The 576716-nt window shown below is 45.6% G+C and overlaps 1 protein-coding gene across 1 annotated transcript; it reads left to right on the top strand.

Moving 5' to 3' along the window:
* Positions 1-171785: 171785 nt before the first annotated feature.
* On the top strand, positions 171786-546801 carry CEP120 (centrosomal protein 120). Its single transcript, XM_086961084.1, has 20 exons — positions 171786-172092; positions 200800-200956; positions 235859-235973; positions 273399-273540; positions 286589-286737; positions 302540-302737; positions 308755-308979; positions 319655-319865; positions 340773-340956; positions 352040-352189; positions 352503-352685; positions 371919-372015; positions 372446-372598; positions 379431-379520; positions 427363-427455; positions 435920-436081; positions 451458-451580; positions 493416-493514; positions 527068-527213; positions 546463-546801. The coding sequence occupies exons 1-20, from the start codon at positions 172044-172046 to the stop codon at positions 546698-546700; spliced, it is 2964 nt and encodes a 987-aa protein (XP_086817210.1). The 5' UTR covers positions 171786-172043; the 3' UTR covers positions 546701-546801.
* Positions 546802-576716: the final 29915 nt, after the last annotated feature.

Raw genomic sequence — 576716 nt, 5'->3', positions numbered from 1 at the left:
ATTGGAGCGGAGCGTCTCATCCCTATCACGCGATATCTGTATGCTAAGGTACTGGAGCTCCGTCGACACCACTCGAGTGGGTAGTCAAGGGGGAAGGTCGCGACCGCATCGGTGAGAGGGAAGAACTGCGACTTGGACCAATTTATGTGTATTCCCGACATCCCGCCAAATACTACAAATTCTCTTAATAGTGCGTTAAGGTGCACGTCAGGGTGCTTGACGTAGAGTGTAATGTCATCAGCGTACGACAACACATCAATTTGTATCTGGAGGAATTGTACCGCGCCCTCTCGATGCAGCTGGCGAAGCCTACAGGCTAGCGGTTCAACCGCTATCGCAAACAGAAGGGGAGATAGAGGGCACCCTTGACGCGTTCCCCTGGTAATGTCAATGGAGTGTGATAAACGCCCGTTGATGAGGACCCTTGCCATGGGTTGAGTGTAGAGGAGCTGAACCCAGGAGATGAAAAGTTTGGGGAATCCCATGCTCGACAGAACTGAAAACAAGTAGGGCCACTCTACCGAGTCGAATGCCTTGGTGGCATCAAAGAAAACAGCTGCAACTGGAAGATCAGGGTGAACGGTACGAAGCAGAGAGAACAAAGTGCACAAGTTATGTGAGGTGGATCGACCGGAGACAAACCCAGATTGATCAGGCAATACAATTCTAGTCATGAGTAGGGAAAGTCTGGTGGCCAGTACCTTCGCGAGAATCTTTCAGGCTAAAATGGGCACCGCCCCGGAGTTCATTTGCTCCGCCATCAAGCCCTATACTCCGGGCAGAGAGCTTCGACCACCCACCAGGCACTGCTAACCACCCCCCGGTTCAGAAAGAAAAAGGCGGGCGGAACAAAGTTTGCAGTTCTCGCTCCTGCGTTCTGGAACTCCCTTCCGACGGAACTCCGCATGACATCTTCTTACATCGAGTTCCGGAAAGGTCTTAAAACTCTGCTCTTCTCCCGAGCCTACAATGCCTAGATTCCCTCCGCTCCTGTTGTCTCCTCGCAATCCAAAAGCGCCAAGAAACCGCGTGGTAGAAGCGCGCTATACAAATATTTTTAAATTCAAATTAAATTCAAATTCAAATCTTAATGTCGCAGTTTAAGAGGGAAAGTGGGCGATATGAACTGCACGAGCTAGTTACCTTGCCCGGTTTTAAGAGCGAGTGTATGACTACCTCCCGCATGGAGCTAGGGAGGATGCCGTCAGCGAGCGATTCCTCGTAGACTTCTCGAAGGACCGGGGCCATGATATCTATGTAGGTTTTATAAAATTCGGCGGGTATGCCATCTAATCCAGGCGCTTTGACGTTCTTAAGTGACATGATGGCCTCACGGATTTCATCCAACTCAAAGGGGGCCGCTAGGAAGGCTCTATCTCCATCGCTGAGCCAGCAGAGTGCGACATCGCCCAGGAATTCTGCATAAGATGTATCAGCTGTTGCAGTAGTAGTGTAAAGGGAGTGGTAGTGAGAAGTGAAGGCATCTAACAGTGTATCTGAGACTCTAATCGTGTGTCCTTGGTCGTCGGTAAGCTCCAGTATGGTGTTGTGGTCGCGTTAAAATCGCTAGAGCTCTCCCCGGCCTATCTCCCTCGCAATACTTTCTGGCCTGCCAGTGTTTCCCCCTGAATTTAGCCTCCCTGCTAGCCTCCTCCTCATATTTTGATAATGTGTCCCGGAATTCTGCATGTATATCAGGATTGTCATTCTCTACCATTCGGAGCTCCAATGCTCTCAGTTCCCTATGCAGTGTACGAATAGTGGTCTGTATATCCCGCAGTACTTCAAAATTGTTAGATATGCAATAGCCTCTGATGGTGGCTTTGAAGGCCTCCCAGATGTGTTCTACCGAGTCCACTGACCCCTTGTTCCTGGGAAAGAAGTCGGCTATTTCCTCACCCAGTTCGGCACGGAATAAGCTGTCCAATAGTGCCGCCGGTTCTAATCTCCATTGAGGTCTAGGGTTATCCCACCCGGGAATTTGTGTATGCATTATGACAGGGCTGTGATCCGAATATGTTCTCTGCAAGTGCTTAACCCCCAGAACCTGTGGAGTGATCACTGTGTTGACAAGGAAGTAGTCCAATCGTGCCCATGTGCCCGTCTGTGGTGTGAAATGTGTACCCTCCCTCCTGGTTGGGTGCAGGTGTCGCCACGTGTCTACCAGTGTACCCTCAGCGATAATGTCCTCCAACGCCTCTCGTGCCCTAGGTTTGTAGTGATTCGCCCTGTCCGCCCTATCCAGGTGAGGTATTGGTGCCAAATTAAAGTCCCCCCCCCAAATAATATGGCGGGATCCCACATCCACGATTTTGCCCCAAAGTGTGGTAAAGAAAGCAGGCATGTCTGTGTTAGGCGCATAACAATTAACAAACGTAACTGTGTCGCGACCCAGTCGCCCGATAATAAGGCGTAATGTCCTTCGCTATCTGTCAAGTCTCCGCGCTTCTGGAATGGCACATTGCGTCTAAGAAGGATGGTAACCCCTCTCGCGTATGTGGAGTAAGAGGAGAATGTACGGATTCCGGCCCATTTGCTTGCAAAGGTGGCCCGCATCTGTGGTGACAAGTGAGTTTCCTGCAGCATGGCAATATGAACATTGTGTCTGTTAAGATATGTAATCACATTACGACATTTTTTGGCATTATTAAGCCCTCTAACATTCCATGACATGCAATTTAGTTGCGCGTCAGTTCCTAAGATCGCCATAGACAATGGAGTTTTGATTCATTTTCCCTCGGCAGTCATAAAGCTGCAATGTCTGGTCCATTCAGATGAATCAGTGTAGTATAGCATTGTGGAAAGGTCACGGTCCCTACCTTAGCGGGGAAGCATCCTCGCGCAGGGGCTGGCTCGTCTAACCCAGATTGCACCTTGTTCCCTTTCCCCAGGAGTTCTTCTCTCTCTCATCCCCTGCAGGTACGCCAGGATCCGAACGCGGAAGACGGGAAACCGGAAGCAGTTCTCCATGACCCCGGAAGTCCCACCTCCAGCTACGTCCCGGAAGGTACAAAAGCCGACGATCCACAAGGAAGGGGGTTCCAACCAGCGGACTCGTGGCAGGAGGCAGCAAGGAAGGAACCGGAGCTGAGAACGAGGAGCGAGGAGTCGGAGAGTCGAGTCGAAGCAGAGGAGAAGGACGCTGACGGCGACGTGTGGTCTGAGGACTGGTGGAGTCCTCAGGAGGTGGCTGGAGAGCGGCCGCAACTCACCAGGGAGTTGCGGCGGGCCACGTGAGTAACCGTCATCCTTCTCCGTGTGTTCCTTGTAGATAGTTGTAAATATTGTAGAAAGCTTCACAACCCAGAGCACTGTAGCACTGTAAATCTATACATAGGTCCCTTCCACCCCTTGAGCACTCTATTCACCCCTTCTTCCCCTATTTTCGGTCTCTTCCACCTCCCCGTCCTCCCCTCCCTCACCGTCGCATCTTACGTACCCCCACATCCCGGTGTCGGTGATTGTTTACGTTACTCCACGTGAGCCAAGGACTAACGGCCCTGTACTTTTCTCTCGCCCCAACCCTCCGAGGTCCACCGGTGTATGTCGCAAGACCAGACGACTCAGCAGAGAGCGAGAGAGCGCATCGCCCTGACGACCTCAGCCCAGCAGCGGGAAGCAGCCCACAGTACATCCCTGTCCGACGTCCTTTTTCTCTCCGGATACCATCAAGGATTCAAGTGGCCCCATCCCAGAGACTGCATATCACCTTATATACTTGGCAACAATAAATCCAGCTAAACTATAGCGCATTATATCTGGCCTCCCCGCTTGTTATTCCGGTCCGCCGAAGCCCACAACTCACAAGCATTTTGTGTCTCGATCAAACAGTCCATGTGTACATCTCACCTCCCCAAACAAGTCTGCCCCCCCCCAAACATGCCAGCAGCCATCCGTTCCCCCCTTATCACCTCCCCCCATCCTCCCCTCAACTTCAACAACTTAACATTTTGCATGGGGAACACCCGATAGGGAAACAACATCAAGGTTGCACAGCCACTTCACCCGCCGATGGCCTCCGAAACTGTACCGCCCTTGGTGGAGGCCAGGGCCAGGAAAGTGGTCCTTGGAGTACATTACCACAGGAGAGATGAGCCAGCATAGTTCCGTCGTGTATGGTCGCTTCCCCTCGTACTCCCGAAGCAAGGGCCAGGGAATAGCAGTGCAAAGTAACAAGAAGTCCAGTGGGTGCAAGTGATCAGTGTTCATCCGCTGCCGAGGATGGGTCGTCGTCCTCCAGGTCTACCTCAGCGTTGCGGTCTCCCCTCCGAGCCTTACGGATCGTTTTTAGGAAATCTTCTACTTTATGAGGATTTGTAAAGAAGTGTTGTTTCCCCTGATGTGTGATCCGCAGCTTCGCCGGGTAGAGTAGGGCATAGTCCAATTGAGCCTCCCGTAGCTTCTTCTTCACAGGGATGAACTTGCGTCTCTCTTCCTGCACCAGAGGGGTGAAGTCCGGATATATGGAGAAAGTAATGCCATTGTATTGCAAGGTTTGCTGAGTCTGGACTGCTCTCAGCTCGACGTCGCGATCACGATAGTTTAACAATTTAGCAATGATTGGTCTAGGCGGCAATCCGGGCTTGGGTACAGGTGCTAATGATCGGTGTGCTCTCTCGATGATAAATTGAGGTGAAAATGCGTCCTCTCCGATCGAGCCTTTGAGGAGCTTCTCAACATAGAGTTCCATTCTGCCCGTGTCTGTGGATTCCGGAATGCCCGTGACGCGAATGTTGTTGCGTCGGCTACGGGCTTCCAAGTCCTCATTCTTGGCCACTATGACTCTGAGCAGGTTGTCCATTCAGGCCAATTGCGTGGTGTGGGACGAGGTGATAGCCGTTATCCGCTCCTCATGACGGTCTACCTTGTGAACCAGGGCATCAAGCCTAGAGGTCATGGCGTCCACCTTTTCCACCACAGTGGCGAACCCCTGCCTCATCTCCTGGAACAGACTGTGTAGTAAAACCCCGCCCGTGCACCCAGTGCCAACCTATGTCGGATGCAGCTCCTCCAGCGACCGGTAGCCGCTCCACGGGGGGGGGTACAGGCCACCAGCCGCTCCTCGCGCCTTCAAGACACTTGCAGTAGATAGGCAACAGTAGTCGTTAGCAGTGATATTATGCCTATAGCCACGCTGTATGAAAACAAATCTGAAGCCAGCACCACTGTGTGAAAGCGAGTGTACAACTTATGAGTCCGTGGCAAAGAGACAGGGCAGTAGCTAGCTCTGCAGACGATGGTGGCACACAAACATTGCAGCCCAAGCGTGAGTCAATCCCAGTTCCAGCAGGTCGCAGCTGTAGGTTTAGTACAGGCAGTGAAGCCCCAGGGGCCAGGGGCCACCGCGTATGTGATGGGTCAGAAAGTATGCAGGCCCAGTATCAGCAGAGGAATCACCCGCAGCCGGAAGTTCGGGGAAATTCGTTAACGCTCGGCCCCTTACCGCCTGCAGGGACCGTAAAGGTAGTGATCTTCGCTAGGGTCGGGGGCCGCTCACCTCGTACCGCTCCGTGGTAGGAGCAGCATATTTCCGACACCCCACAACGGCGTCAGGAGCCGCAGTGGTAGTCTCAGCGCTCCCTCGATATCCGGTACGCCTCTCCGGCCATGCAGGGACGGGTCAATCCTGTAGCTGAGGGCGAGTAGAAAGCGATAATGTCCGTATCGCACTCCGGTCACAAGATTCCGGGCAGGCGCCGCACGGACTCAGTGAGCACAGACGCGACCCGGGCCCACCGCCTCGTGGCAAGCCCCGGTCTCGCGTAGCCCACCATAGCCGACCTTCTCAGCTCGCAATCTCTGCGTGTGCCGTCGGCCAATTTTCAATCGGCGGTTACACCGGCTCCGATGTCATCAGCAGCCCAAGCTTCTGGTCGAGTGTAGAGGGCGATCTGCTGCAGCAAATGGTGGGTGAATTTGCTGTTTTTCCCCCCTGTGGCATAGGATAATTATAGGATAAAGTGCCAAGGAGCGGGAGCTACTTAGTTAGGCAGCCATTCCGCGTGTGCGCCCTCTAGCGCCCAACGTTTGTTCTTAATTTGCTCTATCGAGCGACGTCGCTCAGCCCGTCGTTCTGCCAGGGCACTATCCCTGTCTGTTCTTCCTACGGCCCTAATAAAATAATTGTCGAGAGTCCCTTGCTTTACCCCCCCCCCCCGCCTACTGGAGAGTAACTCAATGCCAAGTATATGAATGAAGTCCTAACAGGAGATACACAGACCACCACAATCATATGGAAAACAATATCTTAGCTACAAGTGACAACACGAATCACAGGCCCTTCCTCCCTCCCCTGAGAATTGACAGCTCAGAGGGGGGCCCGGTCCGGGCTCCTCGGGCCTCTGAGGGCCTAAGAGGGCCCGCCCTTTGCCCGGGCTTAGCCCGACGCACACACCCGCACGCGTCCCGCGTTGCGCGGGGAGGGCCGGACTTAATAGGAGAAAAGCGGGGCCGGTTAGGGGAAGAGGACCAGCTGATGACTCCAGCTAAGAATGCTGGTCCTCGCAGTCCCCACAGACACGTCAGCCCACAGTCCCGGTCCGAAATTCACAAGATACTGCTCCGGTCGCAGCACAGGGACCCCTCGTTGTGTCCAGTGAACAGAGTTTCAAGCTCCTGTAGCATGAAAACAGAAGCCTCACGCAGCGAAAGTGCTAAAGTACTGTTAACTAAATGTGAACTGACAATTGACATTGGCATTTTACATGCAACGGTATATGTCTGAAAAACACCTCTTTGATTCAATGCACTGGTCTTTTTGGTAATTCTTTATTTGGGTAGCCTGATAGAATGTGTTATTTGGAGCATAACAAGACCAGAGTACACAAAGCGTCTTTGAATTTTACGATGTGTCTCTCTAACAGCACCTTAAGTGATCAAGGGCCTCAATGCGTTGGGTACAGTAAATGTCCTAGATATTCCTTCTCCACCCAAGGACTTATTACTTGAAACTCAACACACCATACGTCGTGTCAATACCTTTAATCCCTAGTGCATTTTTCAGCTGTAAAATATATTTTTTGAACACATCTGTAGAAAAACTCAACAGTGAAGCAATAGGTGTAAGTGCGCCAGTTTACGTTGTAAATGTGAACAATCAGAGCAATTTGCCATTCTCTACTCCCAGTTCCTGAAGTGACACGGAAGTTATGAAACGCTTCATTAAATGATTAGACAATTCGATACACACCATAAAGCTCAGCTTGCATCTCACTCAATCCTTCAGTAGCAAGCCCACTTCAACTAGGACTAAATGTGATCCTTGACTTGAAAGAGGTTTTGGACTGGTCCTGTGACTCGGAGTGGGGCACCACTCATGCACTAATTTGGCTGATTGTAGACTGCTGTTCCTGTCATGGGTGTAGCATTAAGAGTGGTGGTGGCCGTGTACTTTCAGCAAGAGAGTTAGTGGCGGGAATGGATTGCCCAATGTATTGTGGGTGGAAGCAAAACAAAAATGAGCTGACCAGTGTATGAAGAGAACATACCAAAATCGGCTCTGTATGTGGTTAGAAATATTATTTATTTATACAGTTTGATTGCAGCCCAAATGTATTTGAATGTGCAGCGTTTATTTATGAATTACCCAGTACAGTCAAAAAGTTGAACCTTACATTAACCATGCTCCACTTGCCTTTTCAATGTCATAGTTATCACAGTACACTACTTTCTCAAAGTAAACCTAAGATTTCTTGATAATAACTATGCTTGAAATAAAATGGAGTAAAATCTTCCAGTATGGAAGTGAAAAGTGACAAAATAAGAAAACTAAAAAAAACAAGCATTTTCTCTGCTGCATTTCGCATTTGTACTCTTGGTTAGGACTAAATCCATATTAATCCTCGTATGCCTGGGTCCAAACATTGCAGACTTTACCTTTTCTACTAGGTAGAACATGGATTGTATGCTTTAACCGCATGCGCGCTAGCGGAATTCCGCTCGCACGCTGGGTTTTTAAAAAACGCACTTTACATGACGAGCTGGGCTCGTCATCAGCGTGCGAGGAGGCTACGCGATGACGAGCCCAGCTCGTCATCAGCGTCGAAGGGGTTAAAGAGCTAAATGCGCAGAGTGGTGCTTACCAAAAATGCTCTGAACTGCAGCACAGCGAATGCCGAACAGAAAACACCAAACGGCTGAAAGGTTTTTAATCTTTTAAATGTAGACTTCATATTCACCTTCAAGACAAATGGTTTGAAAAAGCGTTGAGATGCTTTCTCAGTCAGTAGTTTTTACATAGATACCCATGGCTTTTCCAACACGGAGGTTGTTTTCTGTTCTAGGTAGAGGGTATTCACCTTATCAGCAGACCTTTGATTTTTTTTTTAATTCTTTTTGCAGATTTTTTTGTTCATGATTCCTTTTTTCAGTTTTTTTTATATTTTCTAAAGTATACCTAGTCTGGAAATAAAAATGTCAACACAGTTACCGCCTCTTTCTGGTCATTTGGCTCAGGGTGGAGAACCGTATTAAGTTCAAAGCCCTGGGCTACATGTTTAGGATAAAAGCAGGTACAACTCCCAAATATCTCCAAGCACTAGTACGTCCTCGCGTACCTGCCCGCTATCTAAGATCTGAAACCTTGGGACACTTCTGTGTGCCTAGGGTCAAACTTTTCAGAATGGGAGTGTTGGACTTGGCCTTTTCCCCCAAAATTTTTCGCTTTTGACCCCCTTGTCAGGGATGTCTCACCCATGGGATTAAACCTGTATAGGCCATGAGTGGTGTGAGACAATTTGTTGAAAATGTCATGTCATGTAATAGTGTGAGCACTTGTGAATTTCCCCATTTTAGAACTGCACCTGACTGGAATGTATTGTATTTAAAATGGATGCCATGGCCATGGGTTTTGCCACTGGACTGCCATAGGTCAGCGGTCTAGATAATATTACCCAGCTACCCCTAGCTTTTGGAGGGAAAGCCTGGCACCCAGGGTGCTCGCCCCCTCCCCTTGAGCCAGTTTATGCCAGCTTTGCCAACATTCTAGAAGGTTCTGGCACTGCCTGGGAGGAGGGTATAAGTAAGGGGGAAGTGCCACCAGAGAGTCAGTCAGCGCTGGGACAAGGAAGAGAGGGGACCTACTGTGAGGTGCTACCGCCACATGGGCCTGTGAGCTGGGCCCTGCACCCCTATAAACCCCCCCCTCTGCTGTCCCCATGGGCCCCTGACAAGGGAGGGCCCCCATCCAGGTCACTGATGCTATTTGACCGGGTACCACGCCAGCGCTGTGTGAAGAAGCGCCCAGGATGTGAGGAGTGTGCCCCTGAGGAATTGCTGTGGGACTGTCTGCCCCTTTTGAAGCACCATGGGGAAGATTGTGCCCCCAAAAGAACTGCTGCGGGCTGAGGTGCTGTGAGGCCCTGTGAAAGCGCTGGGCCCTGGGACTGTTGTGGCCCCCTAGGGCTGGAAAGCCTGCCTGTCGAGCGCTATAATTGTGAAGCGCTGAGGAAGTGCTAAATTCCTGCCCCCTCTGCATGGTCTGAGGAAGGAGCTGAGGTTGTGGGCAGAGGGATGAGCAGTGCGCTGTGAATAGCGCCGTTTTCTGAGGAGCAGTGCGCTGTAAATAGCGCTGTTTCCGCTGTTTTTCTGAGGAGACTGTGGCAGCCTGTGAATAGTGCCGTTTTCGCTTTTTTCTGAGGAGACTGGCATCCTGTGAATAGCGCCGTTTGTGGAGGCGCGCTTTTGCCGAGATAAATAATTAATTAAAAGGGAGCCTACTCCTTATTGTTGCCATCGTCACCGCCGCGGCCCGGCGCCGCCAAGGGAACCCCCGCCGTGTTCCGCATCGTTGCGGCAGCCCCCGGTACCAGGAGAGGGCCGCCGAAGTGAGGAAGGGGCCGCGCTAGGCCTGAGGCCGCGGCACTCGCGTCACGTGACGGGGGCGCCCGGCCGCGTCATCGGCCCGCCCCCTCCAACGCCGCGCAGGGATTGGCTGCCGTCCCGGGCGGCCTGGAAGGCAGGAAGAGGCCGAGTCGAAGCCCCAGGTCCCCGCGAGGTAGGAGGGGGACCCGGGTGAAGCTTCGGTGCGGGGCCCCTGTGGTCAGGAGGGAGCCCCATGAAGAACGACCGGAGCGGGAGTCCACCCCGCCGGTCTGTGGCCCAGACCGAGGAGCGACGCAAAGCCCTGGGTCCCTGTGAGGGAGGGGGGACCCAGGTGAAGCGCCATTGCGGGGGCCCCCTGTCAAGAAGGGAGCCCCGAGAGAAGCGACCGGAGCGGGAGGCCACCCCGCCGGTCTGTGCCCCCACGCTAGGGGCCAATGAGGTAGGCGGGGCCGGGGCACACTGTCGGTGCCAGCCCCGCCTCCCGACCTGAGGGGGCCAGAGAACTGAGCCCCGCTTGGGCCGCCCAGAGGTGCAGTGACCCTCCCCCGGGCCCCCGAGAGGAGAGGGGGGCCCGAGTGAGGCCACAGGGAGGGAGGGGCCTCGAGGCACATTGCCGGTGCCTGCCCCCTCCGCTGGAAAGGAGCCCTGCGTCCTGATGAGGAGAGCCCCGGGTCCCTGAGAAAGGAGTGGAGCCTAGAGGAGGCCTGAAGCCAGCAGGAGTTGTGTAGCGGGGCCCCTATAGTAAAGAGGGAGCCCCGGTTGCGATGCTGAGGCCTGAGTGAGGCCTTGTGGGCCCGAGTGACCACGCAGATCACCGGAGAGTCCCGCGACTCGAGGCACATTGTCGGTGCCTGGTCCCCCCCATGCAGAGGAGACCCCAAAGGACGCCTGCAGGACCTATTGAGCCCCGCAGGAGCCATCGAGGAGAGCCCGGTGAGTGGGGCCTATGCTTAACTGTGTGGGGGACAGAGAGGGCAACGGGGTACATTGCCGGTGCCCGCCCCTGGGACTGTGTCGCCTTATCAGGTGCCCGTATGGCAGAGGACACCTGTGACTTGGGTTCAAGATTTGTTGAACTGCCCTGATTTTCCTGCAACTAACTGCCCTACCAGACAACTCGGGAGCAAGCCGGTTGCCCTTATTGCATATTCTGGGGTAGAGAGTCTTATTCCCCCTCATTGCAAATATAGGTACCTACTTTATGGGTTGCCCTGAGGTCCCCAGTTATTAAGGAAGTCTGAGCAAGGAAATGTCTAAGGGAGTCTAGAAGTAAAGAGGGTTGACTGCTGTGTACACCCTGATGTTTGATACCCCTAGTTTGATGATAGAGGGAGCCTAGTTGATTCCTTACAGGTGTTCCTGGTCTATGAGGAGGGCCCCTACCGGATATTAATGCTGGGCGATGTATGTTCTGCCTAATGTTGGTCAATAGGTTGGCCTGATGTGTTATTCCAGGCCCTTGGTTATGTACCAGGTTAATGGGCCAGACGGGCTGATTTATTACAGGTGTGCCTGTTTATGATGTGCCGTGATGCCCTAATGTTTTTCCCTTACAGGGGTTGGGTTGGCGTTATTGTGCATGATGAATTTCTATGCTAATGTAGAATTTTGCAATTACAGCCTACCCCTAAGGATGAGAGTCTGAGTTGGCCCTGCCAGATTGGCCCCAGATCTAACGTCATTTTGATCCCATCCTTTTTCTTCCTTTCAGCATGGACTACTTCCTATGTAAATAATTCCCCCCATTATTCACTTGGCTCTGGCGCCAATTGGCGTCCTGTTGTGACACTACTGTTTTGCATTCTTTTGCCTTGCAGGTTGGAAACACTACTAAACTACGTATCTTTTTCCAACTCAAACTGGTGTCCTGCCTCTTTTGTGGTGTGCCTGGTGGGTTGACTGTGGGTACTGCGTGAGTGCTTCACATGTCCTCGAAGTTTGGCCTGCCCGCTTGGTTCCATGCTACCCCCTTGGAGATTTGGGTAACCCCCATTTCTTACAGGGAGGGAGATCATTCTCCTATCTAGACCCCTCAATCTGGAATACTCTCCCTACCGCCATCCGTAAAGAAACCAATTACTTGCGGTTTCGAAAAAACCTCAAAACCTGGTTGTTTGAGCCGTAACATCTGCTGAAGGTCCTGCGTTACTACCAAGTCTCTGTCCTGGCGCCGGGAAACCCTTTTTGGGTAGCTGAGCGCATTACAAACTTAACAAATACATTTTGTACAAAATAGCAACAGTTTCATATCAAACTATGGAATCTTCATTGCTTCCCATTTAGGCAAATGAAATTAATAAAGCTCATTCCATATTCAGCATCGTTTTAATGGGTTATATTAATGTTGCATAGGCCCACAGTGTTACCTCCATGCTCATCACAGTTTGTTAGATTTACCCTGGTAACCTGTGCTCCAGTAAATCAAACTCTCGGCTTCCAGACAACAATCTTGTTACTGTACCACCAACCCGGTAAGGTCGTCATTGGACTGTGTACATTTGTGTACAACCACCTAGCTGTAATGGGAAATGTCTTCCCTGTCACCTCACATTTTCATCTTAGCATGATGTAATTGGCCATGTTGCATGCTACTCTACCTCCTATGCCATAGTTTTATGCTTGTAGCTCACCAGCTTCCCATGTTCCCTGAAGTGTCAGGGTTAGTGACCTAAGTTGCAGGGTGCCAACTATATGTAAATATTTATCCCATTAGTGTTCTACAAAAAACTGCATCTTAGGGCAGAGCCACATTGTATGTTAAAATTTACCTCTGTGCCATATCCTTGTAGGCACTGTCCTGAATTGGTATTTGCACATTATTTCTGCTGTGTTCTGGAATAAAAGACCATTGTAGAACTTTGATTAAGGTAAGTCTGAAACTTGCTTCAATAGCCACCTCATGGATACATTATGGCCTGCTGCCTATCACCATTCAAGCCTCCTACTCCCTGTTCCCATTTGGCCTATTTGGCCTTCAATTTCATGAGCGTAAATATGTTAATAAGACTGCTTTCGACTTCATATCTTCAGCAGGTAAATGTTTTTCACCTGGATGTAATGAGGCATGTCTTCCCTGCCACCACACAGTTTCATCATGACATGATGTACGTGTTACTAAAACTGGTGCCCGTGTCCTCCAAACATAATTCAAGTTCAGTTGATAAACCACAGCCTGTGAGTTTGATTTAATTCTGGTTCTTTTCTGGTGAGAGCTCACTTATGAATCCCCCCCCCTTCACTGGATACTTTTCCCACATTGTATATGTCTAGGCCTGGCATATCCCGATCAGTTCTGTTTCCTTTGTGGCCATCATCTGAAGTTACAAAAACTGTAGTAGTGCTCTCTGATGGTTTGCTCTGACTCTGGAGGTATGGCGGTCACAACGCTCCATCACCCCACGTATTTCCTTTTCACTGAACACTAATAGGGTATACAATTTAGTTGTATCAGAAGTATACGTCTGCTTTTCAAATATATTAAACCTTCACTAACAATATCCTGACTGTTCTTTCAATTTCCGATTGTTTACTACATACCTTTTTCCATTGACTGTCTTAAGTTTGGTTGATCAGGGTACTTTGTAAGGTACTGGTGTTTTATGTTTTGATAAAGTATTTTAAAAACCTAATAAAATCCAAAATCTGTCTGTGTGTTTAGTGCAATACGAAGTACATGTTACTGTCTCTTTCTTTGTTAACAGCTTCTTATTGTCCAAACTGATTTGCATGCTGTTGTTTCTTAACTCGACATGGCCAAGGGGCATGTCATCATGCAGGGTCGATGAACTTTGGTAGAACACTAGACTTCCACCGGTATCGTTTTGAAGAATTTTGTTTTTATTTTTGATACAGGAACAACAAAGTTTTGCTAGGAACAAAGGCAGCCAGCACGTTATCAAGGAAGGAGCTAAGTGTCATTTGCCATGTCCGGAGATTCTGTTAAGGAGCACATAGCACTATCAGGGTTTGGGGGCCTTTTATTTTCTTGTTTTACCATGCAGCTGATACATGTAATGAAGAGTGCCTTAAAACAAACAGATGGTGATTAAACACCTGATATTTACTGCACTAGGACTAGATCACAAAAGTGATGGGTTTGGTCATTACAAGGGGGATAAAAAGAAAGGTTGTGCCATAAATAATATGGTTTGTCTTCCCCTTTTAGAGGCTCTGTTCCCTTTCTTTGAATTTTCCTTCTGCATATTAATGAATTCATGAAGAATACATGTGATCAAATCAAATGCACATTTTTATCATAATGTTCTGTTCTTCACATATAATAAAGCTGACATGAATGTATTGTAGTATTTAGTTATTGCTTGTCATCAATCATAGGTTTCATCATTATTGTGAATTATTGTGAGTTTCTAGGAGGTTGGTAATGACATGTTATATTTGTTGTCTTTCCAAGAGAACAATTTTTTGTCGTAAATTTACCCTAAATGTCATAAAGCTTGGAATAATCTATAAAAACCAGAAATAGATAGCTAAACATCAGAGAGGACATCACACCAGGCAATAGAAGGGCACAATTGAGCAACTGCCTTAATTGAAACTGCAATGTATTCGGTCCTCACTGGCTGCTTGCTATCCTGCTGGCACCTATTTAGCCCGCTGTGCCGGACCCCCTTGCGGCACTTAAGAAGACCTCCATGCACTGGGAACCTTGAAAGCTCCCCCCCCGACTTTGCCCAGCAGGCCCTGAAGCCCAGGACCGAGGGTTGAGCCTGTGGTTGTGGGAAGGGCCCTGCCCTGTACCGCCAGAGTTGGTAAGTCAGTGGCCCAGCTTGTGACGCCCTGCGGAAAACCCGTAGGGCGTGACGTGGCTGCTGGCCAACTTTCAACCCGGCGATTCCTGGTGTGTGTGGCCCTGCGCAACTGGGGCTGTGGCAGTCAGCCCTAGATTTGTTCTCTCCTGCGGGTGGGTGGGGAGGTGGAGCGGTGGCCTCATGACCGACCGACAGAGTATCGCCAGCATGGAGGAGCTCCGGGGAGCGACAGCAGTGTCGGGCCGCTGTGGGGCCCTTGATTGCATTCCTGGAGTCTGCAGCAATTGCAGACTGCCTGCAGGGCCGGCGTTGACTGCTGGCCCTGATCTGAGAAGGATAGGAGGCATGCCCGATGTGCTTGTGTGGGCTGGAGCCCTATTCCAGTATATGCCAACTGGAATTGCCCTGGGAGCGGTGCCCTGATTGCTAGGGGTGAGGTGTTGGCTCTGGACACCTCACATCCCTCCCCACTCCTGGAGTAGAAGATGGATTGCCATGCCAGCCTCCCTCGTGTGCGGTGAGTTTGGGGGTTGGGGCACTGTCCCTGGGACTGTCAAGAGGAGGATTGCTGCTTGCTCCATGGCCCTCGCTGGTTGGGCTGACAGTTATGAGTGTGCTCTGCCGTGCGGATGATCATCCCTCTGCCCTCTGCTGTCTCGGCTGGACTGCAGATGTCCTTGGTTGCCTGTGTTCATTGGATGTGTCGCTGCTAGTGTCAATGGTACCTGGAAAGTCTATGATGACTGGGGAGATCAGGGCCATTGTGAAAGACCTGCATGGTAGGAAAGAAGCGCACTCCTTGCATTACCTCTTGCACCCTGCTGTCCACGTTGCTGGGAGGAATCATGTCCCTTTCCTCTCCTGAGCTGGTTTGGTTACTGGTGGTGTGGAGACCTTGGAGACCAGCTATGCATTCTAAGTGCGGGGAAGCTAAGCCGGCTTCTTGATGTGATGGATAGGAGAGTGCTGCTTACGCACACTACTGCTGGCTGCGGTGAGCCTGGTGTGCCCCTGGGTCGCTTTGAGAGACTGACTGTGGAGAGCTCCACTTATGTATGCTGTTTATCTGAGTCCTAATGACATGCTGTACGTGCTGCGGCACATTGGGGAGAGACTTTGCGTGCACAGGTGGGCCCCGATTGGTCTCTGCTGTGAAAGGGACCCCGGGTGCTACCATTATGGGGACGGATAAGGCTCCTAGAATTTAGCAGTCCAATAAAATTGACAACTACAGCCACACAGTTGCGCCACCTGGACGCTCAGAGGAAACCCTTGCCAGACCTGCTGAGCAGCCCCTCGTGGACACGCGCCAAAAGGAGCCTACGTTCTCATACCTCCTGGTGGCCATTCACAGTTCGACCTGGTTAACAAGATAAATTCAGTGGCCATAGGTGTAAATCTGCTGAGAGCAGACCTTCGAGGCGTAGCGGACCATGTGATTACTGCGGAAGGAAACAGAGCAGATTTCCAGACAGGGGTGGTGACTGCGAGAAACAGTAGCCCCGCTCCAGAAGTTGAATATCTGACTAAAAGACTGAGTTGAAGATGCCAATGGACAATCACGGAGAAACAAACTCTGATTTGTGGGATTCCCTTAAATGCGGAGGGACAGTCGGCGGAACTATTCCAATATAGTGGGCATGTGGTTGATCCAGAGGGATGATATGTGGTCCTGCCTAGAGCCCTAGATGGTTGAGATATTTGCCTCTTAAACGTATATGCACCGAACATTGCCCACAGTACTTTTCTGAGGTGGTGTCGGCAGCAGCCCTGTCTTTTACTTCTGACAAACTACTGGCAGGATACTGTAACTGTGTTCTAGATGCAACTGTGGACCAAGAGCCCCCAAAAGCGCATACAAAAGCACATATGACATCCCAGTTAAGGAAACTGATGCAGAAACTTGGGTTAATGGACGTATGGAGGGAACGACATCCGAGTACTAGGACATTCTCATGGTACATGGCGCTGCGGGCACACATAGCAGACTGGATTATTGCTTGCTGATACCTGGTCTAGCTGTACAGCCCTGAGATGTGACATATTTTACAAGGTGCATACCAGATCAGGGGCGCCCATTCCCTGTGGTGCCACTCTGGTGACTCAGGGCAGAGGCACTGACGGACCCCTCCTTTGCGCTGATGGTCCATGAGACCCTTGACCGCTACTTCAAGGAAACAGGGGTAGTTCCAGTAGTAGAGCTCACGATTGGGGTGCGATGAACGTGGTGTTGAGTTGGGTATGGATGACCACCACGTATGGAGTGAGACAGCAACTGACGAAGGACTTTGAACAAACTGAGTCCAGATTGCTGGATGTGGAGAGGGCGCTCCCGACACAGCGCCTGGGCTGGAGGAATGAGGCAGTCTCTGAAGCACAGTTTTGGATGACTGGCTTAGACTAAAAAATACACCTATAAAGCCCTTTGACAAAGACTTCATGCATAGTGGGGAGAAGATGGGTGCTATGTTGGCGAGAAAACGACTAAAGGGCAGAACTGTCATCTCTCAGACAACTATTAATGATGTAATGCAAGCCCATCTCAAGAGTGTATATGCCACTGGGTGGGGATGACTCCAAGCTTCACGCCAAGACTGTTTGAATTTTATAGCGGATTTAGAGCTCCCCCCCCATTGGCCCAGAAAAGTGTGATGCACTCGAGGCAGAGTTGACTAAGGAGGAGATTTTAGCATCTCTCAAGCGCCAGAAGACAGCGAAAACCCCGAGAGGTGATGGATTCCCAGCAAAAATCTATCTCAAATATACTGACTAGGTGGTCCCAATGTTGTCGGAAGTGTATAATGAGGCTTATTGCTTACAATGCCTCCCCGACACTTAACGTGAGGCATTGGTTGTGCTGGTGCCCAAACCAGGTAAAGCAGCGGACAAGGTAATATCTGACAGACCGCTCTCAATGCTGAATTTTGACACCAAGATACTTAGTAGTCTTCTGGCGGATCGACTGTTCCCCCACTTACCCGCTCTAATACATGAGAATCAGTGCAGGTTTATCTCCAAGCGGAGCACCCTGTATAATCTATGTAGACTATGCCATGTTCTTCATGCTCCGGCAATCCGAGACGGTCCTTATGTGCTTGCATTCCTAGATATTGATCAGCATCTACTCCGTGGGGATATCTCTGGCATTTCCTGGGTAAAATGGGCTTTGGGCCCAAGTTTTTGCTTGGTTTAAGTTACTGTATACAGCGCTGAGTGCCAAGGTTCGCCCATGCAGATATGTATTAACGGTCTTTCAGTTGTGCCGTGGTACTAGACAGGGCTGCCCACTATTGCCGCTCCTCTTTGTGGTGGCGGTGAAGCCATTAGCAGAGCTTCTCAGACGCAGGCTCGCACCTTGGGGGATTGATGTTGGTGGCGTCATAAGCACAATTTAATTATACGACAATGATGCCCTGGTATATTTACAGGACCCAACCAAGGCACTTTCGGTATTACTGAAGGCAATGTCAGAATTCACTGAGGTCTAGACTTTTTAAATGCCTGGCGTCGATGGACCCCGGCCTGCTCCTGGCACTGAGGATACGTTATCTGGGATTCAGGATTGCCACTAAGAAGCACAGATTCCTAGATATAAACATTGATAGCATGATTACTGGATTGCGCACGTCGGTGCAGTTCTGGAGAGATCTACCCTTAACGTTGATGTGGAAAGTGGCCTCTTTAAAAATGATAGTACTGCCTCGTTGCCTTTACGCCCTACAGAATACATTCTACGAGATTTCTAAAAGATATTTCAGGGAACTGGACAGTCTCCTTGTAGACTTGCTGTGGCCCACGAAACGGAAAAGGATAGGGCTGTACATTTTACAACAAAGCGGGCAGCCATTAAATTCGGAATTATATTATTTTGCAGCCCACCTCCAACACGTGGTTCAATGGTTTGACAAAGGAGATAACTGGGAGAAGACACCCGCTTACGTGCCCCACATGGTCATGCAAATGGGTTGTATATGGAAGCGGGTTGTAAAACCGGTCATATGTAGAGCACCATAGGCACGTAACATGCCGATATTGATACTTAAGTAATTATGGGGCATTCTAGCCACTATATTGTTGCGCAAATGGAGAGACGGGGCTGTGAGGTATTGGGAGATCTATATTTGGGGGGGCCTCTTCACCATCTGGGATACAATAGACTCCTTTGCATTGGGCGCAGGGCAATACTTACAGTATAATAAAATATCGGCCACTGCATGTGAACTATGGCCTAGCTTTCCTAATGAGCCCATACCATGTCAAACACTGAGCAGATTGCTGGATATGGTCAAGGGGAAGACGACTCATAACTCACATCTACAGTACGTTGCGGAAGGACTACCTTGCACCCACCCCAAAATCACTTGCACCGTGGGCTGTGGGGTTGGAAGAGGACTTGACGGTACGAGATTGGGGCAGGATTCATGAGGAATCTTGTGTTGTCAGCTCTAATGCCCGTTTTAAACAAATCCAGTATAATTATGTACCCCAGCTATAACTCAGTCCAAAAACGCTACACGCTAACTTCCTTGCGAGATTGGCTTCTTGCCCGTATTGTGCAACACTAGACAGACTTTTCACATATGGTATGGTGCTGTGAGAAGATCCTGTCCTATTGGACATAGGTCCTCCAAAGGTTATGACAGGCCTCTGGCTGGGAGTAGGAGGGCTTACCTAGAGAGTGTCAGAACTGATAAAAATTCCATTGGGTACCTCAGAGTATCAAAGTGGCTAGACGGGGAGGAAGGGAATTAGGGTGGGTACTGCGGGGAGGGAGACCTGGAATGAGACGTTGTCCTTGATTTACTTTCCTTCCTGCTTCGTAAACTCTTGGACTATATTTAACATGGTTTAAGCAATGACAACATACCTGTAAAAGAAAAGCAAGTTATGCATAGGACAGTCATTGTGTACATCTTCTCAGGCTTCACTGACAATTTATTTTCCTATAATTCTGAAGGATACAATGTTATGGCTAAACAACCATGTTTCGAAATGAAGCATACATTCATATAAAGAGCCACTTGTTTCCGTAATGATGTGCTTAAACCACTGTTAAATATCACAGTGGTACTTCCAACAACCTTTTTGCAATACACAACACGTTACATATGCTAATGAGGAAGATTAATATTCAAACGCCCATCTGAGCGCTTCAGCGCTATATATCAGAGTTCAAAATATGCAAACGTCCAGGAAGCACTTCAGCGCGATGTGACACAATGCCAAAGTCATCCGGTATGCAAATGCTCCCAAGAGCATGATGTGCCCAAAATACCAGAGCCATCAATATGTAAATGTTCAAAGAGCGCTTCAGCGCGATTTGCCAAGTTGCCAAAATCACCAAACATGTAAATGACCAAAGAGCTCTTCAACGCTGTTGTATTCCTTTTGTGTGTTTACTTTACCTAGCAGCTGTTGTCCAGCAACCTCAAGCTTCCACTATTGGAATGCGGCATGTGGAGTCCAGTAGACGGCAGCTGATGTTGCAGTGAAGACAGCTGTTGGGGGTTGCTCCTGCCATTCTTAATAAACCTTCTTTCTTAAACTATTTGGTTGTCCTTTCCTCAAAGATGGCGACAAGGGTAGGATTAAGAACATCATCCAGAGCTTGATGAAAGTTTGCGTCTTATGTAAAGATTTTACGACATTGAAGCAATTTCTGGATTTTCATATTCTCCTCTTTATGGGAAAATTGAAGACCCCTGCAGCGTTAATAACCACTCAACATCGACAGCATTGGAAGGTGAAATTTTGTGAGTAAATATGTGTGGAACTTACATGGTAACCTGTCTGTGTCGACTTCGATTGCTGAGGTTGGACTGTTAGCCGTTGGAAGTGTGTTGCTGAAACGCACATTGTGAGGACGTCGGAGCGGTGCTACGTTTGTGCTGAAAGAAGACTTGCCAGCGCGGATAATCAATAACATTTTAATGTTTGGATGAGCTCGAGCCATTGCAGATTTGGGATACGCGCGTGTCAGAGCGCATCCTTTGATGTTGCAACTGCGCAGAGATGCACACGAGCGGATGTGTGTAGTGGACGCATCATTATCTCCTGCGTACCGTACCTCAAACGTGGCGCGTCTAAACCACGTGACCTGTAACCTTAAGGTCACGCAGACGTACCGCCATTTTGGTTGGCGTTGAATATCTGTATCAGTAATACGAGATTTTACATTGTGCCAACCACGTCTGATGAAGACAAACAATTTTTTTATTTTATTGAAATTCTTGAAACAATACAAACAGCAGTCGAAGAAGTGAGTTGTTATTTATTGCACTGCCAATCTAGCCTTTACGTTTTTCTTCCAATTTTAAACTGAATTAAACTACAGTGATTGGCACACCTTATTACAAGTTTGGTACAACAACCACACATTGCTCTTACAACTTTATCTATACCATACGTTTTATAAACATTTTGAAAGTGTGTTTTCAAGTCTTGTTTAAAGAATTGTCTGAACAACAATTTTTACTATTTAGTACATTTCACTAATAGGATATTTAAACCATTTATAATATGTCATCACAAGTTATTTCTCCTGCTACGTTTCTTCAAGGTCCAGGTTCTCCTTGTACGTCTTGGGAGGATTGGAAAGAATCTTTTACGACTTATCTGGAAGCAATTGGGGGTGAGGTTTATGTTTCCAATAGAAAATTAGCGATTTTCAAACATCAGTTGGGAGTTGAAGGAAGGACTGTATTAAAGACATTACCGAAACCAATTTCTGTTCCTAAGAGTGACACCTAAGGATCTGGTGATGTTATTGAGGGAGATTCCTTTGAAACTGGGTTAGTAATGTTAGAAGAAAACTATGGTAAAAAACTTAAGCATTGTGGTGGAGAGACACAATTTTTATCGCGTAAACAAGTACAAGGTGAAAAAAATGAGCAATATGTGTCTGCCTTAAGAAGATTAGAAACTACTTGTAAATTTAAAGACCTCAGGGATGAAATCATCAGAGATCGAATGATTAATGCTACAAACAACAAAAAAATCCAAGAAAAATTATTGGATTTAATCGACCCGACTTTAGAAAAAGCCATTAATATCGCTAAACGTATTGAAAATACATTGCTTTATGTCAAGGAATTAACTGTGACAGATTCGAAGAATGATAATGGGTCAATGAAAGTGTGTAAAATAACTGACAAATCCACGAAGAGTAATGTTGCTGATGAGGTCAAAAGTGGAAAACATATATATATCCTGCAAGTGTTAACAAGTTGTGTTAGATGTGGAAGAAATAGGCATTTTTCAGATGCCATTCATTGTCCTGCCGCAAAGAGCAGGTGTTACAAATGTAAAAAAGAGGACATTATTCAAGAGTTTGCAAATCTTCTAATGTTGTTCACTCAAAACCTGCCATTAACGTAATCAACGAAGATATTTGTGAGGATGCTGATGAAAGTGATGTTGAAGTTTAAATGATTGACGAAATTGATGATGTTGACAATAGTGAAAACTATAATCCTCCCAAATGTGACATTTATGTTGATGACAAAAAATTAGCGATGTGGGCTTTAGTGAGGTAGTGTGGCTCACTGGTTAGAGGCGGCAGACCCGAGAGCAGAGGACGGCCCGGGACCAGGGTTCGATTCCCGGCGCGGCAGGTTTCTGGACCAAGGTCAGCGGACTCGATAATTCTCTCGCCTCGGTGCCCACTCTGATCAGCGATCACACTCGGCAACTCTGGGCATTAGCTTGCCTCATCTTCACTAACGGCCCCACCAGACCGCCGGGGATGCCTGGTCTCACCCTGGAGATACCCATTAAGGGACCATCTCTCAGGGAAGCCAGGAAGGGTTTCGCAGCGGTCGAAGCGCGGAGATACTCCCCCGGGAGTGATTCTAGCGCTATATAAACACGCAAATTAAATTAAATTAATTTGTGTTCTCCCTTCACCATCATCAGTAAACAGGTTTGGTCAGAGCTAGGTTCTAAAGACCTTATAAACCCTGATGTCAATCCTTATGGTTATTGTGGTCAAAAATTACTAGTCATAGGTTATTTTGTATCCAAAATAAAATTTCAAGACAGAGAGGCCGAAGCCAATATATGTTGTAGAGAAAGGAAAATCCCTTTTAGGTTGGAGAAAACAAAAGGCTTTAGATATCGTATTAAATCCCAATCATCCCATGCAAGTACTTTTGACTGATCACCATAGTAATTGTCAATGGTGTCAAGATTTCCCAATCTTTGTAAGGAACAATTTGGATGCTTAAGAAAGTTTAGACATCGCATCATACTTAAGGCAGGTGTAACACCCAAAGTACACAAAGTATGGAATGTGCCTTTGGCATTGAGGGGTCCGTTAAAGAAAGAATTAGAGAGATTATGCAATGATGGCATTATAGAGCCGATAGAGGCTTCGGAATGGCTTAGTTCAATTGTTATTGCGCACAAACCGAAAGGCAATATCCGCATGATCTAAATGACAGTATTTGGGTTGACCGCTACCCTTTGCTCCACATAAATGATATGCTGGCCACCCTTGATAATGCTAAATTCTTTTCTACTTTAGACTTATCAAGTGCATATCATCAGGTACTACTACAACCAGAATCAAAACACGTAACCTCTTTTATTACTCCTGAAGGTGCCTATCAATTCTTGCGTATTCCATTTGGGTTGGCATCTGCTTCAGCAGTTTTCCAACTAATTATGCAAGGCATACTAAGAGACATTTCCAACGTTTTGGTATTCCAAGACGACATTTTAGTGTGGGGTAAGATCAAGGAGGAACACAATGATGTGTTAACGTTTGTGTTAATTAAATTAGAGCAAGCTGGTCTGACTATTAGTCTAAATAAATGCAGATTTTGTCAAACAGAGGTAGACTATCTCTGTCACACTCTAAACCAAGAGGGAATTAAACCTAAATTTAAGTTAGTTGAGGATTTAGAAAAGGCACCAGTTCCATTAAACAAATACCAGTTAAGGTCATTCTTAGGGGTAGCCGAATATTATTCAAGATTTAGTTTTTAAGTTAGCTAACTGTGTATTTCCATTAAGGGAATTGATGAAGAAAAATGCCATATTTACGTGGTCTGACAAATGCCAACATGCTTTTGCTTTTAATGAGACAATACCTTTACCTATGTGACAACTAATGCCTTTACCCCTGTGACACAGTACCTGCCCCCTGACATATTTAAAAGAGACAGTACCAGCTCAGTGCTGGGCTGTCATGTGTTTAATCGGACGATACCAGCAACTGGGTGTAGGACTGACATACTTTCAATGCGACAGTAGTGCAGAAGGGCTATATTTTAATGAGACAGTGCTACAGACTCTGTGCAAAACTATGATATTTCTAATGAGACAATACCAGTGTTACTCTTCGATATTGCTGTTGTGTAATCACACAGTAACAACAATATTTGCATGCAGCACATGTTTAGTCACTCAGTAATTAATTGCGCCCCCACTTTTAGAACCTGAAGTGATAGAATATACGCAAACCCAATACGACATTAAAGGATACGGCTCATAATAGCACGCCTTGCGGACAGACCCTTCTAAAAGACTGCATCTGGGCATGGGTGGCGTTCACTACACGAATCATCAAAAAGTAATAACTGAGAGTCCTTTTCAGACAAACTCCTTCAGACTTTTTAGTACTTCGTTAAACTAGACCCTGGCCGAGGCCCCTCTACTGGAGACTACAAGAAGCAGGCACTACAATTAATTCATGACCAAGGCCTTAGACTCTAAGGCTTAGAGGCACTGTCCATTGATGCCCTGATGCCATAACTGGAGAACAACGGTATCTGTCCTGCCACCCCCCACAAAACCCCACCTGAGATTGTGAGACCAAGATTTTCAAGCTGTCTCAGTCTTTCTGAAGGAAGCACTTCTCCAAGCCCAAAGTCACTACACAATGAATGACAAGTGTTTCAAACAGCCTAATCTCTGTCTCCGTGAATTTACAGTTCAGGCAGTGACAATGAAGACAAGACCGCTAAATGTTTCAAAACACATGGGAATAGTAACTGCACGACGGAGCGTGGAGGACAGACTGCACAGGCGTGACATGACCCTGGTGGTACACTGCACAGCGTTGACAGCGCGGGGGTGTCTCACTGCACGGCACTGATAGCGACGGGTGACACTGCACGAGTGTGACACTGTGCACTCTCCTGCCCTCCTCCCTCTAATCCGCTGCCTGACACTGCACCGTACTGACACTGCGGGGGTGAGAGTGAGACTGCACACAGGTTACACTACACGACGGTGACATGGCCTGGGGATAAGTAAAACAGCACAGCGTTGGCACTGTACTGGGGTGACTGCTCTGCGGTGACACAGGACTGGGGCAACAGTGCACGGCGGTGACAGATAGAGCACGGTGCTAACGGAGCAGGTGCTGCTGACATTGTACGGGGTCACGCAGTATGCGGTGACACTGCACGGGTGTGACACTGCACTGTCCTTCTACACACACTCCTTGAGGGCTGCTTTTTTGACACTGCACAGGGATAGCATAACAGTAGGGTGAAACTGAATTCCGGTTACACAACACTAGGGTGTCACATTAGGGGGATAGAATGCGAGGTAGTGACAGCAGTCGGGTACAATGCTCAGGGGTGACACAGGGCAGGGATTGCACTGCACGCCGATTACACTGCGAGGTAGTGGCGGCTGTTTGCACCGCAAGCTCTGGCTGTGATGTCTTGCTGTTGCGCGATTAACCTTGGGGCGTGCTCGAGATGTAGGGTGACCAGACGTCCCGGTTTTCCCCGGACGGTCCCCGTTTTTGGCAAAGTGTCCCCGTGTCCCGACACTTTTCCCAAAGTTAGTCAAATGTCCCCGTTTTAGACCAGTGTCCGGGGCAAACAGAGAAATGTCCCGGTTTTTTAGTGTTCTGGTTGCACGCATGCTCTGTTCGCACTGCGTGTGACTGTGACTTCACTGAGGTGAGCGCCGTAGCAGGGGAAATCCTTTGAAGAGATATTTTCTCTCGGGATTTCCCTTCTTTGTCCACGTCGCAGCGCCACCTACGTCATCGTTGCGTTGCACCATCGCACAGCAGCTGGTTAGAACCACCTGTGACCGGCATGATCCTGATTTTACCTTCAGTCAGTGTGGCCCTGCTGTGCCTTAAAGCGAGCGAGGGCCGGACATTTTTCTCTGGTAGAGGAGAATCCAGCAGCAGCTTCGTGACTCTTCCCCAGCCCAGCCGAACCAGCACCGTCCGTCGTCGGGACCCGCTACCTCCACATCGGACCTGCCTCAGCCTGGAGCCAGAATCATCTCAAGCCACACAACGAGACTTGCCCTGCCATCCTGCAACGTGTGTATTGTAATCCCCTTCCCCGCAGAAAACCACCTATGCCCGACTTTGTTTAAAGAGATGAAGCCAGAGCCCAGCTAGGGAAAGATTGCCATGTGACTGGTCCAATAAACGTCCTCTAAACACCTGACAAAGACCGTTTCTGATTAAAAACATTATTTCTTGACGGCACATATTTCACTTTAGCACATTATTCTACGTCACTGCCTGGCATCTGTAAAAAGTAATAACTTTTAATCCTGCACTTTTCCCGCCTCCTGTGTCCTGACAAATCTGCCTCATTGGACCACGTGCATCGATAAAAGAAACATTATTGCTGGGGCAACTGGAATTATTTGATTCTGGGTCCCAGCGTTTTCTGTATATTTATAGATGTACTGCATTTGCAACATAATTCTCCACCTGCCGCATAATCTGCAGATTTAAAAAAAATGATCAAAAGTTACTAAACCACAGCAACATATGTTTCTCCACAGTGGAAGGTCCTTCGCAAGGGTTAACGGGTCACCTTTCAGTTATTTATTGCTTTATGTTGGATGTTGAACTGTGTTAACCTGTGTAACAAGCATGGGCAAAGATATAAAAGATCTCCTCTTCAAGGCCTATTGAGTCAGCTGATGTCTTCACACTGTACAGCATGAACGCAGACGCTGCACAGATAAAAAAAAAAGCGATTAAAAGTAAGCAGAATGAGGTGGCTGCTGGGTGTGACATTTGTAGTTACACAAATGTGTGAATGTCATTGAGTGGAGGTATAGATTGGCGAGGTAAATAAACGCAAGGATTGGCGGATCAATAAATGCATAGGTACAGACATGAGAAGTATAAAACTTGATATGGTTTAAAAATTTGTGACAATTGTGGCTACACAAGGATTCAGAAAATCAGTAGCTATCTGTGCAGGGCTATAAAGTGACGGTGGACAACACATGTCCAATTACTTAGCGGTACTCTTCATTACTCCTGGTCCGGGTCAAAAAGCTGCATGGCAAGCCAGTAACACGCACCAAATAGGCGCTGCTCAGAAATGGCCTCTAGTGACAGCTCCCCACTGACATGATGTGTGATGTGTGGCAGAGAGAGCCGTTTCAACTAGAATATTTCCATGCTTCTTTATTGATAAATGTGCACCCTCCTAGGCTTCCTGGCAGCTTATAGCACAACAGGCAGCCGCTTTTCACACAGTACTGCACTTGTGTGAAAACATTAGATTATTGTTCAAAGACAAGTGTTCAGTTCTAGTTACTTAAGGAGCACCCTCCACCCGGTGCTGCCAGTGTGCCCAGATCTGCCCTGGCTACAGGAGAGAGGCCTGGGGAGACAGACACTCGGAAATTGAACTGTATCTTCCATAACAAGCATTTACAATGCAACGGTCTCACCTTTGAAAAAGTTAGCGCTATTGGCATTGTAAATGACAACATTTTTATTTATGTGTTGGTTTTGAAAACAGATAAATAAATGGCACTGTCATTTACAATGCCAATAGCTTAATTTCTTGCAAATGCCACACACAAACACAGACCCACACAGAGTCCCACACACATACATACCTACAGAGCCACACGCAGAGCCACACACATACACAGAGCCACACACACATACACAGAGCCACATACACACATACAGAGAGCCACATACACAGACACACACACAGCTACAGACACACACACACACACTTCATCCACCCACTAAGTACATCCACCTAGCCACCACTCAACTCCATTCATCCACTGACTCCATCCACCCAACCACACCTTGTCAGGGGAAACCTAAAAATGCAGATCTGCCCTCCTAAACCCCCTTCTCTGTTTGCACATCCTACTACCTTTTATGTTTCACTACATTTCCCCTTCTCAGTGCTCTCATACAGTCATTTATACATATTTGTTCTTGAATTTTTTTACATTGATTTCAAAATAGTGCTAGCACACAGCAGTTAGCAAGTTGAAAATCATATTTTACTACATTAAAAAATGAAAGGGTTGCAGGACCTCACTCTGCAGATAAATCATTAGAGTTGGGACTTAGTGGAGTATTGTGTGACTCTCAAAGCTGACACAACATTGTGCACTGCGAAGCCAGTCTCAGCCAGTGGATAAGCCTTTCTTCAAACCTCCTACTCTGTGGTGGCTGGCCTCTCTTCCCTTGGCTGCCGAGCAGCAGTATCTGATTTTGACGACAAACAGTAGGTATATATATAATATATCATAATCGATAGCGATGCACTCGTTCACTTCCTTGCGGCAAAAACAAGAGCACAAACTCCTCTTAGATTGTGCGATTTTCTTTATCGTTCAAAGTTAACAATGATAATATACACTTATTTAATCAGCAAACATACATGGAATTTCAAGGCAAGGGTGGTCACCAACTATAGCAAATGGTGAGGCAAAGTGTGTTTAAATGGAATTAATGGTTACTGCTGATAAAAGACCTCTGATTTGTCATCTGTAATGCTACATCTCAGTTTGTGGAGGGAGCTGTCATTGTAGTCCCTTTTCTATGTCTATGACAGCTGTCAAATAGTCCTACTTTTATGGCGATGGTTTCTGCAAACCATAGTCCTACTTCTATGTCTATGACCTGTCCCCGTTTTTTGTTTTGAGGATCTGGTCACCCTATCGAGATGTAGCTTTAGCTTGAGAATGACCCAGGGCTGCTCAGGCGCGCAACACCCATTGGACTCACTGGGCTTCACCCCCCCCCCCCCCCCCCTCCCCACAACTTCCCGTCGTGTGTGGCAGCCCGGGATGAGACAGATCCCGGGCACACACAGAACCACACCCGAACGTTTTCACATGTCTTTAAAATACCATTTGAATGTTAATTAGGCCTTGCTGTTGTTTCACCCCTTTTAAGAGCCCCTGCAGCTCCACTCTGCCTACGTTCAGCCCCCCCCCCCTGACATTTTTTCTTAGAACCCCGCCCAACCCCCCCCCCCCCCCCCCACCCCGAAATTTGGCTCCATGTTGCGCCTCTGGTGCTGCTGCTCCCCCAGGGCTCGTCCAGCATGCAAGCTGAGCGGTCAGGCCGGGAAAGCACCCAAGATCGAGCTACCATAGCCTAATGTAGTCGCAGCCGTGAATTAAAGTGAAGATATCGACTTTGGAGTTGCATAATGCCGACTAAACAAAGAATTATCTCGCCTCTCACGAACTTGCTGTATATATTGGGGAGAAGCTGAAAGTTGAAGAACGATGCCACGGGCTCTCCCTTAATCTTCCTCCTATTTACTTCTTAGCGCGATGAGGGCTGCATCCCAGAGGTCCTGCATGGCTTTATAGAGCCAGGCAATGAGGTGACGAACTGCGCTCATCATGAGTATGGCGTATGGCCTGCAGGACGGGATGAGTGGTCGCTTCTAATGTGCGGCGTTGCGGATTTGCCTGTATAACAGGAACTTGCGGGGGGGGGAGCATGGTCTGTGGTCAGCTGGTATGAGGAGAGGAATTAGCCCTCAAAATAAAGGTCGCCGATTGTGTTTAAGGAGTGTGTCGTCCAAGCTGCCAGGTCATCCGACATAAACAAACCCGGGAAGCGGGAAAGGCCGATCATGGGGCGAATGCCGGTTTGCCGTGGAATAGGCGATGTATTGGAAGCATGCATGCACGTGCAACCATCACCTGAAGAGGCCAAGGGAAGGGGGGTAACACCTGCAGAATGAGAGTATTAGTTACTGTGGCAATTGAGAGAACTCCTTGGGAGTCATCAGATTCACCCATGTATTTCCCCGAGGCCCAGCGCGGGAGTCACTACAGTTGCACAGCTAGATAGTTTGCTTCAAAGGAACGGGCACCAAGTCCCCCTCAGCCAGGGCACAAGTCGTAAAAAAAAGAAGTGGGGGGACGTTGTCACCGGAAGTGGCGTCACAACAGGAAGGGACGTCACGACAGGTGCCGAGCTCCTCGTCCCAGAGAGGCCAAAGAGTAAAGTCCAGCTGTTTGGCAGGCGGGACGGCATCCCCCGGTAATATAAGTGGGGGGACGCCGTACACCCGCGTGGTACCCCGACTCGAGCCCTGCCCTCAGCCCATCGGTAGTTGCAACTTCTTGAGTGCTCCTCGGCGCCGTTTGGCGTCCCAAGCAAGCACACATAGATGTGTCTAGGTCAGTAAAGAACGAGTGCAGGGGATGACAGGGAGGGTGGCGAAATAATATAACAGCTTAGGTAGAATAATCATATTTCCAAGGGCTATTTTGCCAATTGGGGCAAGGGGGAGGATTGCCAGAAGATCGTATGCCTGCCAGGGCTCTGCATAAGTTCCTTTCATACAGGCCAAGAGGAGCATGGTACAATCAATCAACTGTACAGGTAGCGGATCGCCTCCAGGCTGGGGCAGAGCAGGTAGATCATCAACTTAGTCCAGTTGACCCATAGTCTGGAAACCGTGGCAAAGCTGGACAAAGTGTCATGGAGTGGATTTAGATGTGTTGTCATGTCCTGGAGACATAGAATCAAGTCGTCTGCATGTAGTGATATGGCATGCATGCGGTCTGCTAGAGGAATACCCCATGTTTGGCCCTCACTTTGAAGCTGCATGGCCAGCAGCCCCATCGCTAGAGTGAAGAGCCAGGACTAGAGTGGACCCCCTTGTCGAGTTCCACAACCAACCAAAAAAAAGAGGCAGAGATAAGGGGGCCTAGCCGAATCCGTGATGTAGGATTTCTATAAAGCAGTAGAGTGTACTCAGGTAGGCGTTTTCCAATGTCCATATGGGTGAGCACCACAAATAATCACAGGAGAGCATATCAAATGCGTTCTCTAGGTCCAAAATAAGACAAGCAGAGTTTGGAAAGCAGCCCTGGATCTGGTCTTGTTTTGGGAAAAGGCTGTGGAGTGAACCATCTCAGGTCCACTGTATGAGAGTCATGGTCGGAGATTATGCACCCCAGATAGTCTGAGTGAGCATGAGAGGTATCAAGGAGGATGAGCATAGGCATCAGTAAAGCTGAACACAAAGCTTGTGAGTAATGGAGTGAAAGGAGTAAAACCAAGAGTCGGCAAGGGTCCAGTGCTGAACCCAGCCCTGAAGTCGGGCTGCCTGCATGCAGAGGGTGGGATCTGTCCAAGACAGAGTTTAACACACTGTTATAATTTCCACCTACAATCCATGGCATCTGGGTTCTGTGGGCCAAGTCAGTGGAGAGAGTATCCCAGAAGGTCCTCTTCTCTGTGTTGGGTTCATACATGCTGCCAATAAGGATGGGTCTTCTATCCAGGTGACACTCTTGCAGCACGTATCTGCCACCTCTGTCTTACGGTAACACCAGTTTCCTGAAATGGGACACCAGGCCTGACCCATATCAAGGCGGCAAATGCACACTCCGAGTATGTATTGGCGTGTAATGTTCCTCTCCAGTACTTGTGCAGGTGCCCTAATTCCTCGGTAGTCATGTGGGATTTCTGGAGGAGGTTTATATACGCCCATTGTCGCTTAGCATAAGAATAGATGTCATAGAGCATTTTGGCCTTGCACATCCCTCGTACATTAAGGATAAAGAATCTAATGTCTGTGGTGGGTGGCATGATGGTGGCAGTGAGATGGACCAGGGAGGGATGGGGGAAAGCGCTACCGTCTTGTATGCAAAACGTATACCAATCCCCTTGCACGTGGGAGGAGTCCGTCTGCCATGTTGAAGAGAGGAAGTGAGGAAGTATCTAAACGGGGCAAAACTGTGGAGAAACAACTGGTGGAGCCTACCAAACCGGTGGTATGCCCAAACTGGTCATTGTGTAAAGGTGCTCACTATAGTTAAATGGGGAAGTGGCATTTTCATATAATGGGGTGGCGTGTCTAGTGCACCCTGTGTATCAAGGTGCAGAGGGCACCAGGCACAGGAACGGTGAGGAGATAGCTCCCATCTCGCATCAGGGAAGTGAAGTATATGTGGGACCTCTGGGTCTGCCCATAGACTCCCAGGTTAGTGGTGATCAGGAGGCCTCAGCGGCCAGGGGGAAGAGGGTGGTGTGAGGGCCTCAGTGTCAATGGAATGGGTTTGTGAGTGCCATGTTGGGGACGACATGTGAAGCTGCACGCGTGATCACAAAGCCTGTTGCAGTGAGTTTTTACGATAAGATGGTGGGGATGTTAGGCTACACAGCATTTACCAGTTTAGAAATGCCTAAGGTTAGTGATAACTTCAAAACAGTCGAGCAAGGTTGTCTGCTGTCTGGAGGGTCACCAATGGGAGTGGCTGCAAGTCCTGGCAGGTGTCGTTGAAGGCAATGGAGTCATCCTCAGACGTGAAGATGTGTGGGTCAGTCTCTTCATCTGTGGGCCCAGATTTGCTACTGCTTGAAATGTCTTTTTATGGCCCGCTATGATTTGTTCAAGGTCGGGGAGGTAAACAAGGAGGGGCAGGAAACACTGTTCGCTAATGCTTTGCCCATGCCATGTCGTTGTGGGCATGATGAGTGTAGGTGGGTGTCCAGGTTGATGATGGAGGTGGTCTCTGCTGTATTAGTCCGCTCAATCCCAGGCGTCTTTTGGGTCTGTGAGAAATGTAGTCGTTCTGTTGGTAATTATCGTAAGGCATGTGGGGAACAGTAGTGAGTACTGGACCTCTAGCTGACGGAGGCAGAGTTTGACCTCCAGAAAGGAGGTCAATTGTCGTTGCACTGCTCGTGTATAGTCAGTATACAACATAACTGTTTAATCCTTGAAGTGCAGTGGGCCCGCATGCCTGGTCACTCATAGTAGGGCATCTCAGTCCGGAAAGTAAAGTCGTTTTGACAGCAAAGGTAGTGGGGGTGTTCTCGTTGGTGTGTGGCGAGTTGGTTCCCTGTAGACTCTCTGAAGTGTGTAGAAGGGGGTAAGATCCACCACTGGGGTGAACATCTTGAACTAAACTTCCAGGTAGGAGAAGGGGTATAGAATCCAAATGTTGCCTCTCCGCGAGTGTCCGTCCTTGTCTTCCACTCGATCTTTGAGTTAATATACTCTGATTTGCAGATCTCGGATCACCACCTAGTTATCGGTGACCAAGGATCTAAGGCAGCTGGGGTCTTTTCTCCATCTGTTACTTTGCCTGCCAATTTGTGATGATCATAATGCAAACATCTCAGTTCAAGGATTAGATTACCAAATCTGGTTTCTATGGAAACTCTGGAGTGCCAATAGCTGCCAGTACCTGATCCTGCTTACTGAATATGGAGAGTGATGGGCAGGCTCCTGACAATGGGGTGCCTGGTATAACAGATGGCAAAAGAGCTGTGGACGGGGTAGTGGAGTGCAGGTGACCCATTTTGTTGTCTTTGGAGAGATGCTGGTACTAGTCAGCCAGGCAATGGAGGATGGAGAATCTTTGAAAGAGAAGAAGGCCAAATGAGGGGCCTGTGTGCCCAGGTCCTTGGGTCTTGCTGCGGTGGTAGTGGTGTAGCAGCCAGCCAGAGTTATTCTATGCCGCACAGAGCCACTTTGGTGTAAATTATAAAGTCGTAATGGCCCATGCTTGTTGGTGATCTACAACAGTATCACCTACGTCCCCTAATTATGGGGGAATAGCAAAGGGCAGCAGTCAAGGTTAGCCCATGCACATCCTGGTGTGGACTCCTATGGAGGGGAAAAAAGGGAGAGTCAGAGGGTAGGAGCCTGTAATGCAGGTACCAGGGATCTTCACGTCGAACGGTGTACTTCTCGGGAGTACAAAGCAGGTAAGTGCGAAGGTGGTAAGCAATGCTGGCGGCGGGGGTGGGGGGGGCAGCGCTGCGATGGGCCCCATGTAAAGTCCTTTCCACTCCGTCTAGGTTCACCCCACCTGTTCCTCACGCTGACCAAGCCACATGAGGGTATAGGGTCACTTTTTACATGGTAGGTCCGGGGCTCCTAATTCCAGGGGCCGAGGGCCGTTGAATTATCGTCCCCAGAAATTTCTGGCCTTTCTGTCCCCTGAGTGCTGTCCTGAAAGTCAATGATGGTGGAGACCCTTTGCAGTGCGTTATGGGGGCCGCTGAGCAGGGGGCAGTTTTATTGCCAAGAGTTTGGTGCAGGTCGCAGAAAGAAAAGGGCCTGTGGGTTTCCCTGTGAACTGCCGGTGCTGCTACTCGCTGTAGACCGTAGCATCGTCAATGGCTCCCGCTTTTATTGTCCTTGTTTTGGGCCGATGTAGCTGGGGTCGGCCGAATCAGAGGAGGCCCTCCAAGTCCAGGTGGGACCCCACTCTTCCAACTCTTTTCCTCTCTGCGTGATGCAAATGCCCAGAGCGGGCGCGGTGCGAGGCCCACTTCACAATCGGCTAGCCGTGGGGCCCTGTCTCCAGTGGCTACAATCTGGCAATGGGGGTCCCACTTTGGGGTAAGGTAGGTTGTGGAGGAACACAAGGCACCTCCCCATTGAGCCATCAGACAGTCACGGTGCTTTGGGCAGACCAGGCGGCAGAGGGCAGCGCGCTAGGAAGGTAGCCTCCGAGGTGCCACCTTCGTCGATTCCGTAGTCAGTTTGGCCCGTGGCTGTCAGGGATCCTCATACGGCTCTGAGTAATGGCGGAGTCCCCAGGCGGGTCTTCAGCAGTTTTCGAAGGGTCTCCTACTCGGATTGTATCCAATTGTTCGGGTTAAGACGAGCGTTATTGCAATGCCTCTGTCGTGTTGGCTGACTTGGCTATGCCCAATGCCACCTCTAGTCTTGTGTCTTCTTCGCATAGAGAACATTATGTTATGGCTACCTTAGAACTGTCTTTCTCTCTTGTACAATATCGTTTAATGTTTGACAGAGAAAGATCAAATTTTTGTTCACGGGTATCGCATAAGTTTATTCTATCACAGTAATGTGTTAAACTCTAAGAATTTCATTCTAACCTTTTCTATTTTTGTTTGCTGTGAAAGTAAAACAGAAAGGCACTCCTTAAAGATAACAGAAAATCATATTACTCATAGAATGTAACACCAACAACAAGAAGTTATTTGGACAACAAATCATAATCCACTGAGTGTGAAGGCAGTTAGGATGAGCTGCCGAAATGAGAGCACACTCCAGTTTTGCTAACCTGTGAGAAGGATGCGCCACACCTTATCGGATTCATTGATCGGTTAACATCTATCATATTGTTTCTCATCTCGCATCTGATTCTTTGACATATACAGATACAGGTGATGTAAAGCAGCATGACATTGTGTAATACTGTTATGTGTCCTTGGATTTTACCCCAGGTGTGCAGGGGTCAGATTTCTAACCCTCAAGTCTAAGGACATAGTTAAACGCGCCATGATGAAGAGGAAGTACCTTTTTGAGTTAAAGTCCCATACCAGCCACTTAGCATGCCTACATGAGGGGTGTTTTCTCGGTTACAAACAGTTCCATAAAAGGTTCAGGGACATAGTGGTAACCCAATCAATCTTTTATTAATGAGTTACACAATCAAGGAACATTAAAAGCAGAATATGCATTTTGACATATTTATTGATCTAGTGCACACAATTTTGTATGGTAACATCAAAGATGATAAAATTTAAAATTAGCTTAGTTTTTCATGAGCAGAAAAAACAACAGGGACAAACTGTAACATCACTATCATAATGTGTAACCCCATCATCCTCACTGTCTGATCTCTAGGTGCAATGCTAGTTCTAGCAGAGCAGGAGGAAAGGCCTTTTTCTACATCGCAGCCAAGACCTTGAACGAGCTCCAAGTCAGCATCAGACGCTTCCCGAACCTGCATGTCTTCAGGAGAGACCTCAAGACCCTGTTCTTTGACTGATACTGCATACCCCCCTCCTCCCCCAAGCGCCTTGAGACCCTCACGGGTGAGTAGCACACTCTATAAAACCCCTGATTGCTTGATTGATTGATCTAGCAGATCAGAAAAAGGCCTATTTCTCGAGGCTAAGAGGTGGTGCCCATACCTAGGCCAAGATTTCTGGTCTGTCTTGAATAGCTTGCCAGCTTTCTAGAGCGAAAGCCATCGTGTTGTTCAGGGACAGACCTTGCCCTGGCACAGTTCAGTGCAGCCTGAGTCAGAGAGGAGCCTTGCTGTAACCTTCTTTGGTTAAAGTGGAATGTGGTGCCAATGTCATCTGCATCTGTGCCCGTTCTGAAGATTCCCAATCAATGCTCAATGCTCAGTTCCCTAGATTTATATAGCTTATTGAGCACTGAATCTTATCTTTTGCTTTTCGAATCAAATGAAGAATTTAAGACACTACATCTAACTAGACTAAACCAGTGGGAAGCAAAATACATATCAGATGTAAAAAATTGCTAAGCACTTGCGTCATTTTTATTTCATGTTTTCTTCAAGTGTCTACTGCTAAAACCTTGAGAGATAGATACAGATGAGATGTACCAGACTTGTGGCACCCGATGGTGTAACAATTCAGGCTAAAGGGTGTATTGGCATGAATGCCACTTTCACAAGTCCCCCCAAAAGATGTTAAAATGCTGACTGTGAACTAAAGTGTAAACATAACTAAAATAACAAGCATTGGCATAGCCAATAGGTCTCGCTTTTGGGACCTAATAAGAGTTTAGTCGTGCACCACATTATCCTGGGTGCTGTGCCTCCAGGTCTTGAAGAGCTATACAATTACTACACACTGGGTGTGAAAGAAAGAGTGAATAGTTGTTGTGCATGGAAATGGTGCTGGGTGAGTGTGTGTAAGAAACAGCAGAAGGACTGTACTTTAAAGAATGCATACATCTTAACTGTTCATAGGTAGACAAATCAGCGAAAAAAACCAGCAAACACACAACCCCTATGTCCTAAGACCACAACCCAGGCAGCCTTGCGTATCACCCCTCCACTAAGCGCCAAGAGGTGGGCCACTACACCAGCCCACTCACTTCAGTTCCGGGCACTCAAGGAGAAGGAAAGTGGCGAGGCATCCAATACCAAGCAACGAAGGGCGAGGAGACCGGCACTCCTCTGAAGGAATGCACCTTTAAGTAACTAAAACAGCAAAGATGCCTGTGCTCCGCATCACACGTCATAACTCCGAAACCATTCACTTCTCATTTTCATTCTGTCCCAACCTTTCACACTAGAAAAAGGTGATATGCTTTAAAAAAATGCATTAGAATGGTGTGTGCAGTTTTTATTGGGAGCTCATGCACTGTATTCAAAGTTTCACTTAAGGAGAGCACAGATACAGTTCTTATTTATCTGGCACGATGCTTCTCACATGCACGTGTGTGTGTAAGTATACATGGGCATGTCTTTTCCAGAGTAGCTTGCTTGTAGCACCTCTGCATCAAATTAAAAATACGAAGCAAAATGCTTAGGCAAGTTTCAGAAAGTTTTTCATCAATACCTGCACCTATGCAGTTTTTAGAATTTGTGTGTTATTTCCACCCATTAGATTTTCAACTCAGACAGCAGCTCTTTAACCAGGGATATTTCGAAACACACAACATCCATGATGTTATGTGACCTCTTAGCCTGACATAGCAGTGCTGGGTAGGGTTGCGGGATGAAGTAAGCTGAGAACAGGAAACATCAAAGGTGCTGATGATGGGGGAAGGAAAAAAACACAAGCGGTGCAGTGCACGTAGTCTCTGGGGCCCGAGGTTTTCCATGCCGGAGTCCTTGCAGGACTGTCGTGTGTGAAGCACAATAGAACTAGGCAGAGGAAATCGCAACCATTAGCAGCTCACATAACCAGCCAGCAATGGTTTAATCACTTTTCATCCCTATATGGAGGTAATGATGAACTAATCAGCCCCGGGGCAACTAGTTTTGGCGCTGGGGATATCTTAGGGGCGGATGACCCCCAATTTTCGACCTCCGAGGTAGTGACGGCGATTAAACATCTAACCCCAAAGAAGGCCGCCGGGCCGGATGGGATCCCTGGGGACCTGTTGATCGCAGAGCCGCAGGCTTGGGCCAAGTTAATTGCCACAATTATGAATTTGATAACCAGGGGTCACCAGGTGCCAGACTCATGGAAGGGGGCAGAGGTGGTAACTGTGTTCAAGAAGGGGGCAAGAGATGATCCTGCAAACTACAGACCTATCAGCTTGATAGATATAATTCAGAAAGTGGTTGGCAGGGTCATCATTTCAAGGGTAGGCGATTGGATGGAGGAAGCCAGCATTCTCTCCCACCTTCAAGCAGGCTTTAGAAGGAAGGTAGGCATGATGGACCAGGTCTTTCGCTTTTTTGCCATCTATTGGAAGGCAGTTACCATCAAGAAAGGCAGTTTATACATGGCCTTCATAGATCTCAAGACGGCTTTTGACCTGGTCCCACGGGCAAAACTATGGGAGATCTTAGGTGAGATGGGATTTCCCAGTAGGCTCCTGAGTCTGATCGTAAAGCTCCACGAGGGGAATTATGCGAGGGTCAGATGGGGATCCCAGGGACAGTTAACAGACAGGGTCCCTGTGAGGAGAGGAGTACGCCAGGGCTGTGTTATGGCTCCGACCCTTTTCTCCCTATTCGTGAATGGAGTGGTGGACCATCTGAAGCGGGAGGAGACAGATGCCCCATCCCTGGCGGGGGAAAGAGTCCCGACTCTACTCTTCGCCGACGACACCTTATTGATCTCCAAATCCCCAGTGGGTTTGCAAAAACTCTTGAACCGGTTTAGTTCTTTTTGTACCAACAGAGGCTTAACCATCAACACCTCGAAAACTAAACTGATGGCACTCTCCCCCTCTAAAAGATTTAAAAATAACTTCTTGCTTAATGGTGCGCCCCTGGAGTTGGTCAACTCATTTGATTATCTTGGTGTCCGGATAAACAGTCGAATGACTTGGAAGGACCACTTGGCCAAAATGTTACTCAGCCACCAAAGAGTATCCGGGGTGACTCTGAGAGAGTTCCGTGAGTCAAGTAGCAAACCAGTCTCCCCTGCCATGGCGATTTATGAGGGCCAGATTCTCCCGGCGGCATTATATGGCTCCGAACTATGGGGGTTTGAAAACGTCTCAGATTTATCGACAGCGGAAACATTTTTCTAAGGAAGGTGGTGGCTCTTCCTGCTTCCACCCCGCTGATCCCCCTGAGATTAGATCTGGGCAGAAGATCACTTAAGGACTTGGTAAGGTTACGCCCATTGCTCTTTTGGACTTGTTTAAGAAGAACTGAGGAGCTCGCAAAATATGCTGAAGGGTTGGACGATCTTCTTTTGCTGGACACGGGGAAAAAAATAGGATGGCTGAAGAAATTGAGAGACCTGGTTCTTAACTTGGGTCTAAGGGATGCTTGGGAGTCACAAACGCCGCCACCCAAGGAAGTGATTAAAAAGTTATATTGGGATTGGGTCCAGAGTAATGCACTGAGGGTCATGGATGGGGGCTCACTCACGGACCAATTTCTGTTAATTAAATGGGTGAAAAAACTGGAACCCTTCCTTGACCTGATAACCAAACCTTTAGATCGAGCGCTATATCTAAAATTGAGATATGGGACGCTTCCGGTGCATGACTTTACGGCGAGGTGGTCGAACTCTGGGGCCGCCCAGTTTTCGTGCCCTGGATGTGCAGCACCAAAGGAATCTGTGGCCCACCTATTTTTTGCCTGCCCCGCTTACAAAGTGGCGCGGAAATTCTGGCTGAAACCTGTGTGTAGGGAATTGGGGCTGAGGTGCCATAGCCAGGCACTACGTATACTCTCTACTGACTCTTCTTCCTCCACCATGATCTGCGGGGTGGCAAAATCCCTGGGCAGTGCGTGGGTGACGCGCTCCCGTCTACTGAAATTGCACACGGGGGGATCGATGGTCTGACGCTTGAAACAGCCTGTAGCAAACTAGTGACTGCGGTGCATTTCTTCCTTTTTATCCGTACCTTTTAAAGTTTTACCGGTGAATTAAAATGTTTATGTATATGTATGCTTTTATGGTGATCAAATTGCCGAATAAAGATATTTACTACTATAAATAGATGCAAATCCAGTTTATTGTGTTTAAAGCTAGATGTTTCTTAAAAAGTATACGGAAGTATGTCTGCCACACAATGAAAGGTCGATGTGAAAAAATGACGGTAAGACCGTTGTTGAGAGATCAGATACAAAAGTTTTGACTTGACTTGTATATGTGTGTGTGTGTAAGTATATTTATATAATTTGTACAGGGCACATTCTGACATAGGTAAGGCGTGGAATAGCTGTCAGCAAGTCGGTAACTTTCCAGTGCCAACAATATAAAAGTGTAAAAATACTAAGCCTGGCCCCATTTAGAAAAATAAACCATCCCCAATACGGAGAGAAGCAGAAATATCCCAGTTCCCTGCGGGTTCAGTGTGTGATCTGTGAGCTACGACACTTGATACAGACACCTCTCCACTGAGGGGGGTGTGACTCGTGGGAAACACAGCAACAAGTCCTGTTACTTGACATATTCGTCGGAACGTGTGGCACTGCGTTCTTTTTAAGCAGCGGAGGGAGTTGTGTGCGAAGCACTTAATAAGCATGACGGCTCGTAAATGTAAATTAATGAGATAAGAAAGGCAGATGGCGGCTGCTCGCGTTCACAAGCACATGCACGCAAGCTTTAGGCCAGGGTAGCACTTTGAAATCCCCCTTACTAAAAGTCGAGCAGCAGCGCATGCGCTGCTCTAGGCTCGACCTAAAAACTATAGCTAAAATGGAACCTGTCATGCATATTTTTAAGAACCTCAAACTCTCTGCTGAATTGAAAATATAGAGGCCTAAAAGCAAGTGGCTAAAATAAATAAAATAGTAGAATTAGGAGGGGGAAGCGTCATGATGTTTAGGACATATCTGTAATACATTTTTAACTAAACAATCCGTGAATGTGTTTTTGCATAAGCTTGATTATTGTATTATAAGGCACCACACGAATAAGACGGAGTAACATCAAAAGAGAATGCTTTCATCAACAATATGATTTGTATTTTTGTTGGCTGTTTTCTGTATATATCCAATTGAACCTCAGGGAATTACTATGAGTGATTTTCTCTCAATCATGTATTTGAAATAAAAATAATGAAAACAAGAAAAAAATTGTCAATGACTTTGTGGTCGTAATTTATGTTGTTAATTAGATAAAGTTTGTAAAAATATTTTTTCTTTCCAAGCTCTCTCCAGATGCACCTGTACGCTTATGTATGGATTCAAGTTCTGGAACTGCTGCCTCTATTTGGGTTCTCTGATCCTTCTGGAGACTATTTTTGCCAGCTGAAATAGCTATGAATTCACATCGTATTACTAATTTTAAAGCTTCCCATATGGAAATGAGTAGAATTTTGTCACTGTCTGGTCGGATTGGAGCATGGTGTCACCAAGACGCCAATGAAAAGGGTGTGATATGAAAGTTCTGTGATAACGTGATCAGGGCATGGTCCGAAAGAGAGTGAGGTTCATTTGTTGCCTCAGTTACAAATCCCCTTAAGATGTCCGCGATTAAAAAATGATCTATGTGCATGTAAGATTTATGCGCCGCCGAATAGTAAGTATAGTCTTTGTCGAAGGGGCGTGTTTGTGTCCATATGTCAGTGAGGGAGCTACTTGTAAGCCACTGATGGCCAGTCTGTGACAGAGTTTGCTGCCCCAAGCGGTCCAATTCCGTATTTATTACCATGTTTAGGTGCCCTCCTACCACCACTGCTCGAACAGGCGTGGCGAGGATCTGCTTGAGATAATTATTCAGGAAACTTTTCTGACGCTTGTTGGGTACATAGACCAATGCCACCGTGAAGTGTGTCTTCCCCCATTGGAACCTGATTCCCAGGGCTCTACCCTGAAGCTCAGCCACCGTACCAACAACCTTGCCGCTGAACTTCTGGGCAAGCAATATTGCTACCCCGTTTTTTTTGTTGTGTCTGAAGACCAGTACTGCCTGGGGAATCTGCGAGTTCGCATGGAATGGGTGTCTTTCGCTTATAAGTGTGTCTCTTGTAATAAGCAGGTGTCCCCTTCTGAGGTAAGATTGGATCCTTCTACGATTCACCGGGCTATTGAGGCCTCGCTCATTAAGGCTTACTATGTGAATAGTATGCACCATGCATTTTTTTTGCGCTCTATAGGTGCTAATTCGCTGGTTGTGGAAGAACTCTGCGCTGTGTGGTCCTTTGTGCTATTGTGGCCTTTGTAGGGCCTTAGTTGGTGCGGGGAGAAAGGAAAGAAAGAATACAGATTGGAACTCACATCAAACACACAAATTATAACTGTTGAAATAGCAAATGACAAGAGTCTGTCAGTACGAACATGTTGGGGTGGAAAGTGGCCACCCAGAGGATGACAAATCCAGCAAAGGGTCTCTTAGGGGACCGTGGAGGGGTCCCTTGAGCAGATAGTGGCATAGCAGCACGGGCCTCTTCAGTCCTCCTGCCCCTCTGCCGCCGTCGATGAGTTCACACCAGACCTACTGATCTATTCCAGGGCGATATCACCAGCAAGTCATGAGGTCATGAGGTCAACAAAAGGGTAGATTCCGCAGACAGGACTTGCAGGACTGCCTGCCGTTCCTTAGTGATGGCAGCCGGGTCAGGACGAGACCTGCGGCGATTGCTCGACACCTTCTGCCAGGCCTGTCGCTGCTATTTAGGGGGGTAGGCTGGTCCTCGGTGTCCTCTTGTGCTTCAATGTGTAGAAGAGAACAGGCCTCTTTGAGAGATCTAATTTGACAAAGGGCCCCTTCGTAGCAAAAAATAATTCTGAATGGATGACCCCATGCAGGGGTTATGTTGGCTTTCCGTAGGAACTCAGTGACCAGGCTGAAGTCTTTACATTTTTGCAGGGTGATCCTAGAGAGATCCTGAAAGAAAGTCGGGGAATGGTCCTTGAAGTGAACTGGGTGTGAGGCTCTGGCTTTCTTAAAGATGTCCTACTCCATCTGGAAATCATGCACACATACCAGGCTGTCTGCAGTGGGACCCTTTCTGGGCTGCACAAGCTCCACCCTATCGACCCGATCAAGCTGTATGGAGGCATCGTTCACGAGGCCCAGGACATTTCGGAAGAGGTCTGTGACATTTTAATGGATGTTGGACCCTTCCGCTTTGGATGGCACTCCTCTGATCCTGAAGTTGTTACTCCTAGATCTATTCTCTAAGTCTTCATTGTGCAACTGAAGATCTAGCTGTTGTTTTACTCGGAGATTGAGGACTTCTTGTTGGAGCCACGCGACCTCTTCCACTCTCTCTGATTTTCTGTCCTCCTGCTCGGCCACTCTTCCTCCCACCTTGTTGACATCGCGTCACATCTCCTTAATTTCGGTTGCGATTTCTGATTTCATTGTCTGAAAGTCTGCCCGCAAGGAGTAGAACAGCGTTTCCAGGAATGACTTAGTTACCAGCCCCTCACCATCTTCTGGTTCCGATATGGCGTCTGTACCAGCGATTGTGTTCTTATCTTCTACTAGGCTTAGTGAACAAGTCCTTTAGGGAGCGTTCTTTCTCTGCCCTGTGCCAGGCCATGCTGCAGGGATTGAGTGCAGCATGCGTCCCGAGGTGACCTACTCTCAGTTGTCCTGCGCTGCAAACTCGGCCCAGCCATTCTTGCTCAGCCTCCAGCCACCTCTCTTATGTGCCATCAGTAGCTTTGCCAGGCTCCCTGCCCCGCACTTTTAGAACTGGCTTTGGCTGCAGGAGTTATGGTGAAATCCCTCAGGGCTTATTCAGGCCCTCTCTCCAGGCAGGGTGTACGTGCTCCAGTTCAACACTCGCTCAGAACCACCCCTGAGGCACTGTTGATTGTGGCAATAGGGGGCACAGGGCGAGGCAAACACCCCTATCCTCAGTGGTATCTCCCAGAACGCGGATTTGCTTGGCCTAAGTTGACAGCGATCAAGTGGCGCAGGGATCTGGCTTACCCCGAAGCCTTTTCAGTCTTCTGCTTTGTCTCAGTCTCCCTTCTACTTCAGTCATGCATGCAGTGCGGTTCACCTTATGCAGCACTAACAGGAGGGGCATGTAAGGCAGGGGGAGACGAACCACAAAGGCCACCACTGCTCTGAGAGCCACCCGGGGCCGCTGGGCAGGGCCCACCTTTCTATCGGCTATTTTTGGCTATTTGCGCCATGTCCTTGTATGTCCGCTTCAGGACCGCATTCCTCCCCAACAGTCCTGGGAGCCAAGCGGAACCTCTGCGTGCCCGCGGGTCCTTCGTTTCAATGCCTCTTCATGCACCCTCAGGGCTCCTCACTCCGGAGCTCTTGCAGCTCAGCCATGAAAAGCAAAGTGATGACGCACCACAGGCTCCCTAGGGCGCACAGGCCCCCAGCACTGCTAGATTGGCATAGCCGGTGGGGGGTCCGTTTATCAACATGATGCAGGCCACATGGAGACTGGGAGCCCCTTCGTCTACCCCTTCAAATCTACTGCAGGCTCTGTGGGTAGGCCACGGCCTGCAGGTCTCGGCCATATGCCACAGTAGGCGTACTGCTCGATGCTCCAGGTCGTAGGGCTCGGAGATCTCTCTGGCCCCAGTGGGGGCTCTAGTTATGCTCACCCGCTCCGCTAACCCCAAGCACTCTCAGGAACCAAAACAGAGGGTCCGGCGGGCTCTTTTCGTGTGCTTATGGTGGAGGCGGCTCGGAGCAACGAGAAAGCACGTCCTAGCCATCCGCCATCTTGGCCACACCCCCAGTGTGGGATTTAAAGTGAAATGCACACAGAGGGCATCTTAGTGATGCCCCCTGAAAAGCGACCAGCCCTGATGTAGTTCCTGAATGGCTGCCCACCATTTGCAAACACCAGACAGGTTTCTGGACTCCTGGGTAGAAAGCCTCCACTCTCTGTGTCCAGAAAAAAAGCCCATCCTGAGCAGAGGTGTTATACCTCCTACCCCAGGATGGGCTGGGTCAGCCCAAGGAAGGGACCCATTGGTCCCGACCTGCACACCCCTGTAATTCCACTAAATGTAGTATTTAGGGGCAACCCTGAACTTAGCCTCCTCAGATTCGAAGAAGAAAGAAGAAGGACTGAAGGGTTGTGGTGATCTAAGAAGAAGAGGACACCTACTGCTTTGCCCCCAGCCCTACCAATCTGTCCTGACTCTGACATGCCTACAGCAAAGAAATCAGCATGTCCATCAGCCTGCCAGAGCCCAGAGCACCTGCCCTGTGCTCACCTTACAGACTCTGTCTCCTTTGAGCTCTGGATTTTCTCAAAAAAGACTCCAAGACCAGAACCCGCAACCAGGAAGGGTCCGCAGTTCTGTACCATTCTGCACCGGATGCCCACGACCCGAGTTTGAGTGGCCCAACACTACAAGGAGGTCTCGCTAGCAATCCTGACCTTGGAGCTGGTGATCCTTGACTTCCCTCAAGCTTCAAGACGAAGTCTGCAGTCTCAACCTGAAGGGTCCCCCGACCGCGACAAGAACTGGTAAGAAGACCTGACGCCAAAAGACACCCCTGCACCCAACACCCCATGGCCTTGTTTGACCCACCCGATGGTGTCCAGGCATCCCCCAAGAAGCCAACTTACTTGTCCAGCTGATGAACACCTCAGTAAGTCTCCCTGCCCGGGCCTGCAGCCTCTCTGTCAAACCGAAGGGAACCACTGGCATCCACAGGGTCCATGACATCTCCTTGGACTCTACACCCTCGGCCGCCCCTGTCCCACTTGTATTGCAGTTCCTGTGCTGATTGTTGGCCCCTGCAGTGCTGACCTTAAGCCCAGGAGCTTTGCTCCCAAACTCGAGTGGGCTGCTCGTAATCAGTCCCTGACGAAGGCCCCTTTAGCCCCATTGGCTAACTTTGGGCCCTTGCAATCTGCACCTGAAACTGCACCTGGCCGCCCCAGTGCCGCTGGTAGTGCAGTTTGAGTGCTACCTAGACCTTGATCCTAACCCCCAAAACTCCCACTTGTAAGTCACTTACTTACCTGTGAAACAGTAACCATTTTTCTCCCATAGGAACCAATGATATGAGTTTTTGTTCCTAAAACATTCTGTGTAGTTGAATTTTTGTATGAAAAAGGAAGTAAGTGCTGTAATCCAAGAAAAGTCTTGCCTACCTTATATTGTGGGATCCCCGTTGTGGTATCAAGGCATACCACCCTGAGTAGTCATTGTATTTTAAAAGTAATCCAAAAGTATTTCTGTGTAATTTAAAGTGTTTTTTGAACCAATACAAACCTGTAACGATTGTAAATTAATTCCCATTTGCACTTCTTGAAGTGTTCTATGACTGAGAAGTACATTGTACCTACCTGTGTCAAGTCTTGCTTGGTTCTAGAAATAAAATATAAGTATATATTTTTTATACTCACCTAATTGGTAATTGGTACCTAATTGATTAAGTAAATACAATAAATGCTGAACACACCTTCTGGATAAGCCTAACTGCTTACCCACACTACCGCAAAGAGAGCTGCTATACCTCTGGGGACTTCCTGGACTCTATGTATAACTTACTTTAGAATAGCATATACAGAGTCAGATTCCTACATTGGTGGACTTGTGGTGGGATGTAAAGCCTTGCATTTATTGGACTAACTTGGTTAAATTCTGATCACAAGACAAGAATCCAAAAAATGACTATAGTACAACTAATTTTTTTGGACTGACTATTTTCCAAATTTCCAAACGTCTTGTTAGGGCCTTGCATTGAGCCCCTGCAGTAAATTGTTTATTAAAAGCAAAAGTCACTGAAGTTAAGGGGGAAGTACTTAGAACTTTTGTGTAGGTCTTCCAAAAAGAACCCTACTTTAGAAAAATAATGAGCAATACAGTGAATATGGCAGAGCAGCTCAACCTCGTCCCTTACTCCAACCTAAGGATTAGGGGCTTAGGCGTCTCTGTAAAGCTAGAAAAATAAGAACACGGTCCAACCCTACCACAATCGAACTTCTGGAGTTTCTGACAGAGTACGGAAAGGACCACCCCCATGAGGAAGACTCCAATGGAGATAGGGAAATTTAACCCTCCACCTTTGGGAGGAAGGGAACTTTGAGATGCCCTCTGAAAAGCGACAAGCCCTGGTGTGGTTGCTGAATAGCTGCCCGCCATTTGCCGCCATCATACAGGTTTCTGGACACCTGGATAGAGACCCTCTGCTCTCTTGGGTCCAGAAACAAAGCCCATCCTGATGGGCTGGGTCCACGAAAGGTGAACGCTTTATAAACCTGCCACCTTTTTATGCTGTCCCTGACTTATTCTGCCCCGTCAACTGGCCCCCACTGGTTCTGAACCCCAATTAGGGCAGGAGAATCGGCAGTGAAGCCCAGCTAGGAGGAGAGGTGTGCCCACCTTTGCCAACCCCACCCCTTAGGCGGGGAAGGCAAGTTGAAGCTCACATCTAAGTCCCCTCCATGTTGTAGATGACGGACCCATCTAAAAAGAAAGAGGCTCATGCCCCCTCCCACTGTAGGGTTACATAATATGGGGTTTACTCACCCAAAGGAAGGGAGCCATTCGTCCCGATCTGCACACTCCTGTAACACCCCTAAATTCAGTATTTAGGGGTAATTCTGAACCTTACTGTGACAGGACTACCTCAGAGGATGACAGCTGGTGCCCAAGGGGTGCCACTGAGGGGTGTTTGGCATCCCCAGAAGGGCGGGCCCGTCCCTCAGCTGACCCCGGAAGTAGCCTCAAGTGCGACCACAGAGGAGAATATTGACAATTACTTCATGGGAGACGAAGGAGGACGAGCAGCGACACCACAAGAACCTGAGACAGCAAGGGCAGAGCATACGGAGCAGATGAGGATACGAGGTCAGAGATCGCAGCCCGGATGAGAGGCGGGGAAGCAAACACCGGACCAGTGGCGCACGTTTTCCCTGAGGAAGGCGCTTCAGACGATCCGGCCTTGGCTCTGTCAGCAAGCCAAGGCTTCAGGCAAGTGGGTCATTCAACTGGGAGAGTGATGGGCGGGTGGGCCTTTACCCACGCTTACTTCACTGGCCTATAGAAGGGTTCACGTTAAGGGCAGAACCGGGACCTAACCAGACCCCAGAGAGAGGCCTAGGTGAAGAGAGGAACCCGGGGCTGGTGATAACCAAGAGAGATAGGGGTTCACGTGGAGCATAACGGTCTCTGCATTCCCCACGCCCCCACTATAGTTTAATTTGCGTTATTTTCTGTGTTTTCACCCACTACCTATATATTAACATGTAGAGCCCTGACCCGAACGCTTCCTGAACCCCTGAGGAATTTTAGTGCTGTTTAAGGGGTAGCGGAAAACAATAGGAGAACTAATGGCCTCTCCATTTTCCTACCTACCGTGGGGGAATCAACACCAGCAAGTATACAGAGGTGGAGCCATTCAGAGAAAGAGCATTGATACTCTGGGACCAAGGACTCCCTCTGAGACGGAAGTTGGGACCCCATACCGCCTTGTGAATCATAGTAGCGGACAGTTTTCCAATAAAGTACCTTTTGCATATCTACTGCTGCTTCTCGTGGTTTGTTGTGCTCTAACACTTGCCTACTCAGATTCGAGAAAAAAAGGAGAACCGAAGAACCATGCTGACCCAGGAAGAAGAGGACACCTACTGTTTTGGCCCCAGGCCTTCTGTCCTGTCCCATCTTCGACCTGCCTACAGCGAAGAAACCGGTGTGTCCAGCAGTCAGCAGCCCGCCAGAGCCCAGAGGATCTGCCCTGCACTCACCTTACAGACACTGTTTCCCGTGAACACTGGATTTGTTCAACAAAGACTTCAAGACCAGAACCTAGAACCAGGATGCTCTGCAGTTCTGCACTGCTTTGCACCGGATACCCCTGGCCCGAGTTCGAGTGACTTAACACCATGAGGAAGTCTCCCCAGCGATCCTGACCTAGGATCTAGTGATCCCTGATCTCCTTCAAGCTTAAAGACGATGCCTGCAGTCTCAACCTGAAGGGTCCCCCCCGACCACGATCGGAGCTGGTAACAAGACCTGACGCTAAAAGACACCCCTGTACCTGACGCCACACAGCCTTGGGTGGCCCAACTTACGGTGTCCAGGCATCCCCCAAGAACCCAGCTTACCTCTCTAGCTGGTGGTCTTCTTTAGGAATTCTCCCTACCTATTGGCATCCAGAGGGTACCTAGCAACTCCTTGGCACCGTGCACTCGGCCTCCCCTCTGCCGCTGGTTGTGCAGCTCCTGTGCTGATTGTTAGCCCCTGCAGTGCTAACCTTAACCCCAGGAGCTGTGCTCCCACACTCAAGTGGCCTACTCGTAAGCAGCCCCTGACAGAAGGCCCCCTTGGCCCCATTGGCTAACCTTGAGCCCCTACACTCTGCCCCCGGCCAACCCAGTGCAGCTGTTGGTGCAGTTTGAGTGCCTACCTGGACCTGAACCTTGGTCCTAACCCCCAAAACTCCCACTTGTAAGTTGCTTACCTACCTGTGAAATCGATAACCCTTTTTCTCACATAGGAACCAGTGTTGCGAGTTTTTGTTCCTAAAATATTCTGTCAAGTTGACCTTTTGTATAAAAAAGAAAGTAACTGTGCTTTATACCTTGTATTGTGAGATCCCCGGTGTGGTATCTAGGCATACCACTGGAGTAGTCGTTGTCATCTAAAAGTAATCCAAAAGTAATTACTGTGTAATTTAAACTGCTTTTTGAATCAATACAAACCTGTCACAATAGAAAATAAATTCTCATTTGCACTTCTTGAAATGTTCTATGATTAAATGTACATTTTACCTACTTGTGCAAAGTCCTGCGTGGTTCTAGAAATAAAGCATAAGTAAATCTTTTTTATACTTACCTAATTGGTCTGGATTCAGTCAGAGTGTGCGCCATCAGTCTTGATTGAGTGAATAAAATAAATGCTTAACACACCCTCTGGATTAGCCTAACTGCTCATCCACACTCCATAAATAGAGCTGCTTGTACTTACCTAATTTAGCCTCTGCTATGCCTCTGGGGACTATCTGGACTCTGTGCACACTATACCTTAGTTTGGTATAGTATATACAGAGCAAGATTCCTACACACTATTCTTTGTTTACAAGAGTAAGACGCCCTGTGGAACACATTTTTAAGAGAAATGTCTTTCATGACCTCTTCTCACCATACTAATGTCCCCTGGTGCCCACACTGAATCCAGAAATGTATTCTCTAGCAATAAGCATTTCAGAGCTGTCAAGTGGTGCCATGTAACACCAGTCACAGCTTCGCTTGCCCACAAAGTGTTGACTCTGGCATATACACTGGAATATGACTCTGGCATATCTAGCTCAACTGCTCCACACTCCTCTCTCCCAAAACGCAAATGAGATTACTGATCCCTTTAATAAAGCCTTCACAGATGTCCTAGACCAATTGGCCCCTCCTAAACTTAAAACTCTAAAAAACATCCCTTTCAAATCTTGGTTTTTACCTCAAACTTAACAACGAAAGACGCTGATTAAGACTAGTGGAAAGAACCTGAAGACAGCATCCCTCCCACTCTCACCTGACACTCCTTAGATCAGCTAGATCTACATACAAAAACACATTTTTAACGAAAAGGCACCCTTCTTCCATACACAACTAAATCGGGCAAAAACAGACCTGCACCAAACCTCTTCAGCTCCTCCTAACCCGACGGCCTCAACCGCTATGTGAAGAAATTGCCCACTTCTTCTTGGAAAAAATTGCCAAAATAGATCAATCATTCCACTCAACGCAGATACCAACCAACCCCCTACTTTCTCTTGATATCTCCTCTAATTCACACTCCACACGCCTGATACCCATAGGTCCCCCTCATACTCACCTCCTACCTCACTTCACCCTAACCCCTCCTCCCACACTCCTTCTCGTTCCCTAAACTACCCCAACACCTTCCCACCCCTACTCCTCTCGTACCCACCCTCCCAAAGTCACAACCAAAAAACAATGCCTCCTGGCATAATTTCCTCCCTGTAACTGAGTACAAAGTCCACAGCGTTATTACTACACTAAAACCATCCTCCCATATCAAAGAACCCCCTCCCATCTAACCTTGTCCATGACCTAAAGCACATCATTGTCCCATCCTGGACCACAATCATCAACACCACGCTACCTGCAGGAAGTGTCCCTAGCACCCTGTAATATGGTTAAATCTCCCCATTATCAAAAACACTGATGCTGATCCTAAAGACTTAAACAACCTCTGCCCCATCACTAACCTCCCCCTTCTTTCTGAAGCTCTCGAAAAATGTGTCTTGCTCCAATTAGGCAAACACGTTAAAAAATTCAACCTTCTGGACTCCTTACAATCAGGCTTCTGAAAAGGCTGCAGCACTGAAACTGGCATACTAAACATTGTTGATGACATCCACCACTCCCTTGATAATGGTGAGAGATGTATTCTTATCCTCCTTGATCTCTCCGCAGCTTTTAAAACTGTTAACCACTCTGCCCTACTTAATGTGCTCAAAGATCGCTTCGGCCTCAATGGTACTACCCACAAATGGTTTGTCTCCTATCTTCAACATCGAATCCAACAAATTAAAATTCAAGACTGTCTATCTAAACCCACTCCAGTCAACCTAGGAGTCCCCCCGGGATCTATTCTCTCACCCTCACTCTTGAACCTCTTTATGGAACCCCTCACCCTCATTCTAAATCAAGCTGGTATCAACTACCATCTTTATGCCGATGACACCCAACTCTATTACAAGATCAAAACCCATGCTGACATCATTCACCTTAATAACACCCTCACTAAAATCAAAACCTGGTTCCACCTTAAACATCCCAAACTCAGCCCCCAAAAAACTGAAATCATCCTCTTCTCCCCAAAAAACAACCCTCTCCCCATTCAAACTTGGATCGCCGACCTCAATGCCCTCACCTGCTCTCTCTCCTTGTCCAACTCAGTAAAATCTCTTGGTATCTCCATCGATAACAGTCTAAACCTCAATGTCCATATCAAAGATTTGGCTAAAGGAGACCTCTTAACTTTCCGTCATCTCAAGAAAATCAAACATTTTCTCCCAACTGAAGATTTTAAATTAGTGGTTCAATCCCTGGTACTTTCACGAATCGATTACGGCAATGCCATCCTCAGCGGAATCCCCAAGGTCCTTCTAGCTCCTCTCAAATCTGTACTAAACCTTGCAGCCAGGCTCCTCACCAACTGCAAACGGTTCAACCACATTTCCCCATCTCTCAAAACTCCAAAATGGCTCCCCATCGAAGGCATCTCTGCCTACAAAAACACATGCATCACACACAAAGTCCTCCATCAAAATGCACCACCTTACCTTGCCAATAAACTCTGCAAAGCGGGTAGCACATGACCCCTAAGAAGCACTAAATCTCTCCTCCTTGTCCCACCCCTGCTAAAAAACAAATCCACTCGATCTTGCTCCTTCTCCGGAAATGCCCCCTACAACTGGAATGCTCTCCCCAAAGACCTACGATGCAACCCTTCCTTCACCAGCATTAAAAAAAATCTAAAAATTCACCTCCTCAATAAATATTGGGGTCTCCACCTGCGCCTTAAACTCGCTCTTCCATATCTTATAGGTATTTCAACTCTTTTCTCTGAGTATCTGTTTACATGATATGTATAACCCCAAGCCTTTTGTTATTCTCTGTCTTACCTGCTGTTATCCTATAATGATGTTGTAAATGTTGTAATTTTACTATACCATATGTATCACTCTGATGTTTTTGTTATTCATTGATGATGTAATTCGTCTCTTACCGTAACTAGCTCTATCATGTGAAGCGCTCTGATACCTCTGGGTCCAGCCAGCGCTATATAAAACCTCTAAAAAAAATTTTTTTTAAATACATGGTGTCAAGTTTCTCATTAGCATCCATTCCTGTTTTTCTGCACCTTACCAACATGATTTATTTTTTATTTTATTTATTTAGCTGTTTTATAACGCGCTCTGTTACTACCAGAGTATCCTGGCGCGAAAGGAGAAAACAACCAGGTGGCCAGAAAAAACAAAAAGTTTAAATTAGTCTAATAAGCAAATCTAAAAAGATGAGTTTTCAGTGCCTTCTTAAAAGGTACAAAATTCTGTATTGATCTTAAAAACAATGGCAGAGTGTTCCAGGCAGAAGCCGCAAGGACAGCAATTGACTGGCCTCCAAGGCGCACTCGCCGAAAGCGAGGTACACTCAACAAATTATGATCAGCTGAAGGTAGAGATCGAGTGGGGGCGTAGCGGCTAAATATTTTCTTCAGATACGAAGGCCCAAGGTCATTGACTGCTTTAAATGCTAGTGTCAGGATTTTAAAAGTAATCCTTCGTGATACTGGCAGCCAATGTAGTTCTTTCAGATGGATTCGTACACTCTCTCTACTGGGCACATTGCAGAGGAGTCTCGCCGTAGCGTTTTGAATGATCTGTAATCTGGCGACTAGAAAGGCTGGGGTTCCGCTAAGAAGAGAGTTGGCGTAGTTGAGTTTATGTAGACTGGAGTTGGAATATTAATTAATAATTAATTAGTGTCCAGCACCTACTCCAATTTAATGTAGACTGGAGTTGGAATATTAATATATGACATAATTAGTGTCCAGCACCTACTCCAATTTAATGTAGAATGGAGTTGGAATATTAATTAATATTTAATTAGTGTCCAGCACCTAGTCCAATTTAATGTAGACTGGAGTTGGAATAATAATTATTAATTAATTAGTGTCCAGCACCTACTCCAATTTAATGTAGACTGGAGTTGGAATATTAATTAATAATTAATTAGTGTCCAGCACCTACTCCAATGTAATGTAGACTGGAGTTGGAATAATAATAAATAATTAATTAGTGTCCAGCACCTACTCCAATTTAATGTAGACTGGAGTTGGAATAATAATTACTAATTAATTAGTGTCCAGCACCTACTCCAATTTAATGTAGACTGGAGTTGGAATATTTATTATTACATAATTAGTGTCCAGCACCTACTCCAATTTAAGGTAGACTGGAGTTGGAATATTAATTATTACATAATTAGTGTCCAGCACCTATTCCAAATTAATGTAGACTGGAGTTGGAATATTAATTAATATTTAATTAGTGTCCAGCACCTACTCCAATGTAATGTAGACTGGAGTTGGAATAATAAATAATAATTAATTAGTGTCCAGCACCTACTCCAAATTAATGTAGACTGGAGTTGGAATAATAATTAATAATTAATTAGTGTCCAGCACCTACTCCAATTTAATGTAGACTGGAGTTGGAATAATAATTAATAATTAATTAGTGTCCAGCACCAAATCAAATTTTATGTAGACTGGAGTTGGAATGTTAATTAATAATTAATTAGTGTCCAGGACCTACTCCAATTTAATGTAGACTGGAGTTGGAATATTAATTATTACATAATTAGTGTCCAGCACCTACTCCAATTTAATGTAGAATGGAGTTGGAATATTAATTAATATTTAATTAGTGTCCAGCACCTAGTCCAATTTAATGTAGACTGGAGTTGGAATAATAATTATTAATTAATTAGTGTCCAGCACCTACTCCAATTTAATGTAGACTGGAGTTGGAATATTAATTAATAATTAATTAGTGTCCAGCACCTACTCCAATGTAATGTAGACTGGAGTTGGAATAATAATAAATAATTAATTAGTGTCCAGCACCTACTCCAATTTAATGTAGACTGGAGTTGGAATAATAATTACTAATTAATTAGTGTCCAGCACCTACTCCAATTTAATGTAGACTGGAGTTGGAATATTAATTTATGACATAATTAGTGTCCAGCACCTACTCCAATTTAATGTAGAATGGAGTTGGAATATTAATTAATATTTAATTAGTGTCCAGCACCTAGTCCAATTTAATGTAGACTGGAGTTGGAATAATAATTATTAATTAATTAGTGTCCAGCACCTACTCCAATTTAATGTAGACTGGAGTTGGAATATTAATTAATAATTAATTAGTGTCCAGCACCTACTCCAATGTAATGTAGACTGGAGTTGGAATAATAATAAATAATTAATTAGTGTCCAGCACCTACTCCAATTTAATGTAGACTGGAGTTGGAATAATAATTACTAATTAATTAGTGTCCAGCACCTACTCCAATTTAATGTAGACTGGAGTTGGAATATTTATTATTACATAATTAGTGTCCAGCACCTACTCCAATTTAAGGTAGACTGGAGTTGGAATATTAATTATTACATAATTAGTGTCCAGCACCTATTCCAAATTAATGTAGACTGGAGTTGGAATATTAATTAATATTTAATTAGTGTCCAGCACCTACTCCAATTTAATGTAGACTGGAGTTGGAATAATAAATAATAATTAATTAGTGTCCAGCACCTACTCCAAATTAATGTAGACTGGAGTTGGAATAATAATTAATAATTAATTAGTGTCCAGCACCTACTCCAATTTAATGTAGACTGGAGTTGGAATAATAATTAATAATTAATTAGTGTCCAGCACCAAATCAAATTTTATGTAGACTGGAGTTGGAATGTTAATTAATAATTAATTAGTGTCCAGGACCTACTCCAATTTAATGTAGACTGGAGTTGGAATATTAATTATTACATAATTAGTGTCCAGCACCTACTCCAATTTAATGTAGACTGGAGTTGGAATATTAATTAATAATTAATTAGTGTCCAGCACCTACTCCAATTTAATGTAGACTGGAGTTGCAATATTAATTATTACATAATTAGTGTCCAGCACCTACTCCAATTTAATGTAGACTGGAGTTGGAATATTAATTAATAATTAATTAGTGTCCAGCACCTACTCCAATTTAATGTAGACTGGAGTTGGAATAATAATAAATAATTAATTAGTGTCCAGCACCTACTCCAATTTAATGTAGACTGGAGTTGGAATAATAATTAATATTTAATTAGTGTCCAGCACCAAATCAAATTTTATGTAGACTGGAGTTGGAATATTAATTAATAATTAATTAGTGTCCAGCACCTACTCCATTTTAATGTAGACTGGAGTTGGAATATTAATTATTACATAATTAGTGTCCAGCACCTACTTCAATTTAATGTAGACTGGAGTTGGAATATTAATTAATAATTAATTAGTGTCCAGCACCTACTCCAATTTAATGTAGACTGGAGTTGGAATATTAATTATTACATAATTAGTGTCCAGCACCTACTCCAATTTAATGTAGACTGGAGTTGGAATATTAATGAATAATTAATTAGTGTCCAGCACCTACTCCAATTTAATGTAGACTGGAGTTGGAATAATAATTATTAATTAATTAGTGTCCAGCACCTACTCCAATTTAATGTAGACTGGAGTTGGAATAATAATTAATAATTAATTAGTGTCCAGCACCAAATCAAATTTAATGTAGACTGGAGTTGGAATATTAATTAATAATTAATTAGTGTCCAGCACCTACTCCAATTTAATGTAGACTGGAGTTGAAATATTTATTATTACATAATTAGTGTCCAGCACCCACTCCAATTTAATGTTGACTGGAGTTGGAATATTAATTATTAATTAATTAGTGTCCAGCACCTACTCCAATTTAATGTAGACTGGAGTTGGAATATTAATTATTACATAATTAGTGTCCAGCACCTACTCCAATTTAATGTAGAATGGAGTTGGAATATTAATTAATATTTAATTAGTGTCCAGCACCTAGTCCAATTTAATGTAGACTGGAGTTGGAATAATAATTATTAATTAATTAGTGTCCAGCACCTACTCCAATTTAATGTAGACTGGAGTTGGAATAATAATTAATAATTAATTAGTGTCCAGCACCTACTCACATTTTATGTAGACTGGAGTTGGAATATTAATTAATAATTAATTAGTGTCCAGCACCTACTCCAATTTTATGTAGACTGGAGTTGGAATATTAATTATTACATAATTAGTGTCCTGCACCTACTCAAATTTTATTGTAGACTGGAGTTGGAATATTAATTAATAATTAATTAGTGTCCAGCACCTACTCCAATTTAATGTAGACTGGAGTTGGAATATTAATTATTACATAATTAGTGTCCAGCACCTACTCCAATTTAATGTAGAATGGAGTTGGAATATTAATTAATAATTAATTAGTGTCCAGCACCTACTCCAATTTAATGTAGACTAGAGTTGGAATATTTATTAATAATTAATTAGTGTCAAGCACCTACTCCAATTTAATGTAGACTGGAGTTGGAATATTAATTATTACATAATTACTGTCCAGCACTTACTCCAATTTAATGTAGACTGGATTTGGAATATTAATAATTAAATTATTCGTGAAATATTTTTATGACGTTTTTAAGATCATATTTTCTAAACACAATGATAAGCAAATATACAGAAGCATTATTTATTTTTAAATTATTGTTATTAATATGTAAATTATTTTTATATATTTTACATATTGTACTTTCAGAAAAAAATGTAGAAATAACAAATGTATTTTTCAAATATCATTTTTTCAGCTTCATATCTAAACATCAAACATTTATAATATGTCACACAATTTTTAACACATTTTTTACATTATTATAATTTGTGACAATGTAGTTATATTTCTATACATTGTTAAAATAAATATTATTGTTTTCATAATATTTATTTATTACATTCATATACATATTTGTTAATCAAATCATAGTAGGATTAAAGTAAATATTTTTTCACAATAATAGCAACTTTTGGTGTATTTTTGGCTATTTAGTTAAGTATTGATATTATATTTTATACTTGGGACTATTTTATTGCATTTGTGTTCTTTATTTTGTAACCGGGTTAGGTCCTTTTGGGTTATTTGGATGAAGAGCTGATCGCGGTTGGGAGACACTTCACGTCGCTTCAGGTAAGGCTTATTTTATATGTTTTATGTGTATTTTAATGATGTTTTGAGACTAGTGACCTTATATTTAGTGTTGTTTAATGTGAAGGAGTTATGTATTAGATTTCGAAAACAAATAATTCCTTATGGTATATACACGTAGTGTTAGTTAGTTAACTCATTATTTATAGAGTTAATTTTTGTCTTTTACGGTATATCTACAAGTGAAATCATCTATTTTAATATGTTTGTACATAATTATTAGCTAATTTATGTGGGTGGGAATGTGTGTTTTCTATGTTTTTTTCATAGGTGTACGCTACATCGGAAGTTCCGTTTTTTTTAAAGGAAGTGTTTGTTTGTTTTATTCACCACTGCTTTACAAACACTTCTTTACATTTTTCGGTTTTCCTGGAGCTATTCTTTCTTTTTTCTACTTTTTCGGGTTTTTTATGGTTCTTCGATGGGTCTGCACAACGTGGATTTCTTATTTTGGGAACAGTTGTATTTTTACATATTTTTTTGGGTTACTTTTGCACTACCTGGATTACTTTGGTGGAGAAGGACGTTATTGGATTGACAACATGATTGGCAAGTCCTTGCTTTCTTATCTTGTGTGGGTGGGTAATGTTATTTTTATTATGGAATTGTTTTCTACTTGTAATTTAGTTTTAATGTGTGCATATATTAGAAGAATATCTCTATATATTGCATACATTAAATACTTTAGAAGCTCACCTTTGATATTTTTTCATACTTAGGTGATAGTTTTAGTGTTTTATAAAATTTTGGAAATTAATCAGAGTAGTGTTTTGGCAATGATGTTTAAGTATTCTATGCCTTTTGTACTAGGGTACAGTTTTACTGGTTCTTCTAGGTATTTGTGCATTTGTTTATTTTGCTTTGATGTGTTAGGGACAAGTTCAGTTACAGATTGGTCCATTCTGAATTCCTGGTAGCTCTGTTCTTTCAGTAGGCATTTAATGAAATGTTCTAGAGTAGGTTTTGTTCTGCCAGTTGATTGTACAAATGCATTGTGCCAACCTTCTACTGCGTTGTTAGTTTTTGATTCTCCATTAAGGGTACTTCTGTAAACGTTCCACCAGGGTATTAGGAATTTGGGATTTCGTCTGTGGCCAGATCTGTGGAGTCTGCCTACCCAGGTGTCTTCAAAGTAGTCGAGAAATGGACTTAATTTAGCTTCATTTTGTTTGTAGAAGGGGCTGTCTATAAGAATGTTGTAGTGTTCAGCTACGTCTGTTTCTGGGACATAAGCAAGTGCAATGAGTTTTTTAATTTGGAAAGCAAAAGATGAGTTTGTAGCATATTCGACACTTAGGGTAGTTTTTTGAAGATGTCTCCATAAACACTGGTTTAAATGATAATAGCAGCCTTGAATGCAGGTATGGGGTGGATTTTTAGGATAGTTGAGAGCATTGCTTGCTCAAAATCAAGAATGATTTTTTCTGGAGAAAAATCATTTGTCTTTTGTTTAATAATATTTAATAATTCCATATATGTGGAATTATTTTTGTTTGGTAATAGTGCATATAGTAATGGTATGTTGCAGTTGTGGTACAGGCCATGTATTGTGTATAATTGGAAAAATGGTTTGGGACAGATGTTAAATGTTCCATCCATCATCCAATATTGGCTTTGCTGAAGTTTAACTAAATTCATATTGGTACCAAAAATTATAAGCCTTTTGTCATTGTTTTCGTTGTCGTAAACTATAAATGGTTGTTTGTTTAAAGTTATTATTTGGTTTGCAGTTAAGTTTATATCATGATATGTTCTGGGAGATGGTGTTGTAGCAGTAGTAGCTTTTTTAGTTCGTGCTATAGTTCTTTTTAAGGAGAGAATATTTGGCATTTGGGTTGTGGCAGTTTTAGGGATTTTAGGAATGGCTTCTTTTAATATGACATTTGTTTGCTTTTGGGAACCTGTACTAGCTTCTTTTATATTTTCCAAAGCTGTTCTAACTTCTATTTCAGTAACATTAGGTGGATGATTATGTTCCCTAGTATACAGTACTGTAGGTTCTCTAGTTGTTGCTCTTCCATAGCAATTGATAGAATAATATTTACAGCATTTCCAATTAACTTTCATGCCATATTGCTTTTCTTGTGTATAAGTGTAACCCATGTAGCATAGTAATAGTTTTCCTTTCTGGCTGGTCACAAATGCGGCTCCTTCTGTCATTTTGTACTTTGTATATCTATAAAATATATATATAATAGTTAATGTAAAATAAAATGTGAAAAATTATCTAAGTTAGTGATAAGTAGGAATGTATATACTTACGTGTTTTAGAATTCACTGCAAAATGAGGAGTTGCTTTCTTCCTTAGTTGGGGATACTTGTTTGTGATGTTGTTGTAGCTGTTATGAAAAACATGAAAGTAGTATATTATTAATAAATGTTTCTGTATATTTACAATGTTAGAGCTAATTTGTACTACAAAAGTGTCTATTTATTATTAACATTGTGAAGATACTTACATATTTTTTTTGGTTGGTCTTTGCCAGTATAGTTGTTTCTTCAGCTTCTGGAGAGTAGTTTGTAGTGTTATCTTAAAAAAATAAGGCACATATGTGTTAGAATAATCACCATGTTGGTAGGTTTCTTTACAGAATATCTGGTAATTATGTTCTTTAATATACTTACTTTGTGATTAGTATATGTAATATTCCGAATGTGGAGTTCTGTATAATGTCTGAATATCTATTAGTAGTGTTTGCTCTGTAAAAAAACCATATATAATACAAAATGATTAGAACAAGTGAAAACGTTTGTGTTTTCCACATTTATTTCAGTTGAATAATACTTACTTAGTAAAATGTTATGTAGAAATAGTACTGATGTCCTTAGTTCATTAGTAGTGCAGTTTTCAGTAGTAGAATCTACAGAAAAAAAGAAATATGTGGGAAAAAAGTCATTCTTTCTGTGTGTTTAGATTTATGTGCACATAATGAAACACTGTCAATTTACTTACATAGTTATTAAAATCTGTATTCCTATGCTTTTGTTCACAGTAATTTTGTGTAAAATATTCAGTAGTCCTAGTATCTGAAAAAAATAGTTTTATATAATTATTTAGCATGTTAAGTAGTATGAATAGCAAAGGGGCACTGGGTATTTAGCAGGTAAGTAAGTAGTAGTAGCAAATAATGCAGTTTCTAATTTATGTACTTACTTAGAAGATGTAATTGTAGGTTGATAGTCTGGTTCTTCTAGTTGTTGTGCAGCAATTCTGATAGAGATGAGTCTCCTTCAGTGACTTTTAGCAAGTAGTTTGTGCTTAGATTTTAATTGTTTATATAGGGGAGTGTCAGTAGTAATTAGTTTGCTATTGGTTCATTTAAAAAATTAGGTTTGTTATTGGTTAGTTAGTATATTTGAATTTCAGTTGTGATTATTTTGTAATAGAAGTGAAAAACCAAAAACATTATAAAATTATAAACACTAGCATAGAATATATTTATATGTGTAGGTTATATAATTATACAAATAGTATATTTTTTAAGAATTAATAGTGTGACTATAGTGTTAATTTAAGTAGTGTGTGTTTATTTAGATGTTAAAACATATAAAACGTTAATTAATTCTGCAAACAGATGCATATAAAAAGTCGATATAGCTGATAATCCGATATTGTTGTGCACGATATTTTTGATGTCGATATTATAGTTAATGTCTATATATTTTGTAGAAAGCAATATTTTTGTTTACCGATGTTAAAGTAGTCGATATAAAAGGAAACGATGTTTGTGTATGTCGATATTAAAAAATCGATATTTGTGTATATATTTAGTTAAGTATAGGAAGCCGATATTAGTGATTTCAATATTTTTGTTCCGATATTTTTGTATGTCGATATTCTGAATTTCGATAATTTGTCAGACATTCGAGCACAATCATTTAGATTTAGTAATTCCGTTTAGTGTTGGCCTTGAGCCCACACAGCACACACACCTTCACAGCCTCTGGTCTCTGTGCTGTTTCTCTAGAATCCGCTTTCGTCTAAGCTCAATATCATTCCAAAAAGTAAAGAAGCCTTCTGAAAATATTTGAAAAGTTGATTAGGGAACTGTGTTGTAATTTTTTGTTTTTATTGGTCGAATAGGCATAACCCAAATGGGAAGTAGTTTACCATAGCAATATCTTTATCATCACAGTTTGTAATGCTCATTGTTAGGCTTCAGGACGCTATTGCCACTGGAGTCAAGCTATTCTGGCTGATGAGGGGTGAAAACCCAAAACCGGTCCTAGGATGCTTGTTTCCAGTCCAGGGAGAACCTGGCCTGGCAGTTGCGGCTGGACTGTTTCCATTGGGCACAGGGTCAAGACTGATTTGCATATGACTGTGATGGAGCAAGGCTTCACACATAAAGTGACTTCCTCGTACTCAACCCTTTCGATAATAATATTAATGTACTAACTAACATGTTTTGTTTTATGAATATTGCATTACACAACATATTAGATATCTAGGGGAAGCTTGCCAATGTGCTTTTACTAACTCTAATCCGCTTGCACTAAAATGGCTGCTGCTACGCAGGATTTTCTACTGCTCATGCCTCTGTCATGCCCACGTGACATGCTTGGTAGGACAACATTTGCTTCTGCGCAATAGAACTAAGATGGCTGTTATGTGTCCTAATGTGCAAGAAGCTTGCATCGCTGTTTTACTAAGCTGTTTGTTTTCGCTTAATATCTAACGCAGTAGTTAAAATAAAATAATGGAAATAGAGTAGAAAGAAATGGTATACAGTGCATTCATTTATTCTGTGTTTCTAAAACTGTTTCTTTTCTATTTTTACATGTTGCCAAAATTACGGGCCTAAATGTTTTGCTGAACTCCATCTTTGGAGAAACTGCGCCTGTGTGACAAATGTCCTGAAGCCACAGAAGCTGTAGCCTTGAATCAGGGCCAAGACGGACATGGAAGGGGGAGAAGAGTGAACTCTTTGCCTTGCCAGAGGAAGCTGAATTGATTAAATTGTTTTAAAAGGATTATTGATACATTTCTCTACAGGGAGGAAGAAAGAACATGGGTAGATAAATTTATGGGAGGGAACGACTTGAATACATGATTGACAAGTGGCTTCTAGAAAAGTATGGTGTGATGGCTACTCCTCGTTTTTGTCCAATAAAATTGTGGGATTCACACATTTGCAACATTTGGGGGTGGTACACTGACCTGAAAAATAGTATAACTAGGGTAGGCTTAGTTAGTTAGATTGTCAGACTTGGCGGAATAGCTGGCCTGTCACTGACCCAATGCACTCAATAGGTGATCGGGAGCAGAGTTGCTGGCGGAGCACTCTGTCAGAAGATTCGCTAACCCAATAGGGGTTCTGGGGAGGAGATCGATGACCCAATCGGGGTTCGACTGTTAGCTGCAGAGAGAGTTTACAACGCTGGCGTTTTAAACTTTAACTGTGGTGCTGGTCTTAGCTTGTGGTAGTCCTATCCTGATCCAATTTGTTCCGTAACCTGTCCTGATTCCGGCTTGCACCTGTTCTTTCCTGCTGGCACTTATACTTTGGGATTCTTATTCTTTGACTCAGCCTATGACCAGGGTTGGTCATTACACAGTTCTAGGTAACTATAAAGTGTGGGTTTGTCATTGTACTGTTTTCCCTTTTTCTCTTACCCACCCTTTGTTTAAATGCTTAACGAAATTTTTCTCTCCTAATTATTCAGTAATATTTATGTTTTTAAATCTGCATTAGAATAAACATAATAAGAATGTTTTTAAATCTGCATTAGAATAAACATAATAAGAAATTATTTGAGTTTTCATGTTTATAAGTTTGTAAAGATTTTACTTAGATCAAGATTTTAAACCTTTCCTGAGTTTGTGGTTATTTATGAAATGCTAAATGTTATTATTGCTACCTATTTTCTCTCTAACTCCCTTGATCCTTTAGAACTATATCTATCGGTGACTTGGATTGGTAAGATAAATGGTATAAAAGCCAAACGGTAAAAATCCCAATTGGTTTGAGTGTAGGTTTACATGTTTAATGTATATATAAACATATGGGCCCAGGTGAGTATGTTGAGCAGGTGAGCCTGCGCTCTATCAGTAATTTTGGTAGTAGAGGCAAGGTTAGGGATTAGTGTAGATAGGTAGTTAGTAAATATTGATTATTGATTGATTATTAGTTATTGATTTTATTGATTATATGCATTAACTAAAACTGTTCGTACCTGTTTTTATGTTTTGTCTGGAAATCCCGGGGAAGAATAACAGGTGGTAAATGGAAGCCATTCTGTTGTGCGGTCACTTGTTCGAGGTAGTAAGTGCATGGTTAGGTAAAACTGGAAGCACTGTTTTAGGGATTTTTCAGTAAAAATAAGTGAATAATTGATAGCAAAGAGTTCGCTAGTAAAACTTTGGTGTGATATCACCTAGAAAGGGTCACACTGGAGGAGTAGCAGGTTCTTTTGAGCTTAATTGACAGCAAAGGGGCTCGTTGGTGAAACTTTGGCCTTGCATAACCTAGAAAGGGTAAGCCTGAGGAAGTAACAGGTTCTCCGATGCTTGTGTGAAAGGTAGACGTAAGGGATCTACTTGTAGTGTATGAAGAGTAAACAGAAAGGAGTTACTCACAGTGAATATAAATTATTTTTTTCTTTCGAAATAGTTACTCGAATACAGTGGCGAATGTTTTTACGTTGTTAATTAATGAAAATGAGCATTTAAAATAAATCTCTCATATTACCTTGCAAAGAAGGGAGTCAGTGGTGGAGCTGCTCTGACGTCACTCAGAGTCGCGCTGGTATTGGTTAATACAGCTGGTGTGTAGCTGAGGTAATTTTGTAAAGGAGGGGTGAGTACAGGAGCGCCAGAACTCGTCTCACGGGAAAAGCCGCGCACTCATTGGTTGAAAATATTTTGGATTCTAATTGTTGATTGGTCATTGAAAATAAGAAACGTTTTGGTATTGGAGGTTTTTCGTAAAAAAACTGAGTGTCATTACGAAGTAAAGCGGCATAAAATATATGTGGCATTTAGTTCCAGAATTCATAGGAAATAGACCAGATAGAAAATATCTAGGTTTTGCTAAAGAACAGATGATTCGAGGGAGACCTTATATCATGTACGGAGACAAAAGAAAAATGTAATTTGTCAAGTAACTTAAAAAATTCTTTAAAAAGGATAAACCGATTAAAACCAGAGAAGGGATTATTATTCCATCACCGAATATGCCCGCATCATACATGATGGTTGAAAGGGGTTACCATACTTGCATATGGTTAGAAAACTGGATAGAATACACAAAAGAATATGGAATTTTGGCATTTCCAGAATATGGTACCTTTAATGGTAGAATTTTATATAATTTAAGAGCACGCATGAATGAATTAGATCCAAGATCTAGGTTAACTCAATATGAGGCATTGGAGGAATGGGAAACAGAGGCTTTTGAGAGAGACAGATCCAGAAGTGATAAAAGTACTAGTACATTTTATCCTAAAGTTCCTAAAGAAACAAGAGATAAACAGATGAAACAATGGAGACAGTCTATACTGGTGGAAGGATTATATCCTGTCCGAGCATTAGAAGAAGAAACAGGGAGTAAAAGTACTAAGAAAAATAAAAATGTTATGACCAGTGCTGATCCAGAAGATGATTACTTGGAGGATTTATTACTGAAAAATCCTCCACCTTATAATGAGGAGCAGAATCCGACAAATGCTAGTGCTCCGTTTTTAAAGCCACCTTTAGTTCCACAAGTGTTGCATGAGGCATCATTAGAAAAAGTGCTGCAGGGAAAGAAACGAGAAGCAATAATTGAGTAAAGTAATGAGTTAATTCAGAAAATTACACAGTTAAATATCAGTCCTGAAGCTTTGACAATTCCGGTGACTATAGGTCCAGTTGTTCCTTTATATGGAGAAAAACATTTTAGTCCAGACCTCCTGTTTAAACTACACCTGTAGTGCAGCCAAGGAAAGAAACATTAATAGTGGATGACTAAGCAAGTGAATGTGGGTCAGAAATTTCTTTGATGGATTTACCTATAAGAGAACCAGTCAGCTAGGAAAACTACACCTGTAAATACTAGAGAAGTGCAAATAGAAACCTCGTCAGGTACGAGAAGTGCAACTGTAGTTACTCAAGAAGAAATTGAAAGATGGTCCAGAGAAATAGAAAAACCAAAATCACAGTCAAATACACTGGATATTTTTAAATTAAGAGTTGAATTAGAAGAAATGATTGCTGGAAATGTGGGGTTAGATCGATTGAATGCATTAAATGAAGATGAATTGTTGTTTATATGTCGAAGTATTACTCGAAATACAAAAACATTTCAAGAAAAATTAATGATTTTAGCAAGTGAAATGGGGATTGACATTGGTAAATCATAAGTGTTACAGAAACCATATTGAGCTGAATTTTCTGACAAAGAGTTAAAAAATATGAATGTGTCAGGTCGTAAATTACAAATAAAAGAACTGTTATCATTGTTGCAAAAATGGGGTGACATAGACAGATGGAAAGCTAGATGGTTAAATAAAAGGAAGAAGCTCAAGGGAAAAGCACTGTATCAGAATATATGTTGAAAGAAACAGGAAAAAATAGAAAGGTTGTGTCCAATGAGAGAAGTACTAGGTGGAGTTTATGTGCATGTTCCATGGTCCTGACAAGCTATATTGTCATTTACAAATGAATTTCCAAAACTCAGAGAGAAACCTGTAGATTGGTACAGACAGGTCGAAAGATTTGTAAAGGTTTCAAAAGTATTATTAAAAGATTTAGATGGGTTATTCGACATCGTTGTTCCTGTCGATTTATGGACAGAATGTAAATTTGCAGTAAACTGGCCAAATGATGAGTATCCTAGAGACCCGAAAACAGGAGCACCATCAGACGAAGTGATGAGGAAGTATAATCAGGTTATACTGTACTTGAAAGGGAAAGTACCTCCAAAAGACACAGATTGGACTAGAATAGACAGAACTACTCAGAAAAAAGCTTAATATGTGCATTCATATTATGAACGTCTTTTACAAGTTTTTAAACAGTATAGGGGTTTAGAAAATATTGACACCAAAGATATGACGCATTTTATCTATCGGTTTGTGTCTGGATTAAGACCAGAAATTTCACAATGGATTAAGGATAATAAAATCTGTTGGCAGGCCAAACCTGTAGATGAAATACTGAAATATGCAAAATATTGTGAAGACAAATTGGATAATAAACAAAAGAATTTGGAAGAAAAAGTTATGTTGGCACAGGTAAAATTAGCAGAGCAACAAGAACTTCAATTGAAAAACATTCAGACACAAGGAGATGGAAATGGTAATAAACCTAGAGCTAAATTTAATTGAGAAGAGGCTAAAAAGAAATTTCCTTGTCTTGGGTGCAGCAAGTTGAGGCATTGGAAGAACGAGTGTAAGGCTGTGCTAAATAATAATAATAATTTGCATCCACAGACGCAGAATGAGGTATCGAAAAAGCAGCAAAAACAGGTAATACAAAATCAGTTACCATTGGCGCCAATGCCAAACCCTGGGAGTCAACCAGCATACAGAATAGATACCACAAGTTGGGAAGGAAGTAGTAAAAGGGACACAGTGACGCCCCAGTTTCTTTTGAGTGACTCATACTTTGATGAAGATAGCTTCTGACGGTGCCTGAGGGGGGAGGACGAGGAGTGCGTACTTGGAGCATCCTTGCAGGTAGATCAGTCAGGTCCATACATTGAGGGAAAAGTTGAAGGAAATGATGTTACCTTTTTGTTGGATACTGGCGCTACCAGTTCTACTGTGAGAACAGCAGACGTTCCAAACCTACCCCTCTCGGGAGAAGCGATCCAAGTAGTGGGCATTTCAAATATACAAATTAGTACTCCAGTTACAGAACCAATGAAAGTCAAAATAGGCAATTTTAAAGAAATGTACAAATGTGTTGTATGTGACTCCAGTCCTGTAAATCTATTAGGCAGGGATTTGTTGTGCAAAATGAATTGCACTATCTTTTGTACACCAAATAGAGTTGAAATTCAAACTCCAGATGAACAAACCTGTAGATGAAATACTGAAATATGCAAAATATTGTGAAGACAAATTGGATAATAAACAAAAGAATTTGGAAGAAAAAGTTATGTTGGCACAGGTAAAATTAGCAGAGCAACAAGAACTTCAATTGAAAAACATTCAGACACAAGGAGATGGAAATGGTAATAAACCTAGAGCTAAATTTAATTGAGAAGAGGCTAAAAAGAAATTTCCTTGTCTTGGGTGCAGCAAGTTGAGGCATTGGAAGAACGAGTGTAAGGCTGTGCTAAATAATAATAATAATTTGCATCCACAGACGCAGAATGAGGTATCGAAAAAGCAGCAAAAACAGGTAATACAAAATCAGTTACCATTGGCGCCAATGCCAAACCCTGGGAGTCAACCAGCATACAGAATAGATACCACAAGTTGGGAAGGAAGTAGTAAAAGGGACACAGTGACGCCCCAGTTTCTTTTGAGTGACTCATACTTTGATGAAGATAGCTTCTGACGGTGCCTGAGGGGGGAGGACGAGGAGTGCGTACTTGGAGCATCCTTGCAGGTAGATCAGTCAGGTCCATACATTGAGGGAAAAGTTGAAGGAAATGATGTTACCTTTTTGTTGGATACTGGCGCTACCAGTTCTACTGTGAGAACAGCAGACGTTCCAAACCTACCCCTCTCGGGAGAAGCGATCCAAGTAGTGGGCATTTCAAATATACAAATTAGTACTCCAGTTACAGAACCAATGAAAGTCAAAATAGGCAATTTTAAAGAAATGTACAAATGTGTTGTATGTGACTCCAGTCCTGTAAATCTATTAGGCAGGGATTTGTTGTGCAAAATGAATTGCACTATCTTTTGTACACCAAATAGAGTTGAAATTCAAACTCCAGATGAAGATGGAATTTATAAAATTATGCTAGCAAAACAAGAAACTGAAAAACAAAAATTTACCTTAGAAGACTTACCAAAATAATTACAACATACAGTAGATCCTAAAGTGTGGGATTTCACAGGAAAAGATGTAGGATTAATGGCAAATGTTGACCCAGTAAAAGTGACAGTAAAAGAAGGTGCAGTTTATCCAAGTATTTAACAGTCCAAAATGAGCCCAGAAATAAAAGCATGAGTCGCACTAGAAATAAAACGTCTAGTGGAAGCAGAAATTTTGCAGGAAATAATGAACAGTCCATGTAATTCACCCATAATTGGCATCAAGAAACCAAGCGGAAAATACAGGGTCATACAGGACCTCCGCAAAATTAATAAAATTGTCATCCCATGTTGTCCAGTTGTGCCAAACCCTGCTGTAATTTTATATCAAATACCATGGGCAGCAGGCTGGTTCACTGTAATTGACCTTTGCCACGCATTTTTCTCAATACCACTGCACCCGGATAGTAAGTATCGTTTCTCGTTCGAATTCGAAGACCATATCTATGTTTGGAATCGCGTCCCTCAGGGGTACACAGAAAGTCTATAGATCTTTAATCAGATCTTGAAAAAATGTCTTGAATCTTTGATATCGCCCGTACAATCAGTCCTGGTGCAGTATATAGATGACCTACTGGTGGCATCTAAGAATCGAAAAGACTGTGTTACTGATACAATTGCTTTATTGAATCATTTAGGAAAAGGTGGACATAAAGTATCACCTGAAAAATTGCAGTATTGGACTATATCAGTAAAATATCTGGGGTACCAGATAGAGAGAGGTGTCAGAAGGGTTACCTCTGAAAGAATCAGAATAATTCAAAACATGAATCTACCTCAAACACAGAAAGAAATCCGAATGTTTCTTGGAGTTGTAGGTTATTGCAGGCAATGGATCGTGGGATTTCCAGTCCTAGCAAAGCCATTGATACAAATGACAAGGAAAAGAGCAAAGGACTCAGTAGAAAGGGATGATGAAACATGTCATCTTTTCTAAAATTATGAGATTATCTGTGTTCAGCTCCAGCATTAGGGATGCCTGACTATACAAAAGATTTTGCATTGTTTTGTGACACACGAGACAATTGTGCACTTTCAGTTCTGACTCAAACTCATGGTTTGATGAGACGACATGTTGCATATTTTTCCTCTACTCTGCATCCAGTGACAGCAGCATTACCAGGATGTCTGAAAGAAGTAGCAGCAACTTGTGTGAGTCTTGAGCAAAGTGAGTCCAATATCATGGGACATCCAGTAACAGTGTATGTCCCACATGCAGTTGCTATTTTATTGACCAGGACTAAAACTCAGTATTTAACACTTAGGGCTCGATTCCGATCCGGCAAAATGCACTCCAAATAGTCGTACGGAGCGTTTTTCCCCGTACGAATCGAACCCGAAGGCGTCCCCGTACGAATGTGCAAGTACGATCACAACTTAATGCGTCACTCCGTACGTCTCGTAAAAAACGCCGTACGAATCGAAAGTCCGTACGAATATCAGTCGGCTGACGCTCGACGCTACATCCGTACGTACATAAACGGCGTCTCCCGAACCACAAAGTACGATCCGTGTTCCACACACTCCGTACGGCTCTTTTTCTACGACAGCTCAAAACTACCGTAAAACCAGACTCCGGCACGAGCCGCACCCCGGTACGCGACAAGCAGGACATGGACGCCATCGTCCGTGTAATCCCTATCCTGTACGCCCACCACCTCGTAATGAGAAACCGACGACGGCGCAGAAGGTGAGTACAAGGAGGTTCTACATACCTGTACGTCTTGCTACACGCGCACATCTCCATTACACGATTATAATGTCTGCCCATGTTGCGCCACACACTCCCGCACTACACCAGCGCAATACGCCGCTCCTACATCATCACCACGGGGTACGGCAGGTCACCGCACTACATCAGTGCAATACGGAGACCGGCCGTACCTACGTCATCGACCGGGGGTACGGTACGTCACCGCACAACACCAGCGCAATACGCCGCTCCTACGTCATCGACCACGGGGTACGGCAGGTCACCGCACTACATCAGGGCAATACGGAGACCGGCCGTACCTACGTCATCGACCGGGGGTACGGTACGTCACCGCACAACACCAGCGCAATACGCCGCTCCTACGTCATCGACCACGGGGTACGGCAGGTCACCGCACTACACCAGTGCAATACGGAGACCGGCCGTACCTACGTCATCGACCGGGGGTACGGTACGTCACCGCACAACACCAGCGCAATACGCCGCTCCTACGTCATCGACCACGGGGTACGGCAGGTCACCGCACTACATCAGTGCAATACGGAGACCGGCCGTACCTACGTCATCGACCGGGGGTACGGTACGTCACCGCACAACACCAGCGCAATACGCCGCTCCTACGTCATCGACCACGGGGTACGGCAGGTCACCGCACTACACCAGTGCAATACGGAGACCGGCCGTACCTACGTCATCGACCGGGGGAACGGTACGTCACCGCACAACACCAGCGCAATACGCCACTGCTACGTCATCGACCACGTGGTACGGCAGGTCACCGCACTACACCAGTGCAATACGGAGACCGGCCGTACCTACGTCATCGACCAGGGGGGACGGTACGTCACCGCACTACACCAGTGCAATAGACGTGTGGCACAAACGCCTGCAATGTGATTGTAAGTGTAAGTGGTGAGCAGAACACCCCCCAGTATCAGAGTGTGTGGCTAACACCCCCCCACCAGTGCCCCCCAGTGCCCAGCATCAGAGTGTGTGTGTGGCTAACACCCCCCCACCAGTGCCCCCCAGTGCCCAGCATCAGAGTGTGTGTGTGGCTAACACCCCCACCAGTGCCCCCCAGTGCCCAGCATCAGAGTGTGTGTGTAGCTAACACCCCCCCACCAGTGGCAACCAGTGCCCCCCAGTGCCCAGCATCAGAGTGTGTGTGTGTGGCTAACACCCCCACCAGTGCCCCCCAGTGCCCAGCATCAGAGTGTGTGTGTGGCTAACACCCCCCCACCAGTGCCCCCCAGTGCCCAGCATCAGAGTGTTTGTGTGGCTAACACCCCCACCAGTGCCCCCAGTGCCCAGCATCAGAGTGTGTGTGTGGCTAACACCCCCACCAGTGCCCCCCAGTGCCCAGCATCAGAGTGTGTGTGTGGCTAACACCCCCACCAGTGCCCCCCAGTGCCCAGCATCAGAGTGTGTGTGTGGCTAACACCCCCCCACCAGTGCCCCCCAGTGCCCAGCATCAGAGTGTGTGTGTGGCTAACACCCCCACCAGTGCCCCCCAGTGCCCAGCATCAGAGTGTGTGTGTAGCTAACACCCCCCACCAGTGGCAACCAGTGCCCCCCAGTGCCCAGCATCAGAGTGTGTGTGTGTGGCTAACACCCCCCCACCAGTGCCCCCCAGTGCCCAGCATCAGAGTGTGTGTGTGGCTAACACCCCCACCAGTTCCCCCCAGTGCCCAGCATCAGAGTGTGTGTGTAGCTAACACCCCCCACCAGTGGCAACCAGTGCCCCCCAGTGCCCAGCATCAGAGTGTGTGTGTGTGGCTAACACCCCCACCAGTGCCCCCCAGTGCCCAGCATCAGAGTGTGTGTGTGGCTAACACCCCCACCAGTGCCCCCCAGTGCCCAGCATCAGAGTGTGTGTGTGGCTAACACCCCCACCAGTGCCCCCCAGTGCCCAGCATCAGAGTGTGTGTGTAGCTAACACCCCCACCAGTGCCCCCCAGTGCCCAGCATCAGAGTGTGTGTGTGGCTAACACCCCCACCAGTGCCCCCCAGTGCCCAGCATCAGAGTGTGTGTGTGGCTAACACCCCCACCAGTGCCCCCCAGTGCCCAGCATCAGAGTGTGTGTGTAGCTAACACCCCCCCACCAGTGGCAACCAGTGCCCCCCAGTGCCCAGCATCAGAGTGTGTGTGTGGCTAACACCCCCACCCGTGCCCCCCAGTGCCCAGCATTAGAGTGTGTGTGTGGCTAACACCCCCACCAGTGCCCCCCCAGTGCCCAGCATCAGAGTGTGTGTGTAGCTAACACCCCCCCACCAGTGGCAACCAGTGCCCCCCAGTGCCCAGCATCAGAGTGTGTGTGTGGCTAACACCCCCACCAGTGCCCCCCAGTGCCCAGCATCAGAGTGTGTGTGTGGCTAACACCCCCCCCACCAGTGCCCCCCAGTGGCCAGCATCAGAGTGTGTGTGTGGCTAACACCCCCACCAGTGCCCCCCAGTGCCCAGCATCAGAGTGTGTGTGTATCTAACACCCCCCACCAGTGGCAACCAGTGCCCCCCAGTGCCCAGCATCAGAGTGTGTGTGTGGCTAACACCCCCACCAGTGCCCCCCAGTGCCCAGCATCAGAGTGTGTGTGTGGCTAACACCCCCCCACCAGTGCCCCCCAGTGGCCAGCATCAGAGTGTGTGTGTGGCTAACACCCCCACCAGTGCCCCCCAGTGCCCAGCATCAGAGTGTGTGTGTAGCTAACACCCCCCACCAGTGGCAACCAGTGCCCCCCAGTGCCCAGCATCAGAGTGTGTGTGTGTGGCTAACACCCCCACGAGTGCCCCCCAGTGCCCAGCATCAGAGTGTGTGTGTGGCTAACACCCCCCCACCAGTGCCCCCCAGTGCCCAGCATCAGAGTGTGTGTGTGGCTAACACCCCCACCAGTGCCCCCAGTGCCCAGCATCAGAGTGTGTGTGTAGCTAACACCCCCCACCAGTGGCAACCAGTGCCCCCCAGTGCCCAGCATCAGAGTGTGTGTGTGTGGCTAACACCCCTACCAGTGCCCCCCAGTGCCCAGCATCAGAGTGTGTGTGTGGCTAACACCCCCACCAGTGCCCCCCAGTGCCCAGCATCAGAGTGTGTGTGTGGCTAACACCCCCACCAGTGCCCCCCAGTGCCCAGCATCAGAGTGTGTGTGTAGCTAACACCCCCACCAGTGCCCCCCAGTGCCCAGCATCAGAGTGTGTGTGTGGCTAACACCCCCACCAGTGCCCCCCAGTGCCCAGCATCAGAGTGTGTGTGTGGCTAACACCCCCACCAGTGCCCCCCCAGTGCCCAGCATCAGAGTGTGTGTGTAGCTAACACCCCCCCACCAGTGGCAACCAGTGCCCCCCAGTGCCCAGCATCAGAGTGTGTGTGTGGCTAACACCCCCACCAGTGCCCCCCAGTGCCCAGCATTAGAGTGTGTGTGTGGCTAACACCCCCACCAGTGCCCCCCCAGTGCCCAGCATCAGAGTGTGTCTGTAGCTAACACCCCCCCCCACCAGTGGCAACCAGTGCCCCCCAGTGCCCAGCATCAGAGTGTGTGTGTGGCTAACACCCCCACCAGTGCCCCCCAGTGCCCAGCATCAGAGTGTGTGTGTGTGGCTAACACCCCCCCCCCCCACCAGTGCCCCCCAGTGGCCAGCATCAGAGTGTGTGTGTGGCTAACACCCCCACCAGTGCCCCCCAGTGCCCAGCATCAGAGTGTGTGTGTAGCTAACACCCCCCACCAGTGGCAACCAGTGCCCCCCAGTGCCCAGAATCAGAGTGTGTGTGTGGCTAACACCCCCACCAGTGCCCCCCAGTGCCCAGCATCAGAGTGCGTGTGTGGCTAACACCCCCCCACCAGTGCCCCCCAGTGGCCAGCATCAGAGTGTGTGTGTGGCTAACACCCCCACCAGTGCCCCCCAGTGCCCAGCATCAGAGTGTGTGTGTAGCTAACACCCCCCACCAGTGGCAACCAGTGCCCCCCAGTGCCCAGCATCAGAGTGTGTGTGTGTGGCTAACACCCCCACGAGTGCCCCCCAGTGCCCAGCATCAGAGTGTGTGTGTAGCTAACACCCCCCCACCAGTGGCAACCAGTGCCCCCCAGTGCCCAGCATCAGAGTGTGTGTGTGGCTAACGCCCCCACCAGTGCCCCCCAGTGCCCAGCATGAGAGTGTGTGTGTGGCTAACACCCCCCCACCAGTGCCCCCCAGTGGCCAGCATCAGAGTGTGTGTGTGGCTAACACCCCCACCAGTGCCCCCCAGTGCCCAGCATCAGAGTGTGTGTGTAGCTAACACCCCCCACCAGTGGCAACTAGTGCCCCCCAGTGCCCAGCATCAGAGTGTGTGTGTGTGGCTAACACCCCCACCAGTGCCCCCCAGTGCCCAGCATCAGAGTGTGTGTGTGGCTAACACCCCCACCAGTGCCCCCCAGTGCCCAGCATCAGAGTGTGTGTGTGGCTAACACCCCCACCAGTGCCCCCCAGTGCCCAGCATCAGAGTGTGTGTGTAGCTAACACCCCCACCAGTGCCTCCCAGTGCCCAGCATCAGAGTGTGTGTGTGGCTAACACCCCCACCAGTGCCCCCCAGTGCCCAGCATCAGAGTGTGTGTGTGGCTAACACCCCCACCAGTGCCCCCCAGTGCCCAGCATCAGAGTGTGTGTGTAGCTAACACCCCCCCACCAGTGGCAACCAGTGCCCCCCAGTGCCCAGTATCAGAGTGTGTGTTAGGCTAACACCCCCACCAGTGCCCCCCAGTGCCCAGCATCAGAGTGTGTGTGTGGCTAACACCCCCACCAGTGCCCCCCAGTGCCCAGCATCAGAGTGTGTGTGTAGCTAACACCCCCCCACCAGTGGCAACCAGTGCCCCCCAGTGCCCAGCATCAGAGTGTGTGTGTGGCTAACACCCCCACCAGTGGCAACCAGTGCCCCCCAGTGCCCAGCATCAGAGTGTGTGTGTGGCTAACACCCCCACCAGTGCCCCCCAGTGCCCAGCATCAGAGTGTGTGTGTAGCTAACACCCCCACCAGTGCCCCCCAGTGCCCAGCATCAGAGTGTGTGTGTGGCTAACACCCCCCCCACCAGTGCCCCCCAGTGCCCAGCATCAGAGTGTGTGTGTAGCTAACACCCCCCCACCAGTGGCAACCAGTGCCCCCCAGTGCCCAGCATCAGAGTGTGTGTGTGGCTAACACCCCCACCAGTGCCCAGCTGTTACAAAACAACATACCATTGTGAACATCATTACCATCAGGAGATTAACACATGTTAACATACCTACATTTGAACATCACATCAGCTCCCAGGCACATAGCAGTCACAGACCTTATCACACAAACTCTACTTCAGAAAATTAACATAAATGCTTTATTCAGCTGCTCCAAAAAAGAAAAGCAAATAAGAGTCCTTGCTCATTAAAGGCCAATGGCCAGTCCAAAAAAGTCCGAGCAACAATATGTGCCTCCATGGGTGTGATCCCACACTAACTTGCCTGCACATGGTGTTTAATCCGCAGTGGTAACTATGGGGGCATCATCTGTGGAATCCTCCGGCACCGCATGGACAGGAGAGGGAAGGACAGGCGGAGTGGGTGCAGGTGTAGTGGATTCATCCACACTGGCTGGTGCAGCGTCGAAAGTAGCTACGTAAACCTGGCTGCACACCTCAGCCAGTGTGGAAAAGCTACCACCTGAACCCGGGGACACATTGGGGGTGGAGGTAGAGGGCTGTGAGTCTGTACTCCTGGGTGTGTGGATGCGTGTGTGCGTTGTGTCCCCTCTCCCTGTGGGTGTGCCTACATCCCCTTGAGATTGTGTGCGTGGAGCTTTGAGCTTTTTCTGACGTGTGGGTGTGCTGGGTGTGTGTGACCTGTGGCGTCTGCGTGTATGTGGTGTAGATATGGGAGAGGCAGAGGTGGATGGGTCTGAAGGATGGGGGGGAGACAGAGGGTGCTGGGAGTACATTGCTGCCGTCAGTGTTGATTCTATGGCTGCCACACCCCGACGTAGATCAGACATGGCTGACGACATGCCCTCCATGAACGACACCAACTGTGTAAACAGTTGTGTATGTCCATGGAGGACAGTCAGTATGGATGTCTGACCTACTGCAATCTGTCGGAGTAGGTCCACAGTCTCAGCACTGAGGGCAGCAGGGGACACAGGGGCAGGGACTGCGGTGCCGGGAACAAAGGAGACACGGCTGCTAGCACGGACCCTAGGGACACTAATGACTGGGAGGGTGAAGATGGCACTGGAGGAGGGGACGCCAGCCAAAGATGATGGAGAGACCATTGCAGCATATTCCCCCCCCCTCCTGAGAGTCTGACTCGGAGTTGTCGGCATGGTAAGATGTGTCAGTCACATGTCGTCCGGCCTGCAGACTCTCGTCACCCTCCGTGCCACTGCCTCCCTCCGACACCTCAAAGCAGGTGGCACTGTCGGTGTGTCCCTCTTCGTGGTCCGCGCCTGTGTCCCCTCCAGATTCAGATGATGATGCTGTGGGCAAGGAGAATAATAATAACATATCAGTCACCTGTACACATCAGACATGTCAGCTACAATTCATTAGGCTTCATTTCAGAACATGGGAGTTTGTATCGTGAGTATCAGACACGCAGTCAATATGTACTACGTAGCCAAGGTCTTCAGTACCAAAACAAATTTATTTAATTTTTATCTGTTTTTTCAGATTTTTCAAAACGCATGGGCAAACCAAAGACTGTCACGACAGTGAATACATGAATACAGTATTTACATTTATACACACATACCAATAAACATTATTTACAAGGTGAAAGAAACACAATTGAATAAAGACAGTTGTAAATGACACACCAAAAAAGCAATAACGTTAATCAATATTCAAACATTAATTGCATTTATATACAGTGAGAAAATTCATACAAGAAGCAAGGGTACAACCAGTCCATGGGGATGTAAAACCAAAGGACAGGCGGGGACAGATGGAGTAGTACGCCTGCCTGCCTGACAACACTGTGGTTCAATATTTATATTGGGTTGCACCACTAGGGTCCCAGGTGGTATATACTTTCTCTTCCTAGGTGCACCCTTTTGAATCACCACAGGGTGGGAATGTCGACGCGTTTCGAACCGGATTATTGACGGTTCTCTTCAGGACGGGGACTGGGAACAATGAGTCTGCATGTGGCAAAGAATGTGCCTTGGTGTCGGTAAATCGCCGGGGAAGGGGTTGATTCTGCGGTTAACCGGTTCGGGTTCTTTAAGATTTGGTTGTCCGCCGCGCGGTACAAACACGAGAGTGGGACTGCTTACATATTGACTTTGTTTCGTTCTGCAAGCTGAATAGGTAACTTGTGCAACGTGTAGCGTCTGATGTCAAAAATCACTTCAGGGCTGGTATATGAATGAGCCGGGACTTTCTCAGGAGGATTCAATCACTCGGAGTGTCTCGAACTGGAACACGCACACTGTGCGACTCATTGTTCCCAGTCCCCGTTTGAGACACTCCGAGTGATTGAATCCTCCTGAGAAAGTCCCGGCTCATTCATATACCAGCCCTGAAGTGATTTTTGACATCAGACGCTACACGTTGCACAAGTTACCTATTCAGCTTGCACAACGAAACAAAGTCAATATGTAAGCAGTCCCACTCTCGTGTTTGTACCGCGCGGCGGACAACCAAATCTTAAAGAACCCGAACCGGTTAACCGCAGAATCAACCCCTTCCCCGGCGATTTACCGACACCAAGGCACATTCTTTGCCACGTGCAGACTCATTGTTCCCAGTCCCCGTCCTGAAGAGAACCGTCAATAATCCGGTTCGAAACGCGTCGACATTCCCACCCTGTGGTGATTCAAAAGGGTGCACCTAGGAAGAGAAAGTATATACCACCTGGGACCCTAGTGGTGCAACCCAATATAAATATTGAACCACAGTGTTGTCAGGCAGGCAGACGTACTACTCCATCTGTCCCCGCCTGTCCTTTGGTTTTACATCCCCATGGACTGGTTGTACCCTTGCTTCTTGTATGAATTTTCTCACTGTATATAAATGCAATTAATGTTTGAATATTGATTAACGTTATTGCTTTTTTGGTGTGTCATTTACAACTGTCTTTATTCAATTGTGTTTCTTTCACCTTGTAAATAATGTTTATTGGTATGTGTGTATAAATGTAAATACTGTATTCATGTATTCACTGTCGTGACAGTCTTTGGTTTGCCCATGCGTTTTGAAAAATCTGAAAAAACAGATAAAAATTAAATAAATTTGTTTTGGTACTGAAGACCTTGGCTACGTAGTACATATTGACTGCGTGTCTGATACTCACGATACAAACTCTCCCTATCCAGCCATCCTGTTCTGTTTACTCTGTTGTTGAGATCCGGGCTGGGTAGACGTAGGATCCAAAACCTTTTTTGTTCTACAGTTCATTTCAGAACATGGCATGCATCATGAGTCACAGGAGACTGAACACTGCACAATGATAAGTCTAGTTGTGGCCAATTGCGAGAGACACTATGCATAATTTATAGTAGGATACAAGCAACAGTGAATGGAAAAATCTATCATGAGCGACACAATGATGATTGACTGCCTGACAACAGGATAGCTGATGAAGCATCACAGCTCATTTAGACACCCAGCCACCCAAACGCAGACCTGCACATGTTAAATTTCCTTACACCTTGTGCCACATGTGAAAAGTCCTTCCTGAAGTGACATGTTATGCCATCCTGGGCCCTGAACAAAGTGTAACATCACCTCACACTGGCATCACAGCTGTTGACACCCCAAGCCTCATTGTGTGACTGAGCATCAATAGTAATTACAAAGAACATTTGACTTCTGTGGCCACTATGCACACACGCACTGCCCAGTGTGAGTATGCATAAGCCCAAAATATTGCACTTGTACATTGTGCACCTGTAGCCAACACATGACTGCTCTAAAGAGTAACATGGACAAAGGCCACTGAGGCTGACTCGTGCAGAAGACACATGTTTAGACTCAAGATCAGTGCCCAAATATGTAGAACAGCCGACACAGTGCACATGTGGTGCCACATGTAAGGTTCCAACAGGTGTCACAGACCCCCCCCCCCTCCAACATGATGATGTGCAAAGGAAGATGCATACATAGACATTGCACCATAGGAGTACATGTGAAAAACAAACATCATCCAAAGCGCAGGTCGAAAGTGGATTAGGGCAAGGCATGTAAAGAAGCAGATGCAGAAATGGGGACATTCTGAGGCCAATGCATGGAGTGCCTGTCTGACCACAACACTCAAACTATGGGAGTGTAACCATGCCTTTGAGCACTGCAGGGAGCATGTGACACACATCACAACATACAGACATAAACCTACCCACTACTTGCTGCTGTCCCTCCTGCAACTGCCTATGGAGGTCTGGGAACACCACTTCCAGGACCCGGAGCATGTTGGGGGTGAGGTGGCGGGTGCCGCCATGCCGGCGTGGAGCTTCCAGCTGTAGTTGGACTCTGGCAATGCGGCGGCTCCAGCACCGGATGTCCTGCCACCTCTTTTTGATGTTCCGGAGCCTCCTGCGAGGCCCCCCCTCGCTCCTGACAGCCCTGCGATGTCCAGCCAGATTTCACCCTTCTCATAGGCAGATACCTGTCACAAATGTAAAGTAAAGCAGCATCAGTACACCTGGTCCATGTTCCAAACACACACAAATGTGCACATTAAACTTGATGATAACAGGGCATTGTAAGATAAACACATTAGCACTGTTGGGCCTGAGTATGTGGCGTGTGAGCAAACACCACTGCATGACATGCCATTGAAAGGCTACAGATGACATGATGGGTGCTAAACACTCTCCCAGCATGGCACCCACTGAGCAATGTATGCTACGTCTGGGTGCACTGCAGCACGTGACACGCTGTCACACACCCCACTGCAACAAATAAGCCTCTAGTAACAACACTGTACCCCCTGCCACTCACTCCCAACAACATTGCATGTAGACACTATACATACACAGTGGCTATAATGTCACACACAAAACAGGTGCACACTCCAAGGTATTGCACACATCACTCACCTGATCCTCTGGTCTCCCATACAGCTTGCTGTAGTTAGGGAGGAGGGCATCCAGCAGCGCCTTGTTCTCACCATCAGTGAATGCAGGTGCCCTCTCCATGCTAAGCCAATCAGGGTCCAGAGGATTCAGAGACAGCAGCTGTGGTTACCACACCAATGTTGTGCAGGCAAGTGCCCTACCACAGCCACATGCTGCCTTATATCTGTGCTGCAGAGGGGCTGTGAGTCCAAGGAGTAGTGTCTGATAGGCCACCATAGTTAGCATCCTACGTTCCATCCAATCACTTCACACAGAAGGACATGACACACATATGCATAGTTTGATAACTGAGCCTGAGCTGAACAACAACTTTTGCAACATTGTATACTTTTGCCCAACTGAATTTTCTAGAACACCTGTAGGAGGTTCAAAAAATGCAGTATCCATGACAACCTGGTTGCATTTTGATCTGTCCACTGTTCCCCTAGATGTCCCCTATGTACTTAATCAAATACCCACACAAGTAAGGTGACATTGCCCTTGCTGATGCAACCCATTCAAGGCGTACACACGCACGTACCATTGGGGTACGCCTTGCTCGCGTAGGGCTGAAAAGCTGTAGGGAAACGAGGCGTACACACGCACGTACCATTGGGGTACGCTCTGCTCGCGTAGGGCTGAAAAGCTATAGGGAAACGAGGCGTACACACGCACGTACCATTGGGGTACGTTCTGCTCGCGTAGGGCTGAAAAGCTGTAGGGAAACGAGGCGTACACACGCACGTACCATTGGGGTACGCTCTGCTCGCGTAGGGCTGAAAAGCTGTAGGGAAACGAGGCGTACACACGCACGTACCATTGGGGTACGCTCTGCTCGCGTAGGGCTGAAAAGCTGTAGGGAAACGAGGCGTACACACGCACGTACCATTGGGGTACGCTCTGCTCGCGTAGGGCTGAAAAGCTGTAGGGAAACGAGGCGTACACACGCACGTACCATTGGGGTACGCTCTGCTCGCGTAGGGCTGAAAAGCTGTAGGGAAACGAGGCGTACACACGCACGTACCATTGGGGTACGCTCTGCTCGCGTAGGGCTGAAAAGCTGTAGGGAAACGAGGCGTACACACGCACGTACCATTGGGGTACGCTCTGCTCGCGTAGGGCTGAAAAGCTGTAGGGAAACGAGGCGTACACACGCACGTACCATTGGGGTACGCTCTGCTCGCGTAGGGCTGAAAAGCGATAGGGAAACGAGGCGTATGTACAGTGTGTCAGACATGCTCATGTGAACGTTTGTGTAGGCTGCGTTCCTGACCTCCTTCATGTCACCATTGGGAGAGTGACTCTAGGAAATCACATAGCAGGGATGTATTCTACCCCATGTTGACAATGTGGATGCATACATCAGCATGCCATCCTCACATCAGCATGCCCCAAGTGTGTCAGACATTGAAGAAGCACAGGGACTGTGACCTAGTGCCTCAGTTGATGTGTGAAGAGCTGTCAAGACTTGTCATTACTCCTTCAGCACATGTGCATCACATGCATACAACACTTTGCACCGACGTAACATCTACAACATATTGCGATGCACATGAACACTGGACTGCCACACCAATCAGTACAGGGAACTGGCACATGATGACAGCAACATGCCCACTGTGACAGAGGTGTAATAGACACACAGCATGACGCAGAGTCACCACGTCATGTGTGTGCCATATGTTATATTGTGGCAGCTGTTTGCATATGAAATGTTCAGGACAGTATCATCTTACTCACCTTAGAATATCCCCACGTGTCATCCTGGACATGCCAATTTCCGCTCAGTAGTACACTTGTGTGTTGGTAGGCATGTCCTGCGGCCCACCGTGTGTTGTTGGCGTTGTGTGTGCCGTGATGACGTTGTCTGGGTACTCATACGTGACCTCAGCGTGCTCACGTCAGGTCCCCTGTATTTACAACACCTGCGCTGGTCCTGTATAAGTGTAACCTAACTCACTTTTGAAACCAGATCATAGTACGATCACTTCTGACCATTTCACTTGGATTGTCTGACTCAGGACGGTGCCAATAGGGATGTCCATTACAAAGCCTGTGAGGATTGCAACCCTCTCATGTAGGTGACTGACCCTCACCGTCGGTGTCTCCACAGTGTTCACGGCAAGCAAGACAAGTAGAGCTGCTCCGACTGCTGGGACCAGACATATGAATGCAGGTGTGATTGGTCACACATGCCGCTCAGCAGTTGTCCCTGCAGCACAATGGCTCATGGTCTGGACGTAGGAGGAGTGCCTGGGTTTGGGTGTTGAGACATCACTGCCCCTGGATTTGACATCAGTCCTCCAGGGCCAAGTCGTCAGGTAACCCATGTATGTGAAAGAGATGTCATCACACTTCAAAATCTACACAATGCACGTGCAATGCTGCATGGGATTTGGGTGACACCGCCCACGCGGCTCTGTCAAATTTGCAGACGTTGTAGCCTGCACCACGACCTGTGGTCCTCATGTCCATGATGTCCCTCACACCAACAAAGGCCAAAGCGGGGGATTCTGGCCCAGCAGACCCATCTGGGGGCACTTGCGCGTCTGGTGATTTGCCCGTGACGCCATCACTCACTTCGTCCCTGATGCAGGCGGCGCATTTGTGCCAGACCCGCTGTGACAGTAAGGATCTGAATGTTGATCCTGGTCCTCGCTGGTTCAACTCACAACCTCACTGGCAACTGTCCCCCAGGTGCCAGCCTTTGCGGCATTCTCGGGGGGTGGTGTCCCCAATACCACACCCTGTACGGCACTGGCGTGGGAACTGTGCGGCAGCATACCGCCATTAATGCTGCAGGGGGGGGTTCAACTCCTACGAGCCCGCCACAGCTCATGACAGGCCTAATTAACATGAAATGTGTGTCAAAGAGTGTTGGGAGGTTCGTGAAGACCCACTGACACATGAGTGTCGGTCCCAAGGTGACAGGACAGGTGGACTGGGGCATGCAAGTGGTCTGGACACCTAGCCAGACACTGGTGATGTGTCTACTCCAAACCTGTTCATGGATGACCGGCCAACTGACAGTGTAATGTTTATGTGTGCGGCCATAGCCTTGCCCAATCATTTCCCCGTTGCTGCGGTGAGGACCAACCTCCTCACTGAGGTCCTTCAAGTGCAGTCACGCTCTGCTGAGCGTCTGCAGGCCTATCCTGAGGAATGTACTGTATCTATATTGTTCTGCATGTACAGGCACGCGGCATGTTTGGCTGTAGATAGGCACGTTGTCAGACGACCACACCCCTCCCTGGACCGGCCATGTGCCCTGTCCTCCCACCCCACCCCAGAGAGCGTGGGCATCCTGCCCGCCAAATCACATACCACATTCCCCCTATCTCTGCTGTAGAGGGTATCCAAGAGGTCTGAGCAGTACGGACAGATGTCATCATCCTCCCTGAGTCTGGGACTGAGGTCTTACAACATCACATGCCTCTTTGTCTGCTTCCCACACTGTCTGTGGGACATGGTTGTGTAACTGCTGGCAGAGTGTGCGTTGTAGGTACGGGCAATACTTGGCCAAGCACTTGTAGGATGCCAGTCAGCAACACCGTATTACATCCAGTGATGGCTCAATATCCCAGACTCACATAGATGGCATCCAGGGAGGCAAAATTGTCTGAAGATTGGTATGTATTCAAAGTCAGGAACATGCTACTTACTACTGTTCCATTATGATATATTGTTACGAAAGGTAAGTAACCAGTTCATAAATTTCAGTACATCTTCTGTTGGAGCATCCACATTGTGTCCTTGACGTGATTACAGGGTTTCTAATGTACGCACACCATGCCACTTGTGTTAATGAAGCGCTCATATGTGTGATGGCAGCACAGACCATTTGTGACTAATCAAACATTTATGCAGGATGATGATGTTCAGGTAATAGTTAGGGAAATATCACACCGCAACATGACTATGTCAGAACTGTGCAAATGATGCCACATGTGGTGTGTGTATTGCTGTAAGCTGTCTGGATGTGCAGACAACCTCCTACTGACATTCACATGCCGTGTGTCACTGACATGATACATTGTCATGCTCAATAAGACCTTTCCATCAGATATTTTGTATGCATGTCATATCCATTCCACAGACCACAGGTCTTGTACTGTTCACGGAGGAGTGGCTGGGAGTTTGAACATGTTACAACAGTGTGTCTCCCACACCACACTCACACTTGTCTACATTTGTTGAAGCAGTGTTGCTTGTGCCATGTACATTGTTATTGTCTTAGTCAGACAGTTGAACACATTTCCTAACATATGTGTTTTGCAGGGCACCCCCTCTGGAACGGCCGTTACCTGACTTGGAAGCCATGAGGGAACGCAATTGCATCCGTCGTTATCGCTTCACCAGACAGCTGATCAAGGACCTGACGGACAGACTGGAGGCTCACCTGCAACCACGACACAGGTATCCAACGGCGCTGACACCCAAGGTAAAGGTGATGGCAGCCCTCCATTTCTTTGCCACAGGTACGTTCCAATTGACCATAGCTGATGTGGGAGGGATGTCTTAGACCATGTTCAGCCGTGTATTGACAGATGTTTTGGCAGCGATGTTGCTCCACCTAGATGAATTCATCACATTCCCTACTCCAGAACAGTTGACAGATGTCAAGGGGGAATTCTATGCCCTGGGACGCATGCCACATGTTATTGGTGCAATTGATGGTACACATGTTAGTTTGGTGCCACCACAGGCTCAGGAGCAGGCGTATCGCAACAGGAAACACTACCACTCAATAAATGCCCTGGTGGTGTGTCTTGCCAACATGATTATCTCGCATGTATCTGCACGTTTTCCAGGATCGTGCCACGATGCTTTCATCATGAGGCATAGCAGGGTGCCACAGATGATGCTGCAGCTGCACAACCACCGGGCATGTGTTGTTGGTGAGTATATTCGTCAGCTATGTATGTCAGTATGTCACACCTTCTTGATCAGAATCATATTACACACTCATTTCCATGATGTGGATTTGCAGGAGACGCTGGATATCCAAACATGCCGTGGCTCATGACTCCACTACGCAACCCCAGGACAGCTGCAGACCAGCGGTACAACAATGCTCATGGGAAGACCAGGCGGGTGATAGAGCGGACATTTGGAGTCCTGAAGAGCCGGTTCAGGTGCTTGGACAGGACAGGCGGAGCCCTCCAATACAGCCCACGCAAGGTGTGTGACATCTTCACTGTGTGCTGCATGCTTCACAACATGGCAGTGGAGAAGGCCGTGCCGCTCTACCTTGACCCTGATGAGCTGGAACATCCGCCCGTAGAGGATGAAGGCCTTGGCCAGGATACCAGTGATGAGGAGGTAGAAGATGATATCCGGGCTCACCTCATCCGCAACTTCTTCTCATAATGGTGAGTCATAGCAGGTTATATGTAATACATGTATGAGAGAGTTGCATGGGTAGCATGATGTGAATGCAGCAGACTGTATGCAATGTCACTTGGATGTCTGTAGTGCTGTGTCACACAGGTGCAGATGTAATGCAACACACATACGTGCTATGTGTATACTTGGAATGTACAGGTGTACTACAACAACTGGATATGGTAAAGGACATTATCTGAATGACATTGTACAGAATTTGACCCCTTGTGTGCCACTCTCATCCACAGCTCACCCCGCCTGTTGTCCGTTTGGGTCATTGTGGTCACCCTGCTATTGCTGAAGATGATTGCAACGTCAGCCTAATCAACGGAGCATGCATGGACATGTGGAGAAGTCATTTTGGGTAAGGACTCATACGAGGCTGTTTAGCGTTGGTATGTGTAGAAACGTGTGGTACATGTTCATGTGCATGTAGTGCGACCATGAATACATGCATCAACAATTTGTTACTTATTACATGTATGCCCAATCCCATGACTGGATAGTCACCCCATCTGACAGTCATCTGTTGTAGTTGTATACTCTGATGGAAGCATCAATGTGTGTAGACATTGCCACTGCAACATAGCACATACCATGGTTTGACATTGTGTCAGAGCTCTCAAACACAGACTCTGTGGGGGATTGCAGCATCACCGTGTGCATTAGAATGTGACTGGATCCTTGCCTCCACCTTGTGGGACAGTTTGGTTGCCATTCCACCATGTCGTGCAGGTGTTGCCCACTGTATGTTCCACATGTCCTGAGAAATGTCGTGTGAATCTGTGGACATGGATGCATTGCCCCTTGTTGCACTATTTCATGTCACTTTCATGTCGTTACCTCCGTGCAGGTGGAAAATCCAGCTCCACCAGCCTTCACAGTGAGTAGCACTTCTGTTTTGAATCACATGATGTCATGTATGTTTTGCTTGAGACATGACAATGTTGGGATGAAGCATCTCTTAATTATTGTGTTGCTCCAGTGGAGTGTGGTCATGCACATGATTCTCGAGTTCCGGGCAGCATTCATGTCCAATGGTAGGGTATCATATTGTGGTTTGGTTCAACTTGACTTCAAGTTGATATTTCTTCTAACAGCATCTCATGTTTAGCTTAGTAATGCTATGTTGATAGATCATAAGACTGGCCACAGAGTGCCTTTGTAGGAAATGGTACCCCCCGCCGGCCAGGGCTTGCGCCACAGCCAGTCAGAGACTGGCACTCCTATGTAAAGTCGACCCCTGCTCACCCTCCAGGTAACGCGGTGTGGGCAGTCAGGCCTGTCTCGGATGACATGTGTGAAGCATTTGCGCACGCATGCACCCACCAACAACAACATCCAGGGCCTCCCACAAAAGGACTCCACACCAAGTATATATGAAAATAGTCTTTGTATTAAGAAGGACACATAGGAACACACATGGTACAAGTGGCCTGAGGCACAGGCCGGGGTTACACGGAAGAAGGTACAGGGCAGGGCCAAGGGGACCCTGCCAGGGGTATGCACATGATAGAACTGGCATTAGAACACATATCCACTGGGAGCTTCCTAGAACTAGCAGTAGAACTCACTCTGACCAGGGATCACGTACATGGGACATCGGGTATTCAGGAGGGAAGGGACAAGGTACATAACCCAACAGAGGCCCCAATCAGCAGGGCAACACAGAATAATTCTCAGCATCACTTTGATATTAGTCAGTAGCACCCCATAGGCCAGATGGCCTACCTGGGGCAAGGGCGCCTTAGAGTCTCGATGTTCAGAGTGGGCTGCAAGGGGCCCGGGGCACACGTTAACGTGGCAGCGGCCCATGAAGTGCTGGGCCGCTGAGGGGCTTTGATGTAGCCTTGCAGGCTCGGGGGAGGATGACTCCATGAGGGAGCCTCCAGGGCTCCAGAGCAAAGATGCCGGGTGGAGCCTCGCCGGCTTGAGGGAACAGGGGGGCAATGGTGGTGCCTCTCGGGGCTCATGATGAGCGGAGGAGTCCCTCTCGGGGCTTGGTAAAGGAACTGTGGGCAGGCTGGGCCCCCCTCGGGGGACCCGGCGTCACTGGGGGCCCTGCGGGCCTCTAAGCGCATGTGGGCTTGCGCTGGAGGTGAGGGGCGGGCACCGGCAATGCGCCCCGACGCCCCGCCTCCCCTCCTGCAGCACTCACCGGTCGGCTGGCAGACGCGCTGGTCTCTCCTCGCTCTCCGGGGCTCCCTCTTGCTCCTGGGGCCCAGGGGGGAAGCGGCAGTCTCCTGGGGGGATACCAGGGGCGCGGAGTAGGCTCCCGCGGCTCCCTGCATTCGCTCGCTCTCTCCTTTACGCCTCCTATGCTCCTGGGGCCGCCGTCCAATCCCAGCGCGGCCCGGGGAGACGTCAGCAGCTAGACCCGGGTCAGCGGCCAATCCCAGCACGGCCCGGGCTAGACAACACGAAGGAACCTGGGCCGGTGACCTCGGGGAAACTGGCGAGGGCTAGGTTCCCTCAAGGGAGTAGGGCAGTTAGTGAGGTAGACACTCGCTGGGGGAATAGAACACCCCAAAGAACAGGGCAAAAGGCCGGGTGGTACCGGCTGGAAGAAATAGTACCCCCAGGCAATAGGACAGGATTACGGCGCTCTGCAGGGGAGGTAGAGCACTCCCAGCGCGGGTAAACTCCATGAAGAGCTCCAGGCGCTCGAGGGCAGAAAGCAGCGCTTCCAGGCGCTAAGTAGGAAGAACAGCGCTCCCCAAGCGCTGGGGGGTCAGAAGTAAATGCTGGAGGAAGAGCAGCAGTCCAAACAGAGTCCAGGACCTCAGGTGGAGCTCAGCAGCCCCTAGAGGGAAAAAGGTCATCAGTAGTCCAGGAGTAGGGCAGGGTCCAGGGAGGCAAGCCAACCCTGAGCCCAAGCAGCGGCAGCCCCTGGTAGATTCAAGTTAAGAACAAGAACAAGTCCAGAGTGTCACAGCACCCTTTTCATACACACCTTCCTGGTCTGAAGGGGCAGGCAGGGAGAGAACCAGCTGTAACTGGTTATGGGGGGATACTTTACACTGGCCAGGCTCGGAACATCAGCCGCACCCCAGAGGGTGGAGCCAGCATTGTCTGGGGAAAACCCAGCCTCATTCATGACACTCAAACCAGACAGTCAATCCACAAGCAGACCCAGGCTCACTCCTCCCCTCACATCAGCATGCTAAACGCTCCATTCACCACCGGGGCAGACCCTCCCAGATCCTGGGAGCCAGGCTCACCAGCCTGCCTCAGCCAATCATACGCCAGGCACACATTTCACAAATATGCCAACTTCTAAAATAGGGACTTCAACAATAGACACACTCATGCCACATGTACAGTTGCACAGCACTCAATGTCACGAGTTCATACATACCAGACTTGACCCTGCACAACCTACGCACCGGGAACTACCGAGGACTCATCCATTCCCCATGTATTCCTATGGAAGGGTAGGTCGCTCTCTCTTTACACGCACTCAGAGGGGGAATCACCATCCCCAGGTTACATATACCATAAAAACTTCAGGGGCGGACCTGCCAGACGGGCCAAGTCCAACAACCTTCATTGCATGTAGGTCATTAGCTTGCTCATCATATGTGATTCTTACAGCTGTTGTGGGTGAAGTAAATATTGCCTACATGGCCCTTGTGGGTACACATGGTCAATAACAGATATTACAGTCTGCGTAAGTAGTATTGCCAACTGTTTTCATTTGTTTGTGAGTTCCACCGCATCTGAGCCAGTGAATGTATTTCTACCAACATAGGTCACATTGCATGGTTGCTCACTTGTGAGCGTTTCACAATACTCTAATGGATCACAGACTGTCCTAGGTTTTATGTGTCCGTGTCATTGGATTGGATCTGATGTGATAGCATGAGGACTAATGTAATGTTGTCTCCAGTCATTTTACTTCACAGGTGTGACTGGTAGTGTATCACATGAGGTCTTTGTATCAGCAGTGACAATGGAATGTACTCATAATGGTTATTTGCCTCTGTTTCAGGTCTCCCTCCCAGCAGTTCCCATCCTCTCCTTCCGTCGCCTGATCACCCTTTTGTGTCTGTCATTTGTACTCAGACCAAGGGGCTATTTGGAGGTGGAACCCTTTGAGCATCACACCACTCTGATGTAGAAAGGTACGGCCAGTCCTTGACAGGCTTCTACCCAATATTACTGCTGCATTACAGGTGACATCATTAATAGTGTAAATTGGAGTCCTTGCCAATGCACATGTATGTTTGACAGTGCTCCATGGGCTCACAATATAATTAACTCATGTTGTGCATGACGTGTGTTCATATTTGAGATTCTGCCGCCTTCATGTCAACGGACATGTCCTTCTAATGTGCATGAGTAGTATTTGGCATGTAGTATGCTTATGCTTGTTGTGTTGACGTGTCCAGCGGGCACATGCATGGTGTATGGGAAGGCTGTAATACTATATTTTGTGTAAGGTCGATGGCTTTGTAGCAGCTGTTCAGCTTTCCACACCCTAGCTGTAGTATACACCTGCTGACGCTGTGTGTCCTGTGCCCCACATGTATGTAAGGGCCCTGATAGAGTGTGATCTTTGGTCATTACTGTGCCATTGTATTTGCATTGACCCCGAGTGAGTCAGACACTCCTGCCTTCACATTCACATTTAAGTCTGTGGCTTGCAAATGGCCTTGCGGTATGTGCCCATTTGGCAAGTTGTCACAGCCCTCCTGCCGTCATGTCTTCACTCATTGCTGCTGCATGCACAGGCACGATGCAGCACACACGATCCAGGTACACAGACACCCACATGATTACCCTCCTTCCATCCTTTTGTAGAGCATGCTCCTGCCACCCTACACACAGACAACACCAGACAATCACCCTCCTGGTATCACAATGCTTCTGACTCAGCCACTGCAGCTTATGTGTCTGTGTGTGAAGCACATACTGCCACAACTATGCAGATTCACATTACATTGGGTCTACGTACCACCAGGTCATGTGCGGTGCACAGCACACACACACCTTCCATAGGCACAATATTGTACATTGTTACCTTGTCAACACCACTGCAGGAAAAATCATCTTGCTAACAGTCACGTGGCAGTACACAACCTGGTCACACCACTTCGACATAGCTGTCACAGTCAGTCAAGTTGCCACAGGGGACACACACCATGACCACATCTCTTGGGTGTGGTGTGATTTACCCAGTCTGGTGTAGGTATGTGTCCGACGTGGGTAGTTGTTCTGTATGCGTTGCTCCCGTGACAGGAGTCTAGTACTTGTAGCTACATAGAGGTAGGTCACCTACTCAGGTGTGCTTGTGTAGAGAGCAACAGCCCATTGCCCACAGTCTGTCCTGCCACCCTTGTCCTTTGCACCATTCATTACATCCACAGTACTGCATCATGTTGATGATAGTTCACATAACCCTAGGACACAATTGTAGGTACTCCCTACGTGGACAACTACTTTTGTCACAATGATCTGTACACCTCAATGTGACTCTCCGGGGCCTGGCTGTGATAGCAGTTTGGCATCCGAACCCCCCTCCAGCATTTACTATCCCACACAGTTGTGTTTTGCCATCCATGTATGTAGTTGTTAGTGATTTCTGACTGATGTGTGTCCTCACACGGAATCTGATGCAAGTGTGTGGATTGCTGCTGTTTGCTGCATACCCTTGCATTGTATACATTTGCACACACCTAACATTTTATGCTGTGGTTCAAAGATAATTTGACAAATGCGTATGTGGTTCAGTGTATTTATTTGGTGATCTTGTGCTGGAAATGTGAATAGGTGCAGTACATAAAGGTGTTGAATCCAAAGTCCAGTGGTGGGGAGATGAGTTGCCTTACAGTTACTCTCATCAGAGTCCAGGCCACAGTGCGTGGCATCATCGGGTAGACTGTGACCAGCAAGTCCATGTGGGAGAGTTGCATAGGGGAAACTGTTGCACCCAGGGGCAATATGCCAGGTCCTGTGTCCTGGGAGTCGTGCATGGGCCACTGCCCCTCAACGTCTTCGACGTGGACGACCAACCTTCCTTGGGGGGCCCTCAGGTGCAGGCCTGGACGATGCATGGGAAGCTACGTCAGAGAGTTCCTCCTCCTCCGCCTCCCCCCTCCCTGCGGCTGGTGTCACACTTTGCCGTGATGTTGATGGCCTTGTGACACAGGGAGGGTGCTGCATGTTGGCAGCTATCTGACGTAGCGAGTGGTTCATTTCCCGATGCACCGTCAAGAGCTGAGCCAGACTTTCCTCCACCCGTCCATAATGTTGGTCTTGCCTGGCTATTAGCTCTGCCTGCTGTTCTTTCACCTGGTTGAGGACCTCCGCAAGCTGGCCTACCTCCCTGGTGTCCCGCCGGTATGCCTCCAGGATGTTAGTGAGTTCAGCCATACCGGTCCCTGCAGCTGCCTGTCCAGATTCCCGCCTCCGCCTTGCACCTCTGCCACCACCCTGACCCACATGTGCACCGCCTGCACTTGTGGGCACATCCGGTCGACGGGCCCCCCGAGTGCTGGCAGAGTGGAGGTTGTCAGCCACCTCAGGGGTGCCCGACAAAGGGTGTCCCTCATCTTCAGACAGGCCCTCTGATGGATCATGTGCAAGGCTCTGACCTGTCTGCTGTGATGTGTTGGGAATGGTTCCGGTGGTTGGCAGAGAAGTTTCTGGTACAGTTGCTGCAGGTGTTTGGGATCCAGAGGTGCCAGGTTGGTTGGGGTCATCCACAGTGCGTTGAGTGGGCTGGCTGTCAGTGGGGTCTGTGTCCGGCTGAGCCTGGGACTGGGATCCTTCTCCCCCCTGGGGTGGGTTAGGCTCCACACGTTGCCCTGTGTGTGGGAGAGAGAGACACTGTTAAGGCACTATCAAGTGACATATTGGTTATTTATCCATTATCTGCATCACTGTTCCACATGCTTTACATTGTTGTCATTGTTCAGTTGTGCATGTAGTGGTAGTAATTTTACATGTACTCAGGGGTATTTTTCATTCTTCCAATCTCTTGTCAATCACTGACACAGCCATTGCTGTGTCTTGTATTGCCGGCCCAACACATGTTAAGCATTGCTCAGGTTGACGCAACATCCAGGATATGGTGAAAATCCTTATGCCTGCGTCAAGCATGCACAGAGTTTAGATGCAGCATGTTGATGTAAGAGACAGGGCATCATAAATTAGCATGACATCAACTACATTGGATGTATTTTCCTGTTCCGTGATGGCCACACAATGCCAACACCCCTGGACCTGTACACACACTTATCGATCATTGCTATTGAACGTGTCACTTCTCTGAGACGCATCACCTTGTTAATACCCATGTCCATGTTGTTACTTACGTGCATCCACATCAGTCATGAGATGGGGCAAGTGCATTGTTTGGAAGGCACAATGGACTGTAGCTTCTTCAATGTGCATGTCTTACTTGTATGCATATTCATATGAGTGAGTGTTTAGTTGTGATACATGACAATTGTGACATTGTTGCACTCCGATGCTTGTCCCCAGGTGATGAGTTTCTGTAAGGGGTGTGTATGACAGGCCATGTCAGTAGTTTTGGTGTGATTAGCAAGCCTCCATTGTTAAAAATTTGGCTGGCCCCTGATGTGGCATGCGGGCATATTTGTGATTTTGGGTTCATGCACAGGATGTGTGACCTTGTCCTGGTGTTTGTGTTTGCACTGATCACATGAGAGACTTGTGGTGCCTACACCTGTGCCCATTGTGTACTACAGACCATTCCCAAATGTGTGTCCTGACACAGTACATTGTCCACTGCAAAAGGTGGGTGTGTTGCAGGCTATTAGTAGATGACTGCTGTCCCTGGACATTCATGTCTATGGTGTTTTGAATGCCTGTGCAGTGCTTGGGTGCAACTGTCTGCGTGCCCAGGGGGCTGAGGTGAGGTGACTGAGGCAGGTAGACAGAGGGATGGAGGCAGACTGAGGGAGGGAGGGAGTGCAACAGGGGGAGGGGGCAACAGGGGGAGGGGGCGACCGAGGGAGAGGGCAACCGAGGGAGAGGGCAACAGAGGGAGTGGGCAACAGTGGTAGTGGGAGAGAGAGGGAGACAGGGATGGAGCCAGGTTGTTTGTGCATGCTTGCTCGCTGCACTGCCTTACTGTGCCACAAAATGTTGCTTCTCTGGAATGCCGGGCCCCGGGGGAAGCAGAGTCGCAGACTAGTCTTCCCCCGGGGTCTTTAGCGCAAGGGATAGGCCAGGTAGGGGAAGTGGAGGAGTCCGGGGGTGGGTATTTAGGCGCAGGGGAGGAAGGGAACTTCCTCTTTCTGCGCATGGCACCATCGGGAGGGAGATCAGAAGTTGGTTAGATTAGGGCTAGTTATTCTTGGAGTGACCGTAGTGTCAGGTTTGGGTAGGAGTTTTTCCAGAGCTGTTTCATGCCAGCTGGGTATTTTTTTATTCAAGCCTGTAGCATGGTTTTTGGCGAGCTGTCGGGGGTATCCGCAATACAGGTCCGGGAGGCCTTGCTGTTGCTCGCAAGGGCCGGTGGGAAAGACCTTATCCAGCCGGGGGTTTTGGTCCAGGCCTGGGTGGGGGCCACCAGGGGCTCGCGCGCTGCCTCGGCCGGGGTTTAAGCTGCGGTGGTGGCCTGCCAGGATGATGAGCAGGACGCTGCGGGCCCGGATTGACGAACAGAGGGGGGGCGGAGTGCCCAAGGACCCGGCGCGAGGCTGGAAACGCAGGAGCCGGCCCCCGCGGGCCTTCCCTCTGCTTGAGTTTTTGCCTGTGGCCTCGGGGGCGGCCGTGAGGGCCGCGCCCCCCGCGCTTCCGCCCCAAGGGCCTCTGCTGGTGCCGGCCGGCGCGACGCAGGGTGAGGGGCAGGCGGACAGCCTATCTGGGCCTGCCCTGGAGCAGGCGGGAACACCGGGGGGGGTGGGCCCTGGGTTTTCCGGGCAGCCGGCTCTCAATGATCCAGGGGAGGATGTGCTTGGGGACGCCTTGCAAGAGTCTGCAGGGCTGGAAGAGGAGGCCCACATTGACCTGTCCACCGGCTCTAGGGCTGGCACGGCGGCCATGGCGAGGCAGGGGGTGGTGGGGAACCTGGGTGGCCGGAGTGGGACCCCCACTCTGGTTCCCATTGCCGGGCCTGGTTGGGTTCCTGGTTTTCCGCAGGTGGGTTTCTTCCCCCAGGGGGCTGATTTGTTTAGCTACTGCCCGCACCCTCCCCCTCGGATCTGGGGTGCCGCTTCCTGGGAGGATAGGGCCCGGGGAGAGAGGATGTTTGAGCAGATTCTGGAGGTCAGGTGGGCCGAGGAGACACGGGCCAGGGTGGGGGCTGTGTGGGGCCATGAGGTTGAGGGCCCTCCCACCCCGACCTCTGAGGAGGAAAGGGAAGCGGAGAGGGAGGAGGAGTCTAGGAGGGTCAGGGCCAGGAAGGCAGTGCAGGTCCACCCCCCCCAGGGGGGGGGTATGGCAGGTGTATGGACGGCCAGGACGGCTTTGAGGCCCGATGGTGCTGGGGCCCGCTCAGGTTTGAGCGACCTGAGGGGTGTGCGGGGATCCTAGTCGGCAGAGCCCTGGGCTTCCTGGCGGGGCGCAAGACGGCTCCAAGACGCAAGACAGAAGCAGTAGGGCAGTCTGCAGCAGCTGTCCCTCCACCGAGTGCTCGGGCACCTGCAACGCGTGGCGGATCTGGAGTGTGTGGGCGGGGAGGTGTGCAGAAAGGTGTGAAATGTGAGCTGAAGGAGGTGGACAATGTGGGTGTGGATCTGGAACCGGTGCTTGAGTTGGATTATGGTGCCAAGAGTGATGAGCTGGAAGACTGGGAGGTGCGGGATGACTTGGAAGGCGTAGGCGGCGCAGCGGCCAACGGCAACCTTGGTGTGTTACAGGTCAAAACGGCAACAAAGACAAAGGCGGGATCGACGCCAGTCCAGGTGATGGAGTCCAGAGGACGGCCCCGGGAGCGGGCCTCGGCACTCACAGGTGAGGGTGCCTGGTGGGCATCTTGGGAGGAGGCCCCGCGGGGGGGGGAAGGTTGGGAGAGGACTTGCAGGTCGGTGGGTGTGGGGGACGGTTCAGTGCGGGAGGCGGTGAGGCCATCGGGCAATCCACCCGGGGATGGTAAGGAGGTGGATGGTAAGTCAGTGACTTTGGGGGTGCAGACGGACAAAGGGGATGGTAAGGATGAGAAGGGAGTGAAGGTGCCTGAGAGGCTCCCATATATGGGGCTGGCGATGCCTCTGGGGTCGCATTTCTCGGAGAAACTCAAGGAGCGGATCTGGAAACATGAGTTTGTCGATGTGTTAAAGTAGCTCCATAGGGAGGTACAGGCTATGGAGGGGTCTAAAGAGGAGGAGTGGGAGCTGACGAGGTGCCCTAGGGTGCCGGTGACGATGGAGATTTGGACGTCAGCTTTCTTGATCTATGCCAGTGTTTATTGCCAGAGGTATTTGGAAAGGGCGATTGCACTTTTAGAGTACATGGATATCATTCGCAAGGCACAGATGCTGTTTGGAGGTTTTGCTTGGTTAAGCTATGATGAGGAGTTTGGAGCAAGGCTTAGCGCGAATGCCGAGATGTGTTGGGGGGGAGGTGGATCAGGAGCTTTGGATGCAGTGGATGGCGTTGTCGCACTCCACGGCGTCCACTCACACGGCCAGCGGCCTACCGGTGGTGTGTCGGTCTTTTCCGCCACGTCCCGCACAAGGCGGGGCGGGGGGTGGAACAGTGCCCAGCACCATTGTCTTGGGGCAGCAGTCCAAGCAGGGGGGTTATTCCATGGGGGCCTGTTGGATTTACAATAGGGGGTATTGTTCCAGGTTTCCCTGTAAATTCAAGCACAAGTGCTACAATAGCTGCGGGAAGCATGCCCTTACGCTGTGCCTCACACTCGCCACCCCCTCGGAGCAATGGGTGAACACCAGGGGGCGGGGCCAACCTGGACCAAAGGGCGCCTACACCGGTTAGGGTGGAGGCGATGGCCCCGTGGCTCTCGTGCTACCCGGATCAGGAGGCTGCGGCGCGGCTCTTCTGGGGTTTCACTGAGGGCTTTAGGGTGGCCTACCAGGGTCCCAGGGAGCGCAGTTGGGCCGAGAATTTGAGATCTGCCCGAGAAGACGGCTGGTCCCAGCTGTTGCCTCACCATCCTGACTACATCTAGTCCCCTTTGTGTCACTGTCTGTATGGAATAGACGAAGCCCAAGAGCTGGCCGGCCTCCTGGATCAAACAGGGCAGGAGCATTGCCTTCTTGGAATTCTTCCCTTTGCTGGTGGCACTGGCGGTGTGGGGGGAGGAATTTCGTGATAGGTCAGTGCTCTTCCACGTCGACAATATGACGGTGGTGGGGCTGGTGAATCATCAGAGGGCAAGGGACCTGAGGGTGCTGAGACAGTTGTGGAGGTTCATGTTGGTGTGTCTGCAGTTGAATGTGGTGTTTCGGGCTAAGCATGTCCCTGGGGCGAAAATTACATTGCCGATGCTTTGTCTCGTTCGCTGTGGCAGCGTTTTCGACACCTGGCACCGTGAGCGGATACGTGCAAGACCGAGCTGCCGGCCGGCATCTGGGCCTTGGGGGAGTGAGGATGATTGGGCTGGTGGAAGGATCACTGGCTGCGACCACAAGGAGGACGTATCATTTGGCATGGTCTGAATTTAGCACTTTCATGGGCTGGACGGTGGATGGGGTAGTGAGTGGGGAGTCAACTGTGGTACAGGGGCAGAGGAGTTACGTGTTGGCTTGCATGGATCAGGGTTTGACTGCGGCTACGATATCTGGAAAGTTGGCAGGGATATAGTTCTACTGTGTTTTGTTCCTGGGCTTTGACCCAACTAAGGATGTGATTCTGGCCAGAATGTTGCAGGGTTGGGGCAGGGAAAGTGGGGTGGGTGGGGGTAGGCTGAGAGAGGCGGTGACGTTTGAGTTGTTGGTCAGGCTGGTGGGGGTGTTGCTGGAATGCAGTTGTGACCTGGGTGAGCTGGGTCGTTTCCGTATGTGCATGGTGTGGATGTTTTTCGGGGCGTTCCGGGTGTCTGAGCTTTTGGGTACGAGAAGTGGGGCTGGGAGGTTGTTTGAGGAGGTTCGTGTGGATGAGGGGCGCATGGGTATTTGGCTGCGATGCTCCAAGACGGTTCCATTGGGCAGAGGCAAGTGGGTGTGGTTGAAAGAGTCTGGCGTGGCGGTTTGCCCAGTGTTGGAATGGGGAACTTTCCAGGGGACAGGGGGGGGGGTGTGTTGTGTGGAGATTGTTTGGCATGCATCTGGCGCAAGAGTGACGGCGGGCCAGTTGTTGGCGGTGTTGCGTAAGGGCTTGAGGCGTTTGGGCATGGATGAGGCTGCATTTGGGACCCACTCTTTCCGGATTGGGGCTGCAACTGCGGCGGCAAGGTTGGGTTGGTCCAGGGATAGGATTAGGAGGATTGGGCGATGGGAGTTGCGCTGTTGTGAGAGGTATGTGAGGAAGTAGGATGGTCCCAGGCAGGATGTTGGGTGTTTTGGACTGTTTTTCTTGTTCTGACATTTTTTTCTTTGTAGGTTGCGTGGGTGGACCGGGCAGTAGGACAGTGACTTGGATTGTTGGCCACTCCTTCGTGCATTGGGCATCCAAATATGCGGAGCTGCAGGTTTACGGGCGCAACCTGGGACTGAGAGGACACTTGCACGAGGTACAATGGTGGGGCCGAAGTGGAATGCAATGGGTGGCACTACTGCCCGGGCTTGCAAAAAGTGGTCCCACAGAGGGGATGGCCGGATTTGTTGATCATTCTTCTGGGGGAGAACGACTTGGTGCAACTGTCTGCATTGCCATTGTTACAACTCATGCAGCGGGACCAGAGGGTTTTGAAGTAGAGGCTTGCGGGGACCTGCATTGCCTGGACGGAGTTGGTCCCCAGAAAAGTGTGGAGAGGGGCTGTGAAGCATGGAGCCATAGAGAAGGCTCGGAGGAAGCTCAATAGGGCTGTGAGACTGTACTGTGCGTACAAGGACATTGAGGTTATTGCACATGGCGGGATACGACTGGAGGAGCGGTTAGTTTTCAGGGATGACGGGGTGCACTTGCCCCAGCTGGGCAATGCGTACTACATGATGGATATGAGAGATGTGTGGAGCAAGTTGTGGAATGTGGGTATCTGGTGTAGCAGGGAGTGAATGGTGTGTGTGTGGTGGATGGGCAGCCTTGGGGGGGGGGGGGCAGTGAACCACCCTACAGGAGGTTCACTGGTTGTCAGTATTTGAAGGGACAAGGGGGGCAAGAGCGGGCACACCCATCCCTTGGGGGGGTGAGTTCGTAGGGCGCATAGAAGCGTGAATGGCACGACGCAATGAGTGGGGCTGGATGACGAGTCATTGGGGGGCAAGAATGAAGCGTGGTTGGTGGCTCAAGGGCTTGGTGATGAAGCGGGACGAGTGAAACGAATGATGGGGCAGTGTGAGTAGGGGTTTGTTGTTATTATTATGTTGCTGTTACTGTTATGTTCAGATTTGCAGTTCTGGTGTAATGAAATGGCCTTTTACGCTGACACTGCGTGGTGTGTTTATTGCGCGAGGTGTGTCCACCACATGAAATAGTTTAGCAAATGTAGTATACTATGTAGTGTGATTTTCCCTATCCCTGTACATTGGGCATGGTGCTTGGGTGTGTCCCTGGGACATATGACATGGGAGTAGCCTCCTACCCTCCACCTTCCACCCTTTGTGCCTCCCCCTTGCATCAAACCCCATGTTGTTTAGTCATGCTGGGACTCATGGCCACCCACCCCATGCTGCTGGGCACTGTTGTAAGTCCACCCCTGTCACATGTTTTTCTTGCACACTCACCAGACTCAACGGCTCCTGGTATTCTGTGTACTCCCACCGGTGCCAGCAGCTCCATGACTTTCTGCTCCCAGGGATGGTATACAGGAGGTCTGCGGGGACCACCACCTCCAGTGTGGTGTGCAGCGGCGTAGTCCTGGTCCATCTTCCTCCTGACCATCCTCCGCAGATCGTACCACCTGTTCTGGCAATCCGCCCTGGTGCGCCTGATGGGTGCAACAGCATTTACCCGGTCTATGATCCTCTCCCACAGGCGAGTTTTTTCTGCCATACTGGTCTGTCTGACCAATGTGCCAAACAGCTGTGGCTCGACTCTGATGATTTCATCGGTAAGGATCTCCATCTCCGGGTTGGTGAACTTTGGATTCTTGGGTGTGCCCATGGTGTGGTGTGTATGTGATTGAGGTGGTGATGGTGTGTATGGATGAGGGTGTGTGGTTGTGATTGTGAAGGGGGTGGTGTGGGTGTAGATGTGATAGGGTGTATGTGTGAAGGTATGTGGCTGCAATTGTTGGTGTGCTCTGAGTTTCTTTGCTATAATGGGTATGTTGCAAAGGATGATGGGTTGTATGTGTGGAGCCTTTTATAGGTGAAGATGTGGGTGTGGCTTATTTTGAATTGGTTGGGTGTGTCATATATGGGGTGGGTGTCAGTGTTGACCTCTGTTTAGCTGTGACCAGTTCCTTCTTACTCAATGGTGTGTACACAGGAGACATGTTTGGTGTTGTTGTGCTGTTTTGGGTTTTGGCGTTGTGTGCGTGTGGTACTTGGGCGTGCGATCGAGTTGTACGGGCCGTTGGCGGGTCGGGGGCTCGGGTACGCTTGTTGGGGGGGTGTGCGTGCAGTACTTGGCTTTGCGATCGAGTTGTACGGGCCGTTGGCGGATCGGGGGCTCGCGTACGCTTGTTGGGGGGGTGTGCGTGCGGTACTTGGCTTTGCGATCGAGTTGTACGGGCCGTTGGCGGGTCGGGGGCTCGGGTACGCTTGTTCGGGGGGTGTGCGTGCGGTACTTGTGCGTGCGTGCGAGTTGTACGAGCCGTTGCCGGGGGGGGGCTCGCGTACGGTTGTTGGGGGGGGGTGCGTGCGGTACTTGTGCGTGCGTGCGAGTTGTACGAGCCGTTGCCGGGGGGGGGGGCTCCCGTACGGTTGTTCAGGGGGTGTGCGTGCGGTACTTGTGTGTGCGTGCGAATTGTACGAGCCGTTGCCGGGGGGGGGGCTCGGGTACGCTTGTTGGGGGGGTGTGCGTGCGGTACTTGGCTTTGCGATCGAGTTGTACGGGCCGTTGGCGGGTCGGGGGCTCGCGTACGGTTGTTGGGGGGGTGTGCGTGCGGTACTTGTGCGTGTGTGCGAGTTGTACGAGCCATTGCCTGGGGGGGGGCTCGCGTACGGTTGTTGGGGGGGGTGCGTGCGGTACTTGTGCGTGCGTGCGAGTTGTACGGGCCGTTGGCGGGTCGGGGGCTCGGTTACGCTTGTTGGGGGGGGTGTGCGTGCGGTACTTTTGCGTGCGTTCGAGTTGTACGGGCCGTTGGCGGGTCGGGGGCTCGGGTACGCTTGTTGGGGGGGTGTGCGTGCGGTACTTGTGCGTGCGTGCGAGTTGTACGGGCAGTTGGCGGGTCGGGGGCTCGCGTACGCTCGTTGGGGGGGGGTGCGTGCGGTACTTGGCTTTGCGATCGAGTTGTACGGGCCGTTGGCGGGTTGGGGGCTCGCGTACGGTTGTTGGGGGGGTGTGTGTGCGGTACTTGTGCGTGCGTGCGAGTTGTACGAGCCGTTGCCGGGGGGGGCTCGGGTACGCTTGTTGGGGGGGTGTGCGTGCGGTACTTGGCTTTGCGATCGAGTTGTACGGGCCGTTGGCGAGTCGGGGGCTCGCGTACGCTCGTTGGGGGGGTGCGTGCGGTACTTGGCTTTGCGATCGAGTTGTACGGGCCGTTAGCGGGTCGGGGGCTCGCGTACGGTTGTTGGGGGGGTGTGCGTGCGGTACTTGTGTGTGCGTGCGAGTTGTACGGGCCGTTGGCGGGTTGGGGGCTCGCGTATGGTTGTTGGGGGGGTGTGCGTGCGGTACTTGTGCGTGCGTGTGAGTTGTACGGGCCGTTTGGGGGGGGGGAGCGCGGTCGCGTAGGCTTGCGCAAGGGGTACACATTTGGTATGTATTGATTACGCTTGCTGTGAGGCATGGCATACCATACGGGACCATCTTCATGCGCGACTAATTTGGCCCGTACGAATCGCGTACAGGGTTCCCCAACTGGATCGTACTTGTGTGGTTGTACGGCAGGTTTACAAATCGTACGGTTACATTTCCGAAGCCGAGTCGTACGGGGGCTTCGACTGTTGTTCGTACGGATGACTGATATTCGTACGGGAATATGCGCCACAGGATCGTACTACGCAGGTCGTATGGATTTTTACGATTCGTACAGGGGGATTTTTTTACCGGATCGGAATCGACGCCTTAGTCGGCTGACTAAGTATGAACAAATTCTTGTAGGTGTAGAGAATGTGACAATTGCTAGATGTCATATTCTGAACCCAGCAACATGGTTACCTGAATCACAAATTTCAGAAGTCAAAAATGAAATCGAACATAATTGTATTGATCTTACAGAATATTGTACTAAACCACGACCAGACATAAGAGAAGAGCCACTAATAAATTCAGAACATGAGCTATTTGTAGATGGTTCATGTATGCGACATGAGGAAGGAGGTTTGAGTGCTGCTTATGCAGTTTGCACTCTATGGGGTCCAGTTGAAGCATCCTATTTACCTGGAGTAAAATCTGCACAGGTAGCAGAATTAATTGCATTGACAAAAGCTTATAAATTTGGGAAAAATCTGTAAGTGACTATTTTTACTGATAGCCAATATGGCTACGGAGTTATGCATGATTTTGGATGCAAAGAGAGTTTCTGAATTCATCAGGTACTCCAATTAAAAATGGAAATGTTGTGAAAAATGTACTAAAAGCAATTCAATTACCAGAAACAGTAGCTGTGGTCAAGTGTGCTACTCACCAAACTAGCAATGACAAAGTGACAGCAGGTAACCGATATGCTGACCAACTAGCTCAATATTGTGCTAAGAATAAAATGGCAATAAACACAAAAATTGAACCAAAAGGAAACAGCTGCCAACTTATTTTGCTTGAGAAAATGAAAACATGGGAAGAAGTGAAAGATTTGCAAAATGATGCAGAACAGGAAGAGAAGGAAGAGTGGGCAAAAATAGGATGTCAGAGAAGGGCTGAAGATGGTGTCATTGTTTACCTTGATGGGAGGCCTGTGTTGCCAAACTGTATGCTTGCTCCTATGGCTAGTATGTATCATGGTGATTCTCATCTAGGGTGAGATGCTATGGTAAGACTATTCAGACAAGCTTGATTCAATGCAAAGTTCAGGAACTTTGCAGAGGGTCTTTGCCATAGGTGTTTGGTATGTCAACAAATGAATCCTGGGAAAAGAACTGTGGTTTTGTCAGGAAAGATTGGAAAGGCAGAAGGTCCATTTATTCGGCTTCAGATTGATTTCATTCAGTTACCCCCTTGCAGAGGAATGAAGTACGCCCTTGTCATTGTCTGCCTATTTTCAAAATGGGTGGAAGCTTACCCTACACGTAGGAATGATAGCCTCACAGTAGCCAAACTATTACTTAGAGAGCTCATACCACGTTTTGGTTTTCCAGTAACGATCAAATCAGACAGAGGAAGACATTTCAATAATGAGATCATTGGTCTAATCTGTGAAGCATTTAAAATTGAGCAAAAGCTGCACTGTGCATACCGCCCAGAGGCTTCTGGAGTGGTAGAACAACTGAATGGCACAATCATATCAAGATTGGGAAAGATTTATGAATCAACTCAATTAGAATGGCCAGATGCTTTACCTCTTGTTCTGATGGGACTCAGAAGCATTCCAGACAGAAAAACAGGCTTGAGTCCTCATGAAATACTCATGGGAAGAGCAATGAGGCAGGCATGGGTGCCAGGACATAAGTTGATAAATATATCTGATGACTTAGTACTAGAGTACTGCAAAGAACTGGCTGACCAAGTGCGTTCTATCTCTCACCAGGTTGGAGAAGACGCTGTCACCAGGCAAACAACTCCAGCACACAATCTGATACCAGGTGACTGGGTTGTAATAAAAGAACATACAGGAGAATCTTGTCTCCCTCCAAGGTGGGAAAAACCAATACAAGTGATATTGGTTACCACTACAGCAGTAAAGTGTAAAGGAGTTCCGAATTGGATCCACGCGAGCCATACAAAAAGAGTGGCTGAACCTGATGAAACTGAAGCTGAAGGTTGTGCAGCTGAGGGGTCTCGAGAACGTGATTCCGAAGTAGTTGATGATGAACAACCGAGCACCAGTCAGGATGAATGGATTCCAGTAATTGACATTCCAGCAGATGGTGTGAGAACTAGAAGCCAGACCTATTTAGATAGACAAAGTGATAGTGAGGATGAGACAGGAATCGAAGAACGTAGTCAGATTGCACAAATCAAAGTCAAAAGTAATTCTGAGGAGGAACAGATAAGGAAATATCAATATACTCAGACATTCCAAATACCTGTCACAGTTCCAGAGTCTGAGAAGGGACAGATAGGTAAAAGGCCGAAGACTCAGGGAGAAGAAGAGCAAGAGATCAAGATACCTGAGCAGGATCAGATAGATGTAGATAAATGTGTTCAGGAAGAAGAAAACAAAAAAATCAAAGTCAATTGCAGCACATACCTGAAGAAGGCCAGATTAGTATCCAGGCAGAAGAAACTGAAGAAACACCTGGACCAATTCAGATAGAGAGGGATACAGATAACCGAGATATACAAATTGTGCCACAACTAAATGAAAACAAAAGAACAATTGAAGAAAAACAAAGCATAGTGCCAGCTAAAAGACTCAGAAAAGGAGATAATTGGCCTGGTTTTCTTAACCTCTTGGCTGCTAAGGCAATATTTTGGTTCTCATCTAATTTCCATTGAAATCAATGAAAAGTGCATGACGAGTTACCCTTGTCATTAGCAGCCAAGAGGTTAAGAAAGTAAAATTCTTTCTTAAATCAATAAATGAAGAACCAGAGCAAGTAAACGAAATATCAAGTCAAACTGAGCTTTCCACAGAGCAACCAAAAAGAAAAAGTCTGAGATTGAAAAGACTGAATATTAGGCACAGAGGTCCTGAATGGACTTATGTCATCCTTAAAGATCTTTAAAAAATTAGAACTGAGTGAGGATGATGATGAATTAATTGATGAACCAACAGACGAAGAAGTAAGACCAACTTCAAAAATTCACAGGTTGAAATTCTGTGAAAAAGTCTCAAAGAGGGGCTAAGTCTCCCTAATCGAAAAATGGCTGATCATACTGTTAATGGTAAACCGAAAAGAAATTGCTTAAAAACATGCTGTAGAATATGCACATGTAGTATAGTAATAATAATTATAGTATGGTTAGGACTGACCGTAGCTATTCCTTATCTAATGAGTAAAAGTGAAAAGAATGATACTAACATTCATGAGAAGGTAGATGCACCTGAAAAATTAGATACACATGGGAATATAGACAATGTTAGGCAGCAAAGAATAGAAGTAGAAGCATCAGATGTGGAAGGATTGCGATTAAGTTAGAAATAGAACACATTTGAATGTATTCGCAAATCTTTTAGTACACTATGTAGAGGCAATGGAAATAAGCGATTGATATGTATGTATGGAGCTACCATTGTCTGTAGCGGAAGGCGTTACTTATCATCATTTGCCCCTGACTTATGGTATTTCATGTAGTATTTTAGCTAGCTTATTTTAAAAGAGAGGACCCTTACAATATTATAATTCTAATTTAGATGTGATTTTCTCTGAACTTCCTATTCATATTAACCTGAATTCCGTACATAGTAAAGGTAATATAGCTTGTTATATGGGAGATTATTTTCTAACAATAGGTACAATAGATATAGCTGAAGCACACAAGAATAATTTAACATGCATTTTACATGAAGAAGAAAAGATATTTTTGAATGTAGTTGAGAAAAGGAGAGAGGATTTCCAAAGAAAATCCACAGAACAGAAACAAAAGATTCCTAAATGGGCAGAAAATAAAGAATACACCTTGAATGGCAAAACTCATGCTGCTATGTTGCTGGACTTTGAAAAGAAAGTGAAACTCTGTCTCCACAGGGAGAGAACAAGGTATTATAACAATATTTTCATTGGTTCCAGTGAATGTGAACACAATTATAAAATAATTGGGGGTAGGGGTTTCAAAGATGGAACTGAACCGGTGTTTCCTGGAATTTATTATATCTGTGGGAACAAAGCATATTACAAATTGCCTGATCATTGGTATGGGAGTTGCTATTTTGGAATAGTATTCCCAAAAGTATACCATATAAATAGAATCACTGGAAGCAATGAAGACACTAATGGACTAATACTTAGTAAAAGAGCTAGTATAGCAGGAATTGTAGGTGACATATTTAGTGCATTGATACCTTCAGTAGGAGTGGTTTTAAATACTCAAAGAATTTGCAAATTATCAACAGTGATACATCGTTTGTAGACAGACACTGCTGGAGGTTTCTTAATGATTAATACAGAATTAGTTGCAATAAGTAAAATATTAAATCAACACTGTGCAAAAACAATTCAAAATTCACGGAAAGATGGCAAGCGATACTAAATAAGTGTTCTCTCGACCTTATATTGCTAATTGTAGAAGAACTGGCCAAGGTAATTGAGGATCTGACCAAAGAAACACAACAATTAAAACAGGACTTAAGTAAAATGCTAACAGCAGAAGAAATGGATGACATGCTAAAAGATATCACCAAACAATTGGAGTCATACACCAAAGACATAAACGAAGGAAAAATCAGGAAATTCAAACGTGACACGCTTGATTATAAGCTCGGAGAAGTTTATAACTGGGCTGACATATACGCAAGGAGAAGGCAACACAACTTCACATCAAACAGACAATCTGATGAAACATCATCCTCAGATGATTCTCAATCTAGGAGACAACCCTCGAGATTCCAACCGCCAACAAAGAAAACACAAGAGCAACCAACCACTTCCGGTGGTACAAATAAGAATGGGAATTCTTTTTTGGAGAGAGGCCAAAAATCAACCGAAGAACCAGGAGGGGCAAAAGGTCAAGTAACGGAAGATTCAATCTCAAAAAACACCAGGAGTCAAAAACCCTAGTTATAAACCTTTCTAATCAACAAATATCAAATGATGAAATAAATGTTCTACAAAAAGGAACCACGTTTGTATCAACATTCCATTCTAAACTTTTGGACACTCAAATATGTGTCCATAAGTTTATGAGAAAGCTACGTTTGCGACACTTTTTCAGTAATGTCATCCAAATCACAGATGAACCACCCAAGGACACCCTAAAAGGTCTTAGAAATAATAGTAAATTCACCCCTCCGGTGAGTCACAAGGTCCTGGATGCATTTGAAAAGTTCATCAGTAAAGAAGTAGAGAAACTTTACAAACAGCCTAAGTCGAGAGTCACCAATCTTTCTAATAAAGAACGGAACATTTTGAAAAAATTGGCAGAAAATCCTGAAATCACCATTCGTCAGGCAGACAAGGGGGGCACCCTTGTTATTCTAAATACAGACTATTATGATAACCAAGTCAATGAGCATGTCAATGATTCTAACATCTACTACAAAACAGACTAAGATCCTACAAAAGAATTCATAGAGATACTGACCACACTAATAAACCGCACAATGGACCTAGGTGTAATTGGATCCAAAGAAAAACAATACCTCATCAAAACCAATCCATCAGTACCATATATATATATGATACCGAAAGTACATAAACATCCTACCCATCCTCCTTGCAGACCCATTGTGTCCACAGTCAACTCCATCCACGAGACAATTGGAAAATATATCGATCGACACCCACAACCTTTGGTACAATCTATGTCAACTTACATTAAGGACACAACCCATTTTCTAAATATACTCGAAGACCAGAAAGCATTATTCACCAGTGAAATGATACTCTGCACCATCGACGTTCAGTCATTATATACCTCAATTCCACACAATCTTGGTTTAGATGCGACAGCGTCATTTCTCATGTCATCAGAAATGGAAGATGGTTTAAAGGTATTCATCATGGAACTCTTAAATTTTACCTTATACCACAGCTACTTCGCATGGAAAGAGTCATTTTACATTCAAAGCTCTGGTACTTCTATGGGCAATTGTGCCGCACCTGCCTATGCAAACCTTTTCATGTACAGGTTTGAACTGGATAACATTTTGAGTAAAGAACAGTGGTCAAAAAATCTCATTACATACAAGAGATACATCGACGACATATTCGTCTTATGGAAGGGCACGCAAATGGAGCTAGAACAAGCCATCGAAGATTTGAATGAGGTCAACGACCGGATCAAATTTACCCACAACATACAAAGAGTCAGTTTACCATTCCTGGATGTACTCATTCAGAAGATTCAAAATAAACTTGAAACCAGTGTCTTTACCAAAAGTACTGACAGAAACAATTTATTACACTTCGCCAGTTTTCACCAACACTCTTTAAAAAGACATTTGCCGTATTCGCAACTGTTGCGAATAAAAAGGATCTCATCAACGACGGAATCATTGAACCAAAGTATACAAACCTGCATTGACAAATTCCAAGAGTGAGGTTATCCAATGGAGATTCTAGAAGAAGCCAAAACCAAGGTATCTAAAATTGAAAGAACATCATTATTACAATCTCCACCAAAACCCAAAGAAGAGGAGAGAATGGTATTTGTTTCAAAATATTCAACTGAAAGTACCAAAATTAAGAAAATTATATTGAAAAACTGGTCACTATTGACATTGGAGGAAGATTTCAGAAATATTTTTCAACAAAATCCACGATTCGCATTCCAAAGATCTTTAAACACCAAGGAGATACTAAAAAAAAAATCACAGAGTCATGCAAACAAACATAAGGGCACGCTACCCTGCCACAATTGTGGCAATTGCAACGCAATCATAAAAGGCACGGAAATCAAACACCCCAGCCAAGGGTTTTCTATCAAATTAAGAGTTGCAGCAACGTGCGACAGTCGGAATTTGATCTACCTGATTAAATGCCCATGTGGCTTGGCTTACGTTGGGAAAACAGAACGTAAATTAAAAACACGTATGATCGAACACAAAAGCAACATTAGAACTAAGAATGCAAAATCCCCTTTGGCATCGCACTTTAACAACTTCAATCATTCTCCAAGCCAAGTACGTTTCCTTGTGTTGGAATCAGTTCCCGTGTTACCAGGCAGAGATAACACACAATACTTACTAAGAAGAGAAATTTTCTGGATTTCCGATTTGAACACGGCACAACCAAAGGGTCTTAACGAACGCGTTGATTTAAACTGCTTCTTGTAAATAAGACATACCAACCATGAACTTTATTGAACTGTGTATGAATACAGAAACACAGTAAAAACTTTCTTCTTCACCATTCTGGTATATTATAATAGTTCAGACACTGTTTTTTGAATATATACACCATAATCTGGTAATGTATTTTGACCATCATTTAAGGTTTTTTTACACACTCTGAATAAGATGTATTGTGCTTTGATTGATTATGATTACTTGACATGTAATATTCGGACATATGTTACGCATCTCGCATTTAATTCAATTGTGGCAATGGGAGTTTCCCTAGTACACTTTTTTTCGCAACGTCCATTGTGAAAAACACGAACAATGTTAACTCCCCGGACCGATATTTACACAAACTACACACCGTCCGTTTTCTATGTTTGCTAGACCTTCCCGTAGTCAACTTCCGGGTCGGAAGGGTTATACATCCGACGCCGGCAAAAACTTTGGTAAACTTCTTTTACGAACACATGATAGGATTATACATGCGTGCAATGAAAACGCCAGACAGTAGGTGAGTGCTTCCTGCATCACAGTATTTTACTTACATGGCCAATTAAACCCGTAATTTATCGGCATTTAAAATTAAAGTAATTTGGGTTCCTTTTTTCAGAACGCGGTTTGCAAAACCCGTACGACACTCCTCACGCTTCTAGCCTGATGGTGGCTTTCTACTTTCTCAGGTATGACCGCTGATACACCATCGCCCTTTTGCTTGATACTCACCATTCCTTAATACACATAAAATTAAGCGCATGAAAAATACTGTCATTTGCCACAGGTTTACTGAGCTGGATTTACGTATTGAATTGACCTATTGATACACTTGACAAAAAACTTCCGTCAGTTTGGAAGGTACGTGTTGGTTTGGTATCTGTTTATTTGTGTTCTATTACCTTTGTTTATCCATTTTTTGGTTCACCTTTTGGTCCACTGATTGCAGGATGTTAACCAATCACATTGAATATTATGTGTATGAACTCGTGTTACTTTCATGTATTTCGATGACTTGGGCCACATATCACATTCAATTGACAATGTTCAATCATGTTTATGGATTTTGTTTACATATGTTCAAGCATAGGGTTAACAAGTAGTAAATAGTATGAAATTCACATGTACTTGAAAACGAATTTATGACACGTTGTGTTTCATCTTTTTTAGAAAATCAATGCCCCTGATGAAGGGCATCATTGCCCGAAATGCATTGGGCTATATATAATTTTGATTTATGAACTATATGGAGTATCAAGGATTACAATAAGAAAAATTTAAAACGCTTCAATAAAACTTTATTCTGAAAGTATCAAATCTTTGAAGGAATTTTTTGATTCATTGTGCTTCTGGGGGCGCCATTGCTACAAATTGCACCATAGATAAATTACCGAAGGTATTGTCTGATCATAACCCTTTAATTATAAGTATTGATATAGGAAAGATACAATCGAACCATAAGAGGTGGACTTTTGAAAGGGCTTTACTGCTTAACGAAGAATATTGTCAGCTTATAGAAAATTGGATTCCCGAATGTTTAGAATTTAATCTCGGCAGTACCCCGCTGGAAATTGTATGGGATACCCTTAAAGCGGGAATCAAGGGAGAAACCATCAGATTCTCTATCAAAAGTAACCAAAGAGCAAAAAAGCTGATAAAAAATTTACAAAATAAATTAGCTAAAAAAGAGGAAGATCTAGTAAGGGCAATTCAGGGAAATACTAGCGTTGACGAAGCGATAAGAGAAGTTGCCATTACTAAAAACCAAATTGTAGAAATATTTACCTCAAAAGCAGTTTGTAAAGCCACCCAAAATAAGGAAAAGGTCTATGAGCTTGGGGAAAAAGTGGGGCACCAATTAGCTGTTCGTACAAGGCAGAATTATACTGACAATACAATTAAAGAGATTAGAGATCCCACTAATGGCCTTACACAAGACACTAATGCAATTAGAGAATCATTTAAAAGATATTATGAGGAATTATATACCGAGACATGTAAAACCCAATCTCAAATCGAGGAATATCTGGATTTGGTAACATGGACACTACTTTCCCAAACTGATCAAGATATTTTGGCCGAGGAACCACAATGGGTCGAGATACTCCTCTCAATTAATAGCCTCTCACCTGGTAAAGCAGCTGGGCTCGATGGAATTTCATCAGAATTTTATGCCAGATTTAGTAAACAACTGAAAGGGATTCTTATCAAGCTATTGACCCATGTGTTTCAGGGTGGTCAACTGCCAGGATCCTGGGCACAGGCAAAGATTATTGTATTCCCCAAGAAGAACAAAGACCCTACTGAGCTAGGGGCCTACCATCCTATCACCTTAATTAATAATGATTCTAAAATCTATTCTAAATTAGTGGCCAGCCGGCATGCTCCACTACTTCATAAAATTATTTCAGCCAGGCAACATGGTTTCGTTCCGGGCCGATCAACCACAGATCACATTCAGAGGGTTATCACACTTTTTGACGTAGCCGAAATTGCAGGGGACCCTATGGCACTTATACTGCTAGACGCTGAAAAAGCGTTCGATAGGGTCTCCTGGCAATATTTATGGACGACTATGTCAAGGAGTGGGATAGGGGACATTTTCATCAGGGCAATACGTATGATGTATGTTAAACCGGAAGCAACGGTCATGATAAATGGGGAGACATCGGACAATTTCAAAGTGACAAGAGGGACAAGGCAGGGTTGCCCTTGCTCCCCCTATTATTTGCTTTATTTATAGATCCGTTTATTCTGAGACTAGAATCCAATCAAGCCATAAGACCAATAACGACCCCCAATGGAGCCACCAAAACATTGGCATATGCCGATGATATTGCTATAACAACAACTAACCCAAATGAGGCCATAAAACTAATTGAACAAGAGGCTGGGGATTTTAGAGCGGTTTCGGGTTATAAATTAAATCCAATAAAACTCAAATTATAATCAATAACCAAATTAAGTATTGTGATATAAGGGTAGTAAAAAATGCAGTTTATCTAGGAGTTAATATCACTTCAAATCTTGACAAAGTGGTTAAACTCAATCCTAATCCACTCTTGAAACAAACGGACCAAGCTTTGAAGAAACTGCATAATCTACACCTAACTGTTATCGGTAGATGCAATCTTATTAAAATTCTATTTTTCCCCAAATTTTTATATTTTTTCAGAACTATCTGTCTAATGTTTGACCAACACATTTTTAAAGAAATTGATGGTATGTTTTCTCGCTTTATTTGGGGGTATAGTAGATCGCGTAGAGCCATAAAATTCCTCAATCTACCTAAAGATAGAGGTGGACTTGCCCTTCCAAACTTTAAAGTTTATTGGTGGGAGACTATTCTCAACTATAGCAGATCACTCTTAACCCCAAACTCGCAATTAGATCAAGTGAGGGGGGTCCACAGGAGCTTATTTTGGGTGAAGAGACAGGAAATCATCTTTGGCGCTTGACTTATGATTGTCACTTTAAAAAGGTTCGCTTTAAAACTTTAAAGGGTATATATACTGCATGGGGCAATATACGCAAAATCCTTGGGATTGGTAGATTTTTGCACTATACGACTATATATAGAAATCAAAATCTCCCTGAGATTTTCTCCGATTCATGTATGGAACAGTGGGTTAGGCTGGGTATCACTAGACTTGGCTTATTTTATAATTTAACAGGGTTCAGTACATTCGAATTATTAAAAAAGAAATTTGGTCTGGATCATTGCGATTTTTTAAAACACTTACAAATGAGAGATTTTATAATAAAAAGGACGGCGGCAACTCGGCATTTCCGAAAATACAATTAATTGAAACGATTACCCAAAATAACACAATTAAAATTGGGGAAATATACAACAATCTGATTACCATGCTGCCTGACGATTTAGACAAACATATTCAAATTTGGCAGAACCTTTTAGATATACCAGAAACCTCGATTCAGATGGGATTTGATTATTCTCAATCACTCCTAATATCAACTAAACTACAGTCACAATACTATAAGACTTTTTTTCAACTATATTATACGCCTAAAAGAATAGCTAAGTGGAGTACAGGCAAGGGGACTCAATGTCCTAGATGTTCACTACCGGAAGTCGATATAATACATATGTTTGCCACTTGTAAGGAACTCTATATTATAAAACAGGAAATATCTACTTTTCTTTCTAGAATTTTGAAAACTAATATAGAGATAACTACTGCTGAAATAGTTCTGGGGGTAGACGGTGATACACGACCGACGCACACAAGAGGATTGATATTTGTTGCAATGGCAGTACTTAGAATATGTCTTGCATCAGCCTGGCTTGACCTATACTCACATACATTTCAACAGTGGCAAACTCGTATGCTAGCAACCTATAGTTTGGAAATTGCCATATACAGTCGGAAGGGTCGGAATAAGAAAAAGAAAGGGTTAGAAATTTGGGGCTAGAACTTCCCTTCCCACAGCGCCGCTGTATTTAGGCGCAGGGAAGCTTTGTACTTTACTTGGCCGCCATCTTCCATTGGGAAGGCTGGCCGAGAGCTCTGCGCCCCTCCCGCCCTCCCAGGGTATTTAAAAGGCGTTCCAGCAATCGCCAGTAATCTGCTGTTGTTTCCCTCAGAGGCGCAAGCCGGAGGTCTGTTTGTGCTTCCTTGCACCTTTTGTTACAATCTCACTGCTAAAACGATTGAAGACACAAATTGTTTTAACCTTTGTATAATATTTTAATAGGTGCGTTTTTATAGTACTGTCTGCCCCTAAGGCGAGATTACTTCGCCGAGGCTAGAACTTCCCTTCCCACAGCGCCACTGTATTTAGGCGCAGGGAAGCTTTGTACTTTACTTGGCCGCCATCTTCCATTGGGAAGGCTGGCCGAGAGCTCTGCGCCCCTCACACCCTCCTCACGTCCCGCCCAAAGTATGTATAAAAACAACAACATCGCCCGTCCGTCCAAAGGCGCGCCAAAGGCAAGCCCGTCTGCGCCCGTCCGCGCCGGGACCGGGCCCAGGGCCACAACCCCTGCCCCTCTCCTCTCCTATACCCGTAACGCACTTCTGGAGATTTGCCCATCTCACGCCCCGCTGTGCACCAAACTTGATTTATCCCTCATGCAGTTGGGGTCACATACACAATGTTCACACTGTAACACTTCCCCCGTGTTTGTTAACCCAACTATGGATGCTAAATCTTTAGCTACTGAGGTTGATACGCATGTCTCCATGGCACTCATTAACGCGCGCTCCTTGAGCAAACATTGCCAGGAAATAGCTGACCTTATTACCGACTTTAACCTAGATGTGCTCTACATCACTGAGACATGGACTGACGAGGCATCTGCCCCTGACTATGTCACAGCAGTCCCTCCAGGCTACAGTGCCAACCGGCAGGACAGGCCCATAGGAAAAGGAGGTGGGATAGCCATCATAGCGAGAGACCAATTTGAAGTCCGTTGCTCGCCGATTCCTATTACCTCATGCGAAGTCATGCATTTCAATATAAAACTGTCCCCCACCTATAACTTCAAGGGAATATTAATTTATAGACCCCCTGGGACTAGATCTGCGTTCCTCGCAAATCTTAGCAATATCACTGAGTCCATAGCTACAGAAGACTCCACTACGATTATGGGAGACTTCAATTTTTATCTGGAGCTATTCAATGATAGGGATACCACAACCCTTGTATCAGATCTAGACACAATGGGCCTCAGACAATTGGTCACTACTCCTACCCATCAGGCAGGCCACACGCTGGATGGAATTTTTACAAATGTGGAAGGACTGTGTATCACCTCAGTTCTCCCTATGGCCTGGACAGACCACTCAGCCATTTTTAGCAGACTCACCATCAAAGGCCCGCAGAGGAAAAAAGTGGTCCCTGCGAAAAAGGGTACGTTCAAAGCATGGAAGGACATTAATCCCAATGACCTAACGTTGTTTCTTAATACAACAACCCCGGAACTATCCACCGATCCCAACACCGCAACCAATCAATTCCATAAGTGGTTGGGTGAAGCTACGACCCAGCTGGCTCCTACTAAATCAGTCTCTAAAAATAGAAATGCGCCCAAAGCTCAGTGGTATACAACAGAACTAAAAATTCAAAAACAATTAACCAGGAACAGGGAAAGACACTGGCGAAGAACTTATGATAGTGAAAATAAGGAAAAATATAAAAAAGCCCTTGCCACTTACAAAGCTATGATAATAGCAGCAAAGAAAGATTTTTTCACACGCCACATAGAAACTGCGAAAAAATCCAGCAAACAGTTATATAACATTGCTAAAACCCTCGCTGGAAATTCCCCTGATCTTAATCCACCCCCATCGCAAACACTATGTGATGCCTTATCGGAGTTCTTTTTTGCAAAGGTCAATGATATTTATCAAGCCTTCAACTCAGACCAGGTTAGCAGCAGTGCTACAACCTCCATGAGTACTTCCAAAAGTACCATGACCTGTTTTAGTCCCCTCACCATTGACCAAATCAAGAGCATAATTAAATCGATTAAAGCTGGCTCAGCTTTGGATCCATGCCCAACTTCTGTGCTCGCTACTGTATCAGATACAGTTACCCCCATTATCACCGCTGTCTGTAATACAATACTGACATCTGGAATCTACCCGGACTCATTAAAAAACACGTTGATCAAACCCCTGCTCAAAAAGCCCGGCCTAGATAAAGGCGAATTAAAAAACTACCGCCCTATAGCGAGCCTTCCTTTCCTAGCCAAGGTTATAGAAAAGGCTATGAATCAGCAGCTATCAGCCTACATAGAAAGCCACAATCTGCTGGATGATACGCAGTTCGGTTTCCGCAAACATCATGGTACCGAAACCGCTCTCATCAAAGCAGCTGATGACACAAGAGTCATCCGCGATCAAGGAGGAACTGCCCTGTTAGTTCTCTTGGATCTTTCAGCAGCTTTCGACACGGTTGACCACAAGATCTTGGTCGACCGTGTCGAGAGGATGGGTATTCAGCTCACTGCCAGGGACCTACTTGCTTCCTTTCTGGCCAACAGAACCCAGGCGGTTACACTGGGCCCCTTCCAGTCAGCTGACCTGCCGTTACCGTGTGGGGTTCCCGAAGGCTCATCCCTAAGTCCGACACTATTTAATATGTACGTGTCGGACCTTGCTAGTGTCATCAAAGCACATGGGATGAGCCTAACCTCATACGCTGACGACACCCAGCTGGTACTGGCAATAAAGGGTGATGGACAGAGGGTGGCAGAAAGATTCCAAACTGGGATGATTGCTATTGGCGAGTGGATGGCAAGGAATTGCCTGAAGCTTAACTCCGATAAAACGGAGGTGGTTATCTTTGGTAATCTCTCGCCAGCCTGGTCTGCAGCCTGGTGGCCATCGGCCTTAGGTACACCTCCCTGCCCCACGGTTAAAGTTAGAAACCTAGGTGTTACTTTTGATGACCAGCTTAACTTCATGGCCCATGCAAATAAGGTGGCAGCTAACGCCCATTTCAAGCTTAAAATGGTAAGAAAAATTATACCTTATCTACCAGATTCAGCAGCCAAAACGTTAGTCACCACCCTAGTTCTTACATCGCTAGATTACTGCAACGGTCTGCTGCTCAATGCACAGAGCAGAGTTACCAAAAAACTACAGACCGTGCAGAATGCTGCCGCTCGCGTACTGTCAAAAAAAACCAAATTTGCACCTATCTCAGATACTTTGAAAAACTACCACTGGCTGTCTATCCACAACAGGGTAAAATTCAAATCTTTGTGTACAGTCTACAAGACACTACAGGATCAAGGACCTCGCTTTCTCAAAAATCAACTGATTCCCTACAACCCGCCGAGAACTCTCCGTTCCACCTCACTTAACCAACTAGTGGTCCAACATAGCCGAACAGCTTCTTGGGGTGATCGCCGCTTCTCAATTGCGGCCCCTAGACTGTGGAACACCCTACCAAATCACATAAAAACATGTCCCTCACTTCTTCAGTTCAGAAAAAAACTGAAAACGTGGTTATTCAATCAGTAATTCACATCTCCGTACCTTCTGATCATGGTGAGACATCAATGCATTTTAGCGGCGAGACGCCCACGGGTAATTGTACGCGCTGTACAAATGTCATTAAATAAATAAATAAATAAATAAATAAGGATGTAAATTATGTCATTATATTTTAATTTGCTTAATTATAATTTTTGTATAATTATGTGCTTATTCTGACCTAAGTTTATATTTTTGTTTAACTATCATGCCTGTCTTAGGGTGGGATGGGGGGTGGAGGGACAGGTTGCTTCAGTAATGTAAAAACTCAATAAAGATTGTTTAAAAAAAATCAAACTGGAATGGCATGGGAGCAAAAAACGATGGATTTAGGCCTAGATCTCTGCACTGGGGTGAATGTATGACATTGTTCTGCATTCTGCCGATCAATTTTTCTTTTGCAAGTTTAAAAGTCCAGCCTTGTTATCTGCATCTCTTAAGTTCAGTGACGCTGGAATTATTCCTCAAGCTCTCTCTGATCACTATCCATTTATATTAATTTCGCACTAAAACAGACTGAGATAGGGTATTGCAGATTTTTTTTAAAGAATTGGTCTGTCTCCCATAATGAAGATAGGAATAAGGTGAGGTTGCCAAATATTAATTTTAGAGGGTGGTTTAAGGTAAATAGAAGCAAAGTAATTGTTTGGTATGCTGTTTAATTAATCTCTTGGGTGCTTCACGTTTGGAAACTGTAGATAGGAACAAAGGGAAACAGAAGAACTTCTTCAATAGGAGCAACAAACAATGTGCATTCACAGACTATTACTTTGAATATTTATCACAAAATATTAATACCTTGATGGAGGTGAACAATGAGATTAGAATCAAAGGGTAATTTATAATTCAAAAGGGCATTTCTAAATGATAATCCAACGAGTAAATATCTTTCTTATTAAGGCAAGAGCAATAGCAAATCATAGTAGAAGAATAAAGGCTAATTTAACTGAAAAGGTAGAAAAGAGACTAAAGTGCATTTTCAGAATTTAAAACACTTTTGCCAAGATTTAGACCCAGAAGAAATGCCATCTTCCCTTGGGGAGAGGAGACTATAAATGCAATTAAATCAATATTGTCTGTAAACATACACAGGATGATGAGCTACAAGAAGATGTACCTGAAATTACTAGTTCTTCAGATAAAACTTGTATTTAGTGCTATTATTGGGGTAGGAGAATCTCAAGCAATATTTAAAATGGAGAAGTTGGTCAGTGTTCTAAAAGCCCAATGCCCTTGGTTTGTACCATCCATTCACATCACACTGCCAAATGTAGATTAGAACATTTTTATAAAAATCTTTGCAGCTTCATTGAAATATATGATTCACAAGCGAATTCAGTTTGATCTGACCTGTTTAATTCCAGCTTCACTTTTGGCATCTAATGAGCACTGTTTATGGGAGGTGATCAAGTAGAAAAGGAGACATATATTTTTTAGATGCCGAAAAAGGTATTTGACATGGTGAACTGGAAGTGTTTATTGAGGCCAGATGTAGGAAATCCAAATTTACTGATTCTACAATACCGAATTTTACCGATTCGGTATTTTAGAATCGGTAAATGCTATGTAGGAAAAAATTCGGTAAGTATTACTGAATCGGTACGATTCGGTATTTACCGAATTGGTATGGAGGCCCATAGGAATGAACACATAGGGGGAACACATTCAAGGGCGGCAGGGTGACACCCTGTTGCACCCCTGAATCGTCCTTTTTTGCACATGTGGCACACATACATGCCCTAAGGGCATGCATGTCTGCCATATGGCACTTTTGGAAATGCACAATTTTGCTTTTCCAAAGGTTTTCGATATCTACCACCAACTTTTAGTTGGTGGTAAATACCGAATCCTTAATTATGCAATTCACTCATTTGAGTGCTCCCTACATTACAGAATCAGTAATTTACTGATTCAGTATTTTAAGGAATCAGTAATTTACTGATTCCTTAAAATACCGATTCGGTAAATTACAGAATCTGTAAATTGCCCACCTACATCTCAAAAGCCTAGTACCGGTCGGTAACGGCCAAAATGCAGTAATTTCAGCCGTTACTGACCGGTATTAAGCTACCTACATCTGGCCCTAAACATTTGTGCTAGATTCTTGTTTAACAGGTTGCTAAACATGCAGCATTTGAGCGTTCTTAAAAATTTAATACTAGAAGGGTACACAGAACTGCTCAGTTTCAGCGCTATTGTTTGCTCTTGTTATTGAACCTTTTTCCTAATATTTATTAAAGAAGAAGAGGTAATGATTAGTTATAGTATCCCGGGGCAAATACTATTGTATGCAGATAATAAAGGTCTACTTTTGACCACACTTGAGCAAAACATCACAATGCTGTTGGATGTAATGGATGTACAATAGATGGATGTACAAACTAATTTTTGCAGTCGGAAACAGCCCGATTCGTAGAATTGGGCCGTTTGCAACCCCAAAAATTATTTTTCAAATGTGCAAAAGGTAACTTCTTACAGAATCGCTATTTTTATCTGCTTTAGGGAGCCTCTTCCAATTACCAAATCAGTATGGTATGTATTACAGTTTTGTGACCGAATTCCAGTTGCAAAACGGTAATCATTTATAACCAGTTTATAAGTTGTGGTAACCCAATCAGAAATGAAAATGGGTCTCCTGGGGACCCCTTCCCCTTTACGAATGTTAAAAAATATATTTTTTAAGAGCAGGCAGTGGTTTAAAGGACCACTGCCAGCTCTTAAAAAAGGAAACTTAGATGTTAAATTTTCTTTTTTGAAACGCATACTGTTTTCCTTTAAGGAAAAGAGGGTGCATTTTTAAGATTGCTTAATTGAAAAGCAATCACTGGTATGGTGATCTGCTGACCCCAGTAGGCCGCCCCATACCTGTCCTGGCTGCGATTCCTAGTGGGTCACAAACTGCGACCCGCCTAATTAATATTCAAGAGATAGGTCACTTTGCGACCCACTAGGAATTGCAATTTCAGAGTGGTAGGTTTTCTTAGACTAGGAATTGCGATTTCTTAATTGTGATTTGGTAAGAATTGCAATTAGGCAATGCAATCCCTAAATTTTGCACATCTGGCTAAAAGTCTCCAAAATGACATGCTATGTATTAACGAATCCAAAACGTAAGGGTTATTAATTAATGTTCAGTCATCTTATTTGGATGCAAAACCTTTGGGAATAATAACTCAGGGAGTTGTCCGATAAAATTGAAATCAGGTCGGTGTCTCGATTGTAAAAGCTCAGTATCGTTTGATTAATATCAAAGGGACTCATTACGATGGTGGACAGACTTTAGTCCATCCGCCATTGTTACGGGGAGAGGGCCCATCCGCCTTTATGGTGGCAGATCCGCACTACTAATTCAAAGCCGCAGCCACCATTGCAACCGCAAAATGCAGTTTTAACATTGTGGCGAGTGCTGCTGGCTGAAGCACCTTCCCCATTGTTAAAAGTGCACCTATTGTGTTTTTTCATGCACAGTGCCTGTCACCTGGTGCAGGGAAATGTAGGGGGGCATGATCGGTGCCCCCAAGCACAAAAAGAATGTGCCCCTGCACAAGGGGGGCCTGCAATGGGCCCCCAAAAGTCAATCTCTGCCAACCTTTGAATGGCGATGGAACAGACATTCAAAGGCTTACAGATTGCAACATCCTAATCTGGGGGGCGGTGCCTGCTTGATTTACTGAGAAATCAAGACTCATCAATATTGAACATGATTCTAAGAAGGCTCTTTTGCCATCCTGTAGGTCTGCGCTCCGTCGGGCCCTCTTAGAGAAGCTTGAACCCATTAGCCTGAGCACCAAAAATAAATCCTCATGGGGCACCTTTACTCCCCTCAGTGAAAGAGACATTAACAAGATTCTTCAAAGTATCAACCCATCCAATCACTTCGGCGACCCGTTGCCAACTTCCTTTTTAAAAGAAATCAAGGATGTCATCATCCCCATCTGGACAAAGATTGTCAACGCTTCACTGTCTCAAGGCATGATCCCTGATTGTCTAAACGCAGCTCATGTATCTCCTGTATTGAAAAAACCTGACGCAGTTAGTGCTGACCTTAACAACTTCTGCCCTATCTCTAACATCCCCACTCTAGCCAAACTCCTAGAAAAATGCGTCCAATCACAACTCTGTGCTCACATCGAGAATTTCCAACTCCTGGACCAACATCAATCTTGCTTTCGGAGTGGGCACAGCACTGAATCTTTTCTCAATCACATTTTGGATGACATTTTGAAAATGCTTGACCAAAATGAATCTTGCCTCCTAATCCTCCTTGACCTTTCCTCTGCGTTTGACACTGTCAATCACAACAACCTCCTATTTATTTTGGAGCACAGGATGGGCCTTTCTGGTCTGGTGTTGCAATGGTTCTCGTCCTTCCTCCAGCACAGATCCCAAAGAGTCAAGGTGAACCACTCTCTCTCCCAGCCCTCACCAGTATCCTTGGGGGTCCCCGAGGGTCTGCCCTATCTCACATACTATTAAACATGTTCTTGAAACCATTAGCTAATGCACTAAATTCCACAAATATTCTCTACCATACATATGCGGATGACACACAACTTTATCTGAAAATCTCCTCCCCGTATAACCTCATCTCACTCAACACAACCCTTACGAATATTCCAAACTGATTAACAGAGAACCACCTCCTGCTCAACACCTCCAGAACAGAATTCCTTCTCATTTCTCCTCTAAATCACATCCCCAAGTTAGACCTTTGGATGAACCACTTCACAGCCTTCAATTGCTCCCTCTTCATTATTGACTCAGCCAAATCTCTCTAAATCACCCTGGACAAGCATGTGAACATGGAGAATCATATTAGCAATGTGTGCAAAGGAGCTAATCACCTGTTGAGGATACTCAGGAATCTCAAACCATTCCTTCCACAAGCTGACTTCAAGAAGGGGGTCCAAGCGCTTGTTTTGCCGAGCATGGCAGTGTTACGCTCTGTTGCCTCCCCAATTATGAGAAGTGCGAAGACTAGGAAATATCCGAGTCTGCGCAGTGCACAGGTGAGACCTTGTGGTTTCAAGTATTTATATTAGTTTCATACATTATTCATAAAATAACAAAATTCACACAAATTCTTTTAAATCCTGTATTTCTTAAGATGAAAATAAAGTTGCAAGTGCAACACATAAACAAATGTCAGAACATGAAATCAAATCACTCTGTACTGGGCCTCATTACACAATACCCAATTATACCTTGGCCCCACTAAGGGCTTCATTGAGTGCAGCTGCCAGATTAGTTATGAATACCAAAAGAAATGTGCATATACCCCCAGTCCTAAAATCCCTAAATTGGTTGCCCTATGAAGCAAGAATACAGCTAGATTGCCTGCCTGTCTCACAAAGCCCTCCATTTCAAAACACCCAGTTTTGTAGCGCAAAAGCTAGAATTATCCGGAGGTGGTAGACCTTCAAGAAGTGCTAACTCTTTCCTCCTGAAATCACAGATCTTTTGCAAAAAGAGAACGTGTCACTGAGATTTCTCAAGCTCTGCTCCGAAGATCTGGGACTCTCTCCCAACGGAAGTATGCAGAATCTCCTCCACGGTTGCTTTCAAATTGGAAGTTGAAAGATTCCTTAAGAACAAGTTCTTACCTTAAATGGGTTTGGATCATCTGCTCTAATTTATTGGACGTACACCTTGGATCCCTGAGCTGGGTGCTATTCTTCTTGAATTCATTACTTGCTCCCCTCCTAGTTCACTATGTACCAGTTAATATCTTATTCTCTGTTGACCCCTTTTGTAACTGTTTTATTTGGTATTCTTATTTGATGTCGGTACTGCAATGATTATCTTCCTTTCCTCCAATTGTGAAGCGCTCTGATATCCTTCGGGGTCATATTTGCGCTATATAAAACGTTATAAATAAATAAAAATAGAATCAAAGCTTGCACTACATATTTATAATAAGGCAGAGGGAAAATGGTGTGATCTTCTTGAGGTGACCGAATTGAAAGAGAGCACTGCATGAGGCTGCATTGATATGGGCTTTTTTCTTTAGAATGTTTGTTCTGTGTGATTACCAAGGATTTACAGGTTTGCAGTTGTGGGTGTGCATGTGATTTAGCTATTCTTGTATTGACGGGGAGCTATGTGGATGGAGAGGTGAGGAGGAGTTCTGTCTTCCGGTAGTTCAGTTTGAAGTGGTTTAGGGTTTGAACCTTAGCTAGCAACCTATTTATATGTAGGTCATCTAGGAAGGATATTTTAAGGTAAAGCTGCATGTCATCTACATACATGTGGTCTGCCACATTTCAGTGATGGAGTCTCAGTTAGTGGTTCCATGTACAGTTTATAGTGGTTGGGGAGAGGGGGGAGTCTTGTGATACACCTAGCCTTACCAAGGATGGGTTTGAACAGGAGCCCTTTAATTTCATTTGTTGTGAGCATTACTTTAGATAGAATGAGAGCCAATTGAACACATTTTCTATCAGCCTCATTCTATTCTTAAGCTTCTCCATAAGTATTACATGATTTGACAGTGTCAAAAGCTGAGGAGTCAAAGAAAATGAGGAGGTAAAAATAATGTTAGTCCAGAATTTTAAGAGCATCATCCAGTACATGTACCATGGCTTATTCTATGCTCTGGCCTGCTTGGAAGTTGTTAAGTAGATCATATTTTTCAACATGTTCCCAGAGGTGGTTGAGGGCACATTTTCCGATGTCTTTCAGCAGAAAAGTAAGAGAAGACACTGGATGAAAATGGTTTAGATATTTTGGTGGGTCCGCACCTGACTCCTTCGGCATGGGCAATACTTGGCCAGTTTTCAGGCTGGCTGGGACTGTGCCTTGAGTAAATAGTGCACAGATGATCTTGATCCATAGAGGGGAGAAGAGGTGACTAAGCTCTTTCATGAGGCAACCGGGAATGGGGTCTGATGTGAGTTTCAGTAGTGCTGTGATCTTTCAGATATCTGCTTCATTGAGAGTTTTGTATTCGCTTTACAGCGTATCGTTCTTGGGGCGAGGAGGGAGTTGGGAGCTAGGGCCATCTTCGTCCCCAGGTGCTCGGTTTGAGTAGAGTATATGGCATATGTCAAGGTCATGTTTGCATTCAGTTCATTAGAGATGCAGCTTTCAATCTTTATTGTCTTCACATCAAAATAGATTGAAATCTGCTCACAAGTTTTAGGAGAAGGTGTCAATGAAGGTAGCAGAGCTAGGGCAGCGTTGGTGCTGTTGATTACAAATGGTTTGGTTGGCTGCTTTCTAATATTTTGAACTTGAGATCTGAAGATCTCAGACTCCCTAGTGGTTTCTTATTGGTGTTTCTCACCTCTTGGAGTTGGTCTAGATGTATGAACGAAGGCATCTTCTTGCAGCTAATCTGAGCTTCCTCCTTCCTTCAATTAAATATCTGGTAGGACACTGTTTTTCTGCCTTTTAATATGTAGTGGCCCCATTTTATTTTATCCATACTTGCGTTGTAGTGCGAGGTCAGCTACTGTACATTCTGTTTCTCATTTGAGGGTGTGAGTTTCCTGTGACATAGTGTGGACAGTTTGTTCCGGTTGACCTGTTTCATGTCTTTTATCCATATTTTTGGGTCTCAGGCATTGACCTTTGGTCTGCTGGGTGAGCACGTGAAGTGGAAGAGGATTAGGTCGTAATCTGACCATTCACACAATAAGATAGGGTCTATGGATAGTGATAGTGCTTTGAGTATAATAAGGTCCAGGGCAGCCCCTTTCACGTAGTTGGGTCCTGCATATGATGACTAATACTACTTGGCACATATATTTTGACTGTCTGGAGAAGTCTTGACCACCAAAAATGCTGACCCACAAAATCTTTTGACTTTTTTTTTGTTCTGCATGGCCTGATGCTAGAGAGTCGTTGCACCACTCAGAGAACTTGTTTTTGCAGTTTCTCCTCGTGCATATGCAAAGCTTCTCTTATGAAATTATCATTTCCACTCAACCACTTGAGATATACTTGGTGCAACCAGTAATTAGACTTCACAGTTGCTGGGTTTCAATTCATTTTGCTAAGAACAACAATGAAGAAAAGCCCAGTTATAAAGCCATTTGCCATTTTTACAGCAAAGTCTTCAAGCATAGGATTAGCACAGTGCTGTTCACGCCACGCTGAAAAAGGACAAAAGCCTTTTACCACTTCAGGGACAGTATCACAGCTTTGGATGGGTAAAATGCCATCCGAGCCAAACAGCAATGAATAAAATCAACCCCTGGCACATGCCTTTCACTCTAGTCAGAGCTCACCAGAGAGGTTCAGCTTTGTCTAGAAAAAGGGAGCACCCAGTATAAGTTAAGACAACACACTTTCAGGCTTAGAGTGCTGAATAAGTTATGAAAAACAGGAAGCAAGGAACTCAGGTTAGATCCCAGATTTAGGCGGAGATCTGCTCCTTTATATAGAGCACCCTACAGCACCAGTGATACTCTGAATCTGCTTCCCTCAAACATCTGTTTTCCAAACAAAGTTTTAAGCATAGGATTAGCACAATGCCATCCACACCAAGCTAGAAAGGGACAAAGCGTTTTGCCATTTTGACAGCAAAGTCTATAAGCATAGGATTAGCAAGAGACAGCCACACCCAGCTGAAAAATGATAAAAGTATTTTCCCATTCCAGACTCAGTAATACAGCTTTGGGTTGGTAAAATACCATCCTCGCCAATCTGGAAAGAATAGGCACATGCCTGACCCATTTGTTTTGCTCACATTAGAGCTTGTTATAGAGGTATAGCTATGTCCAGACCCAACCATTATAAGTCAAAACAATGCTTTTTCAGGCTCATGTGCTGCATACATTATGCAAAAAGGAGTAGGGAACCCTGGGTAGTTCCCAAGTTTCAAGTGTAGAGTAACTCCTTTATATGGAACACTCTACAACACCACCTACACTGCTGATCTGTTCACCTCAAATGTTCGTTTTTCTAATGCAGAACTCTTGGGTTTTTAATGCAGAGGATTAGCACCTTGCCATCCACGCCGAGCAGGAACGGGACAAAGCCTTTTACCATAATTACAGCAAAGTCATTAAGGATGGGATTAGCAAGTGCCATCTATGCCAAGATGAAGAACAGTATAAAACACCACCGACACTCCAAATGTATTCACCTCCCACGTCTCCTCCCATGTCTGAGCATGCCTGTCAGACTTAGAGCCTAAACAAATAAGCTGTTATTTTCTTTTACTGGTAAAAAGGAGCAATTTTTGTACAAATATATAGTTATATATATATTTTTTTTTTTTCCGTTTGTCACAGAAAATAAAGAAGTGTACTAAGCACTGGTGTGGCTGGATGTCGTCTATTTTCCGGAAAGGATTGGAATATTCATATCTATCTATCTATCTATCCATCTATCTATCTATCTATCTATCTATCTATCTATCTATCTATCTATCTATCTATCTATCTATCTATCTATCTATCTATCTATCTATCACTCACATAGTAAATGATCTTTGCTCTTTAGTCTGCAATTTGGTAAATAGTGACATTACTATGCTATTTGCCACTGGCCAGACGGTACATAAAGTCGATCGTCTTGCTGGCAATTAAGTACGTTGTCACGTGTTTGCGCCTTGCACAGCTGCTGGGCAAGTAGTACAACATCCTCTACTTAGCTAGCCACGGTGTCGGTAATAACGTTTCTGTGTTATTCCACTGTCCTGGGATGAAAGTATGTAATCGCTGCTATTTTGTAGGCTCCTGGACAAACAGTAACGTTTCTCTGCTATTTGCGTAGTGACCAGGCAAATAGTACCATATCTTTTCTGTGTAGCCAGCAACCGTAAATATCATATAAACCTCACCATTTACTTGGAGGCTGACTAAATAAAATGTGGTTAGCAGTCTAGCTCGCACCATGGTGGAATGTTGTACAGCTATTACAGTTCATCCATCTTCACTATAAAGCATATTAATTGTTCTGTTTTGTCCAGCTACTCGTCAACATGAACTCCAGTTCAACTCATGACCTTAGTTTTACCTTTCATTGTTTCAGGAGCAATTGCAATTAAACGCAAAGAATAAATCCTGGACAGAAGCCTTCGTTTTTACATTGATTTTAGTCCATTGATGTTTTTATTGGCTCTCATCATTTATGCTGTTAACACTTAAAAGTTGTCTATTCTTTTGATTTATACATCACCGCTGTGTTGAAAACACAAGTATACCTATATTCCCGCAAATATTACTTTGACTATATATCGATCTAATTAGGTAACACATAATTGCCAGATGTATAGTGACAACGAGCGTCTGTTAAACTCGTACATTCTTTCATTTTGTGGTGAAGAGTCGAAAATATAATTGTAATTAGAAGCAGTGTTTGTGCCACATTTCGGTTTAAATGAATGAAAATTCGGGTGTGCATATTTACGAATTTTTGGAAATTACCATCTTTTGCTTGTCAGTCCCCCAGATATTTGCCTTTTTTGTTTAATCCGTTTCTGTTGGGCTAGGACTCAGTGGAGGTTATTTAGTGTGCCTCAGCCCAGGAGGGGGGAGACTATCTGGGTGAGTGCCAGTGTCCATTTAATCTAAGGGAAAGGGAGACGCGATGAAGGCTTTTCTTTCTTTCCTCTCAAACACACTTTGGGTCATGTATTCCTAGCCAGCACAAACCGATGCAGTGCCAGGTTTGCTCGCCTCTAGAGGATTAAGTACATCACATAACCATTTGGGCGGTTCAGTCAAATTGCCTTTAGTTTTTTTTCTGTGGCAAACCAGCGCATGCTGCACAGTATAATTGAACAGATACCAATAACCCTTATTTCTTTTTCTTTTTTTCCCCCAGCACAAGCTGAAATGGAAAAAATGGACATTTGCACACATCAGTGCACCGTGTGGTAGGTACCGTGGGGGGCACAGTGCACCCCGGGACCAAATGTGGAGGAGCAGGGGCGGAGGGGGCCCTGTTAGGAGCCCCCAAAGTCAGTTTCTGATATCCAATCCATGGGGCTCATTAAGTTTGCGGTGAATCCGCATACTCCGGGCCGGCGGAAGCCACCGCCGGGTTGGAGTATGCGGATTCACCGCGGCGGACACACAAAAGACCCCCAGCCAGATTAGGATGGCTGGGGGGTCATTTTTACGTCTGCCTCTTTTCCGCCCTGGTCACCTTCCGACCGCGGTGGAAAAGCTCTAACATGGCTGGCGGTGTCTATCAGACACCGCCAGCCATATTAGGATGGTGGGACAGACATGCTTTTCCGCGGTGGCTTTTCCGCCCTGGAAAAGCATACGGACTTTCACTTCGGGGGCCCGTTGCGGGCCCCCTGGGTGAAGGGGGAGTGGGGGGTGCACATGGGGGGCCCCTATGGTACACCCCTGCATTTGCGTGCACAAAGCAGCAGGCACTGCGCGGTGCCTGCCGCTTTGTGCATGCAAATGCGATGCATGCATTTTCAGCCTTGCAGCGGGTGCAGCTTGAAGCTGCACCCGCCGCAATGATGAAGATAGAGGATGTGACCGCCAGGGTAGCGGTCACATCCTAATCTGCACGGAGGGACCGCCGCAGCCCCTGCGGACGGTCCCTCCTACTCTGGGGTGCGTCCGTCCGCCATCCTAATGAGGGCCTAAGTCTTTCCGACATGGATTGGCTGTCAGTAACCAACATCATAATCCCGACGACGGAAATGCCATCCTAAGGGATTATGTTGCAGTTCCGACCGGAACCGAGTCAGATGCTCCCGCCAGTTTAACTCCGACTGCCATCATCCTAATGTGGCTGTTGGAGTTTAAACCTACCACTTTGGCCGGAAAGCCTCCGACCAGCAGCCGGACATTGTAATTAGGCCCTATGTTTTTAGCCCATAGCCAACTGCTAGTGGGCCACTTTGGTAAAAAAAAAACCTGAGCAACCAACTTACATTTTTTTATTGGCCTTGGATTTTCTTTCTAAATATGAAAATTGAAGAGAATATGAGATATGTCCAAAAATAGTCGATAAAAGCTTCACAAAGCTACTTTATGTCCATTACCCATAACTGATGAGCCATTTAAAAGATGAGAGATGGACATTAAAAATTACACTAAAGAAATTGCTGGTGTTAGGGGCTCATGATTGGGATTAAATGTTGCTGCTAGCATTATTTGCATCAGATGTCAGGAACAGAAGACTACGGGGTATTCAACCTCTGAATTACTCTTTGTGAGGAAACCGAGAACTCAGCTTGATTATGTGGGCTAATTACAAACAGAATTAGCTAAATTAAGGGAAATTGTCTCTAAAACATAGAGAAGATACAAGTGAAACAAAAATCTTGCCATGATCAACAGCCAGCACTCTACAATAATTTCAGAACAAGGTTAATCTATGATAGGTGGTAACATGCTAGTGCAGTGCAAAATCCAAAGCTCTAAAATACGGGTGCATTCTTTCATAGAGCTCTAACTGGTAGCATTCTTTCATAAATTGCTATTTATGACTTTAGTTTCTCACGTGTGTTATGTTAACAAGATTTGTGTGAGTTCTTCTCCATTTATATTAGGTGAATCCAACAGAACCACTATTTTGTGATACAGCTTGTGTACAGAGGACATTATTACAAATAAACCTGTAATGAACAAATATGCAACACAATAAACTACAAAGGGCTGTTGATGTTTGGGCCAGTAAACTTGATGTGGACTGTAAAAAAATGACTTGCAGCATTGTGATTACATGTAATACAGTAAACATTCAGCCATAGCAGAGTTTATGAATTTCAACCAAAATAATTAATTGGCTCAAAGCCGGTGAAGTGTCCTGGGTGAAACACTTATTACCATATTACTCCCCAATTTCCATCTGCTCGGGCCACCTGACCATAAGATGGCGTCCGAGAACGCCGCAAGTGGTGAGGCTGCAGCTGAGAGCCCCTGGGGAGTGCATACTAACAGCAAAACGGAGGTGAGCAGCATTTTTCCCCTCCTTCATGAGGTGATCCGCCCACTGAGCGCCCCTCTTAGTCTGAGGCTGATGTGAAATTGGACATACCGTGGAGAATGACTGCCTGACCTCAACATGGAGGCACAGCCACTTTATCTATCCCTGCACCAGGCCGCGACCAGCCACATCACAGAAGCATGAGACCCGGCCCCTGAACTGCCCACAGTCTCCATAGAGTCTATCTCCCTGGTCAGTGTGCAACGCCTTGGCTGGGCAGCACCCGACTCGACGCTGATCTCTCCCGCTGACCAAACCAAATTTCTGAGAGCCGAAGGAGAAACCGAGGGCGGGCGGGGACGCTGCTGCATGATCCCCACCCAGGTACTAAACCCCCCAATCCAGTAATCAATCAATCAATTCAATCAAAGGATTTGTAAAGCACACTACTTACACGCTAGGGTCTCAAGGCGCTGGGGGGGGGGGGGGCGCTGCTAGTGATCGAAGAGCCAGGTTTTGAGTAGTCTCCTGAAGGTCTGCGGGTCTTCAGTTTGTCGTAGGAAGAGAGAGAGAGGGTGTTCCAAGCCTTGGCGGCGTGGTGGGAGAAGGACCTGCCCCTGGAAGTGGTCTGTGGATGCGTGGGACGGTGGCCAGTGACAGGTCGGCGGAGCAGAGTTTCCTGTTGGGTACGTAGAATGAGAGTCGGTTGTTGAGGTAAGCTGTGCCGGTGTTGTAGAGTGCCTTGTGTGCGTGGGTCAGGGGTTTGAAGGAGATTCTTCTGTCAACGAGGAGCTAGTGCAGGGTTCTCAGGTGGGGGTGATGTGGTCTCGGCGCGGGACGTCAAGGATCAGGCGTGCAGAGGCGTTCTGGATTCTTTGAAGTCTGTTGATGAGCTTGGACGGGGCTCCGGCGTAGAGGGCGTTTCCGTAGTCGAGTCTGCTGCTGACGAGGGCGTGGGTGAAGGTTTTCCGTGTGTCTGTCGGGATCCATCTGTAGATCTTGCGGAGCATGCGGAGGGTGTAGAAGCAGATGGAGGAGACTGCGTTGACCTGGTTGGTCACGCACACAATTCAGCGAAGACATCACTGACTTTATCAGCCCACACGCCCTCCCCTCCGAGGACTACATTCTCCTAGGGGACCTCAACTTCCACCTGGAAAAGAACAACGACAGCAACACCACCACCCTTCTGGACAACCTCGCCAATCTCAGACTCAAACAACTGGTAAACACCCCCACCCACTATGGCGGACACACGCTCAACCCAATCTTCTCCTCCAGCAAGCACGTCTCCTTCAATCACGCCACAGGACTCCACTGGATGGACCACAGCTGCGTCCATTTCAACTTCAGAAAGACCACGACCCACCACCACCCACAACAAGTCCCCCGCAGAAACTGGAACAAAATCACCACCGACCAGCTCACCACATCGCTAAACCAAAACCCTCCCGCCAAATCATCGGACCCAAATCAAGCAGCCATCAATCTCGCACAATGGATCACCCACTGCCCTGACGAATTAGCGCCCTTGAAAAACCATCACAACAAGCCAGTTAGCAAAAAAGCTTCCTGGTTCAATGACGACCTCAAGAACTCCAAAAAGAACTGGCGCACCCTCGAGAAAGCCTGGTGAAAAAACCCAACCACAGACAAGATGACCGCCCTCAAGGACGCCACCCGCAAACACCACCAGCTGATCCGATCCACCAAGAAATCAGCATTCAAGGATCGACTCGACAACAACGCCCACAACAGCAAGCAACTATTCAGCATCCTCAAAGAGCTTACCAATCCCAGCGCCGGCACCAACAACATCACTCCCTCTCAAGACCTCTGCGACTCTATAGCCTCGTTCTTCCACAGCAAAATCGCTGACATACATAACAGCTTTGGCGACCAGTCCACCCCCCTTACCACTGGACTGAAGCCCCCCACCACCACCCTTTGCGCCTGGAACCCGATCAGCACCAAAGACACCATCCGCTTGATGAACTCTATTCACTCCGGATCACCAACTGACCCATGCCCTCACCACATCTTCAACAAGGCCGACTCCATCGTCGCACCCCATCTCCGGGATATCATCAACTGCTCCCTCAACACCGCTACCTTCCCGGAAAGCTGGAAACATGCCGAACTCAGTGCCCTCCTGAAGAAACCTACAGCAGACCCCACTGAACTTAAGAACTACCGCCCCATCTCGCTCCTCCCTTTCCCCACCAAAGTCATAGAGAAGACCGTCAACAATCAGCTCGCTGCCTTCCTCAAGTCTAACGGCTCCCTCGTCCCCACAGAGTCCGGCTTCCGAGCCAAACACAGCACCGAGACCGCCCTCATCGCAGCCACAGACGACATCCGAACACTACTCGACATCGGGGAAACAGCTGCCCTCATCGTCCTGGACCTCTCCGCAGTGTTTGACACGGTCTGCCACCGCACCCTTGTACAACGCTTCAGAAACGTTGGGCTACAAGGAAAAGCACTGTATTGGATCATCTCGTTCCTCGCCAGAAGAACCCAGAGAGTCCGCCTCCCCCTTTCAGATCAGAGGCCACCGAAGTCATCTGCGGCGTACCACAAGGATCATCGCTCAGCCCCACCCTCTTCAATGTCTACATGACCCCCCTTTCATCCATCGCACGCCAGCACAACCTCAACATCATCTCCTACGCTGACGACACACAGCTGATCCTCTCCCTCACCAAAGACCCAAACACCGCCAAAACCAACCTACACGAAGGGATGAAAGACGTAGCCGAGTGGATGAAGAACAGCCGCTTAAAAGTGAATTCAGACAAGACAGAAGTCCTCATCCTAGGATCATACCCCTCTGCATGGGACGACTCATGGTGGCCACCGGCCTTGGGCAGCGCACCCAAATCAACGGACCATGCCCGCAACCTGGGAGTCATCCTAGACTCCTCCCTCTCGATGACCAGACAAGTCAACGCCATCTCATCATCTTGCTTTAACATCTTACGTATGCTCACAAAGATCTTCCGATGGATCCCCACCGAAACAAGAAAGACGGTTACCCAAGCACTTGTCACAAGCCGACTAGACTACGGAAACACCCTCTACGCCGGAACCACAGCCAAATTACAGAAAAAACTCCAACGCATTCAGAACGCCTCCGCCCGACTCATCCTAGACATAACCCGCCACAATCACATATCCGGTCACCTGAGAGACCTTCACTGGCTCACCGTCAACAAGAGAATAACGTTCCGTCTCCTCACCCACGCACACAAAGCCCTCTACAACCTAGGACCCAAATAACTCAACACGCGCATGACCTTTTACACCCCCACCCGCCAACTACGATCGTCCAATCAAGCCCTCGCCGCAATTCCACGCATCCGAAGAGCCACCATGGGAGGAAGATCATTCTCCTACTTAGCGGACAAAACCTGGAATTCTCTCCCCACCCACCTCCGCCTCACACAGAACCACCTCTCCTTCAGAAAACAACTCAAAACCTGGCTATTTGATAAGTAGCTAACCGCCCCCCCCCCCCCACATGCGCCTTAAGACCCTCTGGGTGAGTATTGCGCTATACAAATTTTTTGAATTGACTTGAGTCGAGGATGAATCCTAGGTTGCGTGCATGGTTGGTTGGTGCAGGGGGGTGCCCAGAGATGCGGGCCACCAGGAGTCATCCCAAGCTGCGGGGTTGGGCCCGAGGAGGAGGATCTCTGTCTTGTCCGTGTTCTGTTTGAGCCGACTTTCTTCCATCCAGTTGGCGACGGCCTTCATACTACGGTGGAGGTTGGATTTGGCGGTGAGGGGGTCCTTGGTGAGGGAGAGGATCAGCTGGGTGTCGTCGTCGTAGGAGATTAGGTTGAGGTTGTGTTGTCTGGCGATGCATGCGAGTGGTGCCATGTAGATGTTGAATAGCGTTGGGCTGAGGGATGATCCTTGCGGGACATCCCTCAGCGTTGGGGGCAGCCACTGGCACCAGTACACGGGCGCATCGCTGGTGCCACCCTCCGCCCCCTCCCCTCCCCCCTCTCACCGGCACATCCCTAGGAGGCTGCTACTTTGCGCCACACTTGCCTGACCTCAAAATGGCACAGAGGAGATGAAACGCCCGGCCCGTTAGGCAGATCTCCACCAGAAGACTCACAAGCCACAACAAAGGAGGTGAGACGGACAGGGTCCTGTTTCAGCTGCACTAAACCCCGCACTGCTAAACCCCCCCACCCCACTCGCTGCAGTGGCTAACTGCGGGCTGGTCGCAATGACTGCCATTGCCTGACCCTAAAATGGTGGCCACCAGAAGGTATTATCACCAGTGAAAGCACCAACATTCCACCCAAGCAGTAGCAGACATGTGCCTGGAACACCATTGCTACTATTCTCTCCTGCCACACCGCCTGTGACACGCAATACCAGCTTTTGGGTGCCTCGCACACAGGAAGCACAGTGAGGTTTTGCTTGTTTCCTTCCTCTGACAGTATATATTTAACTGAGGAACGCCTGACCATAAATATCAGGGCCATGCTTCAGTTCTTCATTCTGGGGCGTCACCTCAGGGGAAAGAAGGAGGAGGAGCCAGGATCCAACTTGGCTGCTTGGAGCCTCTGTTCTGCTGAAGCCCCGCTTTCATCAACTAAGTGAGGTGCTTAATTCCCCACCGAAACAACAGTTTCAACCATCTCCAGACATCGGATGGTCGGGAGCGTCTGAAGCTGTGGTTGCCGTTCCAACCGGTTGTAGCAACACAAGGATACTGGCGAAAATCTCACCCGGCGCTTTATCCTCAAGATGGCGCCTGAGAAGGAACGGACCTGCTTTTTGAATGACTCTAAGCAGATCCATGGGAACTTTTACCGAACTGCCTACCCTCTACCCCTCCCGCTCTACTCCTCTCCACTTTCCTGCTACTGACCTCTGCCCTCACCTGTCCTGGCCCTAGTCCCCACCATATTTACCTGTGAATTTTCCCACGTCATTTGTGATCTAGCTATTTTGTCTGATACCCGATGGAGCTACCTGGTTTAGCTATAGGGGAGACAGGTCGGGGTTTCCTTCCTTGGACGTCACCTACCTAGTCGGTCTTTAGCCAGACTTCCTTTCGTCTCTCCTGTCTTCTCCTCCTGCATCCTCCCTCTATTTATGTCTCTCCTTCTCTCCTCTCTCAATGTATTGAGACTGAACTATTTTGTCTGATGCCCGATGGAGCAACCTGGTTTAGCTATAGGGGAGATGGGCCGTGGACTCCCTCCTTGTTCGTCATCTACCCAGTCAGTCTTTAGACAGACTTCATTTCGTCTCTCCTTGTTTTCTCTTCCCCTAGCCTCCCTTTCTCACCTTCCCTGTCCCCTCCCGTCTACGCTCCATTTATTTTTCCCTCCATGTTCTTTAAATGTTTCCTATTGAGACCTAGCTATTTGGCCAAAGCCCGGTGGAGCTACCTGATAGCTATAGAGGAGATGGGTTTTGGGACTTCCCCCTCGGCCGTCACCTACCCAGCCGGACTTTGGGCAGTCTTTCCTTCGTCTTTCTGCCGTATATCCCTCCCACCCCTTTACCATTCCCCCCTTCCCCTCTACACTTCACTTATCTCGTTTTCTATGCTCTTGTAATTGCTTGTCTAGCAACTGATGTAAATTGGAACTGATGTAATCTTGTAATTTTGTGTAGCCTCATGTAAAGCGCTCTGATACCTTCGGGTCTAGCCAGCGCTATATAAAACTCTTAAAATAAATAAAGGTAAAGGTGTCTCAAAATGTGGTACAGTGTCTTGCCCTGCGACTATCCTCAGTTAGTCATACCCCACCTGAGACTCCTGTGGTCCCATGACAAGTGTCTCTCATACACCCATAATGGCATGGTATATTCTTCCCGGTTTACTTTTCAAATTTGCATTGAGTGTGACACATGAGTTATACATGACAAACAAAAAGATGTTGACAGAAATGTCTTTTATAAGATAACTAAAGTATAAGAAAATTACAGGAACAAAAATTGTGTGTTTTTCTACATGCAGAAGTAAATCAAAAGTTCACTACATTAGTAAAGCCAGAAAATACATAGTTTAACGAAGGTGGAAATTAAATCATAAAAGGGTGGAAAAAGGAAGAAAGATAAGGAAAATGGGGAAGAGAGAAGGGATAATGAGACTTAAATGTACATCATATGACATCAAATGATTTTAGAATTAACCAAATCTTAACGCTTTGAACAATAATTGAGTAGATATAGTCAAATCAAACTTACCAAGTAACAGAAATAGGAACGTTAATATTAGAATAGCATTATTAGTTAAGGAGTCTGAGTTCCTTCTCATGAAGAACTATATAAATGTCTATTTACATAACTAGAATTATTTAGCAACATTGTGAATATTTCATAATTTATATCTTGTAGCATTAGTCTTAGCTAGGCTCTGTCTAATCTATACTTAAAACAAACGCTATACCACCATGTTTCAAAATTAAAAATAGCAGACACCCTCAGATATGTGGACTAATATTGCTAACCCTAAATAACACAGCTACCCTAGAGATCAGTGGTGTTTCGATAATGGATGGTGCATTCAAATAAACCCCCATCCATTTACCCAAATGTACAACGTTCATGCTCAAATAAATAACACTAATATCCAATTATTTATGGTTTGCTACCTGAAAAACAACACTCTCCATACATTGATTTTTTATCAGTCATAAAATCTTAACCAGTCCTAGGAAAATAATAATTGGCTTTGAATTTCAAATGATAAATACCATTAGCATGGTTTCTCCAAGAACTACAATTCAAGTATGTTTTTTCAATTTTTCCTAGGCATGTTAGTAAATAATACAAAAGACATCCTCAACGAGGATTAATTATCGAATTAGCAAACTACAAAAACTCAGAAAACTAACTGATTTGTGTTTTGTTCCTCCTGAATGTGTAGATGAATTCTATACATAAATTATACAAGCTGATTTTTTTTTGCACAAAATGATGAAACATTGGCACTACTTTTAGATTTCTTTGAAACATCATGGCTTTACCATCTAAACAAGTTGAATCTCAGGAGGAAAGCATGTTTTCCACTTGAGGGTTGAAACTGCTACGAAATTTGCTTAGAGGGAGGTGCAAAGACAAATAATGCTATTGAGGGCTAACATAACTATTTAACAGTTCTATAGGTAAAAATCATCCTAACCTGTATAATTTCCTGGAACTTTTAAAAAAGAAACAAGATTTTCAGGAAATGAGAAATATAATCATTGACTGCTAGTCTACATCCTTGACTTTCCCAAAAAAGTAAAGAAATGTCAGAGAGACTATTAGCTAAAATCCATAATTTTTCTTTGTTTGGAGCTGCAGATTACCTTGATAATACTGCAATATAAACAACAAGGTTGAGGCTATTGATACCATACCAGTACCAGCTTTTCATAAGGTGGCAAAATCAGAGAAACCAGCTCTAGAATCATTATCGGCTGACGTCAGCAGACAAAGGTCGGACAATAGTCCTTCAGGATGTACAGGGCTATTAGAAGGAGTGCTTACGCCTCCTAGGGGAAAGGAAGAACTACCAGGCCCTACCCAATCATTAAACATTGAGATTGAAATCCTGGTGGAGAGAGTAGAGGCTGGCTTGTGTATTTCCAAGAGAGAATATGATTTTCTAAGAGCAGATGACTGAGTCATCCCTTACTTCTATACTCTACCATACATCCATACAAATAAGACACCACATCCAGACAGACCTATGGTGTCAGGGATCAACTCAATCCTCAAACCATTATGCAGGTTTACTGAATACTTCTTATGTCCAATCATGGGGAAAAAATCCCATCATATATTATGGACACAAAGAATTTATTTTGGATCCTGAAGGATGTATAGTTCAACCCAGAGAAGAATCTTCTAATTGGTGTGGATGTGGAAAGCCTCTAGACAAATCTATCTCAGCATGAGACTTTGAGGGTTAATGAGGACTTACTGTACTCTAAAAAGTTGGAACATACAACACGCAGACACTTTGTACTGGAATGTATGAGGATAGCCTTAACATGAAACATTTTTTAATTCAAGGAAACACTATACCTACAGGTATACAGGATCTCGATGGACAGTGCATTTGTCCCAAGTATTGCTTGTCTCTAAGTGCACCATATTTAAAGAGGCAGAAATCATGACCAAGAGAACCCTTTTAGGTAATCCATACAGGTGTGCAAGAGCTATATTGATGATATCGCTATTATCTGGAATGGACATTGGCAATCTACCATGAAATTTACTAAATGAATCAACACACGGTGTGACCAGCTTAAGTTTACACATTCCATCAGTAGGGATACGCTAACTTTCCAGGATGTGAGAATATTCCACCATAATGAAGGTTTATGTATAGATAAGTACCATGAAACTAATGACAGAAACAACCTACTGAAATTTAGAAAGCTTTCACCCTTGCCCATTACGTGAACATCTTCAGTATGGGCAATTCTTGAGGTTGGGAAGAAAGTGCAGTAGGGGCTTCCACCAACAAGCGCGATACTGAGTGATAAGCTAAGGCAACATGACTATCTGGAGTAAATCATAAAGAGGAGTAGTACATGGGCCCACAATAGCAATAGAGAGGCACTCATATGACACAATCATCCCATAGGAAGCAAGAGTCATCTCCTGTGATTGACTACTTATAACATTACCTCTAACAAGGTGAAAAAGATAATTAATAGAAATTGGAGAATTATGAACAGAGGTAGTCTTTCTTTGGATAAACCATTATTAGCCCCAAAAAGGGATAGAAGTTTAAAGGATGTGTTACTAATATGACACTATCGGACAGACAAGGTAACGGGACAGCATACTGTGGTAACTGCAGTGTCTGTCACATATCTAAAGCTACAAAAAAAACTAACCTTTGGAATAGAAAAGGAGTGGATCCAAAGAAAACATATAAACGGCAACTTGACCCATGGGGTATATCTATATGCCACTTATAACTTATGTATGTAGGAATGATGTGCAGAATGTTAACATTATGCACAGGAGAGCATCTAATATTCAAGCAGGCTAGGCAATAAATAGCAAACCAATAAATAACTGTGGGACATACAGAGAATGAATTCAGATGGACAATCAGTGAACAAGTAGAAAGTAATGGACACACAATGAAACTACCCAAAAACCCATTCGAGAATGAACAAATATGAGTTCTCCACAAATATAAGGGACCTTATTAACAACATAGCCTGAACCTGCCTCACCTGAGTTTAGACCACCATGCAGTGGGTTAATAATAGCATAAAGTGCTTGGTACTTGGGGTCCCACGGTTAAGCACTTCTGTCATACAACAGATATAATGTTGTAATTGACCTATCCCTGAAACACAATTAATAATCCCTACAAAGAATATGACCAATATCTTTGGGCACACTTGAATACACAATAAGTTGGAGGGGAAAGATAAGTAGATGCCACACTGTCACCACATGACTGCTGCATCACACATTCAGCTGTATTATGCCATCACATAGCACCGAGATGATGTGGAACAGCATGATGATGGCCGGAAGCACAAAAACCCACATGCAAGTGGCAATAAAATCTGCATATACATTTTTACAGGACACTCATCAAGCAAAACAACAGGAGAAACCTTTGGAGTGGTAAGTTACTGTTTCTATTTCATTTACCCTTACAATTGCGTAGACGTTTAGAAGCATATTCAACAGGTTGATGGTGCTACTTGCTTTAATTACATCTAAGGATTGTGACAAAGGCATTCTCCTTACTGTAACCTTCTAGAGGGCAATTTCAACCCTAAATACACGATTGAGGGCTCCAAAGCCGTCTGGCCCTCTATTATTGCATTATGATAATAGATTGTGCCACAACATATATTACATAGACTGGAGTGGATTTATACAAATAGTGTGTGACACATGTAGGTACAAATAGCAATGTGTGTAGTACATCACAAATCAATATCATGAACAATGTAATCATTTTCTATTCTGTTTTCCCTATATTCACAGATTTTAAGCCAGGAAGTTCTCATTTGGTTGTGTATGTTTTTGCATAGAGTGACTGCATTAATGGATGTGTGATTCAAACAATGAAAGAAAAACACATCAGAGATAGCGAGGTAGTTTAGCGGAACTGACTAGGGATCATGTAGGCCCTGTACAAAAAGCCAGGTAACCCAATGGGTAGGTAAAGGCCGGCTGAAACATGTCGACCTTAAAAAGGATGTTGGAGAGCTAATCACCTCTATGACCATCTATCTCGGTTGTTAACCTGCAAAAGGTCCTATTGAAATAAAGAAGCAGTAAATTTAGTTATTTTAGTCAATTTAAAATTTCCTATCAGGATCCCTGAATATAAATATTAAAGTGTTCCCTCCAAGAGTGAGGTTGAGCCTTCCAGGGGGTCTTAGAGTTCCCAGGTGAGTACTCCATGATGAAGCATGCCACAAGCATGCCACAAGATTAATGTTGATGGGAGTGCTCTGGAAAATATATTATATACTCTTTGGGTATAGAGTCCTGTAAGTTCTTTAGACTAGCAGTTGATCTCATTTTTTGTAAGGTGTTTAACAGTCTTGGAAAGATGAGTTAGCCTACTCAAATAGATGTCTACCTCCCTAATATTTGATTTGTTATCTTCTTTCCTGACCAAGCAAATTGTTTGCTATATGGATAATTGTAGTAAACTGATGAATACTAGAAATAGAATGATTACAACAAAGGACTTTGTAGCTAATTTTGGGTCCAACCTATGAACTCTCTGAATGTTTATGATGTTGAATTTGCTGGGTCAAGTATTTTTGGAATGTAGGCCTTTTAAAAAGATGATAAGATCACTGCCCTCAATATCTTCCAGAAACCTATGAGTTCTGAGATTGTTCCTCTGATTTCTAGTCTCCAGGTTTTCAGCATATCTCTTGAGAACTGTGACTTCAGCTTGTAGGTTGTCTATTTTTCTGATGGCATACTGCATGTCACTAACTCAGTGTTCTGCCCCTATAGCACTCACCATCCTGTATGTCACTAACTCTCTTATTCATGAAAAAGCATTTGGCATCCAGCCTCTGCAGTCTTTTATTTGTTTCCACCATGTGGGAATGTAAAGCTCTGGTTTCTTCTAAAAGAATCTCCATGGAAATAGAAGACAATGGTTTGACTGGGGATGTTGGATATTTTTGTTGGTACGTATTTGTGGAAAAAGATGCTGGGAGTATCTTGACTGATGTGGTTGTCTTAAAGCTTTAGTGCTGAAAGTTTAATATCCTGTTTCTGGGACAATGACTCTTTCATCTGCTACCACCAATTCCCACCCCATCCAGACCCTGCAAATGCTCTCTTTGGCTTTTGTTGCTGAGTTGTCAGCCTCAGTGGGAGAGTTCAATACATCTCTGGTGGTAGTGGATCATTTAACACATGGCTCATTAACCTTTTTAATGCCTTTCTAAATAAGTTGCAACAGTCTTCGTTCGGAAAATGGTATGCCTTCATGACATACCTTTGATGCTGATTACCGATCATGGAAGTCTATTTGTTTCACAGTTTTAGTGTGCTGTGTGACCTGCTGGAGATTGATGCAGTACAATTCTTGACTCACTATCTCAAGACTTGCTGACAGACCAAACGAGTGAGCAAGGTGCGGAAGTCTTTGATGTTAGATACTACAGGGTTTAGAGGACTGGTGGTCAGCTCTCTTGTTAGCCAAGTTTGGAAATAACAATGCTCCTCACTTGTCTTCCAGATTTCCTCCCTTTAAATGTTTGCCAGGAAGGCAATGACTGTATCTGAAGTACAGGAACATGTAAAGAGATTAGAGTGTACCTCTAAAATGTACTCAAAGTAATTTAGCAGAGCAAAGTTGTCTTACAAAGGATCTGCAGATTTCCATCACTGTCAATCATCTGATCTGGTAATAAGGAGGGGGGGGGGGGGAGTGTGGCTTGTCACAAAAATTAACCCTGTCAAAGGTACATCAAAGTTCTGACCCAAATATATATAACTGTAATCAAAAATGTTTGTGATTATTGGACTGACTGTGCAAATGGATTTGCTGAATACTTTACAGATGCATCCTGTTTTTCATGTATCTTTGTTGAAACTGGTTCATAACAGTTTTAATAACCCTACTTCATTAATACTTGGAGGAGATCCACAGTTTGAAGTACAAGCTATCACCGAATCAAAAAAAAGAGACTCAGGAAGTCTAATGTATTTCATAGAATGAAATGGTTACGGACCTGAAGTTAAGTTTTAGAAGCCCACTAGCCTCTTTCACGCTCACAGGTTGTTTCTTCAGTTGTCACCCACACCCAAATAAAAAGAAATCTGTGTAGATGGTCTTTCAGGTATGTGCTTTCATGGCTGCCACTATCATCGCTCGTGCATAGCTTTTTTTTAAACTTTATTTACCATTTTAGTACAGCATAACAAAACAATCATAGTTGTTCACTGTCTTCGACATTACAATTGGAGAAGGTAAAATAGAGAGTAATGCATCAGTACAGTAGTTGTCACGGCCTGTATCTAGAAGAAGAAGTGAAGCAGCCAAGCTTTGGAATACAATCCTGGCGGCCCATCCCTGAGCACAACCATCCGCCGTCCAGCAGCAGGTCTACGAGTCCACCCAAATCCAACAGTCACAGCTAGGGCCATATAATCAAAAAGATTATGTCACTGCAGGGAACAGCATAGCAATGGGTAGCAAACAATTGGAAATAATGAAACTGGTTACCCTACCCCGGTAGGGACGATCCCCCGTTCTAGTTGTGAGAAGGAGGCTTGTCCAACCATTTCCACATAGGACCTGTATGGTCCCCAAATATCCTTGGGACAGGAGGAGCAAGGCAGTGTGCTGGAATATACTTCGATATTGGTGTTACAGTAAGCCAGACTTTTCAGCCAACTCTGCAAAGTGGGAACTGTCCTACGGTCCCAGTGAATAGCTATTTCTCTTTTGGCCACCAGCAAACCAAGGGATACAAATTTCCTAATGCTTTTGGGGACGTTTACCACATAACCCAGGAGAGCCACTTCAGGTGTGGGGATGAGGGAGTTGGTCATGTCACCTAATGTTTTGTGCACTATCTCCCAATATGGCTGTAATTTTGGGCAGGACCAGGTACGGTGTACCCAATTAGCATGTAGGGTGTTGCATTTACACCAGGTGTGGGGTCTAGACGGATCCAGTCTATGGGCTCTGGCAGGAGTGATGTATATTCTGTGCAAAAACTTAAAATGTGGTAGTTTGTGCCTGCTGTTAAGTGAGACTTCCTTCGTGACTACACAGCATTTACCCCATTGATTGTCCGTGATGGGGCGGTCGAAGTCACCTTCCCAATCCCTGCGGATCCTGTTGTCATTGACCAGTATCATCCCAGAGCATACCTTATAGAGTTTAGATATAAGGTGAACCCCGCTTTTGCTCTCAATGATGAGTAAGAGTGGAGTGAACGAGTCCGGTTCAATGGGAAACCCCGGCAGCCCGACGCATAAAGCTGAATGAAGCCGCCCTAATACAAACCGGCCCATAAATGAAGCGGCGCGAAAGCGAACATCCTCTGACGCAGAAAAGATATGCCCGTCTGGGTACAAATCTCCCAGTCATGTGATAGCAAATTTGACCAAAGTACGCTGTACCAGTTTTTCATCTGTAATTGGCAACCAGCGTGCGTTGGGGATAGGAAGAGCTGAGGAATACAGAGTCGAGGCGCCGGTGATTCGTTTCAGCTTATCCCAGGCCCAGCTGGTGGTGGAATCTGTCTGTATATGATTAGGGTCTCGGGGTACACCCTTGGGCAATACAGTGGATATCCGCACAGAAAGGACGAGATCCGCCTATAGGCGGAGAAACAGGATCCTGGCGTCGGGGTGGAACCATGCAAAGGCGTAGCTGCATTGAGCAACAAGGTAATACAGTTGTAGATCTGGTACCCCATACCCTCCCCTCTCATACAGTAGGGTGAGAACCCGCCAACGAACACAAGCCTGTTTGCCCCCCCATACCAATCTTATAAGGTGAGAACGCAACGTCAAAAAGAATCTGTTCGGGAGGGGTATGGGGATAATATTGAAAAGATATAAAAATTTTGGCAGAACTACCATCTTAACACCTTGGCTGCTAGCGATATTTTCCTTCTGCACTGCATTCCCAGATTTACCATTGTTCATGACGAGCTCAGCTCGTCATCAGCACAGCTCAACGTGCCTCATGACGAGCTGAGCTCATCATGAGCATGGAAGGGGTTAATAACTGCAACTCTGCTGGCGATGGACAATGGCAGCCACAGCCATCTCTCCACTTGGGATTCAAGGATGCTGACTGCTTTCCCGTTATTGAGGCAAAGAATCTGAACGGTATCAAGGTGGATGTGAATGCCCAAGTACTTAACGGAAAACGGAGTCAGAGCACCACTCAAGGGGGAGTTTGCATTCCCATGGAGACGTTCTGGGGGTTAAGGGAAAAATAACGACTTGCGCCAGTTGATGCCCAGGCCGGAGTTTTGACCAAATTGGAGAATCTCTCTAATGAGTGGTTTTAGGCGCACCTGGGGCTACCTTACGTAGAGGATGGTGTTGTCTGCGTAAAGCGAGACCAGAAGTGGACCGGGGTTGAATTGTAGGCCTCTCTGCAGATGCCTTTCCTGGAAATGGCGAATTATGGGGTCCATAGCAAGGATAAACAATAAAGGCGACAGAGGACAACCCTGCCGTGTGCCGCGGGATAGAAGGAAAGGTTAGGAGAGTGTGCCGTTCAGGCTAAGTCTCGCCATGGGGCGGCAGTATAGGAGTGCAGTGGTAGCTATGAATCCCACAGGCATACTCATGCGGCGCATAACAGACACGAAGAAAGGCCACTCCAAGGAATCAAAGGCTTTCTCAGTGCCCAATAGGATTTCGGCGGCGGGGACTTCTGGGTTAATTCTGTGAAGGACGGAGAAGAGCGTCCAGAGGTTCAATGAGGTCGAATGGTGGGGTACAAAGCCGTATTGGGCCGCTGAAATTCTAAATTCTATCAATTGGGACAAACGCATGGCGATGATCATATATAAGAATTTTATAATCCAAATTGAGTAGGGACAAAGGTCTGTAGGACCCGCATAGTGACGGGTCTTTGCCAGGTTTGGGGAGGAGTATAACGACTGCTTCGCAAAGTGTAGGGGGTAGAATTTGTTTCTCAAGGCCTCTGCATACACCTCGATTAATTGCGGCGCCAGCAAATCTTTGTATGCCTTGTAGAACTCCCTGATGAAGTCATCCAGCCCAGGGGCAGAAGAACCTCGAAGGGCGTCAATGGCTCCCAGTACATAGGCCTCGGAGATCGGCTCCACCAAAAAGTCCTGCATATTTTTTTCTAGATAAACCAGTGCGATCTTAGATAAGTAAGCTTCCTGTGCTGTGGGATTGCGCCCTACTATGAAAGTGTAGAGCGATGTAAAATAAGCAAGGAATTCGTCCCAAATCTCTGTGGTGCCGGTGAGTACCTGATTAGTGGAAGAACGCAGCTCAGTGACATAGGCTTTTTATGTATGGGGAACCTGAAGAAGAAGCTTAATAGGGGAGTGATCAAAGTATGTTCTCGGAGTGTCATGAGTGAATGGAACCAGCTGGAGACGCCAGGGGAAATAAGCCAATAATTGATTCTGGTCCAGGTGTTATGTTGACCATCATAATGCGTGTGTTTGGTGTGGGAGGGGTTGCGCTTGCGCCAAATATCAAGGAGGGATAATTGTTCGCAAAGGTCAAGAAGAGCAAGGTGCGAGCGTGGTTTAGTGCTGGGAGAGTGCCATCTAATTCGGGGTTGAAGAGCAGATTAAAATCCCCCCTACCAACAGCAAGATAGGATCTAACTTTGAAAGTTGGGCATGTAGGGAATTGAAAAATTCTGGGGAGTCAGTGTTTGGGGCGTATACGCATACCAAAGCCGCGCTGTGACCCATTAGCGACCAAGTGACAATGGTGTATCTACCTTCGCTGTCTACTACAACAGAGCGGAGTCTGAAGGGGACCCTCTTGTGAATAAGAATGGCCGTGCCCCTAGAATAATTGCTTAAGTTGGCGAAAAACCTGTGCGCGCCCCAGCTTGAAGCAAAGCGAGCGGAGTTGGATTTAGGTTAATGCATCTTCTGCAGGAAAGCAATGTCCACATTGTGCCGAAGTAGATAATGGACAACATGCCTTCTTTCACAGTTATCATTCAGACCCCTGACGTTCCAGGACATCAATGACAAGCTAGAGGGGCCATCAATATGACCCAGCTGAGCCATGTGGTAGTTGTGACATGAATGACAGATACAAGCACCAGCAGTTATATGCGAACTGTGACCGTGAACAAAAAAAACCCCAACAGTATCAATGCAATAGCAATTGTCCCTTCCCCCAGCCCCCCAACCAACCTCACTAAGGAGAGAGCAAGGCAGATAACAATACGTTCAGTACCAATTGGCTTTACAGTGGAATGAGAAAACCCTGGAACAGTACATCTGTGGAACCAGAAACAAACCCAAGGTGTACACCATGAGGGGTTGCAACGCCACAGCAGTTGACCAGCTATTTAGAACAATTCAAAATGATGAGTAACATTATTCCAATACAATCCTGCTATAATGGAGAAGGAACAACTCGGCAGAGTCAGCCAGTTCCAGCAGCAGAGAAGAGGTCCATACTTGCATCAGAGCCACTGTGCAGAGGGGAGGGCCTAACCCCACCTGCAACCGCCTGATTGCTGTTTTGCTTTTAAGCATAACAGCATAAGCATACCTCAGTAAGGGTTCTCAAAGATGCAAGCCCGGCCATTAACATCCACTCTCAATCTGGCATATAACATGCCATATCTCAAACCTAAGTTCCTGAGGGTGGCCTTCACCCCATTGTATTTGTGATGGGCCTCCAGCATCGTTATGCTAAAGTCTGGGTAGAATGCAAGTTCGGAGCCCTGCCACGTGGTATCCCCCATGTTCTCTAGCGAGGCGTAATGCAGTGTCGCGGTCCCGAATGTTCTTGATATGTGCAATGATTGGCCGTGGAGGGCAGCCCGGGTTGGGCCATGGGCCCAAGGAACGGTGAGCGTGCTCCGCCACGAATCCGGGGGTGAAGGCCTCTTCCCCAAACGTGTCGGCCAATAAAATCTCAATAAAGAGGTCAAGGCAGCCCGTGGCCGTGGTCTCCGTCACTTCCAAGATGCGGTCCTCGTTCTTGATTGCCACCTCCTTGAGGATATGCTCCACTCATTCTAGCCTTTTAAGGGATTGCACGGTACCATCTTGAATGTCCGAGATGCGTGCCTCCGCCAAATCTAGCTTCTATCATGAACTTGGATTTTGGCCCCTAAGCTCGCAAGACTCTTATCAAGGGTGTCAAACCGCTCATCCAGTGCTCTAAAGCCTGCTCTCATCTCCTTAGGCAATGAGGTGGATGGGGCGGAGGGGTCTTCAGCTCGGTCCGCATCCTGCCCACCCTCCACCATGCTGGAGCCGTTTTCAGGAACCTTCTCCACAAGCTTTTCGAAAGGGAGGGTCTTCTACTTGGTATCTTTGCAGCTCATGCCGCGACACAGCGGAGCAAGCAAGGTGGTGAAAGAGCGGACCCTGTATTGGTTGCGGGAAGAGGACAGGTCAAGGCCAGGGACCGGTGATAGAAAGAGAGGTGGGATCTGTGTGTAGGGCCCCAGGCTGCGACAGAACATGCATTATTTTCCCCTGAACAGCTTGGTCTGGAGATTTGCGGGCACCCCAGCAAGCAAGCGTGCAGGACGAGACTTCTAAATGTCCAGACCCAGTACTTGCCGCAGAGGGATGATGGGACTCTTGTGGAGACATGTGAAGGACGATTGAGTGTAGGCCCCGACACCAGTGTGGATGTTGGCCTTTCGCTTAGAAGACAAATGGTGCAACAACAGTTGTTACAGGTCTCCTTCTGTAGGTAGTTAGTAAGTGATGGGCCCAACGGCCGCAGGCCATGTTCTGGAAGGGCCGTGTGTAGGCGGGGACGCGCCCGGAGACAACCAGGCACAGGGAGCAACAGGCTTCCTCTAGCTTCTCCACAGCACCTTGCCCCTCAGCGACCGGGTGGCCGCCTCCCTGGCTAACCCGCGGACCCTGTTCCAGTGGGGCCTAAGGGAGTTGGTGGGAGCGTGTTATGCAGTCCGGGAGCAGCCAAGCGTGCCGCTCCCCTACCAAGCTGAAAGAGTGTGCGATGGGGGAGAGCGTGGAGGCAGACCCACGCCTGGTCCACTCACCGCCGCAATGGGTCCCCGCACCAGTCGGACTCCAGCTGCCGCTCGCCACCACTCCTCTGCCGCACCGCGAGATGAAAGATCGGGATGCAGCCGCCATTTGCTCCGCCCCACAGCCTGCCGGATGCCGGAACTCTGTTACGAAGGCACCGCTCCGTGATCTAGTCGGATCTTCGTGTTCAGTGTGCCTCTGGTGATGTAGCGGTGCCGGACCCTGGGTGACTACTGCGGGTAATGCGGGTGACATTTCAGAATAGCTGGGACGGCTGGCGGAGCTTCAACGCTGCGTGGCCATCTTAGTCGGTGGCTTTGCCACGCCCCTGGCTCATGCAGAGTTCACATGAGACTCCTGTGGCCTCTGTACAGTTGTCTATCACACACCCACAGCTGCAAAGTAGATTCTTCCCAATGGAGGGTTCATAGGAGGCACAAAGAAGAGTATCTAAATGTGTGATTGGGGGCCTTCATGTGGTAGTGTAGCACGGACTTTGATGTGAGTGATGTCTTGTGGGAACCACAGTTCTTTTGAGATGCTCTCAAACTACGTTGGCTTTTAGTCATCTTGGGAGCTTCTTTTACTAAATGATCCACAAATAATGTATCTCCCTACCAGTTTCTCAGACAGCTTGAAAAGAGAAAACCTGATAGTTCCAGAGGCTCCTCACCAGCACATGTTGTTATCCGTTTAGTCCTCTAAAAAAAAAATACAAGGAAAAGTGCGGCACAATACAATTTTGCCCTGCTCTGTAGCGCTTACGAAATTAGCTATATTAGTTTCTCTGATTTGCCTTACCTCTTTCTCCTCGCACCAGCACTTCTCTCAATGAGCAGCACCCCAGCAACAGTTCATATGCAAGAAAACTGAACAGTAAACAAAAAAGTGTATTAACGTAAAACTATGAAGCCATGAACATGAACTGACTCGCAGACTAAAAACTTGCATGGGTTTGTCAAAGCTTACCCAATAACACTACTGCACTTGTCAGGATTATGTTTAATGCAGAGTTCAAGACCTTATTTTACGCCCAGTGTGATACCATGGGTCTATTAGGATGGCGGGCTGATCGCCACCGCCCATATGGCGGTGGCGATCTGCCTGCCATTCTAGTCCACCCGCCTAACATTTCCCCCGCCATATTACGATGGCGGTGGGGACCCAGGGGGACGGAAAGACCATCTGCCAGTTTTCCGCTGGTAAGCAATCCACTCGATTGCCTACCGGGCAGATAAGGCCCATCATATGGTGGCAGTGCCTTGCAAGCACCCCCATCGATATTATGATGATGGCGGGCCCATACCTTTCCATGGTGGAAACTCGGCCTTGGAAAGGCATTCAGTGTTTTCTTTGGGGGCCCGTTGCCAGCCGCGAGGGGTGTGGGGGGCTGGGAGGCTGCACCGCTCGCTGCCTGTCACGTTGTGCATGCCAATACACAACATGCATATATTGCATTGTGCGGGTGTCCGCCCGCCATCCTAATAGATCCCTTAGTACGACTATAAAGACGTTATAAGGTACGAGCTAGAAGATAGACTGCATGGAGAAACGTAAGTGGGTGAATTGAACAACTAACAGACAGTACATCACTCTAGGAAGGTTAGTAGCCAAGAGAAGAAACTAATCAACATATCTTCGTAAATGAGTAGGTGAAATTATAACATATACATGAGGCTTACTGTTATTCTTTCAGCCTATAGTTTAAGAAGGCTCACTCATCTCAGATAGTCAGGTTTAGGAGAACTGTCTGTAAACCATTGAAAACAGCAGAGTGTTAACATAGTACAGGAATGTTGATGCAAAGACCAGGGGCCAGATGTACGACCATTCACTTTTGCGACTTGCAAAAGTCAATGTACAACAGTGTCTCAGACACTGTTTGCGGTTCCCAATGGGGTCGCAAAATGCATGCCTCATTATTATTCATGAGGCAAGCGCAATTGCGACCCCATTAGGAATGGCTAGCAGTCCCAGATATGGTGGCCTGCTGGGGTCAGCAGACCACCATGTCTATGACTGCTTTTAAGGTCTCGCTAGAGTCAGCGCGCATGCGATGCTCTTGCAAAAAATTAAGAAGGTGCTTTAGAAGTGCTCCAGGCCGGCGATCAGCTTGCGAGACGCGCACAAGCACTCACGACGTGCACAGCACTTTTTGCCGGTGCGCGCGCACAACTTGCATTTTTTTTGCCATTGCTTTTTCGATCAATTCCTGACTGGCATTGCAGCGACGTGCAGGCCTTTCAAATGACATTAAGACAGGCTTGTACTTTAGTTGCGCGTCAACCTTACCCGGGCGGTTGGGCGGTGGGCTTCTCGTTAGATGCAGCATTGGAACCCGCATCGCCGGCAAGATAGCACTTGCGGCGCGTCACCACTCATTCTGATACAACCTCCTAGTTTAGTTTGAGTTTGAGTTTAAAAATATTTATATAGCGCACTTTCACCAGTGGTTTCATGGCGCTGCAACAGACAGATCCCCAGAGTAGGAGTAACAGAAAATAATAGGAAAAGAAAAAAAAAAACAGCAAGTGGTCTAGTTAAAAGATTTAGCAAATAAATGAGCTTTGAGTTTTTTCCAGAATTGAGGGTAAAGAGTTAGAGATCTAAGCTCTAAAGGCAGGGAATTCCACAGGACTGGGGCAAGGGTCGCAAACTTCGATCCTCCCCATTTCTTCCTTCGAAAACGGGAGACTGACAACAGGGATTGCGTGGATGAGCGTAGTTCCCTAGTTGGAACATAGGGAACGATCTCAGATGTAATAAAGGCCGGGGCCGCGCCCAGTCGTGCTTGAAAGATGATAGAAGCAAGCTTAAACTGGACGCGTTCACGGACAGGGAGCCAGTGTAAGGATTTGAGAAGGGGTGTTACGTGGTGGGATTTTGGAAGATTAAACACCAACCATGCCGCCTGGTTCTGGATCAGCTGCAAGCACCTTACACTATATGCAGGAATACCTGCATATAGGGCGTTGCCATAATCCAGGTAGGAAATAACCATCGCCAAGATGATCAATTTCAAGGCATCGAAGGAAAAAAAGCGGGATACCTTGCGGATGGTGCGTAGTGACAGGAAAGAAGAGGACACCACAGAACTAACCTGGGAGTGAAGAGTGAGCTGAGAATTAAGTTTGATACCTAAAGTTTTGACTGAGGTAGAAGGGACCGGGGGAGAGCCTAGGGAAGGGGGCCAAAAAAGTGAAGACCAGGGACTGGAGCAACCACCCGTCAACACCAGCTCGGTCTTATCCGGGTTAAGTTTCAAGTGGTTGTAGTTCATCCAGTCCCGGATGAAAATCATAATAGACTGGACGTTTGAGATGGAAGCAGAGGAAGAAGACAGATTGAAAACAAGTTGGAGGTCATCCGCATAATTGTATACGCTGACCTCCATTTGCTGCAACGAAAAAATAAGGGGGGCAATATAAAGGTTAAACAAAAGAGGTGAAAGGGAAGAACCTTGGGGGACCCCGCACTGAACTTTCCGAAAGTCCGCAGAAAAATCACCCAGGCGAACAGCCTGGGTGCGGTCCCTCAGGAAGGAGGATAACCATACCAGGGCGGTACCCCCGATCCCCGCCGCCCTGACACGGGAAAGCAAGATGGTATGGTCAACCGTGTCAAAGGCGGCTGAGAGATCGAGGAGGACCAAAGCCTGGGCCTGGTTGGTATCCATTCCCTCCCTGAGGTTGTCAAGGACCGAGAGTACTACGGACTCCGTAGAGTGTGCGGGGCGGAAGCCGGCCTGGCGGAGAGCCAAAACCCCGTACTCCTCCACAAAAGTGCTCAAAGACCTGGTAACATGGCGTTCGAGCACCTTAGCCAAAAATGGTAGGAGGGAGATGGGGCGATAATTGGTGGGGACCGAAGGGTCTGCGCCAGGCTTCTTTAAGATGGGAACAATAACAGCTGTTTTCAGTGGATTGGCTACAACCCCCTGGGAAAGAGAACTGTTGAGGAAGTGATGAGGGGGATCTGGACAAGTTGTATAAATGTGGCGAAGGATGTGCGCGGGACAAGTGTCCAATGGGGAGCCAGATTTAACAAGGGGAATTATCGAGATCAAGGATTCCTTAGTCAGGGGGGAAGGGCATCGAGATGTCCCTTAGGTGGAGGACACTGAGGGTCAACAAAAGTCGGGGGGGTGAGGGAATGTTGGCTTTGATAGTAGCAATCTTCTCGATAAAGAAATTATGTAAGGAGTGACAAAGGCCCTGGGAAGGGGAGGGCTTAAGAGATGTCCTATCAGAGAATGCCAAATTGTGGACAATCGAGAAAATGTCCCTCGATTGATTCTCAGCTGCAAGAATCTTTGAGGAGAAGTAGGCCGTTTTTGCAGCCAAGATGGCCTTCTTATATTGAGCCAGGAGGGTGATGAACTCAGATCTGAGTAAGGGACAATAATTCCTCCTCCAGGCACGCTCGGCTCGGCGTACCGCTAGTTTGATGGTCTTGAGATCCTCAATAAACCACAAGTTGGCATCCTTCTCCCGCTTTGAAGTCACCCGCTTCAGCGGGGCAATGGAATCACAGCCTGAGGAGAGCCAATGTTCAATGGCAACGGCCTGAGAAAGAGTGGATAGGCCTTGTAGGGTAGGGTAGGAAGAGGTTAATAATGCGGATAGATTCTCCGGATCCACTCGGCTCCATGAGCGGACCCAAACATTCTTTGGGAGCGGGGGCCTAACGGTAGGATTAATGGGAAGGGTAAACGAAATCAAGTGATGGTCAGACCAGGTGCAAGGTAAGATGGACAGGGAGTCTACCGGACAGTTCAAGGACCAAATCTGATCTAAGATATGTCCTTTGACGTGAGTGGGAGAATGAACATGTGACACAAAATTGAGGGATTGAAGTGTATCTGAGAACTCTCTTGAGGACGAACATTCCGCTGGATCTGAAGGCCAAAAGTTAAAGTCTCCCAATAATAAGATGGAAGAGTTATTGACCGTAAGTGTGGCCAATACCTCCTGAAAATCAGAGAGAAAGAGTAAGGGTGACTGTGGGGGACGGTATATGAGAATACAAGTAAGAGGGGGGTGATAGCTGGCAAGGTACTCTGTTGTGGCGATATCTGCCAAAGATAGAAGTTGGAAGGAGAGGTCAGCCCGGGTAATGACCGCTACCCCACCCCCGGTCCTACCAGCAGAACCGTCTGCTCGTAGTGCATAGTATGGAGCAGGGAGAGTGGCCAATAAGGCAGGGAGAGAATCATCACTAAACCAAGTCTCTGTTAGGAAGAGGAGATCAGGTGCGTAAAGGTCCAGCAGCACCGACAGTTCGTGTGAGTGGGCCACTGCTGACCGGGTGTTAAGATAATAGGCCGAGAGAGTCCTAAGTGATACTGGGCTGGCATCCTCTCTGGGGAAATGAAAGGGAGTGGGGGGGACGAGAGGGCGGGGAGATAGAGAGGCAGGGAACAGATCAAGTGAAGATATGCGAGAGCAAGTGGAGGCGGGCAAAGGCCACGGGCCATGAAGACTGCGGAGGTGGGAGGAAGTGTACGTGATGATTTGAGCAGAGTGACGTGCCCCTAGCCCCGGTCGGCCGCGGACGGGCGCAGACGGTCTTAACTTAGGCGCAACTTCGGCGCGCCTTCGTCGTGCCCGCTGCGCCCGTCCGCTGCGCCGCCGGAAAGGAGGAGCCATTATGTAGGGACACATGAGGGAAGAGGGTCAAGGGGGCGTGGCAGGGGGTGGAGAAGCCAGAGAAATGCCGCGCCGAGCCCAGACCCCCCAAAGATGGAGGAGCCGCCCGTCCCACTCCGAGAGCCAGGCAAGGAGGGGGCGATCAGCGGAGGCGGTCTGGCGGTCTGGGTCGCGTGCAGGAGAGAGGGCAGCCAGGGAGGAACTGAGCGCTGGGTCCTGAGCGCTTATGGCAGTGCAGATGAGCAGGTGAGCAAAGTCTAAAAGTCACAATTAAAAGAAACGTTGCTCCCGGAGAAGCCTCGGGAGGTCTGCAGGTTAAGGCGAGCAGACAGGAATGAGCCTTTAACTGATTGCCAGGGGGGATGAGCCAGAGAACTGCCGCGCCGAGCCCAGACCCGCCCAAAATGGAGGAGCCGCCCGTCCCACTCCGAGAGCCAGGCAAGGAGGGGGCGATCAGCGGAGGCGGTCTGGCGGTCTGGGTCGCGTGCAGGAGAGAGGGCAGCCAGGGAGGAACTGAGCGCTGTGTCCTGAGCGCTTATGGCAGTGCAGATGAGCAGGTGAGCAAAGTCTAAAAGTCACAAATAAAAGAAACGTTGTTCCCGGAGAAGCCTCGGGAGGTCTGCAGGTTAAGGCGAGCAGACAGGAATGAGCCTTTAACTGATTGCCAGGGGGGGAGGAGCCAGAGAACTGCCGCGCCGAGCCCAGACCCGCCCAAGATGGAGGAGCCGCCCGTCCCACTCCGAGAGCCAGGCAAGGAGGGGCGATCAGCGGAGGCGGTCTGGCGGTCTATCGCAGCCGCACCCGAGTTCTTCACAGGTCTTTTAAAGACCATTTACATGTTAACGAGGCTTTGTTTATTTTTTCACCTATTCATCTCCACTGCTGAAAGGCGACAACGTTCACCTTTGCCTCCTGTTCTGCTGTGTGGATATTTCTTTTTTGTTGCAGTGCAGGAGAAAATAAGTTTGTTAATTCCTAATCACCTTTCCTGACCCCTGCAGCTGCTTATCACATCGGGCTGTGACACAAAGTTTGACTAATGGGGTAGTAGGTAAGATGATGTGTTACTATTTGTTTTTCTTTTTTTAAATCTGCACAGGCCCAGCAGGACACATACTTCTTGTGTGCTTCATTGAGACAGTGTTTATCATTATCATGGCTGATGCAGGACAACAACAAGACTATAAAAAATGCCCAAATAAAGCTGGTGATTAATGATCCTGCTGGAGAGCAATCATTTGTCTGGTAGTAGCTTTTAAATGCAGATGAACTGTATTTTATGTGGAAGCTCAGTGGGTTACTGCCTTTGTCACAGAGATCGTTGTGTTACTTGCAGTTCAGAAGTTACAATCCTAACATAGGACAGTGACCAATGAACTGTCACCAAAGAGCTGCATACGAACATGAATGGTATAGGTAGAACTTCGCTTTTTTTGTTTTGTGATATAGTTGGAACTTCCTTTGTCTTTCATTATTCTAATGTTGCTAAAATTAGTATTTTTGGGCAGATATACATTTTTATCAATAAAGCTGACCCCCATAGACTACTCTTTAAATCCTAAGGTTGTGTTTCCACAGACCAAACCCTCTTAAAATATACTGCTCAGCAGTATGGATGACATGTTATTCATACACCTTGTAATCCTCATTGGCTTATGTGACATTCCCTGTAGACCTGTAAAGCTCCGTAATCCATAGATTACGACCCCCCACTCTGCCCCTCTCCCTCCCCACGTCACCGCCCGGCAGGTACACCCACTACCGACCGCGGCTGCATACTTATATGATTCGAGTGCCAGTATAAGAGCGGGATAGCTCTTACAAACGAGACCGGAACATTCACGGTTCATTCTCTAGCGGTTGCTCAATGGCATTAACGGCGTCAGGCAGGTGGGGATCACTCAGTGGCACTTGAATGAACAACCCGCTCCATCCGCCATACAAAAGCCTATTGCCAGGCACTTGAATGACCGTGGTGCTTAAACCTTACTTAAGCCTTGTTCTAATAGGCAAATGTCAATATGGTTTCAAGACAAACATGTATTATTTCTCTGTCCTGAAGATGATGCCGTGTATTCAGAGTTAGGCATCGAAACGTCGTCGACAAATTAGCACCATATGTACTAGAAATGTCCAATAATGACTTGTGCAATGGTGTTTCAAACATAATTAAGTCTGTCCACTGAGTACAAGTACACAGACCGCCTTGTCCGTTTTTGCCTGATCTTTGTTTGTTCTGTCTTGTTCACTGTGGGTAACGGGCCGTGCCCACTTGTCATTTATGTTAAAAAAAAATGGTGCTAATGTTTATATCCACTGAATAAAATCCTGTCCGGCTGGACAAAGAACATACGTACTATTTAGTGTATGCCTATCATTACCTTAATCCTTTTAATACTAGGGTCCACTGTTCTCTATATTGAGAGGAAAGGAGGAGCATAAATAGGAAGTTGCAGAAAAGATGGTAAACAGCGAAGACAGAGCCAGTCTTCAGGTTTTCTGGGACATTTAGTTCTAAGCCACCTTTCTGCATTCATTCAACCTGGCTTAAACGTGACAGATAACCACAGACTATACTGGCTCTTTTTTAATATTGTTAGACTTTTAAGCTTTAGTTTATACATGAACGGTAGGAAGTGCCAAAATTACCCACTGCCATTCACGGGTAGTAGTTACGAAGAAGGCTCAATAAAGGGCCTGTACTTTGAATTTCAATAACAAACAGAAGATTTGATAGCCATAGACTATACTGGCTCTTTTTTAATATTGTTAGACTTTTAAGCTTTTGTTTATACATGAACGGCAGGAAGTGCGCAAATTACCCACTGCCATTCACGAGTAATAGTTACCAAGAAGGCTCAATAAAGGGCCTGCACTTTGAATTTGTATTACAAGAAGAATAATTGATAACCCCAGCCAGGAAAGGCAGCAAGAGTTCAAATTTCCTACTGACTTCGGCCGGGGTAGTTGATAGAATAAAAAGGGCTTGATAAAGGGACTGCAGTTTGAATAGGAATATGAAATTGAACAATAGTTCATAACCCCTGCGAAGAAATGCAGCAAGTGTACAAATTTCCCACTGCCTTCTGCCAGTGCAGTATCGATATGAAAAAGGCTTGATAAAGGGCCTTGACTTTGAATCAGAGTATGAAATTGAACAATAATTGATAATCCCAGTCAAGAGAGGCAGTAAGTGTCCAAATTTGCCACTGCCTTGGACTGGGGTTGTAGCTACAACAAAAAGGCTCAATAAAGGGCCACAAGTTTGAATCAGAATATGAAATTGAAAAAGAATTGATAACTGCAGCCAAAAAAGGTAGCAAGTTGGTGTGTGTTATGTGTAGATGATGTGTTGATTGAGTGGAAGATAAAAAAGGTGAAAAATGAGAAAGGCTGCAGACGCACAAACTATCCACTGCGTTATCAGGGAAGTGGATCTTTGGATTTCCAAGTCATTATACGGATAGGGTATCGAATTTTGCAGTGGGAGCATAAGAAATGGCTACGACATCGAAGGAAGCAATGTAAGTGCATTAAGTTACCATTGTGGGGGGTACGGCTGAAAAATTACAACACCGGGCCCATTTCAGGGACTCTATTTTGAATTAGAATAATGCTTGGCAAAGGCTGCAAGAAAGTTAGGAGGTATGTGTGTTTTAGGTAGTGGATACAGAATAAGGTGAAAAGGAAGAAAGGTAGCAGATGTGGAAACAACCCACTGCCTTGTAAAGGAAATGGGTGTTTGGTTTTCCAGTCCATTACAGACTGTGAGTCGGATTCCGCAGTGGGAGCCTGAGAAAGGGGTATCTCATCTAAGGAGTTAAGCAAGTGCACAAAGTACACACACTGTGCGGTAGGACGCAAGAGTGCAAATTACCCACTGCTATTCTCGAGTAATAGTTACCAAGAAGGCTGAATAACGGGCCTGCACTTTGAATTTGTATTAGAAGAAGCATAGTTGATAACCATAGCCAAGAAAGGCATCAAGTAGGTGTGTGTACGTGTAGATGATGTGTTGATTGAGTGGTAGATGAATAATGTAAAAAATATGAAAGGCTGAAAGTGTCCAAATTACCCACTGCCATTCACGGGTAGTAGTTAGCAAGAAGGCTCCTCAATAAAAGGCCTGTACTTTGAATTACAATAATAAACAGAAGATTTGATAATCATAGACTATACTGGCTCTTTGTTAATATTGTTAGACTTTTAAGCTTTTGTTTATACATGAACAGTAGGAAGTGCGCAAATTACCCACTGCCATTCACAGGTAGTAGTTACCAAGAAGGCTCAATAACGGGCCTGTACTTTGAATTTCAATAACAAACAGAAGATGTGATAACCATAAACTATACTGTCTCCTTTTTAATATTGTTAGACTTTTAAGCTTTTGTTTATACATTAACGACGTGATTCAGTAAAAAATAGTAAAACTAATGGGAGAATTAGGAGGGAGCAAATACGATGAACCAGAAAGCAGATATTCCAGAAAAATAAACCAAAGCAGAGCTGGGAGGGCCACGTTATGGATTAAAAAAAATAATAGTATTATGAACGCACAATGTATAAGAATACAGGCTAAAGCATGTGACAGTTAAAAATTACAAAACCGAAATTTATGTACGCAGAATTTATAAAAATACAGGTCTGGAGGACTTTGTGACACAGAAAGAAACATTTATACTATGTACATACAAAATCATTGAGGGGTAGGAGGGGCATGTGATGCAGAAAAGAATACCATCATGAACATATAATAAAAAGAACACATTGTAAAGCACGTTTCACACTTCAAAAATAGGATACAGAAATTCATGGAAGCTCAATTTATTAAAAAAAAGGCGTGGGAGTGCTCCGTAAGACAGAAGGAAATATTAGGATCAATAACAATGGAGGCCTGGGACCAGGGCCGGACTGGGAACCAAAACCGGCCATGGCAAAGTGCTTGGCCGCCTCCCCCACCCCCTCCCCCGGCAGGGGGGAGTTGGGGGTGCGACCGAGCTCTTTGCCGGGGCCGGTTTTCGGCCGCTTTTGTTACAGGGCCGATTTTGCAGCTAAGCTGCAAAAACGGCCCTGTAACAAAATCAGCCCCCAGGGGCCCAAAATGGGCCCCCACCTTTGCAGCAAACTGGGGGATTGCCTGTGCTTGCAACAGCCAGTCCGGGCCTGCCTGGGACGGCCTCGTGACGCAGAAAAAAAAATATCATCATGGAGGCACAATTATTAATGATAGAGGCCTAAGCACGTGGTGTAGTACAGAAATACAACACAGACATTTATGGACACATAATTTATAAAATTAGTGGTGTATAGGACCTTGTGACGCAGATAGAAACTTTTATACTATGTGTATATAATTTAAAACCATTTCGGGGTAGGAGAGCCATATGATGGAGAAAAAAATAGCATCATGCATATACAATTTACAGCGGAGTCTGATGTTTTGGCGGTTTCTCTTACCTTTGCTTCTGTCGTCTTTTGTTGTGTCTTCAAAGGCTGCCGTTTGGCTGGGTCTGGGGTGTTTTGGGTGCAGGCGCCGCCGCGCCTATGGTATTGTGGCTGGGCGGCATTAGTAGTGATACCACGTCGAGTGTCAGGAGTCCTCCTCCGCTCGAGCTGTGAGTTTGTAGTAAAATCGATGACGACACAATGTCTGTCACTGCAGCACAAGCAGGCAAAAGAGAGCGTGCTCACGTCAGTGTTCGGATTATATGGGAACCGCGGGGGCTGAGCAAATCAAGCCCAGGAGCATCATTGGTAGCGTTTTCACGGTCTATAAGAATGATGGCCTTGGGGGACATCACATTGGCTAATGTATTGGTTTCCAGGCTTAGTGATAGCAAGCATGCTAGGTGGTGGCGTGTGGGGAGTGTGGGTGGGCGTGCACTGAGCATGTGCAAGTGTGAGGGTGTGCACCAACAATTAACAACAGAGAGAGATGGGGGCGGTGTCATCATGTGCGCAGAGGCAGGCTCAGAATCGGATCTCCAATGAGTGACCACTTCTAATCATTCTCGTTAGCGCGCCCTGATTTGTCACTGAGAGGGTGATCGCACCATACATGTAGTGCTAATTATACTCAGCGTGTACCCGCGCATACAGTACGAATATGGTTTGAAGTTACGTGTCTCATCAAAGGTTATGTGTGACGCCATGAACGGCGCCCTGTACGCGAAAGGCGCCAATGTTTCTACATGGTTTTATGTATTTAATGTACATACTAAGGGAAGATATTATTTGGGATAACTATGAACATTTTTTTACAGTTTTAACAATCATATATTGCTTTTAAAAACAATTACACAAATCGCGGTAGAACATCATGCTTACCGGTATCGAAACAGCTGCGTAAGCGCAACATAAGTGTACGTTAAGTCATATGACTTTAAAAGGAGAGATTTAATTGGTTCATAACTTTTCCTATTGTAACTGTTGAAAGTTCCGTTCCATTATAATCATTCGACTTTGACTTTCTAAGAAGAATCATTTCTTCTGAGAATTTTTTCAAATAGAAGGAAGATCATTATAAGAGCAATGGACTCATCATCCAGCAGTTCTTCAGAGGGAGGTTTCATTCCTGAAGAACCTCCAAAGAAGAGAAAAGAAGCTCTAACTTGGCAATTTTTTACTTTTCCAGAAGGGCAAAAAAAGGTTAATGCTCCAAAAGTAATCTGTAAAATTTGCCAAACAACTCTTTCAAGGGGTGATCCATCTAAAAATACTCATTTGGCACAACAAATATGGTGCGATATGTGAAGAACTTGCACCCCAATAACTTTGCTCGAGCTGCAAGACGGAGGTTGCAGGAGAACCCACCTGCTTCTGCACCAAGCACATCAACTACTGCAGCAGAATTTTCAGGAAGCAGTCCACATCCACAAATTGATCCTGATTTTGCTGATGTTAAAATTGTCTGCATTCATTGCTGTTGGAACTGGCTATTTCTGGTTGGCTAAGGCTGACGCCTAAGCTAGGCAGAAACCACCATTCTAGTCAGGGCAAGGGAGTCACATGCCAAGATAACCCCTGCTCACCCCCTTGGTAGCTTGGCACGAGCAGACAGGCTTATCCCGGAGGCAATGTGTAAAGCATTTGCGCCAGCACACAACAGCAACAACATCCTAGGCACACCACAAAAGGAACTCCACACAAGGTAATATAAAAATAACTTCTGTATTGTCAAAACACATCAGATAGAATCACACATGTACATTATGCCAACTGGCATGGGCAATATTCACAAGGGATTATTTACAGGACAGGGCCACATGAGCCACTGTCAGAATCAACACTTTTAGAAATAGCACTTCTAGAACTTAGAATAAGTATAGCACAAAATAACAGGTATAAATCACAACCAGTAACTACTGGGAACAGGTAAGTACCACCTACGCAACCCTAAACACCTTAGGAGAATGTCACGCAGGGAACCAGGACCTCACTAGGACCACCTGTATTAGAAAGAACAACCACCTAAGAATAAAACACATTTAGGGGTATAGGTAAGAACACATCACACATGATGCAAAACCAACATTCCTGGATGATGAAGAAAAGTTCTTTGGAGTTGTGGGGGTTGGTGAGGATTCTGTCTTGGCGGAAGTTCTTCTTTGTGGATTTGATGAGTTGGTGGTGTGCTGTAGCGGCTGTTCTGTAGGCCGTGCATGTTTCTGGCTTTTTGCTGTTCCTCAATATCTTTTCGAGTCATCCACAGGATTGCTTGGATCCTTGGAGTGCAGGGGTAAAGTAGATTGCTTTTTTGATGTGGTGTTCTGTGGGTTTCTTTTGGGTAGCGAGTATGTCTGCGCAGTTAGTGATCCAGAAGTGGACACTGCGTGTCGTGGTGTTAGCATTTGGTGTTGTTGGATGTGGGGTGCTGGTGAGGACAGCAGTGAGCTGTTCTTCAGTGACTTTGTTTCAGATCCTGCAGTGGAGTGCACATGCTTGTGTACTGTGGGTTTTCTGAAGAAGAAATGGAGGCAGTGGTGGTCCGCCCAAAGAAGTTCTGTGTTGTGGCTATAGGAAACGCTGTTTCCTCCTGCGATGACGGGTCAAGTTTGTGTCCCACTGGGTGCATGGGGGCGGTGACAAGTTGCTTCAGTCCTATGTTGACAAGGTGCTCTAGGAGGGCAGTGGTATTGGGATCACCGTGGTGTCTAGGTGGAAGTTTAGGTCTCCAAGTAGTATGTAGTCTGTGGCACTGGTTGTGGTCGGGTTGCAGACAGCTGCAGACAGGCTTGCCTTTGGTGCGCCAGTGGCACACCTGAGGCATGGCTGCCAGTAAGTAGGGGTCAGGGGGAGGGCGGTAGCTGGAAGGACACGCTGGAGGGGCTGCAGGGGCAGCTGCTGGGGGGATTGCGAAAATGAAGAAAAGAGAAAAAGAGAGCAAGTAAAGAAAAAGAGAGCAAGAAGAGAGATAAGAGGGTAAAGAAAAGCGAAGAGAGGCAGAACAGCAGAAGAGCAGAGTGATCTTCCACTGGACCACCAGGGATGAGGCGGGCGCAGGCAGGAGCCTGGGGGTGGAGGAGGGCCTTGAACCTATGGTCAGACTGAGAGACCAGGACTCATAAGACAGCACTTACTGGTGGAGCTTTGAGGGGGGAGAGTTGACCTGGTCAGTGGTCTAGCTCTCCTTGCCGAGCAGCGGTGCCACTATGTAGGGGTCGGGCAGGAAGGACCCGCTGGAGGGGAGGGTCCACGGGGGCAGCAGGGAACGCAAAAATGAAGAAAAGAGAAAGAGAGAGCCAAAAAACAAAAAAAAACAAAGAGAGCAAGCAAAGCAAAAGAGAGCAAGAAGAGAGAAAATAGGGTAGAGAAAAGCCATGAGAGGCAGAACAGCAGAAGAGCAAAGAACTCTCCCACAGGACCACCAGGGATGAGGAGCAGAAAGGAGCCTTTGGGTGGAGGAGGGCCTCAGACCTACGGTCAGACAGAGAACCCAGGGCTCACAAGGCAGCACTTACTGGTGGAGCTGCGCTGGGGTATAGCTGACCAGGTAGAAGCACAATGATGAGGAAGCTCCAAAGAAATCAGATTCTGAGAGTGACCATACGTGGTCCCTATAACTAATACTGAGGAAATTCCGAGGGTGGCTACAACCCCTGTTGATCCGCAATTGGTTCCAATTGAAAGACCATTAAATTTGACACAGCCCAGAGTACAGCTTGTTAAAAATGAACCTACAAGAATGCAAACTAGTCCTACAGAGATACCTCTAGGTGTTACTGCGCACAATTTAGCTGTACCAGCACATGTGACTAGGGTCGTAACTGCACACCCATTGGAGGTTCGCACGCCTGCTACTACCATTAATGTAGTTCCTGGAGCTATAACTCAAGGAGCTGTTGAAGGAGCATCAACAACAGGGTTTATTCCAACGTCACAAAACTCACAAATTGTTACTGAGACACCATCACAAGCAATTCAGTCCTTGCGAGAAGGGAGAAGTATTTACCTAACACCTTAATGAAACAGGATGACATAAATGTATTCGAAGATGGAGGATTTCCCTTATGGTTTGAAGAAATGGCAGGGAATAAAAAGACAGAGAGTCATATTGTTATTACATATTGTTATTACACAACAAGCAGAGAAAGAGAGACCACTAACTGTCCTGATATTAAAAATGGAGTAAGAAGAAATAATCAGAGGTTGTTTGGAACTTGATCAATTAAATCAATATCAAGAAAAATAATTGATATATGTGTGTGTAAAGAAATTACCAGACATGCTGCAGTTACTCATGAGAAGTTGACCAAATAGGCCAGAAAACATCAAATTAATATTTCAAAAAGTGTTCCATTTCCGAAAAGTTTATAGGTGCAATTAGATAATGAATATATTGAAACAATGCATTCTTCAGGAATGTGATCATACATCAAAGAAGTTATAAAATGTGTTTGTAGATGGGGTGTTTTTGAGAAATTGAAAAATAAATGGGCCAAGAAGATCAAAAAGAAAAAGAAACAATCGAAGTTGAAGACAAGTTCCCAGATGAAGGAGAAGCTTTGGCATATCCTTTGAGACAAATACAAGGAGGAGCATTTGTTCGCATACCGTGGAGTAGTAGAGATCTTGCAGCATTTATGATCAATTTTCCTAACCTGAGAGACAAACCTGTGAAGTGGTACACACAAGTTGACAGATTTTTCTTAAATTTACAAAGTGTTGTGGATTGATTAGAATACATTTTTTGACACTGTGGTGCAGAATGATTTATGGGGTGAAAGTACAATGACCTTTAGAAGAGCCAACGACAGATGTCCGCACTAATGCACCATCCCCTGAGGTTATGAAAAAGTACACAGCAGTGATTACATTTTTGAAAGGAAAAGTTCCTCCAGAGGATCTAGATTTGGGTTAAGATTAAAAGGACAGCTCAAGTGCAAAAAGTATCAGTTCATGATTATTATGAGCGGTTGCTTCAGGTGTTTTAACAGCACAGTGGAAGGAAGTATCCTGACCCTAATGATGTGGGATTTTTCAAGCCTCAGTTTGTTATTGGGTCAAGTCCAAGATTATTCCTCATATACAGGAGTGTGATTTGCTGGCAATCAATGTTGTTGGATGAAATCCTGAGATACACAAAGTATTGCAGTGATGAACAAAAAATGAAGCAGAAAATGATTAAAGAGAAATTTATGTTGGCCCAGACAAAGTTTTCTTGGAAATGTTTCCAGAATCAGAAACGAGATCAGACTTTTACAGGCAATGTTAGTGGTATGCAACGTTTTGGTTTACAGGCTGAAACGCAAGGTATGCAAGGAGGTTTTGTTCCACAGGGTAGAGCTAGAGGTATTCTGGTTGAACCGAATTCTGGTGTAGACATTGAAATGTTGAAGAAAATTACCCCTTGTCATCTTTGTAATAAAATGGAGCATTGTAAGAGTGAGTTAGTTCAGATAGACTAAATAGAAATGTTCAAATGAAGGGAGGAAATCAAATGCAGATGCAGAATTTATCAATTCAGCAGATCCAAATGGTAGTGCCAAAACAGATACAAATGATGCAGGTTCCACAAGCTCAGATGGTCTCACACAACCTGATGCCTAAGGCAAATCTAAATCCCTTTTAGAACCAGAACACATTTCAGCAATTCCCGCTGTTAGACAGCGAAAGATTTGGCTCTGAAAATTCCCAATAACAGTGCCTGAGGGGGGAGGAAGATTGCATGTTTGGCCCAGTTTCGAGCTAGACCAGAGTGGACCATTCTTGAAAGGAGAGGTGGATGGCCACCAAGTGTCATTTCTGATTGACACAGGAGCGACCAGATGGACTGTTAGAACAGCGGCTGGCCCAGACCTACCCCTCTTGTGAAAAAGAATCCAAATTGTAAGACACTCAAATGAATAAATAACATCCAATTTTAGAAAAGGTCACAGTAAAAATAGGTTAATTTGAAGAAAGTCATCAGTTTGTAGTCTGTTACCCGAGTCCTGCAAATCTGTTAGGCAGAGACCTATTGTGCAAATTAAACTGCACTATTTACTGTGCTTAAAATGGTGTTGAATTTCAGACCCATGATGAGAAAGTGGAGTTTAAGATGGCCCAACAAGGGACTGCAGTAGGATTATTCCCAGTGAGGACAGTGGAAGAACTGCCTCCCAAATTACAAGAAATAGTAAACCCAGAAGTATAGGAGTTCACAGGGAAAGATGTTGGATTGATTAACAGCATTGACCCTGTCAGAATTACAGTGAGGCCAAATGTTGAGTAGCCACCTCATAATTTGACCCAGAAACAATTGCAGGAATAATTCCTGTAAGCGATGATATGTTGAGAAAAGGGATCCTGAGGGAAATCATGGGAAGTCCTTGTAACTATTTGAACATGGATTTACAGAATCCTAATGGTAAATATCAAATTATTCAGGAACTCCGAGAGATTAATATTATTGTTGTTCCATGCTGTCCCATTTTACCGAATCCAAACGCCATACTTTTCCAAATTCCTTGTACTACTGAGTGGTTCATGGTTGTGAATCTGTATAAGGCTTGCAATCTGTTCCATTGCATGAAGACAGTCAGTACTTGCTCTCGTTTGTGTTCGGAGAGAGAGTTTTGGCATGGTACCGAGTTCCACAGGGTTATACATAGAGGCCATCCATTTTCAATCACATCTTGAAAAAGAATCCGAAATCCCTGCAAACGCCTTACAGATCAGTTCTTATACAGTACCTTCATGGACTACTTATGAAATCAGAAACACTAGAAGCATTCAAACAGGACAATATTGCCCTTCTGAACCATTTGGCTGAAAACAGACATAAAGTGTCACCCGATAACTGCACTATTGCCAAAAAGAGGGACAGTACTTGGGACGTATTATTGAGAAAGGAGCAAGGAAGGTGTTGCAAAAGAGAGTAGGTGCCATTTTACAAATGAGACCCCCTAGAACATAGAGGGAAGCCAGAATATTTTTGGGAATGGTTGGCTACTGCAAACTGTGGATACTAAACGTTTCCCTAATACCTGAGCCTTTAATGAGGCTGGCACACAAAGATGTACCTCATCTGCTTCCATGGGACAACCAGTGCTTAGGAGATTTCCTGGAGCTGAGAGAAAGTTTCTGTCGAGCCCCAGCACTAGGAATGCCTGATTATAGTAAGATGTTTACATTATTTTGCGCTCTCTCAGTCCTTACACTGATTCATGGAGATTTCCAGAGACCGTTGGCTTATTTTTCAACCACTCTTGATCCTGTAGCCGCAGGACTGCTCAGCTGCCTTAAAGTGATTGTGGCAGTGGGAACTAGCCTGGAGAGATGTGAGAGCATAATGATGGGACATCCTTTAAATGTTATGGTCCCTCACTCTGTTGAAATCTTGCTAACGAAATCAAAGACCTAATGCATGACAAATACCCGACTCATATATGAACAACAGTTGTTATCAAAAGAGAATGTTATGATAAATCGTTGTCAGATGCTTAATCCTTCAACACTAACGTCAATAAGTAAACATATTGATGATGATGTTGACCATGATTGTCTAGATGTCATGGTTTTGTGCAGCAAACCATAACCTGACATAAAAGAAGAACACCTAATTGAGACAAAACATGTAATATTTGACAATGGATCATGTTTGAGAAACTATGATGGTATCCTGAGAGCAACATACCCTGTCTGTACAATTCAAGAAATAGTTTAAGCTTCATGGCTTCAAAATGTCACTTCCGCTCAAGTTGCAGAACTGATTGCCCTTAGAAGAGCCTGCAGTGTAATGACCCAATTGAGAGTGACTATATTTATAGACAGTCAGTATGGTTTTGGTGTCATCAATGACTTTGGACAATTATGGTCCCAGAGAGGTTTAATGACCTCTAATGGAACTCCGGTCAGAAACGGGGCATGTGTACAAGACCTGTTATATGCAATTCCGGTACCAGCAGAACTGCAGTACATAGGAGTGGCAGTAGATATGTCACATTCAGAACCAGGTATGCAGACGAAGTTGCACGATAGTGTGCACTTATGGTGTGCACATTTAATGGCACTTGCACATCTGAGTCGGAAGAAGACACTGCTTTGGCAATGTTGTTGTCAGTAGCTGATGCTTGGGAAGAGTTAAAAGAATTGCAAAAGAAATGTTTCAGGGGTAGAGCAGTGAAGCTGGATCCGAGCAGCATGTGAGAAAAATACATTTAACATATGGATATCCGCAGATGGGAGATCAGTGTTACTGGACAGTTTGGTATTTCCTGTGACATGACACTACCATAGTGCAACACGCATAAGGAGGGATGCAGTGTCCAAAGTTTAGGGTGCTTGCAGAAGAATGGTTCCAAAGATGTGTGACCTGTCAACAAATGAATGTGGGTAATAAGTACACCAGTAACACTAAGGCACACAAGGAGATCAGGTGGCCCCTTCAACAGGATGCAAATGGACTTTATTGAGATGCCTCTTTTTAATGGGTTGAGATACGGCCTGGTTTTAGTGTGCATTTTCTATCGATGGGTGGAAGACTACCCAACAAGGAGAAATTACAGCCTCAGTGTAGCCAAACTGTTGTTGCGTGAATTGATACCTAGGTATAGCCTACCGGTTTCTCTGGAGTCAGATTGAGGGACTATTCCAATAATGAGATCCTGAGAATGATTTAAGCAACGTTACAGATGGAGCAGAGATTTCACTGTAGCTATCGATCAGAAGCTTCTGGAATAGTGGACTAGATAAATGGGACTATAAAATCTCAATTAGCAAAAGTCTGTGAATCTACTTCAATTAAATGGCATGATGCTTTGCCTTTGGTGTTGATGAGTCTCCCAAACATCCCTGACAAAAAGACAGGGTTATACCCTTATGAAATTCTCATGGGGCGTGCGATAAGACTGTCTGCTGTGCCTGCAAATGCACTTTTGAGCATTACAGATGACATGATACTCGACTACTGCAATGAATTGGCTGATGTGGTGCATTCTGTCCTACACCAGGTTGAAGCTGCCACTTTAGTTCTGCATCAGGGACAGTGCCACAACCTCAGTCCAAGTGACTGGGTAGTGGTGAAGAAGCATGTACAGAAATTTTGTCTGGAACAGAACCGAGATGGAAAGGCCCCTACAAGATCATCTTAATGATGAATACTGCTGTTAAGTGTGGTTGCCAAATTGGGTGCATGCATTGCACACCAGGAAAGTGAGAGAGCCTTTTAAAGAAGTGGTGTTCTATGAGCCAGAAAGAAGAACACCAGTGACAGAACCATCACAAGCTGTAACCACACAAGAAGCGAGACAGCGAAGATGAGAGGGGCGAAGAACGACAACCCATCACACCAAACCAGGTTCCTGCAATTACACAGAGTGGCATTCAAGTTCCTGAAGAAGAAGAGATAAAAGTCCAAACTCAAGAAGCAGTTGAGCCAGCATCAGAACAGCAAAGAGATTTGGGTGAAGGAACTAGTGCTGAAACTAGAAGAGACACTTGAAATGCTGAATGGCCAAGAATCAACTGTCACAGAAGATTGAGATCAAGTGTGTCAGTTGACCACATATTGCAAACAATCACTGAAGAGCCAGTCAAGTGGTGTGAGACACACCGAAGAAGAGCAACAACCACCAAGAAGATCAAAAAGAGAAAGAGTGCCTTGTTGAAGGTATTCTGCCCTAATTGGACCTACTACATAAAAAAGTGTTAATCACACCCATATCAGATTTGGGAGACCTGAGTTCAGAAATGCCTGAGCCCCCATTACATCATAACTGAGAAAAGTTGGGAAAAGAAGACTCCCCTAGGCCCGATGCTTCAGAAGAAGAATAGGGATACGTTTTAGTAAAAGATGGAGTAGGGCTAAGGATACCTATACAAAGATTGCTGTAAATGTAGATTTTCCTAGTTTTATGACGGAAAGTCTTAATTTTATTAAAGACACGGAGGCGAGTATTATGCCTTCTTTTCTTGCTTTATTTCGAATAGCAGCAAGATAAGTGAAAAACTAAAATACCCAGAAGGCACAGCAGAATAACTACTGGCCAATGGGATTGAACAAAACAAACAATAAACCAATCACAGCATGAGTAGTATATATGGCCAGATCTGACCGCGAGTAGCCCTCTTTTCTTGTGCGAGTAAGTCAGTGAGAGTGCATAAACAGTGGAATAATCGCAAACAAAATGCAAAAAGCCATAATCCAAGTAAATAAATCCAGAAGGAAACCCAGAACTGCAGGATAATGATGGAGGAAAGTCCAGCGGAAGTGTGACGAGGATCCAGCTGAAGAAAGACAGTCCACAGCAGCAGTCGCAGTCCTAAGAGGAGGCTAGTGGCAAAGCCGGAGTTCCTAAGGGTGGGAAAGACAGACATTAATTAGTAATGAAGTGGTGGGATAATACTCGCCTCCGTGTCCTTAATAAAAATAAGACTTTCCGTCATAAAACTAGGAAAATCTACATTTTTTGTCAAGAACAGAGGCTCCTATTATGCTTGTTCAAAGCATATTAACCACCAAAGAAGAAGCAGTAACAACAGGTTTACAATAAAATGTCTTGAAAACAGAATCATTAGACCAATCTGTTGATTTCAGGATATCCTCCAAACGAGAGCCTGCCCAAGAGGCTTTAGAGGCCATAGCACCCCTAGCGGAGTGAGCACCAAAGGCGGTAATGTCAATGCCCGCGAGGGACATGATCCAACGCACCCAACGGGCCAGAGTGGCGGAGGACACAGGATGATAGAGTTTGCGAAAAGAAATGAGCAATTGCGAATGAGAGGAAGTCCCGAGATCAGCAGTATTCTGTTCGTAACTTTTTAGGTATTGACCAACACAGAGCTGAGGCTGGGAAGGAAAATAGGGATAAAACACAGATTGCAAATTAGTTGTGAACCTGAAACAAAACACCAGAAGGCGAAAATTGTCTGGAAGACAAATCCAAAGCTTTGACATCAGAAACAAGTTTGATTGATATTAAGCACAATAACATGGTAAGTTTGGCTGAAAGCATTTTGAGGGAGAGAGCATCATTGTCAGGCCATGCAATAAACAATTTGAAAACCAAATTAAGATCCCATAAAAAGGAATACTTAGCCAATGGAGGTTTTGAGAATCGGACTCCTCGGAGAAGGCGACACACTAAATGGTGAGTACCTACCGGCTTATTGTCAATGGTACAGTGGTTCAGAGAAATAGCTGATCTGTAAAGGTTGACAGTGCGATAAGATTTACCAGCGCTAGCCTCCGAAGCTAGAAAGTTAACCACAAAACTTAGAGGGGCTGAAAAGGGATCGACAGACCGTTCCAGACACCAGCTTGACCATAAAGTCCAAGTTGACTTGTAGGCTCTGGAAGTGCCCGGGGCCCAAGCTTGGCTGATAAAGAGTGAAGCTTCCTGTGAAAAGATGACGTCAGAAGTGGGAGACCGGAAATTTTCCATGCTGAAAGAACGAGGGATCGGTCCAGGATCATGACGTGGGGAAGACCCTGAGGGTCTAGGAGGAGATCTTTGCTGAAAGGAAGAAGCACCGGAAAGTCCACAGCCAGCTCCAGGAGCGAAGGAAACCAGATTTGAGCTTGCCAGAAAGGAGCTAAAAGAACCAAGGAGGTCGACTGACGTCGGACTTGGGCAAGCACCCTGTTGATCATCAGGAATGGAGGGAAATCATAAATGAGGTGAAGGGACCAGTCCTGAAGGAAGGCATCCGTCGCCAGAGCGAGAGGATCCGGTCGCCAACTGAAGAAAGCGGGAAGTTGAGAATTGAGACGGGAAGCAAAAAGGTCGATAGAGAAGGGGCCCAATTTCTGGGAGAGAGAAAGAAAGACGGAGGGAAGCAGCTTCCAGTCGCTTGAATCTCGAAGATAACGAGAGTGCCAATCTGCAATGGCGTTGAGGTTGCCTGGCAGGTACTCCGCGCGAAGGGACAGTTTGTGCTGGAGACAGAATTCCCAAAGGTTCTTTGCTAGTTCTGCGAGTGGTTTGGATTTTGTGCCTCTGAGATGGTTTATGTAGCGTACCGCAGAAACAGTGTCCATCCAAAGAAGAATGGAACAGCTTGCCTTGTTTTTTGCCAGACTGCGAATTGCAAAGGAACCTGCCAGCATCTCTAAATAATTGATGTGCAATGACGACTCCTCTGGAGACCATGTACCTCCAGTCGAGATTGAACCACATCGGGCGCCCCAACCCGACAGATTGGCATCTGATTCTAAGACAAGATCTGGGGCCATAGCGAAGATCGTTCTTCCGTTCCACGCATCTAAATGGCAGATCCACCATTGAAGTACGAGGCGGGACTCTTGGTCTAGCTGAATGAGATCGGAGTCAAATTAGTCAAGGGAGACGTGAAATGGACCAAAGACACATTCAAGCTTAATAAGGCCTTTGCAAGGGAGGAAATGGAACTGAGTAAGATGACTGTGAGGGCTCATCAGCTCTTAATCGTTTCTACCGACACTGAACTATACCTGAAAATAGCCAACAACACTAACCACCAACTCTCACTGCTGTTTGGCAACAGCAGTCAGTACAGTCTTTGTAAAGCTCGATCCTTAACCTGTCATATGATCTTCAACAAACTAAATACAAACCGGAATACTTTCTTCTTAATCTTCAAGGCATTACATTGCCATTTGAATTTAATGAATAGATTCAAACTGTTTGACAATGTAAACTATGAAGACGATCAAATACAAATACAATTATATTTTTCCCAAAGAGTCAATAATGCAATGTTATAATACATTTGCGTTTAAATACACTGGATTGAACTGCTAGTGGAATGTCTAATATCCTTATCCGTTCCAAGATGGCCGATCTATTCGTTCGGGACCTACTAGACCGTGAACCGTGGAGGCCTTGAAATTCAGTCCTTTGTCTGTTTCAATTCGGCTGTGGCTCAGTTCATTGCTACCTCCGCAAACTGCTCCCCATCTCCCAGCGACTGGTTGCTAGGCGGAAAGCGATGCTTGCTGTTTAAAGAGGTGAAGTGGCGGTAAATGGTGTAGCATCGGCGGGGGTACACCAACGACATTACCATCTTTAATCCGCAAGAAGGACTTGCAAACGGGCAGTACAGAGGAACCACGGCACCTGGGTGTCCAGTACAGGCTGACAATCCTGGAGGACCCCATCACCCCCAAAAGCGATGGGTTCCAAAACAGACCCCTTACTGATCGTGGTCTCCATTCTGGAAGGTGGGTGTGTGACTTTCACGGCTTACCATATGGAGGTTCTGATTTCGCACTCTTATTTGTCTGTTTTTGATTATTAGTTTGCTGCTTGCACCGTTTCAAAACTCTGCTAGTGGAATGAGTTTCAAAACCATACTTCAGGGTATTGCTATCCTAGTTACAGCCTTTGAAAGAGTGTAACCCCGCGCTATTATGCAACGATCAGCCTAGAACTCCGGCACAGCAACGTCTTAACACTTACATTTTTTTTTTTTTAGAAGGGTTGCAAACTGATAAGGTACCGTAGTTGCATTGCCGAGTATCACATTAACAAAATATTCTTACTGGGAACCCTGTGCAGGAAGCTGCAGTGTACCGGGCTTTGAACGTTGGCAGTGTACCGTTTGAAGCCAATTCTAGCATGCAAAAGAAATGTACATCATTGTGTATATATGGATTTTTTTCAGCACTGGGTACTTAAGCTACCTAGTGTTTCTGTTGTTAAAACACTTTTCATTGAAGGATCCTTTTAGACATCTCATAGAGCGTACATCAGGGTGAAACATTATTGCACCCACTAGGAGTTAACCTTGACGAGGATTGAAAATCGATTCACTAATTAAGAATTCTTTGCATTGCTTATAATGCCATTGAAATACATTTTCCCCTCATCAAATTGTAAGCGAGGGGTATGGAGAGCTAAAGAACTGTCATTTAGTTGCAAATAAGTGTCTTATTCTAAATATAATTGTAATAATTACCACCCACAAAAGCGAGTAAAACACAGCCAAACCAGTGTCTCAATGGATCGTATATCCTAGATCTTCGTGAGTTGGAGAATCTCTGAGAAGAGCTACACTCTACAGAAACGCACTTACGCACTTGAGGTGCAGGCTAATTCTACCCGAAACTTGCATATTACTTTTTTCACCACAAAAAATTGAGTTATTTTTTTAGCCAATGGATGTAAAACTGCGGTGTTTCCTGGGTTTTTAACAGGGTAGAAACCAAACACAAATCCGAGTCAAAATTAATTGATTGCTCATGTTTTTTAAAAGAAGTGTCGATTATTACAACAGATCTAAACAACTACTCAACGGTAGAAACGGTTCTTGCATAATACGTTTTTTTATATCATTGTTTGATTTGTCAAATTGTGTGTGAGCATACCCAAAACGTTTGCATACTCCTATCATAGTGATTGATAATATTGGGCAGATTTATACCTTTTGAGAATATATGTTTGTCATAAAGCGTTGGTTTGAATTATGATCATTGAATTCAAATTAAGGTCTGAGCTGTTAAGTATTTAAAGTAATGATGATAGTCCATGATTTTGAAGAACTGAAATTCTGATTGGAGTTGTCATTTTATGTGGGAGTTTGGGTAAATACTCTGGATTAATCACAGTGCTGACAGTATCGTGGTTGGGAGCATGATCTGGAGTTTCTCTTTTATGTTACTGGCAAAGGTCTCTCTTTGTTCCTAGAACATGAAGCACTGTGTGTGCGATAGACGGGTGCCATAGTGTGGAAGCATTAGATGATATACCTCCTGTCAACTGGTAACTCTTGGAGGAAAGAATTCTCAGGGTGAATGGTTTCACAGCAGAACTTGGAGGAAAACAGAGCTGTAAAAAATTGAAAGATGCTGGAGCCATCTAAAGCACAGTTAGATAAAGGCAATTTGAAAAGCGCATTCAAACTACAGAAATCCAAGTACAAAATGTTTAATTGAGATCCAAGTGAAAAATGTTTAATTGAGAAGATTGACAATAATACCCCGACTTCTAAGAAGCTCTTTAAAATAATAAGAGCTCACACAACCTGAAGTGTGCCACAGCCATTCCCGCTTGTATGAATTTATCTGAGACATTGTTTTCTCACTTGCAGTATAAGATTTTAAATATTTTTAAAGAAATTTGTAGCCATAAGGAAACCTTGAGGAAAAGACTAGTGGACCAGACTCATTCAATGACATTACCATTCAGGAAGTGGAAAGTACTAAATGCCACCTCTGTTAAAGGTCTCTTGACTATACATGCCCTGTACTGTGGCCGAGTGAGGATATTAACGTGCTGCTACACCGGAGTGTGTGCACATGGATCGGGCTGAGAGGGAAAAAGTGCTCTGTTTCTTTGAAGCTGTGGAGAGGAGCCTGAGCTGTGCTGGACCTTGGACGGGATTCTGCTGGGGGACTCGGTCTCCCGTCACACACCTGGGCAGAGGAAAAGCCATTTAGGCTTGATGTAGACCCGCGGCGTGTGTTGCCGATGCAGAGAGTAGCCTGAGTTGTGCTGGTTCTTGGATGAGATTCTGCTGGGGGACTCGGTCTCCCGTCACCCACTTAGGGATAGGAAACACCATTTAGGCGCAACGTAGACCCGCAGTATGTGTAGCTGCTGCTGAGAAGAGCCTGAGCTGTGCTGGTCCTTGGATGGGATTCTGCTGGAGGTCTCTGTCTCCCATCACCCACCTGGCAGAGGAAACGCCATTTAGGCGTGACGTAGACCTGCAGTGTGGGACGAGCACAGGCTGAGCCCGGGCCGCACTTTTTGGAGCCCGGAAGAGGCTGGGTTGGGCCCCTCTCCAACAACGGTGATTCCACCAAATTACTTGCACCTATTGTTTACCATCATCTACTCCAAAATTCCTTTATAAAATGGTTAAGCGCAAGGGCCAGACATAGCCGACGGATGGAGGATAAGTAGGAACCCTCTATGTGTTTTTACCAAGGACTGCGTCTGTTCTTACCCACAAAATTGAAATAACTGATCAACGCCTATCTTGGGAGCCTATCCTTCGGAATCATTCCTCTTTTGGGGGGAAAAAGTACGGACAATGCTCCCTTACAGCCTCCTTTTAATTGAACCAGCATTACACACAGAAATTATCTTCCAAGAACCCCCTCCTGCAACATCTAGTATTTCAACAAGCATTGGAAATGCAATAGGTCTCGCATTAGGAAAGTTTGAGCGATTGTTATTGTAAATGACACTTTTTTATTTGTGTTGGTTTTGAAAATAGCAAAATTAATAGCTTTGTCAGTTACAATGTCAATAGTTTTAACTTTCGCAAATGTGACACCTATAGCATTTGTAATGCAATGTGTGTTGTATTTACGTGACTTGGATGTATTGATATTACAAATAACAATGGCTTTTATTTTTGTAAATAATTAATACTTAAATAAAAGTTATTGTAATTTATAATGACAATACCTTAAACGTTTGTAAATAACTTTTGTGAAGATTATGTTCAGTGTATTTTATTGTGACGAAAATCCAAGAACATTGCATTTGCACCTACACACACACAGAGCCACACACACACACACACACACATATAGATGTGGTGGTGGTGGATCTGGGGGATATGGTGTTGGTGGATGTGGTGGTGGATGCGGTGGTGGATGTGGTGGTGGTCATGGATGTGGTGTTGGTGGATGCAGTGGTGGATGTGGTGGTGGTGGATGCGGTGGTGGATGTGGTGGTGGTGGATGTGGTGGATGTGGTGGTGGTGGTGGTGGATGTGTTGGTGGATGTGTTGGTGGATGTGTTGGTGGAAGTGTTGGTGGATGTGGTGGTGGTGGGTGTGGTGGTGGATGTGGTGGTGGTGGATGTGGTGGTGTTGGATGCGGTGGTGGATGTGGTGGTGGTGGTGGATGTGGTGTTGGTGGATGCGGTGGTGGTGGTGAATGGGGTGGTGGAGGTGGTGGTGGATGTGGTGGTGGTGGATGTGGTGGTGGTGGATGTGGTGGTGGTGGATGCGGTGGATGTGGCGGTGGATGTGGCGGTGGATGTGGCGGTGGATGTGGCGGTGGATGCGGTGGTGGATGTGGTGGTGATGGTGGATGCGGTGGTGGTGGATGCGGTGGTGGTGGATGCGGTGGTGGTGGTGGTGGTGGATGGGGTGGTGGATGTGGTGGTGGGTGTGGTGGATCTGGTGGCGGTGGATGTGGCTGTGGATGTGAAAAGTTTAAGCTTTTGGTGTGTAAAATGTAAATACATTTTATTTTTTGTTTGTTTTTCAAAATATAAAAGTATTAATTTTGTTATTAGAAATGCCAATAGTTATAAAGTTAGCAAATGTTACATCCATAGCATTAGTAAAGGTACATGTTTAGTTTTCCCCTGTTTTACATGTATTGATTTGACAAATCACAATGTTTTAACAAGAACAGAAGTGAAAACATACAACATCTTTTTATGACATTTGTAATAAAGCTTGAAACATTGACAGAAAATATTTGAACCAGTTGTTGTTGAATGGTTGTTCAGATTGATGCTGTGGTGGCGCAGAGTGATGTTGTTTTGGGGACAAGTAATGCTGTGGCGTTCAGTGATGCTGTTGTAGCACATAGTGATGTTGTGGTGCCCCTGAGTGATGCTGTAGTGGTGCTGAGTGGTGCTGAGTGGTGGAAGTGTGCACTGCCGGCTGGTGGTGTGTGTGCCTGGTGGAAACGTGCACTGACGGCTGGTGGTGTGTGTGCCTGGTGAAAGCGTGCACTGACACTGGTGGTGTGTGCCTGGTGAAAGCGTGCACCGACGGCTTGTGGTGTGTGTGTGACTGGTGAAAGCGTGCACTGATTTGGTTGTGCATGTGGTTGTATGTGTGGTTGTATGTTGTATGGCGGGCGTGAAACTTAAAGTACGGCCGGCCGGCCGTAAAAAAATAATTAGGGGAGGAGAAGCCTTTTGATGTGGTGTCACGGCCAGGCGGCCGTGAAAAATGCAATTAGGAGAGGGGAGAGTGGTGAGGAGAGTAGTGTTGAGAGGGGAGAGTGGTGGTGAGAGGGGAGAGTGGTGAGAGGGGAGGAGAGAGTCAGGCCTGGAGAGAGTGAGGAAAGGGGTGAGTGAGGAGAGGGGAGAGAGGCGAGAGAGAGGTGAGTGAGGAGAGAGAGAGAGAGGGATTGGAGAGGGAGTGTAGTGTTGAGTGGTGAGAGGGGAGATGGGGAGAGGGAGAAAAAGGAGAGGGTAAAGAGAGGGAGAGGGGGAGAGAGGAGAGAGAGAGGGGGAGAGAGGAGAGAGAGAGGGGGAGAGAGGAGAGAGAGGGGGATGGAGGAGAGAGAGACGGAGACGGGGAGAGAGGAGAGGGAAGAGAGGGAAAGGGAGAGAGGGAAGTGAGGGAAATGGAGAGAGGGAAAGGGAGAGAGGGTAGAGGGAGGGTAAGAAGAGAGGGGGAGGACGAGAGCGAAGGACGGAGGGGAGAGAGAGGGGAGGGAGAGAGAGAGGAGAGCAGGCAGAGGGGGAGATGGGGAGAGGGAGAAAAAGGAGAAGGTAAAGAGAGGGAGAGAGGAGAGAGAGGGGGGAAGAGAGGGGGGGAAGAGAGGAGAGAGAGAGAGGGGGATGGAGGAGAGAGAGACGGGGAGAGAGGAGAGGGAAGAGAGGAAAAGGGGGAGAGGGAAGTGAGTGAAAGGAAGAGAGGGAAAGGGAGAGAGGGTAGAGGGAGAGAGGGAGGGTAAGAAGAGAGGGGGAGGACGAGAGCAAAGGACGGAGAGGAGAGAGAGGGGGAGAGAGGAGAGAGAGAAGGGGAGAGGAGAGAGAGAAGGGGAGAGGAGAGAGAGAAGGGGAGAGGAGAGAGAGACAGGGAGAGAGGAGAGGGAAGAGAGGGAAAGGGAGAGAGGGTAGAGGGAGAGAGGGAGGGTAAGAAGAGAGAGGGAGGACGAGAGCGAAGGACGGAGGGGAGAGAGAGGGGAGGGAGAACGAGAGGAGAGCAGGCAGATGGGAAGATGGGGAGAGGGAGAAAAAGGAGAGGGTAAAGAGAGGGAGAGAGGAGAGAGAGAGGGGAGGGGGGAGAGAGAGGGGGAGAGAGAGGAGAGATCGAGGGGGATGGAGGAGAGAGAGACGGAGACGGGGAGAGAGGAGAGGGAAGAGAGGGAGAGGGAGAGAGGGAGAGGGAAGTGAGGTAAAGGAAGAGAGGGTAAGGGAGAGGGAGAGAGGGAGGGTAAGAAGAGAGGGGGAGGACGAGAGCGAAGGACGGAGGGGGGAGAGAGGGGAGGAAGAGAGAGAGAGGAGAGCAGGCAGAGGGGGAGATGGGGAGAGGGAAAAAGGAGAGCAGGGGGAAGGTAAAGAGAGGAGAGAGGAGAGGGAGAGGGTGAGAAAGGAGAGAGTGAGAGGGAAGTGAGGGAAAGGGAGAGAGGTAGACAGAGACAGAGAGAGGGAGAGGGAGAGAGTGAGGGGAGGGAGAGAGAGGGAGGACGAGAGGGAAGGAGGGAGAGGAGAGGGAGTGGAGTGAGTGAGGGAGAGAGAGAGAGGAGAGCAGGGAGAGGGGGTTAGAGGGCTTCTGGTCACTCCCACGAGGACATTTTAAAAAATATGCCAGCTTCAGTCACTTTGCCATTTTATAAGGACACAAGCTATATTACAGGAAATGGCCTCCAAACTAAGAAACAAGTTCGAGGCAAAACAAAAGGTTCATATTAGGGAGTACAGGTTCATCTTTTTAATATTCTGTGGGAAATAATGGATGATAGAAACAACAGGTGTTCAGCTAAGGCATTTAGAAGCTGCCTCTTAACTTTGCTAGATGGCAGACGTTTGTAAATAGAAATAAACAGAAGGGTAATGATTTCTTTCCTCACTGCACCGAAGATCCAGTTTTCTTGAGCGCTGATATTAACCTGATATTAACCTGGTGATACCTCAGCGTAAAAGAGATGAGGCAGAGAGTCTTTGATTCAGAGTTGTACTTCCGGATTGCTTTACTTAGGGAGGAGCCAGACAAGCATGAGGGCCTTTGAAAGTCTGTAGTATAGACGGTATGTGAATGGCGACTTTGGGTGATGTTATCATACATGGTTCATGGTCCTGCACTGCAGAGCCGGCATAGCGGAAACGCTTTATTATTTACTGTCAACGAGAACTGAAGGCGAGGGTGCTAGGCAAAATGCCTATCTGGCGGGCGAGACAGTGCAGTGCCCCGAAGATGGGGGGTTGGGTAGTGTGGGGTAAACAAGAGCCACCCAGCAGCACGTGAGCGGGAGGCACCACTTGTAGGGGGTGGATGTGAAGAGGACTCGTCCCTGTGCACGCGAAAGTGAAAGCAGCGGCCGCATCAAAAGTGTGCAAATTTAAAATACAAACTGCAACGAAGTAGAGCATCAAAAAGAACAAGTGACCCGCTGTAGACTTACTGCAATTTGAGAGATGCTGTCGCGTGAAGGGACAAACTGAGTGTGGCACTGCAGTAGAAAGTGAAGAAAGGCAAACCAAGATGAAAAAAAAGTTAAAACAAGAATAAGACCAAAAGAGACAAGACGGAGGGAAGGCAGAGAAGGGGAGGGGGGAGGAGAAATGCGACACGGCGGGCAGGGGAGGGGGCGGAGCGGGGAGAGGGTGTGAAAGCAGCAGGGGCCTGGAGTGCGGCTGAGGGAACTGAAGAAATGCGACCCGGCAGGCAGGGGAGGGGGCGGAGCGGGGGTGTGGGAGGAGTGCGCCTGAGGGAAAATACATGCAAGGCAGGCGGCTGGGGGCATGTGCACGCGCTTTTAAGCTCAATGCGCATGCGCATTGAGCTTGAATTTCACGGGCACTGCAAGGAATCGCCACGATTCCTTGCAAGTTGGTTAAAGACTGTTTAAGCCCCCATAGTCTCGCAAGCTCGATGCGCATGCGCATCGACAGGCGAGACCTAAAAACGACCAGTAGGGCCTCAGCCACGCAAATACAGCTGGACACTAATTCTGAGCCACCAGTTAAGAGAAGATGGGGTGGTGGCCCACTGAATCAGAACCCTCCGAAAGTCACCCAACCACCTAAATTAAGGGGGACTGTTCAAAAAGAAACTAGATCGACCTTTACCACTTCCACCACTGATGAACGATGACGTTATGTGGAAGTAACTACAAAATACAGTCTCCACCCTGTTGAACCCGATTTTGCACAAATTAACCCAGATTTAAGAGAGATTAAGCCAAATGGAGTCCCAGACCCCAAATAACTTCCGCCCTCTGGAATCTTTTCGATCTGGGAAGGGCCCTGGTTCTGGTCCAGTTTTACACTCGCAGGTGGGAACCCATTTACTAGTATCTGAAGTTGAGTGCCCCACCTAGATCAGATACAAATTAACTTGCCTCGACAAATATTCAAAAGCCAATACTCCTACTACTTCCTTCCTCCTTGCACAAATTCCCTCAGTACAACCAAATGAATATTCGGAGAATCCACTGGAGGAGGTAACACAAAATCTACACCTCCGCACCGTTCCATCCAGTCTGGTGACAACATCACCAGGGGGTGGTGAGGAGGAGGAGGAGGAGGAGGAGGAGGAGGAGGGAGGAGGGAGGAATTACTGCGGTGGGAAAGACTCAACCCAGGAGCCATTGTTACTGTGTACTGGACCTTGCACCTCCCTCCGGCAGCATCCCGACTTGTATTGGTGTTGGCAAATGTACAGCTTTTGAGGGAGGATCAACAAGAAATGACTGACCAATTCATAGACTAAGCTCTTCCCTGGCTGACACGTCACCTCATTTCTGTGGGGGAAAGGGGCAGTCTTTTTTTGTCTATTCATATTTTTATGGCCAGAAGGATAGGGTGCCAGGGGACTTCGAGGAAAGTAATACCGAGTGATTGCTTGGTTATAAATTTCAACAACGAACATATAGTTGGATCTTTCTTAGCGTAGCTATACAAAGTTCCACCCAAGGGCACCCAGATTACAGCCTTACCCCTGAAATACTTGTGTAGAACAGTGTGCAACAGAAAGTAAAGGTAAATTGAGGGACCCCCATTCATGGCTAAATCTGACAGGACACCCTGGAATCCCTGGTGCTACGGGCATGAGGTTAGAGAACAGATTCACCTCCCCTCATTGACCTGGAAGCATGTGACTGACTACTCCCAGTAGTAACCAAACATCAAGAGGGGTGTGAGTGTACGGGATATCCCTGTCATCCATGTCAGTCCAGAGAGAGATAATACACATATGGGGGCAAATAATAACACTCTTAAATTAGCATCTTGGAATGTGGCGGCAATTAACCAAAAACTAGGTGATGAACATTGGCTAAAACTTTGGCAAAACCATGATATCTCATGCTTACAGGAGACGTGGTCAACGGATCCCATTTTCATAAATGGATACCGCTCTTATCAGACACTGGCTCTCCATCAGTAGCAGGTAGGGCTAAGGGGGTCTTTTAACACTAATACCAAACACCTTGTCAGTAACAGTCAAAAAACTTGAACACACAAGCCCACATTTTCATCTGTTAACACAAGTGGTGGCAAATGAAGGTACCTGGCTTTTAATACATTTCTATAACAATGCGTTTTGGGGAAATATGCATCTAGTGGCAGCGTGTTTGTGGCTTAGAATGTGTGGGGAGAAATCCAACATACCTTTTCACCCACAACAAATATGGAAATAGCCTTAATAGGATTCTATTTTCTAGTAACATGGAAATAGCAAATACATTGAATCCATCTATAGGCCACCCTGGGCAAACCTTTCGGCGAAATGGCTATAAATCAATGATTGATTTCATTCTAGTCACTAACCCCCTTATTAACAAAGTCACTTTGGTAGAAAATCGATTCACGATCTCTATTGATCATGCCATCCTATCTTTACAGCTAAGTGTGGCCAAAAGGGATGTGACTAAGTACCTGAAAACAGGAATCACAACCCTGGCAAAAAAAAACTTCCAACTCAAGTGGGCCCAAATTGATAAGATTTAAACTAGTCCCTGAAATTGTTTCGTTTAACCAGGACATTATCCTCACATGTCTGGAATTCGACTTTCCGCCGCTAGCCGTGGTGTCCTCCTTTAGAGATCTCCTAGAGAAAATAAAAATGGCTTACACATGTTTTAAACCAGATACTGTACCAAGGAAGTACTGGTTCGACTCCCCTTGCACAAAATCAAGAAAAGCGCAAATTGCAGCCCTGAAAGCCCAACCCAGAAACTCAGATCAAATAAGATCACTACGCATCGATTATAATCTAGCTAGAAGGAATAGAGAAAGGGTTATCAAGGAGGAGGTCTGGACGGAACTTGAAACAGCAGCAACCATGGGTAATAGCCGAGAGTTCTGGAAGATAATCAATGCCCCCTGCTTTAAAAATCTAAAGGACCCCACACTGGACAACAATGTAGGTGAAGAAGCTTGGATGGCTCATTTTGTTAACATCTTTGCTTCGAATCCACGTCAGTAGAGCACATCCTAAATTTATATTATTGAGATTTCACATGAATTTGATGTCTTTGATGCTAGGCCATTCGAAAAGAATGTTTAGGCACTCCAATATGAGCTCCTGTCCTTGTGACAATCTTTCTTTACAATCTGATTTGCATCTAATTTTCTTCTGTGGGCTCTATAAGAAAGGGTTGACTACATTGTCCCGATTTTAAAACTTTACAATTTAGAACAATGTTAGGTTTCACTCCACTTTTTAAGATCTTTGCCTTACCCTTTAGTCTGCTCTTCTGTGGCAACGTTTCTATGGACCTGCATAAAAAAGAGGAAGCAATGGGATTGTAGAAAGCAATGACCTTCAACTTTTTACCTATTTACTGTTTTTTGTTTTTATGACTTATAAAAGATAAACATGAAAATTTAAATATATGTTATGTGTTTAAACCTGTACAATACACTCTGGTCTCTCTTTTAGAGTATCCCCTTTTGCAAGATTTTATAAAAGCAATCTTAACAACATGTGATATGAAACATTAGATATGGATTTTATGTAGATGACTTGTGATTTAAATGTTGGTTTACTGGTGACTGCGCTAGAATGCACCCCGACCCTAGTTAACTCAGCCAAATCACTAGGAATTACACTAGATAAGAACCTCGACATGAAAAATCATATTAACGCAATGGCCAAGAGCGCCCGCTTCCACCTGAACTATTTAAGAAAACTGAAACCCTTTATCACTGAGACAGATCTAAAACTGGCTATACAATCACTAGTCATCTCGAGGATCGAATATGGCTGCACCACATTGGCGGGCCTGCCAAAAACATCCACAGCACCGCTAAAAGCCTGCCTCAACGCAGCGGCGAGACTCATTACGGGAACAAAGAAATTCGATCACATTTCTCCTCACCTGAAAGCACTACACTGGCTACCTTATGAAGCCAGAATTCAAATGAAGATGGCCTGTATCACGCACAAAGCGGTTCACTACAACACACCGAGATATCTAGCCAAGAAACTTCAGATCTCAGGAGGTAACAGAATTACGAGAAGCGCAAAGGATTTGCTATTACGACCAGCATTTTTCCACAGGAAAAAGACCTACAACAGAGCATTCTCCGGAGCTGCCCCCAGAATCTGGAACTCACTCCCTCCAAACATCAGGAAGATTCAAAATACGATAACATTCAAACGAGAATTGAAGAGCCACTTGATGAGTAAATACCCTACTTAGAGTAACTTAAGGATCACCGGGATGATCAAAGACGCTAACGGAGTGCTGCCCTCTCCATGGAAAATTGGGAAAGATCATCATCGAACAATGAACTGATACCGTGTGCAAGCCGAGGCTTGACACTTCACTGCTACCTCGTATACATGTGTGAATTTGAATTTGAACTATATCTCACAGTCATACTATTTAACTTCTATCTCACTTGATTTATTTACCAATATATGTGGAACTTTAACTATTTGTCTCAACCACTATATATAACTTCTACCTCACTTGATTTATTTATACTTATTATCCTTGATATGCACTGAATCACCTTATAACCCTACCTCAACGAACATGGTTTGGTAATATGACACAAGCCAAGCCTGCTCTCCATTTAATGACAATTGCACAATCCTTATGATTATATATATTAATCGCGTCCATACAGTATATTGCCTTTCTACCTCACTATGCTCTTGTTGCTATTACTGCTTTTATTACCTTTGTATGCAATTCCTTTCTGTTAAGCGCTCTGATACCCACGGGTCTTGTCCGCGCTATACAAAACACTATAAATAAATAAATAAATAAATAAATTATGTCATTTTTATCTGGGCTTTCATGATCTTATTTAGTGGATTGAATAAAGAATTACTGACTGACTATGAATGCCCTTGGCATGTGATTGCTTCCTCCACCTTGCTGTTTTGTTCTTAGCAGAGATTTCAACCTTTCTTGGCAGACTGTAAGATTCCCGAAATTGTGGAAACACACTTAAGTGCTTCCCCTTCTTTTACTTAAAAAGCCTTTAGATCACCTGACAATTCAGCAAATATCTGCCCATCTATTTTCTGCCTTTCCCAGCTAAGTATCTGGAGAGAATTATTAACAAACCACTATTCTGATATGTGGAGGATAACGGCATCCTTTTTCCTTTGCAGTCTTGTAAGGCAGAACGTAGTACAGAGACTGCCTTGCTGTCAGTTACTGACATGATCATGTCTATCCTGGATGCTTGGTGGCTCTACTGCCCTCATCCTCTTAGTCCTGTCAGCAGCATTTGATGTGGGCTCTTAATCGGTCTTAATCGAAAGATTGCAGGCAACAGTTATTCATTGAGGAGCACTGGCATGGTTCACTGATTACTTGATTGATAAGACTCAAACCATCTATTTGGCAACTTTCAGCTGTAAGTTCACTTGTACAGAGTGAGGGATAACACAGAGTTCTTACCTTTGCCCCCCACACCTTGTTTATTATTTGCAGTTGTCTAAATAGTCATTGATCTGGGCTTTAAGAGACCGTCATATGCCGATGATACTCAATTGGTGATTTTGAGCACAAACCACTATGATTCAGCTAGAAACTGATTGCGTGAGTGCCTGAAATCAGTGGCCAGCTGGATGAATGAGAATTGCCTGCAACTTAACGAGGCCAAAACAGAAATCACCCTGTTTGGAAAGCCCAGGAAGATCTGGTCAGATGATTGGTGCCTAGTGAGTTGGGCACGCCTCCGCCACCCTATAGTGTGGAGTGAAATTTGGGCATTCTCTTGGATGATACCCTTCACATAAAGTATCAAATCAATGCAGTGTACGGATTCTGCTTTGATATTCTGCGACACCTGAGCAATATTTTTAGAATATTACCCTTGCACTGCAGGAAGACCCTTGTACAAGCCCTCATCACCAGTTGCCTGGACTATGGCAATGTACTTTATGTTGCCAATAGTGATTCCTTATTGTCACGGATGCAAATCATCCAAAACACTGCAGCAAGGCTCATTGCTAACCTCCCTACTAGAGCTGCCTGGTTCCACTTCAAACTCACCTGCATTGGTTGCCTATTCGTAAATGGATCATCTTCAAGATGCTGTGCCATTATCATAGCAAAAGACACACAGATGATGGACAGAATGCAGAGCAAATCAAACATGCACCCCCAGTCAATAGATCTGGGTTCAATCAATTGTTCTTTTGCTCACCACACCACCCTAGTTTAGACCCAGCCATATGCAATTCAGCCTTGACCCAGTGCCTCATGGGAACAGTCCAGCCCGAACTGCCAAGCCAGGTCCTCCTTGGACCGGAAACAAGCATCTTGGGACCGGTTTCCGGGCATTACCCCTCAGGAAGTAACTTAAGACTTGTCTATTTATTTATATGCTCTTGATTGTCTTCAATCTGAACACATATCCCATAATTTCTCGTTCAGGATATTCCCTTACTGCTTCAGTGCAAAGAGACATTACGTTGTAAGCGCGCTTTAAACATAGGGTGCATAACATAACCATGCTGTGCAGAAATTACCATGTCGGGCATGCAAGGTGACTAATGTGCAGAGACCCCCCCCCAGTTCAGTGCGAACTGGGCATACAGTAGTTCTCCACACTGTCAATAATAGTCCATGAGGCTGGTGGTACCCTCTCCCCCCGCATGTTGGCATTATCTATTGTCGCACTACAGTTGGCATTGCGCACCACATTAACTGTGCCATTTCCTCTGAAACATAGAGAAACAGGTGTGAGTCTCCTGACTGAGAATCTACTGCTCTATTGGACCATTGTAGTAATAAGACATGAGTGGAATGAAGAGGAGGTACACCAAGAGCTATAATAGGAAAAGACGAGTTATTGGCCGTGGTTTGGCACTATGTGAAATACAAGGAAGTAAACTTCGATGAATGGGCTGTCCAGGCCTCTCAATGAAGTGTTGACTATGCAGTAGCCCTCTGACAGTGCAGCACAGCTATAGTATGTCGTTGCAGGTTAACTTGAAAATAAAGAAAAGACAGACTCCTTCTGGCAATTTTAAGCTCTTTACTGTCCCGTCGTCACACAAGTAAATTTACTTTATCATTAAAATGCCCCTTACATTGGCCAGAGATATGCATATTTCTGAGTGACTTTAAATCACACTAATCAGAAAAAAATTCGAAAATATTGATCATTTGCAACAGTCGATTGCATATGAGCTTAGACAGTCTCTATAATTTCTCAAATTTCTATCAACTCTTACACTTTAACTTTTTATCTGTCTGTTCAATATTGCTTTTTCTTTAAAAATGTCACACTAGTCCTTCTAAGCAAGAAAATATGCCAATGCGCACAACACAATCATATATTAAACATTATGCATCACAATAACATTATGCAACTACAGCATCATTCTGGCCACATTTATATTCATCCGCATGCATTCGTTATCACAATTTTAAAAACACGTCAGCCACTTCTAAATGGGAATCAACATTGTTCTACTCTTCATGGTAAATGCAGTCAGCAACCATTGGCTTTTTCCCTCCACACTTAAAGAAGAAAACCCTCAAACCATGCGTCTCATAGACCATGGATGGCTTCTGGACATTAGGTCCAGGTGGCAATTGGAGTGTTCAGATCGTACCTGAAGGTAAAGTTTAGTGACATCAGCCTTTCAGCTGTCCCTCTGTCAAATATTGAAACAAATATTGGGAAGCCAGCTTCAAATCACTCACATTGATCACTTCAACTTTATATTGAGATAAACACGTTAGGACCATGTAGCGCCTTCAAATTAATATTGTGCCGCACATGTACGCAGCACATGTACACAATCTTGCACGTGATACCCTTATCTCTTATATCCTTATATCTACATCTGTATTTACCATTGCCAAAGGAGACATGTCAAACAGTAAATACAGAAACATGGAACGAAGTCCATATTGTCCTCACCTTAAAGACGGCAATCCCCGGATCCTACCCATCCTCCGTGAATAGGCAAAAGTTTAGAGAACACGGTGTTTGCTCACCTCATCAAAGATGCGCAATGATCTATGCAGCAGAGGCACACGATGCTCTGATGGTAGCTGTCAGTTGAGGGCAAAAGTGGCCCCTAGGCTGGCTCGCCAACTGTTGCATGGCAACTTGAAAATTAAGAAAAGGCAGACTCTTGTAGGCAATTTAAAAACAGCTCTTTACTGTCGCAGCAGGGAGAGCGACTGTCTTTACACATGTAAACAGCATGTCTCAATTTGCTGCTTGATAGGGGGCTATCCTTATACATAGTTAAACAATGCTCGTTACAAAAGTTCAAACAATGAATTATTAGACAGTTACACATTGGTATACATTAGTTATGGAAAAACATGAGGAAACCTGTGACCCTAGACTTTAACCTAATTCTCCACACATCCTTTCTTGCAGTTCTAACAATGCTTAACATACTAAGTATTCTTCTACTTTAGAATGCATGTATATTTGGGTTGAATGTATATTTATTTGTGTGTGTGTTGTATCATTGTGTTTCTAAGACCTCTTCTCAGATTCTGTGTGTTCTTGGCTAATTCATCTCCTGCTCCCATTGTCTAATCCTGTTTCAATCTATTGAAAACATAGAATACGTGCTGGTGTACCTGTGTGCTAAGGCCATAAATTCAGTTGTCAAACAAGAGATTTCCTTTAACTATGACCTTACAGGTCATGCATTCTGTCCTCAGGTTAACTCTTTACCTGGTTTTCATCAGCACAGGTTTTTGGCCTGCACTGCTGTTTCACCATGTATAGCTGTTTTACACTTCAAAGGGGAGACTCAGGAATGCAATTCTGTATTTAATCCAGGAACTCCTAGTACTATACCTTATGATGAGTGCGTATAGATGCTGTATGAGCATCAAGATACATGGGCTTGATGGACTGTGGGGAAAATAATTTCATCATACGTTGACAATGATTTGTAGTTTTTGCCTATGCTTATTAGTTGTTTTGGGTCGAAAAACTTTGAGTCGTCTTAGAGGATAATAAAGCTGTCTTAAAGACCCTGGTCCTAATTTATTTACATGTTTCCCATAATGGTTTTGCACAGACCCTTCATTATTAATCTTTTTTTAAAATGTATTTATTTAATTCTAAACATATTGAAATGCGTCCAACCAATGTTAAGATTTTTATGAATGATGTTGCTTTATGGCAATATTTCTTTCTACTCTTTATTATGAGATAATCAACAATATTACTTTCATGCTTATTCAAGCATTTGCATATATGCTAGAAACGTTATAAGTAGCCTCAAATTGTTAAATATTGCAAACATGTTCCTGTGTTTTTTTACTTGAATCTATGTAAGTGAAACAAGCTCACTGCTGTTCCCCTCAGCGCGCACCATATTAAAGGTTGTGCAATAATGAACCATATAATAATTAAAGAGAGAGCCAACCCATTGATTATCACACTAGGAGCTTCATAAATCCTCCTAGTAGGGATAATTTTTTTCTTTTGTGTAAAAGAACTGTCACCCACTGATCAATGCAGAGCGCTCCCTGATGCAAACAGTATTGGTACATGCTTATGATCTTGACCCTTGAGGGAGCACTATATATATTGGGTGGAATCTTGAGAAATAAAATGTCTACATGATGCCACAGGTTTACATTTTAATGTGGGTCTGTATGGCAAGATTAAAAACAAAAGGTGATGCCTTAGAGGTACTATTACTTAAGCATATACTAGGGTCTACATGATTTAGCCGCCTTTCTTGCCAGCTCATGGTCATGTGGCTTTCCTCAGGACCAGATCAGATACTCAAATTCCCCAGAAACCTTATGTAATCACTTGTTCTTAAAAGCAAATTTTGCTAAGTCACAATCCCTCCAAACGTTCATACAATCCAATCTGGGAGGTCTTCTTCGTGTTCTGTAGGTAGAAAAAAGGAAGAAAGAATTATTTGAGTGACATAAACATTCTCATATTTTCTTTACAGGATTAATAGATTTTTGTTTCTAATTGTGATTTTTGTCACAGTCACAATTTGCACAACCAATCCAGTGTTAGGGAATCATGCAGATCCAGAGGACATAGTGTGCTCCCAACCTGCACCCCTCATTGTCTTTTCAATCATTCACACTTTTCATTTGCCTGTAAAGTATTTGTGAAAATATTGGTGCATAACTATGAAGTTCATTATTGACATTTGTAGTCGTTTGAGTGGAGCAGCCCAATAAAAATTACATTTTCCCAGTAATTTAATTAAACATAGTGTGCCTATGCGATCTTTTTCTAGGGGGGAGATAGGAGTTTGGGGGGTGAGGCCCGCCTTGTAGTCGCACTCTGTAAGCTAATCAGAGATCACTTAATCCCATGAGTACATAATAGGCCCAAAAGGAGGAAATGCGGTAGCGGCAATCAATACAAGTTTGTTATTACGCACTTTGTCAAAGGAATGCTCCCCAGTTCACCTAGTTATTTTCACCACCCCCTGAATGGAAAGCATGTTGCGGGAGACTCGTGCCTTTTTAAGTGTCTGGGCGCTTCCGCTTCACTTGACCGCGTCAACGTTATGACGTCATATGTCACAGCTGACTGGTATATTTTTTTGCTTTCATATAAAGCATTTGGGCCATTATCAAAGCTCAGTACTGGTACATGTATCTCATCATCAGTAGTCGGTGATTACCCTTTATAATACTGATGGAAGGCATGCATACAAAAGGGTCCATTCTTGTGTCGGGGGTCGTTTCAATTTTATTCCTGTATTTCTCTTAATTGGTTGGTTGTTTAGCACTGCTAAACAATAAAGTGTATATGCAAGTGTCTAATTTCAATTTAAGGAGGGGTGAGTTATATCCACATTGTTGGAAGTCTGTTCTAAAGAAATAGTTATTTTATATTTCAGAGTAAATGTGTAATATGTTATTCCCCGAATTCTAAGTGTCACGTGTCGGTTATATAAATGGTCCCAAGGTTTACCATCATTTAGTCCAGTCCTGTCCATGGCTGACGTATAAACCCATCGCTGTTCCTTTTTGGCATATGGTATGTTCCATGTTCTTAGTCAAGTTGCCAGTCTTTTTACAAAATAACCCAATGTAGGTTGTTCACTCTGTGTCCCATTGTAATGTAATGATTTTGACATTTGGGTTATGCTCCTCCTGCATTGCAAATTAGTGTAATTCTCACATATACATGCTTTAACTTTTCTCCTGGTCATTTCAGTGTATCTAAGCTCTCATGGGCAGGTTATCGTATATATAACATGTGACAAATTGCAATTGGCATGCTTACGTACGGTCCAATGTTTTCCTAGCCTCAGGTTCAATGTCTTAGGTTGTTCTGTGAGAGGACATTTACTGTAGTTGCCATAAGGGAAGTACTCCGGTGGCCCCACAAATTGGTCATAGTTGGTTGTTTTGGTTGAGTCTTTTCAGGTCTTGTGTGCACCAGAATGTCTTTTACACCCCTGCCTCTTCTATGAGAGAACATGTTTTTTTCTAAATTGAGTTGTCCTGTATTCAGGATTCTCCTGTTTGTATTGATTATTTTCTTAATGTTGTTAGAAGCTGTATTGAATGTATTGAATGTAGTCACACATATTGATCTATCATCGTCTTTTTCTTTTAATGCTTTTTCCAGTAGATCTTCCCAGTTATTTCTTGCGCTCTTCATAGCTATTTGTATGACTTTCTCAGGTGTCTCCTATCTCGCAACATATCCACTAGAGTCAGTGCTTGTATTTTAAAGTAATGTAAGTACAGTTCCTCCTAATTCATAGGAACTGGCCGTATGGAAGGTTTTTAGGTCTCGCCTGGCGTCTGCAAGAGCTATAGTCATCAAGGCAGTTTCAAGAAGGGGACTCGAAGCCCCGTCCCTCATTTTCATTGGGTAGCGTCAGTGTTTATGTTAAACGCTGGCTTCCCACGGAAAAGGAGGGTTTTTGGTTGCCGCCTTTTCACCTTTTTGGAGGGCCCCCAAGGACTCGGTCGCCTGCATTACACCTGTCGTGACAAAGTTTCTTATCAGAAGCTTTGTCACGATGCCTTGCACGCGCCAGTTTGGCTCTCTCGTTGGGTGCTCTGAGAACGCTCATCCTGTCTTAACACGCCCAGGCAGTCGAAAAAGTTGTCACATGATCGCTATAGAAATATCTTTCTGGCTCCATCTTGGGCTCCATCTTGGGCTTGAAACAAACAACTGTCACATTCACATGGTCTTGTACCTACTTTGCTAATTTACAACGTTGTCAAAATAATACAAATATTCCTTTGTGTGGTACTAGTTATAATAGGTTTGTAATTAAGTGAAATACTGAAATATTAAAATGTAAATATTGCAACAATCTTCACCTTTCTTATGATACTAAAATATATTCTTTATTAAGGTATCCGATAATTATAACATCTTATATTTAAAATCATGATATCTTCATTAATCCGCTTATCATTCACTACAAATGACAGTTTAAAGATGCCCGCCGCTCTCCCAGTGTCCAAAGGTGGAAAGTCCCGTTTCAATGATATCTCCTGCGCATGTCTCCCAAGAGACGCGCCGAATGCCACTCCTCTGACTTCCCTGGCCCCACCTCTCGGATCAGCTGCTGAATGTTACTTTGACAGGAAGTGTTGGGGTACGGCGGGGTAAGTAGAGCTGCACTGGAGGCTGTAGGCAAAGATCTAGAATACCAAGCCGGGGGCGGCCCCAGGGTTTTGACATAGGTGTCCTGAGCTCCCATTGTCACAGCCGTGGGCCCATAGCTGGGGTACTTCACCCTGATGCCCCTGGGTTGGGAGAAGTGCCTCGAGCTCTGGCGTTCTGCTTGCTTCAGATCTGGGCACCCAGTGGAGGCTGCAGCAGCATCCAGACAAAGCTGCTGATCTTGGCCTTGGTTGGTGATGCTCTTGCCCCGGGTCTTTGCTGTGAGATGTCCAGGCCATGTCACCCTGCCAGGGATGGTCCAGCCTGGCTCCCGATGAGACATTATGCTCTCTGACTCCGAGTTTCCGGCCCTGTCGTCTTGCTGGTGGGTTATTCTACTGAAGCCCTTTCTTCTTACTGGAGGCTTATCCTACCCTACCTTCTTGTAGGTGAATTACCATGGGCTGCCTCCTTGTTTGGAGGGGTGTAACTTTTGCCACTCCTTCTTGCTGACAATGGCTCCTTGTTGGGGAATGAGGGGGGTCGGTCGTGGCAACTATTCTGCCCCTGCTTCTTGCACATGAATTATCTTTCTCTAGCTCGTCGAATTGGTATTCTCTCAACCTGGCTTCTTTTAGCAGTGTTATCCTTCCCTGGTCCCCTGCTGAAGGTACAATACAGTCTAGATCCGGGAGGATATCCTGTATTTATTGGTGCATTTTCATGATTTGCCACATACCACGGGATGTGGATGCTCCAGCTGTATGTCGCTGCCTGAGGGTGCTTTAGACCTAGGCCACTGATTGGTGATGCCCAGGGTCACTCCTTGAAGTTCCATTAGACCATTACTTTGAGATGATCGGCTGTGGGCCCCTCTACCAGCTTGCACCCCACCCTCCACTCGAGGAGCGCCAGCTCTGGCCCTCTACTGGGAATGTGCAAGTCCGTGGTTCTGTCTAGAGGAATGATTGGGCTTTGAAGGAGAGAGGATCCAGGAATGGTGGGGTGTACTAGACCAATGTCCCTGCTGGCAGTGTGTGTTCGCCGGTTTGGCCTCCCTTCTTTGAGGTGCATTATCACATTTTAATTAAGGTCTCTGAACGTTCTTGGAGGAAGGGAGCGTCTGACCTGGGCTCTGTTTGACAGCAACTTTCGGCGCTCTTGCAGAGAATTGAGCTTATGAAGGGCAGCTTTAAACAGCCCTGTACCAAAAGGTTTTAAATAGTCCCGTACCTAAAGCAAGTATTCTTCAAGTCTCGTGCAGCCCCACAGATTTGCACCATACTACTGTTGTTTTCCACACCTCTCCAACGTCGGGTCGGGAATCATCACAAAGTTAAGCTCTACATAGTTTCTCTGGCGACCAGTGCCAGCGGTGGAAAATCTCCCAAAAACTATATTTCAGGCAATCTTCACTAAGCCCTTTGATGTAATTAATCGGCTAGTCTGGTTTCCCACCCTCCTTCACGCCATGTTTCCCCCCATGTGCACGGTGTGTAGGATGGGCCAGGAAAGACAGTGATTAATCAGTGTGGCAGATAACCTCCAGTATATAGACACAATCTGTCACCTCGCCCTTGGATTGTGTTAGCTACGAAAGGAACAAGCATTAAAAATGCAATAGGTCTCGCCTTTCATTAAGTTAAAGCCTTTTGCTTTGCTATACAATACCATTAGCAAAGCAAATGCCTTTAACTTATTTAAAGGCGAGACCTATTGCATTTTCAATGCTTGTTTTCTTAGAGGCTGGGAAGCTGAGCCAACATATGTGAAAAACTGTTTCTGTATCCCATCTTTTGATTTAGCCAATAATGAACCTTATTCATAATTTGAAACAACTTATACATTGTGTACAAACCTTGCCTTAGTGACTGACTGGTAAAAGTATTTCTGCTCCAGCGGGCTGAAATAAATTGTTTAGTTGATTAACTCGACATGCAAACTTGTTGTCCTTGACCCCCCAAAATATGTTGTGGGCATCGGTCAATAGGAAATCCACACCCCTGCTACCCTGTTAGGAGGGGCAACAGATGGGAACTCATCACTGTGCATAGAAACCCTACTTAGGAGAACCTCCCTTCATGGCACTAGGCAAGTCCCTTTCACTGTTGCTCCTGAGGAAGAGATGATTGGTGATGCTACTTTGTGTAGACGAGTCTGACTCAAAAATTATGACGGCAGGTCTGTATCTGCTAAATGTAGGCTGCAATACTACTCTGCTGAATGTATGCTGCAACACGTCCTGTTGCTTCTGACTTAGCAGGGCTGCTGTATCATTGTAGTATGGATGGTGGGTTAATTGTCGACATTCCTAAGTTAGCATGAGCTTCGCTGCCATTAGGCTGCTTTTCCGCACAACACTACATGCGTTTATTTTGCAAGACTTTGTTTGTGCCCTTTCTACATGAGAACTGTCGGCTTTTCACATTTTCTGCTGTGCTCTGAGGTTTAGTCTGCACACGACGTACAAGGTTGATAAACAGTGCTCCTTGTTATTCTGATTCTCGCACCTAGACATAACATGACACACAGCTGCACTACTGAAAATCGTATGCTTTAATATTGCAAGCTAAGCATGTTGTTCACGCTCTTGGAGACAGACCTTTCCAGAGAGAAGAGCTGTGCTTGTCCTGAGATGTAAATCTTTCATCTGGGCTTTGAAGTATTTGGCCTGCTGACAAAGCCCAGAGGTCTTCTTCTTTATAATAAACTAGATCTTATCACGGGGAGGGCGGTTAGGCTCTGTAGCCCTTTTCCACTGTCTTTATAAAATGATATCACGGTTTGTATTCTATGGATTTGTGACAATGCTAACAATATTGTTTCTATGCATTTTGCTGCTAGTACACTGTACCAAAGAGCACGTTTGTTAAAATAAACATCCTGAGAGAATCGGGAGTGTTGTGTTATGGGTTGTCTAATCATTGGTAGCTTCGCTGTTAATCGGAGAATGAATGAGACACTATTGCCAGTCTGTTTTTGGGATTTTTGGGTACGAAGGTGTAGGTTGGTACACCACTATCTACTGAGGTCCTGATTTCTTGCACATAGTTCTGTATATGTGTAGAATCCCTGCAACATCATGAACTCCTCGGGCCTGTAGACCTCTAATATCTTACGATTGAGCTGTACCTGGAGATCCTTACTTTTTGTTGCATGAAGAGTCCAAAGAAACACAGAGAAAGTGTTGGTTGGACACCAGCTTGTTCCCCTGCTTCATACTCCGAAGGCAATGAAGTTTATCCGTAGGACTCATATGGGTCAAACACAGAAGTGATTCCTATCCGTTTCTTATTTTTTTAATGTTACATTAAAAACGTATTCTTTTCCTAGTCGATGGGTCCCTCATGCTTCATAGCGAAGTTGCAATTAAAGATGATTAAGATTATTGCTTGATTTAACTTTTCTTTAAATATGTAATATAATGCATTGCGTTAACATGTGCTGTGAATGTTCCATGAATTAAAATCTTTCTCATCCTTCGTAAAAAAAAGAAATTTGGAGAATGTAATATAACTATTTCATTCTGAGTGTTATCAGAGGCATCCGGTTTTCTTTGTTCTCGGAAGTAGTCTTAAATTTAACCTCAAATTGTTATTCATGAGCTGTCACATTGCAGACTATTCTTATTGGACTTTCATTTTGTTGTTGTTTGACCTTTAGCTTGGATTGTTTATTTCAGATTTACTTGTGAGCTATACTGAGTTTATCTTTTTAATATGGGTTTATTTTTACTACAGTAGAGCTCATACTGGGCATCTTGCTAGGCTTATGTTCAGGTAACAAAGTGTTTTCTGAATCACTGAAATCGACTTGAAATTTAATATATTTCTAACAGAATCCTTCTTTGAAGCATTATGATAGTCGAAATCATTATTTTTTTAACACTCTTTCTTTAATACTTCAAACTTGTCTCACATTTAAACTGTAATTTTTGATTGCATAAAAGCATGATTTTATATATATTTTTTTTTTTAAGACATTGTTTATACTTCTATATACTTGAAAATGAAGAATAGGGTAATTTGATAGGAAAGTTCTACTGTCTAGTCTGCTTATTCATATAGTGGATCTCAGACATGTCATAGAAAGTTTTAGTTTCATGCCATGCATCTGCACCCTTTTTAGGTCTCGCTCTCGAGGCCTATTGTTGTTGAGATGCCTCTCAAGGGAGACCGACTGGGGCACGCGCAGATTCTTGCAGATTCTGCTTTGTGGACGCGCACGTGAGATACGCCTGCCACAAAGGGTGCGCGGGCGGCGCCATGTGGCAGAAGCTTCTCTCTACATTTATCTCCGGTGCCCGACAGCGCCACTGACCATCTCTGCACCCACCACCGTCCCGTCCCACACCAGCACGCCCCATTTCATTTTCTTTATTACTTCATTATTACGTTTTTTGAAGGTGTCAGAGCGCTTCACAAAAGGAACAGGACTGATGTAAGAGAACATTAGAAGTGAACAAATGACAAAAGCTAAAGTTACATTACATGAGGCAAAAGTCACAATCGTGAGCGAACAAACTACAAGAGAACGCTAACGGTGCATTACAAGAGGGAACTCCGACATGTGTGCAGGTTACAAAAGCGTACAAACTACAAGTAGAGGTGTAATACTGCAATAAATGGAGAAGACTCAAATAAAAGAACAAACGTTACATAGGCAATGGTGGCACTCTTCACCACTCCCGCGCTGAGGATGAGCCCCCCACCGCCGCATCCCAACAGCAGAGCCTCTTAAATTCCTCAGTACGACACGGAAGCCTCTGTTGACGGCCCATCAACGCGCATCAAAGCGCTCCTCCCTCATCACTTCAGTACACCCCGGCATCCCCCACAACACCCCCGACCACAGTAGTAGTCCCACCTCTGAGTCCTCTGCAAACCGCGGCACGCCATGTGTCCCTGATCCGGCGGTCCCCTCCCTGGGCCGCACGAGCTGCGCAGCACACACCAACCTCCGGACGGTGAAGCCTGCAGGCGCCGCCACTGGGCACGAGCTGCAGACCACGGCAATGTGCACACCCACAATGCGTGCACGGCTCTCCCACCCCTCCCCATTCAAGCAGCAAGCTGCCCATTGCATTCTTGTATTTTTTTTTCTATTTCTTTCTTTATGCGTTTTAATATAGCGCAGAATTTACCCGAAGGTGTCAGAGCGCTTTACAAAAGGAACAGAACTGATATAAGAGAACAATACAAGTGAACAAATATCAAATGTTACATTACATGAGGCAAAAGTAACAATCGTGAGTGAACAAAGTACAAGTGGTAGCAAACGGTGCATTACAGGAGGAAAAGAGGTGTGCAGGTTACGAAAGTGTACAAAGTATAAGTAGAGGTATAATGCTGCAATAAATAGAGGACGCTCAAACACAAGAAGAAACGTTACATAGGCAATGGTGGCACTTGGGCAAGTATCGAAAGCAAACAAAAAGTACGAGGTAGCAAACTGTGTGAACGCGCTTCCCATGAGCAGATTCTGGTCTGTGAACGTGCTTCACATGAACAGCTTTTCTGTGTTCATTGAATTAGAGTGCTCCTCTCTGGAAGGTGAGAGATGCTGTTAGTTAGCAGCGTGGGGCGCCTGTCGGCATGCTGTGATAATGACTTTCTTTGATCTGAGGGAGCATTGAAGATCTCGTTGTTAGGTCCAACGCGCCGACAAGCGCTGTTAGCGCGCGTGACGCCGGCCAGCCTCCCTCGCGTTGAGCTCGGCACAGGAGCTGGCCGCGCGCCGACAAACGCTGGGAGTGTGCGCGTGACGTCAGCTTCCCTCGCTACAGGACCTCTGCACTCGCCAGCCGACAAGCACTGCGAGCGCGTGTGGCGGCGTGCGCTGTTTGTCTTCTTTCAGTTCCCCCGTATCAGTTTTATTCAGCCTTTGGAGCTGCTAGACCAGGTGCAGCCGAGAAACCCACAGCAACAGGAAGCGAGTAAAGTGAAGTGAAGTGAAAGCCGGACCGAGGACGTGCCCAAGAGACGTTCCAGCCAGTCCCTGTGAGAGAACGAGAGATTTGATAGCCACAGTGTTTACTTCCAGTCAGCTGCTGGCGTGGCCGACCTCGACCACCCCTTCAGCCTTAAAACTGCGCAGGCCCCGGGAAGAGAGGTAAGGGAGGACGCCTCAACACTGCAGATCATTCATATTTGCGTAAATACGTTTTATCTCTCTCCTATCCATCCGGCCTTAGACATTGAGAGAGACTGAAAAATATCTCTCTTTCAGACCAGAAGTGATTCGCTTTTTCAACTTTGTAATACGTACTTGCCAACGAGCTGCCCCAAGCTAGGTACTCCTGCCTTGTTAGCAAACGTCCATTTGCATTTCCAGATTTGTAGTTTTGATATTAACACGTAAGTAAGGGCACAAAAACTCCACTGTCCAAAGTGCTGTTCACTAAAACACAACCACTGCATGCAGGATGTCCAGCATGGGGCCTTGTAGCTTCTGTAGTGTCTTTTGAGCTTGTGTAGTAGGACCCTTCTGGTCCCTGAAAGACTCTGTAGAAATGACATAATCGTTGGGGTGCGTTTGAGTAAGGTGAATAAAGTTGATGATAACAGTGAGTTAGTTAAGGGTTGCCCTCTGAAGAATATGTAAACTGCAGAGCTCCGGTGTGGTCATTTGTATGCTACTGTGTTGTGGAGTACGGAAAATCTATGAGCTCAAACATTTTTAGGTGACAAGAATGTTAAATGCTGTGCATGAATAGTATTGTTTCTCTGCTCTAAAATACATACGGGCACCAGGATGATTAAAATAAATAAGCATTTGCAATGCATTAGGTCTTGCATTTATGAGAGTGTAAGCTATTGGCATTGTAAATGACAATGCCTATTTTTGTTTAAAACATAAATAAAAGGCATTGTTTATTACAATGCCAATAGCTTAAACTCGCGTAAATGCGAGACCTATTGCATTACAAATGCTTTTTTTATGATGACCCTGAAACTCTATATGAAATGTTTATATGAAACATTTTAATATGAAACTCTATATGAAATGTTTATATGAAACATTTTAATATTAAACATTTTAAAAAAATGTTTATATGAAACATTTTAATACGGGCACCAGGATGATTAAAATAAATAAGCATTTGCAATGCATTAGGTCTTGCATTTACGAGAGTGTAAGCTATTGGCATTGTAAATGACAATGCCTATTTTTGTTTAAAACATAAATAAAAGGCATTGTTTATTACAATGCCAATAGCTTAAACTCGCGTACATGCGAGACCTATTGCATTACAAATGCTTTTTTTATGATGACCCTGAAACTCCATATGAAATGTTTATATGAAACATTTTAATACTTCGACTCCTTTATGAGCTGCTCTCTATTGTAATTTCATCAAGCTCTTTTATATGACATAATGTATATTTTCTATGAAATATTTTATATCTGCATACTTGCAATGCTTTTTACTAACTGTGCATTAGCAATAAATAAATAAATACTGGTATTCTTCAGGCACGATTGGCAATGTTATGCCCTCCTGCACCTCTGCACATGTTCCCTGCCTCTGCTTCCTGGTGTGAACCTGCTCATACTCAGACTTTAGGTTTCTTTGCATGGTCCATGTTCTGATGGGAGTAGTGGTCTCCTGCCCCATGACTCAGCTTTATTTTGCATCCTCAAGAGTAAACAATACACACATCAAATGCTTGTCTTTTTTGCTGGCTTTGTTAAGGCCCTGCACGTCTTTCTCATCTGCTGCAGCTTCACTCAATGGTGCAGGCAGACTTGACTCTCTTGACTGTGCAACAGCTGGGAAAAATTTGAGCAGTGATTTCCTGAAACACCTTCTTAAGTCTCCTGCTTCTCACAAAATGGGGCTACTGCCTCTAGTTGCCAGGAAGAAAGATTGCCTACCTGATTCTGGCAGCTAATCAGAAAGGAGAGAGGCATTTCCCTTTTTTGTATTTTTATTCATCCATTCACACTCTCTATGTTAACATAGCCATAGCTTTACTATACAGTTGCTAATAAAAAATTATAATATGGCCTAGTGTGCACTCTTTTTTCGTTAAATAATCATTCCGCTGCAAAAAAAAACATTTGTTTGATTTGATTTGATTGTGGGATTTTTTGAGCGCACGAATGCCCCGAGGGCGTCTTGGCGCTGTAAGAGATCAAAACATTGCCATTTACAATGCCAATAGCTCCAATAGCTCCAATTACAACAAATGCGAGACCTATTGCATTGCAAATGCTTGTTCTTTTTTGTATTAGAATTGTATTTAAAGAAATAAATAATGATATGTTTTGGAGACTGTAAATTAAGCTCAATTTAGCTATTCCTCTGGAAGGAATTCATATCATGGGGAAATGTACGGACTAAAGTATTATGACAATCCTTATAGAACTAAAAAGAACTAAAAAGATATCCTTCATAAGGTAAATCAGTTACAGTAAAACCTTGGGATGAAAGAGTCTATAAGTACCTCATTGGTTATCTAAGTCAGTCTCCCTGTGTGGGAAGTGTGTTTCCAGGCGAGGTCCCCGAACTTGCTGTGTTGAGGGACTCAAGGTGCACCTCACTGAAGAAATATTCCATAAGGTCTCTGTTGCTTGAAATGCCATACAAAGAGAATGAAGGCTGTTAATTCAGAATGCACTGCTCCTTTGGGATGTCAAGACAGTTTTTTGCACCTTTTTAGTTCCTTCAATGCACGTATGTTAGTGTTGCAAAATGTACTGTTCCACAGAAGATTTCCCAGTACTTTCGAAAGGTTTGTTCATTTTACATTCATCAATTGTTAATGGTCTCTTTTAACATTAAATTCTTTAATGACATCTGTCATGAGCTTTTAAATATGCACCAAACTTCTTCAATCCAGGTCCTGATTTATTACACACACACGTGCTTAAGATACTTCCCAGAAGGCATACTTATTCATATTTATGGGTTAAACTTGGGGTCCAACACTATCTTGAATCTATTTCACCACTTTAAATTTGTATGTATTGTTTTTCAGGTCGCCATTTTCCAAAGCGACCCAGGCACATGCTGGTGGTCGAGGCCAGGTTTGATGGTGAGCAGCTTGCTACAGATCCAGTCGGCCATGCGGAACAACCAGAATTTGCTACAGAACTGGCTTGGGAACTAGATAGGAAAGCACTTCATCAGCACAGGTTGAGTTGCACATCAGTGCTCATTTTATTTCTAGGTACTTCAAGTGTGTAAACTGCATTTCTTTTTGAAAGTGTGCATTTAGCCTATTTTCATGACTTTGCATAAGTGCACCCTGTTCCACAAGATTTGCTGAAACACCAGGGCACATGCATGCGGAGGAAAGTTTTCCTGGACAGGGGGAGGGGAGGACATATACGTTGGGGAAAGCAGGATGTGTACAGGACTTATAGTGGGACAGAGGGATAAGTACACTGAGACAGTGGGATTTGTTCACGAGGAGAGCATTGCACAAACAGTAGAGCACCACCAATTCACCCACATAATAGTAAGTTTGACAGGGCATTATGATTCTGCAACTGGGAAGGCATATCCATTGGGATAAGGTCGTGACTTAATTTGGACGAAGATTCCACATCCTCAGGGGCTAGGTTTATGCTGGATCTAGGTGTAGGTTGATTGGTTGGTTGTCAGTGTTTCATTGCAGCTTGTTGCTTTGGTGGTTGAACTGACGCTGTTGTTGGTTATCGGTGACAGTGATGTGTTGTGGCATGAAAATCACAGAAAGTGTATCGTAAAACATGCAGAGGTTGAGAATACACTGAGGTCAGAAGTGTGTAAACTCTTTGGGTGGGGAATACACTCACAGTGGGAGCAGATCTTGGATTCCCACACGCTGACTGTGAGTGTGAAACGGGAAACGCTGGTTAACAAATGTGTTTACTAGACAAGGTGATGCTGACAACTTCATTAGGATGGACACATAACACTGGCTGCGAACATTTGTAAGTGTTGTAGAAGGCAAGAAATACCAACTTCATCATAAGCCCCTGTCATAGTTAAAACCCACAACCACCAGAAAGTAGTCTGCAAACAGTCAGATGTAAATAGGAAACAGTGAAGTGAACAAATATTCGATAACATACTTCTCTTATAGTGGACACATTTGCAGTTTCCTTGATGATTTGGGATCTTTACATAAGTATGTACAGACTTAATGGCTCTGCAATAATAATATATTGTATGTTAATCTGCTTTTGTGTTACAACCTATACATTTTATCGATTTAAATAAAGGATTGTATGTGTGGACAAACCTTGCTTAAGGTGGAGAATATATACTTCATTTTACATATGCGTATTATTTCAGTCTCAATTTTGTTCCCTTTTGTTATCACTGTAAGTTTCATAACAAACGTCATGCTGTTTAGTTGGTGCCCATTTATTTTTTAGTAGCAAAATATTTTTATGCCAACTGCTATTTTTACATTTTCACCAAAATGTTGCAACATATGTGGAACAAGTCTAACTCTTGTTTGCAGCACTAGCTTGAGATATTGTAGTAAAAGAGATCTTCAAACCCACTTTAAAATATTTTATATCTCACTAAATGGATTTAAATGGATTTCAACTAGAGCTCCCGGTTTTATGGCATTTATTTTTTTGCCATTTCTGTCTATATTTATCCATATTTATTTATAGGCAATTTTATCTGTATTTGTCCACATTTATTTTTGCCACTAGGAAAAGACGGTGCTGCAGGTAGTATTTTTTCACATTTATTATAATTGAAAATGCACACATGCACTCAGTTGTTATTTGTCGATACAATACATTCATCTGAAAACTTTACCATTCGCAGAATGCCCCAAATGCGCTTAAAAGTACTATCTCAGGCCATTTGTCTCAAGACCTTACAGTTTCTGTCATCTGCACAAAGTGCCACATCCTCTCCCACACTGAACACCATACTGCCCCACTGAGGGAAACTCATACTGCCTTAAGCTTCAACCCAATTGTGCCCCGCTATAATCACCTGGAAGCAACTCAATTCAAATCATGCACTAGACAAGAGTAATATGCGGCCTGAAAAAAAGTAACACATTCTGGAAAAAGCAAACACTCATAGGGAATACAACTTGAAGCTTGTACACTCATTATTCAGAAATCAATGAGTGTTATTGCTTGAAAAGCTAAGGACATAAAAAAGAAAAGTAGCGCTTCACTGGCAAACTCTGTAAGGCGGCGCTAATGTGTTTGGGTGTGAATAAAACCAATCTGGCCACTTTGTGACTACTCTGTCTTGTTTTATTTAGTCATGTATTTATTGTTGGTATTTCGGAAGCTTTTTTCTTTCCTCCTGAGGCTGCATATTGGAATAGAAAAATTTCAGAAATAGACATATGCAGCAAAAGTGTTTACTCTTTTATTTTTTTTTTGGATCCATTTCACAGGGGAACGAATGACGGAAAGGAGAGGAAAGAACACTCACGGTTTTCTGCAAGTCAGGAAGAGGGCGTGGCGAGGAAACTCGCTGCTGGAGCACAATGTGCTAGTATTTTCCCGTTTTTAAATATAAATACAGACAAAGGGAAACTTGTTTTCCGTCTGTATTTATATGTAGAAATCCGTTTAAATGGAAAACCGGGAGCCCTAATTTCAACTTAAGTTTTGAAGGAAACTGATAAATAGCACGTACGTTTTCTCTATCAATCCAGCTATTCTAAGCAGTGTTCTGCCTTTCACTCCTTTCCATTACAAAGAAGCCATGACCCTTTCAATCCCAAAACTAGTATTCTTTGTATGTATCCAAATACTAGGTAAAGTATCCTCATGTCCTAATGAGTTATACCTTTTCCAAGTCCTGCACAGAATCAGTGGCTCTTGATACCAAGCAAGTTATGTTAGAAGACTGCAATCATTATTTGTTGCATGCATGACAGTTGGCCATGACCCTTTGACATTTATATTGTAAAAATAAGAATCTCTACCCTTATGTTTTAGGTGGCACAACCTATAAGAATATTTTTTTCCAGATGTTGAACTAAAAAGCAGACTGTTGCCGGTTTATGTAATTCTGTAAAGAGTGTATGCTGCAAACGGTGATTACAAAAAAAGAAAAAAACCTGCACCTACAGTGAGAACTCACTTCGTAAGCTCCAGATAGCGCTTATAGTCAACAGTTCATGCTGTTGACCCATGAATGAATATAAGGTAAAGTCAGAAATTCGTGGTCACACCAGCTCAGGGAAGAGAAAGCTAACAATCCACATAAGAGAACCTACAAGATGCATATCAATTACATCTTGTTAAACACCACACCCGTGTGCAAACTACTCTATTCTTGACATTAGTGTGACAATAAAAAAGTGTGCTCAATTACCTAAAAGTACGATACTTCGTTGAAAAATCCCGCGATCAAATAATTTCGTGTTCAGTGTTCAAAAAGAGGTTCTGAAACAGAAACCAAGCTCTGATCAACACATATACTGATGGCGGGCCATCGGCATCGCACTTTAATAAAAACATTGGCAAATGGTCCAAAATGTCCGTGTATACGTCAATGAACTAAAACCAACCTTACCGATAAAAGGTATACAGTTTTTAGTACCTTGACATTCAGTCATGATTGGAGTATAATCCGATGCTTGGCGAAGGGTTTTGTCGAACCATCAATTTCTCATATTCTCCCAGTTCGGACAAATCGAACGTAAGTTCATTCTAAAAGAACAGAAGGCGAAACCCTCAATAAATCAACTATTTCAAAGCCAAATTGCAGTATCTAACCACAACAAGGACAACTTCACACATTCCAACATGTAACGGTCACAGCGTTAAAAAGTCTATATTAAACATCCTCCAGACATGCGGCATAGATATGCGGCATACCATGCAACGTCGACTTTAACGTTATGTCTCTCATGGTTTGTACCCTATATAAAGAGATTGTTTCTCACTACTGGCCTGCGCGATAATCTATAAGTAATTTGCAGGTACGTCATACCGTGTTAAAACTATTGAAAAAGGAGAGACTCATATCGGGATCTCCAATGTCCGCCGTCCGTTGTGTATTAAAGCCAGACATGCTAAGGCACTGCCAAAATAATGTGCCACACCTCCGTTCACGCAAACAACCCCCATCTCGTTACGGCTTAGTCCTAGAACACACCCGGTATGAGTGCTACTCACCCAATCTTTCGTAGCATTTCCCATTCACCGGCGGAACAACGATCCGATAGTCGTGCGGTTCCGGTTTGGAAGTACACCGTGTTCCGCCGCTCATATGTTTTGTACTGGTATCAACCAATCATTGCCAGTATGCGTCATCGGCAAAGCTCCAATAACATCCCCCATCTTTTTGGGACGTAGCCGCCACGGCCAATAAAAACACCTGGAAATGTAATAGGGAAAAACTACTAGAATTGCCAGTTACATGATTGGCAGACAGAACCCGGTGTAGCATCCATCCAATTCAATATCAGTACAAGCGAAAGCGAGGCTTGAGTCGCCGGCCCGCCTACCCAAATCTAACTATTGTTCCTCACACTTTTAACACAAGACGAGCACGGTCTACGTTAACAAAAGGAGCTCCCTTTCAACCACCAATTTGACTCCACATTAGGCTGCGGCACAGACTGTCACCCAAAAAATCTTTGATGTGCTATGCATTTTGGACGGATGGGATCACAACTTCGTAATTTATCCTGAGTGCTGCATACTACTGTTAAAATACTAAATCAGAGATGTTGTGTTTGACCCTTGGCTCCAGTTACACCTGGGACTCGAGCCAAACTTTAATGGTGCTTGATAGTTCAACATTATGCTGTTCCTTGGATCCCACATTCACTTAGTTCACATGGTCTCAGAACAAGATAGAGTAAAAGTTAGACTGTATACAAAAAATAAAGATGTTTTGTCACAGAGCTCTGCCCCTCCTGCTGCTCGGAAAGTTAAAGTGCCCATTTCATTGTATTACTCCTGACTTCTCACTGGCATTAAGACCTACCCCAGCCCAAACTCTCTTGCTTCCATCCTTCCAAACAGCTGTAGTATAAATTGCAAAATTAGCGTGGATAAAGAAACCGCCATAAGACCTTTCTCTTACCTGCAATTCTGTTATATGCAATCCTTCCTTGATTCATGTAGTGCACTTGACTATAATGGTTATTTTTTGTCTGGGATGTTGGTACAGAGGCAAAGCTTGTCCGATACTGTTGTTTCATATGATCTACCTAGTTCATGACTTCACCTTTATTTACACTGTTTGAACTCCACAGTCTGAGTTCTTAAGTGTATTCCCAAGTGATCTAAAGTTTCCACCCTTTACTACTATGTGCTCTTAAAAAGAAGGCAGAGTGTCTAGGATTCTGCCGAGTGGAACACCTTTATTACATGTAGACTTGGGCGAAATCTGAATTGTAATTTCAGGCATGGCATGGCATGGCAGGGCATGTAATGCTTGTTACTCAAAGTTCCCGAAATTATCCCATATTGCGTAATTAAATAAAGTTAAGAAGAAGAAGAACTTTATTGTATAGTTAATTAAAACCATTACAAAAATACAGATATGATAATATACTAAAAACACACTGATGTGAGAGTAATAGAATTTAAAATTGGTAGTAAAAAAACAAATGTCTTTCTGGGGTAAAACAATGTCCATGGTCAAAATTTTCCAATAATCTTTGCTTTTTCTCAAAGTGTTCGATAAATTTGATTGATCTGCAAATGAATTGGGGGTCTGTGGTACATAATGTTTGTATAATCGCAGACCTACAAGTACGTGTTCCAAACTGCTTGAACTTGGCTTTCAACCAATTCCGACGTTCCTGTATGCGCACCACATAGCCCGCACTCTTCACTTTCTTGGGGCTTCCACTTCGGACGCTCAGCGTTGGTTGGCAAACTACCGAGCCTTATATTAAGATATTTGTTTGATATAAGGCGAAAAGGTCAGGTCCAGGAAGTGCGCCAGCACTAGTTTTTTGTATGATTGGCTAGTCATCCAAGCATGTGACCTGAGACTGAAAGCTATTTTGTCATCCAAAAATGAGTGTTTGGTGGCTGCCTTCCTGACCACCTGTTTGAATAAAGGTACTTGGAGCTTGGTTTCCCAGAGTCCAACCAGATTTGTTGATTCCAATGAGATTTTGAGGTACTTGGCATAGTTTGAATTTGGACATTTGATGATGGTTTCCCACATAGCACGATAGAGCATGATCTCTTGGTGCATCCAGACATTATACCAGTATTTTATGGTATCATACTTCCTCAGTAGCACTTGAGATTTTAGGCCCAGTTCCAGTCTTACCTGGGCCGGGGATGCTTTACTTGGTAGCGCAAAGATGCGTTTGTAAATTCTCATTTGCACATTATCCAAAAGTTGTGCACTCTTGCCATGGTGCAATATGCTCCTGTAAGCTATCGTTGGAATACGTTTAGCTTTCATTATTGTTAGCAATGGCGAGACCAAAGGACCTTTGACTTCGGTAGCTAAGCTCGTGAAGGCGTGCATTAGGGCCATGCCCTTCTTTTCCATGCTGTTGAATTGTGCCTGCAAGTTAAGACGCTTATCCAGCAGTATCCCGAGATACTTGTAAATTCCCACCGATTCAAGTTTGACATTGTCTATAGTAAATGTTTGTGGCGGTTTGTGGCGTCGGGTTATGACCATGGTTTTTGTTTTCGCGCAGTTTATTTCTATCATATTCTGTTTTGTGTAGCAGGTCAGCTCAAGTAGTAGCCGATGCAGGCCTATTCGAGTCTGGCTTAACAGGACCACATCATCGGCGTAAGATAGGTGAGTTACACAAAGCGTCCCCAGCCGAGGCGGGTGGGCATTGACCAAATCGAGCCTTGGTGTTAAATCGGCCATAAATAAATTGAAGAGGTGGGGAGCCAACACACAACCTTGCTTCAAGCCATCAAAGGTGTGTATCTTCCTGGTTAGCCTTTGCCCATTGTTGATTTTTACCTGCATCCAGGTGTTGCTATACAGGTCAATGATCGGCGTTAGGATTGACTCCGGCAGGCCCTGCTTTTTCAGTTTGGCCCATAGCAAATTCCTATTAACACGGTCGACTGCCGCTTTAAAGTCGACAAAGCAGGTATATAGTTCTCGATGGTTAAGTAGACTGCTTACGCCAATCATGCACAGCGCTATTGCATTTGCCATTGTGCCAGTTCCGCGACGAAACCCTGTCTGGTTTAACGGGACCTTGCTATTCGTATCAGACCACTGTACCAGATCGGCTAGCACCAGGGATGCATAGTATTTTGCCTCTGCAGCATCAATCAGGGCAATTAAGCGGTAGTTTGATGGATTTTTGCGATCTCCGCCTTTATAGATGGGGTTGATGATAGCACCCCTCCAACTTTCAGGCACCCGACCAGAGTTGCTAATGGAATGGAATAGAAGGTTAAATTTCCGTGCCCAAAATTCAGGATCCTCTTTATAGATCGCCTGCGGGATGCCATTTGGCCCCGGTGCACTCTCTTGCTTGCCTTTCTTTATTATAGAGCATATTTGTTGATCATCAATTGACCAGATTGGTTGGTCAAGCCCTCCTTGCCATTAGATGTGGCTCTGGGACTAGAGGAGGATTTGGTTTCCTTGACCCTAGTTCTTGTAGTTTCAGGTGTTGTTGTTGTCATCGTGGCCTGGAGCTCCAATGGTTTTATCGCAAATGTATGCACTATGTGTTGGACCCAAAGGTTTTCTGGGACGCATGTCATGCTTGTGGGTTGTACTGCTTTATTGATTGCATTCATTTGCATCCAGAACGCTCTGGAGTCTGCTTTTTTAATGTTATGCATCAATTTGGCCCAATAGTCATTGTGTTTGTTCCTTTTTTCCATCCATACTAACTTTTTGTATTCTTTCCTAATCAACCGAACTTCTTGCCAGGTGCTTTGCTTTGTCCTTGATCCTTGTACCCGTCTTGTGAACTTTTGAAGATGTGTCTTCATAACTAGAGTGGTTGTTGAAAATTTGGTTTTGGTCGTGGGACTGCTATGCCTCCTGGCCTTACAGCTCGATTTTGGCAATTTTTCTGCAAAGTTAGCCCATGTTTCTGAACAAAGGTCATTCTCTGCCATGACCATTTGTAATAGTTTCTTGGCATCCAACGTTATTTGAAATAGTGTTTTGCTTGTCCACTTAAGCCGTTTCAGGTTGAAGGTTGATAATTGACCTGGTATTCTTGGAGCCATTATATACCTAGGGGAGCTTAGTTTAATTTCAATGTGTTGCATGGAATGATCACTGTCTAGAGTGCCAATTATTTGAAATTTTTTGACCAGGCTCAATAGGGGCAATGTTAAATAATGTGTAGTCCAGAGTTGAGTTTGTATTATGGCCTATGTATGTAGCAGCTGGCGGTTTGTCGTGCTTCGATCTTCCATTTAATACCCGTCGTTCCAGGTCCCAAACCAGTTGCTTACCCAGTTGGTCTGATCTCACGGGCGATATAATGTCCTGAGGTTCGACAGTCCACATTTCATTTGCCACTGAAATATTGTCCTCTTCCTCCGATTGATGCAAAAGATTGGAGTTAAAGTCGCCCGTAGCAATAATCTCCCAACTTGGGTGATCTAAACGGATGGAATTTACAACATTTACTACATGTTGGAACAGTTCTTTTTTTTTTTTTTGCTGTTTTTTCGGATGGGCGTATGTATTGATTAGGACAATTGTCCTTGGCACGCGTTTGATTGTGCTCTCCAGCTTGATGATTTGCATATCCATTGCTGAAGCAGGCATTTGCGAGACATTGATATTTAATGAGGTGGAAACGTAAATAGATAGACCTCCCCTTGCGCGGCCGTAGCGCTGACAGCGGGTCGCGTTTTCATGGAAGCATAATCTTCCCGGTACATCAATTGGCTCAGTTGACCAAGTTTCCTGCAGCACTATGATATCGTATTGATCCCAGGTAGCTGTTTTCCTGCTTTGATTTAGGATATTTTTTGCTCCTGCGATGTTCCATGAGAGCAGTTTTATGACATTTTCCTCAGTTTTACCGGCCTCGTAATAGGTTCAATTATCATTAATGGCTTGCATTTGTCTCTGGTGACTTTTTATTGATGTTTCGGCCCCCCTGGCACCGTGTAGAATTGAATGAGTGGTCGGGATTGTGTAGTCTTCTCTTTTCCTACATCTTTTTAGCAATGGTGATGGGTAGCCCGTTTTTAGGTCGAGGACTATCGGTTCTGCCGTAAGGCAGAAACCGGATGTCGGAGATCTAATGATTCTTAGAGTGCTGCATTTATCCCTCCCTCTTTTTGCTCGTTCTCCATTGGCTGGCTTCCTAAAAGGAGGCCAGCCATTGAAGGAGAGAGCCGTCCATCCAAAGAAGCTCCGTCTTTTTCGGATTCGGGGGCGTGATTTTTTGCATTCTTTAGCCCTGTGACGTCGTCTGTCACTCAGGGCGCAAAAACACGCCCCCGATCCCGAAAATGGCCGTGCGTTTCTCCGAGTCATTGTCTCCTTGCCTCGGAGAGACGTGGTCGTGTTTTCGTAGTTGCTCGCCTCCCTTCCCTGCTGCTTTTAGCAGCTGCTCGAATCCGCTCGCCTCCCCCCTCCCTCTGCCCTCCTCCGTTGTGCTCTCGCCTCTTCCCCCTCCCCCCTCCCTCTGCTGCAGCTCTCGGCCCCCACCCCTTCCTCCCCCCGCCACATCCTGATGCGCGAAGCCGACCCGGCCTTCCTCGGAGGTCCAGCAGCAACAGGAGCCCGGGTGAACCTGAGGATTGGGCTGTCGAGCCCTGCTGGGCCTGCCACTGCATCACAAATCGCATCAGGTAGGTGGTCCTTGATGTTGTCTGTGTTTTTGGGCTCCTGATCCAGCGCTGCTGAGACCGAACACTGACCAGCCTCGCTTCCGGGGTGGCCTAGCTGAGACTGGGCTGGGTGGCGCCATGGCTTTCCATTAGCGACCGTGCAGCGAGGAGACACAGTGAGGTTTCCCCCCCGTCAGAGACATCCTTCGCCCTGTAGTAGGGTGCGACGGGGGTTCAAGTTCAGGGCTGCGGGTGAGTTTCTCCATACCTTTAGGAGATCCCAGGCTATATTATCCTGCGGCCTTGGTCGGGCCACCACTTGCTGCCTGTGCGTTGCCTGCAGCTCTAGTGTGCTACCGCCCTAAGACCCCTGCTTCTCTCGGGGGTCTGGATACCCTGCACTGGGCATTGCTGTTTCCCCTCTGGGGGCGCGGTGGGGGGGGGGGGGTGAGCCCCCAGCTGTGCTGGAGCGCTTCTAGCCACATCGTACTCGCCACTCTGGGCCCTGCTTGTTGGGAGCATACTGGCCCAGCTTCCACACATTAAAACCCCTGCATCACCGGACAATAAAACAAACCTCTGCCTACCAGACCCGTCTCCCTGGTCCACGTACCTACATTCCTGAACTGCATTAGAGGCTCCTTGGGGGACAATGCGCCACACGTGCTGGATCACTCCCACTCTAACGCACTTTGCCAGCCAGTGCCCTCGTGGTGCCCCTTTTTTGACCACGATGAACTGCTGTGTGTGGGGCGCTTCAATCCAGTGCCTCGAACTGGGCCTGTACACCTCCTCCTCTGCAAAAGCCTCTGCTAATCATCCCCTATTGCCACCATGGGTAGGGGGGATCCTAAACAATGTAAGCTCCCATTTGAGAGAGACAAACAGTCTGATAAAGCGAAGATCATGTAAGACTCCTAGGAGCAAGTGTCTGATCATGGAGCTGTGAAGCAATTAACAAGGACAAATGCCATCATGGCAGAGTTGCGGGCTGGATTCTACTCAACAGATGCTATTTCAAAACATTAACCAGCCGCCTAGATCGCATGGGAGAAGGAATTGAACATCACAGCACTCACTTTATGGGGCGGAGGAGCGTATCGCAGGCCTGGAGGATAGCACTACCTTCCTTAATAAATGTCTGGATAAGGTGGAATGACTTCTCAAAGCAGTTGCTGCTAAGAACGAAAGTCTGCCTGTTGAACTTTGGGGCCAGAGATACAGTGCTCCGTCTTGCTCACGAGTGGGGCCCATTACAGTATCTGCCAGATCCTTATATCAAGATGTCAAACCTCTCCTGTGCACAAAAGGCTTCAAATATGGTATGTTATACCCTGCTTGGCTCTGGGTGGATGTAGACTTAAAGGATAGGTTCTTTGATTCCCCAGCTGAATAACTTTCCTTCTGTAAGGACCTTCCATCTAGCAGTGCCCGGTCGCCGCTATCCACTCCATATCGTGTCTTGGCAGATTTGCAGGACTTGCAGAGTGTGGGCCTTTTCCCCCTGGCTGAGATGCTTGTACTCCGTTTCTAAATAGTGTTATTCTTGGATGATCATCTGCTGAGCAGTCTCTTACACTCACCTTCACAGTAATGTCTTAGACAGGACAATCACACATATGCCTGTAGCCATATAATGTATCACATCAGATGTTTATTCTTGTGGGCTCCGTTTCGTAGAGTTGTCCACTCTTGTGAATACCATACCATAATTTGTGTGTTTTTTATTTGCTTGTTGGTTTATTCGGGATCTACCTAGCAGTTTGGTATTCATTTTACTTGTAGATTGTTGTTGTCTTTTGTTTTTGCACTTAACAAATGCCTGGAATGAATTACTCTCGCTGTTTTATTATGCAAATCATACATATTCCATTACAACTGTGACTTCAAAAGGGCGATCTTCTTTTGCTGAGATAACATTTCTGGCTTGGAACGTCAGAGGCTTAAATAAACACCGCAAAAGCAAGCAAGTATTGGCTTATCTCAATAGACATCGGTCAAAAATTACTTTCTTGCAGGAGACACAGCTCCCTCCACAGGACTCCCCCGGATTTACAAAAACCTTGGGATCTCACAGATATTTTTCTAGCTACAGTACTTATTCACAGGGGTGAGGGGTGTACATTCATAAAAGCATCCCCTCCAGCCTTATCAATAACTTCATTGATAAGGAGGTCCGTTATGTTGTCCTTGCTGGTCATTTGGCTGACCACTGTGTACTACCAGTGAATGTGTATGTCCCTAATGTGGATACCCCTGATTTCTTTCACACGCTCTCATCCATACTGGGACATTTTGACGGTGCCCCTTTTAGACTGGGAGGACCACAACAGGGTGCAGAGCAGTGAGTGCAGGTGCAGAGTGCTGTGTGCTGTTGAGTGCTGTGTGCTGTTGAGTGCTGTGTGCTGTTGAGTGCTGTGTGCTGTTGAGTGCTGTGTGCTGTTGAGTGCTGTGTGCTGTTGAGTGCTGTGTGCTGTTGAGTGCAGAGTGCTGTTGAGTGCAGAGTGCTGTGTATTGGCAATGTAAATGACAATGCCATTTATTTGTGATTTAAAGAAAAAAAAAGAAATGTCGTCGTCCTGCTCTGCCCCCCCTTCCCTCCGCCCGCAGCTCCGTCGTCCTGCTCTGCCCCCCCCCTTCCCTCCGCCCGCAGCTCCGTCGTCCTGCTCTTCCCCCCCTTCCCTCCCCCCGCAGCTCCGTCGTCCTGCTCTGCCCCCCTTCCCTCCGCCCGCAGCTCCGTCGTCCTGCTCTGCCCCCCCTTCCCTCCGCAGCTCCGTCGTCCTGCTCTGCCCCCCCCTTGGAGTAATGTCATGCTAGCTGCTCTCAACTAAACACGTTCAAGAAAGTAGTTGCCAACACTGAGAAGTGATTACACAAATTAAGCACTTGCTATTGACAGTTGTTGGGATTTGCAGATGGCATAATCAACTCGGCCTTTCATCCTTCCAAGGCACATAAATTAACTGCTTTAAATACTTGCGGCAATAGTAAGACGTGTCATTTACAGCTCTTGAAAATGACTCAAAACTGTGAACTAGCGCATTACATAAAAGTAAGGAGATCTTGCAAGATAGGGCAGTGGAACCTACAAAAGTGTTCCGAAGTGAGGTCAAAATATCAATTTTGTTTCATTTGGTTGCAAAAATATTGTCAAAACCAGGTGAGTACAGGGCCGGTGGTAAATTTTCCATCCACGCAAGGTTTACTAAGCTTCAAGCTCAAAATGACAAACCTCACACTCTTGGTTGATGGGTTCGCTGGAGTGCTAGGTAGTTACTGCCGGAACAGGGGAGGGTGCCCAGATCTAATGCCCCTACCTGAAATGTAAATAACCAGGAGACAACACTAAGAGGAGGAATTTTCACTATCTTTGACAACCTAAACCATACCTCATAGCACTATCTCTTAGGTATTTGTGACTTTCTAGAAACACACACGGGTCGTAAGTGGATTAAGGGGCGTGGCTACGTTTTTTTACAAAATCACTTCTCTTGCCAATTGATTAGGCGTCACAAGATCAAGCGGGTCAATAGGTGACAAGCTCATGGTAGGATCTGCCCTTTACGCTTCCAAACATGTATACCTCCCATTGTCACCAGAATTTCTTGATTAGATCCTAAGATTGACATTCCAGCTCTCTTCCATACAGATCCTGCTCTCAAATACTCGGAGTATGCTAACCGTTGTAGGAGACTTCAATAATAAGTTTTCACAGTCCAGCTCTGTCCTTCCCTCCGCACGCAGCTCCGTCCAGCTCTGCCCCCCTCCCCCATCACTCCGCCCGCAGCCCTTCTTCGCCCCGGTCCCGCTCCCCCCCTCCCTCCGCCCGCAGCTCCTTCGTCCTGCTCTGCCCCCCCCCTCACTCTGCCCGCAGCTCCGTCGTCCTGCTCTGCCCCCCCCCCTTCCCTCCGCCCGCAGCTCCGTCGTCCTGCTCTGCCCCCCCTTCCCTCCCCCCGCAGCTCCGTCGTCCTGCTCTGCCCCCTTCCCTCCGCCCGCAGCTCCGTCGTCCTGCTCTGCCCCCCCTTCCCTCCGCCCGCAGCTCCGTCGTCCTGCTCTGCCACCCCCTTGGAGTAATGTCATGCTAGCTGCTCTCAACTAAACACGTTCAAGAAAGTAGTTGCCAACACTGAGAAGTGATTACACAATTATATAAAGTCAGACAATCAGGCGGCAATACTGTGGCTCATATAGGAATGCATTACAACCACTGCATTACAACCAGGGCTGCTTTATCCCTCCCTCTTTTTGGCTCACAACTACCTCACAACTTTACTCTCTATCTCACTCTCTCTCTATCTCACTAGCTCACTCTATTTCTATTTCTATCTCAATCTCACTCTCACTACCTCAGTATATCACGACTCACTCCCTCAAAAATTCACTAACTCACTCTATCTCACTACCTCACAACTTCACTCTCTCTCTATCTCACTACCTCACTCTCTCTTTCTATCTCACTAAGTCACTTTCACTCTTTCACTACCTCACTCTCTCTCTATCTCACTACCTCACAAACTCACTCCCTGTTTCTATCTCACTACCTCAGAACATCCCTCTACCTCACTCTTTCACTACCTCAGTCTCTGTCTCTCACTACCTCACTCTATCTACCTCTCTCTCATTACATAACTCTCTCTACCTCACTACACCACTCTATCTCACTACCTCACTATCTCACAACTTCTCTCTCTCAAAACATCACTACCTCACTCTCTTACTACCTCACCCTCTAGCTCACAACTTCACTCTCTCTCTCTAACTCACTACCTCAATCACTCTCTATCTCACTACCTCACTCTTTCTATCTCACTAACTCGCCATGAAACCCCTGGGTGTCTGTGCGCTTAAAAAGTTTAGAATAACATAACTCACTTTCACTCTCTTTCACTACCTCTCTCTCTCTCTCTCACTACATCACTCTATGCTTATACCACTACCTCACAACATCCCTCTCCCTCCCTCACTCTTTCACTCCCTCACTCTCTATCTACCTCACTCTCTCACTACCTCACTCTCTCTCTATTTCAATACCTCACTCTCTCTCTCTCACTACCTCACTCTCTCTCCGCTAATGCAATAGGTATCACATATGCAAAAAAAGCTAATGCCGATAGAAATGACAATGCCATTTATTTAGGGATACAAAAAAGATAAAAAAAAATAATGAGCAATACCAATAGCTCTACCTATAATATTGCCGAGACCATTGCATTGTAAATGCTTGTTGATTGTTCTTTCAGAGATATTCCCCACTCTTCAAATTTATTTACTTCTGCCAGGATGCTTTTTGTCACTTCTAAGCTCCTCCAGGTGGTAAGTGTGCCTTCCCTAAAGGCATTCTCTCCTAACGTGATGAATTTGATTGATGATAGGTCAGCTGAAGTTAGATGGGTTAGGCTGGGAATGGAGGATGTAAGGTGGAGAATATTCCCTCGGTTTAGGTAGTCTTGGGTGCCTTGGGGCTCGTAGCTGGGGATGAACAATATCTTCCCCGCTGTGGCTGGTTCCTTCTCGGAGGGTGCTTTGCTACTGATCTGAGCTCTTTCATTAGTGGCAAATTTCTGATCATTGTAAGCCTCTGCATTAAAGTGAAGGTATTGCCCTATTTGATTGTACGTTTCATTCTGAGTTAGTACTAGTGGCATATTTGTCGTGGTTTGTGCCTCGTGAGCTAATCTGTTGGGTCCCGCCTGTTCTCTGTGGTGCCCTCTAGATCTAGTCACAGGTCCAAGACATTGACCTATCCTTTCCGCATTTGCAGTCTCATAAAATGCTTGAGTACCGTTAGTACCAATGTGTATTGTAAGTTTTGGTTGGTCATCCATATGAGCATCAGCCTTTTATTCTTATTTGCCTAAGACTCTTTTGGTCACTTTTCCCCGGAGTTTGATGGTCAGGCGGAATGATGATACTTTTCCCTGTGTTTGCGTTGTTGCTTGGAAATGTGACACGAATGAAGGAGACATTTTTTGATTTTTGTTTGTGTCTTTAAGTACTGCCCAGTGAGGTTTCTTGTTACATAGATCATATCTATTCATTTGCTCTGCCTTATTTGAGGGATTCCTTTTATTATCCGAAGTGGTGCACCATGTTTGTTTGAGAACGGACTCAGTTTTTCGGGATTCGTCCTGAAGATTATCTTGGGTTTTGTTTAAATGGGTAGCTACTCCGGACCCTCGACCCATGCTATTATCAGTGATATTCACAATGGATGTTGCACTCCAAAGTTCCGCATTACTAGCGTTCCCTGCTTCTAAGTTTTTAACCGGTCCCACTCCCTCGATTTGTGAAGACTTTTTTTTGTTATAGCTTGAGATATGGCCTTGGGGCTTGTCCACGGTCGTATTTGACTATCCTCGTTGTCTTTGTAGTTTTTATGTTCCGTCTGTGTCTTAAGCGATGGATTATGTTTCCCCGGTGTGGGGCCCGGTTCTAGCTTTGGGTTTTACCTGATTAAAGATAGGGAATGTTTTCAATATCTGTTGGCTGGCTGGTGGGCAGTTTGACCGCTGATTTCTGATTTTCCTTGCCCGTTTTTTTTGCCTCTTGGTTAGGCATTTCTGATCATTTTGATTCGACCCATCTCGGTTTAGTGGTTGTGGTCCTAGTTGTTTGTGATAATTGTTTTGTGCAATAAGGGATGTTGCGCCGATTGCTTCAGGTTCCTCTGATATATATCGACAGGTTTCAAATGCGGCTTATGCAGTGCAGTTTTTCCCATTGGTATTTGCTTTACTGAATCTTTTGATTGGTCCGCATGTTCGTTTTGTTGAGTCTTGGAATTTTCAAAGGGGAAAAGGTCACATTCAATTGGTGTGTTATTGACGCCGTGATTCGCGTGTTTGCATTCCTGAAGTATATCCGTGAGTATCGATGGCAAATTCTTTAATTTTTCCAATATTGGATGGCAAGTGCAGGTTTGAGATTGTACCCATGGTCGGGTCTGATCCTTAATACTCTCAAAAACACTGGCCATGTCATCTAGCTTTTTATTTATGTTAGCTATGTATTCCGCCATTGTGCTCATTAGGTGTATTTGAATGTCCAGTTTATCAGATTGCATATTGAGGGTTTTGATTGAAGTTTCCAATATGCACCCTAGTGCACTATGTAATGAGATTATGGATTCCAGGTTTTTGCCAATGTCATAACCTCTGTTTTGCCGGGATTGTTCTTCAACGTTGCAGCCATGTGAAAGTCCATGTGAAGCTTGCTTTGAAGATGTCAAATCATTGTACTGCTCTTTAGTTATTTGCCTTGTTTCACGGCATATTTTAGGGGTTTTTGTTGTTGCTGCGTTGAGGGCAGCTGAAACACTTGAGATTTCTATGATTGAGGGGTCTGCCTGTGCATCACTGTGAGTCATGTGGGATGAGCCTGTTAGTAGAATGATATCCACCTCTTGGTTCGTTCCATTGGATATGTCTACTATGATTTTACTTGGCGGCTCCAGTGATGAATCGTTTTTGGTACCCCAAGCGGTTACTGTTGCTCCTTGGTTCGTCCTTCCGGTGTGGGTTCCTTTGCTGGGGTTTTTTTGACCCTCAAGTTTACTTCCGGTTGTTTCTTGTGTCTCAGTTCCAGGGGTGATTAATTTACTGCAGGTTTTCAGCCCTTCTTGGGAACTTTCAATTGCTAGGCTGCCGGGGCAGGTTTCATGTGTCTTAGTACTTCCTTTGTTATGGATCGGTGGTTGAGTTGGCCACCAGAAGTTTAAGTCCTTTATCTTTATCATCTTTATGGATTTAGTCAATACTGGGCTCATACCTTGGTCCGGTCTAGGAGTTGAGTGACTATGTGGAGACACCTTTTGCGCCAATTCATACATGCTTGTGTCTGAATTGTGGCAGGCTTCGTTGTTAAATTGGTCCAGGTGGCATTCCGTTATTAATTGCTCATGGGATATAGCATAGGTTGATAATGGTGTTGATGGCATTAATGGGGTTAATAAAGCTTGATCGTATTTATTCTCGTTTTTTTTTTCTGCGGAGAGCTTGTTTTGTTTCCCTCTTGCTGGTCACCTGAGATGTTAGGTGATCCTGTGTGGGTTGTTGATGACTTGTCCTGTGCTTGCCCTTGGGTTGTATTATGCGTTTTGTTGACCTTTTTATTCTCCTTGTGTATCTGGGCTTGAAATTGAAAGATGGCATTCGTGCGCTTATTCGTCTCTTCTATTGCATTGGCCTTATCAGTATTCATGAATTGGGCATTCTGAGGAGTCCTTGGTGCTGCTTGTATTGTTGGTCCAGCTGGACTTGTTTCAGTTGGTGACATTGGTTTTTGCAAGCCTGTTGGGGTATTTGGTAGTGCGTAAAGTGCTGTTGCAGGATCTTTCAGAAAGGCAAATCTGCTAGTGTGGTTCATATTCATGTTGCTGAAGATTGGATACACAGGCGGAATTAGCTGTGGTAATGTGCCGGCGGGAGATTTGGTTTTGGCCTTGGCTTTTCTCCTTGGATTCTTGGGAGGGTTTGTGCTTGTTTTCCCCGACCTCATTCCCTTTTGTTTGTATTGTTTTATGTGTCCCCTGCCGTGTCCGTTCCGCTTCCTAAACCACCTCCCAACCCTGTCTGAATCCTTAGTTGGAACAGCTGCCGTCTGGGGGTTGGCGCAGTAAGTGCTATTGTGGTGTACGCGAAAGACACGCAACTGGTTGAACAGATTTAACAGGTTGAACAGTTGGCGTCAGGGCAAACACTGTAGTGGGACAGTTTGAATTATGTACGAACCCACAGATCTGGGGGGGGTGTTGACCAGTGTCCCAATCCCAATTTAATCCAAGTCGATTCCAAGTCTATGACTGATCTAATCGTTGACTCTCCTAAACTCTCCTGGCGGCTAAGGGCAATGGGTTATGGGTATGGTAGTTTTCCGCCTTGTTCCACTGACCCAAAGGTCAGAAACCAGTAAGTATGTGTGAGCAAACAAGCCCCCTACCTCTTCAGGTGCGGTTTGGTTGCGCAGTTAGCCGTCCACCGTTCACAGTCCACGGTCCACCGTCTGTTCTTAGGGGTGGGCGAGAGGCTAGAATGAGGCTGAAGTGACAAGCCCCCCTCCCCTGATTGGTGGTGTTGTTTTCACAGCGCTTAGACCGCGCTCACACCGACCAGCCGCCGACGGCACTCTACAGCACTCTGCAGCAACTTTGCAACAGCTTTGGCTCCTTGGACCTTGGGGTCTTGTTCCTCTCTTGTGCCTCTCTTGTCGTATGGCTTGCAGCTTGCAGAGCTTAGAGTCGGGCAGGCTCGCAGTGGCGTGGGCAGTGGCAGTGGGGTGCTGTATTCACAGCGCTCAGCCCTCGGCCTCGGCCCTGGTCAAACAGCGCTCGCACCTATCCACACTACACACCGCAGCCGCTCCTCCAACATGTCAGACCCGGCGGCGTGGTCAGGCTGTCAAGCAGTGAGCGGAGCCGCTGGCAGGTCTGTAAAATTAGGCGCGGTAGGCGCAGTATCCCAGTTTGGTCCGTGTGCCTAAATCGGGTGATGATTTTTGCTCCGTACCTCTCCCCGGCAGCCCCTTTGGCCCCCCGGCGATGATGGGAGCAGAGCGGGTGCAGGAGCGGGGCGGTAGCGCCCGTGTCTCGCTTAGGAGAATGGCGTTCTGACGATCGTTCTGCCGCAGCTCGTGAGCACCCTCCACTGGTCACTGACAACAACCAGTTTTTAAATAGCTTCTGTATCAAACTTTTAGTGCAAACTTGTGTTGTTCATGCTATTTTATTTTTGCTGCAAAATGTGGCATTGTGCCGGATTTGTATTTGGTGTAATTGCCCCTAATTTTGCATAATTTCACACTAATTTCCCTGAAATCTAGTGTAATTATGTAAAAGAAAGTTTACAGATTTCACACATCCCTAACTATATGTAATGAATGTGATAGTCTCCAACTGCCCAAAGGAAACAGAACTCAACTGCCCAAAGGAAACAGAACTCAATAATTATGAAAAACCAATTGTCATTTAATAAGTATATAAATATTCACATTAAAAACAATTAATAAAAGGACATGAATTTAAATCAATAATACAAAAAGAAAGATAAACAGCATTCATATACTACATACATATGAAAAATACTTTAACAGTGGCAATATATATTGTTCGACGCGCGTTTCGGCGTTATAAGAAACGCCTTCTTCAGGAGCCACAAATAATACCTGAAAGACATATTTAATTCATAATTAGCTAAAAATATATATATTGCAATTTTATTCAAAAGTTACATTCAAAAGTTACATTTTGAACTTTTGAATGTAACTTTTGAATAAAATTCCCTCCGTCTTGTTTTTTGTTTATTTTACCCGCTCCGCCCCCTCCCCTTCCCGCCGTGTCGCATTTCTCCTCCCCCCTCCCCTCTCTTCCCTCCGTCTTGTTTTTTTCCCTACCGAACCGTGACCGTTGTGTTCAAACATGAACTATTGTAACGTTTGCGGTTCAATGGTCTAAACAGCGTGACATTTCCATTCTTCTTTAACAAGTGAACACTATTTTTCCCTACCGAACCGTGACCATTGTGCCCCGTTCACCTCGATTCTATTAATTTCATCTAGGACTGAGACAACAGAAGTCTGCAGTGATTTGTCGTGCGGGCAGCATTGGGCTTCCCCCTGCTCGCCAGACTGACTCTCCGCCCCCTCCGTGAATGCTCTGATCACAGCTCAGCCACGACTCTCACTTCGCACATGCCACCCTGTGTGTTTGCTGGAGGCTATGGTCGCGCGCATGCTGTCCAGAGAAATCGACGACTATTGGCACCAGGGGGAGGAGGGGCAGGCGTAACCCGCAGTTCTCATTTGTACTTGGAGACCCCACGCAGCCTAAAAGCGAACAGGAAGGCTTGGTGCATGGGTAGGTACCTTGCACCCAAAGACACAGAACAAGACAGAATGGATCAAAAATCACTCATCAGCATCTGGAGTGGCACTAAGGTACACGAGCAGTACCCTAAAACTAGTGCTACGCGCCTAACGACCATTACCATCGCCACCAGGCCAACAAAGAATCCGAAACCCCCCTCCGTCAACCACTCCACGAAGTTATGTTACACAGCACTACCCTGTCAACTCCTGGTGCTGAACACATATAGTATTCATCCTAACTATAGCGTCACACCACCTCTGACACCAATCATAACCCCAGAAACACACCTGATCCCCTCCATACTGACTGAACAAACTGTCCAGGAACCATCTACCCAACCTCAAAATTTTACCCGCTCCGCCCCCTCCCCTTCCCGCCGTGTCGCATTTCTCCTCCCCCCTCCCCTCACTTCCCTCCGTCTTGTTTGTTTATTTTACCCGCTCCGCCCCCTCCCCTGCCCGCCGTGTCGCATTTTTTTTTAAATCCCCACTTCCCCCCTTTTAACGGTTCAACTACATTTGTGTCTACACTGGGAGCGAGGTAAGTCTGGTCTTGCAAACACTACAACACCTCATGTTTACTCGTGGTGTAGATAGGGATCATTAAAATACATCATATCTGCCCGTGGTGAGTAAAAGAAAACTTCACGTCCACCTGGGATGAACACCTCTACAGCTCACGTCTACCCGTCGTGCTCTCTAGAGCACCGCACACATACCTGGGTGCACTCAGTGACACTTCATCTCTGCCCGGCCATTGGTCCTCTCAGTAGCAGTCACGCCAGCCCGTGGTGCACTCAGTAACAGTCTGCCACGGTGCACGCAAGAGCACCGCACAGCCACCCGTCGTGCACATAGTAACAACACACGTCACAAGCATTTTTCCCTCAGAGGATTACTAAACCAAGAAGGATTTTGAAATGAGAGTGAAGGTAGAGGTTGTGGACGCTATTTTCAGCTCAGGGTCCTTTGCGATTGCAGCGGTTGTCTGCTGTTGCCTGTGTCTGTAATCAAGCTCTCCATTGGCTCGTGCTACCGGCTGCCAGGCTACGCTTGGCCTCTGGTTGTTGCTGGTGTTGGATGCAGCGTGAGGATTACGTTTCACCATCTAACTCCTGGTCGTTATCTCTCTTCTTGTATCTCCGGTCTTCAACCCGAGCTGCTACTAATAAGTTTCACAAAATTTGGGACTGTTTCCTTCATTCTTCATTTTACATATGCTTGTTTAGTGTAGTACACATGCTTATGCAGGATTAGTACTTGGCACCATTGCTCTAATTAGTATTTATTTTGCCTTGCATTATGTTGTAGTTGTTTGCTGGTTTCTTTAATATGTGTGAAATGTAGCCCTGGTTCTGTGTGTTTTTCTGCGCTTTGTTTATTTTACCCGCTCCGCCCCCTCCCCTGCCCGCCGTGTCGCATTTTTTTTTAAATCCCCACTTCCCCCCTACCCCCCAGCAATGCCAACACTGACGCCGTGCTCTGCTGCTTGTTTTTTTCTTCCTCACTTCTAGCTGCTGCAATTCCAGTCCAGCAGCCTGGGCGACGGAGGGAGGATTTGCAAGCAGAGCTGCTCCCATTTGCAATCAATTTCCGTAGAATTTGCCAATGATTTAAATGCTTACTTTTTTCCGCATTTTTGTTAGCACAGAGCTGTGGCATTATCGAACCGCCGTCGATCTCTTTCTGCTTACTCAACAAGGCGCACTGTTGACGAACACTGATGAGCCAACTGGTTTAACGAGGATAGCGATGTTGGCCACCCCTCACCCTCACTCACCCTCACTCTCACCCTCACTCACCCTCAACCCCTCACCCTCACTCACCCTCAACCCCTCACCCTCACTCACCCTCACTCACCCTCAACCCCTCACCCTCAACCCCTCACTCACCCTCAACCCCTCACCCTCACTCACCCTCAACCCCTCACCCTCAAACCCTCACCCTCACTCACCCACCCTCAAACCCTCACCCTCACTCACCCACCCTCAACCCCTCACCCTCACTCACTCACCCTCACTCACCCTCAACCCCTCCCCCTCGACCCCTCCCCCTCAAACCCTCACCCTCACCCACCCACTCACCCTCCCTCACCCTCAACCCCTCACCCTCAAACCCTCACTCACCCTCAACCCCTCACCCTCAACCCCTCACTCACCCTCAACCCCTCACCCTCACTCACCCTCACTCACCCTCAACCCCTCACCCTCACTCACTCACCCTCAACCCCTCACCCTCAACCCCTCACTCTCACTCACCCTCACTCAGCCTCAACTACTCCCCCTCACCCTCACTCACCCAAAACTCCTCACCCTCACTCACCCTCAACACCTCACTCACCCTCACCCTCACCCACCCTCACCCTCAACACCTCACCCTCAACCCCTCACCCTCACTCACCCTCACTCACCCTCACTCACCCTCACTCACCCTCACTCACCCTCACTCACCCTCACTCACCCTCACTCACCCTCACTCACCCTCACTCACCCTCACTCACCCTCACCCTCACTCACCCTCACCCTCACTCACCCTCACCCTCACTCACCCTCACCCTCACTCACCCTCACCCTCACACAGTGCAATAGTTCTCAGACCATTTCAGTTAGAGCTTTTAGAAATGTTTATGGCTTTTTTTATTTGTAATACTTTAGCATTGGCTACAGGAAACAAAAATGCTAAACATTTACAAAAAAAACCCATAAACAATTCTAAAAGCACTAACTCTAATGGTGCGAGACCTATTGCATTTCCAATGCTTGTTGTATTATTGATTTAAATTCATGTCCTTTTATTAATTGTTTTTTATTGTGAATATTTATATACTTATTAAATGACAATTGTCTTTTTTATAATTGAGTTCTGTTCCCTTTGTGCAATTTCTCCCTCCTATTGTGTTGACACTATGCCAAAAAGTTTTTTACACTTTTTAGTTCCCTGTACCTTGAATTGAATTTCCTTACAGGGGGTCCTTGTTATTTACATTATATAGTCTCCAACTGCGCTATGGTAAAGAGGCCATGTATTGCTAGGTAACGTGGGGAGACCCTGAGTTATTGACCTCGGACACTATGAGTCTCAAGGTGACCAAGATCCGTATGATATGGCCAATATCGGAGAGTTCTAAGGTAATGAAATTAACCACTCTATGGGCAAATTTTGCAGTCCGCGAATTCGCGCAAAATGGCAAAAAAATCTGCAAGTTCGCGGATTTTCCAGCGAACGCGCTGATTTTTTTGCCATTTGCACAAATAATGTTACATGTGTGTCTGTAACTTTGCCACTGCGCCGAAAGACGCTGAGGTCCCTCGAGTGAGATGTCCATCATACTGAGGAAACAGCTGGAAGACGTTGCATACCCTAGTGTGTGTGTGTGGCCGGGCCAAACGGGCGGGGCTTCTATGCGAGTTCACATGCCTCTTGTTTATAAAGGGTCAGACACGATCAGAGCAGCAGATGATAAGAAAACAGCCTCCTGGTCACAGGAAGTACACGGGGATTGCACTTGAGAAACTCGTGGATGCAAAGACCTCCATCAAGGATTACATCTAATTGTAGGCGGTAGATATGGGGAGGAAGCACACCTGGACCGTGCTCACTAGTTGTTTGGGCTGATTATAATGCGCAACTGTTGAGGTTTAATTTTTGTGATCGGAGCATCGTGCCAGAATGAATCCTGCCTGCATATTTATCCGCGATGATGCCACCGGTTGTGTCATACCTCTACTCAACTGGAGTACTTTCTACTGGCTGTTAGACTCGGGGGTCTCTGGTTGGCACAGGTATACACTTGTGACAAACAGGGACCCTCTCCTCTAGTCAGGGTAAGAGAACTACTCCTTAGAAATAACCCTTGCTCACCCTCTAGGTAGTGTGGCGCGAGCAGACAAGGCTAATCTTCAGGGCGATAGTTAGTTAAGCATTTATGATCACACACAGTAAATATAATGACCCACCACAAACGGACACCAGTCGTAAGGTTGTATCAAAAATATGAAGACTTTATAGGAAAATACTTAGTTGCAGATTTATCACAAGACCATGTATAACGTTTAGCGATTTAGGCCACCAGATTTAAATAGGCAATAGTTCTTAAGTGTTCTTTGTCAGCAAGGTACGCTGTGGGTCGAGGCGCGCTTTACGCTGGTGAAGCGACCCGTTGGTGAATGCTGGACGACAGGGAAAACAAACGTTGCGGACCCTGGATCAGATGTGAACTCGGGATCGAGCTCAAGTGTACCTTGTTGCGAGTGTCCAAGGCGTTTTTAGGCACGGCCTCAGGTGAGGGCGGCCTCGGGACGAGGCCGGCGGTTCTCCGGGGATTTATGCGTCTCGAAGCCCCCTAGAGGTGCGAGGCTGGTGAGTGGGACGGTGGAGGGTTGCGGTGATCCGGGGTCTGGAGCAAATCACGGGGCGAGGTGCCGTTTAGGCCTGCGGGACGTACTTCTTAGTACGCCGGGTCGTACCTGTGGATCTGCGTGGGTCGTCTCGTTCTCGGGCAGACAGGTGCAGCACCGGGCCTCCGGTACCAATGTACGGAAGGCCTTCTTGAGGTGCGGCACGGCCCTTGGTAGGCAGGAGGGCAAAGCGAGACAGTCGGGTACGTATCGACGTACGGACCGTCTGGGGCTATCAGATGCGCTCCGCGCAGATTCCGGCGGGAGAAGATGAGAGGCGCACAACGCGCTCCATAGCAGACGAGGTGTCAGGAGAGCGGGCGGCCCGGCACTGATGCGGAGAGCGACTCAAGCTTGAGTGGGGCTCTCTGTGGCGGGCGACCAGGCTCCGAGCTGCCACGACCTTAGGAGGGCGAAGGCACCCGAGTCACAACTCCGGCAAGGGAAAAGAACTTAAGGACCAGCAGCAGACGGGCACAGGCAGATTTGAACCCACTGGTCCTGGGGTTTATAGAGTGTAATAATCCAGCAGCCCATTCTGGCCCATGAGAACAGGTATACTTCCAATAGTGAAAAACGAGAATGACTGTAATTCACTATTAGGATATGCCACGCGCATCAGGGCTTGTCCTACCTTATGCTTACAATGCACCCTGCCCGTGGGCCTACCAAAGGGGTGACTGATATGAAGTAAAGGGAAGGGTTAGAGGCTGGTAAGTGTGTGCACTTACCCAGCCAGCATGACAGTACCAGACTGCACGCAGGTTCTGCAATGACAGACCCTAGACACATTTTACAACGCGGCTTCTGTGGGTGGCGCAACCCGCGCTGCAGGCCTAAGAGCCGTATCGGTATTTACAAGCCCTGGCACTCCTGGTGCACTTTACTGGGGACTGACAGTAAATCCAATAAGCCAAGCATGGATTGGCTTGTGCGCAGTGCCCTGAGCAGTGAACACCAGCAAAACATCTGAGGCACATCAGCAAAAAGTGGAAGGGAGACTCACGCCAAGGTGCCAGGTCTACAACTGGCTAATCAGTACGTGCTACCTCGTTGGGTAAATGTATAGTGCTTTTGCTACACTGCAGCTGCGTAAAGGCCCAGAAGAGTTGTCTCCAGTGACGTGTGTCTGTAACTTTGCCACTGCGCCGACATGCGGCGAGGTCCCTCGAGTGTGCTGTCCATAGTGAGGAAATGGCGGGAAAACGTTGCATACCCTAGTTTGTGTGTGGCGGGGCCAAACGGGCGGGGCTTCTATGCGAGTTCACATGCCTCTTGCTTATAAAGGGTCAAAGACCGATCAGAGCAGCAAATTAGAAGAAAGCAGCCTCCTGGTCACAGGAAGTACACGGGATTGCGCTCGAGAAACTTGTGGATGCAAAGACCTCCATCAAGGATTACATCTAATTGTAGGCGGTAGATATGGGGAAGAAGCACACCTGGACCGTGCTCACTAGTTGTTTGGGCTGATTATAATGCGCAACTGAATTAGAATTTCAACTCTGGCACCTGCTCATATCTGTAAGTGCTTCCTGTTGAGGTTTAATTTATGTGACAGGTGCATCGTGCCAGAATGAATCCTGCCTGCATATTTATCCACAATGATGCCACCGGTTGTGCCATACCTCTACTCAACTGGAGTACTTTCTACTGGCTAATCAGAAATGCTACCTCGTTGGGTAAATGTATAGTGCTTTTGCTACACTACAGCTGCGTAAAGGCCCAGAAGAGTTGTCTCCAGTGACGTGTGTCTGTAACTTTGCCACCGCACCGACAGGCGCCGAGGTCCCTCGAGTGAGCTGTCCATCATAGTGAGGAAACAGCGGGAAAACCTTGCATACCCTAGTGTGTGTGTGTGGTGGGGCCAAACGGGCGGGGCTTCTATGCGAGTTCACTTGCCACTTGTTTATAAAGGGTCAGAGACCGATCAGAGCAGCAGATGAGAAGAAAGCAGCCTCCTGGTCACAGTAAGTACACGGGGATTGCGCTCGAGAAACTCGTGGATGCAAAGACCTCCATCAAGGATTACAGCTAATTGTAGGCGGTAGACATGGGGAGGAAGCACACCTGGACTGTGCGCACTAGTTGTTTGGGCTGATTATAATGCGCGATTGAATAAGAGCTTCAACTCTGGCACCTGCTCATATCTGTAAGTGCTTCCTGTTGAGGTTTAATTTTTGTGACAGAAGCCTCGTGCCAGAATGAATCCTGCCTGCATATTTATCCACGATGATGCCACCAGTTGTGCCATACCTCTACTCAACTGGAGTACTTTCTACTGGCTAATCCATAAGTGCTAGCTACCTCGTTGGGTAAATGTATAGTGCTTTTCCTACACTACAGCTGCATAAAGGGCCAGAAGATTTGCCCCCAGTGACCGTGTGTGCCTGTAACTTTGGTCCCTTGAGTGAGCTGGCCATCAAAAAAATAAATAAATCCGCGAGCGAATTTGCAAAAATTCGAACATTTCGCGAGCGGAACGGATTTTGCGCCCATACTTAAGTCAGAGAAGACTCGGAGGGTCAGATGTACGAACATTTTGGTAGTGATTTTCAAATAGCATTTTTTCCAAATCTCTGTTCTTAATGAATGTACTTTTTGTTTAAATTAGCGATTTGTAGTGGGTTTTATATCTATCTATTTTCATTTTATTTAGGTCACAACTTATGAATGACAGCTATCTCAGGAATTGTGGCTTGCTGAGATCAGCAGACCTCCATGTCTGGAATTGCAGTTGGATTTTATGAACCCAAATGGGATGTGAATTTAAAAAAAGAAAATAATTAAATGAAAAGTGTAAGTTTCATTATTTAAGAGTAGGCAGTGGTCCATACAGCCACTGCCTCCTCTTTAAAAAAAAAAGATATATATAATATATATTTAAAGGGTCAGGGGTCCCTTGGGTACCCCTTCCTGTGTGCAAATGGCTTGCCAGCTCCTTTGAGGAGATGGTAAAAGATTAATTTGCGACCGGAATTCGGCTGCAAAACATGAATGGCATAGTACTGCAATTTGGTATTTGGATGAGACGCCCTAATGTCGCAGGTTCCAAATACTGAATCCGCATTGGTTTGCGAACCCAAATTGCATCTTGGTAACTTGTTACCAAATAGTAATTTGAGGTTTGTACATAAAAAAAAGGCCTTTTTGCTATCACAAATGGCAACGATTCTGCGTATTGGCCCGCTTGCGACCGCAAATATGCTTCGTACTTTTGGCCCAGAAAGCTGCACATTTTATAAAGTTGCTGTGGTGACTTTTCTGCTTTGGTGTAAATATGTTCTGTGGCGCTGCCTAAAGATTTAATTGTTTCCTCTTGATTCGAAGTGGGTAAAACTATGGTTTTTTTTTTTAAAAGTGCCCGCACAGCGAAATTTCGTATACAAAAACTGCCTAAAGTGACTACACTTGTGAAACTTAGAAATAACTAAAACTACCTATGTACCAATTAGTTGTGGTTGGTTTGGTTCTTACTGGTTGGTTTGGTTCTTACTGGGTGTCATTTTCTTTGTGAGAGCCACTTAAACTACCTGAAAGTGCCTGACTAAGTCAGTTCTTTGTTCAAGGGCCTTATTGTCTTCTGTTGGTGCTTTGTCATACCACGGAATAGAAAACATAGCCCCAGATGCATCAAGCCCTGATTCTGCGAATTTTAATTTGAGAAAAATACAGAATCGCTAATTGGAATTCGCAGAATGGGATGCATAAAAAAAAGCGTTCCAAAAATGCGATTCACAGTCGGCCGCAATCGTTGATTGCGATTTTCGCTAAATCGCTCAAAAATCGCAGAATCTCCTGTTTCCCATGTTGAAATTGCTATTTCGCAATTACCGAAATCGCAAATTGCGATCTCGCAAATTGCGAGATTGCAAAAACGGGAAGTCTCATTTCGAGCACAATGATGACATCACAACCAGGAGGTAGGCAGTTCCCTCACTCATTCTGAACACAGAGCTGGAGAGAGGAAGAGGCTCAGCACTGAGCTCTATCAGACACACCTGCAGCCCCACAACAGGACATACAGCCAACTCCAGAATGTCCTAGGATGCAGCAAGAAGCAGTGCAACTGGCAGGAAAATAAAAATAAAATTTTCCGAACAGGAGCTGGAGTTCCTGATCCAGGGAGTCAGCAGGGACCATGATAGGCTTTTTGGGAAGCAATCCAGGAAGGTGGCTGAAGCAGACAAAAGGCGCATTTGGCAGCGCATCAGGGCGAAGGTAAACTCTGTAGGAGTGACCCAGCGCTCAATTGATAAGCTGAAGAAGAGGTGGCATGTCCTCCGAGGGATGTGCCAAAGAGCGCATAGCAGAGAGGCTGGGGGAGCAACATGCCACGGGAGGAGGAGAGCCCACAGTTGCGGACAACACTCCACTCGAGGACCTTGTTGAGGATACCATCAACCCAGCAACCTGCGTGGGGGTCACTCAGCTGTACACCTCCCGACCCACACAACAATCCCAAGGTAAGGGCTATGCAACTGCGACCCCGTCCTCTAACAATGCCCATGCCCCCAGAGCTAGCCATTTGATAACCCCAGTAATGCAGGCTATGGAAATCAGAAACGCCATATTGCATTGTGGGACCTGTAGGGTGACAATAGTTCCCTGATAGCCACACACAGCCAGACCTGTCAAGTGAAACATATCTCTAAAGCCAGTCAGGGAATGCAAGCCTGCATGCATGTTGCAACATCCCATGTGCAAGATTCATATCATTACATCACAGGTGCTGCAGAACCACGGAGTACAGACAGCGAGGCACTCCAAATTGAGGAGACCCCAGAGGAGACGGAAGGAGAGAGCCAGCCTGCCCCACGACCTGGACCGTCACACACACCTGCACCAGTACCACCACCTCCCCATGCGGACAGGGCCACCCCTACAGCCACAGGAGGATTGCAACCACCCAATGCGTCACGCATGGCAGTGGAACAGGCCACACCACCACCCAGGAGGCAGACACGGCACACAGCCACTGTGCGGCCGGAGTCAAGCGGCCGGTTGAGGCAGCAGCACAACGTGGCAACACGAGCTGACAGGGGGCAACATCCAGGGCTTGGCATTGAACGCCGAATGCTAGCTGTCTACCAAAAGCGGGCACGGCACATGGCAGCCATGCAGCTGCAGCTTTACAAGACAGCGCACAATGTGAACCAGCTCACCGAAAGCGTGCAGGAGTTGACGGCTGTAGTGAGGGAGAACAACCAAATCATGGTGTCGCAGCAGGACCTCAGCTGCCGCCGCCACCGCCAGCTGCTGACCCGGCTATCAGCATATACCAGATCAAACCACCTGATCGGGAGTGCAACATCCCAACTGTCACGCCGGTCCCTGGCAATGCAAATCCAAATGGTGCAATGCTGCCAGGATGTTGCTAGGGCAATGGAACCGGTCGCAACCGCTGTCCAAAACCAGCAGGTGTGTGGCCATGGCCATGCAAGGGGGGGGGGTGATGATGCCAGTGAGGGAAAATCCAGTCTGAGCAGCCTGTCCCTGCCGGTGGTACCAGAACAAGGCCCAGTACCAGGCCCAGTGCAGCATCACAGCCGATACTGGCGAGGTGGATGTGGAGAGGCGACAGGGTGCGTCCGGCAGGAGGCGCCAGTGATTGACTGAACATTAGCAGCAGTGCCATGCTGATGTCCCAAGCACGCCTGCTTCGCAATCATGGGGCTGTATGACGTAATACAGTTCTCATGTTTTTTGAACAAAAAAGTACATGAAAGATCTTGTTCACATAATTATAAGAATTTATTTCAAACGCAAATCCTAATCATGTCATTATTTCATTTGACATGCATGAGTGCAGTGTTGTGTGAGGGTTATGGGTGCACTAGAAATAATTCAGTGTGATGTTGTTGCGGCGCCTTTGTCCTTCAGCAGGATTCTCCCCGCGTGCATGATACATATGTGCGGGTGGGCAGTTGTCCCTCAGACTCACTGCCAGAGATCTCCACAGGTATACTCCGCTTGATAGCAATATTGTGGAGTATGGCACATACGGCCACGATGCGGCAGCAGACCTCAGGCTGGTATTTGAGGGCCCCACCTGTCTTATGTAGGATGCGGAATCGGCTCTTTAACATCCCAAATGTCCATTCAATGACATTTCTAGTGCGAAAGTGCGCAGCATTGTACCGCCGTTCCTATGGTGTAGCAGGGTTGAGGTATGGGGTGAGAAGGTACTCACGGAGGCCGTAGGCGCTGTCAACCTGAAGGATAGGAGCAGAGGGTCAGTGCCTGTTATGCGCAGCTACATGGTCTTGACATACTGTATGTGGGCATGTGTACTTACCTAGGAGATGTCCTTCGCCAAAGTCACCCCTGGCTAAGTGGGTGTGTATGCCGCTGTACCTGAAGATGAACGAATCATGCGTGCTTCCAGGGTATTGGGCCACTATGTCGGTGATGATTGTCTTTGCATTGCAGACCCTCTGGATGTTGAGTGAGTGGTAGGCCTTGCGGTTCCGGTACATGTATTCTGTCTCAGCGGATGGGCAGATTTGGATGTGGGTACAGTCAATGCAGCCAATAAGATGGGGGAATTGTGCGGTGTGATAGTCTAGTTTTATTTGGGTTAACTCCTTTTAGGTTGTTGGGAAGGTTATGTAGTGGTGTATCCGGCTCAGCATGGCATCCAGGAAACTCCTTAGGCAGCGTGACAGTGTGCTCTGGGATATCCCCCCTGCATATGCAACTATCCCGTGGAAGCTTCCGGAGGCCAGGAGGTGCAGGCAGCACAGGACCTGGACATGGGTGGGCACGGCATTGGTCCTTCTTGTTGGGTGCTGCATCAAGGGGTCAAGGTCTCTGATGAGCTTCCTTATCATTGCCCCATTTAGCCTGTATTTGGAATAGATCTCCTCTTCAGCCTGGCCCAAGAGTGTTCTCCGCAGCCGGAATATGCGCTCCTGGATCCTGGGTTGGTTCCGTGCTGCAGCCTGGAGCCTCAGCCGCCTTGCCACGATGTAGAGACCTGGCATTGTGAATTTCCTCATGCTCCTACTGTGTCGCCTTAAGTGTGTTTGTTTCATCATGCACCTGTTCCTTGTTTCAAAATTGTATTTTATTTTTTCCTAATGAACCTCCTGGTCACCACATGGTTTGACTTCTCCTTAATTTGCGACCCGCATTTAGTGATTTTCGTGTTTTTCGCAATTTGCGATTTTTGATGAATTGTATTTGCGATTTATTTGCGAATTTGAAAATGAATTCGCAGAATAGGTGGAGATTTGCTGTTACAGAATCGCTAAGGGGGTTCCACATTTATTCTGCGAATTTATGTTTGCGAATTCGCTATTTGGTGGTTTTTACCTTCATGAATTGCGGGAGCGGAAATTGCAATCTCGGTTGATGAATCTACCTGATATTTTGCTCAACACTTATCACATAGATGTCCGCTGAACCAAAACTAAACAGTTTAAAAATGTTTCCTATATTAATGCCACCAAGGGTAATATAAAATCTGTGCATTCTTGAAAGGGTGGTTAGAGCACATTTATGTTCAGTATGGGCCCTCTTCATTTTCTTTATCTTTGTATTATTTGTTTATAGATTGCAAGAGTGAGGCCTGACTTCTGAGGGATGTTAGGTGTCTTCCCTGTTGCGAGTTTGTGGCTGTATACTCTCACAGATAAAACATTAGTGAGGTTACTATTTTATGATGGAGGCAGATGCACTCAACTCCCTGTTACACTAGTTTGTAGAGAATACACAGGGGGTATCGGCCACAGTAACACCTTGGCAGCACCAGGCAGCCCGACACAGAGTGAAGCTGTCCAGGGAGTGGCTCTAGCGAAGTGAGCCTTTGGATCCTTGCATCTGCAATGTTGAATCGGGACTGCGGCAGTGAGGTTTTTGTCCAGAGGATTAAATGTAGGTGGCCACTACAGCTTGGGTAACAATTTTGATACCTGTGGCCCTGTACCCTGCCGGTGCACAAGTTAATTGGAACATCGCAGCAGGTCGGGATTGATAAAGCCAGATCACTGAGGGGTGGCATTCAAAGGGAGAGCCTGGTCTTCTCCCTGGTCCAGCAGCTGTTTAGGCCTAGAGGAGCCTGCCTGGGACACTAGCTTAGCAGCAGCAAGGCCACAAAGAGTATTGCCCTATTTCGCAAACCCACAAAATATATGTGAGGCGTCGGGGGAAGTTCTGCATGGACATCTCGCTTGGAGCGTCTGGGCCCACATTTGCCATGGCTACAGCAGCGGAAGAAGACTTAGGGGCCCTGCTGGGAGACACCTGATTGTCCTGAGAGGGGCTGTAGGCTAGACACAGTCAAGACACCTGACAGGAGGTGCGGGTGACTAGGTTCTTTCAGATATGCCCAGCCCGATAGGACAAAAGAAAACTCACCTACAATCAGACCGGGACAGCAAGTTTTTTGGGAGATGATGTGACACTTCTCCACAGCCAATGGAGGGACTCCAGACAAAGGGTGGTGCAGGAGAAGCTCTGGAGAGTAAATAGGCTGATTGAGCACTGTGGTACCAGTGAGCTACGTAGAATTGGCCCCAGTGATGTGCATGCTAGCAGCTACTGTGGCCTCTAGCCACTTAGTCCCAGTCATAGGCAATGGCACACAAAAGATAGTGTGGGGAGAGAGTTGGTACCCGGTCCCAGTCTCTGTCCAATCTGTTTGAAGGTGCCTCACTGACAAGTCTTGCAAATTACTGATAGCAGCTAACTATCCATGCTGCACTACTATTGCTTCCGGTAGGCCCTGGAAGGAATCCTCCGTTAAGGACCTGCTGATGGCTATGAGCACTTAAGACAACAAGTCTCCCCGTTCTTCTAGATAGTCCCTGGATATGAATAAAGGCAGCACCGCCCAGATGGGGATATCCCAGGATTTCCTGAACTGTTCTCAGAGAAAGCTGAGGTTAGAATGATCTGAACAGTTCTGAAAGACTACATCGGAGAAATACAGAAAATGTAACTGATTTGGGGGCAAGAGTGGGCGACATGGAACACTCTTGAAATTAATTTTCGAATTGGTGGACCTAGAGGACCAGGAGAATGTTGGGGTTGATTTTGGTAATAAACACCACATACATAATAGCCTCCCTACACATCCCAAACACACACCTGAAAAGCTTCATTAGATTACGTATAGCAGACATTCTAGAATATGCAAAGGAATAAATCCTAATTGGAGGGGATCTCAATTTGATCATTGATAGCCACTGAAATCGCTCAAAACAGTGAGTGATTGATGGCGGGCAAGCGGCTAGCCAGGGCTTCAAGGGTTAGCTGAAGGAGGTAGGCCTCCTGGATGTGTGGAGAAAAATGCACAAGGGAGTGGTTATATACACCTGTTACTCCCCTTGTCATAAGACCTATGCTCTTCTAGAGCACTTAATCATCAGCCCAAACAAACAAGTCAATGTATTGGCCATCTTACAATGTCAGACCATGCCTCCCTCACATTACAATTGAACGATCACCACACTCACTTTGTAATAGCTCTTGGCAGTTGACGATTTCCTTCTCCAGAACCCAGTGGTCAGGGTAGACACTAAGAAGGCTGTAGTTGGGACGATCTCTGAAAATAACACCCCAGCCGTAAACCCAGCTACTCTCTGGGATACTATAAACGCAGTGTTCTGCTGGCTGTTCATCTCAAACATGGATTTATGCAATACGTTTTGTATGATATTCTATTGTGCACTGTTTTGGAATATGCATGCAGTTCCTCGCCTGCCGGATTGCTGTAGGTTAGAGTATGTGTAAGCAAGAGAAAATAATGTGTTAAAAAAAAGCAGTTAAGCCTTATAGAATGCTCCATAATTTACAGGAACTAAAACTAAATAAACTCCAACACATAATTAAAACAGTAAAGTGAAGAATAAATTATTTCTTAACTTGTCTTTTTTCAATTTGCGTTATTTTACATTACAATGAAAAGTGACTAATGCCACTAGGCTTTGCCCATGTTTCACTGTTATAAGCTGCAGGTAAATATGTTGACAAATACAACTTTCTATTATGGTTTTGTTCTCTAATTTACTTTAGCTGATATCCTAAAATAATATGTTTATTTTTGTTTGTTGAGGAGGCTGATTTGTGTCTCAAACTTCTTCCACAGGCTTCAACGTACTCCTGTCAAGCTTCAGTGTTATGCCCTGGATACCCTGACCTCCGCTAAGGAGTCTGTAGGATACGTAGTGCTTGATTTAAGAACTGCTCAAGAGAAGAAGCCGGTATTCTATTCAACGTTTTTTTACTAGTGCAAGTAATGCATGCAAGGGTATTTCAGAAGCTGTGCATGGATAAGAACTGTGGAATAATTCAGAAATCTGCTGCCATATTGTTTACCAGTTGCGTCCGACATTAGACCCTAAGGGCTGAATCTGTTAGATTTTAATATAGCCACATAGGGTAAGGTTGGTATGTATATATGGCACAGAATTTGCACCTGGTTGCAAAATTCTGGCGAGAATTCCTCAAATGAAGGTACGTTCTGAAACATTACTGTTGTTTAGATATAGATTGTTAGAGAACTGTATTTTTTCTTTTTATTGTATAACCCCTTTAATGAACAATCATTGTCAAAGCCAATAGGTCTCTCCTTTGAGACCCATTGGGTATGCTAATTGCTTGTTGACACACTTCACAGTCTCCCCGATGCTGGTCAGCATGGCTAAACATTAAAAAGAAACCTACAAAATGATGCAGCTGCTTAATTTTTCAAATTAGTTAATCATCTCCGTGGGATCGGTAATTAAGGAAGGAAACAAAACCCACAAGTGTATAGATGGTAATGGTAGCAATAGGGGGGTAGAAGCAACACTGGCCGCGGAAGCAACACTGGGGAGGGCAGAGGGCGGGCACGCAGAATTAACACGGAGTCCAGAGGGGGGCGGAGGGTTGGAGGCAACATGGAGGTTGAAGGGGAAGCAACACAAAGAGAAGGAGGCTGCGGGTGGGGAGAAGCACACGGTAATGCAACATGGAGGGAGCAGGGAGAAGCAGACATGTGACAGATCAGCATAAGGTGCAAGGGAGAGAAGTATACAAAGGAGACATCTCAAAAACACACACACACTCTTGTTGACTTCCTAACACGAAATAAGTAAGACGTTTTTGAAAAGTGAGTAGTGGAAGCTGCAAAGTCAATCAATTTAAAGAAATGTAAAGAGGCAATGCTCCATGGTAGGGACAACCCCAAGATTGACACGCTTAGGCATGAAAAAGAAATGGATAAATGAGCGACAAGGAAATCCACCAATGGTAAGGAGTGTGTACGCTCCAAACCCCTGTATGTTTATGAGGAGCCACAACATTTCCCACAACAGACGACACACATGCTTTCTAGTAGGCTTCTACCAAAAATGCGCGCTCAGTGAGGTGATTCAACCCTTCTTGCTTACTGAATTTTTCCACCATATCTTGTTTTGGTTATTTAAGTATGTAAAGCTCAGAAATAATGTAATGTACATAGATATAGAATATATTACACGTACATTCCCACAGAGTTGGACATGTTGAAAACAAGAGGAAAAAAAATGTTTCTGTATGCCTATTGTTCCACATTTTAGGAAAGGCCATCTGATAGGGTGGAGTTGCCTTCGTTTTTTTAGCGTTCGTAAATTTGAAACCTCTTTGCATGAAAGAGGGTGACCAGAAATAATTTGATTAAAAAAAATGGAACTTACATGCTTTTTTAAAGGTTTAGTACAATGAGTTATTATGCCCAAACTTGTAAAGATAGACATAAATGACGACATAGTTTTATTTTATTGCAGTCAATGTGTCAACACATGAAATATAGAAAACTAAATCTTGATATTCCGTATAATAAACAGTATTTGCAATGCAATCGGTCTTGCCTTTGGAACCTTACATGTATTTAGCTATGCAGCACATTAGCCTGGGTGCTGAACCATCTACTGTTCTTTAACATGGAGGTAAAGTAAGCACCAAACTGCGTGACATGCCAGGTATGGGAACACACGGAGAGAAGTATTGCCTTTCAGCAGGAAATGGTATAGTCCAAAGCTCTGTTTTTAAAATAAAAACTTTGGAAGTCATATCACTGAAAATTCAAGATTTAAAAAACATATTATTGTCTACGGGTGCTTGTGGAAGACAATTTCTGTGGACTTGAATCTAGAAAATGCTAAAGTGATTCTGGTATTTTACTGACCTCTACTGGTCGTTTTCTATCAAGAAAGTTAAATAGAGGCAGTTGCCAGAAAAATAGAAAAAAAGAAAGTCCCTCAGTAGAACGCAATTCTGTTACTTTACTGAACTCTGGTGGACGTTTTCTATCAAGACAGCTAAATAGAGGCCTTTGAACAGAAATAAAAAGTCCTTAAGCTGAATCAGACAAGTCCTAAGGCTGATCTACAGAGCCCACAAAGTACATACACATATAAGTATATACTAAAGTATATATACTAAAAGTATATACTAAAGTATATACAAGATTTCTTGAATGCTCGACTTAAAAAAGTAAAGTGAACTTGTCTTGAAGTTAAATAGCAAATCCTCATTTTAAGTACCTTTAAGAAATCGATTTAAAATATACTTGAGGCATATAATACTTGGGGTTTCAGGTTAGGTTTGGGAAGAATAGTTTTCTTTTACTCTACAAGGTGCATTTATTGTGCATGTAGAAAGACTGCGCTTGAAGATTTCAAAATGAGAAAGTGCGCCAAAAATCTATAGTAGTTCGAATCCAACTTTTTGCCAACCCATGGAATATTTCTCCGCACTTCACAAATGTGGATAATGCATAACCATACTAAGTGTCTTGTTGGATAATGTCTCTAAGAAGGAAACTTCACTAATAATTGGTGCCAGTGTTCTTTCCGATTATGAACCGGGTTTCTAAAATGAGGAACATTGACATTGGGAATGTGCCTACACCAGGCAGAAACGCCAATGAGAGTTTGATATTTGCATCTTTTGAGATCTAAATCCTTTATTAATCTTGTGATCATTACATACAGGTCAAGGACAAATCTTGTGTTCATGTTGCCAGCATGTTAAGTGGTAATCACTAATCTTAGAATACAACATTCTTTACTTCAAAAGGTTACCATGTACTTGACTGATAACTTACAAAGGTATTTTTCCTTTAGACCACTGCTTCCTTTAAATCTTTGAGTGATATTGTTGAAGCCGTTTATTTAATTTCTTTTACCAACATGAGGGAGACAAACTGATCCCCACTGTGGGTACCAGCTCGGTCCTCATAGTGTGGATTAACCTTTCAGGAGGGCCGTTCCACGTAGTGTGTTTAGGTACTTTCGAGGGAGTGTCTCAAAAAAATAAATGTGCAGTTATGTTTGTCTCAGTCCGCTTTATAACCTACCCTACTATCAAAGAGTGATAGGAGTTAGAATAGTAAATGCACTCTTTATTATGGTCAATGGCCTGTGCACATAATAATAATGTTGCCTGTGTAGGTTTTGAGTAGATGAGTGAGGACACACCCCAGTTGGGATCCATGCTGTGTGTATTTAGCTCTTGAAGTTATAGGATGTGCTATAGAGCTTACTGGTAGTCAGAGGTGCTGTCTCTCCTCCTTTTCCCCTACACTACTCTTTACAGCCCCCCCTCCAGCCTGTGGAATCTATTCTAAAGCAGTTTATATGCCTGATTGGGACAAACATGTGGTAGAATAGCACAGGATGGAACATTTGTAAACCTTGTCCTTACTAAAACACTTCCAGCAGGGCAGCCTGAAGTCTGGAAAAAAAGACTGTGGCTAACAGCATTTGGCACACCTAAACGAAGAGATGAAGTGCATGCCATGCCCCACATACTTTGTCCTGGTCTTACTAAAAACCCTGGATCCAGCAGCAGACCGATTACACACAGGACGTCACACAGGACGTCTGGCCACAATATACACTTACAGAGTGACCATCTACCCTGGAAACTCGTTGCCATCAAGTTGTATAGTACCTAAAGTTAAAAAAACCTTATAATCCTAGCTTACCTACAAACTTTCGGAGCTAACTTTAAATATTTTTTTTTTTTTTAAAAACCTTTATTTATCAAATGCACAATACACAGCGTCTGCCTACAACCCTGTTGGGCCGGCCGCTATGACAAACATTCAAAAAGTAGAACACAGTATGCAATAGGGGTGGCCACTTAGCGTCCCATTATGGTGTAGTGCATAATACAGCAATCAACAGGATAGCAAAGGTTTAATTTTGTAATTTTGTCGAAGAGAAAAACAAACAAAAAACAAGCACATGGTGAAGTACTGGCAAGGCTCGCAGGAGGGGGGGGAAAAACGGGAAACAGTATACAAGAATAGGAGCAAGTCTAACATGGGAGGGGGTGTATGGAGGGAATGTAGAATGTAAATAATGAAAGGAACACAATTCATGGGGAGGAGGGAATGGCCTCGGCATAATCAAGTGGAGGGGTACAGATATCACCCCGGTAGCATTCCATTGTGCCCAGACCCTGTTCCACTTTCTAGGACGACCCCGTGCCTCATACACCGTCTTCTCTCAAAACATGGACCAGTCCATGTTTTCTTTCCAGGCACTGAGCCTCGGCGGTCTATTGGAGCCCCAGAGCTGAACTATGTCTCTCTTGGCAACCATGTTGCCCAGAGTGACCCAGAAGGTCGTACAGTCTGTAGGCTCCCACACATTGAGCAAACAACGTCGTGCCTCGGGAAGGAGGGGGATTCCAGTAACACGTCCCATCACATCATGGACCCTGGACCAGAAAGCTGAGATAACCAGGCATTCCCACATGAAGAAAGGTACCATCCATACCACATCCACGTCTACACAGTCCGTCTGTCGCAAGCCCCATTCGATCCAGACGCGTACCATACACACAGTGGAGGATCTTTAGTTGGACAAAACGAAGCCGAGCCGGGATAGCCACCTCTTTAGGGGAGGAAATAGCCATTTGCCAGTCCTCGTCGTCTAGTTCGAGCCCATCCGCCACCCAGGAGGCACGAAGGTTCTCCAGCAGGTCAGCCCTGTTGTTAATAAGTTTCTTATAGATTAAAGAAATTGTGCTATCGGGGACGTGGCCATCAAGAATACGATCTTCCAATGGGGACGACTGGGGGACGTCAGTTCCGGGGGGAAAAACGGAGGATAAGGCATGCCGCACCTGAAGATACTGGAAATACTCCTTATCATCCAGCTGATATTCCACCTTCAGGGCTTCAAAGGACTTCACAGTACCCCTGGCCCAGAGATCCTCCACCTTACTAATCCCGATCATATCCCATCTATCAAACCCTTTCGTCCGCCACAGGTTGCCCAGCCGCTCAGAATCATACAACGGAGTCATACGCGTCAATTTGCCGCCCCAACCCGTAGCCACAGTCGCATCCTTCCAGGCACGCACTGCACATTTCGTAGGACCAGTCAGGAGACGGAGTGGTGACTTCGAGTACAAAGCTCTATTGAAGTTGCCACCTGGCAACAGGAGTTTATCCAGGGCAAAAGCGGGAGTGGGTTCCGAAGAATATGTTACATGGTTGATTGCGCTTAAATACGAGGCCCAGTAGTATCGTTTAATGTCGGGTAAAGCGATACCGCCATAGTACCAGGGGAGTGTAAGTTTAGATAATGCGATACGGGCACGTCCATCCCAAATCAATTGCCGCTGTAGGCTTTCGATTTCACGGAAATAGCGAGCGGGGACTGGGTCGAAAAAATTCTGCAAGGCATAAAGAAACCTCGGGAGCGACATCATTTTAAAAAGTGCCGCTCGTCCCAATGGGGACAAGGGCAGTTAACGCCACCGCCGCACATCTTGCTTGAGGCGACGGAGGGGAGCGTAGAGGTTCCGATCGTATCGCATCGCGGAATTCATGGAGACATAGACCCCCAGATATTTGAAACCATCTTCCGCCACCTGAATAGGAAACCTACGGGGCAGCGGTGGTAACACCCCCGCTATGACATAAACACAGGGCTTGGTCCAATTGATAACCAGTCCGGAGTTCTTACCAAAAGAAGTGAGAACGTCAAAGAGCACATTCAAAGACTTCTGGGGAGAGATGAAATGTAGAAGGATGTCGTCGGCGTAAAGCGAGACGCGATCCTCCAGATTCGGCGCCCACCGGATCCCTTTAATCGAGGGTTCCCACCGGAGCCATGCCGCAAGCGCCAGTGCAAACAGAAGTGGGGAATGGGACACCCCTGACGGGTGCCGCGTCCCAATGGAAATGGGTCGGAGCTTCTGCCATTCACTACAACTTGGGCCAATGGTTGCTCGTACAGGAGCCTCACCCACGCGATGAAACTAGGGCAGAAGCCGAATTTGGAAAGGGCCGCCCACAGGTATGGCCATTCAATGGTATCAAAAGCCATTGTAGCATCTAGGGAGGCCACCACCGCAGGCCCAGTGAGAGTTCCAGCTCTCGCGAGAACGCCATGAAGTCTACGCAGATTAAGGGCCGTGTTTCGATGGGGTATAAAACCGGATTGATCCGGATGGATCAAGTCACAGATTACAGTCAACAACCGATTAGCCAGGACTTTGGCAAGAATTTTGGGCTCAGCGTTCAGTAACGAGATGGGGCGGTAGGAGGTGCAGCGGTCTCGAGGCTTGCCGTCTTTATGAATGACCACTATGGTAGCCAGGCGCTGTTCAGACGGAAGGACTCCAGCCTCAAATGCATCCAGAAACATGGTCCGCAAGTGGGTGGCCATTTTGTCTGGTCGAAGTTTATAGAGCTCGATAGGCAAACCATTGGGCCCCATCGCTTTACCCGAACGCAAGGATCTAATGGCGAGAGCGATCTCGTCTACCGTAAAAGGAGCTTCCAGGGCTAATCTATCCTCTTCTGAGACACAGGGAAGGACAATATCATGCAGCAGTAAACGGGAGTCGGTCTCATCACGGTCACTCACCGGGCTATAAACCTTCCTAAAATGGTCTACGAAACCGTCAACAATCTCACCGGGGTCAGACACACATTCACCAGTCTCGCGGGTAATGACGGGTACAACACGATTCATTCTTTCAGCCTTATCCAGCCACGCAAGGAGTTTGCTAGCCTTGTCACCCACATCATACAAACGGCCGAGCTGATTCACACGCATCACCTTAGCAGCATCAGTCACACAGGCTCTATAATCCGCCTGCTTCAGTTCCAAGGTGTGTAGGAGCGCAGGCGTGTCGTCCCCACCCAACTCACTTTCGAGTGTGGTTATTTCGTTCTCAAGTGCCAGCACAGCCTCCCTCCTAGCTTTCCTTTCAGCTGCAATAAGAGACAGTGCGTAACCCCGTATAACAGTTTTGAAGGCCTCCCAAAGAATCGTAGGGGAAGCTACCGAACCTACATTCTCATCGAAGTAGCAATCGATCGCCTTAACCAAATCTGAGCGAAGCCGAGGGTTCCGAAAGTGCCAGGGCGGGACAGGGGGAACTCTGCTTCTAGAAAGACCACCCACGGAAACCTCGAGCAGTAAGGGGGAATGATCTGAAATACCCCTAGGGAGATGTAGAACTTCCCGCACCAAGGATAAGTTAGAAGTCAGCATGAAAAAGTAATCTATCCTTGAGAGGAAAGTGTATTGCGTCTGTGAGGGGGTGTAGCGATCGCCAGACGTCCACCCGGCCAAAAGTTTCGGCCATGTCAGTTAGCCACATCTGGTACAATGGCAGAACTCTAGGGGGCAGTCGATCACATTCACCAGACATCACAGAGTTAAAATCCCCACCCATAATCAGTAGGCCATCAGGGAGTCCCAGGAGAGTCTTGCCGAGATCAGCATAAGTGGCAGCCTGCAGCCCCGGGGGAATATATACAGCAACTATTACAATTAGCTTCCCCTCCCATCTCCCCGAGACAGCAGCATAGCGTCCCCGATCATCAAGGGTGACATCATCAATCTCGAGGGCCAAGGAGGATTTTACCATTATACCCACCCCTCGGGAACCGGACGTAAAACCAGCATGAGTGACAAGCCGGTAGCCTCGGCGGTCAAGAGCTTTACAGGCATTACCAATCAAATGGGTTTCTTGAAGTAACACAACATCAGGGGCATGACGCCTTATGAATTGCAACACAATGCCACGTTTAATTCTGTCTCCCAAACCATTGACTTTCCAAGAAAGAACCTTCATCTCACCCCCCCCCATCCCAAAAAGAGTGTCCCAACCCGACCCCCCCCCGGAACCTCATATCAAGGATGTATGCAAGCAATAGAGTACCATGTGAAAAGAGAAACAAAAATCACGCAACATAACCAAGTCCCCACCACCCACCCCCCGACCATGAACCCGTTACAACACCCCCTCACCCTGCACCCCTGCTGACTAAAGAGCCACCCCAAACTGCAGTGTGCCTGTCGCCCCATCTGATCTACACAAAGAAACCCCTGAGGAGGAAGGGAGAAACTACCCCAACCCGCCCCACACCGGACATAAACATAAAGCACATGATAAAAGTTACTCTGTAAAGTTTATGGTCCAAAACCGGCCCAAATTCAGTCCTGCGCCGTTGCACCTCCGTCCGCGCCTCCGGGGCCTCCGCTCTCGGCGTCGTCCTTTGGCAACGAGTCCAACCAGTCACTGGCACTGTCTGGCTGATCGAAGAAGTAAGCACGGTCCCTGTATTCGATACGCAGGCAAGCGGGAAACAACATAGCATATTTTAGTCCCAAATCCCTCAAGCGACGCTTCACTCCGAGGAATCCAGAACGTTGCTGTTGCACTTGAGGAGTGAAGTCAGGATAGATCGAGACAGAGTTGTTGTCGAACTTCAACGGGCCGTGCTTGCGGGCGGCCTGAAGAATGGCGTCCCTGTCTCGAAAGTGAAACAGCCTAGCAATTATAGGCCTCGGGGGTCCCCCCGGCTTTACCTGTCCACCTGGGAAGCGACAGGCTCTCTCGACCGCAAAGAACTTACTAAGGCCTGCGGGAGCGAGTTTAGCTCAATGAGCTCCTCAACCAGTAGATCGATCGAGGCAGCACCACTGTCCTCCGGCACCCCGACTAGGCGAATGTTGTTCCGTCGGGCCCTATTGTCGTATTCCTCCATGCGTTTGGTTAACAGGTCTTGTGATGAACGCAGATTCCCAATCTCCGACTGCGCTTCCGCCATGTCCGTCACCAGACTGGATGCTTTCAGGTCCAGTGCCTTGACCCTCTCGTTCGTCTTGGCTAAATCGGCTCGAATAAGGGTAACATCAACCGCCACCGTGTCTATTTTGGACACGATGGCCTCATACTGCTGGCTCATATCAGCCTTGAGCCCCGCAATGGCGGCCAGTAGGTCTTGAAGTGACACTTACGAGGAGGTTGCCATGTCAGTCTGTGGGTCTTCCAAGCCGCGGCTGGCAGCACTGGGGGAACCTCTCGGTTGCGTATAGCGATCGATCACGTTAGACTGGACCGATCCCCCACGAGTAGTGGCCTTCCTGCGCTTCTCCACCTCGGGTTTCGTCGCCATGTTGAATTCAGCACCTCACAGGGACCACCCGGGTGCGACAGGATGTCGGCGATCCTCGAACCTCGAAAGTCTGGTTTTTGCAAGAAATTGTCACAGTCCACCGAGCCGGCACTGTGAAGAAAGCGTGTTGCCAGTGAGCACACCAAATCAGGATTGAAGAGCAGGTCTCAGGCAGTCAATACACGGGAGGACCAGAATCCAAAAGTGAAAGTGGCACACCATCGGTGAAGCAAATGCCAGGCAGCCGTTGTTGTTGCATTATTGCTCGGCCATCCGAGGCAGCAGAGTCCCCGGTTCCGTCCGGGGCTAGGCCAGGAAGTTAGAGACGACGTAAAAATGGTCCCCGAACACTTCAAAAGCCCGTCAAAGTGACCAGGATAGCTGAAGGATAAATCAATAAGGGCGGCGCGGGTGTCGGGAGCTCTCTGCTCACGCGACCATCTTGGATGCCCGCGTAGCTCCTCCCCCTCTAACTTTAAATTTGATTGGTTATTTGGTTGGAAGGTACCTGCCACTGTTTCTCTATGTAAGCTGACCCATTTACCTTTTATTTGAAAGCGCTCTATTGCACAATTATCAAAAGAAAAGCTTATTTCACTAGCAAGAATATTTTTCTTTCCTGAAAGAGTACTTTCTATAATCTTGGAATGAAGACTAAAGTTTGCTGCAGCTTGAAGGAGACAATTGGCGGGGCACCATCAGTTGGTAGAGGTGGTATACAATCTCCGACTAATTTTTTATCCTCAAGCTTACAATCAGCCCGCACCATCAACGGTGTTCTTGAGGTGGCTCAACAGCGTGCATCTTGTTCCATAACCCTCAATAGAAAAAATAAATATGGAGAGGTTCTTAAGTGATAATTGATGGCCAAACATCATCTTCGCTAGGTTGTACAGTTGCATAGAAAACCAAGCTGTCAGTGAGGATCTGTTCTGTTCTATTACAGGAAATTATTTGTGGCACGTGCACTGCTTAAGTCTTTTGCGAAATCTCATGCGTATGTTTATGTATTATTTGGGTGCTCCGTAGGAGGCGTCTGACGTCCAGAGACGCTTAGTTGAATAAAGTAGAAATACGTGTTGCTAGTGAGACACTAGGAACATCCCTGCGGGCACACCTCACACTCCTCACTGTTAAATGAGGATTCTGATCCAAATGTTGATTCAATGTTTTTCAAACTTTTATTCAGTAAATATTAGTTCATAAGTCTTTTGTATTCTTAGTCAACATGAAGTTCTGTGATTGTTCATTCATAATCAATTCATTTCATTTCACCAAATGCGACATGATTGTTAATCCATCCATCCAATGCATTTCAGGTATTTACAACATGCCCTTCATCAGGGAACAATACTATGCAGTGGCGTCACTAGGGTTGGTGTCACCCGGTGCAGGTTACTCATCGTGTCACCCCCTCACAACTTACCGCATGGACCTCCTCCGCAGCGAACAGAGAACGATGGAGGGTGGGTGAGGGTAAGCAACACAGACAATGAGAATGAAGGAGGTGGATGGCGGCAAGCAACAAAGTCCACAATGAAGGGAGGGAGGGTGGATGGTGGCAAGCTACTTGGACAACAGAGGGAGGCAGGTCAGGTGCGTATGGCTGTTATTAAATTTAGCAGTTTAGGAAACATCAACCGTGGCATGAAATTTTAATACAAACGTATGGGTGCCTTCTGTCAGGATTATGCAGTGAGGCATGGTATAGAACCCCTTCTTATTTGTAATGTACATTATAAGAAAATATTACTCCAATTGGCACCAGAAAAAAGCTACCATCAGCTTTGAATTACTGTAACCTAAGGACATAGTTTAAAACACATGGGTGACTACACAAAATAAAACATGTGGTAAGAATGGAGAGAAAAGGGCGTTCCCAAGTAAAGTACAAGTTCACTGGCGCTGGCATTGAAGTGCTCCTCTTTTTATGCACTGGAAGGGGGAACAAGGAAACCCTACTCACTGGGAGCCTGGGTATGAAGATTAAGAAGAAAAAATATGGGGTGTGGTTTGGATGAAAAACCAAACTGTTCAAGTGTGTAGACAGCTTATTTTTCTGACATCCAAACCACCCTCCTATATTGCCATTGTGCGTCAGTTCTATCAAAAGTTTTTTTGTATTATCCCACAGGAGCCGTTGTTTTTCTTCTTCTTCTTTTTAGGCAGGCTTGCACATGTGGACAGGAAAAATACTGCCACTCACAGAGGAAGAAAACCAGTGGCTGAAGTGGTCTGCCCCATTACACCATCATAACTGCTGTAGTGGGGAGAAGTAAAATGGGAATAACTTTGGAACTGATCCATGGATGAAGAGGGCTGACACACATAAAGTTTTTGTCCACTAAAATGATATAATGACAGTTAAAACACAGCATTTTTTTAATGCAGATTTACAGTGCGAACTCGACCCAAAGGTATTGGAGCGCATTACATGAGCGTCGGTTACGTACATATTCAGGCACAGGGAGACAGGGAGATTAAGTGATTTACTGAGAATCACAGGATGTGGGCGCGACCCCGAGGCTCGAACCCTGGTTTCCAGCACCAAAGTCGGCTATCTAGCCGACGGACCACATCCTCTCCCATCAAAGAATCAAAGAAGAGCCCTCGAATTCTACCCAGTGGTAGGTCCTCGGAAAACGTATTAGTCTTAAAACAGAGGCAATCGCCAGTTATAATGAAAAAGTTTATGTTCACTATTAATTTCATGTATCAACTTCAAATCTCTCAATTCATTGTCAATGTCATGTGAAGGGTGCCTGTCTCCTTCGAATCAGATTCACATTCGAGCTAGACATCTGCTCGTGTTAGATTACAATTTGAACTTACTGTCGCTCACCCCAATTCACATCCATGTACTCACCTTAACAAAACATACAATATCTCCCATCTTTAAGTATTGACTGGGAAATATGTTGTTTTTCCATTTCCAATAGTAATAGGAGCTGCTACAAACATATAGAACATACCCCCAGAGCCCCATTCACTAGAAAGGATGTTCTAGGCTGCTTACACCGGATACCACTTAGGGGCTGTGTGATGACGGAAGATTGGAAACGGGAACCCCTGTGCATGTTGATATAGGACAACAAGCAGAGTGGAATATTACAAAAGCTGAGGTGTTACACATTCAAAAGAGCTCTCACAAGCTAGTGCACTTTGACAGCGCGGTCACACGCCCTTTGGGACAGCTGGCGCGCACATTTTCAGACAGATGAATCAAAAGATGCACAAACTGGGCCACATAAGTGAACATGCATAGATAGTTGAGACATTCACACTGGGATAGATGAATCACACAAACATAGTTATTGACAGCCACACACACATTTTGACAGCTCGGTCAAACACAGGGTCACGAATGGATAGGTAGGCTGCTGTGACTAACACCCCGAAGAAACATAAACTCACAAGGAGGGGAGCAGGTTAACCAACAGAATGAAATTACAGAGACTTGCGATGTGAACAGAGTGATATTCACATGATCACGGATTTACAAGCACAGTTTTACATACCACTGCCATCAATCTCACCCATAAACACAAATCCTTCCACAAAACCCGAGTTGTGCTGTGAAAGCCACACGATGTTCGCGCTGAGCTCTGCTGTTTGTAAACTCTGATTCCATAGGCTTGAGCAGCAGTCAAGGGTCACAGGCATGGTGCGCACATGACTGCTGCTCAAAAGGCCTCCTTGCTCCTAGGTTGCTGACATACCATGGACGCCGCCAAATAGAACCAATGGCTGCAGTGAACTGACCAATTGCCTCATGCTGCATGTTGGTCTTGGTGGAAGCAAAGTGAGAAGAACAATTTAGCAGAATAGTGGAAAAATCCCGCTGACCTAAGGGCCCTATGTAAGTACCTATTATAGTATTATTCAAAGGCCAGGCCTTAAAGCAGTCCATAGGTGCTGATATGAAATCATTTCCCTTCTCTGAATGAACATCCAGATGTCACCTCTTCATCTGGCCTGGTGCCACGTCAGGCCTTTCCCTTATTCAAATACATCCCCGCAGTAGTTCTAATTAGAGAAACACCTGCGCAAGCATGAGAATCGGGACGCACGCCATAGCGAGGAGCACTAACTTGAGACAAATGTGCAGAAAATATCTCTCCGAGTGCGCACAAAGTGGGAATAAACAGGCAGTGTGCATATGACGTTCTTGTGCAACAAGAGATGATAGTTTGTAATTGTATGCGGTCTAATAAAAGCGGGGACACTTGGAGTAATAACGGGTGTCATCAAAGTAAAAAAAAATATAACACAGAGATAACTTAAGGGCTCAGCACTCGCGATGAGTTTCTGAACTTTACATACCTGGCTCATGAAAGTACACGGTGCACCGTGCACCCCGCCCGAAGAGGGCCGTGTTTTCGTTTGTGAGAAAGTCAGTGCGCCCAAGAAAAAAAAGCATGTACTAATACTGAATCTGATTCATTTGTGTGCCACTGCACTGCTACAATAAATAAATGATATTATTTCTCGCTCTCTCACCGTTCAAAATTTGAAGGGGAGACCAGACCACGACGGCGCTCGCGAATCGCGATAAACAGAAGATGGTGGTGATCTGAGTGATGTGGTCGGTATCAATTCTTTATTCTCACGATGCACTCACTCTCGTCTCCTCTCACTGGCGGGCGCGTGACCGCCGTGACGCAGGTGCGCACAGCGCGCGGGGGCTGTCCCAGGGCCGTCATTGGTAGTGCTAAGATTGACGGCCCTGGGACCCACAAACTGCTGGGTACGTGGCGTACTCTGCGCGCATCCGCATCGCACCAGACACTGACAATCATCACATGCTGGTGCGTGCGTGGCGACGTGCTGCTGGCTGCAGTGAGTGCATTTAAATTTTTTGTAAGAAGGTGCGTGCGCAACTGCACAGCGCACTGTGGTGGCGTGCACTGCACTAAAGCCAGTGAGCACTACTGTGACCAGGCAGCTAACTAACTAGATTGGTGTCACCCCAGATGGGGTGACACCCGGTGCGGTCCGCACCCCCCGCACCCCCCTAGTGACGCCACTGATACTATGACGAAAGAAAGTAAAAAGAATATCAAAACCAAAACATAATATGATCTGTTCGCTATACGTATCTTATAATGATGTAATGAGACTTAGCGTCTCCCTTATTAGGCAAACACTATATTGTAAACAATCACTCATGTCATATTGCCCGTAAAAAGATCGAGGTCGTGAATTGTTGCTGTCACCCGCTGTTGCCTTATATACCAAGTGCTATTCAAATACATAAAAAACGGCTGTGTAGCCCACTCACATGTCAGTTTTGCCGCATCTGTATGATTGCGTCTATTGAGTAACAAACTGTGCAAAATGAAACATAATAACTGCATTACCAAAACGTTTTTAGAGGCTAGCTTTTGCTGATAGCCATTATTGAAAGGGGCGACCACTCGGTCCCCCCGAACGTATGGTTGGGGGCCCGGATCCCCCCGGGAAACCATTTTGGGCGGGGGGCGTGTCACGGCTGGTATGCCCGAAGCGGCGTAGCCGGGGCGCGCCTTCTTCCCGCCCAGGAGGGGTTGTCCTAGACACCTACACCGATGGCCACGCCCAGGAGGCGTACCAGCAGAGGGTTCACGCCCTCCCGAAGATGGATAAAGAGAGCGGGAATCCGAAGAAGCATCCTCTTGTTCCTGTGCTTGGAAGCTGCACCCACTCGTTGCACTTGAGCCCTCGACGGAACAAGGAGCAATTTTGAGAACTTGTAATTCTTGTGTTTCTCTTTCAGCGACTTCGAGGCTAAGGATCCAGGACCGTGTTGATCAACTTAGATCGGACACTCGATAATAATGCCTGGCAAGAAGGCAGGAAAGAAGTCCGGGACTGACCAGATGCTTCGCATGCTGGTAAGAGATATGGCGAACATGAAGAAGCAGATGGCTGCGATGAACAATCCGGGTAGACCGAAGAAGGTAATAGGCCCGGCATTGCCGAAAGTTGCCCCCGAGGGTAGGGGGAAGCGGGTCAGGAATAGGGCGGCAGGGGGGGTGGTCCCGGTTCCCGAGGTTCCCCCGGCGAGCCCGGCCAGTCCAGTCGAGGCTCCGGTACCAATCCCGGACGCGGGTCAACCGATTCCGGTTGTTGTTACGCCCGCCAACGAGGAGGATATGCCTCCGGAATTAGCCGCCCAGCTGGCCGCATGGCTCGGCAAGAAGTCAGGGGGTGCTACGGCGCCTGAAGACACGACCGAAGAGGCCAAGTTACTAATGCAGCAGTTACGGCAGTCTAGAGCTGCCGCAAAGGCGAATCTCCCTCTTGTCCCCCCACAGGTGACCTCGGAAGGACCGGCAGCAGGCGTCGAGAAAACAGCGGGAACGACGATTGAGCCGGGTAAGCAGGCATTGCCAATGGCGGGGGAGGGGTCGTTGCCCTCAAGACGGGAGAAGGTGGTCCAACATATACCATTGGCCACGAAAGAATTGATATGGGCTGATAAGTATGTAAATATGTTTTCTCTGCTGACTGACCATCACGAAATGGAGTATATTAAGGCACAGAAAGATTTGTGGCACCCGAGTCTATGGCGAGCAAAAATGGCGGGATTCAGGGTGGACGAGCCAATCACAAATTGGGCCAAGGCCTTTGCGATGTTTACTGCGATCATGGGGTAACGTAGACCCGAGGTTTTGTCCGAATTGTCTTGCTATCAAACACGAATACTGGATCTGTATGAAACGTATGAGGGCAATGAGTGGATGGGGTACGATATGAAGTTCCGTAAGGCCAAGGAGTACGATTCATCTCTGACGTGGGATTGTCTCGACTCAATTTCTTGGCAGAAGCAGCTACTGCCGGGCGCGACAAAGTCTTCCTCGCAGCCCTCGGTGCCCTTTCGAGCGGGCCCCGGTGGCGACCACCAAGCAAGGACTGGTGGGAAGGGGGGTAAGAGAGGGGTCTGTTGGAATTTTAACAGGGGCAATTGCACCAGGCCACAAGGGACATGTAGGTTCAGACATGCATGTGCAGGGTGCGGGAATTCATCACACCCCGAGAGTTCGTGCAGATCCAGGAATAGTGGGACGGCGGGTAGGGGAGGGTCCAAACAAGATTGAGGGGGGCCATTGTGTACCGCTACCTACCCCCGTTGATATCATGGCAATGATCCCCTGGCTAAACGAATACCCTGATCATGTCTCCGCTGGGGTGTTGAGGAATGGCTTCCTATATGGTTTCCACATCCCGGCGGGGGATTTTCGTGGGGAGCCACTTTGTAGAAATCAACTGTCGGCTCAGCATAATCCAGCGGTCGTGGAGAGGAAGATTGCAAAAGAGGTTGCCCTTGGCCGGGTTGCTGGCCCATATAGGCACCTGCCAGTAACTGATTTCATCTGTTCCCCGTTAGGAGTGGTTCCCAAGAAGGACCCGGGGGAATTTAGGTTGATCCATAACTTGTCCGCTCCAAGGGGTCTCTCGGTGAACGATGCGATTGACCCGGGAGTTTGTTTGGTGCGGTACGCATCTTTCGATGATGCCGTCACCATGTTGAATCGCCTGGGGCCCGGAGCGCTGATGGCGAAGTCAGATATCGAGTCGGCATTCCGGTTGCTCCCGGTACACCCACAGGATCAGCGTCTGTTAGGCTTTGTGTTCCAGGGACGTTACTACATGGATAGATGTATGCCAATGGGTTGCTCCATCTCTTGTGCTTATTTTGAGAAATTCAGCTGTTTTTTGGAATGGGCATTTATCAGAGCCACTGGCCATAGCCATGTTATGCATTACTTGGATGATTTTTTGTTCTTGAGGGGCAGCCGGCGACACAAAATGTGCGCAGGCGCTGCAGGAATTTTGCTCCCTCATGAAGGGATTCGGAGTGCCATTGGCACCAGGTAAGACGGTTGGACCATCTACTTCACTCGAGTTTCTGGGAATTGAGCTCGATTCTGTGGAGGGATGTTTCCGTTTGCCAGTAGGGAAAGTAGCGAAATTCAGGGCTTCCCTGGAACTGTGCCTTAGCAAGGAGAAAGTTACACTCCATCAGTTACAACAAGCAGTAGGTCAGCTTAACTTTGCCCTGAGAGTGATACCAATGGCCCGCCCCTTTTCCCGCTCTATCGCACAAGCTATGGTTGGTCTCAAGGAAGGACACCACCGCACGAGACTGTCTGCAGAGGTTCGCCAGGACATGCGCATATGGTTGGCATTTCTGGCGGATTTCAACGGTCGAGTGGTGTGGAACAAACCGCCAGCGTCTTCGGACGAGCTGGGGTTGTGGACCGACTCGGCGGGGAGCGTGGGATTTGGCGCCATCTTTGGTAATCGATGGTCGGCGCAAACATGGCCGGCGTGGTGGCACACCAGCGGTCTCACAGGTAACATTGGGTTCCTCGAGTTATTCCCCATTTTGGTGGCTCTGATGGCATGGCCGGAACAGTTCAGAGATCGCTCTGTGGTATTTTGGTCCGACAATATGACTGTCGTTGAATGTATAAATAATCAGGCAGCACGCTGCAAGTGGCTATTGAGATTACTGAAGGAAATTGTACTACTTTGCATGAGACTGAATGTGCAATTCAGGGCGAAACATGTGCCGGGTGTACTGAATCAGGCTGCTGATGCACTCTCTTGTTCACACATGCAGGCTTTCAGGGGTTATCTACCTTCCGCGGACCTAACGGCGGCACCATTTCCCGAAGCACTCTGGCTACTCGGTGCCCCGGATTACAAGACCTCGTGGCAGCAAGCTTAGCCCCCAGGACGAGGAAGGCATACGAAGGAGCGTTTCGTTCCTATTGTGCATTTTTGGGTCCGGCAGGGGAGGACACATGGGGTCAGTAGGATTGCTTCCTAAGGTTTCTGGTAGCATTACACAGGGAAGGCCGATCAGTAGCTACGGCCAATAGGCACCAGGCCGCCATTTCATTCATGGCGCAGGCGCATGGTATCAAGGACCCGACATCGTCCTTTGTGGTAAGGAAATGCTTGGGATAGCCCATCTCCACATTTCTATTCCTTATGCACACTATGCTGTGGTACCAGGGCAGTCTTGGCACGATGCCCCCCACCAGTTCTCCAACAATATTATGTATTCTTGCTGAGGAATTGCAAAGGATCACACCCGTAAATCATACCATATGCCAAGAGATGAAGTGGCTACCACTTGCAATACAAACCATAAGGAACAATCTGTCTAGGCCTCCCTTAGGGTGATTGGAGTAATTTAGCACAATCAACGCCAGACTCATCCAATCCAGAATCCTGAACTGCACCTACTAAACCCTGGTACAGCTACTCACCATAGTCTCCCACTTATCTGATGTTCACTCTCAAGGACCTTCCTCTGCTGGCACCTTTCTATACAATGTTCCTAGTACCCTTCTGTTCAGTTTATAAGATCAGCAGTTCTTTGTTCCCTTAGCATGTTCATGAACCCTCCTCTAATCCCAACGATACCAAGCTATCTGCTTGGACATCCTGCTCCCAACTGTGAAATGTGAACATTATATCAGACTTATCCTATTTCTTGTGCGCATGGTTAAGTGTCTCATATTCACAGTTTGTTTGCACCTACGTGGTTGGCAACGCATGGAAGGTCGTTCAATAGACGAGAGGCGCCCGATTGGGTTAGAAAGGTTGTCCCTGCTCATGTCGGCTCTACCCACGACATGTTCCTCCCATTTCGAAACAATTCTGTTCCGGGCCGCTTTCGCATTAGCATTCCACGGGGCTATGCGGGTGAGCGAACTGGTCGCAAAGAATAAGAAAGAGGTGGAGGGAGGCCTGTGTCGGGATCACATCCTGATTAGGGGTGATTCAATGGTAGTCACAATAGCCAAGTCCAAGACTGATCAGAGGGCTATGGGAGACAGTATTGTTGTCCAGCGCATGCGGGGGTCCCCCATGTGCCCGGTAAGGTGCGTTGAGGAATATTTGGCACGAAGGGCGGATACGTGGGGGGGGAGCCTGCTGAGACACATTGATGCCACCCCACTGACGAGGTTTTAGTTTCAGAGGGTGCTAGCACTGGCAATCGCAGCGGCGGGCATGGACCCGTGCGATTTTGGGACCCACTCCTTTAGGATAGGGGCTGCTACGGAGGCTACAGCCAGGGGTCAGAGTGCTGAAGAGGTGAAACCGTTGGGACGATGGTCCTCGAATTGTTTTAAAAGGTATGTGCGATTGCACATGTTGTGAAGTCAAGTTACATGCACTCACGCTTCTTGTCTTCTGTTTGATTTACAGTTTCGCGAGCATGCTATGCGGGGCGGAATTTTCAGTCGACCAGGCACCAGGGGACCAGTGGTCAGAGATCACCGGCTGAGGAGAGAGTGGTGTGGGTCGTGGGCCACTCATACGTGAGGCGGGCCGGGGACGTATTCAAAGAAGGTGACGCGACTCACGCAGCTGGGGAATACGGGTGCAGAGTGACCTTCCACGGAAGGGGCGGGCTCTGTATTGACCAGTTTGAATCTTTTTTCGAGGAACTCTTAGGGCGGCAGAGGTCACCGCCATCTGTAATCATAGTACACCTGGGGGACAATGACATGGTGACACTTGGGAGGCGAGTACTTCTCGAGCGAGTTTTGTCTACTGTTAGCTGGCTTGCGAGAAGGATCCCGGGGTGCACGATAGCATGGTCCCACATGATTCCCAGGAAGGTGTGGCGGGGGGGCCTCTCGGTGTCAGCTCTGAACCATTCGGTGAAAAAGGTCAACAACAAACTTGGTAGGTTGTTTCGCTCGGCGCAGTTGCACAGTATTCCGCATGGATGTATTCGGGGGGATCACATGTATCTAGAGGATGGGGTTCACTTGTCCCGGGAGGGGAATGTCTTACTCATAGGAGACTTCATAGCTTGGCTAAGGGGTTTGAGGAAGCATGACCTTTAGGAGGAGTGTGGGGGGGCCGGATAGCCGGTCAACTATCCGGCCTGTGGCGGTAAGGTCATGATCGGTGAGCAGTAATTTCAAGGTCCCTAGAGAGGGGCGCCACCCACTATGGATGGGAGCGCCCGGGGGGAGGTGGCCATTGGCCCCTCCCACGGGGAGGCGGCACCCACTAATTATGGGTCGCCTAGGGAAAGACGGCCATAGGCCCCTTCCAGGAGAGGAGGGGGCTATATGCACCTCCTACGAATTTCCCGGGGCCCGGATATCCGCGACGGCGGATGTGATAGATAGTGTGGGGTGGGAGGGGGAGTCCACGCTGCCTTCTTACAGACACCTCACACGGGTCCTCGGACGACCTTTAAGATGGCGTCGAGTTAAATGGGGGGCCCCACAAGACAAGGGAAATTGGAGTTGGCACAGAGGGTACAGTCCTCTGTGCGGCCGCCACTCACACCGCGAGGGCGAGAGTTTTGGTAGTAGGGATCTGACACCGGTTGCGACCTTGCCGTTGGCCCGTAATGCTAGGATGTACAATTTTAATTTAGAAAGTATGCATTTGCAGGATGTTAGACTCGGCTAGGAAAACCTTTGTACTAGAGATTTGTTAAGGTTAGCCAATGAACATGTCTTCATCGAAATGTAATAAATGAAAATTGTACATGATATGAAACGTTTATTTTAATGTTTTAATTTTGTTTCATATTTTAATAAATACGGCCGGGAGGGCGACTCCCTCCCGCCTTCCAAAAGTTCAGAACTGCGTCCGTCTTCCCATCCTTGGGGATTTGTGTTGGGAGGGGGTAACAGGCATCCCGGCCATATGGAAAGGGGCGACCACTCGGTCCCCCCGAACGTATGGTTGGGGGCCCGGATCCCCCCGGGAAACCATTTTGGGCGGGGGGCGTGTCACGGCTGGTATGCCCGAAGCGGCGTAGCCGGGGCGCGCCTTCTTCCCGCCCAGGAGGGGTTGTCCTAGACACCTACACCGATGGCCACGCCCAGGAGGCGTACCAGCAGAGGGTTCACGCCCTCCCGAAGATGGATAAAGAGAGCGGGAATCCGAAGAAGCATCCTCTTGTTCCTGTGCTTGGAAGCTGCACCCACTCGTTGCACGTGAGCCCTCGATGGAACAAGGAGCAATTTTGACCCACCCACCAGCCCCTTATGGCAATGTTAGTACTGCAATAAAGTAATTCTCTTTTTGATAACATCTTCTCCCCTTTGTTTAGCAGTATATAAAGGTCCAGTTTAGTGATATGATGAATGTCTGAAGGTACTGTTTTGTAGCATTGACGAATATTGCAAATGAACAGCATCATTTTCTCTCTTCGTAGGTAATCAAATGTCGTATTTATTTTTTGGTTGGGCGGTAAGGTCATGATCGGTGAGCAGTAATTTCAAGGTCCCTAGAGAGGGGCGCCACCCACTATGGATGGGAGCGCCCGGGGGGAGGCGGCACCCACTAAGTATGGGTCGCCTAGGGGAAGACAGCCATAGGCCCCTTCCAGGGGAGGAGGGGGCTATATGCACCTCCTACGAATTTCCCGGGGCCCGGATATCCGCGACGGCGGATGTGATAGACAGTGTGGGGTGGGAGGGGGAGTCCACGCTGCCTTCTTACAGACACCTCACACGGGTCCTCGGATGACCTTTAAGATGGCGTCGAGTTAAATGGGGGGCCCTACAAGACGAGGGAAATTGGAGTTGGCACAGAGGGTACAGTCCTCTGTGCGGCCGCCACTCACACCGTGAGGGCGAGAGTTTTGGTAGTAGGGATCTGACACCGGTTGCGACCTTGCCGTTGGCCCGTAATGCTAGGATGTACAATTTTAATTTAGAAAGTATGCATTTGCAGGATGTTAGACTCGGCTAGGAAAACCTTTGTACTAGAGATTTGTTAAGGTTAGCCAATGAACATGTCTTCATCGAAATGTAATAAATGAAAATTGTACATGATATGAAACGTTTATTTTAATGTTTTAATTTTGTTTCATATTTTAATAAATGCGGCCGGGAGGGTGACTCCCTCCCGCCTTCCAAAAGTTCAGAACTGCGTCCGTCTTCCCATCCTTGGGGATTTGTGTTGGGAGGGGGTAACAGGCATCCCGGCCATATGTGTCCACCACGCTGTATTAATAGCTATAGGAGCTAAGACGCCACTGACCTGTATTCCGCTCGCTCATGAGGAGCATACTCGAGTGTAGAAACCAAGTTTTCTAAACATTTCCCTAGCGGCCATCTTAGTTTTATCTACAGACACCCTCATTGGTCTTCGTTCCGATCACATGAGGAAAAAAATAGAAAACATACTAGTCTTTCGTGCTTCTTCGAACATAAAATATGAATGCCCTTATCTTAGTGGTAAGATTCATCATAATTACACAAATGCTAATTAAAGTGCAGTACATTTCGGAATTAGTCAAACAAAAATAAACAGAACGAAAAACGGCAGATGGGGGGCGCGAACCCTGTGATATTAAAACATTTATCTCGACCACCTTATCAAGTGAGCGGTGAATCGAAGACATTCTAAACTGATTACAGATCGTATATGAAATAAAATCATAGTGATAATTAACTGAAATAAAATCATAGTGATAATTAACTGAAATACAAGAGTTAATTGTTAGCACCAAGGAGTGTTCATCTGTTCATAAGTAACACGATAATTCTATTCGGTCGTTAAGACCATTTGGTTTTTGAGTGCATAATTTCTGTATCCAAAAGTTTTCTCTTTGCAGGAGATATTTCGTATTATCTCTTCCCTCTTTCTTGATCACCGTTTCCAATACAATGAATTGTAGCTGTGAGATGTTGTGTTGCGCCTCCACAAAATGCGCCTCCACAAAATGCGCTGCTATTGTGGATTTCATATTTTTTGTTCGAATGTTGGACTTATGTTCAATAAGTCTAGTCTTTATACGTCTTTCCGTCTTTCCAACATACATTTTGCCACAAGGACATTTTAGTGTATAGATTACATTCATAGAATCACATGTGGCATTAGTTCTGAGTTTGATTTCATGGCCTTTCATAGGATGGTTGATTTTGTTACCCTTAATGATATTATTGCAGTTCCCGCAATTTAAACAAGGTTTTGTTCCTTTAAATGTTTATCTTTTAACATCTCACCTATGTTGTGAGCTCTAGTGTATGCAAATAGCGGGACTCTTTCAAAGATTCCATTGAAATCGGATTCAAGATTTAAAACTGGCCAGTGTTTCTTTATGGTTTTTTTGAAACGTTCACTTGATGTTGAAAATTTTGAAACTGCAACAATTCTTGTTTCTTCAGTCTTTTTTTTTGGTTTTTAGTAATTCACTTCTTTGAATAGAATTCACTCGTTCTTTTGATTCCTCAATAATATGATCCGGATAACCTCTTTTTGAAAATCTCATGGCCATTTCCTCTATTCTGAGTTGTAATTTAGATTCATCTGAAGTGATCCTCTTCACTCTAGCCATTTGAGAGAACAGTAGATGTTTTTTTAAACTTTGATTTTGAAAACTTTGAAAGTGTAACATGTTATTTCTATCCGTATTTTTCTTGAAAATGTCCGTTTCAAAACCCTCGTTGGTAAATGAGATTTTTACATCCAGAAATGTAACCTCTTTTTCCGAAATGTCCCATGTTAGTTGTATGCGTTCATCAGCTTTATTGAATTCGATGAGTTTTTCCAGCAGATTCTCTTTTGAATTTTTCCAAATGATGAGTATATCATCTATATATCTTATAAAGAGTTTCAGATGATCTTGCCATTCTATTTTTGATAAGATATGTGTCTCTTCATATTCCTGCATAAATATATTCGCGTATACAGGTGCCGCTGAATTGCCCATGGCAGTTCCAACCATTTGTTGATACCAATCGTCTTTATATAGAAAGTAGCTTTGGTACAATGTAAATAACATCAATTCCATAAGGAACATTTGGAAAGGTGGATCTGAGTCTGAGTTGAGTAAGGCTTTTTCAATTGCTTCAATTTTTTAAATATGCGGTATTGATGTGTAAAGGGACCGTACGTCCGCGGTGCATAAAATCAGTTTTTCACCTGGTTCTATGGAGACTTCCTCCAATTTTAGTAACAAATCAGTAGTGTCTTTAACATACGTTTTCATATTTCTGACTATTGGCTGTAGATATCTGTCAAGTAGTTGACCAACTGGTTCATGCAGACTCCCGAACGTGGAGACAATTGGGCGTAGAGGTGGGTTCCACAAGTCTTTATGGATTTTTGGTGTCCTGTAAAGTACCAGACTCCTCGGATTGTTTTTTATTAGAAAGTTTTTAGTTTTGTCAATAATTGTTCCCATTCAGTACGCTTTTTCAATGATCTTTTTCAAGATTCTCATGTATTCCATTGTTGTATTATTATCCAACTTCATGTATGTGTTGTTGTCTGATATATGTTCTTGAACTTTTTCTTCATACATTTTGGTATCCATAATAACTAACGCGCCACCTTTATCTGCTTTTATGCATGTAATCGCCTCATTAGCCGCCAGTTTTCTTAGAGTATCCAAGTCTTTTTGTGTGATGTTTTTTTTGGTGCGATTCCCATATTGGAATTTTGGCAGGTCCTGTTTTATGAGTTTTTCAAATAAATCCAATGTCTTGTGGCTAACAGGGGCTTGAAAGGTACTAGTTGTTCTTAAACCCAACAACTGATCTGTTACTTCGGTGTCACTTTTTGGTATAACATTCTCAAAGAAGTGTCTTAATCTGAGTTTCCGCATAAGTTTAAAGGAACTTACTTCCAATTCCAATGCATCAGTAGTTGTGGTTGGTACGAATGATGTCCCTCTTTGTAAGAGATCCCTTTCATGTGTGCTTAGTTCATACTCACTGATGTTAATTACTAATTTTTCTGTACTACCTTCTTCTTCGGTTCTTTGTCCTTTTTGGGCATGGTTGTACTCCTGGTGTTCGGTGCTTCTCTGTCCTTCTCTTTTTCTTTTGCCTTTTCCCCGCCTGGGTCTCCTTTTTGGGCTTGGCCTTGATCTAAAAAAGGAGTTTTCTCTGAAGTTGCACTGGTGGTTGTTTGCTCATTTTGCGAAGTGTCTCGAGTATCTGTAGATGGCTGGGTTCTTCGTGGTCTTGATGAAGTTTCACTCCCGGACGATGATGTGTCCGTATGTTGAGAATACGGACGATTTCTTCTTTTTTGGGTGTAGATTTTGGCTCAGTTATAAACCTCCCCAAGTTTATAATCAAGAGTATCTCTCTTGTATTTTCTTATCTTTCTATCATTGATATCTTTCGAATGCCTATCCATTTGGTCTTTAATGTCTTCTAATGTTTTTGATAATTCATCTTCTGTCATCATATTGTCCAACTCTGTTGATACCGCTGCAATTTCTTTTGATAGTTCCTCGAGAGTTCCTGATAGTTCTTCCACAATCTACTAAAGAACATTTATTTAAAATTGCAAACCATTTGTCCTGAAAAGGTTTTGAATTTTTGCACAAAGATCGTTACAAGGCAATTCTTAGGCCACGTGGTATACATAATGATCGATGATATTTTACTAGAGTGCTAGCATGCAGTTGTTGATTGATGCGTCTCTTTGCAAGATATAGTAGTTGTTTAACACTTTGTTCCTTGGTGCGGCTTGTAGACTCTTGTGCAATCTCTTCCCTAATGAGAAAATATATATGCAACTAGCTTCATACTCTTTATAGGCGAAAGTATCCGCCCTCGCTTTAGTGCTTTTCGAAATTTCTTTGTAATTACTCATGTTTATCCTTGTTGTTTGTTATGTTTTATTTGCGTGCTACTTGCCTCCGGGACGAGAAAAAAAGTTTACATGAAATTATTTGTGGCACGTGCACTGCTTAAGTCTTTTACGAATTCTCATGCGTATATTTGTGCATTATTTGGGTGCTCCGTAGGAGGCGTCTGACGTCCAGAGACGCTTAGTTGAATAAAGTAGAAATACGTGTTACTATGTGAGACACTAGGAACATCCCTGCGGGCACAACTCACACTCCTCACTGTTAAATGAGGATTCTGATCCAAATGTTGATTCAATGTTTTTCAAACTTTTATTCAGTAAATATTAGTTCATAAGTCTTTTGTATTCTTAGTCAACATGAAGTTCTGTGATAGTTCATTCATAATCAATTCATTTCATTTCACCAAATGCGACATGATTGTTCATCCATCCAATGCGTTTCGGGCATTTACAACATGCCCTTCATTAGGGAACAATACTATGACGAAAGAAAGTAAAAAGAATATCAAAACCAAAACCTAATACGATCTGTTTGCTATACATATCTTATAATGATGTAGTGAGACTTAGCATCTCCCTTATTAGGCAAACACTATATTGTAAACAATCACTCATGTCATATTGCCTGTAAAAAGATCGAGGTCGTGAATTGTTGCCGTCACCCGCTGTTGCCTTATATACCAAGTGCTATTCAAATAAATAAAAAACGGCTGTGCAGCCCACTCACATGTCAGTTCTGCCGCATCTCTATGATTGCGTCTATTGAGTAACAAACTGTGCAAAATTAAACATAATAACCGCATTACCAAAACGTTTTTAGAGGCTTGCTTTTGCTGATGGCCATTATGTGTCCACCTCGCTGTATTAATAGCTATAGGCGCTAAGACGCCACTGACCTGTATTCCGCTCGCTCATGAGGAGCATACTCGAGTGTAGAAACCAAGTTTTCCAAACATTTCCCTAGCGGCCATCTTAGTTTTATCTACAGACACCCTCATTGGTCTTCGTTCCGATCACATGAGGAAAAAAATAGAAAACATACTAGTCTTTCGTGCTTCTTCGAACATAAAATATGAATGCCCTTATCTTAGTGGTAAGATTCATCATAATTACACAAATGCTAATTAAAGTGCAGTACATTTCGGAATTAGTCAAACAAAAATAAACATTAGAACGAAAAACGGCAGATGGTGAAATGAAATGAATTGATTATGAATGAACTATCACAGAACTTCATGTTGACTACGAATACAAAAGACTTATGAACTAATATTTACTGAATAAAAGTTTGAAAAACATTGAATCAACATTTGGATCAGAATCCTCATTTAACAGTGAGGAGTGTGAGGTGTGCCCGCAGGGATGTTCCTAGTGTCTCACTAGTAACACCGTTCTATTACAGTTCATGCTCTGACCGGACAGATTACTTTATCAATTCTGACTTGATGGAGGAAATTAAGTTACATCTACTCAAAATCAAAATTCGCACAGTGGTACATTACAACATTGATCTAGTGCTTTGGGTTAAATTCCAGCAAGTAAAATGTACATTGTTTTTAAAGAATAGTCTAAAAGGAGATTATTTCTTTTACAACTGCAATCATTTTCATTTTATTTGCCACACCTTTAGTTCTTCGCACTGACCTCATCTCATACTCCAATACCCCTTTCACCAACAAAAAGGGTGATGGAGTTGGTATCCTTCTCAACCAGCAACTTTATCTATGCTTTCTTAATCCTAACACAACAGCCTGCACACCATTCTTCAATGCCATTGCACAACAATTGCGTCACTAGCCAAAGTACCCTTTATTATTATTTGTCATTCACCAGAAAATACACATCACTTTTTATTGAAGAACTCTATGCAGTGCTTAACCCACTTCCCAGCTCCAATTCAAATATCTTTCTTGGTGACTTTAACCTTATGCTGAGGAACCTTCCACAATATACTGTCTTAGCTCATCCTCTTGCTGACTTCTTCTTAATCCACACACATCTCAAATCAACCAATCAACTCAGTAACCCCTAGATCGCATACTTGTAACTCATTAACCTACTCTGTTTTGACCGTCATCCTATCACATTGAGAGCATGAAATGAAACCTGCCTGCCAAAATTCCACTTGCACCTTCTCCTCCTAAAACTACATCTCCATTTCCATAGGAAAACACGTCTCTGACATTCTCCCAGCCTTTCTTCACACATCACGCAATGGTCTCAGTCTGCTGTTGCTTTTCACATCATTTGATCTTTATCTCCAGACATAGCTGCATTTTCAAACCCACTAAAGGCTTCACCCCACTTCCCCGGGCCCACAGCTGTGCATCTCACATGACCGTGGAACTCTAAAAACCAGGATGAAGGCCTAGCTATGCATGTGGTGCAAGTCAAAGATTACCACAATCCTATGGGAATGTGAACTATCACTACATACTTTTTCTACTGCCTTATACAATGCCAAATTATCCCAGTTTCAGACCCAGATCCATCTCTCCATATACAACCTCACAGTCTTGCTTCAACCTTCAACATACTCCGCTCTACCCCATACCCACAGATTACAGTACCAACCATATCCGATAATGGCTTTGCCATCTGTTTTCTTAAAAAATCACAACAATCAAAAACTCTTCTCTGCTTCACCCCTATACCAGAATGCACCTGTCTTCCCTTTAATAATCTACAGCAATGTTTCCATCTGAACTCATTCCTATGATTAGAATTGTAGTTTTATTGTGTGCACCACCAGACTGTTTCAGCCATCACAGCATCAAACTTAATTACTTGTAATGAATTTCTGTGTCTTAGTGTAGGAAACTGGGCTTTTGTTTCAGTTATCCATCCACTTTTCTGTCACTTTTTAGCTAGTAAATGCTGATTTTCAACTCTTAACAGTGCACTGAGGCCTGCTAACTGGACCTCAGTACCAGTGCTCCTTTCCTAAAACAAGATGAAGTCTGATTGTTCTACAATTGGCTATTGACTTTAGCACCCCTGTAAGCCCCTAGTAAATGGTACCCCAGGTAGCTATGGCATAGGTGTTAAAGAGGGTCCGTAAGGTCTTCAGCATTTTTTATGCCACCTTAAGTGACCCACATACAAATTCCACACAGACTGCTGTTGCAGGCTGCATGACATGATGCAAACCAGGAGTGAAAACATGAAACACTCCTGTGTGCCATGCCAAAGTCACTGTATCTAATATATGTAAGTCAACCCTGCAGCAGGCCTTTGAGCTCTAAGGCGTGGTGCATTATAGTTTATGTGAGGACATAACTGCATGAGCAGATATGCTCCTGTGATGTCTAGTTCTATTACTAGATATTGCAAGTGATCAAGAAAGCCATCTTAAGATATGTACTGGGCACTGTTCAAAACAAGTTGCCAAGCAACATAATGGCTTTACTGAAACCTATTGTATTTGGTGTCCAATATCTCTTATTAATAAATCCACACTGATTCCAGTGATGGATTTATTCATACGTGCACCCAGAGGGTACCTTAGAGGAACCCTTAAAACCGTCCAGCCCTTTAGTGTGCTGGCTGACTGTTCCAGTCCAGCCTGACACCACCGATTAGTTTCTGACCCCCTTAGTAGGAGAGAGCCCCTCTCTCAGAGAACAGAAACAATGTCTGCTCTAGGAAGAATTGTTATCACCTCCTCTAGGAAGGATGGTAAATCAGCATATCAAGGCAGGAGGTTTCAAAGTCTTCTGCCGTCTTTGATATGTAACCCAAGGATTCTCCAGACCAGGGAAATTCCACCCCCTGCCCTGAGACCATCTGGCACCAGGACAGGCGGGAACATTAGCTATGCAGGAGGCATGTTGCGCAGCCAGGCTGGACACACCGGTGACCAGCTTGAAGTGAATACGAAGTTCGAAATTTCACCATCTTGTGTGTGGTGGAATTGGGAATTCTGGGACTGGGTAATGCCCACTCCCCAAAGAAAGTGTTTATCTAGCGGTATAGTGACCCCAGGGGTAAGTAGCCCCTTTGAAGATACCCCTCACTCCCCTTAACACCATTCAAATTGACTTTTTATGGGACCCCCTGATACCAGGACCTCAAATTTCGATGGTCACAAAATAAGGAGTGGACAAAGAAGACTGCTGACACGAGAACGGAGGAACACGATTGGCTTGGTGCCAACCCTGCCAGCCTGCCTGCTTCACCTACGCTTGTTGAGCAATCGCCTTGTCCTCCCGCTGTGCAGACTCCAAGAAACCTGCAGGGCTGCCAGTGCTTCGCAAATTGCCAAATTGTATAGAGAAGCTACTCCTCTGCAGCCGCAGGCACCAAAGAAGCAAGACTATGTTCACTGACCTGCCTCTCACTGGGACTATCGATGCAGCAACTGACCAGGAAAAGGTAGCAGTGCTCCTACAGGTCAGATTCGTCCTCTTTCCAAGTGTGGGGACAACAGAACCGACCAGAGTCGCACAGTACCAATACTTGGGGTACTGGACCCCTTCCTGCAACCAAGGTTTGTTGTGTCCAGTTCGGACACCAACGCTGAGGAAGACCGGCCTGCACGTCGAGGGACTTCACAGACAGTTAGACCCACATAGAGGGTGGCCAAGCTGTCCTTCTGGCCCATTTTCCACACAAGAAAGAAAGAAGTGAGTCTTCAACTGCCTCCATCCGATGCCTCAAAGGACCTCGGCACTTGCGATCCACAGCCCGAGTCCAAGGGAGGTGACAATTTCAATTGGGTCCCCAGACCCACAAGAGCTGAGCCCATCCTTGGGTCTGGCCAGACTGGACTTCCAGTTGCCACCTGCAGCCTCATTCTGCAGGCCCCCTCCAGTCACAAGAGACTCCATTACCAAACCTGACGCCAAAAGACACCACTGCCGCGAGCCCCACAGCCAAAGGAGAAGTGGACCAACAGTGTCCCTAGGTGCCCAAGCATCTCAAGGATCAAGCCCCCCCTGTGGGTTCTCCTGGAATGCTCCACCATTCCCAGCTTGCAGCCTCTTTAAGACCAGATCGTTACCCATTAAAGTGAATGGGACACCCAACACCGTCACACTCCTCTGCACCCAGAATCCCCAGAGATTCCTGATGTGACCTGTTAGAGTGGCCTCAGACCGTGCCCCATACTCATCTTAAGCCCCGAAAACAGTCCTGTAAGTCACTTTTAATTCCCTGAATACAGTACTCGTTTTCCCCCATAGGATAACATTACCGCTCCCAAATATTGCACTTTTGAAAATTGTACAAAAACATAACTCGAGAAGTACCTACCTGATTCCAATGATCTTGGTATCTAAATTCATATAAAAGTAGGTATTATTTTTATAAATTGGTGTTGGGTGTCTTTATTGAGTATGTGTCTCATTTACTGCCTTTGTGTGTGCAAGAAATGCTCAGCACTACCCTCTGATATGCCAAACTGCTCACCCGCACTACCACAAAAGGAAGCATTTGGGGTGGCATTTGTGCCTCTGTAATTCCTTTAGGGTTTGCCTGGACTCTCTACACAGTGTACCTCCTTTTGGTCCACTATGTAAAGAGCCAGATTCCTACAACTGCCTTTCCTTTTAATTACTCCCGCTCCACTAGTTGATTACCTATGTGCTCCAGTTTGGCAGTGATCCAAACTCTATTTAGAAAATCAACCTTCCTCTAGCAATTTTCCAGTATTGCACCCTCACTTGTTCTTAAAAATACAAGACTGGTCTTCAATCATCTCTCACTATGCATACATTCCACTAATCTCCTCAACCCCCTACAATCAAGATTTTGTATCGAAAATTCCATTGCAATAGTTTCAACATGTAACTAATCTCCTCACTACGGCTGACCACATCCATCTCTCTTCAATCCTCATACTTCTAACAGCATACTGCTGCACTTGTTCTGTTGACACCTCCACACTTCTGTCCTCACTCTCTTGGCACCAGTAGCCTAGTGAACACCCTCAATTACGTCCTATGTTTCCAGCTGCTCTTTTACAGTTACTTGGAACTTCTACATTTGTACCCACTCCTGGAGGTGGGGGCCCCTACTGATCGAACAGCCAGGTCTTTAGTATTCTCCTGAAGGTCAGCAGGTCTTGGGTCTGTCGTAGGCTCAGTGGGAGGGTGTTCCATGTCTTGGTGGCGAGGTGGGAGAAGGATCTCCAGCTGGTGGTTGTTCTTCGGATGCGCGGGACGTGGCAAGTGAGAGGTAGGCGGAGCGTAGCTGGTGGTTGGGGGTGTAGAAGGGGAGGCGTCTGTTGAGGTAGACTGGGCCGGTCTTGTGGAGTGCCTTGTGTACGTGGATTAGGAGCTTGAAGGATATCCTCTTTTTGACGGGGAGACAGTGCAGGTTTCTCAGGTGGGGGTGATGTGCCCGTGTCGTGGAACATCGAGGATCAGTCATGTCGAGGTCTTTTGGATCCGTTGTTGTTGATTGATGAGCTTGTCGGGGCTTCCACGTAGAGAGCGTTTCTGTAGTCGAGTCTGCTGCTGACGAGGGCCTGGGTGATTGTCTTTCTTGTATCTGTCGGGATCCATCTGTAGATCTTGCGGAGCATGCGGAGGGTGTTGAAGCAGGAGGAGGAGACGGCGTTGACTTGCTTGGTCATTGAGAGAGTTGAGTCGAGGATGATTCCCAGGTTGCGTGCGTGGTCGGTGGGGGTCGGGGCTGCCCCCAGTGCCTTTGGCCACCAGGAGTCGTCCCAGGCTGACGGGTTGGAGCCGAGGATGAGGACCTCCGTCTTGTCCGAGTTCTGCTTCAGACTGCTGATCTTCATCCAGTCGGCGACGGCCTTCTTTCATTCATGGAGGTTGGCTTTGGCGGTGATGGGGTCCTTGGTGAGGGAGAGGATCAGTTGAGTGTCGTCGGCGTAGGAGATTATGTTGAGGTTGTGCTGTCGGGCGACGTGTGCGATGGGGCTATGTAAATGTTGAACAGTGTCGGGCTGAGGGAGGATCCTTGGGGTATGCCGCAGATGATCTCAGAGGCTTCGGAACGGAATGGGGGGAGGCGGACGCTCTGGGTTCTGCCGGAGAGAAAAGAGGTGGTCCATTCCAGTGCCTTGTCTCGGATCCCTGCGGCATGGAGGCGTGTGCGTAGTGTGCCGTGGCAGACGGTGTCGAAGGCGGCGGAGAGGTCTAGGAGGATGAGTGATGCAGTCTCCCCGTTGTCTAGCAGGGTCCTGATGTCGGTGGCGGCGATGAGGGGGGTCTCAGTGCTGTGGTTGCTGTGGAACCCTGACTGGGAAGGGTCCAGGATTCTGTTCTCTTCGAGGTATCGGGTTAGCTGTCTGTTAACGATTTTCTCGATGACCTTTGCCGGGAAGGGGAGCAGAGAGATGGGTCGGCAGTTCTTGAGGTCTCTTGGGTCTGCCAGCTGTCCATCGCTGGTGGCACTATGGTCATTGATGCTAAATTGTGCCTAACTTAAGTGCTATTCTCCCACTCCTCTTCTCCATCCTCCTCCCGGGCAAACTCGGTTTATTTTCCCTCTGAATCACTCATATTTGTTTCATCAACTAGCTTCAGTTTCTTCAGCTCATCAGTGAAGAGGGAGTCCTTCATCACCAGCATAGACATAGCAGCACGATTCCAACTACATAAACGCATGTAAATTTAGCTTCCTGGTCCATTTAAATATTGTATCACTTAACTCACTGTTTTCAAGTAGACTGGGCTACTACAAAAGTGTACTGGTTTTCCTCTAATACTTCTACACAGTCCTAAACAAAACTTTGCAAAATGAACATTTAGTGTCCTTTGGCATACATTCATCTAAATCCAACATACAATACAATACAATACAATCTCCTCCTACCCCCACCACGTAGGATGGATAAAAACAAAACCGCAAAGCATTATATTAATACATAGCACATATTAGTAAACAAATCAATTAGCAAACTGTTCCCCAACTATCTTGCAGAGTCCTGATTGCAATACTACTCATCACACACTTCCAATCTGTTAATCACAACCTTTTGACTACACCTACAGCACATTGTTTTTTTGTCAATTTTTGTACCTGTGGCTGGGTAGCCCATTCCCTTGGTACCCCTTACCCTTTGTCACTTAGGCCTCAAATTTTCAATTGGATTTAAAAAGAAAATGCACTGAATGAACACCTATTGAGACAAGAGACACACACTGAACAACCACTGTGCTGTACATTTTTACATAGCGTATCACCTAGAAACCATATATACCTTTTGTTAGTCACATCTTCTTCCTATGTGTTGTCCTTGCCAATTAATAAGTTAAATGTGTGAGGAAAATATCTTACCCATATTGATTTCTGTACCCTGTAACGTGCTGTATACTACATTTTTTAATCAAAATGTTATGTTGCTGTCATTAAATACTCAAATTAATGTAATCAAGGCTGAAGCATAATATTATATAAATAATCATGGCTGAAGCAAGCAGTGAGGTGCAAATAGAAAAAGTCTGAAAAAGCTGCTTCTAGTTTATTGTTTTTGGTCAATCCACAAAGGCTTGTACAGAAAATGCTACCTTTAACCGGTTTGCATACTTTATGCTGTCCTAAAGCCTTGCAACACAGCGTAATTAATAATTATATATTAATAGTAACAATAATACTATAGCCACACTATATCAATGTCGCATATGATGTGGTTTGTAAAGCTTGAATTACAAAGACCTTGCCATCATATGAGACTTCACTTAAGCCAAATATGCATGCCACATCAACATTCACAGTGCAAGAAATTGGATTATTAGTTGTGTGGGTGAGTGCGCAACTCAAGTAATAAACAATCCTTGCTAGGGTAAATCTCAAGTCACTGAATAAACCTGTGCTCAACCCTCTGGTAGTTAGATGCAAAAGCATTCAGGCTTAATTTAGAGGCAAGGTGTACAATTTTTATGCATCACTCAAACTGTAATAAAGTGAAAACACAACACAAGAAAAAACCCAACCAGTTAAAACAATTGAGTACATATTAATAAAATACATGACACCAAAACAGCAAACATTCAATAATTGGAACTGATCCATTAATTTGAATCTGAGTAATGGCTTTTAAATGTTTTAGGTAACAATAGTACCAAGAAGTACAAAGCACCAATCACAGCTATCTGGTTGTGCTGAACTGGGTCAAAGTCAAAAGTTCAGACCTACCAGGATGGAGTGCGGGTTACAAGGACCAGGTTTGTCCTGTTGGAAAATTTACCTTCTAACTTAAACCAGTTCCACTGAGAAGCCTCGGGTGGAGATTTGCGTTGGCAGGGGTCACGAGGAGACCGCTGTTGGTGTGGTCGCTGGTTGAATTTTTACCATGAGAAGATCGTTGTTGACACGAAGAAATGGTCGCTGGTTGGAGCTTCATGCATTGCAGACACTAAGAGCACCTTGCAGGCAAAGTCCGGAGGCTGTAGCTGAGGAGGCATCGCTGGCAACTGAATGCAGGTCCCGTGTTCACCTCTGTGAAGTTTGCTCGTGTTCGCAAGGTGACTGGGAATGTTTTTATTTTTTACTCTTCTCAAGGGAAGAGCCCAGACCCCCAGAGGTTTCACCTGGAGTCCAGTTCTAGCAGTTTTCAGTTAACAGCCAAGGGTCCTGGAGCTGGGGTCGTACCTCTTGAAGGGCAGGACTCACTCCAGCGGAGTCCAGCAGCGAGACTCAAGCAGATCTAGTTGGTTTTGCTCAGCTGGGCCGTTACAGGGAAGGCCCTGGAATCTTTTTCTGTCCGTGTAGCTCAAAACGTAGGCTAGCCAACTGACCCTTGAAGTCCCTTTGGGTTCCTGGGTTCAAGGCAAACCCATACAGTCTTCCTTCTTCAGACAACAGAGCAATCCTCCTGAATCCTCTCAGGTCCAGGAGTGTTCTGATGAGCGGTTCTGTGAGTGCCACTATTATAGCTAGTGCCATTTTGTGTGTTGGTTAACCCCTATGTATAACCGCAAAATGGTTCTGGTCTGTTCTTTCCTTTTCCATGTGTTTGGCTCAAATCTGTCTAGGGAGACAAATTGCAGGCAGACCCAGGTGTGGCAATCATTTGCATGTGACATGGCAGTCCTCTTAAGAAGTCAGGAAGGGGGTGGATACAGCACTCGGGCTGCCCTTTGAAGCTTAGGAAGGGCTAAATACAACTCCCCAGGCCAGCCTTTTCAGGAGAAGAACATCTTTCCCCACACCGAAGGTCTTTTTGAGCCACTAACAGTCATGTGACTCTGGGCACTGGCAGAAAGGCACATTTGGTTTAGGCAGAAAAATGGCAACTTCCTAGAAGTGGCCTTTCAGAATTTAAAATCAGACTCTACCCTTAAAGAGGTTTTTAAATTACAATTCAAATGAGTGGAATACTTATTTCTCTATCTCCTCCCTAAGTGAATTTATCACTTATTAAATGTAATAAGGTAAGCCAGTGTTAGTCTATGAGAGAGCTAGCTTTGCTACAGTGAAAAACTGCTATGGGGGATTTTTTACTGTCAGGGCATGTATTCTAACATTTTTCATGCCCTACTTTTTAACTGCCATCCAGTCAGCCCTATGAGTCTTCTGGGCCTATCTTCTGGACGACTTATAAGTATTAAAATGGAAGATTAGACCTGGCAAAAGGTTTGTTTTGCCAGGTTGTAATGGCTGTTTAAAACTGCACTACAGGCTACAGTGGTAGGCTTGAGACCTTTTTCACAGTGCTACTTTAGTGGGTGGCAATATGAGTGCTGCAACCCACCTGTAGCATTTAATGTGCAGACCCTGGGTACATGGAGTACCGTTTTTCAGGGACTTGTAAGTAAATTAAATGTGCCATTTAGGTGTTTACTGATTTTACCAGCTGTTTACTGCTGGCTAACATGTGTAAAGTGTGCAGAGTCCTAAAATCCATCAAAAACGGGTTCAGCAAAGGAAATAAAAAATCTGGGGTGACACTGCAGACAGGGCCAGGTCCAACATACAGTATGCAAGCAAATCAAATCCAAGAACTCGTATGCACCAACAGATTCAATATCTGTCATAATACACATCTGACTAACAACAAATATTTTAAAAATAATTTTCATGTTTTGAAATTACACAGTTGATGTAAGATATGCCATTTTCCACCGTTTGTCATAGACATTCATGCCTTTTTTGTGAATAGCATCCACTCGTATTTCACTTTTAAACCAGTCATTTGTTATGCTTTTTTTGTAAGCCTGATTTAGTTATTTTGTGAATTGCATCGTTATTTTTGAAGTCTTTGAACAATGAAGAGAAGGACGTTATTTCTAACTATTTATATCAAGGCAGTAAGTGTGTCTAATTTAATTTGTTGTGTAGGATCGCAGCACTTTTTTTTTATAACAGTTTCTTCTTTCTGATAACTTTATGAGCCCTGTTTAGCCTTTATTTTTACGTTTTTCAGCTTTGTAAAACATTTAATGCTGTACCCCAAATCATTTGATTTTTATTTTTTTTATTGACATGTGAGCGTCTTCTCGACCTCCCACTCTTACTTTGTGTTTGTCCTACAGCAGTAATGCTATGCCAGTTAATAGGTTTGTTAATGTGAAATCCTTGAGTATTGTCTATGTTTTGGTAATTCAGTTTGGTAAATCTTCAATTGAATCTTCAGCTTTTTTTATTTGTTTCTGCAATGTGCATCATATAAACCTTTCGTAGCCATGAAAACTGTAAACGCTGCAACACATTTTTTACTGTACAGGCACCAAAATGGTATCCTCTGTTGAGCAGTAAATACACCAAATATAAACCTGAAATACAGATCACTATTGCACTTGAAACTGATACGAAAGCTCTAGAGGACGGTTTTAAAGCTAAGGAGGCTCCCCCCAGGGATGGAAGAGGTATGCAAAATCATTGATTGCTTTCTGCTTTCTTGAACTAAAAGAATATGTCACAGTGCAATATATGCTCATAAATGACAAGACTTTGCATTACTTGATAACTGTTTTATTTGTGCTGAGTGAATGCCTTTTTGAGTGTTTCCAGCTCAAGCTCTAATTTGTCCCACAATTTGTATAACCTCCACCAACATTTAAAATGTTATTTTCTAAATATGGCCAAACTTGTTTCAAAATGATTAAAATATGACTTTATACTCTGCCCAATGAATGGTCAGATTAAGTGTATGAAAGTGAGCAGGGGTGTTATTTTTTTTAGTTTTTTTGTTTGAAGATGGATTTAATGAACATTTATGTTGGCATGTTGTTTTTTTAAAATCGGGAATTGCCATTAAATAGTTCATGCTGGCAGGCATAAAGGCAGGACGAAATTCTATCAGATTGCATGAACCTATTAGATGATCATCCTAGCACAACGTCCAACACCATCGGTGACTGGGAGCAGAATTGCAGGATTCTGATAACAAGGCACAGAAAAAAGAAAATCGCCCTTTACTGCTAACTACTGAAAAGAGAAAAACGTCATTGAAGACAAAAACCATCATCTCTGTAAAAAGGACACTACATCGGGAATATGCCTGTTGAAATGTAATCTGGTGAAGGAACAGTAAGACAAAGTCAGGAAATTGCGCATAGAGTACAAGAGTGCAGTCTGGTTGGCCAAGAAACAGCAAAACATATTCTGGCATTCATTGTGCTCTATTCATGCAACTCCAGAGACTCTAGAGCCTTCTGGAAAATAATTCATGGGCTAAGCATAAGATCTCACTGCAGTTTTTGGGGCTAATAAAAGAGCACCTGCGAAAACATTAGTCGGCAATAGAAGTAGCCAAAGGGTCCTATCGAGCTTGTGGCGGTCTCCTGACCCAAAACCATTAAGCAAGATAGCCAGACTTGCAGAACCCCCAGTGAGATGAGACCTAGCGAGAAGAGCAGGCATTCTAGGAACCAAGAATGGTCATGGCAGACTCAGGGTTGAAGCAGTTTAAGAGTTAAGAAGATCCAGATTAAATGAATTTCAAACAAATTGAAAAAATAATGTGGAAGACCGATCAATGGCGCCCCAGTTCCGAATGGACTCTCTTCTGTCCTCTATAAAACTGACCTCAAACAATGGGCAAAAAACCTTGGCCTTCTCTTCAGCGCAGTGAATCTTCATCAAACAGTTCCAGATCCCTGGCATGGATCAGTAATCCACCTGATCTTCAAAGGGGGATTTAGATGCAAACTATCGCTTAACAGCCCTGCTTAAAATCGATTCTAACTATTATGCAACCTTACTGCTGCAAGTTCTGCAAGAATGGGTGGATAACCTGGTGCTTATCCCTTGGAACCAAGCAGGATTTAGTCCTGGACAGAGATCTTTGTCCGGCCTTGCTGCCCTGATCCTCTGCATTGAGAAGGCTCTCAATCAACATCAACTTTATATGGCTACTTTATTGACTTCAAAGCAGCATTTGACAGGGTCCTTCATAAAATATTATGTACCTGCCTTGGGATACCATTGAAAATTATGAGTCTTCCAACTCCTTCACGCTGAAACCTAGCTGCGTGTTAAATTGGTCGATGGCTCAAAAAGCTCGCAGAAATATACACAACCATTGAGCCGAAACAAGGTTGTGTGCTCACCCCCTTACTTTTCTCTCTCAAAACTGTGTTTATTGGTTTTAAATAGGCTTCCATCATGGTAAAGCATATGGTACAATCCATCACAAAAGTGCACAGCTACTTCAAATTACAGTATATCATTAACTGGGACTGACCAGGCAGCTATAGCATACCTATCGGCCACAATGTACATAACATAAATATGTATCCCTCGTATTCAATTATCGCCTCCCTCAAAAAGCAACTTACGGTACCCGTACAACATATAGAGATCTAAACAGGCTCTTCCTTTCCCCATTGGGGGTTTCACGGGTATGCCTAGCCTGGGCTAGCTCTGTCATTAAAGGTGCTTACCAGTTAGAATTGGATGAGGTGTAGTGCCCTTGTGCATGTGGGACACGCACATAGAGGTAAGCATGTTGAAAGGGTCCCCAGACACACTCAAAGTTTTTATGAGAGTCGGATAAATCTGCCATTCTTTCCATTGTTGCTGCCACTTCTGCCACTGCCATCTTCGCTACCTCCAGACATAGCCACACCACAGACCTGTCCCCTCTCGTTTGAAATCTATTGGAGTCACATCTAAGCCCCAACAGCATGAAGCAAGGGTCACTGGGGGACCGGGTATCCCAGGAACTATTTGAGTTGAGCCAAAATCTCATTTTAGAGTTGCCGAATAGTTGGAGGACCCCACCATATATGCATAAAGTCCACAACTTTTACAGCATAGTTTCGACGTGGTGGAGAAAATCGTTTTGAATTTGGTGGGGTAGAGATACCAGTCAAATAACAATTTATAATGATCTTCCCGCATACCCATCGAAGGGTTACATTTTGGAATGCCTTTCCAAAGCTTAAGCCAGCTGGTCTCTGGAACAGATTTTCTAAGAGTGTTCTCCCATCGTTCCATGTGGAGTGCCCAGGGGATCAGCAAAGTGTCCAATAGAAGACTATAAAGAAAGGAAATGCACCCCTTTGTTACACAGTCCCTTTTAACAAATTTCATTAGGCGTGAGCTCTTTGATGCCTGCCTCCCGTACCTCAGGTTGAAGCATGCAATGCTTTCATTAATTGTAATGAAAATTTCTGTAGCAAGGAGATTGAAGTCCCTCTGGCAATGTTCAAATGTTATACTATCTCAGTTGTGCAAGAGGTCCGAGACCATAAGACAGCATCCCATGCCTCAAAAGATCCCAGTTGTACATTAGGTTAAAGTGAATAGGAGTAAAAGTTGAGGGAAACATGGTCCATGCAGCTTTTATTCACCTCGGCCCACACCTTGAGTGCAGTTTGCGTAGAGGTGATCACCACAAATGTGTGAGTGCCGTCAGTCCTTCTGCTCTATTTTGAGTTGGGTGGACTGTCATCTTTCTGACAGCAGTGCCCCCGCTAACTTCACCATCAGACAACTTACTCCTAGTGACCAATTAGTTGTGGCCCGTTGTAGTAAGGACATCAGACCACCCACACTACTTAAACGGAAAAAATACATCAGATCCTCTGCTATGTCCCCAGCATTAAAGACATGGTGGAATTCTTCTAGGGAATCGCTGTTTTTTTGTTTTTCAGCACCAAACGTCCGATTTGGGAGTAAAAAAACAAAACAACTTGGCCTTTCTGGAGAACTCATACCAGACTTGGAGTGGAACCCCTCTTAAAGAGGTTCCTTTGAAGGCACAGAGATCACTACTGGGCCGCCGTGATATCTAAATGTAGTGTGTTGGCAGCACATCAAACTATAAATTGGCCCTTTAGTGTTGCCACTTGTTATGCAGTCTCGGTCCAATCTCAACAGGGATTAGCTACTTTCTCTTTACCTGCTTCCATCTATTATTGGTAGAGACAGGGCTGTCTCAAATAAACAGAGTTCCATGTTATATCCCTTCTATGTTCCAAACTCACCAAAATGCAGGTCAAGCCTCTACCTGTCATACACTCTTGTTACAACTAGTCCTGTCTCAAATTAGCTGAATTCCAGGCCATACTTCCCAAAGGCTCCCACTTACATAGACTGACCCAAGTAATAATTCCTAAGCAGAGATTTTACTGCATATGCTAAAGTGAGTGTGTGGGCTAGTGTTATGCCCATTGTGCTGAGAAGAACATCTGACCCTCCCTTCCCCTCCAGCCCAGCCATACTCCCCGAACTTCTACCAACCCAGCTTCAATGCAACCAGGACTGTCTTTAGCGCTGGTGGGTACTGGTGCGACAATATTTGTTGGCACCCTCCCACTGACTTCCACAAATTCCATCACTACCACCCTCCAGCAGTGCACCTCTGGTCTCCATAACCACTCTCTCTCACATGTATTTCTTGTGCTTTATTTCTTTTTGTTTAAATCTATTTATTGCTTTTTTTTGGCACATTACATAATACAGTTGTAGTACCCATTGGCAGTAATACATTACGGCATGGCAAGAACAGCAGTATCAAGAGGACTTTATTTCCTTTGCTTTATAGTGCTACTCCACCAGTGTAGGGTGTCAAAGCCCTTTAAATCACACTCACATTATACGGATACAATGAATCATATATGTGTAAATCAGTGCATAGGAAATGTTACATGGGACAAAGAGGACTACAAGGTGCAGGCCCCGCATGTCATCCATACTGGTAGGCAGTATTGGTTAAGAGTGCTGTGTCTGTAGAAACACAAACTCAGGACTTAAAACATAACACCGTAGTTTTCTTTAATAATAAGAATTCATTTCAAGGTAAACTAACTTTTTCTAGCAACATTAGGATAATCAAAGATACAGGAAAAAAATCATAATGCTCTAACTTACTCCCAGGGCTACTGGAATTATGCAGTTGTGCGACTGCAGCATTTTTTTGGGCGCGTTATTATAGATTTGCTGCATTCGCCACATAATACATCATTGTTAGAAATTGTGTCTCTAGTTGGCAGAGGTTTGACCCTGTTCAAGTAGGAACCACAATCCTCGTCAGGGTAATTCAGATGATACACAACCTAAATTAACCTGTGCTCATCCTTTGGTAGCTTGGCACCGAGCAGTCAGGCTTAACTTAAGAAGTAATGTGTAAAGTATTTGTGCAACACTTTAATTGCAGTAACACAGTGAAAACACAACAAAACGACTCCACGCCAGTTTAGAACAAAAGAGAATATGTGAATTAAACAAGTCCAAAAGGACAAAATTCAAATACGTAGAACTTGAGATATGAGTTTTTAAAGATTAAATAAAAAAAACAGTGATTAGAAGTCAATAGCACTAAAGGGTTACTTGTGGTTGCGCTAGACTGGGATAAATCCAAAGATCAGACTATCCACGATGGAGGACAGGCAGGCTACAGGACTCATGCAGGGTCCTCTGAAAATATGACCTTGGATAGAGCAAGCATCGGTGTCGTAGACTTGATGTTGTTTCCGATTCACACAGTTAGGTTGATGCGTCAAAGTCGAGCCTTGTAGTCGAGTCCTGTGTCATTGTTGCACCCCTTACGGTGCAGGCGCTGCATTGTCACGGTGCCTCGCGCTCAGTACCTCGGGTCGGTGCTGCGTCGTCTTCAAAACTCGCAGCTGGATCCTGCATCATTGTTGACCCGTGCAGGGAAATCTTCGTTTCAGCAGTTCGTTGACATCGAAGGGCGCTGTGTTGGTTCCAAATGGCTCAGAGGTAACAGTGGGTCCATTTTTAGAGCAAATCGGCTGCAGAACCGACTACTGAAGCTCAAGACCAGAGGGCACCTCAGGCAAAGGAGGACTCACAGATGGCAGGGACCAGCAGCTGAAGCACAGTTGAAGGAAGCCTTTGATGGCCTGGGTACTTCAAGAACTGGGAGCAAGCCAGCAAGCCCTTGGAGAAAGTTGGGTTCAAGGATGTAGAGAGAGAAGGTATAGTCACTCTCAGGTAAGAAGCAGCAGGCAAACACAGCAAAGCAGGTATCAAAGTGAGAATCCCTACTACAGCACAGCAGCTCTTCTTCCTGGCAGAATGTCCTTGGTTCCAGCAAAGTTCTCATTTGGTGGTGTCAGGGGTCCAGTACCCAGTTGTGCCTTTGAAGCGGGGGGACTTCAAATAGGCTTTTGAAGATCACAAGGTCCCTGCATATCCTGCTGTAGCTACAGACTCACTACAGGGGGGTATGCAGCTCTTTGTGTGAGGAAAGGCACACCCCTATTCAGGTGCAAGTGTCCGCTCCTTCCTTCCTAACTACACCCGGAAGGCCCATTAGCCAAGGTGGTGGCCCATCAGGGTGCAAATGTCACACCCCTGCTCCTTTTGTTTGACTGTCTAGGGGAAATGCACATGGTCCAGCTGTCACCCAACCCAGACGTGTATTCAGAGACAGGCAGGGGCACAGAATGGTTAGAGTAAGAAAATGCAAACTTTCTAAAAGTGGCCTTTTCAGATTTACAATTTAAAGTCCGGCTGCATCATAAATTGTGATTTTAAATTGTGAGTCCAGAAACACCAAACTCCTAATTTCTATATTTTCTAAATTGGATATTACACTTAAAAGATGATGTAAGGCAATCCGAGTCTTTACCAACGGAAGAGATCTGCACCTTCCCATATGGCTGCCCTGGACCTACCATAGGGTTCACTTGTATGTTATAACAAGCACTGGCGTTGCCAATAGGTCTCGCAGTAGGACATTTGGAGCTATTGGTTTTGTAAATGACATTTTATATTTATGCTTTGTGATTTACAATGCCAATACTTTTAACTTTAGCATATGTGACACTTTTAGTATTTGTAATGTCACATGTTTTGTATTGACTTGACTTAGATGTATTGATATTACAATTAACATTGGCTTTTAATTTTTTTAAATAATTAATACTTAAATAAAAGGGATGTACCATGTTACAACGCATACCATTACAACTACCTACCATTACAACGCTACCATTACAACGCATACCATTACAACGCATAGCGCTTAGAGGTGCTGGATAGTGGTAAGTATAATTTACTATTCCAACTCCAGTCCCCGTGGACACTAGGGAAGGTGTTGGATAGTAAATTAAACTTATTCCCTATCCTAGAGCGCCCCCCCAGCGCAATGCGTTGTAATGGTATGCGTTGTAAAAGTTGCGTTGTAATAGTAGGTAGTTGTAAAAGTTGCGTTGTAACAGGTGTATACCAAATAAAAGTGATTGTAATTTTTAATGGCAATAGCTTAAACTTTTGTAAATAACTGTTGTGAAGATTATGTTCAGTGACTAAAATCCAAGAACAGAAGTGAAATATTAAAAATTTTTTGTGACATTTGCAATAAAGCTTCAAACATTGAGAGAACATATTTGAACTAGTGATGCTGTGGTGGTGCCGAGTGATGCTGTGGTGGTGCTGAGTGATGCTGTGGGGGTGCTGAGTGATGCTGTGGGGGTGCTGAGTGATGCTGTGGTGGTGCTGAGTGATGCTGTGGTGGTGCTGAGTGATGCTGTGGTGGTGCTGAGTGATGCTGTGGTTGCGCTGAGTGATGCTGTGGTTGCGCTGAGTGATGCTGTGGTTGCGCTGAGTGATGCTGTGGTTGCGCTGAGTGATGCTGTGGTTGAGCTGAGGGATGCTGTGGTGGTGCTGAGGGATGCTGTGGTGGTGCCGAGTGATGCTGTGGTGGTGCCGAGTGATGCTGTGGTGGTGCCGAGTGGTGCTGTGGTGGTGCTGAGTGGTGCTGTGGTGGTGCTGTGTGGTGCTGTGGTGGTGCTGAGTGATGCTGTGTTGGTGCTGAGTGATGCTGTGGTGGTGCTGAGTGATGCTGTGTTGGTGCTGAGGGATGCTGTGTTGGTGCTGAGGGATGCTGTGTTGGTGCTGAGTGATGCTGTGTTGGTGCTGAGTGATGCTGTGTTGGTGCTGAGGGATGCTGTGTTGGTGCTGAGGGATGCTGTGGTGGTGTTGAGTGGTGCTGTGGTGGTGCTGAGTGGTGCTGTGTGCTAATAAATAAAATTAAACACATGCTGGACCTTATTCAGCACACTTTGGAGCGTGCTCTAAGAACTGAGCTTTTCTTTGCAATATTTTTTTCAAGCCTCGTACAAGCCACCATACATAGAGTCACCCCTTTAGTCTTGGGAACGAGACTGTTTGGTTATCCAAATCAAATCCCTTGACTTTGATTGTATGACGCAATGCATTCTGGGAAGCCAAACACAATGAAACAGTATTCAGGGTGACGCCTGTGCCCCGCAATGCCTGAAAAAAGGATGTAGCGTAACATTTAGAGTTTCCGACTTTGAAACTGGGGGACAGGCTTCGAGTCTCAGAGCCTGCACTATCCGTGCAAACAAAAAAAAAATGTAGACATGCTGATCAGAAGAAAAAATAAACTGCGAAACTCCCCCTCAACAATGCAGACTGATTTAGAGAGAGGATGTGATGTAATATCCAGAGCTGCAAAGTTTGGAAACTAGTTTTAGTCTCGGCTCTTTCCGTGCCTATTAAAAAAAAAAAAACCATACAGAGACATGCCGATCGGAATAAGTAAAACAATGGAGAAACTGAGAAACTAAAAAAAAATGCAGATTGGAAACAAAAAACGCAACGGAAACAAAAGGATAAACAAATGCCGATATGTAGGGTTATTACCACTACGTTATCTTTTCTGAACTCCCGCTGGATGAACATATATAGTTAGAAAAGCCAACATTTCGAAAACAAGGGCAGAAACAAAAGAAAAAGTCTCAGAGCCTGCCCTATCCCTGCAAACAAAACAAGGGAGGAAGGGTGACGAGACGCATGGGGAGCAGCAGGCTTTGATGTGCCGGCCGGCCATGCAGTGAATAATTAGGGGAGGAGAAATGCCGGCCTGAGGCAGAGCGCAAAGCAATGAAAGTTAAAGCAATTAGGGGGGAGGTGGGAGGGAGGCTGATCCTCGTACAAGCCACCATACTTAGAGTCACCCCTTTAGTCTTGGGAACCAGACTTTTTGGTTATCCATATCAAATCCCTTGACTTTGATTTTATGACGCAATGCATTCTGGGAAGTATAGTCTTGTTTTATTTCAATTGCACTAACACCCGACAGCCGAGCGTTTTAAAAGGAAAGCCCTGGGCTAGACTTATCATTCCTGTCTGGAGGGAGAGTCAACAAATTAAGTGTAAAAGTTGAGGCGCGGGTGTTAAGAGTCCGTCCACGTGCGGACCCATGAAAAAGGCTGGGCTTTAAATCATTGCAGCAAAGGTGTTTTTGAAAATTTAAGTATGTGTTTATTTCTGTAACACACACATGTGTTTCACCTTAGTGCATCACATTATTAGTATTATAGTTGGAGCAATGTGTTATAAAATCAAATATGAGAGAGGTTTTGGTTCAGCGCATATCCAGAATGTGGGGAGGAAGCACACAGGGTGAGCACATGACGGAGGGAAGTGGGGAGGACGCACACAAGGGTGAGCACATCACAGAGAGCATCCCTTCAGTCTCTCCATTACCAGGGGCCCTGTTCTGTTCTTATCACATGTACAGGTCCGGGACACGGCAAAAACACCACGGGGATTGATTCACTCTCTTTACACCACACACACTCCCCTTGTCCTAGCACTCAGGACACCAAGACAGCCAGACCTAATAGTTGTGTTAACAGAAGGAGGCTCCTACAGTCATTGAACGGGACTCTCTTCGGCCCCTCTCGTCTATCCTCTGCCCGGGCTCTCTGCACCCGAGACCTCGCCTGGAGGGGTGGAGTGCCCACCCGTGACTGCCTGCAGTGGTACCGTTCGTCGGTGCACTTCCCCCCCCTCCAACTGTCTGTCTCTTCCTGACGTTCTTTGTGCCTGCTGCCTGTGCACATATAGGCATTCCTCACTGCCTAGGCGCCTGTCACAGACTCTGCTTCTCTTGGGACAGTGGGGTGCGGCGCCATCACTGAAGGGAGTGCAGTGGTGATCCTGAGGCTGCCTGCTGTTCCACTCTTATGTGCACTCTCACCCTGGCTGCCTGTGGCTTTCAGTCTTCCTTTAGCCCTCCTCACTGTAAACAAGGAGGCATTCCCATTTGCACACAGATATTCACCATACTATAGGTGCTGGACCCAGCTTTGGCCACTAGAAAAAACAAGTATGACAACAGAGGCAACAGGTTGTTGCATAATATAGACATAGTTTGTGAGCGGCAGAAGTGAGAGCTATGCGCGTGGGAACTGCAGTTACACAACCTTGGTTTTGCAGGCAAGAGTCACGTGCAGGGGCGGGTAAAGCAAGAGTTGCCTTCTGGTTGTAAAGCCAGCTCGTGAATGACCAGCAAGAAATGAGGTCATGAGACTCCGGATTAGCGTCACGTGACTCAGGCCTGCATTTGCATGTCTTGCTGGCTGGACTGGCAGAAGGCTGGTGCGACCTGGGTATGATGACTTCCGTTTGCAGCAAAGACCTGCATCCCACACAGAATGTGAGATTGCATTTGTAAAATAAAGGAATACGCTGCGAGAGAAAACAAACGGAGAACATTGCCAAGACCATTTGCCACGAACATGCAGGTACAGACAAAGAAAAATATAAAGAAATGTCAGTGAAATTGTGTGTCACAGAAAAAAAACGAACAGCAATTTAGCACGAATTTAAACTGTGAAGGCAATTGGATCAGCGTATAGTTAAGGAATTTTGTGGTGAAGACCCGCAAAGACTTTTGAAGAAAGGCGCAGTGTGTCACCGAAGTAAAATATTATACAGTGATCAGCAAAAAAAAATATTTGAAGTATGTGCCTGAAAAATTAAACATAAACTGTGAGTGCATATGGTAGGAATAAAAGCAGGAACTATGAAGGAGTTTATAATGTGTGAGAAGCCTCAATTACATAGTCAACGCTATCGAGCAACTGCCATGAACAACCCCCACAAGCAACTGTCATCGCCAGCTGAAGTCAATGACAGCTGAAAACGACGTCTTCACGCTGAAGTAAACTACGTGGCGGCCATCTAGAAAGAATTTAACGCGCACAACATTACAGACTAGACTTCAAGCATGCATCGCAGCAAACGAGCATAAACAGGAAATTGACTCACAAACGCTTCGAATTGGTAAAATCAACCGGACGAGCAGAAACATCGAGAAGGGCGACTCACTATATTATTAAACAGTAATTTTGGAATTTTTTTTTAAATAACTAAGCAGTGTCCTAGGCAGTGAATTACACAGAAAAATTAAAACAAACATTACCAATAACAATATAAAGTGGATGTTTGCTCATAGGTAAAGAGCGGTCGGGAAACTGAAAGTACGGCCGGCTAGCCATGATTAATTAGGGGAGGAGAAGCCGCAGAGCGCACGCTGGGAGAAGCCCTTTGATGTGGTGGCGGCCGTGAAAAAATGCAATTAGGAGGGAGGGAGGGAGGGAGCCTGATGCGCGTGCTTGTTTGGTCACGTGATTCACGTGAACTCGAAGAAAACCGCACCAAAAAACCCTTGGTTTCATGAGTATTTTGAGCACTTGAATTCTCTCCATTTTCCATTCCTTCGGAATGGAAAAGGCGAGACCTAAAAAGGAAGTTTTGGGCCTTGCAAGTAGGTTAACTTGCCAGTTCGTAATGGCAGTTTAAAACTGCACACACTGTCTCTGTAGTAGCAGGCCTGAGATATGGTTTAAGGCTACTGAAGTAGGTGGCACAATTAGTGGTGCAGGCCTACCAGTAGGATTTAATTTACCCACCCTGGACACACATAGTGCAATTTACTTGGGACTTATAAGTAAATTAAATATCCAAATTGTGGATAAGCCAATGTTACCTTGTTTTGAGTACAGAGCAGATGCATTTTAGCACTGGTAAAGTGCCCAGAATCCTAGAGCTAGCAAAAAAGAAGCCATTAAAAGAGAAGGCCAGAAGGCAAAACATCAGGGGAAACCACGCCAAGACTGCCAGTTCTAATAATCATCTACTGCATTATCTGTATATTTTTAACAAACAAACTGTTTCTAGCGCAAAAAGTTCAAAAGTCACTAAAATGCAGCAAGGTGTGTTGCTATGTAGTGGAATGCCCATTGCAAAGGCTGACTTCACCTTTCTGCTGTTTACTGCTATTTGGGTGTTAAACTGCTACTATTGAGGTGCAAACAATGCCCAGACTGTGTTGAGTGTAAAAATGACAAAATAATGAAGTAATACTATCACAATATGTGCCGCATGACGTGCCATAATTTGCCTTTGCTTGCAACATAATTTACTAAACCCTGCTGCATAATTTGGCTCTCCTCTGCCAAATAATTCCAGTTGTCCTGCCTACCCCTTGCAGTTTTCATGCATTTCTTTGATGGTGGTTAATAAATGTGCTAGAATAGATTGTCAGTTATAAACTGCAAGTAACAAAAGCATATTTCTGACAAAGGCAGTAACCCACTGAACTATCTAGATTAAATGCGTTTTTGTGATCTGCATGGCATACAGTGCTTTGCAACAGGAAAATTAGTTCTATGTGCTACTTTGTGATGAGCCAAAACTTCCACTACACAAAACACCGATCTCTCTCCAGCAGTTCCATTAGTGACCAAATGGATTTTGAATTTTTTTTGTTGTTGTTCGAAGATTGATGAAGCCTATGAACTCTGCAGCAGGTGCTTCTAACTCCAAAATATATCTGAAAACTTGGCGCCCACTGAGATCAGCGCCCGGGGCGTTGGCACCAGTCACACAGCCCTGAAGTTGGCCCTGACTGCAACTCTCCAAGTCCACCTGTCACTCCGCAGACTGCTGCTCACCATTGGTGGACTAGCTGCAAAATGCTCAGTTTACCTACATCCTACTCTTCCTGCTCCCAGTCAGTTTGAGCTCTGCATAACGAAAAAATTATAGATCCAACTTAGCCCCAAAGCAGACTTTGTTTCTCTATGCAGGATATTGAGCCCTCTCTTAAAGTCCCCCGGCAATCTTGTTGATTTACCTGAAAGTAATTCAATTTTTTCTCATTTTATTTGTTCATTTTAATTACATTTTTTATAAAGTTTAATCCTTGTTGCACATGTGTGAGAAATCTATAAAAGTGACATTCAAATCAAAATATATGGCGCATCAGCAAATACAGATTTCAGATGGTTATGGATAATGGTTTCTGGGTTAAACAAAGACGGAGTATGTGAAGACTGACTTTTAAAATACATTGTCGGTTCCGATTAAAATCGGAGCCATGGTATTGACATTTCCAATCCATCACCATTCATCTCCCAACTGTGATGCCATTGCTGCAGCAAACCTGATAGCTATTTTACTCCTTCTTTGAAACTTTCCTCTTTTACCTGAGTGTGCCAATGAATACAATTCACAGATTGCCTCTCACGGAAGACAGAGAACGTCGTAAACTTTCAGTCTATTTAATTGCGTTATTATTATTATGATTACAACGTATTTAGTACTGTTTAAAAAGGGTGAAAGGCAGAGAGTTGAAAGTTCACAAACTGTCTGACTGTGGTTTTTCATTTCTCCAAGTGCCAACTGTTCTTTCGGGATTGGACCCACAAAATCTTGAAGCAGTCTTGAATGAAGTAGAAGGCTATCATCAGATCGGACCGGCAGAGTACTGCAAAGATAACTTTGTTTTGTCTGTAACAATAGCATTTGCCACTCAGTTGGAGCAGGTAATACTTTTTACTATAATTTATTTCAGATTGGTGTATGTACATAAATATATATGTGTGTGTGTGTGTGTGTGTATATATATATATATATATATATATATATATATATATATATATATATATATATATATATATATATATATAGTTAGGACCTAGTTTCCATAGGAAATCCGTAACATTCTATTGGGAATAACTTTGGCGCTGGTTGATGATTCTTCGCAAATTTCTCAAAGAAGATGGCCCGCTCCGCTCCTTTCCTTCCCTGAAAGTTTTGAGGGGATTAGTAAAGTGGGGGCTGAGAAAAAAGGGTGGTCCCAAAACATGTTTTCCCCATGTTAATTTCCATAGGACCTTTAGACACGGCTACAGCTTGAACCGCTGAACGGAATTACACCAAACTTGTCAAAATGGTAGTCTGGTACGCAAATCACTCTTTTGGTTAAATAGTGTTAATCCCTCCAGTAGTTCCTGAGAAAATTAAAAGAGAAAAAAATTATATATCTGTAAGCGCGCACCGTGCGTGCACCCTGTGATTTTTCTGAATTTTTTTTGGGGGGGGGGGAGGGCCTTGGGGGGCTTCTCTATATAATTTTAATCTCGAGGGTGCCCACCCCTCGTTTTGCCCCCAAGATCACTGCCGCGGCCCGAGCCGCCTCAAGATGGCCGCCGCCCTGTCGTGGGCGGGGCCGGGAGGACGTGGTTTCCGCTTCCCCCTGCCTTGGGGAAGCCTTCGATGTGCCCGTCCGGTCTCCCGTGCCAAGGGGGAGACCGGGTGATGCTGCCGGCCCGAGGAAGAAGTGTGGGCTGGTGCAGGGCTCCCGTGTGCTGAGGGAGCCCTGGGAAAAGAGGAGACGCCGCCCGTACCGCAGCGGGGCCCCCGTGGTGTTGGGAGAGCCCCGCAGCTGCCGGCGGAGAGGAGAAGGCGAGCCACAGAAGAAGAGCCCCACCGCACCTGAGGAGTGCCTCTTCCGTACCCGTGAGTGCGGGAAAGTACTGTGTGGCCCACTCTGCTCTCCTAGAGTCAACAATTCTCTTAAGAAACATTTTTACCAGGACACTTGAAGTGCGTACAAACCAAATGGTGGCAAAAAACGAAGGTGATATGTGTGTCCTGCTGCATTGCCAGTTTCACAAAAGGTATCATGAGTTACCTCGAAACTGTGAAATGGCGCAGTGCTCCCTTCGTCTCCTGATATTTTTGCAATTCAAGGTGTTGCATGCTGAACAGGTGCTTTGGTGAGGATCCCTCAGTAGACAGAGGATGCAGATTCTGTGTTACTTGCAATAAGGGCAAACTTTAAAAGCGTTTCCTATAATCTCTGAAATGAGTCACTGTCATATGACCTGACCCCAGGCTATTCTGTCTAGTTTGACCTCTGTAACTGTTCGTTGTTGTAGTCGATGTCTTAACGTCTGTTATGCAGGCCTCCAGTGTTTCGGAAATGCTCTTAAGACCCAGTTTACCAGAGCACTTGAAACAAACCTAAACCTAATGGTGCAATAAACTATCAGAGTAGCAGTCTGTGTTTTACTGTGTTGTGACAGAAGATATCCCGAGTCACATCAAAACCGAAAGGGCCTCTTCAAGGGGTGAAACAACTTTCAATATTCCTAAACTAACACGATATGCAATGGCTGTGTGCAGCATGTGATTTACAACAGCACATGCTGCAAACACCAAAGTGGTAAGAAAATAAGAAAACGCATTATTTGTTTCCTATTTTATACTCTGCTCAATAGTCCAGTTGCTCCCTCCTTTCCCCCTGACAATTGTCTTTAATCTGAGTATAAAGAGGCTAGAATCAATGTAGGTAAATATGTCTGAGATTCTACAATCTATGGAACTATACAAATATAGAGAGCTCATAATGTATAGGAGTTTGCAAAAAAATATATATATATAATGGACCGAAAAGTAAGGAGTTAAGGAAAACCCATGAAGAAATAATTAAAATACTAAAAAAGATTTTCTTGTAGAGCTCGGGTTTAGGTGATAAATTGGAATTAGAAAGGGAAATAAGTAGATATGGTAGATAGAAAGTATATTTCAGTTTTTGATGGATTTAATATTTGACTGCCATGATTTTATTTCACTACAAGCATACTAAAATTAAAAGCTATTAAACACAAAGCATAAGGTTGTCCTACTTCCCATTGAAAATCCTCGTTTTCTGTTTTTTTAGGCCGATATTTGCACAATATTTTCACCTCACCTTTGTGATATGTAATCTGTTTCTCCAATGAGACACTTGCTAATGCCTTGTTTGTTGCATTTTTGTTTACCATAACAAACTCCCACATACAGAACTTGATCTGAATTGAAAATAGTTTCTGGTTATTTTTTTCACCTAAGCTCCTCTTCTCTAGTTGTTAGTTAATGCCTTGCCTGCACATAGTAGGAATGTAGTCCGTCCTTTACACATTTCTGTTGGATTTACCGAGCAATGACAAAACGTACAGTAGCATCATTAAGGAAAAAGGAATGGTTGTGTCCAAGAAAGAATGGTCACTGTGGTAGATGAAACTGTAGGCTAACAACTGCAGTGAGTGAGGTACTTATTATTTTGGAATTTCAGGTCTGAGGGTAGCACTGGGCACCTACATGGTGATCCAGTACATCAAAGTTGCCCCGCCCACGTTACTCAGTAGACAGCTGCATGTCCTCTGTGACTGAGTGTTGCAAGTCATTTTATGTCCTCTGGATTACTAAAATACATGGGATGGGGCAAAATATATACGTGGGTACAGGAACTCTGGCAAGGACAGTGAGGGAGGTTGCTGGGGCATTTTGTGAGGGGAACACACATAAAATGGACACAGAGGTTGGGTATGAAACCGTAGGGCAGAGTCAGCATGTTTTAAATAGTTTGCATTCTAAATGTTCAGGAATTCTTCAATTTAAAGAAGTTCAAATAGTGTTAAGTGTATATTTCAATTTGCCACTGAATAGTACATGTTAACAATTGTTTCCTCAAATTTCCCCATCGATTTTTACATTTATTCCCAAAGAAATTTGAAAGCCTTACTGTAGGGATTCACTTGATGTGCTGGTATGGAACCCTACTATGTCACAATGCTGCCTCTTTCTCTTATATAAGTTGATTAGGTCTGCAATGTTTAGATTTAAATTGGAGGCAGCTTCGTTTAATATCGCTTTTCCACCTGCATGTACCAGTGGTTGGCTGTGTACACTTCAAGAATAAAGACCTGTGTTTTTCCTCGAGTGATTACCACATAAAAAACTGGTGATGAGCTCCAGAGCCGCCACCATCAATAGGAAACCATCCAATGCATGCAGAATGGTCTGGGCAGTAAGCCTATTTCTTCAGGGAGGAGTGCGCGTTCAGTAGGCTGTTGCCAGTGCATGTGTGCCTGCTCATAGTCTTCTATATAGAAACACCTTCGCATCATTAAGTGTTGTAGGTCCCAACCAGGCCTCATTTTTAAATAGATGATGTCTGTGTTATGTTATGTTATGTTAATATTATTTTTATAGCGCGCAGCTGCCCCAGCAAAGGGGCGTCCTGGCGCTTAGACAGGTACTATAACATAACACACAAAAGAGAAGAAGGGGGAAGCGGCTACTCAGAAACAGGGAACAAAAAAGTTTTAATAGCACGCCTGAAGGCAGACAGGTCGTTCAGAGCTCGGATGTGCACCGGGAGCGAATTGCACAGCCCCGCAGCAAGCACCCGGTAAGAGCGGCCACCCATTCTACTGAGTTTAAAACGGGGGCAGACTGCCAGATGGTGAGCCTCTGATCTTAACGATCTCGAAGGGATGTAGGGAAGAAGCAAGTTGGCAAGAGCCGGCGGCAAAGAAAGTTTCATGATTTTGAAGGCCTGACAGATCGCTTTAAACTTAATCCTCTGTCTGACCGGTAACCAATGAAGGGCAGAGATGGTGCCCGAAACAGAACAATGTTTGGGAAGACCAACAATAGCCCGCGCCGCGGCGTTTTGTACCCTTTGAAGCCTGGTTGCCTCAGCCTGATTTACCCCTAACATCAGCGCACTTCCGTAGTCCAGCCGGGATAACACAGAGGCTTGGACCACGAGCTGCCGGGTGGGAGGGTCGAAGTATTTCAGGACCGGCCGTATGCCTCGCAAGATACCGTAGCAGGTGGCTGCAACCTTCTTCGTGTGACCTGTGAAGGTGAGCGCAGGATCTAGCCAGATCCCTAAGTTTTTCACTTCGGAAGCTGGGATGGGAGTAATGGCCAGCTCTGGAGGCCACCACTGGTCTCCACATAGCTCAACATGTTTCCCCAAGACCAACACTTCAGTTTTAGTGGCATTCAACTGTAAGCAATTGGTACGTAGCCAACTCGCTACTGCCACAAGTCCAGCTCGGAATCTGAGGGTCTCCACTCAGTGTGTGCAACTTCTTTGCTCCAGGCCTCAACTAAGCCTTGTGCTTTTGTACAAGACTTCATTGTGCCGTCTCATCCCATGTGTTCCCTTCTGTTGGAATGCAGGAAGCATCGTTTTGGCATATTGGTGGAAATATTTCTTCAGTGACGCACAGTCTTTCAACGGTCTATTTTCTTCAAATCATGCATGGTTTTGTGAATCACAATAATATGCCCATCTGTTTGTTCTCATATTGATATCCAACGTAAACTCAACTATTATTTCTAGGTAGTAAACTGCTGTGATGCACGTACACACATGCATACATATTCTACTGTGGGTCTCATTGACTGGGTGCAACAGTGACTCACACTGTCATTGTACTAACTATATTACAAAAGTGATGCAGATATAATTTTGGCAAGATAGCAGAAGGTGTGCCCACCATCTTATTTACATTTTCTAAAGGTTGACATTTTGTAAAAGCACTGTACCTTAATGTTGTTTTTTTATTTCTTTTTTGTGTGTTTATTCTTGTGGTGCCGCTCCCATCAGTTCTGCACATTTTCCTTTTCTCTGTGATGCAGCCGGTCAGTCTTTCTCCATGTTTTTATGGGACGGTTGGTGATCCACCAATCCCTTGGTTCCATGCTTTAGAGCCATAACTTGGTGCCATGGAGCATCATCATCCTAAAAATCTTTGTTAAAAACGTAAACCCTTCTTTATAAGCCTTTCGCAGATATTTATAAAATGGGTGCCACATCGAAGAGTGCATGGCATCTTGAAATGAAACCAAACACAGCCACATGGACCGAACCCCCCAAAAAACCGACCAGCTACTTGGAGCTGTTCACAAACAATGAACAATAAAAACTATAGCTATTACTAGTGACCAACATCATGTTTAGTTTAATTGACTTCCTAGATTTCAACTCTACAAAGGGTTTTACTGTGAGCTTATTCAACTATATATTCCCTATCCGCTTGCTTTCTGGCCACAAATGATGATTTTGTCCACACCAAATTAACCTAGACTATAGTCTTGGGGGTTTTCAAATAGTTCTAGACTCCCAAGTCCCCTTAAGGAGGTCTTCAAATAATTCTGCTATTGGATACTGCTCGCCAGAACGAAGGCTGAATGGTCCCTGATTGAAGTGTGCTTCAGCTTTATATCATCCCTTACCCAGTGAGAAAGCCTTTGAAGCAAAGGGGTGCAAATGGAACACATTTGATAAATACCGTTGATCCAGCTCCTCATGAACTTTAAAAGCAGAATTCCCCTACGGCAATGACAAAAGTCGTTGCATAAATTGATTTTCAGAACTTTGTAAAAGTGAGCTATCAGTGTACTCTCATATGCCACTCCCATAGGAAATTACCAAGATGCATTTGGCCAGATACATTTTTAACATGGCTGGCAGGGGTATGTTGAACAACCTTGAAGCAAAATCAAAGACTGAGGATATAGTTCTTGACAGAAGGTGTCTTCACTGAAATTAATGAAGGCCAACAGTTAGAGCGATCAAACAATACTACCAGATATGGGAACAATTCGACCCTACTGAAAGTGTTAACTGTCACTTTAAACACACTAGTTTTAGTTGACCTAGACCCAACTACCATTCCATGGGATTTACGGAAATTAGTAGTTAAAGTACATCCTTGGCGAACCTCCCCTCTCTATGTGAAAAGACTGAGTGCACTCGCCGTCCTCCCCAAACCCAACCAAATTGTAAAGATTGTGTCAATTGTGTAAAAAAGACACAATAGAGGGATCTATTTTTAGGGATATCATGTTGACCATGTCAAACACAGAGCTGAGGGCCATAAAGTCCATATGTAAAGCACCTTGCTGGCCACTGTGTATTTATTAATGATCAAATTAGGATTTAGACATAGGTAAATAGCCCCCAACACAAGTCTAAACCCATTCTGCAGGCCCAATCGTATTTGGTTATGCTGAACTCATGTAGATGACGTGTTGAAAATGATCCATCCAATCACTTTGACCACTGAATCTATTAAAGAAATTGACCTGTAATAGCATGGATTGTTTTTATTACCTTTGAACTATGACTAGGAATCTGGAATGCCGGTGGTCACTGCAGCACTAATAGTCCTGATAAGTAAAGGTGCACAGAGCACAGAGTCTGATTTATACAAGTCCAGAGGGACCCATAAGGTCCAATAATCTTGTTCTTTGAAGTCACGTTAATGGCATCACTGACTGACACAAAGATGAGATGTGCCTTTGAGCATTGAACAGTCTCAAGTCATGGAAGCAGAATAAGTCGAGTCCTAAATCTCCTTTAAATGTGAAACCCAGGATTTCGATGGAATAGGAGAGCAACCCAGATACACACTCCGATGGAGAAAAAAAATGCTGGTTTAGGATATCCCAAAATAGTCACTATTTCTACAAATCCTAGCTTGAGGCAACTGCTTCTAGGCTGCCTCCCCTAGCACTACTTTCTTTCACTGCTTGCTTGTATCTAGAGTAGCAAGCAGCCACTTCCTGTCTTACACTCAGCTTATTCTTTAGAGCCTTCAGTAGGACACTGTGCGCTTTGAAGTACATATGATCGAACCACGTGCACGCTTGATGGCTTTGAGCTGCACACAATAGTCCGGTTTTGTTTGACAGCCTTACAAGTCACCATAAGTGAATCAATAACTGCTACATCAGTGGAACCCTCATTCAGTCAAACCTAAAGCTCAGGTAAACATTTAATAGAAAATTGCTCTCTGAAGTATTTCGGGACTAGTTTCTCCCTCCTCAATCTGTGCTCTCTGACCAACTCATGAAAGTTAGCCCACTTCAAAGACATAAGTGGTTTGTGGTCACTATGTACACCTTAAAATCAATTACCTTCTGACACAGGAGAACAGAGACATCTTGAAGCATCAAGATTTCATCCGGAAAAGAACATGTTTTTGTTATTACATTCTCTATGCTTTGAAGGGAGGGTAGTGTCCAAGCACCCCCTGAACATTAATTGTGTTTTATGAAGGAGAAGTTATAGACGGGTACACGGAGGTAGTAAAAGAAAGTGTAGTTAGGTGGTCATTCAAACTAGCTTAGTGGTCCTCCAGTATAAAGTTTTTAAGAAGTGTGGCTCACTGGTTAGAGGAGGCAGACCCAGAAGCAGAGGTCAGACCCGGGACCAGGGTTCAATTCCCGACGCAGCAGGGTCTTGAGCCCAAATGTCCACGGACTCTATAATTCTCGCTTCGGTGCCCACTCGAATCATGGGTTCACACTCTGCAACTCTGGGCATTAGCTTGCTTAATCTCCACAAAGGCCCCCCCACGGCGGGATGCCTGGCTTTCACCTTGGGGATGCCCAGTACGGGTTATCTCACAGGGAAAAGCCAGGACGGGTTCCCAAGGCAAGCGCCGAGATGCTCCAGGGTAAGTCGAGCGCTATATAAGACTGTGCAATAATAATAATAATAATAATTAAGAGAAGGCAAAAAATGGGGGAAGATTTCGATACTTACAAGCTTTGAAGAGGTTAATTGCTGACTGTCGATTAATTCAGGATCAATTAATTTGCCAATACTCAGACGGAAATTCAACTGAAGCTATTTCAAAAGGGAATCCCTCACTGGGTGAAGTTAACAGTCCAATGCATTCTTATTTGTCAGTCAAAGAACTAGAGTTTAAACACAATTATACTGTAAATAATGTTAAGTGAGAGTTGACAAGGCTCGTTAAAATACTCTGAGTTCTGCTAAAGTGTTTTTAAAAGTAACCTTACATATTCAGGTGTGAGAATTCTGCATGTATGAAAAGTGGGAGAGTTTGTTTTGCAAAACTGTGCCTTGCAAAATTTGTAACAAATTTAGTTAGTTTGGTCAAGGTCTGTCGTAGTGCTGACCTGACATGAGCAATGTGATGAATGTGTCAGAGGCTTCCGAAATGACTTCCTCAACAAACATAAAAGAAGATTTGAGGGACATAGCTTTAGTGGTTCATGAGAACGAAGGGTGATTCTTTTGAATATGTGGATCAAAATGTGAGCACTGGACAAAAACGTGTTTGTTGGTAGACTCTGGAGTGAGAATTACAAAGATAATGCAAGTTGTGTTCCAGGAGGTTTGGCCTGACAGACTTTTAGAATCTCCTGATAGTTCACCTGTGTCTTAAAAAGGGTAAATAATTGGAACTGCCTGGTTATTGCAAGGATATTCTTGATTTCAGAGTAAGGAAAATATTTTGGTAAAATGTATGTTGCTGTAAAGAGTTTATTTATTTTTGGTTGACTCTAAGGATTGTTTCACGTGGTATTAAGACTTGGATAAAAAGATCCAGTGTCTGTAGTCAGGAGTGTCAATATGACTGAAGAAGTCACTGACATGTTTCCTTCTGTTACAGCCAAAAAGTTATGGACGCTCAATGATTTCAAGCACTAAATCCGAGTCAAGGAGGGAGTGGTGCCAGTTAAACTTAAATTGTGCCGTTTACCATTCCGCATAAGGGATGATCTTGAGACGTATTGTTATATCTTTGTGAATAGGGAATAACCAAACCAATGGAATTCTCTTTTTGGCGCTCACCCTTGGTGGTAAAATGAAATTGCAGTGGGGAATTGAGGGTATTTGTCTACCTTTGGAGTCTCAATAAGGCAATATGGGTCAATTCACATCCTCTCCTCAAAATCACTAAGTTGTTGCTTATGGCAGCTATAAGCCATTTATTTATTTGGCTGCTGCTTACAACCAAGTCATTTTAACATGAGTTGGGGCATTATAAAGCATTTATTACCGCGACAGCAGCAACTCTTCCGTATCCTTCAAAACTTCGGATACGGAAGTGTTGCTGCTGTTGCGGTATCTGATACAGGATACTGGCTGCCACAGAGGCCACAAGAAACATGAGATTCTGAATGATACTACCAAACCCACAATGATTTATGTTGTACTCAAAAGGAAGCTGGAACAGTAGGTTCTTTAAGTTACTTTATTAAGATGTTAAGTTAAGATGATAACATTAACCCCATCAGGAGCAGCTGTCCTGCTGCTCAGCCCTCACTCAACTGACATTCATAACATACTAACATTCCACTCATCCAACATTCTACAACACATGCATTCTAGCTGAGCAGCAGGGAGACTCAAGATACAACATATCTCCCTTCGTTATAGGGGAAAGAATTGCATAGTAAACAAATAAGATAATGACCACATGTTAAGTACACGCAGTCACAAACTTAAAACAATGCACAAATAAAACATATGCAAATATGCAACACCATTCTACCAATGAACTTACAAAGAAGATACATCCTGAATCGCTATACCACGATTCACCACACATCAAAAGAAAACAACCCGAGGCACTATGTAACGCCTCCTCTCACACAACACAGTCTGAGCAGAACGTCACGAAAGATCCCTGAAATAAAGCGCTATCCATCATCATACACCATCAATCCGAAATGCCACACATCATACCAGTTGGCCAGACCAGAACAACATGCAGCACTCACACGAACAAACCATAGAACGAAATAACAGGAATCAACGTGTACACTACAGACAAATGAACAAGCCCTTACAAAACTCATTCACACACCAGAATGAGCACTTACATAACCCATTCCTACACCAGAACGAGCACTTACATAACTCATTCTCACACAAATGAACAAGCTCTTACATAACTCATTCATACACCCGATCGAGCACTTACATAACTCAATCATAACCAGAACGAGCACTTACATAACTCATTCGTACACCAGAATGGGCACTTACATAACCCATTCCTACACCAGAACGAGCACTTACATAACTCATTCTCACACAAATGAACAAGCCCTTACATAACTCATTCCTACACCCGATCGAGCACTTACATAACTCAATCATAACCAGAACGAGCACTTACATAACTCATTCTAACACAAATGTACTACATAACCACTAGCAACATGAGTTAATGAGTCGCCTAACAACTGAGCACGACACACACACAACACTAGTTGTGTAACAACTCCTAGTGAATGATCACCAACACCCAAAAAAAAGCCCTCCAACAACCAAGTGACAACACGCAATGTGAAACAACCAGTACTCACACAGAAAACAAAATATGAAACATTCCCTAGATCTCCACTCACTCACAACAGCAAACTACACCCATCCTCAAGCAGTCTAAGCATTGCACCAAACAAGTCCTCAGACAAGCTTATGAAACATTGCAACCAAAATATACTGTAGTTTGTCAAATTCAGCAATAATTGACACGTCAAAGTGTCCCCAGCGTAGATCTTCTTCACCGCTTTGAAAGTATAGTTCTCCATCGCAGTCTGCAACTCACTTATTAAGCTAAGACTTCAATATTCCGTTACACACCACTGTCATTCTCAGAGACACAATGTCTTTTACCAAGAAGCTGCAGAACGCGTTGCTCCCCTTACTACCGCTTCAGTTGCCGGTTCAATATTCCGTTACACACCACTGTCATTCTCAGATACACGATGTCTTTTACCAAGAAGCTGCAGAACGCGTTGCTCCCCTTACTACCGCTTCAGTTGCCGGGTGTGGGTTAAAGACACATTCCTTCTCCTGAGACATGCTGCTTCGGGAAGTCTCTGTAAGACGTGACGCGATGTTCCTCAGAGACGCGTTGCTTAGGAACGAAAATGTTTCCCAAGATGGCTGTGAGGTAGCGTCATTGCATCACTGCCGTTTCCTGCCGTGACGCCTGCTTCCTGCTCTCGACCTGATCACAATGCCGATGGCTCGATTCGAAAAATAAGATGGAGAAGATTCCAACGGTGAGTCAAGCTCGCGCTACTCTGCTCGAGCCACAATTTTCCTTATTTTCAAAAGATGCCTTTGGTTGATGTCAGCGTTTCCACCACACAAGCTACACTTCCAGTTAACTTCCAAAACGGCTTATCCTCACATTTCCTGTGCAAATACATGCCGGTCACAGTTTGATGTCAATGCTTCTCCAGATATGGGGTCAAACACATATAACGCTGGACACCAACCGCCGTCACATCACCAGCTGATCACAGTAATAGTCATTTCACAGTTTCATTTCCGATTTTAAGTGTTACAGCGCTAGTCTCTTCTGCTTTCTCAAAATAATAATATTTCCCTTTTAAACGTTCACAGCGCTAAAAACGTTCACAGCGCTAATCTCTGGAGGCTCTTTCTTCATCACTGCTAAAGTTTTTTTTAACAGTTACAGCGCTAGTTCCACCTCCATTTAACAGTAACAGAGCAGTTCCCTTTTTTTTTTAACTGTTACAGCGCAAATCACTTCAGGCTTTTATTAACAGAACAGCGCTAAACACTTCTTCCTTGCTGCAATTTTTATCAGGTACAGCGCTAGTCCTTTCTGCTTTGCTAGGAAGTTTTAACCAGGTAACCATGCAGATCACAACGATACAAGATTTTCTCTTAACAGTCTGGCAAAACTTGATTTCAGGGCGACCGATGTAGAGGTCACTGATGGGGTTAATCTGCCAGTCAACGTTACATGCACACTTTACATCCAGACTAAAAGTGTTTTACCTTAGTGTTTCTTTTGTCTTCTTCAACAGTACTTGCATGTTACCGGTTCCTTATCCTTTTCCTTAGCTCCTTGGTCACGATGAAGTTTTCTTTATACAGTCTTCTTTTTTTTTAAGTACCTTATCCTTCTTTCCTTGGTCAGAATGAAGTTTTCAAATAGTCTTTATCCTTTGCACGCGTTGATTCTTTTCAGTAAAGTTCCCAAATGTCGCCAAAATGTTGTACTCAAAAGGAAGCTGGAACAGTAGGTTCTTTAAGTTACTTTATTAAGATGTTAAGTTAAGATGATAACATTAACCCCATCAGGAGCAGCTGTCCTGCTGCTCAGCCCTCACTCAACTGACATTCATAACATACTAACATTCCACTCATCCAACATTCTACAACACATGCATTCTAGCTGAGCAGCAGGGAGACTCAAGATACAACAATTTACATTTGACATTGAGCCCTGATGAAGTTCCTGCTGTTGAACGAAACGCGTTGACTGATGTCGAATTTTTAATTCCAATTGATAATAAAGCTACATTTTGGATACATTTGGAGGCAATTGACTCTGTTCTGGTGTACCTTCCCTTTTGCACAAAGTTTACCTATCTGGTTTCCAGTAGAGCAGAAGTGCAGTGGGCTCTGGAAGCAGTTGCACCGACTCTTTAATTATTTATATCTACCTGGAATTTGATGTGCTGAACCTTGGTCAGCCGCACTTTTTGATCTTCATTGTGATTTAACTGTGAAAAACGGCTTTAGGAGTTTTTCACTGCCAAGATCTGTAAAACTTATTAAACACCATGCACCCTGCCTTAGGTGTGTTTAGGGCCTATTTTGGGAATGACTTATAAGTATAAAAATGTTTCAGTCTGGCAAAAGGTTTATTTTGGCTGGTTGAAATGGAAGTTTGAAACTGTACAGCAGGCTACAGTAGTAGGCCTGAGACCTGCTTAACAGTACTATTTTAGTGGGTGGTTCAATGTGTTCCGCAGTCCCCTTTAAGGATTTGATCTAGAGGCCCTGAGTACATGTATCGCTATTTACTAGGGACTTGTAAGTAAATTATATGTTTAAATTGCGTTTATGCTAATGCTGTGTTTAAAGGAAAGCGGTACAAAAGGGGGGTGGTGATGAACGGAGCATCTGAACCAATCAAACACTCACACCCAGTCAACAGATCTGGGTTTAATCCATCACCGTTCTTTAGCCCACTCTGCCACCCCAGTTTAGACATGGCCATATGCAAATCAGTCTGACCCTGTGCCTCATGGGAACAGTCCAGCCCGAACTGCCAAGCCATGCCTTCCCTGGACCGGAAACAAGCTTCCTAGGACCGGTTTATGGCATTCCAGCCGTCTTCAGCCAGGCTTGCCTGAATCCAGTGGCAAAGTGAGCAAGGGTCTCACGTCTGAGCATACCCTGTCACACTTATGGCGGCCAAAGCAGTACAAAAGGGGGTAATGATGGAAAGAGCACACGCACTTTTACACTGGTTAGCAGTGGGAAAGAGCAGAGAGTCCTAGGGCCAGATGTATGAACAAGGAATTTGTGACTCGCAAATTGCATTGCAATAGTGACTTGCAATTTGTGAGTCGCAAATTGGTATGTACTACAGTGTCTGCAACACTGATTGCGATTCCCAATGGGGTCGCAAATTGCATGCCTCATGTATATTCATGAGGCACTCTCAATTTGTGACCCCATTGGGAATGGCTGGCCCTCCCAGGTATGGTGGCCTGCGGGGCTCAGCAGACCTCCATTTCTGGGACTGCTTTCAAATAAAGCAGTGTTTTTTAATGCAGCCCGTTTTCCCTAAAGGAAAACTGGATGCATTTGAAAAAAGGAAAATGAAACTTTTTCGTTTCATATTTTAAGTGCAGGTAGTGGTCCACTGCCTGCCCTTAAAAAATATTTTTAGAGGAAGTCACAAAGGGGAAGGGGTTCCCTGCGGACCCCTTCCCGTTGTTGAGTGGTTTACCACCCATTCTGTGAAGGGTGGTAAACTGCAACTGTTTAGTGACTGGTATTTGGATCCTAATAGTGAGTCGCAAATCCTATTTAGCGAGACACAAATAAAATGCGACTCGCTAAATAGGGTTTGTACATGGCCCTGTAGGTTTTTGCGCAAACAGGTCTCAAACCCATACATCTGACCCCGAATGCCAACAAAAACTAGCTAAGCAAAAATCAGGGATTAATGGCCACAAGTCTGGGAAAATACCACACCAAGAATGTTGGGTTTAACAGCTTAAAATGTGAATTCTTAAAAATCTGAGTTGAATAACTGGGACATGTGGTTTACAGCGATAGTATAGAACCAAGACGTGGATTGGATGGGGCTATTGTTGAACGCAGTACTCTTTCACTCAATAATTAATTAAAATATTTTATTGGATTGTTTGAGTTTTACATTGTTTAATCCCAGAAGAAGGTTCTGAATCATAGTAGCGCACTAAGAAATCTTGGCGAACTTAAAAAGCTTCGGACTCTGACCAAATCAAAATACCAGGACACAGTACCACACCACTAGAGAGCCTGCTCAGCGATCGATTTTGGGCACACCGTAGGCCTCTACTACAGGCTGCCTGCATAAGGCCTTCCCAGTTCCTAGTTCCGATGAGACCCTTTACCAAGGGGCGAAACGCATCAACAACGTTAGCCAAAGGTATTAATCTTAAAATGTCTTCAGTGGAAAAGAATGTTAAAAGACAGTTGAAGACAATTCCTTCGCTATAATTACTGCTATGACCCTTGTGCACTTTTCAATGTAATGTACAGGCAAGATTAAGCAAAGCATATATCTACCATACTACTTGATATGTAACATTTGGACTAGGATTGCCTCCAGTTTTTCTAATTTTTTTCTAGTTCTTATGATGAACTTCACCATGACTCACTAACTGGTGATGCAACTCAGTCTCAGCCACTCTTTTTTTTAAATCATTTGATCGGTTATCATTTTGGCACCAATCTTTGTGTATGATTTTACACGTAACGATTTTCTTGCAGGCAGTGTTTTGAAAAATATGTTTGCTTAATGCAGACATATATATACTTATATTGATCAATTGATTTGCGGCTTTGATCTCTTTCTATGATGTACTAAAAGTGTAATTCACAGGAGGTAACTGTTAGGTTATTGTATAAGTTTTAATTTGAAGCTAGTTTTGTTTAAGCTGTTTATCCGCCAGCCTGAGCAAGTGATCCTCTCTCTACACTTCAAGAATAAAGACCTACCTTTTCCATGCTCCGCCGCTTTCCTCAAGTAATTACCAAACATACCCTCAGGTTTCCACATATATTACATCTTCTGAAAGCTACCCTGTGTTAAGTGTAAAATGATTATGCCTCTTCGGGCTTTTGAGGCATGTCTCTTTGTTTTAGGGCTCGTAGGCTAGTCTTAAAAAAGAAAGCAAAATGACAATACCTGACATGTTTTGTTGTGTTCACTGCAAAGTTAGGATGTCTAAAGTTGTCCAATAAGATGGGCCCAGCTGGCGGATATGCTGTTAGATATTATATGTCTTGCATTACCCAGGCTTCCAGTAAAATCAACTTCTCACATATTTATTTCGCAAAATGATGCACAAAAGTAGTGCACGTATGGTTTGGTAGGGAGTAGAATCTATATGAGTGTGCAATCTATAATTTGTATTATTTTGAAACCTTGCAGTTTTGTGCCTAATTAAAGTAGTAAGAGAACCAATGTGTTATGGACAGAAAAAACGATTTCTTGCAGTTTCATTGGAATACTTATAAGTGACTTGGGACAATGTACAATCTCTGTTATGAAGATATTTCTTCCACCATTATTTTCCTTTCGTGTCCTTACTTAAACTTTATCTCTCTATTTGTAATCTTTTTATTTTCTTGTTAGGACATGTTTATCATTTTAGTAATTCCAACTTTGTTTCTAATACCTGTAGTTGATTTCTACTGCAATGAAACTCCCACAGAGACAGCCAGAATTTTTCTTCTATTATTCTTTACTGGGAAATGATGTCACAAATGAACCTTTCACTGACTTGATGAACCCTAATTTTGAGCCTGAAAGAGCATCAGTAAGAATACGTAGCAGCAATGAAATGCTTCAGTTGTACCTGAGCTTTCATCCAAAACTACAGGTATGGATTTTTATTCAGTGTTTTACAAATTTCCCTCTACATTCACCCTTTGGCAGTCACTTCCAAGATGTTAGAAGAGGAAGAGCATAAGTTGGGGTCTTCGATCTGTTAATGGTTTTGGTTGGTGTGGTGTACCACTGGTGTCCTGGGGCCACCAGCCCTATTGTTGTTTGAATGAGCAGGGCACTCCTTGATTGACATTGGAAACCAGAAGCTGCTAGCACCTTCTGAAACTGAGCTACAGCCCAAAAGTTTAGTAGTGTTTCTGACTGTCATCGCCTCGAGAATCGCCTGCCTCTCTCCTCCTAGACTCGTTGTTCTCAGGGTCGACCTCTACACAGATGTTCCATCAGCTTCCCTTGAACTCTCTCCCAGAGTTCATGTAGTCCAGCTCCTAGTCTGTCACAAGTCACAGCTGCAAGGATTCCAGAAATGCAGGCTTTTTCTTAGCCCAAGATAGACCAACCATCATAAGAGGTTCAGCTCCCAGCATCGTCTGTGGTCTTATTTACCGGTTACTGGTACAAGGGAGCTCGTATTTTTCCCACTTCAGAGGTATAAGTGATCAATCTGGTTCTGCTAAATTTCAAGTTCTTCTCCGAAATGGAGAAAATGCCTCGTCTTGCTTTGTGTCTTGTTTTAGGAAACTTCAGGCAGAGGAAGTCAAGGTCAGATAAAGTGTGAATATGGATTGGTCCATAGCAGGGGAGTAGCTTTTCTTTATAAATTAAGGGGGAATATTTTCATCTCTTGCACCCACTCACATGCACTAAAGAAGCGCCACCTTGTATTTTTTTGGAGCGAAAGGTGGCCTGCCAATGATTGGTTAGGTAAATTATAGGGAAGGATGATATATCTGTTTTAAATATTAGTCTGTATATTATAAGCAGTTTGTTTTTGTTGTAATGTTCATGTTTTATATTTCAAATATGTGCATACATTAAATAGATTATTTTTAGGTCTCGCCTGAGCCAATGCGCTTGTGCATTGCTCCGGAGAGATTATAGTAAGGGGAAAAGAACAGTCTACCAAAACGGCAGATTAGACACAGTTCATATGATCTATGCGCGTGCACAAACCAGCCACCTCACACACCATCATTAGTCTGTGGCTCGCATAAAACTTCAAGGGCTGCCATTCCCCCCCCCCCCAAATCAGACTTTAAAGGCTGCTGCACCCCCGCATCAAACTTCAAAGGAATGCGCTCACGCTCCCCCGCCACAGCAATGCCGAGAGCTTGTTTTGCTTGTGTGCTTGCATCTTCCTTCCTTGGCCCTGGGTGTTTTCCGTGTTCTCCCATTCAGTTCCTTCTGGACCCGTACTTGATTGCTGTCCAAGCTCCAGCCCCCGCTGCCTCTATCATTATACACTCTCCCTGTGTTTTCCTGTTTCCCCTTGCTTTTTCCCGGCTCCATCATTCTGTGCTTTGAAACTGAACGCGCTTTGTAGCACTCAACCCTGCGTGTTCTTGGCTTCAGTCTCTGTGCTGCTGCACCACATCACTCAGGGACACCACCACATCACTCAGGGGCACCACCACATCACTCAGGGACACCACCACATCACTCAGGGGCACCACCACATCACTCAGGGGCACCACCACATCACTCAGGGGCACCACCACATCACTCAGGGGCACCACCACATCACTCAGGGGCACCACCACATCACTCAGGGGCACCCCCACATCACTCAGGGGCACCCCCACATCACTCAGGGACACCCCCACATCACTCAGGGACACCACCACATCACTCAGGGGCACCACCACATCACTCAGGGGCACCACCACATCACTCAGGGGCACCACCACATCACTCAGGGGCACCACCACATCACTCAGGGGCACCACCACATGACTCAGGGGCACCACCACATCACTCAGGGACACCACCACATGACTCAGGGACACCACCACATGACTCAGGGACACCACCACATGACTCAGGGACACCACCACATCACTCGGGGACACCCCCACATCACTCGGGGACACCCCCACATCACTCGGGGACACCCCCACATCACTCGGGGACACCCCCACATCACTCGGGGACACCCCCACATCACTCGGGGACACCACCACATGACTCGGGGACACCACCACATGACTCTGGGACACCACCACATGACTCTGGGACACCCCCACATCACTCGGGGACACCCCCACATCACTCGGGGACACCCCCACATCACTCTGGGACACCACCGCATGACTCGGGGGCACCACTCACGGGCACCACCACATGACTCGGGGACAGCACCACATCACTCCGGGACAGCACCGCATCACTCAGGGACACCACCGCATCACTCGGGGACACTACCGCATCACTCGGGGACACTACCGCATCACTCGGGGACACCACCGCATCACTCGGGGACACCACCGCATCACTCGGGGACACCACCACATCACTCGGGGACACCACCACATCACTCTGCGACACCACCACATCACTCGGGGACACCACCACATCACTCAGGGACACCACCACATCACTCAGGGACACCACCACATCACTCGGGGACACCACCACATCACTCAGGGACACCACCACATCACTTGGGGACACCACCACATCACTCGGGGACACCACCACATCACTCGGGGACACCACCTCATGACTCGGGGACACCACCGCATGACTCGGGGACACCACCGCATGACTCGGGGACACCACCGCATGACTCGGGGACACCACCGCATGACTCGGGGACACCACCGCATGACTCGGGGACACCACCGCATGACTCTGGGACACCACCGCATGACTCTGGGACACCACCGCATGACTCTGGGACACCACCGCATGACTCGGGGACACCACCGCATGACTCGGACACCACCACATCACTCGGGGACACCACCACATCACTCGGGGACACCACCACATCACTCGGACGCACCACCACATCACTCGGACGCACCACCACATCACTCGGACGCACCACCACATCACTCGGGGACACCACCACATCACTCGGGAACACCACCACATCACTCGGGAACACCACCACATCACTCGGGGACACCACCACATCACTCAAGGACACCACCACATGACTCAGGGGCACCACTCACGGGCACCACCACCACATGACTCAGGGACACCACCACATGACTCAGGGACACCACCACATCACTCGGGGACAGCACCACATGACTCGGGGACAGCACCACATGACTCGGGGACAGCACCACATCACTCCGGGACAGCACCACATCACTCAGGGACACCACCGCATCACTCGGGAACACCACCACATCACTCTGGGACACCACCACATCACTCAAGGACACCACCACATGACTCAGGGGCACCACTCACGGGCACCACCACATGACTCAGGGGCACCACCACATGACTCAGGGACACCACCACATCACTCGGGGACACCACCACATCACTCGGGGACACCACCACATCACTCGGGGACACCACCACATCACTCAAGGACACCACCACATGACTCAGGGGCACCACTCACGGGCACCACCACATGACTCAGGGACACCACCACATGACTCAGGGACACCACCACATGACTCGGGGACACCACCACATGACTCGGGGACAGCACCACATGACTCGGGGACAGCACCACATGACTCGGGGACACCACCACATGACTCGGGGACACCACCACATCACTCGGGGACACCACCACATCACTCGGGGACACCACCACATCACTCGGGGACACCACCACATCACTCGGGGACACCACCACATCACTCGGGGACACCACCACATCACTCGGGGACACCACCACATCACTCGGGGACACCACCACATCACTCGGGGACACCACCACATCACTCAAGGACACCACCACATCACTCGGGGACACCATTAATCACTCGGGGACACCACCACATCACTCAGGGGCACCACCACATGACTCAAGGACACCACCACATGACACGGGGGCACCACCACATGACTGAAGTAGTTTGGCTCACTGGTTAGAGGCGGCAGACCCGAGAGCAGAGGACGGCCCGGGACCAGGGTTCGATTCCCGGCGCGGCAGGTTTCTGGACCAGGGTCAGCGGACTTGATAATTCTCTCGCCTCGGTGCCCACTCTGATCAGCGATCACACTCGGCAACTCTGGGCATTAGCTTGCCTCATCTTCACTAACGGCCCCACCAGACCGCCGGGGATGCCTGGTCTCACCCTGGAGATACCCATTAAGGGACCATCTCTCAGGGAAGCCAGGAAGGGTTTCGCAGCGGTCGAAGCGCCTTGGGACCCTACGGGTAAGTAGTGCGCTATATAAATGCCTATACATTTACATTTACATTTACATTTACATTTACATTCACCACCACATGACTCGGGGGCACCACCACATGACTCGGGGACACCCCCACATGACTCGGGGACACCCCCACATCACTCGGGGACACCACCACATCACTCGGGGGCACCACTCAGGGGCACCACCACATCACTCGGGGACACCACCACCTCACTCTGGGACACCCCCACATCAGTCGGGGACACCCCCACATCACTCGGGGACACCCCCACATCACTCGGGGACACCCCCGCATCACTCGGGGACACCCCCGCATCACTCGGGGGCACCACCACATCACTCGGGGACACCACCACATCACTCGGGGACACCACCACATCACTCGGTGACACCACCACATCACTCGGTGACACCACCACATCACTCGGTGACACCACCACATCACTCTGGGACACCACCACATCACTCTGGGACACCACCACATCACTCTGAGACACCACCACATCACTCTGGGACAGCACCAACTCTGGGATACCACCACATCACTCTGGGACACCACCACATCACTCTGGGACACCACCACATCACTCTGGGACACCACCACATCACTCTGGGACACCACCACATCACTCTGGGACACCACCACATCACTCTAATACACCACCACATCACTCAGCCCAACCACATCATCATTCAGCACCACAACAGCACTGTCCTTGCTTGCTACCAATAAGCATTGCCATAGCCAATAGGACTCGCATTAGGAAAGTGTAAGCTATTGGCTTTGTGAATAACAATGCTATTAATGTATATATTTTGAAAGCCAACACACATTAAAAAAAAATGTCATTTACAATACTAATAGCTCACACTTTCCTAATGCGAGACCTATTACATTGCAAATGCTTGTTTTTTACTGTTAAAGACATTTTTGCCTGACTGACATCACCATTCACTCCTCTCCAGTGAAATATTCTTGGAGCAGTCACGTGCCACTGACACAATGAGTATAGGCATGGGATCCCATTTATGGGGGACTGGACGGGTGAGCCAGTGGGGAAAAAAGACCTTTGCCAATTAGGGGTTACTGTGGTTGACCAACTGTCAGTAGAGACTAACATTGCCCTGCTTACAAAGAACACGTTGAAAACAAAGAGCACTTCAAACGGAATTTCAGTTTGTCTAATTAACTAGAATAAACAGGATACAACAGAAAAAAAATGTGAAGGCCAGCACAGCTTTTCCAAGCCATGCCGAGTGCTACAATGGGAATAAAATGTACCTCATGAAAGGCAAACATGGATCAAGGTTAATGGAATGCTAGTGCTGTTCCTCAAAATTACTTACATAATATATACTTTGAGGAAAATCAAATGCAAGATACTTCATTGAAGAATTGCAGCTACAGCCTTAACCCCCAAAATGCTTGAACTTAAAGCTGTGTAGCCTCACCATTACTCTTTAAACCTACATAACATACAAGCTTCAGAATGCAGTCTTAGTATTGTTGTACACAACAGCATCATTCCCAGCAGAACTTGTGAAGTACCCTCATCCCACTCCCAGACAGAATTACTCAACAATTCATTCTTACAGCCACACTCACTACTTGACGGTTATCCCACTTCTAAATTAACATCGACTATTGACACTGTAGCATAGACTATCCACAGATTTCAACTTGTATTCCTTTGTTTTTATTTGATTTTCATGCATTTTATTCCATGTTTTATTTGACTTTGTTTGGATCAGATCCATCTTTGTTGCGGAGAACAGTCACTTGGAAGCACAGAGATACCGTTGACTGGATTGCTGAAGAAAGGAAGCTACGAAATAGAGCAGCACCCTGTAGTGGTTGAAGGGGCTTTCATCCTCGTTCCTCCAAACCGGTCCAAACAGAAGTTACCTCCAGTGCCTCTTGAAACTGCCCCTTCTGTCGGAGTATCAGTAATCCTACAAAAGGACAATCCTCACCAGGTATGGTGTTATTTTGGTTTATTTGCATGATAAGCTGCCCATTTAGCATCATCACAGAACATGTTTTACAATTTGACCAAAAGTCGAATTAAAAATAGTTTTGTTTTAGGATGTAGTCTATTCTGTACATGGCATTTATATCCTGGGGTGCAAGAATATTTAAGGACATTCACGTGATATTCTGAGTCACTGGTCGTCAAGGCACCATGATAGTTGCATGATAATTGCAATCAGTAATAGTCTTTGGGAGGTGGTTGCAGCACAGGAGTATGCATATCTGCCCTTTATGTCTCCTCCATGCTACATCTCGCTTTCTTTTTGTTTTAGTGTGAATGTTTTTACAGCCCGACTTTCAGACTTTGTTTTTTGCGGGTGGGGCACTTCAAATAATATTAATTTTGTGCAGGGTTTTTTTAAATAGCCATCACATTTCGCAGATTGTGTTGTAATTGTCCTTTTACATTTGCGCTATGTCCTTTAGGAACTCCGCCATGGCAATCTATTTTGCTGTTGCTGTATTTTGTTTTACTTGCTACATGTCTTTTTAGGCTTGATCACTACTTCAGGACCATGAACTAAGGAATGAAACATTTGTTATGAATTGTGCAACATTCCGTCCATCATCTTGTGTGTTTTGCTGTTCACCCTATGTGGGAAGGGTATGCCCAGACGTGGGTCCCGTGCTCACTACGCGACTGGAGTCAAGCTATCCTGGCTGAAGACGGCTGACAGCCAGAAACCGGGTCCTAGGATGCTTGATTCCGGCCCAGGAAAGACATGGCTTGGCAGTTCGGTCTAGACTGTTCCCATGAGGTACAGGGTTAAGACTGATTTGCATATGGCCATGTCTGAACTGGGGTGACTTGGTGAGCAAAATAACGATGGATTAAACCCAGATCTGTGACTGGGGGTGAATGTTTTGCCATTGTGCAACATTCCGTCCATCATCGTGTGTGTTTTAAATTTTGAAGCAAGCAGAAAGAACACAGGCAAAAAACTAAGTACATGGGACCAGTTATTATTTGTTCAGGTATTACATAGAAACTGAGGTATGTCAATGGGCTAGTGCTTGAAATGGGAGGTTTTCATTTTACTGTTATGACAACAGATTTAGGTGGTTCTAGTGTATTGATATTTTAGTTGAGATGGCATTTGCCTAATTATCCTGCTTCCAACCAGCATTTTCCCTAGAGATTTATATGCCCTTTTCTATTACGTATACTGGTTGTTAGTAGTTGATTCTTTTGTAACATCGGCATTCACTATATTCACTAGGATTATGGCTTTGGTGGTATCAATTGGTAATCATAGTTAGCGGTTTGTGATCTGGTTGAAACTTCTAATGCTAACCTCTGCTTTTAGTGTCAATTAGAAATCATATGAAACCTAAGCTCAAGAGTTCAGGTGTTCTGAAGTTTGGGGCTCAATAAAACTTGCTTAACAGGTAATAAATTGTGTGTTAGCAGGGAAATGCAGGGTGAGGCTTAAGGATGTAGATGAACATCTTAACTCTTTATAATTCCTCATTTTTTCAAACCTACTTTTTTATTTCTAGGTCTGGCCTAAACGGGCGCTTTATCCAGTATTTGGGTGTCTTCAATAGATTCACATGCCTGAATCATTCCCCGTCGCCGAGACGGGAGCCTCCGGTACATAAAAAGTAATGTCCTATAGACATACATAGAGAAAATAGGCCTAAGGGCCTCGCCTTAGTAGCCTTTCCTCGTCCTTATGTAAAAAAGGACCAAACTCTCAGTTAGCCAATCAGCTCCGACCTCCCTCTAGAACCTTCCTGGGAGGAGCCTCAGTCCCTCAGATTTTCTACCGCACGTTGTGCTAGGGAGTCTCCAGCCTGAGCTCTCCTCAGGTTTTCATCGATCTTTCTTTGAAAGTGCTTCTTCGATCTCAATTCTTCAATAGACTGATTCACTACACTGTTCTTACAGTACGTGTTTCCCTTCACTGCCTTATTCCATGTTGGAATCGCAGAAAAAGGCCTCTTCCATGTCGGAAGCACAGAAGAAAGCCCTTTTCAAGGCCTGCTCTTCATGTGGGAAGAAACGGATCCATTCGGATGATAAGCACGATCTGTGCTTGTATTGCCTGTACCCGGACCACGTCTCGGACAAATGCAGGATATGCAGAGCCTTCCCTAAAAAGACTGTGAAGGACAGAGAAGCTCGTCTTCTCGTATGGCTCGACAGGCTTAAGGACAGAGACACTCTGGAATCTTCCGAAGGCAGTGTTTCCAAGTCCTCAGAAGTCTCTAAAAAGAGGCCCAGGGCAACTTCCCCTGGCCACACAGACACTCCTCCTAAGAAGGCACACAAGAAGTCTTCAGAGGCAAAATCTATGACATCTTCAGTGTCTGTTCGAGACGATCAAACTTTTAAAAAGCCTGCTCTGTCTACTACCAGACATACCCAGAGGACTACCTCGGTCACGACCACAGTGTCGACGACGTCAGCGTCGTCGCCCTCAGCGACGACAACAACGACTGCATCCTCGTCCTCAGGTACACCTGTTTCCTCTATCATTCTACTGAAATCGTCGTCAAAGACGAAGACCTTCTCGACGGCGGAGTCCCCGCCGACGACGTCAGCGTTGACGAGCCCATCGTCGTCAAAGCCGCTGCCGAAGGACCCACCGTCAACAACGAAGACGTTGACGGGAGGCTCAAACACAAAGACGTCGACGAAGGAGTCGACGACGAAGACACCGGTTACAACGGCAACGTCTACGAAGGCGCAGATGACGGGCTCACCGTCGACGGGTGCGCCGCCAACGACAACATCGACGTCGAAATCGTCGTCCACGACGGACAGGTCTTCGTCGACGACAGTGTCGTCGCCGGCAATGAAGAAGGCTCCGTCAACGAGCGAATCGTCGACGGGAATGGCACTGACAGCACCCTGGAAGAAACCCAAACTGGTCGAAGTGTCGGCCCTCTCGTTAACGCCGTCAATGGCGCCCTCGACTGCAGCAGGATTACAGGCCACGTCTGGCAAAACCGCCAAACTGCAGGTTACCCCAGAAGCAACGTCTCCAAGCAGAGTGGAAATGCAGCCACCTCCGGGAGTCTGAAGAGGAGGACCACCCGGGTCCCGCTACCTCTATCTCGGACCTTAACGTCCAATGCCAAAGTACTGATGAGGAGCATGAGGAGTACAGCTATCAGGAACACTCCGTCCACACTAGTGTCCGCACGGAGGTCACCCCAATGATATGCCTGCCGGCGACCCTGGTCAATGACCTCCGGTACCTTGTATAAGATTACAAACAACGCTTCCCAGATGTGGACAGTGCGAATCAGACGCCTGTCACACATACACCGGCGTCCGCCCCAAATCAACCTCCCGCTCAAAATAACCGCGAACAGTTCCGACCTCAGGTGAGACCCCGTGACAAGGTCCAACCTCAGGCGGAGGAATCCTTGGAAGAGGAAGAGGAGGAAGAAGAACTGGAGGAAGGAGAGGTCCACGACGTCCACTCGGACCAGCATGACGAAGATGCCTATGGAGCATCATCCCCAGCTTCGTCGTCTCCAGCTTCGCCACACCCACGCCAAGCAGATTCGGTGCCTGTGGACATTGGCGGTTTCCACAAACTGGTGGACAGGGCGGCTAAAAGATTCCATATGGTCGTGGAATCGACTGCAACGGAATGCTTTTTGCACGACTTCAAAGAGCAGAACCAAAAGTCTGCTAAATCAGTTCCGATTATTGAGTTCCTATGGGAGCAAGGCAAGAAATTGATGCTAACGCCCGCTTCTTTACCCGCGGTGGTGCCACGCCTGGACAGGAAATATAAGGCCCAGATTGCGGCGGCGGCTTGCCTCAACGGCCACCCCAAACCGGATTCGGTGGTTACTCAAGCGGCCCAGAAACACTCCCGCAACCCGTCCTCCCCGCTGTCCGCGCCTCCTGACAAGGAAGGCAGAAAACTGGACACGATTGGAAAAAGGTTCACGACTATGTCAGCCATGTCAATCAAAGTGGCCAACTCCATTGCACTGCTGGGGCGTTACAATCGCCAGCTCTGGGAGGACATAGCCCCTTACGTACAAGAACTGCCCGACGCAGTCCAGAGCGAAGTCAGGGCTCTCCTCGTGGAAGGTCAAAATTCGGCTGCAGAGATAATCGACTGTGCTATAGATGCAGCCATGACTGGGTTCTGTCAGCTTGCTGGAGCTGCTGTTCTGCGCCGTCAGGGCTGGCTAAAAGCTACATCTTTCCGCCAGGAGGTCCAATCGAAGGTGCTGGACATGCCTTTCGATGGCCAGCATCTTTTTGGAGAAAAAATCGATGAGGCACTACAGGCCATAAAGAAGGACACAGATACCGCCAGGGCACTGGGCACGTTGCAGTCACGAAACCAGTCCTTTTGAGGCAACCGCTCCAGAGGTCAGTCCTCCTATAGGGGTTCCTATCAGAACAGGTCCTCTTATTCGTACACTAACAGAAATCAATACCAGCACAAGCAGCAACAAGGTCGACAATCTTCTTATGGCAGATCTACCTTCAGAGGCAAAAATCCCAAGAGGGGCGCTGGCGGCCGCCAGTGACAACTTACTCCAGCCAGTCCTACAACCCTCTCCATCCTTTCAAATTGGAGGAAAACTGACACATTTCCTCAACAATTGGCAACAAATAACCACGGACCGGTGGGCCCTGCAAATGATACGATTCGGACATTCCCTCGAATTCACCAACATCCCTCCCAATACACCTCCCCAGAGACGGGCGCACAAGCACCTACGCCTCCTTCTCCAGGAGCTGTCTGTCATGCTACACAAAGGAGCCGTCGAACGGGTTCCAGCATCCTTAAAGGGGAAAGGATTTTATTCCCACTTCTTCCTTGTGCGACAGAAGGAAGACAAGTGGAGACCCATCTTGGACCTCCGGGCGCTCAACACCTTCCTACGGAGCCAATCATTCAGGATGGTGACAATACAGGAAATCCTAGGCGCACTGGAAAAGGGGGATTTCATGATTTCCCTGGATCTCCAGGACGCCTACTACCACATCCCCATCCTCAAGCGTCACAGAAAGTTCCTGAGGTTCGAGGTGGCAGGCCGACATTATCAGTTCAGAGTCCTTCCGTTCGGCCTGAAATCCGCACCGCGGATTTTCACGAAGTGCCTTGCTCCGGTGGCGGCTTTTCTACGTCAGCTGGGTCACCAAGTCTTCCCCTACCTGGACGACTGGCTGGTAAAAGCACCCTAACCCGAAGGCGCAGCCGAATCCTCCAACGCCTGCACCACTCTATTTCAGAAGCTGGGATTGACCCTCAATCTCAAAAAGTCATGCATTACGCCTACGACAAAGATTACCTTCCTGGGGGCTACTTTGGACACAGAGTGCGCAAAAGCCTTACCCTCGAAGGAAAGGACCGACAAGATCTTGTCCCTAGCCACGGCTGTGGCGGCAAAAACAAGCCTCAAAGTCCGGACTTACACCTCCCTACTCGGAATGATGTCTTCCTGCATACTCCTCATCCCTCACTGCAGGCTCAGGATGCGCCCCTTGCAGGAAGCTCTCACGAGACAATGGACTCAAAGTACTGGCTCATTCGAAGACATCGTAAGGATAACGCCAAAAATTTCCAAAGGTCTACAATGGTGGAGGCATCGCAAAAATCTAACGACAGGCTTGCCGTTTCTTCTTCCGGCGGCACCTCTGGTAATCACGACGGATGCCTCCCTGGAGGGCTGGGGCGCTGTTCTCCAGGACCTCCGAATCAGCGGCAAGTGGGAGGATCAGGAGAAGCTGCTCCATATCAACCTTTTGGAGCTGAGGGCGGTCTATCTTGCTCTGCAAGCCTTCCTGCCACGCATCCGGAACTCCCCGGTGCTCGTCAAAACAGACAACACCACGACGATGCACTATCTGAACAAACAAGGGGGAACGCGGTCGCTCTCTCTATCACGCGAATCGCAGAAAATCTGGAACTGGCTGGTGTTGCACGGAATCTCGCTCAAAGCGGACTATGTTCCCGGAAAGGACAATACCATCGCGGACGCCCTCAGCAGGCAGAGCTCCCTCTCCCACGAGTGGGAAATGAACGACGACACTCTGGCTCACATCTTCTCTCAGTGGGGTGTCCCGAAAATCGACCTGTTCGCCACCAAGGGGAACGCCAAATGCCCAAGCTACGCAAGCTGGCATCCCCAACAGGGGTCACTGGGAAATGCTTTTTCCATCGGTTGGTTCAGCGTGTTTGCGTACGCTTTTCCTCCGTTTCCGATGATCCCGAGGCTCCTCCGGAAGATGAAAGCAGAGCCTTGCACCCTGATCCTGATTGCTTCGTTCTGGCCGAGACAACACTGGTTCTCGGATCTGCTTCGCCTCTCCATCAGGCCTCCAATTCGCCTGAGGCAGCACCCGAACCTCATCACGATGTCCGACGGACAGGTTCAGCACCCGAACCTCCACTCGCTCAAGTTATCGGCCTGGCTCCTGAGCACAGAGAGTTCGGTGGCCTAGATATCCCGCAGGACTGCAGGGAGGTTCTGGCGAAAGCGAGGGCAGGCAGTACGAACAAAACCTACTCCCTCAAGTGGAAAAGGTTCTGCATTTGGTGTTCGGACCAGGGCCTGCTGCCGCTTGATGTCACCCCTGAACAGATATTGCCATACCTTCTACATCTGGCACAGTCAGGACTAGCACACGCATCCATTAAGGTTCACCTGGCAGCTATCTCTCGGTTCACTAGGACCTTCACAGGACCTTCCCTGTGGTCAAGTAGGCTGGTCAAACAATTCCTAAAGGGACTCTACAGATCCTTTCCGAGGCCTCGGAAGGTCCCTCCGAACTGGCAACTGAATCTCGTACTCAACCAGCTCATGAGACATCCGTTTGAACCCATTCATCGGGCATCTATCAAACACATCTCTTGGAAAACAGCGCTCTTGCTCGCTCTGACATCGGCCAGGAGAGTTAGCGAGCTACAAGCATTGTCCATTTAGGAACCATATATGCAATTCAGGCAAGACAGGGTGGTGCTGAGACCGAACCCTAAATTTATACCAAAGGTGCCTTCGGACTTTCATCTCAATGAACCGATTGTCCTTAAGTCCTTCTTTGCGAACCCTTCCACAGCGGCGGAAAGGGCACTGCATTCTTTGGATCTCTTTTTTTTGATTTAAAAGGAATTCTTTGGATCTCAAACGATGCCTAAAGTTCTACTTGGATAAAACCAAGGATCTCAGAAAGTCTACACAGCTGTTCGTGGCATACAGCAGCCCAAGATTGGGCCTGCCTCTTACGAAACAGAGCATCTCCAGATGGATCTCCTCAGCGATTGCATTCTGCCACGACCAGCCCGGACGGCCTTTGACTGATCGTGTTACTGCTCATTCCACCAGGGCGATGTCCTCGTCAGCGGCGCTATTCGCTGGAGTGCCAATCTTGGACATATGCCGGGCGGCGACCTGGAAGTCTCCGCACACTTTCTCCAGGCACTACTGCCTGGATATCGAGCTTCAGAAGGATGCGGCTGTGGGCCAGGCGGTGCTGCGCCATCTCTTTCAGTGAGGTGAGCCTTCCTACATCCCACCATCCAGGTATGCACATTCATTATGATTGTAAGATTCTGCTTACGCTGTTTTTTCCATGTTATTGACGATATGTATATTGTCTGACATGACTGCAGAGCGACTTGCATCACAAATGTGCATATATAATTGCTAGCTACTCTGATTCAGGCATGTGAATCTATGAAAGACACCCAAATACTGGATAAGAAATGCGTTACTTACCTGTAACAGCAGTTATCCAGTATTGGTGTCTTTCATAGATTCACATGCAACCCTCCCGCCTCCCCTGGCAGGACTCACATCCCTCTCTGACAGTATTACGCCAACCTAGCTGTGTGCGTACGAAAATCTGAGGGACTGAGGCTCCTCCCAGGAAGGTTCTAGAGGGAGGTCGGAGCTGATTGGCTGACTGTGAGAGTTTGGTCCTTTTTTACATAAGGACGAGGAAAGGCTACTAAGGCGAGGCCCTTAGGCCTATTTTCTCTATGTATGTCTACAGGACATTACTTTTTATGTACCGGAGGCTCCCGTCTCGACGACGGGGAATGATTCAGGCATGTGAATCTATGAAAGACACCAATACTGGATAACTGCTGTTACAGGTAAGTAACGCATTTCTTAGGCTAAATCTACTAAAATATGCTAAAATACATACACAGTCATTCAAACAACCCTCTTTTGTCATCTGTCTTTTCAGATGTCACGCCAATTATGCTTCTTCCCACCATAGCAGAAAATATAGGTTATTCGTTCAGACTACTTCAGCCATTGGAGACCTTCTCTTTGAGTATCTGCATTTAGCCCTTACAAAAGCATATATCCCACTTAAATAATTGCCCCCCACATAGACTAAACATTTTAAGACACTTGTATTCATTAGGGGCTGTTAGTGCATTTGAATAGTAAGGTGTCCTCAACTGTTTCCATTAAAATAGAGACTTTTGTTGGAAACAAATAATTATGTTAGCAATATAGTCTATGCAAATGTCTAGGCTGAAGCCAAACCCTCTGACATTTCAAGCAATTGCATCTGGAGCTGGTGGAAACCCTATTAACAACTTGGAGCCTTGACGCAGTTAGAGCTGACTAAAGAGGGACACTTAGTAACCACATGAATTACCACCACGTTTTGAAAATATTAAGTTTTTTATACACAACTCGAGGAATATCTAATAAACACTTGCCTAACTCAAGTTTTCTAAAATATAATGACCTTTGCTTTTATTTTTAAGTCTTTCCTCTGACTATCTCGCTGGACCATTGATTTTTCCCCATCCATAATATACATACCGAGAAGGCCTTTTTGTCAGATGGCTTTATTGATTAGTCATGCACATGTTGCTTCTGCCAACCACAGTGTGCAAAATGGAGAAATGCGACGGCCCTCTTTACCCATTTGATTCCTTCACTTTGAGTGACTACACAAAGCCTGTGCACAATTTGTTGACATCCACCAAGAAGTAGCTCCTTTCTCTTCAGTGAGTGACAAAGCAGACATAAAGTGTGCTTTAAAAAAAATTTTTAATTCCTTTTTATAGTGCATTAAACACCAAGTATTTATTTTGCCTACACTTGGGTGCCCAGTTAGACAGTGATTTATTTTTCTGTCCCCTTTTTAAAATTAAGTCGTTAAGTAATATAGTAGCTTCCTGTGATGTCACTTCTTGGTTAGGCTGCAATTGTTTCTCCTTCAGCACTAATGATAATAACATGCTTTTCACAACTGAAGGGCTTGTTATTTAAACACATCACTACTAAAACAGCCCCATCATTTATATTGTAAATGCAGACACGTGGCAGTTACATTTAGATGGCCACGTTTTTTTTCCTTACGTTCGTAGCATATGAAGGCAATAAAATATAAATTAACAATTGCACAGCCTGCCAACACCAGACCTATTGACTTTACCAATTGTTGGTTTATACATGATCTGGTTTATATTGTGATCTGCATTTCAGTAATTCTGTGGTATTTAAATCTGATGGGTCCCTATTAATTTAGATTGTCAAGTACCCTTCTTGAAATTAACCCTTTGCGTGCTAATGACGAGCTCAGCTCGTCATGAGGCACGGTTGAGCTGCACTCATGACGAGCTGAGCTCGTCACGGCCGTTGGAACATTCGCACATGGGGATAATTTCCCCGCTGTGCTGAACGTTCCAAAACGGGTGTGGCCGTGACGAACTCAGCTCTTCATGAGTGCAGCTCCACTGCGCCTCATGACGAGCTGAGCTTGTCATAAGCACGGCAGCGCCGCACGCGGCCCCCTTCCCCCGCACAGCAGGAAAAAATGCCCTTTAGGGAAGGGGTTAAACCTGGTGTCCAGGTTGTAAGAGAACAATAATGTTTTGCTGCTGCTTTTAACCCACTGTAAATAACTCCAATCATCCATAGATCCCAAAGTATACAAAAAGGGGTGGAGGGAATGCTTTAATTTCAGCCACTGGTAATTACTCGAGCCATCGTTATTTTGCACACCATGTCATCTCAGATTGGACCAAGCTATATGCAAATCAGTCTTGACCCTGCTCCAATAGAAACAGTCCAGCCTAAACTGCCAAGCGAAGTCCTCCCTGAACCGGAACACAAGCAACCCAGGACCAGTTTTGCCCTTGTTATGGCATAATCTGCTGGGTATAGCTTGGTTCCAGTGATGCAGTGTGCACTGGACCCACGTCTGGGCATACCTGTCCCACTGAAGGGCACAATATTAAAGTATAGAAATAGTGATCAATGGAATGCTTGAATTAATCTCGGCCTATGTTACTTAATCTGGGCTGCATCAAAGCCCATCAATATTTTGCATACCCCTGCCACCTCAGTTTGGACCCTGCTACATGCAAATCAGTCTTGACCCTGGTCCAATGGTGCTGAAAGGGGTGAATCTGGAGGCAGATATTCCTCATCAGGAGAACAAAAAATAGGTAATTCTGTGTTTTTACTTAAGAAGTATCAAGCTAGGTGAAAATGGGAATTGAATTGAAGCAACTGTGTTTTACTCATTGCTGCACCAAGTGCCTGAGCTCCAACAGTTAGCAAGTTGTTGTCATAGAATTCCCATGAGATGTAAACCCTGTAAGAAGTAAGTATGAAAATAATTTTTGTTGTATAAAAAGATAATTTTCCTTCCCTGTGCAGTCCATGAAAACACTGCAGACCGAAAATCAAAGTGCAGTACAGAAGCAGGTCACATCTCCCACACCAAAAAAGCAGCAAAGTCCTAGTCCGCAGTCTCAGAGATTGTCTACACCACCTCCTTTCAGTCACTCACCTCCTACTAAAGATGATGCAACTGGAAGTGAAGCCGAAAGCCTGCAGGATGACCGAAGCACTGGAGCTAAGCACCAGGGTAAGGATTCCTATTAGCATGTCTTTGCTCTTCCTATTGTACAAATACGAAAACATATACCTTTGTCATTGGGCAGATCACAACCGGAAACCAAACTTAGGGGGTGAGTATTGAGGCAGTAAGGTGTTGTTTGTGTATTGTAATCTTGTTAGACATTTGCCATTTCAGTGTCACAAAGGCATATTGCCAAATTTGCTGGCTATCAGGAGCCTTTAAAATACAATTCTTAACAATCTACTAGGATGAACAGACAGGGTACTAACGAAAATTGCAATCTGAGAGCTACATGAACTACTCTAGAAGCCATCTCCCAAAACTACTAACCTCCCCCCTAGAATTTGCTGTTGCAAATGGAGAATCCTGGAAACATTTTACATTTTGACTGAAGAGTAAAGTACGGAGCCTTCCAGGTTTAAGTTTTAAAATTAGGTTAACAGATTGCTAAACTTGTTTCTGTATGGCATTCTGCACATACATTACTAAACTACATTAATCTAAAACAATTTAACAATGCAGTGTATCTGTGAACTCCTGTGTTAGTTTGTTAAATAAGTAGCAGTTTTTAGGCATTTCCCATAATATGTCTTGCACTACACAATCAATACAAGTGTGTGTAGAAGTCTAAGGATTGATGCTGATGCTTAAAAACATTGAGCGCAAGAAGAGCGTTGTCCTAAGGATGTTTCCTTTACAATGTGTGGTGCAACTTTCTATGTAGAAATGTTGGGCCTCATTGCGATGATGGTCGGACGAGCATCTGACCGACACTGTAGCGGAATTGGGACCGACCCACAAGTAGTCTGTGGTCCCACCCGCCAAATTATGATGCGACGGCCATGTAGGCGATCGTAATCCAAACTTTTTCCATTGTGGCTTGTGATGCGGCCACAATAGAAAAAGGGGATGTTTTCAAACATCCGTACCCCATGTGGTGCTTGGCACTTTGGGCATATATGTTGGAGGGGGCATTACAAGTGCCTGCTTGGACCCAAGCAGGCGCCCTTCATGATTGAAAGTCAAAAGAGGAGTTTGACGCTTAGCAATTATTGACTATAAAACCAGAGACAAATTCCAGAGGAAACTAATTCTATTGTGGCCGATATCGTAGTGTTATTAAAACCACTACTCCTTCACCTTCAGAAGCTAGAGGCAAACACATATGGGCGCCACTTATGTCATGGTGTTGCTAGAGAATCTGCACCCTTGCAAGTGAATCGTAGAACCTCAAGAAGAAACTAGGCAAACAAATCCAGAACAGAACAGTCCAGTCTCTTGCATACAGTCATGAAAACACTAACTGATGAGGGAAAGACTTTGCTTAGAAAGTCCTCCCTTTAATTCTCTGCACAGCTGAGATGCACTTCTTTGATTGAAGGAACAATTCTTTCTGCGCTCAACATGACCTGATTTGTCAAAGACTTTAGAATCTTCACCCTGGTATCCTCTTGACGATTGAGGTAATATTTGGTAACTATATTGTCTTTTGTGACCAAAACTAAAAGATGTTTCAGAATTTAAGAAAACACATTTAAACCTCTTCTGACTGCTTACAGTTCCTTCTGCTTGGAGGATTTGTTTTTCCTTCATCGCCCATTGACCCTGAGCTTCCTGACCCATTCATGTGGATCCCCCAACCTTTATAGCTAGCATATGCCTTTGTCTTACCCTGGGCCTGATAATCCTACTAAATCCCCTTTTTGAGATCAACTGTTTGAAGCAGCCACTGTATAGACTCTTTCAGCTCAGACAGAACCTTCATTCAAATTACTGAATTTATGTCATCCTCTAGGAGACAGTAGATTGTTCTGTAGAGGTTAGATATCGAACCTTGCCCAGGGCACCCGATAAACTCTCAAGACCATATGGCCCTGTACCTTTAACCACTGTTTCACAGTGGAGCTTTTCGATCTGTAAAAGAGAAACCACACAGTGCTCTGGTAAGAACAGGCTCCACAAGACAGTTTGGAATTCTGCTCATATGAATTCTATTGGCTTGGAAGGGGTTAAATGAGACTTGCAACAGTTGATCAATAATCTGTGTTCCAGTAGAACAGAGCAAACTCTTTATACATGGACCTGCACTAGATGTGTTGTTGAAGCACAACTGAACTAGCGGTCCAACTTTGGATGCAGCATTTTCCTTTCTGCATACAGTACTCTTTCAAAAGGCTTCACATTTTTTTTACAAATCCATGGGTGTCTTTTTGAGCAAATGGGAAGTTATCAGAATTGACAATGCCTGCCACACAGCAAATCGGAGATACTTTTGGTGAGCTTTCCCAATTGGAACATACAGTTCGACACCTTGAAAGTACCTGGATGCAAAGAAGGCCTGAGTATAAATCATGGAAATACCTTTTTGCAATGACTCCATATTTAATGGCTGATTTGGAATCCATTGATTGAGTTTCTTGAGATCCAGAACCGGTCTCTATACTCTTTTAATTTTTGATACTACAAAGATGGTTGAATTTAAAAAAGTATTTTCCCTATTCTTTTCAAGCGACATAAGTGATTGCTGTCTTGCATATTCTATCCTAAATCCTGTCCCACAGAGCATCATATCTGACAGAATCTCTAGGTATTGGAGCAGTCACTTTTTTGCACTGAATTGGGAGAGAAGAGAGTTCTATTCGATACACTTTGGATGAGGTAGAAAGAATTCCAGAATAATTGGGTGAGTAGAGCCATAAAGTCCTGAATTTGCAAATGTTACCCACTATTTCCCCTTCTGGTGAAGGGATATGAATCTCATCAGGATAGTGACTAATTATTCAGGTTTACGACATTTTTACCATGTGTATTATGTAGATTTGTATGACACAGCTAATCACCTGTTAGGTTATCCAGGCCCTGGAGCAGGCATGTAGGCATGGGATTAAGGGGTTGAGTGTCATGCTCTGCAGGAATTCATCGAAGAGCCCAGTCTCAGCTTCTTGCGGGATTCAAGAAGTGAGGAGGAGGCTCTGATGTGTTGAGGGCAGTCATTCCAATTATTGGATGCAATGTAGGAGAGTGTTTGACCTCGCGTTCTGCTCTTGTGGATGCGGGGGGTGTTTGTGAGTGAGTGTGTGACAGAGTGCAGGAGCCTGGTGGAAGTGCAGGCGTTTGTTCAAGTATGCAAGTCCCATGTTGTGCAGTGCTTTAAATACATGTGTGAGGAGTTTGAATTGTCTGTGTTTGTGAATGGTGAACCAGTGGAACTCTCTCAGTAATGGTGAGATCAGAGTGCGTCATTAGTGGTCAAGAATGAGTCTTGCTGCTGCATTCTGGATGGTTTGGAGATGGTATAGTAGGTGGTTGGACATCCCAGCGTAGAATGTGCTGCCATACTCTAATCTGAAAGTGAGGAGGACCTATGTGATAGTGCATTTGGTGTTCAGGGGCAGCCATTTAAATATATATTGCTGAGCATGCAAGGAATGTGGATGCAGGAGGAGCTGACCGCATTGACCTTCTCTGTCATGATGAACTTGTCATCCAAGATGATTCCTAGATTTCTGGCATGGTCGGTAAGAGTGGGTGTTGGTCTAAGCTCTAAAGGCCCAAAGGTGGAGTCTCGTGGAGAATTCTTGTTCCAGAAGATAAGCACTTCCATCTTGTCAGAGTTGAGTTTCAGGCAGTTGGATCTCATCCAGCCGGCTAGGTTGATCATGCAGTTAGACAATTCTGATCTGCTGGCTGTGAACTTGCCTTTCAGAGAGAGGATGAGTTGGGTGTCAAATGCTTAGGATATGATGGTAATGCCTTTGGACCTGATGATGCTGGTGAGTGGAGTCATGTAGATGTTAAACAGGGGTAGGCTGAGTGATGAACCTTAAGGGATTCTGCAGATGCACTCCCTGGATTCCAATGTGTACGATGGTAGTCTGACTCGCTGTGTTCTTCCTGTGAGGAAGTATCCTATCCAGTTGAGGCCCAATTCTTGGATGCCTGTATCGTGCAGTCTTCTGACGAGGGTGTGGTGGGAGACTGTATTCCATGCTGCGTAGAGGTCGAGTAGGATAAGGGCTGCGATTTCTTCCCGGTCCATTATAGCTCGAATGTCGCCTGTGGCCAAGGTGAGTTTATTCGGTGTGTTCCAGAAAGTTGTTGTGTTCCAAGTGGCTGATGAGTTGTTTGTTGATGGTCTTCTAGCTGTGTGTGGGGGCCTCTTTAGTGCCCACAAGGGGACTTCAAGATCCAGCAATCCCTGCCCTAAGCAGAAGGAGCTTGACTCTCGCTGCCTCCTGTCACCTACTCTTGCGCGAATTATTTTTTATTTGATTTATTTATACAGTTTTATATAGCGCAAACGTGACCCACGAGGGTATCAGAGCGCTTTACAGTATACAGTATAAAAACATAAGAAAAGAAGAAAAAAAAAGATGAGGTAGTATACAAACATTTGATATTGGTCATTACGTACAGAAGGGGTGTATAGTATACGAATAAAATAGATGACCCGTCTCCAGCAGGACATTGCCCTATATAAAGTTATTAAGCATTAAGTGGTTGTGATAATAAACATACATATGATATTCTCCTTTGATCCACCATAGGTATGAGGTCTATGGATAATATAGGAGACCCATTGCAAACAGAGCTTTACATTGACGATACTTAATGAGCAACAAGTGGATGTGGTAATAAACATACATACAATAGTCTCCTTCATTCCACCGGAGGTGTAGGCAGTGACAAGAGGATCAAATAGATGACTGGATGTCAGCATAAAAATTAAGTCTTAGGACGTGAATTTGTTCATTAGCAGTATTTTTACTTCTTTTTTGAATGCTGAGAAGGAAGAAATTCCATGTACCACTGGAGGTAAGGAGTTCCATAACTTTGGAGCAATTCCTGAGAATGCTCTGCAGCCAGTTCTCTTCTTATGGAAGGATTGTGGTTTCAGAAGTGAAGTACTTGCACTTCATAGTTGTCTGCATCCTCCCGACCTTTCTGTCTCTAGCGCTACTTAACTGGGTGTATTGTTATGTAGTGCTTTATGGGTCATGCAGGCAACCTTTAGGTGTATTCTTGCCTCATAGGGCAGCCAGTTCAGAGCTTTCAGGTTCGGAGGGACGTGGCTATTTCTTTTCGTTCCTGATCCCAGTCTTGCCGCCGCATTAAGTGATGACCTGAGCGGAGCCAGGTTGTATTTGGGGAGACTGCAAAGAGTGATGCTTCCATAGTCTAATCTTGGTAGCACTAGGGCTTGCATTGCCATGTTTAGGTCAGCCTGGGGGAGGAAGGGTTTGAGTTTCCTTAGTATACTCAACTTGTGATTAGCTCCCTTAGTGGCATTAGTTACATACGTCTGCATATTCAGGTGTTTGTCTATGGTGACTCCTAGGGATTTTGCGGAGTCAATGATGGGGGGAGCACAGTCAAAGGAGGTTAGATGTTTCAACCATAGTCTTCGGTGCGTGATTCAGTGAAGAGATGAGAATGAATTCTGTTTTTTTGTTATTCAGCATGAGATGGTTGTTAGTAAGCCAGCTTTGCGTGTTCTGTAGAATAGTGTTGAGGGAAATGAAGTCTTCTGGAGTGGATATTTTTAAATACAGTTGGGTGTCGTTTGCATACAGGTGATATAGAATATTTGCTGATTTCAGTGCATTCGCCAGGGGTTCGTTCCATTAAAAGGTTGAAAAGAATAGGTGATGAGGCTTTTCCCTGTGGGACGCCCAGGGTGTCCACGGAAGGTTGAGAGAGTGAGTTCTTCCTCTTGATTCTTTGTGTTCTGTTATTTAGGAAGGAGGAGAACCATTGTAACACTGTCGCTGAGAGGCCCATCCTTCGTTCCAAAAGTGACAAGAGGTTGTCATGCTTGACTGTATCAAAGACGGAGGATAAGTCAAGGGGAATCATTAGGCATGATTTGTTGCGGTCAAGCATTTTTAGTATGTCATCCATTATGTGTGCGAGTGCAGATTCTGTGCTATGACCTTGGCAGAAGCCGGATTGGTGATTGTCTAGGAGGTTGTTATTCTTTATATGGTTGCATAATTGAATTTGTACACATTTCTACAGCAGTTTCGCTAAAGTGGGGATGTTGTATATAGGGCGGTAGTTGTTGAGATCAGATGGGTTGGCGTCAGATTTCTTTAGTATAGGTGTGACCTGTCCTATTTTAGGACAGTCCGGTATGAAGCCATATCACTTGTTGGTCCACCTGCAGCGTAGGAGGCTGTGTGTGTTGCCGTTTTTACTGCCCACAGGGGACTGAAAGATCCAGCAACCACTGCCTTAAGAAGGAGGTGCTTGACTCCCATTGCCAACTCTCGCTCTATATAGCTCTTGTTGATCCACCTGCGGAGCGGGACGCTGTGTGTAGGGACCACTTACTGCCCACAAGAGGACTTCAAGATCCAGCTACCACTGTCGTAAAGAGGAGGGCCTTGACTCCCACTACTCTTGCGCTAGATAGCGCTTGTTGATCCCCTTGTGGCATGGGAAGCTGTTTGGGGGTCTTTTTACTGCCCACAATGAGACTTTAAGATCCAGCAACCACTGCGCTCAGGAGGAGGGGCTTGACTCCCACTGCCTTCTGTCGCCTATTCTCGCGCTATACAGTGCTAGTTGATCCACCCGCGGCCCGGGTGAAGCCAGGGCCAAGGGATGACCTGTTGTGCGCCCGTCACGCCAGGAAGAGGCATGGCAAGGCCACCCTCCTTGGTTTTGTGCCCGACTGGCAGAAGTGGTTACAAATAGGTGAATGGTTTCTGTACCAAGTAATGTCTTACCCAGTTTTGGATCTGTATCCAGTCCTGGAGCGTCTTAAGAACTGGCCAGTAAACTCCCTGCCACAGACAGCTCAAGCATTTTTTCGCCCCGATTTATCAGTGCAAGACTCGTTTTATGACTTTATGCTCTTGATTGGGAATAGAATCACCCCAAGAAAAACCTGTTTGCTCTTATTATTTTCTTTTTTTCTTTTTTAAATAATGGAAAGTGCTCAAACTAATTATTGAAGAGGGCCAGGCAAAGCAAATCAGTGGTCAAAGAAAGGAGTAAGTCATAGCATTTGGCATTTTAGAATGGCCAAAAGGGAAGCTACAGAGACTGCGATTGACAAGGGATAGTAAAAAGTTGCGATTGACAATTTGAATGAGGAGGTTGAGTCAATATTATCTGACAAGAAGAAAGTGACCAGCGTAGGTACCAAGAAAATAACAGCCTTCTACAGAAAACAAGAGAGTGCGTGCTGGCCAGAATTCATAGAATGTGACTCCATTATACATACAGTTCCCTCTAATGAAGTGCTGTTAGATTTATCAGTGTCTCCCTCTAAGGAAACTGGCATTAATGAGCCCCACCCTGCTATTTCTCCCGAAGCTATTGCTTCGAAAACTGCTGAGAATGTGATTGGGGGAGGGGCCCTATTTCTATAAGTTGGTCAAATAGATATGAACTGCTAGTTTTCCTGGATGGGTTAGAATATATTGAAATTAATTCTATGGCCCATAAATATAATGTCAATGAATATGGACACAAACATAACATAGCTCAAATACAGAAGAAAAAACAGGAGGTTGCACTCCAATTAACCCCGAAGACCGTGTCACAGTGATGAATGTGCTCTACTTGAGATTGGATGTTTTGTACAAAGAGGTTGTAGATCAAAAGAAACTAATTGAAAAACTGGTAGCTCAAATTAGCACTTTAGGGAATAGTCATGAGAGAGAAATCGGTAAGCATTCCGTTGCGAACGCTAGAAAAGATAAAGTTGCTAAAATATTAGCGGCCACAAACATCCTCTTGCCCCCATAGATACCCAGATAAATCCAGTAGCCATAATTGACAACATGCATAACTCAGGAAATTTAACCCTTTGCGTGCGTCGGACTGCCCCCGGCCATCCGACGTCATGGTGGGCGTTTGCGGAGAACGGCCGGGGGCAGTCCGAACCACGCCCAGTCATAAATCACCCTTACTGCGGCGGAATTCGCTCCGCGGTGAACGGGTTAATTCCAAATAAGGGGTTACATATGAACATGCAGAATATAGGATTAAGACCATTGAGAGGCTACCTGCTAGTTGGAGGGAGGGATTTGGTGAGGGGTTCCAATAGCATTGAAGTCCAGGATAATAATAGAGTACCAGTTGATTTCCACCACTTTGACGGTGTTGAAAGGAGTTTCAACCAAAGATTAGTTGTTGGTGGACTACCAAGAATTCAAATGCACGCAAGCAGCAGATATTCCCCAGTACAGCATCCAATAGATTATAGTAACGGGCGTCCACAAAAAATGGAGAACACAAGGTTTTCATGACCAATTTGTTAAAGTTGGGAGGATGAGGACTCCCTAAAGAACAAGGTGATACACTGGATTAGGCATCACTGCCAGTGTTGATTCATAGTAAGATTTGACATAGTAGATTTTGAACACCCAAACCACCCGCTCCCCCTATTGGAACAGCTCACCACACAGACCACCACTTCCATCATGAGCTCCTTCCATTCAGGAGAACCCACAAACCCCTGCTTCCACCACCTCTTCAGGAGTAAGGAAATCAGCTGCAAAGTCACCTCTATTCTCAATGCATTCATCACCACGGCTGCCTTCCCATGTGGATTAAAATATGTAGAGGTCAGACCCTTCAACAAGAAACCCTCCACCCACCCCTGTGAAGTCAATAACTACGCCTCTATATCTGTGCTCTTCCTTGCCAAAGTCCTTGAAGGCCATCCGCTGCCAACTCACCAAAAACCTGGAGAGAAACAACCTGCTGGGCACCTCGCAGTCTGGGTTTCGTGCCAACCACAGAACCAAGACCGCTCTGATCTCTGCCACATATGACATCAGAACCTTCCTCGACCAGGGAGACTGCTCTGATCCTCCTGAACCTCTCAGTACTGTTCGATACCATATACCCACCACATCGTCATCCAGGGAGACACCCTAAATGAATTGCATCCTTAATCACAGGATGAACCCAGTGAATCTGCCTTCCACCCTTCACTTCGGAACCCTGTTCATCACTTACATATTGCCTCTAGCCAACATCTTCAGAACCTAGGGCCTCAACCAATGCAGATGACACCCAGCTCATCTTCCATTCACCACTAGAATCGCCTTCCAGAACTGCATGATGAGTGTTGCTGATTTGATGAAGAACTGCCTGAAGCTCAAAATGGACAAGAGGAAGGGGCTGATTATTAAGATCAACACCTCCCTGTGGAACGACACCTGACGGCCCTCCGAACTTGGACCACACAGACCACACCCCCAACTTTAGCATCATCCAGGACGGTAAACTCACCAAGTGCCAGATCAACGAAGTCTACTCCGCCTGCTTTCACACCCTTCGCATGTTCCGAAAGATTTTGAGATAGCTCCCAGTCAACACCAGAAAATCCATCATTGAAGCCCTAGTCACCAGCTGGTTGGACTACGGCAACACACTCTACACAGAAACCACCACCAAACTCCTGAAAAGACTCCAGACGATACAGAACTCCGTGACCAGACTCATCCTTGACCTCCCCAGATGCACCCACATGGCCCCCTCACCTCCGTTACATCTACTGGCTCATATGGAGAAAAGATGGCAATTCAAGATGCTGATGCAACCTACAAGGCCGTCCACGACCAAAGACCAGCATACACCAACCACAGCCTGAACTTTCACCAGACACCTGCGCTCCACTTCCCGTGCCCTCGGACACACTCCCCACATTGGCTGAAGCCACAGTAGATCCATCTACCTCGCCGCCAAGACTGGGAACGACTTCTGCTTCACCTCTGAAAATCTAATTCGCTTCCAGAATTCAGAAAGGGACCCAAGACCTGGCTTTGACTGATCCCAAAAGAACCTAGCACCTGGATACCCTGGTGGGTGATTAGCCACGCTCTAAATTCAAAATTGATTGATTAATTTTCCTTGTCGAGGTTGTCGGTGGTGTTGTGTTGGTCTGTTTTGAGAGCGTTGAGTCAAGTCTGCCTGAATCTGGAAAGTTTTTCGTCAGCAGTACCCCTGCTCGTCGGAAGGTGGTGTCGGTCGACTCAGAGTTCGTCGTTGGTGTCGTGGTCGCCGGTATGATATTGCGGTAGCTACATAGACGCCGCCTTCTTACGCTGACGTCCGTTATTTCTTTTACCGGGCCAGCTAGCGCAGATCCGGAGAGAGTGGTACCGCCAGTCATTTTTTGACTGACTTTTCGCCGACTTTTGTCGACCTCGTTCTTGAGTCTTCGACTCCTGGTGCACGTCAGTGATGCGCGGCTTCAAGGCTTGCGGTTCCTATAGCCGACTGATGTCGGCGATGGATCCGCACTGCGTGTGCTACTTCTGCCTAGAGCACGACCACGACCCCAAGTCGCCTGGAGCACGACCACGACCCCAAGTCGTACTCCGGCTCCCAGACCATGAATATGAAGTCTTTGAGGGAGCAGTCCCAGAAGCTTCTCTAGGTCAGGCAGTCGGCTCTGCGCCGCTCGAGGTCCCGGTCGCGTAGGAGGTCGAGGAGCTACAATCATTCTTCATCCAAGTCTTCGCACTCGGGGTCAGGTAAGTCAAAGCACAAAAAGAAGTCGAAGGAGCACCGTCACTCTTCGACTTCTCCTCGTCCGTCAGCCAACGCTACAAGGGATGCAGGTGGTGCTTCTCCGCGGCTCTTCGTGCGGAGCTCGAAGGGTCGACTTTGGGTTGCCCTCCATTTCGGGGACCTGGAGCAACCTCTGCCCATCTTCGTCAATTTTACGAAACTATGCATGCATCTTTTGGAAGCCGACTCCGCAGACGCGCCTTCGTGCTCCGCGGACTCGGCTGGGGGCCCTGGGCCTTCGATGCCGGCGGATTCAGCCTTTGCAAAAAGAGCTATTGATAGACAGAATGCAGATGTTTGAAAAACGGGGGACCCCTACAAATACTAAGTTTGCTAGTCGTAGGGAGTAATGCACAGGTTGGGAAAAAGAGAGAAACCTCTCTGTAGCAAACAACTATTATTGTGACTGCCCTTTTTGATATCAATATTCACCACTCACAACGCGATATTCAAAAATTAATAAACAATTCAAAATTGTATTAAAAGTTCAAAGAACTATATGTTCATTTTTATTTTATATATTCTCTTTTTTTAAATATATAATTTTTTCATATCAGTTTTTATCTTTTTCTTTTTTTTGACAATTGTTGGTATATTATACACATTCCTTTTTATACAGTTATTTACATATTACAAAAAATACATATAAATACATTACAAATACAGAAAAACACAAAAAGTGAAAAACACAACACAAGGGGAAGCTTAGGTCGATGTAGTACTGAGGTAGGCAAAGCAGTGGAATAGAGCACTACGCGCGTTTCGGCCAGTGGCCTTCTTCAGGTGACCGTCATTCACAAATTACAAGACATAACAGTGTGTAACGAAAATTTTAAATAGATTTTAAACAGATTTGTTTTTTCGATTTCAGATCCTTCACTTAGGGTACTCGATTTTTATTTTGATGGGGTATATTCTGGAACAAAGTTCTTAGAGATTATGTAGTTCAGGCGAACATTCGCAGCATTCCCAAAATGGTAAAAAATGGCGGTGTAGAGGGAGTAGTATCATAAGTCTTAAATATGATATTATTCAGCTGAGTACTTATGTTGAAGGGAACCTATATATTGTTCTTGAAGATTGAATTTGCCATCTTTCTTGTCTCTTATATTATCAGTATGGAGACGATAAGGCCATCCGCTTTCCTATTTATGTTTCTTTAATGAAGAATGGCCTAGCGTATAGATGGAAGCTCCTCTCCGCACCGAAGTAGAATGCAGAACAATGTCATAGATTCACCCCAGAACAGAGATATGGACCTAAATCCATAGTTTTTTTGCTCCCCATGGCATCCCAGTTTGGACCCAGCCATTTGCAAATCAGTCTTGACTCTACGCGCAATGGGAACAATCCAGCTCAAACTGCCAGGCCTGGTCCTCTCTGACCTGGAAATAACCATCTTAGGACCGGTTTCGGGGTTTCACCCCTCTTCGGCCAGGATAGCCTGATTCCAATGGCATGGAGAAAACAGCACCCACGTCTGAGCATACCCGTCCCACTCGGGGTGACAAATGCAAAAAGAACTATTGATGGACAGAGTGCAAAACAATGTCATACATTCACCCCAGTACCGGGATCTGGGCCTAAATCCATTGTTTTTTTTCTCACCAAGCCATTCCAGGCATCAGCCTTGGCACTGCAGCGCCCCCATGGATCCAGGCCTGGATTCAGATCGGTGCCGGTTGACCTAGTTACACCTCCCCCGGCCCGCTTCCACCAGCACCACATCCGCAGCCGACACCGGTTGTGTCCCCAGCCGATGTTGACCTTGGCATCCACCTCGAGGTAGACACGACGCCAGATAAGACGCCAACGGGTACTTCTCTGCCCCTGTCTTACCTTTTCTCTTTGAGTTCAGATTGGCAGACAGAGGAGGGTGAGGAGGAATGGGAGGGTTCTGGAGACCATTTAACTGACCAGTTAGGTTATGACCCAGACTGGAGAGAGGAACTGGAGGGAAGCCAGTGGTCTGGATACCTCCCCAGACCTAGGCATGTTGTCTTCTCCTACCGTGGCAATAGAGGAGGGAGCGTCTTACGCTGTGGTGTTGTGTAGGGCGGCCGAGGCTCTCAGCCTCGAGCTACATCCAGTGGCAGTCAGGACTAACCTCCTGACGGAGGTGCTTCAACCGGCAGTGATCTCTTCGGAGACCCTGCTGCCATTTAATAATGGCCTGACAGACATCCTTTTTGGTATCTGGTCAAGGCCCAACACAGGGGCTCCTGTAGATAGAATGATTGCCTGATGCCACCGCCCGGCCTCGGGCGACCCCACTTTCCTCTCCCAACACCCCACCCTTGAGAGTTTGATGGTCCAAGCCTCCACCTCCAAGGGTGCATTCCCTACTGCTCCACCTGATGGGGAATCCAAAAAGCTGGACCATCTTGGGGAGAAGATGTTTTCTTCCTCCAGCTTGGGACTGCGGTCGGTAAACACTGCATGTCTGTTGGGCCGTTGCACACATTCCATGTGGGACACGGTAGCGCAAGTGCTGCCTCAGTGGCCGAAGCAGGCCCGGATCGTTCTCTCTCGGGCAGCACAGTTTACCATCCGCTGTGGGCTGGATACAGCCGACTTGCTAGACAGGTCGATTTCCACGTCGGTAGCCCTTCAACGCTACTCCTGGTTGCGGTCGACTGGTTTTTCCGGGGATGTACAATCCACTGTTATGGATATGCCCTTTGATGGCCGTCCCCTATTCGGCGACAAGGTAGACAACGCGCTGGAGCACTTTAAGGACTTTCTGGCTACGGCCAGGTCCTTGGGCCTCTCCACCACTCTCCCTGCGCAGTCTGCCTTTCGCCCCTTTCGTGGCTACGGAAGGGGTGCCCCGCCACGGTCTGCCCAGAGCCACAAGGCAGCGCATGCTGTTCAGCCCATGTGAGTCCTGGGACATTGGAACCAGCGCAGTGGTTCTTGGGGCCAGCGGGCGGACTAGTCCACCACAACCTCCTCTGCAGCAGCCTCCTAATCCTCCTAGTCCGACCTTTCAGGGCCACCAAACGCCAGTGGGCAGCAGGATTCGCCATCGCCTCCCCCACTGACGTACCATCACGTCAGACAGGTAGGTTTTGGAAATAGTTTGAAGGGGCTACTCCCTCCCCTTTGAGACTACCCCTCCATCCATGCCACCTCAGTACCATCGCATGTCGTAGGATCATCTGACCCTTCTCCAACAGGAAGTTTCGGCACTCTTAGCCAAGGGAGCCATTGAGCTCATTCCTGTCCCAGAAGTAGGTGTGGTTGCTATTGCCACTACTTTCTGTTGCCCAAGAAGAAGAAAGGCCAGGAACGTCAACTGCTTCCTCTGGAAAGAGAAGTTCACAATGTTCTCGCCCGTTCAGGTCCTGTCTGCCCTCAACCCTGGAGACTGGATGGTAGCGTTGGACTTGCAGGACGTTTACTTTCACATTCCCGTCCTGCCGGGCCACCGGCGTTGCATGCGGTTCATGGTAGACCACGAGCACTTTCAGTTTACTGTGCTCCCCTTTGGCCTTACCAGCGCCCCTCTGGTGTTCACAAAAGGGATGGTGTAGTCGCAGCTCTGCGAAGATCAGGGGTTCCAGTCTTCCCCTATCTCGACGACTGGCTGTTGAAGGCGGGCTTGCCCCAGGCTGTCGTCTCCCACCTCCAGACTACGGCCGACCTCCTGCGTTCGCTGGGTCTACATCAACGCGCCAAAGTCACACCTGACTCCCTCTCAGAAGCTCCACTTCATCAGAGCAGTTCTGGACACAACGCAGTTTCAGGTCTATCCTCCCGAACAGCGAGTCTGGAATATTTGGGCTATGATTCCGATCTTTCAAACTGTATCCCGGGATTCGGTCAGAATGTTCCTCAGGCTACTGGGCCTGATGGCCTCCTGCATTTTGCTGGTGGACCATGCCAGATGGTATATGCGGGCTGTGCAGTGGGACCTGAAGTTCCAGTAGGCACAACTTCAGGGGAACCTGTCAGATTGCGTCCAGATCTTAGTGGGCACTGCACACCAAGTGCATTTGTGGCTAACAAACCAGGATTAGGTCGCCAGCAGATCCCTCTCCCTTCCCCAAATAGAGTTCACAGTGGTGACCAATGCATCACTTCTGGGATAGTGCAGACACATGGGGGATGGCCTCTGGTCTCCAGCGGAGTCCGGGCTCCACATCAACCTTCTGGAGCATCCTGCGATTTGTCTTGCACTCAAAGCATTCCTTCCCTCTGTCCGGGAAAGAGTAGTGCAGGTGTTCACGGACAACTACACCGCCATGTGGTAATACAACAAAGAAGGCGGGTGGGGTCGTGGACCCTATGTCAAAAGACCCTTCGCCTCTGGACATGGCTGGAACATCAGGGCATTTCCCTGGTTGTTCAACACCTGGCACTCAATGCCAGGGCGGACGAACTCAACCGCAGGTGCATGATGGTTCATGAATGGCGTCTTCACTTGAAGGAGGTGCAAGGTCTCTTTCAGCAGTGGGGAGAGCCTTGGTTAGATCGATTCACCACCAAAGAGAACGCGGAATGTCAGCAATTCTGCTCGTAGGAATTTCCAAGGCGGCACTCGCTAGTCGATGCTTTTCATTGCGATTGGAGTTGTGGTCTTCTATATGCCTTTCCGCCTATACCACATGTGCCCAAGTCAGTCAAGCATGACAGGGCCCAAGTCATTCTTGTGGCCCAGGATTGGGCACGAAGATTCTGGTATCCCAAGCTGCTAAACATGGCCATCGATCCTCTGATCAGACTGCCTCAGCAAGGATGGTCCTCCACCCGAACCTGTCCAGCCTCCACCACCTTGCGTTGAGAGTGAGCGGCAGCAGTTGCCGTTGTTTTACCTGCCTCCCGAAGTCTGTGATGTTATCTTGGCAGCCAAGTGTCCCTCCACTAAGACTGTATACACCTGCAGATGGAACAAATTTGTGCCATGATGCGCAGAAAAGGCTGTGGATACCCTTCCCGCCCCTCTTTCTGAGGTTTTCTTGTTCCTCCTTTCTTTGGCCCAGCAGGGCTATTTTCTGGGCAATTTACAGGGCTACTACTCAGCCATTTCAGCCTTCCTTAGGCTTCCTGATCAGCCTTCTCTTTTCAAGTCCCCTGTTGTAAATTGTTTCCTTAAGGGCAATACTCATCTTTATCCTCCTGTTCCCTTCGTAATGCCCGAGTGGGACTTGAACTTGGTTCTTGCATATCTTATGTGCGCTCCCTTTGATCTGCTACATAACTCTCCTCTAAGGCTTCTAACTTTAAAAACTGCCTTCCTGGTGGCCATCACCTCTGCGCGCAGGGTGAGTGAGCTACAAGTTCTTTCTTCCAAGTCTCCCTTTCTGGCTGTTCATGTGGACCAGGTCGTCCTCGGAACTAGACCTTCCTTTCTTCCCAAGGTGGTTACTTCTTTCCACATTGGCCAAACCATCACTTTGCCAACCTTCTTTCCGCCTCCGCACCCTTCAAAAGAGGCTCCTCCGTCTGGATCCAAAACGTGCGCTTTCCTTCTACTTTGATTCCACCAAATGTTTCCGGGTGGACGACCAGCTCTTCGTTGGTTACGTGGGCGCTAAGAAAGGTAAGGCCGTGCACAAATGGACCATCTCCAGGTGGGTCGTACTGTGCATCAAAGCCTGCTATTCTTTGGCAAAGAAGAAGCCTCCAGTGGGACTGAGTGCCCATTCCACCAGGGCGACGGCAGCTACCACTGCTTCAGGATGGGGAGTCCCCCTTAACATCTGTCAGACAGCTACATGAGCATCACTGCACACATTCACCAAGCACTATTGCCTGGACAGCCAAGTCCAGAGAGAAAGCTTCTTTGGCCGTTCTGTTCTCCAGGACTTTCTGGTGTGAACTTAGTTCGCAGACCCACCTCTGGGGTTGGTATTGCTGGGGTATGTATTCTGAGGTCAAGAATCTATAACTAACTGTTTCTTTCAGATGAACAAATTACTTACCTTCGGTAAAGATATATCTGTAAGAAACATAGGTTAGTTATAGATTCCTTACCGCTCCACCCATCCTCCCCGTTCTGCGAACTGACTTCTAGGGTTAAGGACTTCCTTTCAGGGCCCTTGTTTTGTGAGCCAGTGCTCAATGTCTTGCATGGCTCTGCGCTTCTGGCGTGGAAAGTCGTGTACAGAACTGACGTTGGCGCAAGGGTGGCGTCTATGTAGCTACCGCAACGCCATCCCGTTGACCAAGACTAACGCGGTGTCGACCGATGTCACTTTCAGACGTGCAGGGGTACTGCTGACGAAAAACTTTCCGGATCCAGTCTGATGCCTGGGAGTAATTCTAAGGTCAGGAATCTATAACTGACCTATGTTTCTTACAGATATATCATTACTGAAGGTAAGTAACTTGTTCTTATAGCCTGTTTGGATAGCCACTGCAATGTCTGGGGCAGATGTGGGTGTGAGCCTGGTTTTTGTGAGGAAGAGAAAGTCGTGCATACTGTTGCTGAGGAGATACCAGATTTTGTGGCATGTTTGCTGAGTAAGCTGGTGTGAAGAAGCATGCATGAGAGTGGTGGTTGGGTTGCTGTTTTAGTGTGTTATGAGACGGTTTCCCGAGTCAGAGGTAGTGATTTTGGTGCTTTCTCATATATGAGTGTTCTGCTACAGTCATAGCTGCAGTTTGTGCATGTGGAGTGGTGCAGCACGTAGTACGATGTTCGGCAGCAGCAGCTGGAGCAGCGGTCCAGAGTGAGTGGATCGTTGCTGCAGTTTAGTGGTGGGGGCTATTCAGACCAGCATTCCTGGTGCTGGGTGCGGTCCTGGCACGATGGGCGCAGACGCACTTACAGTGAGTGTGATAGTGCGAAGAGAGAGTGGCACAAAGATTAAAACGGTGGAGAAAAGGTGGCAGGGTATGCTTTGTATGGTTAGCACTGCAGAACCTGATATAAATGCTGCCGTCTGGGTCAAAAGCTACTCTCGCTAGACTGTCTCCTTGTTGTTACATTGCATCAGTAGCTCTGAACAGTCAGAACCATCCTGCATATTCTCAAATTGAAATATAAAGTCCTGATCCTGTGAGTTAACTACATAAGCAGCTTGCACACCAGTTTTCGTTGATAAATTTGTTGCTGCATACCATTGTTTTAGTGTAGCTCTACTTTCTGGCCTACAGAATCCTCTGTGACCATTTTATCAACAGCTATACAAGTATGCCCTGCCAGATTAGGAAGCATTGCCTCAACTTGAACATTGTCAGATAAACCCAGATCATCACCATATACTGGCTAAATTTTGAATGACAGGATAGCCCCTTTAATACTGTTCTCTTCATTGACCCTTGGAGAGTCACTCCAGAAGCAGAAGAAAATTAATCTGTCCCTCCTCAACAGGAGATTTCAGCTGAGATGTTAGTCAAACATTCCCCTCACATGTGTCAGTATTTTCTTGAGGAAGTGCCTCTTTCTCTTCCTGATCTGAATCTGATGGTATATTAGCGTTGTGTATTTCCCTCTTATCTGCGTCTTCCACAGCCTTGTTAATTGCAGCCTGTCATTCAGACACCCAGACAAAGGAGACATTTAACTTCTTTTACTGTCCGGGGTCTTTTGGGCAAGGAAATATGAAGTTGGAGCACACCACCAGATTCGAGCTAGCCTGGATGATGAGGTGTGGTGCTCCGAAACCAGTCCCTGGATACTTGTTTCTGGTCCATGGAGACCTTGGCCTGGCAGTTCAGGCTAGACTGTTCCCATAGGGAGAATAGTTTAGACTGATATTCATATGACTGGGTCTAAACTGAGATGGCATGCCATGCAAAAAATGATTACTTTTAACCAGATCTGTGACTAGAGGTGAATGTTTGATTTGTTCAACATTTCGTCCAGCATCAGTTCGGCGTGAATTCACCATGATTTCTGGTATCGGATACAACCCCACAACTGTCAGGCACATATTTTTACTTATAGTGTATTTCGAATGTCGTCGTTACCACCTATGCAATAGAATGCATTGACTTTTACAGTGCCTTGTATTATAACATGGTTCTTTAGCACATTTTTTGTGGTAACAACTGAGATACATACCCACCGCTGCTGCTCTCATTGTGTGGCCTTAACATGAAAGAAATTGTTGCGACTGGCAGTACAGGACAAAGGGACTCAATCCGTGTGTCCTGAAATTGAAAAAGAATGTAGGGAGCAACGGGCACGGTAGGGGTGTATCCCTGGGTTTTAGGGAAGGGTAGATGTCCTGGAGGGACCACCCCTGGGGGGCGGAAAATATATGTATATATTTTTAAGAGCATGGGGTGGGGAAGCGGATCCGTATGTGGTTGCCCACTAAAAGGTGTTTGGACGCAAGGCCTGGCTGAGGTGTCAGTCATCCCACTAGACAACACATTGCTCAGGCTAGAGGTTAAGTGGGCAAAGGGTATAAAGAGCGAGAAATCAGATCTTATGTTACAAAATGTTTTCTGAAAAGTAATAAGTAAACTTTTATTTCTCAGATGGTACACATAAAGTACCAGGGCCTCAAAATCCCAGAAATGTTTTTTGTTGGCTTTACCAAAGTATAGGTCACCTCAGGAGCCAACTGCCCTTGGAAAAAAATGCAATAATATAGGAAGCATCTGTCAGATGATCTTCATCTGAAACTGTTACCCTGATTGAACTCACAAAATGGTTAGCCAGAGATTTGTACATATGTATAAACATTGAAGATTACTAGTTGTCTTCAAAATCCCATTATCGTCTTGCAAAAGAGAACTCTTATTTTTATTGACTAAATCCAAATCTCCTTCCAACAATGACACACTCTTGGTGGATGATTGTTTTGCAAATAATATTCTGTGGGAATTTACACAAATACCATTTTGGAGACCTATCCTCCATTAGCCAATCTGAAATCATGACTGTTTGGAGACTTGATTAATGATGACTCCTGATAAGGCAATCCATAAGGCCATCTCTCTTTTCATGGAGCCATTGGACAAGAATTTGACCAATGCTTTCTCATGTCTAAATCATCTTAAACCAGCAGGTCTAGAGCTATGGAGCCACAAATAAAGATTGTGAACAGGAACAGCGGACATTCCAGCCCGGCAAGTCAGGTATTCAGACTGGCTAATGAATATCTTGAGGTGTCTTTCTACTCCGGCGGTGGCACTAAAAACTTTCATAGTATAGGTATAGCTTATCTGTCATCTATAGCATGCCTTTTAGATGTCTCTGTGCTGTTCAAGTAGATTTTCTCTTGTGTTGTTGTCATGGTACTTATTACAAATATTTCATAAATGTGTATGTTGTCCATTGTAAATGAGAATACACTCTTATATTGCTGCAGGGTGAGCTTCACCTGGGAACTTGTTCAAAGAGGTTCCTCACTACAAGTTTCATATTTTCTTTTTGGATTACAATTGACATATTTGCTTCTTCACATTTGGGCTTATGTAGTTTCAATCTAGAGAAGAACAAAATGCTAGCCACGGTCAAAAGTCTGGCATATTCACAGGTAAGGGATTAGCTGTGCTTGGTATTTTTTCCATGATACCTATAGGCACATGCCATCTGAGAATCCAGATGCGGAACACTCATATTTATAGCCCAAACAAACCATTTGCAGTGCTTGCCTTTTACACTTAAATTTAGACCCAGGAAAAAGGTTGTAGTCCAGATTAAAGTCCTGATTGTTCTTCACCTCAGTTATTTTAATTGAAGACCACATCCCTCCGTCTTGGTGAGGGCTAATGAGAAGGTCACTGTGAATTGAACACCCAGTTCTGCCTATATATATCATTGAACCTTCTTAGGTTCATGTTGTTGAATGCAGCTTGAGGGATTAGATTCATCAGTAGTAACTTTGCTGCTACTGTGCTATGAGGCCCACTAGAGCACTATTGTGTTATGCAATTTCAAATAAGAGTGACCATTAAGGACCCGGCCTGCAACTTTGCCTCTCACTGTAATACTGTAGCTTGAAGTTTGCTGTGCTTTTGGTCCCAATGTCCTCTGCTTAGTATGAAAAACCTCACCAGAGAAATTTACAGCTTCATATTGAGATCAAATTTCTAACTTGTGTACTCTTGGGGCAAAATCATTCATATTTTCATTTTGAACGGTGTATGAAACAGACAGTAGCTATTGGTTGATAATGGGAGAGAGTATAGCATCAGAAGTGTATAATTCAACAGTCTTTCTTTGTTTATAATCCTATTAAAAAATTCGTATATAAGTCACTATTACATTTGCCTGATTAAAAAACAATACGCTTTTTTTCAAATAAAAACTTAAAGAAGAATGTTAATGCTTTGTGTTAAGTGTCATTGAACAAACACATTTAGAAATGCAGCTAAATAACAAGCGCGTTTCAAAATCTATTTGCTTTTAATTGATTTTTAAAAAATCACTTCGGTGAAGCAGTGACGATAGCCATTTCCTTTTCTCTGCAGCTCCTATTGACAAACCTACTGTGAATGTTTCTCAATCTGAAAATGTCGCCCAGAGCAGTGGTTCGACTTCCACTTCGGGACAGAAGATCGCTGTTCCAGCGGCTGCTCACCACTATTGCTTTTCACTAGATCTTAGAAGTATTTGTGATCTCGAAGCTGGGTTTCCTGTTAGTTGCATGTTAAGGTACGGATCACTTTGGTATTATCTTGTACTATAATAGAGGGTAAAAAAACACTTTTAGGCAAGACAAAATGAATTCCTGCAGATTATAATCGTCAGTGACATCATGATGGCTCTGTATTTCATTGGTACCACTTGCATTCATTGCATCTATAGACATTTCCATTGCACTCTTCGAGACGCAGCCTCATTCATTCATGATTAACTTGGAGGCTGACTTTTTGCATACACTTAGTAGTTACTTGTGTAAAAAAAATTATGATTTGTGTCACTTCATCGCTGGTTCTTCCCTGCTCAGACGGAATGTAATGATGTGTCAGGGTGTTGGGAGACTGGCAAAATGTTTGGGACTGTCCTGGAGAGGGAGATGAATAAGGCACTAATTGGGTATCTGGAAAATAATACAATTTTAAACCAGGATCAGCATGGTTTCAGATCCCATCACTCCACTTTGCCGATGCAGAGGCTTCAGAAGAAATCAGCAGAATGGTGGACGAGGGGAGACGAGCAGCACTTATTCTACTCTATCTCTCAGCCGCATTCGATACAGTTAACCATGAGGTCCTTATCGGGCAGCTGGAGAGTATCTGGATTGATGGGGCCTCCCTGGCACTCAATTAATTTCTAACAAATAGGTCTCCGAGAGTTGACTGGAGTGGTTTCCAGTCGAAACAGTATTCCCTGCCTTGTGGGGTCCCTCCGAGGTTATCCTTATTCCCCATGCTGTTTAATATCTACATCTACATCACTCCCTTGTCAGAGCTTGCTGAGTCCTATGGTCTATCGGTAGTCTCTTAAGCCAACAACACTCAAATCATTGTTGCCATTTCGGAAGATGACAACCCCTTTGGCTTCCATCTTACAGTCCTGTCTAACACAAGTATCGATCTGGATATGCACACATTTCCTAAAACTGAGCCTGGAAAAAACTGAGGTTATTCTGTTGTGCAGGAACAATAAGTTCTAAAATTCCCCTAGGTGGCCAACTGATTTTGGCCCTTTGCCCTCACCTGTATCAAAAGTAAAACATCTGAGTTATTTTTGACCACCAGCCCAGCTTCAGAGGGCGATCAACCATACTACTTTGACCTGCTATTTCATCATCAGGCTATTAAAGAAGTTTTCCCATTTATTCCGTAGTCACACTCATCCTATCAAGGTTAGACTACTGCAATGCTTCATACCCAGGCACTACACAATGGGCACAAACTAAATTACAGTCTGTGCAGAATGCTCCTGCATAGTTTCTTTTGAAGGTTCCCAACTTTCAATCTGTTACAAAAACATACGGCCCCTTCATTGGCTATCCATTGCAAATAGGATTCAATTTAAAGCTCTCTGCCTCATTCGGAATGCCCTGCCCGGTAAGGGAGCAAAATACCACTGGTCTAACTTTCATTGGTATTTTCCTCAACGAGCTTTACTGTTTGCCTCTGTCCTAGGGACTTTGAGCAAGTGGGCAAAGAATGTTAGATGGGAGGGGGGTAGGAGTCTCTTCCATCTTGGTAGTAAACTCTGGACCTCCCTGCCTTTAGCCCTTAGAATGCAGGGGAGTCTTCAATGCTTCAGGACACAACTGAAAACCTGTTTTTTCTCAACCCCTTGATGGAATAGCGATTCTCGAGCTTCCAACTGTTCCTTTTGAGGTCTCCGCCTTCTGCTAAGACACCTTGGTATTTGTATGCTTAAGAAAATTATTACTTACTTTACTTACTTACAGTTTGTATGTTGAACAGAGAGGCTGAACAGGAGGACTTTCTTTTTCTTTTTACAACACATTTTATTGAGTTTTCAGTCATAATATCCGGACCAACATGGTATGCATCATAAACCCATTGTCCATACTCAATGATACAGTTATAAGAAATATCAATCAGTTGTATCACCCCCCTCATGAGCCATATAGCAACCATGACAACATGTATTGCAACCCTGATATAGTGTCAGGGGACCTCATGGTTTGACATTATATTGTTGTATTTCTGTGTTATGTAGGGAGTGCACAGTGAGGACCGGACCAAGAACGAAACCCCTTTAGTCTGCCCACCACTTCCAAATCTATGGCACTCACGCGCCCGATATACTGCAACTCCCATCCCCATACAGTGATCCATCCCTTCCAGGTGCCTTTAGTGAGTGGTATTGCATCCTTCCATAATTTTGTGAAATCTCTCTTCGCCAGGATGAGGCCTAGAAAGATTAGGTGCCTTTTATATCTGTTACCACATATCCCTTCAGTACTATGGACCAGGAGCATCTTAGGGTTGGATGGGGCCTCCCAGGACAAGATCTCCATTAGGCACGACACCACGCCCCGTTAGAAGCCCGTCAGGGCCGAGCACTCCCACACCATATGTAGAAAGGTGCCCTCACTTACGCCACAGTAAAGCCATACCGCTGAAGCAATAGCACCAATGCGCCATAGGCAATTTAAAATAGATGTTATGCAAGTATTTTAATTGGATGACCCGAAGTAGAGATAGGATCGCCGCTTCGCGTGGAGCACTCTATGCAGGCGTTGTGTTCTAGTGTTGGTATATCCCTCAGCCATGTATGGTGAAGTCTGGTAGTGTGGTGGCACTATGTGTTATTAGTGATGGATAGATCTACGTTACCTTGTATGTGTCCAAACACCTCATCAATAATTTAACTTCCAAGGGGTTGAACTCTGATTTAGCATGAAGAGCTCGGAGATAGGGAGTTCGGAGCATGGCGCATTTAAAAAAATGTATGGATTGATGGTGAAATATCTAAAATTCAGTCTGTAACTCTTGAAAGGACTATAGGACGGTGCTTCGCATGACTTCTCTCAGAGTGGAGAAGCCTATCGCATCCCACTGTCGAAACCCTGGAAATCCACCTCCCCATAGTGATGTCATCAACTTCCCCCTCTAACCCATCTGCTGGAGCGATCGCCTCCCTAAATAAATAACTACTTGAGTCGTCGGGTAAGGGATTTTCTCATCTTCCTTCCATACAAAAGGTCTAGTATCTACACGTCACCCATCGCCCAGGTCTCCGTCGCATAAGCTGGATCAGTCTTCGATGTATACCACCATTCATTTATAATTAATAGATGAGGCGCAGCGTAATAGGAGTATAAGTCTGATGCGGCAATGCCGCCATTATAGGTAGGCTAAAAACATGTCCGGAGGATGATAGGTACCACTCTGCCACTTCAGGGAAACTGGGCCAGGATTGTATTCACTTGCCTGACCCATGCCTGGGGGCAAAGGGGTAATTATGTAGGGGTGGTTTAATATCCAAGGCATTGATACCATCTTAAATATCATCAAGCAACCTACCAGAGGCAGTGGGGACCAGTGTCCGACTTACTGCTTCACACATGGTAAGATGGTGGCTGTATTGTGGGCCCAGGATGTGGCAGGATCTGGAGGAATATTTAAACCTAGAGGTAAGCAATGTTAGCGTTGACACCCCATGATGTATCAGTGACAGTCCCATTAATAAAGAATGCCACTGACTTTTTGATGTTCATACGCAGCCCTGAAGTCTCACCAAAAATCTGCATAATTTGCAAGATACGAGTGTCAGAGGATCGAGGCTCGGTAAGAAAGAATAAAATGTCGTCTGCTTATAAGGCTATTCTGTCAGACAGCTCCGAAGACCACTCAAACCCTCTTTCCAGGGAATCCGAGAGCACCCATGGCGCTAATGGTTCTAACGCCAGGGCGAATAATAAATCAGACAGCGAGCATCCTTGCTGGATGCCCCTGCCTATCACAAAGGGGAGCGGAAATCGAACTAGCAACCTGAACAGTGGCTGTTCCATTTGTGTATAAACACTGAACATATGATAGGAAGTGCAGGCCGAAGAATTGATACTAAAGAGGAGAGCATAAGTATTGCCAACTGACCTAGTCGAATGCTTTATCCATGTCAGCCAGTAACACAGCGGCGGACCGCCCTAATCGGTCCACCATAGCCAATGCATTATAGACTCGCCGTGTATTATGGCGTGTAGCCCACTGAGACATAAAGCCCACCTGATCAGGGTGGACAAGGTACGGCATATGTTGCATCAGTCTATTGGTCAGGGTTTTGGCAAAGATTTTACCTAATTTCCGCATGGAGCCAGTCCTGCGGGAGTATAACGTTTTTCCACGCCCCCAGAACGACATCCAGCAAAGCACACCCTAGTTGCGACATAAATAACTTTAAGAATTCACTGGGAAAGCCATTCGGCCTAGGCGCTCATCCCAGTTCGTATCCTGGCAAACACCATCGCCAGATCCTCCAAGGTGATTTTTTTCTTTCTATTTCTAATGTATCATTGACAGGGTTTTTTAAAATCTGTTTTCTATAGCAATGCCATTTTGCACATACACTTATTGCTAGTTTCCAGCTCTTCTGACTGAAAACACCCCAAGACAGAAATAAATATATGACTGGGTGCTCCTTTGTGTCTGGACAAAGCTATAACTCTCTGAAGAGCTCTAATGAGAGCGAAACACGTGTTAGGTGTTGCTTTTATTCATTTCCGGTTGGCTTGGATGGTATTTTACCAATCCAAAGCTGTAATACTGTGCCTGGAATGGTGAAAGGCTTTGGCCATTTTAACAGCTCGGGATGGATAGCACTGTGCTAATCCTATGCTTAAATATTTTGCTGTGGAAATGGTAAAAGACGTTCTCCCTTTCTATCTCGGTGTGGATGGCACTGTGCTAATCCTACGCTTGAAGACTTTGATAGAAAAGCAGATATTTGAGGTGAGCAAATTTAGAGTGTTGCTGGTGTTGAGAGTGCTTTATACTGGAGCTCCTTTCCACCTAAACTTGAGAACTACCCAGAGTTCTCTGCTTCTTTTTTTTTTTTTTTGCACATATATTTTTTTTGTATATATATATAGATATATCCGCTCAGATTATCCTCCCCACGAAGGAAGGAATGGCCGCTCTTGGGTGGTGGTTTATAATTCAAAGAAAGTCTTTATTCAGCAGACAAAGTGCACAGGACGCGTTTCGGCATACGCACCTTTTCCCACTGTGTTTTTGTGTAATGAAAATGCGCGCCATTTTATATACAAACATCGCATTGTTTCCGGCACTACCATTAAACATAGAGAGCGGATTGCAACTTTGCCTTCATTTCAGGCGCCATATTAAAATGCATATATACTTAATACTTTCATATTTTTTGCGCAATCAATACAAAGAACAAAATTAATTATCTTGAAATAGCAATTAATTTAGAAGTTCCGCAGTTTACCCTCATCTTACTTACAGCAAATATTTATTCTCAGCCTAGGTGTATGGAAAGTTCCTCTTCGGTATTGAGACCAAATGGATTTGTTGAATGTAAATCAATTTTATATCTAGACTCAAGTCTACGTAGTCTCATTTCCCTATTTCCACCACGTTCGCTGTTCGGGATATGGTCAATGCAGTTGAATTTAAGGAGATTACGATCACTATTGTGAAACTGAAAGAAGTGTCTCGCTACTGGGTACGAGGGGTCCCTGTTCGCAATTGCTCGTGCATGTTCCAGGATTCTGCGTTTCGTGGGATGTATAGTGCTGCCTATATACATTTTAGCACATGGGCATACTAGGCAGTACACGCAGTAAGGTGTGTTGCACGTTAAAAATTTATTTATTTATTTATTTATTTATTTATTTATTTTTTTTAAACCGCTCATGCCTGGAACTTGATAAGATAAAACTTTGGAGCAATTTTTGCAAGCTTTGCATTTTGAGCAGGGAAAGAACCCCGTAAGGGCACTGATCCTCGGGACAAATGGAACTGATTCATAGTGACTTTTAACTAGGGAGTCTTTCAAAGACCTACTACGTTTAAAAGTGATCTATGGGTATTTCGGTAGGTCCTTCCCTATCACTAGATCTGTTTTCAGGATATGCCAGTTACGGCATAATATCTCTCTCAAGGTCCGTGCCTTGCCTGAAAAGGCTGTGATGAATCTGCAAGACTCTTTCTCATGATTCATGGATTTCTCTTTTTCCCTCCGTAGGCATCTCCGTGGTATTTTATCCACTTTTTCTAGTGTTTTGATCGATAAATCATAGCTGTAGCCCCTCTCCTTAAACCTCTGACTTGTGTCTAGTGCTGCAGTTTCAAAATCCTCATTGGTTGAGCAATTCCTCTTCATACGGTGGAGCTCACCGTATGGTATACTATTTTTCAGGCTTTTTTGATGGCTACTGCTGGCTTCCAGAATCGAATTTCCAGCTGTTTCCTTTCTGAACAGTGAGGTACAGATTTTACCCTCACTGATGAACACTTTTAAATCTAGAAAGGAGACTTCTTTTTGACTTATCTGCCCACTGAAATGGAGATTGAGAGAATTCCTATTTAACTCCTGAATATACTGTTCAGCTTGGTGTTTAGGACCCTTCCATAGGATAAATAGGTCATCTATATACCTATGCCAGGATATAATACACTGCACCCACTCGTTGTACTTGTCCGCCCAGGCCACCTGCTTCTCCCACCAGCCAACGAATAAATTTGCGTAGCTGGGGGCGAAGCAGGTGCCCATCGCGGTGCCCCTTATTTGGCGGTAGTGTTGCTCATCAAAGAGAAAGATATTGTTGGTCAAAACAAACTCAGCAACTTCTAGCAACATTTCATTATGCTCCAACAGCTGGAGTGACCTTCCCTTAAGAAAATATCGTACAGCTTGTAAGTATATATATATATATATATATATATATATATATATATATATATATATGTATATGTATATGTATGTGTATATATATATGTATATATATATATATATATATAATACAATGACTTTTGATTTAACACTCAGATTACAGGGATCAGCATGGAAACTGTTACATACTTTTCTGTCAGACAAGTCTCAGACTGTAGACCTAGATGGCAACATCTCTGAACCCTTCTCGCTTCCCTGTGGGGTGCCCCAGGGCTCGGCTTTGAGCCCTACGCTTTTTGCTTTTTAATATCTATGTGGCACCCCTAGCCAGTGCCATCCGGTCATTTGGCTTCCAGCTCACCTCCTACGCCGACGACACACAAATTGTGCTATCGCTGACGGAGGGAGCGGAAAGGGAAGCGGAGGACCGGTTCCATAACTGCATGTGCTCGATTTCCACCTGGATGTCGTCCAATTGTTTAAAACTCAATTCAGCTAAAACGGAGATGCTAAAATTTGGCAATAATCCCCAGGTCTGGACACCGGACTGGTGGCCGGAGGATTTTGGACCTTGCCCTATACCCTCAAGGAAAGCCAAGAATTTAGGAGTCGTGGTGGATAACAAACTCACCATGGGGGACCAAGTGAACCAGGTGACTTCATCATGTTTCATGTTCCTCAGAATAATTTTAAAAAATCCAGTTCTTCCTGTTGGCGAGCAACCCAAGGACGGTCGTCACCGCACTCATTATGTCCTGCCTGGACTCTTGCAACAGTCTCTATCTTAATGTTCAGAAACAACACATGAACAAGTTACAATTGGTCCAGAACGTGGCAGCGAGATTGCTGACGGGAACACCCAGGTTTGCTTTGTTTAGTGGAGAACTTAAGAAACTGCATTTGCTCCCACTTAGATCACACTTCAAAGCACTATGTGTTGTCTTCAAGGCGGTTAATGGGATTGGCCCGGAGTTTCTAAAAACCAGACTTACATGGTATGTCCCAAGCAGAACCCTGCGCTCTTCCAGTTCTAAACAAATCCAAAGCTCTATCTTTAAGAAAACCAACTGGGGAGGCAGAAGCTTTTTCCATTGTGCCTCCAAGGCATGGAATGAACATCCGTTCCATCTCAGAAATGCTCCAGATCTCATCTCTTTTCGCAAGGGCTTAAAACATGGTTCTTCTCTCACTAAGCAGCTCGATGCTTCCCAGGTCACCAGTACTCAGCGCCAGGACACCTCAGGGTAGCAGTGCGCTTTATAAGTCGAATAACATAATATAACATTGGGGTCATCCACGCCAGCTTCATCCACTCCTAATTCTGTGAAGACAAGATCCCTAGACGATATATATATATATCGTCTGGGGATGTTGTCTTCACAGAATAAGGAGTGGAGGAAGCTGGAGTGGATGACCCTAATATCTGAGTGTTAAATAAAAATTCATTTACATAGAAAATCCGAATTGATAGCGCTAAAACCTGTCTCATCATACCCACATTTTCAGTACCTCTGCAGAGAAGATCAGGTTATTTAAAACCACATCATCCTTGTGTATTGTTTCCCACTTACAAAGCTTCTGCACCTCATATACATCAAAAGTAATTTAAAGTTTGCACCCTGTGCCCTTTCGGATCAACACCTGACATGCACCTGTCCGGTAATGCCCCAACAAACATGTTCCAGGGGTTTTTCATATAAATCATACAATCTTGCTCCTAACTTTATATATCTGGATCATTCATGTGTGTTGGAAAAATTACTTTATACCCTAGATGTTCAAAGGGCTCTGAAATATTGTTTGAATAAGACCAAATCCATTAGACAGTCCAAACAGTTACACATTATGGTGCAGTCCACACGAAATTGACTTCTTCTAAACAATCCATACTTATCTGTATAGCTTCTTCCATAAACATTTGCTTGTAAGAGGCTAAAAGATCCTTTCTGGATAAAGGTAAGGCTCTTTCTAAATGCCCTAAAGCTGTTGTTGCAGCTCTTTCGTAGAATGTGCCAACTCCAGTATTTGCAATGGGGCAAACTGGAGGTCCTAACATTGGGGAACATTTTGCTAAGTAATCTTTTAGTTCCTCACTATCATCCTTAAAAGCTTCCAAGCGAGTAGCCCGAAAACTAAAATACCCCTCACTTTGAACCAAGGCACTGATGGCACCGTGCAAGTGAAGCAAGTGAACCTGACTCTCCCTAGAAGATCACCCTTGACTCTTCTATCCAAACCAAGGATTGGCCCATTTATCCTTCCACATTTTCATTGAGCTGCTGATATCCACCTTTTCACCTTTCTATTCTGTCATCCAGTCAATATTTCATCCATCATTAAATGGTTCACTATTCCATTAATATGTGGGCCATTCCAACCATCCATCTATTCACACATCTATCATCTATTTATGCACCCATCCAGACATCCATAAACCCATTCATTCAATCATCCATCCTTTGACTTGGCCATCAATCAATAATCCTGTTGCCCTTCCATCTTTTCACACTCTCCACTTTTCTGCAGGATCAGGGCGTCCAAAGCACCCCTGGAAGCCTCCTCCTGGGTTGAGCCTGCTTCTCTTTCTACTGCTTTGGGATATCAGAATGCCCATGACCGAGAACTAGGATTACAGATTAAGTAATGTTACCTTCTTTATCAAACATGAAGTAGGTATGGGAAAATGATTCACAGGTAAAAGGTTACTAGAGCAGTCTCTTCCTCTATACCATTAACCTTCACGAAAAAAGCCTAAGTAAGGTGCAGAGCAAGATTGGGAGCTTTGTGTGGGGAGATAAAGGGGTCCGATTGCCATCGAAAAAACTCAGACGTAGATTAAAGAGAGGCGGGCTAGCCCTTCCTGATGTTAGGTTATATGCAGCAACATTCCAGTTTAAAAGCATTCGGATGCTACTTGTCAAACCAGAGGAGTCAGCTTGGGGCAGGCTGTTAGGAGAAATGGCGATAGCAGAAGAAGGAGGAGGCGGTGAGGCATTTTTATATAAGTTTGAATCACCAAAATGTTTTAAGCGGGTACGCCTGAAGGTTTTGAGGGCAGCCTTGGAGCTATGGTATAGGCTTAGATGTAGCTGGGGCATAGGGTATTATTCGAACAATGCCCCTGTTTGGGATGCACCAGGAACACCGGGATGCCTCAGAGACAGTTTGGCGTTGCCTAAAAGGGCGGGCGGGCATCACTACTTGGGCCGAGCTAGTAGACTCTGTGGGGATACACCCATCGGAATACCTAAGAGCAAAGATTGGGCCAGGGTTCTCTAGATTCAAATACCTACAGTTGGTGTCATGGTATGACGCAGAAAAGGGGGAAGTTAGTGGGAATGGGGAGATTGAAGGGCTGTGGCAATCCACCCTCCCAATTAAGAAGGATATCTCAGTCTGGTATAATAACTTGATGGAAGGTGAAGATCTTGAGGTACCCCCTTCAGCGGTGGTGTGATTGATGACCCTAGGGTCATCAATAGAGTCCTTATATGAGCCCTCATTAAATGTCTTGTATAAATATTTCAAACCTGCCTGTTTGAAAAAAACAACACTTCTTCGTCATCAGCAGACTCTACTATACTCCCGCAAAGATTGCCAAGTTTGCCCCAGAGCCACCCCCCAAATGCCCAAGATGTCTGCTATCCCTAGCTATCGACCTACATGTTTTCTTAGAATGTCCAGAACTGGCAACATTTTGGACAGAGGTGGGCGACAACATTCGAGATATTTTTAACACCAATATAGATATCAACATGTCACTGGTATTTTTTGGAGATGATGGCCGATTTCAGTCAGATCCTCTCTCAGAAAAATAGAGGTTTATTAATTTACTTGGTATTGCTGGCCCGGAGGGAAATCTGTAAGAAGTGGAAAGATCCCCTACGACCAAAAAGGGAGGACTGGCTCAAGGCCTCATTCGCCATGGCCCGCCTGGATTACGAGAGCGCAGAAGATAAGTCATTTAACATCTGGCATCCTTTTGTGAGTTGGGGCCAAAATTTAAGATTAATATAATTGTTCTAATGATTACACCAAGTTCCCTCACAGAAAGGGATCGGTCGGACGACCCAAGCGAGTGCGGTAAGCCGGAAGGGCCACAGATCGCAAGAACGGCTTCGTAAGACCCCCAGAGGCTTGAAAGGTGAGATGAGGAGCAAAAAAAAAAAACTAGACCAGTCTCTCTCTCTCCTCTCAGATTGAAGTACACCTGCTACTGCTTAACCCTCTAGTTGATAGTTCATCAATTTATTGAGAACATAACTTTCAAGTACTACATTCACCATAAAGTTTGCTTGTGAACCTCCTCCTCAGATCTTCTTTTAACTATTACTTTCTCTCTGCAGGAACTAACTCATTTTATTAACGCAGTTACAAATGCCCATTTCTTTTTCTCAAGACATGAATTCCAAAATATGAAATTATCAGTGTTTTCTTCTTTTATATGCAGGTATGCATATCCATTTTTTGGAAGCACAGCTCCTATCATGACCAACCCTCCAGTTGAAGTAAGGAAAAATATGGAAGTTGTTCTTCCTCAGTCGTATTGTGCATTTGATTTTGCAACGTTACCACATCAGCTGCAGGATACCTTTGTCAGGTATTGGATGGTGTTGGTTTATCTTCAATATTAGGCTGCATTTATGATATAATGCATTCAATAGCTGAAAGACCTACATACCTACCGTATTTGCTTTCCTGAGATGTGTTTAGCACTGCAATTTACATTATCTTGTTACTCAAAAATAGTAATGATATAAATGAATTTCATGCTGAAGTTTTACCAAAAGACACTGATATTTTCTCAAATGCAGGAGTCTCAATTATTTTATTGACTGGTATTTTTGCTCTCTTAATGTTAGGGACTTCAGTGACACACTAAGCTTTTCCTAATGTACCTCTTTATTTTTCAGGATTCCTTTGCTAGTCGAAGTATGGCATAAAGATAAAATGAGCAAGGATATGTTGTTAGGCATTGCAAGGCTGCAGCTTTCAAATGTACTGACATCTGAAAAAGCAAGATTTCTGGCTCCTCACGGGGACCAGTGCTGGCGGCAGACTTACAGTGAAAGGGTTCCAGTTATTGCCGTACAAGGGTAAGTAGGAAAAATGATATCCTTGATTTTGCAATAAATCTTAGATGATTACAAGATGGTGCATTGCATGGATTAGAAAATTTGTAAGAGTTTTATTGTAAGCAATTAAACGGTTGAAAATGTAAGATTAAAAATAGGGTTTTTACTTTGGCTAAAACTAACCGTTAATTTGATATTTTACAGAGTTTTTCAGTGGTCCAAAAGACTTTGATTCTGAGCAGCAAGAGTTTGTTTCATGCTTTCCTCCATTTTTTGTGGTTGGCCTTTCCTACTGCATGCTCATAGTTTTTCTTTTGTCCATCATAATAGGGACTTATGAAATGGAAACGCAGTTACAGTGAATGAACATTAATTTTCGAGCCATGCAGCTCTCCCATGCGTGTCTTTTATAGAAACAATCTGTCCCAAGTTTTAACAAAGCTTCAGGCCTTAACCCCAGGCTCCCGCGATAAGATTAGGATTCATGTTCTCCATGTAGAGCTATGCTGTAGCTGATACATAAGTAATTGTTTTATTCATTAGCCTCCCCTGTTAGACAGATCCCTTGCTTGAACTGTTAGAAGTCAGAGGTAGAATTGTGTATGGTACAGACCTCCTTCTCAATGTGCTCTGGCATCACCTGTTTCACCACAGTGGCACACTCTGGAAAAATCATGTTTGCCTGGGGAGAGATCCCATAAGGAAGAGAGGACTTGAAACTGGAGATTAGAAAGTGGGCTGGTGGGAACTAGTAGTTGGTATGAAAGCCTTTTGTCCTATTGTCTCATGTCTTGGTTTGGTCTGTGCAAAAGACGTGACAAATGCCCATCATCATGGATAACTGAATGTGTGATAGTAATTTTTTGGATTCTGTCAACACATATTTGAGGCAATAGCAAATTCCTCTCTCCATCCTTGTGGGTGATAGGAGTGCATGGAATACATTTCCCTCTAAGTAAGTGGGTATCTTAACTGACTGATATTCTATAATCTCATTTGGCAAGTTTATTGTAATTTAAAAGCGGTTTCAATTGGCACCAGATGAGTTGTAAAATTATCTGTTTTTTTTAATTGTGCGTGCTGTTCTCTTGTTTGCTTCTGCTCACATGAGTCCAGTTTCATTTCCAAATTCTAATTTTAAGAATAAGAAAGTAAGATAGTTCAACAAGTTAAGCCCTGGATGGTGAGATCTGGCTGAAACCTACAGGAGCAGATCTAAATTACTTTCTTTACCCAGTTATTGGTTTAACAGTAGAACTGTTGAGTTAGTGTAGAGTAATATCTGGTCTAAATAGTGCTGATTGGCAATGCGCTTTTTTTTCTGAATTTAGGTCATCCGTATCACCCCATGTCTTTTTAGACTTAGCATTAGAGAAAGTGGAAAAGATGGCATTCACTTTCTCATAGAAAGTGAATGCCAGTTTGTTAAAGAGTTCCTGACTTGGCGTGGTAGTAATAGCCACTGTGTTTGCCAGACTGGTAACTGTGTTAAATAATTCTCTAGCCGAATTTTTAGCATTGTTAATCTTCATAGAGAAGAATGTTACCTTTACATTATGAGTCATCTGCTTATATTTAGTAAGTCCATGTTTGTATTCCTCCTGATCACAATCCATTTTCTTTCCAAATGTTTACAAGACAGTTTTTGATCCCTAAGTTCCTGAGAATACCAAGGAGCAGAAGGTGTCCGCCTTGTAAAATGACATTTTACTGGGAGCTAATTTGTGACCTGCCTCTTCCAACCAGCTGGAATAAGATCGTGTAGCCTCATCAAGGTTACTGGGTGGCACGGTTAAGGTCTTATTGAGGACCTCAGAAAAATCTTCAGCCGTTACCTTGTTCCAATCTCTTTTCAACCGTTTTTTGTTTAATGGCTTCTGAGGATGACACTCGGGCATGTAAGGTTAAAAATAACCGCCTTATGGTCTGTACAGAGTAACGGGAGGTTGGTCGTAACTTGCAACTGTGGATTATTCGAGAAAATACCATCAAGTGTATGTCCTGCCTGATGGGGCGTACCAGTTATAAGTTGCTCAAAGTTATTGCCCTTCATCAGATCTACCAGTTTGGCTGTGTCTGTATCTGAAGAGACTTCCAAATGGAAATTAAAATCGCCTAGAACAGTGTAAGAGCTAACGGTGATACCACTTTCCACAAGTTGCCCCGCCCGATCGCAGAAACAACCTCTAGGGCCAGGTGGTCTGTATATAAGTGCGCCTTGAAACTGGGTACGCTTCCTAACTGGCAGCCAGTGAAGCCTCGGAATCTCCTTAGTGATTGATGCATACTTAGGGATGCCGGACACCAACCTAGCAGCAGCATTCTGCAGAAGTTGCAACTTATTCATTATTCCTTCCTGGATATTAAAATAAAGGCTATTACAGCAATCCAGCCTCGACATAGTAAGTGCTGTGACAACTGTTTGATGACACTCTAACGGTAGGAGCGGCAGAATTTTCTTACATGACCTAAGAGCAAAGGACGTAGCGGAAGACACTGAATTTACTTGGTCTGTGAAACTGAGCTTCTGGTCCACCCACACTCCTAAGTTTTTTACTTTCTTATTTGGTGTAGGGAGAGGACCCAAAGAGTCCTGCTACAATTCAGGGGTCCAGAAGTTCGGATTGTTGCCAAAACATACCACCTCCGTCTTACTGGAGTACAATTTAAGGCAGTTTTGGGCCATTCACATCCCTACGGCATTCATACAATCCTTAAAACGAATCGCCGTGCTCCGCCACTCATCTGTTTGTAATGAGACCACAATTTGTGTGTCATCAGCGTAAGAGGTTAAACTAAACCCAAATGACTGGATAAGGGGTGCCAAAGAGGAGACATATACATTAAATAGAGTCGGGCTTAACGAGGACCCTTGCAAATGTGACACATAACATTTGTAATGCAACATGTTTTGTATTTACGTGACTTAGAGGTATTTATATTACAAATATCAATGGCTTTTAATTTTTTTAAAATAATTAATACTTAAATAAAATTTATTGTAATTTATAATGGCAATAGCTTAAACTTTTGTGAAGATTATGTTCAGTGTATTTTATTGTGACGAAAATCCAAGAACAGAAGTGAAATATTAACGTATTTTTGTGACATTTGTAATAAAGCTTTAAACATTGAGAGAACATATTTGAACTAGTTGTTGTTGAATGGTTGCACTGATTGATGCTGTGGTGGTGCGGAGGGATGTTGTGGTGGCGACAAGTGATGCTGTGGCGTTCAGTGATGTTGTGGTGACCCTGAGTGATGTTGTGGTGCCCCTGAGTGATGTTGTGGTGACCCTGAGTGATGTTGTGGTGACCCTGAGTGATGCTGTGGTGCCCCTGAGTGATGCTGTGGTGCCCCTGAGTGATGCTGTGGTGCCCCTGAGTGATGCTGTGGTGCCCCTGAGTGATGCTGTGGTGCCCCTGAGTGATGCTGTGGTGCCCCTGAGTGATGCTGTGGTGCCCCTGAGTGATGCTGTGGTGCCCCTGAGTGATGCTGTGGTGGTGCGATAGATAGATAGAGGGCGATAGATAGATAGAGTGAGGGCGATAGATAGACAGAGTGAGGGCGATAGATAGACAGAGTGAGGGCGATAGATAGACAGAGTGAGGGCGATAGATAGACAGAGTGAGGGCGATAGATAGACAGAGTGAGGGCGATAGATAGATAGATAGACAGAGTGAGGGCGATAGATAGATGGACAGAGTGAGGGCGATGGATAGATGGACAGAGTGAGGGCGATGGATAGATGGACAGAGTGAGGGCGATGGATAGATAGACAGTGAGGGCGATAGAGTGAGGGCGAAAGGGCGATGGAGTGAGGGCGATAGGGCGATGGAGTGAGGGCGATAGGGCGCTAGAGTGAGGGCGATTGATAGTGAGTGCGATAGATAGAGTGAGGGCGATAGATAGAGAGTGAGGGTGATAGAGAGATAGAGTGTGGGGAATAGATAGAGTGAGGAAGACAGATGTGTGTGTGTGTGGTTGTGTGTGTGGTTGTGTGTGTAGTTGTGTGTGTAGTTGTGTGAGTGGTTGTATGTGTGAGTGGTTGTATGCGTGTATGGTGGTGGGGTTGTGTGTGGGGTTGGGGGTGTTCGGGGTTGTGTGTGGGGTTGGGGGTGTTCGGTGTTGTGTGTGTGGTTGGGTGGGGGTTGTGTGTGGTTGTGTGTGTGGTTGGGTGTGTGTGTGGTTGTGTGTGGTTGTGTGTGGTTGTATGTGTGTGTGGTTGTGGTTGGGTGTGTGGTTGGGTGTGTGGTTGGGTGTGTGGTTGTGGTTGTGTGTGTGGTTGTGTGTGGGTTTGGGTGTGGGTTTGGGTGTGGGTTTGGGTGTGTGGTTGGGTGTGGGGTTGGGCGTGTGGTTGTGTGTGTGTGTGTGGGCGGTTAGAGAAGGATGTATGTGTAAGAGAGCAGCAGATCAGCACAGGAGAAGAGAACAGGGAGTTAGAGAAGGACGTGGTGGAAGGAAACAGCAGATCAGCACGGGAGAAGAGAACAGGGAGTTGGAGAAGGGGGCGGGTGGAAGAGAGCAGCAGATCAGCACAGGAGAAGAGAACAAGGAGTTAGAGAAGGAGGCAGTGGAGTTGTAGGGTGGAGTTGGAAGGTGGATTTGGATTTAGAGAGTGGAGTTGGAGGGTGTTTTTAAATTTGGAGGGTGTTTTTGGATTTGGAGGGTGTTTTTGGATTTGGAGGGTGTTTTTGGATTTGGAGGGTGGAGTTGTAGTTGGAGGGTGTAGTTGGAGGGCGGAGTTGTAGTTGGAGGGCGGAGTTGTAGTTGGAGGGCGGAGTTGTAGTTGGAGGGCGGAGTTGTAGTTGGAGGGCGGAGTTGTAGTTGGAGGGCGGAGTTGTAGTTGGAGGGCGGAGTTGTAGTTGGAGGGCGGAGTTGTAGTTGGAGGGCGGAGTTGTAGTTGGAGGGCGGAGTTGTAGTTGGAGGGCGGAGTTGTAGTTGGAGGGCGGAGTTGTAGTTTGGAGGGCGGAGTTGTAGTTTGGAGGGCGGAGTTGTAGTTTGGAGGGCGGAGTTGTAGTTGGAGGGCGGAGTTGTAGTTGTAGTTGGAGGGCGGAGTTGTAGTTGTAGTTGGAGGGCGGAGTTGTAGTTGTAGTTGGAGGGCGGAGTTGTAGTTGTAGTTGGAGGGCGTAGTTGTAGTTGTAGTTGGAGGGCGGAGTTGCAGTTGTAGTTGGAGGGCGGAGTTGCAGTTGCAGTTGTAGTTGGAGGGCGGAGTTGCAGTTGTAGTTGGAGGGCGGAGTTGTAGTTGGAGGGCGGAGTTGTAGTTGTAGTTGGAGGGCGGAGTTGGAGGGTGGAGTTGGAGGGTAGAGTTGGAGGGTGGATGAAGGGCCAGAAATATTGGGGCAGATTCATTAACTTGGTAAACAGTGTGCTTCTGAAGGGCCGATAGGGCTGGGACAGAGTTGGTCATTCGTGAGACAGCTTGATTCTTCAAATGAGCCGGTAATATTGGGGCAGAGTCAGTGACTTGGGCGAGAGGGTGTTTCTAAAGGGCTGGAATGGCTGGGACAGAGTCGGTAACTCGTGAGACAATTTGGTGCTCCTGAAGGGCTGGTAATATTCGGGCAGAGTGAGTGACATGGGCAGAATAAGGCTGGGACAGACTCAGTCACTTGTGAGACAATCTGCAACTTCTGGGGGACCCAACGGGGTGAAGCAGCCAGCCTCAGAGGTTGTATGCTGATATCTTTGCTAGCACAGTCAAGCGTCTGCCTGATGTCATTGGTAGACAGACTAGTGCCAGATAGGCTCGGTTGGGGGGGGGCGGGGAACACTCACACCCTAGCACAATAACAGCACCATTTAATTAAATACTCATAGGGAAGGCAGTAGGCGCAAAGACAGGAGAAGTTCACTAGGGACAAAGGAGTGGAAGGAAGAACGAAAACATTACATTTCCTTTTAGTAACAACATATGAGTCTGTGGTGGAAAAGAAAGAGTCTGTTTGTGAAATCCCTCGCCAGCCCAAACACATAAGCACTATCTTTGGATCTTTTATTGCTGTCTGTCTGCTGAGGGCGGAGGGGCCAATGCGGGCAAACTTAGTGTGATGTTTTGGAGTGAAAAGCTCTGGCATTGCGCGAACAGGGGGCGGGGGAAGCTCTGGCATTGTGGAGGAGAATATCTTCTGGAAGTTAAAGTAAATAGATTTATTTTAGCCAGTCATGACATTTTAGAACTGGAGAAAGTCGTGTTACAGATATTAATGTAATTGAAGAAAGCTGTGTTACAAAATTAATAGCCGCTGATTCGCGCAAGGTGACTTGAATGTGCAAACAGCTTGAATTATAGAGAACTGTTTATTTTATCTGCTGTTGTAATCTGCATACTTTAAAAATAAACTGAGCGCAAAGGAGCAGAGACAACGTGAAAGTGTTTACAAAAGAGTTTAAAGATTACAAGAAAAGTGAGGAAGTGTTGGCATAAATTACTAAAGCAATATTGATTTGTGAAAAGATCAAAACCATGCATCTACAGTGGAATTGATGTCTCATATGGAAGTAAACTGTCAGCCTGATTGATTTGCGAAAGATTACATGAGCACCGCGTAGCTAATTATTGTTCTGCCGGCTGTTCAAAAGTAAACAAAGCGCGATGCTTCTGAAGGGCCGATAGGGCTGGGACAGAGTTGGTCATTCGTGAGACAGCTTGATTATTCAAATGAGCCGGTAATATTGGGGCAGAGTCAGTGACTTGGGCAAGAGGGTGTTTCTAAAGGGCTGGTAGGGCTGGGACAGCTCGGTAACTCGTGACACAATTTGGTGCTCCTGAAGGGCTGGTAATATTCGGGCAGAGAGAGTGACATGGGTAGAATAAGGCTGGGACAGAGTCAGTCACTTGTGAGACAGTCTGATACTTCTGGGGAACCCAACGGGGTGAAGCAGCCAGCCTCAGGGGCCGTATGCTGACATCTTTGCTAGCACAGTTAAAGGCAGAGGAAACTGACGACATAGCATTGGGAGCAGCAGCCTTTGATGTGCCAGCCGGCCATGCAGTGAATAATCAGGGGAGAAGAAATGCTGGCCTGAGGCCGAGCGCAAAGCAACAGATGGCATTTCTCCTCCCCTAATTATTCACTGCATGGCCGGCCGGCACATCAAAGGCTGCTGCTCCCCATGCGGCTCGGGCGCGTCCACCCTGCAAAATAGTCAGAAGGAAATAGGAGATGACGATATGAGCTATCGGCATTATAAAGGGTTATCTTTTGTTTTGATTTATTTATAAATTTTTAAAGAAATGTATTATTTCTGGATTGGTTCTTAATGCGGCGAGGCTCATTTATAAACCCCACGTGATAAGGCAACACCGACCCTTGAAGAAGTAAGCTTGTCAAGAGCGGGGAGAGGATAATGGGGGCTCGGCACAGTTAATTTGCTGATGAGGGACACTGGCCGAAAGATTGGAATCCTAATGGAGGCCAGACACAGGTTGACTGTTGTTACGGGATAACGACTGAATGAGTAAAGTTTGGGTGAATTACTCTCGTAACTGGGGAGTACGGCATGACTTGTATGAATGAAGCCACAATTCAGCGCACATAGATGAACAAGCACATTGAGATGAAGTGATTTGCACGGCCTTGCGGCCGTGAAGCCTTTGAAGCTCTCGAGAAAAGCCATAAACACCAGGGGGGGGCGGAGATTGCCTTCAAGAATGCGAGTCATGGTGTAGTGTCTACATGGGCTGAGGAGAGTAGAAATGCAAGTCACGGCCTGCGGCCGTGAAAGGTGAAGTGAAGAGCAAGTCTGTGTATTAAATAAAAGAGTAGCCCGCAAGTAATGTGAATGACAAAGATAGTTTGGACCCAAAGCACTTTAAGGCGAAAAATCTAAAGGAACAGTTGCGAAGCGTGGGCAGAGAAGGCAGGCGCTGGAAAGGGAGGGCGTGGGCAACTCGAGCAACCATATGGAGAGGGAGGGGTGGGCTGCCTGCTGGGAGAAGCTTGTGTGAGGGAGGCTGGGCTGCCTTTGATGATGGAATGCGAGCTCGTGCACGAGGAGCTTGTGGTCACGTGATTCTCGTGAACTGTTGAAAATCCTCTTTTGGTGAGCCTTTTGAGAGCCTTGGGTTTAAGTAGTGGTTTAGCTGCATTAGACTGGCATATTCATTCGTTGCGGAATGGAATAGGCAAGACCTAAAAACATTTTTCAGAAGTATGATTGTGTCCATAGTAATTAATTGGGACAGGAGTATCTATGAAAATGTGTAGGTACTAGGGGCAACGCCAGTGGACTGAGGACACCGCGGTGAAACCGCTGTTAAAATTCCAGGCCATGGATAAGGGCGAAGTAAGCCTGTGCAAGGGAAACATGTATTCCATTGGAAAGGGAGACAAGGGAGAAGGGTGGAACTGGTTCAAGGATCAGCTAGTGGATGGGCTGCTGGCCAAGGATGTCGAAAGTGACAGCAGAATGGGGGATGCCTGCCTGTCTTGAGTGAATCGGTGAAGACCACCAGGCGTATAGGGGGGTGTTAAGGCTGGGAAACAGGGATGTTCAAGCGTGATGAATGGTGGTGTCACACTTGTATTGTACTGTTCCATTCGTCAAGTGTGTTTAACCCCTGATTGACTGAGTTGCAGAGTGTGATCCATTTACATTCCCTGCGGTACAGTAGGCTCTGTAGATTGCCACCTCTAATGGGTAGTGATGGTTGTTCAACCACTTGCAACGATATTTCAAGTTCAGTGTGGTTCTTTGCAATGTAGTGTGATACCAGAGGTGCGGTTAGGACCCTGCAGTGGATTCTGCTTTTATGTTGTATTATCCTTTGTTTGACCATTTGGGTGGTCTGACCAATGTGCACCAGGTCGCAAGGACAGCGGATGGCGTAGATCACATTCTGGGATTTACAGTTCGTGAAAGATTTGAGGGGGTAAGTCTTGTTGTTAATCTTGAATTCCTTTGCATTCGAAGTGAGATCACAAACAATACAGGATTGGCACCTGTAGTGTCCGATCAGTGGCGGTAACCCCCAAGCGGTGGTGTCTTGTGTGGATTTAGTCTGCCATGTAATTGCATGTACGAGGTGGTAGGTAAGATTCTGTCCACGTTGATAAGAGAACAGTGGGGGTTCGAGGAAATGCCCTTGTGAGCGCTAAATAGGCCAGTTGCGGGTGGTGATCTTTTTAGGTTACTGCTGGGGCTGAACGTGGTCCCAAATGGAATGCGAGTGTTCGATTTCTTAGGTTGGGGTGTCGGAAGGTCATCTTGATGGCAGTACCACACCCTCTTTGGGGCACGTTTCACGAGGCGTGTGAGATACCCTCAAGAGATCAGCTTGTTCTGTAGGATGTCTGACTCCCTGAAGTAGTCCTTGCGCCATTTGCAATTACTGCGGATGCGCAAAAATTGGCCATAGGGTAAGCCATCCCTGAGTCCTCGTGGGTGGTAGCTGGAGTAGTGTAGTAATGTATTACGTTCCGTGGGTTTACGGAATAGTGTTGTGCCAATCTTGCCATCTTCTATGTGGATGGTAACATCTACGGAAGGGCAAGTCATAGGTTTTACAGTCCATGGTAAACGTGAGGTGAGGTTGGGAATTGTTTAGCCATTCTACAAAACTGTTCATAGTGTCAGAGTTGCATGCCCACAACAGTAGGTTATCGTCTATGTATCTGCGCCAAAGGCGGATCTGTGTGTGATGTGGGTTGATGGGGGTAAGTATGTGTGTTATATATGTACACAAAGTGTATAGCAAAGTTGGGAGCAAAACAGGCGCCCATAGAAATAACTTTGATTTGTAGGTAGAATGAGTCTTGATAAAGGAAGTAGTTATTCTCCAGGGCGATGTGTAGGAGGTCCATGATAAAAAACGTCGGGATAAGGGTGAGTCGTGGCCTAGTTTTAAGCATATCCTCAATGACTGAGAGACCCTCCTCTTGGGGGATGTTAGTGTAGAGAGACTCTCGAGTCCCACTATGAGTTCCGTGTTGATGTCAAAGGGTAGGTTCTCTATGGTTTTGATGAGGTCCATGCTGTCCCTGATATATGTTTCAGTATGGGGAATGATTTCCTTGATCACGGCATCAATGTATTTGCCCAGTGGCTCGAGTATAGACCCACAACCGGAGATTATCGGGCGCGCTGGGGGTTTGATGTTGTCCTTGTAGATTTTGGGGAGGACATAAATTACCGGTGTTCTAGGGTGTGAGTTATTCAAGAATAGAAATTCCTTCTGTGTGATGATACCATCCAGTTTAGCTTGGTTGGTTACTCGCTGAATCTTGGTTTTCAACTCGGGTAAAGGGTCCCTAGGGAGCTTGCCATAATGTAGCGGGTTGGCGAGTTGCCTCTTCGTTTCAACATCATATTGGTCCACATCCACAATGACAATCCTTCCACCCTTGTCGGCTGGTTTTATGATGACATCAGTTTGTTCTTTTAAGTGTAGGAGGGCTTGTTTCTCAAAAATGGGGAGGTTGTAGGGGACGTACTCAATTTGGTTCTGGAGGTCTGATATCTCATGTAGGACCAGTCGTTCAAATGAGAGTATCTCGGGGGGCATCGCTGAGGATGGTGTGTTGAAAGTGGAGGGAAGATTAAACCTGGGTCTGGAAGTGTAGTTGGAGTCTGCTTTGTCCATAAAAAATTGTCGTAGTCTGATCCTTCTAAAGCACTGGAGTAGTTGTGTTTGTTGTTCAAAGAAATTACTACGTTCTGTGGGCACAAAGCTGAGGCCTCTGCTAAGGAGATGGATTACCTCGCTGGATAGGGTGCTACTGGAAAGGTTGAAAATAGGGATGAGTTGTTGATCTTGTGTGTAAGGGATGGTAGTGACACAGGGTGTGGAAGCGGTCTGGGTGTTTGGGTAGTTGGCTACTATGGAGGTCCCCATTGGTAGAATCTGTTCCGGGTTTGTCTTTCTCCGGAGTATTGAGGCTGGTAGTTGTTCCTGGTCCGTCCTCTGCTCTGGCCGCGTCCGCAGCCTTTTTCTAAAAAACCAGGGGGTTTCAAGAGGGCTTGTCTGTTGGTGTTTTTTGATGTGCTTGAGCCTTCTCCGGGGTCAGATTCCTCGATGGAAGTGTTCGAGGAATCGGAGAAGGTGATTTGTTTGTTATTGCGGAATCTGCCCCAGTTGTGGGTTCTGGGTGGGTTGTAGGGAGTGCTGTAGAATTCGTCACGGAGGTACGGGTAGGTCTTTTCAATGTTGTAAGTAGGTCTTTTCAATGTTGTAGTATTTGATGTACCTCTGGATCTTGGGGACTTTCTTGTTTAGCTCAAAGGTGTTAAAGGTGGCTATGGTGGAGTTAATTTTGTCCAGGAGATTTTTTGCATCTGGAATTGAGCTGTCTTCCAGAATTAGTTTTTCAATTTCAGCAATTTCCTCCAATTCTTTGCGGCTCCCCATGATTGCACATATCCTCCATTTCTGAGACCATGATACCCTCCTTTAGAAGGCTAGGGAAAGGGCCCACATAACGATAGACAATACCACAGTATCTTTGTTCCCCGGGTTATACCCAAGGTACAAAGGAGACTCAAACGCAATCATGGCGCTATTTCCCACTGTAACACCTCGAACTGCTGATTTTTCTGAATTATGTCACAGATAATGGCTGTCCTGTCGTCCCCACTGCTGCTACTGGTAGTTGGCTCATAAGACTATTATTGGTGCTCTTCCCTCTACCCCCCACATCTCCATGCCCCCTTTCTTGCCTATTCCTATACCTATCCCTTCCCACCCCATCCTCTTCTACCTCAATTCCAATTGCAGGGGCCGACTCTGGGAGGGGCATGGTGATGATATGTGGTTTGTCTCTGTGGCCTTATGCCATTTTTGGGTTTCGCCTGCCGAAGGCTGCGCTCTGCGCAGCTTTTCGGCGCAGGCGAAATCCATTGCTTACAATAAGGACTTCAGGAACGTCCCCCGGCACCCATTGGCTAGCTCCATAAATGGAGGCTAGCCATTGGGTGCCGGATCTGTCCGTCAAGGCCGGACCAGATTCGGGGGCGTTCCCGCGATTTTTTCCCTCTCCACCCACTTCTGTTCGTCATCGCGGCGGTGGGTATGTGTTATTTTTTTTTTTTCGAGTGAGCCTGTTTTGTTCCTTTTCAAAGTGTCTGTAGTTGGAGTTGGCTGCAAGATTCGAGTTCCCACGAGGCGATCAGGTAAGGAGCATTTTGTTTATAAATGTGTTTTCACTTTGTAAGCATATTTATTTTGTTCTGTGCCCGTTCCCGCCCCCCCACCCTCCCGCTGTCCGTGTGTCCGTTCCACCCCCTCCCCGTGTGCCCGTTCCCGCCCCCCTCCCCTTTCACTCTCCGTTGTTTGTTTGATCTCGCTTCACGTTTCGGCCTCAGAGGAAAGATGTCAGGGTCAAGCTTGTTATTTGATCGTTTGTGAGGGCTTTGTTTATCCATTGTGAGTTTGTCTCCCGTCTCCATTTTCGTCTGTATCTCATGTGCTTCTCTGCCCCCACCCCGTGCTCTGTGTTGCACCGTCTTGCCATGTGCTTCTCTGCCTCGCCATGTGCTTCTCTGCCTCTCTTGTATTCTTTCCTTCACCTATGTTGCTTCCTCCCTGTCTCCATGTTGCTTTGTCTCGTCGTTTTGTGTTCACTTGCGCTGTTTTGACTTGCCGTGTGAGCTTGTTATTTGATCGTTTGTGAGGGCTTTGTTTATCCATTGTGAGTTTGTCTCCCGTCTCCATTTTCGTCTGTATCTCATGTGCTTCTCTGCCCCCACCCCGTGCTCTGTGTTGCACCGTCTTGCCATGTGCTTCTCTGCCTCGCCATGTGCTTCTCTGCCTCTCTTGTATTCTTTCCTTCACCTATGTTGCTTCCTCCCTGTCTCCATGTTGCTTTGTCTCGTCGTTTTGTGTTCACTTGCGCTGTTTTGACTTGCCGTGTCCTTCTCTGCCCCTCCATTGCTCGTCTTTCCTTCACCCATGTTGCTACCCCCTGTCCGCATCCTTCATTTTCCTTCTCCGCCCGTATTCCCCGTTCTCTGTTTTGCTTCTGCTCTCAACCCTTGCATTTTTTTTTTGTAGTTACTGATCCAACTCGGTGTGTAACAAAAAAAAGCCTATGTAATTTGTAAGGGTGCGCTTGCAATTGTTATGCACACATGTCTACCAAATGACACAGCTGTAGGCGTCAAAAGTTTTTTCTTTTCAACTCTTTAACATAAGACTTGGGCATTTACATTTGCACAGTCATCCTGCAGGCCATATTGTAGGAATATGACAAGGCCCTAACTTTTACACCTCGTCTGGAGCATGGACGCATTAGTGTGCCCTTTCTGTGCTCCCCCGTCTCCATTTTCGTCTGTATCTCATGTGCTTCTCTGCCCCCACCCCGTGCTCTGTGTTGCACTGTCTCGCCATGTGCTTCTCTGCCTCTCTTGTATTCTTTCCTTCACCTGTGTTGCTTCCTCCCTGTCTCCATGTTGCTTTGTCTCGTCGTTTTGTGTTCACTTGTGCTGCTTTGACTTGCCGTGTCCTTCTCTGCCCCTTCATTGCTCGTCTTTTCTTCACCCATGTTGCTACCCCCTGTCCGCATCCTTCATTTTCCTTCTCCGCCCGTATCCCCCGTTCTCTGTTTTGCTTCTGCTCTCAACCCTTGCATTTTTTTGTAGTTACTGAGCCAACTCGGTGTGTAACAAAAAAAAAGCCTATGTAATTTGTAAGGGTGCGCTTGCAATTGTTATGGCACACATGTCTACCAAATGACACAGCTGTAGGCGTCAAAAGTTTTTTCTTTTCAACTCTTTAACATAAGACTTGGGCATTTACATTTGCACAGTCATCCTGCAGGCCATATTGTAGGAATATGACAAGGCCCTAACATTTACATAGAACTCAAGAACTCATGATCATTTCTCTTATGTTAGTGATTTTATAAAGTGCAACATATACACCAGATGCCCGGACAATAAGAAGAACTAACAAAATGTGCTGCTGCTTGAGAGAGAGAGCCCGAACCTCCTGATGACCAGGTGCCATGGGATTAAACGCATAGTTTTCATCATTGCTGGCCCCAAGGCAGACTTTGAGCATGAAGGGTATGCTTGTGTCTTGCTCTTGCTGAGACCTGTATACAGTAAGCAATTGCAAAGACACTTCTCCATAGGATGCAGACCCATTAATAGTTTGAGGAGGGCGATCACATGGAGCCTAAATTATAAAGCCCTGGTGGAGGCTAGTCATCCTTGGACTTGTCTATCCAAACATCATATTGTTGTTAGCATCTCTTCTTAACGATACACACGAGGTAGACGTCATGTAAAGGGTGAGCTCCGGGTTCTTTTTAAGAAAGCATTCGATTCCTCTTTGTATTGCATTGGTCGTGGATAATACCTGCTGCATGTGCTTTCCTGTGGTTTCTCTTATTGCTGCTCTCCTGTTCAATATGTTCCAGCCTAAAATCAAGTACCAAAGCCACTTTTTCCCAGGACAGTGGCACTCCCTGCAGCTTAAAAGTCCCAAATTCAACAGGCCAGATCAATGAAGAGGGAGCTTGGATGATTTATTAGGGCTGATGCTAATATATGCGAGATTAAGATATTTCTTTCTTATTTTCTACACAGAGTTTCTTCTTTCTGCTTTATTTCTATATCGCTTTAACTGCTGCTCTTCTCTTTGTCGTTATTCCAAAATACTTGACTGTGCCTCTTAAAAGTGTTCAAATCTTATGGATGCATCTCGTTACATATGGTACCCACAATCACTTCAAGTACGTATGTTGTGATCGTTAGTCTCTGTCACCTGCTATACATTCCACCATACAGTTTAAGATTCTTTTTTGTATTTGTATTCATCCATTTACACCCTTTTACGTTAAAATAGCTATAGCTTTACTGTATAGTTGCTATAAAAGCTTATAATATGGTATAGTGTGCACTTAAAAAAAAATCACTCCACTGCAAACAAAAAAGCATGAATAAAAAACATTGCCATTTAAAATGCCAGTAGCTCCAACTCCAACAAATGTGAGACCTATTGCAATGTAAATAACAATGCCATTTATTTATAAGTAAAAAAAAAAAAAAAGAAATGTCATGAGCAATGCCAATAGCTCTAACTTTTCCAAAGGCGAAACCATTGCATTGTAAATGCTTGTTTGTATTTATAGCAGCACTTGCTTGATAGTTGTACCACGGCCATTACTTTTACATGCGTATTCTAGATTTACTATGTCTAAGGGTATGTGCTGTTCAACTGAGTTTGATTTTATCTAGTTCTTCAAATATATCAAACTGCAGTTCTCGGGGTGTCTGCGTGGGAGAGATATTTGAAATATACCCAACTCCTTACGGCCAGGAATTGTTCTCCCTAAGTAAACAATTGCCAAATGTCTTATTTTCATACTAGCAAACGTTTATTCGGTTGTTTATTGGTCGAACGGGGAGTTCCATTGGACCTGGTATTTAGAATATGTAATATTTAGGGCTCGCCCCTCACGATGCATTGCGCAGCACTGCTCGCGCAGGCAAGCCATTTTGTAGGGGGGTTCAGAAACGGACCCTGGAATCGCACACGCTCGTGCGTGTGCTTTTCCTTTTGGGGTCAGTGATTGGGCTTTGCATAAGTGTTATTTTTAAACCGAGCACGCAGTAGGCCAAAGGCGGGCGCATTGCTCCGCCCAGGGCCTATTGGTGTCTGTTACGTGCACCAAAGCCCATATGCCTTAAATTATTGTGCCCAGACTCGGCGCGATAATTGAAGACATATGGCTCGCAGTGGTGCGATGATCCCCTGGGATCATCGCTTAGCCCCACGCTCTTCAACATCTACTTGAACCTCCTCGCCACCATCGTCAGACAGCACGGACTCATCATAGTATCCTACACTGACGACACCCAGCTCATCCTCTCCCTCACCAAAGACCCCATCACCACCAGACTCAACTTCCAGGAAGGAATTAAGGATGTTACATTATGGATGAGCAGCGGCTGCCTGAAGCTCAACTCAGAGAAGACAGTGGTCCTCGTCCTAGGACCCTCTGCCTCTGCATGGGACAACACCTGGTGTCCCACTGCCCTCTGCAACCGTCCAACCACCACGAACCACGCCCTAAAACTTGACATTGTACTCTACTCCTACCTCTCCATGACCTGACCTGTCTAGGCAGTCACCTTCACCTGCTTCAACACCCTCCACATCCTCTGAAAGCCCTTCAAATGGATCCCCCCTGAATCAGGAAAGACCATCACCCACGCACTCAACCAGCAGACTGGACTATGGAAACGCCCTCTACGCCGGGATCAACAGTGTCTGCTCCGCAAACTCCAGACCATATAGAACACTGCAGCCAGACTCGTCCTCTGAATTCCTCGACACGAACACATCACCCAACACCTGCGCAACCTCCACTGGTTCCCCTTTGAGAATAGAGTAACTTGCAAGATACTCACCCACGCCTACAAATGCCTCCACAACACCGGACCCCAATATCTAAATGACAGAATGTCCTTCCAGGTACACAAGAGGAACCTCCGATCAGCTGACCTCTCTCTCTCGCAGACCCCCGCGCATCCACAGAGCAAGAACAGGCGGCAGAACCTTCTCCTACATACCGGCCAAGACCTGGAAAGAGCTCCGGATCGACATCAGACGCTCTCCCACTCTCCACATCTTTAGGAAGACCCTCAAGACCTGTCTCTTTGACGACCCAGAGCTGCCCCCCCAACACCTCCCCCTCCCCCCCCCACACAGCGTCTTGAGACCCTCACAGATGAGTAGCACGCTTAAAGAATCCCTGATTTATTTATTGATAGAAGTTCTGCTGATAGCCACTTGCAGTGCCGGCTGCCATTGAGTAGTACGGGTGGGATGGGTGCTGGCGTAATAGAAAAAAATTAATTAAAACTTACTTACCTAGCTGCCGGCTGCTGCCTCGCCTCACCTCTGTCCTCTTCAGTTCCTGCCTGAAGCTGGAAGCACGCACAGGCCCATCTAAGCCAATCATGACGCTCCTGTCACTGTGACAGCAGTGTTGTGATTGGTCTGAGTGCGTGGTTTAGCGCTCAGGCGGGAACTTTGAGCCTGTGCATGTTCTCCAAAAACAGCCTCGCTGGAGAACATACAAAGTGCACATGACTATTTGGCGTGCCCAAGACAGCCGGCCAAACATTCAGGCGCACTTAAGTGCCCCAACCTCCTTCTCCCCTGCTGGCTGTGACGACAGCACAACAGCGCCCCGCCTCTAGGCCGACCGGACTACGGAAAAATAAAATGATAATAACAGTGCTGTTATCATTTTATTTTTCCGCCTTAGCGGAAGAGCAGCTGTTGCTGCTCGGGTTGCACTGGTGAGGTGTTTGAAAACTGGTGGGCTGCGGGTGATTGTATGTGGGGTCTCCTCATATTACCTTTTAGAGAGGCCCCTTAAGGTCTTTTATGCAAGTGTATGCCTTCATTACTTCTTTGAAGTTTCCATGAAGAACTCCATTGGCATGATTTTGGGATGTGCCAGTCTCTATTGTGGAGTATAGAATAAAAATATAGCGAGTTTTTGGGGGGTAATTAGCTTATTATTTGACAATAGAAACGCACTTCTTGAGCGGTTTGAAATGGTCTTTTCATTGCTCCACGTGTTCTGGTCTGTGCTTTACGTATTTCACATCGTCTTTTCCACAGAATAGAATTACAACTATATGTATAACCGCTAGGTGGCACAGTAATTCAAACATTTTATTTGTTTCTGCGACCACAACTTGAATTCGATGTCAAGTTTCTTGAATGATCTTTTAAGAAAGGTTTATGGAGTACTTTACAGTAAACCAACAGTAAAAAGCTCTTGGAATCCACGTGTTGGTTTTAAAAAGCGTACGTGTATTATGTTAAAGTCACATTTTGTAATTTAAGTGTTTTGTTCCGCTAAGCATTGAAGGACGAGAGTTACATATTTATTGGTGTTGTGTCGTTTTGTGATACCACGGTGTCAATTATTTTGTATAGTAATGTAAGTCAATACTTCTTGGTTAATCGTTTAATCGTTGGATATGTTGCAGCGCTAGAACTCACACGATGTAAATGACTAGATAAATGCAGTATGGATTGGTCTGCAATGCATTCGCTCTTATAAAAGTGTAGGCTTTTCACAGTATTGTTGATGAAAATTAACTACATCGTCATGACGGGCGTCAATTTACCAAAATGCCACGGGTAGCGTAAGTGACAATACACACTCTTGGACTTGGACTTCGACTCGCACACACACACACGCACATGCTAAAACATACACTCACATTCACGCACTCTCTCTCAGATAAAGACACTCATCTACAAGCATGCATGCAACATACATTTAAAGGTATTTTTACTTACCGTTACTCTCAGATAGGGTCATATTCCTGCTAATTATACTTCATTTTTTAACACAAATAGTGAATAATATTATTCACTGTTTGTCTAATAAAAATGTAACGGGAAAACGGAGCTCCAAGCGACGTTCATTAGGGTGATGCTCCTGTGTTCCAGGCATTGATTTTGCCCCCTCTGAGGCCGGGGGTGGCAAGGGGCCGCAGCTGGCGACCCCTAAATGACGTCCATGCACATCGCTGGTTCATCCCAGACCCACTAGTGTAATTGCTCCTGGTTATTGACCTTCATGAAGTTTCAAAACGACTCCGGTTCTGAAATTGGATGTTCTGCCTGTATGTCTAACCCATTATGCCAATGTTCGCACTTTGAGCTTGGCGAAATAGAGCTGAGTGAGTGCTTGACAAGTGTTGGTCTATCCTTTGAGCGAGTCCCCTTTGCACAATGCAGAGGATGTGGTGTGACTGAAGTCGAATGATATCTAAGCTCTTGCTAATGGTAGGATAGGAACACACAGCAGCTTCCAGCAAGATAGCCGTTCCCGGCCTCTCTTCTAGCCCTTTGTCTTTAGCTTGGCTGCAGCTCTTGTTTTATGTAAGCAATAATACATATTAGAGTATGTATGACTGATGGACTTTATCATCCACATCTACTTTGTGTATTAAGCAACATGGCTGATTGCCATAAGCACATGGTGAGTTCCTCGAAATCTCTGATGAGCTCGAATCCGCCCTACCCTGGTGAACCTCATGTTTATGCTTAAAACTGTCGTATTTTTGCTGCTAATGCTTTCCACGTTTTAACGTAGAAAGCCATTGACATTGGGTTGTCATTAAGCACCTGTAAAACTGCTTTCTGTCAACACATCGTGTGCTGCCATTTAGCAAATAGTAACATTATCTGTATTGTAATCTATATTACTGTTTTCACCCAATATTTGATAAATTAAGACCTGCTTTGCCAAAATTAAATGTTGTTCTCTTTTTCAGGGCGAATAATAAGATAGCGGATCTTTCTTACACTATGAGTCTGGAAGACTATGGTCTTGTTAAAATACAAGAAGTTGTGGTGTCTGAATCCTCTCAGGTAAATAACTAGAGGTTTAGTGATGTTTAAAAGACTGTGGCCCACATTACGAGTGGCCTATTCTTTCCGATGGGGCTGGGAGCAGCAGTTACTGGCCCCATCGGAATTATGGCATCTGCAGGAACACTTTGGAAACCTTTACTTTCATCCAGATTTTACAGCTGCTGAAAATAGCCAAAATCTCCATGTGAAATTATGGAGAAATGAGGATTTTTCGCGGAATCTCACGCAGATTTACAGGTTTCCCCGGTTATTCCTTACGGTGCAACTTGTAATGGTCTGGATTTTTCTCACCCGCAATGTTACCGGTAGCACTGGTCCCAAGGTTGGGGAAAATTCAGCCTATTTCACAAACCAATCGCAATGAGGCTCTCTGTAGACTCTTTTCTTTCTTATGCAACATTAATATTATCTTTTATGTGCATTTCAGAGCGTAAGGGCTGCTCAGCAGAAGGTTGTATCTCCTCCTCAGCCAACTCCTGTTCCAGACTCTAGGCCTGAACCACGAGAAACTCTGGAATACAAAGCAGCACTTGAGCTCGAAATGTGGAAGGAGGCACAAGAGGACCTTTTTGAGAACCAGGTTTAGTTATTACTTGTGTATAAAATTGTGCACGTTTTAACATTACATCGTTAACCATTTCTTTGTACCAATGGTGACTTAGAACATTTTAGCTGTGGAGAACAAAGGGAATTATATCCAACTCCGGGGTAAATAGCCATCTGCGCACCGTTGTTCTCCAATGATAGCCAAAAACAGTGAGTAGTCACCCCATCAAGGGATTCAGGCACTTTAAATTCACATCTTTCTTTAGAAAAGCTAAATATATTTTTCATTTTAAAAATATGCTTCTCTGAATGATTATTGGCCAAATAATTTTTTTGTTGAAAAAATGAACCAATTTCAATTTTTGAAAAAAGTCACACTTGTAACGCAAATGACAAGAATAATTCAGAAAAGTTCTAAAGGAAACATTTTAAGTAGCAGGACTACTGTAACTGAAAAGGCTGCATCCTCTACTGGCTGAAAAATGGAACTCGTTTTTTTTTTTTTTTTTTAGAGAACCACAATCCACTAGTAACCCATTATGTCCTGTTAGTGGCAGTTGCTCAGTTCCCTTTTCGCCTTGAAAACAAAGATGCAAAGCCTTTCAGAACACACACTCTACACTTGACAAGATTGTTCTGCTTATAAAAAAACCAATTGGTGTACTATGCTGTTCTTCAATATCATTCTGGATAAAACATGCTCAGTACGCATGTTTGCCACCCCGCCCTGATATTTAATTTCAATCCCTGGTAAAGTAAAGGAATCCGGATTAAACACGTCAGCTGCTGATATTATAAAGGATAAAGAACATTGATTTTCCCTTGTACCTACATTTGTTCTTTCAGCATTTGTGGTGGGCTGTGAGCTCGAGAGTGCTACAGCTCATAAATTATTTACATGATTTAATGTCTAGTTGTCCATCAGACAATATAGACCTTTAAGTCTTCTTGCCCATCACAACATGTAACATGTTTCGGGAGTCAGGCTATAGGACTCTCCCACTCCTGCAATTGATCATAACTGTTTCCGTTGGGAGAGTTGGTCCATCATGTCGAAGGCTCACTATATGAGATGGCTCACTATATGAGATGGCTATGACGTGGCAGCCTAAAGTTCTGAAGTATTTGCAAATGAATGTTGCCCACATACAGAGGGACAAGATGGTCAGAATGCAGTCCTGTGTGATCATGATGAAGCCAGCTGTATGGCTTGTTCCCGTTTCCGATCCAAAAAGACAATTCAGCATCGGCGCGCTGCGCACAAGGAAGCCCAGCAGACGGCACCTGAACCGGTGAACATCTTCGATGGCGGGGATGATGAAGGAGCAGAGCGGGAGGTTCCAGAAAACTTGTCGGATCCCGCATCGGAGTTCGACTCCAGCTACGACGCTGATGTTGAGATGCTCGATGCGGAAGACGTCGTGGACGAGGTAGGAGACTAAGATGGGGCCTTTGGGGCCATGGAGGATAGCTCGAGCGAGGAGCTAGGCCCACAAACTGATACTGGGGCCAAAACACTTCATAAGGCTCAGGTCGAGGGATCGCCACAGGGCCTTACCCAAGATCTTCCAATAAGTTCTACGGCCCCGCCTTTGGGCTTGGCTTCGGACATGTCTAAGGAGCCGCAAGTTGCAAATTTGAAACCGAAAGAGAAAGCTTCGGTGTCTACGCAACCTAAAGCACTTGAGGGTAAATCGAAACCGAAAGTGCGTATTTCTTTGGTCGGCTCGAAGTCCTCGGATCTGTCGGCACCGACGAAGCATAAAAGTGTTATCGACCCGAAGAGGCCGCTAAAGGGCATCGAGCCGAAATCTGGCACGCCGAAGGCAAAGGTCAAGGACGTCGACCCGAAAAAATCAGCGCCGAAGACAGTATACACCGACAAAGGACTCGGTGATCAGAAGGTTCTCGAGCGTGCGCGTCGACCGGACAAGGCTAAAAGCGGTACAACCCTGAGTCCACGCCTAGTGGTGCCTCGAAGGATTCTGTCGAGTCGACGCAGCTGTCTGCCTCCTTCTCGAAGCAGGTGGCGGAATCCCTGAAGCGCATTAAGGACAAGGCTTCGGCTGTCGGACCAAAGGATCCTCCACCATCGAAGCCTGCCGATAAGCCTCAAAAGACTTCGGTGCCCATCCACTTCACGCTGCCAACGAAAGTGGTGCCGAAGGCCTTCATCCCTAAAATGGCAGTCGAAGTGCCCAAGAAGGTGTCCACGGGGCCGAAGCCCACAACTGTGGTCCTAGCCACAAAGCATCGACAGCCCTCGCTTGAAGAGCAACAGGAACAGTTTATCGATGCCGATACAGGCAGACTTTCTATTTATAAGCGAAAGATCGCCCCGGAACAGCCAATGGAGTCGTATAAAATCCCACTGAAAAAGAAGGATTCTACTACAACACCTGTTCTTGTAGAACCTGCATCTCCATGTGGGCATGATGTCTCACCCACTTATTCAGATGTGGAAACTGGGGAAGGTGACAATGACGAATACAGTTATCCTGTGGACACTGATCCAGAAGATACTACTGAACCTTGGCCAGATGCTGCTGACCCTGGGGATCCACACACTGCCCCAGACACTCATGTGTATACTGTAAAAACATCGCCTACTGAGGATTCGGCGGCGTTTAATGCACTTATTGAAAGGGCAGCCAAGAATCATGACGTCCAGCTCCATGCTGACCCTATTGAAGTAGACTTTCTGTTTGACACCTTTTCCACCTCCGAGAGGACTGTCAAGACTCTGCCTATGTTGAAGGGTGTCTTGAAACAGGCTGGGGAAATATTTAACCCCATGCATGCGGTGCACTTTCCCGCTGTGTGCTAAGGAATGCAGAATCGCATTGTTCATGACGAGCTCAGCTCGTTATGAGCACACGACCAGTGTGCTGCATGACGAGCTGAGCTCGTCATGAGCAGCGAAGGGGTTAAGGAGCTTACAAGAGCCAGGGTGATAAACCCCAGGATTGAAAAAAAGTACAAACCGGCGCCTGGGGACCCTACCTACATCAAGGGACAGTTGCCGTTGGACTCTCTTGTTGTTTCTAATGCCCGGAAGAGGGCTAATTCACAAACAACGGGTGATGCTCCTCCCCCAGATAAGGAATCTAAGGTGCTAGAGGCATCAGGGAAAAGGGTGGCGGCTCAAGCGGCCATTATCTGGCGCATTTCAAACACTCAGGCACTCTTAGCCAGGTATGACAGGGCCCATTATGACACACTGGAGACCCTGTTGCAGCACCTGCCAGATGAATATAAGGAGGCAGCTGAGATGCTCATACAGGAAGGAAAGCTCATATCAAATGCTTCTATCAAATGTGCACTGGACGCAGCAGACACCGCGGCCAGAGCCGTTAACACAAGTGTCATGTTGAGGCGACATGCCTGGCTTAGAATCTCCGGGTTCAAGCCAGAGATACAGACCACCATTCTCAATCAGCCAGTAAACCCTGATCATTTATTTGGTCCAGAGGTAGACACCACCTTGGAGAGGATCAAGAAGGACACTGAGACTGCGAAGTCTATGGGGGCTCTCCAGTCCCAGCAGTTCAGGGGTGGTTCTTTTCGTCGCTCAAGCATTAGAGGTGTTTCCAGAGGCCAGCTGTCCCAGCAGACACAGTACATTAAAGGTGGCGCGCAAACCACCTATGCCAAACAAAGTAGAGGTGGCTATCGTGGAAACAGCGCCAAGTGTAGAGGTCGTGGAAAGAACAGCTCCAGGTCCTCCGCCACTAACAAACAGTGACGCCTTGTCACTGCCCCCCGACCATACCACTCCGGTCGGGGGGAGACTCCAACAGTTCCTGCCAGTCTGGAAGTCCATCACCACAGACAGGTGGGTCACAAAGCTTATCCAGTACGGTTATTGTCTGGAGTTAAAACCCACTCCACCCAACATACCTCCAAGACACCGTCCTATGTCCACAGAGCATTTGCACTTATTGCAGCAGGAGGTGCTCATCATGCTGCAAAAAGGAGCAATCGAGCTTGTGCCTGTGGAAGAAAGAGGCACAGGAGTTTACTCTCTGTACTTCTTGATCCCAAAAAAGGACGGGTCCCTCAGACCCATACTGGACCTCAGACCCCTCAATCAGTACATTCTACCAGAGCACTTTCACATGCTAACACTGCAGCAAGTCCTACCGTTGCTCAGTCAGGGAGATTTTCTCGCAACATTAGATCTGAAGGATGCGTATTTTCATATTCCGCTACACCCGTCACACAGAAAATACCTCAGGTTCATCATCCAAAATCAACATTACCAATTCAAGGTCCTACCTTTCGGAGTGACCACGGCACCCAGGGTGTTTACAAAGTGCCTGGCGACGGTGGCGGCACACTTACGGAGACAGAACATTCACGTCTACCCTTATCTGGACGACTGGCTTATCCAGGCAAAGTCGGCCCACATGTCCCACACCATTCACCTTCTTCACGATCTGAGATTCTCACTGAATTACCCAAAGTTCCACCTGCAACCCGCCCATATACGGCAGTATCTGGGTGCGACCATAGACACTCTGGCAGCCAAAGCACAGCCAAATTCAGTGAGGATCAGCAGCATTCAATCGCTGATACAAAAATTCAGACCTCAACACTCGCTTCAGGCCCGAGTGTTCATGCAGTGGATAGGCATGATGGCCTCCTGTATTTTCATAGTCCCACACGCGAGACTACATATGCGTCCGCTTCAGGAGTGCTCAGCACGTCAGTGGAATCAGGCTCACGGACAGTTGAAAGACCTAGTGTTGGTAACCGGTCGTGCATACAACTCTCTGCATTGGTGGAATCCACACAACCTTTGCAAGGGACGACCGTTCCAGGAGCCTGTGCCACAGATCATTTATGACGACGGACGCATCTCTCCAGGGTTGGAGAGCTCATGTTCTCCACTACACGGTGCAGGGACTATGGACAACGCAGCAGAGGAAGATGCACATCAACATTCTAGAACTGATGGCTATCTTCATGGCGATGAAAGCATTCAAAGTACATCTGTGCAACAAGGTCATGTTGATCCGGACGGACAACATGACGGCCATGTACTACATTCAGAAGCAGGGAGGTACACACTCTCCACAGTTGTCTCATCTGGCTCAGAGCATGTGGAATTGGCCCATTCAAAGGAACATCTTCCTCATGGCGGAACACCTCCCGGGCAAGGACAATCAGATGGCGGACCTGCTCAGCAGGTACAGCCACCAAATGCACGAGTGGGAGATACATCCATCAGTTCTCCACCCGTACTTCCAACGGTGGGGTCATCCAGAGATAGACCTGTTCGCCACAAAGGAAAACGCAAAATGCTGAAGCTTTGCCGCCAGGTTTCCACACCCACAGTTGCAGGGCAATGCGATATGGATGAACTGGTCAGGCATCTTTGCGTACGCTTTTCCCCCAGCACCTCTAATACTGCTGGTGGCACGCAAACTGAAGCAACACTCGATGACTCTCATCCTGGTTGCTCCAACGTGGGCATGCCAACCATGGTACACCAGCTCCTTAATGGAACCTGAATGTGGTCCTCACAAGACTGATGGGTCCACCTTTTGAGCCACTGCATTCATGCGAGATTCAGTTCTTAACATGGAAAGTGGCTTTCCTGATAGCGATTACGTCACTACGACGCGTTAGTGAACTCTTGGCACTAACTATCCAAGAGCAATTCATACAGATTCATTCCAACAGGGTGGTGCTTCGCACTAACCCTAAGTTCCTTCCTAAGGTGGTTTCACAGTTCCATATCAACCAGACTATAGAACTGCCTGTGTTCTTCCAAAACCCTGAGTCAGTTGCGGAGAGAATGCTCCACATGCTTGACGTCAAGAGAGCCTTGATGTACTACATTGATAGGACCAAAGATTTTCGGAAGACGAAACAACTATTTGTTGCCTTTTCGCCACAACACAAAGGCAATCCCATTTCCAAGGCTGGTATAGCCAGGTGGATCGTTAATTGTATTCAGATCTGCTATCAGAAAGCTAAGCGCACTCTATTGATCCCCCCGCGGGCCCACTCCACCCGGAAGGTGGGGGCCTCCATGGCTTTCCTTGGAAATATTCCTTTAGAGGACATATGTAGAGCAGCCACATGGTCTACCACACACACATTTACAAAACACTACTGTGTAGATGTGCACTCCAAACAGCAGGCAGCTGTAGGGCAGGCTGTTCTAAAAAAACTTTTCCAAACTGCTGCAGCTGGCAGAGGCGGCCGCCGCTAATGGAGGGACTGCTATGTATTCTATGCACAGATATGAATTCAGCAGCCCACATGCCTCGAACCGAATATGCTACTTACCAGTATGCATCTGTTCTTGGCATGTAGGGCTGCTGACATTAATATCACCCGCCCTCCTCCCCGGCGCCTGTAGCAGCTGCAGCACTCACTAATACTCTTAGCATGGTCATCACTCACAGAGTTACACTCCATCTTTGCCACAATGGCTAAAAACAATCTGAGGATGGAGTCGATGCCCATGCGCACTGTAGTCCAGGGGAGGAGCCACCTATCTCGTGATAATTCGAAGACTCTTCCAGGACAGCAATGTGCGATCATCCGGACCCAACACTAGGCGGCGATCTATGCACAGATATGAATGTCAGCAGCCCTACATGCCAAGAACCGATGCATACTGGTAAGTAGCATATTCGTTATATATTTTCTGTGTTTAAGCAATTTGGTTCGTATTGATTTTTCCATCTACATTCAAAATAGAAAATAATGTGTTTTAGTTTTCTTCTTGTTCAATCTACTGCTCTTTTCAAAATAGATTTATTTCTCATGTGGTAAAGTTTAGACAGCTTTTCCTACTGTTGACATGTCGTTTAATAAAAGCAATGTGTGTTTTTAATTCCGTTTGACAGCTGAAAAAGAAAGAACTAGCTCACATGCACGCCCTTGCTGATGAATGGAAAAGAAGAGATAAAGAGAGGGAAGCATTAGTAAAGAAAAAGGTAAGATGATTGAAATCACCTGATCAGTTACTTATTCTATGGGAGCAGGAAGTGAGCTGTGTCTTCTATTTTCATAGTTCAAAACAAATTCTTCAAACGAAATACTGTGGTCCAGAATAAAACTTTGTTCATTGAAATGGTCCTTGATAGCATTGGACTTCCAAACTGCCTGAAGCATACTTTACCTGGTAGAATGACCTATTTCCATGTTTTGCATGTTTTATAGTGTATCTGTTTAACACTTGCACGAAATGCAATATTATTTATTTGGTAATGCCATTCCCTCTAGTGTGATGCAGGTTGCAATGCTGAGCAGACTCACATAATTGTTCCAAGGTCACCACCTTACAAAGTTATGTTATGTTCAGGGAGGCTGGAGGAAAGATCATTTGTTCCAACGCTCACTAAACAGCTTTAATTCTTCATGGCCAGGGTATCCCAGCACCAAAGAAACACTGGAACACAGTCCTCAGTCCTCTTTCACCCAGCCTACCTCCTCCACCCCCCCCCCTCATCTTCCCCACCACCACACCCATGCCCACCTTCCTCACTGTCTCCAACTTAGTCACAAGAGAGGCCCCGCTTTTCCATTAAGTGCCAGGTAGCTCCTATGGCCTGATTGAACCTTATGGCCAGACGTAGGCCCTACTGATAATCCCTGGGCTAAAAATAGTGCAGATCCACAGATAACCCTCACTGTGAACATTACCTGATCCTGGCCTCAGTCCTTGATGACACCACAGCCTGTTATGAAGCCATCCAGAGGGCTGCAGCCTTTCACAATGTTGAGATGCATGTCACCCAGGAGGGGAATGACTACTTGAGAGGCTCTCCAAATCGGAGTGTACTGTCCAGTTCCTCCCCATGCTGAATGTCATCTTCTCATAAGAATGTGAAGGAGCCTGTCAAGGCTAGCCACTTCAAAGTTTGAAAGGAAATTCAAATCCTCTCCTAGTGACCCAGCATATCTTAAGGGACTGGCTCCAACGGAGTCCCTAGTGGTACACATCTACACACAGGCCACCAGCGATACTCTAAGAAGAGCGAGAAGATGGACACAGGGGCAGCAATACCAGTGTTATACTGGAACATTACGCCTGGCTCTGTATCTCGAAGGTCAAACCCGTGGTCCAGCAGCATCTCCTCATCCTCCCGTTTGACTGGAACATCTTTTTGGGCCCCAGGTAGACGAGATGCTGAAGAAAACCAAAACAGATATAGTGAGAAAAATGTTCATGTGAGCGCTTCAGACCACCTTCCTCGAGCAATCCCACTCGTACCAGATGAAGCAGTAGACTTACCACAAGCTTGGAGGCGGTGGGGGGGGGGGGTACATTTAGAGGATTCTCCAGGGGTAATAGGGGTAGTGGCAAAGGTGCCTCTGCCAGTCACTTGCCCTACCTCACCCCCCCCCCCCAGTCACATGGCACCTATCAGGGAAGGGTATGCAACTTCTTTTCTTGATTTGAGGAATTCATGTCAGACAAGAAGGTCTCAGCCGTAGCCGTAGCCCAAAACGGCTATTGCCTCAAACTAAAACTATACAGTCCCTCGCAACATCCCACCTTGTACAAACACTCTTAGACAAGAGCACCTTTCCTTCTTTCAGGAAAAATCGCAGGCCCTCTTACAAAAGGGTTCTATTGAGAGAGTACCCCCCACCCCAACACAAAGAGAATGGCGTCAACTCTGTGCTTTCTCATCCCCAAGAAGGACGGCCCTGAGTCCTCTCTCTCTCCACATCTTATGGAAATATTTTTAAATGACAACACTGCAGGATGTATTCCTCCTCCTTCAACAGGGCGATTTCATGATGACGCTCGTTCTGAAGGATGCCAATTTCCACACCATCTATTATGCTCATTGACTGTAACTTTGCTTTCTTTATTATTAGCCAACACTACCAGTTCAAGGTACTTCCTTTTAGGGTCACCATGGCTGTTTATGAGTGAAAAGCAGTGGCAGTGTTTTGAATTCTCTTTACGGCCCATTTAGTTCTCCCTAACTTTAATCTAACTGCACGTTGTAGGCCACTTTGCTTTCCACGTTACCCACAGCACTTTTGTTTTTGTGCAACAATATTATTTTAGAAAAAAAGCTGCATGTGTTTTTATTATTCAGTTTACTTTTCTGGGACTCAGTCTGAATAATTCATAGAAGGTTGAACAACACCGTGCCCTGTTTTTTCTGCGATCGGTTAGTAACATAGCTTGACATTTAGACACAACACAGAGGAGCAGATTCTGTTTTCAAGTGAGGAACCTCTTATCATGTACACAGAGACTTGCCTTTTGAAATCAGAGGAGGATTCTTGCAGTTGGGAAAGATCCTGGGATGTATGTGCTAGCTTTGTGCAACCTGAGATGCAGAACACCTAACTACAAATGTCAGGTATGGGGGTCGTTTCTAATCCCGAAGATTACTGATATATCACTGTGCTCGCATAGTGAGGGTAGGCTCAGGCAGATATATCATTCATCATTGTAGGGCTTTTCATTATATAAAGTTTACTCATAATGCTGATTACTGTTGCATGTGTTTTCTAATTGCAGCACAGTTGCTTCATAATAGAGCGCAATAGTTTCAATAAATATTGTAAACTGTTCTCGTGTCTTTCTCTTGTTTATTGTGGACATGCACGAGTGAGAAAACAAAATGTGTCTATCTGTTGCCAAAGGTTGCTTTGGGGACTAGAGAGTTTTGTTCTCGGGTGCCTACTTACCTGTTAGTCTGGGAAAGTTAGGGGGGCAGGTAAAGGCATTATGATTTTGTCAGATTTGAGATCATACATACTGATATGGTATGGTGACACAGTCCCTACATTCTGATTTCCAGGTGTAGTTCTGTTTCCAAACAGAATCTCTGCAACATGGCACTACCAACGATTGTTCTGGTACTTATTACACATGTCTCATGGGTAGTGCTTAAGTGTGTCCATAATACCTCTTACCCCTACCACCGGAGACAGCTGGGGTTTTGAGGAATAATATTCCATAATTTGTCGAATACAAAATTTGGTGGTTTTTCCTACTTGAAACTTTAAAAGGATAACTTATTTTCATGTTTGAACTTTGTTTCCATTTCTGTTTTACCTATGGCTGCACCAGCACCTATTGTCAATGCAGTTAATTGGAATTGGAGAACTGCTGTCTTTGCACATGCAACAAAATATGGACTTACCAATGCAGGTGGTGATTTTATTTTCGTGGTTGAAGCCCACAAAAGCTATTGCTTCCAAATCTTTTATTCTTGGACCAATTTTCCTGCTGTGGATGCTAATACAAACACACTTTCTGAATACACAGTTGTTGCACCACCACCACAACAATACAGAGTGTATGTGCTAATAGAAATACCAGTATCACTTGGGAAATATCACATTTGGTTCCCCGGCGCCCTTCCACATGAACTTACAACAGTATGCATACGTCCCCTTAGCAATGATAGGGTGACCAGGCCAGCATTAGCTGGTTATACACCATACCCTAATTTAGCGAATCTCACCGCTCAAGAGCTACAACAACTGTACAACAGTCTAGTTATATTATATAGACTCTTAACTCAATATGTTTTGCGCTTTTTGTTCGCTCTGCCAGCGAGGCCTGGCCTGCCAGGGGAAGCTCAGCTGCCTGTAGTGCCAACAATAAGTCCTGTAATTCATTCATTTATGGGCATATTTCCTCTCAGTCGTGAGAAATTCCATTTTGGATCGGCAAAAAAATTTACCAAATTTAAGCAAATGTTTCCCTTTATGGGACCACAAGACAAGCACAGGATATTGACTATGTGCTTACCCCACAGAATGGTTCCTGCAATAGACGACTTAATGAGTTTCTGGCAACAAGAGCAACTGATAACTTTGTTACAGTTGAAACCCCAGAAAGGCACACTGGTTCCCAAACTTTTTTGACCCAGGGCTCCCTTGACCAATTGACTGTTGGCTGCGGCTCCCCATTGCATTACTTACTTTTGGCGGGGATGTAAGCGTGGCATTGGTAGTACTTGCATTTTAATTGCTCAAAATAACTGGGATGAATGTATGGAGAATAGTGAGTGCAATGCAACAATATATCCACTATCGCTTTTCACAATATCTGTGTGCCCTCTGGCCATGCGTGACTGCATCAGTTTGCTGTTCGTGAGCACTCAGCCTGGAGCTGGACAGATCTAGCCTAAACCATCCAGGGGCACAGTTTGGAAATCACTGCAATACGTGGTCCACTTTCCATAGTCTTTGTGTGCCTTATTTGTCCCTTTTTATACTCACTCACATCAACTCTCTCCCTCTTACAGTTCCTCAATAAGCATTACTATATAGCATTTCCGTACTCACTGAACTTTAAGCTCTCATCTTCACTTTTAGTCTCATACCTATGGCACTCATTTGGTGATTTTCTTCCCTGTTCTTCTATTTGTCACTCTACTAGTGCCTTCCTTCTTTACCATCCTTTTGATTGGATAATTTGCAACCTTCCACTGCTGACAGAGACAATTTTTTCATTTACCGTTTAGCATCCTATGTGAAGGCATAGCTTTCTTCTCTTCCTCCCCAACATCCCTGTGCGTTCACCCCCACCGTAATTCATTGCTCCATAGTTCATCCCAATCCGCTTTATTTTTTGTAAATACTCTGTAGGAAGGCAAGCAGCTTTGCACTGCTACCAGTTACTCACTTTTCTGCTCATCACTGCTACCAGTTCATGCATGCGTAATACTGTAAAAAAAAACTTTGTTAGCGAATGCCCTTGGACTACAACCTTACTATTACTAGAGTAAGATATCAAACAATGGCAAAGTGTTTTTGCATCGATACATACAATGCTATTAGCATTTACTTTTAGGAATTGCAAATCATCAACAAATAACCAAAACAATGCTGGAAATTAAATACTTGGCAAAACAACATTGTAATGACTACCAGCAGTTTTTGCAGCTACAAGGTGAAAAGTATCGAAAGGCATGTAATAGAATCAGGTACGCTCTAAGGCAGCATCCAATTGCAAAGATCACACACACATGAGGCAGTGAGGTTGCTCCAGCTTAGCAGCACCTTGCCTGTTTGTAAACATCTCCCTTATCTAGATCTAGTGAATTACATGTTCGAGGCATGTGGGCTGCTGAATTCATATCTTAGCATAGATCGCCGCTCTAGTGTTGCAAATGTTTGCACCTTGTTGTCTTGGAAGAGTCTTCCAAGTATCACAATATAGGTGACACCTCCCCTGGACTACAGTGCGCATGGGCATCTTCTCCATCTTCAGATTGTTTTTTTCGCCATTGGGTTCGGATGCACTTTGACAATTCGGGACCGAAGTTTTCCAACTTTCTACGGCCGAAAACCTTATAGTTTTGACTGTATTGTTTCCGCTTGGTATCCCTTGACTCGACAACTCTTTCCATTTCTCTCTGATAGTTCACGCGGGCCGTTGGGCCTTTTTGACGCCACGTGGGCCTCCTGCCGATGGAAAGGACCCCGTTCAAAAGATGCCCACAATGTCGATCCAAGTTTCCACATAGCGACAAGCATACAGTATGCAACAGGTGCCTATCTCCGGAGCACAACGAAGAAAACTGTCCAGCTTGTGCTCAGTTCCGGTCGAAGAAAGCTATCCGGAACCGAAGAGCTGCTCGTCAAGAGATGCAGCAACATGCACCTGAACCGGAAAACATTTTCGACGACGAACATGAACTCCCAGAGGCAGCGGACTCCAACCTAGAACTAGTCACAGTAGAAGACCAGTGGGACTCTGATGACGACATCCCACTGGGGCAAACCGTAAGTACCAAAGCCCCTTCCCTGCCTCAACCTCCAGACAAGGCTCCAGTCAAAGGATTGCCTAAAAGCCTTAGCCGCTTCAGAAGCCCCGCCTTCCGGCTCGGCTCCGAAGACCATGCCCAAGCCTTCCGGTACCCCGGGACCCTGCAAAACACTTACCAAAAAGGCAGTCGACTCAAAAACGGCCGCAGAGCCGAGAAGGGGCGCCGACATTTAAAAAGTCGTCAATCCGAAAAAGACCGTCGAGCCAAAGAAGGTCGTCGATCCAAAGAAGACTGTCGACCCAAAGAAGGTCGTCGATCCAAAGAAAACCGTCGACCGGAAAAAGGTCATCGACCCGAAAAAAGGAAACGACCCAAAGAAAGTTGTCCATCCGAAGACTGCCACCGAGCCGAAGAAGGCCGTCAAACCTAAAAAAGTTGTTGAGCCGAAAAAACACATTAAGCCGAAAAAGGCTGTCGACCCGAAAAGGACCCTCAAACTGAAGAAAGTCGTCCAGTAGAACAAGGCCGTCGAGCCGACAAGAGCCGTCGAGCTGACAAGAGCCGCCGAGCCGAAAAGAGCCGCCGAGCCGAAAAGAGCCGCCGAGCCGAAAAGAGCCGCCGAGCCGAAAAGAGCCGCCGAGCCGAAAAGAGCCGCCGAGCCGACAAGAACCGTCGAGCCGACAAGAACCGTCGAGCCGACAAGAACCGTCGAGCCGACAAGAACCGTCGAGCCGACAAGAACCGTCGAGCCGACAAAGGACGTTGAGCCGAAAAAAGCTCAACAGAAAAATATAAACAAGCAAGCAACCTATCCAAAAACATCGGCGCCTAAGCCAGGGACAGTGGAAGAAGAGCTTTTTCACCCTGATCCAGTGAGCCCAGACCAAAATAGACTGCATATAGAACCTGATACAGGGCATATAGCAGTTTACAATAAGAACAAGAGAAGACTGGACCAGTGCCGGTCCTAGGCCTTCTGAGGCCCCGGGCAAAAGGGAAGATGTGAGGCCCCTCTAATTGCATATTGTGTCGCAAGAAGTGACATCACAGAAAGTGACTTCGCAGGACTTTTGATTATAGTTATTTGGCATCACTGAAGCATATTTCCTTTTAAGTGCATTGATTTATCTTTTGCAGGCAGTGTTTACAGCATTGAAACATGATAGGCATTCAATTATGACAGCATATTTATCGGTTAAATAAATGTGGAAATATAGTAATTTCAGCTTTATTTTTCCACAAAACCAGAAATAAATATGGATAAATACAGATAAAATTGGCAACAAATAAATGTGGATAAATACAGACAGAAATAGCAAAAATATAAATACCATAAAACCGGGAGCCCTATCATACTGGAGAAAAACACATCTCACACCAAAACCCCCAAACTAAAGCTCTTAGGCTCACTAGGTTACTATTTTATTGGGTTTCTGTAGTGATTTGCCATGGAAATATATATGTTCACAACAAATTAATTGGTGAGAATGTATGGCAAATCACCAACATACTCAAGCACCATGTGGATCACACTCATCTTTTTCCTCACGCACCAAAAGCTACAAGCAAAGAGGTGTATTTATGACATTAGTGGCCTTGGGGCACCTGCTTAGCATTCATCATGTTCCACAGTCAACTCTTATTCTACTTCATCTGCAAAGGATACACCATTCAAAACATCCAGTTGGTATATCATGCTAATAAATCTATACATCACGAGCCTGCACTCTTTATGTCTAGGACACTGGGTATGTCCCCGAATCCCCCTCCCCTCAAACTGGTTTCCTGCATTCCATCACCTCTTGCCTAGGCACGAGAAGCCAGAGATATTGACCCCTGGTCCCTGCCCCCTCCACGCGCTTACTCTGTGCAAGAAAAAGAGCAAAGAGGAGCATATGGCAGCCTAAAAATGCCATGCCCGGCCCGGCTGTGCTGTGCCTCGCCAGCGCAAAGGAAGGGATTGGCTATGAAAGCTTAATGAGCGCAATTGTCCTGACAGAACATTCCAGATCATTTAGCGGGCCCGAGACTCTCTTGGCTGGCCTATTTATTGTTAGTTGTCGGGAAGGTGAAACATGACACACATGCTATTTCGACAACTGAACAAAGCCTGTGGAGCATTTTAGTGTTCATGCTTCAGGGTGGGTGACACATTTGATACCCTTCGAGGACAGTCAGCGCAGCTGCTGTATCCTATAACCTCGACTTGCGCCCCCTTGCATAAATAAGGCTTTTTTGTGTCTCAACCCTCTGTTTCGTCTGAAAATAATGGCTGAAAATAGGAGCGTTTTTATAATGATGAATCAACGGCATGCGAGTGAAGGTGCTTTTAATGAATATTAGAGGGAAAACTGATTCCCGAAGGATTTTCAGCTTATTCGTAACAGACTGCGTTGCCCTTAGTAAATGGCTCCTTCGCAATGCAAGTCCTTTTCAATTGATCAAGGTCCCTTTTTAATGATGTCTAGCAAACAGAGGAAAAATATGGTCGCTCTTTGTACAGTAGTGAGACTCGCATCTGTGGCTGTGGATCCCAACTTGCACGGTGCCACTGGCTAACGCACAGTACCCCTCCCCCCACTCTCCCACTTCACAGCGTCTCTTGGAGAGGAGCAAAAAACACGTGGTGGCGCAAAAGATGAGCTGGATACCCCCTGAGCGGGGTTAAAGCTAGCACTAAAAGGGCCTGCACAGTCCATATCTATTATATTACAGGGTGTGAAACTTAGTAAAATTATTAAACTTCCCCAGGGTATCTATAGCTTGGGGCTGATTACAGTTGAATGACAAGCGATGGTGGTGGATCAGATCAGGAGTCTCTCTATCATCATGTATATATAATATAGCAGGACTGGAGGTCTCACTTGTTACCTTAAGACGTCACGTTAACCAACTAGTTATGCCAACGAACAACGAACGGGGCTCGTCCCGAACCGACTCCCGACTCCACCCTCCTCCTGGCCAGGGAGCGCTCGCCGCGTACGGGGTGCATGCTGCGTCGCAGACAGTGCTGTTAACTGCAGAGCGGGGTCTGGCCAAAATTATGTTAAGGGCCGTCATTGGTAGCGCTTTCGCGTGCTACCAGATTGACGGCCCTGGGACCCACATGGCGCCCGCGCACTATGAATTGCACCAGCCGCACCACCACCACTAAGCTAGGTGGTCACTTAGCTAGGTGGTGGGGTGCGTGCTGCGTGCACGGTGACTGACGGACTGCCTTACTGTAACTTATTGCCTCAGCTGCGCAAGTGCGCGCAGCGCTTTTTTACCTAATTTGACCGGCCGGCGGCGGCCAGCGGTGGGCCCCCTATTCTGCAATCTACTGCAGGGCCGGCGGCGGAACCCCCAGGAGCGCGAGGCCCTGGGCAGCTGCCCATACCGCCCATGCCTAGGACCGGCCCTGGACTGGTCACTGAGGCTCCTTCTCCTGGTTCTCCTAAGAAAAAGGACTTTGGGACATCCCCTCTTGACCTTTCACACCTCCTCCCTTCACTCCTAACATGCCTTATGCTCCATATTCTCCTACACCTCCACACTATGATGAGGGACAAGACATGGGTGAAGACTCTCAACAGGATTTTATAGACCCTGATGATCAAGGAAACCAGGATCACACATGGGATGATCAGAATGACCCTGATGACCCATCAGGGCCCATATGATACACAACCCATACCCGATTCCTCGACATACCCCACAAAACCATCTCCTACTGATGACACTGTCGCCTTTAACCAGTTAGTTGACAGAGTAGCTCAGTAGCATGGCGTAAGCATGCACACTGACCCTGTAGAGGAGGATTTCCTATTTAACACCTTCCCAACATCAGAGAAAAGTGTGCGTATACTCCCTATGCTAAGGGAGTACTAAAGCACGCACCAGACATCTTTAAAGACCCATCCAGAGTGCGTGTCCTCAATCCAAGAATTGAAAAGAAATATAAACCAGCTCCTACAGACCCCTCTTATATCAAGTCTCAGTTACCACTAGACTCTCTAGTTGTTTCTAATGCTAGGAAAAGGGCAAATTCGCAAACAGGTGATCCCTCCCCCACCCCCACCCCCACCCCTTCTGACAAAGAGTCATAAATCTTAGAACCTTTAGGGAAAAGAGTGGCCTCTCAGGCAGCAAATACCTGGAGAATTGCCAATACACAAGCTCTCCTAGCACGCTATGACAGAGCACACTATGTTGAATTGGAGGAATTATTACAACACCTACCAGAACCCTACAAAACAAAAGCTAATAACATAATACAGGAAGGGAAATTCATCATTAACACATCCATAAAATGCACCCTTGATGCAGCTGATACAGCCGCTAGGTCTGTCAACACTAGTGTGTTGCTACGCCGGCACGCCTGGCTTCGCATCTCGGGTTTTAAAAATGAGGTGCAATCTAACATACTCAATCAACCCATTAACCAGGATTTCTTGTCTGGCCCTGCAGTTGATACCATCTTAGAAAAGATGAAAAAAGATACTGAAACCACTAATGCAATGGGTGCACTTCAATTTCAATAGTCTAGGAGCTGCTTTTGTCGCTCCTCTTTTCGAGGCTCAGGCAGAGGCAACACATCCCAAACTTCTTCATCATTGAAAAGTACTACACAAGGCACCTTTATTAAAGGCTCCAACAGAGGAGGTTATAGAGGGAACAATAACAAGGGCAGAGGACGTGGTGGTAATAACACCAGAGCCTCCACCGCCAACAAACAGTGACCAGTCGGAGGAAGAATAACACAATTCCTACCTGTCTGGAACGCCATTACGACAGACAGGTGGGTGAGACAAATCATCCAGTATGGTTACTGCCTGGAACTCACTTCTACTCCACCCAACATAGCGCCCAAACACCGTCCAAATTCCAAAGAACACATCACGCTGTTACAGCAAGAGGTGCTATCCATGCTGGAAAAGGGTGCCATAGAGCCAGTACCTTTTCGAAATCAAGGGACAGGAGTATACTCTCTATACTTCCTCATTCCCAAAAATGCGGATCCCTCAGAACAATATAGGACCTCAGACCTCTGAACCAATACATACTCTCAGAGCATTTCCATATGATCACTCTACAACAAGTACTCCCACTACTTCAGCAAGGCGACTTCCTTGCTACATTAGACCTCAAAGATGCATACTTTCACATCCCTATACATCCAGCTCACAGTAAATACCTCAGGTTCACAATAGAAGGTCACCATTATCAATTCAAAGTTCTCCTCTTCGGGGTAACTACAGCACCAAGGGTTTTTACAAAGTGCCTAGCAGTAGTAGCAGCACACCTCAGAAGGTAACACATCCATGTGTTCCCCTACCTCGACGATTGTCTCATAAAAGCCAAATCATACGCTCAGTGTGCAAGCCATACGTCTCAGACAATCCAGCTACTGCACAGTCTAGGATTTTCCATAAATTACCCAAAATCACACCTGCAACCCTCCCACATACAATAATATCTGGGCGCAACAATAAATACCTCAGTGGCAAAGGCATATCCAAATCCAGCCAGGATAGCCAACATACAGTATCTCATTCAAAGATTTCAGCCACAACACTACCTGCCAGCTCGAGTGTTCATGCAGTTTATAGGCATGATGGCCTCCTGCATATTCATTGTCCCTCATACTCTGCTTCATATGCGTCCCTTACAGGAATGCCTAGCACGGCAGTGGAACCAAGCTCAAGGACAACTAAAAGACCTAGTGTTGGTAGACAGTCGCACTTACAACTCTCTGCAGTGGTGAAACCCACAAAACCTTTCCAAGAGGCGACTGTTCCAAGAGCCAGTTCCACAAGGAGTATTAACAGCGGACGCATCACTGACAGGTTGGGGAGCCCATCTCCTTCAATACACAGTCCAAGGTCTCTGGACAGTCAAGCAAAAGACACTACATATAAACCACTTAGAGTTACTAGCAGTATTTCTAGCAATGAAAGCCTTTTAGAAATACTTGCGCAACAAGGCTGTGTTAATGCGGACGGATAACATGACAGCCATCTACTACTTTCTCCAAAAACAGGGAGGGACACACTCTCTGCAGCTATCTCACCTAGCACAGAGCATATGGAGGTGGGCAATCCCAAAGAACATGTTTCTCCTGGCAGAACACCTCCCAGGGATAGACAATCAGATAGCAGATCTACTAAGCCGCCACAGTCAACAAATACACGAATGGGAGATTCACCCTCAAGTTCTACAACCATTCTTCCAAAAGTGGGGACATCCAGAAATAGATCTGTTTGCCACAAAAGAAAACTCAAAATGCCCGTCCTTTGCCGCCAGGTTCCCACACCCGTTGTCACAAGGCAATGCGATATGGATAAACTGGTCAGGCAGATTTGCGTACGCTTTTCCACCAACCCCACTGATTCCATTAGTGGCACGCAAACTAAGGCAACAGTCACTCACAAAGATCCTGGTTGCTCTCACATGGGCAAGACAGCCACGGTACACAACGCTCCTAGAACTCTCGGTAGTTCCTCACCAAAGACTGCGCCTTTCGCCACAATTGAAAACACAGAACACAGAGAAATCAGACACCCAGATCCCAATCAGATGAACCTAGCGATCTGGCTCCTGAGGTCTTAGAGTTCGGATATCTTAAATTGCCTCCAGACTGCATGAACATTATCAAGGAAGCAAGGCGTCCCACTACCAGAGCATGCTACGCAGCTAAATGGAAAAGATTTGTAATTTATTGTAATAATAACCAAATCAATCCATTAGATGCCTCCATCCAAAACATAATCTGTTACCTGCTACATCTTCAAAGATGTAATCTAGCATACTCCTCCATAAGGCTACACCTTGCTGCTATAGCAGCATAGCTTCAAAACAGACAGCATGTGTCCCTGTTCAGAATACTACCTATCAAAGCTTTTATGGAGGACTTAAAAGAATTATCCCTCCAAAGCATCCACCTTCACTAGTTAGGAACTTAAACATAGTACTTACCAGACTCATGGGACCACCCTTCGAACCACATTATTCTTGTGATCTACAATTCTTAACATGGAAGGTGGCATTTTTAATTGCCATTACCTCCCTCAGGCGAGTGAGTGAGCTACAAGCACTAACGATTCAGGAACCCTTCACGCAAATACACCACAATAAGGTAGTGCTTCGTACAAATCCTAAATTTATGCCAAAAGTTATCTCCACTTTCCACATCAATCAGTCCATAGAATTGCCAGGTTCGAGGCATGTGGGCTGCTGAATTCATATCTGTGCATAGATCGCCGCCTAGTGTTGGGTCCGAATGATTGCACATTGTTGTCCTGGAAGAGTCTTCGAAGTATCACGAGATAGTTGGCTCCTCCCCTGGACTACAGTGCGCATGGGCATCGCCTCCATCCCCAGATTGTTTTTTTCCGCCATTGGGTTCGGATGTGTTTCGGTTCCCTCTGTCGGAATCGATAGTTGTTTAACTTTCTGACTTGAGACCAAAAGGTCTTTAGGCTTGGCGTCGGTATTGTTTTCGTTCGGGTTTGTCTTTTTTCTCAGCTCCGAATGCTTCCTGCCCCTCCGCGTGCTGTCGGCGCGGACGGGCCTACTCGACGCTCCAGACTACTGAACATGGAACGAACTCCGTTCAAGAGGTGCCCAGTGTGCACCTCCAAGTATTCACACCTCGACGTGCACCCTGTGTGCAACAAATGTTTGTCACCGGACCATGATGAGGCCAGGTGTATGGCCTGCTCAAAGTTCCGGTGTAAGAAGACCCTCAAGCATCGTCGGGCCGCTCGACTCCAGGCCCAGTTGACGGCACCCCCGGCGCCCCCGCCGGACAACATCTTCGAAGAATTTGTTGAAGACGACCATGTCTTTCAAGTTTCGGACTCTAGCCTTGCGTCGGAGGGAGATGACTACGACGCGGGAGACGAAGAGTTTGATGAAGCCGGCGACGAGGTAGGGGACAACGATGGGGCCATTGCCACCGTGGGGGATAGCTCGGAGGAAGAGCATCCTCAAACTGACTCAGGGGTCAACCCCCAACATACAGCCCAGGTCGAGGGATCGCCTTCGGGCCTTACCCAAGACCTCGTTACTAGTCCAGCAGCCCCGCCTCTTGGCCCGGCCACGGACATTTCTGATGCGCCACTCCCGTTGAAGAAAACGAAAGTGAAGCCATCGGGATCCACACCAACGGTTTCGAAACCGAAAGTGAAAGCTCCACTGGTGGGACAGAAGGCTCTAGAGGCGTCAACATCTAAAAAATTCAAAATGGCCGACTTGAAGAGCCGCGCCAAGATGGCCGACCCGAGGGCCTCGGGGTCGACGCCGAAGGCAAAGGTGGCCGACGTGGCCGCGTCGGCGCCGAAGATGGTCGAGGTCGATGACCCGAAGAAAGCTTTGAAGAAGCGTCAAGGCGATTCCAAAGCTCTGGCTGCGCCGGGTCCGGCCGTCGGGGCCAAGGATGGCGCTGTGTCGGCTCCGGAAACGGTGCCTCTAGCCGACCCGATTCCCAAATCGGGGAAATCGCTCGAGCCGGTCAAGCCCTCTCCAGCCTTAGCAAAGAAGGTCGCGCAGTCCCTGCATCGGATTCGGAAGGACGCTGTGGTTCCCGAACCAGAGGTCGTGGTGCCGAGGCCCGCATCGAAGCCGGCAAAGGCGCAAACGCCTATCCGCTTCACCCTGCCGCCAAAGTCGACGCCGAAGGCTTTCGCTCCGAAGCAGGGGGCGGACGTGCCCTCGAAGGGGGTGTCGACGCCCAAAGCGCCATTGGTGGTGTCGAAGCTTCGACTCCAGCCACTCGCGGAGGAAGAGCGTCGAGAGGTCATCATCGACGCCAATACTGGGAAACTGTCTCTCCTCAAGAGGAAAATCACCACGGAGCCGGTGTTGGAACATTTTCGGATTCCTCTCAAAAACAAGAAGGACTCGGCGGGTACTTCGGCCCCTATGGAGCCTTCGTCTCCCAAAGACTTAGAACGTTCTCCAACGCGTTCCAACGCGGGGGATGGTGACGATGAGGAGGAGGTTGAGTACAACTATCCGGCGTACTCGGATCCGGAGGAGGAACATGAACCTTGGTCGGCCGGAGGCGACCCAGAGGACCCGCAGTCGGGTCAGGAACCGCAGCTCTTTGCGGCGAAAACCTCACCGACGGAGGACTCTGCAGCCTTCAACGCTTTGATTGAGAGGGCTGCAGCTAATCATGATGTTGAGCTACATTCAGATCCTGTGGATGTGGATTTTTTGTTTGACACTTTCTCGGTGGCCGAGAAGTCAGTCAAGACATTGCCAATGCTCAAAGGAGTGCTAAAGCACGCGCCGGAGGTCTTCAAGGAGCCCACTCGGGCACGTGTCATCAATCCTCGAATTGACAAAAAATATAAGGCAGCGCCCTCGGATCCAACATACATCAAGGGACACTTGCCACTGGACTCTTTGGTTGTATCCAACGCACGCAAGAGGGCGAATTCACAGACCACTGGTGACGCTCCTCCCCCAGACAAAGAGTCGAAAATATTTGAGGCCTCAGGGAAACGGATTGCTGCGCAGGCAGCTAACATTTGGCGCATTTCAAACACGCAGGCCCTACTTGCACGCTACGATAGGGCTCATTATGACACCCTAGAAATACTGTTGCAGCACTTACCTGACCAGTACAAGGAGGCTGGGGAGATGTTAATTCAGGAGGGAAAGCTCATCACTAACGCTTCTATCAAATGTGCGCTAGATGTGGCTGATACAGCCTCCAGGGCGATCAACACTAGTGTGTTGCTAAGAAGACATGCATGGCTTAGGATATCAGGCTTTAAACCAGATATACAGACAACCATACTGAAGCAAACAGTTAATCCTGACCACCTGTTTGGCCCCGAGGTGGATGCGACACTTGAAAAAATGAAGAAAGACACAGACACTGCTAAGTCTATGGGGGCCCTCCAATCTCAGCAGTTTCGGGGTGGTTCTTTTCGCCGCTCCAATACCAGAGGCACCTCAAGGGGTCAGGCATCGCAATCCACACAGTACTATAAGAGCAATACCCAGACCTCATACACCAACAAGGGTAGAGGTGGCTACAGAGGCAACAACGTCAAGGGCAGGGGACGTGGAAACAACAGCTCCAGGTCCACCGCCGCCAACAAGCAGTGACGTCTTGTCACTGCCGCCCGACCACACAACACCGGTCGGGGGGAGACTCCAGCAGTTCCTGCCCGCGTGGAAATCCATCACCACGGACAGGTGGGTCAAATCTCTTATCCAGTACGGTTACTGTCTGGAACTTACTTCCACTCCACCAAACATACCTCCAAGAAACCGTCCTATGTCCGGCGAGCACTTGCACTTGTTGCAGCAGGAAGTTCAAGTCATGCTGCAAAAAGGGGCAATAGAGCTCGTCCCACTGCAAGAAAGGGGAACAGGGGTTTACTCCCTGTATTTTCTAATCCCCAAAAAGGACGGATCCCTCAGGCCCATCCTGGACCTCAGGCCCCTCAACTGGTATATTCTCTCGGAGCACTTCCATATGCTCACGTTACAGCAGGTACTCCCTCTGCTTCAACAGGGGGACTTCCTGGCTACGTTGGATCTAAAGGATGCATACTTTCATATCCCCCTGCATCCTTCCCACAGGAAGTATCTCAGATTCACGATTCAAGACCAGCACTACCAGTTCAGGGTTCTGCCGTTCGGGGTCACCACAGCGCCAAGAGTCTTTACAAAGTGCCTGGCGACTGTGGCGGCGCATCTAAGACGCCAGAACGTCCACGTCTATCCTTATCTGGACGACTGGCTCATTCAGGCAAAAACAGAGCAGCAGTGCGCCGACCACGTGTCCCGCACCATTCATCTCCTGCACGATCTGGGATTCTCGCTGAACTATCCAAAATCCCATCTCCAACCCGCCCATATACGGCAGTATCTGGGCGCGACAATAAACACTCTGGCAGCCACTGCGCAGCCAAACTCAGTGAGAATCGCCAGTATCCAAACGCTGATCCAACGATTCAGACCTCAGCACTCGCTTCCAGCGAAGGTGTTCATGCAGTTGATAGGCATGATGGCCTCCTGCATCTCCATCGTCCCGCACGCGAGACTACATATGCGTCCGCTTCAGGAGTGCTTGGCACGTCAGTGGACTCAGGCTCATGGGCAACTGACAGACCTAGTGTTGGTGAGCGGTCGGGCGTACAACTCTCTGCATTGGTGGAATCCACTAAACCTTTGCAAGGGCCGACCGTTCCAGGAGCCTGTGCCACAGATTATCCTGACAACTGACGCTTCTCTCCAGGGATGGGGAGCGCATGTACTCCATTACACGGTGCAGGGACTATGGACACTACAGCAGAGGAAGATGCACATCAACGTTTTGGAACTGATGGCAATCTTCATGGCCTTGAAGGCATTCAAAGTACATCTGTGCAACAAGGTCGTGTTGATCCGGACGGACAACATGACGGCCATGTACTACATTCAGAAACAGGGGGGCACACACTCTCCGCAGCTGTCTCATCTGGCTCAGAGCATGTGGAAGTGGGCCATTCAGAGGAACATCTTCCTCATGGCGGAGCATCTCCCGGGCAAAGACAACCAGATGGCGGACCTGCTCAGCAGGCACAGCCACCAAATGCACGAGTGGGAGATACATCCATCAGTACTCCAACCGTACTTCCAAAAGTGGGGTCATCCAGAAATAGACCTGTTCGCCACAAAGGAGAACGCAAAATGCCAAAGCTTCGCCGCCAGGTTCCCACACCCGCAATCGCAGGGCAATGCGATGTGGATGAACTGGTCAGGCAGATTTGCTTACGCTTTTCCCCCAGCACCTCTGATACCGCTGGTGGCACGCAAACTCAGGCAGCACTCGATGACTCTCATCCTGGTTGCTCCAACGTGGGCTCGCCAACCATGGTACACCACGTTTCTGGAACTCTCCGTGGTACCGCATCAAAGGCTTCCTCTCACTCCCAGCCTTCTGACGCAGAGCCATGGCGACATTCAGCACCCAGATCCGCAACAGCTCAACCTGGCGATCTGGCTCCTGAAGTCCTAGAGTTTGGCTACCTCAATCTTCCCCCCGATTGCATGGACATCATTCGGGAGGCAAGGAAGCCCACTACTCGAGCTTGTTATGCGGCTAAATGGAAGCGGTTCGTCATTTATTGTGCAAACCACAACATTGACCCGCTGGATGCTTCCATTCAGAACATCATTTGTTACCTGTTCCACCTGTACCAATGCAATTTTGCATATTCTTCCATCCGCATTCACTTGTCTGCAATGGCAGCATACCTCCAGAATAGGCAACACCTATCACTTTTTAAGGTCCCTGCTATCAAGGCTTTTCTGGAAGGACTCAAAAGAGTCATTCCACCACGGACACCACCAGCTCCGGAATGGAACCTCAATGTGGTTCTTACAAGGCTGATGGGTCCTCCCTTTGAGCCACTGTACTCTTGTGAGCTTCAGTTTCTGACTTGGAAGGTTGCTTTCTTAGTAGCAATTACATCGCTACGGAGGGTTAGCGAGTTGCAGGCGCTCACCATCCAGGAACCTTTCTTCCAAGTACACGCTAACAGGGTGGTGCTCCGCACTAACCCTAAATTCTTACCCAAGGTTGTATCTCAATTCCACATAAACCAGACAATTGAGTTGCCAGTGTTTTTTCAAAACCCAGAGTCACTGGCGGAGCGGATGCTCCACACCCTTGATGTTAAAAGAGCCTTGATGTACTACTTTGACAGGACAAAAGATTTTCGTAAGACCAAGCAACTTTTCGTTGCATTTGCCTCACACCACAAGGGAAACGCTATCTCCAAGGCTGGGATCGCTAGGTGGATCGTGAAATGCATTCAGATCTGTTACGCTAAAGCTAAACGCACTCTCACAATTCCACCAAGAGCCCACTCCACCAGAAAGTTGGGGGCCTCTATGGCTTTCCTAGGTAACATTCCCTTAGAAGATATTTGTAGAGCAGCCACATGGTCTACCACACATACTTTCACTAAACATTACTGTGTAGACGTGCACTCTAAACAGCAGGCAGCTGTTGGTCAGGCTGTTCTCAAAACACTTTTTCAAACTGCTGCAGCTGGCACGGGCGGCCGCCGCTAATGGAGGGACTGCTATGTATTCTATGCACAGATATGAATTCAGTAGCCCACATGCCTCGAACTGCAAATGCTACTTACCAGTATGCATCTGTTCTTGGCATGTAGGGCTGCTGACATTCATATCGTCCACCCTCCTCCCCGGCGCCTGTAGCAGCTGCAGTATTCATTTACATATATTTATATGCTCTTAGCATGGGCATCACTCACATACTTCACTCCATCTCTGCCAATGGCTAAAAACAATCTGGGGATGGAGGCGATGCCCATGCGCACTGTAGTCCAGGGGAGGAGCCACCTATCTCGTGATACTTCGAAGACTCTTCCAGGACAACAATGTGCAATCATCCGGACCCAACACTAGGCGGTGATCTATGCACAGATATGAATGTCAGCAGCCCTACATGCCAAGAACAGATGCATACTGGTAAGTAGCATTTGCATTTTCATTCAAAACCCGCAGTCAGTGGCTGTAAGAGCTCTACACACACTAGACATTAAAAGAGCCCTGTTATATTACGTTGACAGAACTAAATCATTCAGAAAGACAAAGCAACTATTTGTTGCCATTTCACCACAACATAAGGGTAATCCCATTTCCAAGACCGGAATAGCCAGATGGATAGTTAAATGCATTCAAATATGCTATTAAAAGGCAAAGTGCACTTTAACAGTTTCCCCCAAAAGCCCACTCAACGCGCAAAATGGGAGCATCCATGGCTTTCCTAGGAAATATTCCCCTAGAAGACATATGTAGGGCAGCTACATGGTCTACCATACACACTTTCACTAAACATTACTTTGTTGACGTGCAAGCTAACCAACAAGCTGCCGTGGGCCAGGCTGTCCTTAAAACTCTTTTTCAAGCCACTGCAGCTGGTACACAGCGATCACCGCTAAAGGAGAAACTGCTATACTGTCTATGCTAAGATAAGTATTCAGCAGCCCACATGCCTCGAACGGATAATGCTACTTACCAGTATGCATCTGTTCTTGGCATGTAGGGCTGCTGACATTAATATCGCCCACCCTCCTCCCCGGTGCCTGTCACAGCTGCAGGGTTATCTTCTTTACATACATTTACAGGGTCATCTCTTACTTTCCTATACTCCATCTTTGCCACAATGGCGAAAAACAATCTGAAGATGGAGAAGATGCCCATGCGCACTGTAGTCCAGGGGAGGAGTCACCTATCTCGTGATAGTTTGAAGACTCTTCCAAGACAACAAGGTGCAAACATCCGGACCCAACACTAGGCGGCGATCTATGCTAAGATATGGATGTCTGCAGCCCTACATGCCAAGGACAGATGCATACTGGTAAGTAGCATTTTCCTTTCTGTACTTTTCGGAGTGAAAAGTTTTGATTACCTCCTCTGGATTAAAAGAGAAAGCAAGAGCGTGTTCTCCGGACGCTGTGAATCCACCTGGTACAGCATGAACACCATTCTCTCTTTTTTGAAGCTGAGCATACGCATTGTTTTCACAAAATGACATGCTACCTGCGTCCTGTAGCCGTCTGTACATTTCCGCCTCGGACTTTTAAATCAATCCAGAGTTCTCTGGTGGTGACCAGTTGATCAGTGCATGTTTGTATCCGGAAAGTACCCTTAGACCTGATATGTATCGATGGCTGAGAGACTGGCTGTTCTGCAGAACAACGCACTAACAGACAGTCCTGCCTCTTGTGAAGAAAGGGAAAGTTGCTGAAGCATAACAGAATGGAAAGTTGCCTGCTTTAATGCCTCTTGCGTGCAAGTGTGTCACTAAGTGCCAGCATGTTGGCGCCAGACGAAGCTCACTTGGCCTGCAATTTATAAAGTACTCTGCTCAGCTACTGTGACCGCAGCGCCCCTGGCTAGTTTTTGCAGCACACAGGGGTGCTGCAGCACACAATTTGGGAACTGCTGGCGTAGCCATCTCCAGATAGGTTATATGACTTAAATCTACAAATTGAGAGTGACCTAAGATCACCATTAAATTAATCTTGTAGGCGGATTTAACTTTCTTACGACATCCTTTTAGCGGAGGTCGATTGGCTCCCACTCTTTCTCCAAACATCCCCACAAAGTGAGGATGCAATACTTCCTTCATTTTCTACCCTCTTGAAAAAGTCAAACAAGCTTATGCAGCAGAATGGGCTCTTGCAGAAGCCCCTGCTTTATACCTCAGTCATGTCGGCAGGGATAAGGACTCTCCTTATTATGCAATACCCATAGGGTCCTGCCTGAAAGTGCACCCACAATACTCAATTAAACGGGATTCTAAAACATCTGTTAGATGAATACTCTCCCAATTGCAGTACCAGAGAGTAATTCAACCCTGTGTCTGTCAGATAAATAATCTTATTTTTGCGTAGTCTTAGACAACAGACATTTAAACAGTCAGACACACTTTTGCAATACAAAATACACACAGTACGGCACTGATTAATGTAAATGCCCAATATTTGTAAAGCACAAACAATTACCCGAAGTTGTCAAGGCCCTGGGGTCCCTCGGGAAGATTAAGCAAGCTGTTGCCCAGAGTCACATGGTGCTGGGCTGATCCGGTGCCGGGGATCGAACTGTGAGCCCCCGGGTTCCGGAGTCAGACGCCCTGGCCACTGCGCCACACCACTTCCTAATATCGTAAAAATACAAAACCACCTTTGATATCTACAGTGGTTTTTTCAGCCAAAATCTAGTGCCTGAAAGCAAAGATTGGACAGGCGTCTCTGTCCTTGGCTTTCAGCGTTGCTTTGCACAATTCGCAATGGGATTTAATAACAGTCCAGGACTGTTTGCTGCCTGCGTAGTATCAATTCTACATGAGATTGACCCTGACGCATCGTCTTATGTGGATGAAAATTACCTACTAGACAATGAGTTAAACCCACACTTGGCCAGAGTGGATTGCATTATGTTAGGATTAACTGCATATGGCTAGAAGGGCTAGAAGTTCAACTTTAAGAAATCTCATATCGTTTTTCTAAGTGTCCTTTTCTTAGGATATGAATTTAGACTTGAGGATAAGAGTCTTGTCTCTCATATTTTGGAGAAGTGTGCACAATTGCAACTTCCAAACACTTCAAAGAAACAGAAATCCCTATTAGGATTACTTAATTTTGCCAGAATTTGCCTTCCTGATTATGCACAATGTATAAACAATCTCTATGAATTAATATGCCATCGTTTTTCTTGTTCACTTTGGAGATCAGAACACACTGATACACTCAGAGCTACACAATCGGATTTGTTTGCAGCACTTCACTAACATACACATGTAAATACCACAAAACTAGTCCTCTTTGTTTTACCAGGTGCAATTGGATTTTCCTATATCAGTTTTAACGAAGGTTAGACCGTGCCAATAGCCTATAAATCTAATTTATTTGGTTTACCAGTACAAAGCATCATCCACTGAGATTTATATATAAGTGACATATTATTTCTGGACCTGATTATTGTATGTTCCCTGCATAGTTACATTTACGTTGGCATTTCCATGATAAGTACACCCTCTACAACACATTGTCTCATGTTTTTGAGGGCATACCTGACCCTCGAAAATTGGTTGTTCTTGGCACTCGCACCAGTCAACATCCCTCCGCCATACCACCAGGGAGGGGGTTCAGGACGATTCTAGTAGAAAGTGATATCCCGCATAGCCATTAAGGATGCTACCCCCATGAAAAACCTCCCTGAGCGGGACTCGCCAGTTCCCTCTAAGAGACCCAGCAGTGCCTCCCGGGGGCCTATATCAATGTGGTGGCCCAGGACCTCTGAAATCTCATGGCCTACCCCACTCCAGAAAAGCTTCATGGATTGACACGGGCCAGGCCACATGATAGAAGTCATCATCTGGGGGCGGAGCAGTGCGTACACACAGCCCTTCTGCTGCATGTCGCATGGATATAATTATTCTGGACCATCTGCAAGTGATTGGAAATTGTTAGTTCCCTCTGACCCAGACATGCTTCCCTTCAGTCTCCGTCATCTAGCTCACCCACCCAGACCTCCTACCTACAACAGAGGAGCAAGAAAGATCTGGTGCATTGATCATTAGGGAACGATGGAGCACTGAGTTTGCCCCCTAACCCAAACGCCCCGTTGTGAGTTTCGACTCAAGGGGGCTACATTCAGGGATCTACGCGTCTGCTGGGTGGTGAACCGAACCAGCAGGGCATGGCGTAGCTGGAGATATCGAAAGAATTGTGTATGAGATAGGCTGTATTGGTCCTGCAGCTCCTGAAAGGACATCCGCGACCCGCTGGCAAATGTCGCCCATGTAGGTAATACCTATGCGATCTCAATTAGAAAAGCCCACGAGGCCTGCCACCAGACCCTGCCAGGTACAGTGCCATAGCGGTGTCATGTCTGTGAAGTGGCTATTCCATTGAGTGAGGCGCATGGCTGCTCTCCAGCAGAGTAGCGTCACTCAAGTACAGGAAGCTGCTGTGGAGGGCAGGAGACTGCTATAAAGCAGACCAAGAAGCCCATCAGGACCCATAAGGTGTAGTTCGAGGCAGTATGCAGGATCATCCCTGCCCTCTGCAAATCATTTGTTCACAGGGACTAGGTGTGCATCAAGATAATAACCATAAAAATCTGGAATGCCAAGGCCTTCATCAAACAGTGACTTGCGAGCCGAGGCGAAAGCTACACAATGCCGCCTACATAAATTGCATTTATATTCCAGTGCGTAAATGTGTTTTGCTTTGACAGAATAAATACTGACCGTGGTGCTGATGGCTATTCTTAAAAACTGGTCACTTGCACAAGGGAAACATTGGTGTCATTATTCTTGTGCTGGCCTTTGAGGCTGTCACAAAGGCTAGCCTTCCTAACACTAAAGCCCTCCTTCCTAGATGGATTCAGTGGGCAACGTCATTAACAGCTGTTGATGTAGACTTTGTCTTTGACCCATCTGTACAGACACAATAATTTCTACAATATGAGCATGTTTATCCCATGCCCAGCTCTGTCTTACCTCATGAGCAGTATAAACATATTTATTACACTGATGGGTCAGCCCAGCCTGCTATAGGCCCCCAAACAGCAGTATTCGGCGGCGTGCACCACCATTGTTGGGTGTTAGAATGGGTTCAAAGATTCTAAAGGCAACACAATCGAGCATAAAACGCTTTAGGTTAAAGTGGCGGACCTCAAAGATAGGTTGACATTAGGCTTATGTTATACATACACAGAGTCATAAGCGTGTGGGAGCTCACACTTAAGGGAATTCTCTGGCTTATGAAGTGGTCAAATCTGCAGTTGGGACTGCTAGTGTATCTGCATTCACTCATTCTAAAACAAGAATAGATTCTGATATTTTGGTTGCTGTTACTGCTAATATAGACGGCACTCCCTTACCTAAGGGCTGTCCTCATAAATATACATACCACTTAAGTGAACAAAACATTCCTCTTATAACTATTCCAGGAGTTGGTGATTGTTTGATTTCCAACCAAGACTGATGATTAGCTTTAGTGATAGCTGCGCACAAAGGTGTTGCTTCTGCACATGCAGTTATAGCGGCCACAGCAACGTTATTGGTGGCACGGCTTATATCAACAGGCCAAAGATATGTCCTTTATTTTGACATTTGTTGGCAAATTAAAGCTTCTATCTTGGCTCTTCCACCGCAGACACACCTGTTAGTTTCTAACAAACCTTTTGGCTGCCTTTATTTGGACCACTGTGGTCATCTTATTTCGAATACAGCATTTAAATTCATCTTAGCTGCAGATGATTCTTCCGCAAGTTTCCTTTGGGTAGGCCACAGCATTCGGCTGACGGTTGCACTGTTATTAAAGATTTGCAAGTCTTAATTGGGACACATGCATGCAGTGCATTCCACTCGGACCAGGGCCCGGCTTTCGCTTCTAAAGCAAACCGAGATACTATCGCTTCCATGGGTGTACATGGGCATTATTCTCCTCCTTATTGGCATGAGGGCAGTTCTGTTGTGGAGAGGATGAATGATGACTTAAAGCATTCCTTAACAGCTAGAGCATTAGGCACAGGGCGCAGTTGGATCCACAACAGATATGGGATACAACAAGCACTTCATAATCTCTCTAAAAGATCTCCAGGTTGTCGGGCCCCATATGAGGTCCTCTTTGGTATCAAAATGTATGTTCCAGACTTTAGCAGTCCAGTCATTGTGGCTGCAGCCACGCCATTTGACGTAAATGATTGTTGTCTTGTTTTACAAGATCTACAAAACTTCTGTGACTTCCAATCTAATGAGCAATTAATGATGTCTGCCTCTGCAAGAATCAAGGCAAAACCAGAATATTCTTGCTGGATTCCACAGGTTGGGGATCGCGTGCGAGAGAAGGTAGCGGTTAAGAAGGAGTTTGGCCCATCATACAGAGCACTGGTGCCAGTCCTTGACTTGCAAGTTACAAGCTCTGTAATCTTTCCACCACTTCCTGGTTCTAAAGACAATTGTTTTGTCTCCTTTAATCACATCAAGTAACATCATATGGTCAGTTGTAAATAGTAGGCCATGATGAGTCCTTGGTAGTTCCCTAACTCCTCTCGCTACCATATAGGAAATTCCTCTACAGCTAATGAGCACCACCAAAGCTGTTTTTCCACGGCTGGGGGCTGGGGGGAGGTGGAGAATGCTCAATAGTTACTTACTGCATCCTCAACAACTACCAGCAACACAACTCTAGCTACTGTGTCTTCTGGAGCTGATGTTGTTTATACACATCACCTCTTTTGGATTTTTTCTAGTCCTGGTGCAGCATGTGAGGCACCAGTTTTTTGACTAACTGCTTCTGGGTATTATGTAGGTTGAGATTATTTTTCATCCGGTTCTTTTGATGATTCTTTTGTTTTAGACACTCCATCTGCACAGGTCTCTGCTTTCTTTCCATAGCTGAAGCACACTTATTTGGCCCCACCGTGGAAATATGTTTGGATAACACATTCTTTAGTTTTTCTATTCCTGTGGATTGGATTTGTGACTTTCAATTTCTTGCTTATTAATGGCCTTTATCTTCCAGAATGTTTTGCCTCAGAACTGCTCGATTAGTTGTTAAAACCTCACTCGCCTTCACATTAGCTAAACAGAGACTTGTCCCTTGTGAACATTTCACCTGTTCCAGTAACTAATGGATTGTTTGGGATAAAGTTCCTTATGATGTATTTGAAATTCTGCAGCTACCGTATGTAATTAGGGCTTCTATGGGTAATGTAATTATACCTGGGTTACATTCTGATGATTGGGATGTTGAAACAGTAAACTCCATGCTCTTGGAGTTGGACTACTGCACTGTTTTCGAATCCGAGGGGGAAGTACCTTAATTCTGCTAGTTATGGTGAAATGTTCTATTACCATCAGTATGAACATCACTATTTACATCAAGCTTGTTTTAATTCCCCCCTTTTAATTGCACACAATGGGAAAATTGTCCTACTCCCCCACAAGGGAGCTCAAAAACATTAAAAGATTAATTCACATACTTTTCTGGATATGACATTTCCGACCCAAAGTCATATTATTGTAAACTTTTCCCTACACCGCCAAATAAATATATGCTTACCAAACTAAGCTAATATATAGAGCCTCATTTGTTACCTACCCAATTAGCTGTAAAAAGCTATGATTATTGGAAGGATAACATTGACATGAAGTCCATTTGGGGTACCAAACCTTAGCAAGTTCAGGGGACGGAAACCTTGTTCCGAGCCTTCTTAATTCCAAGACAAATGATTTTTCTGAATGATACCTGTCTGCAGACTACGTATTTAGGATTAGCTAAAATTAAAGACATGAATGCACCAAACATTCCTTCTATTGCCAGATTTGACAATTGGCAACATTTAACAAATTACACTGAGAAACAAATGAATAGTATGTTGCAGAATGGTACATTTCATTTCACATTTTCAGGTCCTTATAGGTGGTTATTGTGGCCAGTAGACACAAATGATTGTTGTGTTCATTTTTTGAATTCCACACCGGGGTTTAAGCAACCAGACCCAACCCCTGTTACTCTCACTCTCAGCATTCAGGTATTGTCACCATCTTATTTGGTGGGGAAATTGTGTCAGCAATGATTGGAACATTCCACACTGTCTGCAGTGAAACAACATCTTTCTTTCCTTTCGGAGGATATGGACCAGTCTGATTTCTTGTTGGATCCTAAGTCTCCGCATTCTAAAACATGTATTTATGCCGCATATAATGAAATTTGAAAATAGTCACAAATGTAAGCTAAAATACTTAACTGGGGATACGAGGGTCCGTGGGAAAGTTTAAAGACCATGACCCTTTGTCAGGGGTCTGAAAACAATGGATAATGCAGGACCAAATTAGTTACTCCGACAATTTTTAAATTGGTTCATTGTCATGTTAAGTGCTAGACGTGCTACCCGAGATGGCTAAATAAACTCACCAAGTGACCAGTTATCCGTGTGACTAATAGGCAAGAAATTCTGTATCCGAGTGCACCGGGTGACGACAGAAAGTGTCAAGAATAAGCTACATGCATACCGAAGAGTTACCAAGGTGCGCGATGTACGAACAAAGTATCAGTGCAGAAATAAAAACGGTGATAGTATCAGAAAACAACAGGTAGAGAAACACTTACAGAGGATAGGACAACGCCGTAACTCCGCAGGCTATCGCCGGTTTACGCGGTTCAGGGAGAGCAGTGCAAAAAAGCGTTTGAACGCAGGTCACGTGATCGGAAGATTACCCAATGAGTGAAGACTACATTGTAGTCTTCACTCATTGGGTAATCTTCCGATCACGTGACCTGCGTTCAAGCGTACGTAACTGGTCACTTGGTGAGTTTATTTAGCCATCTCGGGTAGCACGTTTAGCACTTAACATGACAATGAACCAATTTAAAAATTGTCGGAGTAACTAATTTGGTCCTGCATTATCCATTGTTTTCAGACCCCTGACGAAGGGTCATGGTTTTCGACCCGAAATGCATTGGGTGGATGTGAAAATTACGTGGAATCGTAACATTGCGACATAAGATTGTCATTATGCACGCAAGAAAATATTGTTTATAAATCACTGTCTATCAATGGATTGAAGATTATACGAACTTGAAGCATAAATAAATGAAACATTGAGAAGAAACCTATCCGTTTCATTGTTAACAGAGCGCATAACCACGAGGGTAGTTGAGTCTACCCACAACATTCGTTTATTGTGTTCAAAGGCACGGTTTGACTACGTGCGACGATTATGCGCCACCACGAACTTTTTATTATCTCAGTTTAAGTTTTTTGTAGAACTGAGTGCACAGGGATAATACGTTTTCTCAAAGTTTAAAAACCAGCACAGATATGTTCTCTATGTAAACCATAAAACAGACTAAATTATCCGTGGGTCTAACCGTTCACTTGGCGCCAAATATCTTGAACCTCTTGCTGGGAAGCCCTATTTAAAGGACAAAATCTTATCACTCACCAAAGGTGACATGCCTCATCATCTGGGATCTCCTCCCGGCTGTAAATCCTAGTACAGCTGAGGGCTACAATCCCCCTCACTATGAGGGAGGAGCTCAGGGATGTTTTCAGTGTTCAAAAGGATGTACCATAGTTATATCTTTGCAAATTTAAATATTTCAATTTACAGCTTGCTTGAAACATTTTCCTAGGCAGCAGCTTCATTCATGAGTTATGGCTTTTGGCAAAGTTGCCCCGGGTGCTCTTATTCATACCCTGGTATCATCTAGACCCACTCTCTCAGGTGACTTGGAGAGCCAACTAGAGGAATTCACCAGTTGGGTTTCAAAGGCTGTCTATTCTCTTGCTCCACTGAGTTCAATTAGGCCTGCCAGGAGTTTTCCCTCAAAACCCTGGTATAACCTAGCACTTAGAGAATTGAAACATGAATGCAAGATTCTGGAGCGAGCATGGCGCCGTAGCGATTATTGCCTGGCTGCCAAGCTGAAGTTCAGAACTAAGCAAAAAATCTATTATGAGGCCATAGCTCAGGCTAATAGGGAATTCTTCACTTTGCTAAAAACAATGTTAAAGTAATTTTTTCGATAGTACAGAGCTTTACGTCACCTCTAGCCCAGGCGAGTGCATCTCCATCCGCTGTCGCCTGGTGCGAGATTCTGTCTACTTTTTTTCTGGATAAAATCTCTGTGATTCAGGCAGCTTTCTAACCAGGTGCTAATGAGACTGAAGAGATGCCTCTGTCTCCTCCGGAGTATACCACACGCGGCTTGAATGCCTTCACTCCGGTGAACTTGATTGATTCACTTAAAATCCTCAGGAGTCTAAAATCGGGCTCTCCATCTGATCCCTGTATGGCTAGGTTGTTAGCAGCAGCCGCCAAGACTATTTATGTTGAGGTAAATAGCATTGTCAATATGTCCCTCTTCACAGCTAGCGTTCCTTCGTCCTGGAAACAAGCCAAGATCTTACCACTCCTAAAAAAGCCATCATTAGACACTCTCAGTCCAGGTAATTACAGGCCTATCTCTCTTTAACCGGGTTTGGCCAAGGTGTGTGAGAAGGTTGTCACCAAGCAACTTACAGAGTTTGTTAAGAGAGGGTCTGCTGCATCCTAATCAGACAGGGTTCCGTGCAGCTCATAGCACGGAATCTGTGCTGGTGGAGGTAATTCGGGAGTGCATGGACGCCAGAGGGAGGGCTGCACTGATTCGGCTTGACCTCTCAGTGGTGTTTGATACGGTCCCCCACTCTCTTCTTCTCTTACGTTTGGCCAGGATAGGTGTGTCAGGGACAGCCTGGAGGTAGCTCAGGTCCTTTCTTGATGGTCGGTCCCAGCAGATCTGGCTGCCTCAGGCTGTGGCAAGCCCTCTTCTCTTTAATATCTATGTCACCCCCCTGGTGTACCTGGCTGAGAGTTTGGGGGCTACGGTGATGGCTTACTCTGATGATACGCAATTGCTCCTCACTTGGGACAGGGATGACAATTCGGTTGCCGTAGCTAATCACTGTCTCTCCTCTATTTTTAGGTGGCTTTTGGGAGCACAACTAAAATGTAATGAGGAGAAATCGGAGATTCTTCTGTTTGGAAAAAAATTCCCTCTTAAGTTTAGGGAAACTCTGTGGCCACCGGATTTTCCCTTGCCATCTTCCGATGGGAAGCCGGCGAAGAACTTGGGGGTCTGGTTTGATGAGTCTTTCCTTCTCTTCTCACATCACGAAGCTTGCCGGCACCTGCTTTGGCCTTCTCAAGACTTTGAGAAAATGTTTTCCTCTTCTGCCTCAAGCAGCCAGAGAAACTGTCACTTGTGCCCTCATCTTGTCTCGGATGGATTATTCCAATGCGCTTTTCATTGGCATTCCTGGCTCCCTGATTAAAAAACTGCAGGTTGTCAAAAATTCGGCAGCTAGATTTCTGCTGGGCATTTCATCCAGACATAGCGTGCAGCACCATTTGCGCTCGCCAAATTGGCTTCCCGTAGCTGAACGGGTAAATCGCTGGTACTAGCCCACCGCGCCCTTCACGGCACTGGTCCTTCTTATCTACAAAAACGTTTCACATTCTACGCACCCTCAAGACTGCTGCAATCGGCATCCCTCCTGCTAGCCCTGGTTCCTCGATTTCAGGCTCAGAGGCTGGGAGGCAGGTCTCTGACTCCGAGGGCGGCGGCAGCATGGAATGCACTTCCTTTGGCTCTATGCAGTATTGAAGACCTGTCTGCTTTCAAGAAAACTCTTAAAACATATCTTTTCATCTGCTAGTTTCCTGCTCCCCTAAAGTGTTCGTGCCGGGTCACTCTTGAGTAGCCGCGCGTGTTATAAGAACAACTAACATAACATAACATAACATGGTCACTCCCTTTTTCTTATTGTTGTGAACGTACCAACAAGGTGGATTTTAATACTGGAAAGGAATGGTACTCTTCTGTCGAACATTCACTTATTTGTAAACATGTTACCAGTTATGGTGCATGTAATGCGTCAGTAGCTAATTTGGCATGATTACTAGAAGGAATGCCATCCCATTCAATTATCCCCCTTATTCAAGTTCTTTCAAACTGAAACTATTTAATGTTAAGTGATCATCATGGGTGTGGAATGAAAGCTGGGATCCTATATATTTTATCGATTTCCCAAATAATTTGCTGCAACAGTTTTCTCTTCCTTCCCACTCTAAGCAGATTGGATAGCTCGTTGTGGTCTTCCATTTCAACTTTGAAGGACAGAAACTTTTGAATTGCAGGTTGCAAGGACATCCAGTGAAAAACCGTCCATGTTAAACACCAACTTCCCATTACATTTGGGTGAATTGCCATTTTCCCAGTGTGTTCGGGGGATACCATTTGTGGTGTTCCTCATTTGCTACATTTTGATTCTATTTTTGCTCCTCTGCAATGGATGTTCTGTTTCGTAGCCCTCTGGAACTACCACCGGTTCAGTTGTGATGTGAGCACATGCTAAGGTTCTTTAGAATCGTACTCCTCCAAGAACTGGACCGTGACTGGTCATTGATGTTCGGATCAGTCTGGTTTACCTGTGCCCAAACCTTGTTTCATTGGCTATGGTGCCCCTTCCAATAGGCACTAGATATTTGCCTGGCTCTGCAAATGCCAGTTCCTGTGGACATGAACCTTTTGAGTCCTCTAACATGGACTTACGGCTGCTGCACAATGCAAGTTACGAGCCCCTCCCTTCAGAAGAAATGAGTGCTTCAGCTAATGACACATTGAACTCTGGTTCTAATAACACTAACGCGTGTTGTCTAGATAATTCCTCAGCATCGACTGATAATGAGGATTATGTCTGTTCCATGGATGATTTAAACTGGGCAATTGCTGATTCATCGTCTGCAGAGATGGGATCCATCCTGGAATTGCTTCCATTGAACTTATGGAAGACACCATGGATACCTCTGACACAACCTAATTTGGCCACTTTTTGAAATTGTCATGTTATACTTTTTTTGTTATTATCATTATAATTTGTTTTGTAAAACATGCTCATTAGCAAAGCATTGTATTTGCTTAGCTTGTACTTTACGTTTCTATTATCTATAAGTCGCTAAGTTACTTTCCCGACCAAGGAGGGGGTGTTGTGAGTTCTTTTAAGGGCCACTAAGTTCTACCTTATTTTAGCCTAACGGCACATTATAGACCACTTTGCTTTGCACATGCTACACACAGCACTTTTGTGCCACAATATTATTTTAGAAATGTGCTGCACATGTTTTTATTATTCAGTTCGCCTTTCTGGGACTCCGTTCTTTTCAGCTCATGACGTAATGGATCCGTCATCATGTGAAGTACCTTCCTCACTTTGCTGAGAAAAGGCTGCACATTCTGCTTCAAAATAATCTTGTGCTCAAAATTCTTAAGTAATCCCTCATCATCAATAAAAAAGGAAAAAGGAAAAAAAGGAATTGAGAACACGCATCCACAGATAATTGACCCCAAGACTCCGGTGAGTTGGGGTTTAAAGTGATCCCCATGTCTCTCTGGTGTCTCCATCCTAGAAGATTATCACCTTTTTTGCCATGTACACCATCCCAACAGTTTCCCTGTCTCTGTATTGAATTCTCTTGACGACATAGTGAAAAGAAGACCACAAGGGAGTAAGTGGTTCCACTTCTTTATTGGCGTCCAGCGTCTCCACTTCCTCGGCAGCAACTGCCGAGACACGCATGCAGTGTTCCATGCAAGGAACAGCTGCGCGCACCGAACCACACGAGGAATCCCAACACACCCCCCTTCCTTCATATAACAATGAACAAAAATAGATTAAACAAGCACGGAAAGAAAACAAAAGAAAAACATAAAAATAAAAACATACATTAAATGCAACTAAAATCTGACATAATCCTGAAATTTAGTAGGAGGAACCTTCTTTCTAGAAGAAGCCTGTCGAGGAACAGTATCCCTGGTGAGAACCGGAAATCCTGTGCTTACAGAACACCCAGACGCCGGTTCCCTGGTGAGAACCGGAAATCCCGTGCTTACAGAACTTCCAGATACCGGGGGCACAACCACACCAGGAGTACTCACACCAAATTTACCTAACTCCGCCATAGGCTCAGGCACAATCGAAACCGCACACTTATTCCAGATTTTCCCATTCTCTAGTACCACAACCTGATCTCTTACCTCACTCACCCTAACAGGAGCAGAAAACCGAGAAAGCCATTTACCCACGTGGATGGGTTTCTTAATCCTCACCCAATCTCCTTGACGTACAGGAGACACTCTGACACACTCATGTGCATATTTGGCTTCAGTGGCAGCCCTGACATCAGCCACACTTCCCAACCTTTCCAGATCCACATCTTTCCTCAACATCCAGTCCTTATTCAGCTTCGAACCAGCCACTCTGCCTCTCAACAAGGTGAAAGGAGACATCCCAATACTTGGGTGAGGAGTAGTCCTCAGCCCATAGCATATCAAAGATCACAGTTTTCCAATGTAACAATTAATTGAAGCCAATTGTAACTGATCCTTAATCACACGATTCAAGCGCTCGACCAAACCATTGCTGCGAGGATGATAAAGAGAGGTTAGGATATGTTTAACGCCATGCACCTTCAAAAACTCCTGCATCTCCTCAGATACCAACTGGGAAACCCTCCCGAAGGAAAACCTCCTTTTAAAAAGTTAACAACAGTAGCAGAATGAATCCCCTCCACAAATCTGACTTCAGGCCATTTAGACATGTAATCTATCAATACCAAAGCATACTTCGGAGAACTCCCTAGGCTGCCAAACGGACCAGCGATATCGAAAGCCAACTTAGACCAAGGTAAGTCTTTCACCACAACAGGACTAACAGAAGAAGGATAAGTTACTTGGGACTTATCACTCCCGAACATAATGCTCAATGGACTTATCCACCCCAGGCCACCAGAAATCTTCCCTGACTCTCCGCTTCATAGCATGGATACCCAAATGACCTTCATGGGCCAGAGCCAAAATTTTCTTGCGCATAGTCAAAGGAACAACCAGTAAGCCACCTCTGCGCAAAATCCCGTCCACTAGCTCATCACATACCCTCCCAAAAGGAACCATTTCAGGGGTTAAAATCGATTTATGAGGCCAACCATGAGTCATAAAATCCATCACTTTCTTAATGTCCACATCTTCGGATACTGCACACTTCCAATCCGCTTCAGATAAAGCAACACCAGCATTCACCACTGTGCCAATAGCACATACCATCTCCAAATGCTCGTCTTCAAGCTCAGGAACCAAGTTGGGAAGGGGTAATCTGGACATACAATCAGCCACATGTTTTTTCACACCAGCCACATATTCCAAACGATAATTAAACTCATTCAGTCTGTACTGCCATTTGGCAAAACGGGGAGTGGCTCTGCCACCACCTTTGGTGGTGAAAAGATCAATCAACGGTTTGTGATCCGTCCTAAGCACAAATTCATTACCCCACAAATAGTTGTGGAAATATTGTACACCCCACCATAACGCCAGTGCCTCCTTTTCAATCGTGGAATAAGTACTCTCTGCCCCACGAAGTGTCCTAGAGGCAAAAGCAATGGTTTTCTCACTGTTGTCAGATCGTTTCTGCAAATAACCCCGACCTACAACCTTAGCTCAGCAGAGCTACTCGTCAGTCCAAATGAACAAGACCAAACGACAGGTGCGGGGACCCCTTCCACCTCGAAGAGACCATAGCTCCTGACATGAACCTTACCTGCCAGAAAGAGTGTAAGGCCCCTCTGCCACTAATCTGCAGATCCCCCCCGGGACCATAAACCTTCCCAGATAGAGTAACCGTCCCCGGTACTAGAGGCCATACTACCAGGAAAAGACCTCACCCAAAGCGTCAAAAGGCTACACCCAGGACAAGTTACCACTACTGCGCAACGCCGTCCTCTACACCATCAACCAGAAGGTGTGCTCACTTAAAACGCTTGTGCTGCTATCTAAAAGGGGGCACAGGGGAAAAAGGGGGGGGATCAATACAGAATAGACTATATAACTTGTGTGAAGTGATATAGGATAACAGGAATTGCAGCAGGCATCCCCGCACTTATGGGTTTTAGTCTGTAAGCAGTTGGCCATGCAACCAAAGTTAGCTAGTCAGTAAGAAGACTTACGACCACCACCAAGGGGTAGCTGAACTGAAACCAAGTGCCCCTTAAGCACCTGACCTGCTTGAGGACCCGCCTGAGAACCAATGCCACTCTGCCACTAATCAGCATATCCACCCGGGTAAATCCTTCTACAGCAATAGTGTAGACTAACCCCGGAACGTGAGGTCATACCCCTGGCAAGGGACCAGGTGATGAGGGAGCTTCCCCTGCTGGTATCCCACCCTAATCCATCAATAAGGGAACCAGCGCATGTCACTCGAGACATACTACACCTCTTCACAATACACCTCTTCACACAAAGCATCAGCAAACTACACCCAATGATGTACGACTCCTGCAGAAGGGCAGTTCACAACATTCAACTGTAACTGCTAAGTTTCCGCTTGTGCAACTGTACTCACAAAGAATGCAGAAGTCCACTGCAGAGCGCAATGCGTATAAGGCAATCCCAAGACCCCTAATTTGCCTGGAGGCTGCAAGACCCTGCTACCTCAAGGAAAACTTGCCTTTAAGGTTGACTTACGGCCCCCCAAGGGCTAAGAACCGAACCCCGGGGTCGGGGGGGGGGGGTTCGCACGACAGGCCAGCTTCTCATTTCGGTGGGGGCATAACGGAATTTACAGATTACTCAGAATCTACTTAGCGCTGGTCAACACAAGCCAACGGGGCCCCACCATACCCACCGTGAAAGAGAAGCCAAGAGTCCACCCGAAGGGAGCCCAACGTGCAAGCCACCACCCAAGGAAAGGAAAATGAGCCAAAGGGTGTAAGATATCAGAAAGATCGTTCTATAGAGTCTTCTAGGGGCCCACTTCATAGGGTTTAATGGCAAAACAGGCTCAGGCTGTGGAGGCGCCAGATGCTCCACGTATACCTGAAGTGGGAGTAACAGTGCAGGCTGCTGACCCTACCTTCTACTGAGAGGCAGCAGGAGCTCCCGGACTGATGGCGCAGCGGGGGGGGGGCTGCCTTCGGATACCAGAGCCTTGGCTGAACAGACAGCGACATCAGTATTATAGGGGGGGGCGAGATGACTATTGGCATGAGCCCTTTCCTATTCGTAGGGAAACTAACACCGTACAGGTCCCAACGCTGTACATAACAGGACTAGCTATACCTCTAGGCTACAGCCCCTGGGGGTACTGTGCTATGGGATATTCCTATTAGTTAGGGTTGGGCCTAGACCTTTCCTACTCCTAGGTAAATTATCCCAGTACTGGACCCAGATAGTACAGGTAACAGGAATAGCTATACCTCTAAGTAAAGGCCCCAGGAGAAGATGTGCGCCAGGGGATATTCCCATTAGTTTAGGGCTGGGCCTAGAACTTGCTAACAATCCTACTATGGCACATCCTAGACTGTCTTCCATGCAGACAAACCTTGCCATAACAGACAGTCACATAGGAACCCAGATGAGGGCCCTTCCCAATAGGGCGCCACAGGAGAAAGCTTAGCAGCAAAACTGAAATGTGTATGCTAATAAGGTGCCAACAAGAATTTCCACACAGCCAATAAAGGGGGCACATGACGCGGCTCGGGCTCCCCCTTAGCACACAAGACGTGTGATACCTTGCCGTGCCTATTCTACTGTGTTAGAACAGACCAAAAGACGTCAAGTACATGAAAAGTGCTGAAATTGAACCCCTTTTGCCCACTGATTCCACACAGTAGAGGTCTACATACCTACTGTTCTGCCCGTCGCAACACTATCTTATTTTTGGGATAACAAACTAATGGGGTCCCGACAACGTTCCCAATGGCCAGTCCCCCCCACATGACATATGTGTTCCTGTGGTGGGACAAGGCCCTGAATGCCGCACACAACAAAGGTAGAGTCTGATGACAGACTAGAAGCAGGTCGACCGCCTACATACAGAAATACGAGGGACAGGTGGGACTAAATTATTTATTCCATGGGTAAGTCAGGAAGACTGCTGCACTGTTACTTTTCTTCCGAATTGACATGCCCTTGCTATTGTTTGAAAGGAGCCTCTTAATGAAGGATATTAAATTCCCCTGGCTCAGGAAGGTCCTCCCAGGGAGTTCAGATGGTATGGAAGTCAGTCCCAACAACCTGTTAAGCAGCATGTTGCCTTCACTCTGAGCTCGGGCCACTACAGAAACCGCGCGCTTCACTCTCAAAAACACCCCACTACCTGCACATAGTATCCTCATGCAGCATGCATACCAGACCCTTTCCTCCTGTACGGCCAAAACACACTCCTGATGTATGCTCAGGGAAACAGGTCTGCTCATAGCTCGACACAGCGGCCCAATCTGGTGGACTTTAAATTAGTGGGTGCAGGGTATCCGAATCCTCAAGTGACTGTACAAAACGCACAGATTGGCAGTGCCTACCCCCTCCTGTGGAGTAAAGTGGTTATGATAGTGAGGGAAGCATAGCGGAGCCCCCACCAAGATTTTAAAACCCACCCGGCCGTCCAGTCATTTCTGCACAAACAGTAAACTTAAATTAGAGACACCAGCGACTTCTTGACAAAATGAACAATTTAAATGGAAAGATGGGTACAGTTTAATGTCTCTGAACTTAGTCACGTAATACCAAAATGCAACACTGGGAAGATAAGGGCCCAAGAGTATTCTCTAGCAGAGGCAAACCAAGACTTTTTGCACATTGCTGCAGCAGGGAAACCTCCCTACTACAAAGAATAGGACAGGCGATAGTGGCAGAATATTTAAATTAGGTGGTTCTACTTATACCAAGGGGGGGTGAGAAAGTCTAAGTATGATGGGCATAAGGTCTGAGTAAGGGACGCTGGTATGTGGAGTGAAGATGATTGGGTCAAGTAAAATATCATCAGAGCAGGTAAATGCGAATCCACCAAGGGAACACTTAATGTTCAAGTATTGTGACTTACCCAGTTCCCATATGGTTCGAGGGTTACTTGCCATATTTATTCCTGATAATAGCAGAAAGAACACAACACTATTCTCTGTCATACCTGGGACAGGTACGACGCGGGTTAGTTGACACACTAAAGACTGAGAGACAGCAGCGAATGGACCACTGTAGTTTTCCTTGAATAGATAAAACATACCAGAAGTACAAAACTTCTGAGGAAAGAGCCAGACTCAAGGGATGCCCTCCCAACATTATGGCATCCTTCAGTGCGCAGCCCTTGGTGCGGCAGACATGTCCAGGCGAAGGTTTCATTATGACTGCGCCAAGGGAACTAGGGTCCACCTGACTGAAGACCCCCCATTAGGATGAAACCCGTCCTAGGTTGCTTGTGTTCTGGATCTGATAGAGCCAGGCCAAGTTATTCGGGCTGAACTGTGCTGACTGGCACAGGGTGTAGACTAATTTGCACATAGCTGGGTTAAACTGGGGAGGCATACTGCGCAAAACAACAAAGGTTCGGGATGCGGCCAGAGAGATTACCAGCGGCTGGGATTCATTCTAACATTCGATCCATCACTTGTTGTACTCTACAGTTACAAAGTGGCCACATCTGACCGGTATGTCCAGGCTGGGCATTCTATAGCTCGGGCGACCTCAAAATCTCTTGTTCCGCAGGTCCGCGTAACTAAAGGGGGGGAGACTTCGCTCATAGCTTAAACCCAACATGACTGAAGCATTAATGTAAACACAAGACGAGACACCACTACCACCTAAGCTCCCTCCCCGACGAAACTGCAAGGGAAGTAGGCCGAAGCACATTAAAGGACTTTCGCCTCTGGAGCTAACAGAAACAAAGGAATCGTGCCAACCATGAAAACACAATATACAATACTGGAGGCGCGACAATCCAAGTAGTGGTAGCATGGCACCCTCAGCAGAGCCACCGCACAGCGCATGCTGACCGACAGCACATAGGGCCTCCCAAAACAACCCTGCTGATCTGAAGGTAGCAGCAAATACCGTACTGCTCTAAAGCGCATCCAGGCTATACGGGGGCACGCCGCCTGTTACCCACTACACTATTGTGGGAAAAACAGACGACTCTAGCGCCTGTCGTGTCTAAACCAGAGACAAACACGTGCTGTACCTGTAACCCGGCCCCCGACGCTGGCACAGGCACAGCCCCGGACGGGTGCAGTACCAAGAAAGAATCAGGGGACCCCCCCAAGGAGTCCCCCACGCGTAAAATACAGAGGGACGAACAGGCCCGAAGCAAAGTAGCCCGTCGCACAGAAACCGGGAGACATGTACGCTACGAGCCGGCCCGATTCACATAGAGTTAACGTGCCCGGGTAACAAGACCTACACGGAAGAAATTCGAGAGCGCACGTGCATGACCCCGCTCCCGGTGAGTCTGCGATAGGCGGCACACTAGGACTGGGTGTACAGTCCATGAGGGCAGCCCCACATTACAAACGGGCCGTGTCCACATCCGATTAACGGCAAGAAGCGCAAGGCTGGCTAGCATCAGGTATGGCGACCCTATGGACCGATGGAAACTGTTGGCAAGGGAGATTGCCGCACCCTGGCACCATAGACCACGTGCGCCAAACTAAAACACAAGCTGCCCCAAGCAGTGGCCAACGCGGCCGCCAATACCCACATGCGTCGGTAAATGACACACACAACCCACGTAAACCCCAACGAGCGGGGCAGTATAATGCGTCCTTTATATGTTACGCAGACCTTACCCGCAGCCGACAGAGCGCTTCACCAATGGAGCAGAACTGATACCGCGGATTCTACCCAATCTGACCCCAAGAGACATTCAGCGCTCGGCCCGGGAGAGGGCGGGGGGGGGGTTATCAAACTCAAGAGGTGGTCCTCCGGGCCACAGCGGGAGTGCTGTTCCCATGCAGGATGACCCATGGTGCTAGAAGTCCGGTGGGACTACGCCTGTAGTAATGACCCGTAACACCTAGCAGGGTGACCCATGGGTCCTAAGGTCGAGTCCCGGCACATACATCGAGTCCCCTAGCGATAACCTGATGGGAAGGAAGGGTACCTCCCATCCAACATCGGAGTAGGACTCGGAGCGATTCATATTGTTGGACACGTCAAAACGTTCTGGTACAACAGGCAGACTACTACTAAACACGACTAAGGCTCACATGTCTATATTCTGTGTACCCATACCTATTCCACTAACGTACGTGCCAGCAACTAGAATAATCTGCTCGCGGATAGTCCAAGGACCTCGGGGGCAACGAGGACGGAAGAGCTCGATCTCGGGCCACACTGGGACACTGGCATCCATGCGCTCGGAAAGTCATGTAAGCACGGCAGCCACCCACCTAATATAACCAAGCCATAACACGGGCTGCAATGCTACGAGGGTACATATACAATAATTAATCGTAACCGAGCTAGGTAAAGCGGCCAGCCGAGGCACGTACACACTGGGAGACTGGCATCAGGGAACTTTGCAAAATTACAGAAGCACAGCAGCCGCCCAACGATTACGCAAAAGCAATGATGACAAACGTGCTGAATAGCGGTTACATTACATTAATCAAACAAACAGGGAAATGGTAAATTGCGGCCATCTGGAAACATACGTTTCAGTATGCCTGTCTAAGCATTACGAATTAAAAGGATATGCAAGCCCCGCTTACCCTTATCTTTCCCTGGTCGCAGGGCGCCGGCAAAGCTTGTGGTGTACTGAACCACAGAGATTGTACTTTAAATCACACATCGAGACCGTCACCAGTACTTGGATTTCTGTCCTACCGGCCCGAGTCTGGGGGGGGGGGGTACAGCGCTGCGCTAGCCACATCCAAGAGGACACCCAAAGCGCCCGAACACGCAGGACAACAGCCGCCCGTGGCCCGGCATGACACGTGCTCACTACAGGCCCGCAACCAAGAATCAAACCTCGGACCCCCTGCCCCCCGCTCCAACTCCCGCCGACGCAGCCGCACGGGCCCCGGTTCACGGCCCGCCATCCGCCGGCACAACACGCCCCCAAGGCAAAATGCGGAGAAGCAGCCGGTGGACCCGACCGTCCGACGGACATCCCGAGTGGCCATCTTCAGGCTAAATGGCCTCCGCCCACTCGACCACGCGGCACCCCGATCCTGAGTGGCAATCCCAGCTAAAGGACTCCGCCTGACCGGCCACGCCACACACCACCGCGGCCCAAACGCAGGCCGCACCACCCCTCGCCCAAGTCCCCTGCACCGCAGTGCCGCCACTGCACAACACCAACGAGGTTCTCGCGGGTGGCCGCCACCCCCTCCCCGTGGTATCCACCACAGGGCCCCGTACGACCTGGAACAAAACCAGGGACAGGGTCGGGGGGGGCAAGAATGAGGCACACATACCTGCGTGTCGAAGATACGCAGCGTCGACCCGCTACGGGTGCACGGCAGCACAGCGGGGGAAGAGGGCGGAAGGCGCAGCCCGCGTACAAGACCGGAAAAGCGATCAAAGAGTGTCCCGAAGTTGAATCGCGACGTCCGGAGCGGCAAAGAGGCCTCCCAGAAGGGGCAAGGGGATAATCAACCCTCGGAGGCACCTCCCAGCCGCCCCGGACGTGCGTCAGTGACCCGCCTACCTACTACTGGGCGAAGCCTGCCCAGGAGAGGAGTGGCTGGTCACAAGGTGGGCGGGGGCAGCTCTCCGTGACTAGGAGCCCGCCCTCCTGAATGCCACTGCGTGGCCTCGGGCAAACGCAAAGATCCACTCGGAAGCCTCCAACGCGCTTCACAAATCCAGATGGGATCCAAAATGATGCCCCTTAGCACGCGATGGAGAGAAGAGTAGGCTGGACACCTCGTCGCCACTGAAAAGAAGACCACAAGGAAGTAAGTGATTCCACTTCTTTATTGGCGTCCAGCGTCTCCACTTCCTCGGCAGCAACTGCCGAGACACGCATGCAGTGTTCCATGCAAGGAACAGCTGCGCGCACCGAACCACATGAGGAATCCCAACACATAGCCATAAATATAAATCCAAACACCACCATAATCTGCAGGATTGATATCTGGTGGAGACAGTTCAACCTTATCTTGGCCAAACACCACTTCCCAAATAGCATCACAACCATGGTAAAAGGCGAACCAGAGTCAGCCACAACTGAGAACTGTTTGCAATCAATCAACACTTCACACTCAGGCATCTCCAACTTGTCTCCATCTACAACACCATCTTCTCTGACACTCAACATATACTTTTTTAGGTCTCGGCTAAAAGACGCGCGTAAGCGCGTCTCCGCCGAGATCTTATGTTAGCGAGTAGCAGTCCCAGGAGACACTCCGGGTCGCGCGCAGGCATTTCTAAACTGGCACGCGCATTAGCACGAGCGCTGCGCGAGGCTCTCTCACAACACAGGCATACATAGAAACAGAAGCGCTCACGCACGCACATACATACAGAACCCCCCCACTCATATACACACACACACACACACACACACACACACACACACACACACACACACACACGCGCGCGCGCGCGCACCGGCCCCCCCTCTCCCCTTTAACTTACTGCTCCGCACCGGCAGGGAGAGTTGACGCTGCGGCTCCTATCCCGGGACTCCCTCTTGGTCAAGGGAGCCCCGCAACACGCGTACAACGTCCTGTTGTCGGCCCCGGGGGCTCTCCACGCTCGCAGGAGCCCCGGGCCGCTCCACGCATTTCCTCCGCCTGCCTCCTCTTCCGGTCCGGACGCGGCTCCGCCCCCGTCACAGGCGACCTTGCCTGACTTCCGGTGCGGCCGCGGCGGAATTCCGGGGGCAGTAAGTTATTGTATATTTGGCTGCTAAATGAAAGCGTGTCCATCTGCCACTGACATTTAAATTTACTAAAAATATGTGAATATGCCCTAAATCCAAATGTAAATTTAATTTAGCTAAAAACTATTATTATTTTAAGTGAAATTAATGTTTTCATGTAAATCAAAACCCATGCTGAACAGTTTGTTTCGGCATTACTGTTTGCATGTCATATTTTTATCTTTTTGAAGGAAATGTACTACTTTTGAGTAGAGAAGTAGTCTAAAGCGTGATTTAACACATGCTGCTCGAAATGTGAACTTGGCGTGGTACAGACAGCTTCAGTGTGTTTCCTTGTTTTCTCTGTTTTGACATTATGCACTAGTTCTAGCTGTGGAAGGAAGCTGTAGTGAGTGCAGAGTAGTGAGTGTGAATAGTGAGTGTGAGTAGTGAGTGCAGAGTAGTGAGTGCAGAGTAGTGAGTGCAGAGTGCAGAGTAGTGAGTGCAGAGTAGTGAGTGCAGAGTGCAGAGTAGTGAGTGCAGAGTAGTGAGTGCAGAGTAGTGAGTGCAGAGTAGTGAGTGCAGAGTAGTGAGTGCAGAGTAGTGAGTGCAGAGTAGTGAGTGCAGAGTAGTGAGTGCAGAGTAGTGAGTAGTGAGTGCAGAGTAGTGAGTAGTGAGTGCAGAGTAGTGAGTAGTGAGTGCAGAGTAGTGAGTGCAGAGTAGTGAGTGCAGAGTAGTGAGTAGTGAGTGCAGAGTAGTGAGTAGTGAGTGCAGAGTAGTGAGTAGTGAGTGCAGAGTAGTGAGTGCAGAGTAGTGAGTGCAGAGTAGTGAGTGCAGAGTAGTGAGTGCAGAGTAGTGAGTAGTGAGTGCAGAGTAGTGAGTGCAGAGTAGTGAGTGCAGAGTAGTGAGTGCAGAGTGCAGAGTAGTGAGTGCAGAGTAGTGAGTGCAGAGTAGTGAGTGCAGAGTAGTGAGTGCAGAGTGCAGAGTGCAGAGTAGTGAGTGCAGAGTGCAGAGTAGTGAGTGCAGAGTAGTGAGTGCAGAGTAGTGAGTGCAGAGTAGTGAGTGCAGAGTGCAGAGTAGTGAGTGCAGAGTGCAGAGTAGTGAGTGCAGAGTAGTGAGTGCAGAGTAGTGAGTGCAGAGTAGTGAGTGCAGAGTAGTGAGTGCAGAGTAGTGAGTGCAGAGTGCAGAGTAGTGAGTGCAGAGTAGTGAGTGCAGAGTAGTGAGTGCAGAGTGCAGAGTAGTGAGTGCAGAGTAGTGAGTGCAGAGTAGTGAGTGCAGAGTGCAGAGTAGTGAGTGTGAGTAGTGAGTGCAGAGTGCAGAGTAGTGAGTGTGAGTAGTGAGTGTGAGTAGTGAGTGCAGAGTAGTGAGTGTGAGTAGTGAGTGCAGAGTGCAGAGTAGTGAGTGCAGAGTAGTGAGTGCAGAGTAGTGAGTGCAGAGTAGTGAGTGCAGAGTAGTGAGTGCAGAGTAGTGAGTGCAGAGTAGTGAGTAGTGAGTGCAGAGTAGTGAGTAGTGAGTGCAGAGTAGTGAGTGCAGAGTAGTGAGTAGTGAGTGCAGAGTAGTGAGTGCAGAGTAGTGAGTGCAGAGTAGTGAGTGCAGAGTAGTGAGTGCAGAGTGCAGAGTAGTGAGTGCAGAGTGCAGAGTAGTGAGTGCAGAGTGCAGAGTAGTGAGTGCAGAGTGCAGAGTAGTGAGTGCATAGTGCAGAGTAGTGAGTGCAGAGTAGTGAGTGCATAGTGCAGAGTAGTGAGTGCATAGTGCAGAGTAGTGAGTGCATAGTGCAGAGTAGTGAGTGCATAGTGCAGAGTAGTGAGTGCATAGTGCAGAGTAGTGAGTGCATAGTGCAGAGTAGTGAGTGCAGAGTAGTGAGTGCAGAGTAGTGAGTGCAGAGTAGTGAGTGCATAGTGCAGAGTAGTGAGTGCAGAGTGCAGAGTAGTGAGTGCAGAGTGCAGAGTAGTGAGTGTGCAGAGTAGTGAGTGTGCAGAGTAGTGAGTGTGCAGAGTAGTGAGTGTGCAGAGCAGTGAGTGCAGGTGCAGAGTGGTGTGTATTGGCAATGTAAATGACAATGCCATTTATTTATGATTTAAAGAAAAAAAAAATATGACATGAGCAATGCCAATTGCTCTACCTTTAATGATGCCGAGACCATTGCATTGCAAATGCTTGTCTCTTCTTCCACACAATGCACCGCTTGACTTTTAGCACCATGACATACACAAGCATAATGCCCCTTTTTGCCTCACCTATTACAGGTGACAGACCTTTGCAAAACAGTTAAGGCTATTAGACGAATGGCTTTCACTCCCACATCTAAAACACTTAAAGCCAGACTTGCTGTTCCTGGAACCCACGTGCTCTGAATCAGGCGATATTTCTTCACCCCATGAACCACCTTCTCCTCTAGGGAGATATCATTGCTTTTATCAACCCTAATTTCACGCACCCACATGTTGGTTGTCTCCATACTCTCCACAATGTCTAAAGTCTCTTTAAGATCAGGGTTTTTGGCAGGAAGCTTCTGCTGGACTTTTACATCATGTGTACATCTAACAATTTGAACTCTAACAAGAGAATCAATGAGCTGTTCGAATTCACAAGTGCGTGCCAATGTTTTCAAAGTTGCTATGTAATACCAATCTTATCCTGCTTGCCCTGAACTCTAGAGAAGAACTTGTGCTGTCCAAAAACACATTAATTTTAGATCCACATGTTTCTCAAGCATCATAACAGACGTATCAAAAACATTGTCAGGTTCTCCTTCTCCACGTCCCAAAACGATTTCCTCTAAACTATCATACATGTGTCTACCCTCAACTCCCAGATTGTGTAACAATACAGTTTGCTTCCTTAAAGCAGAAAATGTTTCGCCCCCAATAGCCAGTAAATAAGAATCAAACAGTTGCTTCCACCTATTCCAAGGTAAAACTGGGTCACCTTTATCAGAAAGAAATTGAGGCGGTTGAGACATGCTAGACAAAGTCATGATGAAGGAGAGAAATGAATAGTCTCAGCAATAGCAACAAAAATGAAAGAGAACTGAAGAGAAGAGAACATAAAGTACTTCAGGGTGTGCGCATCACCGCACTGCAAAAGGAATTAACAGTACCTGGTGTTGTAAAAACAGAAATCCTTTAGCAGAACAATGAAGTACACGCACAACACAAATTGCAGAGATTACTAGAATAGTGTGTGCATCAGTGCATACGCTAAGAATGCCAGCAAAGTGAGCGCGTCACTGATACGCCCCAAATATAAATTGACCGAATTTTGAGAATGGTGTACGCATCACTGTGCTTATTCCGAAATTAATAGGATAGTGTGGACCTCACTGCGCATGTCTAACAAAGCAGAAGTTGACTCCATGAGGAAAACGGTGTGCGCATCACCGCGCATGCTCCGAGCTCACTGGAAGGTGTGCACATCACCGCTCTTGCCAAGCACGAAGACAACACTGAGAGATGCGCGTCAGATCATGTCTCTGGATCTCTGCTGAAGCGGAGCTTGGATGAGGCAGGATTGCGCCTCGCGGATCGTGAACGAAGCAAACAAAAAGCACAACAGCTCGGAATAGTGCTCAGCATGTATGATCTGTGCGTGTGTGCTTTCCATTGTCAAGGAGAGGCCTCAACAAAGGAGTCATTAAGAGGCCTACAAGGAAAAGGACATCACAAGGCCTGTTCTCTTTCAGTACAGTTCATGCTGGCAAAATACGATTACAACAGGAAGCGCACGCGCACGCAGGCCAGAGGTTTTCAACGTGTAAGTTATGTAGCCAGACGATCGGAGGATGTCTTCCTCTAGTTAGTAAATGCAAACACGCGCAAACAGTTTGAAAAAACATGCAGAGTGCCTGAATCTCCACCAGTCCAAGGAGATTTCGAATAATGAGCATGTAAGTGCTGCAGTCATCATGGGTCCATGTGGATGCTGATGGTCTAGAGATACCTGTCCCCTCACAGGCACAACTCTTCCGCCAGTGGTAAAAAGTACAATAAATGCTCAGCAGTCCTTTAGTTGTATTTATTCAGGAGAAGGACAGACCTCCAGCTCATGCAGCAGCTCAACTCCGACTGCCAAAAGTGCAGCTAGACAGAACAGACCATTGTGTTGTCATGGATGACAGATGGAATACAGAGGTGCTGCCCAGCAACAGGGATAGGAGGCAATGGGAAAAACAGCATAACATAACTAATAAGTGAATAGTGAACGCACAGCAGATCATAGCCTATAAAAGGAATCTACTCAGAAATTGAGAACGGGTAAGCATCATAATTTTAAGAGTAGGCTAAGAATATCTTTATGGCTTCTCTGTTAATCTTAGTCTGTAGGCCCCTCGCCCCGCCTCCCCCTCACCCGTCGATCAAGCAAAATACAGCAATTTGAGACCCTTTTCCTATAAGGTTTCAGGTAAAGGCGTGCTTTCTTGCAGAGAAGGAGGGATGTAAAGCTGTGTATTAAAAGCCATAGAAGAATGTCTGGGCCTGGCAGTTTAAGGTTTGGTGCCCACAAATTATAGGAAACGAGTTGAATGAGTCACTCTAGAGATATTATTATCCTTTTTCATGATTTTGTTACATGTACGTTTAATGTACTCTTGATAAACATGCCACTCTAGCAGGAAAAGAGAGCTTTTTTCCCAGACCATTCTGGCATGGAAAGATTTTTACTTCCACTTCTAAGATTTATATATGAGACACTTGTGTGTGGGCATGATTGATTTCATCTGATTGGTTATAAGTAGCATATTTCTGAATTTCCAGAAATATTCCATCTTGTTGGGAAGACTGTAGTGCGCCTCAAAGAAATGCCTGCTTTGTTGTTTGTAAAATGTGGGTAGTATTACACGTACAAGCATAGGCCACAAAGCTTACATTGGCTGGCCAAAAAGGACTGAGGTCAAGTTGTATGTGTGGGTTCTCTAGTCAAAAGGAAGCATCCGGTACATTTAAAGTATCAACACAAACTGCCCACTTCAGCCAGGCAGACGAACCTAGTGCAGGTCGTTGACAGTTACATGGATTGATGCTGTTCTTGTTTGCAATGTGTGCCAGTTCCCACAATGCACCCTACTGCTAATGTGGTAAATGTAATTGCTGGAGCACATTTTCCTTTGGCACAAAATTGCTTGTTGGTATTTTGAGTGTGGGTGTCTACTGTTAGTTATTACAGTCGGGGTTTAAATGGAAAACTGTTTGGCTGAATCTATGGGATTATTCTACTAAGCTTTCTGTTTGTTTCATGTATTTTGGCAAGTAATGACCTACTTTATGTCTTTCCTTGGGGTGCTTTTATTATTTTAAGATAGTCACAAAAGAATATTCTTGTTTTCTAAGGTGATGTTAAAATAGGGTTATTTTATTCCTTCCAGGTTGCAGAGTACACAATTTTGGAAGAGCAACTGCAGAAAACATTGTCAGACTTGGAAAAACGTGAACGGCAGCTTGCAAATGCTGAAATGGAGGTATGCTAAGTCTCTTAGTTTAGAAAAGCTCTGCCATTGGCTCTATTGAAAGAATAATTAAGTCAGAGTCATCAGCCATTCTCAGTTTTTTTTTCTAAATGACTTATACTTTCCACTAGTGGCTGGCAGGTACCGGGACTGAAGGGGCGGGTGGGGATCGCAGTGAGGTGGGGTGGTTCGGAAATTACAAAATACATTTTTTAAAAACCTCTCTGTGTCTCTTCTCAGTCGTCCATTGTCATCTCTCCACCATAACCAGGAAGCACACATGTTCCCTTCCCTAAGCCAGTCAATGCTGCAATGTAGCGTTATCATTGGTCTGGACAGGGAGTGGGAGGCTGGCCATGTTCCCCACCAGGCTTTGTAATGCAGCCTGGTGAGGAACTTGCATAGTGCGCAGGACTGTTTGGCCGGCCTGAGAGGGTAGGCCAAGCGGGCCTGCGCACTTTATGTAACCAAATCATATGTTGTCCATTAACAGTGGAAAAACTCTTTACTTTAGTCCAAATTGGAGTCCGTCAGACTTGTATCTATTTGGTGTGTATCCCTTATCACAACACTTATTTAAACAAGCTGTATCTCTTAGAAAAAGATGTAGTTTAAAAAGCTAGTTCGAAGTTGAAGCAAGGGGTTGTGTTGCACTATATGGTGATCAGGTACTTTATTCAAATCAAATTGAAGCTTTAACATATGTACCTAAAAACTCCGTCAATAAAGATCCTTCCCAAAGTTGTGGGTGTAGGATTCCCATTAGAAGGGAACAATAGCTATGTAAATGCATTCTGTAGAAACGAAATGCTTCCACTTAAGTGCAAAGATGTAAAAATAAAAAATGTTAAAAGGATAAAAAAGAAGAACATAGACTGGAAATTCCTCATGGGGGCACCGAAGAGCAGTCTGAAAAATCACAGCCTCCATTGTTTGCCTCCTCATTGATTGATTGTTGCCAGTTTTAGCAAGTAAAGACAATGCTCACACTAAACGTTATCTTATCTATAGGAGAATCAATACAACGTTGTACCTTCCACCTATCACTGTCCCTGTCTAAACAGTGCCCGCTGTGTTACCGCACTATTCTTGTTCCCTACCTTCTCGCTTTACATATTACTGGGTGAATTGGGACTGGATAATACATTACTGATACTGGCTGGATTCAAGGCTGCTAATGTAAGGTAAAATAGTGTCTGGTAATCACTCATGTCACTTTATTCGTTGTGTTGCTGTATCAAAGTATTAAAACAAAAAAGCTTTGTCTCCACATTTGCTCATTTGACAACTAGGTTCTGGAAACATAACACACTTTAGTCCGACTAAGCACCAAGGTAAGGTAAAACTTTATTGGCATAGTTACTTAAAACCATTGCAATACATACAAAAAGAAGAAATAATTTCATTTTTAAAATGATCCATATTTAAAAAGATCCATATTTAGAATGTTCATGCTCATTCATGAGTGTCGCAGCGTGAACTGCAAAGGACTTTCTGTGTCAATACAGTTATAGTGACCCAGCTAGTTATGACTTTGCGACCTATAGAAAAGTTGCGATCCGCTGTGGCGGTTGGCCGTCCACTTAATAAAGATTGCCCCCGTAGACCAGTTGTCTGCAGAAAAGGAGTCAGTTTGGCATTTTTGACTAAGCTGCATCGAGGATTCTGACTAGCCTTGTGTTCAATTGTGGCGATGAAGGATGAAAGCATACCAGGACTGCTTGTCTCCTTGTCCTGATCCCTCTTTGATTGAGGGGGATTTTTAGCAGCTGTCTCCTTTCTTGACTCAGCTCCGTGCAGGTACAGATGATGTGATGTCACCTTGATCCTTACTGCACAGACTGCATTATTTGAAAGCCTGCACCCTGTTCCAGGGAGGGAGCTGCTGCGTGGTTGGTAACACTCCTAGCCTGAACTTTAAAAATTGTTGTTTCAGTATTTTTGAGTATCCCAAATTAAAGTAATATTGTGGGGCTAGGGACTTATATGTGGCCAGAGTCATCCAGGTGTGTGCTCTAGCTGAAAAGGTCGCCTTGTCCTCTAGCACGGAATGTGTCTTCAGCGTCTTCCACACCGTTTTTTTTAACGCTAAATGGAGGCAGTGTGTGTCCCATAAGGGGGAAAGGCCTGTGGTTATGAAAGCCTCCTTAAGATATTGCCCTGCGGGTGAGTTCTGCCTCAGTTGAATCTCTTGCCAGAGGAGGTGATTTAATGTGTTAGGGTTTGCTGACCTAATCTTGTGCCAGCAGTTGATGAAAGCTCCATAGCTGGCCCAGGTTTGCTTTATGAGACCAAACTCCAAACGAATTTGTGCCGGTGAGGTGTAGGTCGGGAGGCTTAACATTGTTCTATATGCTTGACCAGTGTTTTGTCCAGCAGGTTGCTAACTCTCCATTGCAGTGCCTCAGTGCCGTAGGTAAGCAAAGGTAATATTTTGGCCCGGGCTATCGTCAAGAGAGAGTTCAGAGTGGGGCCGAGTAGTTAGGCTGATACTCCTTTCAGAGAGAGTGCGAGGATCATCCCTTTCCTTTTGATCTCCTGCTGCTGGCGGCTGATTAAACCTTCTTTGTCTATGTAGATGCCCAAATACTTGTAAGCCTATGCTGACTCAATGTGTTTGCTACCCAGGTGCCATTGATGGGACTTTTTTCGTTTCTTGTTGATTGTCATGGTCTTTGTTTTGCTCAGGAGACTGTTTTCTTCTGCATAGACCTCTAGGCAATTCAGGAGATGTTGCAGGCCCACTGCTGTGTAGCTGTAGCTGAGTAGGACAAGGTCGTCCGCATAGAGTAAGTTAGATATTGGGGAACCCCCTAATCTGGGTGCGTGCGAATTGCATTTTTCAAGTACCAGGGTTAGGTCTGCCATGAATAGATTGAATAACATGGGGGCCAGCACACAACCCTGTTTCAGCCCTTTCGATGTTTTGATTTTCCTTGAGAGGTGCGTTCCTGAGCCCAGTTTTACTTGAACCCAGGTGTCTGAGTGTAGGAGCATGATCATTGAAAGGAGGTTGTTGGGAATGCCCCATCTGACCAACTTGGACCATAATTTGGGCCTGTCCACATTATCAAAAGCTGCACTATAGTCAATAAAGCAGACCTGGAGCTGCATGTTCCTGGTTTTTGCCATGTCGATTAACAGTGACATAGTCATAATATTGGTTGTTGTACCGGAGCATTTTCAGAATCCTGTCTTGTTTAACGGGATTATTTTGTTGTTTTCTGCCCAGGTTGACAGTTCCTCCAGCAATGTGCCCGCAAAATATTTGGCTTCGTTATCGATCAGGGCTACTAATCGATAGTTAGCTGGTAAATTCTTGCTCCCCTATTTGTGGATTGGGACGATTATCGACCCTTTCCATGAGTCTGGAATTGGGCCCAGGTATCGTACTTCCAGAAATAGTGAGTAGAGTATTTTTGCCCAGTCCTCCGGTTTTTCCTTAAACACGGCTGGTGGGATTCCGTTCGGCCCCGGTGCTCCCTCCTTTTTGCCCTTCTTGATCTGTGTTTTGATTAAGAGCTGTTCAGGGGCGGGTGAACATTTATTGCCGTATAGCTTTCCTCCAGCGGTGCTAATTGTCTTTAAGCAAAAGCCATCTTCGTGGTTTGCAGGAGGGTAGCTGCCGCTTGCCCTGCTACAGTTGATAGAATCAACTGGTTCCTTGGCTATTTCGATCTTGCCCGGCGTTAAGTCAGTAAGACTTTGGCTGTTAAAGTGGAACTTTAGATAGCTTGCCCATGTTTCCTCTAGTATGAAGGAGGTAAGGCCCCCGTGGTTCGGGTGTATTATCTTATTGACCGTTTTCCAGAATCTGTCGCTGGCATTATACTTGATGTTATGCAAGAGTTTGTCCCAGAGGTCCTGTTCATTGTTGTTATTGATATTCCATTTCAGCCTCTTTAGTGTGGTTCTCTGTTCCCGCACCTTAGAGTTAAGCGTAATATTGAGTGGGTCCAGGCGTAAAGATGTAAGCAAGCCGTTTCTTGATTTGTTTCAGACTTTTTACTTGTAATCTTTGACTAGTAGATAGTTTATTCGGTTGTGACTGCCCATAAAAGGGCCTTGGTTTAAAAGCTGTTGCTTTTAGAGCGCTACGGTTACTTGTAAAGCGTTCCCAGGCATTTATCTGGTTCTCGCCAGGTGATTGGGCCAATATAAGGTTGATTGCTGTATCTGTTACGATCTTTATGGATTCTGTCGAGTACTTGATCCTCTTATAGTTGGTTGTGTAGCTTGAGCCTAATTGTAAAACGGGGAATATACTGTGCTTAGCCGTACTCGCTAGAGTAGCCTCCTGTGGGCGGTGATCACTGACCCCTATATCGCCCATTTTAAAACCTGTTACATATTGCAGCATTGGAAGGCTAACAAACGTGTAGTCTATAAGCAAGCTTGATTGCTCAGTGTGGTAGCTTGCTGCTGGGGGAGTGTCGTTGGGTGATCTTCCATTAAGGGCCCTCAGGTTTAGATATTCAAGATCTTCCAGGAACTGACGATTTACCTTGTTCGGCCTCCCCTGCGAAAAAAAGCTTTGCTGTGGTAAGTTGTAGTATAGTGATTGGAAACATACTTCCTTTGACTCGGATGTTCCCATAGATGATGCTTAGTCCCATTTTTAATGGGACTAAGCATCATCTACGTGGGTGTTGCACTGACAATGACAAAGGCAGCCTTTGATTCTTTAATGATTCTTAAATACTGCCCTAAATTAAAATCAGTGGGTGCTCGTTGTTCAGTGCCATCAAACTATTTGGACTCTTTTCCATAACGTATTTTCCCAAGTCACCCAAGTTGATCACACAGAAAGGTGTACAGTAAATACCCTGATAATTGTTTTAAGTGTTTATTATTGTTTTACTAGCGAACATATTTTGTATCAAGAACTGAGAAATCATTGTGAACACACATCTTTATTTGATATGAGTTATTAGAGTATTTTTCTTACCGGGCATTCCCGCCACCCCCCACCCACTCCAACCCCCCAAACATTGCTGAGTAGACCACCCACCCCACCCCGGGAACCCACAACTGGGGAAGGGAAGGGAAGAGGAGAGGAAAAAGAGGGAATCATCCCATGAGGGCATGGCAGGGCTAGGCATACACCCCTGCAAAGAAGCAGAGTGGCCAAGCAGCGGAATTGTCAGACATCATTCAAGGAGAGAAACATTCAGAAACCCAGTGATGTGTGCACATCTCAGTCATTATCGCTAAGGCGACCAGACCCATCAGGTTGAGATGAAGGGGGGGGGGGGGGGACGAGCATCTTTATCAAGTCTTTTAGCGAACGCCAGGGCCTCTTTAGGGTCTGGAAAAACAAGTGGCTTTGACCCCTGGCGGACTCTCAGCTTCGCTGGGTAGTCTACTGAATATTAAACCTCGTGTTTCAGGAGGAGACACTTAGCAGGGAGGAACTCTCTCCGAGCAGCCTGGACCGCAAGGGTGTAGTCAGGGTAAAAGGAGAGTGTATTACCCTGGTGGTTGATAGTACCCTTGTCACATGCAGCCCGAAGGATGGCGACCTGGTCCCGATAGTTCAATATCTTAGCAATGATGGGACGCGGGGGCAGACCGGGACGAGGACCAAGAGAACAGTGAGGCCGTTCAACAATGAAAACCAAAGATAACACGTCTCCAAATAGTTCCCTGAGCAGCTGTTCCACAAAGTCCTCCATCCTGTAAATATTTGTGGACTCCGGAAGACCAGTAATGCGGAGGTTACACCTCCGGGAGCGAGCCTCCAAATCTTCATTCTTGTCCCGGATAATGGCGAGGATCTTGTCCATCCTCAGTAGTTTCTCCCGGTCCTAGGTGGCAGCATCCTAAGCATCCGAAACCCTGGTCTCAACGTGTAAAAGACGATTGTTGTGGGAGTCGACACAGGCCTTCACCGTGTCCAAGCGGGCTGAGAGTTGGTCCAGCTGGGCCGCAATGCCGGTCACCGTGGACTTAACGTCCAGCATGATGGCCTTAAGGTCGTCCTCGTGGGTCAGTGGAGCCTCCGAGTTGACAGCAGAGTTCGCGCCCACGGCACCCGCAGCGTCCTGGTGAAAAGACTTTCGGGGCTCGAAGGCAATTTTGGGCTGTTTGGGATTGTTTTTCCCCATGGTTGAACACCCCAGCAGACAAGGAGCAGTCCAGAGAAACGAAGAGGAGCCGGTGGCCCAGCAGCCCCCAACAGCCGGCAGCAGGAATGAGCGAGAGATTAGCAGAGTCCACCCAAGTCGCCCTCAGGCAAGAGGCACCCTAAGAAGCAGCGAGGAGAGGACGTGAAGCTCTCAGAATCAGCAGGAAGACACAAACTTACAGGGGCACGATCAGGCCTAGCTCCGCCTGAAGCCCCAGGTTGGCAGGACAACTGAACTGAGTATCCAGCGAGGTACAGAACAGGACGATTTAGTCCGCAAACCAAGTCCAGACCACCTAGAGAATGTAAGTCATGAGAGGGCACCACCACAGCCGCAAAGAAGCAGGCTCCCAGGAGAGGCAAGGGCGACAGCCCCTCACGCCACCAGTCACCAAACCGAGCACCAGCCCCCCAGATATGGCAGCCCAGCCAGAGCACACCTCGTAAAGAAATGCAGGAGCAAGCAGGCGCGGCCGGACACCGGGCAAAAGCACAGGGCAGGACGCAAATAGTCGCAAGAGGACCGTAGGGGTAGAAGCGGCAATCAGCGGATGCGGCGCAAGTGCGGCCGCGGTGATGTCGTGCAGGCTAACGTAGGCAGCAACCTGGAGGGAGCAGGAAAGGTGGCGGTGGAAACCCAGCAGAGCCAGGGGCAGGAACAATCAGGGCATACAGTGCAATAGGCAGAGTCCACGCAGCCGCAACAGCCCCCCCCCCCCGGCGCCAGGGAGGTGAGGGGGGTGGGGTGGAAGCGCGCCAATCTGCTACAATGGCGAGCAGAGATAAGCGGGGGCCCGCCACTCGCGACTCACAACCCAGGCGCCCACGGAGACCGCACAAAGCGGCTAGAAGGGAGCCAGACCACCGGCATTCCCCCTACCCCCCCTTCCGCAGCGCACGAGGAGGGGCGAATCCGCCCTCCCGCCCATCCACAGAGGCCACCACACTTTCCCACCAGGCCCGGGAGGTGTCCAGCGATGTCCAGTTAACCCCTGCTGTCACAAGCAGAGGAGAAACCACAGTTCGAGGGCCGCAGGGCCCAGCAGGCAAGGCCGCCAGCCGGCTCCTCCCGTGAATGCAGCCGGAGGCGGTGGAAGGACGGCTCCGGGAGTCAGCACTTTAAAGAGAGACCGGGCCGGAGCAGGATTCAAGGTCGGGCCCCAGGGTCGCAGCCCGCAGCAAGACAGGAGGCAAACAGGAGACTGGCCCCCAGCGGGCAGCGCCCGCGCACCCCGGAAGCCAGCAGGACTCGAGCCGTGCGCGGCCCACTGAGAACAGTGCGAGCGGGGAGGCGCAGGGGGCCCGCCACCTGCAGCGATAAACACAGGTGACACCGGTGGCCGCGTAAAGCAGCCCAGGACACACCAGGAGCACCAAGCGGGACGGGTTAGCCCCCCAACCCCGCCCGCCATGTCTCAGCAGCCGCCACACTCTCCCCGGGGGATGCCGGAGCACTCTGCAGAGTCCAGAGCCCGGATGCAGTTCCTCGTGGTGATGGCCCGAGCCCGCAAGCCCACGGCCGGGAGCCCGGCCTCGCAGGAATAATGACACAGCCCCACCACCGTGCACGTCCAGAGGGCGGATTTTCGGGGAATCCGCTCCGCGGAGAAGGGGGAATCAAGGCACAGCTGAGGGGCACTCCAGAGGTAAAAATATCTGCAGGATTATAACGGATTTAAGTGCTTGGCCGGCAGAGCCCACTCAGTGTGCGGCCATCTTGCAGCCAGCCAAGCCACGCCCCCCGTGGGTGGTGGTTTTCTTTATTCGTAAATGAATGAATAAACACGTGAAGCAGTTTAGTAATGCTGTCTTCCAGCAAAACCAGATTTACCAAGCCGTTTAGACTACTAGTCCATGAGAATGGGTTCTATAATATATACAGCCAGCCAAGGAAGAAAGTAGGAAGAGTGCATACAATTGTCAACTTCATTACTCAAATACTTTCTTTTTTCTGTTATTGGACTGTATCGTATAATACATTTGTAAAAGTCTTGTCTGTAGTGAGCCACCTGGCCACTGCCATGCATTTTATTTCTTTGCAGCTGGAGGTGCCGGGTGCAGCCCGAAGATTTTAAATAAAGGTGCCATAGCAGCTCAAGGCTATTGCACGTCCCACCCATTTAGTGTACGGTCTCATATGTTTGCCTGGCTTAGGGGGCCTTTAGTGAGACCTATGTATGACTGGCCACCAACACCATATCGGCGAGAAAGCAGGCACCCCAGCTTAGGCTTTTAGTTGTATATCCAGTGTCCAGACATTTCAGGCCAATATGTGTTCAGCAGTGTTGGTTTATTATTCCCAGATTCTGTTTGAGAATGCCAATATTTTTTTGTTTTTCCTTTTTGTAGCTCAAAAAATTGAAGACCGAGTTGCATACGGATCATGAACGTGGCATGCAAGAGTTGCAAGACAGCATGCGGAGGGTCAGAGAAGATTGTGCCCATCAAATTGAACTGGAGAAGTCCAGATTTAGACAGCTTGAAGAGGAAAAGCATCGACTTCAACAGCAGGTAGGAAAAAATAATTTTCAACAGAAAGCATCTTAAATAACTTGGCAAGAGAAAGTGGACATTGTTTAAAAAAGAAAATCCTGAAGTGAATAGAAATGTTTATGGAGCATTCTGTCCCAAAATAGTAGGTAAACAAATTAAGATATATGCAGTCTTGAACAAGATCTAGACAATTAATGGTAACAAGTGCATGGTTCATTGGACGACACAGTCCGAGTCACAAGAAGGCTCAAGTAGGTGCTGAGGTGGAAGTTTCCATCAAACCTCACTGCAGACTTTTATCAGACAAAGTGATGCTGACTATAAATACCTCCATAGAGGACTGGGGAACACTCACACAAGAACTGACAACCTGATATTATGGTCTGAAACGGAGACGACACATCAACATGCTGAAGCTAAAGCCATAAGACTAAGCCTACAACTGTTCCTCCTTAGATTAACAGGACAAGCATACTCGTCAAGACACAGAACAAGACTTCTGTGTTTTTCATATTTAAAAACGGTGGAAGAGGCGTAGCTAGTATAGGTGCAGCTGTTATAGGATTGGTGCAAAAACAACAGTTTATGGACAGAATGCAGAACAAAGTCATACATTCACCCCAGTACAGAGAACTGGGCCTAAATTCATAGTTTTTTTGCTCACCATGCCATTCCAGTTTGAACCTAGCCATATGCAAATCAATCTTGACCCTGTGCCCCATGGGAACAGTCCAGCCTGAACTGCCAAGCCAGGTCCTTCCTGGACTGAAAGCAAGAATTCTAGGACCGGTTTCGGGCTTTCAGCCCTCATCAGCCAGGATACGTTGATTCCACGGGTCTCAAGTCTGAGCATACCCGTAACAAATGCAAAAACAACAGTTGATGGACAGAATGCAGAACAATGTCATAAATTCACCCCAGCCTAGAGATCTGGGCCTAAATCCATAGTTTTGTTGCTCACCATGCCATTCCAGTTTGAAGCTAGCCATATATATGCAAAACAACAGTTGATGGACAGAACAGAATGCAGAACAATGTAATTCCCTTTGGTTTTGCTTTGTTCGCTCTACGTTGGCAGGGTATGCCCAGACGTGGGTCCCTTGCTCACTTTGCGTGTGTGTGTGTGGTGTGTGTGATGGATTAAACCCAGATCAGTTGACTGGGGGTGAGTGGTTGCAATGTTCTACACTCCATCCATCATCCCTTTTGGTTTTGCGTTATAGGATTGGGCCATCTCCAATCCGGTGGACATCACAGTAGAATGCCTGCAGGATTCCAGAAAAGCGGGCGCAGGCACTCAATTGGGCACTATCAGTCTGCTACAACTAGCAGCTCCCCCAGTATCAAGTAGACTACATCTTCCACAAATGGAGAGAGCCCCACTATATTTGTTTGTCACATTGTACAACAAGAAATGCCAGTATTATGCCATCAGGTTCTGGCAATGAGGAAACTAGAGCAATACCCTTTCAGTCAAATAGTTGAGCGGCTTGGCATATGCCTTTCTTATGTTTCCCTTGACCCTCTTATGACTGGGAAGGCAGAGCACCGTACCCCAACTCTCATTGCTCTGACGTGGTTACCCCAGTACTAGTACAGTAAAGTCTTGATACTGTCCGAAGTTCCATCAGGGCCCTTCAGGCTTCTCTCCAGACACAATCAAAAGATAGTCTCTGACAACCTCGAATCACTGAACCTGGCAGCCGGGTACCTGGCTACCTAGAGTTTGGTCATTTAAATCTGTCAGCAGAATGCAATAACATCCTGTTGCTGGCACAAGCAACGGCAATCATAGAGATGTATAACTCTAAGCACATTGTGTCTGTATATGGTATGAAGACAAATGATTTCACCAAGTGTCTTAGAGCCTCATCAAAAACCTCCTTTCTTGCTGGGCAATTGTGGCCTTAAATACACTTCAGTGAGAGCCCACCTGGCTGTAATCTTGAGATTTAGGAGAACAAGACACACCTCATCACTATTTTGACAAACCACCTTAAAACAGTTTATGACAGGACATCTAGGATATTTCCACAAATGTGGTGTACTCAAGTACTTTAGGAACAGGATACTGTTTTAAGACAGCTCATGCTGCCTCCCTTTAATCTAATCCACAGAGCACATCTAAAGTTCATCTTTTGGAAGACAATCCTTTTCCTACCACTTATACCAGCAAGGAAAGTAGGCCAATTTCAAGCATTTACTGTAAAGGAACCCTTCCTGTGCTTCAGAAGCGACAAAGTTATCCCCCAAACCAATCCTAAAAGGTAAATCTAAGGTCCCTACTTACTTTCATCTGAATGAACATGTCGCCCTATGTTCCTTTTTACCAGATTCCCCAACTTCAGCAAAAAATCTTTACACTTAATAGCAGTGTTACGGTGCATTCAATTTTACATGGACAAGACAAAAGACATATGTTCTTCCAACCAGCTTTGGCCATCCTAGAAGACGAGCTGAGCTCATTCCCAATGGGATATTGCACGCTGTTTTGGCAAGCATCACCTTCTGCCACAACAAATCAAAGCGTCCACTTCAGGGCAGGGTGTGGACATATTCCTCCAGGAGTATGGTAATGACTGCTGCATTGTGTGCTGTTGTGCCCTTGCAAGACAGGTACCATTCAGCCACATGCCCACGTTCACCAGGTGCTACTGCTTGGACATGAACGCAGCAGCCGACTCGGACGAAGACTGTGGTTGACTCCTTTGACAATGTTAAGAGTGTTTGCTGCTAATTAAAAGTTACCAAAGAGATTCTGGGATATGAATAGATGCAAGATATTAGGGCTTGAGAACTGCAATTACAATTCAATAACTAAATCCCTCTCATTGGAATCCATGATTAAAGCCAAGATTATGGCTGCTATGCCCAAATTAAATTCACAACTCTTAATGGAAGAAATTGGAGCCCTTTGTGTATGAACTAGAATTTTAGTATGTGATAGAGACATCTAGCCGCAGATTCCTTAACTTAGAATATCCCCAGGCGTTAGACTATATCCGGACTTTTTTTGCAGCAGCAGCACCACTGCGCGCCGGGGGACGGCGCCACACGACCCCTCCCTGACGTTGTCCACGTATGTGACGTCAGTCAACCTAATCCATCATTTGAGAGATTCTGCCCACTTTGAAAACTGTCTGAGCGTGGGCACTATAACATTTAATAGGACTTTCTAACATAAATCTAAAATTAACTCTCCATGTGTTACAAGCCCCTCGAGTCAAGAATTGTTGACATGTTTCATCATTCAAAGTATCCAAGGAGGGACAGGTGCATTTATCAGGACAGACAACCTTAGTGGTCATTTTGTTCATTTGATTATCGATAATCACTTGAAATAGAACTGTGGGGCACATATACTAAGCATTTGCAATTGGGAAAAGTGAGTCTGGTTCACAATTAGGTGGGGATGTGAAAAAGGCATCCCCTCTAATTTGCATTTGCAGTCAAATTTATGAGTGGTTGGTGGCCACAGTTTTGGATGCCAACTATTGAAAAGGTGACATCAGCTTAAACGAAATGTTAACTCGTATGCAAAGGGGAAAGATGACCCATTAGACAGCTTCCCCTTTGGGAATCCTGTTGTGTGTCCTCAAAGGGAGTAGGTTAGGCTTGGGCAAAATCTTAATTACACCCGCTTAGCTGGCCTACTTATGGTCATTTCGCATAAAGAAATGTAAGCGACGTTACTAAGATTACAGCATTACTCCTCGTACCGTAATGCACACAGGATGTACTATTAGGGTAATTTTAAAACCCTAGGGGCATTTTTTTTAACAGTCTTTTCAAGAAGATCAGGAGTTGCTTTAACATGGCAGTAAACATGGCAGTAAACATCTCATGTAAATTCTTTCATCCTACACCTGCCTAAAGATGTTCCACTCAAGTACTCCTACAAGTGAGATGCACAAAACATACCGTATGCTCAGATTCCAGGTGTGGGAGACAGAGTAATACCAAACAGTGAACGCAGACTGTGATTGATTATGGCTGCACATGAGGGTCTAACTTCTGCACATGCAAGGGTGGTTGCTACAATTTCACTATTGCAGCAAGGCTATTGGTGGCCGTGTCTTTACAAACAGACCAAGGACTTTGTCCTGAGATGCGACATCTGTCAGCAAATGAAGGGATCCACTGTGGCAGGTCCACCCCAGACACCTCTTTTGGTTTCAAACAAGCCCTTGGTTTGTGTATATTTGGACCAGTGCGACCCCTTGTCAGGACTTACAAGTATATCTTGGTGGCAGTGGATTCCTGCACTCGATTCCTTGAGGTATGGCCACAGCGATCGGCTGCCTACTGAACTGTTATTAAGGATCTGGAAGTCTTTAACAGGACGTACACAGTTGCCACACTACATTCTGATAAGGGTCCGGCGTTTAGGACTTGGGATTACGAATAGGTCATGGTAAGTTTGGGTGTGACCCTGCATTTCTCTTCTTAATACCAACCAGAGGGAAACGCTGTAGTGGAGAGGAGAAACCTGGACTTGAAGCAGTCTTTAACAGCAAGAGTTTTAGGCTTGGTTTGCAGTTGGGTCCATCACCTATATGGGGTCCAGAGGGCTTTGAAGAATATGCCAAGAAAATCCCTGGGTAATCGGACTCCTTATGAGATTCTGTAACATGTTTGGGGTTAAGATGTGGGTCCCAGACCACGATAATGCCAGCACAGTGAAGGCGGATACACTGTTTGACATCAATGAACGTTTGGCTATTTTACAGGAATTTAATGATTTCTACGATTAACAAAGCAACATCCAAGTAAAAAGCCTGTCCTGGCTGTTGAAGGTACTAGAACTGGTCTTCTCCCGCCCCTTGCCTGACGCAGTGACAAATGGTTAGTCTCTATTGATCTGATCAAACCACACTATGTGGCCAATTCTTAACAGTAAGCCACATGCGTTCCTGTGTAGCTACCAATCTCCTCTTGCTGCCATACAGGAGGTTCAGATGGAAGCTTTAATTACAAACGAAGCCTGCTCTCTTCAACAAGAGACCACGATAAACAACAATGAAGTAGGTCTTCCTCCTGTTTAAAAAATGACAGCTGTGCTGTCAACCAGGGCAAAAACACAGATTTCAATTTTTAATCCTGAAAAGAACAAGGTAAAAGTCAATGTATAGCAGATCGAGTCTTCATCTAATTCGAACCAACTTGCTGAGCTGCCCAAGATAGACTGGACTGCTTCTGGATACTTCCTAAACTTTGATGACTTCTCTTCCGATGCATTGGAAACACCACCACCTCCACCGCCCCTGCCCGTTGATCTAAAGGTGCGTGTCTTCCATCTGTGGCTGAAAAGAACATACTTTGTTTTTCCATGGTTGCACCTTTGGATTACAATTACATTACTCTTTCTAGTCCTTTGGATTGGTTTTGTGACTGTGTTCTTTCTTCTCATGAACATAAATTTTTCCCAGAATGCTCTACAGTACACCTAGTGAATTTGTTCTGAAACCACACACATCAGATTGTAAACTGAGAGACTTATCCCTGGTGAACATTTCAGCTGTTCCAGTTCCAGATGGGATTGTATGGGATAAGGTATTATTTGATGTATATGGTCCCACTGAATTAATACGAATTCCACATTTTTAAAAACATTTCTTTGAATGACATTATCACCCCCAGTACCATTTCTGATGATTGGGACATTGATGCAGTATATGAAATGTAAGAAGATCTAGAACGTTCAACTGTGTCTTCCTCTGATGAGGTAAATGATGGTACTGCTAATTTTGATGAGATGCTCTGTTTTCAACATTATGGCATTTTCTACACAAGGCTAGTACACCTCGTGAGGTTTTTAACTTTACACAATGGGAACACTGCCCAAAACCACCAAGGGGCAGTTCAAAAGCATTTCTATCGAAGTTTGACTACTATTCTGGGTACGACACATCCAACCCATCCTTGTTTTATTATAGGGTTACACCTTCACCTGCAAAGAAATATATGTTAACTGACAGCAGGCTGATTTACTCTGCCGCTTTCCTTTCCCAGCTGTCTGTACAAGGTTTCGACTTTTGGCGTGATACAACAAGGGGGGTGGGAGCATGCCGCTGACACGTCCAGCGTGATTACCTCTAGCATCATGGTTCATGTGGTTCGTGTTTCTCGCTCAGTTCTCAGTTCATAGCCAGTGCTTGCATCATTATTTCAAAGCGTATCCCTAGACACATTTTTCTGGATTATTCCTTCATCAGTAGGGAAAAAAATATTAACAGGTTTCTGGACATGCTGCCGTCATCTATCAGGACCTGTTCCGCTCTCAGCATGCAGGCGCTGCTCCCGAGCTAGTCAGCTCGGAGGCTCACAGGAGCCATTTTAAACAACAAGGGGGGTGGGAGCATGCCGCTGACACGTCCAGCGTGATTACCTCTAGCATCATGGTTCATGTAGTTCGTGTTTCTCTCTCAGTTCTCAGTTCATAGCCAGTGCTCGCATAATTATTTCAAAGCGTATCCCTAGACACGTGTTTCTGGATTATTCCTTCATCAGTAGGAAAAAAAATATTAACAGGTTTCTGGACATGCTGCCGTCATCTATCAGGACCAGTCCCGCTCTCAGCATGCAGGCGCTGCTCCCGAGCTCGTCAGCTCGGCGGCTCACAGGAGCCATTTTAAACAACAAGGGGGTTGGGAGCATGCCGCTGACACGTCCAGCGTGATTACCTCTAGCATCATGGTTCATGTAGTTCGTGTTTCTCGCTCAGTTCTCAGTTCATAGCCAGGGCTCGCATCATTATTTCAAAGCATATCCCTAGACACTTGTTTCTGGATTATTCCTTCATCAGTAGGGAAAAAAATATTAACAGGTTTCTGGACATGCTGCCGTCATCTATCAGGACCAGTTCCGCTCTCAGCATGCAGGGTAACAAGTGCTATATGAATGCAAATCTTTCTTACCCTTTTATCTCTCCGGTATCCTTCTCACTCCAAGAAACTGCTTTTATCCACCACTGAAATTACTTCATATTTCACCAAATTAATGCACCACTAATCCTTTGTAGGCTTCCTGAATAGCGTGCGCCAACAAGCGCTATATAAATACAAACCTTTGCCCTCCTCTATCCTTCTGCTATCATTCCAAATCCAAATAACTGACTAACCTATCCACCACTTAAAATGTACTTGCATGTTTCACTATACTAATTCAACACTAATCCTCTATGGGTCCCGGAGTAGCGTGCTACTCGCCGAAAAAGCGATTTGACGCTTTGTCAAGGGTAGTAAGCGCTATATAAATGCAATTACAATACAATAAAATACAATACAATTTAAGGCAACATTGTGCTTTGAGATATACCAGAATGTGCTGCGTGTCATACTATATAAGAAGCTGTTTGCATATATGGTTTCTACCGTGCAGGATTCCCTGTACACATCAGGGCCTTTGGCGCTGCAGATGTTGAAGAGCGGCAGCTGACCATTGATGAGTCGGTGGAGGCTTTGCCAGAGCCACCTGGAAGTGGAGTGAGCAGCACTGGCTAAGGTTGTTTTGAAAGCAATGTTTGGTGTTACAAGCACTTTAGGGCTGCCACTTGTGGACATGACATAATCTATGGCCCATTCAATATCACTGACGTTACGTTTCAAAGATCATTTCCAGGGAGATAATTTTGATTTCCCTGGTGTTGCAAGGTGAATATCGTTATAGATTGGTAGAAGCACAAAAAGAGGTGACATGTTCAAACATTACATGGTATACAAAATATAACAAAGAAATAGATTTGCTGCTGTTACTTTTTACGCTTATGATCTTCTCCACACAGTGCATTAATTACAGTATGTTTCAGATGACAGCCAGTTACTTATGAAAATTACAGTATAGTGAGGGCCACAGGAATTATGCGGCAGGAATTGGGTAAATTATGCGGCAGGAGAGGGCCAAATTATGCTGTAAGAATAGGCAAATTAAGCAGTGTGATGCGGCATAATTTCTGATAGTATTACTTCATTATTTGTCATTTTTAGGTCGAGGATAGTGGCAGTGCGCATGCGCTGCTCGCTCTGCGGGACTGCTGTAGTAGAGTATGCGAGAGTATCCGCGCCCACTCTCCCCCCGTATTTTTCATTGGCTTGTGTCATTGTCTTTCGTAAATCTGCCTTCGGATCCGTTAATAGGCTTGTTAGTCCCTCCTTAGTACGGCCTTGTCTTCATTTGTAACCTCCTATGGCGACCTGCCCCTTTACTTAGGTTGTTACACAGGACCTGTTATTTAGTCTGTAAGCACTATTTACTTAATTGAGTTTCTCTTACTGCAGGCCGGACATGTGCTGCTGCAGCTGAAACCGGTTGTGTATTTTTTAAGCAGCACGACAGCCCCCATAATACGGGTGCTTTTTTCAATCACTTTAACCCGGCATTATCTGGTGTCTGTTTCAAACCCCCAAGTAGAATGGATTTAGAAATGATTAGGAAATTAAGTCATGAGAATTCCAGGTAGCACATAATACTGTGCTAATGGGCTGAAACGGGCAACAGCACATCTGTGTTACATGTCATCTGCACTAAAGCCACCTGATGGGTTGTTTTCAAAAGCCTGTTTTATTAACACCAATACAACCACCGCCAATACCACCACCACCACCACCACCAATACCAATTCCACTACCACTGCCACCACCACTGCCACCACCACAACCAATACCAACACCACAAATACAATCACCAACAATACCACCATCACCACCACTAATACCACTGCCAATAGCAACACCAACTCTACCACCATCACCACTAATACCACCACCAGTCCCACCACCACTAAGACACCAATGCCACCACTAATACCACCAATACCACCACTCCTGATCCAGCGGCGTACCAACAACAGACACTCCACTACCATATACTCACCTGGGCCCATAAACACTCACACACTTGGTTGAGTAAACCGCTGTAGTCAAAGTTTTATACATTTCTTTCACAGTTTCAAGATTAGTTATTCAATACTCCTGACTAATCTTTCACTGATCAAAAAGTTCTTTCCTCTGGTCGATGGACCATTAGTTGAACTAATTGATGGTGAAATTACAGAAGTTAACTTATTCTTTACTTAATGTAAATAACCACAGACTTGGGAAATTTTAAATCTTTATCTAAATTTCAAAACGCATGTGAACCATCTCAAATACACAGTGCAGTCACTGTCATTCATAGGAGAGAAAATGCATTTAAGTCGTCAAACATACTCTGGATTCATGCAATAATCAGTGCTCAGAAAGGCAGAGGACAAAGAGAAAAGAACATCTGTAAATAGCACAAAATTACCAACCAAAGTTTATTTATTATGATACGGAACTCATTTTGAGGTCCACATAAAAACAACATATACATACAAAGCACAAATATTAAAATAGAAGGAAAGCAAAAAAGATAATTTCATCATAATCACAAGAAATATCTTAATACAAGTCCAAAAAACATTTAAAAAAGTTGTACAGTCTATAAACAAACATTTCATTAGGAGGTTTAATTAAGGCTGCCTTAAATGAAGACGCTGATAGTATATTGAGTTGTATGCAGATTGATCTTAACCATCTACGCCTGCATGGCATCAGTGTAGGGCAAACGAACATCACGTGATCTAAATCCTGATCATGTAATTGGCAAAGATCACAGCGTGCCGAACAACCATACCAGCTGGCTTGTAAAACTTTTAGTGGAAGCAAATTATGTCTTAATAAGTACACCAGGCGTCTCACGCCATGGGAGATATTCCAGTACATATATGGTTGAGCTTTCCGCAGGGCATAAGATTCAATAACAGGCGTACAACCTTTTTTCATTAAACAAAAGTCTCTATCAAGACAAAACCCCAATTCCCAAGAGGCTGACTTCAAAACTGTTTTTAATTGATGAGGGGAGAGTGAAAATAAAGTCTCCTCATCCAGTTTCAATTGCAACACAGCAAATCTGAAATTTTTTACAATTGAAGAGAAGCCATTAAAAGATCCTAGCAATTCCTTTTTTATCAGGGCTCTCAAGGTATTGGGTTCACCTTTAGATAATGCTACTACCCAACGTATGATACTAGCAAGACCTTGAACCCTACTGCTGCGTAAACCCAATTCCTGACGCAAGGAAGCAGTCGAATTTACAGTGCCAACAGACATTAAACTCCGAAGAATTTTTCCCTCTGCCGAGTTTAGAAAACTCCATTTTTTTGGATCAACTAATTCAATGCCATATAACAGGGAGGCTGGTACTTTCGCTCTAAAAACATCTAATAAAATAGAGAAATGCCTTCTACCTGTGGCTTTATATAGGGAGACTAGGCTCTTTCCCTGGGAAATCGCCTTCCGGGAATTATTGTCTATGTGTGATTTGTCACTTAGATTGTGAGTGACAATTTTACCTAAAAAGGTATAAGATTTCACACATTCTAGTTTTTCCCCCCCTACAACCCATGGAAAGGTAAAACATTTAAGTTTCTTTCTACCAGAAAAACAAATTATCTTGCTTTTTGCCGTATTTATTGATAGAAAATGACTTTCGGCGTATTTATGAAGTGCGTGCAATCGGTCATTTAGGCCCTTTGGGGTGAGATCCAAAATTAAGATGTCATCTGCATACATCAAGCATGCAATTTGAACACCCCCCAAAGATGGGGCAATACCGGCGCATGCAGAAAGAGCGATGGGAAAATCAGCAGTGTACAATGAAAATAGCAATGGAGCCAAAAGGCAACCTTGCTTCAACCCATTAGATGTTTGGATTAATTTGGAAGCGCCGCGATCACCTCCAAGTAAGACTCTGCACCAGGTGTCAGAATATAAGGCGCGGACCAAATTAATTAGGGAAGCAGGCATACCAAGATTAACTAACTTTCTCCACAGCAGATTTCTATCTACTTTATCAAAAGCGGTGGTAAAGTCAATAAAGGCGCCATATACCTGACTACCCCGCACTTTCACATATTTTTCATTGATAACTTGCAATGCGGTCAGGTTATCTAAGGTTCCATGATTTCGTCTGAAACCTGTTTGCTCCAGAGGCAGAATATTATGTTCAGATACCCAATCATTAATTAAAGAAAGCACACACTTTGCAAACACCTTGCCGATGGCATCAAGCAGGGCAATTTGCCGATAATTTTGTGGGAGATCTCTTGCCCCTTTTTTATATAAAGGGACAATAATGCTTCCTTTCCAGGAGGGGGGGACTGTTCCACAGCACAAAATTATATTTACCAAGAATGGTGTGAAGACCAACCCCCTGGCCAAAGGGCTGGTAAGGGTCCCTCGGGATAGATCAGGCGACAAAGACTTCAGGACAGGATAGATGACCTCTCTGGAATACCGATGACTGCATCGCACCCCTCTCTGACACACTCTTCCTCCTCGAAATTCTTCTGCGATCTTCTGTCTAATCCTAATTAATTTAGGATAGTAGGTTCTGCATTCGGTTCTTCATCAGCATCTCTCCCAGCATCAGCTTCTCTCGCTACTCCGACAGCACCCACGGTTCACTTCTTCTCAGTATTGACGTCTAACTAAAGCTATCTCAATTATTCCTGTCGCTCTCCATGTTCCACCCATTAATGTTTCAGGATCGTAAAAATACTAAATATGATTGGTCAGGCAAGGGGGGAAGATCATCACACCATGCTTACATGTTATTAAATTCAGTTAAACTATTGTTCACAAACACATCCCCTTAATTTATTCTTTATTTCCCACCCGCATTCATGTTTCATTTGCAACATTTGTTTAAACTCTAACATGCAGGTCCATTCAGTTGAACTTTTCACCATCCGTTCTCAGGCTCGGGCACTCTGTGTCCGTGCCCTTTTTCCCAACCTTTGTGTCATCAATCCGAAGCAGCTTACAGTGCCCATGCACGAATGTCACATGGCTCAGCCCATTCCAGCCATACATGAGAGGCCCAAATACACACTAGTGATAAAGTCAGAAAGACAGATGTCACTTAAAAAATAAATGGTTTCACTGTATACCACCCATCTCTACTCTATCCCAATGTATTTATTAGACTTATCCTCACGTTAGCTTTAGTAAAAATCACTTGATTTAGTTTCAAGCAATCAGATGCCAGACATGCGAGTCTTCAAGACTTCATATTAGTATCTTCTGCTCATGCGCAAGGATTTCCCTCCAAGCGACAGCTCGTCATACTACGTAGATGGCAGTTGACGTTTGCACAAAGATTTCCCTTTTTAAAGCAGTTTAGTCCTTTGTTCATACTATTACTGTTAGTAAACACATAAGCAAACGTCACTAACCCGCGTGTTGGTGTGGTGCGCATTCATTTTACACAAAACCGTTTTTAATACTTGTTAGTAAGATAAAGGAGCGGATTGCTTCCGAGCAAGTCTCTTTTCTAAAAGTCCTTGCTCCATCACTACCACCAGTACCACCACCACCATCAATACCAATAATGCTACCAATACCACCACCAGCAATACCACCACAACCACCATCACCAATACCACCACCAATACCACCATTACCATCACCAATTCCACCATCAATACCACCTCCACCACCAGTACCTCCACCACCACCACCACCATCCATACCAACACCTCCACCACCAGTACCACCACGACCAATACCACCACCTCCAATATTGCCACCAACAATACCACCACCACCAAATACCACCACCACTACTAATACCAACACATCTAATACCACCACCACCAATACCACCATCACCACCACTAATACCAACATCAATATCACCACCACTAATACCACCATCAATACCACCACCAATACCATCACCACCACCAATACCACCACCACCACTAAAGCCACCAATACCACCGCCACCACTAATACACCAATACCACCACTACCAAAACGACCAATACCACCACCACCAATACCACCACCAATACCACCACTAATCCACCAATACCAGCACCACCAATACACCACCACCAATACCACCACCATCAATACTACCACTACCAAAATGACCTATACCACCACCATCAATACCACCACTACCAATGCCAGCATCACCACCAATACCACCACCATCAATACCACCACTACCAATGTCAGCATCACCACTAATACCACCACCAATACCAATGCCACCACTAATACAACCACCCCAATACCACCACTACTACCACCACCAATACCACTACCACCACCACCAATACCACCACCAATACCGCCACCACCACCAATACCACCTCCACCATCAATACCACCACCAATACCAACACCAACACCTCCACCACCACTACCACCATGACCAATACCACCACCTCCAATATTGGCACCACCAACTCCAATATTGGCACCACCACCTCTAATACCACCACCTACCAATACCACCACCTACCAATACCACCATCACCAATACCGCCACCACCAATACCACCACTACCAAAACGACCAATACCACCAATACCACCACTACCACCAATACCACCACTACCAAAACGACCAATACCACCAATACCATCACTAATACCACCACCACTACCACCACCACTCCACCACCATCAATACCACCACTACCAAAATGACCACTACCAATACCACCACCACTACCAGCATCACCACCAATACCACCACTAATACCACCATCACAACTACCACCACCATCAATACCACCACCATCAATGCTACCAATACCACCACCAATAACACCACCACTAATACCACTACCACTACTACCACCACCATCACCAATACTACCCCCAATTCCACCACCACTACCAATACCACCACCACTACCAATACCACCACCAATACCAGCATCAATACCAAACCCACCACCACCAATACCTCCACCACCAATATCAATACAACAGACACCAATACCAGTACCACCAGTACCACCACCACCACCAGCAATATCAATACCACAGACACCAATACCAGTACCACCACCAATAACACCACCACCACCTTTACCATAACTGCCAATACCACCAGTGCCACCACCAATACCAGCACCACGAATACCACCACAATAGTGGTGCTCACTCACTAGTAATAGCAGGGGCACTGTACGAGGTCTGAGCTGCAGCCGAGACCATCCCTCACTCCCTCCATGCCTGCCATAAACCGCAGCCTGCCCTGCACCAGGAGGTGAAGCCAGGGCCCTACTACATCTAGAGTGTTTTTATTAGGCCAAAGAAAGCAATTACATTACGCAATGCCACACTGTACACTTAAATCATGGAGAGGGCAGGAAATAGTCCCCCCTCCCGCTCTTCCTCCTGAGCTGCAACAGTGTAATCACAGAGCAATAGGTGTCGGAGTGCTTTGTTAGTGTGTATAGCTCGGATCATTTGTAACTCTCACTTCCCACTTTGTGTCTGTGTAATTTAGAACACTTACACCTCTTCTTCACGGCACTATTCACCACTACTTTGAAAACGTCGCAGGCCGGTCTCTTCCTCTGATATTTACACTCTAGCAAGCGGTCGAGAAGACGCTTTATTGCAAAGCAATAAGTCTCGCATTTGTGAGAGTTTAAGCTATTAGTATTGTAAATGACAATGCCTTTTATTTATGTTTTAAAACCCAAAACATAAATAAAAGGCATTGTCGTTTACAATGCCAATAGCTCAAACTCGCATGAATGCGAGACCTATGGCATTGCAAATTCTTGTTACTGTAGGTCATAAATATATGAAAAATGCTGCAGCTGTACAATCGCATAATTCCATTGGCCCTGAGTATAGTTAATCATCATGTACTGTCGAGTCACTACATGTAAATTCCAATCTCATAGTGTTTGTAAATATGGATTATCAAATATTTCATAAGCAAATTTGTTGTTAATCTCCACAAATGCACTTGTGCTGCCTTTCGACATCCTTACATTGTAATGGTAAATGTTGCTCAAACTATTCGCTCAAAGGCAGGCTAAGGAATTTCATATTGAGCGAGTAGAAATCGTTGCTTGTTTATTGTTCTAGACATTCGCGAAAAAGAAAAACTGCTAACGAGTCTATGACAAAAAAATACAAAGATATGTGTCCTCTCCTGTCAACCAGGGCTTCATAATGTACATATCTGAAAGTTTTGGCTCGACTCTGAAGAATCCTGACTGCCTGTTAAAGATACTGTTTCTGCATGTCATCCTTCCTCTCAATGTCAAGAGGACATAAACAGCGGCAAATCTTTGACTTGCTCACTAACCCTCTCTTAAAACCCTCTTCTTTTTTCCTGGCGTAAGAGCTTCGTTATTTATGACTGCAAAGTTTTTTTTGTCTGTTTAATGTCTTTTGACTGTCGTAGCTGATTTCTCCAAAATGTAGAATAGAAGAGTCTGGACGCCTTCTGCTTGCTATTTGCCCATTTCTGCTTGTTGTTTCATGACAGCTGACCTTCTTCACTTGTAATGGACGCCAGGGCTGACATTTTGTTTGTTCTTTTAATTCTAGGTCCATGAAATGGAACATAAATTCAAACTGCTAGAAAAAGAGTTCCAACATTACAGGGAACAGCAAAGCAGCAAACCAGAAATCCGGCTGCAGTCTGAGATAAATCTTCTCACGCTGGAAAAGGTAATTCCACCAATTGGCTGTTCACATTTGTTTACACTTAAAGCACTGACATTATTTAACACCATAGCACACCAACATTTTCTTTGGGAAAGCATTATTCTAAGTGTTTATTAATATTTATTTACTCCTTGTCTCTTAGAACAGATTAGGGTGCATGTTTGTAGCATGCTGGTTGTTACTGCACTTACTTATTGCTGTGTATGAACATCTCTTGACACTGATAATGTGCGATTTTTACCAACCTCACCCATCTTGTTGGCCTGAACTAGTTGAGAGGTTCAGTGAGGCATCCGTGATTCGAAACTTTGACCATGAACTGAATCACAGATATTGAGTGAATGTAGAATTCACTGAACTAACTGTGTGGGTAGTTGCACTTTTAGATTAATACAGACCAGCGTACACACTGCTGTTATTGTGGGCTAAGCAGCTTTAACGTTACTCCTATACAGTCCTCATGATCTTAAGTGTGTAATCTTTTATACAACTATTGATTGACACAGATGAGTGCCGCAGTCTACAAAGAGGTCAAAATGTCACTTTCCAACAGGCAAAATAGCTATTATAGCTGCGAGTCCATCAACGAGCTCTACTGTCTGTCTGTCTATCAATCTCCCTCTCTCTCTCTCTCATATATATATATATATATATATAAATCTATCCAACAACATGATGCCTGCTGGAAGGAAGCCCAACGCAAGGTGAGTCAATTGCCAACAATCTTTATTGGAGAAAACACAGCGAGGGGGAGCGCTGCAACACAGGGGTGAAGTCCCGCCTGACGCGTTTCATGCAGAGCACTTCTTCAGAGGCACCGGACTTGGGAGGAAAAAGAACAGCAGTTTGTAGCACCATATTTAATTGATGAAAGCCCGCCCCAGTGGGCGTGGCTACCCCATGGTTTTCTGGGACTTGTGGTGCAAAGTATTCCTTCAGTAAGGTGCAGCGCTTTACCCCCGTAGCGAAAATTAAAACCAAGTGGCTCGTGGTGCAGGACTCGGGTCCCCGCTGTAAAGATTGTTCCTCCAACAACAGGCTCCTGTCCCTTAGCGGCGGCATCGTTTAGCGTCGTCGCAGGAAGGCTGGAACAGCCCTGGGGCTCACTTCGCGGCTCAGGCAAGCCGCTTCCTAACATCCAACAACATGATGCATGCTGTGAAGGAAGCCTAACGACAGGTGAGTCAATTTCCAACAATATTTCTTGGAGAAAACACAGCGAGGGGGAGCGCTGCAACACAGGGGTGAAGTCCAGCCTGACGCGTTTCATGAGAGCACTTCTTCAGAGGCACCGGACTTGGGAGGAAAAAGCACAGCAGTTTGTAGCACCATATTTAATTGATGAAAGCCCGCCCCAGTGGGCGTGGCTACCCCATGGTTTTCTTAGACTTGTGGTGCAAAGTATTCCTTCAGTGAGGTGCAGCTCTTTACCCCCGTAGCAAAAATTAAAACCAAGTGGCTCGTGGTGCAGGACTCTGGTCCCCGCTGCAAAGATTGTTCCTCCAACAACAGGCTCCTGTCCCTTAGCGGCGGCGGCGGCGGCGTTTGGCTTCGTCGCAGGAAGGCTGGAACAGCCTTGGGGCTCACTTTGCGGCTCAGGCAAGCCGCTTCCTAACATCCAACAACATGATGCCTGCTGTGAAGGAAGCCCAACGACAGGTGAGTCAATTGCCAACAATCTTTATTGGAGAAAACACAGCGAGGGGGAGCGCTGCAACACAGGGGTGAAGTCCAGCCTGACGCGTTTCATGCAGAGCACTTTTTCAGAGGCACCGGACTTGGGAGGAAAAAGAACAGCAGTTTGTAGCACCATATTTAATTGACTTGCTTGCCTGAGCCGCGAAGTGAGCCCCAAGGCTGTTCCAGCCTTCCTGCGACAACGCCAAACGACGCCGCCGCTAAGGGACAGGAGCCTGTTTTTGAAGGAACAATCTTTGCAGCGGGGACCCGAGTCCTGCACCACGAGCCACTTGGTTTTATTTTTTGCAATGGGGGTAACGCGCTTCACCTCACTGAAGGAATAATTTGCACCACAAGTCACAGAAAACCATGGGGTAGCCACGCCCACTGGGGCGGGCTTTCATCAATTAAATATGGTGCTACAAATTGCTGTGCATTTTCCTTCCAAGTCCGGTGCCTCTGAAGAAGTGGCTCTGCATGAAATGCGTCAGGCTGGACTTGACCCCTGTGTTGCAGCGCTCCCCCTCGCTGTGTTTTCTCCAATAAAGGTTGTTGCTAATTGACTCACCTGTCGTTGGGCTTCCTTCACAGCAGGCATCATGTTGTTATATATATATATATATATATATATATATATATATATATATATATATATATATATATATATATATATATTAAACTCCTTCTCGCAGTTGCTTTCCCTCTGCGCTTAAAAATGGAGTACGGACCACAGTTGCATGCAACTTCAAATTTTTATTCTGCTCGTACACACAACTCCATCAGCATGACACATTTCGATCCCAAAGGGATCTTGATCACATGGCGCGCTACACGGTGGGAGGTTTGTTTAAATAATTTTTTTTGTTTTTTAAAGTGACAAGTGCATTGATTTTTTTCAATAGTCGATTATATAGACCTAGAAAGAATGCTTTCATTCCAAAAGGAATCTTGAATCATAGTTAATACGAAATATTTGTTTCAATACATATTAAAACCATAAACGTATCCCTTGTTAAAAAGCATTTAAAAACAAGCAAACAATCGTACTGAAATGTATTAAAAAGCTGTTAAATCATTCTCATAATATTAAACAAGATTAAAACCTCGCTTTTTATGGTGCTATCTGGCGTCCATGTTTAAATACCTTTTGGCACCTGCTTTCAACAATTGTTCAAAGTGCTAGTGCTTTTTTTGTTACAGTACAAGGAGATGTAAACGTCTATTATGTAACCAGGCCGACTGAATTGTCATATTAGTACAAAAGTAGTTTGTGCAAAGTGCATATAATAAAAAACAAACTGTGCCCTTAAATATACAAGTTAAAAAAACGTGTGTAAGTGTGAAAAACTGTTAGAAAAGGCGGAAAAAAATTCTAAAATCTAATATTTTAATATAAATTGTTTAAATTCGACTAGCAGCTCAGTTTTGTTCAGACTGTGTTTTTTAAAAAAACCTAATCTCCACTGTATTTCATATAAATCCCCGGTTTGATTCAGGCCCCCCGGATGTTTGGTATCGAGATTTAAAATATACTTTGTCTCTAGTTGTCGTAGGACTTTCACTCGGTCTCCTCCTCTCTTTCGGATCGGGACACTATCTATTAGGAAATACTTTAAAAGTGTTGAATCTGCATTGTGCTTATCCCCAAAATGCCGGGCCATCGGATATGTCTGGTCATGATTTTTGATTGCCTTGATGTGCTGGAGTACACTCTTATGCCCCTGCAGTATTGTACTGCCAACATATCTGAGACTGCAGGGGCACTCCAGCACATATATCACATGGTTCGTTTTACTTGATAGGGCCTTAGTGATTGGGACCTCTGTTAGGTTGAAGGGCTCTTATTGGTGGTAGTATTGATGCCGTGTTGGCATGCCTTGCAGGATTTACATTTATAGAAACCCAGGCACTGGCTTAACCATGTGCCTTTAGCTGGACCCTCTAAATCATTGCGCACCAAGGTATCTCTCATGGATGATGCTCTCCTATATGTTATGGCAGCTTTCCTATGTCAAAGCTGACCAATCACAGGATCTCTCAAAACAAGGGTCCAGTTTCGATCTATGATCTTTTTAATGTTTTTACCCTGCTTGCTGTAACTGAAAATAAACCTGAATGGCCCCTCTTTATCATTGGTGGCTAAATCTGGCTTGATTTGATGATAGAGGAGGGTATCCCTGCTTGTTTCATTGCCATTGTCAATGCATCTAGGGGAATATCCCCAAGCTAGAAATCTATTTCTGCTAGATGTTTGTGCCTGTTTGAGATCCTCTTCACTACTACATATATGCTTCAATCACAACATCTCCCCAAATGGTATACTTTGTATTAAGTGTTCAGGGTGGGCACTACTAGCATGTAGCACTGAGTTGCCCGCAGTGGGTTTTCTTTGTAGTGTGGTATGTAACTGACCATTTTTGATGTAGATCTGAACATCTAAGAAGTTTACGGTTTTGGAACTAATGGACGCAGTAAACTGTAAATTCAACTATTGACATTCAGATTTTGAACAAATGTCTTTGCATCACTTATTGTACCTTGCCAAACCCCAAATAAATTGTCGATATATCTCAACCATATTTTGACGTTGTTGGTCATACATGTCAGGTACTCTTTATGGAGGACCAGCTCCTCCCACCATCCCATGTGTAAACAAGCATAGCTGGGGGAGAAGCTGGCCCCCATCGCCACTCCACGTTGTTGTTGATATAAAGAGTTTTCAAACATAAAAACATTGTTGTTGAGACAAAATTCTATCATATTAACCAGCATTGCACTGTGTTGTTTAAAATCTGGTCCTCTGTATGTAAGGTAATGTCTTAATGCCCTTAGCCCATCCTGATGCGTAATGGATGTATATAAGGATGTGACATCCAATGTGATAAGCAGGTGGTAGTCTTTTCAGTTTTAGAGAGAAAGTCCCCAGTGTCCCTAACATATGAGGGCAGCCCTTTCACATGGCTCTGAAGAAAATAGTCCACATATTGTTGCTGTTGCGGGCTGATATAATTGGCCTGTCCGGGGTATTAGAGGATTTTTGTACACCTTGGGTATAAAAGTACATTATAAGCATCACAGGATTGTCATTTTTCATGAATTTATATTCATCAGTTGTCAAAAGTCCAGAATTTGTCCATGCTACAAGTTTCATGCCATAGCAGTTATACATGCTCTGTAGATTTTGATGGTCGTTGCGATAGTAACATTCTCTGTCTCATAGTTGTGTCATAGCTTCTTCTATATAATCCTTATGTATTTATGTGTGTGTGTGTGTGTGTGTATATATATATATATATGTATATATATATATATATATATATATATATATATATATATATATATATATATATATATATTCAATGAAAAAACCATAGGTTATAGGCCATATATAGTTAGGAATTAGCATTTACAAAACCTTATTTTACTCGCATAAAACCATTGAAATTCCATATATAGTTAGCTAACTATAAGCGCTAACTATATATCGCGCACCCGCAATCCACTGCTGATGATGTCACATATTACATCATTCATGACATGGTCAGTGACATCACTGATGACATCACTGATGACATCTCAAATGACATCACTGATGACATCACTGATCACAACATCCAGTGATTGTATGTGTCTGTAAAGTTTAAATATGTTTCACATATTGAAGAATGAGTGGATGTATAAGTGTCTGGATGAAGAATTTAGTAGGTGCATGACTGACTGTATGAGTGAGTGATTAAATGTGTCTCACTGAGTACATGGGTTAGTGACTAAACTGTCTTAATTCGTGCATCAGTATGTTTGTTGTTGTGTAAGCTGCTGCATGTGTTGATCAGTAGCTATAAGAGTAGCCATATGGGTTATTGATTGGTTGCCCAAATATTTGAATGGGAGGCTGAGTGTGTGTGTGGGTGGCTGGGAGGTGCGTGGCTCTGTGCATAGATGTGTAAGCAGTTGATTCACTAGGAGTATGAGTTCAAGAGTGCATGTGGAAACAGCTATATGGGCGGTTGACTGTGCATGGGTGTGTTGGTGAGTGAATGGATTTCTCATTGCTACATGTGCAAGTAAGTACGTATGTAAAACACAATACATGTGAGAGTTGAGATATATAAATAACTGAACATAAGAGCCAGTGAATGTGTGACTGGCTGTATCGATCACTGTGAGCTTGTATCAGGGATTATATAAGAGAGTAAATATGTGTTATTATATGTTTGAATAAGTAAGATGTGTATAACTGTATAGTTGAGGAAATGGAGGTGTGATTGATTCTTTGCATGACTGACTAGGTGTGTGAGTAAGTCCATGGATGAGTGACAGTCTGTGAGTGTCTGTTTATACTGAGTGTATGTAAGATTATATTAGAGTCTGAAGAGGTTCATTGTATTATCACATGAGTGATGTGATCAGTGATGACAAATGAGATGTCATCAGTGATGTCATTTGAGTTGTCATCAGTGATGTCATCAGTGATGTCATTTGAGATGTCATCATTGATATCATTTGAGTTGTCATCAGTGATGTCATTTGAGATGTCATCAGTGATGTCATCAGTGATGTCACTGACCATGTCATGAATGATGTAATATGTGACATCATCAGCAGTGGATTGCGGGTGCGCGATATATAGTTAGCGCTTATAGTTAGCTAACTATATATGGAATTTCAATGGTTTTATGCGAGTAAAATAAGGTTTTGTAAATGCTAATTCCTAACTATATATGGCCTATAACCTATGGTTTTTTCATTGAATTTTCAAGGTTTTGTAAATGCAAATTCCTAACTATATATCCACTATAACCTATGGTTTTTTCTGTGAATTTCATTGGTTTTTTAATAGCAAATATGAAAAGCTTTAAAATGTCAAGTACGTGATAGATAAAAACATTTTCGTATTTATGCACGCTGATGTGCTTTGAACGCTGCCCCCCCCCCCTCCCCTCTTTTGCCTTAGTAGTACTCTCTCTTTGCAGATACAGAAGGGTAGTTAACGCAGGCCTTTACCCCCGTTGTAATCCGTCGTACCTCCTTGTCTCTCCATTTGATTGATTGTTGTCCAAGCATTTACTGTTTTAGAATTGGTTCTCTTTGGATCATTCTCTATTTACAAACAAGCACAAAGTCGCAATACTCTGTTTAGTCTTTGCAGATAGTGAAAAATCGTGTAAAAAAATAAAAGTAATCGAGCAAAATCAGTAGGCCACTAATTGGATCTCTTTTTGACCTCGCTAAAATAGAAATATTAGGAACAACCCTTCTTGAGAAATACGAAAATAGTGAGATGAACTGAGCTCCACACCATGAGGGCTGCAAGACAGCTCAGCTCCATCACCCATCCCGCACAAAATAATGACAAACCCTATGCAAATATTAAAAATATAGACAACACACCAGCAAAGAAATAGGGTAAAACATTTTATTAAAAAACTATTTACATAACGTTGGTTTATAAGATGATGTCAGTAGTGGACCGATGTGTGAATAGATCGAAAACAGCACAAGGCTCCAAGATCCGGATAGCAAGCTCCTGGATGTTGGGTGCCATAGTTTAGAGTTCTGAATTTCAGCCTTTTTCAATGCCTGTGCTTTGTTGAATCAAAATGGCGGCTTGACACAAAGCTGACTCAAGCGTTGTTACTGATGCTATGCAGACCAAAACTGGTTTTCAGTTTGTACATTTTTCTAGATTTTTCAATCCAAGTTTGGTTGACTTTGTAGAACGATGGCTTCAGATTTTCAACATACGGTGTGGTGGCGCTGACTGGGAGGGGGCGCTTCGCTCCTGCCCCCTCCCCAAGTAAGATTTTCATACGTGAAAGTACGTTAATGGTTTTGGTCCCTGAGATGCTTCGATGTCACTACCATTCTCAAATAGCATAAGTTCTGGATGTTGGGTGCCATAGTTAAGAGTTCTGAGCAGCGCTTGTAACACTGTCTGAAGCTTATTTCCACCTACTGCAGCTTCACTATTCTCAAAGTAAGTGAGTGTCGTTTGTGGACCTGACTGCATTAGAAAACAATATGATATGTTACCTTCCTAAACAGCTTGACGGAGGCCCCTGAGGGGCGCTGTGATGGCCATGGACTCGGAGAAGACGCTTGGCTCCGACACCCTCCCCAAGTCTTATAGCACTGGTGTAGCCTGAGATCGCCCCCGACATAGGCGGCCGGCTCCCGGGGTCCGGCGGTACTTTTTGCCTTTTGATGACTCTTCAATTCTGGACCTTGTCCCACAATCCGTTTGACCTGAAGACAAGCTGTAGTGAGGCGCCCCTTTATCGTTTTAGTTGCCATTCCGCCCGCTTTTGCTACACTGTGCCTCTTCCGCCATTCAGCTGTTTTCCGCCCGCTCTTGCGACTACAGCGTCTCGCTCACCATGTAGTTGAGATGCGCCCGCTCTTGCGGTGCAGCGATAGGCGGCTGCCACAGGACTCTCAAAATGGCGGCCGGCTCTTCGGTTTTGGGCCTGGTCCACTAAAATGGCCCTGGGACACCTTGGAACTCGGACGCTTGTCTGCTAGGGCTTGGATCCCATTCTCGAAAAGCGTCCCCTCAGCCGTGAAGATTCTACAAAAGTCTTGGGGGCCTCCGACTCCCGCAGGCTTCTGGTGGGGAGCGGCTGCCATGATTGCTCGTGGAATGGCCACGACGGAGCTACGAGATGGTAGTGGTCTCATGCTGACGCCAGCTTTAGTCTAAAACATCCAGAAACACTGTAGACTACCAATTCGATCAGTTCCGGTAGCGCCCCAACATGACCCGGAAGAGAAGAACTTGCCCTCCCCTCTTTGACTGATGGTTCTTGTTGCCTGTCCCCTCTGTTGTCATTTAACAGAACTTTTTGGACTGCTGAAAGGGGTTGTGTTCTGAACGCTGGTTGGTGGAGACATTTAGACTATATTCTTGACCTACGTTGTCGCGTAATGCGTTTTATGACACGCCGCGTTAGCGCACCCGGAAGTGATCCGAGGCGCGGCGCGCAGCGCGTAACGTAAGCATAACAGGTCATGTGACTTGTTAATAAAACTTTTCATTGGTTCATTTTACTTTTGTTAATTTAATGATGAAAAGCTTGGTCATATGACCTAAAAATTACGCTTTTTATTATTTTCGAACAATATTTTTTTTTCAAACATATGTTATAATATTCCAGGCTAATGTACTTTCCCGGAAAATTTACAACTGTCTTGCAAGTAAAATATATTCCTTTTTCGAGAAAAAGGGCGTTTCTTCCTTCCATGACGGAGCCGTTGAGTAAAAGAGATTCGGCCTGCTGTCTTAGTCGCCGATACGCCTGATTATCAGATTCTTATCCACCACTTTATGTTGCAGACATGAAAAACACAACTGCCCTTGACCATTTATCTTTACTGCGTTCCTACATATTATACCTTTTATCCGTCATGTAATTGGACTGCTTTATTTCACTTGCCTTTTACTGATTCGAAAACAGTCACTAAAAGTAAAAACTTTACAAATGAAAATACTACTACCGTGTTTTGTTTTAAAAACCTTTATTGTGAAAATGTCAGTATACAAATACGGGCCTATAACCACGTGGGCCGGCCACGGAGCAAACTCAAATCGTATATGATGAGGAGACATTTACACTGTAGAAGAACGTAACGAGCGGGCCATTAGGTGACAAGAACAAAGGTGTCTAACAGTTGCGGTATCGGTGGACGTACATTTTGTAATTAAAATACGACAGGGCCACTTACAATAACATTTTCTAGATATACATTTGCGGGCAAAGAGTTACGAGTCCCATTTATACCGGCGCCATTTTGGGCGAGGCCGGGCAGGTCCAAGATATAGTCAAAATGTCTCCACCAACCATCGGCCAGACCAGAACCCCTTTCGGCCCTTTATGTTACAAGATGATGTCTTCCATTCAGAAAATATTGGTGGCAGCATTTTGAAAGGAAACAGAAACAGCCGTTCTCCTAGTGAGTTTCACATTGTTACATTTAGGAAGAATGTTGAAGAGTAGTATGTGGAAAATCTGAAGCCATTTTTCTACAAACTCTCAATCCGACTTGGATGGAAAAAAAAACCTGAAGAATGTACAAACTGAAAACCAATTTTTGTCTGTATAGCACCAACAGTAACGCTTGAGTCAGCTTTGTGTCAAGCCGCCATTTTCATTCAATCAATAGCGTCCCCCTGCACACATTCAGGGACCTGGTCGTGTCTTCAGATGAAACGCATTGTAGGAAAAGAAGCAGAAAGGAAAAGGAAAAAAGTTCCGCCGGACCTAGTGAAGCTGCAGCAGGTGCAAATAAGCTTCAGACAATCTTCAACTTACTCTGATTCTTATAATAAACTTCAGATAGTCTTACAAGCACTGCTCAGAACTCTCAACTGAGGCACTCAACATCCAGGACTTGCCATTCGGATCTTAGCGCCTTGTATTTTTGTTTTGTTCTTGATGGAGGGGAAACAACAAAAAACAGGCATTGAAAACGGCTCAACTGGAGCAAAAAAAAAATTACTTCTTGGGTGCATTAGGGCATTTATGATTTTCGAATGCCGTATTCATCAGGTTGATGCTCATGTTGCCATAGGACAGCATAGCATTCACCTTCTTTGATCCAGGAGGGATGGAGAAAAACTGCCAGATGAAACTTGAAACTTGGCCATCCAGATCTCGGCGCGTTCGACTCACTGTACCGCAACAGTGACCGCAACTCAGCTGGACACGCCGTCTTTCGGCGCAGCATTGTAGGATGGCCACACCAGTGCGGCAATTTGCTAGACACCACCTCGGTGCCATCCGGATCTCGGCGCGTTCGAGTCACTGTACCGCAACAGTGACCGCAATTCAGCTGGACACGCCGTCTTTCGGCGCAGCATTGTAGGATGGCCACACCAGTGCGGCAATTTGCTGGACACCACCTCGGTGCCATCCGGATCTCGGCGCGTTCGAGTCACTGTACCGCAACAGTGACCGCAACTCAGCTGGACACGCCGTCTTTCGGCGCAGCATTGTAGGATGGCCACACCAGTGCGGCAATTTGCTGGACACCACCTCGGTGCCATCCGGATCTCGGCGCGTTCGAGTCACTGTACCGCAACAGTGACCGCAATTCAGCTGGACACGCCGTCTTTCGGCGCAGCATTGTAGGATGGCCACACCAGTGCGGCAATTTGCTGGACACCACCTCGGTGCCATCCGGATCTCGGCGCGTTCGAGTCACTGTACCGCAACAGTGACCGCAATTCAGCTGGACACGCCGTCTTTCGGCGCAGCATTGTAGGATGGCCACACCAGTGCGGCAATTTGCTGGACACCACCTCGGTGCCATCCGGATCTCGGCGCGTTCGAGTCACTGTACCGCAACAGTGACCGCAATTCAGCTGGACACGCCGTCTTTCGGCGCAGCATTGTAGGATGGCCACACCAGTGCGGCAATTTGCTGGACACCACCTCGGTGCCATCCGGATCTCGGCGCGTTCGAGTCACTGTACCGCAACAGTGACCACAATTCAGCTGGACACGCCGTCTTTCGGCGCAGCATTGTAGGATGGCCACACCAGTGCGGCAATTTGCTGGACACCACCTCGGTGCCATCCGGATCTCGGCGCGTTGTGCTGCCTTCGGCCTATTCGCACATCGGTCCGCTACTGACGCCGCCTCACGTGCCAACGGATTTTCTACGCTTTTTGTAGCCCTATGTCGCATAACAGGTCATGTGACTTGTTTATAAAACTTTTCATTGGTTCATTTTACTTTTGGTTTCCTAAAGATGGAAGGCTTGGTCATATGACCTAAAAATAACACTTTTCATTGGTTTAGAACATTTTTTTTTCCCAAACGATGAAAGCCCCACCTTGTTTCTGGATCATTCAGACTGAAGCTGGCGTCAGCATGAGAGCACCACCATCTCGTGGCTCCGTCGTGGTCATTCCGCGAGCAATCATGGCAGCCGCTCCCCACCGAAAGCCTGCGGGAGTCGGGGGCCCCCAAGACTTTTATACAATCTTCACGGCTGAGGGGACGCTTTTCGAGAATGGAGCCCAAGCCCTAGCAGGCAAGCGTCCGACTTCCAAGGTGTCCCAGGGCCATTTCAGTGGACCAGGCCCAAAACCGAAGAGCCGTCCGCCATTTTAAGAGTCATGTGGCAGCCGCCTATCGCTGCACTGCAAGAGTGGGAGCAACTCAACAACATGGTGAGCGAGACGCTGTAGTCGCAAGAGCGGGCGGTAAACAGCTGAATGGCCGCCACCTGGGGAGGCCAGTTCACGCCGCCTCCCCCCCACCCCCCGGGCCGCCGCACGCCAATTTTCGGAGCAGCATTGTAGGATACCAAAACCAGTGCGGCAGTTTACTGGACATCACCTGGGTGCCTGTCGTACATGTTGTGTCAGCCATGTGACACTGGACACAGACCGCTACTGACGAGGCCTCCCCCCGCACCACCCGGGACGCCCCACGCTGTTTTTCTGTGCTGCATTGTAGGATCCCTAAACCAGTGCGGCACCCAGGCGACATCACCTGGGTGCCGTCCAGAACTCTGCACGTTGTGCTGCCTTGGGACTATTCGCACAACAGACCGCTACTGACGAGGCCTCCCCCCGCCCCACCCGGGACGCCCCACGCCAATTTTCGGAGCAGCATTGTAGGATCCCTAAACCAGTGCGGCACCCAGGCGACATCACCTGGGTGCCGTCCAGAACTCTGCACGTTGTGCTGCCTTGGGACTATTCGCACAAAAGACAGCTTCTAACCATTGTTGCTTTTTGTGTTAATAAATGTTTAAATGTTTTTAGTTTTTGTTCTGTTCATTATCGTTAAAAGTTAATAAAGTTTTATAACCTTACTTTGTTGGAGTGTTATCTATTTTTTGAAAAACGGGTGAATGGGGCCTTGAATCGGGTTATTGTCATGTGTGGGCTTTGGAAGTGTGCTGCTGCAGGATCGGACATTTCAAACTCAAATGCACGTTCTTTTTCTTACCTTTCCGAAGCATGGAGCGCAATAGCAGGCAGAGAAAGGGTGATGCACGTGTTGAACACTACCTGACCTGGCAAGTTGCTGGCAGTGCCCCCCCGCCCGCTCCTGAAAGAGGGCACACACACACCGCCGCCCCGAGTACTTCACAAATCTTTAAAAGACCATGCGCTTGTTCATGAGGCTTAAATGGTTTATCACCTCTTCTAGAACCCCTACATCGACCCTCTGACGTTTCATGGAAAAATTACCATGTAACACAATACCAAGCCCTATCAGCTGAAACCCCCAAGGAATCGTGGGGCATATTATCAAGGGGGTTTATCTCCGCTTTTTTGGCTTTAAAAACCATGAAAGCGGAGATAAAATTATTTCCCTATTATCAAGCTGTCGCTAACACCAGTTAGTGACACCTAAAAGGAGATAGCGACCATCTTGGGCCCGGCTTTGCATGTCAGTGATACTTATCACTAATGACATGCAAAGTGGCGTGCCAAGATGTTAGCGACTGGAAACAGTCCCTAACATCGCTACCTTCTATTACCAACTTTTGGAGATATTCGCGCTAAGCGCGAATATCTCCAAAATCTAACACCTGCCCTGAGCAGTTCTTAGCCATGTTATCCAATGGGAGGTGGATAACATGGCTAAGAGCATTAGGTCGATAATACATGAATATCGCTGACTTTTCTGCGATAATAGCAAGGTTTATCTGCGATAAAAATCGCCGATCTGCGGCGATAATTTTTGTCTCTAAACAAGTTATAGACAAAAATTATCGCTAGTTGTTAGTAATATGCCCCCGGGTTTTTGCTTGCAGAAATCGGGAGGCGGGAGACTAGCACTGAAATCAGTACTCACACGCCTGAATCAGGAGAATTGGCATGTCTGAATTCTCTACAGCTGGGGCCATAAACTACATCCGCAGGGGTAGGTGATAGCCTGGGACCAGCCTGGCATCTAAAATGGCTGCCGTGCACGACAAAATTGTGGCATTCGAAAAAAGGCAAGATGGCGCAGCCGCTGGAAGAGATATATCAACATATATCAGCCTCCTCAGCCACCCTCAGGAAACATAGGGGATTAGGATATGTCTCCCGCACCCCCTTATACCTAGTACTTTAATTAACGAAGCACAAAATGGCGAATTCCCGTTTCGCTACCAGTTTGCGGCCCAGTTCGCGGCCCGTGAAGCGCTTCTACCGTGAAAAATCATTTTTTTTTTATTTTCCCCACGGGACCCTTTAATAACCCCAACAACATTCCTAGGGGGTCAAGAGGGGGATACCTTGCCCCCTTTCATTAAATTCCCCCTTAGTTTTTCACCTTTTCTTCTCTCTCGATCCTACCGAGAGACAAGATGGCGGCCGCTCCGGACTGTCACGCAGCAAAAAAAAAAAAAAAGCTCACGCACAGCCGCTGGAAGAGATGTATCAACATATATCAGCCTCCTCACCCACCCTCAGGAAACATAGGGGATTAGGATACGTCTCCCGTACCCACTTATAACTAGTAATTTAATTTACGAAGCACAAAATGGCGAATTCCCGTTTCGCTACCAGTTCGCGGCCGCGCTTCTACCGTGAAAAATCATTTTTTTTTTATTTTCCCCACGGGACCCTTTAATAACCCCAACAACATTCCTAGGAGGTCAAGAGGGGGATACCTTGCCCCCTTTCATTAAATTCCCCCTTCGTTTTCCACCTCTTCTTCTCTCTCGATCCTACCGAGAGACAAGATGGCGTCCGCTCCGGACTGTTTAGAATGTTGACAGACACCGGAGAGCCAATCAGCTTTCTGCGCGCAAAGTTCCGATAAGCGAAAAGTAAGCGGACCGGATCGCTGCCCAGAGCGCTGTTACAGATATATATCTTGGTTTGAACGTTAATTTCTCAAAAACTACTGGAGCACATATATTGAGACCTAGCAAAGGCACATCGGGCTAACAGTCCCTACAATTTTGCCAAGTTTCGTGCAAATCCATTCAGCCGTTCGAGCTAAAAGTGAGTCCAACCGCCCTATGGAAAACTCAATGCAAAAAACGCGTTTTGGGACCCCCCTTTTATCTCAGCCCCCCCTTGACGAAACCCCACCAAATTTTCAGGGGCTGCTCAGAAACAAAATGTGCCATTTTCCTGAAAATTTCAGCCGATTCCATCCACAAACGCCAAAGTTATTAGACATAGAATTTTCAAAAGTCCCATAGGGAAAAAATTCTAACTATATATACCTACTGGCGAACGCCAGTAGGTAATATATATATATATATATATATATATATATATATACATACATATATATATATACATACAACTCCACAGCTTCCCAGTGCCTTAACGCACTTAAACAGGAACACAGACTCGGTAATAAGCCAAAATCAGATTTTATTTTTTCATTGCTTCAAATAAGTGGAACGGTGCATGCCTCAAGACGCGTTTCGGACCCGAGGCTGTGTCCTTGCTCACTTGACAAACGGTGAGGCTGAACAGTGTAATTTAAAACACCCAGTGGCGCCAAACACAGTAGCATAGTAATCGAAAGCGGACAAGAGCTTTGAGTGCAACAAGTGATGCCTAGCACCTCCATCTTTTAGTGGCTACAAACCATATAGCTTGCACTAGCACTACCTATTAATACACTATAACATGAGCGCTACAACGTTAATAGTATTAAAAATATTTAAAAAGTTGAACAATATCTCAATTCATGTAGTCTTATCGCATGCCCTTAAAAAATACATGCGTATTCTGACAGTAAAACAACACCTTATTAGTAATGTTTAATACATTTGATTAATACCCCGAGTTGGTTGTGGGCACGTGTTTTGTTATGTTGAAATACAAATAGACAGAAATTCATATATTTACATGTTTCTATGTACAATTATATATACTATATACAATAATGGGCAATATTGTGATAATTATGGTTTAACAGTAATAACCCCTCGTTTTATAGAGGCAGTGCCAGAAATTTCGTTGCTGTGCTATATCAGACATTTGAAATGGTGCAAAATAGGATGTACAAATACATACCATTAGTGACTTGAGGGGTTGGCTTGAATGTCTTTCAATATATAGGTCCAACATGTATAAAAAATACCAATAAAAAAATGTATCTGTGCAAATACTCAAATTATAAAGTCAGAACTCATGGCTTTGCAGCATTTGTTGAACTATTTGCCTTCCCCATATGACACAACATTACAATACCAGATCATATAGCTCGCCGCTATGCTGTTCCTTTAGCGTTACCCTATGGATCACCCTATAGTGATATAAAGTGCTGTACATAAACCAAAAATCATTTATCTGTGCTCATAAAGCCTAAATTTATACATAAAACAGCAATCAGCCGATTACTATTGTATCATTATACCTCTAGTGGTGCAGGAGAAAAGGGCCTCCATTGGATTGGCAGAAGTAGAAAGTAGTAAACTGAAGACTATTGTGTGTGCCTGAAACTTGTTTGTTAGAAATTAAACTCTAAAACATGTGGATGACTGATAAGAGCTAATGCTATCAACTTAAATTCCAGAGACTAGGTGTGACATTATTGGCATTCATAGAAAATTATATAAATCTTCCCCGTTGTTTAGACCTTTCGGTACCTTGCTATTTAAATTCACTATGTATCTTAACTCACGTTGTCTAAGACATTTCTCCCTATTCCCGCCCTTTCTGTTAAGAGCTACTGCATCGATAAATAAATTTTACAGATGACTCAAATCGTTATTATGGGCGATCTTAAAGTGCCGGGCCACCGGATATGCCGGGTTCGAGTTCACTATAGCTCTTAAGTGTTGCAATATTCTCATATGTACTTGCAGTTTGGTGCTGCCTACATAATATAAATCACAGCTACACCTTAGTACATTCACAGCGAACTCTGTGCGGCAGGTGTAATGGGCTCTGAGAGGTATCGGGGTAGTGGAGAAGGGAGTCAAATACGATGTAGTGTTCACACCGAATTTACACTCCCTGCAAGAGCTGCATTTAAAAAAACCCGTGCGTGCCAGTTTATAGTTGGGTGTTTCAATCGGAAAATCATTTTTGGACCTGCCTATATCTTTGGCGCCAGTTGAGAAATCTTCACAAAATGTTCCCAAAAAAGTGCCCTGGTGAATCTTGTTGTTCCTGGCAAGTTTTGGGACAATGCATTTAGTTCGGGTCAATAAAAGTGTATTCCCCATGTTAATTCTCATAGACTATTTATGCACGCCTAAGGCATGAACACCAAATTTACCAGAAAACTAGCTTTTCATTTTCAGATTACACACGTTATTTGGTGTAAATCTGTTCAGTAGTTGTTGAGAAATATAAGGGAATCCACATTTCTATGTCTGCGATCCCGGTTAATTCTCAAATAGTAACAAGCTTGTGCAGGGAACTGCAGAGCTCTGATTGGCTGCCAACACTTCAACCAGGAAGTGTTGCCAGCCATCTTGGGACTCTGCTTCAGCTGAGTCACATGAAACAAATGTGTAGAAAAAGGGCAGGGTAGAAGGACCCCCAAGCCGTGTTCTTGGGATCTCAGAGGGACCCTGGCAGGGTCCAAAAAACCTTCTTTTTTTTAAGGTTGCTGCAAATTTGCAGAAAAATCTTTTTTTTTTAAAACAAGCGCAGTCTCCCATGCTTGTTTTCAAAAGGGCTCCTGTGTGGGCCACATCCCGGGATCATTTAATAAAAAAATAAAAACGAGGGCTCCGAAGGATCCTCGAGTCCAGAGGACAACTATCGCTCCAGGACTAAACAAAGATTGATGGGGGGGCCATGAGGAGCTCCCCACCCCCGAGCTCCAGGGACCACCACCTCCCGGAGCTAACCAAATATTGATGAGGGGTGCATGGACCCCGTGAGCGCCAGGGACCACTACTCCCCAAGGTTAAATAATACGTCATAGGGAGGGGGGGGGGACTTGGACCCCCCACACCTCGGGGACCATCACCTCCCTGTGGCCAAACATTTGCAAAAGATGGGAGAGAGGCTGTGAGGACCTCTCTCCCAGGCCACATACGGCCCGCGGACCACCACCCTTGACAAGGCCATTGACAAGAAAGAAGGGGGCCACACAACCATCCCCCTCTCCTTGAGCCATACATGGCCCTAGGGACTGCCACCACCTAGAGCTATGACAGCTACTGCCAAGCAAAAGCAAACACTCCAGTTCCAGCAGGCAGAAGCTGTCAAAGTGCTCCCGCCGGATGGAAGCAGAGATTTCATCTTTTTCACTGCTTGCAAAGGCTGTCTTTAGACCATCTGTGGCTTATGGTAAAAAACAAAGTCAGTGCATTTACTGTTTGTAACCACAGCACAAAGCCCAGGGTTGCAAAATCTGCCAGAATGTTTCAGCCAGGGAGAGCAGGGTCATTTTAACGGTTAAAAGCGCCCCTACGTTCTGATCTAAAAAGGTGTACAAGTGAAAAAAGTCATGCTATGAGAATAGCAAACAGACCTTAAAACCTTGTCTTCTGGTGATTCCACCTTCAAGAACCCACCTGCAAAAGTGTCTAAGAAGTCCGAGGGTAATTCTTCAAAGCAACCTGAGGTAAACTACCCCTCAGTGGCTTAATCCAATAAGGCCATTATCAGTGGCTTCATCTACCCTACTATGTCATCATCTTCTTCCATGAAGTTGCACCATTCAGCAAATGAGAAGCGTCACTCCTCCTAGTCATCATCGCAGATCTCTTTGACAGTGACTCCATTGTCGTTCATTTTTACCACACCAGCTCCACTGATGACTGTCTCACCACTGATTCTATCACTCACAGAGGCATCTTCATCTTCAGCAACACCAGTTCCATCGAGTGCTATCTCACCATCAATTACTGTATAGAGGAAGTTACCAACATCCTCGTTGACGGCCAAAGCATCAATAGCACCCTCATTGATTAAGCTTTGGTCAGCACCCTGACCAACAGTGAAATCCTTGTTGACTTTCACAGTCATTTCTTCTTCGACTGCACCCCAAGTGGGTGCCTTTATCACTCCTGCAAACCTATCTATCTTCCAACAAGGAATATGGTGAATGAGAGGGAGACTGTTTTGGGCTGCCCTAAAGTCCTGGCTACCAGCATGTAAATCTACTCTATCAAAGATAATAGGCGTATTAGTCTCCTCAGTGTCATGCCCCAATTCCTTCGCACCGCAATGAGGAGTAAAGTCTGGACTGGTGGTATAGCCGAGTGTACCATGATCAATATTGTGGCCTCTATTAAGAAGAAAACTATACCATTAGCCACCTGTGATGTACGTCCCATTGAACATGATCTGTGATTTTTAGTCCATGAGTACATAATATTATATTAGCTTTCCTTCAACATGACCCCCTTTTCCACAGGCCCCCTTGCCTCCTCAACCACAGCAGCTGCCACCTCAACTGCTGGTATTAGCACCTTACCCTAGCTCCATGGCAGGCTGAAGTTTCTATCACAATGGATTACCTTGCAGACGAGGAAGAATACAACTCTGCAGGTTGTACAGCTATATGGCAGATGCTCTTGATGATGCTGAGCTCCCGTTCGCTGACATTTTGAGATTCCACACTCTGAGAGTGCTTTTTACAGGTTTGCTTTACTGCTGGCAGTGAGGTAATGTAAATGTAATTTGTACTTGTAAAGCGCACTAATACCCCAACTGGGGTGTCCTGGCGCTGTAACGCATACCGCTGTGGAACCCTTCCTTGCTTTTTCCCTGTGAAATGTCCACTCCTGGGCACCCCCAAGGTGAAGCCAGGCATCCCAGCGCTGTTGGGGCCGTGGTGGAGATTAAGCAAGCTATTGCCCAGAGTTGCAGAGTAGGACCCATGATTAGAATAGGCACCGAGGCGAGAATTATCAGGTCCGAGGAAATTGAGCCCAAGACCCGCTGAGGCGGGAATTGAACCCTGGTCCCGGACCAGACCTCTGCATCAGGTTCTGCCGCTCAAACCATTGAGCCACACTTCACCAATCAACCTGCTTCTTTTTTAATATGAGAGACCATTCTAGGAAGACGCACAAAGTGATTTCAGCAGATCATATATGAATGAAAGGCACAAAACTAATGCAAAATCCTGCTTCTGGCTTAGTCCAGTGCCCTCACCTTGATGCAAAGGTTCAGGCACTGGATAACACTGCTGCTTGCCTAATTGGCCATTACTTGCAGGCAACTCATAGAGGGTCTTGGGACTCCTCCGTGCATTCCCCTACCTGAGAGAAAAGGCTGGCATGATGGATTGTCTTGGGATTCATGTGTTCTTCCTGGCAGCAATTTCGGCTCCAGACATTAAATTGTCTTTTTTGGACTTTATGATCAGCATAAGTGGAACGACATAACCCCCTAGGTGGAGCTGAGCATCTGCCACTATCCCAGTCATCTCCATCAATGTTTCCAATGTAACTGTTGTTCTTTGAGGACAGAACTGTCTCCGATGCATCCAGTACTTCAGAGTCTCAGACTTAATATGTCCTTTGATGGAGAGTCTTTGTTTCATCTCCATGTAAAGCTTATGACAGTCCTACCTAGGGGCATGGGATAGAGTCTGCAGTCTTTTCGGGGGTTACATCAACAGTACTGTCAGTAACTACAGTAGTTTCAAAAGTACAACTACAGCCATCTCAACAGGCCCGAAGACCCTCTAGACCCTCACAGTCATATTGCACCCATTCAGAAAAGCGAGGAGGCGATCATTCCAGGTCCAATGATTGAAGGTGAAATTGACTTATGGCTGACAGGGGTTACTTTCCGCACCATATATCAGTGGGAAAATTGCTGCCTAGTTACAAGAATCGTCCAACATCACCTCTAACTAGTAGATCCTGGTCTTAATCCTGATTGATTGCGAAGTTCATATACTCATGTTTGTCCTTAAATCGCAATGCATGCATTATGCACATTTTAAAAATTATTTAACCACAACTTAAAATTTATAATATCTTAAGTTGATTCAGTTTTCGTATGCAATACAGTTACCTTAATCAGCCCCTACAACTTTCCTCAAACCACACATAATTCTTATAATTATCAATAAAGTAGAGCCACACACTGCCGATGGTACCAAGCCCTCCAAGGAATGTTTCCACATTGTACTGAATTGATATTCCAGTTGTATCTTTACATAGTGCTAGACCATTGTCACGTGTTTCAATTCACTTAAAGACATGATTTCCTTCTCATAAATCAGAGTTAACTGGACACAAAAAGACAAAATAAATTTAATCTTCTACTGTTCGAGTGTTACAGAATTACTTTGACTGAGACAACTGTTTTGCCGTAAAACTCTACAATAACCAAATGTGCAAACTAAATTTAAACTGCATATATCATAAGATTGCGCATTATATCGATAATATATGGTTCAATAGATGGCACTTAATTTTGAGCTAAGCATTTAGTCACAGAATTTAATTGTGCATAGTTCCTTCATTTCATTCTATGGAAATGTTGTTAAGCTTTCTGGCTTAGACCAATGGTTACTCAAACACAGACTAATAAATACATGTTTTATACATGGTAATCTATCTTAAAATATATTTTCCCACTGTTTTGTCATAAATAATAAGGATTTCTTACTGCTATTATTTTACACTTCTAGTATTTGATAAAAAAATATTTGCTAAGACAATAATGTAAAAAACAATTCTAATAGGTTGTGGAAAGCATTTTTTTGCACGAGCAAGAAATACAGCATCATCGGCCGGAAGCAGACATGATATTTTTGATTAACTAACTTGCAACCAGGTGGGGAGGGGGCTGTTGCGGGTTGGTTTGCTGGTTATGTGTGATGGGCAAGATGGCCAATCTAGCACTCTGAAACCGTGCTCTGTTGCCCCAAGTAAATATCCATCCTAATCCTGCCTGTTTGAGGCTTGGAATAATCGTAGCCTGATGTGCGGTGCCCATGCCTTACAAATTGTAGTCGGCTGAAAGCAGCAAAATCCTTACAGCTATGACAGAGATGCCGTGCTGTGATGGGGCCTATCTGGAAGCGCGGCCAGGCCTAGAGGTAATGCCTGGGCCACCAAGAGCTACACTGAAGGGGTGCTGTGCGACCTGCCAGTAGCGAAGCCCTACTACATCCTGTGACTGTGTGTTGCGGCAGTGGTCAGAAAGGTGAGGTGTAGCTGGATCGCCTTCTAGAGCAGTAACCTGGAGAGACGTATTTAGCCGTGACGGAGTGAGATCTGCCTTTGCGGTGCAGTGGCCCTGCAGGTGGACTCTTGTCCCTCCCCAACCTGGGGTACTGGCTACGGCGCAACGTTTGGGGGCCAGGAAGATGGTAAGCAGCCTGAGGGAGGTGCGGTGTGTCCCGAACACATCGGCGGAAGGGCTGCAGGAGAGCGGGCGCTGACAACAGGCGATTGTAACTGAGGTGTTTGAGATATGCTGATCGGAAGTTGGGGCTCAGAAAGGGGAGCGACGGAGCACTTACTTGTCCCTGATCTTAACTGAGGAGGTGAGCTGGCGGCTTCCTACCTTGGGGGACACTGGTGAGTGACTGCCACGCGCTCAACGAGGCGCTGTTCATATTGTGAGGAGAGTGTGCCGAGGGAGTCCTGTGGGGATAGCTGTCCTGCAAGGAATGTCCCATAACCTTCAGGGCCTCATTGGGCCAAGGACTCAGTACAGTATGAGTAAGGACAGAACTGCCAAGAGCCATCAGAATAACACCATAACGCAGTATGCGACCCCACAGACTTCCACCTCTCGGAGTACATGACCAAGACAGGACCTCTGCAGATTGAGCAGGACGAGGAGCCATCCAGGGTGGCCATTCTGGAGGCCATCTATGGGTCATGCACTGCTCTGGAGGAGGAGATAGATGCTGTTACAATAGAAGCTGGTCCCCTCCGCACCGACCTGTGTAAAGTAGGGGGCAGGGTGGAAACTATAGAACACTCCCTCAATGATCTGAGTAAGGTGGTAATGATCAAGGACCAAGTGACCCACGTAAATGCTGCAACAAAAGCACTGGTAAGTAGAGCTGAAGACACTGAGTGCCGGCTTCACAGGAACAATCTGTGCCTGCTGGACTCCCCAGAGAGAGCAGAGCGTGACTTGACTGAACACACAGGGGTTTTTGAATATGTTCGCCGTTGAGAATGACACATAGAGGATTGATGGCAAGGCCACTGCTGATTGCCCCTCTCCGGGTCCTGCTAGCCAGGATTTCTAACTAAGTGTATTATTTGCGCTGCCCATGAGGCGCGAGAGCTACACTACAAAAATCATGCGATTGCTATCTTCCCGGATTTTACCCACAAAGTGCAGGCACAGAGGAAATTCTATATGGACGTAAAACAAAAACTTAGAGCTTTGAATCTACCATACATATTGATGTTCCCTGTGCGACTTTGGGTGTTGGCCAGGACGTATGGTCCTGGTTTGAAATGTGGGACCATGTTCCCAGAAACGACAAGCGGACGACTCGATCTGGTCGCACTGGGCGGCGCACATGAGCTAGGAACTCTGGCGCTGGGCTGTCGCAGAGGTCAGAGGAGTCCCGGAGCATCCTCACTCCTGGAGTTGTGAGAGACAGTGGTACCCTGGCGGGTAAGTCGATTGAACGAGAGGAGGCTAAACAGTCTATTGATGGCGATCACATGCCAGAACATCTATCTATGGAGGAGGATGCTGAGCAACAATCAGAGGGACCTAGATGCCAAGTCCCGCCGCAATGCCGTTGATGGCAGGAACGTATTTACTAGATATGCTGGGTGGGAGGGGAGGGCGAACAGCATGTATGCAGCGGGCCTAGTTTTCCGTGTAATGAAGGAACTCCTCCAGCACACAAGATAGGGCTTACTTGGACAGCTGAAGGGAGGCCTCGATTAGCAATGTGCCCCACTGGGACTGGAGGCTGCTCGGGTACACCTCACTTCTGCGCATTGTAGAAGTTAATGTTTGAATGGTTATAAGACTTAGAATTGTGTTGCTATATCCACAAATAAAGAGGAGAGGGGTTGGTTAAGATACAAGTTCTAACGTTCTATTATTGGGCCAACACACTGTTTTGTTGTTTATATTTAGTGTTTCCCGGAGTGGGATGGGGAGAGGGGAAACATTCAGCATGCATGTTTTGTTTCGGTATTGAGTAAGAAAATGGAGGGAGCAAAGGAGCTCTCAGATTACTCACTGATATCAAAGGTACATCTTGTGGGACGGCCAGGGAGGAGTATGGACACACAATTGGGGAGGGGGGCTGTGGGAATCCTTCTGAGGGTTACCATGTATGTACATCAGATGTGCAATCTATATTAATTTCGGGGGCTTAGGTGGGTATGTGAAGAGACACAGAGTGCTGTCCTACTTACGAAGACATGGGGTAAGCATAGCTTGTTTGCAAGACACTCGGATGGTGGACGAGGAAGAAAACAAATTGAGAAAGAAATGGAGGAGACAATTATTTTTATCAGCATATTTTACATATGCCCAAGGGTTGTCGGTCTGGGTGGCCCCTGGGTTCCCTTTCAGCTCACCTATGCTTAGGCAGACTCTAGTGGGCGGTATGTCCTAGTACAAGGGACATTAGATGGTACGGGGGTTTGCATGCTGAACGTATATGCCCCCAGTGTCGATGATAAAGACTTTTATGTTCAGATTCAGGCTTTGACGGACTGCATAGCTGATAAAATACTTTGGGATGGGGACTTTAACTGTGTATTGGATATGGAAAGTGTCATGCAATTCAAACTCTGGGATGCGTGGTCGTTTGGAGAGCAACGTACCCGTACAAACAGGAATACTCCCTTCTACTCTGTGGGCACTCCGGTGTTACCCCTTTCTGGAGGCTTTGGAGGTTTTTAATTGTTCCTAAGCTTTGTAATTTGTAATTTTATTCACCTATGCTCATACTGCCTTAATGTGCCCTGAAACTGCTTGAATTTGACTGCCACTCGAGTTTATTATTTTTTTTACATAAAGCTCGAAATTGCACGCGTAAGTTGTTATTCCTGCTGGGGCCGCTACTTGCTGTCCCTGAGCATGGCCTGCCTGGGCTGGGATTGAGGTGGGAGACGGGCACATTTAAATACCTGAGGATCATGGTAGTACACACCTTGGAGGGGCAGCCAAGCTATAACGGTGCCTAAAATGCTGGGGGGCCTGACGCGGTCTACCCGGTTTTGGAACACGCTGGTGCTTTTGGCAGCAGGACAAATGCCTCTACATAATTCAGAACTCGCTGCATACTGTCACGCAGGACATCTTCAAAGCGTTGGATAGCCTACTGATATCTTTAGTATGGACAGGAAAAAGAAGCAGAGTTACACTGTCGGTACTTAAACTGGACCTAGGCGAGGAACGCATGGGAATGCCAAATATTTACCTGTATTATTATGCAACTAAGCTGCAAAATGTGGCGCAGTGGGTGGCGGAAGGGGATAAACGACTGTTGGGCACATGTGGAGACAGTTCCCTAATGGGGCTGCTAAAGACGGTCTCCAGAGTAGCTGGAAACTTTTCGTATATAGTCAGACAAACAGCTGAGGTTTGGGAGGGGGTGATTAGCGGAGTGTTGAGGCTCGGCCCACCACTTAGTCTCTGTTTTACAAAGCACTTAAAAATCATATGGTCTAGATTAAGCCGGAGGCCCGAAAGGCTTGGATGGGTGAGTTGGGGGACCCTTTGACAGTGTTGCAGATACATGCGCACTGCTTAATAAAGTGTAATGCCATTTTCTGTTAAGGTAAGTAGAATGTACAGAGGTAGGACTGCTGCTTGCTCAAATTGTGGGGTAGATGGAGCCTCCTTCTTGCATATGACTTGGCTATGTCCAAGAGTATGAGATTTCTGCTGGCGACAGTGAGGACTGTGACAGGCATTGTACTGGAGGATTCCCCGTCGCAGTGCCTCATGGGTATAATCCGGTCACAAGTCCTAAAAAAAGAAGGTTAGGCGGTATGCAAGTGAAATCATGACGCGTGCCATCACAGCGCATGATGTCACGACACGTGGCATTGCACGTGAGATCACAAGAAGTGACATCACAAGAAGTGGCGAAAGAACTCTGGTAGTTAATGCACTTGCTGGAGAGATCAGTGCTCTGTGAAGTCCCAGCTTTGAATCAAAGTAGTAGAGAAGGTAAATGTGTCTCTTGCAAACCACATCATCTAACACGCAGATGATTTATTTTTATTTTATGTAGATAGTAAAGTGAGATACTGTTTTTAACACAGAGATCCTTTTTTTACCTGCAGTTCATAAATTGTAATCCTTCTAAAAGACCACATTGAGGTATGAAGGGCATGTGACTCCTACACCTTGTAAACCTCACTGTCTCATGCAACTCATTTTGTACATTGATTTTCTCATGTACATGATTTATTGTCAATGTATAATACGTATGTTACGTAGAGAGCTGTGGCACCCTGCATTAGGTTGCATAGCGTTATAAAAGAAATAAAATAGTGCTATTGAAATCATTATTTGTGTAAATCCTGGGGCAGACCAACACCATGACATTCTTACAGTGCATGCATCTCTTATATACAGGGACTGAACAAAGGCAAAAGCTGCCTCTCTTAAGTACCTTTGAAGACGTAACAAGCTGTGTGCTTTTGTTTCCCCTCTGTGGCATTTACACGTAAGTGTGAGGTTCCAGGCCACCTCCAGTCTGGCTATTCAAACTAAAGGAGGCATGATGGCTCCTTAACTTCTGCCCAACTGAATGTGAGAAAAGCCCCCTCCAGCCTGCAAGTGTCTGCTGGGGATGAAAAGTAGACCCAGTACAGGAGCTGCTGAACTTGTCCCGGTGTCTGAAAATTACACCCGGAAACATTCAGCCTATTTCTGTGGGTCCCAACTTCTTGGTAGGGGGAACGGCGTCCACCCTGTGAAAAGTGTGGGTGGACGCTGTGTACCTGCTTGTACCCCCGATTTGTGCCCTGGGTAAAATAAAGCAACCCTTGGGGAAAAATGCAGTGGAAATTTTTACAACTCGCACTGGTCCATGCCAAACAGGGTATGAGCTATGGGATGGTTGGGTAATAGAACTCCCTCTGTGACTTTGTGGTACAGGAACATTGTAGAGTTGGCTCTAGCAGAAGGCAGTTAGAAAGGCAGTAGGTGAGACGAAAAACTGCTTGATGATCTAGAGGCCTGGGCGTCGATGTTGGTAGCATTCCAGGACACAGAAAGGAACATGCAGCAGCAGGGGGTCACAAAAATAGGGCCTCCCCGGTGGCACACAACACACTAAAACAGGAGAAAGGATGTAGCCTCACGCTAGAGCTGCCGACTTTCGAGCTGGGGAACTGGGTTCGAGTCTCTGCATCGGCTCAGCATGCTGTGATTCTGGGATAATCACTTAATCTCCTGAAGCAGATAATGCAGTGTTCTGGGTGAGCCCCAGCCCCTCCAGCAATCAGCACTCTGCTGGGGATTACCTCTATGTAGATGCACTGGTGTAAGGTACCAGTAAATAACTATTTTAGTGGCCTTTTCGATGCTAGCCATGTTGCGTGCAGTGTGCCTCACTCTATGGTATATGACTTTCCACTCCCTCTGTGTCCATTGTTCCTAGCGCCTCTGGCCTGTTTTGACTTGACGAGGAACCTGTCGTAGAATGTCATACAATTCAGTAATTAGCCGATGGTCTGACGTTTTCTTTACCAGCCATTTTTCAAAAGCAGTAAGTGGGTTCTGTGCCCCTGGGCGAATCATCGGATGTGTGTGCCAGTGTCGAGCTTGGCAGTAATGCAATCTTTCGTATTCTGGCAAGGCATAATCCGATCGAAGCTGGTCAAAACAGAGTGGGCCCTCCTCATCAAACATGTGGCCAATGAAAAGGCATACTACCCTCTGCCACCCTGTAGTGAAGTCTGTTACCCACTATCGGCGTCTGTGGAGTAGGGAAAGAAGACCGTCCCTTACAAACTCCCACCCGATCCCTGCACCTCCATCGTAGCTCTAGTGATTGGAGAAGAATAAAGGCTCTTCCGTCGGTGTGGCTTCTTCTGTACGGGAATTTCCTATAAGTGCTGCCTGGTGACTGCTTGGTCCATAAATAACCAGTGTTTCTTGGACTCCTCATGCAACCATTCTACAAGGAATCTGAGCTGCACTGTGTGGTAATATTGCATGAGATCTGGGATGCCCAGCTGCCTTAACCTGGTGGTCTATAGCTGTCGCTCAATTCATTTCCCCCTGTAGAGACTGGAGAAGTCCCGCAGAAGGTGTTACCGGGAGTTCCTAGAAAAGTACAAAACCTTGTTTTAGAGCTGTCATCTTCAGGGCTGCTATGAGGCTGAGCCAAGAGAGCCGGTAGTTTCTGCAACTGGCTAAGTCGCTCTTGATATGCTGAAGAAGGGATTTATAGTTCAAGGTCATAGTCCACTGTGCCGAACAAGCCAAGTAACCCCAAGTAGCGGATGCATGTAGTAGTCTATTGGATTGGATGTTGACTCGTGAGCTGTTCCAGCATCTTCAAACTCACAGATAAAGGGCCTGCGATTTATGGACATTAATGCGGAATTCCGCTGCCTGGCCGACAGTCTCCAGCTCCGCCAGAAAAGGTGTAAGGGCCCTAATCGGGTCCTCCAGCGCCACTAACGTGTCATCCGCATAGGTGCAGATTCTGTGTTCTTTACCTCCAGAGGTGACACTCTTAACATTGGGGTGGTCTCAGACACGTTGCCTCAAGGGCTCCATGTAGAGCGAAAACTACTGGCGCAACAGTGGGCACCTCTGACGTGTGCCTCTACCAATATTGAAGGGAGCCAAAGGGCGCCCATTCATTTGGACTGTTGCGCAAGCTTGACCATAATTGCGCAGGTCCCCTTTATGGAAACAGTCTCCAAAGCCAAAATAATTCAACATGGCCTCAAAGTAGGGCCAGTGAACGTAATTGAATGCTTTCTCAGCATCGATAGCCAATAGCATTGTCTCTCGACCAGAGCGTTGGGCCTTATCTCTTAGATGCAGGTTAGTTTTAGTATTATCGTTCACTGTCTGTGGTGTACAAAACCTCATTGGCTCTGGTTGATCAAGACATACATGGGGGGTCTTAATAGGGCAGCCAAAATCCCTGTGAACAATTTAATATCAGAATTAAGGAGTGAGTTTGGGCGTTAACCACACTGTTTTTTAGCTTTCCCCGGCTTGGGAATTACTACATTAGTGGCATCTAATATGGAAGAAGGGACCTTGTTTGGGCCCATCAGTGAATTAAAGAGGCGTGTCAGTATGAGGGCAAGAAGTTTTTCATAAAAAAGGGCCAGGAAACCATCCGGGCTAAGCAATTTGAGAGGCTTCTGTCTGGCCATAGCAGAAATACCCTCCTCGTTCCAAATCGGGCGGTCTACATTAGCCGTGGGGTACGCGCCTCTTTGAGGTATGTCTTTGAACTATTTTGATCCAGAGTTTGCCCGATATACAAGTGTTGATGTGGGTCTCGTAACTGCGATTCTATGGGGCTATTTCTGACAATCTCAGAGCCACCAGAAGCTCGCCTGGAATTATCTCCCGCTGCCTGTTGCTGCACTTGTAATATGTTGGTTAATAGCCATCCGCACCGGTTCCCCCCTACGTAGGAGGAGTGTCTTAGCCAGAGTGCTGCGTATTCTGCTTTGTCTAGATCTAAACCTGCCAGTTGGCCATGTGCCATTTCTAACTGCTGCCATATCCTAGTGGTGCCTGTGATCTGGTGTTTTCGTTTAAGTACCCGCTTTTGTTGGTACAAGCTCTTTTGCTTATTACAAAAGAGTTTGTCTGCCGCTGGGTCGTAATTGAGATCTCGGAGTGTCTTTGATCGCTAGGAAATCTAAATGGACTCGATTGAGTTTATCTACTACTTCTGGTCTGTGTAGCAGGGTCTCCAGCATCCACCAGGACTGAGAGGGACATTCCAGAGGTGGAAATGCTAAGGTAAGGGAAACTGCGGCAGATAGGGAGCACAGTTCACTTTCAGATGGTGTTGTTAACGACTGTACCTCCCTCGTCCTGAGAACATTATGGAGGCGTGCATGTTTTTTGAATGTGTGAGTATCCCTGAGTTTGCGGGTTCTGATCTCTTCAGAGGTCCTGTAGGCGCATCTCGTGTAACCAGTGTGTCCCCTCCAGTACGATTGGTGTTGTGTGGAGTGGTCCAGGTTGTTGTTGAACTCGAAATTGAGCTCCCCTCCCAGGAGCACTAGTCTGTCCTGTATGGACATGACCTCATATCAAAAACCAAATTCCCTTTTTTGTCGGATTCACTGAGTTTCAAATAGTTTGCACTGAACCAAAGTCCACACTCCAATATAAAATGTCTATTTAGTTAAGTTAGGAGATACTAAATAAATAAAAAGAAATATTTGTGGGTGAACACCCATTGGAGAGCACATCCCAAGTGGTCTGACCAAGCCTGAAAGTCCTCCTTTCTCAAGGTGCCACTTAGGATAATCTGTGAAGAAAGGATATCTTCGGAAAGGGGCAACACGATTTAAACATGGTTGCACATTTGGAGTTTCCCCTGTTAAAACAAACTTGAATGCATGGTCTGTTTTTTATGAATTTTATGAATAACGTACAACTGTTATATGGGTCCTGAAGAAGGTGTCAAGAAAAATAAGATACACCGAAACGCTCAGTCGACGCACAGTTCTTTGACAATACTATTACTTGAGTCAATATATTGATATATTGTTTTTTTTGTTCTGGTATGTTTTTCTTTGGAAGCATAAAATGGACGTGAGTACTTCAATCAGTCATGTTACTATGATGATTTTTTTTACAAATTAAAAAAATAAGTGCAATCAAAAGCAGGTCTTTGTTTGCATGGTGTGTAATAAAATGAAATATACTTAAGTAAATAGACTAGTCACAACATTTTATATTGGGTGCGGACTTTGGTTCAGTGCAAACTATTTGAAGCTTAGTGAATCTGACACAAAAGGGAATTCTGTTTTTGATAAGTGTTAACTTCCCGGTCCCTTTTGGTCTAACTGGGGTAAACTTTCTCTCTTTTTGGGTTTGGACATGACCTCTGCCACTGTCCGACGGAGAAAGTGTTCCTGTCCTTCATTCAGGCGTATATGGAATCCAGAGTAAAAATATGATCGCCTACACTCAATGTATGTGCCTGAAGCCTACCTCTAATTTCGGTGACTTTGAGCCCCACCTTGCGACAAAATGAGCTAGAAACCATAATAGCAAACCCTGCTGCTTTGGAAGGGCTAGACGAAAACAACTGTTGTGGAAAGGTACGAGAGCACAGTCTGTGCCAGTCATTGGCCCCTAAGTGATATTCCTGTAGAAAGCAGAGATGTGTAGAAAGTAGAGATGTGCTTCAAATTGTCCAATATAGGAGAGAATGGTGCTGCGCTTAAACAGGTTGTTGAGACCCTTAACATTAAGGGTTAGGATTTTTACAACAGTATGTGTATCATGAGGGAGAGTAATATGTATTGGAGATGTTTCTGTGTAGAGCCCAGCCATCATTTGTGTGGGACCAATGTCATCCAGTGCCCAACCTGTATGTGCCTATGTCAGTGAGACACCATTTCCTTTGAGTACACCCAAAAGATAACCATAACTGCATAAAACAAAAAAAACAGTGCTCCGGTCATAGGGCCTCAGAAAAGAACTAAGTGTCCCATTAGGAATGACAGTTTAGGGTAAGGATTGTGGCTCAAGGCTTCTCAACTTCCGCCCCTGCCAGGGACCACCCCGCCGCAAGAATAAATGTAAGCTTGGGGCTCCAGCAGTGATCATGTTGTATCTGAGCTGCCCAGGTCACCAGACAGCGTGTCCAGCACTGCTCTTCATTCTTTTACCATGGTCTGGAGTGGGGTCGCTGGCTTTCGTCATACGGGTTCTTGACGCCCTGCACCCTGCATGCCTTTGGGAGGGTGTGGAGCTGGTGGAGCTTGTGTGGAGCTGGTGGAGCTTGTGAAAGATAATGTGGAAACGGTGGCTCCAGGAGTGCAAATTGCCTATACCCCATAGATTGGCAGTGACAGGGCGAAAATCATGTTTTTTCAGTAACGTGACAGCCGCCAAGTCCTGATAAAGCATAGGTGTGTGTCCTTGGAATTGCACTTGGTGGTGTTCTCTGACTTTGTGGAAGATGCACTCTTTTAGCTGAAAGTCATGTACACAGGCCAGTATAACTGCAGGAGTGGCAGGCGCAGGCCTTATCTGAAAGAGACACGTTAGTGAAAGATTCCATACCTTAAAATATTCCTCAGGCGTCAGACTGGTTCCGGAAAGGTTTCTGCTTAGCAGTACCACTGCACGCCAGTAGGTGGCGTTGTATGGCTCCGCGCCCGTCACTGCCGCCTTAATTACCGGGGTGACGTCACGGAGGCTACTTAGGTGCCACCCATGCGCACTGACGTCAGTATTTCTTTTTCCGCGCCAAAATCTCAGATCCGGATTGAGCACATACCTCGGTCAATTTTTGACCACTTTTTTAAGACTTTGGTCTCCTTCTCTCCTGGTGCACATAGGGGTGCCTGGCTTTAAGTCTTGTGGGTCGGGCTGCCGTAATATGTCGGTGGCGGACCCCCATGATGTCTGCCTCTACTGCCTGGAGACCGACCATGACTCCCAGGACTGTCGGGACTCCCGGCCATGGGACTGAAGGCCTTGCGGGAGCGGCACCGGAAGTTGCTGGAGGTCCGGCACTCCTCTCACCGCCGCTCTCAGGACCGGAGTCATCGCTCCTCGGGCTCTAAGTCTTCAACTTCAGATTCCGTTAAGCGACGACATAAGAAGTCAAAGAAGCGTGTTCGCTCTCAGATGTCCCCCCGCCGCTCCTTCGAGGCGGACGAGGGGGACAAGGGCTCCGCCCCTGCGACTCCTCCGGAGCCTGGGAGTCCCGCGGCCTACCCGCTATACCCGGGTCCTTCGGCAACTCCCAAAAAATGCAAGAATTTCTTGCTGCCATGGACCGCCTGTTTAGGCCTCAGGCTCCCACCGGCCCGACTGTGGCACCGCAGTACCGTGTCCAGATCGTGTTGGCCCGGCGGCACCACCTCTGGCGTCAGCCATGGAGCCACTGGATCCAGCGCCCTCGGCTCCGGCTCCACAAGGTGCAGCTGCTCTGGCTCCGGCCCCGGCGCTGTCCTTGGCTCTGGCCCCAGCGCTGCCCCTGGCTCAACCACAGGCGCCACACTGGGTGCAGTTTATCCCGCCCCTGCCCCGGTTCTCGGACCATTACGTTCCGACCTGGGAACCACATTGGGATGCGGCTCCGGTTCGGCCCAGGCCAGGGCCGTTCCCGGTGCCTCTGACCCCCTCTCCAGCTCCTGAGCCCCTGCCGCCACAGCGGGCTCCTTCTACTCCGGAGCCGGATAAGGACTGGGAGGGCTCTGAGGACCCCCTTGTGCGGCATTGTGACTCCGATCAGGATTGGGTGGATGACCTTCAAGATGCGGGTGAACTTGATGTGTCTTCTGACCCAGGGTTTGCCTCCCCTCCGCCTACTATGGAGGAGGGCGCTTCCTACACTATGGTGCTGCATTTAGCTGCGGAGGCTCTCCATCTTGGCCTCCCTATGGTGACCCTTAAGACCAACCTCCTTACGGAAGTACTCCAGACGGCGTCTACGTTGTCGGAACCGCTGCTCCCTTTCAAGGAGGCCCTTACCAAAGTCCTTTTGGGTACCAGTGGATAAGAACGTCGCTAGGCGTCATCGCCCGGCGCCTGGTGATCCTGCCTTCTTGACCACTCACCCCACGCCTGAGAGCCTGGTCATTCAGGCCTCGAAATCGCAGAGTGCCTTCCCCACGGCTCCGCTGGATAAGGACTCTAAGAAGCTGGACCAGTATGGCAAGAGGTTGTTCTCCTCGGCCAGCTTGGGGCTGCGGTCGGTTAATACCGCCTTTTTATTGGGCCGTTACTCCCACACCCTGTGTCGATTCAGTGGCAGAGGTCCTGCCTCAGTGTTCTGAGGAGGTCCAGACTGTCCTTCCGCAAGCGAGTGCAGGGGGGCAAGGATGTGGCGAAGTTCGCCATCAGGTGTGGTCTGGACACAGCTGATTCCTTGGCCAGGGTGAATTCCGCGACTGTGGCCTTGCGGCGCCATGCCTGGTTGAGGTCTACCGGGTTCTAACCCGATGTCCAGGGCTCGCTCATGGACATGCCCTTTGATGGCTCCTGTTTCTTTGGCGCTAAGGCTGACATTGCTCTGGAGCACTTTAAAGACTCGCGGCCCACGGCTAAGTCCTTGGGTCTTTCTACGAAGAGCCCTGCCACGCCTGGGTTTCATTCCTTTCGTGGCCAAGGTAGAGGTACCCAAACACGCTCCTCCACGAAGCCTGTGCAGAGCCAGCCTCAGCGCGGCCACGGACATGGCTTCCGCAGGGGCGCGTCTGGTAACCAGCGAGCAGGTCAGTCCACCTCCACCCCCGCTGCTTCCATCTCAAGCCTTCCTAATCAAAGCTTCAGGGTGCATCCCACGCCAGTGGGAGACAGGGTCCGTCACCACCTCCACCACTGGCGCGTAATCACATCAGACAAACGGGTGCTGCAGATAATCTGCCCAGGTTACTCGCTCCCCTTTCTGCCCTCCCCTCCGGCCATGCATCAGTACCACCGCATGTCGGGGATCATTTTGCTCTTCTCCGTCAGGAAGTCACGGCCCTCCTGGCCAAGGGGGCCATTGAGTGCGTTCCAGATCAGGAAGTAGGGAGTGGTTGTTATTCCCACTACTTTCTGGTTCCCAAGAAGGAAAAGGGGGGCTTGCGCCCCATCTTGGACCTCCGGGACATCAATCGCTTCCTCCGGAAGGAGAAGTTCAAGATGCTGGCTCTGGCTCAGGTCCTGACTGCCCTGGACCCTGGAGACTGGAGGGTAGCGTTGGACTTGCAGGACGCTTAATTTCATATCTCTTTCCTGCCGGCCCACCGACGTTACCTGCGGTTCATGGTAGGCCGGGAGCATTTTCAGTTTGCCGTGCTCCCCTTCGGCCTTACCAGCACCCCTCGGGTGTTCACAAAAGTGATAGCGGTGGTCGCAGCTCCTCTGCGCAGGTCTGGGGTGTCAGTCTTCCCCCTACCTCGACGACTGGCTGTTGAAGACGGGCTCGCCCCAGGCAGTCCTCTCCCACCTCCAGACTACGGCCGACCTCCTGCATTTGCTGGGGTTCTTCATCAATGTGCCGAAGTCGCACCTGAGTCCGTCTCAGAAGCTCCCCTTCATCGGAGCGGTTCTGGACTCAACGATGTTTCGGGTTTATCCTCCCGAGCATTGAGTCTGGGATATTCAGGCTATGATTCTGCTCTTTCAGCCTCTATCCCGGGTTTCAGTCAAGATGATCCTCCGGCTTCTGGGCCTGATGGCCTCCTGCATCCTGCTGGTGACACATGCCAGATGGCATATGTGGGCTCTTCAGTGGGACCTGAAGTTCCAGTGGGCACAGCATATGGGCAACCTGTCTGATCACGTCCAGATCTCGGAGAGCGCTGCACAACAGTTGCACAGGTGGCTCACGAACCGCGATTGGGTAAGTGGCAGGTCCCTCTCCCTTCCCCAACTGGAGCACACAGTGGTGACGGATGCGTCCCTCCTGGGATGGGGAGGCAACATGGGAGAGGCGGAGATCAGAGGCCTCTGGTCTCCGGCGGAGTCCCGGCTCCATATCAACCTTCTGGAGCTGCGGGCGATCCAGCTTGCACTGAAGGCATTCCTTTCCTCTGTCCGGGGAAGTGTAGTGCTGGTGTTCACGGACAACACCACTGCCATGTGGTATTGCAACAAACAGGGCGGGTGGGTCCTGAACCCTATGTCAGGAGGCTCTGCGCCTCTAGACATGGCTGGAACATCACTGCATTACCTTGGTGGTTCAACACCTGGCAGGTTCTCTGAACGCGAGGGTGGACAAACTCAGCCGCCGGTGCATGTTGGATCACGAAGGGCGTCTGAACACGGATGTGGTGCAAGGTCCCTATAAGCAATGGGGAGAGCCTTGGTTAGATCTATTCGCCACCAAAGAAAACGCACAGTGTCATCAGTTCTGCACTTTGGAATTTCCAAGGCCATACTCGCTCGGAGACGCTTTTCGTCCCAAGTGGAGTTGCAGTCTGTTGTACGCCTTTCCGCCTATACCACTTCTGCCCAGAGTGCTGAAGAAGATCAGGCGCGATCGTGCCCAAGTCATTCTTGTAGCTCCAGACTGGGATCGAAGAGTCTGGTATCCTGAGCTTCTCAGTATGAGCATCGATCCCCCGATCCGTCTGCCTCTTCGGGAGGATCTTCTGTCGCAGCGGCAGGAGACTGTCCTCCACCCGAACCTGTCCAGCCTCCACCTCCATGCGTGGAGATTGAGCAGCAGCAGTTGACACCTTTCGATCTTCCTCCCGAAGTCTGTGATGTCATTCTGGCAGTCAGGCGTCCCTCCACTAAGACGGTATACACCTGCAGGTAGAACAGATTTGTGGCATGGTGCGCAGCTAAGACTGTGGATACCCTTTCTGCTCCTCTTTTTGAGGTTCTTCTGTTCCTTTTCTCTTTGGCCCAGCAGGGCTCTGCTCTGGGCACTATTAAAGGTTATCTTTTGGCCATCTCCGCCTTTCTATGGCTTCCAGATCGAACCTCCTCTTTTTAACTCCCCGGTTGTTAACCATTTTCTTAAGGGCATTACTCATACGTTTCCACCCGTGCCCTTCATAATCCCTTAGTGGGACTTGAATCTTGTCTTGACTTTTCTGATGAGCGCTTCTTTTGAGCCCCTTCATAACTTTCCCTTAAGTCTTCTCACTCTAAAGACAGCTTTCCTGGTTGCTATCACCTCTGCCAGAAGAGTGAGTGGACTCCAGGCCCTTTCTTCCAAACCTCCTTTCTTTTCTGTTCATCCGGACAAGGTGGTTTTAAGGACCCGTCCTTCTTTCTTGCCAAAGGTTGTTACGCCCTTCCACATCGGGCAGACCATCACTTTGCCCACCTTCTTTCTGCCTTCACATCCTTCCAGGGAAGAGGAGAGGCTCCAATGTCTGGACCCAAAACATGCTCTAGCTGTCTATCTGCAGGGTGCACAGCAGTTCTGGGTGGATGATCAGCTTTTTGTTGGCTACCTGGGCCCCAACAAAGGTCGGGATGTGCACAAACGGACCATCTCCCGGTGGGTCGTTTTTTGCATCAAAGCATGTTACTCCTTGGCTAAGAAGAAGCCTCCTGTGGGGCTGCGTGCCCATTCGACCAGGGCGACGGCAGCCACTACTGCCTTGGGAAGTGGCGTTCCATTACAGGACATTTGTCAGGCAGATACGTGGGCCTCGCTGCACACGTTTACCAAGCACTACTGATAGTCTGGTCCGGAGAGACCGCTTCTTTATCCGTTCTGTGCTTTGTGACTTTTTGGTGTAATCTTTTTCTCAGACCCACCACCAGGGTTGGTATTGCTGGGGTATCTATTGTAAGGTAAGGAATCTATCACTAACGTGTCTCTTTCAGATGCACAAGTTACTACTTGTGTAACAATATATCTGTAAGAGTCATTAGTTAGTGATAGATTCCTTACCACCCCACCCATCCTCCCCATTCATCGAACTGATTACTAGGGTTAAGGTCATCCCTTTTTAGGGCCCTAGATTTAGGCACCAATGGTCAGTATCTTGCATGGCTCTGTGTTTCGGTGCGGAAAGTCGTGTACAGAACTAACGTCAGCGCGCATGGGTGGCACCTAAGTATCCTCCGTGATGTCATCCCGGCGCTTACGACGCCAGTGATGGATGCAGAGCCGCACGACCCCACCTACTGGCGCGCAGGGGTACTGCTAAGCAGAAAACTTTTCGGATCCAGTCTGTCGCCTGGGGAATATTCTAAGGTAAGGAATCTATCACTAACTAATGTCTGTTACAGATATATTGTTACACAAGTAGTAACTTGTGCGATAGGCCTACTCGATGCACCCTATTAAGTTTTATTGGTCGGTCCGGCAGTGTTTCAAGGATAGGAAGAAAGAGGTGGTTCATGTAGGTGCCCCATATCCCGCAGACTCCAGTGGTACATTGCCCCCAAGGGGCCAGTGTGATTCAAAAAGCAGCGAATGTCACTCAATATGAGCCATATGTAGCAAATCAAATGCTCAGTCAGATTGCAGTCAGTATTTGGGGGCCCCCTCCTTGGACCCGCCAGCCAGCATGGGCTCGAGAGCCCCATCTGTAGACGCCAAAGCTATCCAGTTACAGCTGGGCTCTGGCATAAGCACCCAGTTCAGTGGGGGAGACAAACTACATAGAGACGCCATGCGTTGACCTCGATTTCCCATGACGATACCCTCCTAATCCCTTACTGCATGGCCAGTCGTAGTAGAGGCCAACCATGGTCAATAAGGGAGCAAACCTGCACAGTGGGAACAGTCACGCAGCTTTAATATTGTCTTTGTGCAGTCCGGGATCGTGCCTGCTGGGCACTTACTGGAGTAGAATGCCATGGTGATAATTACTGATCTGGGTGAAGGTGTGGCCGCAGTAGGCCCATGAGGATTATTCAACGACTGGCCCTGGCCCTACGCTTTGCTCGTTATAGCGTCCTCAGCTGAACAGGCCTATGCAGCAACAGCAGTTACTGGCTCGAGGCATTGCTTAGCGTTAGGTCGCTCGCTAACGGAGGGCCCCTCTGTGGCTTAGGTCTAGCGCAGGTCGCTAGCAGCTGGAAGTGAAATGGGCATTTAGCGGGCCTTATCAATGTACCTCTCATAGCGTGGCAGCTGCCGTTTTGCTACTTGCGGTTCACTGTGGAGGGTGCAGAGGCCTCGACAAGATACCTGCCGCCTGAAAGAATTGCCCCCATCCGAGTTAAGGAGCAAGTTGGCAGCACCATACAGGGCGGTCAGGAGTGAGTAAGCTGCACAGTCGAGAGCAGGTATGAGGCCTCATTGCAGTGCCCATCCCCTCCCTCGTCTGATGCAGAGTGCACGGAGGCCTCATCATCGTGCCTGGTGTCTGGAGATGCAAGCCCACGTCTGGGCCACGGTGCAGATAGGCAGTATCACCAGAGGAGTAACCTGTTGCGGGGGAGGCGGGCCGTGTATCACCTCCTCAATATCTCAGCAGATACCTTTCCCCATCTGTGTCCCCACATTCGTGCTCTGCTCAGTTGGTGCCTATCGTGTAGCTATTGGGCATCGGGAGTCCGCCTCACCATCCCTCTCTCTCCGGTGTTTGGAACATGCACCGCGGGCCTCGTTGTTCAATTGCAAAGGCATGGTTTTGGGCCCGATGGATGGAGAGACGGTGAAGCACGTCTTAACCGCCTGCTATCTTGGCCACGCCCAGAATGTCTTTTTAATGGGAAGAAATGGACTTTTACTCAGCACACAAGATGGCATAATAAAACAATTGAGTTATTGATGTTTAAGTCTCATTGAAATTAAAGATGCATTCTTTCATATCCCCACAAAATCAGCTTTCACAAGTTAACTTAAGTCTCAAAGTAAGCAAAAACAAAAGTTGCAATCCATGTTAGAAGGCAACCTTTGAAAAATTGATTTTCCAAACTAGACCTGGTGGTTGCAAAACACACTATCAAATGAGCACCTTCCTAAATATAACGGTTGTAGTATAGATGCCAAAGGAGAAGCATCTTGCCTTTGCTAAGCTGCTGGACAACTTCAGCCCAAATGCCAGTCTCTGCCAGAAATGTAGATAATGTCTTTACTTAAACTTGATAGATTCTATTTGCAAGGTTAAACGTGTTGGGCTAATTTTACATTACTGGTACCGTCAATCACAGAAGACCCCATCCGTTTCTGGTCTTGATATCGCCTCATAGGAAGTCCTCTGCATATTCAAAAATCATTGGAATACCCTTTGCCAAGAAGTGACCCCATCATCAATGTAGAGAGAGCTCATCTTTTGGAGTTTTTTCCTTCCTTGACTGCTGACCGCAGACGAAATGACATTTCTCATCAACTGCCAACTTTATTTATTTGATTCTTTTATTCAGATCATGCTGCATTATTTTGTTTTGTTGAGTTGTACATATTCTGTATGGGCCATACATTCCTACTTTTGTTGTAGATAAACTGTGCGAAGACCAAGCTTGAGCTTCAGTCGATAGGTCATGATGAAATTTCATATTGGTTTATGGTCCTATCATGACTAAAGAAGGTCAACTGAAGGATTGTCCTATTAATTCTGGGTTGTGAGAATAACAGTTTCTTGAAAACAGTTTTATTAAGGATTTCCAAAAATTCGACAGACTTGGGGAAGAATATCTGGAAGGAGATTCAAAGAGCTCCATATGTTGTCTTTAATTGCTTAGACTGTGGTCTTTTTCTGCCTTATTCTATCTTAACTGATTGCATGTGCTTGAGTGAAAGTGGGATTAGTGGTAGATGTTTTAAAGTACCCTTTCTCAGTGCCTTACTTGTAGATGATTCATTAGATTTTACATTTACTTTTCTGCTCCAAGAGCCATTGTACCCATTTTATTGTGGAAGATATGTTGCAATATTTTCTAATGTTCTGTTAGCAGCACACAGTTTAGTTATTAGTTGATTGTTGCTTCTGTAAATCCTTTTGAATAAGCCTGTGTAGAAGGAACAGGATAGTATCAACCCCATCATACATTCCAGCCATTTAATTTTCTGTAGTAACTGGACTACCTTCTTGAGTATATTCAGTTACAAAATGTCTGTCTTGGTCTACAGCCTTGACCTGCCTGACTATCTGAGTGAAGCAGAGGTCTGGGTCAAACTCCATGCCTGAGTTCTTTACTCTGAGCACTAGGTTTGGACTGCACTCTGGGAAAGCCTGTACTGTATAGGTCTGGTGATGCAGTTTGTATCTCCTAGTACCAAAACTTCTTATTTGCCCCACTGAAGCCCCAGTAATTCACTTGTCCTTTATTGGAAACTTTTCAAGTGTTCTCTGATTTCTGTTTATAACGAACATCTTTCATTGGGTGCGTCTGCCTTCAAGTGTTGAATCTTAGCCAATAAGTTGTAATTACCATGCTTTGGACTTTTACGGATCACATTGAACAGAAGGTCCTTGAGCCCTAGAAAGGCCTAACATGTTGGAAGAATGTTAAAGGTAGCATTGCCAAAATATCTGAATAAAGCACCTTAAAATATTGTTAAAAGCCTTGCCTTGTCTCATCCCCTTGACACTCTTACAGGACTTAAGCGATCAATCGCCTTGTTTGTTCTTTCTCCATGCCTTCAATTCCCAGTCCAGCCCTGGGTCCAGACTTAATGTGAAGACCTGATCATCGAGTTTATTGAAACTGGAGCCAGGGCACAAAAGGAACTTAAAAAAACTAGAGCTCTGGAGAAACGTGGATTTCATGTCCTAAATGTTTGTATCTTTGAGACAGTTGTGGTACCTGCCGTGTAGTAGTGTGATATGTGTAGTTAATGGTGCAAGTTTAGAACTAATATGATTAGGATAATCGTCACTGAGCGACTGTACTCTCCAAGAATATCTGTTGTAGAGTGTCAGAGAACGTGTTTTTTAATGCCCAAAATTACATCCATGCTATTCACACAAGGGTCATGGACACAAGGACCCTAATAGGACTTTCTTCGATAGTGAGTGTCATTGAGCCGTCCCCTAAGAAACTATGTTAGGTGATGCTCGTGCAGCAGAGATCCCATGCCAGTAAGTATATGTAGTTAATGACCAGTGTACTCTCTTCGAAATTTTGAAAATATGTAGTGTTTGCATTAAAACTAATTCGGCCCGATTTAACATTTTACTAGTTTCTCTGTAGCAGGTACAAGCATCTGTTGCATATCTATAATAACGGAAAGTAAGTCTGCACTTAAAATAACAAATGATAGAAGTCGAGGCTGGTCTTTGTTCCCATGAATCTAGTATTAAAATATGTGAAAACTGTTAATTATGGCATACACTTAAGCCACTTGTAGTTGTAACAAACATTTACTTGGTATGAGTGAGCCCTTCCTTCTAGTTATTGACTTTCAACTGCTGACTTAGTTAAAATAATAACTATGACAGAAACCCGCTTCTTAACCTAAACTGTATTTTCCTAGCATATGGGTTTCAACACTTTGAAACTGAAAATGTGTTTATAGCGGGCTGTCTAGTGTGCAAGACAAATCTCGTGTTTTTGGCCAGGTTGTTAAGCAATAAAAAATAAGGCTATATTTTAAACAAGAAAATGTTCATCTGCCATAATATTTACACTAATTTACAAAACGGCTTTAGATGATGCTGTACGATCCGCTGCCTCAACGCTTTCCTTTAAGCAGCCTCTCTGTATATATCATCTTTCAATGATTATATTACCACTGATGTAGTTTATCAGCTGAAATGTTTTAATCATTTTAGGTTGAGCTTGAAAGGAAGTTGGAGTCGGCTACAAAGTCGAAGTTGCACTACAAGCAACAGTGGGGACGAGCTCTGAAAGAACTTGCCAGATTAAAACAGGTATGGCGAAAAGGCTTTTTCGAATAACTTACATTTATTAAATCCAAATATGCATTTGACTATGATGCTAGAAGAAAAAGTAAACGGATCATACTTTTATAGCAAGTCATCTAATCATATAATTTTCAGGGACGAAAACAGGTTGTCTTTTCTTTGAAAACACTACTCTCTTGAACAGTTATATTTCTGAACATAGTTTTCTCCTGTTTTAGTCAACGCCTTAATGTATATTTTTTGTAGTCTGCGGCTTTTGGTTCCGACGACTGTTTGTTCTGTGTCTTGTTTAAATTGGATTAGTACCATGGTAATCCTGCAACCCCTCTGGTGAATAGCCACGGGGATGTGATCTCTGCCAGTAATTTGTCACACCAAAGCCCTCTGGAGGGCCATACAAAACATTTGCGTAGTGCGGATTAGACGTTGAAAGCCCTATCTTAGATTGTTAATAAATGTTAATGACAAAACCCAGCTGGTGAGTCTTGGAAATGAGATCTAATGTCCTGTGCCCATTGCCAAAGAAATGTTTAAACAAAGATTTCCATTACTCAAAGGTGACCTCGCATAGTCAATTTTGTGAATTATTGCAAGAATGTAATCTAACAAACTTATTTTTTGTGTAAAGCACTCTTTTTTCAGTTTGAAGGATCAAAGTCAACTTTTCCTGAATAATAGTTTCCATGTCCTTAGATTGCTAATGCCTTCCACTTCACCATACAGTGCATAGGTTACAACGTGCGCGAAGGCTAAGAAACCATTCTTTTAAAGTACTGGAGCCTAAGATTTAACAGAACTTGTAAATTGCAAATTCATACTTGTATAGCGCACTACTCACCCGCAAGGGTCTCAAGGCGCTTGTACGAATACCGCTGTGGAACCCATCCTGGCTTTCCCTGTGAGGCGTCTACTCCTGGGCACCCCCAAGGTGGAGGCCAGGCATCCTTAGCGTTGTGGGGGCCACTGTGGAGATTAAGCTATTGCCCAGAGTTGCAGAGTGGGACTCCATGATTGGAATAGGCACCGAGGCGAGAGTTATCAGGTCCGTGGAATTTTTGAGCCCAAGACCCGCCGAGGCGGGGAATTGAACCCTGGTCCCGGGCTAGACCTCTGCATCAGGGTCTGCCGCTCTAACCATTGAGCCACACTTCTCCAGAACAGAAGAGGGGTTTTACTAGCTCATCTAATCTGTCCATTGCCTTCCTGCCCTAGTCCCATACATATTCACTGCTCTTTGCATTTTGTTTCCTTTAACTCTCTTTCATCCCTCTGCATGGTTCAGATGATAAAGGCAGCTCACGTGTACGTGTTACAGCTTTTAACCGTTACTTTTAACATTCCGTTGAATCCTGTTTTAGATGTCGCACCCAGAATATTAGTACTGATGACACGGACTGTTTAACCACATTTTGTCATCCACTTATTGAGATTTCAGGCGGTTTGTGTATTCGTCAAATAAACGTTATTTTGGGAGAGAGAGGCATGTACTTAGAGGAAACTGGCCGAATACAGAGTTAAACTGATACGAGTTTTAGCAGAGAAAATCTGAACTTTCCTGTCCTGATTGGTGCTTAGCCCCTTTGGGTAATTAATTTGAGTAATTTAGCCAAAGATGGCACATAAATCTTTTCTTCGTGCCAAGTATTAGTTTAAAACCCTGTCTTGAAAGCTTCCAGGCCCTTCTACATACTTGTTAGCTCTGGGTTGTTTTCAGAAAACCTCACTTGAGTTCCTCCATGTCATTGGTGCGATTTTCCCACAGCCTTGCACGGGGCGTGCATGAGAGAAAGTGAGCTGGGGCTGCTTATAGCCATTGTTTAGTCTAGTGTATGCGTGTTTACATCCGTGCTCTAGATTTATAGGCAGCCATGGGGGAAAACAGATTGGGCCAGATTGATTGAGGGCATCAGGTGAAGAATGTTTTCTTTTTACTGTCCTTTTTCTTTACAATTTAGTGTGTGCTTTCGCTTTTTAAATGTAAAACGTGGAATGTTCAATCATTTTTTCCAGAAATCCTGTCAGTAATGTTTCATCCCCAGAGAAATCTGCCTGCACGTGTGATTAGATTTGTATCAGATCATTATGCTGAAATGTGAAAAATTGCTGTTGTTGAAGTACTTTAGTGTGTTTATTTTTTAACAGTGTAATAGTTCAAGTGTTATTGGAACTAATAGTTCTGTTGTATCTAACAGTTTATGATCACCCCTAACCCTTTATGTTAAATGGCTACACAGCTGCAGTATTGTTTCTCTCATCTTCTTTGTGTCTTTCTCTAAAAGCGGAGGCTGCAAATCATCTAGATATTTCATGTACTGCTTTCAATTCAATGCCACCTGATACACTAGGGCACTACTATTGCAGTTTTGTGTGTACGTAAACACTTTACTTAAACAATTTTAATAAGAACAATTAAGTGTTAACCTATTTCTGTTATGTGTTTGTTTTTGTGAAAACGTGTTAGTCTGGGACTGTCATATCTTGTGTTTCTAGTAAATGTTTTCCTTCTAGACCAGCGTGGGTACCTGACCTGGTATCACTGGGCGGATTCATAATAGGTTGGCACTCGAGGAAGGCATGTATCCAAGAACAGTTGAGCATGGTCGTGTAAGATGTCACCTGGTACGTACACAGAAAGTCTATTGCAAGCCTGCAGCATTCATGTAATACACTTCCACGTTCTGTACATGTTGGAGATAGGACGCAAACTACCAAGCGTTATCCTGGTAGTGATAAAGGGTTACTGCCCATACCCAGAGTTAGGTAGCACTAGCTCGGTGGTGGCAGAATACCATTTTTGTTACAGTGATCAGTGCAGTGAACATTCCCTTTTACCTGTATCACTACAGTGAGGCCTGCTGGCCCACTCATGTAAAGTTCTGCTGCTGTGTACCAACCTTACTATTGGCCTACTTCATGTTAGCATATAGAACTAAGCAGCGTGCATGTGGCTGCATGTGTGTGCTGTAATTATGTGTGTTTCTGGGTGATACATTATATGGAGGCCTTTGGGTTTCATATTGGAAGCTAAGGCCTTAGAAAGGCATGTGGAGGTGGAGAAGCCGTCCCAGGCAGATCTGTGGATGGTCTACATTCCTAAAAGTTGGGTGGGACACTGCAAGAAGATAGAGCAAAACTCTTGTGTGCACTTTAAAAGGGTTCTTTGATTCTGAAAAGGTCTATGAGGCCTGAGCAGATCTCAAATGCAGATTAGACTGCTTAGGGAATCCTAAAGAATAAGACTGGGGCCCATGCTAATATTTTGATGGGCATATCCCAGTGACGCTGACATCCAGGGGTGAACCTCTACTCACTCCCATGGCCTGCGTTTTGGAGTTGTTCCTGTTGTGGCAGACAGCGTCCTGGACAGAGAAGTGAGCACATGAAAGGGTTCAAGCCCCACAACACAAATTTTAAAGACTAAGGGTCAGATATCCAAAGAATAGAAATGGCGATTTCTAAAGGGCGATTTTATCCGAATCGCTCTTTGAAAATCGCAATCCCTTATGTATGAAACCTTTTGTTTCATAATTGCGATTACTAGTGATTCTCAAAGAGAACTACCTCCTGAATATTAATGAGGTAGGTCGCAGTTTGAGACAATTAGGAATGCATGCTATCACATGGCATGAAGTCAGCTGACCATGTGTATTATTGCTTTTGAATAAAGGGTTTTTTCTTTGTTGGAATGCAACCTGTTTTCTTTCCTTAAAGGAAAACGGGATGTGTTTCAACAAAAAAAAAGAATAATTTTTGTTTCCATTTTTTTGTTTGCTCTTAAAAATACAGCATTCACAAAGGGGAAGGGGACCCCTTCTCATTTGCGAAAGCATTATCACCCACTTTGAGTTGGTGGTAAAATATCAAGGTTCACCGACTGCATTTTGGTCGCTAAACATTGATACTTAACACTAGAAATCCTTTTGGAAGGGATGCCCTAAACACGCCCCTTCCAAAAACGATTTCTGCATGCAAACTGCGGTTCTGGAGAATCGCAGTTTAAATGTTTGTACACCAAAAGCATTTTTGCTGTCGCCAAATGGCCTGATTTTGCGATTCAGGCCATTGTGAAGGCGGAAATGCTTTGTATAAATGGGCCTAAAACACTAGATCACATCTGTGTCTGGAAATGAATCATAAAAATGGGAGCTTAAGCCATCTAAAATTGTCAAACTGGAGTTGTGACCAGGACTGGGGACTATGGTCTGCTTGTCTCCCTGCTGGGTGAGAGGGCAGCACCCAGGAGAATCAAGACTACTTGCCCTAGAACCTGGAACACCAACATCTGCCTGCCGAGATCTGCAAACCCTGTGAAGAAGAGGAGAGTGCCCGGAGGGAGCAAGTTCCAGGGGAAATCCTGTTGTCTAAATCCCTGAAGTACAGTGTGAGATTTAAGTCCTCATTGAGGACGTAAGGTCACTGATCAGGCTGTTGTACACAACCCCTGTATGCCAGGTGCATGCCACATTGAAGATTAAGAGCCATTGCACTGGTGAATCTCTGTGAGAAGAAGAGGACTGTTGCCCTGTGCAGTGTTTTGACCTGGAGGAGCCTTTGCCCTGTGTGCGCTGTTCGTGACCCCTGAGGGCCATGGTGAAGAGAGAGGCCCATTGCCATGAAGCAGCGTGGGACCATAAAGCTTAGCGGGTTGCGACTTATGTAACCACCTGAATCCAAAAGCACCCAAGAACTGCCACTTGATTCAGGAAGACTTCTCACATGATCAGAGAAGTTATGGATGCCTGCTGCCTCGCTCGCAGCATCCAGACTGCTGCTGATTGTCAGGCTGTTGACACGCTTGCCCATGCCTCCCAGGCTCCAGCGAAAGCAAATAAGACTGGGACACTTAGACTTTTAAGAAGCCATAGTGTACCTTCTAAGACTAGTCTCTTTCTAGCGGGTTCTAACATGAATGTTGCTTCACATGTAAGGATAATTACCACAGTGGTCCTTAAATGTGGTAGTGGGACTACAGGACTTAATCAGACAACACTAAAGTGCCAGCCTTACGAAGACTGTGTGTATTATTTGTTGTGTGCGATATTTCACTTTGTGTTCATATATGAATATTACTTTTTCATAAAAATAAGTACCTGGCTGCTTATTCCTTTAATGGGGCTGCTGAGGGTATTTTTTTCAATTGTGAGTCTATGTACATTTTGCACCTACCTCTCACCCGAGAAGCCTTGGACTGCTCGACCCATGCTACCACGAAGTCACGTGCTGAAGTGGTAGTACAAGGCCCAGCGACTCTGAGTCCAGAGTTGGTTGAGCCCAGGACCTCAGGAGTAAAAGCCTCAGCCCATCCCTCCCCCACAGCTTCTCCCAGTAGATCCTGCTTGCCCCGTGGTCATCTTAAAGAGGTTCTGATTATTTCATTTTTTACCCTACTTGTTGTGATTGACTGATCTGCAGACAGGAACAGAAAATGCTTTTTCAGAAATATGCTGTCATTTTCAAATTTATGTGGAAGCCAAGAATGAGCATCCCTTTATGCGCAGATTCTGTTTCCTACCCATGCATCATTAACCATCCCAGTTACTGGTTTTTTCACCTATCACCATGGCGCGGGGAGGATTTCTTCTGGCTCTCCACCTTTATTGGGGGCTGCCCTCTGTTTTTTGTTTTCCTACCTTTCTTTAGAGGGTTTTTGTTATTAAGATTTTTCAAATGCTTCAGCAGTTTTAATACAAAAACATAGAATCCCTCTTCTGTGTATGATGTTAAATGTAGGCATTAAGTATTGCACAGAGAAGTTTTTTCCTGTTTGAGACTGATTCTCACAAACTTGTTTTATCCTTTTTTGAGGAATCTCCATATCTACAGCAATTTTATGTTAATAAAGATTTGATGGATACTATAGCCATAGTTGTTATTATCACAAAATAGCTTTTTGGTGTGCTTCCTTCCACTTCAGTGGATCCCTCCGCTCTCATCTTGGACTGGCAGTGGTGGAGGGTTGTGTATCTATGCTGTCAGCAGAGCAACAGGTGCGGCTGATCAGTTGAAAGCACTAAACTTTGCTGAGCCGGTGCCATGGTAGTTCATGCACTGCTAGGTGGGCGTTTGTTTATTAAAAACAAAACGAAAATCTGCCTCCAGTACAAGAAGTTAGTCCCATGTGCAAAGGGCCATTGTATGTATGCCGTACCAGAATCTGCCATGTCTTGCATGGTGGTCATGAGTAGGAAAAACAAAATGCACCCCCATTTTCATAGGAAGGGATGATTGTCACTTTGAATTGGCAGTGTGGATGTTAGGTCCAAAGGTAGCCAATTCAGCCAGCGAAGGCTCTGCCATTGTAAATACAGCATTTCAGCTTACAGTTGGATCAGGTCCTTTCTTAGCGACCACACTCAAGCGGTTCGCCCAGCTCCTTTCACTGCTCCCAAACTTCATACCTCTTGTGGGGTCCCTCAGGGTTTCTCACTGTCCCCCCTACTGTTCAATTTGTACTTGTTTCCTTTGATCCAGTCCCTGAAAGCATTCAAGGCCATCACGTTCAATTATGCCGATGATCTTCAACTTATCTTTACAATAGATAACTCCCCTGAATCAATCCGGGAGTTTCAGGGCACCATGCTTCATATCCGCCAATGGATGGATCTTAACCATCTGAAGCTGAATCCCAGCAAGACCGAACTAGTCCTCAACAGCAAAAGTCAAATGTTCTTGGGAACACAATACTGGCCTCCAGAACTTGGCTCTCCACATATTCCCTCCCCCTCGGTAAAGCACCTGGGGGGGATTATCGATAAGGACCTGTCATTAAAAACTCAAGTAGGCACAGAGGTGTCCTCCTGTTTCTTCCAGCTCCGTAGGATCAGGAAGATCAGTAGAATGCTGACTCAGTCTGCTCTGATCCAGGTGGTGATAGCTTTAGCACAGTCACACTTGGATTATGCTAACTCCATCTATTTAGGCCTTCCTCTTTTCCTCAGTAAAGGTCTCCAATTGGTTCAAAAACAAGCCGCTAGATTGATATATCAACAGCCACGTTGGCAGTCAGCCAGACACTTGTTAAAAAAACTTCATTGGCTCCCTATCCCCCAACGAGTCTCATTCAAAATGGCCTGCATCATTTTCAAGTCCCTTCTCACCCGCAGTCCCCATTTCATTAATAATCTTCTGCCGAGGTACGTCCCCTCTCGCAACCTCCGGTCTGCCAATCTCCATCTACTGGCCACTCCTTCTTTTAAGCTCCAACGCCAGGGCGGACGCAGGTTTGCGACTCTGGCTTCCAAATTTTGGAATTCCCTCCCTTTGGAAATCCGTTCCTGCAGTAATCTCCTAATTTTTAGGAGACCGCTTAAAACCTGGCTATTCACTCAGGTCCATGTGTAATCTCCCGACTGCCCTGGCATCTGCTAGTTATCCCCATGAAACCTCTGGGTGTACGTGCGCTCTATAAAAGATTGTTAACATAACATAACATAACATAACACAACATTTCCCCTCACTTTTAAATGGAACGGGTGAACCACAAGGTTAGCTGCTTGGGAGCACGTCGAATTTGATATGTACTCCTGCTCCACTAAATTAGAAATGAGCCTCTCAGTCTATATGTGCAGACTAAGAACATTGTCCTGGTACTCAGATAGAAAGACTAAGGTTTTATACTTTATACTGTTGGACAGCAAAATCTTGTTCATGCCAGTGAATGTGGAAGTCCTGAAATGCTGAGGGGTGATTGCCAGGTGATTAAGTACAGCTTCTTTCCATGAGCAGAGAGGTACCCTTCGTCTTTGTCAAACTTTCAAGGATTTAAATGATCATAGTTATTGAAGGGCAAGAGGTTTTCTGGTGTTTCCTCTAGGACAAACTGAAAGTCAGCCATCTAATCTGAGGCTTCCTCAGACACCACCAAGAAAATAGCAGGACACCCTCCGGGGAGCAGATGAACCATCAAACAAGGAGTTTTGATCCCTAGGAGGAATGAGGAGTATGGCACTACACACCTTTCACGATAACAAGGAACAACAGCGTACTCAAGTGCGGTCTCCTGCTTGTTTAAACATCGCCCCCCCCGGTGGGCCAGGACCCGGGGTCTTTTTTTCAAACATAATAGGGTGAGGGGGTGCCTGTTGCCTTTTATGGCCCCAGGGATCACCCTCTTTCCTGAGAAATTACCTGGGGGACCACCACCTCCCCAGGGCAAAATGCATTTATCAAAGGAGGAGGAGGGCCATATTCAGCTCTGGGGACCACCACCTCCCCGGGTATGGCCACATTTTTACTGGGAGGGGCATGTGTTCCTCCACCTCCTGCCCGTTTTTGACCCCAGGGAATACCACCTCCCCAGCCCTGACCCTAAATAAAAAAGGAGGTGGCTCTGGGGACTGCCACCCCCCAGGCCCAGCTGCCTTTGTCCCTAGTACCACGTCCAGGACATAGCTGTTTGCTCTCGCTTGGCAGGAGCTCTGACATCTCTTGCCAAGCAAGAGCAAACGGCAAGTCTGCTTCCAGAGGGTGGGAGGTTGAAAACTGCTCCCACACGCTGGCAGTGGACTTAAAACAGAGGAAGGAGTTGCTCCCACATGCAGGGAGCAGCATTTTTGGCTGCTCCCTGCGTGTGGGAGCAATGCAGGCTCCTGCTGGAGGAGGAGGAGCCTGCATGGATCATGGGGGCATTGAGGGTCCTCCCGCGGTCATCAACACTGCAGACTGGGTGCCCTGTGTGGGCTCCAGGGCACCCAGGATCAAGAGTCTGGGTACAGGGATGGGGTCTCCGGGCCGAAGTTAGCCCGGGGAGGGGGGGGACACAGGCCCCCTCCCCTCGTGTAATCTGGGAGCAGAGTCATGGTTCTCCCTTTTAATTACCCTGAGTATGCAAATGCCCAAAATTATGTGCAAGCTCCGCTCTCTTGGCCCGCCCCTGTTTTCCTTAGTAGTATGGAAAGGTCTTCTTGCCATTAATGGAAAGTTTACCAAAAGGTCTCTGATCACGTTTCCACGGATTTTGGTGACACGTTCTTGATGCAGAGGAATACGAGGACATCTCTACCCAACAAAGAAGCACTTACTTTTTATTTTCTGAGGAATGACCCTTGTTTGGTGGAGATTCTCCTCTTTGTAGCCTCGTCTCCTTTGACAAGGAGTCAGGTTATCACAGATTTGTGGATGAAGATGCTGCAGGAACAATCACATTGCCGAAATTACGTGCATACAAGGTCACTGGAGACAATACCTCATGGTCGTTTACGCAGCTGTAGTGTAGAATATACACTAGACATTTACTCAACGAAATAGCACTTACTAATTAACCAGTAGAAAGTACACCAGTTGGGCAGATATTTTTGGCAAAACTTTGGAGTCTTTGACAAAATGAGGTTCCGTTCTGACCCTGATGCTCATTTCACAGAAAATAAACCGCAACAGGAGCACTTACAAATGTAAACACAGCAGGTGCCCAAGTTGAAGCTAAGTAAAACAAATAGAGGAGTATCACCCGAAGTAAAGCTGAAGGTTTCCTAAAGGGGGGTTTTCAATGATGAAAGGGAAGGATTCATCCTTTTGTAAGAAACCCCTCATTCACCAACCTAGTGGTGACATGCTTCATCATCGGGGTCCACTCCTCTCGAGTAGCCGTGCGCTATATAAAAGCTTCATAACATAACATAACACCCTGGTGGCCTAGCGTCACCAGGGTGTGCTTCGACACCTGTAGTACAGTGGAGCAGGTTGTGAATGTAGGTGCAAAAATACATGTTAAAAATTAAATTGTCCTGGTTTAACTTGAAAAAATGAATTTTATTTTAAAGCAACTGGACAATGTTAAAAAAAGAGGGGAGATACAGAGAGGGGAGTTACGACCAAAGTATCTCTATATGTGTAGTGATGCGTTGGTCAACATGTTTCTACCATATGGGTTAGTACCCGGTATTCATCGGGACCATGAACAAGGAGATGGACGGTGTGGGCCCCCTAAAAGGCACACCCTATCCTAAATCCTCGTATACCTCTTGGCAAAATTGCCAGTGGTAAAATGTTCAATTTTTTTTTTTGTTGAGCATATGTAATAAGAAAAGCAAAAACCTGTGTAGAAGAGAGAAAGTAAACAGTTGTCAGGCGTAATCATTCTTACTAGCCTGTTACGTCGTGCTGTGTCTCAGTGCTTTCATACTTCATGGCACGGTAATTAGGAAAACTTCTTATGTTCAGCAGCGTGATAATCGGGTGTCCGTGGGGGGCTTATTATGGTGCCAGGACAGGTATACGTATCAATAGGTGCGTGCTCTATCGCATGCATTATTTTTATTTTTATCGCAATTCCACATTTATCTTGTAAATACCACACACGGCGCAATATCATGTTCTGTATATCCGACTATGGTGGTCAGGAAAAAAGGGTGCAAATTATGACCGTAATATAGAAAATGACGTACAAGGACTTACAAACATGTAACATTGAGAGGCACACAAATTCTGCATGGCATGGGAGAGGCTTACTTATTTTAGTGCTGTCAAATGCTTCGGCGGGCAGGGGGTAGGCTCATCACGCGATGCAACATATTCTGCAATAATATGGAATATGTACCGGTAATGAGAGGCGGGTGCGCAAAGTGCCGAGGGGCAAGATGAGTGACCGCCTCGGTTTTATCATGGTGCGCGGTAAATGCCAAACTAGAAATGAAGGGTTCTGTGGGAAGAAAGAGCACAATCTACTTACAGTTTACCGGTGACGTGTAAGGCCAATAACCTACTTCTACCTTCCGCTGCTCGGCTAGTAATGCCGTGCGAGTTGGTAATGCGGTCACGTGGTGACATAATTTGCACCCTGATTTTCCTGACCACCATAGCCGGATATACAGAACATGATATCGCGCCGTTTGTGGTATTTACAAGATAAATGTGGAATTGCGATAAAAATAAAAATAATGCATGCGATAGAGCACGCACCTATTGATACGTATACCTGTCCTGGCACCATAATAAGCCCCCCACGGACACCTGATTATCACGCTGCTGAACATAAGAAGTTTTCCTAATTACCGTGGCATGAAGTATGAAAGCACTGAGACACAGCACGACGTAACAGGCTAGTAAGAATGATCACACCTGACAACTGTTTACTTTCTCTCTTCTCCACAGGTTTTTGCTTTTCCTATTACATATGCTCTTCAAAAATATTTTTTGAGCATTTTCCCACTGGCAATTTTGCCAAGAGGTATACGAGGATTTAAGATAGGGTGTGCCTTTTAGGGGGCCCACACCGTCCATCTCCTTGTTCATGGTCCTGATGAATACCGGGTACTAACCCATATGGTAGAAACATGTTGACCAACGCACCACTACACATATAGAGATACTTTGGTCGTAACTCCCCTCCCAGTATCTCCCCCCTTTTTTAACATTGTCCAGTTGCTTTAAAATAAAATTCATTTTTTCAAGTTAAACCAGGACAATTTTTAACATTTATTTTTGCACCTACATTCACAACCTGCTTCACTGTACTACAGGTGTCGAAGCACACCCTGGTGACGCTAGACTACCAGGGTGGACCCCGATGATGAAGCATGTCACCACTAGGTTGGTGAGTGAGGGGTTTCTTACAAAAGGATGAATCCTTCCCTTTCATCATTGAAAACCCCCCTTTAGGAAACCTTTAGCTTTACTTCAGGTGATACTCCTCTATTTGTTTTACTTAGTCCTTGACCAGGGGAATAGGAGTATTCTCCGTTCACCACGGGTGAACACCATCCCTTGCTCTCCCCCTTGTTTTCTAGTGCCCAAGTTGAAGCTCCACTTCTGTAAAGTGCAAATGATCCTAACTTCTTGGGCTTGGCGAAAGTGAAGCAAGTGTGTTTCCTCTCATATTCCATGTTGAAAAACCATATGAAATCCTTAATGGAGGTGAATGCATCTTTGACCTGTTAATGCGCAATCTGATCTGGAGTGATTGTGATGAGTGGTTCTTTCTTGTCTTAAAAGCAGAGTTCATGGTTCTCATTTTAATTAGCCTCAGTATGCAAATGGCGAAAATCATCTGCAAGGTCTTTTTGTTTGACCCACCTCGTTTTCATTAGCAGTATGCAAAGGTCTTGCTGCCTTTTCCCACGTTGATGGACTGGTTACCAAAGGCCTCCGAGCGCATTTGCCGCTGATTTCGGTTGTTACGTTCTTAATGCAGAGGAATTTTGAGGAAATCTCCAGCAAACAAAGAAGCACTTACTTTATGTAGGTAGGAAGAAGTACTCTTGTTTGGTGGAGATTCCGCTCTTTGTAATCTCATCCTGTTCTCTTTAGGAGGATTCATGTTATCACAGATTTGTGAATCAAGACGCTCGAGGAACAATCAGACTGCTGAAATTACATGCATACAGACTCAGTGGAGATATTTCCTCATAGTCCATTACTCAGCTGTAGTGTAGAATATGCACTTGTTATTACCCAATGAGGAAGCACTTACTAATTAACCAGTAGAAAGTACTCCAGGGGGGTAGACATTTTGTGCAAAACTGTGGACTCTTGTTGGATAAAGGGTCAGGCGAGTTTCCATTCTGGCCCAGACACTCACACAGCTACTGACACACCCATACTCAGATACCCACTCACACACCCATACTCAGATGCCCACTCACACACCCATTCAGCCACTCTCATTTTCACTCACACACCCATACAGCTACTTCCACTCCCAGAAACACACCCACTCTATTACTCACATACTCACTTACAGATTCATACAGCCAATCACACACCCACTCACAGACCCATACAGCCAATCACACACCTAGTCACTGACCCATACAGCCACTCACAGGCCCATACAGCCACTCACAGGCCCATACAGCCACTCACAGGCCCATACAGCCACTCACGCACCCATACAGACACTCACGCACCCATACAGCCACTCACGCACCCATTCAGGACCTATTCAGACACTCAGATACTCACTCTCAAAGGTAACGGATGCAGTTAGGAAAAACAATTTTAAAAAACCTTAGAAATTCACAAAAGAAAAACAGAGGTCACTTGGACATAATGATTGGGAAATAACATTAAACATGAATAAATTCACTGAAAAAAATCAAAGGTTATAGGGACATCATAGTTGGGGAATAGAATTAAAAAACCTTAGAAATTCACATAAAAAACTAAAGGTTATAGGGATGTTATAGGGAGGCTCAGATTTCACTCGTACAACACCAGTGAAATTCAGCAGTTATAGCTTCATGAGCTAACTATAACTACTGAATTTCATTGTTTTGTACCAGTGAAATCTGAGCATAACTATAACCTGAGCTAACTATAACGTACTTCCCCGTGCAATGCACTGCTTATGACTTCCCATATTACATCACTCATGACATGGTCAGTAACATCACTGATGACATCATCCACGCAACCACTCACACAACCACTCACACATCCATACAACCACTCACACATCCATACAACCACTCACATACCAACTTACACACCCACAAAACCTCTTGCGTGAAATCTGAGCCAAACTATAACGAACGTTCTTGTAACGTTTGTTTAGATATATATATATATATCTCTCTCTATATATATATATATATATATATATAAATATAAATATATATATATATATATATATATATATATATATATATATATATATATATATATATATATATATATATATATATATATATTCACAGAAAAAACCATAGGTTATAGACCATATATAGTTAGGAATTTGCATTTACAAAACCTTGAAAATTCACTGAAAAAACCATAGGTTATAGACCATATATAGTTAGGGATTAGCATTTAAAAAACCTTATTTTATTTGCACAAAACCATTGAAATTCCATATATAGTTAGTTGCACTAACTATATATCGCGGACCCGCAATCCACTGCTAATGAGGTCACATATTACATCATTCATGACATGGTCAGTGACATCACTGATGACATCACTGATGACATCACTGATGACATCACTGATGGCATCACTGATGACAACACCCAGTGACTGTATGTTTCTGTAAAGTTAAAATATGTCTTACATATTGAAGAATGAGTGGATGTATAAGTGTCTGGATGAAGGATTTAGTAGGTGCATGACTGACTGTATGACAGAATGATTAAATGTGTCTCACTGAGTGTATGGGTTAGTGATTAAAGTGTCTTAATTTGGCAATCATTATTTATGTTGTTCTGTAAACTGCTGCATGTTTAAATCAGTAGCTATATCAGTAACTATATGGGTTATTGAATGGTTGCCCAAGTATTTGTATGGGAGACTGAGTATGTGTGTGGGTGGCTGGGAGGTGTATAACTCTGTGCATAGATGTGTGAGCAGTTGATTCCCTAGGTGTATGGGTTCAAAAGTGCATGTAGAAACAGCTGTATGGACAGTTGACTGTGTGCATGAGTATATTGGTGAGTGAATGGATATCTCAGTGCTACATGTCAAAGTAAGTACATATGTAAAACACACTCCATGTGAGAGTTGACATATATAAATAACTGAACATAAGAGCCAGTGAATGTGTGAGTGGCTGTATGAATCATTGTGAACTTGTATCAAGGATTGTATAAGAGAGTAAATATGTGTTACTATATGTTTGAATAAGTAAGGTGTGTATAACTGTATAGTTGAGGAAATGGAGATGTGATTGATTCTTTCCATGACTGACTAGGTGTGTGAGTAACTCCATGGATGTGTGACAGTCTGTGAGTGCCTGTTTACACTGAGTGTATCTAAGGTTATATTACAGTCGGAAGAGGTTCATCGTATTATCACATAAATGATATCATCAGTGATGTGATCAATAATGTCAAATGAGATGTCAGTGATGTCATCAGTGATGTCATCAGTGATGTCATTTGAGATGTCATCAGTGATGTCATCAGTGATGTCACTGACCATGTCATGAATGATGTAATATGTGACCTCATTAGCAGTGGATTGCGGGTCCGCGATATATAGTTAGTGCAACGAAATATATATGGAATTTCAATGGTTTTGTGCAAATAAAATAAGGTTTTTTAAATGCTAATCCCTAACTATATATGGTCTATAACCTATGGTTTTTTCAGTGAATTTTCAAGGTTTTGTAAATGCAAATTCCTAACTATATATGGTCTATAACCTATGGTTTTTTCTGTGAATTTCATTGGTTTTTTAAAAGCTAATATCTATAGCTGTAAAATATATTCTTTATTAAGTGACGTATCACGTAGCCCGTGAGACGCCTCATGATGCATCGCATAACCGTGACGTATCGTCTCTGCAGCGCAAACCAAACCCAAAACGTAAGCGCGCCAGAACACGCTTAAAGATATATATATATATTTTTTTAACCTTAATTAGACAAAATCCACACGTGCACATATCACAAACGTTCAAAAAACACAATATGTCGGACTCCCGTTACGCTGCCGGTTAGCTGCCCGGTTAACGTACCAGGAAGCACCTTTACCGCGAAAAATCGAAATTTTTTTTTCTTTTGCCCCGCAGGGAACTTTAATAGCCCCCTCATCAATCCTAGGGGTTCAGGAGGGGTCTGCCTTACCCCTTTCATTCATTTACACCTTTTTCCACCTCTTGTCTCTCGATCCCACAGAGAGACAAGATGGCGGCCGCTCCAGACTGTTTACAATGATAACAGCCAATCAGCTTCTCCTCAGACTCCTGTTACACTGCCGGTTAGCTTCCCGGTTAGCTGCCCGGTTAGCTGCCCGGTTCGCGTACCAAGACGCGTCTCTACGGCGAAAAAATGTTTTTTTTTTTGGCCCCGCGTGGCTTTATAATATCCCCCTCATCAATCCTATGGGGTCAGAAGGGGTCTACCTTGCCCTCTTTCCTTCATTTCCCTCTTTGTTTTGGTCTCCTCTTGTCTCTCGATCCTACCGAGAGACAAGATGGCGGCCGCTCCGGACTGTTTACAATGTTGACAGCCAATCAGCTACTCCTCAGACTCCCGTTACACTGCCGGTTAGCTTCCCGGTTAGCTGCCCGGTTAGCTGCCCGGTTCGCGTACCAAGACGCGTCTCTTCGGCGAAAAAATCGGATTTTTTTTTTTTTTTGTTTGGGGCCCCGCGTGGCTCTGTAATATCCCCCTTATCAATCCTAGGGGGTCAGAAGGGGTCTACCTTGCCCCCTTTCCTTCATTTCCCCCTTTGTTTTGGCCTCCTCTTGTCTCTCGATCCTACTGAGAGACAAGATTGCGGCCGCTCCGGACTGTTTAGAATGTTGACAGACACCGGAGAGCCAATCAGCTTCGCTTCGCAAAGTTCCGATACGCGAAAAGTTCGCGAACCGGAGCGCTACCCGGAGCGCTGTTACAGATATATATCTTGTTTTAAACGTTAATTTCTCAAAATCCACTGAAGCACATATATTGAGACCTAGCAAAGGCACATCGGTCTTACAGTCCCTACAATTTTGCCAAGTTTCGTAGAAATCCATTCAGCCGTTCGGGCTAAAAGTGAGGCCAACCGCCCTATGGAAATTAACATGGGAAAAACGCGTTTTGGGACCCCCCTTTTTTCTCGGCCCCCCCCTTGACGAACCCCCCCCAAATTTCCAGGAGCTGCTCAGAAACAAAATGTGCCATTTTCCTGAAAATTTCAGCCAATTCCGTCCACAAACGCCAAAGTTATTAGGCATAGAATTTTCAAAAGTTCCATAGAGAAAAAATCCTAACTATATATACCTACTGGCTATCGCCAGTAGGTAATATATATATATATATATATATATATATATATATATATATATATATATATATATATATATATATATATATATATATATATATATATTACCTACTGGCAGTCGCCAGTAGGTAGTTATAGTTATGTTTATTTTAAATAGGGAAATCGCAACATTCTATTGTGAATAACTTTGGCGTCGGTTGAGGAATCTGCCTGAAAATTTCCTCAAAATGGCCTCGTCGAGCTCCGGTCCTTCCCTGAAAGTTTGGGGGGATGCATCAAGCGGGGGCCGAGATAAAAGGGGGGTCCCAAAATGCGTTTTCCCCATGTTAATTTCCATAGGGCAGTCAAACTCACTTTTAGCCCGAACGGCTGAATGGATTTACACCAAACTTGGCAAAATTGTAGGGACTGGTAGCCCGATGTGCCTTTGCTATGTCTCAAGATATGTGCTCCAGTGGATTTTGAGTAATTTAGGTTAAACAAAAATATATATATCTATAAGCGCACCCGGTACGCGCACCGGGCGTGCTACGCGACTTGCGCACGGAAAGCTGATTGGCTCACGGGTGTCTGTAAACATTCGAAACAGTCCGGAGCGGCCGCCATCTTGTGTCTCGGTAGGTTCGAGACACAAGAGGAGGCATAAAAAAAGGGGGAAATGACTATAAGGGGGCAGGGTAGACCCCCCCCCCCGACCCCCTAGGTTTGATGTGGGGGCTAAAATAGGGTCCCGCGGGGCATTTTAAAAAAAAAATCAATTTGCGCGGGGGGAGCGCCCGATACGCGCACCGGGGAGCGGACCGGGGAGTGAAGCATGGGGAAAATCCAGGGCCTTATTTATGAAGCCCTTGCGACAGTTTTGCGCCGCCGGTGCGTCACTTTTTGTGACGCACCAGCGGTGTAAAAAATGCGCCTCGTTGCGCCATATTTAAAAAGTGACGCATCTAGGTAGATGCGTCACTTTTTAAACCCTGCACCACATTATACCTGCGTCGGGTATAATGTATGCAGAGGGGGCGTTCCCCCGCAAAAAGCCTCGTAATAGTGACGCAGTGAAATCTCTGAGATTTCACTGCGTCACTTTTAGGACGCTGTTGCGTCAAAATCTTGCGCCTGCCTCACAGCAGGCGTAAGACTGACGCAAGCCCTTTCACATGGGGCTTTCCCCATGTGAAAGGGCGCATTACTGGAGTTGCGTCACTTTTGTGACACACTCCAGCAATGCGTCACTTTTGCGCTTACAGATACGTCAGAAATACTTGCGACATGATGCGTCATACATTAAATATGACTCATCAGGAATGTCGTAAGGAGTGCGCACTGAAAAGTGACGCATCGCTGTTTTCACGCAGCGATGCGTCACTTTTCATAAATGAGGCCCCCAGTTTATTCACTGTCACCTCTACGACCCTTTCTTGCGTCAATACGTCCCTTTTGCATACATTACACCTGATGTAAGAATAATGTGGCGCAGGGGCTTACAAAGTGACGCAACTACCTAGATGCGTCACTTTGTAAATATGACTGAATAAGGTGCATTTTTTACAGCACTGGTGTGTCACAAAAAGTGACGCACCGGTGGCGTTAAAGTGACGCATGGCCTCATAAATAAGGCCTTTAGTCTTCTACTCATGCGTCATATTAAATTTATGACGTATTATGTTGGAAGTTCTTACAGATACATCAGTATTTCAGACTTATCTGTAAGCGCAAAAGTGATGCATTGCTGGAGTGTGTCTCAAAAATGATGCAACTCTAGCAATGCATCCTTTCACATGGGGCCAGGCCCCATGTGAAAGGGCCTGCACGTCTGCTGTGAAACAGGCGTAATATTTGGACGCAACAGCTTCATAAAAGTGACGCAGTGATATCTCATAGATTTCACTGCGTCACCTCTACGACCCTTTCTTGTGTCAATACGTCCCTTTTGCATACATTACACCTGACGTAGGAATAATGTGGCGCAGGGGCTTACAAAGTGACGCATCTACCTAGATGCGTCACTTTGTAAATATGACTGAATAAGGTGCATTTTTTACAGCACTGGTGTGTCACAAAAAGTGACGCTCCGGTGGCGTTAAAGTGACGCATGGCCTCATAAATGAGGCCTTCAGTCTTCTACTCATGCGTCATATTAAATTTATGACGTATTATGTTGGAAGTTCGTACAGATACGTCAGTATTTCAGACGTATCTGTAAGCGCAAAAGTGATGCATTGCTGGAGTGTGTCTCAAAAATGAAGCAACTCCAGCAATGCATCCTTTCACATGGGGCCAGGCCCCATGTGAAAGGGCCTGCACGCCTGTTGTGAAACAGGCGTAATATTTGGAAGCAACAGCGTCATAAAAGTGACGCAGTGATATCTCATAGATTTCACTGCGTCACCTCTACAACCCTTTCTTGCGTCAATACGTCCCTTTTGCATACATTACACCTGACGTAGGAATAATGTGGCGCGGGGGCTTACAAAGTGACGCATCTACCTAGATGCGCCACTTTGTAAATATGACTGAATAAGGTGCATTTTTTACTGTACTGATGCGTCACAAAAAGTGACGCTCTGGTGGCGTTAAAGTGACGCATGGCCTCATAAATGAGGCCTTCAGTCTTCAACTCCAGCAATGCATCTTTTCTTGCCTTTCCACACCCCCGTTCCTTTTCAACATTTTCTTTGAATATCCACATTCCCCATATTCACTCTTCTTCTCCTTACTTTCCTTCCCAACACTCACCTTCTTTCAGTCCCCCTACTTCACTTCCTTTCTCCTCTCATACCTTTCTGTTCTTTCTTACTCCTTTTCCTTTCCATTATCAATGCACTCCACTTCACTTACTCTTTTTCATTTTTTTAAGAATATAGCTCTTTGATGAGAATTGGAGGTAGTTCTGAAAATAACTTTTTTTTCTTCTTTTTTTTAAGAACAGAAACAAAAACAGGGAATGGAAACTGCTCAACAGGAGCAAAAAAAACAAAAACAATTAGGGCTGGGAACGGCAGTGATGGTTCTCCAATGCTCGAACCATGAGCAGGACACTTTGCTCCCCATAGGTAAGGAGTTGATCGCAGTATCTGCATTTCAGGACACCTTTGTTGAATGCAGGTTGTATATTAGGAACCAGCTCCTGCGATCGCCCCCTTCCAGAAGTAGTTGCTCCTCCGGTGGATGTAGAGGCCCCATCACTGGGAACCTCTTGTGCCAGAGCCCTGACACTTTCCCTGGCAAAATTCTGGGGGTGCCTCCTCTCCACATGCCGTATCATTGTGAAGTTCCCAAAAGAATATTTTTTTTTGGGGTCACCCCGTGACAGGACTTTTTTGCAGATCCTGCACTCCACTTTTGGAGCATTCACCTTCTTCTGGTCAGCTGGTATTGAAAAAAAATTCCAAATGAAATGCTCCTTCACCTTTGGCTGAGGAGGCTCTTCATCGATGAATTCAGGCTCATCTTCACTGCTGGATGGTCTGGCAGCCATGATTAACTCAGAAAAATGCAAGAGCAAAAAGGCAGGTCTTTCAGTCACAAAAGTGAAAGAAGAAGTGAAGGAAATGGGTGGAGATTTCATTCTGTGTAAAAAAAAATGTTAGCAACCAATGAAAAGTGTTATTTTAAGGTCACATGACTTGACGCGCTGATGCTGCGCGCACCGGAGCGCTTCCGGGTGCGCATACGCGGCACGAACGTAGGCGCTTCTGGGGGCGCACACGCGGCGCGAACGTAGGCGCATACGCGGCGCGAACGTAGGCGCTTCTGGGGCACATAAGCGGCGCGAATGTAGGCGCTTCCGGGGGCGCTTACGCGGCGCGTAGAAGTGACGTTTTGATAGTTTCACGGAAATGCAAAATCATTTTCATTTCCTTATTAAAAAAAAAACTGCTTTTATATCTATGGTACTAAATGTCTTGCGTTATTATTTACTTTTCATTCATATTTTTTTTCACGAACGAAAGTAGCGCTCTGGGTGCGCTTTCCGGAGAGCTTACCGGAGCGCGCACCCAGAGCGCCCTAGGAAAAAATGATTTAAAAAAAAATTGAAAAATTAATAATAATTAATACTTAAACAAAACAGCAAATTTATAAAAAAATCGTAGGTTAGAAACTCGATATAGAAAGGAATTAGCATTTAAAAAACCTATGAAATTTACTGAAAAAACCATAGGTTTCACACCAGTTATAGTTAGGAATTAGCATTTAAAAAAACCTATTAAATTCACTGAAGAAACCATAGGTTTCACACCAGTTATAGTTAGCTGGAAATTTTACTGGCATAAAACCATTGAAATTCCACGTTATAGTTAGTTGGACTCACTATAACTTGCGCGCCTGCAATGCACTGCTGATGAAGTCACATATTACATCACTCATGACATGGTCAGTGACATTACTCATGACATCACTGATGACACCATCCTTGTGACAGAGTGACAGACCTCCTTTCAGTGTAATGTAAGCCTTGAAACACATATTCAAAAATAGAAATTAACATTTTCAAAAAAATGGAGATACCCATACCAGTTAAAACAAACAATTTAGTAATTCCACCATCTATATACACATGCACTCATTCACCAACAGTTCTATATCGTCACTCATACATATACTCACTCATCATATGTAGTGATACACCTATACATCCTGTTACACTCCGACAGTCATCCAAAAGTTAATCACACACATACTCACATATGCAAATAAACTATTGAACATCCATTTATTTGCATATAGAACTATACACACACTACCACTTTACTTCTATGGAAATTTACACATACTTACTCTCTTAAAAAATCACTTATAGAAACACATACTTATTTAAACAGAAACTCTTACAATCTCTCGCTCTGACATATATTCACTTATATACATCAATATTCACATATACTAGATTAAAACATATGTAGTTACTGATAAAGACACTAGTGAGACAGTCATTCACTCACTAACACACACATATACACACACTCCTCCACCCATACAGTCCTGCACATATGCTGTCTTCAAAACACATACAAACAGTGAGTCAGTCACCAACCCATGCAGCCACTTATGCACAAAGTGAAACACTGATACATATATTTCAATATTTAAAAATTACTCGCTAATATATGTATTCACTAAGATACACTTAATAAGGCAGTTAACAAATAATTTTTTTAGAAAAAAAACATCCATTTGGACACTTGCTTAAACATTTATTCTTCCATCGACCTTTTTCATACACATATATAAAACATATTTATTATTCAGAAAGACACACATTCACTGGATGGTGTCATCAGTGATGTCATGAGTGATGTCACTTATCATGTCATGAGTGATGTAATATGTGACGTCATCAGCAGTGCATTGCAGGCGCGCATGTTATAGTGAGTCCAACTAACTATAACGTGGAATTTCAATGGTTTTATGTCAGTAAAATTTCCAGCTAACTATAACTGGTGTGAAACCTATGGTTTTTTCAGTGAATATATATATATATATATATATATATATATATATTTGCAAGCTCTGAAATAAAACTTACTTGTGCCTGAATCCTGGGATCCGTATTGTCTCTGTTCGCTGGCAAGGAGGTGCGGAGACAGCATATTCTGTTTCATATAAAATATATATATATATATATTCACTTAAAAAAACATAGGTTTCAGGCCCTATATAGTTAGGAATTAGCATTTAAAAAAGCATTGAAATTTCTCCTATATAGTTAGTTGTACTAACTATATTTCGCGCACCCGCAATCCACTGCTGATGATGTCACATATTACATCATTCATAACATGGTCAGTGACATCACTGATGACATCTCAAATGACATCACTGATGACATCTCATTTGACATCACTGATGACATCATCCAGTGACTGTGTGTTTCTGTAAAGTTTAAATATGTTTTACATATTGAAGAATGAGTGGACGTATAAGTGTCTGGATGAAGGATTTAGTAGGTGCGTGACTGACTGTATGAGTGAGTGATTAAATGTGTCTTACTAAATGCATGGGTTAGTGACTAAACTGTCTGAATGTGTGCATCAGTATGTCTGTTGTTGTGTAAGCTGCTGCATGTGTTGATCAGTAGCTATATGAGTGGCTATATGGGTTATTGAATGCCCAAGTATTTGAATGGGAGAGTGAATGTGTGTGTGTGGGTGGCTGGGAGGTGTGTGACTGTGCATTGATGTGTGAGCAGTTGATTCACTAGGTGTATGAGTTCAAGAGTGCATGTGGAAACAGCTATATGGGCGGTTGACTGTGTGCATGGGTGTGTTGGTGAGTGAATGAATATCTCAGTGCTACATATGCAAGTAAGTACATATGTAAAACATAGTGCATGTGAGAGTTGGCATATATAAATGACTATACATGAGAGCCAGTGAATGTGCGAGTGGCTATATGGATCATTGTGTACTTGTATCAGTGATTGTATAAGAGAGTAAGTATGTGTTAGTATATGTTTGAATAAGTAAGGTGTTGTGTGTATAACTGTATAGTTGAGGAAATGGAAGTTTGATTGATTCTTTGCATGACTGACTAGGTGTGTGAGTAACTCCATGGACGAGTGGCAGTGTGTGAGTGTCTGTATAGGTGCATGAGTGCATATGATAGTGTTGTATTGATGAGTGACTGTATATATGAGTGATTCTATGGGTGAATGAGTGAATGTGTATGTAGTAACTGGTATTGGTGTGACAATGGTTTCAAGAATGGTAGTCTGTATTTAACACTGGGTGTATCAAAGGTTATATTTGAGTTTGAGGAGGTGCATCGTATTATCACATGAATGATATCATCAGTGATGTGATCAGTGACGTCAAATGAGATGTAATCAGGGATGTCATTTGAGATGTCATCAGTGATGTCATCAGTGAGGTCACTGACCATGTCATGAATGATGTAATATGTGGCATCATCACAGTGGATTGGGGGTGCGCGAAATATAGTTTCAAGAGAAATTTCAATGGCTTTTTTAAATGCTAATTCCTAACTATAAAAGGCCTGAAACCTATGGTTTTTTAAGTGAATTTGCAAGGTTTTTGAAATGCTAATTCCGAACTATATAAGTCCTGAAACCTATGGTTTTTTCAATAAATTTCAAAGGTTTTCTAAATGCTAATTCTATTAGCGGATAACGTTTATATATGTTATTATCCTTCTGGGACCACCTGAGCAGCCATCTTGTTTCTCTGGAGAAGTGAGGCACAAGAGAGCACAAAACAAGAGTGGAAAACGCGAAAAGGTGGCAGGGTTGAGACTCCCTGACCCCCTAGCCATTTTTTTTTTAAATCGCGGGGTACACGCACGGTACGCGTACCCTACGAGTACGGTGCGCGTCCCCCGCAAATATTTTTTTTTGTTGCCTTGGGGGTCCTTTTGGGACCCCCTGAGAGGGGCTAGAGGGTTGGGGGGTCTCTACCCTTCCCCCTTTTCGTGTTTTTCACTCTTGTTTTGGGCTCTCTTGTGCCTCAGTTCTCCTGAAAAACAAGATGGTGGCCAACACTTCCTGGTTTGGACAGTTTGGAATGTTGACAGTCGACTGCCAGCCAATCAGAAACTCGTTCGCGCACGTAAGGGTACGCGCACGTACGCGTACGGTGCGCGTATGGTGAGCGCATATAGATATATAATTTGATCAAATTCAATTTTCTCAACAACTACTGGAGGGATTTTCACCAAATATAGAAAAGGCACTACTGTATACCTGTCCCTACCATTTTTCCAAGTTTGGTGTAATTTCGTTCAGCCGTTCGGGCTGTAGCCGTGTCTAAAGGTCCCATAGAAAATGCCATTTGAAAAATTTCAAATTAAATTTTCTCAAGAACTACTGGAGGGATTTACACCAAACATACAAAAGGCACTGCTGCATACCAGTCCCTACCATTTTGCCAAATCTGGTTTAATTCCCTTCAGCCGTTCGAGCTGTAGCCTTGTCAGAATGTCCCTATGGAAATTAACATGGGGAAAACCCATTTTGGGACCCCCCTTTTTTCTCGGCCCTCGCTTGACGAATCCCCCCGAAACTTTCAGGGAAGGAGCGGAGATTACAGGCAGATCCCTCAATCGGCGCCAAAGTTATTCCCAATAGAATGTTCGTAATTTCCTATGGTAACTAGGTCCTAACTGTATATACCTACTGGCGACCGCCAGTAGGTTATATATATATATATATATATATATATAACAGATCGCCACACTGTAGTTATAGTTAGGATCTAGTTGCCATAGTAAATTCATGTTTTGCTAATAACTTTGGCACCGTTTGACAGATCTTCACGAAAAAAAGGCTGTCCACCTTAGCGCCTTCCTGGAAAGTGGTGTAGTGATTTGTCAAGTGGGGGCAAGATAAAAAGGATGGGTCCCAAAACATAAAATAATTTCCAATGGAAAATTGAACAACAATACCACAAAAAACGCTGAACAGATTAAACCAAATTTGTCAGAAATCTAGATCATGGTCAAGAAAGCATGTTTTTGTGACTTGGTATCTCTTCAGTAGTTATTGAGAAATTAAGGTTTAAAAACGTTGTATATCTAGACAGATAGGCGTAAATTAAAAAATGTAAATCTTCTGATTGTCTGAGGGGGGCTTTTTTAGGGCAAGTGCTCTGATCGGGTGGCCATAACATGAAAAGAAATATTGCTGTGGTCATTACAGGATTGGGGGACTTATTTCCTGTGCTGACAAAGTTTTTAAAAAACAATATAAAGTGGCAGGGTAGGGCTACCCTCTCTCCCTAGCTCCTCCGGGGCCCAAATGAATCCCTCTGGATCACAGGGAAAAAAGCAATATAGCGCACATATTTCTTTTCTTTTTAATAAATGACCCCGTAATGGGCCAGGGCCCATACCATATTTATTTGATTTTTAGAAGGGGACCTTGTGTAGGGTTTGTTTGTACTTATGGTGTCAACTGTTTTTTTTGTGTATGATACCAGCTGTATAAAGGATTACAAAATGTGTAATTTTGAATGATGGTCATTATATCCTTTTTACATTCAATATTTAAATTAAATACGCATGGCAGTTGTTGCTGATTTTCATATTTTTTGATTAAAGATGCCAATGAGGAGCATTAGTGTTTGAATAATCTGTGAGCATAACTCATTGTATGCATCTTTCCATAAAGCGACAGCCTTTCATCAAAAAGTTCTGCTCAGTCTTTTGTTTGAAAGTTGGTCTAGCAGTTTCCATTTCCTCCTCACATTTTGTGACTATGGAATGTGGTTCCTAGCAGGTAGGCAAGGGGAATGGTGCATCCCCTGCTCGACTTGTTCTCCTTCCTCCACGAAGCTCACCTAGTCAACCTCCTCTTTAAAAATATAACTATAAGAAAAATGTAGGGAACCTGCACCAGAATGGTTGGAGGGTCACAGATAGAGCAGAGGGGGATTAAAGGGTCTCTGAGTATGGAGGGGATTCTAATGCTTGGCCTCATCATAGACTTTTAAAAATACTGCCTCGCCTACCAAACGCATGCGCTGTGCCGGGAAATTTATTGTTTGCTATTCTAAGGACTTACAACCCACCCGAGTGTACCTATGGCTGTTTTGGTTGTCACTCTCAAATGCAAAACTCTGATTGCTTACCTCCTTTAGGCCTGCCTTTGCTTTCTTGTGTTAGCTCCTTCTGGAGCATGGACCAAGTGCATGTATTCTTCCTTCTTCTTGGTCTTACTTGTTCTTATGCAGTGTACCATTTTTTTTATAAACATTATGGTATTATTTTATAATGTCACAAAATTAGAGAAAGGGACCCACCGTCCAAAGGGAGGGGTACCACAAAGACCAAGGTCACAAAAGAACCCCTTTTGACAAATACACACTTTACACAACATTTATACATACATTGCCTCTCAACCGTGGAATGGCTATGGACACCAAGGATGCAGCAAAAAAAGCAGAAATCTAAAAAAAATCTAGAAAAGTAGACAAATGTATTCATAGTTAAAATACACCATATAATTCACGGTCTATCCAATGATGTGATCTTCATTAATATATCTATACATAAAACACATAAATGTACAGAAAAAATATATTATACAGAAAAATTATATAAAAGAGTTGGGAACATAAAAGGAAAAACTAGTTCCTATTACAAAGGAAAACCAATGAATCGTAGACCGATCAATTGTGACCGCTATTGTTCATTTTTAAAAATGCTGTAATTTGAAACAATTGTCACCACAAATTTAATACAGATTCCTCTTAAAAGCATTGACGCGTTTCGGTGGGCACTAATTCTTGGTCAACACCTTCTTCAGGAAAATATTCATAAAAAATCCCAATCACAAACAAGATCTGAAAAACATAGAAAGTACAATAAATATGTTTGGCCCTTTCATTTACGTAAACAGACCACAGCATCTTTTTTTGATAAACAGCATCCCTATGTCCACAACAACACCCACTTAAGATAAAAACTGTGAGGTAAACACACACATCATTCAATACTAAAATATCACACCTTTTAGCCTGAAGACAGGCTGAAGATTGTTTTATTCAGTGTTTCTGTGTTTCTTACCCGTTAAAGGTTTTTAAAAAAAAAATACGTTTGTTCTATTTTAAGAAATGCCCCCATACAGCACCTATGACTAGGTCTCACCACCCTAAGTATGAATGTTAATAGGGGTGTCCACACGATACTACCCTCAATCGAAATACATTCAGCATGTTTAACATATTCAGGAGTTAATAAAGTAATGTATGTTCTAATACCTGTTTCTTCTGGGCACACACAGTCTCCAGAGTAAAAAACAACTGAGAGTCTATAGTGATATTGCCAATAAGTACTCTCTGTTATCCATACCTATGCAAAGAGATGAATAAGCACCCTATATTATTAAAATAGCTGGGGCCTCACATACGATAGTTCTAAATATAGGATAACAACCATAATTACCTTGGGATGAACTCTAGACTTGATGCAATCCTATGCCACTACGAATGGATTGTCGGCCATCTATGATTCAATTCAATTGCTCCATTTTTAAGTACTTGTTTCTATTCTAGGTAAAAAGGAGGACACCGTAATAATTGCATTTTACATCTCACCATAATGTTTACTCAGAGATCATATCTGACATTCTTCTAATTTCCCTCATAAAGTCAAGTGTTGGCACAGTATGATTGTCCTTCATTTTCACTAAAATTAAGGTCACAGGCTTATCCAAATAACCCACAGATGTTCTTCCAACTCTAAGCATTTTTTATTTTACATGTAGCAAGCGCTCATTGGTAACATCGCTGATACATAGTCAGGTTCCTAGAAAAGGAATAACACCCATAGCCTTACTCAAGACTAACAGCAAGAGCCCACCCTATTCTTTCATTATTTCGGACCCTAGATATCCATATGGCTAGCCCATTGTTTTATACACATAGTGAGCCTTTCACGATTAGGTGGGTATATATGCCCCAACCTGACTCCCACTGTTCAAAAGCATGAGCATAGAAAAGTTACCTGTTCTTATTTGGATCCTGACCACCATACGGTCTTACGTAGCTCCACAGGAAAAAGTTAAAACCAAATTCTCACGTTGTGTAATGCCTGTGCGTATGCGCACATAGGATCTGAAATTATATAGATGCATATGTAGTACTACTAGCTCTGCCGGTATTAGATTGCCATGGTCTACTAGTCAATGGAACAGTCGGATACGCCCTCATCCACTGTGTAGAATGTACCTGTGTTGTTCCAATTATTTGCACACGCGGTTTTGCTTCATTAACCCCCGGGCTCCCACTGTATTTGTCCGTTAGGGTTAAAAATGCCGGATTCCTCGGCGAGAATCTAAAATTTCATAAAGACGCGAATGTTAAAACCTCTCGATTTAAAAAAAAAAAAATATATATATATATACCGGCTAACTGCTAGATAGTAATCTTAACTCCTAACGCCCAATTATATAACGCCTACCTGTTCCTTGTTCCTACGTCCGTACGGGGCAAAATACCTCCAGCACTTGGCATCAAACTTTCGCGCCAGCTGACCGTGCTTTAAATATATAAGCGCGGACTGCCTCTTTCGGTTAGGTATATCTCGTTAGCACGGAACCACAATCAGTCCGGCCGCCATATCATACGAGTCCAGTCCAAAAACGGGGCTAAAACGGCCGCCATCTTTGAAGTTCTTTTGAAAAGTCCGGATGCAGTTTCTAGTTCGTAACCGTATACGATTGGGGCAAGTGCAGTTCAATCCCACAATCTTTATTTAGTATCGCAATACACAGCACTGTTTCAAGGCATGAAATATAGAGCCCTAATTCAAAATCAACGGTACTCAAAATAAATGGACATTTATTGAACGGACGACCGATCCTAAACATACATATAGAACCTTTTTTTCTGCAAAGAAATATTTTCACTTACATCTTTATAAATGTATGAGAGTTTTTGCATATGCATCTCCATCCGCATATTGGTTGCACTTGTCAGCAAAACCATATGTAATAGATAGAAGTGCATAGTCCAAAAGTCACTTAACAGAGATGATGAACTCACTACTCCTAAATGTTTAAAAATACCTTTGCACCACCATCTCTACCCTTACACTCCCTCCATTTTTGGCTCATTATTAGCTTCCATGTTCTAGATAGAAGCACATAATCGAAACAGTTACCTTAACAGAGATAATACCAATCTCACCACTGTCAATTAAAAATGGGGGCAGATCACGATTTTACATGGAATAGAGAAGTCATGAGAGTAGAGAATTATACTCTACATCCTACCCATTTTCTCCCATAGGAAATAGGACAGCTCTACTCTTATTCTATGTTGTCCCTAATAGGCGGTTCTACTCCTCCCTTGAGTTCAACCCCCTACGTACAGTATTGAGATGCGAGATAAACCACTGTTCTTGTGCCTTTCTTTTGGACTGAATGTTTCCACCTCTCTTGCCAATTTCGACCTTTTCCAGAATATACCACCGGAAGTAATTCTCCCCATGACCATATTCTAGAAGAAAAAAAAAAACACTGAGTAAAACTGTCTTCAGCCTGTCTTCAGGCTAAAAGGTGTGATATTTTTGTTTTGGATGATGTGTGCGTTTGCCTCACAGTTTTTATCTTTAGTGGGTGTTGTTGTGGACATAGGGATGATGTTTTTCAAAAAAAGATGCTGTGGTCTGTTAACGTAAATGAACGGGCCAAAAATATTTATTGTACTTTCAGATCTTGTTTGTAATTTTTTATTAATATTTTCTAGAAGAAGGTGTTGGCCAAGAATTAGTGCCCACTGAAACGCGTTGATGCTTTTAAGATGAATCCGTGTTACATCTATGGTGACAATTGTTTTGAATTACAGCATTTTTAAAAAGGAAGAATAGTTGTCACAATTGATCTGTCTACGATTCATTGGTTTTCCTTTGTAACAGGAACTAGTTTTTCCTTTTATGATGCCAACTCTTTTATATAATTTTTTCTGTATAATATATTTTTTCTGTACATTTATGTGTTTTATGTATAGATATGTGTGTGTTTTTAATGAAGATCACATCATTGGATAGACTGTGAATTATATGGTGTATTTTAACTATGAATACATTTGTCTAATTTTCTAGATATTTTTAGATTTCTCCTTTTTTGCTGCATCCCTGATGTCCATAGCCATTGCACGGTTGAGAATGAATGTTGTGTAAAGTGTGTATTAGCCCAAAGGGGTTCTTTTGTGACCTTGATTATTTTATAATGTACTTTGCTACTTTTAATAAAGGCATAAGCCTTCTTATTTATGTTGATTTCACCCTTTCTGCCATGTCTATCAACACTTTAGTTACTTACACCCACAACTCTACTACTCTTCGCCACCTCTCTCCATCGCAGTCTACTCCATTCTATGCCACTCCACTCCATGCCACTCAATGTTACGCCACTCTGCACAATATCACTTTGTGGCACTCCACACAGTGCCATTTTACACGACTCGACTATGCCCTTTTACTCCATGCCACTGTAGTCCATGCCACTCCATTCCACTCTGTCAACTCCAGTTAACTCTGTGCCACTCTGCTCAATCTATGCCAGTCTACTCTGTTCTACTCCATGCAACTCTCCACCACATCATTCCACTCTACTCCTCCCTAGCCACTCTACTCTGTACCACTGTATACTACACCACTCTACTGCACTCCACTCAACTCCACCCCACTCTATGCCACTTACTCTGTCAGTCCCCCCTATAGCAATCTACTCCACGCCACTATACTCTACACTACTCTGCACCACTCCATGCCACTCTTTCATTCTTCTCAACCTGACTCCACCTTATGCCACTCTATGCTACTCCACCTTAGTGTATGCCACTCTACACCTTTCTCCTCTTCTCCACTCCTCCATGCTAGTCTAAGCCGCCACATGCCACTCGATTTTACACAATGCCACTCAGCCATTCCAATCTCCACCTCTCCATTCCACTCTAGGTGTCTCTAGCCACTCTACCCTACTGTATGCTACTCCACTCTACTGCACTCCATTCAACTCTCTAGGCCACTCACTGTATGCTACTCCACTCTATAGCAATCTACTCCATGCCACTCTACTCTACACCTCTCTGCACCACACCACGTCTCTCTATGCCATTCTTCTCAACTTTACTCCACCATATGCCACTCTATGCTACTCCACCCTAGTGTATACCACTCTAAACCTTTCTACTCTACTCCCCTCCTCTCCATGCTATTCTGCTACTCCACTCTACAACGCTCTCTGCCACTGTACTCCATTTCAATTTATGCCACTCCATGATACTCCACTCTACACCACTCTTCTCTGTTCCACTCTACTATATGCTATGCCATTTTGCGCCACTCCACTCTGTCACTCTACTCCATTCTACTCTACACCACTCATGTCTACGAAACTCTACACCACTCGACTCTACTCTACACCACTCTAGGCCACTCTACTCAACTCTGTGCCACTCTATTCTACGACACACAGCTCCACTCTGCAGCACGCTGCTCCACTACACACAATGCCACGCTATGCCACTCCACTCTGACACGCCATTCCGTTTTACGCCTCTCCTCTCCCCTCTTTACCAATCTACTCCACCTCACTCTAAACCACTCTACTCTACGCTATACTATGCTGCTCTACCCCACTCCACCCAAGTCTGTCACTCCACTCGATGCCACTCAACTTATCTTCATGCTACTCTACGCCACTCCACTCTGTTTCACTCTGTCAGTCTACTCCTCTCCACCTTACTCTGCACCACTCTAATCTAAGCAGTGCCATTCTACGTCACACCACTCCATGCAACTCTACTCCACTGCGCTACTCCATTCTACACTAATCCACCCTACCCTACACTACTCCACCCTGCACTACTCCACCCTGCACTACTCCACCCTGCACTACTCCACCCTGCACTACTCCACCCTGCACTACTCCACCCTGCACTACTCCACCCTGCACTACTCCACCCTGCACTACTCCACCCTGCACTACTCCACTATGCCTCTCCACTATGCCTCTCCACTATGCCTCTCCACTCTGCCTCTCCACTCTGCCTCTCCACTCTGCCTCTCCACTCTGCCTCTCCACTCTGCCTCTCCACTCTGCCTCTCCACTCTGCCTCTCCACTCTGCCTCTCCACTCTGCCTCTCCACTCTGCCTCTCCACTCTGCCTCTCCACTCTGCCTCTCCACTCTGCCTCTCCACTCTGCCTCTCCACTCTGCCTCTCCGCTCCACGCCACGCCTCTCCGCTCCACGCCTCTCCGCTCCACGCCTCTCCGCTCCACGCCTCTCCGCTCCACGCCTCTCCGCTCCACGCCTCTCCGCTCCACGCCTCTCCGCTCTATGCCTCTCCGCTCTATGCCTCTCCGCTCTATGCCTCTCCGCTCTATACCTCTCCGCTCTATACCTCTCCGCTCTATGCCTCTCCGCTCCACGCCTCTCCGCTCTACGCCTCTCCGCTCTACGCCTCTCCGCTCTACGCCTCTCCGCTCTACGCCTCTCCGCTCCACGCCTCTCCGCTCCACGCCTCTCCGCTCCACGCCTCTCCGCTCCACGCCTCTCCGCTCCACGCCTCTCCGCTCCACGCCTCTTCGCTCCACGCCTCTCCGCTCCACGCCTCTCTGCTCCACGCCTCTCTGCTCCACGCCTCTCTGCTCCACGCCTCTCTGCTCCACGCCTCTCTGCTCCACGCCTCTCTGCTCCATGCCTCTCCGCTCCACGCCTCTTCACTCAATGCCTCTCCATGCCATGCCTCTCCACGCCATGCCACTCCACTCTACTCTTCGCCTCTAGCTTTTAGCTATGCTGAACAGCTTCCACGCTGCTGTACAACATGGCTAAAAGACATCGGTAAAGCCAATAGTTCTCGTATAGGAGAGACCTAGTGGCGATGCCAGTGCTTGTTTTAAAAAGTCTTTTCAGATCCAGATCGAAGTGCAACCAGTTCCCGAACAGAACACACATTAAGAATAACGTGCAAGTAATTTTACAGTTGATAACCAAAGCAAATACAATGATTACATCCTAACACTGACCATTTCGTCCAGAAGTGGTGTTGTAAGCAGGTCCCACTCTGTGTGGACAGAGTTTTAGTTTCCTAAGATCGTGGGAGAGAATAGCAATGATTGGAGTCAATGGGGCATTGTTCTCTTCCAATCTGTAGTATGGAAATGCGCCTCATTTCTGACGTCTGTCTTTATTGCACAGGCCCCTCGAGTGGATGTAGACGTGGTCTGCCAGTGTCTTGCTTAGTTTAGTGATATGAAAAGGACATGTAATATGTTTTATTTTTACTCAGGAGGGTTGCATACCTCTTTCAAATGATGGAGTCTAGAGTGTTACATTGACATGTCTCCTGCATAACATTTTCATATAATTTTGTCTGGTTGGGTAATGAAATACAGTAATTAGAAAAGTATTCTATGGGTAAAATTCTGCTGATATTTACTTATATTGCAGCGGGAGCAAGAGAATGCTGTGGCCCGCCTTAAGAAGCAGCAGCAAGAACTGGAACAAATGAGGCTGCGTTATTTGGCTGCAGAGGAAAAGGAAGTGGTGAAAACAGAGAGGCAAGAACTATCAGAAATCCGAAATGAACTAAATAGGTAAAACATTTCTGCATTTGTATGTACTATTTTTAGGACTAATGATATTGCATGGACAGCATTCACTGATTAAGAAAGTATGCCGTGTCACCAAGGGATTTGTTCAGTACAGTAACTGGAATTGAAGGAAAACAATTAGTTCGGCAAAGTATTTAAACAAAAAAAAAGAATGCAATTGGAGAATACATTTTCCCTGTAATGACCCCTAGGTCGCTTAGATACCTTCTCACCAGCTTCGTGTTTTCTCACCTCTTGTAGTTCAAACTTCTGAATATATTTCTCGAATGTTACTTTTTACTGGCATCGTAATCTCAACTGTTGTAATTATTAACATATTACAATCTGTCTACCTGCATATCCGAGATAATACAGACACACACACACCCCTCCCCCTCCCCCAAAAATGTTCCATGATAGTTGCTGAGTCAGAGGTATCTTCTTTTACCCCATAATTGTGTTATTTTCGAAAATTCCCGCAACATCTCTAAAGAATTTAGTGTAATAAAAATTTTGAAATTTCTAAGAGGAGAGGAAATTTGGAAAACTATTGAAATGCATATTTTTGAAGCTGCAACATCGCTAAACCGCGTTTTGTACTGGAAATAAGCATCCAAGGACCGGTTTCGGGGTTTCACTCCTCATCAGCCAGGATAGCTTGACTCCAGGGGCATGGAGAGCACAGGACCCATGTCTGGGCATACCCGTCCCACTCGGGGTGACACATGCAAAAAGAACAATTGATAGATAGAATGCAGAACAATGTCATACATTCACCCCAGTACAGAGATCTGGGCCTAAATCCATAGTTGTTTTGCTCCCCATGCCATCCTAGTTTGAACCCAGCCATATCCAAATCAGTCTTGACTCTGCGCCCAATCGTAACCGTCCAGCTCGAACTGCCAGGCCAGGTCCTCCCTTGACCGGAAACAAGCATCCTAGGACTGAGGCACTTTCGTCTCATGAGGTCATCTGAAGTCCTGTTTTTCTTTCATTTTCTCTCCTCACTGCAGATTGATCATTTATTGTCCACACGGTCGGTAGAGTACCACAGGCTGAAGGCTTTGGCTATTTTAATTGGGGCATGGCTGTTCACATAGTTTTTCCAGAAAAGTGTTGAAGTTGTTCAGAACGTGTAAGATATTGGGTTGCTGGTCGAGAGGGGTGTAACCTTACTCAAGCAGGAACCACAAACCTTGTCAGGGCAAAGTCACGGCCAAACCCTAATTTAACCTATGCTCAAACCTTGGGTAGCTTGGCAAAGAGCAGTAAGGCTTTACTCGGAGGCAACATCTAAAGTATTTGTGCATCACTTCCAACTGTAACACAGTGAAAACATACCACAACAAGGATCCCACACCAGGTTAGAACAATAGAGTACGTTTTCAATAAATAAAACAAGACCAAAATGACAAAAATGCAATCAACAGAACTGAAAATGTGTATTTAAAAAAAAGAAGAAAATTGCACCAAAAAGCACAAACCGCCAACTGTGGATATCTGGTCTCACCAGACAGTAACAAAGAACAAAGTGCGTAGGATGGAGCTGGCTACAAGGACTTACTTAGGCCTGCTGAACAAGAGTACCTAAAATACTGGTTGCAGAGCATTGTGTAATCCTGTGTCGAGGATGCCTTGCGCAGCCAAAGCAATACCTCAGTTCCGAGGAACTACAAGGCTGCAGTGCGATGTCCTGCATGGTCGTTTAGAATCCCATTGACGAGGGCTTGCGGTGTGAAGTCCAGCGTCGAGGATGCATCACACAGCCGAGAAAAATGTTCGTTCCGAGGAGGTGCAGGACTGAAACGCAAGATCCTACATTATCTTCAAGAATCCGATCAACAAGAGCTTGCTATGCAGAGTCCAGTGTTGAGGATGTGGTCCACAGCAGAGGAGATGCGTCTGTTCCAAAGAACTGCAAGGCTGTGATGTGGAGTCCTGGAGCCAGGAATGGTCCACGCAGCAGAGGTGATGTGGCAGTTTCACTAGGGTTTGTAATGTGCAGCAGAGGGGATGCGTCTGTTCTGCTGGATCCACAGAGGGGCTTGCAGAGTACCTTCAGTCCTACCTCCAAGGATTCAGGTCTGGGGTTGCACCAATTGACCGGGTAGGACTCGCAGTTGCAGAGTCCAGGGGCTGGTTACAAGAGAATTGGCCCTTGGAGTCACTCTGGTGGTCCTGGGTACATGTTTGAGGTCTAGTCCTTCTCATCCAGTCAGGAGGGCAGTAGAGCATGCAGTCTTCAGGGCAGCAGAGTAGCAGTCCAGTAGATCAGTAGTTCTTTCAGCAGTCCTTCATTTTTCCTCAATTGTCTAAAGTTCATTTTCTGCTTTGTTTAAAAGTATATACAGTGGTTGTGGAAGGCAATCCCTCAAGATAGTCACACGGGTATTAGTTTTGGCTCGGAATATTTCATCCTCAGTCCATTCTTAAAATGCACTTATCAAGTTCTTTGGGGATAAATAGTTCATATTATCTTCTTAAAAATAAAAATTCTTTGTGAAGCCCCCTTTCTGTGCTGTATGCTTACTTTCTATTTATGAGCTCTTCACCCCTAGCAGGACAGGTTATCGTAAAGAAAATGAGTGTGACTCCACCTTTGCTTGAACAAAGTATTTTCAGTTTCATTTGCCTAGATATCTGTTCATCCAGTTCCACTTTTCTTGGACTGTCAGTTGTTGTTTTCAGCAAATAATTATTTCAACAGGAGAATGTTATCCTTAGTTGCAAACATTTCTGTCTGAATTCCCTGAAGTAAGTTGGTTATCTCAGATGAGCCCATTTTCCTACCAAAATTTGATTACCAGTGTCTGTCGCCTAGAATCCCTTTTTCTATCAAGAGTAGCTACTGTCCATGAAGGTTGCTCCTCCTGGACTTGCTGATTTGCTTTTTTCATTTGTGCGCAACAGAAGAATGTGAAAATTGATGTAGCAGAAATCAAAGTTAAGACTGATTAGGAAGAACGGTTATTTAACACCTTCAGCGCGGCGCGAATTTTTGCGCTGTGCTGAAGGTTCTAATGAGCCAACGGGCTAATGACGGAACGGTTCCGTCATGAGCACAGCTCAACCGATGCTCATGACGGAACCGTTCCGTCATGAGCATTGAAGGGGTTAATGGGAGGTCTCTTTGATCGTTTCTTCCAGGAAACTTGATAGATGATAATAAGCTGTATGAACGGTAGACTTTGTTCAGTGCCTGTGCACGTTCTGGGATTTAGTTTTTAGTTGCTTATTACAGTTTGTGTTTAGTACACCACCTGCATTGCAGTTTTTAAATGTTTTTATTTGCTTTCAAATGAGTTATCTTTCTGCAGGAGACCCATGCAAGTGCTGACTGGCATTACACCTCACTTCCTCTTCATCAGACATGTAGAAGTAGCTGTCCCTAAAAGCATATGTTCTTTGGTCTTATGTTTTGTTTGGTTGCCTTTATGCTGGTGGTGGGGACATTTCCAACTGTAGAGAACAAGAGTAGTTAGATTGAGTGAGCGACATTTGAGTCCGGATATTTCCAGGTTATTTGCTTTTGCCTAGATGTAAAATGTTGCCTTGAAGATTCTCCGTATCTACAGCTGTGGTATCTTGTCTTTTGTCTTGGGTATATTTGGTACTTTACAGCCCAGAATAAAGGTGGAATTCAGCAATATATTTGTTGTGTAAGGTGTTTGGCCATTTATTGAACCAAATAATTGTGATACTTATAATTATTATTTGAGCCGTCAACAGTGTCTCACATCTGGCTTCTCAGCGAACTCCACCTCTTGGTCAACATTTAAGAAAATGCTTTTTTTGTAAACCCTTAAACATAGATTTCTGGGGCATCTTATACAGCAGTCTAAAGTACTCTTTTATCTTTCAACATTTAACTTGAATTGAAAAATACCCTCTTGTCGTATTATTTAGGGCCTAATTACAATGTCGCTCGGAAAGGCTCCAAATGCCATTCGGTTTGACCCAACCCGTGTGGGAAAGCCAAGTTTCCGACCAACTCTGAAACATTTCCGACTGACCGATTACGATACAAGGTAGTCAGTTGGTCATTCCGTATCGGTTCTGACCGACTTTCGGAGAGTCTGAGTCGAATCGCAGAGCTCTATGGACCACGTTTCAACCGACCAATTACCATGTCTGATTCCGACAGCCGATCCGACTAGGATCATGACATGGATCGGCTGTCGGAAACCGACTTTTGGGGCCCGTAGTAGGCCTCCCTTCACCTGGGGCCTCCAGTGGGGACCCGTGAGGGTACCCATGAGTCCCCTGTTCCCAACCATGTACAGTGTGCCTTTCCCCCTGTTACTGCCCGCCACAGGGTGAAAGGTTTTCCGCACCCACCCCTTTTTTCAATGGGAGTCTGTGTTGTCGGTCGGAACACAGACTCCCATTGGAGTCAATGGGAGTCTGACCGAACGGTGTATGGAACCATCGAAATCGGTCGATCGGACTCCCCGAACCAGTGTCGGTCGGAAACCATTTCCACAAGGAGTCGGTCGGTCGAATGCTTTCCGACTGACATCGTAATGAGGCCCCTAGTGTTCAGGCATTCTGTAGAAAAATTGAGTAGGGATACCAAATGACACCTTTGGTAATTCTTTTATTTATTTTGAAAGAGATTCTAATTTTTCACACTTTCTAAATGGACTAATTATTTAGTTGTTTCATAGACACAGAGGAGTGCTTTACCTTGCACTATGAGTGTTTTCCTCTTTATTGAAACAGATGGTTTTGTGTTGCGTTATCCAATATTACAGATTAATGTGGACCCTTCCACATGAATCATTGATAGCTGCTTCTTTATGCTCCAGTGTATCCTTCAATTTCCACATACATCACTCTCCAAGTCCCTCTTGTCCGCGATTGGAAAGCTTGTGGCACCTGAATCTTTTAGGATGGACTCCTATCATTCCAAATTCAGGGCACTATTAAAATCACAATGCACATGTAACTAAAAAACCAACTGTGACCAATCGAGACAATATTGGGGTCATTCACACAAGTTTCAAATGTACAGTAGTATCTATGCCTGGTAACACCTTTTGACATTGAGCCATAGAACCATCCACTTCACCTCCCCTCTGGCACATTTTACAACATGGATTCCGCTTTGATGTGAGCTACTGAGGAAATTAGAGATATAACTGACAACGGTGGCAAAGCTGCCCTCGTTCTTTAAGACTTGTCGTTAGCTAAGCACACTGTCAATCACAAGTACTGCTGGCCAGTTTGGAGAGTATAGGAGTCAGTGATAATTCTCTGACTGTTATGATCTTTTCTAGCCGGTCGAGAAACATCAGTTGCTCTTGGTAATTTCATCTCCAAGTCCTTCTCTGTCCCGTGTTTCCGGTTCCAAAGGACTCAGCTCAGTTTAATGTGTATGTTACCACTCTGGCAAAGATAATGCACTCCTTTGGGTTCTCTATAGTTTCCTATGCTGATGACACCCAGATAGTGTACTCCATTTCCACCGATGTGCTTGCGGTAGCCAAACGATTCCGCAATTGTATGCAGGAGGTGAATAAATTGATGAATAAACTTAATATAGGTAAAACTAAGGTTTTTATTTGCCCACGATACCTCATTCTGGTCCCCCATGTGGTGGCCTCCGGATCTTGGTAATCTGCCCTGTTCATTTAGGAATGGTAAAAATCTCGAAATCTGTTATGATGACAAGCTAACTTTTACAATCCATATCAGCCAAGTTACTTCGACATGTTTCAATCTTCTGAAAACCTTAAGGAAAATATTTCCTTGTATTTTTTTTCGAACAAGAGACCTGTAATAGTTGCCCTTTTATTATCTAGAATTGATCACTGCAATACTCTGTATGTTGGTCTATAACAGCGATTGTTGAATAAACTCTAATTCTTACTAAATGCCCCTGCCTCGCTTTTGTTAAACATCGCTAAATTCCAGTCCGCCTCTTAGGCAATTGTCAATCTACACTGGCTGCCAGTAAAAAACGGGTTGCTTCTATGGCTTGCTGTGTGGCTCATAAAGCACTGCCAGACTTAGGACCGGGCTATCCGAAGTCAAGGTTTGGCTGGTATGTTCCCAGTAGAACAGTGTGCTCTGCCTTATCTAAGAATTCAAGGGTTCCAAAGTTTAAAAGGGCTGTTTGAGGTGGGAATAGATTTTGATCCTTGATAATCAACCTAACATCTGGTCGACTGCCTGGTGGCCTGTAACTCTTGGTACCGCACCTTGCCCCAGACCAAGGGTTAAAAACCTTGGTATTTGGTTTGACAAGAAGCTGTCCTATGACAGCAAAATCATGGCTCTCACAGGGAAATGCTTCGAATTCTAAAGTCCCGGAAAAAATGGTCTGCTTCAGACAGAATTTGCAAATAAAACTGTGTCCAGGCCTTAATCATGTCTAGGATGGACTACTGCACTGTTGTTGCTAGGTGTGTCACAGACCCGTTTGAAGAGACTCCAAGTGCAAAATGTGGTGGTGCTCCTTCTGCTGAATCTCCCCAACACACCACCATGGGGGGTCACTCTCCAAGCTGCACTGGCTTCCACTGCAGCAGAGACGCTCTTTCAAAACCTTGTGCTGTTGCTGCAAGGTTTTTGTGAATAAGGACCACAGTACTTGCATTCTCTTATCAAACCTTATGTTCCACTTAGGTACTTCAGATCTCCTGATGCCATGCTAGCTAGCATCCCAAACGTTAAGAGTGTACATTGGCGGTAGATCCTTCAGCTATCTAGCTCCTAAAATCTGGAACTCTCTCCCGCTGTCAGTCAGGTCCCTTTGGAATTCCTCTTCCGGAAAAATGTAAAAACCTGGTTGTTCAGGCTGAGCTGATTCAACAGTAACCAATGCATGTGCGACCTACAGGAGCTGGACCTTCAGCATTGGAACACTTCGTTTTGAATTGGCTATGCGCTTTATAAGTCACACTATTATTATTATAATTATACTATCCCCTGGAAAAATGTGGAACAAGCTACCCATGAGTTTAAAAACGGAGTCCAACTTAATTAATTTTAGTAAAGGGATTAAAACCTGGCTTTCCTCAATCTAACTTTTCCATAAACTAAGACTTCTTACCAGCCCCATGACGCCCAAGGGCATTTGCGGCCTTTATGAAATTAAACCTAAACATATTAAATATGCGGTTTCAAACAGCTAACCTGTGCACCGCCAAGTAATTTTTGGGACTGCCCCTAGATATGTGTAAAAATTGACAGAAATATTTATGAGAAAAAATAAAGTTTCCTTCTAGGTAGATGTTATGACCAGATTCTCAGACCAGATAGAACCAGCTCACCAGAGCAACACCAATCTGGCCAAAACGTAACCACCTCCCTCCTCAGGACCCATCTATCCAGGCACCTGGGTACCTACCTGAGGATGGGGAACTCGCAATATACAAGCTCATATCATTCGAAACACCACTAAATCTATAGGGATTACTAGGAATACTCACTGATTACTAAGGACGTCCATGCCCTACACCACACTCATACCTCATAGTCTCGTGACCACATGGGTCCAGACTAATATACCCTGGGGAAGTTCTGATTATTTACCATTACACACTGATCACCATCAGTGCTCACTCGACACGCAATCCGGCGTGTCTACACACTAGGCTGCAGCCCTAGTGCTCTCTATATTTCATACATACACAAGCCACAATCTTGTGGGTATACATACTGACCACAATCCGTGCTCTCACGAACGCCACTTTCCCTAGAGGCGATCTCATTACACACCGTATCCCCCCGGTGCTCTCTCAAGCCACAATCATGTGGGTATACACACTGACCACAATCAGTGCTCTCACTAACGCCGCTACACAACGACGATCACTTTCCTATGAATACCTTCAGCTCTATCTCTCTCTCTATGTTGGGAAGTCTCTCTCACTATTCACTAAAGGTTTGCTACTACAATAATATTATGGGATGGCCGAATCACTTAGTATACTAATGTTCCTCTAGCCCAAGGGCTCCTCTCTCTCCCTAATTATTCAGTGGCTACTTACCGGATCAGGGGCAGCATCTGTTCTGGCTGTAACACCTGACTAGAAGGAAAGGTTACCTGTGCTTTAAGAACAAGAGACACACACTGTATGCAAGAGTTATTTCCTGATTTAAACGCTCTCTATCATAAGAACAACACATGCACACTGGTTCACTAAGAACTGGGGTATCTTTATTACAATAACAATAGAAAAGGATTCATACACAGATCTGCGGGGTCTCTGTAACTAACAGGAACTATAAATAGACTGCACACCGCTGAAAGAAAAGGATTAGACATATAACAGGGACAAGGTTATCTGCGGGGTCTCTGTAACTAACAGGAACTGTAACACACCGCTGAAAGAAAAGGGATTAGACATACAATAGCCTAGGGAATAAAGACAAGATTAAGGTGTAAGTGTAAAGCGGACTAGTTTAGACTACCTCACTTATTAGAAGGAATATTTCTCTCTCTCTCTGGTAGGATCAGGGCTCTCTGTCTCTCCCTCCGTCACCACAGCTTCACGCCTCTGGCTCAACTGCTTCAGCTGACAGCCTCAACTCCTCCATCTGCTTTAATGCATTCTGATAAACTGGCAGCCCCCAGCTGAAAGTTCCAGCTTTGTTCATATGACTGCTCTCTCCAGCTTCAGCAATCATCTGCCTTCTTTCTCCATTCCAGAAAACCAATAGAACTGAACTGTACTCTGCAGCTCCAGCAAACATCCTACTCTCCACTCTTCAAGAACCAAACTGACCACTCCTCCTCTCCTGCAATTCGCTAATATGGAATCCTCTCCTCTAGTGGAAAGCTCCAGCCAGTAGCCTCCTCCCACCAGGTCCATGCACCTGGCTCCTTGCTCTAGACGCTCTCTCAGTGATCAGCTGCTTGTTTCGTCTAGAGACCTGAGCCCAGGGACACTTCTTGATTAGATTCAGCTCTGGTCGGTTCTCTCCGGTTCGCTTAGGACGAACAACAGCTCAAAACCAAAATATTACCTTTCCCCTTCAAGCATCTCAGCTCTGCAGGGACAGAAAGCAAAATGGAGTCTCTCTAGTTCTGGGCCTTGTAGGCCTGAGAAGGATGAAATAACCCTTAGCTCTGTCAGAGTACCTACACAAACCATACCAATGTGTAATATAAAGTCAGGACCACAGGATCCACCCTCTACTATAGGCAGGATAATGAAAGGACACATAATTATGTCAAAGGCAATAGATGGATTAGAGTCAAGAATAAGGGATCTATCATCATATAAAGCAGCTATCCTCTTCTAGGAAGAACACAGAGAGTCCGCCTACCACCGTACAAGTCAGAGGCCTCCGAAGTCATCTGTGGCGTCCCTCAAGGATCATCTCTGAGCCCCACCCTCTTCAACGTCAACATGAGCCCCCTCGCGCCCATCGTACGCAAACACAACCTCAGCATAATCTCCTACGCCGACGACACCCAGCTGATCCTCTCCCTGACCAACGACCCCACCGCCGCCAGAGCCAACCTGCACGAAGGGATGAAAGAGGTAGCCGAGTGGATGACGACCAGCCGCCTGAAACTGAACTCGGACAAGACGGAGGTCCTCATCCTGGGCCCCTCACCCTCCGCCTGGGACGACTCCTGGTGGCCTCCCGCCCTGGGCACCGCACCCAAACCGACAGACCATGCACGCAACCTGGGCTTCATCCTGGACTCCTCCCTCTCCATGACCAGGCAAGTCAACAACGTCTCCTTGGCGTGCTTCAACATCCTACGCATGCTACGGAAGATCTTCTGGTGGATCCCCACCGAGACCAGGAAGATCGTCACCCAGGCCCTCGTCACCAGCCGACTGGACTACGGCAACGCCCTCTACGCCGGTACCACCGCCAAGCTCCAGAAGAGACTCCAGCGGATCCAGAACGCCTCAGCCAGACTCATCCTCGACATCCCACGAACCAGTCACATCTCCGGACATCTGAAAGACCTTCACTGGCTCCCCGTCAACAAAAGAATCACCTTCCGCCTCCTCACCCACGCACACAAAGCCCTACACGACCAAGGCCCGAGTTACCTCAACAGCCGAGTCAACTTCTACGCTCCCAAACGCCACCTCCGATCAGCCAACCACGCCCTCGCCGCCGTCCCCCGCATCCGAAGAGCGACTACAGGAGGAAGGTCCTTCTCCTACCTGGCTGCCAAGACCTGGAACTCCCTGCCGACCGACCTGCGCCTGACCCAAGACCACCTCTCCTTCAGGAAGAAGCTGAAGACCTGGCTGTTCGAGCAGTAGCGCCCCCCCCCCCCCCCCCCCCCCCCCCAGCGCCTTGAGACCCTACGGGTATGTAGCGCGCTTTACAAGTGTCATTGATTGATTGATTGATAGGTCTGGAAAAAGGGCTTAAAAGAGCCAACACAAGGTAAGAATACAGATGATGGATGTGAGCAAGCTTAAAGTCTTCATCACTCCGAAATAGAGCCAAAAATCCTGTCAAGACAGTAGATGAGTGATATGTGTCTGCCAAATTACAAGGAAGGAGGATAGAAAAGGGGGAAGCAAAGCTTGCTATAAAGGCTGTAAAATTGCACATGAAATTACGGACATAAGCAAAATGACCAGGATCTGTTCATGAATTAATGAACAGTTCAAGATGAGGTGATTGTTCAATTACTGTTTTGGCTGAACCCACTGATTTCCAGCACACGTCTTCGGGAATTTGGAATGAAGCACTAGAGTTACCCTTGTTTACCTTAAACGAGAATACATAATGCGAAATGTGTAAGTCAATTAAAGAAATTAATAGTAGTTAATAGTGCCTGTTGCATTCTTCTGGTCTGTCCCGATCTCTTTAGTTCAGACTTTCCTTGGCTGCACAATAAATTAATAATGTTTTTAATCGGGTGATCCTTAATCTCATAACGTTGTTTTGCGTTGGTGGATGTAATGTACACTTCAGATGCTGATTACGTATATTGAAGAAGCATTGAATGCTACGTTTTGGAGGCACATTCATCCATGGCTTTCCATTACCAGCTGGATATCGTCATGTTTTGCAGTCTGAAATTATTCAAATGCTTTCCTCCCAAAGGGACAGCTGCAGTCTGTTGTGGCCGGTGATCACAATTTACTTCTTCCAAGTGGCCTCCACTTTTCTCAGTTTTATCTTACAATTTTATAGCTGTGCAACTGAAGAATGTTTTTGTCAGGAACAAAGAGATTGAAAATGTTGGCCTGTGCCAAGTGACTAAACACCTCTCACAGTCTGTGCATCATACTTCTGTCCATCAGCTCTTTTTCACTTTAGACACTTTTTATAACCTAGTCAGAGAGAGTGCCTGCTTCAATCATGAAAACCTCTCTGCATCCATCTACATACATTGCATGTTGGTGGCTGGGAAGGGCCCAGAAAGCAGGCAAGTCATACTGAGGCCTTCTAATGAAAGCACTCTTGCAGGCTTCAAGGACCAAAGTTTTCTCTCACCCACTGCAGCACCAGGGTTTTCTGTACTCAGTCCGCGCCATATTATAGTTCGAAAAACACTTTATTTCAATATTATGATAACAGAGGACTATACAATAACAATAATAATCACACGAAGAATAGCATTTTTATACAAATTGCCTAATTAGTAAGTAAATCTATTACAAATGCTTTAAAGAGAAAATATAGAATATACAGTTAAAGTCCTCATTAAAACATAGCGTTTGTATGGCTTTTTTTTCCACTGGTAAAAAGGGTAGAAAAAGTGAAAGATTCTAAAGGGAAAGGAAAAGACAGAAGAGATAGCTAAGATAAAAAACGATAGGAGGTATACTTTTAGAGCCTTACGAAAAGAGTATCATGAGATTACAGCAATCTTTGCCATAATATAAACATTGCAATAAAAATACTAGCTGGATGAACAATAAACTTTAGGAATCATGAAGGCTGGAAAATAACATTTGCATCAGAGACTGGAACGTGATGATCAGATAAATACGTAGTAAATGGTAGCCAGAGTAAATCTTTTTAAATTAAATTCTTGGTTGATTCTTTACGTTTTCTATATTGAGTAGGATTGTGGCAAAGCATGTTCCACCATCTAGAGAAAGAGACTCTTGTGGCATCTTTCCGGCTAGATTTAATTATTTGAATGGCAAAAAGTAATTCTACAAATTTTCAACTGTAAAATTATTTTTCCAAATATCTGAAGAACTACCATTATGGATCAGGGAAGGGCTCGGTCTGCAGTTGATGTAATATTTCTATCCAAAAGTTAGTACTGTTTGAATTTGTATTCATGGTTCATTAATTCAGAACCTTTATTATTAGTGTGAGCGCTCTAAGGAAATATAAACTCGGACTGCTCTGCTGACAGTGGTCCCAGTATAAAAACGTGTACACACATTTGCAAAGTTCAACAATGTGAGGCTACATATAATGCTCCCAAAATGCACTCTGTTTAGATGCATATATTTTCAGAAGCTTGAAAGAAAGATTGATGGTTCTTTGCTTTCAAAATAAAATGTTCACAAAACAATGCAACTAGAAAAAAAATGTTTCCCTCAACTATTATGAACATTTAGCTACCATTTCTTTGAAGCATCATTTAGTCAAATTTGTTGATGCATGCTAATATTTCCAAAAAATACTCATAATGGAAAATCAGTGCAAGCAGTTTGAAGAAGATTACGGGAAACATGAAAATAAACAAGCATCGACAAAACCAATAGGTCTTACATCTGTGTTCAGTCTTTTGGTTTTGTCATTGCATGCCTTGTTTTGACTTGGTTTTTGTAAAACTTTATTGTTGTGGGAGCTACTGGGTCCTCACCATTCTAACCAACATAAGCAAAAAAATAAAATATTTTTGAGTCACAAAAAGCATACATTGCCACAGTAGTTCCTAGCACTAAACAAAACTACTTTGTGTGCCTATATGCTCCTTGTGAAACAGCAGAATTCTGTCACTCACAGTGAAGCCAGTTGATAGATAGAGATCGAATTTGAATACAAATAAAAGGTCTTGGTTAACACTTGACCAAATTAGGGGCCCAAGTCTTAAAGAAAGCCACAAAAGTACCCCCATGGTATATATATGTCCTTGCATTAGTGTAGATTTACAGCTTTCATTAATTAACAAGAATTTACGGAAGTAGGCCTAGAAATCTTACTCCTAGAAAATATTTGTGAACTGCATTTTTGCACAAGCAAATATGCATGTATAGATTTGCCCATACGAAAATCATTTGAGCGTTCACAAGTTCACTTTCCCTCCAACCACTTTTTTCATAACCCTGGAGCAAATGTTGCTTCTGCCCTTGTCAGGAATACATTTCCAGCCATTCTCAGCATGAGAGAACTAGTGAAAACCCCTAAAACTTGTAAGTTAGTACGTTTGCTCGGATTTAGAAAGGCAGCCCAGTCCTGAATCTATTGCTTCCCGCTACCTCGAGCCCCAGTATGTAGATCTGTGCAAAGGCAGGAACATAAGGGAATTGCTAGTATTCAAAGTATGAGCTCTGGCATTATCAGAGAGCTTACATAATGATATTGTTGCCGTCATTTGTCGCTGCACTACATGGCACCAAAGGGACAAGCGGATTTTTTTAAAGGACAAGTAGATTTATGAAACAACCTGACCCATGGGCAAATAGATTTTTTATTAAATTCCACACCGTTCTTGATGCACGTATACAATTCCCTCAGCAATCCAATTCCCCCTGATAATTGTTCAATTTGATTATTTTGTGTGTTTATTGTGCCAAATAGGGGATTTTAAAAGTGCCTGTTATTAATGGAAGAGTTGGAAATAATCGATTTGATTAAAACAATTGAATTGCGGAGAGCAGGAGAAGAGAAAGATGTGGATTGTTGTGCTATGAAGACCGCATGTTGGAAATTAAATGGAGAAATACACAATTCTGCCAAAAGACCCCACCCCGTGAAAGGAGCACCATCTTCCTTAGACAACAAAGGCCAAATTTATTTCAAAGCAAAAGCAGAATGATATGTGAAAAAGTCAGGAAAATTCCCACCAAAAAATCTTTAGGTTTCCTTATCTCTGAGAGAGATTTATGTGCCCTCTTTTTTTGCAGAACAATCTTGTGAGCAAACGTAATGCTTTTTAAACACTGCTGATGAAGTTTAACTCGAAGCATTGATAGATAAAAACTACTGTTTGGGAGCTTCATCATTTTATTAGTGTCAAATCTGCCCCACCATGAAAGAAAGAAAGGTGACCATTGCTCAGACAAGGTGGATGTTTTGTTTTGGACAGCATATGATTTAGGATGAGTTGTGTCCTTTTTGGAATTGGAATAATGACTCCCTAAACGTTTGATGGCCGTGGAGTTCCATGTAAATCCGGAATCACTGAACATTTCTTTAAAAAAATATTTATTTAATGGTATGACTTCTGACATCAATATTTCATTTATTTCCAAAAACCATGGAACATTCTTTCAGTAGCTTAAAGAAGGCTGGAATGGAAGTGTTGCGCTCCAAAACATACAATAAAATATTATCAGTGTATGCAGTGAATTAAACTTTTATTTTCCCATTTTCATGGCCCTGAAATGAAGAGGATCTACAAAGGGTTTCTAAAAAAAGGCTCTAAGGATAAAATCAATTATAGTGGGGATAATGGAGAGCCTTGCCTATAAGTAAATTTAAAAATGAGGACTATAATCCATTAACAAAAATCGAAGTAGTAGGAGAGACATAAACCAGATCAGTAAGTTTCAAGATATCAGGACCAAACCCAAGCCACTGTAAGGCGTGTAACGTAAAGTCCCAGTTTACACAATTCAACGTCTTTTCCGCATCTGAAGTGATGTCCTAAATGGAAAAATTACTTTGTGAAGCAAGGTGAATAATGTCCAAAAATGTTTGAGAATTAATCAGAATATATTTACCTTTTCCAAAGCCTAACAGCTCTATGCTAATCAAATCTGTGATGTAGTCGTTTACACATAGGGCTGAAATGTTCACACATTTCCCGTAGCCTAGATTAATAAGAGAAATTAGCATTGCCACATTTGGTTAAGTCTTTATCTTTTTTTTAGGAATAAGGCGGAGCATTGTTCCCATGAAGGAACCACAGGCTTCGTTTCTGGAAAGAAAAAAATGAAATGAAAATAAATGCTAAATTAAGATATGGGAAAAGTGTGAGTAAAATTCAACAGAGAAACCATCTGGGTCAGGAGCCTTTTCCTTAGGTAATTTGGACATAGCAGCTTTAATTTCATGGATGAGAAAGGTTCATAGATTGATCCGGAGATCTAGTAATGGAATTATAAATGTTGTCCAATGCCTCCTCAGAAGTGGAATGCTCGGGTGTATATAACTGGTGATAAAGCACGCAAAAACACTCCTAAGTTTGAGAATGGTCCTGAATCATATCAATTTTTGACCTGGGCTTCCTTGCTTTCAAATATTTAGCCAAAAGCTTGCCAGCTTTGATTCAATCAATCAATCAATCAGGGAATTCGTGAAGTGCACTACATACCCGTGAGGGTCTCAAGGCTCGTGTTAAGTGGGGTGGGGGCTGCTACTGATCAAAGAGCCAGGTCTTGAGAAGTCTTCTGAAGGCCAGTAGGTCTTGGGTCTGTCGTAGGTTGGTGGGGAGGGTGTTCCAGGTCTTGGTGGCAAGGTGGGAGAAGAATATGCCGCCGGCGGATGTTTTAAGGGTGCAGGGGACCGTAGCGAGGGCGAGGCTGGCTGAGAGGAGGCTGCTGGTGGGGGTGTAGAAGCTGAGGCGTCTGTTGAGGTATGCTGGTCCAGCGTTGTGTAGGGCTTTGTGGGTGTGGAGTTTGAAGGTTATCCTCCTGTTAATGGGGAGCCAGTGTAGGTCTCTCAGGTGGGGGGAGATGTGGCTGCGTCGGGGGATGTCGAAGATCAATCATGCCGAGGTGTTCTGGATGCGTTGCAACCGTCTCAGAAGCTTGGTTGTTGTTCCTGTATAGAGTGCATTTCCGTAGTACAGCCTGCTGGTGATGAGGGCTTGGGTGACGGTTTTTCTTGTTTCGGAGGGGATCCACTTGAGCTCCTGCTGAGAATTCGGAGGGTGTTGCAGCAGGATGCGGAGACTGTGTTGGCCTGGTCGGTCATGGAGAGGGCGGAGTCGAGGATGACCCCTAGGTTGCGTGCGTGGTCAGTGGGTGCTGGAGCTGTTCCCAGGGAGGTAGGCCACAAGGGGTCATTCCAGGCTGAGTGGGTGGAGCCGAGGATGAGGACCTACGTCTTGTCAGAGTTAAGCTTCAGCCTGCTGTCCTTCATCCATTCAGCGACGGGCTTCATTCCCCTGTGGAGGTTGACTTTGGCGGTGAGGGAGTCTTTGGTGAGGGGATGATCAGCATTATTTTTTATCAACGTTTGAGATGCATTTTCAATAGATCATTTATTGTATTCCAATTTTGCCTGAATGTTACGTATAAATGTGGTGTTTTGACTTGAGGTATAATATCCATGCTCTAGCTTTTTAATAGAATTTAATAAAATGGAGGATTCTTTATGAACCCTGCTTTTTTTTGATGGCAATATAGTCCATAATCAAACCTCGGGCAGTTGCTTTAAAAGCATCCCACACAGTTTCAAAACCAATTTCTGAACTAATATTGGCATCAAAAAAATATTTTTGAAACAATTCAAACTTTTCCACAAAAATGTTGTCAGATAACAAGCTATGATTGAAACACCATCTATTTGATCAAGAGACAACAGGCACTAAATCCAAATCTACTCTAACTGGTGCATGGTTTAAAATCAAAATAGGCCCAAGTCTGCTTTAACTAAGGAGCGAAGTATGTTGTTTGTCAAGAAAACATAATCAATCCTAGATTTGAAATGCAGGTGAATAGAAAGTGTATTCCAAACCCTCTGGATTAAAATCTCTCCATGCATCAGCTAGCCTCCTACAGAGCATAGTGTTTTTCAAAGCTTTTTGCATTTTGTTAGGAGGATATTTGACCATAGAACTTCTATCTAAAAATGGGTCCACGTCTCCTCCAACAATTAAATTATCAACTGAACATTACGAAAGCATAGTGAACTGTTTCCAAAAATTAACATCTACCCCAGTAGGACCATAAATGTTTAATTGAGATAATTGTATATTATTTATAATGAGTGGGAGGAGAAGCTATTTGCCATCCAATCAACTTCCTTCTCAATTATGGGATTTAAAGATTTATTCACTTAAATGATAAGCCCATTGTTATGATTGTTTGCTTAAGAACAAAAGACTTGCCCCACCCATTGTTTTTTAAGAGAGTTCAGATCTTTCTCCAGAATATGAGTTTCCTCTAGTAAGGCAATAAGATATTTCATTCACGAGAGATTCCTAAGAATTCTTGGTCTTTCTATTGTGTTATGTAACCCTTTAACGTTCCATAAAAAACAATCTGAATATTTTTTGTCATTTCTACATATGATAATGAAAAAATACACAACTATAGAAAAACATAAACGGTAGAAATGGGCACCAAAAACTCCAAACGCACAACCTTTAACAGAATCAAACAGTAAGGCATAGCTATAAATAGCGGGAAAATAAGAAGGAAAGAAAATGGCACATACTGAGGTGAAAGCAAAGGAAATGTTACAAAGCAAAAGAGCTTAAACCAAAATACTGAAATAAGGACATAAAAAGCAACATTAAATTTGAGTGACAGAGAAGTGCAAAGACAACAGATAGCCAAAGACATGGCCCCTGGAGCTGCAGTGTGAGAAGATAAAAGGAAGAAATAACATGTCCCCTAAGGATAACAAAAACACTTCCGAACAAAGGAGAGACCCTGTCTAAGCAAAACCAGCAAGATGAAAGCGGAACGATAAGCAACATGATGGACACAAATTCATACCGATAAACACATTTCCTGAAGAGACAGAGAAACCATACTGCTAAGGAGCCATGAAAAATTTGGGATATTATATAAAAAACAGCAAGTCATCACACAGTAGGAAGAGGTGAACTACAGGCCTATAGATAAGTGAAAGTTCAGGTTTTCACTAGATCCATTTCATCTCCCTGTTAAAGTGAATAAACCTTTTGCGCTCATCAGGAAATTCAAAAGTTATAGATATTTCTTTGTAGATAATCTTGAAATAACAAGGATTGACAAATCTATAATGAGCATTTATGGATCTGAGAGCTGTACGTAGAGCGGGAAATCCCTTCTGCCTATTTGCCGTCACCCTGGCCACATCCTGGGCAAAGAAGACCCTTTGGCCTGGCCATAACATTTGTTTTCCTTGTTTAGCTGCTAATGAAACTTTCATAAGGTCAGAATATTTTAGGAAGAAATCGATAATAACACGAGATCAAGCTGAAGGAGAGGTTGATGAAAGTCTGGGACCCAAACACTGAGCTCGCTGTATGTTTAGTTCATCACATTCTTTCAGACCCACTCTCTTGGGAATATTACCTTTTAGAAAGGAGACCATGTCTTAGCCCTCTATTCCCCCAGAAATTCCATAAATTCTTTGATTATTCTATCAATTTTGATTTACGAAGTCTTCTATTTGTAGCCTAAGAAGAGAAACTTCCTTAGACAAAGCCTCTACTTTATTTGCCACATCTTGATCATTGCTTATTCATTGTTCTGTTTCCTCAGTCCTCTGCAATGTGGTGTTTGTTTCAACCACAAATGGTTTTACATTGAGTTTGGCTACTAAATCTTCCAAAGTTATTGGTAAAAGAGACTTTGTTGGAAATACTGGTTTCTTTTATTGCCATTTATTTTGATTGCCTACTGACTCTCCTCTGGGAGAAAGTGACCTACTTGGTGAGGCAGCCGTCTTGTGAGTGGAAGGAGTAGCATGCTCCATGCCTAGAGTAACTGGGTTGTATGGTATACAGTTAGAAAATAGTGTTACAGATCAGTAATGGCCTTCAAAATAATTATCACTGATCATGGAGGGAACTAGAGGAGTGTAATGGAGTCCTGTGGCTAAAAGATAGTATTCAGCTTGGTGAAGGTCAGCAGTCATGGGACAATGCTCCGCAAAACTGTGTTGCCCAAAAGTACTTATGCGGCCAGGAGAAAGTAGTATGCTCCTTTAAGCGTTCCCTCCTTCTTTTCTAAAAATGTTGTGTCCTTTGTTATTGTCCGCTATGTAGTTTCATCCTTACAACACAAAGAAGTTTAGGTGAAAATTGTGCTGAGCAAACCTAACATTGCCTTAAAGTTACTTTAATTACCCTTATCTTTGCATTTTATTCACTTTATGCCTCTGCAGTGTTTGATAGCAATGTATGTTTTCTGCCCTTTAAAAAACAATGTAACATTCTGAGCTTTTTTTATGTGTAATATGTCAGGTTGAAGCAGCAAGAAGACAAAAAGCCTTCCCAAGACACCAGGGATGCTTCAGATGGTAAAATGGAGGATCTGCCTCTCGGGAACGAAGCCCTGGATGAATATCTCACTCGACTAATCGAGGAGAGGGACACCTTGTTAAGAACCGGCGTGTACACGCATGAAGATCGTATAATATCCGAACTGGACCGCCAAATCAGAGAGGCCATGGTAAAAAGGAGCAGCAACAGCAGCAAATGACCCCTTTCAAAGCTATGGAACATTATCCAGTCTGCAGTTTTTATTTTAATGTAGCGGTGAGCTTTGTATATAAAATATATTTATTTTCATCAACAAATTAATTTTGCTATGAGTACTGTTTGTTAATGTACACCTGCATTTTGCTCCTTTACTCAGGCTTGTCCTATTCCTCCTACGTCCGTGGTTCCCAAACTGTGCGCCGCGGCGCCCTGGTGCGCCGTTATCACTTGCCAGGGGCGCCGCGGCACGATGTGGGCAACATGCAGAGTGGAGCTGCAAGAGCTCTTAGAAGCGGCGAAAGACAGCAAGGTCGCATTAACATGTAAATGGTCTTTAAATGACCTGTGAAGTGCTCGGGTGCGGCTGTGTGTGCTCCCAGGATGCTTTCTCACCCTGGGCTGCCACACACGAAGGGGAGGCGTAGGAGAGGGAGGAGGGGTGGGGGGGGGGGGGGCGATATGGGTCGGGGGCTGAATCTCTTTGAGTTCAATGGGTGTTGCGAACCTCAACTATTTTTTTTGTGGATTATGTGCTCTGTTCTTGCTCACTAATCACTACTCCGTGTGCGTGAAATGGAAATGGGTTTCCGGTTTCTTCTGGGTACGGCGCTTTGTGCATATGTGAACTTTTCTGACCTTTACTGGTTGCACAGGCATGCCATATGTCTGGAATTCTGCACTTTTCTTTATTTATTGACGCTATTGAAACTCTCAACCTCGTGCAGTTTGGGTGACCTTGGTATTCTGGCGAGCATTAATTAACAGAGCAACAATTGGGTAAAAAATTTGATTCACACAGAAATTATGTTCCCAGAGTCTGTAGTTTTGCTACACTCTCAGGTGCGTATTCAGACAGAGTCCTACCTTGGCATCAGGACTCGTGAACTGTTCGTACTTGAATATTCAACCACATCGTTAAGCAGCGCATTTTACGTGTCCTTTTTCCGCGTAACAGTTCCAAGTACAATGGTCATTTGTTCCCCCACACGCAGTGTATTGCTGTATGTTTTATTGGCAGGTCTGTTGTGCACATGGTATCAGTTTGTTCTACGTTAGTTAGGGCATTCATGTGCCTGTTATGAGCGATTAGTGCAGCAAAAATTCACTGATAACATTATTTTTCTATTTCTAACCATTTTGATTTTTAGATATTAATTTAATTATTTTCTCTAGACCTTCATAAACAGACTTTTTTGAATACCGTTTTCCTGACATTTGTTTTAAATGTGGGTGATGTGGGAGACCAGTCTATTCCAGAGTGACATTTTGCAGAGAAATGTTAGTTTACATTTCATGCAACATCCTTAAAGTTACTTTTAGATCAAAATAGTATCTCACACTCAAATGAGAACTGGAAGGGTGTCACAGAGACTATTTGCATTAATATTAGTTAGCTGCTGTTCTGTTGAAAACACGTCATCACTATCCATGAATATTATAGATGGAAACACATTTAGAATTTTAGAGGAATGGCTGTGCACTGTCAGTGACCTAGTCAAAGAGGGCCTGAAACAGCTGAAACTGGACCATATATTCAAAGCGGTTCCTAACAGGGGCCGGGGACCCCCTGAATATGTTAGGCCCAGGGCCCCCAAAACCCTTAATATTTCCCATTTTGCCCACTCTTTTAAAAAAAAAAATCCCCCTTAGGTTGTTCACGCTCGCTTGCTGAGCTCGCTTGCCGTGGTGGACTCCCAAACAAATTTTTTGCCACACCACTTTCAAGTGTCACTGGAAAGGGGCAGTCTCAGAGCACAAAGGGAGCAGGCATGGAGGAAAGGGGCAGTCTCAGGGCACGAAGGGAGCAGGCATGGAGGAAAGGGGCAGTCTCAGGGCACAAAGGGAGAAGGCATGGAGGAAAGGGGCAGTCTCAGGGCACGAAGGGAGAAGGCATGGAGGAAAGGCATGGACAGATGAGGTAGTCTGAGAGCACGAAGTGGGCTGAGATGGACAGAAGGGGAAGTCTGAAAGCACAGTGGGAGCAGGCATTGCCAGATGGGTCAATCAGGGGCACAAATGGAGCAGTCATGGACACAATGAGCAGACTAAGTGCACGAAAAAAGGAGGCATGCACAGAAGGGGCAGTCTGAGGGCGCGGGGGCAGGTATGGACAGAAGGGGTAGTCAGGGGTATGGGGGCAGGAATGGACAGAAGGGTAGTCTGAGGGCACGACTGAAGCAGGCATGAACACTAGGAGCAGACTAAGGGCGAAAGTGTATTTTGTTTAAAAAACATCTTCAAGTGTGCGTTTACAGACAGGGCCATCGTGATTTTTCTAAACTATTCTAGACCAAACCCAGTAGAACTCTTGGATGGTCCTTGAAAGCGGAAGGTATTCAAATATTACTGAAACATCAGTAGGGTCACTGGCTTCAATACAGTCTCCCACGCCTGAGTTCACAAGGCATTTACATTCCCGATGAGAGAAAACGTATCAGCACATAAAACAAAAGTTTGTTTTTCCCCTTTTACAACTGTTATCTTTTTATTTTGTTACAAATATGATTAAATACCTTTATTGCATCCCAATTAATTTAAGGAAAACAACAGGAACTGCTCCCGAGGTCTTGCTTACATCCCCACCCACTCGTCCACCGGTAAAAAAAATGGGGGGGGGAGCCACGGCCAACTGCCAATTAGATCAAGGGAGCCACGGGTCAAAAAAGTTTGGGAACCACTGTCCTACGTAGATAGACACCTGCTTTACGTACACACGCCGACGCAGCGTACATCAGGATTAACACTTTATAACAGTCAGAAATGAGTCATGATCCGATATTGCCACAAAGGAGTTTTAAGAGCTCCATCAGGATTGCCATCATAATCTGCTGTTCAGTGCTCGATGTACCCACGTGTGCCTTAAAGACGATGGTCCTGTTTATTACAAAACGTTTGTGTCGATACACCACTTCTTGGTTTGGGTATGGTAATGTTTCCAGACAGAAGTTACGAGGCGTATACCATGTCTCCATCTGTGAGGGAGCATGGACTACCCAGGATTCCTTGCAAGCGATTCTTGTGCATCATGCTCACCTCTAACTGCGTCATCCTTGTGAAGGGGGCGTGGCATGCATCACCAGTTTTGCACCACTTTGGCGATGTCACGTAGGGTGACCAGACGTTCCGGATTTCCCCGGACAGTCCCGGTGTTCGGTGGACTGTCCCGACACTGCTCCATTTTAAATACATGTCCAGGTTTTTGGGACAAAGGTCAGGCGATTCAGCAAAGTAGAGAGGAGACAGGGTGGGGAGGACGGCAGGGGGTGCAGGGTGGAGGTCCTGTTATAGCTAATATTAAATATAGCCTTGTAAATGTATGTATGTATGTATGTACATGAGTGCACACACACAGGCATATATATACATATATACATGACTACACAATTACCGGGATAGGCCAGATATAGAAGTAAGAGTAAAGACGTTAGTCCTACCTTTATTTCTGTCATGTCCCGTTTTTTGGTTTTCAAAATCTGGTCACCCTAGCGATGTGGGATTCTACCGTAATCACAATGTTCTGTAAATGTTTTCTAAATCTTATGGCTATTTCCCCAGGTTGAATAGGCCCACACTGGAGTCTGGCCAACCTATCGTGCACTTTATGAATGTGATCCAAATCTACTTATGTAAATGTTTTAAACAGACAGAAATCGTTCTACAGTTGGTTTATTGTATGCAACATTTGCTTGTTATGGGAACATGTTTTATTTAGGGAAATTTAGTTAATTAGTAGATATTATTAAACTCACCAGGAGCCAGTGTAAAACGAATCGAGTGCATGCACTAAAGATTGCCCAGTAACCAGGGCACAAGCCCTATACAAATAAGTGGGGGGACTGATAATATGCAAATGACCTCATGTAGTCACGCGCTGAACGTGTCCCGGTGTCACTCTGAAACTTACACCGGGACACGTTCAGCTTATTTCTGTGGGGCCCAGCTTCTTGGCAGGGGGGTCGGCGTCCACCCTGTGAAAAGAGTGGGGGGACGCCGTCCACCCGTGTGTACCCCCGACTCGAGCCCTGCCAGTAACTAATGTTCAGTACTAACGTATGCTTTTGTGGAATGATCTGTTCTTCTCATCTTACATTTCCCCAAGACGGTCTCATTCACGAAAGCAGAGCGGAAAAGGAACATAAGAATCAGTATTTTGGGATAAGATAACCAACTATAAGGCGCTTGCTTGAAGCAAACAGAAAATGTTTGGGAGCAGTCTTTGCCAAAGATATGTCAGCAACGACGCTCTTTCCAAATATTAATTTCAGTATTTTGTTGTAAGAGAGACCTAGCGGGTACCACTCCTTTGCTACTTTCAGTACTCCGAAAAGATATACAGGGCACAAGACAATTCAGTATTTGTAATGTATTCTTTCTTGCATATGACTCTTTCTACCCATGTCGATACTGCAAGAGGTTGGTTCTTGGCCTTCTACCTTTTGACCTGTCTGTGCTCTGCAAGGCAGAATCTCTGTCAAATGCTGGAAAACCTAGGCTCTGTAGATTTTAACCATGAGCAAAATCTTGACAATTTGTTTAAAAAGTGCTGATTTGTTGAATTTCCAGCTGGAAAAGAAAAACAAATAGGTTATGCGAACAGTTCAGCACAGTCAGACACACGAAAGAACTATCAAATATCCACACATTAAGTGACGCACAGTTATTGTACAAGCTGTTTGACATCGATGTTTGATTTTACTATTCAGATAGAGAACCGTTTTAAAGATCACCTGAACAGGGCCTCACAAAATCACTCAGGAAACAATCCTCTATAGCAGCTTAAATAAAGTGAATATTTTTTGCTCGTAGTTTTTGTGTTCGTAGCCGATTTTCTTTACATCCCAAGCTGTTCTTTGACAGTCAGAATAACAGCCTGGCGTTACTATGTTCGCTGGTAAGATATTTCCTTTACGTTAGTGTGCACTGTGGTACCTGAAACACAAGAGGGCGCCAAAGACTGAAAAAAGAACCCTGCTTAACGCAAGCCTTATTTGAACAGTACAATAGCGTTTGGAGACTAAATAAGTGAAATCGTTTTTCCCCCATCTATTTCTGTGATGTTTTTTGTGTGATATGTACAGCTTTTTTTTCTATCTGTTATTCAATAAAAAGATTTTTACAAAATTGAGCCTAAAATTCAGAAGCACTTTAAAAATTAATTTCTCTCAAAATTGTAGTCCGTGAAGAAAAAATTTAACTGGATATGCTTGGTCACCAGTGTAAAATGTAGGTGGCGCAGTTCAGACGTTGGTATATGTGTTTTTATGAAATTATAAGTCAGTCAGGGCTTTAAGTGGGATGAAAAAACGGGAGGGCGGGGGTCTCTGAAAGGGGCGTGGTCACTATAATTAAGGGCGTTGCTCGAAACACGTAAGCGAAAAATCTGCACTGCATTCAGATATATAGTACATTAAGTAACATTCAGTAGCGGTCGGCAGTAGGTGTTTCTATAGGGCGGTGACGTGGGCAGGAGGAGGGGCAGGGTGGGGGGAAATAATGTATGGATTACGGAGTTTTACAGGTAAGTAAACATTTAAATACATAAAACGAATTTCGTTGCGCACACTGCATCACATTTGGTGATGCAGTGTGCGCAACGAAATTCGTTTTATGTATTTAAATGTTTACTTACCTGTAAAACTCCGTAATCCATACATTATTTCCCCCCACCCTGCCCCTCCTCCTGCCCACGTCACCGCCCTATAGAAACACCTACTGCCGACCGCTACTGGTAACATTACACCTACAGCAAGCCAAAACGATTGGATTTGCCAATGGTTGTTCGTTGCTTAAGCAACAAACTATGACTTCGTTGAGATTATATGCCAGTCCTTCAGTTCTGAAATGATGAGACTGTGATTTGTGAAGGAATATGGTATTTAGAGATAACGATCGTGTCTGAATGCGGATGTTGGGCATCTAGTGAGTGTGGCCTGTAAAGATAGTGTAACTAATGCAGTTGCTGATTACTCTTCTTTCATACTTGTCAACTTGTATGTTACGAATTGAGGGGCATCTTCCCCTGAACTGTCTGCTTAGATATTTGTTGGTACAAATGTTGCAAATGCGGGAAGCCTGAGGATTAGATTCAAGCTACCTCGAGAGTGATTTAGCTTGTCCCGGACAGCCAGAGATTGTCAAAGCCTGGCGTAAGGCATCATGGGAATGTTCCACTCCGCCCCAATGAATGTCCTGTATATTTGCTGACTTTTTAAGTCTGAGTTAGCCAAGACATTTTGATTTTACTGCACTCTGAGTGGCTTGATTAGCAAGGAGCACGTCCTCACTTAAGTGCCAAGAACAGCTACAGCAATGTGCTTTTGAGACAAAAATATATATTTCGGCTTTCAGCCAATCCTTTTTTTTGTGTTTTTTTTAGATTTATGACGGCCTGGCAAATTCAACAGCAATAGTGATTTGTAAAACCTATAACATAGCAAAACAAGTATAGATAAAACCGAAAGGCTAGCAGCCAACACCAGCCCTATTAGCTTTGCCAAAGCTTGCTTGTTTGTCCCAGACCCAATTGGTATTGCGTTTGTAGTACATATCCACCCAATCTGGTCTTTAGAGACAGAATTTCAGGCTCTATTTTCTTTTTCTTTTTTTTATTTCTATACTAATTTGAGCTAGATTATTTCTGTGAGCCTATTTTCCCCACCACTTATGTACTGCAAGTGGTTGTTTGCCCCAGTGTAGTGGGAGCCAGAGCCAACCATTAAATCTACAGAAGCAGAGGGCCTAGTGTAGACCGTGTCAATATATTGTGTAAAATAAAGCGCTGTACCACCATCGTACCCTAGTCTCTTGAGAATCAGTTTATATTTTTCTGCTTGAGGTCTGATTATGCTTCTCTTCCTTTCACCAAAACACCAATATCTCTAAAAGCAATAATAATAAAACTATTGAATGGCACAGTAATGCCATGGAAGAATCAAAACTGAGAGACCCTTATTTTGACAGCTGAGCAGCAAAGAAAGAGGGAGCAAGTGGTGTTTCTCAGTTTTGAGGGCATTGAGGTACAGTGAATGGTGGACTGGGTAGGAGGTGTTAACCTCTTCGATGCTTGTGACAGAACCATTCCGTCATCAGTCACGGTTGGGCTGTGTTGGTGTGTGTGTGTGGGGGAATTCCATTAGCAGCGATTGTGTGTTTATATTCATGGGATTTGTAGTTTTTGTGTACTGATGTTTTGATTCGCTGCTGGGGCTTTGGCAGTAAAGGAAGAGAAGCATAATCATTGCCTCTGTGTCTTTAATAAAATTGAAAATTATTGTCGCAAAAGCTAAAATATTTCTTAATGCTCATTTATTCTGTGTAACAATTGCATTTTATGCCATTAAAAGTAAGTGCAATACAGCTCCAAAAAATAATATATAAATATATGATATGAATAACTTTTTATTGTTTGGTTATTCAAAACCATTACATTAAAACAAACGTATAAAAAAAGAATTACAAAAGTTAAAACAGGGAATGTGTTAGCGAAATAGTCTGTGCATCTACGGAGTCTCTATTCATTTAAGCCCTGAGTGTCCATCAACTTAGACCGTGTCTCTTGGATGAACTTCCCAAATGAGGCCATGTCTTTTACTGTAGACAGTGTATATAATTGATGGACCGCCTCCTTTACAGTGCGGGTCCCCGCTTGTCTTAGAATGGGCCTAAGGTAGAGACTGCGTGCTGCACGCAGGGCCGGGCAGCAAAATAGCAGATGAGCATGGGACTCACGTTTGTAATTGCAGAGCCTGCATTCCAATGCACCCAGCTCTGCCCGTTCAATAAATATATATTTTACCCATTAGCTTGTATTAATGCACTAATCAGTTGATTTACAGAGAGTGTGGCATTTTCAATGATGTTTCATTAACATCTAAGGAGAACGTGTTTTTAATGTGCTTCTCTAATGCCATTATTTCCAGTGGGAACCTATGTGCTGTCATTTTTTAGGTCGAGCTGGTGTAGCAATGTGAAGCATTGCGTCCAGCGAATTATCTATTGTTGGCCACTTCCTGGGAATCTGAGACAGGGGATGTGCACATGCGGCGATTTGGGTGTGTGGACGCGCACGTCCAGGCCGGTGCCGTGCACATCTCCGGTCTCACATTCCCTAAAGAGCGCACACACACATACACCATGCACACACAAACACAGGCAGGCACACCCACACACACACACACACACACACACACACACACATACACACACACTGCATACGCACACACACACACACACACACACCCCCTACAACTAAGCCCCACCCACCCCACTCACCGGGCTACAGGATCCGTCACGCGGGGCTTCCGATATAGAAGGCTCTGTCCAGCACTTCGAGCAACCAGTTGCCTTCACGCGAGCCTCTTCAGTTCAGGTCATCACCGCATACCATACCACAAAGTACTTCGCTTCTCTTCACCCGGAAGTGCATATACTCGTCAAACACGCATGCACAGTGACCAGACGCTCCAGCCAAAGCCGCTCTGCGCTGAACCCTTCCAATAATTTTACCCCGGTCGCCAGATCTTCCCCCACCTTATCATCCCTTCAGGTCTGCTTAATATTCAGTTCATCCATAAGTGCCTACTCCATCAGGGCTGCCCCTCACGCTGCCAGAGGGGGGCCTGACCACCTTCCTGGTTGTTGCACCCCGTCTCCTTGCCAATACCACTCAAAGTGCCAACATTCTCACCTCAAGGCTTTCCCTGCAAGGCACCAACCCCATCCAGCACAGCTTCATAGATCCCTCCTCCAAGTGCGTCCGTATTGCCAGTACTAGCTGCCAGTATTTCATGGACCATGCCGTGTGTAGGTAACCCACAGAGGAGCCTGCATCTGCGCAAGTCACCGACCTATCTGGGTATATCCGGGTCCACTTGTCCAGCATCAGGTAGGTTCTGTGTAGATAGTGGGAGCCGGACTGTGAGTTTGAACCTGCCATTATGGTATACCTGTCGCACCTGCTCTCTTGCTCTCTGCCTCAGTGATCGCCTCACGGCAATCCGCACTCTCCAGCCATTTCCGTAAATTCATTCACCTCTATCCAGCACCAACGCTGCCGGGAAAATGTCGCCAATAGCCTGCACCCACCATGTGTGGCTTGTCTAGAATAGAGGGCTGATTTGTATTTTACAAAATAGCTGTTTAAAGAAATCAAATTGCCTGGATGTGCCAATAAGGAATGCATTTCTGTCACCATATGATGTATAACAACTCACTACCGTCTCTCGCTAACCAAAAACTCAAGCATTTAATGTATGAAAGGCCCTGTGGAACCTTGCTGCCAAATGGAAGGGACAGATGCAGGCTGTACCATCCCACTTACTAACCATTCAATGCTAGCTGGACATGCCTGCAAAGACCGGAGAGATCTGCCTCATGATGCTGGTTCCCGGAGGACTTGCCCTAACCCACCCCACCCCTACCCCACCCCACCCCACCCCTCCTCTCTCTTCCCCTCCCAAACACCCGCAGGTCCTGAAGAGTACTTTCTGTGAACAACAACTGGTTAAAATATGGTCTCTCAATGTTTCAAGCTTTATTACAAATGTTACAAAAATATGTTCATATTTCACTTCTGTTCTTGGTTTTTCCCCACAAAAAAATACACTGAACATAATCTTCACAAAAGTTATTTACTAAAGTTTAAGCTATTGCCATTATAAATGACAATAACTTTTATTTAAGTATTAATTATTAAAAAAACATAAAAGCCATTGTTATTTGTAATATTAATACATCTAAGTCACGTAAATACAAAAGATGTTGCATTACAAATGCTATAGGTGTCACATTTGCAAAAGTTAAAAGTATTGGCATTGTAAATGACAACACTATTAATTTCACTGTTTTCAAAACCAACACATAAATAAAAGATTTGTCATTTACAAGACCAATAGCTCAAACTTTCCTAATGCGAGACCTATTGCATTGCAAATGCTTGTTTGTCTTGTTTTTCTATTAAAATGCTGAATTGTTGTTTGGAGCAGTTCTGTTGTAACTTTTCTTTAGCTTTTTTTCTTTTTTAGTTTTTCCCTCCTTCCATTGCAGTCATTGGTAGCTTGTTGTAAAAAAAAAAAAAAAGCGCCACATTACCCCACTACCCAATTTTCTTTGAGAAATATTTTTCTACAGGTTTTAGTCCTTGCATGCTGGCCATCAGCTGCGAACCGGAGGATACCCCAGTATAACACACTTATGGTTCATTTCCTTACTTTGGGCCCTATTACCATGGTGGGCGGACCGTAACGGTGAACGGAACCGTCCGCCAGATGTGCGGCGGTCCCGCTGTGGCTATTAGGATGCCACCGTGGCGGTGGCATACCCCATTTACAACATTGGTGGCCGGTGCTCACAGCACCTCCCACCACAATGCTGTGAATGCCCCTTGTGCATTGGCATGCACAAGGTGACAGGCACCACGCGGTGCCTGCCACCTTGTCCATGCCAACGAATGCACCCCCCCCCCTCGACCACCTTGGGGGCCCACAACAGGTCCCCTAAGGCAGACACCACCACCGCATTGGAATCCTTTTCCGCCTGTCCGACTGGCGGACAGGCTTTCTGTCTGCCAGGGCCCCCCCGTCATCGTGATTAGGCGGGTGGGAAATAGTAGGCGGGTGGTGGGAAATGGCGGTCGGATCGAGGTGGCGATCCGTCCACTATACTAATGACTTACTTTGTTTTTTTGCTACTGCTGGGTTTCTGACATAGGGACTTCAGCTTGCGCCGACATCGCAAAACTTTTGCTGACTGCCCATCCGCAGCAGGGTTGTTGGCTTTTCATTGTCAGAAGACAAATATTTCATGCCAGGACCTTTTTCTGTTTTTTAGAAACATCCCCCAACTTGACGTTTGTTTCTGAAAAAAACAACTGAATGCCCAGTTGGCTACTATGACACTGGCCCACCGCTGCATTGCAGTATGACATAAGTGCTCCTGCAAAGAACTTCACCAGCAGTGCAGCACCCTGCCCCCTTTCCCAAGCAGTGTGGCAGCCCATCTTCAAAGATTGAAGTGATCCCTTTAGTTATGTTTTGGATTTCTGCAATCAGACTGAATCTTAGATAGGTTTGTTTAAACAATTTGTTTGTTACAGAGATGCTTTTTCAGTTCCTTAAGTGAGAGCCTTCACATCACCTTAATGACTGTTAATCAACCAAAATCATATTTAAGGAGACCTAATACTGGCAAGCTCAAGACTTCTATGGCAAGGTGTCAGTTTGCGTTCATACCTTCTTTGATTTGATGGTAGGGTTTACTATGTAGATCTGTCGTTAGCTAAGATTTTTTGATTTTAGTAATATTCTCTGTCTAATATACCTACATTTAGGGCCTAAACTGTATGTAGCAAGCTGATTTTTGGTGGGAGGAGAAATTCAGAGCGATAACATGCCTTTAAATTCTGTGTTCAACTTTTCACATTTGACAGTGATTCAAAGGCAGAGGTTACATGTCAGGCTGCTTTATTCTTTCAACATTGGGATTGGTGTTTACTTTTCTTTCTCTGAATGTAAAGCAAGAGGAGATTTTAAAGTTAATTAAGTGACAATAAAGGATTATTTTTTTGCAATACACAACAAAATGTAGTAAATACCTATAATTGAACTGTAGGCACTCAGCAGTTAGGAAAGCAAAAATGAAGCATACTTTTTGTACTTCTAAAATGTGCTGCAAGCAGAGATTTTAATAGTATCAAAACAAATCAGGACGCTTAGTGATGCTCAAATGATATTCACAGAAACCCGATTTCCACACATTCTCCTTTGTGTGCTTTAGATGTTTATCAGTGAAATATGTTTGTGCAAATTTAGTGGCCATTCCAATGGAAAATGTGGTGTATGTAAATGATTGCGCTACCACACAATGCGCTAGTTACATAAAAAAATCGCCCTGCCTCATGTCTATTAAAGGTAGGTTGAATCACAAAAGTTTGTTCTCATATTGGGATGTGGAAACCACTGATCTAGGGGCTAGTAGCTAGCTCTCTTCATCTGTTGTGAGTCATTCACTTATTTTTTAGGCCTGCTGCAGCATATAGAGTGAGGCAGTGGGTCAGCCCATTTCAGCCAACAACTGACTTCACTGTGAACGAGACAGCAGTCACAAGGGGCACATCTGCACACAAAGTAGTTTCCTTCAGTGCCAGGATTACTTTGACAAGTGTGCTTTTCGAGACCAAAAAAGATTTTTCTTTTTAGCCAGTATTTGTTTTTTCTTTATACTCACGTGGGCTCCACAGTTCCCCCAACAATACAGTTTTTTCAAAATCCAAAGCAAGACAAAACAAGCACTTAGAAAGGCAAAATTCTGGCAGTCAACACAAGACCTATTGCCTTTGCCAATGCTTGTTTTAGTTCACTTTGAGACCTCACTGATCAGAAAAGTGTAACTGTCCACTGAGTGGCCTGCTATTGTGTAACTTCTTTTAAGTAGTCAGGCTGCATAGGCTCGAGTCTGCTGTTTTTCTTGAATTTTGAAATCGGGATCATTAAGGTAATAAAGAGGATGCTTTCCACTTCTGGTTTCTAGGATCAGAGTAGCAGCCATGTTTACAATAAAGAGTACACCTAGTCTTATCTTAAAACATTTGACCCCTTATTTTGTGTTGTAGCCATGTATAAAGTAAAGGCAGGAAATAGGTCTTTCCTGTTACTAAATTTTCTAGTCATTCTTGATCATCCATGAAAGAAAAGACATTTGTTTTGATGCACACTTTTAGTTGTTTGCTTCTTCTTAGACACCAATAGGTGTGTCGCTTGATCTTAACCTACAGGAGTCAGGGGGTGTGGCCAAGATGACAGCCAAGACAGACGCTCGATAAAGAGCTCTGCACTACACCCGCCAATAATCCTGATATCTCCTCTAACCTCTGATGGTCTCGTGCCGGAAGGTGCCCCCCAGAGTCTGTGCAACTCCAATCAGGAGTGGTGATGCTCGCGGCACGGTGGATTGGCGGTGTGAGTCTCTGGGCCGGGGGTGGCCTACACCGACTCAACGGCCTCGCATACTCTGGGCTGCCTGACAGTTGACCATGCCACATATGGGCGTCCCCTGAGCTGCATTGCCGGAGCACAGGAGTCGACGACCAACCCAGCTCGCGGCATACTGGGATAAACGCCTCACCAGGTACTTCTCGGACCAGGTGCGGGGCCTCCCCTGCACCTATGGCCTCTGCTACATCATCTTCTCAGAGTCTCCCAGGAATCTAAGATTCAACTGAATGTGCCAGTCCCATGTCGGTGTGGCTGGGTGGGGGCTGCGGCCCAGCACTGCTGGCCTCCATATCTTGGAATGCACCAACCTGGTCCCCTTTGCAGGGACCCAGGAGCCCTCCCTTGCCCTTCCCTCTTCCCGACTTTTGCTGTCGGCATGGCAGTGTGACGCACATGCCCCATGGAGAGCCCTGGGGCCGGCTGTGCCTCCCGTATCACAGGCCTGGAATCACAACAAATGAAGGTGTTGAGCCGGCATGGACTTAAACCGAGGCACACTCCGAAATACATAGGCGGATTGTGATCAGGCTGAGGCAGTGGCACAAACAGCACATCAAAGGCAAACTAACCTGTAACTGAGCTAGTGGGGGCCTGTTACCTGGACTCTTCTACTGGTAAATGCTGCATCATGCCCTGAATGGGCTTGTACCTGGAGAACACCTTTTCCCCCTAACATATGCTCCAACTTTTCAACTTGACTTTTTTCTATTTTTCTGCCATTCTTACCTCCAAGCACGGTATATCACGCTGCAGCACCTCACACCAAGAGGCTATCGGATGGGTGCCAAAGAAGTGGGAAGGCGTACACGGTGAACCTTATCGATCGTTGCAGGCATCAGGTTGGCTCCATCCACCGCTCTACTTTTCACTTTCCATAGAGCAAACTGATCTTGTTACAGTTCTCTCATAATTGGTGCCAGCTGTTACACGAACACTGTTATATTTGATCACACCACCCCCTTTAGGATGGTGAAGACCAAATCGGACAGGGCTCCGGCGTCAGCCAGTGGCACGCAAAGGACTGACGAACGCTCAGTGGTCCGTGATTCCGTAGACAAGACCCTGGCAACCGCACTGTCTGACCACTCCAGCCGATTTTACAAGCTTTTTGTGGCTGTCCTGGACATTAAATTAACTCTAGAGCCAAAGTTGGACTCCCCAAGTATTGATGTTGCCCTCCTCTGGGAAGATCACAAAAAACTGAAGGATTGAGTTGAAAATTCTAAATCCACACTGGCTATCCTGTGACCCATGGTAATAGATTCCAACAAACACCTTCCTGCCAATGCAAGAGGAGGTGGATTACTTAATAGAAGACCAGGAAAGGAGATCAAGGAGGAACAATGTGCACCTAGTGGGCCTTCCTGAACAGGCAGAGGGCCTAAATATGAAACTCTACTTGGAGGACTGGTTTGTCACCACAGTATTACAAGGCAAACAATCCACCTTCTTCTCAGTGGAAAGGGCTCACAGGATCCTAGGGAGAACGCTCGCTGTGCCCGATGGTGGTGCCCTTATTCAACTTCAAGGACAGAGATCACAAATTTCAGGCAACAAAACAAGGGGTCCGTGGACTGTTGAGAATACCCAAGTGCATTTTTACCCAGGCTACACCCTGAGGTCCAGAGACACAGATCGTCCCTCCTCGGAGTGAAGAAGTGCCTTTGCAGTCACAACACAAAATACGCCCTACTGTTTCCTGCCACCCTCCCGGTGCAACATGAGGGCACCACCACTTGTGCAACCCCAGACGAGGCTGGGACTTTGCTCGAGCATAGGGGACATGCACCCTCACATGAGGACAAATCCAGCTCCTCTCCTCTGTGGTAAGCACAGAGACAGCACAGGACGCGCTCCAGACATCCTCCACGAGTTCCCACAAAAGAGCAGGTGGCAAAGGAGAGGGCCCGGGTAGTAAAGTACATGGAGAAGCATGTATCAGCCCCCTCTCCCTCAGCCTCGGAGGTGGAGAACCAGTGCAACGATTCGTCATTGTTGCCTTACTCCCAGATTGCGGTGGTGCAGGGTGGCGGCCCAATGTCACCCCTCAGACCTCCAAAGACCTGATGTGATACACTTCAAATAGGGGTGGCGAGGGTGTGGGCGAGTGGATAAGCTTGTTGTATCGCTGGGCACACACTGTCTCCTAATTGACTCTAGAGACCAGGGCACAGAATGTGATATCTGTCATGCATTCCCACCATTGCCGCTAAATTCGACACTCCCCGAACTATACAGAACCTCTGCTACAGACAATTTTCTCAAACTGTTATTATTGCATTGTAGTGCCAATGGCTGGCTGCCCGATGGCGTACTGACCTTGGAATGGGAGTTGGTAGTTCACGTTGTTCTTATTAACTTGTCCACAAGAGGGACTTTACAGTTATCCTAAGTGGGCGACCTTGTATGCCGTACACATTGACGGGCTGAAGAGGGGGATGTGGGGTATGTTGTTACTGCTAGTGGGGATGTTTCTGCTTGCAACAATATGGCCTTGTTGGCATGTGAACAGGGCTCCTCAGTTCTGTTACTGACCTGGAATGTTCAAGGTATACCAAGCGCTACCTTGTGTACCAGTACCTTTGCAGGCACAAAATCCATATAGCACTCCTGCAGGAAACTCATCTCACCTCACAAACACTTGACTCCATGCGCAGGGGTTGGAGGGGGACACTGGTAGGGACCGTGAACTCTAGCTATGCCAGGGAGCATTAATCTGGCTGACCCCTGGGACTCCGCTAGAGGTCCTAAACACTCACGTTGACACAGTGTGCCACTATGTAATACCAGAGGGACTGCTGGATGGCCTTCCGATATTGCTGGTGTCACAGTATGCGCCCAATGCCAACCAGGCCTCCTTCCTGCAGTCCATGACCACAGCACTATTATGGAACATAATGGCCCCGGTTTACTGGGGCACAGATTTTAACTACACTTCTGATTTAGACAGGGACCGTTCTCGACATCCCCCTCCCCCTCATGGTCGCCCAATCAATTGCACTTACACGCTATTTACAGACCTGGTCTACCAACCTCCAGGTACAGGAAACTTGACGTGGCCTACACCCAGTCAGACACTTTGGAGTTCTCAAACTACTCCGGGTTTTACGACCTACACACCAGAATTGACTTGGTATACTGCTCCCAAAATGCCATTACTAGGGCGTCTCAAGCGGAATATCTTGGACGCACCCGATCGGATAATTTTCTGCTGCGGTTGTCCTGGGGGATATGTAAGCCTAAAATTTCAACATGGTGACTACACTTTGAGGTGGTCCGTGATGCTCCGCTCCACTCCTCTCTTTCAGAAACCATTATTTCTTATTTCCAAGAAAATGGGGTACCCCATCCAGAGTTGGGGTGGAGTGGGACGCATTTAAGGTCGCACTCCTAGGGCATATAATTAAACTGTACACAGCACTCGATTAACCCTCTGCAAGGAACTTGTCAACTTGGAATCTGAGATACACCGGTATGAACAGTCATCTCCCACTGCCCCATCGACTGCAGCTTCACTGGCCCATACCAGGTTAGCGTATAAGATGATACTGGAACAATTGGGTACCCTTGATCACAGGGAAAACTTGGCCAGGCGGCACTCTGAGGGCTACAAAGCCAATAAATTGCTGGCATGGCTGCTGCGATCAGACTCGCCTAGGAATCCGATCACAGGCATCAGAAATGATGTGGGAAGTATTGTTAACACACAAGACAACATTAATACCACTTTCCACCCCTACTATACCTCTCTGTACACAGCACCCCATGAGTCTGGCCCAGCCAAGCTACAAACCTTTCTGAAGGGCATCACTTTTCCCTGTGTCCAACCCATACAGTTCGCAGAGCTAGAGTACCCTATTGCTGAAGCTGAGATCCCAGATGCTATCCAACAGACGGTGGGAGCTAAAGCTCCTGGGACAGACGGTTGGCCCCTGGAGTTTTGCACGACTTTTCAATTGCAACTTGCTGCTCGTCTACATCAAGTGTACACTGATGCATACAACAAAAACATGTTGCCCTCCTCTCTCCTGGAGGCAGTGTTGGTGATCCTACACAAAACAAGCAGGATCCACTTCTTCTTGGGTCATATCACCCATTTTCCCTCCTGAACTCTGATTATAAGATCCTTTGCAGAGTCCTTGCTAATAGACTGATTGCGGTAACCCAAATTCTAGTGCATCAGGGCCAGAACAGCTTCATACCTGGTAAAACACCTTCCTCAACCTGCGTAGGCTCTTCATGTTGATGGATTGTTCGCGCACAAAGGGCAAACACTCCTGGGTCGCCTCACTCGACATTGAGATGGCTTTCGACACCCTTGGCTGGTGCTACTTACAGTTAGTGCTCACCAGCTCTTTGTATAGTTCCCCAATTTCTTAAGTTGATTTTCTTGTTATATAATTCACTACTGGCACGAGTGAAGACCGGGCCCATAATTTCAGTTTCCTTTGTCATTGAACTGGGCACCCTGCAGGGATGCCCCTTGTCACCAATTATTTTCGCGTTGGCAATGGAACCACTTGCTTGCACGCTCAGATTGAGGGCTGCAGACTGGGATATAAGGGCATTGAACTAATGGAGCATTGTCTGAATGGACACGGACGACACACTGATATACTTATATGGAGATTCAATGATCCTACCAGAACTAATGGCGCTGCTGGAGCGGTTTGAGCATGTATCCAACTTGAAAGTGAACTGGAACAAATCCCTCCTATTCCCTATGACCTCCTTAACACCTGAACGAGGAGAGCACTTCCACATACACCATTACCCTGGTCCTGTGACTTACTTTAAATATCTGCGAGTCCAAGCATACCACTCGACTACAGACTTATTAGATGGAAATTTGGACAAGGCAATAGTTAGCTTTCATTTTTCACTACCGTTCAGTATGGAGTTACCACTTTCATCCATGAGCCATATAACCATCTTTAAAATGTTGATCCTGCCCAGACTGTTGTATTTTTTTGCTGCCCTCCCCCTCTTATTTCTCTTGTATGCATCTCTTGCACACCAGTTACACACAGTATGAGGCAGGATATGATGAGCCTGAGACATCCAGACTCCTCCAACCAATCCACAGTACTGGCCGACTCGCCATTGCAATGCTCTACAATTCTATACGACAGGATAGGGCAGTCTCTCTCACATCGCTCAGGGCTTACTGAGATGGTGAACTCTCGACAACATTAATGAACAATGGGTGCAATGTCTAGGAGTATCAAACAGTATCTCAGCGGACGCCAGGTTTGCCTGCGGATGGACAGCAATAGCCATTAAACTAACTGAGGCTGTGGGCATTGCAGTGGTGCTAGATGGCCCACACTTCTTGCTGAGGATCACTTCATATCGCCAACACGCAAGACCCTAAATAAATTCTTGGATTTGGCTTTGGTAGTAGCTAAGCGGAGAATAGCTGTGAGCTGGAAGTCGCTCTTAGACCCTCTCACTAAAGTGGCTCACTGATCTACGCAGAGCCCTCATAGCCGAGCTTGAGATTTCCCATGGAACCATACCAGGCCACCCGAAAACACCGAACCCCCTCCCCGCCCCCGACTAGCAAGCATACCTCACTACTATTGAGGCTAAATTAGCAGTTACTCCTACATGATTACCTGATATCCAGATGGCCTTCACTTGAGAGGCAGTCTCCTCCGTTCACCTGGTGGCATAAAGTTACCCTGCCATTCTCCTCGCCCCCAACACCACCCTCCTACTGAAGACACCGCTGCAGTTCCTCAGCACTGCGACATTCTTGCATCACACCATCACCCAGGGCACGCTTATCGTTAGTCCACAGTAAACCACTTGAAAAATTATGGAAAAAAATAACAAAATAGTTCTCACCCTTCTTTAGTTGAAGTTTGAAAAATTTCTCGACATGCATCGTAGTGATTGCAACTTCTGCACCTAACTATTTTTACTGACACGTGTGGTGAAACATTGTACACTCTTCTACTGTTGCATTTTTAGTCACAACGGCTTTTGCTGCTGCACCATACACTGCACTGATGCTATATGTTATTGCACACACCCACTATGAACGAAGTTCAGTATGTTTATGAAAAAGTCAATAAAGAAATATTTTAAAACAAAACCTACTGAAAAGTCTGTTGTGGTCATTACAGAAGCACATGCATAGAAATGATGAAGGGGCTGCTGATTCCTTACAATGTGATTTTTAAATAAAATGTCTTATGTGCTGCCTGGGACTCTAGAGCTCCTTTGCCATTCACCTTTCTTACTACCCAGCTATTGACTGACCTTCCTCACATTTTTGTGCTCCTGTTCTTTTTTTTTTCAAATTCTTAATAATGTATTTTCTTTTCACATCTTGAGATTTCAATTTAAGGATTATTTCACTTTCTTCTTTATTAGTATATCAATGGATTCATTGTCACTGACCTACACACATTTTCCAGAGATTTCCAATCTGGGTATAGCCTTTTAACCCTTGATACCTCTTGAAGCATTGTATTTTTAGACTAACAGTTTTGAACAGATCTGTAATTTTAAAAACATTTTTTAACACTTTGCAAGACGACAGATGGTTTTATGCTTATTTGTATATTTTTAAGCTCAAATACCTTGTTCCCTAACGGTGTTTTACTAGATGTGTCAATAAACAAATGCTTTCTGGTTATTTTACTGATAAAAAGTTAATACAATCTGGATACCAATGATGGCTTTGAGGACAGTGTTGGAAAAAAAATGCACACCAATCCACAGGAGTGGTCTCTGGCATACGAGCAGCAAATCAAGGTAATAAAAAGGTACGAAAAGTTAACTGAAGACCTAGCGGAATGGGCAAAGATGTGACCAAATTACTAGACTTCCTGATCTGTGGATGTAGACCACATGGAAAGGGATAGGCCCCCGGTGCTTGTAAAGGGGCTTGCCAATTATTTCATGTTGCATAGATGATGTATGGAAGGATCATGTGGGCTTTTACAAATTGTACACTAAAAGAGAATTAAAAAAATATCTTGTAGTAAGTGCACCATTCTGTGTCAGCGACTGGTACACTGGGGACTTTTCTTGGGCTTGATCTCAAGGCCAAGGTAAAAAGCACTGCAATGGAAAGAGGACTTATTTTTACCCCAAAATGGCAACCATCATGAAATGGTTATGATTAGAATTATAAATTGCAGTCCAGGCCACCGACCCAACAAAACAAGCGCAATCAACTTTAGAAAACTGTCCAAAACAACCAGCTCAACTTACCAATGACATTGGGAACCGGGAGCGCCGTTTGAGCGCCGAATTTTCTCTCATCCTCCTCTCTCCAACACCCCGTTTGGACACAAGCTCAAATGCGTTTCCCCCTTTGGTCTCTTGAGTAACCTTTCTATCTCCATCTATAACAACGGGAAAATCCTATTCCAGGCCAATGACACAATCGCAGCCACAATTGACTTTATTTATTATCTTACCCGCAGCGGGAGTGCCGTTTGAGCGCCTAAGGTGCGCCAAAGGTAAGCCCGTCTGCGCCCGTCCGCGCCTGGACCGCGCCCAGCGCCAGACCCCCTGGCCCCCGTGCCCGCCAGCCCCCCCGCAGGACCTACAACTTCGCCACACTCATCGCACTCAACACCGCCCGAGCCCCCGAATGCTACGAAGCATCCCTGCGACACACCCATGGACCCTTCGTCTGCCGATCCTGCAACTTCTCCTGCCACCAAACCTGCCAAGACTGGAAGCAACAACCACCTCAAGTGCATCATGCTCAACACCCGCTCCATCCACCGCCACGCCGTGGAACTCTGGAACCTCCTCGACACCGCATCCCCAGACGTCGCCTTCCTCACGGAAACCTGGATGAACGCCTCCTCAGCCCCCGACATCGCCATAGCCATCCCGGACGGCTACAAGATCATCAGGAGGGACCGCATCAACCAGACCGGAGGAGGCATCGCCATCATACACAAGAGCACCATTCGCATCTCGACTGACTCCAGCATCACATTCAGCGCCGCCAAATACCTCCACTTCCAGATCCACACCGACCCCAAGACGACCTTCAGAGGCACCCTCATCTACAGACCCCCGGGCCCGCGTTCACAGTTCTGCGATGACATCACGGACTTCATCAGCCCACACGCCCTCCCCTCCACCGACTACATCCTCTTCGGGGACCTCAACTTCCACCTGGAGAACAACAACGACCGCAACACCACCACCCTGCTGGACAACCTCGCCAACCTCGGACTCAAGCAGCTGGTCAACCCCACCCACTACGCCAGCCACACGCTCGATCCTATCTTCTCCTCCAGCAAGCACGTCTCCTTCAGTCACTCCATCGGACTCAACTGGACCGACCACAGCTGCGTCCATTTCAGCTTCGCGAAAACACGGTCCACCACCACCCGAAGCAGGTTCCCCACAGGAACTGGAGCAAGATCACCGCCGACCAGCTCGCCACCTCCCTCAGCCAGAACCCACCCGTCAGGACAACGGACCCTAACACAGCAGCCTGCAACCTCACGCAGTGGCTGACCACAAGTGCTGACGACCTCGCCCCACTGAAGGCCCCACTCACCAGACCCAGAAGCAAGAAGGCTCCCTGGTTCACCGACGAACTCAAGGACTCCAAGAAGGCCTGCCGCACCCTCGAGAAGACCTGGCTCCTCAACAAGACCACCGACAACATGACCGCCCTCAAACTCGCCACCCGCAGACATCACCAGCTCATCCGCACCACAAAGAAGAAATCTCTGAAGGAACGACTGGACAAGAACGCCCATGACAGCAAGGAGCTCTTCAACATCGTCAAGGAATTCTCCAACCCCAGCACCGGCAACAACGACATCACTCCCTCACAGGACCTCTGCGACTCCCTCGCCTCGTACTTCCACCGCAAGATCTCCGACATCCACAACAGTTTCAGCGCTCAACCCCCGCACCCACTGGTCGAACCTACGCACCCAGCCGCCATCCTCCAGACATGGACCGAGGTGACCCCCGAAGACACGACAAGCATGATGAACACCATCCACTCCGGATCGCCGACCGACCCGTGCCCCCACCACATCTTCAACAAAGCGGCCCCCACCATCGCACCCCATCTCCGAAACATCATCAACACCTCCTTCAACACAGCCACCTTCCCTGAGAGCTGGAAGCACGCCGAGCTCAGCGCACTACTGAAGAAACCAACAGCGGACCCGACCGACCTCAAGAACTTCCGCCCCATCTCGCTCCTTCCCTTCCTGGCCAAAGTCATCGAAAAGGTCGTCAACCAGCAACTGGCCGCCTTCCTCGAGACGAACGGATCCCTCGACCCATCGCAGTCCGGATTCAGAGCCAATCACAGCACCGAGACCGCCCTCATTGCAGCCACTGACCACATCCGAGCCCTGCTCGACAACGGTGAAACAGCGGCACTCATCCTCCTTGACCTCTCCGCTGCATTCGATACTGTTTGCCACCGCACCCTAGTCCAACGACTCAACGACACCGGCATCCAGGAGAAGGCCCTGGACTGGATCACCTCATACCTCTCCGGAAGAACACAGAGAGTACGCCTCCCGCCGTTCCGCTCGGAGGCCACCGAAGTCATCTGCGGCGTGGCGCAAGGATCATCGCTCAGCCCCACTCTCTTCAACATCTACATGAAACCACTAGCTGCCATCGCTCGCAATCACAACCTGAACATATTTCCTACGCCGATGACACCCAGCTGATCCTCTCCCTCACCAAAGACCCCGACACCGCCAAAGCGAGCCTTCACGAAGGGATGAAAGACGTCGCCGAATGGATGAACAGCAGCCGCCTAAAGTTGAACACGGACAAGACAGAAGTCCTCATCCTGGGAACATCGCCCTCCGCATGGGACGACTCCTGGTGGCCCCCAGCCCTAGGCGCCGCACCCAAGCCAACAGACCACGCACGCAACTTGGGCATCATCCTGGACTCCTCCCTATCGATGACCAGACAAGTCAACGCCGTCTCCTCATCTTGCTTCCACACACTCCGCATGCTCCACAAGATCTTCCAATGGATTCCCACCGAGACAAGGAAGACGGTCACCCAGGCCCTCATCACCAGCAGACTGGACTATGGAAACGCCCTCTACGCCGGAACAACAGCCAAGCTTCAGAAGAGACTCCAGCGCATCCAGAACGCCTCCGCCCGACTCATTCTGGACGTCCCCCGACGCAGCCACATCTCGAGCCACCTGAGAGACCTACACTGGCTCCCTGTCAACAAGAGGATCACGTTCAGACTCCTCACCCATGCACACAAATCCCTCCACGACCTGGGCCCTAGGTACCTCAGCGACCGCCTGACCTTCTACACGCCCACCCGCCAGCTGCGATCGGCGAACCTCGCCCTCGCCGTCGTGCCTCGCATCCAGAGAGCCACCGCCGGAGGAAGATCCTTCTCCTACCTAGCGGCTAAGACATGGAACTCCCTGCCCGTCCACCTGCGGCTGACCCAGGACCACCTCGCCTTCAGGAAACAGCTCAAGACCTGGCTGTTCGAGCAGTAGCAGACCCCCCTCCCCACGCGCCTTGAGACCCTTCCGGGTGAGTAGTGCGCGATATAAATGCCATGATTGATTGATTGATTACCCCCCCCCCTCTGGCTACCTTCTCAACCCTTTTCTTCGCCCCACAATCGTCTCATATGCGTCCTTCCCCCACCTTTAGCACCCAATGCCCCAACATCTCCTAGCACTAGATACCAACAACCCATGCCTCCCTCAACCAAAATTTAAATACATATCTGGCCTCTGTTCAACAAGCTTCTTTCCTTTGTTCTTATACCTCTCTCGAAGAATGGACATCCTCACATTGACTCTATTCCAGCTACGCAACTTTCTGTCCTCTTGTTGCTGCTGCCCTCATCACCCGCCCCAAAAAACCTTCCCGCAAACTGTGAGACATCCGTCTATCCAGACCCAAATGCATACAATCACCCCAAGATAACTCAGAACTTTTCTATCTCCTAGAGAGTTACGCTCCTTGAAATTCTGCTACCCCCTCATCCTCTCTTCCTGCAGTTGGCTGCCTGATTTACACCATGATTTCAGATCACAGCTAAACTCGCACACACCAACTCGGTGTGCGATCATCCTCTCTTCACTTGATACAAATCCCAACTTTCCTCCCTAAACAGCCAAGTCGGAAAGATAACTGCCTCTCCCTGAACTGCATGCTACACAATTGTCGGCCTAGATATATCAGACTCTATCTTGGCCCATAATCTCGGCATCCTGACCCTCACAGAAACGTGGCTCAGTGACTCATCTAACGACGCTCCAGACCTTTTACTTCCTCCCAGTTATTCCAAGTTTCATTGCAAACTGGAACATAGATAAGGTAGGGGTCTCGGACTCATTCACTGAAACTCCCTGAGATGCAGGACACTCCCTACCACTCACTTTCAGTCTTTCGAATGCATGTCAGTGGTAATGTCTACATCCACTACCTCCAACATCAGATTGAATGTGATTTACCATCTTAATGGTCAATACATCATCTTCATCGAGGAGTGCATGGATCTCTTCACCTTTCGGCATATAAGCTGGGACAACACTATCTTCTTTTCTGACTTCAACATCCACTGGGGAGGTGAGGATAACAGTTATGTTGATACTTTTACTTCCTTTCTCAAAGACCATGATCAACAGTAATGCCATAAACACACACACCACAAAAGTTGTCCACCACAGGAAGTGGTCACTAATGGGGTAGACACCCTAAAGGTAGATAGCCCATTGGCTATTACCTGTCTCCCCTTGTAACGCCACTAAATTCGGTATTTAGGTGTCTCCCTGAGACCTGAACCTGAGATTCATTGGGCCAAAGATGACTCTAAGAAAGAAGACGCACTGCACGAAAACTGAAGCCCTGCTGCATAAGAAAAATACACTAACCCTGCTAGCTGCTCCAAGGGCTCGACAATTGCGGCCTGCTGTCGTCCTGAACCTGCAAGGACTCCAAGAACCCCAGAGCACCTACAACCTTTGGGAAATCACTGAGAAGCTCCCTTGGAATGAATGTATCACTCACCTGCACACAGCAGGCATCGATCCCGTGAAGTCCGGTTTGTCAGCTTGCTGCTCTCTGGCGACCTTGAGGTTGCACTACATCAAGAAGAGATACAACCGCTCCAGAGGGTCAGATCTGCCTCTCCATCAAGTTTGGAGACACCAGGGCCAACCGGAGCTGTGATGTACCAATACCCAGTATTCCTGACCCCCTACAGTAAAAACCAAGACGAAGAGTATACTCCGGACTCCCAAATCACTAGAAGCAAGCACCCGTTAAGGGACGTCAAGACACCGGAGACCCACTTCCTGAGTGGCCCCACAGTACAGAGAGCACTTCTGCCTGCTCCTGACCGTGAGGATTCTAAAGACGCAAGAAGGCTGGCTGATCTCTTCGCTCTGCACAGGGCCCCAATGGCCCCAGCACCAACTAACGAGCTCTGTTCCCATGGTGCTCAGTCCTTTAAGACCTCCTCCCTAAAAGGAGACCCACCGTTCTTGTCTGTAAGACCACCTGTGCAGTGCATTTTCAAGTGGCCTACTTTGTCTTTGCTCATCAGATCCCGAGACCCTCAGCACTCTGCTCCCGCCAAATCTGGGACACTCAAGACGTTCTCCTGCTGGAACTTTGAACTTGGTCCCAACATCGACCTAAAACGAGTAGGTGAACTTTGTGAAAGCAGTGGCTGATTTTTATATGCATTTTTCTCTTTTTCCCATTGTTTCCTATTGTGCGCAATTGCGCACAAAAGTGATATATTTTCTGAGCTTTGATGAAAAATCGTAACTCCAAAAGTACTCACCTTAGAACTGTGTTCTTGGTTTTAATAAAATACATAAAAATGTACTTTATTTTTATAAATTGGTCTAGGATTTATTCTGGTGTTATTGCCTCTTTGAGTACAATAAATGCTTTTTATTATATATCAAAAAAGAGAGAGAGGAATAAAGGACTAGTCCTGATCCCCTGAGGTGATATGTTTAATCAAAAGGAAGTAGTCTATCTAGACGTGATGGGAGTCATAAGGGTTGAGGTTCCGTGACAATCGTAAGTGGTGTTTTCGACTCGCACGAATATGGTCGAGTCTGGTATCCATGAACCTCAAATGACGAGTTTAGTAAGTGTGCGCAGTTTCGCTGTACTAACTCAAACCTTTCGTTTGTTATGTGGGTTTTTCATCTGTACCCACGGGTTCCATCTTAGATACGGCATCCATTTTGTCTCTTGCCCTCAAGTAGCCAGCGAACGGACGTTGTCCGCTTCGCGACCCTGGGACTCCCAAGATATTTGCGGAAGACACATGTTCTTTGTAAGTGTCTTTATGACGAGGGGGTTGCTACTGTAAGGCAGATGGCGCCGCTCGAGGCTCATCTTGCCGCACGGACTTATTGTCTCAGCCGTGCATCTCATTAGGCACGTCCCTTTGATGCCTGTATCTCGTGTTTCCCGATACCTCCCCTTTTTCACCCTTTCCGATCTCCCCACTGTCTCCGTCTTCCTCTACACCTGTTCTTGTTCCTATTTCGATCTGTTTTACTGCTGATTGGAATTCGCTAATGGTGGGAAGATGGGTTTTACAGTTGGGAATCGCCAAATGTTTCCGCACTTATGTTCCGGACCTCATGTGTTTCAAAATAACCAAAGCGACCCCTCTGGGGGATAATGGTGAGAACTGGGTTGTAAACTTTTGTGTATCATGTTGTCTTATGGGTAAAAACTGTATAAAAGGAGCGATCCACAGAAGCAATTTGAAGCAGTCTCCCCAAGTTGCACGTGGTGTACTTGTCGTGACTTCTGTGTTCCCTGCAGCAAATAAACCTTGAATCTTTGACGTCGAAGGAAGTGTCCCGTGTCTCTGTGATTCGTACGCCGGAGCAGGTTACCCACGAAGGTTTCAGGTGTTGTGCCCTGGCACCGCTGGGTCTTAAAGAACCCAGTCCTTCAGTTGGCGCCCAACGTGGGGCTGCATCAGTGGTACCGGTCCAAGCCCGACGATCGTGAGGAACTTCGTGTGAAATCTCCGAGGGAAGGTGCACTCCGCTTCATCGATCCTGTTGTCGAAATAAGTGGCCCGAAGACTTTTCCCGCGAAGATTCCCGCCTCCGGACGGCTGCGACGGACTGCTGCCCTGACTGTAGACCTGTTTTGGCGCCTGGCGTAGACCTTGGTAGAGCGAGACGATTGACGGGCCTTCCTGGCGACGCCACCGATTTTTGAGTTAAGTATTTGTGGGTCGCTCCCAGAGTTCTTGGTTGTTGACACTTTAGCGAGTGTTTTTGTTGTTAACGCTGTGTGAGTGTTTTTGTCGGTGACACTTTGCTAGCGTACTTTGTTGTGTTGTTTGACGACTGCAGCCGCCAAAAACCGAGGGTTTTGTTCTTTGCTGGGGCTTGGTAAATCCCGTAACCCTTGAAGTTTGTGAAACTCGGCTAGTGTGCAAGATGCCTGGTCGCAGTACTTTGTTTAGTTGTTTCAGACCATGTGGTATGGATTCCCGACTGGAGGACTCGTGTCCGATACCTCCGGTTGGAACTCCCACTTATGAGCTCTATAGTAAGCATGGGCTAGGCCCAATTACCTTTAACGATTATTGGATTAAATACACGAAAAAGGACGGCGACCTTCGTTGGCCACCTCATGGTAGCTTCGAGGCCCCGATCTTAGATAATCTAGAGATTAAATTGTTCGAAAGAAAGTCAAGGCCGGCCATGTTTGATGCCTTTCGGTTGTGGCGCAAAGAAGCCCGACAGAAGGAAATCAGACAGACTAAACGTAATCAGCGAGATAATGTTGCTACCATAGTGAAGAAAGCAGAGCAATTTCAGCGTGATAAGGAGGTTAAGGATAAGGAAGTGTTCGACCGATTACAGCGTATGACTGTAGATAAATGTTATCCCGCTTTGCCTACGGAGTCGGAAAAGAAGGAAGAGCCAGTTGAGGATCCCTTAATGTCTTATCTTATGAAGTCGCCACCTCAGTACGTGCAGGGTACCGCAGCTCCTGTGGTCCCTGCCGTTCCTATTCTTCCGCCTATTCTTCCTCCGCCTGTTCCTCAACCTGCACCCGTTCTTCCGACTGTTTCTGCTCCTTTGTCTGTTGCTATCCCTACTGCTCCTCCGCTTCCACATACTCCTGCTCCCGCTACTGCTCCTGCTACTGCTCCTGTTTTGTTAACTCCTACTGTTGCTACTGTTTCTACTCCTTCTTTTGTTAGTCCTGTATCGTATGCTTCTCCTTCTACTCGTTCTCGTACTACTCCTCTTGCGGCTAGTTTCTTTCATTCGCTCGGACCTGTTCATGGGTCCGCTGGTTCCGACGGTCCTCAGAGACGTAGCCAGCTTCCTGGAAACAGAGAACGCGTTGCGCTATATAATATGGCGATGGGTTGGATGGTAAATCCTCTTAGATGTCCACCCCGTGTTGTTCTTGATACATTTTGTCAATTTAATATACCAACCCAAAGATATGTGTTTAATGAAATGTGTAAGTTCCTTTATGATCAAATAGCGGCCGATGCGCCTGACGAGGTGCTCGCCGCTCTGTCTGATCTTCAGCTTCAGTTCGCAAATGGGCTGATAGTGGATACCAACGTTCAACGTGCTGTTGAGCGGTTGCTATCTTTCCGTCCCGCACCGATACCTCATGCATTGTTTGTTGAGAATATTGAAAAACAACCAGACGAGTCTGGCCAATATCCTATGCGTGAAGTTCCGCCGGTTTGGATACCAGCTGATCCTAATGCTAACCCTGCGACAGTGGCGCATTTCCAGAGAGTGTGGATACATCTCCCATGGAAAAGATCAGAAGTGTTGCAGGTGAAGCAATCTTTGCCTGACCCTCGCAAAAATCCTGCAGGGTATTACAAAGAATTATCGCAGCTCGTAGATGCTACGGTAATGAATCTTGCCGATATCGACATGTTGTTTGGCAATGTCGTACCGCAACCTGTATGGGCTAAGATTCGTCAGGAAAATCACGCAAACGAACTAGGTGGTGATTGGGCGGCCATTGTAGCGGCGGATGGGTTGCAAGTTGGTGGTGCTAAGCCTGAGCAGTTGATTGCTGCTCTCCCTCAAAGAATAATAACATTAATGAAAACTCTTATGCCTGCTATGAGGGTAAACTGGGACAAATTGTCAGCTTGCAAGCAGAAGAAAGATGAGAGTGTTTCCGACTTCTTTACGAGGTTCGAGGAAGCATTCATCGACCATAGCGGACAGGATATGGGTACTGAGGGTGGTCAGAGATTGTTCGTGGATAAATTTGTTTCAAACTTATTGCCCGATTTGAGCAATAAATTGAAGAATTCGGAAAGTGCATGGGCCGTTTCTACCTCAGCTCAGATATTGGCTACGGCACAATATTATGAGAATAGGGAGAAAGAAGAGAACGACTGTGCTGATAAAAAGACGAAAGAGTTAAAAACTAAAGTGTTGCTTCAGCAAGCGTATCCTCCGCGTTCAAATCAGAATGCGTCCCAACAGAATAGATCGCAGTCGCAATCGAACAGATCCCAAACTCGTAATGACTCCTCCTCCCAAAGATCCTCGTTAGGGTACAATCAATGTGCTTATTGTAGACAGGAGGGACACATTAAATTCAATTGCCCTGTTTTGAATGAACGTAACAATGGTAATTCATCGAGGGGAGGTTGCGGTGGTTCGCAGTGGTAGAGGTCGTGGTGCTCAGAATGATCGCTCAGACAACTCATCCAATTCTAATAATTGTTTCGATCAACGTGGTTCATCGCAAGGACGATCTGCGCAGTACAATGTAGACGATTATTACGTCGATCAGGGAACTGACGACAGTAATTACTAGGACAGCCAAAGACAAGGAGAGGGAGTGGTATCAGTTCCGGTTGATCAGAGAGGGCCTTACGTCGCAGTTGCTACATCGGGCGTCGTTGAGCCTTTTCTGTTGGACACTGGTGCAGCGAAAAGTTCTATCATGCATTCGAAACTCCCTGGCGCACCTTTGTCTGGCTTAACAAATGTTTCCGTTGGATTCTCTGGCGCCCCTGTTAGCA

The sequence above is a fragment of the Lissotriton vulgaris genome, chromosome 3_1 (assembly GCF_964263255.1).
Source record: "Lissotriton vulgaris chromosome 3_1, aLisVul1.2, whole genome shotgun sequence".
In the NCBI taxonomy this organism is placed as follows: Eukaryota; Metazoa; Chordata; class Amphibia; order Caudata; family Salamandridae; genus Lissotriton; species Lissotriton vulgaris.
This window is presented reverse-complemented; position numbering and strand designations above follow the sequence as displayed.

Bases quoted from the DNA above. Each gene is read 5' to 3' on its own strand.
- CEP120 (XM_086961084.1), top strand. From the start codon at position 172,044: ATGGGTTCCAAAACAGACCCCTTACTGATCGTGGTCTCCATTCTGGAA. The intron at 200,957-235,858 runs GTTGAGTTGCAC...CTTCTTCCACAG, and splicing joins AAAGCACTTCATCAGCACAG to GCTTCAACGTACTCCTGTCA. The intron at 308,980-319,654 runs GTATGGTGTTAT...TTCCCTGTGCAG, and splicing joins AAAAGGACAATCCTCACCAG to TCCATGAAAACACTGCAGAC.